This window comes from Colletotrichum aenigma (assembly GCF_013390185.1).
Source record: "Colletotrichum aenigma strain Cg56 chromosome Unknown KSG_Cg56_contig10, whole genome shotgun sequence".
NCBI lineage: Eukaryota > Fungi > Ascomycota > Sordariomycetes > Glomerellales > Glomerellaceae > Colletotrichum > Colletotrichum aenigma.
Genome location: NW_023500916.1, coordinates 1,457,169 through 1,895,034, shown reverse-complemented (window position 1 = coordinate 1,895,034; position 437,866 = coordinate 1,457,169). Strand labels below are relative to the sequence as shown.

The 437,866-nt window shown below is 52.6% G+C and overlaps 122 protein-coding genes across 122 annotated transcripts; 57 read left to right on the top strand and 65 right to left on the bottom strand.

Moving 5' to 3' along the window:
• Positions 1-3,921: 3,921 nt before the first annotated feature.
• Positions 3,922-5,441, bottom strand: laeA-2 (Secondary metabolism regulator laeA; the record flags this gene model as incomplete). Its single annotated transcript, XM_037329636.1, has 4 exons — positions 3,922-4,393; positions 4,445-4,655; positions 4,765-4,794; positions 5,006-5,441. The coding sequence occupies 4 exons, from the start codon at positions 5,439-5,441 to the stop codon at positions 3,922-3,924; spliced, it is 1,149 nt and encodes a 382-aa protein (XP_037171618.1).
• A 10,724-nt stretch (positions 5,442-16,165) lies between these two features.
• On the bottom strand, positions 16,166-17,626 carry ordL-1 (putative oxidoreductase OrdL; the record flags this gene model as incomplete). Its single annotated transcript, XM_037329635.1, has 1 exon — positions 16,166-17,626. One exon carries the CDS (start codon positions 17,624-17,626, stop codon positions 16,166-16,168), a length of 1,461 nt encoding a protein of 486 aa, XP_037171614.1.
• Positions 17,627-21,394: 3,768 nt separating this feature from the next.
• On the top strand, positions 21,395-22,411 carry CGCA056_v014392 (uncharacterized protein; the record flags this gene model as incomplete). The annotated part of the gene is made up of 1 exon (XM_037329634.1): positions 21,395-22,411. One exon carries the CDS (start codon positions 21,395-21,397, stop codon positions 22,409-22,411), a length of 1,017 nt encoding a protein of 338 aa, XP_037171613.1.
• A 1,591-nt stretch (positions 22,412-24,002) lies between these two features.
• Positions 24,003-24,790, bottom strand: TFS1 (Carboxypeptidase Y inhibitor; the record flags this gene model as incomplete). The annotated part of the gene is made up of 3 exons (XM_037329633.1): positions 24,003-24,040; positions 24,100-24,608; positions 24,663-24,790. 3 exons carry the CDS (start codon positions 24,788-24,790, stop codon positions 24,003-24,005), a joined length of 675 nt encoding a protein of 224 aa, XP_037171465.1.
• Positions 24,791-27,229: 2,439 nt separating this feature from the next.
• B3GALT1 (Beta-1,3-galactosyltransferase 1) lies at positions 27,230-28,261 on the top strand (the record flags this gene model as incomplete). The annotated part of the gene is made up of 1 exon (XM_037329632.1): positions 27,230-28,261. One exon carries the CDS (start codon positions 27,230-27,232, stop codon positions 28,259-28,261), a length of 1,032 nt encoding a protein of 343 aa, XP_037171615.1.
• A 604-nt stretch (positions 28,262-28,865) lies between these two features.
• Positions 28,866-29,659, top strand: Nor1-2 (Norsolorinic acid ketoreductase nor1; the record flags this gene model as incomplete). Its single annotated transcript, XM_037329631.1, has 2 exons — positions 28,866-29,314; positions 29,371-29,659. 2 exons carry the CDS (start codon positions 28,866-28,868, stop codon positions 29,657-29,659), a joined length of 738 nt encoding a protein of 245 aa, XP_037172139.1.
• Positions 29,660-34,395: 4,736 nt separating this feature from the next.
• CGCA056_v014388 (uncharacterized protein) lies at positions 34,396-36,414 on the top strand (the record flags this gene model as incomplete). Its single annotated transcript, XM_037329630.1, has 1 exon — positions 34,396-36,414. The coding sequence occupies one exon, from the start codon at positions 34,396-34,398 to the stop codon at positions 36,412-36,414; it is 2,019 nt and encodes a 672-aa protein (XP_037172473.1).
• A 674-nt stretch (positions 36,415-37,088) lies between these two features.
• On the bottom strand, positions 37,089-38,807 carry CGCA056_v014387 (uncharacterized protein; the record flags this gene model as incomplete). Its single annotated transcript, XM_037329629.1, has 3 exons — positions 37,089-37,841; positions 37,901-37,979; positions 38,032-38,807. The coding sequence occupies 3 exons, from the start codon at positions 38,805-38,807 to the stop codon at positions 37,089-37,091; spliced, it is 1,608 nt and encodes a 535-aa protein (XP_037172141.1).
• A 641-nt stretch (positions 38,808-39,448) lies between these two features.
• EFM6 (Protein-lysine N-methyltransferase EFM6) lies at positions 39,449-40,696 on the bottom strand (the record flags this gene model as incomplete). The annotated part of the gene is made up of 1 exon (XM_037329628.1): positions 39,449-40,696. The coding sequence occupies one exon, from the start codon at positions 40,694-40,696 to the stop codon at positions 39,449-39,451; it is 1,248 nt and encodes a 415-aa protein (XP_037172484.1).
• Positions 40,697-41,258: 562 nt separating this feature from the next.
• Positions 41,259-41,933, top strand: CGCA056_v014385 (uncharacterized protein; the record flags this gene model as incomplete). The annotated part of the gene is made up of 1 exon (XM_037329627.1): positions 41,259-41,933. The coding sequence occupies one exon, from the start codon at positions 41,259-41,261 to the stop codon at positions 41,931-41,933; it is 675 nt and encodes a 224-aa protein (XP_037171515.1).
• Positions 41,934-48,783: 6,850 nt separating this feature from the next.
• CGCA056_v014384 (uncharacterized protein) lies at positions 48,784-50,010 on the bottom strand (the record flags this gene model as incomplete). Its single annotated transcript, XM_037329626.1, has 1 exon — positions 48,784-50,010. The coding sequence occupies one exon, from the start codon at positions 50,008-50,010 to the stop codon at positions 48,784-48,786; it is 1,227 nt and encodes a 408-aa protein (XP_037172140.1).
• A 23,726-nt stretch (positions 50,011-73,736) lies between these two features.
• inda1-2 (Amino-acid permease inda1) lies at positions 73,737-75,786 on the top strand (the record flags this gene model as incomplete). Its single annotated transcript, XM_037329625.1, has 6 exons — positions 73,737-74,013; positions 74,072-74,127; positions 74,182-74,358; positions 74,409-74,601; positions 74,654-75,468; positions 75,526-75,786. The coding sequence occupies 6 exons, from the start codon at positions 73,737-73,739 to the stop codon at positions 75,784-75,786; spliced, it is 1,779 nt and encodes a 592-aa protein (XP_037172143.1).
• Positions 75,787-76,754: 968 nt separating this feature from the next.
• On the bottom strand, positions 76,755-78,284 carry CGCA056_v014382 (uncharacterized protein; the record flags this gene model as incomplete). Its single annotated transcript, XM_037329624.1, has 1 exon — positions 76,755-78,284. The coding sequence occupies one exon, from the start codon at positions 78,282-78,284 to the stop codon at positions 76,755-76,757; it is 1,530 nt and encodes a 509-aa protein (XP_037172144.1).
• A 1,126-nt stretch (positions 78,285-79,410) lies between these two features.
• CGCA056_v014381 (uncharacterized protein) lies at positions 79,411-80,371 on the bottom strand (the record flags this gene model as incomplete). The annotated part of the gene is made up of 2 exons (XM_037329623.1): positions 79,411-79,805; positions 79,867-80,371. 2 exons carry the CDS (start codon positions 80,369-80,371, stop codon positions 79,411-79,413), a joined length of 900 nt encoding a protein of 299 aa, XP_037172142.1.
• Positions 80,372-80,393: 22 nt separating this feature from the next.
• On the bottom strand, positions 80,394-80,698 carry CGCA056_v014380 (uncharacterized protein; the record flags this gene model as incomplete). Its single annotated transcript, XM_037329622.1, has 2 exons — positions 80,394-80,583; positions 80,637-80,698. The coding sequence occupies 2 exons, from the start codon at positions 80,696-80,698 to the stop codon at positions 80,394-80,396; spliced, it is 252 nt and encodes an 83-aa protein (XP_037172048.1).
• A 1,760-nt stretch (positions 80,699-82,458) lies between these two features.
• On the top strand, positions 82,459-83,377 carry CGCA056_v014379 (Carboxypeptidase Y-like protein A; the record flags this gene model as incomplete). The annotated part of the gene is made up of 3 exons (XM_037329621.1): positions 82,459-82,983; positions 83,034-83,115; positions 83,373-83,377. 3 exons carry the CDS (start codon positions 82,459-82,461, stop codon positions 83,375-83,377), a joined length of 612 nt encoding a protein of 203 aa, XP_037171916.1.
• Positions 83,378-83,533: 156 nt separating this feature from the next.
• Positions 83,534-85,367, bottom strand: eqxH-1 (Cytochrome P450 monooxygenase eqxH; the record flags this gene model as incomplete). The annotated part of the gene is made up of 6 exons (XM_037329620.1): positions 83,534-83,967; positions 84,025-84,238; positions 84,289-84,656; positions 84,718-84,786; positions 84,849-84,939; positions 85,008-85,367. 6 exons carry the CDS (start codon positions 85,365-85,367, stop codon positions 83,534-83,536), a joined length of 1,536 nt encoding a protein of 511 aa, XP_037171550.1.
• A 2,138-nt stretch (positions 85,368-87,505) lies between these two features.
• Positions 87,506-87,856, bottom strand: CGCA056_v014377 (uncharacterized protein; the record flags this gene model as incomplete). Its single annotated transcript, XM_037329619.1, has 3 exons — positions 87,506-87,570; positions 87,627-87,692; positions 87,787-87,856. 3 exons carry the CDS (start codon positions 87,854-87,856, stop codon positions 87,506-87,508), a joined length of 201 nt encoding a protein of 66 aa, XP_037171715.1.
• Positions 87,857-88,821: 965 nt separating this feature from the next.
• On the bottom strand, positions 88,822-90,500 carry ACCS-1 (1-aminocyclopropane-1-carboxylate synthase-like protein 1; the record flags this gene model as incomplete). Its single annotated transcript, XM_037329618.1, has 5 exons — positions 88,822-89,013; positions 89,092-89,392; positions 89,443-89,522; positions 89,617-90,215; positions 90,281-90,500. The coding sequence occupies 5 exons, from the start codon at positions 90,498-90,500 to the stop codon at positions 88,822-88,824; spliced, it is 1,392 nt and encodes a 463-aa protein (XP_037171652.1).
• Positions 90,501-90,998: 498 nt separating this feature from the next.
• On the top strand, positions 90,999-91,819 carry kex1 (Pheromone-processing carboxypeptidase kex1; the record flags this gene model as incomplete). The annotated part of the gene is made up of 3 exons (XM_037329617.1): positions 90,999-91,155; positions 91,222-91,732; positions 91,813-91,819. 3 exons carry the CDS (start codon positions 90,999-91,001, stop codon positions 91,817-91,819), a joined length of 675 nt encoding a protein of 224 aa, XP_037171651.1.
• A 2,016-nt stretch (positions 91,820-93,835) lies between these two features.
• Positions 93,836-95,264, top strand: ASG1-1 (Activator of stress genes 1; the record flags this gene model as incomplete). Its single annotated transcript, XM_037329616.1, has 3 exons — positions 93,836-93,900; positions 93,956-95,141; positions 95,202-95,264. The coding sequence occupies 3 exons, from the start codon at positions 93,836-93,838 to the stop codon at positions 95,262-95,264; spliced, it is 1,314 nt and encodes a 437-aa protein (XP_037171650.1).
• A 250-nt stretch (positions 95,265-95,514) lies between these two features.
• Positions 95,515-96,693, top strand: dgoD-0 (D-galactonate dehydratase; the record flags this gene model as incomplete). Its single annotated transcript, XM_037329615.1, has 1 exon — positions 95,515-96,693. The coding sequence occupies one exon, from the start codon at positions 95,515-95,517 to the stop codon at positions 96,691-96,693; it is 1,179 nt and encodes a 392-aa protein (XP_037171426.1).
• Positions 96,694-97,686: 993 nt separating this feature from the next.
• RTase-8 (putative RNA-directed DNA polymerase from transposon BS) lies at positions 97,687-102,054 on the bottom strand (the record flags this gene model as incomplete). Its single annotated transcript, XM_037329614.1, has 3 exons — positions 97,687-101,242; positions 101,457-101,886; positions 101,937-102,054. 3 exons carry the CDS (start codon positions 102,052-102,054, stop codon positions 97,687-97,689), a joined length of 4,104 nt encoding a protein of 1,367 aa, XP_037171717.1.
• Positions 102,055-102,193: 139 nt separating this feature from the next.
• On the bottom strand, positions 102,194-103,129 carry CGCA056_v014371 (uncharacterized protein; the record flags this gene model as incomplete). Its single annotated transcript, XM_037329613.1, has 1 exon — positions 102,194-103,129. The coding sequence occupies one exon, from the start codon at positions 103,127-103,129 to the stop codon at positions 102,194-102,196; it is 936 nt and encodes a 311-aa protein (XP_037171654.1).
• Positions 103,130-104,697: 1,568 nt separating this feature from the next.
• CGCA056_v014370 (uncharacterized protein) lies at positions 104,698-105,812 on the bottom strand (the record flags this gene model as incomplete). Its single annotated transcript, XM_037329612.1, has 2 exons — positions 104,698-105,002; positions 105,059-105,812. The coding sequence occupies 2 exons, from the start codon at positions 105,810-105,812 to the stop codon at positions 104,698-104,700; spliced, it is 1,059 nt and encodes a 352-aa protein (XP_037171653.1).
• Positions 105,813-106,499: 687 nt separating this feature from the next.
• On the bottom strand, positions 106,500-107,660 carry CGCA056_v014369 (uncharacterized protein; the record flags this gene model as incomplete). The annotated part of the gene is made up of 2 exons (XM_037329611.1): positions 106,500-107,077; positions 107,129-107,660. The coding sequence occupies 2 exons, from the start codon at positions 107,658-107,660 to the stop codon at positions 106,500-106,502; spliced, it is 1,110 nt and encodes a 369-aa protein (XP_037172181.1).
• Positions 107,661-108,043: 383 nt separating this feature from the next.
• nosA (C6 finger domain transcription factor nosA) lies at positions 108,044-110,175 on the bottom strand (the record flags this gene model as incomplete). The annotated part of the gene is made up of 2 exons (XM_037329610.1): positions 108,044-110,038; positions 110,089-110,175. 2 exons carry the CDS (start codon positions 110,173-110,175, stop codon positions 108,044-108,046), a joined length of 2,082 nt encoding a protein of 693 aa, XP_037172182.1.
• A 3,295-nt stretch (positions 110,176-113,470) lies between these two features.
• Positions 113,471-113,986, top strand: CGCA056_v014367 (uncharacterized protein; the record flags this gene model as incomplete). Its single annotated transcript, XM_037329609.1, has 1 exon — positions 113,471-113,986. One exon carries the CDS (start codon positions 113,471-113,473, stop codon positions 113,984-113,986), a length of 516 nt encoding a protein of 171 aa, XP_037172173.1.
• A 215-nt stretch (positions 113,987-114,201) lies between these two features.
• Positions 114,202-114,759, bottom strand: CGCA056_v014366 (uncharacterized protein; the record flags this gene model as incomplete). The annotated part of the gene is made up of 1 exon (XM_037329608.1): positions 114,202-114,759. The coding sequence occupies one exon, from the start codon at positions 114,757-114,759 to the stop codon at positions 114,202-114,204; it is 558 nt and encodes a 185-aa protein (XP_037172174.1).
• A 1,600-nt stretch (positions 114,760-116,359) lies between these two features.
• Positions 116,360-116,986, top strand: CGCA056_v014365 (uncharacterized protein; the record flags this gene model as incomplete). The annotated part of the gene is made up of 1 exon (XM_037329607.1): positions 116,360-116,986. The coding sequence occupies one exon, from the start codon at positions 116,360-116,362 to the stop codon at positions 116,984-116,986; it is 627 nt and encodes a 208-aa protein (XP_037172175.1).
• A 33-nt stretch (positions 116,987-117,019) lies between these two features.
• Positions 117,020-117,343, top strand: CGCA056_v014364 (uncharacterized protein; the record flags this gene model as incomplete). The annotated part of the gene is made up of 1 exon (XM_037329606.1): positions 117,020-117,343. The coding sequence occupies one exon, from the start codon at positions 117,020-117,022 to the stop codon at positions 117,341-117,343; it is 324 nt and encodes a 107-aa protein (XP_037172176.1).
• Positions 117,344-118,712: 1,369 nt separating this feature from the next.
• On the bottom strand, positions 118,713-119,360 carry CGCA056_v014363 (uncharacterized protein; the record flags this gene model as incomplete). The annotated part of the gene is made up of 1 exon (XM_037329605.1): positions 118,713-119,360. One exon carries the CDS (start codon positions 119,358-119,360, stop codon positions 118,713-118,715), a length of 648 nt encoding a protein of 215 aa, XP_037172177.1.
• Positions 119,361-120,239: 879 nt separating this feature from the next.
• On the bottom strand, positions 120,240-120,809 carry CGCA056_v014362 (uncharacterized protein; the record flags this gene model as incomplete). Its single annotated transcript, XM_037329604.1, has 1 exon — positions 120,240-120,809. The coding sequence occupies one exon, from the start codon at positions 120,807-120,809 to the stop codon at positions 120,240-120,242; it is 570 nt and encodes a 189-aa protein (XP_037172178.1).
• Positions 120,810-120,830: 21 nt separating this feature from the next.
• CGCA056_v014361 (uncharacterized protein) lies at positions 120,831-121,271 on the bottom strand (the record flags this gene model as incomplete). Its single annotated transcript, XM_037329603.1, has 1 exon — positions 120,831-121,271. One exon carries the CDS (start codon positions 121,269-121,271, stop codon positions 120,831-120,833), a length of 441 nt encoding a protein of 146 aa, XP_037172179.1.
• Positions 121,272-124,785: 3,514 nt separating this feature from the next.
• Tf2-9 (Transposon Tf2-9 polyprotein) lies at positions 124,786-128,418 on the top strand (the record flags this gene model as incomplete). The annotated part of the gene is made up of 5 exons (XM_037329602.1): positions 124,786-125,032; positions 126,382-126,693; positions 126,790-127,331; positions 127,380-127,695; positions 128,162-128,418. 5 exons carry the CDS (start codon positions 124,786-124,788, stop codon positions 128,416-128,418), a joined length of 1,674 nt encoding a protein of 557 aa, XP_037172180.1.
• A 16,110-nt stretch (positions 128,419-144,528) lies between these two features.
• CGCA056_v014359 (Retrotransposon-derived protein PEG10) lies at positions 144,529-146,859 on the bottom strand (the record flags this gene model as incomplete). Its single annotated transcript, XM_037329601.1, has 1 exon — positions 144,529-146,859. One exon carries the CDS (start codon positions 146,857-146,859, stop codon positions 144,529-144,531), a length of 2,331 nt encoding a protein of 776 aa, XP_037171945.1.
• Positions 146,860-151,349: 4,490 nt separating this feature from the next.
• On the bottom strand, positions 151,350-152,642 carry CGCA056_v014358 (uncharacterized protein; the record flags this gene model as incomplete). The annotated part of the gene is made up of 1 exon (XM_037329600.1): positions 151,350-152,642. One exon carries the CDS (start codon positions 152,640-152,642, stop codon positions 151,350-151,352), a length of 1,293 nt encoding a protein of 430 aa, XP_037171944.1.
• Positions 152,643-156,659: 4,017 nt separating this feature from the next.
• On the bottom strand, positions 156,660-157,474 carry CGCA056_v014357 (uncharacterized protein; the record flags this gene model as incomplete). The annotated part of the gene is made up of 3 exons (XM_037329599.1): positions 156,660-156,995; positions 157,082-157,310; positions 157,365-157,474. 3 exons carry the CDS (start codon positions 157,472-157,474, stop codon positions 156,660-156,662), a joined length of 675 nt encoding a protein of 224 aa, XP_037171682.1.
• A 1,566-nt stretch (positions 157,475-159,040) lies between these two features.
• Positions 159,041-159,958, bottom strand: CGCA056_v014356 (uncharacterized protein; the record flags this gene model as incomplete). Its single annotated transcript, XM_037329598.1, has 3 exons — positions 159,041-159,407; positions 159,468-159,619; positions 159,671-159,958. The coding sequence occupies 3 exons, from the start codon at positions 159,956-159,958 to the stop codon at positions 159,041-159,043; spliced, it is 807 nt and encodes a 268-aa protein (XP_037171681.1).
• Positions 159,959-164,155: 4,197 nt separating this feature from the next.
• CGCA056_v014355 (Satratoxin biosynthesis SC1 cluster protein 4) lies at positions 164,156-165,443 on the bottom strand (the record flags this gene model as incomplete). Its single annotated transcript, XM_037329597.1, has 3 exons — positions 164,156-164,606; positions 164,657-165,165; positions 165,222-165,443. 3 exons carry the CDS (start codon positions 165,441-165,443, stop codon positions 164,156-164,158), a joined length of 1,182 nt encoding a protein of 393 aa, XP_037172486.1.
• Positions 165,444-167,743: 2,300 nt separating this feature from the next.
• CGCA056_v014354 (Reticulocyte-binding protein 2-like protein a) lies at positions 167,744-169,334 on the top strand (the record flags this gene model as incomplete). Its single annotated transcript, XM_037329596.1, has 3 exons — positions 167,744-167,848; positions 167,913-168,239; positions 168,300-169,334. 3 exons carry the CDS (start codon positions 167,744-167,746, stop codon positions 169,332-169,334), a joined length of 1,467 nt encoding a protein of 488 aa, XP_037172485.1.
• Positions 169,335-171,860: 2,526 nt separating this feature from the next.
• CGCA056_v014353 (uncharacterized protein) lies at positions 171,861-172,700 on the bottom strand (the record flags this gene model as incomplete). The annotated part of the gene is made up of 1 exon (XM_037329595.1): positions 171,861-172,700. One exon carries the CDS (start codon positions 172,698-172,700, stop codon positions 171,861-171,863), a length of 840 nt encoding a protein of 279 aa, XP_037172492.1.
• A 1,468-nt stretch (positions 172,701-174,168) lies between these two features.
• CGCA056_v014352 (uncharacterized protein) lies at positions 174,169-174,729 on the bottom strand (the record flags this gene model as incomplete). Its single annotated transcript, XM_037329594.1, has 2 exons — positions 174,169-174,541; positions 174,611-174,729. The coding sequence occupies 2 exons, from the start codon at positions 174,727-174,729 to the stop codon at positions 174,169-174,171; spliced, it is 492 nt and encodes a 163-aa protein (XP_037171683.1).
• Positions 174,730-174,825: 96 nt separating this feature from the next.
• CGCA056_v014351 (uncharacterized protein) lies at positions 174,826-175,350 on the bottom strand (the record flags this gene model as incomplete). Its single annotated transcript, XM_037329593.1, has 1 exon — positions 174,826-175,350. The coding sequence occupies one exon, from the start codon at positions 175,348-175,350 to the stop codon at positions 174,826-174,828; it is 525 nt and encodes a 174-aa protein (XP_037171685.1).
• Positions 175,351-177,699: 2,349 nt separating this feature from the next.
• On the top strand, positions 177,700-177,926 carry CGCA056_v014350 (uncharacterized protein; the record flags this gene model as incomplete). The annotated part of the gene is made up of 2 exons (XM_037329592.1): positions 177,700-177,784; positions 177,838-177,926. The coding sequence occupies 2 exons, from the start codon at positions 177,700-177,702 to the stop codon at positions 177,924-177,926; spliced, it is 174 nt and encodes a 57-aa protein (XP_037171684.1).
• A 114-nt stretch (positions 177,927-178,040) lies between these two features.
• On the top strand, positions 178,041-179,222 carry CGCA056_v014349 (putative secreted lipase; the record flags this gene model as incomplete). The annotated part of the gene is made up of 1 exon (XM_037329591.1): positions 178,041-179,222. The coding sequence occupies one exon, from the start codon at positions 178,041-178,043 to the stop codon at positions 179,220-179,222; it is 1,182 nt and encodes a 393-aa protein (XP_037172286.1).
• A 2,779-nt stretch (positions 179,223-182,001) lies between these two features.
• Positions 182,002-183,573, bottom strand: CGCA056_v014348 (uncharacterized protein; the record flags this gene model as incomplete). The annotated part of the gene is made up of 4 exons (XM_037329590.1): positions 182,002-182,858; positions 182,908-183,086; positions 183,142-183,223; positions 183,318-183,573. The coding sequence occupies 4 exons, from the start codon at positions 183,571-183,573 to the stop codon at positions 182,002-182,004; spliced, it is 1,374 nt and encodes a 457-aa protein (XP_037171818.1).
• Positions 183,574-187,457: 3,884 nt separating this feature from the next.
• Positions 187,458-189,825, bottom strand: CGCA056_v014347 (uncharacterized protein; the record flags this gene model as incomplete). The annotated part of the gene is made up of 2 exons (XM_037329589.1): positions 187,458-188,362; positions 189,762-189,825. The coding sequence occupies 2 exons, from the start codon at positions 189,823-189,825 to the stop codon at positions 187,458-187,460; spliced, it is 969 nt and encodes a 322-aa protein (XP_037172223.1).
• Positions 189,826-190,106: 281 nt separating this feature from the next.
• CGCA056_v014346 (Extracellular metalloprotease) lies at positions 190,107-191,099 on the top strand (the record flags this gene model as incomplete). The annotated part of the gene is made up of 3 exons (XM_037329588.1): positions 190,107-190,339; positions 190,480-190,971; positions 191,027-191,099. The coding sequence occupies 3 exons, from the start codon at positions 190,107-190,109 to the stop codon at positions 191,097-191,099; spliced, it is 798 nt and encodes a 265-aa protein (XP_037172224.1).
• A 152-nt stretch (positions 191,100-191,251) lies between these two features.
• Positions 191,252-192,668, bottom strand: CGCA056_v014345 (uncharacterized protein; the record flags this gene model as incomplete). The annotated part of the gene is made up of 3 exons (XM_037329587.1): positions 191,252-192,100; positions 192,148-192,384; positions 192,447-192,668. 3 exons carry the CDS (start codon positions 192,666-192,668, stop codon positions 191,252-191,254), a joined length of 1,308 nt encoding a protein of 435 aa, XP_037172280.1.
• A 5,716-nt stretch (positions 192,669-198,384) lies between these two features.
• Positions 198,385-200,259, top strand: MCH2-0 (putative transporter MCH2; the record flags this gene model as incomplete). Its single annotated transcript, XM_037329586.1, has 8 exons — positions 198,385-198,563; positions 198,618-198,672; positions 198,727-198,826; positions 198,891-198,975; positions 199,027-199,526; positions 199,578-199,817; positions 199,877-200,020; positions 200,078-200,259. The coding sequence occupies 8 exons, from the start codon at positions 198,385-198,387 to the stop codon at positions 200,257-200,259; spliced, it is 1,485 nt and encodes a 494-aa protein (XP_037171816.1).
• Positions 200,260-200,398: 139 nt separating this feature from the next.
• On the bottom strand, positions 200,399-201,238 carry avfA (Averufin oxidase A; the record flags this gene model as incomplete). The annotated part of the gene is made up of 1 exon (XM_037329585.1): positions 200,399-201,238. One exon carries the CDS (start codon positions 201,236-201,238, stop codon positions 200,399-200,401), a length of 840 nt encoding a protein of 279 aa, XP_037171815.1.
• A 2,992-nt stretch (positions 201,239-204,230) lies between these two features.
• CGCA056_v014342 (uncharacterized protein) lies at positions 204,231-205,283 on the bottom strand (the record flags this gene model as incomplete). Its single annotated transcript, XM_037329584.1, has 1 exon — positions 204,231-205,283. One exon carries the CDS (start codon positions 205,281-205,283, stop codon positions 204,231-204,233), a length of 1,053 nt encoding a protein of 350 aa, XP_037172474.1.
• Positions 205,284-206,305: 1,022 nt separating this feature from the next.
• CGCA056_v014341 (WSC domain-containing protein) lies at positions 206,306-207,090 on the bottom strand (the record flags this gene model as incomplete). The annotated part of the gene is made up of 2 exons (XM_037329583.1): positions 206,306-206,660; positions 206,723-207,090. 2 exons carry the CDS (start codon positions 207,088-207,090, stop codon positions 206,306-206,308), a joined length of 723 nt encoding a protein of 240 aa, XP_037172256.1.
• A 5,487-nt stretch (positions 207,091-212,577) lies between these two features.
• On the bottom strand, positions 212,578-214,503 carry mfs1-2 (MFS glucose transporter mfs1; the record flags this gene model as incomplete). The annotated part of the gene is made up of 7 exons (XM_037329582.1): positions 212,578-212,775; positions 212,828-212,908; positions 212,962-213,434; positions 213,490-213,937; positions 213,993-213,999; positions 214,055-214,406; positions 214,455-214,503. The coding sequence occupies 7 exons, from the start codon at positions 214,501-214,503 to the stop codon at positions 212,578-212,580; spliced, it is 1,608 nt and encodes a 535-aa protein (XP_037171946.1).
• Positions 214,504-218,878: 4,375 nt separating this feature from the next.
• PAP2 (Poly(A) RNA polymerase protein 2) lies at positions 218,879-221,235 on the bottom strand (the record flags this gene model as incomplete). Its single annotated transcript, XM_037329581.1, has 3 exons — positions 218,879-219,157; positions 219,206-219,914; positions 219,962-221,235. 3 exons carry the CDS (start codon positions 221,233-221,235, stop codon positions 218,879-218,881), a joined length of 2,262 nt encoding a protein of 753 aa, XP_037172171.1.
• A 652-nt stretch (positions 221,236-221,887) lies between these two features.
• CGCA056_v014338 (putative NADP-dependent mannitol dehydrogenase) lies at positions 221,888-222,787 on the bottom strand (the record flags this gene model as incomplete). The annotated part of the gene is made up of 1 exon (XM_037329580.1): positions 221,888-222,787. One exon carries the CDS (start codon positions 222,785-222,787, stop codon positions 221,888-221,890), a length of 900 nt encoding a protein of 299 aa, XP_037171720.1.
• Positions 222,788-224,412: 1,625 nt separating this feature from the next.
• On the bottom strand, positions 224,413-225,999 carry CGCA056_v014337 (uncharacterized protein; the record flags this gene model as incomplete). The annotated part of the gene is made up of 1 exon (XM_037329579.1): positions 224,413-225,999. The coding sequence occupies one exon, from the start codon at positions 225,997-225,999 to the stop codon at positions 224,413-224,415; it is 1,587 nt and encodes a 528-aa protein (XP_037171481.1).
• A 1,610-nt stretch (positions 226,000-227,609) lies between these two features.
• On the bottom strand, positions 227,610-231,320 carry CGCA056_v014336 (putative RNA-directed DNA polymerase from transposon X-element; the record flags this gene model as incomplete). Its single annotated transcript, XM_037329578.1, has 6 exons — positions 227,610-227,770; positions 227,819-227,845; positions 227,905-227,969; positions 228,180-228,322; positions 229,645-230,439; positions 230,496-231,320. The coding sequence occupies 6 exons, from the start codon at positions 231,318-231,320 to the stop codon at positions 227,610-227,612; spliced, it is 2,016 nt and encodes a 671-aa protein (XP_037171725.1).
• A 1,168-nt stretch (positions 231,321-232,488) lies between these two features.
• On the top strand, positions 232,489-232,844 carry CGCA056_v014335 (uncharacterized protein; the record flags this gene model as incomplete). The annotated part of the gene is made up of 2 exons (XM_037329577.1): positions 232,489-232,764; positions 232,824-232,844. The coding sequence occupies 2 exons, from the start codon at positions 232,489-232,491 to the stop codon at positions 232,842-232,844; spliced, it is 297 nt and encodes a 98-aa protein (XP_037172183.1).
• Positions 232,845-233,517: 673 nt separating this feature from the next.
• CGCA056_v014334 (uncharacterized protein) lies at positions 233,518-235,834 on the top strand (the record flags this gene model as incomplete). The annotated part of the gene is made up of 4 exons (XM_037329576.1): positions 233,518-233,859; positions 234,317-234,919; positions 234,981-235,350; positions 235,410-235,834. The coding sequence occupies 4 exons, from the start codon at positions 233,518-233,520 to the stop codon at positions 235,832-235,834; spliced, it is 1,740 nt and encodes a 579-aa protein (XP_037171724.1).
• Positions 235,835-235,969: 135 nt separating this feature from the next.
• On the top strand, positions 235,970-237,574 carry CGCA056_v014333 (uncharacterized protein; the record flags this gene model as incomplete). The annotated part of the gene is made up of 3 exons (XM_037329575.1): positions 235,970-236,390; positions 236,449-237,213; positions 237,282-237,574. 3 exons carry the CDS (start codon positions 235,970-235,972, stop codon positions 237,572-237,574), a joined length of 1,479 nt encoding a protein of 492 aa, XP_037171723.1.
• A 1,922-nt stretch (positions 237,575-239,496) lies between these two features.
• abcG11 (ABC transporter G family member 11) lies at positions 239,497-244,089 on the bottom strand (the record flags this gene model as incomplete). The annotated part of the gene is made up of 3 exons (XM_037329574.1): positions 239,497-239,526; positions 239,582-242,000; positions 242,066-244,089. 3 exons carry the CDS (start codon positions 244,087-244,089, stop codon positions 239,497-239,499), a joined length of 4,473 nt encoding a protein of 1,490 aa, XP_037171722.1.
• An 8,210-nt stretch (positions 244,090-252,299) lies between these two features.
• CGCA056_v014331 (putative feruloyl esterase) lies at positions 252,300-253,950 on the top strand (the record flags this gene model as incomplete). The annotated part of the gene is made up of 4 exons (XM_037329573.1): positions 252,300-252,764; positions 252,818-253,558; positions 253,615-253,868; positions 253,944-253,950. 4 exons carry the CDS (start codon positions 252,300-252,302, stop codon positions 253,948-253,950), a joined length of 1,467 nt encoding a protein of 488 aa, XP_037172448.1.
• A 1,222-nt stretch (positions 253,951-255,172) lies between these two features.
• CGCA056_v014330 (uncharacterized protein) lies at positions 255,173-255,667 on the top strand (the record flags this gene model as incomplete). The annotated part of the gene is made up of 3 exons (XM_037329572.1): positions 255,173-255,227; positions 255,332-255,529; positions 255,588-255,667. 3 exons carry the CDS (start codon positions 255,173-255,175, stop codon positions 255,665-255,667), a joined length of 333 nt encoding a protein of 110 aa, XP_037171721.1.
• Positions 255,668-257,562: 1,895 nt separating this feature from the next.
• Positions 257,563-259,701, top strand: pim1-1 (Protein pim1; the record flags this gene model as incomplete). Its single annotated transcript, XM_037329571.1, has 3 exons — positions 257,563-258,705; positions 258,755-259,352; positions 259,400-259,701. The coding sequence occupies 3 exons, from the start codon at positions 257,563-257,565 to the stop codon at positions 259,699-259,701; spliced, it is 2,043 nt and encodes a 680-aa protein (XP_037171891.1).
• An 853-nt stretch (positions 259,702-260,554) lies between these two features.
• On the bottom strand, positions 260,555-261,684 carry yip1 (Protein transport protein yip1; the record flags this gene model as incomplete). The annotated part of the gene is made up of 3 exons (XM_037329570.1): positions 260,555-261,110; positions 261,186-261,271; positions 261,331-261,684. The coding sequence occupies 3 exons, from the start codon at positions 261,682-261,684 to the stop codon at positions 260,555-260,557; spliced, it is 996 nt and encodes a 331-aa protein (XP_037171892.1).
• Positions 261,685-263,454: 1,770 nt separating this feature from the next.
• pelL-0 (Pectate lyase L) lies at positions 263,455-264,699 on the top strand (the record flags this gene model as incomplete). Its single annotated transcript, XM_037329569.1, has 2 exons — positions 263,455-264,110; positions 264,165-264,699. The coding sequence occupies 2 exons, from the start codon at positions 263,455-263,457 to the stop codon at positions 264,697-264,699; spliced, it is 1,191 nt and encodes a 396-aa protein (XP_037172263.1).
• A 2,312-nt stretch (positions 264,700-267,011) lies between these two features.
• On the bottom strand, positions 267,012-267,576 carry CGCA056_v014326 (uncharacterized protein; the record flags this gene model as incomplete). Its single annotated transcript, XM_037329568.1, has 2 exons — positions 267,012-267,395; positions 267,463-267,576. 2 exons carry the CDS (start codon positions 267,574-267,576, stop codon positions 267,012-267,014), a joined length of 498 nt encoding a protein of 165 aa, XP_037172264.1.
• A 3,354-nt stretch (positions 267,577-270,930) lies between these two features.
• On the top strand, positions 270,931-272,668 carry HNM1-3 (Choline transport protein; the record flags this gene model as incomplete). The annotated part of the gene is made up of 3 exons (XM_037329567.1): positions 270,931-271,065; positions 271,140-271,397; positions 271,466-272,668. 3 exons carry the CDS (start codon positions 270,931-270,933, stop codon positions 272,666-272,668), a joined length of 1,596 nt encoding a protein of 531 aa, XP_037172265.1.
• Positions 272,669-279,127: 6,459 nt separating this feature from the next.
• Reep2 (Receptor expression-enhancing protein 2) lies at positions 279,128-280,324 on the top strand (the record flags this gene model as incomplete). The annotated part of the gene is made up of 3 exons (XM_037329566.1): positions 279,128-279,156; positions 279,292-279,441; positions 279,493-280,324. The coding sequence occupies 3 exons, from the start codon at positions 279,128-279,130 to the stop codon at positions 280,322-280,324; spliced, it is 1,011 nt and encodes a 336-aa protein (XP_037172072.1).
• Positions 280,325-280,736: 412 nt separating this feature from the next.
• On the bottom strand, positions 280,737-281,714 carry MGM101 (Mitochondrial genome maintenance protein MGM101; the record flags this gene model as incomplete). The annotated part of the gene is made up of 2 exons (XM_037329565.1): positions 280,737-281,004; positions 281,089-281,714. The coding sequence occupies 2 exons, from the start codon at positions 281,712-281,714 to the stop codon at positions 280,737-280,739; spliced, it is 894 nt and encodes a 297-aa protein (XP_037172070.1).
• Positions 281,715-282,096: 382 nt separating this feature from the next.
• Positions 282,097-282,626, bottom strand: COA4 (Cytochrome oxidase assembly factor 4; the record flags this gene model as incomplete). Its single annotated transcript, XM_037329564.1, has 4 exons — positions 282,097-282,165; positions 282,232-282,296; positions 282,377-282,408; positions 282,565-282,626. 4 exons carry the CDS (start codon positions 282,624-282,626, stop codon positions 282,097-282,099), a joined length of 228 nt encoding a protein of 75 aa, XP_037171606.1.
• Positions 282,627-282,677: 51 nt separating this feature from the next.
• BPL1 (Biotin--protein ligase) lies at positions 282,678-285,050 on the top strand (the record flags this gene model as incomplete). Its single annotated transcript, XM_037329563.1, has 5 exons — positions 282,678-282,708; positions 282,978-283,581; positions 283,628-284,179; positions 284,228-284,499; positions 284,557-285,050. The coding sequence occupies 5 exons, from the start codon at positions 282,678-282,680 to the stop codon at positions 285,048-285,050; spliced, it is 1,953 nt and encodes a 650-aa protein (XP_037172262.1).
• Positions 285,051-285,843: 793 nt separating this feature from the next.
• Positions 285,844-286,764, top strand: GTT1-0 (Glutathione S-transferase 1; the record flags this gene model as incomplete). The annotated part of the gene is made up of 3 exons (XM_037329562.1): positions 285,844-285,881; positions 285,937-286,322; positions 286,388-286,764. The coding sequence occupies 3 exons, from the start codon at positions 285,844-285,846 to the stop codon at positions 286,762-286,764; spliced, it is 801 nt and encodes a 266-aa protein (XP_037172071.1).
• A 511-nt stretch (positions 286,765-287,275) lies between these two features.
• On the top strand, positions 287,276-288,271 carry orsB-0 (Decarboxylase orsB; the record flags this gene model as incomplete). Its single annotated transcript, XM_037329561.1, has 1 exon — positions 287,276-288,271. The coding sequence occupies one exon, from the start codon at positions 287,276-287,278 to the stop codon at positions 288,269-288,271; it is 996 nt and encodes a 331-aa protein (XP_037172396.1).
• Positions 288,272-288,700: 429 nt separating this feature from the next.
• On the top strand, positions 288,701-289,606 carry CGCA056_v014318 (uncharacterized protein; the record flags this gene model as incomplete). Its single annotated transcript, XM_037329560.1, has 1 exon — positions 288,701-289,606. The coding sequence occupies one exon, from the start codon at positions 288,701-288,703 to the stop codon at positions 289,604-289,606; it is 906 nt and encodes a 301-aa protein (XP_037172394.1).
• Positions 289,607-292,206: 2,600 nt separating this feature from the next.
• CGCA056_v014317 (uncharacterized protein) lies at positions 292,207-293,798 on the top strand (the record flags this gene model as incomplete). The annotated part of the gene is made up of 4 exons (XM_037329559.1): positions 292,207-292,293; positions 292,341-293,157; positions 293,226-293,430; positions 293,522-293,798. The coding sequence occupies 4 exons, from the start codon at positions 292,207-292,209 to the stop codon at positions 293,796-293,798; spliced, it is 1,386 nt and encodes a 461-aa protein (XP_037172429.1).
• A 1,126-nt stretch (positions 293,799-294,924) lies between these two features.
• Positions 294,925-296,693, top strand: CGCA056_v014316 (uncharacterized protein; the record flags this gene model as incomplete). Its single annotated transcript, XM_037329558.1, has 2 exons — positions 294,925-295,199; positions 295,256-296,693. 2 exons carry the CDS (start codon positions 294,925-294,927, stop codon positions 296,691-296,693), a joined length of 1,713 nt encoding a protein of 570 aa, XP_037171756.1.
• A 2,168-nt stretch (positions 296,694-298,861) lies between these two features.
• CGCA056_v014315 (uncharacterized protein) lies at positions 298,862-299,279 on the bottom strand (the record flags this gene model as incomplete). The annotated part of the gene is made up of 2 exons (XM_037329557.1): positions 298,862-298,968; positions 299,036-299,279. 2 exons carry the CDS (start codon positions 299,277-299,279, stop codon positions 298,862-298,864), a joined length of 351 nt encoding a protein of 116 aa, XP_037172430.1.
• Positions 299,280-300,667: 1,388 nt separating this feature from the next.
• CGCA056_v014314 (uncharacterized protein) lies at positions 300,668-300,971 on the top strand (the record flags this gene model as incomplete). Its single annotated transcript, XM_037329556.1, has 2 exons — positions 300,668-300,709; positions 300,768-300,971. The coding sequence occupies 2 exons, from the start codon at positions 300,668-300,670 to the stop codon at positions 300,969-300,971; spliced, it is 246 nt and encodes an 81-aa protein (XP_037172393.1).
• Positions 300,972-301,052: 81 nt separating this feature from the next.
• Positions 301,053-303,062, bottom strand: KHT2-1 (Hexose transporter 2; the record flags this gene model as incomplete). Its single annotated transcript, XM_037329555.1, has 9 exons — positions 301,053-301,438; positions 301,490-301,629; positions 301,716-301,845; positions 301,896-301,905; positions 301,969-302,020; positions 302,085-302,704; positions 302,750-302,811; positions 302,885-302,912; positions 303,003-303,062. 9 exons carry the CDS (start codon positions 303,060-303,062, stop codon positions 301,053-301,055), a joined length of 1,488 nt encoding a protein of 495 aa, XP_037171753.1.
• A 433-nt stretch (positions 303,063-303,495) lies between these two features.
• Positions 303,496-304,416, top strand: CGCA056_v014312 (putative fructose-bisphosphate aldolase; the record flags this gene model as incomplete). Its single annotated transcript, XM_037329554.1, has 2 exons — positions 303,496-303,585; positions 303,646-304,416. 2 exons carry the CDS (start codon positions 303,496-303,498, stop codon positions 304,414-304,416), a joined length of 861 nt encoding a protein of 286 aa, XP_037171752.1.
• A 799-nt stretch (positions 304,417-305,215) lies between these two features.
• Positions 305,216-306,159, top strand: CGCA056_v014311 (putative 2-hydroxyacid dehydrogenase; the record flags this gene model as incomplete). The annotated part of the gene is made up of 4 exons (XM_037329553.1): positions 305,216-305,222; positions 305,278-305,678; positions 305,741-305,980; positions 306,046-306,159. The coding sequence occupies 4 exons, from the start codon at positions 305,216-305,218 to the stop codon at positions 306,157-306,159; spliced, it is 762 nt and encodes a 253-aa protein (XP_037171755.1).
• Positions 306,160-306,301: 142 nt separating this feature from the next.
• On the bottom strand, positions 306,302-308,620 carry CGCA056_v014310 (Transcriptional activator protein acu-15; the record flags this gene model as incomplete). Its single annotated transcript, XM_037329552.1, has 4 exons — positions 306,302-306,875; positions 306,945-308,325; positions 308,399-308,472; positions 308,532-308,620. The coding sequence occupies 4 exons, from the start codon at positions 308,618-308,620 to the stop codon at positions 306,302-306,304; spliced, it is 2,118 nt and encodes a 705-aa protein (XP_037171754.1).
• A 408-nt stretch (positions 308,621-309,028) lies between these two features.
• Positions 309,029-310,087, bottom strand: CGCA056_v014309 (uncharacterized protein; the record flags this gene model as incomplete). The annotated part of the gene is made up of 3 exons (XM_037329551.1): positions 309,029-309,616; positions 309,683-309,968; positions 310,035-310,087. 3 exons carry the CDS (start codon positions 310,085-310,087, stop codon positions 309,029-309,031), a joined length of 927 nt encoding a protein of 308 aa, XP_037172302.1.
• A 450-nt stretch (positions 310,088-310,537) lies between these two features.
• On the top strand, positions 310,538-311,155 carry denD-0 (D-erythronate dehydrogenase; the record flags this gene model as incomplete). The annotated part of the gene is made up of 2 exons (XM_037329550.1): positions 310,538-310,574; positions 310,701-311,155. 2 exons carry the CDS (start codon positions 310,538-310,540, stop codon positions 311,153-311,155), a joined length of 492 nt encoding a protein of 163 aa, XP_037172303.1.
• Positions 311,156-311,853: 698 nt separating this feature from the next.
• CGCA056_v014307 (uncharacterized protein) lies at positions 311,854-312,921 on the bottom strand (the record flags this gene model as incomplete). The annotated part of the gene is made up of 2 exons (XM_037329549.1): positions 311,854-311,972; positions 312,030-312,921. 2 exons carry the CDS (start codon positions 312,919-312,921, stop codon positions 311,854-311,856), a joined length of 1,011 nt encoding a protein of 336 aa, XP_037172295.1.
• Positions 312,922-315,236: 2,315 nt separating this feature from the next.
• pel2 (Pectin lyase 2) lies at positions 315,237-316,416 on the bottom strand (the record flags this gene model as incomplete). The annotated part of the gene is made up of 2 exons (XM_037329548.1): positions 315,237-315,797; positions 315,853-316,416. The coding sequence occupies 2 exons, from the start codon at positions 316,414-316,416 to the stop codon at positions 315,237-315,239; spliced, it is 1,125 nt and encodes a 374-aa protein (XP_037171963.1).
• A 7,241-nt stretch (positions 316,417-323,657) lies between these two features.
• On the top strand, positions 323,658-324,801 carry CGCA056_v014305 (uncharacterized protein; the record flags this gene model as incomplete). Its single annotated transcript, XM_037329547.1, has 2 exons — positions 323,658-324,079; positions 324,156-324,801. 2 exons carry the CDS (start codon positions 323,658-323,660, stop codon positions 324,799-324,801), a joined length of 1,068 nt encoding a protein of 355 aa, XP_037172293.1.
• A 1,735-nt stretch (positions 324,802-326,536) lies between these two features.
• Positions 326,537-328,442, top strand: rhiE-1 (Rhamnogalacturonate lyase; the record flags this gene model as incomplete). The annotated part of the gene is made up of 4 exons (XM_037329546.1): positions 326,537-326,753; positions 326,860-327,308; positions 327,364-327,492; positions 327,543-328,442. The coding sequence occupies 4 exons, from the start codon at positions 326,537-326,539 to the stop codon at positions 328,440-328,442; spliced, it is 1,695 nt and encodes a 564-aa protein (XP_037172294.1).
• A 947-nt stretch (positions 328,443-329,389) lies between these two features.
• On the top strand, positions 329,390-329,691 carry CGCA056_v014303 (uncharacterized protein; the record flags this gene model as incomplete). Its single annotated transcript, XM_037329545.1, has 2 exons — positions 329,390-329,422; positions 329,485-329,691. The coding sequence occupies 2 exons, from the start codon at positions 329,390-329,392 to the stop codon at positions 329,689-329,691; spliced, it is 240 nt and encodes a 79-aa protein (XP_037172299.1).
• Positions 329,692-329,795: 104 nt separating this feature from the next.
• tdiE-5 (putative methyltransferase tdiE) lies at positions 329,796-331,099 on the top strand (the record flags this gene model as incomplete). Its single annotated transcript, XM_037329544.1, has 7 exons — positions 329,796-329,808; positions 330,016-330,138; positions 330,197-330,219; positions 330,284-330,321; positions 330,375-330,512; positions 330,570-330,986; positions 331,048-331,099. The coding sequence occupies 7 exons, from the start codon at positions 329,796-329,798 to the stop codon at positions 331,097-331,099; spliced, it is 804 nt and encodes a 267-aa protein (XP_037172300.1).
• Positions 331,100-331,440: 341 nt separating this feature from the next.
• On the bottom strand, positions 331,441-333,065 carry CGCA056_v014301 (putative transporter; the record flags this gene model as incomplete). Its single annotated transcript, XM_037329543.1, has 3 exons — positions 331,441-332,059; positions 332,139-332,819; positions 332,881-333,065. The coding sequence occupies 3 exons, from the start codon at positions 333,063-333,065 to the stop codon at positions 331,441-331,443; spliced, it is 1,485 nt and encodes a 494-aa protein (XP_037172297.1).
• A 929-nt stretch (positions 333,066-333,994) lies between these two features.
• Positions 333,995-336,523, bottom strand: PUT3-3 (Proline utilization trans-activator; the record flags this gene model as incomplete). Its single annotated transcript, XM_037329542.1, has 6 exons — positions 333,995-334,602; positions 334,673-335,917; positions 335,969-336,124; positions 336,182-336,222; positions 336,272-336,307; positions 336,459-336,523. The coding sequence occupies 6 exons, from the start codon at positions 336,521-336,523 to the stop codon at positions 333,995-333,997; spliced, it is 2,151 nt and encodes a 716-aa protein (XP_037172298.1).
• A 1,172-nt stretch (positions 336,524-337,695) lies between these two features.
• Positions 337,696-341,544, top strand: CGCA056_v014299 (Uncharacterized protein; the record flags this gene model as incomplete). Its single annotated transcript, XM_037329541.1, has 1 exon — positions 337,696-341,544. The coding sequence occupies one exon, from the start codon at positions 337,696-337,698 to the stop codon at positions 341,542-341,544; it is 3,849 nt and encodes a 1,282-aa protein (XP_037171532.1).
• A 358-nt stretch (positions 341,545-341,902) lies between these two features.
• CGCA056_v014298 (Vegetative incompatibility protein HET-E-1) lies at positions 341,903-345,043 on the bottom strand (the record flags this gene model as incomplete). Its single annotated transcript, XM_037329540.1, has 1 exon — positions 341,903-345,043. One exon carries the CDS (start codon positions 345,041-345,043, stop codon positions 341,903-341,905), a length of 3,141 nt encoding a protein of 1,046 aa, XP_037172068.1.
• A 1,112-nt stretch (positions 345,044-346,155) lies between these two features.
• Positions 346,156-347,103, top strand: CGCA056_v014297 (putative formamidase; the record flags this gene model as incomplete). Its single annotated transcript, XM_037329539.1, has 1 exon — positions 346,156-347,103. One exon carries the CDS (start codon positions 346,156-346,158, stop codon positions 347,101-347,103), a length of 948 nt encoding a protein of 315 aa, XP_037171709.1.
• A 1,219-nt stretch (positions 347,104-348,322) lies between these two features.
• Positions 348,323-349,279, top strand: CGCA056_v014296 (putative 4-hydroxy-2-oxoglutarate aldolase; the record flags this gene model as incomplete). Its single annotated transcript, XM_037329538.1, has 1 exon — positions 348,323-349,279. The coding sequence occupies one exon, from the start codon at positions 348,323-348,325 to the stop codon at positions 349,277-349,279; it is 957 nt and encodes a 318-aa protein (XP_037171526.1).
• Positions 349,280-351,625: 2,346 nt separating this feature from the next.
• On the top strand, positions 351,626-352,986 carry CGCA056_v014295 (uncharacterized protein; the record flags this gene model as incomplete). Its single annotated transcript, XM_037329537.1, has 5 exons — positions 351,626-351,730; positions 351,800-351,895; positions 351,950-352,060; positions 352,113-352,516; positions 352,578-352,986. 5 exons carry the CDS (start codon positions 351,626-351,628, stop codon positions 352,984-352,986), a joined length of 1,125 nt encoding a protein of 374 aa, XP_037171527.1.
• A 3,897-nt stretch (positions 352,987-356,883) lies between these two features.
• On the bottom strand, positions 356,884-358,233 carry lovD-2 (Acyltransferase LovD; the record flags this gene model as incomplete). The annotated part of the gene is made up of 3 exons (XM_037329536.1): positions 356,884-357,308; positions 357,367-357,658; positions 357,712-358,233. The coding sequence occupies 3 exons, from the start codon at positions 358,231-358,233 to the stop codon at positions 356,884-356,886; spliced, it is 1,239 nt and encodes a 412-aa protein (XP_037171528.1).
• Positions 358,234-359,333: 1,100 nt separating this feature from the next.
• Positions 359,334-361,382, top strand: CGCA056_v014293 (Baeyer-Villiger monooxygenase; the record flags this gene model as incomplete). Its single annotated transcript, XM_037329535.1, has 6 exons — positions 359,334-359,457; positions 359,520-359,752; positions 359,825-359,965; positions 360,028-360,765; positions 360,873-361,325; positions 361,377-361,382. 6 exons carry the CDS (start codon positions 359,334-359,336, stop codon positions 361,380-361,382), a joined length of 1,695 nt encoding a protein of 564 aa, XP_037171710.1.
• A 1,046-nt stretch (positions 361,383-362,428) lies between these two features.
• Positions 362,429-367,579, top strand: hmu-0 (Halomucin; the record flags this gene model as incomplete). Its single annotated transcript, XM_037329534.1, has 2 exons — positions 362,429-362,510; positions 362,571-367,579. The coding sequence occupies 2 exons, from the start codon at positions 362,429-362,431 to the stop codon at positions 367,577-367,579; spliced, it is 5,091 nt and encodes a 1,696-aa protein (XP_037171529.1).
• Positions 367,580-368,008: 429 nt separating this feature from the next.
• CGCA056_v014291 (uncharacterized protein) lies at positions 368,009-369,216 on the bottom strand (the record flags this gene model as incomplete). Its single annotated transcript, XM_037329533.1, has 2 exons — positions 368,009-368,833; positions 368,884-369,216. 2 exons carry the CDS (start codon positions 369,214-369,216, stop codon positions 368,009-368,011), a joined length of 1,158 nt encoding a protein of 385 aa, XP_037171530.1.
• Positions 369,217-372,465: 3,249 nt separating this feature from the next.
• CGCA056_v014290 (uncharacterized protein) lies at positions 372,466-373,519 on the bottom strand (the record flags this gene model as incomplete). The annotated part of the gene is made up of 2 exons (XM_037329532.1): positions 372,466-373,440; positions 373,499-373,519. 2 exons carry the CDS (start codon positions 373,517-373,519, stop codon positions 372,466-372,468), a joined length of 996 nt encoding a protein of 331 aa, XP_037171531.1.
• Positions 373,520-375,261: 1,742 nt separating this feature from the next.
• Positions 375,262-376,106, top strand: CGCA056_v014289 (uncharacterized protein; the record flags this gene model as incomplete). Its single annotated transcript, XM_037329531.1, has 2 exons — positions 375,262-375,501; positions 375,693-376,106. 2 exons carry the CDS (start codon positions 375,262-375,264, stop codon positions 376,104-376,106), a joined length of 654 nt encoding a protein of 217 aa, XP_037172091.1.
• Positions 376,107-377,101: 995 nt separating this feature from the next.
• Positions 377,102-377,467, top strand: CGCA056_v014288 (uncharacterized protein; the record flags this gene model as incomplete). The annotated part of the gene is made up of 1 exon (XM_037329530.1): positions 377,102-377,467. One exon carries the CDS (start codon positions 377,102-377,104, stop codon positions 377,465-377,467), a length of 366 nt encoding a protein of 121 aa, XP_037172090.1.
• A 967-nt stretch (positions 377,468-378,434) lies between these two features.
• CGCA056_v014287 (uncharacterized protein) lies at positions 378,435-378,762 on the bottom strand (the record flags this gene model as incomplete). The annotated part of the gene is made up of 2 exons (XM_037329529.1): positions 378,435-378,518; positions 378,631-378,762. The coding sequence occupies 2 exons, from the start codon at positions 378,760-378,762 to the stop codon at positions 378,435-378,437; spliced, it is 216 nt and encodes a 71-aa protein (XP_037172086.1).
• Positions 378,763-379,471: 709 nt separating this feature from the next.
• Positions 379,472-379,759, bottom strand: CGCA056_v014286 (uncharacterized protein; the record flags this gene model as incomplete). The annotated part of the gene is made up of 1 exon (XM_037329528.1): positions 379,472-379,759. One exon carries the CDS (start codon positions 379,757-379,759, stop codon positions 379,472-379,474), a length of 288 nt encoding a protein of 95 aa, XP_037172085.1.
• Positions 379,760-382,692: 2,933 nt separating this feature from the next.
• CGCA056_v014285 (uncharacterized protein) lies at positions 382,693-386,758 on the top strand (the record flags this gene model as incomplete). Its single annotated transcript, XM_037329527.1, has 3 exons — positions 382,693-382,765; positions 382,818-386,398; positions 386,459-386,758. The coding sequence occupies 3 exons, from the start codon at positions 382,693-382,695 to the stop codon at positions 386,756-386,758; spliced, it is 3,954 nt and encodes a 1,317-aa protein (XP_037172084.1).
• A 2,218-nt stretch (positions 386,759-388,976) lies between these two features.
• CGCA056_v014284 (uncharacterized protein) lies at positions 388,977-389,227 on the top strand (the record flags this gene model as incomplete). Its single annotated transcript, XM_037329526.1, has 2 exons — positions 388,977-389,108; positions 389,159-389,227. The coding sequence occupies 2 exons, from the start codon at positions 388,977-388,979 to the stop codon at positions 389,225-389,227; spliced, it is 201 nt and encodes a 66-aa protein (XP_037172083.1).
• A 558-nt stretch (positions 389,228-389,785) lies between these two features.
• Positions 389,786-390,738, bottom strand: vip1 (the record flags this gene model as incomplete). Its single annotated transcript, XM_037329525.1, has 2 exons — positions 389,786-390,545; positions 390,659-390,738. 2 exons carry the CDS (start codon positions 390,736-390,738, stop codon positions 389,786-389,788), a joined length of 840 nt encoding a protein of 279 aa, XP_037172507.1.
• Positions 390,739-391,769: 1,031 nt separating this feature from the next.
• Positions 391,770-393,814, bottom strand: CGCA056_v014282 (Choline dehydrogenase; the record flags this gene model as incomplete). Its single annotated transcript, XM_037329524.1, has 2 exons — positions 391,770-393,249; positions 393,303-393,814. The coding sequence occupies 2 exons, from the start codon at positions 393,812-393,814 to the stop codon at positions 391,770-391,772; spliced, it is 1,992 nt and encodes a 663-aa protein (XP_037172089.1).
• Positions 393,815-394,315: 501 nt separating this feature from the next.
• Positions 394,316-397,966, bottom strand: CGCA056_v014281 (uncharacterized protein; the record flags this gene model as incomplete). Its single annotated transcript, XM_037329523.1, has 6 exons — positions 394,316-395,217; positions 395,272-395,427; positions 395,478-395,525; positions 395,579-395,830; positions 395,896-397,756; positions 397,814-397,966. 6 exons carry the CDS (start codon positions 397,964-397,966, stop codon positions 394,316-394,318), a joined length of 3,372 nt encoding a protein of 1,123 aa, XP_037172088.1.
• A 652-nt stretch (positions 397,967-398,618) lies between these two features.
• CGCA056_v014280 (uncharacterized protein) lies at positions 398,619-399,862 on the top strand (the record flags this gene model as incomplete). The annotated part of the gene is made up of 6 exons (XM_037329522.1): positions 398,619-398,737; positions 398,812-399,109; positions 399,167-399,365; positions 399,422-399,631; positions 399,688-399,770; positions 399,857-399,862. The coding sequence occupies 6 exons, from the start codon at positions 398,619-398,621 to the stop codon at positions 399,860-399,862; spliced, it is 915 nt and encodes a 304-aa protein (XP_037172087.1).
• Positions 399,863-401,905: 2,043 nt separating this feature from the next.
• CGCA056_v014279 (uncharacterized protein) lies at positions 401,906-402,704 on the top strand (the record flags this gene model as incomplete). Its single annotated transcript, XM_037329521.1, has 2 exons — positions 401,906-402,607; positions 402,660-402,704. 2 exons carry the CDS (start codon positions 401,906-401,908, stop codon positions 402,702-402,704), a joined length of 747 nt encoding a protein of 248 aa, XP_037171472.1.
• Positions 402,705-405,750: 3,046 nt separating this feature from the next.
• On the bottom strand, positions 405,751-407,354 carry CGCA056_v014278 (putative transporter; the record flags this gene model as incomplete). Its single annotated transcript, XM_037329520.1, has 4 exons — positions 405,751-406,051; positions 406,100-406,342; positions 406,391-407,108; positions 407,162-407,354. 4 exons carry the CDS (start codon positions 407,352-407,354, stop codon positions 405,751-405,753), a joined length of 1,455 nt encoding a protein of 484 aa, XP_037171473.1.
• A 580-nt stretch (positions 407,355-407,934) lies between these two features.
• Positions 407,935-409,492, top strand: hyuC-1 (N-carbamoyl-L-amino-acid hydrolase; the record flags this gene model as incomplete). Its single annotated transcript, XM_037329519.1, has 5 exons — positions 407,935-408,038; positions 408,094-408,408; positions 408,465-408,730; positions 408,791-409,373; positions 409,426-409,492. 5 exons carry the CDS (start codon positions 407,935-407,937, stop codon positions 409,490-409,492), a joined length of 1,335 nt encoding a protein of 444 aa, XP_037171476.1.
• Positions 409,493-410,253: 761 nt separating this feature from the next.
• On the bottom strand, positions 410,254-411,956 carry CGCA056_v014276 (Efflux pump FUB11; the record flags this gene model as incomplete). Its single annotated transcript, XM_037329518.1, has 7 exons — positions 410,254-410,375; positions 410,438-410,569; positions 410,635-410,688; positions 410,852-411,023; positions 411,082-411,320; positions 411,376-411,436; positions 411,492-411,956. The coding sequence occupies 7 exons, from the start codon at positions 411,954-411,956 to the stop codon at positions 410,254-410,256; spliced, it is 1,245 nt and encodes a 414-aa protein (XP_037172192.1).
• Positions 411,957-419,943: 7,987 nt separating this feature from the next.
• Positions 419,944-422,234, top strand: CGCA056_v014275 (uncharacterized protein; the record flags this gene model as incomplete). Its single annotated transcript, XM_037329517.1, has 2 exons — positions 419,944-420,074; positions 420,125-422,234. The coding sequence occupies 2 exons, from the start codon at positions 419,944-419,946 to the stop codon at positions 422,232-422,234; spliced, it is 2,241 nt and encodes a 746-aa protein (XP_037171474.1).
• Positions 422,235-423,700: 1,466 nt separating this feature from the next.
• On the bottom strand, positions 423,701-424,725 carry CGCA056_v014274 (uncharacterized protein; the record flags this gene model as incomplete). The annotated part of the gene is made up of 2 exons (XM_037329516.1): positions 423,701-423,929; positions 424,538-424,725. The coding sequence occupies 2 exons, from the start codon at positions 424,723-424,725 to the stop codon at positions 423,701-423,703; spliced, it is 417 nt and encodes a 138-aa protein (XP_037171475.1).
• A 2,498-nt stretch (positions 424,726-427,223) lies between these two features.
• On the top strand, positions 427,224-431,142 carry CGCA056_v014273 (uncharacterized protein; the record flags this gene model as incomplete). The annotated part of the gene is made up of 2 exons (XM_037329515.1): positions 427,224-427,755; positions 427,814-431,142. 2 exons carry the CDS (start codon positions 427,224-427,226, stop codon positions 431,140-431,142), a joined length of 3,861 nt encoding a protein of 1,286 aa, XP_037171479.1.
• Positions 431,143-437,866: the final 6,724 nt, after the last annotated feature.

The following is a 437,866-nucleotide window of genomic DNA, read 5'->3' as shown; positions in this document are numbered from 1 at the left end:
CATGCCGCGATTTTGCGATTGGAATAGTTTCATTTGAAAATGCCGTGATTGCAGTGCCGTCTGTAGGATTGTGTCTCGGTTGAGAGTCAACTCAAAACCTGGCTTGGTCAGCTCTCATCAACTCAGTCATGTAAACGAGGACAAGCTAGTGAAATAGGATTCCAGCTCGTTCGACTCTGCCACAAAGCCAAGATGAGCTGAAAAGCACCACGTGTCGTGCGCTAAAGGATTTTAGGAAAAAGAAAGTCAGGTTCCTATGGTGCATCCTGACGATCGACTTGAATCATATTGTAGCTCGAAAGCCATACCAACAGCAAGTGTACGCCAGGTGTACATGGTATTGTGAACATCAAGTACTTTGCATTAGTGAAGGCAACCTCTGTCGAGTATGTTTAATGTCTCTGCTAATATCTCCATTCTTATCGAACGAGGTTTGATAACAGCCTTTTTCATCATATTTTAGGTAACATAACTACTAGGTATCTAGGTATCTCGAATACTCAACCAGAAGCTCTCGTTGCCTTTTTGGCTTTCTCTACTACCAATGGCTAATTGTGGTATCAATTCTCTGTTGTTGATTAAAAAGACGTTGCGTAACAGGCCTGAGACATGCCCAAGGCACTTGGTAGTTCGGCAGAAATGGAACTATGATCGCTAGTGAATCTAGAGAGTGGTGTTCAATTGATTGAGCATGAGTACAGATCACGACAAACGTACTGATCACAATTGAACTACGTACGGAGTTGATATCCGTTGACTTCCTATAAACAAGAGCCATACTGTCTCGCAGACAGCCTCTTTCATACATTGAGTCTCCATTCACGCTGTGTTCCTTACTCATATCATGTGTTTGAGTTTGCACTTGAATCTCTGACACAAATTGTGATCCAACATCCCCAATGACACCGCCTCCCAGTGATAGCGGCGGAACTCGAAGGTCCTATGAGCGACCTCAACGCATGCTCACCGAGCTGTCTACTGACCTGCTGTATGATCACGAGCCTTGAAATCTGTTGTCTTGGAGATTTCGTAGAACTCCATAACTATAAGGCAACAAGCCATACTCATCGCTCTGCATAAGAGCTGCTAGTGGGAAATCCTACAGAGCTGACCCCCACTTGTTCTGCTTGGGGACGAAATCTCTACGATGAAAAAAGCTCTTCTTTGGCATTTGGCGCGTAAGCGACGGGGCTTCTACAAGATGAATGGAAAAGGAAAGATATTGATGGCTTCTACACTGTCTGCCGTAGGCAATCATTTCTGAAAAGCCGTTGACTTTCCAAGCTTCGACCGTGGTAAAGCTGCATTTCAGAACTGTCCTGTTGTATAGTATTACTGCGGGATGAGTACATCTTCTCGATGCTTTATCTAATCCACGATTTAATTGCTTTCACAAACGCTGTCGTCGTAAGTATGGCCTTGATTATAGTACTAGCCTTCAGCAACAGTGGATGATTATCAACACAAACACGCAGGAGAATCTTTACAAGTTCACTCAAAACGCCAACACTATCCGTCAAAACTGCACCCGTCTTAGATAAGTCTTCTACACTAAGGAAACGTGACATGAAAAAGTACAAACACACCAAATGGAATGCCGTCTTGAATCCTTCAATCGTGGCTGCATTGATGTAAGTCCGCCGAGGGTTTGATGAATCATTACCACCAAGCCGCAACGGTAAGGCTTGTAAAACCTGCGGGCGCCAACAGTGAACATACACAGGTCGTCTTGGCCGTCTTCAACATTTCTGTGGAACCTGCCGTTGCGAGGATGCGTCAAGAGTGATCGTTGATAACTATTAAGAACTGCGAGGCGCAATGATTGAGGACCGATGCTCTCGGAATGTGCCAATGGGCAGCGGTGCTGGGCGTTCCTCATCATCCTACCTGATTCCATGTCAACCAGCTGAGACTTGATTACTATTACAGAAAAACCTCAAGGAAAGACTTGAAGTTCCCTCTGCCCCCTTTGGTATGATTTTTGGCTATACCTACTACCATTCTGTTTATGGCATTTCGCCTCTCGTTGAAGGTAGCACAAGCATGTAACCTACATAACAGGGACATGTATATTCCAATGAGCTTTATTCATGGTGTTGTGAATGTCATCACTCTTCCTACCCATGCGCTTGGAAACTCACAGCCCGAGACCACCCACAGAATCTTGGAGCAACCCATCGTCACGCCTCTTGGACTTGGAGCAAACACATATCCGTTGAAGCCTCCACCGCTGTATCTACAGCTGGACGCATCCATGTCCATAGTTTACTCAGACCAACCAACCCTAGACGTCCTACAAGGCTGAGTTTCTGCGATTAGGAAGTGTTCTGCAATTGAACCTCTCAAAGCCCAGATATGCGTGGAACAATGCTCCGAGACTCGAAGGTCTCCTGCTGCCCTTTCACTTTCTGCTCGCTTGTCTCATCGAGGCTCAGTGCCCTCGAAACGTCGCGATGTACCTGATATCAGAAGTAGGGCTCAGTGCCTGAGGAGAAGCCAAACCTCCGGCGGGAACTCAAAGTTACCGAAGAGACCTGCATCTGGTGGCTTTAGAAACCAATTCCCAGTTGCAATATGATGTGTGTTCACAGATCATCCACGCAAATACCTGCTGGTTCCCTCAACTACAACCTAGGAAAGTAAATCACATCACTATCCCACACGTCCAACTACCGCTAATCTTCTCCAATACTCTGAACGCAAACACACTCTCATCAAAGTCACACAAAACTTGTTGGACTTCAACCCAGACACCAATAACCAGCCCCATCCCCGCGCAGAATTTTCACACGATGGGGGTCCCGGTCCCCTTCTCCCACCAGTGCTAGTTATCTCACTCCACCTCCTCCCGTCCCCATCACCACTTCCGCTTCCGCGGAATAAAAACCCGGCCGGTTGGCCCAATGGCAAGGCGTCTGACTACGATTCATCGTGCAATCAGGAGATTCTGGGTTCGACCCCCAGGCTGGTCAAATGTTTTGCCCATTCTTCTCTTTTGCTGTGTTCAGGCGATTGCACCATTGGGTGTTAGGACTAGCGTGCGGTGATGCGTTCGGCCTAAATTAGCCATGCGATGAACGATCGGGTCCGGTTGAAAACCTTAATCGTCTGAATAGGGGGGCTTGCATCTCGAGGCACCGAGGTTTAGGGGGTGTGGGATGACATGGGACGAATCGGAGGTAGGGCCGAGGCGTGAGCTTTCGATGATGACATGTTGTGCTACGGTGGTCGCTAGCCAACAGGCGGTCAGAAGCTGGAATCACGAGGGCGAGGTCCATGTGTCCGTCCATATTAGGAGCCGCACCGATCTAGCGTAGAGCAACGGTCGATCATCAGAAGACCGAGATTGGAGAACATGATCAACCAAGTAGGTTGGGTGTGGCATTCTCCTATGAACCCCATCCTCCTCATTTGAGCCCGGCCAGGCATCGTCCATCCGGTACAAGAGGACTTCTGCGTCGGCAAGGCGTACTGGAAAGTTAAGTACTTGTAGTAGCTCGGACCGAGCCATGCAGACGTGATAAGCCGCCATAGTCCTCATAATCTCATGACCTCTGCTGGGAAAAGAAAATATCAAAAAACTCCACCATCGCCCCGCTGCGATTTGAATCCAAGGAATGCAAAAGCCGAAGCTGCCGCCCGCCGCCCGCCGTTCCGCTGAGACCTTCCTCCTTGGCCGATGCAGTGCCCTTTGTGATGATGATATTGCCAGCCCGCCAGCTGGACCCCTGATGCAATGCCCCTGATACACCCGTGTGCAAAGCAAGTACAGAATGGGAGAGGAAGCGTCCAATCCCGGGAAAAAGATGATAGAAAGCCCGAGTACGCGACTCTGCATCACCCTCGCGGGCACGCCATGTCCCATCACCAAAAAACGTCGTCCTTTCGAACCATCTTTCATCCCCTCATCGTCCGTTAGACTCAGGCTCGTCTCGGTGCGTTCAGCGGCTTTCGTCCGTATACAGTTCGGTGGTTGAGGTAAGCGTGGAATCCCTTGTTGGCAACGTGTGGCCTCACGTTCATGAGGAAAATTTCGATCTGCACTTCCGTCCACTGCAGCGCTCTGAAAGGCCGTGTCGCCAGACCTTTCAGGCCGTCCTCGATTGTCCTCCGCATTAAACCGCCTGCCTCCCGTAATTCAGGCTTAGCGGCCCAGTCGCCGATCGGACACTTTCGTCTGTCTTCGTGGACGCTTTCGAAACCCGTCAATCGCATTTCGTCGGCGGCGTATCGGATACCGTGCATTTCCGATCCCAGTGCTCTCATTCCCGCCTCCAAGTAATTAGTGAAAACACGGAAGCCGTAGCCATCACCCTCGGGTGTTGTGCCGTCGTCGCAGAGGGGGGAGAACTCGAGTTCTTGAATCTCGAACCAGCCACCGGGCTTGAGGTGTCTGAATTGCATTCAGCATGTTGTACACTTATATTGGTTTGCCATGACTCACCGGTAAGCTCGATTCATGAGCTCCATGCGATCTCGCACTGAGTGAAGTGTGTGACGGAGGTGAACAAAGTCGTAAAACTCTTCGTCCAGTGCCCACCCGTTCTCGTGCTCAAAGTCATCCACCATGAAATGAACGTTGGGAGGCACCTCCGAGGGCTGAATAGGTGACAGGTCGATACCGAGGAACGTTGAGTCAGGGAACCACTCCGCGACTGTGCCAAACTTTGTCAGTATGCTTCAATATGATGGTGCATCACATATCCAGCAGCAGCTGCGTGCGTGATGGACAAGGCCTGCGCAGAAGAGCCGAACAATGCTCACCTTCAAGGACCCAATGACCAGGACCGGTACCTGCAACCCATACGGTCAGTCAACAACCCCAAATCGAGGCCGATCGCGACGGTGCTGATCCACTGCCGACATCACAACGATGCTTCCCGTCGTTTGGAACTAGCCATGGTAAATCTCACGGTACGTCCCAAGCGAGGAAGTTCTGCAAATGCCAGCAGGGGTAGCACGTCCAACCCTGACACCTCCCACTTATTTGATATCGCAGACATACCAAGGTCAAGCACTTCACCACCTCTTGCTAATACGTCGTCCACGGGTGACAGATACCATCTGTCGCAAAGGAGGTTGCTGATGAGATGCTTCATGAAGTCGCGGTCCTGTTCGACCAAATCGTTGGGAAAGGCGTATTTTCCAGCGCGGTATGCATGGTATCGCAGTCTATGTTCATACATGTGTTCTAGCACGCTCTCGGACAAGCTCTCGGTTTCGCGCCCTTCGTCATTGTGAGATCCGACGGTGATGGCAGTATCGGTTGAGCTGGGTGGTGACATGGCTGCAGGGGCATAGTCTTCCGGCGAAGGAGGACCGTCGACTTTGCGCCTCTTTCCGGGATTCTGGTGATCCAATGGGTCGCCAAAGGCTGAGGCGGGATGCGTTGTAAGATGTTCAGGTGATACTTGGTGGAATGAGTTCGGAGGCGAGTTCATCGTGAGCTAATAGTTACAGGCAAAGTTGAGGCGTAGCTGGCGAACACATGTGAGTGTAGAACCAGATGAGGTTTCAAAGCCGGGGGGAGTCGAGCTTCGGAGTCGGGGATGAGCAAGTATGTCGGCGATTCTCAAAGTTGGGCGCAAAGGGTGTTGTGATGCGCAAGGGCAATGCGAGGCGATTTCAAGTCTTGGCTCACCAACGTTCGGAGGGGGCGTCGAGGGGGGTAGAGAGAGTGAAAAAATCAAATCAGGGACCCCTCCACCAAGACCAAAATGCCGGTGATGACGTCCCTGATTGGCAATCGCGCTTCTGATCCCAACCGTCAGAAAATAAAAGTCCCGAAGCGGCACGGGAAGCGGGCGAGCCGCTTGTGGGTAAGAGACAGGCTGAATAAGGAAAAAGTTGGACGAAAACGTCGATCTGGAGGGGTGGGAAGGGGAGGCGAGAACGAATGACGGAGGGCGCAGAACAAAGTGTGCCCGCCGTGTGTCTTGGAGATTTGGAGAAGACGGGAGGGAGAATGAAGAGAAAAAATAAACTGGAGCGGGCGACAAGGAGGGACCTGAGACAACGGCGAGGGTTTATTTGGTGGAGGATGTCTGGGCAGTGCAGAGTGCTTTAATCGGGATGGGCAGAGTCGCGACCGCGAGCGGCCAAGAGAAGCCTCGAAGAAGCGGATCAGAGTTCGATTCAACTTCCTTTGGGGGATCTCTGGCATGCGTCGTGACGGGGGGCTAGCCCATGTTATGAAGGATGAAAGGGTTGTGGTTGTGTCTGATGGTGGTGTCTGGACGCCGCCGCCGCCGCCGCTTGGTGGCTGTGAAGGCACACCACCACCACGAAAGACTAAGGATATCAAGAAGAACAAGGGTTGGGGAAGGGATGTGTAGAGCAAAGTTGAAGAACGTCGCAGAGGATACGTACCGGCTGGATAACTGGGGACCACCGGGGACCTGGCCACGGCGAGGAATGGTAGTAGGCAATGTAGGCACACTGGCAAGTCGTCCGAGTCTGATCCAAGTTTGACTGTCTGGTATCGAGGAGAAGAGAGTGAGGTGAGGTTGCTTGTGTAACGCTGTCGGCGTCTGTCAAGTACGGCGTGATTGTGGACGACCGATGGTCTGTCAAGTGCAGCGGAATCAGAATCCGACGTAGTTGAGCTTCGTCTTCGTCTTCGTCTCCAGCTCCTGGAAGGTGAAGATACTGGAAAAGATGTTGCTGACAAAAGGATGAAGGTCAGGTTGTAGCGTGAGAGAAACCGTCCTGTTCGGCGGGTGACCTGTGCGGGTAGAAGATGCTTTGCTCTCAAAGAGTTGTCTCTATCTCTCGGCGACGGTGTCGCAAGGTGGTGATTCCGACGGTCGTTGGTGACAGGGGACCGAAGCGGCAACGCGCGCAAGCGACGCAGAGCTGGGGCGCAGCACGCTGAGGGAGGGAACTTTGGGTGACCCCGCGGGGCAGGCAGGGCAGTGACGTTCGTTTTGCGACGACGATGATGAGGACGTTGATCAACGACGACGACGACAACAACAAGCACGGCGGCAGCGGCGACGATAAGTGAAGAGGGTTGATTGTGTATGTGTGTCAGCGTAGCAAGGGGAAGGGAGACGGGCAGCAGAATGTGAAAGGCATGGATAGAGATGGAGATGGATGGGATGTGGATGGATGAATGAATGGCAAGGTCATGGTGCCTTATGCCCCCCGAGTCCCTGTCCTGCACGGGTCGCTGTGGCCCTCTCTAGCGTGGACGAGAACCTAAGAACTTAAGAAGCACCTCCTCAGTCAGTAGGTAGACCGTAGGCATCTAAGGTAGTCAAGGTACATGACTGCCCTTGGACTAGGTAGCGCGGGTACATGGCGCCAGGCCCAAGAGAGCACCTACAGATGGATGGGAGCCAGCCAGCGCTCGAGGCTTAATGAGGCGTCTCGCATATCTTTCTGCCCATATCACACTTTTCGACAGATGGGACAGACCAGTTATCAGGCAAGAGTACGGATATGTGGACGGATACATGCATCACAACTGATAGTGCTGCTGTCTTTCCACGAGCAAAATGGCGAGAGGGCTTTGTGTCTGCTGCTGCTGATCTGGAAGAGGAAGTTCAGATGGTGGGTTGTTTCCACTGTGGAGATGGCCCTTCGTCCTAGAACATTTCTATGCGCAGGCAGATCATCACGGAGGCAAGTCCGCGATGTGATGGGAAGGCATTGGCGCAGAGACGTGAGAAGGGCTCCTGGACTGTGTTCGCTGGCTGAGCTCACTGGCTCATCATGGTGCCTATGGGCCTGCTGCCCCTGGATCCAGATCCAGCGCAGACCGTACCGCAGTATGTACCATAGTACACTACATGATGGGCTGGGCAAGGAAAGAAACAGCAAGCAAGACAGGGCGAAGGCACTGCAAGTACCTCCTATGCTGGTCGCTGACCGTCCAGCGTCAGTGGGGTGGCTGCGCACATCAGTGGTGCGGGAGGGGGAGGAATCCTTCGCCCGCTCTGCCGGGTCAAACCTGACGACGTGGGTTGGTGGGGACCCGGGAGAGAGGAACGAAGGCGTCGATGCCGCCTCATCATTGGATAGACCCAGGGGCCGTGTGCTCTGCTTTGCGCCAGAGGTGGCACACGGCACAAACGTACCTTGTCCTGCCTGCGTCCAAGTATCCGTACTTTGGGAGCCAGAAGAAGGGGTGTGTGCGGCCAGTGAGTGTGAATGAAGGAGAAGGGAAAGCCCTGTTCGTCGGGCTCTCAGTCACGGCTGTGTCATCTGCTCGTATCGTCGAATTTCTGCCTCGGAGGCGGAGAAGGAGATGGCAAAAAGCAGGAATGAAGCCGGGAGAGATATGAGGCGGGCGGGGGAGACGACGAGCACACTCAAGCAAGCAAGCAGGCGACGGGAGTCGAGGAGTCAAGAGAGACTCAAAGGATGGGTTGGAGGGGGAAGGTGGGATACTGCAGAGTTGCAGCTGGAGTGGAGAGTGCCGGTTTAGCTCTGTACCTATGCAGTAGGTAAGGCCAGAATCATATGCCATCCTCCTGCTTTACGGATGGATACCTTGGCCGTGGTACTTTGCAGTAAGGTACGGAGGATGGCCGCAGGAAAGCAGGCCTTAGGTAGGCAGGCACTGAGGTAGGAAGTGAAGCAATGGGCACCGACGGGATGTCTTGCAAAGAAACATCCTTGGCCTCAAGTCCATTGTTGCCCGAAATGCGATGCGATGCGGTCTGAGAGGGCTGGACGCCGATGAGCTGGCAGACATGGCTTGCCTTAGGGCTGCGACCATGGGCCATGGCAGGGCGAGTCAGGAGCTGTCAAGACCCTGGATGAGACAGGCGACTGTAAGTGCAGGATAAGTAAGTGCGCTAAGGCGTGACGAACCGCGAAAGACAGAAAGACGTCGTTTCTGTGTTGCGCAGGTGGCTTCAAGAAAGGATGCTGGTGGAGATGTTTGGTTTGCGTTGACGTCTTGAGGTGCTGGGTATGTGAGGAGATTGCAACGAGCCAAGAAGAAGAGTGCGTAATCAACAGAGACCGGAGCCTCAGTCTGTCAGTCAATCAGTCAGGAGCCCGCTTCTGCAGCGACTATCATATGCGCGCATATCACCTTGAGGGGGGCAAAATGATGGGCTGTATGCGTGCTCTGTACAGGGCCTCGGGAAAGAGAGGAGAGAAAAGATGGGAGAGTCAGGATAACCAGCCCTTAGTGATTCAATGAGTTGCAGAGAAGGTGGACACCGGGGCGGGATGCACAGTAGATGGATGAAGTGAACGCTTACCCGCCGCAGGGCATCACGGAGGACGGACCATCCATTGACCATTCTCTGCAGGGAAAGAGAACCTAGAGGGAGTTACCTGCCACTGAAGGAGGGCCCCCCAGCAGTAATTTGGGGCTTCCTCGGGGATATCGGGGCTCAAAGCAGTCCATCTCGCCGTCAGTGGTCGCTGATGATTCCACTTAGTGTTCCGGCTGGTCCCAACTGAGTGGGAAAGCGTGAGTTCATCCAGCAGCAGCAGCAGCAGCAGGATAGAGCCCTGTTTCGACCCAGCCATGCCCTGGAGCTGCAACCGCACGTGCAACTGCCCGCCCTGTACTGCGCTTCCACTTCCAGCGGGCTTGTTGTGTGTCCGTGTTGGGCCTGCTATGCGCCCTGTAAATGAGGGATGTACCTTCTCAGAGATGGACATAGTGAGGAGAGAAAGAAAGAAAGAGAGAGAGAGAGAGAGAGCCTGGGACAGGAAGGTGCCTCAGCTCACCAGCAGGGTGTAGTGTAGGTGTAGGTAAGTTAGTCCTGCATGCTCTTCCGGCAGGCAGGGTACTTGCTTGTGCTTGTGCTTGTGCTTGTACTTGTACATGTACTCCACCGTATTCCGTAAGCAGCCCTGACCGTCTTGGGTCTGGACGCTTATCTAATCCGCCAGGTCTCTCCGTTTCTCCACTTTGGCTGGACGGTACCTTACGGACACAGGATTCCACGTCTCGTTCAAACACCGAAGTCTGCCTGGAACGGACGATTTCCCCACGACGTCTCGTCCGTTTATCAAACAACCTCTGCGCAGTTCTTCTGCCTGCTGTCTAGGTATTTACCCTATTCGTAGACCGAGCGAGCGACGACGATCCAGACCGGCCATATCCGACTGGCTTCATGCTTCAACTTAACCTAAGCTGGCCCCATTCCATCATCAAACGCCTGCGAACTATTGGGGCGTGAAGCAAACCACGACTTGAGGGCGCGGAAGGACAGGGCAGGGTCGGATGCTCTATGGAAACTCTATTCTGTCTCGACCCAAGCTGCCGGGATGGACCGCTATGAAGCGTGAACCTGCAACAGGCGGCCGACAGGACAGGACAGGACACCGTCACACACGACGCGACAGGCGACAGATAGACAGAACGCACGCACGCACATACACACACGCACACAAAGTCACTGAGACTGCGACTGCGACCTGCCGCTGCCAGTCATCGCCTGGGAAGCCTGGGAACACACGTTGACACGCTCGCTCTGCAACAGGAGCACGGGGCCCGATGCTCGGTCGAAACTGACCGCCGGGACCGCTTGCTGCGGCTCTTCGGCTGGAAAGCCGTGAGAGATCTCGCGAGACCCGGTGCCAAGAGTACCTACTTTACGTACACTAGTACAGATACTGGATACATTCCACCTACAGAGAGCAGACCTTGGGGGCTGGAGATAGGGAATGGCCCGAGGACAACCCCACGATGCTATCCATTCGATATCCACTGCCACAGATCTGGACCAGAATGTAATGGATCGATCGATGCCGAAATTATAACCCTGAATTGCGTTACCAACCCGGCCGATTGGCCGCCCGCGGCGACACCTCGCGAGACACCACCGACATCCGCCAAAACGTGCGATGGCCATGGCAGCGTCGGAAGCAACAACGTTTTAACGCCAGCAGTCGCCCTCCCCTCCCACAACCTGTCAGTGTCGCAGTCAAAGTCCGTGTCCATTCTCGCGGGGCAGGGTCATCCATCCACTCGTCGTCCTCCACCTGGCGGGCGCATTTCCTGCGCCAACGCTGTCATGGTGACCTGAAGCCTCACTTTTGCCTGCTTCTGCTGCACTCTGCAGGTGCAGATGATGCAGAAGATGCAAGAGTGTATTCGTACCAAGCACCGGAGGTGGCCACATTGATGGGCAAGGCAAAGCGGGCTTGGCTCCCGAGAGGCGGTCACTGACGGACGTTGACGAAGACCCATGTCCATGCTGCCGGACCCGGGCTGCCCTCGTCCGGCGGGCGACAACCAAGTCTTCTCCAAACCATCCTTCAATCGCGCACATCTAGGAAATCTTTGTCAGAAATCACAAAAAACCTTGGTGAACACGGTCAGAGGTTAAAGGAAGGGCGTCTGAAATGCCCATTTGCCAGCTCGCCAACGCAGTCAAGCTCAGCTGGTGTCCTAAGCAAAAGAGTAAAAGTCTACTTTGCTGGGTAAGCACTATGCAACATGCGACAACCCGTCGTTCAGACTCGTCGACAACACGCCCATCTCCCACACATTTTCGAGTCAGAAGACACCGGGAACCTCACATCTGATTGTCATCAGTCCTCTCGGGAGGTTGCGTTCGGAGAAAATACGAGACCCAAGAGGTTTAACGACGTAGGCGACACTTTCCTCACCGTCCTCGTCCTCGTCTCGTGCTTAGACACATCAAGCATGTCCGTTGTTGCTACTGAGTGTACGGAACACACCGCAGCTAGGCAAACAAAACGGAGCAGCGCGATGGGCACTATTCGAGGCGAGAGAAAACGTTGCCATGATAGTGGAGATCCCAGCCATCTCGGGATTTGAACTCGTCCCTCGTATGGGGGGGCCGAGCCAGATTCTGCTGCTTGGCGGTCAGGGTGCTGGATTTGGGGGGATACTCGAACAAGACAAGCCGAGGTTTAGGTGAAGGGGCAGAAGCTACATGGCCGGTACACTGCGATACGCATCAATATGGACACGCTAGATGTACTCTTTGGGGTAACGCAAGTCTCTCCTATCTCTTTGCTCTCCCAAGTTTTACATGAGACGGATAGCCTCCAGAGCGCAGCACGGAGTACCTGTACAGCGGCCTTCTTCCACTGAAGAGCAGACACATCAGGGCAGCGAAGGGTCCTGGCCATCCCTGTACATGTTCCCAAAGGAATGGCACGCTGGGCCGACAGGAAGCTTTCCTGGGAATGGCCCAGACGATGTCACCTCGTGAGGGGCCCTAGCGATTTGACGATGCTAAGTGCAATCCTCTGCAAAGTGCGAAAGTGCGAAAGTGCGAGAGCCTTTTTCGTCCCTGAACTCTCGCCCAACATCCTGTCACGAGCCCTAATATTTCTCGGCTTGGGTTGCCCTCAAGGGGTTTCTCAGGCTAAGCTTTGAGCAGGAGTAAACAGCAAATGGATCCAGACAGACTATCTATCCGGACTGCTTCTTGGGCACAGCTTGAAGACGTTGAAAGAAAGAAGCAAGACCTGGGCAGCTCTGACGCCATTTGCCAACTGTGCCGGCAGTTGAGATGGCTTCGTCCCACATAGCTGCCTTCCCCTCGTTTGGTTGTTGTCACCATCCCTTCCACTATGTAGTAGTATTGCCTTGGTTCAAGAACGCCGGACTTCCACGATGCCATGGCATGGCATCTTCTACCTGCGTACAACTTTGTCGGGAAAATTACCTGGCAAACCGGATCCCGGAGAGAAAAGGCAAGGCAAGGTCTTCACGAGTCACTCAACGTCGTGACTTCCCGCACGTTGCCATGCATGCGAGCGATTGCCATTCCATCGCATTACTCCAACCCGTTGAAAATACAACGCTCGGATGCGACGTCCCGGATCCACGACCCCATGGCCGCGACCACCACACCTCTCCTCTGTCGCTGCGACCCCGTCTTCGTGCCCGCTGTCACTCCTCCACCCACCGACCGACCAAGGGAGCATCGTCTCGTCTCGTCTCTACACCCCGAAAGCGCCTCGATCCAATGGCGGCCTTTAGTTAATAATTGCTGCTGCCAGGTCACCACCCACATTGGATACCAGCAGCAGCCAGCCAGCCCTTGACTGACACAACTGGCCCCCAATCCCGTCTGTCTCCGGGGGGGGGGGGGGGGGGGGGGGGCCGGGAGGGCAGCAGCAAGGTCATTTGCAGTTCTAATCCAGTTCCAGTTTGAATGGCAGCCCGCTTGGGTCCAGCCGATGTCCATCTGCCGCCCAGAGCGAACGGGCGTAGTCGCGCTCCTAGCACCGGAAATAACGCCTCTGCAGATCTCGTCAGCCCATTCGTCTCGATCGTGGGATTAACATGAATCCATTATCCACCGTCGATGGATGGGTACAACCGCCGTCCCACGGGTCCATCGTCCACCGTTTATCGAATGGATCCCATTGCAACTCCTAGCGCAGTGCCGCCCAATCTCATCGTCGGCCGACTGTGGTCCGTGTTTTCACCAGCGGCGCACTGCGATGTGATATCGTTCTGCCTGACGCTGCTCACGCTGTTGTTCTGTCTTCCTCACAGCTTAACGGTATACGATACGCCATGGGGCCAACTCATGTCTTGTCGTAATGCCTGATCGTTGTTCGAGGCGCATGCTTACGTGCTAAATAGGGATGTGGACGGACGTTGAAATCACTGCACTTTGCCTTTGATTCCCGTTGACTGGCGAAACAATAGACCTGAGTTAGGCTCAGCTCAGCCTCCAAACCTCGACAACTCAACCGTCTTTGGAGATGAGAAACCGCAGGGACCTGTTGTTTAGAGGAGGAGATCTTCGACCCTTGAGGGGGAAGCAGATTAGGTACGGGTACCTTTGCTAACCCTCCCCTAACCCCCACAAGTCACCTCCTGCAATCCGGGGTCCCGAGCGAAATGGATGTGGATGGGACGATTGACACCGTCGTCTTTTCGGCTTGCACTTGATTATAGATCACGATCGTAGTCACGGAGGGCGGTCAACGTTGCGACAACCGACTGACACCTAACCAGCCCTAGGTTTCGTGGCACGAGGCAGTCTCAGACCTCGCTCAGTGTGGGAGCAGCAAGCAATGTTAAATGGCAGTCAGCATGCGCCCGTTTTCTGCCATCATGGTCGCATCTCAGCTGATGCCCGCAAGACTAGCCAAGCAGGATTACCTGCATTTCCTGCCAACCCGGACCATTCGGCCCCCCCAGACCTCACCCGGCGCCGAGCTGCAAATCTCCGCTTCCTGTTGCCTCTCGCGGACGAGCAAAAGTTGACTAGATACTGGCGCGATAAAGATCTTCGCCGCCAAACGGCGCTAGGAAGCACCACTCGTTCGAGCTGGACAACCGGGCGCCGGACGCCTCTAGCCCCCGCGCCGGTTGTGTGTATGCCGAGCACATGTTTGCCTCGGTTTTCGTCCGCCAAACGACCAAAAAGAGTGAACAGAACTTGCGCTGCTGGAAATGCTGAACTTGCTGAGCTCCAGCATACGTATGTTCTGCATCAACATGACTCAAAGGTCGACACGATCGTCGCTTCCAAGCCTGAACTGCATGTCTGATACTGGACTTGGGCGCATAAGAGGATCACGCGGCAGACGCAACAGCCGCCGTGCCCTCTGATACTCACCGCATCCCGACATATGAGCGCGTTCCCAATCGAAGGGCTATTGGTGGACTTGCTGATGTGCCTGCAGTTGCGGGTCAATATCCCCTCTGTCGGATTGCTTGTGCATGTTCTACCGGAGCCCAGAAGTGCCTCAGCCGCTTGGGACCCGAGTCCCTTTGGGCTCTTTTCGCATGCCGACCGACCGGCGTTCCCAAGGCGGTGGATTGCATGCACTTGTGCCGCAACTCGGCATCGCATCCCACTTTGCCCAGCTTCTCGAACGCCCTGGCGCTCCTTAATGACCTGCTGCAATGCCCTCTTCAGGCGGGGTTGCATGACTCTCTTTGGCTCTGCAATCAGGGAATAAGTCCATGGCTGCCTTCAAGGTCACATTCTCCCTTGTTGCTTTGAATGACAATTACGAGCTTCACCGGTCTGGTCTGATACGGATTACTTTGCTCAGAGTCCAGCGCCGCCGAGCCGGCTGCTGCCAAGTAGCGGATCCCAAGTTTTAGCCTTTGTACTTTTGTGAAGACACCCGCCACAATGGCTCAAATATGCCGGAACACATGGCTTGTTATCCATCCAACAACTTGATTTTAGACCGGCTGGCCGGCCGAGGGGGTACGCTTCCCGCAACCCTCCAACTGCAGTGGCTTGATAGTTGCCGGCTGCTTGTGTCCAACATGTGTAGCCCCAACTGCGCCACGGGCCCGTCCCTTTGGATCTCTTCCAACACAGATGCCGCTCGCTGCTGCTGGTCCAACAGCATCCTCCTCCAACCCTCGTTACGGTCATTTCAGCCGAGTGGTCCGTTGAGGGGAGGGGGGCTGTATCTGCAAGCGAGCCGAAGCGCACCGGACCAACGCCTTGGCAAGATTCCCACCCGTGCCGTCCAGTCGGGACACCCCGTATTGGGTAGATTAGGCAGTTGTGATCATTCTTGACCCGGGGGATGTCGACATGGGTCGATAAGAAAGATGTTGTTGCTTCCAGTCAATGAGAGACGTACATGTGGCGTACATCAGCTGCAGGAGTCGGGAGGGTAAGTATTGTTCCATGCAGGTGATTCGAAAACACCCCGTCTTTTTGACAAAGTGCCATCTCATGCAACACTGCATACCAAGAAGTAGCAGGCAGCTAGCTCACCGGCATCAAATAGCATCCGCTTGACCGTCTGTCTACCTTACTCCATGGTGGTTATCCGTGCCGTACCGTAAACGTCAAACACAAGTCAGTTTCCTGCATTTTCCTGGTTTACCATGCGCAGTCCTCGCAAACAAATCCTCCCGCTGGGGCTGACCTGCATGGCCAAGAAGAAGCTACCTACGTTATCCCACAATATTTGCCTGCCGGCCGGCCGCGAGGCGTCCGCTCAGGGATTGGTTGACGCGCCATTTTCCCTTTCCTCCCTTCGCATGCTTTGCCCTCTTTCGCCTTCTTTTTTTTTTTTCTTTCACCGCCAGAAAGGAGGCGCCCGCCGCCTCCTACGATAGTCATTCCGAGGGAATGGTTAAGCTAGCCAGCCAAGGCTGACGCGACTGAACTCTATTTCCAGCCGCACCGAGCGCTTCAGCCGGCGGCGGGTCTGGACGCGCGGGAGGGCGTTTCCGTCATTGTGGGTTTTTCCATGATATGATGGTGATGTCTCAGTCTCACTCATGGCCCCCGGGCAGAGCGGGCTGCTCCGCCGCCATTGTTGTCTTCGTCGTGTGAGATGGTCTCCCCTGGAACCGCTCCGCCAGCCTTTGCGGCGTGATTCTGAACGCCGCAGGAAACCAACTCGCGAGGTCGTTGTCCTCTTCGTCGTCGTTGCCCTGGACCATCAAGGCCAGCGCCTTCGCGCACATCCAGCACATCACCATCCCGTGGCCCTGGAAGGCCGCGCATACCCACAGCCCGTCCTCGCCCGGCACCCGGCCGACGAAGGGGAACCCGTCGGGGGTGAAGCCCATGATGCCCGTCCACTCGGCGCGCGCCCTGCCCTCGGGGTCGTCTGCGCCCCAGCTGGCCGCGCCAAAGTAGCGCGGCGTCGTGTCGTGCAGGTATGCGCTGACGGCCGGGTTCAGCCGTGAGTCATCCGTAATGCCATACTCCTCGAGGCCCTCTTCGGGAAGACGGGCTAAGCCGCCGCCGATGACGATGTCGCCTGCGAAGGGGGAGGGGGCAGAGGGCGGTCTGGGGATCATGTACTCGTAGCCGCCCTCGTAGATGAAGCTGTATGTCGTCGGGAGGCCGGCGCGAGGCATGTTGGAGCCGGGGCGGTGAGCCGCGATCTGGCCGCGCAGCGGCACGATCGCGCCCTGAAAGGGTTTGTGGAGGGATGCGGTGTAGCCGTTTGTTGCGAGGATGACCTGTTTTGCTGTGGTTATGCCCTTGGGTGTTTGCACTGTCCATCGGTGCCCGTCTTTCGTGATGTCTTGTTTCTGGAGACTCGTAGCTGGTGTGTTGGTGAAGAGCTTCATGCCTTTGGCGACGCACATCTCCAGTAAGCCGGTGGTGAATCTGTAAGCGGAGATGCTCCCGGCTTCATAGCCGACACCGCCGCATAACCCCTCCCCGTCGACGTGGAAGCGGCCCTTCATCTCCTCGACGTTGTAAAACTCGTACCGCGACGTATCCTCGTCAGGCATGGCCCTCCTCATCGCGTCGACGGCCACCTTGGCCGCCTCCCACTGCTCCGGATCGTAGATGGCGTCCACGGTCTGGCACGGCCTGCTCTCCGTGTCTTTGAGGTCTGCGGCGAAGGCGTGCACGGCGCGGATGTTGGCGAGCTCCATGCGCGCGATGAGGCACGCCTGGTCGAGGCCGAGGACGGAGACGTGGTGGAGGAAGGAGCGGTAGGACGCGGCTTTGGTGTGGCCGCCGTTGCGGCCTGTGGCGCCGGAGGTTACGGTGCGGGCTTCGAGCATTGTGATTTCTGGGGGCGACGGGGACGAGAGGAGGAAGTTTGCGATGGCGGCGCCGGTGATGCCGCTGCCGATGATGAGGGTGTCTGTGTACGAGGGGAGGGCGCCGGAGGTGTGGGTTGAGAGAGGGGACGGGGGATTGTGCCAGTAGCTTGCGGTTGGGCTTGGGACGGGGAGGGAGACGGGGATGCGGGATCGTGAGTCCATGTTGGGTGGTTTGGTGGTGATGATGAGATGTTGTTGATGTTGGATGTTTGGATGTCGTTCTTGGTAGGCTGGGTCTTGCGGGGTCGTGAAGATCAGATGATGTCAGGCACGTTGATGGGAGATAAGTTCAGATGAATATGGATGCTCCGGAGATGCGACTTATGTTCAAGAACTGATGTTTAACTTCAAAAGATTTCACAATAGCATTGTTCTTATTGTTGATCGTGACACGACATGAGAGGGGTTGCCAGCTGATTGTCCCGCGGCAACTCCCCCGCTTGACAGATAAGCTACGGGAGATCGGCCATCATGCGGGGCCGCCTCCGGTTGGACATGCCCGTTTAAGATTGACGTTCCCAGTGGAGATGTTCGGCGCCGGATCGAAAACGGCAGTTAGGTGCGATATCAGGAGCTATTCATGACCAAGAAATCATTTGCACTCTTGTGCGTCTTGTTCTAACGGTTGACTTGGGTTGGACCTCTCCGGTTCGTCCTACGACAAACCTCTTGGTCCTGGATTTCGAGTGCCGCTTGAAGACCCTGATGGTGAATCCAGCCATCTGGGCACATATGCGATCTCCCACAGTGGCGCAGTTCGAAGATTAATCTCACATGGCCACTGCAGAAAGGCTTTTCTTTCAGAGGTTCTCTGCTGGTGCACAGAAGCGCTTTTTGTTTCTTACCTAAGGGCCTTCCTGAAATATCCACGTGTCTCTGCTACCACCTTTGCTATGCGCCTTACACGTCGGTTAAATTCCAGATATTTGAACGACTTCTCAAAACTCGTGCCTGAGGAGGCCGTAAATAGGAGGAAGACGATGAGTCTTACCGAGACGACCAAAGTCGGTGACATAGACGGTCTTGACTGTCCCACAGACAGAAATAAATATAAATGCATCGGTGATGGCTCAAATGTTGGCGTCGTTCATACCTAGTCATTAGTTTAGATCTGGAAATATATCAAAGTTTTCGTACAACAGAGGTACTGCCGAGGTGATGCCTCCAGCATTGACGAGTCCTTGGTCATGCTGCTTCGAAGATCGTTCCCTTTCTTTCTCTGAATGAAATACACCTTAGCTGACGGAACCGCTTTCGCAGATCAGGCGGAAAGCTGATGGTCTCGCAACATGTAGTCCTGACCAGTGTTTTGGACATCATTTTTTGGACTGGGACGTATCAAATCACACCTACCCTCTCACACCAAACCTCCCGCACCCATCTTGGAGGCTGCTAGCTGTTAGCCTCACGTCTCTCTAGCACTATATCTTTACCCCTCTCTAGCACACACTCTCTCTAGCCCTTCCCAGCACTCTCTCCAGCACCCTCCTCAGCACTCTAGCAGACCTATTACCTGGTTGACATAAGGCCTCTCTGTCTGAGATATGCCCTCTAGTTGAGATATATCCTTTGCCTGCCTAGATCTTCTGCTTACCTTATGTCCCCCAGAGGCCATCTCTCAGCCAGAGGTCCCAGGTCAGCCAAAGGGCCCAGGTCAGCCAGAGGGCCCAGGTCAGCCAGAGGCCATCTTTCAGCTATAGTACTTGAGAGGGTGCCAGAGAGGGTGCCAGAGACGTGAGGCCGGTAGCTGGCACACGTTTCCACCATCTTAGTGTGGCTTGGAGGGCGCGGGAGGGGCTGCGGGAAAACGAGTGCTTCAAGCCGCCCCTTTGGATTTCGTGCCTTGAATTGGAGTTAGTGCTTCGAAATACAGGGACATCGACTTCATAATATTTCCGTTTTCATGCTCACCCAAATGTGTCTGTGGTATGTGCCGCATGCCAATTCATTTGCAATTGTCGGCTCGAACTGCCCAGCTCCGCCCTTGATGAGGATGACGGTTGAAGCGCTACTCGTTTGCAAGACAGTATGTCACATATCCAAGCGGATATGCTCCCATGCGAATAGAAATGTAAGGGTCATTTCTTAAGGATAGCGATGTTGGAAGTCGAAGGCTTGGGTGCTTGGACAGCATCGCCTCTGGTGAGGGAAGGAAGGTTGTGTTTGTGGAGGCGAGGAGGAGGGTTTCTCTCACATTACGACCTGCCGGGGACATTCAACGCCGTCCCTTGCTATCACCTGCGGGCGGATTCAAGCCAAGTCCATGGTGATGAGCTGGGGTAGGACACGTCAGCATCTCGAACTCCGGGCTCCAGGTCAATCCCGAAAGAAGGCAGCCAGACATTCGAGCATCATCATGGTTGTTTTCTCTGGAACGACTCCTGGTCAGAGAAAGAATAAGTTTGGGGCAATTGTGCTGCTTTAAACGGGAAACCTCAGCCAATAGCCCGGCATTTTCCACCCTCTAGCCAAAGCTGGACTCAATGCCCATTGGAAAAGTTTGCCGGGTGGTTGTCGAACAGCATATGTGGCTCACGACTACATGGAAGGCCTGCAGGGATGCGACGGACCACTCTTGCCATATATCCAATATGTGGTGTGGTACAGCCTTTGCGACATATAGGATCAGGGTGCAAGCGGCTTTCGGAGAAACCGAAGTTCATCTGAGACTTCATATCCAATTGAAGACGGCCTCGCACGAAAAATATGACAGACGAAGGGACATACATTCGAACAGGTAGACAGGTTTACGATTAACAAAGGCATGGGGAGATGGGGAAAGCCTCTTCGTGGGTCCCCGTCACCCACTAGACTCACACGAGGGTGGGTGATGGTGTGTGTCTATTTACGTTCCTTCATGCTGCGAACTTTTCAACCGTTCTTTTCGTGGAAGAAGGATCCGATTGGGGTGGAAGTAGAAGAAATGAAAATCCCTTCTCGACCTCACCAAAGTTGCTGTGGGATAGTACGAAGGGCGACGAAGAGCAGAAAGAGGAGGAACACGCCGTGGAGGGAGACTTCAGCTTGGCCACTGGGAAGACGGCTCTACGCAGTAAAACCACGGGACCACTCACGCATTACCAACCTTCAGCAACTACACAGTATCTGACGTCGAGGCTGCTGGAACTGACCAGCCAAAGCCTCTGCCTACTCAGGGTATCCATCTACAACGCCCTTTTACATTTTTTCCGGCCGTCGTCTCGTTCCCGGATGGCCCTGGAGGCATCATACCCGGAAAGTCCCTCTGATTACTAGGAAGCTCTCGCTGACACCCCGTCAGCCAGAAGGGGCAACATGGAGTCCAAACAAAGTTCGTATCTGCTATGGCTGGTATGCAGCAGAGTCACAGTAACCCCGCCATGGCTGAGATACCTCCAATCAACATACTGACCGGTCATACATGTAGGTTACAAAGATACCATCTCTCACTGTCCGGACGGCGCAGGAACACTCCTCGCACCCTTTCGGCACCTGGCCAAGCTCGAAACAAAGTATGTTGTCCTTCTGATCTGGTTTTGAGTGCCTTAAAAGGGACCAACCGATGTAAGACTACCTTTTGATGTGATCAGGCGGTGAAATAGTTGACGTAGAGGTAGAAAGAGCGTCGGGTTTCAGAGATAGCGTCCCGATGAGTCCCCGGAAGCCTCCCGGAACTCGAATCTTATTTCTAATGGTACCAGCAACGTCCTTTCTCCGAAATGTTTGGCCTCTCCGGGTACCTCTTCTCAAATCTATAAGACGCCCGGAAAGAGAAAGAAGTGCTGTTTTCATTCTTCCCATCTATCAAACTCACCACCACACTTACTACCACACTTACTATCACTCTTACTACCACTCTCCAATACCACGCTCAACTACCGACATCAACTACCACATCAACTACTACACCATATACCATATATCACACTTACTCTGCAATTTACCATTAACATGTCTATGTCATCAGTTAGCATGTTGAGCGCATCTACATCTACCGTAGATAACCACAAACTTCATGTGATGGCTTATGCTGCACTCATGCCGCAAGAAGAGAAGGCCAGTGCCGCCGAAGTCGTAGCTGCTGCCGAGACCCTCTTCAGCTTTAACAAGAGTCCAGACTTTTGTAAACCATTTTGGGAAACGACGATCAAACCCTTAACAGCCAAGGAGAATGCGCCGAAAAACGCGAACGGGCGGACACCACTGCCGCTCGCCCCATCAGAGCGTCGGCTACAATCATCTAAGCCCGCCGCAATGTCAGAGACCGCGACGAAGTCTTCTGCGGCCTCGCAGGATGCGTTCCAGCCAGAGCGGGCAGCAGAGCCCAAGAGCGTGACAAAGCTGGAGACCGCGCCGGCCTACGTTGCGGTCCCACAGCATACACCACAGGCCCCGTCTGAGGAGGCCGTGGAGCCAGAGTTGAAGAAGGCCGCTGACAAGAAGGATCGGGCACCGTGCTTCTGCTCAAAGTGCAATGGTCGTCGCAAACCGGTTTCCCAACACACCATAACGGAGCACGCCCGGGCTGAGGAGTACCACAGGAATGGCGAGCAGAAAATCGACAAGTGCGAAAAGTGCCGCAAATTCGACCGGCCCTGCGTAGCCGTGGGAGACGGTCCTTGCTCATCGTGTACATGGATCAAGGAAAAGTGCCCGAGAGACCACGGCATCGCCCCGCCCGACGGCAATGTACTTGGGCAATCCACCGAGGTCATGGTCGGTGAGACACAACAAAAAGCAACGAAGCCCAAGCAGGCCAAACGGAAAGCTTTGGAGCCCATGGAGGGTCCAAAGAAGGCACAGAAGCTGACAGGCGGGCGCAGACTCACCTTCGCCGAGAACGTCAAGGTGGAGCCGCGACAGCCCTCCGTCTCTCCATATAGTGTGAAGGCGACAGACGGCGGAAACAACATACCTGTTGTCGGTGCCCCCCCTAATCCCTGTATGTGGACGGCCGTCAACTCGTAACTCCAGCGCAGCAAGGAGTACCAGGGACCCGAATTATTCCCCAGGTTCCCGGTCGGTACCAGCGCTCGAAGAGTTTGAAGGGGTGTCATTCAAGTGGTTGAATAGATGGCAACTATGGAGGAGGCAAGAAAGATCGTGGAGATATCTCCGTCTTTGCACCGCGTGGTGGGGACGTTTCATGAGCGGACAAACATTATTATTGTACTAGGTATTTCATTTGTTTTAGCGCACAAGCATTCTTATTACAGCTGGGCGCAAGCTTTGAAAATTCAAATGGATATCTTCCACCCATGTGAGCCCGCTTTCTAGTGATGCTGAAAATTGTATTCTCCCTTCGAGCTACAGCTTGGTATGTCGTTGCCTGTGCTTTATTGAGAGTTATCTCCGAAGACTTGGCAGAGTTTTGCCATTCAGGGGCACAAAAAGCGCCCCCTTCCTGCGAAAGGGGAGCATCCGCCGGACTGTCAAACTCAAAGGTAGTGGCCATCTACATCTCAACAGGGTGCCACCCTCAAAGGTTCTCAACATCAAAGCAAAGTAAAGCATGCATCGAGAAATCCTTCTGTTGATTAATTTCAAGTAATTTGCCAATAGTCGTTTCCCTCGGCTTCATTCCATGTTCGTGTGTCCATCCATTCAGTTCCGGTATCTGGGTCTTGATGCCAAGAATCTATCATCCAATGCAGGACTCGGGTCTGGCGGCAGGGCGCATGCTTGACCAAGATTACTGTCAACCTGCGGCCACGGAGGCTTATTGGGGTCGACCCGGAGCCGTGGGGATTGTTATCCGTGTTCTGCGTTGGGATCGTGATTCGCTGCTGCTTGCCATTCGTCAGCCATCAGTCGCTCATCACTATGAATGTTGCGCATATTTCATATATATGTCATGTCGTGTAGATGAAGGTCCTCAGACCCGCAAAATTATGCCGGCATACAGCCCCTGACGATGATTTCTTCGACTTGTGACGACTTGGACATATGAGAACTTGCAGCTTTTGGATCCTGGGACGATGAAGTGCAAGTGTCTTTATTAGAAATCTCTGTACCACTAATTTACAGAGATTTTGGAAGCTTGGGTTATCTCTCATGGAGTGTTTTCTTCCATTACGCCATCTCTTTGGATCTTCTAGTTACCCTCATGGCCACCCTGCTGAGCTGGTTCTCTGAATGCACGGAAGACTGGCAGGTTTGCACTGTCCTAGAAGACAGCGTAATGTGCTTGTTCACCCTCGTGACTTTCGATTTCGTGAGAGCACCTAGGGAGTGCGTGCTGGCGACATGGATTTGTTGCGCTCATGATGCTGGAATGACAATGAGGGGGAGAAGATGTCGTCAGTAGATCTTGGAATAGCAGGCTAATCGGTGCTCTGACTGGGGAAGGAAGTTCCGCTTTCATGCGACAATGGCTCAGGTGGACTAGACACGTCGGCGTATAAATCTTCAGTGAGTGTTTTCCTCGTTGATTAAGTATTCTGAATAAGTTATGCTAAACCAAGTCGTCCTGTGTAGGAAACAGAACGGTCGCTCGGCCACCCAAAGATCTGCCAGCTTTTCATGTCTTCGAGCCCTTTTGATTATGAATGATCGACAACTACTGCTTTTCGTTCTGGGCATAGATGAAGTTTGCAGCTGCCGACTTGTCAGTACATGTGCCAATATCAGCTCTGTGACTGCAGTCTCGAACTCACCGACAGGAATAAGACCGTTCTCCTTGGCCCAGTTCCTCACGCCACGACCCTCTTTTCCACCCCAGTGCTTGCGCTCTTCCGGCTCAGACAGGTTTAACCTCTCGGTCGTGCCATTGGCCGGTACCCAGACAAGGAAGACGTAACGGTGCTTGCCAGTCTTGGCCGGAGGACCGGGAGGCTTGTATTCGACGACGTCCTCAACGGCCGGCTTGGCACCGGCAGATGAACTCGACACGCCGGTAGCAATCCAGTGGCAGAACTCGGACCATTTGGGGTTGTCGCGCGAGGGAGCATCCGGGTCCGTCAGGGTGAGGACGTATGTGGTGGTGATCCGGATGCCGGGAAAGCCCGAGCCCTTGACGAGAGACACCGACGGCGCCGACTGGAGATCGGCAGGCTTCAGTGTGTTGCCAAGGTCTGCAGCGTTTGACGAGTCCCACCTCGCCGAGAGACCCAGGATGGGCTCAAAATCATCGATGACTGTTGGGATAATCTGAGCCTTGGAGAGCCTGCGAGCTGCATTAATTGCGACCACCCATCAGCAGCATTGAAGGGTGACGTACTCGTCACGAACACGAGTCAAGTCCGCAACACCTCCAAGAACGACTTGCTGGTCCTGTACCGGAGCGGCGAGAATGGCACCGCACAGGGCGGATGCTGCCAGGAGCTTGCCTGCAATTCGGCCCGCCATTGTAATGCTGTTTCGACGCTGTCTGTTGCAAGACACGGTGGTGGAGAAGTGGTATCGCCAATGGTGGAGATATACCGAGCCTTGGTGTAGATAGATACGCGGCCTGCAAGCTTGCGCAATTCGTTGCAGAATCAATCGCAATGGCTTGCGTTGAAGAATCGACGCCGCTCTCCAACGGTTTCAAAGGGAGGTTCGGGTGCGTGGTGGTGATGTCATGCGAGTGCCGTCTGGCGTGCTCTGTCTTTCCCCGCCCGGACCCCCTGTCGCCGGCAACAACACCCGCCGGTGCTTCCTGAACGGGGCCCGATCACCACCCAACTTTATTTCAGCCACGAAAGTGCGGCTCTCGAATTGCGGTTTTCTCAATAATGAAATCAATTTACGATTATCACTTGCCACGTCTTTCTACCTATGTGCACCGCTAAACGGACCTTCGAGGTGTTGGTTGTGTGTTGTCTTAGGGTTCATATCCAGAACATCCCTGTATCCCGTTCAATGGTTAGCGGAGTCACCAAAACTGGCTGTACTTTTCCCCGATTACCTACATAGCGAAAGCTCAGGCTTTTGGTACAACACAACTGAATTGATTGAGAATACTATTAGAATACCCTTCAAGTCCGTTGTGAAAAATATCAAAAAGAGAAGGGCCCGAAGACAAGGGGGACAGAACTTCATTTAGGGCAGTCAAGACATGAGTAGCCCAGAATTTCGAAGGACGTAGTACTTAAAACTGGCATTTTCTAGTCTGTCTTTAGTTTTACAATTTGCAATCGCTGTCAAGTTATCAGGGATAGCGATCCTCCAAGATAAATCATCCTGGAGGAGTTGTATTTCGACAGTCATCACTGCCACCACTGCGGCAGTTGAACGGGTAAGCCCGGCGCAGCCCAGTGATCGACATTCTGTATGTGAGTGCCTTACTATCACACAAGAGCTTTTTCATGAGTGGTCATCACTGTAAGTAAGTCTGGCTTCAAGGCCAACCACCGACCGCATTGGGAAACCGATCATTTGATTGCTTCCCGCATTTCATATGTCATCATCATCATAACATGCTATGCAGAAAGGGGCACACGCTGGCAAGGTGTGATGCTTAATGGGGCTCGGCTCTTGGCAAAGGTCCTTTTGCCTTTTTATCACACAAGTCGGGCATAGAGCATTTTGATGCCACCTAAGATTGGAAGTCTAGCATACAAAAGTTCCTAAATCAGCCCGAACACCTCTTCGGAGCATTTAGCAGTATATTTGATAACGCCGACATCGTGAACCATTCCGATGTATCAGCGAACTGTAAATCAACTACTACACATCAAAGTGAACATACGCTGCCGTTGATCAGTATGGGCCTGAGCCGGAGCGACCCTCAGCCTTATCTGACATGCTTTTGTATTACCAAAAATACCAGCCTTCTGTGGTAGAGTTTACAGACTATTGACTAAAATTGTCGATCAATCCTTCAAGGCACAATTATGCACTTTCATTTCTCGGGCACTGTCGAGCACTGAGCAGCTGATGGCCAGATGACACATGGCACCACAGACATGCAACGATCCCTTCAGCAGTTCGCCGCCACCTTCATGTAATTAGCCGCCTTATACTTTTGCGTGGTGTTCTTCATCTTTTGAACCCTAAAATCATTGCAGTCGGGCAACGTGCGTGATTGGCTGCCTTCAAAGGGTCTGGGCTGTGGGTGGGTGGCTAGGCAGCCTTTGCCCGACGGGTTAGTTGTTCAGGGAGCATGATTGCGTTTACATCACGTCCCGAGTCGACATGGGTGCACTGTCAACCAGTGCTTCAGCCCAAAACTTGGGGAGGAAGAGTACGTGCCGATCGGTCGCAGGGCTTGGGTAGCCACAGCCTGCTCCTACAAACGGAGGCTGCGACGAAGAGTGGCTCGTCTGCGAAAAGACGGGAAGGTCCACGGAAACAAATTTTCGTTGGTCGAGAGGTTCACCGCGTCATGTTTCGCAAGCATGCAGGCTTCATTTCCTTCTGGAAATGGCAGTGCTGATGCGTTCCTTTCTTGGGTGTATCACTGGGGTTTGGGGGTCTTCTCCATCTCGTCTCATCTTTTTAACCTTCCTCCTCGCTCATTCTTAGAGACTTGACAGCCCTCGGATTCCTTGAGTAGCGGCTTTCTGTCTGGATCTCCCAGCGTTGCATTAGAGCGGCAACATGTCCTCCAACAAGGTGGGCTCATCGTCGATTCCGTTCGCGGTACGGACTTCATTTGTGCGATGTATCCAGAAGAGACTCTTCCGTATCTGTGCCGTTTGTACAATACTATTCCTTGGCGTAACGATACACCTTACTCGCGAGACCCTTCCTCAACACCATGCGCCGTTTGAGGCACCGGAAACGAAGCTCGTTGTCCATGGCGATGTCTTGGACGGTCTACCAGAGCCTGCAGAGGACTTACAATCATTCCCATACTCGCCAATGGTAGCAGACGACAGTACCGACAACAATAAGGAACATGCACCGTGGCTTGCGGCCGTTATATCGACAGCATCGGATGTTGAGCGCCGAATGCTCATCCGGTCAACTTGGATGAGACTCTATGAGGACGTCTCGTTTGATGGTCGGTTTGTGGTCTCTAACCCTGGACCGCAGTGGATGGAAGTTGTCTCTCGCGAGAATAAGACGTTCGGCGACATGATTGTTCTCGACCATATTCAAGAAGACGACGTTACTGCGAATACGATCAAGACTCTCGAGTTCTACAAGTGGCTTGTCAACAGAAGCCCAAGATACGAGTTCGTCTCGAAGATGGACACAGACCTGTGGCTGAATGCCAGGGGGTTCTGGGACCGGTTCCTTCAACCCAGGTTGTCGACAAATCATGAGAGTGGACGACTTGAGAGTACTATCAATCGGACTATCATCGGAGAGCTGTACTATTCGAAGTACTGGGATCTCACTTTTCCTCACGGAGCCATGTACACGGTGACGTGGGATATGGTTGAGCTGCTTTCTTCACTTCAGGAGAAGTTCAAGGTGGTCACTGGAGAGGATATGGCTGTTGGTACACTCATGTTGAAGGGACGTGAGCGGGCCAGTTTCATCAACTTCAAAGGCTCGGAGAAATTTGACTACGACGACAGCGATGCACGACAGGACGGCTCAGCGTGGGCAAGAAAACATACGCACCCGAATTCAATCAACCACGCGCTTGTGGAGGACGATCCCATCGCTGTCCACCAACTCAAAGATGAGGCACACTGGTTCAAGGTGGCGGATTGTTTTGATGAGGACGGGGTCAAGTCGATGCCGCCACAATCCATGTATGAGACCCAAAGACCTATGTCGATGCGATGGCACGATTTCTGGTATTCGGTAGGCGTCTCGAGTCGATATGAGTCAAGATTTGATAAAATACCGGACTTTCTTTGGACGCTGGAAAATGGTGATTGGATATGCGATGACATTTGGAACTTGGGAAAGACCAAGACGGGTTTCGTTGAGGAGTAGCAACAACCCATTTGTGAGCATTTTCAGCGACTCGGAGATACCATAATGGAGTTAGCTTGCCTTTCATCGTTGCTTGCCAGTCTACAAATACATAGAGAATCAGACTGAAGTTACAGCATATCCAAGGTTCGATGCGCAGTCTCATTTCCACCCAATGCATCTAGCCCAGCGACTCTCAGCCTTTGAAGACAACGTTATTGACGCAAGGGGTGATTGACGCTGATACAATCTTTGTCAAGCTAGATAACGTGGAGGCTGATGAAAACGTTGGCTCGCTTAACCAAGTCCGCCGTAAGCACGATTCCCAATCGAAACTGGACTAGTCATGAAACCGACAGCCGTATGATCCTTCGGTCAAGTCGCGGACAGAATTCAGCCCGGTCTCCGTTGCTCTTCGACCTATTCATGTGTGATGGCTGCTTTTCTCAAGCCACATGGACAAATATGTCCCAGATCGACGAAACCAGGCAGGGCTTAGCCGGAACAACATCAAGCGCGACCCCGCAGATGCTTTTAGATAAAAGGATACGAAGTTCTACACGAAACGCATTCATTTCAATACTCTCAGCAGACAATCCCTTCATTTTGTATACCTACCTATACCATGGCCTCGACAATCGTTCTCATCACGGGTGCAAACCGTGGCTTGGGTTTGGGCCTGCTCCAACGTTACCTTGCTTTACCGAACCACGTTGTGATTGCGGCAAATCGCACGCTTTCGAATTCAAAAACTCTTGAAAGTTTCCCAAAGGGCGAAGGAAGTCGGCTGCTTGTTGTCAAGATTGATGCGACCGTGGAGAAAGACGCCCATGATGCCGTGGCAGAGCTACAGAAAGATCATGGCATTGACCATCTCGACATTGTCATCGCCAACGCCGGCGTCTCTTCTGTCTGGCCAAGCGTCGCAGACCTCAAGATTTCAGATTTACAGGCCCATATGGAACCAAACGTCTATGGTGTCGTGTCACTGTTCCAGGCGACACGCCCGCTACTCAAGAAGTCATCAAGGGAGCCAATCTTCACGCTCATGGGATCCACTGCCGGCTGCTTGGAGTGAGTCTTGAAGTATTCTTTTAAATCGTGGTCTTGGAAACTAATGCAGACGACAGAAATCAGCCGCCCATCACCAATGGTGCTTACGGGCCGTCGAAGGCAGCGGCTAATTGGTTCGGGATCAGGATCAATGCCGAGGAGGACTGGCTGAACGCCTTCGTCCTTGCTCCTGGATGGGTGCAGACTGATTTGGGCAACGCCGGCGCGCGTTACTTTGGGCTGAAGGAGGCCTCTATCGGAGTCGACGAGTCCTGCGACGGCATGATGGAGGTTCTAGCGAAGACCACAAAGGAGAAGCATGGAGGCAAAATGGTGCTTTACAACGGAGAGATTTCTGGCTACTAAATACGTTCGAAAAGAATATTTCGATAATAGAACTTGACATCCAGTTTTGAAAAACATGTTCGTGGTTATGTGAGACTTTGTCGAGGTGTCCATAGCCGGCCGATCGTCGAAGTACGAATCGACGCGGGTTAAAGGGGATAGCTTCGAGTGCCGACGCAAACCAGCCCAAAACTCGGATGGCTGTCTTCCGCACAATGAAGTCGGAATAAAGACCACAAGTTGCACCGACGGCCGGACGTGAGTGAAAACGTCTCCCGGTATGCGGTTCGGACACGGACAGTTTTGCGGGAAATGTGCGGGTCCGGCGCGGGGCTCTAGCGGAAGACTTGCGAAAGCCATGCAGACCCCAGCAAGAAAATTTTTAGAAATCCCCGACAAGTCTGGCAAGGATCTGAGGTGTTTTTTGACTCTTCCGCGACTCGCCAATTGGCTCAACCGCAACTAGCGACTCTGCAATCAAACGCAACCCCAATCTCCACACGCAAAATTCTCCAGCACACCACAACCGGTCTTCCACCCACCACCCACACCGCCGCTTCACAAGCCACTCATCCACAATTCTCTTCAATAACCAATGGTTTCGTGGTGTAGTTGGTTATCACGTCAGTCTAACACACTGAAGGTCTCCGGTTCAAGTCCGGGCGAAATCATTCCTTGGGCGAATGGTTTAGTGGTATAATACTCGCTTAGCATGTGAGTGGTCCAGGGTTCGATTCCCTGTTCGTCCAGTTTTTTGCCTGTGGAGACCCTGTAATGATGTTCTTCAGTCGTTGTGTTGTTTTTGACGTATGGTCATAGCTGTTGAAGGTCATATGAGACGGTGTGATAGGATGATTGGTTGTGCTATGGTGTGGCACTGCTTGTAATGAAGCACCTAGAGAGGACTTCCCGTGTAGAGAGAAAGTGCGAGGGCTGCTTGCGGTTTTATTTTGTGTTTGGGTATTGTTATGCTACACGTTGTGGGATTGAAAGCGAAATAACAAGCCGAATGGTGTTAAGAATGTTGAGAGCCTGACATCGGTGGCCTAGCTGCTACAACTGAAGACTTACTTGCTCCCTCGGCCTTGCTCTCGTCTTGCTGTTGTATTCTATGTTCTCCGGATATTGACATTTGTGTGTTGATTATGCATGCATATACATGCGACTCTTGAACTGGCGAGAGTGGCATCTGCTTTCAGTGACTAAGCACTCATGAAATTCTACTTCATAATACTATTTGCGGGCATTTCTGGTGCTGAAGACGTCCCGAGGCATTCTGATTGCAGATCTGCCAATATTTGTGGCTGCCATCGATATGACTCAGCCACGAGGCAGAAATCTGGGCTTACGTGCGTGGCAAGAACACGACCAAGGGTGTACTGTCTTTCACAAAGTGTTTGCTGTGGTACGCTTGTAATGACCGAGTACTTTACTTGTCCAATGTAGAGGTGTCCACACGTCATCACATCTCTCTCAGCGACACTCACGATGGTGTCACCTTGTCATTGGTCTGCATCAACGTATTAAATAGAAGTCGCGACTCGCAATGTCCGGGTTTGAACTCAGTTCTTTCGGCATTAGAGCTAAAAGTCGTCTTCGTATCAGTATATCCAACGTCATTATGTGTCTCCCGTTGCGCTCGAAAAAGCATCGTATCGAAAATTCCTCCGAGAAGCCCAACTTTGAGACTCGTCCTGCAAAGGTTCAGTACTGGGGCTCGATGCCAGGCCATAGTCATCTTGGAGGCGGAGCCCACCAGGCACAATTCTTCCGCAATTCCATGGAAAGGAAAGGCCGCCCGGCCCCGAGTGCTTACGGAGGACCCGTGGGGTTCTAGGACGCGGCTTGAGTTCAAAGAGGAGGATCATGGGTCACCTGCAGGAGGTTTCCGATGAGAAGAATGACAGGGTACGTCGCTGAGCTTGTTTCAATGTCTCAAATGCTGTCCTTCTCTTTCCCTGGGCAAAATGTGTCTTTCATTGCACTCTAAGAAGCGCCACCCCAGAAACTCTTGCAGCAAACCTCGTCCTTCCGAAACGCCGCAATGGGGCAACCTACCCGTGGCCGGCTACTGTTATTCTTCCAGCAGTGGGCAGAAGACAGAGTACTCTAATTTTGACGCTCGTATCGGCAACTATGGACGTTCAAGTCAAAGAATGTGGGATTGGTGTGATTATCTCGGAGACAAGGGTTAATATCAAGGTCATGGATTTGGAGGATCAACGGGAACTGGAGGAGATGGCGGTGATGGTGACAGAGGGGATGGAAGTGGTGATGGAGGCGGTGTATGATGGATATTTGGGAACATGGTGTTGCTTAGATGCGAGACGCAAAACCGATGCGCATGTTTTGGATAGTGGCCATAAAAAAAAGCAACGTGCAATATTTCTTTTCTTGATAAAATGCGTCTGTCATTTTGCTCCGAAAAACCAACATCAACAAGTTTTGTCGAGAAATGTCGTCTAATTGTAACTAAACACTGGGGCACGATGCCCGATTGTAATCATCTCTACGACGGCCGACACCGCGATGAGTACAGCAGTCGCCTTTGACGCTCAAGTCGGGGCAATGGTGGGGGGTCAACATGCCGGCCCTGTTTCGGCCGTGGCTGTACGAACTCCGGACATCGCTATAAATCGTGAGAATACACAGAGTTTGGTAGACTTCAAAGCGTCTGGTAAGACTATGATGCAAAATAAGTCTTGTATTTTCGTCGAGGAAACTTGCAGGAGGCCCAGGGTCCACAGGCGGGAGGCACGTAGATGGCCTACCCGGAGGGAAGAGAGGGTGTGTTATCCTGTGCATTACTCACTCCTTCGTCTGATGTTTCCCATCCATGAAATTTGAGTTTTCCTTCACCAAGATCAGAAAAAGGCACTCATCGTCCTCGTCCCCCGCATCGGCCAACCGGACCCCAAACATTACCCTGCTCAATCAAATCATCTTTTTACCTAAAGCATTGCGGACAGTGTGTCCGATACCGACTCATAGCTCTTCAGCAACCTTAGAGAGAATCCATCACTGCATCTTCATAGTCAACATGTGCCTGCCATTACGCTTCAAGAAGCGTTTCTCCAGGAGATCTGGCGCCAGTTCGCCTCCCTCAGCGACACCATATTGGGGCTCTCTACCGAGGCCCGGCTATTACTATCCCTCGAGCGACGGCCAGGGTACAGCGTACTATGACCCCAGTGCCCAGCCTGGCGAGAGCAGAGAGGATGTTCGCGGTGCAGGCTACTACGGTGGTCATGGTTTTGGAGGAGGTGGAGGAACTACGGCCGGGAATGGGAAGAACGTCGGTGGGTACGGAGGGAGTGCCAGACTTAGACTTTCAGGGCGACAGGAAAGACTTAAATAAGAAGATATGGTAGCATGGCTCGATGGATGGTAACATCGGGGGTCTGCTGAGGACAACCTATAGCGATGGAACAAACGGCACAGGACAGCAGCTGCGTATGACAAGGAGAGGCGGAGGGGCCTTGGTGCAGGTACCTAATGAACAAGAAATCATTCATTCATGAATAGTATGGAGAATATTTAAATCAGCCCCTGAAAACTGATGACAAAATTGTCAATGAAAATGATAATGCAGGAAAAGCGAAAGGCACGGCCATGGGGTGGTATATTAACAGCCCCAAAAACGTGCAGACGGGGTCTGGTACGATGAAACACAGGCAAAAAGGCTCATTCATCTACCGAGAGCATACAGTCTATGAAGAGTAAATGAAACATATACTCCATATAATTGGACGCCTTCGTTCGCAAAGTGTCAATTACCCAGAGCGCAGGTCCCAAACGGCCACCCACTGTGACAGTCACACCGAACATGCATGGTGACAGCCTTCTTGGCACGTCAGAGCTGCATGTACGCCACCTTTCCGGATGTTCTTGCATATTACCCTGGCTTACGCTGTTGAATTTTCCTCTTTTAGTACCATGTAGCGCCCTGCTTTCTACATTTGATGACCCCCCCGGGAAGAAGACGTTTGTAATGTCCTCTCCGTTTGCTGCAATGCCGGTATTCTCTCCGAATGCATGTGTCTCGTGTACCGCAGCTCGTTGAGACCATGATCGCCCTGACCTAGACTTATGTTCAGGTACGTGCTGATACTTTTGATCAAGTATATTCATTCCATCAGCCCTGGCAAAGTGGAACTGCAGCTCTTATAGTGAGGTGATGACAGTTTGCTGGTTCCTCTAGTGTCTGACGTTATGCTAAGGGTTAAAAGACGCGACTTTTCATTCTTCAAGAGCGATGTAGATGCCGGTGCAGGTGCCCCCAAGTGCTCAAGGTACTTACGCAACTGAGCAAGTGCCGAACAGGGGTCGCAGGCTGTGCGTGGCTTGATCGAGAGAATGATTTGTTGGAATCGTCGCCTTGCTCACGGGAATTGGACGGACATCCAACGATACCGGAGGCACAGCCTCAAATAACAGCATCTTATCAGATTTGATCTTATCTGCAGCTGCCCCTGTATTTTCAGTTCCATGACTCCATTCCCGCCAGGTCCATTGGGTGCAATGCCCTGTCGAGAGTGGACATCCCGAGGCAGGCTGAGCGGCGAAGCTCGCTATACCGGTGTATGAGGACCGATGAGCAGACAACTTCTGCCAGGCATTAGTTGCCTTTTCTCTTTCGCCTTGATGGGCAGCTTTTTGATACTGGTATATAGGTTACAGAAAGGAGTTTTCGAATAGAAAGGAGGATGTTCTACAAGGCAGTCTTGTGAGAAAGATCTTGCTCCAATATGCCCGCCATGGATGTTAGAAAGTCTGGCGAGTACAGCCCACTGAATATCACCCAACCGAGGGTCGAAGAACCCCGAATTGACGACCATGTTGTTGAAAAAACGGTCTCTGAGGACTTGCCATCTAGCCTCAACGAGAAGCACCCATCAGAGAACGAAAGCCCTGTCGATTCAAATGACTACGATTCACGATACTTGGGCAGCGTCAATGAGAGCTCGTCAGAGCACGGCGCCCCGGAAGCATCGGAACTGCCTCCTAACGGCAGTCCTCGTACGGGTATCCCCGGCCTGCATGGGGGAGCCCGGCAATCACTTCTCTCACCTTGGCTTTCCGACATCTACCGTCTCTTGGTCTCCATCCTTCTCCTCGCCGCTATTTACGCAGTCCTTCTCTCACAAAATAATAAGCTTCAACGAGATTGGAACATCCACATCACCCTCAAATCCATCGCCAACATTCTCTCGACATTCTTGCGAGCGTCCATCGCCACCGTCGCCGCGGAGATCATCTGCCAAACGCGCTGGACGTGGTTCTGGTCTGTCAGACCGTCGGACCCAGATCGCCGCATGTTGGATCTGCAGCACTTTACCAACGGCAGCAGAGATGCGTTTGCGGCCTTGCAGCTCGCGAGACTTGTCAAGTGGCGCAGCCCCTTGACGCTCATGGCGACCATTATCTTTGCAACATCCTTCGCGATTGGCCGTTTTGTTCAGCAGGCCGTCAAGACCGTCGAGCGTACTGTGCCGGAGGCCGGGAAGCCTGCCAGTATTCCCATAGCACGGAACATCAGCGCCGAGACTTACTTCCTTGGAGACTCCTCCGTTGTGCTGAAGGCTAGTACTGTCAACGCCTTACAAGCTGCTCTGTTGAACCCCAGTGGTATCAAAATCGTGCCAAATTGTCCCACTGGTAACTGCACTTTTGATGGGTTGAACTCGGGCGTGTCAATTGCTTTAATTGGGGAGATCGCACATGCCTCTGCTGGAATATGTGCGGAGTGCACCGACGTCAGCGCTTTAATTGCAGCAACATTCGACGAGTCGACTGAGAACCTGTCTTTGCCTAACGGCATGGAACTTTCTCTATCTCAAGGGTATGAAACGGAAATGATCTTCCGACCGGGCGACCTCTCGTGGGCCGCCGGCGTTATGTCGGAAAATGCGCGCTCCCTTGCCGGTCTGGCGCTGTCCAACACAACAGTCCTTGCCGCAGAGAAAGCGAGCAGCGATGGGCACAATAAGTCTACTGCCGACTCCTTGGCTTTGTCGTGCTCGTTCTACGCGTGCTTGCGCAGCTACTCCGGCATGGTTCAGGGGACGGAGTTGAGGGAGGAACTTCTGTCCCAGATTCCCATGCGCAAACCTGTTTCCAATGATACTACAGGTCATTCCGCTCCTCTTTCGCCCTGTTTGGAAGATGATAGAAACTTCACCGCGGAAGCTATCGCGGAGGGCCGCGATCTGAACTCGTCATGGGCTCCCCAGAAATGCTTCTACGGCATCTCAACGGTCCTCGCGACCAGACTCGGACCCTTCTTAGATGATGCGTACAACGCGACATGCCTCTGGTGCGAAGACCAGCTCTGGCTTTCGGACATTTGGAGCATGGCCGACCGGTTCGCGGAGCTTTCCACCGCCCTGACCAACCAGTTCCGACTGGGACTAGGTGATCCTGCCGGATCCCGGGCAAAAGTCGATGGCCAAGCCCTTCAGTCTGTCGCATTCTTTGTCATTGACACCGACTGGCTCATTCTTCCCACTTTGTTGTTGGCTCTAGAGGCAATACTACTAGGGTTGATTATGGCGAGAAGCTGGAAGCTAAGAAGAAGGGAGAGCGTATGGAAAAGCAGCGTGCTGCCGTTGATATACTACACAGACCGGTTCAGAGGAGATGAAAGTCACGAGTTGGGTGAGCAGCAGGCACTGATGAGGGCGAAAGAGATGGAAGACGGTGCCCGAGAAACTCGCGTGCAGTTTTTTCGGGTTCGCGAGGAGGAAAGCAAGAGCTTTCGACGGATTATCAGATAACATTGCGATCGATCGATAGTCCGGGATGCTCCAGGAAGACGGAGTCTGCCCCGCAACTCCGGCTCCGACCGGGCACGGGCCCACCGTGGTCCGGCCTTCATTTCCGGACTTCGATGGATTTCAACAGCTGTAGAAACAAAGCTCGTCTATCGTCCGTCTAGTTCAAGGAAATGAACCATCAAACAACGTTCTTCTTTAAGGCCCAATGTCTCGAAATGAGCGGGATCCCCTCGGGGTGCTTAATATGCTCTACCCCCGACACCCCTGCATCGGCCCCATGCATCAGGGTCCAGAAACCCTCCTGCATCCACCACAGCCCACGCAACGCAACATCAGCATCATTTCCGGCGATACCAGCATCCCAGTTCACTAGTAACTGTCAAGCGCCGATGGTTTAGTGGTAAAATTCTCCGTTGCCATCCAGCAGCGTCGGGGAGCCGGGGGTTCGATTCCCCCTCGGCGCATTCTTTTGCTCCGGGCGTCAAATGGCCCGTAGTCATGTCTCCTTTTTGGTACGGGAGGATCTCGGGGGGGGGAGTAAACAGTGATGAAATATGAATGAATGCTATGTGTAACCCGCTTGGCGACCGGCTGATTAGAGAGAGAGAAAGAGAGACATATATGGTACAAGATGTACAAAGGAATGACCACAACCTGAGGTTCGACGACAGACCTCACGACCTCCCAGACGGCGCACTCGAATTCGACCTCCGCCTCTGGGTCCCCGGCCTCGCGTCGCCGTTCACCCTCCCGTTCAGCTGCCCCTTCGCCATCGCCTGCGACGCCGCAATCACAACCGTCTGGTCCGACCACAGCCCGACGCCGGGGTGTATCACATTGATCGTGTCCTCGCTCTCCTCCATCACAACCTGCGGGAACAGCGTCGCGCACACGTCCCCGTGGCCGCCCGCCGCCAGCTTTGACCGCGCGCCGTACTCATCCCACATTCGCGGCCGCTGGCCCTCGTCAATCTCCTCGATATCCTCGTCCTCGAGGTCCTCGCATAGGACGAGCTGCTTGGAGCGCTGCAGCTCGGCCCACATCTTGACGCCGGCCTCGAAGAAGCGCGTGAGGCGCTGCTGGAGGGGCAGGTACTTCGTCGCGGGCACGAAGGCGCACAGCTCGCGGTAGACCTCGTCTTTCGCCTGGGCGGCGACGGCTTTCGCGGAGTCGTTGCGGTCGCAGGCGGCGAGGATCTGGCAGCGGAAGATGGTGGCGCGCTGGACGTCCTCGGAGAGGTACTCGAGCACGTCGGCGCCGGCGTGGTGGATGTCCTGCGGGAGGAAGAAGGGCTGGAAGATGTGGGAGCGGAGGAACTTTGCGATGACGGCTTGGGCGACAAGGCAGCGCAGGTCCGGGGTCGAGCCGGACTTGGGAATGGGGACGCGTTTGAGGTAGTCGAGCTGGTGGGGGAGGGAGACGGTGTTCTGGTAAATGTTAGTCTTGTGATGGTTGGAGTTGGCGGGGTAGAGGGGTGGGGGCTTACAAGTGAATTATCTGGTTCTTTGAAGAACTCGGTTACCAGGCCTCGGGATTCTTCGGCAAATGCGTCTATTTCGCGGCGGCTGTGTGTCTATTAGCTCTTTGTCCATCGATCATCATGGCGGTTTGACTTACAATCTGGCAAGCTCCCGGTCCTCGTAGTCGTGCAAGAGGTTGACCCCAACGTCCTTGTGCAGTTGGCGGAGTTCGCCGTCTAAGACGGTGAGTTCCGCTTCCCGCTGTTGAAGATCTGCCGCCAGAAGCGTCTTTTCTCTCGCCATCCTCTCCTTCTCGTCCGTCAGGGACTCGATCTGAGACGACGACTTTTCCGACAGCTGCTGCAGCTCCGCGACCCTCTGCCTCGCTGCCTCGGCTTCTTCCTCCTTCTTTTGAAGATCTTGCTGCGCATCCGCGAGCTTCTGGCCGGTGGCGGTGTTCTCGGCCTTCGTCTGGTTGTGGACGCCGACCCTCTCCTCGAAGCCTTCGATGAGCACACGGCGGGCCTCCTTTTCGGTGTCGAGCTCGGCCTTGAGCTGGTTGACTTTGGTGTCTGTCTCCTCCTGGATGAGGCTGACCTTGGTCTCTGCCTCTTCCTGGATTAATCGGACCTTCTCGTCGGCCTCTTTCTTAGTGAGCTCCACCTCCTGGTCCTTGGCAGCCAACGCGTCGTCCCTGTCCTTCTTGACGGCGTCGATCTCTTCGTTCTTCTCCTCGACTTCCATCCGTAACCTCTTTTCGCTCTCCATGAGCTTCTCGAGATCAGGAAGGCCGCCGAGTTCCCTCTCCATGTTGTTTGCGGAGGAGACCATGTTGCGGATGGCTTCCAGGAGCTTCGAGCCCTTGAAAGCCCCTTTGCCATTGCCGTTGGTCATGCCGTTGGTGGCTGGCTTTGTCTTGGATTCTGCTGCCATCTTTGCGAGAGGGTTGGGAAAAGGTGCGTGATCAGAACAGTCTTCCTTTGATCGCACAGAGTTCCAAGAGAGGACATTATATGCCCTGGCTTCACAGCGAGACCGAGCCCAACGCCGTTGCCAAAGAATTCGTTTCATTGGCAGCCTCGAACGTACGTTGGCCCGGGTCACATCTCATGATTTGCCAATGTCGGAGGCCGACTGAGCGGAAGGTGTGTTGTTCGCATGTGGTGGCGGCTCATTCGTCGAGCTCGCCTCGTTGGGTTTTCCGTCCAGTCGAGAACGGGTTCGGTTCGCCTCCTCGGGCATGGTCGCGCTACATCCGGGCTGCACGTCTGTCTGGTGCGGGGTGACCGGGACCGTAGCCGCCGGCGAGGCTGCGGGGCGCGACCGGGAACGGTTGGAGAAGACGGCGCATCGAGACATGTAAGAGTCGCTGGAAATAGCAGTTGTGGCAGGACGGGATATCTTATCGGGTAGCAATGGGCACACGACTGTAGACGGTCGTGTCAACCCGGTCATCTTGTCAAGCGCCAACTGGCGCGCGCGGGAGAGGAACGTTGGGCAGACGCGGACGTGTCAGATTTAGGCGACTGCCCAACCTGTGCCCGAACGCCGATAACCGACTGCCCGCAAGTTGTCTAGGCGTAGCCATCGGGAAGCATCCGTCTCTTGTTCTCAAAGAGATACAAGAAGATCTCTTGTGGCTCCCCTCCCAACATCGGCAGTGGCATCGCGGCCTTTTCCGTAACCGTCCAACCATCCTTCTTGACCAGTTCCCACAGTCGATCTTCATCAGCGTGGCGGACCTTCATCGCCACCAACACCCGAGTGACGACTGGTCTATCTTCTGCCATTGCATTGTTCTGCTTGTGAATGGCTGACCAAGTGTCAATCAGAGAAGGCAGCGCGTCGGCGTTGTAGGTGCAGTCACTCAAGACGATCAGATCCCAGTGCGTGTCTTCGACAAGTGGCCCAAATGTGCCGTCTCTACCTTCATCCCAGTCGAGCTCTTCGAATTGCGGCTCGGTGTGATTACTTCTCGACAGTTCGATGTTGGAAAGAACACGTTCCTCGGCTTCGGAGAGGTCCGTGATCACAAGTCGACCCTTTCTCGACATAGTCTCCCGGCCCAGCATATGAGCAAGTCCGAGACCAAAGATACCAACGCCACATCCAAGCTCGAGAATATTGATGGGTTTGTTGCCGAACAAGAGAGACTTGAGGGTCCTCATGCCCAAAGGATGGCCTGCAGCCGTGCCAGAGTCGCCGTTGCAGAGCAGCCATAGCCGCGAGACAACCATCATGCCAGCATCCCAGACGTGACGCGCGATACTCTCGCCGATATCCTCCTCGACCTCGATGTACGGATGGTGCTCACTCCCGAGCCGCAGGCGACGGAAACAGGTCGTCGGCGCACCGGGGGAATCCCCATATGCTTTGTAGCCCTGGATCGGAACGTCCACATTCGCCCAGAGAGGCACAATCTTCCCCTCCTCGCCGTTGAACCCAGCCATCGCGACATCCGCCGCCGTCTCCGCAGATGACCCGGATCCAGCTGCAATATAGACCCTCAAGGGAGTCTCGCCGGAAGGAAGGTTCCGCTCAGGCTTCAGGTGCTGAGCCGGGAAGTCTGCCTTCAGAACCCGCATGCCAGACGTCCACTGCAGCGTCTTCTCTCCCGCAAGAGTCATCGGGGCCGGCTTCTGCTTAGCATTGCGAGGGTTCTCCCACCCGAGGGCGACCTTGATCTTGACTGGCTCATCGTGAGCGAGGAACGAGTCGCCCAGATCGGTGGTGACGGTGAGCACCAGGTTCAGAGACCAGGGGTTCTTCTTGCCCTCCTGAAAGGTGAGCTTCGGGGCTCGGAGGAGCCGTATGTAATGCATTGGGCCTGTTCAGTCAACTTTTCGTGTTCCCGCTCTGGGCGTGGTGCATGAAGTCTTGTTGACGATACAGTGAAAACACAGTGGAAGACTCGGGGCCGGCTTAGTCATGCGCCCGGGACTGTCAAAGTCCCACAAAATCACCTCGAGGTGCTCATCTCAGCGGCCTGCAATTCTCAACACCATCTTTCCTCCCTAGACAACTCCTTTACACGTCGTGAACGTATGCCGCAGCAGCGCAACGATGAGGCCGATCCAGTGATCCCTCAGGTCCACCACTGCCGGCCTGGAAGTACCTCAAACCGGAGGTCGCCGCGACCGGACGCAATGGAGAACAGCCCGCGCTACGGACGCCTCCGATAGCAGGAGGTCGGCGCCACTTCTTCGCCGTGATAAGCATCACGGCGATAAAAACCACCAGCCAATCCACCTCGCGATTTTCCCGTCTGAGGGGTTTCCAAGCCAAGACGAACTGCCTCAAGTCAACCTTCAGAAACAGCACTAGGTGCCAGCACATCTCGTCCACCCTAACTACCTAGCTTCAGACCGGCGAACACCACACAACATGGCCGACGAACCTCTCCCCCAACGCGACCCCAAGACCCTCATCTCCGCCCTCCTAACCCTGACCGAAGCGCGCATCGTGCCCCTAACACAACGCGGCGTCTCGTCCGGCAGCAAGCTCTTCGGCGCCGCCATCCTCTCCTCACAAACCCTCGAGCCCTACACCGTCGCGACCAACGACGAACGCACCTCCCCGCTGCTGCACGGCGAGATCAACTGCATCCAGCAGTTCTTCACCACAACGCACCCGGACCCGGCCACGCGCCCGTCGCCGCGGACCGACTGCCTCTTCTTCGCGACCCACGAGCCCTGCTCCCTCTGCCTCAGCGGCATCACCTGGTCCGGCTTCCGCGAGGTGTACTACCTCTTCACCTACGAGGACAGCCGCGACCTGTTCGCGATCCCGCACGACATCAACATCCTGCAGGAGGTGTTCCGCGTGCGCGCCGAGGGCGAGGGCGCCGAGGCGCTCGCGCGGCGGGAGCTGTACAACCGCACCAACAAGTTCTTCACGGCGCGGAGCGTGGCGGACCTGGTGAGGGAGCTGCCCGACGAGGGGGAGCGGGCGCACTGGACGGGCGAGGTGGAGCGTGTCAAGGGGCTGTATAACGCGTTGAGTGACACGTACCAGGAGGGCAAGAAGGCCGGCGCGGAGAGCTCGAGCGTGTGGAAGTGAGAAAGTATGCGGCTGGCTTATTCGTCAATGGCTGCGTTGGCAGGCTTATTTTTGGAGCGGCGAGGTCGGCGGAGGCTGGGAATCGGCGCCGGTGACGCGCCGGTGACTCCAGCGGTTTGATGGCCGGCGAGGCGGCTACTTTAGCCTGCGCTTTGCGTCTATGCTGGCGGAGGCTGGCGTCTGTAGTCGCGATCTAAAGATAATGCCAGCACATCTTTCTAGCTTGGTTCTGCGACACTATGCCGTTTCCCATGAACACCCCAAGATTCGCCTGAATAGCAATTCTCCGAGTGTCAAAAGTCTGATGTTGACCCTTTTCGGGTCGCCGAGCAGAGACCTGCCTCTGTCATGGCCCGGAAGGAACACTGCTGCAGAGATCAACATCGCATATAGCCTCCGGTGGCGGGGATTCCGCACGCTCAGCCGGCCAAGAAGGCAGCGAGCGACGCGCAGAGTCCGAACCAGTAAGCACCTAGTTTACGTGTACTGAACCCCGAAGCAGGCATGCGGATGCGGCCGGTGAGCCAAACTCAACGCACTGTGCTGAAGAACCGGCGAGTTGTGAGGGCAGCCAGCGGATATGCATGGCGGGGTAAGCAAGGTCAGCACAGCGAACTGAATAGCTGGGTGTGGTTTGTATGTGTTTCTCTCGTCCATTCGTCCCCGTCGTGAGCGAGGTACATGACGAGGTACTTTGCATCCTCCACGCCCCCCCCTTGACAAGGTGCATCCGCAGGCTGTTGATTGGCTCGAATCGGGGGGATGGAGGGGGAAGAGCATCTTGGCCGTTTTCCCATGTGGGTTCTCTTGCGTGCAGAACAAGCGTCGCTCGGCGTGGAGCGCACGTTGTGCCCGCCGCGGTTACGGTTACGGTTACGGGGTGCGCCTGGGTCGATGGATTTGCCCGCCGCATCTGTACCATACCAAACCAGTTTCCCGTTTTAACGAGTGGCATCGTCGTGGTAGGATCGGTCGGGAATGGCGCCTCGTCCCGAAGCTGAGGCGCGTTGGTTTAGATGAGCCACCGTACGAAGCCACCTTTGCTGGGTATGACGAGCTGGCGAAATATTTCCTCAGCCCGTCTGTCGAGAAATGCCACCACTACTGCTGCAGTGCGAGTATCTCAAATATGGCCTTTCTGCAGACTGCGGCCTGGGTAGGTTATGAACTCCACGGGACACAGACGGACGAGGTGGAGGGGGCTCCGCCGTCGCACAGCACCTCATGCTCGAGGGCGGGCATATCTAGGGCAGAGGGCTTTTTCTGGAGGAAGGTCTCCGGAAGCTGCCAATAGCATGCGCACCCGTCGCTTCGTTTGTTGTCGTTGTTGGTCATCATCTCCCCCTCTCGGGTCTCGTCTCAGCAGCTAGCTACCCCTCTCTTCGTTGCATGCAGCAGCATCCGTGGCATCCCGGGCGGACAGGGAAGAAACGACGCAGCAGCCCACCGGCCGGCCAGACAAACAAACGCGGAGCGACAGGCGCGGGGACAGCGGCAAAAAGCCCTATCACGCGCTCCGCGAGTCCATTCCACAGACTGGTCACTCAGTCCACTGTGGACGGTCTTTTTCTGGATGTTTCGTATGACTATAGTGGTGAGGACAGGGACTTGGCTCGGGATCACTGCGGCGCGGCCATGGCGGCTGTCGAAAGAGGCATCGCAAGCAGGGAAGCGTTGGCAATGTGGTCTGGTGGTGGTGGTGGTGGTGTGCGGGTGACGAGGCTGGGTGGACGCTGAGGAAAGGTGACTTTCACAAGATTGGACTGACAACAGACAGTTCGCGGGGTGGTCGAGTTGAGTTGGACGTGAACCCCTCCCACTGGGTACGGGCCGACACAGCACCTGGCAGCACGGGAACCGTCGAATGCCTTGGCTGGGTTCAGGGTTGGAGCTGGTGAAGACGGCACAGCTACGGCTGGACAGGGCCCTGGGCGTGTGCATCCGAGAAACAGCCAAGTCAACCCGTTCGGGAATGCGCACGGGGGTTGCAGCGCAGTGGAAAATGACGCAAGGACAGACTGCCTGCGAAGGGCTGGCACTGGCAGGACAGGACAGGGCCCAAAAATACCGCCGTGCGTTGGTGTTGGTGCAGTGCTGTGCCGCTGCTGCATGTTGTTAACACTCTTCTGCCTGCGGTGGGTTGCTGCGTCCTGGTTCGTTTGCATGCTGCCTGGCTGCAGTCATTCCAACTCTTTTTCTGGAAGCCAGTGAACTTCTGCTTCCTAGATTGGCTTTGGGTATCAGCAGTGAGTAACACGGCAGCCGTGTTCCTGCGGTGCGAGGCGAGAGTGAGGTGAGAAGGCAGAAGAACCCCCGGCGGGTGGTCAGCTTACAGAGCCGAGCATGGTGGTGTTAGGGGCTGAGCTGCGAGACTCCATTGTCTGCTTTGGGGGACATGGGGGTTGCTGTTGCATCTCCAGGTTGCGATGGCGGCTGGAGCCAGGCACCGAATTCTGTGTTGGTTGCTGAAGAAATGGAAAGGAAGGGATCCATGGCCATGATGCCAGCTGCTGTTTGACATGAACAGGAAACCAACCTGGCTGGAGGGGTTCTGAGTCCAGACGACGAACGAGGGGTTGGTTCCCTGTTTCCCCTCTTTCACCCCTCACTGGGTTCCGATCCATATCCACACCTTCTGCTTGAATCACCAACGCGTGCAGGAGGTCCTGTAGTCCAACGTATTTCCAGATTAGGAGTTCACTGCGATTTTAACCTGGCCAAAGGGCACAGCAAGGCTTTGCTGCCGAGACGGGAGAGATCTTGACGGGCTCGGGTTTGACCTGCATTCCCGCGAAAAGTGCAAAAGTTAGCCCTACGTGTGTGTTCACTGCGATCTTGGTCCACACAAAGAGCATAGCGGTAGCCCATCGAGACGACAGACAACCAGCCGGCCTTGAATTGCCTTGCACTGCTGTAAAATCGAATCACCGACCAGTGGCATGTACTTTCCTACGGATCGCAACAGTCGTCACGATGGGAACCTCGACAAATCATTGCCCCGCCTCTGAAGGCCAATGGCGAGGTGCAACGCAATAGGCAATGGCGCATAAAATTGCGAAATGCCTCCTTTCGGACTTCACTGCGATTTCAACCCATCCCGAGGGCATGATGAGCCTTTCACCGAACCGGGATGTTTTGCCAACCCATCACAGGGAGGATGCCTGCGTACATTCTGACTGCTCAGATGACTCTTTCGCCGTTGAAGGGAGTTGTCAAACATTCAAGGGACCTGAACCAACATATCAGCCCCCATCACCAGCGGGAGGAGCGGCATCCTTCGAAATCCAAACCGATCGTCGTCCAAGACACGGCATCTTACCTCAAAGACAGGCCGTCACGCATCCAACATCCCACAGCCTCTGCCTCGTAAGGCTGCCATAGCCCCCCTCTCTCGTCCTCCCCTCCGGTGCTCCGTGCAAATCTGGCCCCCAATCGCAGCCCGTCACATCGCAACACAAGATGCTCACAACTCTCACAACGCCCCTCCATCACGGAAGCCCAATACATTGCAAGCCACGGTAGCACCAACCGCGGCCTGCTTCTGCCGCTGCTCGGAAGTACCTTGCACTTTCAGGCCTTGGGTTCGCATTTAGGAATCCCGTGCTGAGACATGCGGGCTTACCTGCGGCAACTGTAGCCTACCTTGCCTGCCACCCAACCCCAAAGACACAGAGCGAGAAGAAAACGTGGGTGAACCCCCCGGACTGCCGCTGCAGGTCATGGCGGCCGTTGATTGGCGACTTTAGCGCTGACCCAAGGACGCCATGCCCGTGCATCACCACCACCAACACCAATCACCCTTACGACTGACTCCCTCGGAATACCATCTCCAACCAGGTCCGGCCCTCGAGTGCCAGTCAGACAAACCACACCTCTTTCCCCAGCCTTGCGATATTTTTCTTCTTCCTCGTCGCGATGCAGCCACACTCAACTCGCCCAGAAGCCAAACGGCGCACCCAAATTCAATCTACCCGCTCATCCGCCCGCAGCGCCGCCTCCATCACAGGCTCGTCACACCGAAGCCCCCGGCCGGGACCTGGACGAGTGCTCCCACACCAAGACACCAACCAACTTCTGTCCTTCCGTCTTCCAATTGAGCAATGGTTTTCCATCACAAGGCTACCCTCCCCTGCCTAGCAGCACGTTTTTCAAACGCAGCCAACCACCTGTCTTGCGCGACAAACAGATTCACGCACTATTGTTTGTGACCACCACCAGCCAGCCTCCTCTCCGTTGCCGCCGCCGCCAGAATTAACCATCACAACCACCACCAACATGTGCCCCTTTTTCGTCACATCACAAGAAGACACACCGGAAATTCCACCCGCGAAAAAGAAGCCACACCGAGCCACCCGCGGTAGCACAACCGTCCGCCGCCGTTTCGTCTCGGAAGCCATCATCCACCCCAATTCACACATCCCCAAAAGGAAATAAGGACACACGCTTCCATCAGCCGAGCCTCAAAAAAGATGAGATCTGAGAATCACCCTCCCTTTCCATCCGTCCATCCATTCCCAGCCTCGTCTCATTGCACAGGTACGTACGACCAAAGTCCCTGACAAGGCACCCACGTTCTACGGCTACGCATCGACGACCACTGACTGCTGCATATGCCACCCGCCGGCCCCCTTCAAACCCTGCCATCCCAAAACGCAAAACCAACGCACGCACGCACGCACATTTGCCAACGGCCGCGGGCGAATGGGCAGAGAGCAAACAAACTTTCTTCCATCTGAACCACTGCAACCCAAAGAAACATGCAACCGTGCCAAAAGTAAACCGCTTGCTCACGTCCTGCCACCTGCCTGTTGCAAGCACACAGTCCCCCTAATTCCCCCCCGCCCTGACCAAAAGAAGACCCTGAACACACACACGATTTCACCTCACTCAAAAAAACGAAGAAAAGCCGTTTCTCCCAAGCCCGTGCATGCAAGGGAGAAGAAATCATGGCATCACCCAGCAAGCTCAGACGCGCCGGCAAGAATGCGGCTGATGTCTACCTGACCTGCCTCACCTCAGCCCGGGCGCCGGTCGAGTCAGCACCAAGACAAGACACCAGGACGAGACCCCCCCCCACAAAACATAATCTCAAACTTGCTATTCTTCTTCCTCTCCAGTGAATCATGTCTCGCAGCCCGAAAAATGCTCACTGCCCAAAGAAGCCCGCCCCCATCCGAGGGAGTGAGGACAGCCTCGTCGGGGTTTAAGACCAGGACTTGACTAAAAATGTCTGACTATCATGTAAGAGAAGGAAAAGGTTTCAAGTTGGCCCGGCCACGAACCGCCCATGTGAAATGTGTCAAAAGAAGTGGTGGAAAAACAGAAGCAAACAATCTGTGTTCATAGTCTATCTAAGCTGTTTGTCTGACTGAAACATCCGACCAGTCAGTAGCAAGAGTCTTTCATCGCAAACCATCCACCTCCCTCGTAACTACCCCTTCACATTGCGACGCGCAAACCGCCATCGCCGCCCGACTATCCGCATCTTCCGCCATTGCCTTTGCAATCGCGAACAGCCGCTCGGAAATACACATTTGCAAGTCCATCCTCGTGATGTCCCGCCGCGCCGAGGGTTCGCATGAAATCCGCTCCCAAGGGTCCCCTGAACCCGACCCCCTCGCCTGAAGCTGCGTATGACCTCATTCTGGCATATCCACACCGGGCCCCCCGCGCGAACGCGAACGCCGCACGGCCGCTCCCCGGCAGGCCCCGCTGTCCGCGATCCGTCCACGGGTTCGTGACGAGCTCGCTTCGCCAAAAAGCCCACGTGGATCGTGACTGATTGACGATGACGTTTTCCCCGACCGGGGTCCACGGTCAATGCTTCACATTAGCGAGACGAGGGTCATGATGGCCTCATGCGAGGACCGCACATTTCTTCACATGGGGCAAAATGGTATGACGAAACATTTTGAATGATACTGTATCAGGTTTCTCAACTATCTCGCGGCTCCTCTTCCGTCCACCGAGCCAAAAGTAGCAAAAGGAAGGGGTATCTTATGCCAGCACTCTCCTCCGGTCTTCCTGCTCAAAAAATAAGAAAAGAAAATTGTCGACTCTTGCCAATGAATGGAGTCGCAAAAACTCGCGTAGTAAGTAAAGCGATGCGCCTCCAGCGCGGCCTGCTGCTGCTGCTCTGCTAACAATAAAACAAATAATTCTCACAATCCTCGCGCGTCCCTGTCCGTCTAATAAAAAACAAATCGTGCTTTCGACCCCCCGGTAAATATTACATGTTGCTGTTCGTGTGCCTGATAAACAACGCAGCAAATAACAAAAAGTACTTCTCAAACTTTGAGCGCAGCGCTATCCCATGACTGGACCGTGGTCGCAGTCGCCCGTAAAATAAAATTCTCATGGTCGCAAACGAAAGCATGCTTTTGATGTCCCATCCCCAACACAGGTGCCCATGGTGTCATAGGCCGTGCGTGTTCGCGTAGTTCGTTCTCGTTCCGTCCCGTCGTTCGTCGACTCGGGACTCCAGCGTCGAGTGATCCGTAGGTATCTTGGGTATCGAAAGAAGAAAAGATCCTTGGTATGTATCCCCGATGCAATAACAGCTCGCGCCGTATTATGTTTATGGTGATAAGAGAGAAAGTCCAAATCCCTGGTGCGTAGATAGAGATGGAAAAGGAAATTCCCTGGGAAAATGAGATCCGGAAAACAAATTCCTAATCGTACAATCGGCAACTCCTTCCGTCGGTTCGATATTGGGTTTTTTTTGGTGTTTTCTGTGTAGTGCGTGGCTCCATGTGTCCATGTGGGTAGTCCGGGTATCCAGTGGAAGAATCCGTCCAGGAATGAGACAGTAGACATAAAGAGACCAGGCAGAGTGTCCAAGGGGAGGTTTCTAAGCCGTGGGGTTGCGGAGGATCTCCTCACAGTTGGCATCGAATCTCAGGTTGAAAAGACGGACACCCTGCATGAAACGCTCGGTCTTGTCAAGCTCGCGCTCACGGCCGAAGAGAGTCTCGACGAACTCGACACCGGCGTTCTTGCCGAGGGAAGCACCCTTCTTGTTAGCCTTGAGCATGGGGGTCTCGCAAGTTTTGAGGAGCTTGCGGAGCTTGTCAGTCAGGCGCTCGCCCGAGTCAATGAAGTCATCGAGGATCTCCTTGTTCTCAGTGCTGCGGACGCGGTCAACAGTCTCATCCGCACGCTTGATCTTGCCTGCGAGCTGGATAAGAAGGAGCCAGAGCTCACCAGCCATGTCGGAGATGGGAGTGGCAGGGCCGTGGTGGAAGACAGTCCAGTCGTAGATCCACTTGCCAAGGGAGTTGGAGTCAAAGACACTGCCCAGCAGGAGGATTGGCTCCTCAGTGGGATCCCAGTTCTTGAGCGAGTAACCAGGGGGGATCTTGTGCCTCTTGGCATCAGCATCGGTGGCCTGGCGAACGGGCGTGGGCTTCTTCTGCTGGGACGTGGGGCGGGTGGTAGAGGGTCTCTGCGGGACATTCGCCGAGGAGCGGCGGGCATGGGTGTTGGCCGGGGAGGGACGCGAGCGGGAAGAAGACTCGTAGGGGATGGCATCGCGCTCAATGTAAGTGAATCCGCCCTGCTTGGGATAGTGGTAATCAGTGGGATATCCTCGAGCGGCGTCTTCATAGAAATATGTGTCTTGAATAGAGTGTCTCTTGTTCCTCGACCGCGACTGTGCCGGCAAGACGTAGGTACGTCCATCCATCTCGAAGAACTCGTCCTCGTCGGATTCGCCAAGGGGCGTGGAGGCCCGGACATAGACAAAGGAAGTTCGGCGCTCGCGCTTTGGTTGCGACGGAGTGGCCCATGAATGCTTGCGCGAATGATGACCACTACTCACATTTGCCGTGGCATAATGGCCATCGCTCGTGTACCGCGGCGAAGCCGTCGGGGGACGAGGACTGTACTCGCTGAAGCCGGAGCTGGCGTTGCGGAAGTGGGCGCGGGTCGCCGGTCTCTGGGGAGTGGCGCCAGAGTAGTAGTAGGACGCGTGACCCCTTGGGGAGGGAGTGGGCGTTGCCGACTGGAATCGTTCCCGGGAGTAGTAGTACTCCTCGCCGGGAGTGGAACCGGGGTAGGGTGATGTGTAGTTGGCCATGATGTCTGGTGTTGGCCTGTCTCTTGCGACGTCTGTTCGGTAGCGTCCAAAATTCTTCGCCTCAAATCTTCAGCGTCTCCTGCTGCGTCGTCCTCTTGCTAACTCTTGAAGTCGTTTCCTCCAAAATTCGGTTGGTGTGATGCGGATGTCTGATTCCAGGGCCAGGTGTCGCGCCGGTGTCGAGGCACGAAAGAAGGTGAAGCAAGTCACCTTGGTATGCGGTCGGATGATAGAGGAGAGGGAAATTGTCTTCTGTGACCGAACATGACCAGGTTGTATAACTGCTTCGGGTTACCCTCGATGACCAAGGATAGGATCCAGATTACCGAGCGGCGCGAGAATCTTCTCGGTCTCGGTAGAGCGTGGTAGAAGATGCTGGTTGCTTCGAAGGCTCGCCAGCAAATCAAACGATGACGTTGATGTAGGACTGGAGTTGGGTTGAGGCTGAATGATCAAGGATTGAAGTGATTGGCAAAAGCCAAAAATGTGAGAAGAGAGGAGAAAGCCCAAGAGAATGGTGAGGGTGCGGCCTATTTAATTATTCCCACGCAGGTTTTGTGTGTGAGGAGAAGGGTGAGAGGAGTCCACCGTCGACCCAAGGGGTGGTGCTCGCGGTGGAACTGGAAGGGGGACAAGGGGGTGTGGTGTGGACTTTGCTAAGGTAGCGGCGGAGCCCAGGGAAGTTGCTCCCTAGAACCTTGCCGCAGGACAGGACAGGGGTGGCAGGGGTGGCTGGCTCTAGCGTGCGAGGACACGGAACCTGGGCCCAATTTAGGCCACTCCACTCTGGGATTTTGGAAGGGGGACACAGACTGAAGGTGTCCAAGGGGGGGAGGGTGGTGATAGAAACAGGTACTCGCAGCAAGCTGGCTTCGTATCTCTCTCTTCCAGCCGTCGTGCAGCGCTGAGCATTACTCAAACCTGCGGGAGGTCTGGATGAGCCACACAGCGTACAGTGCCAGCTTGTTGTCGCAAACACTGCCAGTGAACGGCTGCGTGAGAGGTGAGTCTCTCTCTTCGGTCCAACACCAATCGCCGGCCCGTCGTCTGTAGTTGCGATGCTGTTCGTGCGCCACAGCGAATCCAACGCCAGCAAACTGCGACTCAGCCCGTTATGTCCGTGGTTCAGCTTGGAGGATGCACCAATGCGTGGACAACTCAGGGTTCTTCTGGCGATGATGACTCTTGTCGCTCTGAGCCTGCTCCCGGTCCAAATCTTTTGGAATCCGCCTCAGTCCGGCGCAGCAAGTCAGTGTCAATCAGCGCGCAGTGCTCGACTGAGAGCAATAGGGGTCGCGCTGAGGCGATGACGCTGACTCGACAAGATGCCTCGTAGTCGGGAGACAGCGGCGCCAGGCAGGTCTGCGAAAATAAAGAGAGGCAGCGAAGAATGCTGTTGTCGTCGCCGTGTTGGCCGCCTCTGTTTGTCCACAGGCAGCTGGCTTGCGCGATGCTGGCACTCGCGCCGCACCTCTTTTGATTGCTTTTTTCTATTGTTCGTCGCTGAGTGTGACACACAATCTTGTCACCTCCCCTCTAGTGTTTCGGGGGACGCGGCTTCTGTGTCAATCTCAACCTTCCTTCTTGGTCGAAACAAGTGGAATGGCGTGAAGCCGTAGATCGATATTCACACGTCGACGCCAAAATCGCCCACACCTGTATCAAAATCCGGTGTCTGCCCTGAACTCTGGCTCCCGATGGACCTGACGGCAGGGAACACTCGAGAAAATCGACCCTGGCTGTGCTGGAGAACCAAAAAGTCAGGACTGGGAGGCCTTGTCGTTTCAATGAGTCGACGCCAACGTCCGTGGGATCCCGGCTGGAGCTCCTAGTCGCCGCCCAAAAGTGCTGGTGAAAAAAAAAAAATAACCCCAGAGGTGCAATCCCAGTGATCCTAGTGATTTCAGGCGCTGCCGTGTGTAAAAATTTGCCGGTTGTTTGGTAAGCGAAATTGGCTGCTCGCACGAACAGGCGTGGAAATAATTGGATTTGGAAATGGCCTCCCCAAAAAAGCAGTCCAACGGTGCGGCAACGGGATCTCACCGGGGCCCAGTGCCGCTCGAGCGTCCCAGTGAAAATTTTTCTCTCTGCTCTACCCCCTGGCGTAACGTGGCTGGCCGCTGTCTGGTCCTTGATTATCGAGCAGGGTAGCAATTGTTGGGAGCTTGGGATTCCTCGAGTGAATCATACGGTGTCAAGGTGAAGGCCACCGAAACACGAGCCCACCCTGCCGGCGACGATTTTGGTAGGTCGGACACGGCTAGAGAAAACTCTACGGTGCGATTGGCATGAAGATGATTTCGTGGCCTGTCGCCGCAATATCGACAGAGATTCCTCAGGGATGGGGAGGATCAATAGGGAAGGTGTGCGACAATGGTTGGGGCGAGAAGAATCCAGATGTGCTCCGTGAAGAGTCAGAGGAATGGCTCCGATTGTTGTGTTGTTGGTGGTAGTGTTTCTTCGTCGTGCTTCTTGTCGTGGCCAGGTGCTGCCTGCTCGCGCCCTTCCGTGCGTCCTCGGTGAGGCTGCTTAGCCTTGACAGCGATAGAGAGAGATAGGAGGAAGCAGTCTGGCGAATCCCGGTCTGAGTTGCAGGGACGGATAGGTCGAACTTTTTTTCCCCTTGCCCCTTGCTTTTCGTCCCTTGGGTTTGCAAATGTGGTTGGAAACCCCCCTGGTTGGCGTTGAGGCGTAGTCGGAGCCTCGGTCCTATGGCAGATGAGATGTGCCGTCCCTTGGAAATGAGCAGCTGGCAGCTTCGGTCCGTGAAATTGTTCGACTGCGGAATGCGACAGGAACGATTGCGCCAAGAGCTGCGCGGCGGGAAGATGAGCTGGGGTTTTGGAGTTGCAGCCAGATAGGCTTGGTAACACCGGATCACAAGCAGAGGATTGCGACCAGCCGCGCCAGGGAGAGTGCAGCCGGGCGATTGATCCGGAGGAGGTTGGTGATGCGATAGACTTGTCCGCGGTGGTGTGACGAGTTCTGTGCTTTGTAGGCGGCTGGCTGGTTGGTAGGTCCGGCAGAGGAGCCTCCCAGAGGCAGGCCGCGATGCGATGACGAGGCCGACAGCTTGAGGCAAGATACAAGAGGACGAAAAGGCAGGAGGAGACGACGAAGCGGGGCTGGGAGTCAAAGGCCCTTTAATGATATGGATGCATGATACTCTGTACAAGACACGGGGAAGGAAACAGGAAGGATGAACGGGAATGGTGCGAGAAGCAAGAGGGCAGAGCAGGTCAAGGCGTCTTGCATGCAGGCGTGATCACGTTGGAGGGGTTGGCGATGACGAGCGTCACCATTCACGATGGAAGGGATGGGATAATGCGCGAGATATGGGAGATGCGATATAAGTGCTCACACCCTCCCAGGGAGACCGGTGAAGATGAGAGGCTCAAAACGTGACTGCGCAAGTGATAGGTGCCCAGTGTGCACACCCTCAGTCTGTCTCCTCCGACGTGAATAATCAAGTGACTGAGCAATAAGCGCCTGCGATAGTGACGATGCGGCAGTTCACGGGCTTGAGTGGAGGAGTTCGCCCATCACATGGCCACATGCACCCTCAAACGCGGGGTGACGGGTAGCGGAACCTGCAGGTGAGTGGCAGCGGGCAGAGAGGGGCCCTCGGTGGCCGCCGCACCCGTGGCCCAGCCATCCCTCTCCATCCGCGGTGACCGGAGAGGGCAGCAGGTGAGCATGGTGAGCCAGGCGAGCCCGAGCCCGGTGGCTCGGTGTGGCAGAGGGAGCACCGGGGAAGGTGAGGGGGACGAGAAGCAGCATTGATTCGCCATTAATTCTTCACTTTATCCAGCAATGGGGGAAAGTGCACTTTGATTGAAGGTTGCTGACGTGCTTTCCTCGGTACCTACCTACCCCAGGCTGCTGCAAGTCGCCACCTGATAAGGTAAACTCGGGACGTGGCTTCTTCACTGGGAAAAGAGGCATCCAATGGCAGGAGGGCCCGGTCCGACATGGGAAAGAGGAAGGAGGAAGGAAGGGGACCTTCCAGATGAGAACACTAACGACTTGACGGAATGCAGTGTGATGCGTGCTCAATCCCATCTTCTGTCTGGTGTCTGCTTCTTTCCAACGCGCTCCCCCTCCACAAATCAGAGTTTGGCATCAGCACCAAGGGTAACTCCCGTCTGTTGCGCAAGGACTTCTGCAAGCCCGCGATGGAATTGCACTTTCCAACGCACGTCACCCGCTCGTCCGCACCGCACCTCTCGTCTGTCTGTCTGCCTGCATCATCCCGACTCTGTGCTGCTGCTCGGGTACTGGCAGGCAATAGCAGTCTTCGGACGGTCGCCCACAATGCAGACCCCTGCATTAGATTGAGGCCAACCGCTGGGATGAACCCGAACGCAACGACAATTCCAACGTCAATCTATCACTTTTATTGGCATGGCCGTCTCCAGTGCGTATGCGGCCCTTTTCGCCTCCTCCTGTCCATCATCGGTGATCAACTAATTAAGTGTATACCTAACACATAGCTCCAATGTCGCCGCGCCTCTGACTCCAGTCCAGCATTTTCCATTCGCCTCCAGCAATTCTTCTCCGCAAGCTCAGCTACGAACTCCATCCATTACGACGCGCTACAGCCTACCACGCTTCCATGTTGTATTAGCCCGGGTCATCACCATCCAATGACTCGATCGCCGAGAGGAAAGAAGCCTACCGACGGGACGGAAGCACGGCGGCGGCGGCACCGGCCAGGGCATCGAAGCTGAGGTGGAGCCCATTGTCGCCCCGCATGGTCGAATGGGATGGATTCCATGCCCATGGCCATGACCTCAGCCTGAGGTGCCCCGACTGAACGTTTCTCAGTGGTGGACCCACTTTTTCCGCGCGACTCCCCAGTCATCGTCGCAGTCGGCACACTCTTTTTTCCTTCCTTAGCCCGCCGTCTGGAGTCAAGCCCACAACTTTGGACGACCGGATGAACTGGCCTGTCTTCCCCGTCCTCGTTGCCCCTCCGCCATCCAGTGCCAGTGCCACCGACGACTCTGCCATTCCGCCGTTATTTGTAGCGCATTTCGATTTTGGGGTTGCTTGTCGCTTGCCCTTATCCAGCAAACTATCGCGCCACTCGTCCTCAATGGCTTTACCGGCCACCAACGCGTTTTGACGCTTCAACTGTTACGTGGCCACCAAGCCTCGATGCGCCCACCTCCATCGGTGACCGACCATGGACCACGGTGTACGGTGTGAGCTCGGTCAAAAGATCCCTCCCATTGCGACAAGCACCGTCTTCCAGGGGGTGGGAAAAGGGGGCATGTTGGTGGAGACGCCGGCGATGGCCTTGTCTCACCTTGGCTGGCTCCCTGCACACCGGGCGGCGCACCCATCTGCTTGCTCTCGGGCCTGGCATTCGCGACCGGCATCTTCAATTTCAACCACATTCATTGGCTTCTCACCTTGAATCCTCGTTTGTTTTTATTGTTGCAGCTCATTTCGCTGGCGAGGCAATCCGTGGGCAGAAAGTGCACCGAGACCCTGGTCTTTTGCGGCCCAAGCAGTTCGCAACCCAAGCATTGGGTGCCAATAATGGAGTTCGCCATTTTACGACCTGTGAGATGCTCGCCGCCCATGGCAGAGCGCTGGCCTCGTGTTCGTGATACCGTCCTGGTCAAACTATTTACACTCGTCCCAGGGGTCTCCTGGGAAAACGCCGTCGAGCGTTGAACTGACTTTCTGCTCGCGGTATCGAGTAAGTGGAAAGAATTGAAAGTCTTGAGCCATGCAAGAGGAAACAATTGCGATTGAAATGTTCCCTTTCAGGAGATTTTGTCGGGCGCTTCAAGGGATTGGTCCGACGTCGACGCCCGTCAGCCGGTCCCGAACAACACTTCACGACAGGCTTTGCTCCCTTCAGCCCATGCAGCCACTCAAGAAAGACATTGTTTGCTCTCCTGCACTGTCCAGCCAGGCGCCTGCAGCAAAGCGAGGGGTCACCATCTGGACCATGCGAGCCCAGACTCCAAGTAGACCCGCGCTGCGATGCGCGCAATGGACAGGCGGCCTGTGATCGCAGCTGCAACAGCGATTTGAATCCCTGGAATGCCCATGTGGTCTTTTGCCCGATACGCATCACAGGAGTGTAGAGCAGCGCATGCCACCAGCCTCTGCGCCGACTCGAGTCTCATTCTACTTCGCCGAACTACCTTTTCGGCCGCGTCTCATCCAAGACCTAATATGCAGTGCCGTTGTTGTGGCCCGGCCTGGTCTGGAGGCTCACGGACGGAATGAGTCGCGTCGTGTCTGTCGTGTCTCGCATGGGCAGCAGCCTCATGTCTCGGCCGACGTCTGTTTTTCCCGTCTCATACACTTCGTTCGGCCTGTGCCTGCCGTCGCCATTTTTTATCGTCTGGATAAACATTCAGGGACCGTCCGAGAGCGGGCGACAGGGAAAGTCAATCCTAAAGAACATTCCTCGACGAACTACCATCGACTCACCTTGGAGGAGTCGACGTCGCGTTGGCTCTGTTTCGTTCCTCACCGACGGCCGCTTGACTTTCTTGTTGTCGCAATCACTGACCGAGATGGATCAACGCCTTCTTCAACGCCGCACCAGCCATAATTTGCTCCGTACAGTATTTCGGCACGGCCATCGTCTTGTCGAGTCTGCTGGATGATCTGTACTGTGGTGGTACACTCACTGCTACGGGTCGCTCCATCAAGAGACAAGCGTTGATGTTGTTGGGGCCGCTCCAGATACGGGCCAGATGGGAAAACACCACGGTCCAAACTTCACCACAGGCTCGAGGTTCCCAAATCGCACACCCCCTTCCCTGTCCCCTGCAGTGCAGAGACGAGATAGCGTCACATAGGCAGCCATTCCTAGCGTCCCGGGTGGATTGAGACTTTGAAGGTCCCCTGTCCCCGACTCCTTGCCCGTACCACTGCGCTGCACTGCTGCAGTTGGTGTTGGCTCCACACCGGTCCAGCGTCTCCCGTCTCCAACATCCGGCGCTCAGCATGTCCTTGACACTGGCGTTCCCCCCCCCATATCCTTGCTCTCTGTCTTTCCTCCCCGGCTCTGAGTCCACTTCAACCCAGCAATCTGGCCGCCGCGCGCGCATGGCTCTGGCGCAAGCTTGTGAATACAGGGCTTCAGTGCGGTCATGTCTCTCGCTTGGTTCGCTTGCTTCATCCCACCACAAAAAAAGTTTCCTTGATTGTTTTTCTAGAACACAGGTCCCCTTCACCGTGGATCGCAAGTTTCGGTCAGAGAAGCAGGGCTTGGACCGCTCGTCTGTGAGGCGGGCAGTCAGTCTGTCGGCCTGTCTGCCTGTACACACAATGGCGTCCTGTCTCTCTGCGTGTTGTTATTGTTGTCAATGTTGGTCCTAGTCGGTCAACGATATTGTTGGAAAGTGTGCGTGTGTGCGTGTACACCCATGGCTCTCGTCAAGAGCCCTGCGCCCAAGCGGCAGGTTGCGCCAAATGTTCCGTCTGTGTGTGGTGTGTGTAGCAATTTGCTTTTCCTGGCGTCGATGTGAAAATTTTCGCATCTCTCACCGAGGCAGAGGGCTCATCTCATTTCGTTTCGCGGCACTCCTCATTCAGCGTCATTCCCCCTCATGCCAGACATGCCACACCATATCATTTTGCGCCGGACACGGCAAGGTCAGCGCACAGTGACTCATAGCAACGCAGGCTGAACCAAGCAGAAGCAAAGAAAGGCGCGCCATCGACTGTAGCTGCGTAAGGTGTGTGAACCTTTGCGAGCGCGAGGTGTGCGGTGTAGCGGCCATGATGCGCACCGCCGGGTTTTCCTCATGCCTTTCGTCCCAACTTCCAACGACTCCAGCTGCACTGCTGTCCAACGCCCAAAGCGAATCGAGTGTGTGGTGCGTCTCGACCGGGCCCTATTAGACCCTTTCGGACCCCCTTCCTAAGGCCAGAGATGGGCGGCTTTCCCTCTTGATTGGGTGTGAGCGAACACGTCGCCCGACGCTCAGCCAGAAGTTGCTTCCTCTTGCTCCGGCGCGACGAGTCCTCGGGCCAGTCATGACGGGCGGCCAGGGCCGTTGGAGGGGGCCGCTAACGCACCACGAGGGCCGCATCCGCATCCCTAATCCTGCGGCCGGGGGCTCAGGGGTCCCACTGCATTTGCATTCTGTCTGCCTTCCATCCATTCTTCTGCCTGCCAGAGTCCCATCTGAAAGGTGGTGAGGTGCATCGTGCAGGGCTTTTTGGCAAATGTCTCCCCTAACCCAACACCTCTAAACCTTCCTGCGATCACACACCCATCCGCTCGACATCGAGACGCACCAAAAACTCCACTGGCGATGGCTTCATTAACGTCTATTCGTCCGCACCGAACCCCTCCAGCTGGGTACACGCAGGCCTGCCTGCATCCCATCGATGCTGCCGGGTCATCAAACCCTCTTCTAATGCACACTCGCCTGCGCCCATCATCCCCCCAAAGGTCCACGCCCCCAAACTCTGCCTGCCCTTCCCAAAATCCTGAAAAGAAGGCCCAGCTTCCCACCCAAAAATAGGGCAAGGGGTGGCTTTGCTTCACTTTTCCTAGTAGCAACCGCCCGCCTTGCTGCCTCCTCTGCTGCGGTAATGTTGCCCCTCCATTGATCCCACGAGTCCATTCAACCTTCGTCCGGCCCTCCGGAACCAGGCCCAGACCGCAAATGTGACAGGCACCGCAAAACCACGCTGGCACTCACCGACTCTTTGGACGTCCATGGCAACCGCCCTACGATGACCTTTTCATGTCTCAAACGGACCAGTACCGCTGCCCGCCCTCGCGGACTGGCGGGGCACTTGCATGCGCATTGCATATCGTTGCAGACGCGAGGGAGGGAAGAAGGAGAGGGGGGGGGGGGGGGGGGTATCGCATTCAACAAGCCCTATTTTGACTTTTAATATTCGTGCTCTTGCGTCCCCAAATGCCCGCTGCCGTTTGGGTTCTGAAGAAGCGGTTTTTGGATCCCATACGCCCCGATGGTGAGGGATCATTAGGGTACGGTGACGTAGGGTTGCGCACAGGATTGGTGTTTTTTGTCTTTCTTGTCTCCTCCTTTGACAACGTTCACACTCTGACCGCTTCGCCTCGTCATGTGGTTTCTTGAATCGAGCCCATGATCACTAACGTGGGCCGGTGTTAGAGTTACACGATATTGCTAAGAATGGCGATATATCGCGGGGCCGGGTGACGTACCAGAAGAGGACAAGACGCAACCGCCTCAGGGACATCAGCCCACAGGTATCGGGTGCTGTCAGTCCAACTTGGAGCTTAGAGGGCAGCTGAATGAATTCCTACAGTTGACCGACCGATGGCAACACGGGCAGGAATACGATTCCCGGGCCACGGTCGACGGCGAGCGAGTAAGCGGGATGTGACCTCCGAACCTCGCCGTCCTTCCTCGCCATGCACCAAAGTGGGCAAATCTCGATGTCTTGTCTGGTCTCTGACAATCCGCGCCTGTTTCGGTGTGGGGAAGCGAGAGAGAGTCTGGAGTTTAAAGCCGTAGCGGCAATCGGAGACCACTCGCGCGCTCCGCTTCTCGGTTGGCGGAGGTGGATTTGCTTCCCACCCGCGATGATCACGAGCGGTATCTGTAACGCGGTGAGAGGAGCAAAAGGTCCAAATTGAAACTGCTGGCCGCGACTGGGCGGACTACTTCATGATAAGCCCGGGATGTCCATGGGTTATTCCGCATGATTCTGGACTCTTTCAACCAGACCCTTGGCTAGCGGTGATCTCTTTAGCATTCTGCGAAGAAGGGGCCAGAATTAACCCTTGAAGGACGTTTTCCCTGATTTTTGCTCTCCTTGAATGTGTGCCTTTCTCTATCATGGGAGAGGCGTGCAGCGGCAGGCAGACCGGGACAGACCAGGCCCCGGAGGCTGCTGCTGCTGCTGCTGCTGTGGACAACGCATCAAGCACTACAACCACCGCACGCGCGCTCCGGCCGCAGACGCAGATGCGGACCGGACGCAGCGAACCTTGACGGCGAGCCATGCACACCATGGACCAACGGATTCCAGCCTGCGGCTTCTCGCCCTGTCTACACGCCCGCCTCGCATTTCATTCAAAACGTCATGTATGCGGTGTATGCACGCCCCTCTCTCGCTCCGAGGGGAATTTCCAGAAGAGCTGCCGTGCAGTGCAGATATCAAACTCGCCCCTCCCTCGGCCCTGCTGGCGGTGGTTTGACCTATCGGGAGGAGGAAGGTTTCTGCAACAACGGCGGAAAGGGGCCAGGAGCGGGAGGGGCAGAAGTTGTGGCTGATGTTTATTCTTCAATTTTGGGCCTGCATTTCTCTTTCTTCCAATTCGCGAATCGTGTAGCGAAGCTGGGAAAAGGGTTTCGGGGGCCTGGGGAGGGAGCGGATCTGGGTGTCATGCAGTCGGTGACTGGTCCGATTTCCGTGGATGACAGCTGGCCAATGGCGGGAGGGAATCATCAGATGGCATCCAGGATGGGATGATTGTTCGTGTTTGTGATGGCGATACTGTGATGATCCGAATCAAAACACGGTAGGAGGCCTCGGGGGCGATAGCTTTCGAGTCGCATCGTTATTGAAGATGAATCATCACCTGACATGTGAAGTTTACACAAGAAACATGCTCTACTGTCTCGACAAGATACGGGGCTCCGGCAACCCGTCGGCCGCTGGTGTAGATGTGAGTCAAAGCTGCCCATCGCCTGCGCGGACTTTTGCACAGAAACCACGTCCCGTGACTTAGACGGCGAAATCGCCCAAAGAAGCACACTTAGACCGCGCAGCCTCGAAGACGAATGTCGTCGGGATAGCCACGCGTAAACCTCCGCTCCGTCCTCACACCAGAACGCCACACCCGAACGGTTGCTACCCACACTGCTCGAAAGCCAAGCGCAGCGTCGGTGTGGCGCAGATCCATGTCTCAATCGTGAAATGTGGCACAGAGTGGAGGGGAAACTGGCCAATGGTTCGCGGTGCGACCGCGGGGAGGCCCGGATTCGCCACTCGAGAAAGCGCCCGGATCTCCCGCTCGGTCCCGGGCTTTCGGGTCCACCTTGAAGAACCTAGGGGGAAAAAAGCAACGGCGGAGGGAAGTCTGTCCGGACCTCAGCACCCACCCGACCAATCCGAGCAGCGGGTATGACTCTTTTGTTTTCTCCGCCGTTCGATGCGTCTTTGACAAATCTCACCAGGCGGCGTTTTTCCCAACGGGTTTTGCTTCAGAGAGAGACTTTCACTCAATGTACCGGCTTATTTGCACACCCAGCTCAACCGTTGTACCTCGTCTTCGCTTGCGCCGGTACCCTGAAAAGTTGGCCACTTTTTCGCAACTCACTATCGCTTATGACGCAAACGCGCTGCAGGCGTGCAGGCCGCCTGCAAGGTTGGCTGGGTGGTGTGTGGCTGTCGGCCTTAGGCTTGAATGCGCCGGGCGCATGCGATCTGGGCTCACCTTTTTTTTTTCTTCGGTCCCTCCTCACCCACGACTAGCAGGCTGCTTGTTACACCGTTTTCTTTTGCTGACAATTTTTTTATTGCACTTTTTCCGTTGCATCTGCCCACATGCGTGTTTTAGTTCCCGCCGCAACCCTCGTGGCCTGGTAAGGCTTTGGGCAGCAAAAATAAGGCAGGCTGGGCCAACAAGCCCAGAGAGGTAGATACGCAGGGTCGCAAGCCGCAGCAGCAGCAGCAGCAGGGTGCAGGATTGTTGCATCCGCAGACACACACAGACACTGCCAACTCACCACCCGATTGCAAATTTTCAAGACTCTTGCACGATCTGGAGGGGGTCTAGATCTTGCCTTGCTGACAATTACATGACAGAAGGACTGTTGGCAGGTTTCCGTGTTGTTCACGATCGTGATTTCTTCCCCTGGCGCTGTTGTCTCGTGTGCTATGGATGCGTTCACGGTTTCTTCACATACACACCCCCTTGAAGATAACCGCCCAAACACCGACGACCCAGGTGTGAATAGCAAATGAGGAAAGCCCCGAGGTTTGCTTGCGCTACGTAGAAAGGGGAGTCATACGTGTCCGTGATTCGCCGGTGTTCCGGCACACCCTGTGACTCACACTTTTTTTTCGACGGTTCCCTCAGGTCTGGACCTGCGTCCTTGCGAGATTCTGGCAGGGTCCATGCTGTGAATTTGAGTGCCTATTTGTTAAAATATTTTGAGGTGGTTGGGGATTGGTGGTTTATTGGGGATTTTCTGGTATTGATATCGCCACCTTTGGAATTGAGTTGGACCGGTCATGGGCAGCGGACCTTTGGTCTTCAGGCATTGGGGGCCAGGCACCGCGCCTCGATGACGACTGTGTTCCCGGCGTCTCGGGAATTAGGGGTGTATGGATGTGGAAGGAAATCAACAACAACAAATCATTTCTGGTTCGCTTTGTTTTGAGGGTGCTTGGGACGGGCTGTGTAGGCAGCAGCCGCGTCTTTTGGCCGAATGAGGTGAGCTTTTGGGATATGGGGGCACCTGACTGGCAGAATCTGGTTCGGGCTTATCTTGTTTTCTGAGGTGAGTGATGTCGTCTTACGCGGAGGGGGGGTTCTGAGAGGCTGGGGCATTTGTGCACTGCCCGAAGGTGAGTCTCACATGTCCGAGATGTGTGATTGTGATTTGCGATTTGGGCCGTTGGCCTCAGATGCGGGATCTGGCGATGAATGCATGTAGTCTTTGGGATTATTGTGAGGCGCCTCATCTTCGCAGGCCTCCTTGATGACGTATTATGGCATTGTATGGGTTTGTTTGAGTGTTATGCCTGGAATATGAGTCAAATATCTTGGGCAACGTTCAATAATGGCACCCCTTAATGATTGTTTGGGAACTCATTAATACAGGAGATGCTCATCATTTGGCATAATCACAAGCCGTTACTCTCCTAGGAAGAACAGTGCATTCGCACTGGGCCACGTGAATGCCAGTTCAGCTATGTGGTTCATACTCTGAGGCACGACGATACCTCAGCATTGGATGCTCGTCAGCGTCAATCGCACAGGTATGGTTGGGACGCGTACCCCCAGCTGACCGCTTAAATCGCATAGATGGTGTCACATACTTGCGGTATTATCCACGAATCCACCTGCGGCCGTCACACTTGAGCCCCGTTGAGTAACTTCACGGAGAATGCTTCAGATTTCTCCAGATTCTATTGCAGACGTCTGCTGTTGCCTGAGGACGAATGTATTGTCATTGGTGGTGAAAATCCACTGGTCGAGTTCGAGAACCGCTTGTTATAATTGTGTTGACTACTACGAATACATATGATGCCCTTCGTTAGTGTTATTGGTATTGTGGTGGCCGTGGCGGATGCCTCTATTTTCACTTTTGTAAAGCTTTGACGACGGATGTTATGCTGGCTTTGCGTAGCACGACCTCCCCGGGTAGCCAAGTTGTTGCGCTTCTTCCTTTTAATGTGCCAGTATTCTTTCCCGTTCGTCTCTCTCTTGGCCGCTTCCGCAGCCTTTGCAGCTTCTTTCGAGGCTTCCGAAACGTGGAGCTTGTTGTCGCCAGACATGTCCAAAGCCGCCGGTCACAGCCTTATCGATCCCACACGAGCACTTACAACACTGGATCTGCAACCGGTGTGTGGGATCAAGTAGGTCAAGAAGCCCTTGCTCGAGAACGGGCCCCCAAGGCTGGTCAATTTGCGATATGTATGAGCCGCCAGCGTCAGCTACAATCGGCTTCTCAGTTACCGCTGCAGATCGAAAAAGAGACCCGGATCGGACTTGGGGAGACGACAAAAGCTTCTGAAGTAACTATTCTGGGAAAAGGTATTGAGTATCAAACAAGCCGTCGTCAAGACTCAACAAACATGCAAAGACGGATGGGTGATATAATCAATTTCATCCCTCTAGGTATGTAAATATTGTATGATAAGGGGTTGCTCATGAGATGCATTGCTGCGTCTGACGCTTCTGCAACCAGGATGAGAAGTGCTGAGAGATTTGCGCTCGGAATACCGGCATTCTCCGCAGATCCCTTGTCTTTTGAACCCTGCGTTGAAGAACCTCTGCCCTTCTCTTCGTGGCAAGATGTTGTCGGGCTTGGTCAAATTCAAACCCGCGTGTGAAGCATGATCTCGCTTTCGCTTGCGAGTCACCACGCAATTTTCCCAGACTTGTCGCGCTGGAATGGTTCTGCTCCTTTCAGAATGGCTTTTTTGATGCGCCGAAGACTCTCTCGACGCAAATCCTAGTACCGTAGAAACTCGGTAGTAGTAGAATCCTCTTTTCAAGCGACGGCTATCTGATTAGAAGGCTGGCTGGGCCTTCTGGCAGAATTTCAGTCGGAAAGACCCACCGCTTACTTAGAATGATACGATCGTGGGTCTAGACGTGACAGTCGATGCCTGCAAACCGAGGTCCATATCTAAAAAAAAAAAAAAAAAACAAGGATTCTATTATTTTCAGAGTTTCCGCGGTATCTCTTCTCCTAGAGACTCCACCGCTAATGCTTCCAGTTCTAAAGACGACTTCTGCTACATACTCTATCGGGGATATTCATCTTCCAGGCGGCAAACTGCGAAGAAGAAAAGTTAGAAGGGAAGAAAGATTCAAGTCGACAACAGCTCGTTAGGTTGAATAATTGTCGGCTCGATTCGAAGGGAAAATGTGCGTTATTAAGGGTTTGATTAGCGTAAAGCTGATCTACCACAGCGCAAGACGGCAAATCGCGGGGACTGTGTGCCGCATTTAGCATTGTACAATACACCCCCTGAATGATTGTTACCCCCAATACCAGCTCAGCGCCCCAGTTATCCCGCAATCTTTACTAACTTATCCAGACCAGATCTGCTATTCGCCACAAGGCCCCGGCCTGGCCTATGCAGTTAAAGTGGTAAGTACCACGCTTACAATCATTCAGGGCGTGTATTGTACTAACAGGGCACACTAGAAGTGGTAGTTGTTATTTAAGGTCCAAAGCTTGCCCAACTCAGATAAATTAACTCTCTTGCAAACTTACTCCACCGGACCCCTGCACCACTAATCCGAACGCGTCCCGCCGTCATGGTTTCTCTTAAAGACATTGAGGCCTCAAACAAGGGCATCGAAGCCTTAGGGCCCGATTTAGTCGCGGTGTTCGTAGGAGCGACAAACGGTGTGGGCGAGACCACGTTGAAAAGATTTGCGAAACATGCGCTGCGGCCACGAGTGTACGTTGTCGGGAGGTCACAGGAGGCAGCCGACCGTATTCTCACCGAATGCCGTGCTTCCTCTAATGGGGGGACCTTCACGTTTATCAAGGGCGATACCAGTCGCATGTCCAACATTGACGAGATATGCAATCAGATCACACACTCTGAGAAAGCCATCAACATTCTTTGTCTAACCATTGGCACGCTCCAGATAGGATTCGGTCAGTCGCTCGCGTTCATCATTTCTCTGCCTAACATTACACAGATACAGAAGACGGGCTGCATTATCCCATGGCTCTCACAGTCTACGCACGCCACCGATTCGTATCAAATCTGCTACCCTCAATGCGCCGTGCAGACCGGCTACGTCGCGTCGTTTCCGTTTTCGGGGCAACCTTCGAGGGCGCAATTGATATGAATGACTTTCAAGGCTCAAGCAAAGGCTGGCCGAAACTTCAAGCACACATGGCCTCAATCATCACTCTGTCTCTCGAAGCATTCCAGAAAGCCGCACCAGAAGTGTCCTTCGTCCACAATTTTCCCGGCGCAGTGGAGTCAGGTATTTCACGCGGTTCGATCGGGCCTCTGATGCGGACACTGAAAACTATTTTCGGCGTTCTGGGTTCGTTGGTGCATATACCGCTCGAGGAAGCTGGCGAAAGGCATTTGTTTCTGTGTACTAGTGCGCGCTTCTCATCGGGGGTGGAAGATGCGGCGCCCGGTGTTCCGCTGCTAGATGGGCAAACTCTGGCCAGAGGGGTTACTGGTGAGCTCGGCACGGGCGTATACTCAATTGACGCGAATGGCGAATGTGCAACTGTCAAGGTTGAAAGGCTACTAGCTATGTTTCGGGAGCAGGGCACCGCTGGGCAGGCGTTCGACAGAGTCGAAGAGGATATCAGCAAAATCCTGAGCTCAGGCGCAACAGAATGAATGACGAAGGTCGTTGCGGAAGAGCTTCACCTTTATGTATTGCATATTCGACCTATGTTTTAAAAGTTAATTAACTAAGCACCAGTTCGTTACGTTAATTAACCTCTTTGCTTATATTACTATTAATCATAACCTTTAGCTCTAGCATAACTCCTTTATTTGCAGTCATAGTCATTAACTACGCGACTCAGCATCATCACGTTAATCAAGAGCCGTCTCACAAACCGATCGCCCTTGAACAATAGTCCTGACCATCTTTTGGAGTCCGCGAGGAACAGCTCGAATTCGCTTGGGAACCCAGTTGGTCCGTCGCTGTGTCCATACTCAAATATGCGATCGAGCACCCAGTCGGGCATGCACTTCTTGTTGGGCGCATCGAGCAACTTTGAGCGCACGCCATCCCGTGTGTGCCTGGAAGGCCAGCATGCATCGTTAGCCAAGCTGAATATATAGAGTCTCTTGTCGTACGTGGAGAGCGTGCGTATTCGGGACCCAGCCCATGAAGAAACGTGCAGCCTCGAATGCGGGGGGCCCTCGTAGCCCCAGCTGTAGCCGCTCGTGGCGATAATATGCTTCGCCACAGACATGACGCCTTCATGACGTTCAACCAACTTCACGAGGTTTACGTCCACAAAGGGATAGAACCATTAACTTAGACCTTCGTGGTCTTTGGGACCGCCAGTGTTGAGTTCCAGAAGCTTGACAGCGCATTCCTCTGTAGTTCCTGACGAGGAACTTGATCTGCTTTTTGATAATTTCTCGAATGTAGGCACTCCTCCAGGAAGTTGGAGACTGGACTACCACCTCTAGGATGCCAAGATAGCAGGATGGTTCGAGGCAATTGGATGGACAGCGCTCTGCTAGTCCCTGAACTTGTGACTTCAGAACAAAGCTGGCAACGTCAGCCCTTTCATGTCTCAATGTGATGTCTAGCAGTCTTTTCGACGGCACCATGATGCGTTCGTGGACCATTGATTCCAAAAAGCGGCTGGTAGCCTGTGGCATCATCGTGCTTGTGTAGGAATCATCGACGAGCCTCTCAAATTGTGGTCGCAAGCCTCCGCAGTAGAAGAGGCTTCTTAGAGTATCCTTGTCTTGTACGAAGACCTATGTGGCGCCCGAGACCAAATCGTCGTTTTTCAAAGACTTCAAGTCAGCCCCTAAGTCAATGAGTCGCCGAAACACATCATAGTTTCGGTAGATGAGGGCCAGTGACACTAGAGGCAGGTGCGGGCTGTGATGAGGACTGTGTTGTTTCATTTAGAGCTTGGTTCGCACACGTTGAATGTGGTGATAGTCCTCGGAACTTGGACGAGTGGTTGTGCTCGGCGAGAGCAAGGTCGCGGAACCACGAAAGAGATATCTTATCCAAACGAATTGGAAAGTAAAACGAAACCTTACCAGGTAAAAACATTGAATATGAAAGATGCATGGTGAATACCAAGATCTAGACGCAAGATTGCTCGTTGAAATAAAACAAAAGATTGTTGTCGCGGTGCAGATGCCAACGAGGTAGAGCCGTTTTAGTTGTTGGTGAGAACCTGAGTAGCGCGCTTTCGGGCTATCTGAATCATATATGAGCATGAGATATCTTCAAAGGTTGGTGCTCAAGTGCACAAGGTTTCCTGAATGTCTGGATAGCACCTTGAAGGTCGTGAGACCGCGATCCTCGCCCACCTAAACATGGCAATGGGTAGAAAAGATGAAACTGAAGACGCGGTCTTCAATTGGAGGGGCCCTATAACTATTCAAAGTGCAGCTCTCCAAATTTGAAGTTGCCCGGTCTTTTACGCTCTATTCTCTACAATTTCCGCGACCGAATTATTTCCTCACCGAAACCATAACAATACCTCGCTAAACCTTAGATTTCTCCGAAACAATCATCGACACCTTTCATAGCTCTGAAGATGTGACGAAGAGGTAGAGCATGAGCCTTCGGAGATGGCTATTTACCATCAATATATGCTGGAACACCTTCACTTTCTCTGACTGCCTGCCTTCCGCCTCTACACTTTTGGCACATCTCAATTGTAAACACATGGGTGCTATTCAACTGGCGCGCCACCATCGTCACGATACTGGCACCAAAAGCGATACAGACAACAACACATTCCCGTAAAATACGGATACTGTAAGTGTCCCATTCGCACATCTCCCAAGAGCCTAAGACCGTGGATTTATGGCAAACACATCATCTTCGTCGTCTTCTCCCCAGGGCAGTCGGGCACTTGAACACATAGTAGATCGAGAGGCTCGAGTCAACCACTGACACTCCACCATAGCTAGCAGGCACCATGTCTCACCAGGACCCCAGTGCTTTTCTCGAGATGCTCGGATGGGAATGTCCTTGCGGCGGATATGCCGGCGGATGCGCCGCCCAAGGGCTGAAGAATGCTGTTAGTTATTCGATCATAAGAGGCAACGATGACGCCGCAATCAATGACGCAACATCTCGTTGTCAAGAACTCCTGAAGATCATTTGCAGCAACGGAATGGAGCCGGTCTTCCTCGAACGGGATTGGAGGTGCCGTTTTGTTGGTAGCCTCCTGCCGGACCTCCTTGACCAGAGATGCTCGGCCCAGGTGTTTGAGGTATTCTTGCGCTACACAGGCTACGACGATGTCAAGCACCCCGATACTCTCGGAGTACTCCAAGTGGTAATCGAATTACTCCTGAGCGTTGATCGTTGTGAGGAGAACACACTGGACGAGCACTCTCGACAAAAGATCGACCTCATACTGTTCGCTATCAGCAGCAGGTTCGTCCCTGAGGATCCCAGGTTGGAGCGCCAGTTGACCTTCAAGTATATCAAGCCTTGGTTGATGGATCGTTGTAGGTGGGCTGCTTACCCGCCAACAGCTACTCAACCGCCCAACGCACACTTCCCAGCGTTTCTTGGTCTCTTGGACACCATGATATCCTGTTTCTGGGACAACCGACATCGGGACAATCAGGCCAATGTCCTCTCACGCACCATCTACGACGATGAGTTTTGGTTCTGCCTGCTTGAGATGTTGTGGACGGATCAACGCGTCATCAACGGGACCATGTGTCGCGTCGTAGACATCTCACGCAGGCTTCTGAATATTGGGAAAGAGATGAAGGAGAGGGGCATGTGCGCGGACCCCTTCACAAAGAGAGAGTTTTCGACTGAGGGTCGTCGCGGCTGGAAACTCCGGAATTTGGTCAAGGAACTGAGGGATGGAGCAAAGGGACACAAGGATCGTCGTATCGCGGCAGAGTGGTCTGATGACGTCGAAGTGGGATTCAGGATTATGGACGAGAACCAGGGACGAATCAACTTCGACAAGCAAGCTGCGAGTTGCGCAAGAATAGTTGGCTCGAGATGGGCAGACTCGTGCGTTCCTGAAAGGAGTAATCCAAGGGAGGCAAGGTCAAGAAAACTTCCATCGGAACAACCATAGTCGTGTTTGCTGCAGATCTGGCATCTGGCGATGGAAGAGATTGTGCCTTAGCTTGACACATACCTTAATTCAATAGCGGCGTGCTCAAACTCTCGAATTGTTCGTATGATGCTGTCCTGCCCAACTGCCATGTTGATTTCGACTCCATGGTTCTATGACCGTAGCGTTTCACTTCGTAACCCACTGACTTTCTCTTCTCGATTTGTCGTTCCTAGGTCTGTTTCAGCCTGTGCCATCCGGACAGAGCAAAATCTGTCAGAATTTGCCCTTTTACACTATTCGTCGTGGGAGCAACCAACGAAGAAGCTGCTTCAATTCAACTCTAGTATTACCAATGGTCAGCGACCTTTACGAGCGCCCTCCGGGTCGTGTCCCTAAACAAGCCGCCATGAGAGCTGTGAGGATCACGAAATACTTTTTTCAGCTTTATCCGCTGACAATTTCCGAAATACTGCCGAAACAAGCCATCCAATGGCCGGGTTGCTTAGCTACTCGTGAAATGAGAAATTTGAGGTCAGATTATACTTTTCGTCGCTTCCAGATAGGTGGATTGTTGTGCGTGGGGCTTGCATCTGTCAAGATCTCGCAATGGGTTCGGATGACAGCACTTTTCCACAATGTTGTGGATATGGCGGCGTTTTGGCCACTTTGCCTTGCAGTGCGGTCCTGCTCGGGGCCCAAATTAGAAATCCCCGGACAGTGGACTTGTAACACTCGATGAGTCTGGGGATCACTCCTTGTCCACAAGACCTTTATTGCTGGGCTTGGGTGGTATGGTGGTCCGGCCGGCATTTCTGTACTAAACCAATGCTTTCAATCTCGCCCCTAAGCACGTCCTCGTCAAAACCCTCCAAAAGGCCATTGCGCTGCGGTAGCTTGAAGTCTCCCAACCAACACGTTCCAAATTCATTTTAAATTCGTTGCAGGAAAATGGCTTCATTGTCACTGATCACACAAAGAGGCAATCGGTCTTCATCCATGCCCGCCATTGCGGCTTATCATGCTCCCATTCAGCAGAAGCGAGCGATGGCTTGGCGTCAGAATAAGGTGACGGGAGCCCCTGGTGGCGGAACCCATCCTTTCCCGCGGCCCATCAACACATCCGAGTCTCAGCTGCTTGCCTTACCTTATCAGGCTGACTTTGAAATTGGTTAGCAACGGAGCACCTTCGGTCAGAATCTCTCAGCTTCAAGCCCTGTGTCAGTCATCCTCATTAGTTCCGTCGTATCGTTCGACTGTTACTGGCCGAAATGATCAGTTTGGGCCCCGCTGAACAAGGTGTGGTGCGAACGATGTGGAACTGCGCTTCAGCGACCAATCGGAGGGAAATGGCACATGGTGGTTGCAGGTCAGGGCTCCCCGAAGGATGCAAGGTGGCCTGCATTTGCGCGTTCCAGCGCTGCTCTCAGCCAGTGTGATGTCTCCCTCCTTTCGGCACTACTTCCAAAATCGAAGTCAACGCCGTGGGCTAGTTGGATGAGCAGCGCCCGGCTTTGATGGGCAATGGAAAACAGCGCGCACTTGTGTCACTCGCCTAACGAATGTTGCTGTCTGCTCTGCTCTGCTCGGTGGAAAGAAATATTCTTTAAGTATCAGTCATTCACAGAGTAACTTCGCAGTAGGGGGGACACAAAGCCGACAGATGCGAGGACGTCGACAAGCCTTGTACGCCAGCCCGCCGTGGCTGCGGCAGCCGTCGGGAGGGGCTTCGAGGACTTCGTGCCATTGCCCACGCAAATCTCCTCGCGTGCCTGCCTCCCAAAGCAGCAACTGACGGCTCCGGGGTGGTAGTGGTGGGAGATGGCGTGTTCGTTGGGCGGAAGTCAGCAGGTAGACTGCTACCTAGGGCGGCCGTACGGGTGAGCTAGGCGGTGATCCCGGGTGCGGGGGGGAATCAGCCTCTTGCGACATGGCTGGCATGCCGAGACAACGACACCTCCCCGAGAAGGCTCGCCCATGGGAAGTTCCAAGGCAACGGTGCGGCGCAGGCTCTCAATTATAGAAGGTGGAAAAAGTCCAGAAGGGCGATGCGATATGTGAAATTGAAGCTAAGAGATAGGCGAGTCTCGTCGCTTACTGTTGAAGAAGGGACAATCGACAGGTGACAGATGGCGGGAGCGTACATCCAGCGAGAAGGAAAGGGTCGTATGGTGGTACGGCCCACCGTTGAATCGTCTTGGTCATGCTGGCCGGCGCCTTGGTGTCTTGGGGGAGGGATTCTTCGGATCGCTGGCATTCGCAGGTTGCGGCGGGAAAGGTGCCCATGGATCGTTTGGCAGTAGTCTGAAGGGGCGTTATCTGGCTGTGGCGAGGGTGCCAACACCGATAAAGCAACTTGGCGAGAGCTTGGTACCAGTGATGAAGAGTCGATAAAAGATGCCAGAATTTGCCAAAGGGTTGGCGAGGATTGGCGTTTCTGGGCCGGCGAGTGAGATGTCGTGATTTTGTGGAGGGAGCTGGGTTTTGTTTCTCGCTTGGGGGCTCAATGGCGTTGGAAGCAGGCGAGTCTCGTTGAGGTAGCGGTCGCGTACTCTGTAGAGACCAGGGGTCTGCAAGTCGGCGACTTCAATTTGCGAATACGTAATCGCGTGAGCGTGAGCGTGTGCTTCGGGGCAGATTGGAAGCTCACTGGCTGCGTGGAGGACTTTTTGGAAGGCCAAGGGCTGGGCAGCGCAAAGAGTCTGCAAACCGCAAATTGCATCCATTCATGGAGGACGTTAGGTGGGCAGCCGTCACCCGTTGAATCGATAAATTCGTCCGCCCATCCCCCATCTGTGCTGGTGCCACGGGTTTTGCTGTAGGGTGGCCGTTTGGGGGCGCTCGAGACCGCTGACCCGTTGTGATTGGCCTCGTTCGGATTGGCCGAGGTGGTACATGTTTCTTCCTCTCCGGGATTAAGTAGGGAAGGAACTCGTGTGAAGCGCAAAAGAAAGTAGAAAATGTCGCGAGCAAAGAATGTCTGTCTGGTTGGCAATGGTGTCACGTCGAAAGAAAGAGAGAGAATGTCGCCAGGGGAGGGGAGGGTGCCTGGGGAGGAGCTCGGGACGGGAGTTGGAAGGCACCTGTCCGCTAAGACGAACGGGGAGTAGTACGGCGGTGCGCTGGAAAGGCAGGAGGACGGGGCGGGCGGGCAGGGCAGTTCGATGCAGGTGCAGGGTCCGCTCCTTCTCCGTCGGGTGTGACAAGACAGCATTACAGAGTGTGGGCAGGTGCGTGAGTCCATGTCTAACGGGACCCATATTTCCCCGCCAAGATCGCCCCCCGCCGCCCCTAGAAGGCGCGGAACGTCCTCACGTCCTTCCATGCAGCAGTCCGGGCGGGCTCCGCTGATAATGGTCAGCTACGCACAAGATACACGACGCTACCTTCCGCGTAGCCCTCACAACGGCCTCTTCTCCCCTCAGAAACATCTGATCTCTGTGTCTTTCCCGTACGCCATTTGCTGCCGCGGTCTCTGGCATGCCCATGGCCGCGGGCCATGTCATATCGACGTCCACACCCACGCCGACTCCTCGACTCACGCCCACGTCCGCCAATCCCATCACTCACTCTCATTTGTCTTTGGTTATTCGGTATCTATTCAACATGCTTGGCTACCTATCCGTAGGCAGCCCACGCCTCGAGTCCCTCCTCCGATCAACATGGGGTCTTGCGACACTTCCCTGAACTCTCCAAATCCACCTTCTGTTCTCGTCCGGCCTCCCGTCTACTTCACTCCACTTCCCCAAGACTTGGCCTTCCTCTGCCGCTTGGCAAACATCCATCTTACTCGCCTGGGTCCGGATGTCGACTCTTGGAGCTCTTTGACTCATTGGTTACCGCTGCTTCGTTGCCTCTCCATTACCTTGCTCCCCTCCGCATGCCTGCCAGTTCCTCGCCGCTGATAGTCATGGATACATGTAATCGCTCGGCACGACAAGGAGACACCGGATAGGGTGCGAGGCCAAGGTACCAACACGGATATGGATGCATGCTAAGATGTGCTAAAAGGCAACGAGGGCAAGGAGCTGGGAAGGGCCAGAGTGACCGTCGCATTTGCAGCAGCAGCTGTCGCGTCCTCCACCGATCGCCCTCTCGTCCTTTTAATCCGACCGCGTCCCCCCCTCGACTCTCAGCGAGCTTGCTCTTCTCCTACCCTTGTGCTTCACCTGTCATTCTCTACAGGCCCGTCGCCTCCTTTCCAAGCAACTGCGCCCAAGGGCCCTACCCTTTCCTTAGCTGAGGACGGACAATCGCCTAGTGCGAATCAACAACATGGCGGCCGAGAAAGACATCCACGATGGCGTCTCGACGCCCGAGACCACCCAGGTCCATACTGGAACCCCCAGCGGTGGCCTTCCCTCTGTTAGTGGCAAGGCTGTCACTGCATATGGCGAAGGCGCTCTGAGCCATGGAGCGGCTGAACGTGACGAGAACTTTTACACGCGTAACGGCCTCAACTTTGAGTCGTTCAAGCCCCGCGACTATGGTCGCGGCATCGTGGAGCTTGATCGTACCATGAAGTCGCGTCATCTTCACATGATTGCTATCGGTACGTTTCGTTGGCGCATGATGACTATGAAGCGACTGCTGACGTGAACATTTGATAGGCGGCTCCATTGGTGCTGGTTTCTTCGTCGGTTCCGGAGGTGCTCTTAGCACTGGTGTCAGTCTCCGCATGCCCCCCAATCGTGACCTACTCAGTACTAACCTCTTGAAGGGACCTGGATCTGTTCTGATTGATTTCATGATTATTGGTGTCATGATGTTCAACGTCGTCTACGCTCTTGGTGAACTCGCTGTCATGTTCCCCGTGTCCGGTGGTTTCTACATCTACTCATCCCGCTTCATCGACCCCTCTTGGGGATTTGCTATGGGTTGGAATTACGTATTTCAGGTCAGAACGTCCGTCGGTTGACTGCGCAAACACAAGCTGACAGTAACTAGTGGGCCATCGTCTTGCCTCTCGAACTAACTGTATGCGGCTTAACTATTAATTACTGGGAAGGTGCCAGGGAAGTCAGTCTGGCGGTTTGGATTACCGTCTTCTGGGTCGCCATTATCTTCATCAACATATTTGGAACTTTGGGATATGCCGAAGAGGAGTTCTGGTCCTCCTTTCTCAAGCTCAGTGCGATTTGTGAGTGGATTGCATACTCGATCAAATACGACGGTTCTAATTAATTTGCCAGGCATTTTCATGATCGTCGCATTTGTCCTTGTCCTGGGAGGCGGCCCTTCCAACGGCCGCTATACCGAATACTGGGGAGCTCGATACTGGTACGATCCGGGTGCTTTCCAAAACGGATTCAAGGGCTTCTGCGGCGTGTTTGTCACTGCTGCGTTCTCTTTCGCCGGTACTGAGCTTGTTGGATTGGCTGCTGCTGAGTCCGCCAACCCGCTAAAGTCTCTTCCTGGCGCCATCAAGCAGGTGTTCTGGCGCATTACCCTTTTCTATATCTTGGGTCTCTTCTTTGTCGGCCTCCTTGTTCCCGCTGACGACCCTACCCTCCTTGGTGCCGAGAACGCATACGCTGATGGTGCTTCGCCTTTTGTCATTGCTGCCAAGCATGCTGGATTGAACGGATATGACCACTTCATGAACTGCATCATCCTGGTATCTGTTCTGTCACTTGGAGTTTCCTGCGTCTACGGAGGCTCCCGTACCCTCACTGCTCTTGCGCAACAGGGCTATGCCCCCAAGATCTTCAGCTATGTCGACAAGGGCGGTCGCCCCCTGCCATCGGTCGTGGTTCATCTGGTTTGCGGCGCCCTTGCCTTTATGAATCTGGATGCTGACGGTGAGACCGTCTTCAACTGGCTTCTCAACATGTCTGCTCTGGCTGCTCTGTTCACCTGGGGATCTATCTGCCTGTCCCACATTCGCTTCCGCAAGGCTTGGGCGTACCATGGTCACACGGTTGACGAGATCCCCTTCCAGGCGGCATTTGGTGTTGCTGGATCTTGGGTCGGCCTAATTCTTTGCATCGTCGTCTTGATTGCGCAGGTAAGTTGTATTGTCATTGAAGCTTCTATACCGTCTGCGTTACTAATACTAGCCAAGTTTTTCGTTGCGATCGCCCCTCCCAAGAACAACGATGAGCTCAATGACGCTGAGGGATTCTTCGAGGCGATGCTTACCGTTCCGGTCATCATGGTCTTCTGGGTCATCGGTTTCGCCTGGAAGCGCACTGGCTGGCTTCGCACCCACCAAATGGATGTCGACACCGGTCGTCGTGAGCTTGACTGGGATGAGATCAACGCCTACAAGGCCGAGGTTGCTTCCTGGCCTACCTGGAAGCGCATGCTGAACAGGTTCTTCTAGATATCTGTTGCAAAACTTCGAGAACGCATCTCTACTGAACTGGACTCAACGGTCAGGATGGTGATAGCCACTCTAGGTCACCCAGAGAGAAGGTTGCCGGATTTCCTTTTTCGAAACGGGCTTTAGATACCACAATCTATCTTTAAATATCCTTTGGAAATGGTTCCTCGACCCACTTCCAGAGGCTTGTGATATGAACGGCGAATGATAGAAGAAGTGGTTGTGATTATCATCACCAATAACTGATCGTGAGACTGAAAACCACGTGCACCGCAGATGATTGAATACTTTGCAAATGCACATTGTGAATGGCTTCAACGCCTGAGGAGCAAATTCCATGAGGATTCATCGGCTACCCACGGCTGCTGGCAATGGGTAATTGGCACAATCACTTAAGTTAGCCCTGATACTTCCTGGTATCGGTGATGACACCGATAAATCCAAGAGAGGAAGAAGTATCATGCAGGCCGAGACCGTCCATACACAAAATCCTCCAGGAATCAGGGCATGGGCGTTGGTCTATCATACGAAATTCTCGCAGGGAAGATGTACATTAGTATTCGGGGCAGGCAGATAAGGTTCAGGGGGTGCATAGGACGGCAGGATTGGCGTACAGGGCGAATGTGTGCGGGAGAAGAGGTCTAGAATGCTTCCGTGCCCGGTTGTTCCGGGGAGTTGGGTTGCTGGCTGGGAGGGAAGGACGAGGCGAGGCGAGGCTAGCCAAGGGGGCTTGGAAGGTGTGCCGAGGTCTAGGCATGAAGATAAGTTGGCAGCATGCAGGTCTCGGAGAACGAAGGCTGCGGCATAGAGGTTATCACGTGGGTTTGCCGAGGCTTGCTAGGTTTTTGAGAATCTTTCCAAGTATACTGAGGGAAATATCGGATGTTCGTAAGGTCATTCGCACTAAAAGGTAACGCATCTATGGCCGCCGATCATGGAGTCACAGCCTCAATCTCCTCTAAATCCGTCTAAGAAGAGCCAATGCCAAATCCACGGAAGACTACGTCCTCACATCGCTTCAAGAAGTCGAGAATGTCGGCTTCAGTGTGCCAAGCATCGTTGTACGCCGCGCTCAGACACAGCTCGCCTCGGAAGGTGCCCAAGAACAGACCCAGCCCGTTACCGAGCTCCTCGCCAGTGACCCACGGATCGTGGGCCTCAAAGGCTCCGTTCTTGGGAGCGATGATGCCGTCAACCCGCCCCATGCTCGAGATCGACACGGAGGGGTGAGCCTTGGGCGGCGGGACGGGCAGGGGCCGGGGACCATCGGGCAGCTCGGGCGTTATGGCGGCCCAGATGTCGGCGGCGAGGGCGTAGTGTTCCGTGTCGTTGCGGACGCCGTGGTAGAAGTCCTTCATCTGCTGGACGATGGGCAGGAACTCTTCCTGGACGGACTTGGCGTTGTCTTGACCATCGGCGGGGAGGTCCATGTCGACGACGAGACTCTGGCCTGGGACGGAGTGGTACAGCGCGGCGGGGTGTTCGGCGGAGTTGTAGGGTGCCTGGCAGCTTGAGCGCTCGTTGCGGAGGATGTAGTTGACGTAGCGGACGCGCTTGGAGACGGGGCCGCGGGGCTGGATGTCGCGGAGGACGAGGGCGATGGCGGCGTGGAAGGCGTGGGTGGGGGTCGCGGAGGCGGCCTTGCACGCTTTGAGGAGGTCGGAGGTCTGCGACTCGGTCAGGGTTCGGAAGACGCGCTGGTGTCGGTGAGGAACGGCTGCGCCGCGGCGGTAGGGCATGTCGATGATTTCAACGCCGGGAGTTTCCATGGCGGCGGCCTTTTGGGCGGACATATCGGCCAGACGCTTCTGCTGCGCATCGGTGAGGGAAGGGGGCACGTTGGCGGCGATGCGGAACGGCGGACTGAGGTTTGCGGCCTCGGAGCCGTCGAAGGGTGGGAGCTTGTAGGCATCGCCTTCGGAGTACGCCTTGGCTGCGTGGGTGATGAGGTTGTTGAGGAGGGTGAGGGTGCCGATACCATCGATGATGTCGTGGGGCGAGCGGAGGACGAGGTCGCGGCGCACGAGGCCGTCCTTGTTGGATGGTGGGCTGAGGACGAAGAGAGTTGGGACCTTGGGAGCCGGGGGGTTGGAGTTCGCCCAAGTGATGCCTGTTTGTTGTGAGGAGACCGGAACAAGGGTTGTCTTGAGCCAGGCCTCTTTGTCGGCTTCGTCTTGGAACTGGCGGTAGGTCTTTGTCCATTTCCCGGTGGCGGACTCTTGGGTCACCTGGGAAGCAATGGTGGGATGGTCGTGACGGAGTGCGAGCCATGCTTTCTTGAGAGCTTCGTCCACGGCGCTGGCGTCGGAAGAGGAGCCGGAGTTGGCGGCATCGACAGTCAGGGAGACATGGCCGGTAATGGCGAAGAACATGAGGCCGCTGCCCTCGTAGAGGACGGGAAGAATGGCATAGTGCTTCTCTATCTCGTCGATGCTGCGTTTCCATAGCCCGGTGGAGGTTTGGCGCCAAACGAGCTCAGGGTAGGTGGATGATGCCATACTGAATCAGGCAAGGTTGATGAGCAGGTTGGAAACCGAAGATCAAAGAGACGAGGGGTAGCAGGATGCTTTCATGATCCGGTTTCCTGAGGTCAGCTCCTGTTCTTCTTAATGGTTTGAGAACTTACTCACGCGACATGGAAAGATTCCCGAAAACCCCGCCGTCGTCGGAAGGGTTCATGGCAGACCCGATTCCAACATGGATCTGCCACGATCTCACGACGGCGGTTGGGAGATAGCCCAAAAGGGGAATGGCGGCTTCGAAGCGGAAGGTGGGGAAGGCGTAATGGCAGAAGGTTGGGACCGTCCGATTGGCCATGGCATCGCCGAAGATTAGCCAAGGCGGGCCCTAAATCCCTGCCTGTGATCTGAGTGGTTCAACTCTCCGGCGTTCTACCGATAACACCAGCTGAGATATCAAAACGAGAAACTGCTTATTAGTAGGTAAGCAGCGTTCATACGTGGTACGTGCCGGGCAATTCAAAGGATAACGACTATGACTAAGAGGGGGGGAAGTCCTAAGAGATTTCCAGAAAAAAAAGTTCTAGCGCTAGGATTCGAGCCCTAGTGCTTGAGAGGATAACCCCGAACTCTGTGTCAGCTGGCATACTGGTTCTACCATACTGGGCATATTCACGGCCGCTTATTCCAGCTCGGTTGTTGGAGAATTCGGGCACTAGCCACCCTAAATACTTTGTGGCCATCAATGTGTGCTCAGGACGACCTGCCTTAGTAGGCGCCACGGACAGACGTTTCCACGCAAGTCTTTGTCCATTTGTCCACATTCATGGGAATTTACAAATGCCGCTTTTGATAAATTGCCCTAAGATCTCAGAGCGATTCAAAAAAGGAGCACGTAGTCAGTCGCGCTATTTCGACAGTACCAACTTGTTCGAGAGCTACCGCTACCATACTCGTCAAAACTGTTCATGTCGAAACGTCATTTTGGTCAATCCTTCTGAAGACAGATTGAGCATTTCAATCTGAAGCCAGAAGGACTTCTGCACATGCAAGAAGTTTGCCAAAGCTGCATGATTTGAATTGACTGGTGTGGTATGAACCCTACGTAAAATCTGTGATGATACTCCTTCAGAAACTCCCCTGCCCTCCAAATGCGAATGCTAGCTCACGACTTCAGACCGAGAATATCATCGGCGATATCTCCGAGCTTGGAAGTGCGCAGGAATCGCACAAGTTGGTCCGACTCCAACTCTGCTTTGCCTTGATCCTTTCTCTCGCGGTTGACGGCAGGTCGGACCACATCCCAGAGTTGGTGCATACGGTGGACCCAGCCATCGTGAACGCGGGGAGCGACAAGTTCAGCACGCTTATTTGCCGCCTTCAAACCAGCCTCAAGACCCTTGCACTTTGAACACGCGACTTCCTCGTCAGTGGTCTTCGCCGAACCCTCCGCCTCGTCCTCGTTCTCACTGGGAGTGATTCGGCGCATCTTCGGGAGGTTATAAATCTTATCCTCGAGATCGTCGGAGGTCCGCTTCCGGCCAGCCTGAGCTGGGAGTACTAGGGTGTGGTTAGCTCCGCAGATCCTTTCTTGCTGTAGTACTGAGGAAAACTGGCTCACCGAGAGGGGCATTGGCTGCCTGTTGAGCAGCGATCTTTGATTCGGCACCGTCAATGAACTCATCAATGGCTTGGAGGAACGGCAAGAACGTCGACCTGATCTGAGGATTGTCGCCTCCTTTAGTCAAGAATCGCTTCCGAGCGGTAATGACTTGGTCGATGATGGCAGACGACTTGCGCGGGGCGGCATCGAAGTTCCAATTGGGGTGGAGCCCGCGGAGCTGCCTGAGAGCTTGGACAAAGACCTCTCTGACGCTGGCTAGCTTTGGGTTGGATTGATAAATTCGCAGACCAACCTCCATAAGCTGGCGAAATCGGTCGGCGGCATTGATCGAACCCTCAAGAGGCGCAGGCTGGTTGACGGCACGAGGAAGGAACATTTTAGCGACTAGGCCCGAGTGTTGCTGGCTGGCGAAAGGAGCGTCTTGGGGAACATCAAAGTCAAGACCCGGGAGCAGTTTGATGTTGGGATGCGCTGAAAAGTTTCGACGCGGCAGGGAGGTCATCATGGACGCGAGGTCGAGGTTCTCAGAGCTTTGTTGGTTGCTCTGGTCGTTGGTTGCTCTGGTCGTTGCTGCCCTGGTCGTTGCCGCCCTGGTCGTTGCTGCTCTTGTCATCGTTGTCTTGGTCGTCGCTACCCTGCTCTTCGCTGCCCTTGTCATCGTTGATCTCAGCGCCATCGGCGTCCTTGTCGTTGTTGTCGCCATTGTCGTTGGCACTGTTTCAGTGTCAATGAAAGGAGTCAGTAGAAACAGGCTGAAAGGGGCATACCTCATCTGTGGCTTAGGCTGCGCAGGCCGCATTGGCAATGTGAAGCTGGAAGGTGTTGCCATCTCAAGCTATTGTGGTGGTGAGATGAAGTTGGAGTGAGGTAAAAATGGGAAGGGTGGGAAAACTTGGAATTGTTTTGCTTTTCTCTGAGGGTGAGAGAAAGAATTTTTCGGGACGAGATTCTAGCAAACCCTGATTGGAACGCGTCCGGCGCAGCGAGCGTGAGAGAAAGGCGCTCTGGGTGAATGAGGCACTGGGTGAGAGGCGGGAGTCAACTTGAGAAGTCACGTGTCCACCAACCGCTGCCTCAAGGTGAGGCGGCCCTGAAGATATGTAGGGAGGTTTGCGTCAGGATCGAGCAACAACAGCGCTAGGAATAAGCGGCCGTCAATATGCCCAGTATGGTAGAACCAGTATGCCAGCTGACACAGAGTTCGTGGTTATCCGGCGCTAGAGCCTTCAGGTTCGATCCGCTCTTTTGACCTTTTTTCTTTTATTCCTTTTCCTATTCACTGTCGCATTCAGAGTCTTTCTCTTCAGTTTCCACGCCTGCAGATCTAATGATGTTTAGCTTGAGTAACTGTTTAATATTTAGAACCCTAAAGAAGAATAGCCTCCTACTCTATGCTGCAAATGAGCTTGAGGAACTCTAATGAATCTGGTTGTAGGACCAATGGATGCTGAAAGAGAACGGTGTACTGTATGGAGTTCCTGGAGCATTGAGTGCTGAACTGTTCGCCTTCCTTTGAAATTAACTAACGACTCGATTAGATCTCATGGTAGGAATGTGCTGAAGTCCCGCTACCTTAGTGTTTTATCTCAGAATAAGTATGATTGGGATTGCAAAATCATGGCAGAACAGACTCCTTGACGTGACCTCAGCTTCCATTCAGTACATCCTGGTCCTCAACTTGAGCTAGGAAGTGGGCACTCCCAGGCAACACATGACTTACATGAAAGACATGGCTGCAGGTTGCAGGGATCACAATCGCGATATATCCTAATCAGGTAAACGGATGCGGAGGCCCACAGTCCCCGCTCACCGTGGTAGACGTCTTCACGAAGATTGGAATCGAAACTATTGCGTTTCTAATTCTACATCGTCGCCTGTTCAACGTATTATTTAGATCGTGGAGTCTTTAAATAGCTACTAAGCATGAAGCTTTCGGGAGTTTTGGCTATGGTCCCTGCCATCGGCACAGCTGGCACTTTTCGAGTCCTGGACCCACCTGCATCCGTCTGCGCGTCCGCCGGCAAAGGCCATGTTGGATATTACGATTTCTGTAGGTAAAGCTTGAGTGTCTGCGTGAGATCTTCAAAGCTGATAATATTTAGCTAATGACACACCAAGCATCTGTTTTTCTGGTTGGCGGAAAGTCGCAGCGATCCTGTCAATGATCCTATGGTTCTTTGGATGAGCGGGGGCCCCGGCGCCTCTTCCGTAGCCTTTGGTCTCTTTCAAGAACTTGGTCCTTGCCTCATTGACGGCGCTAACGCAACAAGACCAAATCCATATGCATGGAACAATAACACGAACGTCATTTTTGTTGAGTATGGATTGTTCCTGAAATCACTAGGACGACAAGGCATAAGCTGATTAATTGGACTGGAAAGTCAACCATGAAATGTTGGCTTCTCATATTCCCAGACTCCTGTGACCAATTTGGAAGACGCCACATCCGACATGTACAGCTTTCTCACGGCGTTCATGGAAAATTTCCCGCAATATTCGCACCAAGACTTCTACATCATAGGAGAGTCGTATGAAGGGACTTGGGTTCCAGCACTTGCAAGGAAGATCCACCACCGACAGTCCTCCGCAATGGCGCAACTCGTGCGATCAACCACGAATGTCAATGAGACAAAGATAAACCTGAAGGGAATTGGACTGGGCAACGCGCAGCTCTCACAGAAGCTGCAATGGCCTGGGTTCTACCCGACGGGATGTCTAGGGCCCAGTCCCGTCTACAACGACAGTGTTTGCTCCATCATCGAGGCGCATATGCCGCAATGCGAGAGCATGCTGCAGGTTTGCACTGACATGGATAACGATGCCGACGTCTGTAATAATGTGCTAGACTATTGCAGGAAGCGAAGCGTCTACTTCATCCTCGACGAGCACCTGAACCCTTACGATTTCCGCAAGCCTTGCCCTGACGGGGGGCTATGCTACGAAGAGGCCGACTGGATCGCGGAATATCTCAACTCTTCCTCGGTAAAACAGGAGCTTGGTGTATCCGAAGATACCATATTTAACATCATTGACTATGAGCTGGGACAACATTTTGATAAGTCAGGAGATGTTTCTTTCGACACCGTCGCCTGGGCCGGAGAGCTGCTAGACCAGGTAAGGAGGACCATATCTTTTCTGTAAACCCAAGGCTAAGATAACGACAGGAATACAAGGTGCTTGTCTACGCTGGCAACAAAGATTGGTTCTGCAACTCAGCGGGAGAAAAGAATCTGGTTCACAACATTCGTTGGCGTCACCAGCCCGCTTTTCAAGCACAAGACTTCCAATCATACACTTTGGATGGAGAAAGAATAGGCTCGTTCAAAGGAAAAGATGGCCTCAGCTTCGCAGAAATTCTCGATGCGGGGCACATGGTGCCAGCTGACAAGCCGAAGGAGTCACTTTTCTTGATACAATCTTGGATGAAAGGGGAGTTAAACTCTACGTGAAATGATCATAGTCTAAAAGCATTGTATCTATTGACATAGGGGAGTAGGAGAAAGTATAGGTGAAGGGAATAAGTGGTGATGCTTGAAATGATGGGTTGCTTCGCCATGCAAACTGGAATACCTCGCGACTGCTAAGTTCAAGCCCGAGTATATGAGAAGCTGAAGGAGCTCAAAGTGCGATGAAAGCCCTGGGAAGGACCCAACTTGCGGTTCAATCAGCAGGCGATGGAGTCCAAGTCGATCTCCTCCTTGCGTCTGCGGATTTGCATCTTGACAGTGGGGTCTGGCAACAAAGCCATGCCGAATGGGACAGGCTGAGGGTTGCATCCCTCAGGGAGCTTCCAGTCGTACTTGAGCAGAACATGAGCCAGCGCAATCTTGATCTCGTTGGCAGCGAAGAAGCGACCGGGGCAAGCATGCTGTCCATGACCGAAGCCGGGGTGCTTTGAGCTCGTAGAGACCAAGTGTGCGTGCTTCTCCTCGTCGGTAGAGCGCATGTTCAGGAAACGGTAACCGTCGTACTTGCCGGCGTTCTCGTACCACTGCTCGTCCCACATGTGAGTGTTGTTGGCGATAATCTTCTGGCCCTTGCGAATCTTGAAGCCGTTGGAAAGAGTGATGTCTGCGGTTGCGAGCCGGCGCCAGGTGGCTTCAAGTTTGAAATTAGCATCACTGAAGAAACACTATTCAGGGGATTTGAACCTACAGAGAAGGACGGGCTTCATGCGCTGCGATTCCTTGATGACACTGTCCATGAGCTTCAAGTTGTAGAGCGCAGTCTTCTTCAAGCCCTCGGCAGGCAAGACACGAGCCAGTTCGTCGCGCAAGGGCTGGATGAGCTCCGGGTTGCGGGCCAAGTCGATCAAAACCGTTTGGAGGAGGTCGCTCGTGGTGTGAATGGCAACGAGTGAGAGCGTGATCTTACCATAGTAAGTACTTATTTCAAGTGATGAGAGGGGAAGAGGCTTACCTGTTCAGTCGCAGGGTCGTATTTCCTGTTCTTGTAGACTTCCTCAAACCACTCGATAGAGTCATCGAACTGGACACCCTGGGACTTCTTCACCTTGCGACGCTCGAGATGGGGCTTGAGAATTCTTCGGCAGTCCGCCAAGAGCCTTCGCACTCTCCAGCATGACGGGAGGAACCAGTGGACATAAGGTCGGGACCATCTGGGGTAGTAACCGAGTTCCCAGCCAACGCCGAAAGCGACAGCAGTGTATTCCGATGAAGCTTTGATCCACTCGTCGTCTTGGCAGAGTTCTCCGCCCATGAAGACTCTGGTTGACATGCGGGAGACGACGCGGATGATGTCATCCTTGGGGACCATCTCGTGCCAGTCTAACTTCCCATGTCAGCTTTTGGATTCTCGTTCGATCGGAAACCCGAACTCAGGCCCTACCCTTCTTGTCGGTGAAGATTTGCTTGAGGACAATGGTAGCTTCTTCGGAGATTGGCTTTGTAAGCTTGGCTAGAGTGACACACAAGTCAGCTTTGAAGCTCTTTCGGACTAGGACAGGTGTGGTATCATACTCAGCGCCTTGGTCAAGTACTTGGTCACGACCTTGGGTGAATCATCGTTTCCCGCGAAGGGCTCGAAACCGGGGATGTATCCATGAGAGTCCTATAAGCGCCCATGTTAGAAAACTAGTCCTCATCATTTGTCCGCTCCTCCCGAGTGGGCTGTATTACATCGCTGGCAGGCGTGATAAAGTCGAGACGCGGGTCGCTGCGCAACTCTTGAATAAATTCGGCCGGCAAAACAACAGAGGCGCCCCATTCCGAGTAAAGCTGGTACGGGTTCTTGCCAAAGGTTGCTGTTGCGCGCAGGAAGATGTCCTTGCTCTGTTGTATAAATTCAGTCATGCGGCGTGAATTGGTGAATTCGAATGGCTTCAGAGGGTTGATCTCGGGGAGGTTCGGGCCGCTATCGCCCATCACGTAAAACAACACGATGAACAGGAAGACTGTTGCGAGGTATGGGATCGGCTTTTCGCTGGGAGATGGGATCGAGTAGGACCCGAGGCCCAACTCGAGGGCTGGGGAAGCCATGGTGGCGAAGGAAGGCGTTCGTCTTGTTGTGGTCGTGTTCAGTCGATACCGCACGGTCGAGTTCCACGTTGTGAGTGTGTGTGTTGATGTCGTCTGTTGATGGTGTTGAGCAGTTCAGCAATCCGAGCCGGACGAACAGGTTGTGTTATAGTTCCCATCTTTGCGATGAAATATCGTCATGACGGACTTTGCCAAGGCCGAAACCGCGATTCGACTCTTAGCAGAGTCTTTAACGAACCCGAATAGCAACTCCACCGTTGGAACATGCACGCGTCGTCTATGCCTCATCTACGTGTCGATGGGGCCAAGCTTTTTCTCCACTGCGGGTACTACTTCCGACCGAAGTGTCGCCCGTTGTTGCATCCTAGTGGTGGGAAGTCTGAAAATCGCTGAACGTTATGTAAGGTTGTCTGGCTAGCGTCCGTGGATTCCACGGGGCGCGCGTGAGGGATGCGGACGGGAGTCGGCAGATGGGGTCCGTATTCGTATCTCGGAGACTTGCCAAAGGCGTCCGAGTGCCCGCCAAGTGGGCCCCGCCGCCGATCTCGACCGGGAGATGGATAGAGTTGCCGGTGGTGTTCGTGCTTTGACCAGAGATTTACGACGACATTTCCCTGTCACGACCAATGAAAGGAAGGTTGATTGCGTGCGTCATGCAGCCATCGTTTAAACTGGTGGAACAACAGGCTTGTTCACGTCTGTCATCCGAGTTTAAATGGCCCACTTTGGGGTTTTCCAGGTCATCATAAGACATGCTCCGTGATTCGTCTAATATGCCCGCACCGACGCTCGCATCGATCCTTGGTGAAGCCATGACTTCCAAAGGCAATCGACATTTATTTCTCAAGTCTTAAAAGTTGCATTTGCAGGAGAACCAAGGCCGAATGCCGATGGTCCTTATTACACAGGCATTTGGTCCTTATGAGAACAGCGTTCCCCAGATCTTGCGCCCTAACTTGACGCGCCCTAGGTATTGAGAACCCTTAGTTGAGCAAAGTGTTGCGAATGCGAGATGTACCTATTCGGGATTTGAAGCGGACGCCGCCCGCGGTCCGTCCCGTCAGCCACCAACGCCGCCTTCCGCAACTTTCGCTTAGTTGCCGGCGCCTAAGTGGAAGTTAAGTGAGGCTTTGTTTTAACCGAGTTCAATGTGTGTTACTATTCTCGATGTATGAGGGCTTTTTGTGCGAATCAGCCAAGATAAACATCGCACTGCTAACGACTTGCAGGTCTGTCTGGGAGACGTAGGCGTCTAGGAGAGCTCAGACAGACAGCCATCGGCCCGTCCAAGGACACCGGAATCGCGTCAGGAAGGTCTCAACGAACTAGACTAAGAAACGAGTCAGAGATAGAAATGTCTACAGCCCGTCGGGTCACAAGACGGAACCCGATGTTTGCCTCCAGAGGCCGTGATACCCGAAGGCCTTGTTCGTGCGACCAGATGATGAACAAGTTTCTTGGCCTATATCCGTGTTCCTTTACAAGTGGATGGCTTAGATATGAAATTATCATGAACAAAGTTTATTGTGGTTCGTCACGCTAGACGATTAGCATCAGTGGCGGAGTTTCTGTCAACAGGTTTTCTCAGGGACAAGTTCTCCCCGCAGATTATTGATGTAAGGTATATTTAATGGTGACCCCAAGCACGGTAAAGGAGACTTGCGTGAATACGCGTACTACAAAACCTTAAGTAGCGTTAGTGAACGACGCAGATAGGGGATGTATTTCTCGGTGGCGGACGCTTCGTTTCCTACGAGCTGAGCACTTCTTCCCCAGGTCTCTGTCACTTTGAGAATGCGGACACAAGGAATGTTGGTTTCTCAGCCAACGTAATAGAATGCCTAAAATAGAGTCGGCAGCATTGGTCAATGACATATACCTAGGTTCCGAGATGAGCGGCAAAAGTGTGCCCCGATCATTTGAGATCAGCCGCAGTAGGATGCCGCACGAATAGTCAGCCGAAGACTTAGGAGTGATCCATCATTTATCATTTAAAGTTATCATTTAAAGTTGAGCTCAGAAATGCCGCTCATAAACTTTTATCCCAAGCATGGCAAACCCGTCGCCTTTGCGTGTGAGGGTAATACAATAATCTCCGAACGCCGATTTATAAAAACATAGCTCCCTCCTCCGAGAACTTAGAAAGGCCGGCAAGGGGGATCAACAGCGCCACATCGCTTGCCAGTCGTGGACGTGGAGTCAGCTAAGACTTGTGAGCGACTTCAAGCCTTTAGGGATAAGTTGGACGATAGTACATACTCTTGCAGATGAGAGGTGTCTTGTTGTTAAGACATCTAATGCAATCGGCATCATTGCGGCATTCACCTACAAGAAATAAAATGTTAGTCTTCCTACGCAAGACCATATCGCGGGATTGGTTGAGGAGGTCATGTAAGCCCCCGCTTCAAGGACTACATACCTCCAATGCCGCGCTGCGCAACGACAGCAGAGACAAGGAAGGGCAAGACGGCGATGAGAGAGAAACGCATTTTGATGTTGGTTGAAGATGGCAGGGATATTCTTTTGGCTGAAAACGATTGATGATGTTGATGAGTATGGACGACAAGGTATAATTTGAGACTGAATTTGACAACGAAAACAACATGGTAATATTGACGACTTATATATGTGGTCTGATATGTCTAAGTCGGAAGGCATGAGTTGGGTCGACGATATTTCTCCCCGAGTCATGTCAACTAATTGGCCCTTGCTGTCTAACGAGAGAGCGCGCTGGTGCACAACACATGCTTGACTCGAATGTCAAACATTGAGGTTGGTTGCGTAGCAGAACCGTATGAAAGGACAAACTCTATTTCATCAGGTGTCACCTCCCCATATTGCACCATGAAATGGGACGAGCGAAAACACCAGATGGCAATCGGATGGAAAACGCGTCGAACGGCCATATCGGCTGCATCGAAGCATCATATTGTCTCTCCGAACATCACTATTCACAATTGCCGGTGTAATTCCTCAAAGAAAAAAAAGATATATAATGACATTAGCGCTGTTGACAAGACTATGGATAAATGCGCTCAAACACGGAGACCATGCATCGGCTTTGGTTCCGAGATCGACATAAAACAGGACGAACGTGAACATTGGAGACAGACCTCAGACGACCCAGAAAAGTCCCCAGACAGAAAGCCCAGAAACCCGACAATTTGGACAAGTTTGCCGATCTACCCCATGCACTCCCACCAATCATTATTCGCATTTTCTCGAATTATCATGCGAGTACGAGGTGATTGGTCTGTACATCAGCTGGCAGAAGCCCTACCCGAAACCCTCGCATCTCGGAATGACCGCGATTGAGTCATGCCATCTCACCAACTCGGGAGGTCTGAGGCCCGGCATATGTCTTCCGTTGACAAGAGTCGCAGCAACTCGCCGTGTTCCCCCGGGATGGATGCCGAGACCGAGAATCATCTACGCCGACTTAGCATACTCGGTTTTACACGGCGACTATGTGCGCCATTTGGCGGTAAGGTGGGAGGTACGGTGTGAGATCTGCAACGCCCAATGGATCTGCTTTCCCGTCTTGCGCCCGCAAGCAGCGGAACAGCCTCTGGAGACCGGTCTTTACTGTGTGTTTCTCCCCGCCGAAGCTCAGGCGGAACCAACCTGGGGTTCTGGCGAAGAATGCCTGGGGCGCATCGGAGTTCGTGTCAGCGTTGGGTGTTTTCGATCTCGTCTGAAGAGGGGACAAGTTCCGCTGACGTACCTTTCCGGGTTCCAGGAATACTCCGTTCTCCATCAGGTGCTCTAGAAGCTCCAACTCGCCATCCTTGCCGTGTTGTGCGAACAGCAAGTCCATCCAGTCGGAGAGATCGACGAACATGAAGAACCCTGAGTCGGCCTTCATGTATGGAATGTCATATTTGTCGAGCTCGCCCTCGACAAGGATTCGCCTCTTCTTTAGCCGGCGGTTGAACGTTGGCGTGTAATGGTCTTTGAAGTACTTCTTGTCCGACAGCAGCTTTGCCGCAATCGTCGCGCTGTACGATGAGACCCAGCCAAACATGCTGGGGACCGTTAGCAAGGATCTGTATCTTCACTGACTGGCTGGACTAACCTTAAAGTTCGCATGGTATCGTGAATCTCCTGGTTGTACGTGGCAAGGAACCCTATTCTGAGACCGCCAAGTCCAAAGTCCTGCAGTTTGTGTCGTTAGCACCCTCGTCACCGGGGACAAAGCTGATTCAATCTTCACGCAGTGGGGACAAAATGCGAGATCGCCGCAACTTACTTTGCTCATCCCCCACAGGACGTGCACGTTTCTGAAGTTCGTGTCCAGTCCTAGACTCAACATGCTTGAAAAGTTGTCTCCGGTCATGGCGTATATCTCGTCGACAACAAGATGCACTTTGTACTTGGAACATAGTTGCGATATTTGCAAGAGAACATGTGCGGAATAACACCGACCCAAAGGGTTCTCTGGGTTCGCAAGCAGGACGCCGGCAACCTTCCGACCTTGACTCAACTCTCGCTCGATTGCATCTTCCAGGCGGGCCACAATCTCGCATTGGCGAGCTCCATCACCGTTACTTGTGGGTTGTCCCGTGAACCGATCATCAGGTATGTCATCGCATGGTACTTCGACAAGGCGCACTTGATTCCTTGTGGAGATGTCGTGGGCGAACATGCCGTAGCTTGGCGTTGGAAGCAATATCGAGTCACCCTCATCCGCGATGTTGTAGGTCAATGTGTCTAGCAATGTCGTAGCTCCGTTTGCTACAAGGATGTTGTCCGAAGTCAATGGAATGCGGGCATTGAAGTGTTCGTTCATGAAGTCGGCGGCGGCTTTGAGGAGCTCGGGGGAGCCTTGGGTATCATTGTATCCGAGACCTACGACCAGAGAAAATCGTCAAATGCCGGTTCAAATACGAATCATTCTTCGTTGGGAAGCCTACCATCTTTCAGCTCGCCCTTCTTCAAATTCCACCTGGTCCAGCTGGCAATGTCTTCCAACATCAGCTCGTTGACAGCAGAGCCGAGGTCAATGATCCCCTTTGGGTTCTTTGATGGATGATATTGATCTTGTTCCACCCTCCGGCTGAGATCGATCATCAGATCGGGCTGGACATTCCGTCTTCCCCGGCGTGACGGCGGCAAGGCGTGACTGGTAGACATGACGGCGTTGCTGTAAGTGAGGGTTTTGTGTTGACTTGAGGCCTGACTCTGAACTTTCCTCCTGCCAAAAATGACTGGAAAAGAAGGCATCTTACCAACATATTTGTACAATCACTCTTCGCAAGACTTTTTAATTCTTGTTAGTTGCCTGACTTCCGGGTCCTGCTGAGGCCAAGCCACGGACCGGGGTCGGCCGACCCGCACCGCATGCCCCACCCATCTTCTTCCCTCAAAATTGCCTGTTCGGGAATACAAATGCGACAATGTGGTGGTTGTTAGCTCCTTATGTTGACTCACTCCGCCATTCCATCATGATCCTGTGGAGGGCGTCACCAAAGTTTGATGGCGCAAATTTTACATTTGTCATCTGCGAGCATTTCTCCGACTTCTTGATCCATACCTAGCACTGTCCCCAGCCTCTGTCGCGTTCTTTTGCGAATGTGATGGCGTCCCCACGCTGGCTTACGCGCATTTTAGCTTGCGCGGCCCTCACCAATCATGTTGTCGGCGCCTTTGCAACAGGCTACAGGACGATTGTGTCGGAGTTTAGTGACCACTCAATACGCGTCAAAAGTTGGTTGGCTGATGACGCGCTTCTTTGTCACGCAGGCGCCAGGCAGCACACTGGTTGAGCAAATATCGGTGAACGCCATCTGTTTTTCTGTCCGTCTTACCACACCTTTCTCTCGCAGAGACAAAAGTACTGATGCGTGGCACGCAGGGTTCCACGAGGCAAGACACGATGAGCAAGATGCACCCTTGATGATTTGGTTCCAGGGAGGCCCGGGCGGCAGTTCTCTGCATGGCATGCTTTACGAGAATGGACCCTGCCTAAGCGATGGTGCCAACGGGACCGAGTTTAACCCTAATTCGTGGACGGAACACTTCAATATCATCTACCTCGACCAGCCTGCTGGTGTCGGGTTCTCTTATGTGGATGATTATTCCGACAAGACATCATATCCCTCCCGCGCCGAAGAGTCTGCTGTCGATGTTATCAGCTTCATAAAGCTCTTCTACGAGGCTTTCCCCGACTTCGCTGACGCCGACCTGCACCTGGCGGGAGAATCATATGCCGGAAGATACATCCCGTCAATTGCATCGACAATACTTGAGTACAATGACTTTCTGACTTCAGCGCCTGATATCAAGGCAGCTCTGGCCACCATACCCTTGAGGTCGTTGATGCTCGGCAACCCATGGATTAGCCCCGCCGAGCAACTAGTCTCGATGTATGATGTGTCTTGTTTTCCGTACCGGGACCAGTTTGATACTCACCTGGACCCCGAAGACTGTGCCAGGGCGTTAAAAGCTGTTGACAGATGTGAAGCAGTCGCTCGAGCATGCGCATTGTGAGATAACGATCCAGTCCTCTGTGCTCAGCCGAAGAAGCTATGCCAAGACGATTTCATTGGCATTTTTGCCAATGTGACAAGAAGCTACTATGACAGACGTCTTCGCACTTGCCCAGGTCCTCAGGATTGCTATCCGGACATTGCTAAGATGGTTGACGTTCTCAACTCCGACAAGGTGTTCAGGGATCAACTCGAAGTTCCAACTCAGACCGGTGGTCGAAAGAAGGGATGGGATATGATGAGCCCACTGATAGAAAGACGGTACTTCGAGTCTGGTGACTTTTACACACCCGCCATCAAAGACCTGCAAAAGATTCTCGACCATTCTCAAAACTCCATTCGTTCTAGATGGCAAGGTGTTGTGGACGTGCTGGTATACGTCGGTGTGGCTGATATCATTTGCAACGCCGAGGGTGTCTTGGAGGGCCTGAAGAAGGTCAGATGGGCTGGCCGAACCCCTTTTAGAGCGAGTCCATGGCAAAATCTGCCGTGGAATGCGTCCAAGGGTGGAAACGGTGGGAGGATCAACAATACTACCGGGCTTTGGCTTGCAGAAATTGAGGAAGCGGGACACATGGTAAGACAGCTCGTTCGGGTCATGACGTACATCCTTTTGACGAGTTGCGCAGGTACCTCACGATCAGTCGGCTTCATCACTCAATCTCGTCGAATATTGGCTGAAGATTATGAAAACCATAAGCGGCGGCACAAAAGCTTTTGTGAACCCCATTGCGAAAGATGAGCTGAAGGATAAAGCGGCAGTGAAGGGTGCGAATGCTGGTGTGCTTGAGTTGCTTAAGCAAGACATCGAAGGTGCGACGGATTTGTAGTTATGATTAGACATTCAATTCCGAGAAACAAACTTTGCGGCACCAATTGGCTCAGTTTCAATTCGCTTTGATAGATAAGCATGAAATGTTTAAGCTTCTGTCTTGGAGAGGCGGAATGAAGCCGAAAAGTCACGCTTAGACCCGTTTATCCGGCAGTGGACGGCGGAAACTCTATGGTGGGGCGAAGACGTTCCGTCCCTGTATTTGTGGAGTAACAGGGGCTTTTCCGGCTTCGGCTACTTCAAGTCGGATGTCGGATATCGTCAGCAACCGGCAATATTGACTGCTCCAGACACACCTTTGTCTCCCAGAGCCCCCCAAACCGAAATGCTGTCGATGATAGATTCTCCCGAGATGGACTCTCCTGTGTCTCAGCATGCTGCTTCGCATAGCCCTGCAACTCCAAAGAAAAGTCCGCGGGCTAGGGTACGAGTTAGCCGAGCCTGCGACTACTGCAAAAGGTACGAACATTCCTCGGATCGGGAGGTTTGATATCGCAGCAGCGTGTCAGTTGGAATATGAATGCTGACTTTCCTCAAGCAAAAAGATTCGATGCACCGGAAAGCAGCCCTGTCCAAAATGTGTTCAAGAGGACATCGTTTGCGAGTTCAAAGCCCCATATGCCAGGGGTAAACGAAGGCCTCGCCCCAACTTGGGGATTCTATCTGAATCACCCTCAATCTCACCCTACCCTCTTTCAACTCCCCAGTCAGTTCAAGATACTCAGCCTGAGACTCATGGCCATGGTTTAGCTGGCATCGCAATTGAGAGTGACTCATGTGAGGGACGAGAACCAGGAAATGAAGCTTCGCCGGAACCGGGTGAGAGTGATCGCCAGGGTCATTTTGTTGGCGCTTCATCAGGACTTAGCTTTCTCCTCCGCTTGCAACGACGTTTGAGAGAGAATAGTGGTGGATCGACGGAAACATCAGTCTTTGCTCTCGGTGATCCTGTTCTGCCTCAATTCGACGACACTGCGGTCATTTTACCCCCGAAAGAAAAGGCGGACAACTTACTGAAAACCTACTTCGAGCTATCCTCGCCAACGTACAGATTTCTTCACAGACCTACAGTCGAGGGTTGGTTGGAAGAATTGTACCAAAATGGCATGGTTTCGGCACCTCACTCTAGAAGTAAATATGCAGTGATCATGACCATGTTTGCCCAGTCGATTCAGTACATCGAGCCGCAGGGTACTTCTAACGTCAGTAATGGGTGAGTTTTGACCATCAAAAGAACAAAATCAGGGCCGCTCTAATTGCGTTCATAGCATGCTCTACTTTCAGTCTGCCGAACAGGAGCTCAATCGTGAGACAGAACCCGCTACTTTGACGAGCGTCCAAGCTCTCCTCGGTTGTTGCTTCTACATTATGACTCAGTCACGACTCAATCACTGCTGGAGCCTTTTTGGGACAACCTCAAGACTTGTACTTGCATTGGGAATGCACCGGAAGAAGTTTAATCTCGACGGTATAGGCGACAGCACAGGATGCCTCATCGAATCTGAATGCAGGAAACGGACATTCTGGTGTGCATACAACCTGGACAGATACTTGAGTGCCATCTTCGGCCGGCCATGCGCCTTCCATGATGGCGATATTGACCAAGAGGTTCCTGCAATCATTGAGGATCACGCTTTGGGCAGTACATCTGTGGATGTCGCCAGTCGAAGAGCTATGAATATCATGCTGGGTCCTCTAGCACACCAACAGCTGGCTAGGATACTGAGCAGGATCTTGAGACAGCTCTATGGCATCAGCTCGCTGGATGAGACATCAAGGCACGAAAAAATGGCCAGACTGGGCGCTGAGATTCAGACCTGGCGAGACCAGCTCCCGGCTTTCCTTAATCCGGACAAAGTCGACTCCCGCATCCTGCAACCAATCTACCAACGGCAGAGCAATACTCTGAGCCTCGCGGCTGGACACTGCCTGATGCTCATTTATCGGCCATGTCTCTTCAACGACTACACAAAGTCCAGTCATGATAAGGGGACGAAAGAAAATGTTAAGAGATGCGTTGACGCAGCCTTGAGTGTCGTGACGATCATTGACTACATGGTCGAGTCGAAGCAGCTGTATCCCTCGCTCTGGTTTGCACCGTATCAGGCGTTCTGCGCAGTGGTTGTGCTGTACACATATACCATCCGGAATCACAAAGACAACCAGGCTCCTTGGAAAGAGCACTTTGAAGCGGCAGAGCGCTGTCAAAGGCTATTGTTCAGCATCACTAGCCCCAGCTCCCTCGGTCGGCGACTATCCGTCATCATGGAGGAATACCGTCTTGAGGTCATAAACCAGGTCCAGCAAAGCTCTCACTCGCATACCAGCAAGTCCATGTCGCTGTCGGAAACTGCGCTTGAGCCGGGTGCAACATCGTGGCTCGAAAGTATTGGGACTGACGACAATCTCTTTGAGTTGATGGATCTGCCTAACTGGGAACAATTGGATTCACTGGTAAGTGACCTGTGTTATATAACATCCGAGATAACATATAACCTGACAAAATTGACAAAGGTCCTTGATTTGGGCAGAATCATCCCCGAGCTGGACTTCATGGGCGCCAATGCTGGGTTCTGAAATTTGGGAGTAATTAGCCAAGCCTTTGCAGAAAGAACCCGTGGTCTTTTCCGAGGGCGATATCGGTGTTCGGGCGCATCTTGGCTGATCTGTTTCGCTACTTTAGTGAGAATCATGTGGGAATGACTTGGTGTGGGGGGGATCTCAACGCCAGCGCCTCTCACAATCCAAATATTCCTATCGCAATACATCAAGCTGAACGTGGGTACATCCATCTCCGAGGCGCGATCACAAGTCTAACTTTAATCAGATGGCGCGGCAGGAACAGATTATCAGTGCTGTCGAGCCACTTCATGTAGGCCAGTTCATGTTTTGTCGTATCACGACGACTGAAGGCATCATTGGCTATGGAGAGGCTGGGATTTGGGGTGACATAGAAGCAGCCGCGACATGCATTAAAAGGTTCACCGAGTATCTAGTCGGCAAGCGGGCCTTCGATATCGAACACCACTGGAACGTGATGCATCGCTTCAGCTACTTCCAGGGGCTTGCCATCAACGCCGCAATCTCCGCCATTGACATCGCTCTTTGGGACATCAAGGGTAAGGTTCTGAGTGTTCCCATCTATGAACTTCTCGGGGGAGCCTGCCGCATGAAAGCTCGGATTTATGGACACATCTATGAGAGTACCATCGAGAAGGTACTTGAAGAGTGCAAGCGAAAGATGGACATGGGGTTTACCGCCTTCGGCCATATCAGCCCCTTTCTCGACAAGGGAACCGACAAGGTTTACTTTAAGACACATGTTCAGAAGATGCGAGATGCCATCGAAAATTTGCGAAAGATGCGGGAGGTTGTGGGAGACAAGGTTGACTTGCTCGTCGAGCTGCATCGTCGTCTAACCCCGGCAGAAGCAGTCACTTTCTGCAACGGCATCGCCGACACACTCCCGATGCTCGTTGAAGACCCTATTAGACCCGAGAATGCCGATGCCATGGCTCGTGTGGCCGAACGCATCTCCGTCCCGATTGCCACGGGAGAGCGTTTCTGCACCATCTACGAGTTTCAAGCACTGCTGGCCCGAAACGCTCTGGAGTACGCGAGGGTGGATGTTGCTGTTTGTGGCGGAATTACCGGAGCAAAGAAGGTGGCAGCAATGGCCGAAGCCAACCATGTTCAGATCATTCCGCATAACCCGCTCTCGCCGATAGGACTTGCGGCATGTTTACAAGTTGCCGCGGCGATTCCCAACTTTGCGATACAGGAGTATGCTACGGGATTCGCGGCTGGGGCATTCGAGAGCACTTCGAAACATCTTGGCAGCGACATTGTTGATCATGTTCCCACGCCTAAGGAGGGCTTTGTTGACATTCCATCTACCCCCGGTCTCGGAATCAACTTGGTGGCGAACGCACAGGAGATCAGACCACCGTTGGTCCACCCTGTACGGATGAGACCCCACAAAGATGGATTCGTTGTCGATCGATAGGTCCAGCAAATGACCCAATAGTCCTCATAGAACCTCCTCGCTCGATTCGTCTTCCTTGAAATCCTTGAATCGTTTTCAGGCAAACGCAGTATCTGAAGGTAGTCATAATTCCGAGCTCTATAAACATATTCCTGACATAACATGCTCTGAGGGACAATTCCTATCCCAAACGTACGCCTTTGACCTGCGATACTACGTTCTTTTCCAAGTCAAAGAATACTCCACGCCCTCTGGTCAAGCTAGTTAATCTCTGGAAACTTCATACCGCCCTTTGTTTTGTCTCATCTCAAAGACTAGTGGCGTCTTCCCTCCTGGTACTGCGCCCAGGATCGAAGGATGCTTCGAGCCTGAAGCAAGGCGTTCTCTTGCCGCAGGCGCTGGATCTCAGCGTGCTGCCGGCGCATCGCCTGTTGGTCCGGGCGATCATAATCTCTTGGACACGGATGGTACGTTCATCGGCGTTCAGCCATCTCTGATAATCCCAGACTGTGTCCTCGAGCTCATCGCAATGATTGGCAAGCTTATCATTTTCCTTCAGCAGGTCGTCGTTCTCCTCGTCCAGATCGTCGTATTCCTCCTGCAAACCCTGAAGTTTCTGGTCTCTCTCCTAGAGAGCCTCTGTCAGGGATTGCTTCTCGGAGTTCAGAGCATGCTTCTCGGCGACCAAAACATGGATGCACTTCATGTTGTCGGGAGAGACCGGGGGCTGGTGTTTGTTTTGTTTGTTTGTTTGTTTGGTATTTAACGCCGTGGCGGCAAGGGCGCAGACGCCCTTGCGGCAGACCTCCCGAAGGGTATATGGCGTGGAGGGCCGCAGATTCTAGCTGTATACTCTAAGCACATGCCGCTTCTTAGCGTCCTCCAAGTCTTGCCCGTAGGCTACTATGTGTTCTATCCTTCCCTAGTTCCCACTGGTGCCCTAGTTCCGTTGTAATAACCTTATTACCTAGTAGTGGTAGTTTGTTGCTTAGAGAGTAGGCTACAGCCTATCTCTCAGTACCGCGGGCAGATCTTCTGGAAGAAGTCTGTCACGCTGATGAAAGCCTGGAAGCCTTCTGAGTCGATGATTAGCCCCTTAAAGTAACGCTCTAGAGAACCCATAGGTCCTAGAGGCTCCCGTCGACTATAAGGGTGAAGGGTGGGCCACCGTTGCCTCCTCACTAGCGTCTTTCGGCAGTAGACCAGGTGGTCCACCTCCTTAGCTTCTCCGCAGGAGCAGGTGAGTAGTGCTTCTGTGTGGTTAAAGCGTTGATGATACTGTTCAAAGTCCCCGTGGCCTGATCGAGCTGCTAGGAGATGATGAAGGATAGCTCTTGGTAGGGCTAATTCAGGAGGGCAGCCAAGGGTGGCCTTAAGCCCTAGCTGGGTATACCGGGGGGTTGCCTCTCGCTTCCACCATTTCCTATGCTGGCGTTGTTTACGTTCTTTAGCAAGCCGCCTAATCCCTGATAGGGTCGGCAGTAGGCCCCTAGGGACTGGCAGGGTTGTGCCCTCCTTAGCTAGGTTATCTGCTTCCTCGTTTCCTCTGATACCTTGGTGCCCTGGAGACCAATGGGTTTGTATGTTGTGTATCCTGGCTGCTGCCTGAATCTCTAAGAAGGCAGCTTGTGAGGAGTCCGGGATGTTGCCGCGTATCCCCTGGATGACGCTGGTGTTATCAATACAGATGTGTATAGGCTGGCCTTGGGAGGTAAGGAGGGCCCTTTGGAGCCCTGCCCTCGCCCCCTCTGCCTCGCCATCGAATACTTCTGCAATGCTGAGACGGCCACACCCTTGGGCTATCCGTTTATTGCCGCGGTAGATGACAAAGCCGAACCCTGTAGCCCCATCAGGGGCTTTAGAGCCGTCTGAGTAGATAATTGTGTGGTTATCTGGCACAGTCTTAACACAGTCCTGAAACGCTTTAGCTGCCTTCTCCTTGCTCTGGCTAGCTGTAGGGTCTTGTGATCCCGAGAGATGCTGTGGCTGTAGGAGCAACGGCCTTGAGCATTTCGGTAGGAGGGCTGCTGTTCTTTGTAACCTTGTTTGCTGCCGTCCTAGCTGTGAAAGCCTAGGGACTAAGGGGTGCTGTTGGTCAACCTTCTGTAGGCGCGTGGCAAAGCATAAGCGTGCTGCCTCAAGAGCTACTTTTGCTGTAGGCAGGCCAGCATCTCGGAGAAGGCTGCTGGTTGGGGTGGTCCTCCAGACAGGCAGGATAGCCCTTGCTGCTGCTGTGATAACCTTTCCAACACTCTTAACCAGGCCCTTCTGTCCTGTACTGACAGTAGCTACCTGGTTGGTAGCACTGCTGCTAGCGGTAGTAGTGCCACTGTTCCTGGCTGGTCTACTTAAACCTGCATACCAGGTCTCAGCTCCATACAGGGCTGTTGGGAGGACACAGGCAATAACAGCTTGGCGGGCAGCAGCAGCTGGGAGCCCCCCTTTGGTGTTTGACAGGTGCTGTAGGAACTGGGCTGCCTTCCTTGCTGCTGCTACCTTTATATCGACGTGGTGCCGGAAGGTAAGTCTTTTGTCGAACCAGACCCCTAGCCAACGTATAGGCTTAGTTGAGGCCTTAATAGTTAGGTCTCTTGCTTGTATGTCTGGTAGATCTCTTGTCTGGTTATGTTTCCTGCTAAAGTGGATTGCTTCACACTTAGCTGGGTCGAACGCAACCTTATTATCAGTGCCCCAGTTGAGGATCCGAGTTATCTCCTGGCCAAGGGCTGCAGTGTTTCCCTCCAGGGAAGGGCTAGTAGCCAGCAGGCCTATATCATCCGCATAGCCAAACCGTAGCTTCTGATCGTCAGCTAGGATGTCTGCTATATACAGCAGAAAGAGTATAGGGGATAGCGGGGAGCCTTGTGGCAGCCCACAGGATAGGGGAAAGTCCTCTGTAGTAGTGTCCTCGAGCCTAACTCGAGCTGTGCGACTCAACGTGAAGGTGAAGATCAGCCTAATCAGACTACTAGGCCAGCCCTGCTGTCGTAGCCTAAGGATAAGTCGGTTTCGCAGCACGGAATCAAACGCCCCCTTAACATCCATTGTTGCCAGGGTGGCAGTGAGTCCTAAGTCCAGAGCTCTCTCGATCTCATGGGCTAGGCAGGTTGTCAGGTCGACTGCAGCCCTCCCTGGTAATGCCCCAACCTGCTGTGGGCTGGCAACCCCTTCCAAAATAGTAAGGTATGCCATCCTCTTTGCTATCAGCCGCTCTAAGCCCTTGCCTAAGCAGGATAAGAGGGCTATTGGACGCCAAGATCCCACCTTTGAGAAGTCTGATTTTCCCGGCTTCTGGATCATAACTACCTCTGCTTTGCGGAAGGTCCTAGGGAAGTAGCCTATCTGAACGCAGGCCTGAAAGAGCTGCTGTATAGGAACACCTATCAGGCCCCAAATGGATTGTAGTAACTTTGTAGTAATCCCATCAATCCCAGGGGTTGTAGCCTTTGTGAGAGTTGCCTGGCGTACTTCCTCAATGTTGACTATCTGCTGCCAGGGTATTAGACGCCTTGGAACTATAGGAATAGCAAATAGGTTCCCATGGAAGTCGTCTGTAGCGTCAAATCTCTCTAGTAGGGCCTTCCGTAAGGCTTGGGCTTTATCATAGGAGTTGTTGATTACCTGTCCATCTACTATAAGAGGCGGGGCCCTTACAGCTAGACCAGACTTACGCCAGCTTAGTATCTGATATAGGTTCTGGTTAGACCTAGCCTCCTTAATCTTAGTAGCCCAGTAGGCACGTTTTGCCTTCCTAACTGTGGTCAGAAAGGCCTTCTGCTCCTCAAGGATAGGCGGCGGTAAGACAAGCCCAGGTTCCTGGGCTTGTCGTTGTCTAGCCTTAATAGCTGCATGGTGGGCCTCTGAACACACCTCTGTCCACCAGGGGGCTCCCCTGCCCTGGTTATTCCGTCTCTTTCCTACAGCCTGAGTAGCTGTAGAGAGGAGGCTGACTAGTTGGGTAGCTAGGGTATCTATTTCTGCTGGAGTAGGTGTATCCCCTAAGGTGGGTAGGGCTGGGATCCCCATCTTTACCAAATCAGCAAGTCGAAGGAGGGCTGAGTCTGGGACTGAGAGGTGACCAGTCTGGCGTCTCTGCTCCTGGATCTTGCCTAGTGGGATAATAGTTGTAATAGCCTGGTGGTCAGCCCCCGGATGTAGGTGTGGGCTGATATAGGCCTCTGCGAAGGGGATATTTGAGAAGGTAAGGTCGAGTGTATGCCTGTGAGTATGGGTAGAGGCCCCAACTTCCCCAATAAACTCAAGATTACCCCCTTCAGCCCATTCTGCGATATCATCCCCTTGATTCCGGCTTAGAGAGCCAGGTTCCCAAGAAGAGTGGCGGGCATTGAGATCCCCAGCAATAAGGGCTCTTTCTGGCGGTCGATAGTTTAGGAGGATGTTTGTTGTTGTATGGTTTGCAGGTTCACCTGGTGGCCTGTAGATGTTCATAATAGTAACATCGCCAGCCTTGATCCATAGGATGTCCCTTGATTGGGTTGGTCTTTGTTGCTGTATTTGTAGCCTTAGACTCTTCCGTATATAGGTCATAACCCTAGGCCTTATGTCTCTGCTGTTCCAGAAGTCAACTGGCACATAAGAGTTATAGCCTGGGTGTGTGTTGATTTGCAGCTTATCTCTATAGCCTATCCAGGGCTCCTGGATTAGTACTATATCGATCTGATCTGCCCAGCAGAGCTCTAGGAAAGCTGTATGAGCTGGGCTTTTCTTCCCCACGTTACACTGGGCGACCCGTAGTACCTGTGGGGTAGCCGTTCTGAGCCTACTGCTCTGAGTCGAGGTCGAGGTGGGTGTAGGCATTAACAACGTTATAGTCAGGCTTCTGAGCTACCCGCTGGGCCCTGCTGCTTGAGGCAGCTGGGATATGCTGGGTGGGTAGTGGTGGTAGGATAGGGTTGTTATCAGAGACTTCTGCTTCAGCCTCATTCTCATCCTCATCCATACTGCTAGAGCTTGCTGTATCGCTAACGTCCGCTACAATAATTGAGTCCTGGGTAGGGGTAGGGGCGCGTGGTCGCTTCGAGCCAGGCTGAGGGCTTGTCAGGCTGCTGCTAGGCTGCTGGTTGCAGGTGGCTTGGCTACCTGCCTGGCTGCTCTGATAGAGGGCCTCGTAGGCCTTCTGTCCAGCCTTTCGGATCCGGGAGAGTTCCTTCCGACCTGGAAGGGTAGGGGAGCTGTTCACCACCAGGGGCCTTGCTGGGCAGTCCTTGTGGTTAGCTTGGAAGGGGCCGGCGCAGTTAGCGCACTTCGGTCTAGCTGTGCAGGGCCAGGTCTCATGGGAGCCTGAGGGCCTGCTGCAGTTGCCACAGAGCGGCTGTCGGTTACAGTATCGGTTCGAATGGTATCCCTGGCAGCCAGGGTCATGTCTGATGAGGGTCTTTTTCTTCCGAATAAGCTGAGACCGGCTGCTTTGGTTAAAAAGTCTAAAGGGCGGCACCTCCATAGAGAAGGAGATAATCCAGGAGACCTCGTTTGTAATAGGGTTTACACCTAGGCGGGACTGTTAGGCCCGGGTGGGCTTAAGCCCTGTTTGGGCGAGGACCTCGTCTTCAACCAGAGCAGCTGGGTCAAGGGCATCGCCTTCAAGAGTCCACATCTTAGCAGGGCAGCGTGGGACGACATAAGTAAACCACTTAGTAGGGGACTCAACCTTATAAGCTCCCAGACTATCAGCGAGTTTCTGCTTGTTTGTAAGGAGGGCTTGCTGGACCTGCTTATTCAGGGGTCTCAGCGAGTAGCCAGTTGTAATGTGGTAGATATGTGGGATATCTGCCAGCTGGAGGCTAAGGGCCTGGCAGACTTTCCGACGAAGGGCAAAAGGGGCGTGCTTCCTAGCAGCTGTTAAACCCTCCTCAGGGATGCGGGCAAAGACCCGGAGGTCCTCCTGTGGCTGGGTTAGAGTCTGAGTCTGGGCCTGGGGCTGGATTGGGTTCCGGGTGCGGGCTGGGGCTGGGGCTGGGGCTGCAGCTGCAGTTGCAGCCGAGGCCGCCACGTCAGCCCAGTTCCGGCTTGGGTTCGGGGCTGCAGACTCATTCCACATAATCCTCTTCAAGGCTTGGATCACATAGGTTGTAGCCTCCTTCGCGATCTGCTTCCTAGGTCCCTCAAAGCAAGAGACCACGTTATCCACAGACTGGGCGATAGCCATAAAGACATCCTTTCGGGCTTCATAGTGCTTAGCCTCTTCGTTAAGGGCTGTAAGGATAGCTCCAGCAGCTATCCCATTCACGGTTGAGGGCCCCTTAGCCGTTAAGGGGGTTGTCGTAGAGGCGTCAGGCTGGCTTCCCGCGAGGCTGGGCTGGGATAGCTGGGCCTCGGTACCGCGGCGGCGTTTAGCCCTTGAGGTTGGGGACGGCTCCAGAGGGGCTCTGGAGCCTCGATCAGGGCCGGCCGAGGAGGCCGGCAAAGGTCCAGAGCCCGCCGGAGGCTGCGAGGCCATCGCGGGAGGGCGCTGGAGGCGAGAGGTGAAGGGTTTTCAGCTGTTAAGGAATTTTGGTAGTCTCCCACATATTACACTAACAGTGGATGCCAAGAAAAATTAGGCGAGAGGGAAGTCCTCGACCGGGGGCTGGTGTGGCATAACAGCGGCGGCGTCAGGGATGGTGGGATCGTACTCTGGCTTGACGACTGGACAGCTTGTCAGCACCTCGGTAGCAAAGAAGCGAAAGTAGACAGCAGTCACGTCGACGACGACGGCGGCAACGTGGGGAAATTCAGGCTTCTTACCAAGCTTCTCGTCGCCCAAGTCATTACCCATATCTCGCCCGGAGTCCAGGACCGATTGTTGTTCATCTTCTCGATGACAGCCGCGGCGGCGTCAAGAATCTCGGTGCCACGGCGCCCAACGATCAGCATGCGATCATTGCACGAAAGGCTGGTCTCCTTCTTGCTGTTATTGATTCCACAGAGCATGAACATGAAGCAAGGGTGGGAGTGACGAGGTACGAGGGGCTTGTGACGACTTCCGGCAACGGCGAGACCGGGCGTCGTTCTGACGGTCTTAAACCAAGGCGCACATGCTTTGGTCTGGTGATTTCGAGGTCTTCCCATCTTGGTCGGACTGATGACGGATATGTCGGTGGTGCTGGGAGCGATTTTGTGATGATCGCCAAGCGGGCGCTGGAGTCGTGTTTTTGAAAGGATGGCGCGGGAAAAGAAAAGAGAGAAAGAATGAATGAGGTAGCTGTGAGTGAGTGAAGTTGGTCGTGTGAGCTGAAAAGTGGGACCACGGAGCGACAGATTCTTGCTCGCTCGAGCGTCTGGAGGGTAGGAATATCACATGAGTGAATCTGTGAGCCTACAAGAAACTTAGTCAAGATAAGCCAATCTTCCTCTCAATTCACCAAAAAAACTTTTATATGACGAGGCCAAAGAAGTAGAAATGCGCCGTCAATTTGAGCTAAATATGTCCGGGTGGAAAAAATGAGGGACGATACGATGATTTGAACAGACGAACTACAAAAAGGGTCTGCGAGAGGGTAGAATGCCGAAGTGCAGAAAGGGGGCCAGCCTTAACCACTACGCCAAACTCACTCAAATCATCGACCGGAACCTTGTGGCAGAACGGGCAAGGCAACTGCCCTAAATACCCATCCCGTGATCCGAGGTTGCTCGAAGGCAAGATGAGAGGTGAAAGGGATGCCCCACAATTGACCACCCGCGACAGCTCGCTTGATGTTCGGCCTGAGGACGACGCATCATGCGGCCGCATTCTCCTCGGGAGTCTCTTTGAAAATGGAAACATTATTGTTGAAAGACCTACCGAATCTACTCAGAGAATCTCAGTATTCAATGGTGTCGCACTATTATCGTCCGACGCCGAGAACCTGGACCCATCAAATCGGGATATCGGCATCACACGATGACAACAACAACGACGCCGACAACAGATATGGTAACTGGCGAACATGAATAGAGGCCGAAGGGACTCCCTTCCTGGCGACATGTGTTATATTGGAACGTTATGTTTGTACAAAGAGAACACTAGCGGCCAGAAGACCGTCGTGCTCAGCCCCAAAAGGAGGCTGCCCAATCTCTTGCCGATTTGACCCAGTTGCGAGGTCTTCTTGAGTCGTCCTCCTCCGCAATCTTGCTGTTTTCGGCCAAGCTGTGTTGAAGCTTTCGATTCTCAGCCTCCAGCATCGCAATACGCTGCTCATAACCAGAGGTCAAAGACTCGACCTGGTTGGATGCTCCAGTATCTTCCGCCTTAACCTGACGAATCTTGTTAGGCGGCTCCACATCTTCGTCTGACTGGCTTGTCTCATCATGCGACCTCTTCGGAGGCCTCTGAGGTTTCTCATCAGTCGTAACTGTGTTGTTTCACTTTAGTATCATGTACATTGGCAGCATCTTCGCGAGGACTTACCGGCTTCTCTCGATTCGTGGGTGGCATTGAGGTCATGCCCTGGCTGAATCCAAACCGAAGCTTCAATCCATCTGTCAAGACTAGCCAAGAAAGGGCGGAACCCCTTTGGAAGCTTTATCGGGCGCTGGCCACGGAGGTGACCGCGACGCAGATCACTCCTCCTCAGGAACAGGTTGCGGGCTCCCACAAGCCGGGTCATGCACTTGGAAACATCCTCCACTGTGACAGCGACCCACCGCTCCCTGCCAGTCCTTGTCGTCAACCGCTGCATGGCTTCCCGAAGAACCTCGTTCCATTGACCAACGCCGCGAGACTCTGTGACGACCTCCACACAGACATCCGTGAATTTCTTGATATTAGCGACAAGAAGAAGCTTGTTGCTATGAGACGGGAGGGCTGGGCCATCGAAGAACATTTGCCAACCAGCCTGGCCAACTCGAGTTACAGGATCGCCGATCTCTCCTGGGAAGCGAAGACCTGGCAGCCTGCGCAGGTCAGGATGGCTCGCATAGTAGTTGACAGGGTCAGTTTGCTCTTTGAATATCTCTTGTTGAAGCATGAAGAAGTCCTCATCCAACTCTTCGTGCTCCGGAGTTCGGCTGGAAGGATCGCTTGGCTCGTTGAGTATCCCTTCATCGAGCCTTACCCAGTCCTCAACATACTGTTCATCGTCCTGAATTTGGCTCATAGGGACAACCTCGATTGCTTGCAAGTAATCCACCTTGTCGGTTTGCTGAGTATTGACATCAGTCATCCTGCAAGCCGTTAGCGGGTTTGTTAGGAGAAACATTTGAAAAGAGACTTGGCAATACTTAGCGGCTTCAGCGGGGGACGGCGATTACCGAAGACAATCACGGATGTTGAAAAAAGGTGAGGATAGGTAATGGGACAACAACTTCTGAATTCAGAGCGAAGAAATAGTCGATAGATGTTGCACACAAGGGTCTACGGAAAAGCTTGCTCTTCTGGCCCAGAGATGTTGCGAAGTCTAATAGGAACTCAAAAAAACGTGGGGAGTGGCCAGTAAGGTAAAAGTCCTCAATGGTCTCGGATCCCAGTAGCAGGGTTCAGAAACGGTCGATCAAGGTGGGTAGGTAGCCATCAGACTCCTTGCCCTTCTGAGAAAGCTTCTGACACTGAGAAGGCACTCCAAAAGCTTCACGCCTGCCTGGAAAGGCGCTCCGAATAGCGAACGCAGTCTGGTCAGAGGAAGGAGCAAGCTCATTGCGGTGATTACATAGGCGGAAACCAGCGATGTAGCGCAAGCCGAGATATGTCTTCCAATTATACTTCATGATAAGGAAAAAAGTTCCTGGGAGCCGCGAGTCATCTAAACCTTCAGAAGACCAACTTGAAAAGCCAAGATCGATCCCTCCGTCCCAAGATACAGACCATGACCATTTCAGATGGTATCAAGCTTCGAACGCCTAAGGCCAATCATTCAAGAGTCCTTTCCGAGATCCAAGCTGCAAAGATAAATCCCTGCATCATTTGCACCCCAAGAGAGGCCCTCCATACCGTTGGCCTCCAAACCACTGTTCAACTGGCGACGGTGGGCTTCCCAAAGCTTCCAAAAGGCTTCCTGGACCATGCAGAGATCCTTCTCCTTGGCCTGAAGGGACAATCTCGTGCGTGTCTTCAGTGTTTGTTCGGTGATAAAGCGGGTCTGTAGTTGACGGTTTTCCTTTTCGAGGCGCTCAATCCTGCTCGACATGACGTTGCATCTTACCTTATATTTGCCCAGAACATCCTCCTTTGCTTCAGCGCAGTCTAGTTCGTCTTCTTTGATGACCGGCGTCAGAGGAATGGTGGAGTCTCTGGGGTATCTGTACGTCAATCCCTGCACCAGAAGGGGATGAAGCGCCTGTCTGCTCTGCGGGACGACAGGCTGGATTGAGCAGGCTGGGATGGGTCCTTGTACAGGCTCTCCTATCTCTGCAACATCGGCCGATTCCGAGGTTGATGGAGTAAAGATGTCGTCTGAGGATGCCTCGCTGGCGGGGGACTCTGCGTTCATTTCTTCGAAAATGTTAGTGGATGAAATTCAGCAGACTAAGATTGGAAACCTACCGTCAAGCAAGAATCCGTAATTAGATCCGTCAACGAGCATATTAGGACGATCTCGTGAAAGCAAGCTTGTAATGTCCACAACCTGTCCGAGGCCTCCATATGCGGGCGCTGGGCCACTCCCCATCCTTTCCACGAAGGCATTCCGAGCAAGGACGAGTGTATTCACGATTCCAAAGGCGAAATGGAGTCTGTCAACCACGGGATAGCTCTCATAAACTCGCCCGATGTTGGAGTAGAGCGAGTGCGCGATTAGTGACTGATCAACATCGGAAGCGAAATCAGCGACGAAGACCCCCTTTGAGAGCCTGCCCAGCTCCTGATTAACGACGTTGAAGTAATACATCATCTTTAATTCAACGCCCCCCTGGGTGTCGAGAGCAGAATCATCGAAGAAAATTCCGAATAACTCCAGGCTGCGTCCACGGAATAGGCCTTTCCACTTGTCGTTCTTTGGAAACCTCAGGCCTGACAGGGCGTGAATGTATGGATGATCGGCCCATTTGAGCTTCTCAACTGTCGATGTTTCGGGCATGACGGGTAGGAGCTTGGGCGAGCGGTGTACGAAGACTGTAGTGATTTTCGGAGAGGGCGGGAAAAGGGATGTCAATACTGCAGCCTTTCCATCTCGTACCCCAGCGTCATCAGGGTCTCTACGCGAAGATTTGCGGTCTGCGGGAGCGACGGCAATGTGGTATATAAGCTCGTTTGTTGACCCTCAAGGTTGCCCCAAATCGCCAGAACAACGCCATTTGACCTGGATGGCAAAACAACACCAAGTTGCTGAGTGCCACCACAACCTAAATCAGCCCGGCTGGAGACGTCAGCACAACCATCGCAGCGCAACATGCCTGACAGACCAGTCGACGAGGTTCTCTCTCATCCTGTCGAGCGTCGAGCACAAAGCCCAGAATGCCATCACCTCTTATCAACGGAAGCAAAGCAATCCATGACAAAGGTTTCCCTGAAGCTGCCTTTGCCATTGTAGTCGCCAAAGCCTGCCATCGTATGCGGGGTGAGGATGCACCAAGGATCAGAGTCCTCTTCTACCCCCGTCATGAAGAATCTCATAGCCCGCCCACGCAGCTTTTCCCTTAGCCAGTACTCCATCCTTGCCTTCGTGTACACCCACGAGACCATCTCCGGGGCCGTCAGCCCGTTGGACAGGACCTTCGGGATCAAGTAGTCGAGGATCGTTCTGGCGAAATTGGTGCTCTCGACCAGGAGAGCCACCCAGCGGACGAGAACGTCGATGCGAAGGACCGTGAACTGCTGCTTCTGAAGCACGTTCATACCGCAGATGATGCCGAGGGCTACTTTGCCCCACGCCTCCGTCGCGGCTGCTGAGACAGAGGGATCGTAGACCGAGCGGAGGTTACTGATGCTCATCCGGGAGATCAGGTACAACAAGTAGTCCATGGCCTTCGTGTTGTCGGTAAATCGGTACGTGATGACGGGCTCAAAGGTGGGACCGGTAATGGTGTCCCCGTCGGCGCCGACTCGGACGATAGGTAGGTCGCAGTCGCGCAGGCCTTTGTGCCATGAGTCGAGGTGCTTTGAGAAGGTATCGCACTGTTCCAGCACTTTTTCCGACGTCAGATCCTCCTTGTAAAAGTCGCCCCTCTGAAAGTTGCGGTGGTCGGACTTTCTGTTGAGCACGGAGCAAAGCCATCTGGCTGCCCTCTCAGAAGCGCTTGATCCCTCAATAGTGTTGTCATTGACGAAGCTGGCCTCCATAGCGTTTCTCGAGTAAAGGCTGAAGACTCTGGACATGACATCTCGGATCGCCAACTGAGGGTCGAGGAAGCTTGCACTGTCGTAATTGTCGACAGGGTTGCTTGACTTGCGGGTCGGTGTATACGTGTATCGAATGTCGTAGCGGAGCATCCGCCATGCTTTGAAGAGATTTGGCATTGATGATGCGGCAAAGTCCATTTTCGAGGCGATGGCGTCGAGACCGCTGGCGTGGTTCCTGAGGCCAAAAGCCGTGCCCGCTTCCAATTCGTGGTACGCTAGAAGGAGGGCTGCGCCGGCCAGCTCCTCGCTGCTCTTGTTGGATCGCTGTATTTGCAGCTGAAGGTCCTTCACCGCTGTGTCGTAGTAGACCCAGACGCATTTGTCGTCACATATCCGCCGCAGGCTCTGAAAGTCCATCGGTAACCGCTCTGCCAATTTCAGATGGCTCGCGGACAACGCCAGGACTGCCGCTCGAAAACAGCTGCTCGATTGGAACAGGTTCGAGAAGGCTAGCGCGACGGGGATTGCGGGAATGACGTTTGTATCGAAATGCTGTACAAGCGACTCTTCGAGGGGTAGCGAGATCTGGAGGTCAGTGGTGGGTTCGCCCAGAGGGGACTCCTCGGCAGATGATGTGTCGAGTGGCGAGTCGTGAGAGACGAGGAACTCGTCCCAGTTGGCAGGTGTCAAAGCCTCTGGTGAACTTTGCCGCGGCGAAGTAGTATCGTCGGAGGCACGCCCAGGCAGCGGAGTCGAAAGGCTTTCGATGACGGTACCCAGCACAGGAGCGACCTCAGGGAATACCTGCGACGGCGCATTGTTGGGGATATCGAAAAGACCCCAGGGCAGCGCAAACGCGCCTCCAGACCAGGCTTCAGTCGACATGAAGTTGGTAGACGGCGCCGGCACCGGAGCAGACGGGGCCTGAGCGCTGAGCGCCGGTCCGATGATGATGTCGGGGCGAACGACTTCGGACGACGCCGTATCCGTGGCCGTCATGCGACGCTTTCTCCGCGCATCCTCATGTCGCAGCGCCGACCACCGAGCAGCCTCAAACTTTCGTGATGACTCTGCGGCCAAGGCCGTCACGTCTTTGAAGGCGACGGGGCGATCATAGCCGCTGCACTTTATGCCGCGACGGACGCAGGCGGAGCACTCGGGGCGCGTCTCGTCACACTGCAACAGGTCAGCCCGCGGTCGTTTGCAAGAGATGGGCGTGTACTAACCTTGCGTCGCCTTGTTTTGCAGTTTTGGCATCCGGTCCGTTTTCGGACGATGTCTGTCTTCTTGGGTCGTGACGATTGCGTCTCCATTGGCGGTCGACCAACAGCTGTGTCACCGCTCAGCGCAAAGGGGTTTTGCTATCGAGTGCTAGAAAGCTGTCGTTCAGTAATGCGTAGCGGGGTTGAGGGGAAGGAAGCTGTCGATACTGAAGACGGGACATAAGACGAGACATGAGGCCGTTTCGATCTGTTGGGGAGGATGGTTGGCATTTTGGTCGGTAAGCCGGCAGGCAGATTGTGCCGATGGCGGTAATCTGACTGACATGACGGGATCCAGGATGGCGGCGTCGGGCGAGATGCTCGTGGAGGGCGCAGCGACACTGAACTAGTGGGGGCACAAAATCCCCACAATGCTGACCTTACGTTGTCGCGGTTGGCTGCAGATAGCGGCGACAGAATGGCACCATGCCTAAATAGGCTCGCCAGTGCGACGCTACTCCTTTTTTGGCAGAGCTGTCCGCTGCTTTTCAGCGTTGCGCATGAGAACCGGGAGGCGTGATTTTCAATCGTGACTCTCGGTTCTTTTAAGACTACCTCATTTGCCTGCATCTTTGCAGTCATACTTTCTGCTTACTGAGTATCCGAAGCCTCGAAGCTTTTGCTTCGATGAAGGAGTGAAAGTTATTAGAGACGACAATGGCAGACGACAATGGGAGACGACGGCGGCGGCAGCGACAAGAATGATGGCGGACGACGATGAGCTTGGAGTTTTCAAAGTATGAACGCGCTGTATTGTCTACCTTGAGTCTAAACTTCCTGGGACCCTGACACCCTGTCACGTTGTCTGAACCAACCGTGACGCGTCGCAGCAATCGATTCTTCCACGGTGAACGTAGCGCCATGTTCATGGATGAGCGACTCTACGAGTTCATAGGCCTTGGATTCGGCGTCTGGGTTGGCCTGCCTGATGAATGCGTCCTTTAGTAAATAGCTATACGCGCAGCTGACTCCTGGCTCGTCTCCGGAGCCAAGGTGCAAGACGTTCTGGTACGTCTGGTTGACATTGAGTCCATACTCGATGCAGGTTGAAATCACCTCCATCGCTCGTTCCAGTTTACTGCTGGGTAAAGGGAATAGGTTGCCAGCAATGAAGGCATGGAAGTGTATGCTCTGCCGAGTGATGACTGTTTCGTATGCAAATCCAGCACCCCTTTCCAAAAGCGTGCGTAGAAGATCTATTCGGCCGTGGTACGCTGCGGCCTCAATGGGCGTCTGGAACGGAGGGGGTCCTGAATCACGCCTGAAGAAGGGTATTCTCGCTGAATATTCCGGATATGAGCCATCTGGCAGTGATCCTGCTTGTAAAAGCGCTGAAAGGCCGTCGACGGTTATGCCCCTTTCAATGTGCTAGGTAAGAAGAGGCTCAGACGTTGTCGTTTTCTGATCGTCGATTGGCAACCCTGGGTCTATCTGTAGAAGAGCTCGTATCATTTCGCTACTGCTCGCAAGATGGAATAAGGTAATCTGTTCATCACGATCGAAGAACCGCATGAATCGGTGCCATGGTGTCTGCTCTTCAACGAGAAGATCCAGAAGCTCCACGTGGTCGTTTTGGACAGCGTGTTGTACCAGGGTTGGCTGTAGTACATAATCGCGTATTACATCATTGAACCCGCAGGAATGGGTTACTTCGCAGTTGCATTGAATGATTGGATGGCGGAGCCGAATCTGTGGAAGTCGGGATTCGATATCGTCGATCTTATAACCACGCCTCAATAGGTGTCGGGCGAAATCGACGTCGCCTTTGTGTATGAAAGCCCAAGACACCGCTCGATCGAGGCCACGGGCCAGATCGAAGTTGATAAGAATGCTGGCCGTGGGGATTATTGGGCTACTTTTGTCGCTGTTCATGAGTCCTCCTTGAATTGCTAGCGCTGAGCAGGTCCGATGCAGACCTGATATGTCAGGAAGATTGAGGTGGTCGCAGATAAGAAAAAGACAGTCTTTTGCCAATGTGGTAATGTCGAGTCTCTGATGGGTTTCCCGTCGTGGCTGGCCGAGTGCGTAATCTACTTGCCTGTTAGAAACAACTTGCAGATGTTCGAAGCCTTTACGCACGGCTGCAATAAGAAAAGTGCACCATGGTGACAACCCGAGGTGCTCGATGTGTTGAATCTGATGCTCGACAGAAGGATATGTGACGCTGAATGCTACGGTGGTAAAGAATGGATTTGCGGATGTATGGAGGACGTGAACAGACCCGGGAATTGACGTCTGATGCGTGTGGTCTGAAGACTTCAAGCGAGTGGTCAAGGCATGAAGAAGGTTAAGTCGTCTTAGCATCGATTTTCGCTCCTACTTCCATACCCCATGTGCCTTTCGAGGCTGGCGGTAATTGCCTTTCTCTTACTCCCGCTCCTCGCCCCTGGCTCAGCGCCAACTTCCCTGTGGCGTCGCCGCCTTCCGCCTTTCGCTGTTGTTCGTCCCTCTACAATAGGTTGCTCGTGGCATCCACCACACCGACTGCGACTGCTTGAGATACCCAACTGCAGAAACTTCGACCGACAGACCGACACCTGCTTGGACATCGCGATCCTTCCGAATTCTCCCACTTGGCACGCTTTCAACTGCAATAAGGTAATCCGATCTTGGCAGGGAGCCGCACATAGCCCTGAGCAGGAGCATGGCGCTATTCCAAATCTCATCGGCCAAGGCAATCAGCCGCGCACCACGTTGCAGCACTGGCAGACACCAACCCGTCGGCGCATGCTCAAGGCAAGACCCCCATACCGTGAAACACTCCACAAGGGCTAACTTCGCAAGCTCTGCGCTCTTCCGGATGCGAGACGCATGTTGTCAAATTAGGCTCACGATCAGCGACGCCACAACCCCCACAGCCGTCGCCGACTGCATCTCCGCAGTGGAGAAAGTCCTCGGAGCCCAACTCTGACTCAGGCCGGACACTTGATGAGAGCGAGGGCCTCGCTAGAATTCGCCCATTCACTGAGAAATTGTCATGATCAACTTGAATGATTGGACCGGTCGCATCGTAGGTCGGGTGCCAAGACAAAAGCTTCGCGCGAAGGGGGGAAATTTTAGGCAGCCAACGTCGAGATGTAACCGAGTTGCGGCACAGCAAACAAGTTGAACAAGGGTTGCAGTCACCAACCGATAAATCAAAGCGATTGTTTGTTGTAGTTCAGCTGCTTTGCCGCAATCCACTGTTCATTTAAGAAAGCAACAGCCCGTTCTGCTCGGCTCTCCAGCCTGCTCTCTTTTCCCCTTACTGCGCTAATTTTCAAAGACTCCAAGGCATTCCTCAAAGACCGTCCCTCAAAGAACTCAAATCCCAGCAACCTATCCTATCCCTTCAATCATAAACAAAATGCAGCTACTCAAAGCCATCACCCTCACCTCGGCAATGCTGACAGCCGCCCTCGCCAAGATCGACCCCCTCCCAACCTCGACCGACGCCGAGTCATACCTCTCCGACCACCCAAGCCTCTCCACCGTCGCCACCGGCACGCAAGCAACCTCCCTCGTCAGCGCCATCTACAGCGTCGAGAAGAGCTGGAGGGACGAGGACATGTACACGACCATGTACTCGCACATGTGGTCAGCCGCCGCCAAGGCCATCAACAGCCCCGACGTGGTCGCATCGCTGGCCGTGACGGGCTGGTCATACTGGGACACCACCGAGCAGAACTGGTGGAAGGATAACATGCCGGACAAGGAGAACAAGTTTGTGTCGGAGTACATGTCGGATTGGGAAAGCGCGTACCAGAAGGTGATGGCAACCGCAACGGGGACTGGGTCCAAGGGCGCGGCGCCGCGGTGCACTGGAATGGCGATGGCTGGGGTTGCGGCTGGAGTGGCGGCGGGAGTCATGGTTGCGATGTGAGACGTACTTTTGAGAAATGGTTGACTGGTGTACTCCATAAGCGAATGTTCAAACATCATTTTCCAAATCATGTCGGAGAGAGCGATAGTAAGAATGACTAGCGTAACTAACTTGCCAAATAAGGCTGGATTGAGAAGAAAACTGGGCGCTGCCTCCGATCGGGCAGTCAATAAACCTGGATGTGGAAAATAACGCCAAACCCTCCTGCTGATTTCCTAAGAGTTCAAGATCTCCTCTCGGCGCTGGCCCTCAGCAAAGATGTCCTCCAGCTTTCTGGCTCCCTGACCGAAAAGAACGGGCTTCTCCTCCAAGATCAAGATGATCTTGTCCACCGTCTCTTGGAGCTTGAGCTTATCGACCAGAGCGCGGGCATCAAGAGCGCACTGCGCCTTGGTCTGGGTCTTGGCGGCTCCCGTGTCGGTGGGCTCAGCAAGGGTGGGCGGAGGAGGAGGGCGATTCTCAAACATGGTCCGGCTGTCGCACATCTTCTTCACGACACGAGCGACAGCCCTAGCCACGTCCAGGCCATGTTCCTTGTTGAGCCGAGTGGCGGTGCGGTCCTTTGAGAGGGCCTTCGTGAGTCTCTCGAGGAAGGGTTCGTCGGTGAAGTCCTTTGTCGGGTGCGCGCGTAGGACCTTAAAAACGGTTTCGACAAAGAATAACTGCCGGAAGATGAGGGAAGACTGAGAGAGAAGCTGGTCGAGCAGCTTCGCAGGCGCATCTTTGCCGAAGAAGGACCCATCAGCATCTCTGCAGCACTCCAGCTGGGACATGTCGATGAGACGCCAGCCTGGACAGAATTAGCTGACGTGTTGCGCGAAGTGTGAGTGCAAGTACGGCGAATAATACTTACTCATTTTGACAGAACGACAGTGACGGACGTCGGTGTGGGTAGGACGCAGGAGAGAAAGCGTGGCCGACTGATAGAAGTATCCCAGGAGGAGTGTCAACTGGGGACGAGAGGACCGTATCAACGCGGGACGAAGCTGAGGAGAGGTGTGACGAAAGTCGCGCTGAGGAATGGCGATAGGCTTGGGAAGATGGAAGTCGTTGCTCAGAGTTGGTAGCAATCGAGGACGTGGCGAACAAGGTTCCCACGTTAGCATTCTTGTGGAGAGAAAGAAAGAAGAGAGAGGCTTCGGGCAGCTCAGGAGTCGAGATTTATACTACAGATGCTGGAGAGCCGTGGACCCACGTGGGACATCTTCAATCTCACCTTAAGTTCGCCCGAATTCACCTTCAAGCCGTTGAGTGAACGAGCAGTAGGTCGGGCTTAGTTAGGGAAGGTAGGCTGTCCTACCGCCAGAAGACCTCACCTTCTGGTCGTCGCGACCCACACATTGGCGATCCACATTATGGTGAATGAAGCGAGACTGCGAAGAGCCAGCAGCCGCTCTAAGCGCCAAGCGCACGCCCGCCCTTCGGGCTGGGCTAAAAGTCAAACTGTCGACAAAATCTGTCAGAGTTCTAAGGTCTAGTGGTCACAGGATGCATCCGATTAGGGAAAGTCCTTCTAGATAACAGGCATGGCCTAGGGTCGAGCGTTTGATTCCCGCCTCAGGCGGCTTGGATTTGAAATACTAGTCCAAGGTCGAAGTGTGAAATCCTTCCTCTTTTGATTTCACCCCTGTCTTATGCAACTTAGCATATTACCTACACTTTAAGTTGTAATAGGCATACTTGAAGCATCATATCTAAAGAAGAGATTGAGTGAACATGAGCTCTGTAAGGCGTCGCTCCTACCTATCGACCTATTGCTATAGCGGAAGTTGAGGAGGCACTTCACAGGTGGCTCTGATCTCGCTTAATCTGGAGCGCAGCTCCTGAGGCTAAGCGCAGCGAGGGAGTCACACATCTCTTACCTCAACCACTAAAGCCAAGGCGCAAAAACGATATAAGAGAGCTCTTCGCTAACCGGCCGCAGCTTTAGGGCCCTTCGCGGATTAGCTAAGCGAACTGGAGCTAATGTGAGGTTATTCCAGTAGGGCAGGAGCTTTAGAGGGCAAGCGTGAGGGCAGGTGGGAGGGCTACGCTCCCGTAGTTGCGCTGAGAGAAAATTCAGCGGCGAAGGTCTGGGCTATCGAAGATAAGAAATATTTTTGACGGGTTTCCAATCCTGCACCGGGCTTGTAATCGCGCCGACGTTGACAACACGTGACCCAAGCGCAAGGTGAGATCCGGATACCAGGAGCCAAAACTTCAAATTTCCACCTCAACACCACAACCACCGTCTCTGCGATCCTTTCCATCTGTCGAGCAGAGATCAGATTCAGCTCAAGATTGTTGTCCGAAAATTCACCGAGCTACCCGAGTAAGCTGCCCCATAACCATGCGCCTTCGAGATAGCTAACACGTCGTGAACAACACTCCAAAATGACCGACGTCGATCTCGACCAGCTGCTTCGCGTGCCCGGTTTGATCTTCAAAGCCGCCGGCCCTGTGCTTGGCACAAGCAATATCGCCGAGTCCGCCCTCCGTCTTCTCCAGCTCGATTCTGGCCATCGTCACCAGGGCGCCAGTCAGCTTTTGGTCGTAAAGCGCATCACCTACTTCGCGCGTGGAGCTCTTGGCATCAGCACGCACTACCTCGATATCGGTCCCAAGACAGTTGCCTATCAGAGCATGGTCACACGCATCGTCACTCTCGACAAGATTGCCCACCGCGAGCATGTCGCCAAGGGCCTCACCATGCGCCAAGCCGTCATGCGCATCGTCGACAACTACCGCATCGCCCGCAAGCACTACGTTCTCCACGCCGACGTCGTCGACCCCCCTGTTCCTGTCGCTCGCGAGAATGAGACAGAGGCTGCGCTCGCTACCCGCCAGCGATTCGATTTCGCGCTGCGAGAGATGTGGGACGTCCTCGGCCAGCTTCATGACTTGATGACTGTGAGCGGCAAAGCGACTCTGGCTGCGAAGCAGGCTCTGGCTCAGGAGGTCAAGAAGGGAGAGCTCTTGCAGCTGAAGCTTCGTCTCCACGAGAAGGATGCCGAAATCTAGAAGAAGGAGCATCTTACCTCTAGCGACAAGTTCATGGCAGCTGAGAAGAAGGCAACTGTCTTGCAGAGTGAGAATGAGGACTTGAAGAAGGAAAATGAGGACTTGAAGAAGGAAAATGAGGACTTGAAGAAGGAGAATGAGGACTTGAAGAAGGAGAATGAGGATATGGAGAGTTACATTCGGCTCTTCATTCCGAGGACAGAGGCATCTCCGAGGATGGGCTCAACGGGCTGGAGGCGATTCCGCAGTGATGTATCAGCGACGACTTGGAGACTGGCTTTTGATACCCAGTGGCTATTGCGCATGGAAGAAGGACCTCAGAATACGGTTGGAACGATCGTTTTACGATTGTCATGAGGTTTGGGCTATCGAATGTCAGGGTTACAGACCAGAAGTAACATAGGTAGTCCTCCCCATCTGGAACTGGCATGTCCAATTGCGTCCGCCCAAACATCGTGTCATATCGCACACCGAAGGTTCCAACATCGGTGATGGTCCTGTCTCGTTTCCTGTCAATTTGGTCTCCTCTGTCGCAATTATCCCGAATATGCGGGTCCTTTCTTTGTCGAGTTCAGCAGCGCGGGTCTTTCACACGCATGCGTTCCTCTGAGTCTGCTGCAATCTAGCAGTATTAGCTGGCTTTTAAAGATGATTAATTGCAAAAACCCTCGAATGCGAACATCGGCACCCATTCTTCGTCGTACAGACCAAACTATCTCATGACGATTGGCTCACCACATGCCTTTGAACAGCACCGCCCCTGTCAGGTGCCCACAGCAGCAGTATTCAAGTCTGAAACCATGCTGCATTAAGCACATGGTTGGTCAAATGGTTTAACTACCTGGATTTGACACTTCAGCCCGGGTAACCCCCGAGGATCAGTTCGAAACATGACTAGGGCCGACGGCCGGCGCGAAAATCCGTCACTTAGAGAGCTTGATCCTACTTTTTGCACTGATCTGTATTTGTGAATGACTGCCTTGGGAAATTTGTCCAGCTATGTACCCTCTCGTTTAGTTCACCTCGTCCGGCTACATTAAGGATATATTTTCCGCTCGTCGCAAGTATTGAGAGGCGGTTCCGCTGTTAGCACGAAGAAAGCAGAAGGTATTGTTGAATTCGTCACTGTTGGGCAGAAGCCGATCATTCTATATGCAACCTGTTCATGTTGAATTACATGCATACGCCCATGCTACTCAAATGCCGGCAAGGCTTTTCTTATGATCATACCACAGGTTCAATCTAGTTGGTGCCTCCGAATTCCCTGTTTCTCTGAAGGAGACATGCTTCCATCCTTTTCTCGTGCCTTGAACGCTCGTCGCAAGCCCTTAGGAAACCGAACCTCTTCTTTGATGAGTGACAGTGCGACCATCTGTTTTTACGTCTCATTCATGTACTCTTAGCACACATTCCCCCGAAGCCAGGCTTATAGATAACACTGACTGTCCTACCACCGAGACCAATCATAAACATTGGACCTTTTATTCTTCAGCTTACGCGTCTGCCAAGACGACCATTCCTTTATGGGCTCTGTAGCATAACTCTGCGGAAAGACGCCAGTCAAGCCATGAACGCTCTCCTCTTCTGACTTCAGATGTACCTGTTGCTAGTCTGTGGAGGCCAGACCCAGAGAGCCCCTCCATGACTGAAAACCTGTAAACGATTTCCTTGGTGCCGCAAAAGCGTTCGCTTGTAACTTGACCGGTTTTCGTGAGAGGTCTTTCCCCTAGCTGTCCTCGGCGTTATTGACGCATGGCGCATCATATTGCTTAGCGTCGTGAGCGGTCGGGCTCGTGTTGTGCTGTTGAGACTGGGAGGAATTGCGATCTCTGGCTCTGAGCTTTCGGCGATTCCGTCTTCCATTGCGCAGATGACGTTGGTCGAGGTCTTCGAGTTGATCCAAGCGAGCTAACAGGTTGAAGCGGTCTCGTTGCGTATTGTCTTCATCCATGTGTAGCTGAATGTATCTCCTTCGAGCCTTTCGATAAGTGTTGACAATCCGAAAGATGGCGTTTTTGACGCTCCTTCCATGCCTGGATACCTCGCTCTTTATGCTGGATATGCCAATTGGATAGCTATCGTTGCACTCGTCGAGTACCTCGGTCCAGAAAACATGGGAGTTGAACTCAGTCTCCTTCCCGCTGGCGACTAGTGTGGTGTAATTGTCGAATTTCCGCAAGTTGGACTCAAAGTCCTCATAGTCTGGCTTGGGACAGAGTTCGGAAGGTTCCAAACGAAGAATGCGCATGGCCATAGCCGCGGTCTTGTCTGACCCTAGACAGGGTCCGGGAGGAAAGTGAACACCCTTGCCATCTAGACGGAGAAGCTTCTCGTTGTGCTCTTGGGCTCGTCTCTGAGCCCGCGAGTAGGTCATTGCTGCTGTTCCGTTGACAGTTAGAGGGATTTGCGTTGCACACAATGTGAATGAAATTAGGTCAACATACGCAGGCAGGGTATTCCCAGATGGCTAAGTGAGAACAGTGGAGGAGTGTATGCGCCGTTGTGGGCAGTGGCGGAAGTTGTGGTTGATGAAGTGTGATCGGAAGGTACCGTGTCGAAAGATTTCTGATTGGCATGAGATTTGTCGGAGAGGATTGCGGCGCTGGTCCTGGCGGTGAAGAATGCAGAAAGTAGACGAGGGTGAGGAGGAAGTGGGAGGTGTGGCTCTTGCCCAGGTACCTACTTAGCCCTCTGATTGCGACTATGTCGAGGCCGCCTAAAGGCCTGAGTCAGCAAAGCCGCCAGATTCTGGGAGGCAGGTGCGCGCCACTCATCCAGTGATCAGCGGGGGCCAAAAGACACAGCACCCGGGCAATCTTTTCATCAAAGGCGTCAAATGTGATGTTGTCATAACCATGGCGAACTTATTGCACTTGTCGTCCTATTCCACTACGTAGCTTCGAACCCAATCCTCATACTTTGAACTTCAACTTTCCAGGCCCATCTTCAATCCATACGTCTTTCCCATTAGCCATGTACCTCCACATCAACTCGGAGTTCAGCCCCAAATAGCTGGCAGCAACGGTATCCAAAGACATCATCTCTGTGACATACTGAATGTGTGGGAAGTAGAAAGCAAAAGTCTCCCTCGTACATCTTGCATAGCCAGTTTCTTTCTCATGCAATTCTTTGTCGAGCGCAATAGCAGGGATGCCAAGTTTCTTTGTGCTTGTGCTGCCTCGTTGGTAAAAGCCTGTGTCATTCACAATCAGTCTTTGATCCTCTATTTTCCGTTTGGAGTGTCAACTTACCTTCAATCTTGATCAATGCAAATCGCCTCCGCCACTGTGCTACCACTTGGGCTGGTAAGAGCACGTGCTCTCTTCACCGCGGCAGCGCGTGCGTAGGGGAGCTCAATGCCTTTGAGGGCAGCCTCTCGGGTGACGGCGGCAACCTTTGCCTGCTCCTTCTTGATCGCTGCCTCAAGCTCTTTGACCCTGCCCAAATTCTCGCGGTTCATGTCGAGTACATCCTGCATCTGTTGGTTCAGAATCTTGCGGGCTGACTTGTCACCCTGCCGATAGCCTCTGGCATGTGCCTTCTCATGATTTCGCTCATGAGCCTTCTTCTGCACGCGGAGGATGGCGACACAATGCTTCTTGATCATGGCTTTGTCCTCATCGGAGACATCAAGCTTGTTGACATATTGCTCTGCCTCGCGGATGGTGGCAGGCTTGGCCCTGTGTAGCTTTCGCATGGCAGGACTCATGTGAATTTTGTCGTCGTCATCAGTCTCATCGTCATCAGTAGACTCATCCGTGTCGGTGTCATTGTGGGTGGACGAGGGAGAAGGTAGACCAACGTCAGCTTGGGCAGAAGCCATGTTCATTTGCCGCACGATCTCCTAGTCGTGCATAGCTTGGTGGAGCTGATGGACATCCTTCGCCTCAGACGAGTAATCGAGAGGGGCTTCAAGCAAGGCTGCAGCTTGGTTGGGGTGGGTGTTTCTGAATTGGTCCCAGCCTCGCTGGTAGGTGTCGATGAGGTATGCGAGACGAACCAGGACTTTGGGGTCGGCGTCTGACATAGCAAGATCCTCGCGAAGGTTCTCCTTGGCCTTCTCCCAGAACTTAATGGTGTGGAGGCTCAAACTGGGTTCATCGCAAGCAAGTTGAGTAACGACGTCAACTAACATGCTGAGACGGAACGCGAAAGCGCCGATGGTTGTGTGAGCGTCGAGATGCAGAATGGGGAGCAACTCATCGCCATCGTAGAAAAATGTTAGTTTGAACGAATTGTCGAGGCTGAAGCCAGGGAGATCGGCAGGAGCCGACGACAAGGCCATTGTTTCGAGCTGGGTGGGTCTTCGTTTGGTCTAGACTGTGGCGAGTAAGGGCTGTGGCCAAGGTGAGATTGAAGGTCGATGGCGACGGTAAGTCTTCAGCCAAGGCTGCGATGGAAGTTCGGAAGGAGAAGACGAAGAAGGCAGGGCCGACGAAGGACAAGGCATCTGGTCAGGGGGACTCACTGTTACCACGTGACGACGTGCAGTCGGTCAGCCCCACACTACGCCTACGGACACTAGCGCGTCCTTGCCCAGCTACCGCCCAGCTACACGTCTACGCTTGACAACGTGGGGAGGTGGTTCGGCTTCTGAGGTTCTTGCAGTGTTCGGTTTACTCGGTAGTGAGGGGGTGTGCGTGTGTGTGTATTTATTTAACATCTGTAGTACCTTAGAACTGAGTAAAAGACGCTTTAGTATCTATCTATTGTAAGTAAGTATATAGACTTAAATAGAATAATAAATACGAGATTTAAAAAATAAAGTAAAATAAAAAGTCTTATTATTCTAAATATTTTATTTTTATACTATACAGTATATTTTAATAGTAAATTTATAAAATATTAATATATTAATTCTTTTTAAGATATAATATATTAAATATTATAGAAGTAATAGTTTTAATATTTTACATATTATATAGAGAAGTAGAGAATAATTTTCTATGTTATATAATATATAGAGAAGAAATATATTTAATATTAATATATATATTCTCTATCTATTTTAGTTTATTAAAATAAAAGAAGCTATATAAAATTAATATTAATAGTTTTAAATAAACTAATAGAAATAACGTTAATAATGTAATATAATATATCAATTTAGATTATAATTAATTTTTATATTGAATATTTTATTTTTTAAATTAAAAGAATAAACCTCTATATTAATTATATTTCTAAAATAAAAACAAATAAATTTATATAGTAACTAATACATCTAATTCTATTTAGCTAGTTTAAGCTTTATATGGAAGTAAAAAGTATTAAGTAATTTAGATGGAGTAGCTATATTATATAATATATAACTTTATTATTATAGTAGTTATATATTTTTAATAAACTGTTTTTAGTTTTTATTAAGTTATTTTAAAATAGATTAATATTAATTAAACTAAAGTGTTTTATATTTATTTTTTTCTATAAAAAAGTAAACATATTAATATTTTATATTTATTATAAAAATAGTAAAGCTTTATATTTTTATATGAAAAATATTTATAATATATAGTGAAGTTATCATAGTTATTTTTAGCTATAATTAGATAATATAGGTTTTATTAATCTAATATCTATATTTTAAGAACTAGTTTTAAATTAGTGAATAAGTTTAGTTTATTATAACTTATTAAGCTATTTATAGCTTACTAAATATTACAAATATAACCTTTTAATCTTTTAGCAAGTTTTTCTATATAGCTAAAAGTAGCTATATATATAAAAAGATCTATTTATTTATAGTTTGTTTTTTTAATAAGTTTATTTATTAGCTTATTATAAGGGGTTAGCCTTTAGTTTATTTAATTTAGGGGTGCTTTAATTATAGTAATCTAAGCTAAGGAAGGGAAGTTTCTAGAATACTCCTTACATAGAGGAAGAATAAATATAAGGCGCCTATTAAGCGAATATAGTTACTAGGGGTAGAATTCCTAATAGTCTATGATATTACTTAAATATAATAAATAAACTTAGCTTATGATATATACCTCCCCCCTCTAGTTTTTATATAAATATAGGTTTGAGTATAGATTAAAAGTAGTTAGTATAGACTAAAAGTAAGCTTAGAATTTCATTAATCTAAGTTATTAATTATATTATACTTTATAAATAAATAATATAATAGTATAATTCTTTATATTTAGTTTATATTTAGTTTTTCTTTCTCTTATTAACCTATACAATAATAAGTTATCTAATCCTTTATATTATTATTTAACTAATTTATTATTATGATAGCTATATACTTAGCGTATTTTTAGTTTACTTATTCTATAAGTTAATTAGATTTAAATTTTTATTAACTACTAATTTATATAGATTTAGCTACTACTTACTTAGTTGCTATAAATAATACTTCTTATGTATCATTACTTATTCTCTTTTTATTTATTTTACTATATATAAACTTACTTTTATATTTCTTTTAGTTATTTATTTATTACGTTTTTAATATTATATTAAAGCCTTTATAAGTATTAGTTTATTTTGAATAGCATCCTCTTAGATAAAACTTAAAGATCTTTTTATAAAGCTTTTTATTTACAATATATGACTACTATAACTAAAGCTAAACGATTTATTAATATTATAGTTTAGTATAACATTTTTAAATAAGATGTATTATTTTACTGCTTTTTTATAATTATAAAACTAATTTTTCTTTAAATAATATTATTTAGTATATCTATGACTCTAATAAACCTATTAAATCTACTTATATTAATATAAATATTATTTATTTACTATTCTATCTCTATAAAACTATAGATTACTAAAACATTTTATTATATCTCTCATTATTTCTATAGTTATCAATAGTTTTAGTAATAAATATTTTAAAGATCTCTAAAATAATACTTTTCTAAAACTTTAAAACTTTAGTTTTAAATAAAAGAAATAGTAGTGATTTATATTTTTATCAACCTTATTATTATTATTATAAATAATCTTTAAAAGATATCTTTATTTTTGAATGTATTGAAATTATTAGTTATTTATAACATTAATAGACAACATAGAGGGTTAAATATTATATTAAGTTTCTTTAAAATATAAATAACATTTAAATTAAGTTAAAAACAACAATTAGTAATATTAGGTAATTTAAAGTTAGTTTTATTTAAATTTATAGTTTATAATAATATATATATAAAGGTTCTTATTAAAACTATATAGTTTATTAACATTTAAACTAAATAATACTTAGATTATATAAGTTTTTAAAGTGTTTTTACTATTTAGATAACTTTAGTTATATCTATTTCGATTATGAAATAATACTTTTTAAATAAAACCATTACTCTAAATAAAAAAAACATAAATAGAATATATTTTTATATAATTTTATATTCTAAAATATTAATTTCATTCTATAATATATCTGATTAGAATATATAAATCTAAAGTCTTTTTTATAAATATTGATTGTAAAAGAAAGAGATTTGTTAAAGTTATAATTGTCACGGGCTAGAGCCCGGCCGAGATCTCCGGCTTTGCCGGGGCAGTTACCGAGATCCAGCTCCGCCGGATCCACTATTCTACCGTGGCACACCGCCTAGCCCGACCACGTATCTCCGTAGCTAGGCGCCCACTCTTGTAAAGTCCTTCTTCTCTTCAGCTTAGAATAGTCAATCAACAGCACCTCTACGTTGAACAAGCCTAGGGGCCAGCCCCTTACATATTCTAAGCTCGACAACAAAAGACGCTATACGAAACCTCACGAGAGCGATATGACGATTCGCTAGAGGGTAGTGCAAACGAGAAGACGCTATATGGAACCTCACGAGAGCGGCACGATGGATCCGCCAGAGGGTAGCGTAAACGACGCGATGAATGCTGAGATTGATCGCCAGATCAACGAAGCGGTCAACGCAAGCGTCCGTCCTCTTCAGGACCAGATGGCCCAGCAGACGGCCCAGATGACGCAGCTCTTAACAGCTCTGAATAGGCTTATGTCAACGGATAGAGCAACCCCTACGCCGCTTGCGAGCAGCGTAACGACCCCGTCCACAGCTGATACAACTATACAGGCAACGAGCGACGGTATAACGATGGCAGCTAGAGGGCGGAGGAAACATCAAATACCAAACCCACTAAAGTTTAGCGGCATACGTAAAGATTTCCAACGTTAGTTCCTAGAGATGAAGGGAAAGATACAAAGAGATAGGGAAGCTTTCGACTGTGATGCCAATATATTCGCATACATCTACGCAAGGCTGGAAGGCACAGCTCAAACCATGGCGTCACCCTACTACGCTCAAGGCGGAGCAGATAGAGCGGAATCCTCCAATCAGTTTATGCAATACCTTAAGACTCGCTATGGAGATCCTAATACAGAAGCCAGGGCACTGGATAGGCTACGTACTATCCGACAGAAGGAAAACGAAAGCTTTGCTATATTCCTCCTAAAGTTTGAGAAGGAGTTAGCAGAAGGTGGAGGAGGACACTAGGCAGACGCAGTCAGAATCAACTATCTGAAAGGAGCCCTGAACTCCACTCTGCGGGACCATCTAATTAGTGTAATCGATCCCCTGAAAACCTACCCAGAATACACCCAGGTCCTTATGATAATAGGGTTAGGGCTAGATAGTAGGACCTACTAGGAACGTCATGAACGACGACGATACTGAGATGCTGATAGGGACACCCTCATAGCTGGAGTCAGCCGGACTAAGGAGCCCAGAAGAGCTGCAAAGTCACAGCGCTACCGCAGCAACTCTTCCTCATCAGAAGACAACATAAGGCCCTAGAAAGATAACTGTAAATGCTATAACTGCAATAAGATCGGCCATATTGCTATATGGTGCCCTAAGCCAAGACGTTCAGGGCCTAAGAAGGTCAAGAAGGTTGAGAAAGCTAAGAGGCGAGAGGAGAGCAGCGATAGCAATACTACAGAGGAGCTAGGAAGCTCTGAAGCTGAAGAGAGCTTGGGAAAAGAGTAACTCTAACGTGAAGTCGGGCGTTAGAGGCTAAGCCTAGTGATATTACAGAATAGAAGCAGTTCAAGCATCATATAAGCAGCAAATCAGCAGTGATCACTACCTGCATACATAAGGGCACTTAAGCAGACGCCCTAGTAGACACTAGGTGCAATCTATACTCCCTTATCGACCACAACCTCGCCCGTAAGCTCCGCCTACTGGTAGTAGACCGCTCTGAGCGGCTGCTAGGCAGCTTTAGCGACGCTACAGGCGCTATAAAAGCAACAGGTGTAGTTATCTTCAACCTCAAGCTGTGTGGTTATGATGAGAAGATCTTTGCATATACTATACGTAGCCTTAGTGACGACCTGTTCCTAGGGAAGCCTTGGATAGAGAGGAACCATATTCTATATGATGCTGCTGCATAACGGATACAGCATAGGAGGGGTGGCGTAGACCTACGCTTAAAAGGCGAAGAAGAACCAGATCGAGTAAGGGAGATCAGAGCTGCGCGTCTCCTTCCAGGAGCTCCTTTCACTGCACTCTATAGGAGAGCACAACAAGACACCAAACGAACTGCAGGATACGAAGTCCAAGCCATCAGCCTAGCAGATATACAGAAGGCCCTTACGAAGAAGACTGAGAAGGCAGATCTAAAGGCCCTCCTTCCGCCAGCTATACTAGCTGAGTTCCACAAGCTGTTCCAACCTAACGAAGCCGCCAACCTTCCACCACATCGTCCTGGGGTCGACCATAAGATCCCTATCAAACAGGATAGTAGTGGTAATAAGACTGTACTACCATAGGGGCCGCTCTATAGCATGTCACGAGAAGAACTCCTCGTCCTCCGTAAGACCCTATGAGACCTACTGGATAAAGGCTTTATCCGCGCCAGCAGCTCAGAGGCATCAGCACCAGTACTGTTCGTACGTAAACCAGGGGGAGGGATACGCTTTTGTGTTGACTACCGCGCCCTTAATAAACTCACTAAGCGCGACCGATACCCTCTCCCCTTAATCCAAGAGACACTACGCACTGTTAGTGCTGCTAAGTGGTTCACAAAACTGGATGTGGTTGCAGCGTTCCATAAGATACAAATTGCTGAAGGAGAGGAGCATAAGACGGCCTTCAGGACAAGATATAGGCTATTCGAATGGCTAGTTGTACCCTTTGGGCTTATAGGAGCCCCCGCTACATTTCAACGATATATCAACAGAGTGCTTCGAGAGTACCTAGACGATTTCGCTACAGCATATATGGACGACATACTGATCTACTCAAACAGCTCACGGCAAGACCATAAAGCAAAGGTTGAGCTAGTACTACAGAAGCTTGCTCTTGCAGGGCTCCAGCTAGACCCTTATAAGTGTGCGTTCTCTGTGAAGACAGTCAAGTACCTAGGGTTCATTATCACCGCAGGAGTAGGCATCTCCTGCGATCCTGAGAAGCTGAAGGCAATCAAGGAATAGGCTGCGCCAAAGACGGTTAAGGGAGTTAGAAGCTTCCTAGGGTTTGCAAACTACTATCGGATCTTCATCCCAGCATACTCAGAGATTGCTGGACCCCTTATATCTCTTACAAAGAAGGGCGTCCTATTCCACTGGGGTAAAGAGCAGGAAGTAGCATTCCAGAAGCTTAAGAGGATCTTTGCAGCTAAGCCTATCCTACATCAACTAGACCCTAAGCATACAACCTACGTTGATGTTACGGTCAGCTATCCGACAGTAGGGTCTGCTAACAGAAGCTGGGGATTGATACGTTCTAACAGTACACTGGGTCGTGGTCGTAGGTCGTAGTTCGTAGGCTGTAGTAGATCGGTTCTTCAGAGGCCAAGGTGATCAGTCTTGGACTTAACAAGTGATTCGCAGTGAAGGTAAGCTGAGAGTATCTGTGAGGATGAATACTAAGTTGATTGCTGAAGAGCTATAGAAGTTTGACCATAAGCCAGGCTCAGGGTTATACTATATATAAGTCTAAGTAGTTTCTTTAAACTGAGGACCGATGTCTTCCGAGCGGTCCCCAGGTGTGGACCGCTTTCTTCATGTCGGTCCTAGGTCAGGACCGCTTATCTCTCGTCGGTCCTTCTTATCGTCACGTGACCTGTACCATAGTTTTTCCGTTCCGAGTGAGTCCCTGTTGTTCCCGTGATCCTGTAGTACAAATGTCTTATCCTAGCCGCCCGATGCCCAAGTGGGTCGGTCAACTGTTATCCATACATAACGGGTCGTAACAGTTGAGGCTGACTGCTCAGGCTTCGCCCTTAGAGGAGTACTGTCACAAGAAGATAAGCATAGGAGACGTCACGCAGTAGCATACCACTCGCAGCAGCTGAATGCCGCCCAGTTCAACTACCTAATCCACGATAAGGAGATGCTAGCTATTATTAGCTGCCTACGAGCATGGAGAGCGGAACTACAGAGCGTCAATAAGTTCAAGGTTCTATCTGATCATAAGAACCTGAAGTACTTCATGACAAAGCAGAGGCTCACAGAACGACAAAGCCGATAGGCAGAGGAGCTGTCTCAGTACAACTTCGAGATACAGTACCAGCCAGGAAGTGAAGCAGTAGTGCCAGACGCACTCTCTAGATGCAAACAAGACATACCTACGTCTCTAGAGGACGAGCGCAAACAAGGCCGGATTCTCCAGCTTCTTCCCGAAGTAGCCCTTACCTCAACACATACACGACGCGTAGAGGCAGCCCCATCAGTGCTTATGTTCACCAACGATAAGGAACTATAGCAACTCTGGGACCAGACCTAAGGGCAAGACCAAGTCTACCAGCAGGCATATAATGCTGTGAAACAACGAGAAAGAAGCTTCCCTCCTAGCCTCAAGCTAAAGGTCCAGATTGCTGAGTGTGAGATCGATAATAGCAACCAACTACTATTCAGAGACCAGATCTAGGTACCAGGTAGTGAGGACCTAGATAGCGAGGCGAACACACTACGTACTCATATCGTTCAAAGCACCTACAACTTAGTACTTAGTGGCCACCCTAGTAGAGATAATACCCTCGCGTTAGTCAGTAGGCGCTTCTACTAGCCTAGCCAGTCACAGCTAGTACGACACTTCTGCCGCAATTGCGATAGCTGTGGGCGAAGCCATATCTGGAGAGAGCATCAAAAAGGACTTCTGAAACCTCTACTAATACCGCAGCGTATACGAAGCGACCTCGCTATGGATTTCATTACCAACCTTCCCCTTACGGATAAGGGTGAGGGATACCTTTGGGTAATTATCGACCGGCTAGGAAAAGGCGTAACTCTTAAAGCTATGGAAAGTATGGAAGCTGAAGCCTGTGCTGAACGATTCCTGAGTTGCCACTTCTGCTTCCACAGCGTCCCTATATTAATTATGAGCGATAGGGGAAGCAACTGGACAAGCCGCTTCTAGCGACAGTTCTGTAAGCTGTTAGGAATAGAACAGCAGCTTAGTACTACATACCATCCACAGACTGATGGAGGCCTGGAGAGGATGAATCAAGAGATCCAGGCCTACTTACGCAATTACGTCACATACTCGCAGAAAGACTAGGCGTCCAACCTCCCAGCAGCTCAGCTAGCGCTATATAACCGCGATAATAGCGCTATCAGGATAAGCAGCTTCTTCCTAGAGCATAGGTACCACCTAGAACCTATCACAATCAAGGAAGCAGGTCCAGAAGACCCTGAAGGACCTCGTGAGGACCTAGCCCGCAAGCTAGTAATAAGACTCCAGGATGTGATGGATATAGCCTAATCAACCCTTGCCTCAGCATAGCAACGCTACGAAGAGCAGGCTAATAAGAAGCGCCAGCCTACAGAGAGACTGGAAGTAGGCGATAAAGTCTGGCTTCACATAGGCCACTATAGGTCCCCCAGGCTATGCAAGAAATTGGATTAGTTGCACCATAAGTATACCATTACGAAGGTTATCTCACCATACGTTGTAGAGCTTAACATGCCGACAGCTATATACCCACGCTTCTATGTGGATACCCTAAAGCGTGCAGGTAACAACCCCTTACCTGGGCAGGCGTTAGATGACGAACAGCCGCCCCCGATTATAGACGACGAAGGCGAGGAGACTTAGAATATAGAGAGTATCGACGCCGCTACCTGGAAGCGTCGAGGGCGTGGGAAACACCGCGAGGTTCTGGTTAAGTGGGAAGGATACGCAGAAAGGACCTGGGAGCCTATTGAGGCGCTTCAAGGGACAGAAGCAATAGAGGCTTACGAGCGCCATTACAGCCCTGCGATAAACCATGACGGGGACCCAGCCTTAGCGCCCCAGGCGCGCCGCCAGAAGGGAGCGGGGAGGTAATGTCACGGGCTAGAGCCCGGCCGAGATCTCCAGCTTTGCCGGGGCAGTTACCGAGATCCAGCTCCGCCGGATCCACTATTCTACCGTGGCACACCACCTAGCCCGACCACGTATCTCCGTAGCTAGGCGCCCACTCTTGTAAAGTCCTTCTCCTCTTCAGCTTAGAATAGTCAATCAACGGCACCTCTACGTTGAACAAGCCTAGGGGCCAGCCCCTTACAATAATAACATTTTATAACTTCAAAATAGATATTTTTAAAAGGTATTTTAAGATTTATATTTAATATTTATATATTTAAAAACTACTTTTTAAACCTTTTATGTATAAACTAATTTATTAAATCTTATAAAAACAAAGTCGTTTTTAGAAAATATTATATTAAAATAGGTTTTCTTTTTTTCTAAAGTATTAATTATAATATTAAATTATGAGATACTATGTTAAAGCCATTTAGTAATTTTAAAATATTCTTTAAAATTATAGAGACTTTCTAAGAATTTAAAGTTATAGAATATTATAATCTGATTATTAATGTATTACATCTTACTATTATTTATAATATAACTAAGAAATCTAATTTCTAAAAGTCTAATAAAAGACATATTTATTAAGACATAAAGTTGGTTACTTTTAAAAACTTTAAATATAATTTTAATGTATTTCAAATAGTTCTTATTATTATTACTAAATATTATAATATTATTAATATTTATATAAGTAAAATATTAATAGTTATATAATAGTCTATCTATAAACCTCTAAATATATATTAAAGAATTTTTAAAACTTATAAATATTATATTAGAAACCTTAACACTATAGAGACTAATTATTATTATTTTATGATAATATTATAAAAAGATAAATAGTTAATAAAAAAAGCTAATAATATTTATTATAGTTATATATTCTTTTATTTCGAAAAATAACTATAATATTGTTCTAATTAAGTATTAGATATATATTAAAAACTATAATATAATTACATAAATAGAAGTCTATAATAATATACCTTTTTCTTATATTATTAATAATTCTCTAAATAACAAATACTAAATATATAACTAAAATTAAGCTATCTCTTTAAAATATTTTATTATCTATATAAAGCTTACTATAAATACTTTTAGTAAAATTAGAATCTTTTATATTAAATAAATAAGAATTTGTTATAGTTTTTTGAATTTTACTATTTATTAATAAGTTTAATTTTAATTCATTATTTATTTAATATAGAAACATACTTTGTATTATAACAAATATTTTATTTATTTAGAATTTATTTAAAATATTATATAAATATTATATCTCTATTATAAATCTTAACGCTATATATACTAAAAATTACTAAAATATTAATAAGTTTAGAGATTCTATATAATAATATACTATCTATAACGTGGTTCATCAGTTAGCAACAAATATCAGTCAGCAACAAACTTTTTCCCAAACGCAGTTTGCACTAAACGACTTAAAACTTTGATGCATAATAACTTTGCAACCATCATGCCAATTTACAAATAAGAAGATAAGATACTTCTAGCTATTAAGGCGATCTAATCAGCCTGTGTTGCTAGCTAAAACCTAAGTGTGTTATATACTGCAAAGACTTATAGTGTCCCTAAAAGGTCTATACGTGTTACGACCCGTAAACAAGGATAACAGCTGAACGACCCACTCGGGCGTCGGGCGGCTAGGACAGGACATTTGTACTGCAGGATCACGGGAACAACAGGGACTCACTCGGAAACGGAAGAACTATGGTATAAGTCACGTGACGATAAGATAAGAGATTAGATCCGTACGCTAAGAATACGGAAGCCGTACTTGGCGTGAACGGAACCCGTCAGGACTAGGAACGGTAACAAGAGACAAGGGCACTGTTCAGAACTTGTATATAGTATGACCCTGAGCCTGGCTCATGGTCAGACTTCCATAGCTCTTCAGCAATCAACTTAGTATTCATCCTCACGGATACTCTCAGCTTACCTTCACTACGAATCACTTGTTGAGTCTAAGACTGATCACCTTAGCCTCTGAAGAACCGATCTACTACAGCCTACGAACTACGACCTACGACCACGACCCAGTGTACTGTTAGAACGTATCAATCCCCAGCTTCTGTTAGCAGACCCTACTGTCAGATAGCTGACCGTAACACTTTGATTGCTCCTGTTCAGTAAGTTGACCATTGATTCCTACTAACAGTAACGAACGATAATGTCTTCCCGCGCCTCTGTCAAGTCGCCTACCCTGGGATCCTCGTCCACTTCAGGAGGACGAGCCACCCAAAACCTAGCCCAGGAACTAGGAGACCAGAAGATGAAGGACGACTCAGACAGCAAGGACGACACCGAAGAACTTAAGCGCCAGCTCGACAAGACCAACAGCGACTTCAAGGTAATGCGCGAAATGTTCAACCAGAACGCTGCAGCCCTTAGCGAACTCCAGGAACAAGCCCGCAAGAACCAGGATCTGGAGAAAGAAGTCGCCACTCTCTAAGCTGCCGCCAACGTCATATCCGCCCCAGTCGAAGGACGAGAACGCCTCAAGCTCAATACGCCTTCCACTTTCGATAGGACCCCCGGACAACTTAAAGGACACCTGGTATAAGTTTAAACCTACCAGGCCTTCCACATAAACACCTTCCAGAACGACACCAAACGCGTTATACACGCAGCCACCTTCCTTCGGGGACGAGCCCTTGCTTGGTTTGAACCCCTTCAACAGGAATAGCTTGACAACCCTGTCGAAAAATACAGCTAAGAAGTCAAGGATATCTTCTTCAGCTTCGCAGGCTATGTTAAGGCCCTAGAATCTCTCTTCCTTAACCCTGATAAACGAAGACAGGCTGAGCGAGACCTGTCCCACCTACGACAGACCAAGTCGGCTACGCTCTACGCCGCAGAGTTTAGACGACTAGCTGCAAGACTCTATATAACCAACGAAAGCAAAGTTTTTGCCTTTTATTAAGGACTTAAGGATGAGGTCAAAGACGAAATAGCCAAACTAGAGACACCCCCCAGCTTCCTCACCTACGTCAAACATACTATTAAGGTTGACAACCGCCTCTATAAACGACGAAAGGAATGAGGAGAGAAATAATAAAACCTAAATTCAGGACGTAAGTACTAATAGCAGCCTCAGCAGAGGTTCAACAACCAGCAGAACGACAACAGACCCTGCAACAACTGGAATAACACCCGCCAGAGCACCGCCTATAGATAACACAGCAGACCTATAGATCTCAGCATGATGACCAAACCTAACAACAAAAACCTTAGAACCCTAAGTGCTATAATTACAACAAGTAAGGCTATATCGCTAAAGACTGCAGACAGCCTAAGAAGTTTCCCTGGAGACCAGTGGCAGAACGACCTCGACAAGTCAACACAATTGCAAAAGCTCCACATGCATCCCAATCGTAGACCAGATGCTATGACGACAACTGCCAAATTCACCTCAAAGACAAAGAAATATTAGGACACTACCTAAGGGACAGCAACCCTGGACGGTCTGGTTACAATATGACCATCCTAGACACTCACCCTAGGACCCTGGCAATAATGCATTCCAGCAACAGCAAAGTGGCTAGAAAACCAGTTGAACAGCTTAACGAGATGCTACGAATTCAGCAATTAGAACTAATCACCCCCTGCATGACTAGCCAGCAGCTCCACAACGAAGAACGACAAATCAAGAGGGAAATAGAGTTAATCCAGCAAGAAGACAACAGACAAGCACAACTATATCAACAATAAGAATCAGAAGAAGAACCAGAACACCAACATAATCCTCTGATAGAACAACAACTCCTCAGTATGACCAACAACTAGACTTTCGGAGAAGGAGAAAGCTCTTCCTATGACTCAGATGAACCTCGCAACGTTACCTAACAACGCGCTCAGACAGAAATCACCTATAGGTTCACCCCCAGTATAGACGACTCCAGCTCTGAAGAGGAACCCGACGACTAGGAAGGAAGAACCAAGCAACTTCTGAGATACTAAGAAATCGACACGCTTCAAGACAAGCAATAACGCCACTTCTATAGCACCTCAGCAGCCTAACGAGACCGAGGCTACATCCCTCAGCTACACACAGAAGATCATCCCACGCTGAGAAGCAACCACCAGCTTCACCGAACCCTCTTCTGGCCCCAGTGCTTCCACGACAAATGCAAGGAACACATAGGAGAAAAGCATAACTACCAGTTCTACCCCAGAAGACATGACGACGAACCTATCCATGAGATCTACTCGACCTCTGTGATGATTAGATGGACTATAGTATTATTTGAAGACAACCTTGCAGTCTTTAGACCTAGCCCTCAGTTCCCTATAAGATGTCAACATAACGACAATATAAAATAGGACGAATGCTAATAAGACGAATACTAAGTTCACTACTAAGAAAAGGCATAAGCCTAGAGAATCATAAAGAACAGACCTAGACCCCTACAGATCAGGATCTGTGAAAACAGCCTCGCAAAAGCACAACAGGAGGGAAAGCAAATCACCTACCCAGGACAACCAGAGCAGTCAAAAAACTAGACTTACCTACCGACGACAGATCACAACAGGCAACAGACATAAGATCTATTCATCAAATATCATAAGGACATAAGGGTAATATCGAACTCAAAGTTACCATCAATCAGCAGATAACACTCGCGCTGATCGACAGCGGAGCCGAAGCAAACTTCATTACCCCCCGAGCCATCAATAAGCTAGAAATACGATAGGGAGGAAAAGAACGACCATATCAGTTACACACAGCAGAAGGAGAAGAATTCAAGTACGAAGGAGGTACCATCTATAACAAGACTGCACCCCTTGAGATAAGCTACCTAAATCGAAAAGAAAGAATCTAATTCGACATTGCCGATCTAGGAATATACAACATAGTGCTAGGACTACCCTGGCTACAAACAAGCAACCCACAGATAGATTAGAGCAAAGGCCAACTCCATTAGGACCACGATAATTCAGTCCCTGAGCAGCCCTGTAAGAATCAGGCCTCAAACGAATCAATACGACAAGGAACAGCAAAACGATACCTCTGTTACCTCAAGGCAAAGGAAGCTGTATCACAACCACCGATAACGATAGATCTTGAACAGAAGAACGATCCACTTCTGTCTATCCCAGAAGAATATAGAGTTTACGAGAAACTCTTTGCAGCCGAATTAGAAACCAGACTGCCCGAACACACCAGTTTTGACCACGAAATACCCCTCAAAAAAGGGAAGGAACCACGCTTCAACAAAATCTACAGACTCAACCAGATAGAGATGGAAGCCCTAGACAAGTACCTTGAAGAAAACCTGAAGAAGGGATATATCAGACCCTCAACGTCACCAGCAGGAAGCCTAATCCTGTTCATACCCAAAAAGAACGGAAAACTATGATTATGCGTTAACTACCGCATGCTAAACGAAATGACAATTAAGAACCGCTACCCACTACTACTTATCGATAAGATGAGACGACTCCTTCATGGAGCCAACTAGTTCACAGCCCTCAACCTCAAAGGAGCCTATAACCTGATCAGAATGAAGCAAGGAGAAGAATAGAAGACCGCTTTCAGAACACGAAAAGGATATTTCGAGTACCTCGTCATGCCCTTCAGCCTTACTAACGCCCCTGCAACATTCCAAAATATGATCAACTAAGTCTTATGCAAATACGTCGACATCTGCGTAGTAGTCTATCTCGACAACATCCTCATCTTCTCATCGACACTTGAGAAACATAAGGAAGACGTACACCACGTCTTACAAGCCCTCTAAGAAGCCAAGCTATTAGTTAAACCTGAGAAAAGCGAATTCCACATATAAAGGGTGGAATACCTCAGATTCACTTTCACCCCTAGAAAAGTCTGTATGTCAGAAAACAAAGTCAAAGCTATCAAGGAATAGCTGGTACCTAACAACCTTAAGGAAGTCTAAGGATTTCTAGGTTTCGTCAACTTCTACCGCAAATTCATCAAAGACTATGGCAAGATTAACGCAGCTCTCACAAGCCTCAGCTGCAAAGACACGCCCTTTATATGGGAAGAACCACAACAAACAGCATTCCAGAAGATCAAGGACCTCATAGCCAGCAAGCCCGTCTTGAGCATTCTAGATCCAACAAAACAGTTCGAAGTAGAACCCGACGCATCTGACTATGCGATAGGAGCACAATTATCCTAATGAGATTCAGAAGGACGACTACACCTGTGTGCCTTCTTTTCTCGCAAGCTCCACAGACCTGAACTCAACTATCAGGTTCACGATAAGGAACTCATGGCAATCATTGAAGCTTTCAAGGAATAGAGACCTGAGCTCTCAGGAACCACACACGAAGTACTTATGTATTCAGACCATAAGAACCTTTCACACTTCACAACTTCAAAAGTGTTGAATAAACGACAGATTAGATAGTCAGAATTCCTATCAGAATTCAACTTCCAAATCATCTACCGCAAAGGATCAGATAATAGCAGAGCTGACGCTCTTAGCCGACGACCGGACTATAACGTCCTAGTACCTGAAGAAACCCAGGTGATTCTCAAAGGAAACAACAACGGAGACCTAGTGCTAGCAACCAAACTCTTGATGATGGCCGGACGATCTAGTACTAGCCCGCCTAACGAACTAGACGACGAAGCAATTATGGAGTTTCATGCTCGCCCTGCATATGGTCACCAAGGAATCATAAAAACCTGGAAACAACTACGATAACAATATAGAGAAAAGGTCACCAGAGAACGAGTGGCAAAAGCAATTAAGGATTGTGAGGTCTGCCTCAAAAGCAAACCCGCTCGACATCAACCTTATGGTATGCTACAACCCTTGCTTGTGCCGCAAACCGCCTAGCAATCCATATCCCTCGACTTCATCGTCAAATTACCGAAGTCTTGAGAACCCCTTACGGGAACACACTTTGACAGCATTCTTATTATTATGGACCAACTCACGAAGTACGCCTACTTCATCCCATACAAAGAAGCAAGTAACGCCGAAGAATATGCCTACACCTTTCTTAAATATATTATCGCCAACCACGGAACGCCCAGAGAGATTATATCAGACAGAGATAAGATCTTCACTTCCAAATTCTGGAAGTTAATCACATCACAACTTAGCATCAAACAATTAATATCTACTGCATTCCACCTGCAGACCGACAGACAAACAGAACGAATCAACTAAATCCTCGAAATATATCTCCGCGCCTACGTTAACTACAACCAAGACAATTAGGTTGTATTGCTACTAATAGCCTAGTTCGCCTACAACAGCGCAATAGGAGAAAGTACCAAGGAATCCCCCTTCTACCTCAACTACGGATTCAAACCAACCGCCTATAGAGAACCCCGAACAGGCCCAGCTGCAGTAAAAGCTGTCGCCTCAATACGCCAAATCAAGGATATCCAGGAAAACGCACGCAAAGAACTCGAATTCGTACAACAAAGAATAACAAAATTCAGCAACAAACGAAGGATTGAGGGACCAACCTTGAAAGAGGGAGATAGCGCCTACCTCATACAGCGAAACATCAAAACAAAACGACCAAACGACAAACTTAACTATAAAAAACTCAGACCTTTTAAAATTTCACGAGTAATTTCACCAGTCAACTACAAACTCAGACTCCTAGAAACTATGAAGTGTCACCCAGTATTCTATATCTCACTTCTTAAACCAGCACCACGCGGATCACAGACAAACGATATTATTATCGTTGAAGATAACGAGCCAGAGTATGAAGTCGAACGGATTATCAACCATCTCAAAGAACCAGAAGGGTACTAATACCTCGTCAAATAGAAAGGATACAGACATAAAGACAACATATAGGAACCAGCTAAAAATATCACTAATACAGCAGAAGAACTTACGATCTACTGGCAACAACACTAAGAATGAGAAGCCACACTAACACCTGTTGTATTAGCCCAGAAGAACGTTAGATATAAACAAATCAGACACCCACACCGCTTCACCAGACCTCCCACTAAAGCAAATCGACCGCGACAAGGGAAACTATTCATTCGCCTAGGAACACCAGAGTACGACTAAGAACCCCCTGAGGACACCAACCGATCACTACCGACCAAGGGACTAAGGTCTGCAAACTCCTCACCAACACCAAAACTCTGCCAATCCGGATCATTCTCAACACTAAGGAATTGAAGATCGCCCACCACGCCACTCTTATATGCATCTAAGGCAGGAAGAACATCGTCTTCCTCTAACTCCTGCATACCCTGAGAAAATGTCTCTATATGATGCTCCTTAACCTTCTTACGAATCGCACGAATATGCGATAACTAACCAGCCGCTTCAGCCACCTCAGCCTGGACCTGTGCCAACTTTTTATGAAGGTCCAGCAAGGCATCACTAGCCTGCTCCTCCTTCTCCTCCTATTCTTAATGCTGATCGCTTAGCCTCTTCACTACGACCAATCAGCACAGACGCACCTAATAAGACACAACAAAAACTCACGACTTAATGTGACCACCAGACCGTCATAAGGACGCTTCAGGTTCTTACAACCTTAACAAGTTTTAGCGCCCTCCGCTATGCGACATATACGCTTCGCACGAAAACATCAAGTATAAGGCATGACGTCGTCAGAACCAAAGCGATAGAAAACGTCTTCACAAGCAGAACGAAGCGCTGACTTGGATTTTCGAACGCAACCTGATATGGTGTCAGCATCATGAGTAAATCAGGAAGCACGATTGATGGATCCCCAACCTGGGACCAACGACCTACTTATGTTAGGCCTTGAGGATAAGACCTTTGGAGAGGGGACCTGATGTTACGACCTGTAAACAAGGATAACAGCTGAACGACCCACTTAGGCGTCGGGCGGCTAGGACAGGACATTTATACTGCAGGATCACAGGAACAACAGGGACTCACTCGGAAACAGAAGAACTATAGTATAAGTCACGTGACGATAAGATAAGAGATTAGATCCGTACGCCAAGAATATGGAAGCCGTACTTAGCGTGAACGGAACCCATCAGGACTAGGAACGGTAACAAGAGACAAGGGCACTGTTCAGAACTTATATATAGTATAACCCTGAGCCTGGCTTATGGTCAGACTTCCATAGCTCTTCAGCAATCAACTTAGTATTCATCCTCACGGATACTCTCAGCTTACCTTCACTGCGAATCACTTGTTGAGTCTAAGACTGATCACCTTAGCCTCTGAAGAACCGATCTACTACAGCCTACGAACTACGACCTACGACCACGACCCAGTGTACTGTTAGAACGTATCAATCCCCAGCTTCTGTTAGCAGACCCTACTGTCGGATAGCTGACCGTAACAATACGCTATAGAATAAATAATTAACCTTAATGCGAATATATCTAACTTTAATAATATAAACTTAATCTAATTAAAGAGAAAACACTTCTCTAATATGTTATTGAATAGGATTCTAGAGGATTTCCTTTCCGCCTTAGCGGTGTGGAAGATATAGCTAATTGTTACGGTCAGCTATCCGACAGTAGGGTCTGCTAACAGAAGCTGGGGATTGATACGTTCTAACAGTACACGGGGTCGTGGTCGTAGGTCGTAGTTCGTAGGCTGTAGTAGATCGGGTCTTCAGAGGCTAAGGTGATCAGTCTTAGACTCAATAAGTGATTCGCAGTGAAGGTAAGCTGAGAGTATCCGTGAGGATAAATACTAAGTTGATTGCTGAAGAGCTATGGAAGTCTGACCATGAGCCAGGCTCAGGGTCATACTATATACAAGTCTAAGTAGTTTCTTTAAACTGAGGACCGATGTCTTCCGGGCGGTCCCCGGGTGTGGACCGCTTTCTTCATGTCGGTCCTAGATCAGGACCGCTTATCTCTCGTCGGTCCTTCTTATCGTCACGTGACTTGTACCATAGTTCTTCCGTCTCCGAGTGAGTCCCTGTTGTTCCCGTGATCCTGCAGTACAAATGTCTTATCCTAGCCGCCCGATGCCCAAGTGGGTCGGTCAACTGTTATCCACACATAACGGGTCGTAACATCAGGTCCCCTCTCCAAAGGTCTTGTCCTCAAGACCCAACATAAGTAGGTCGTTGGTCCCAGGTTGGGGATCCGTCAATCGTGCTTCCTGATTTACTCATGATGCTGACACCATGTCAGGCCACGTCCAAAAATCGAAAAAGAAATCGGTCGTCACTGCGCTCAAGGATCGTGAGCGCGAAGCTTTGATTGAATACGTCGAGTCTCGTTCTTTGGCTAGCGACATGCCTTGTACCCGTTGTTTCCGAGCAAAGGTTCCTTGCCGTTTTGGTGAGAAATCGTCTAGGTGTCGTACGTGCATCGAGGCGAAGAAGCCTTGTGATGGCGTTCTGGTGGCTTCGACTCGTATAGTGACTTCTGATCCTGATTTATCCGAACGATGACTAACCGTGTTGTAGTGCAAAAGTTGAATAAGCAACAAAAGGAGTGGGATGAAAAAGAAGAGAAGGCTGGTGAGGAGCTGCTTGCACTTCATCAGGAGTTTGCTCGTTTGCAGACTCAAATGGCGGAGGCTGCTAGCCGCTTGAGTCGTATTCGTAAGACGAGGAAGTTGGTGAGAGAGCGTCAGACTGAGGCTTTTGAGCGGGGAATGCAGGAAGTCGACGAGGAGGATGGTGTGCTTCCAGCGTTAGATGCTCATGAGAAGTGGGTTGTGAACGATCTTCAGGCCGCTGGGGTGCCTAACGATCCAGAGTGGCAAGAGTTTGGCTTTGGTCTGGACTTTGTCGATCTGGGCCCTTTGGTGTCTGATGTTGGTGGTGCTTCGGTGTCGTCTTAGCTTGTTTCTGGTGTTCCTAGGCGAATAAATGGTTTTCCTTGTCGCGGTCGATCTGCTTCGATAGGTGGTTTGGTGAAGCGATGTGGGTGCTTGATTCGCTTATATCTGGCGTTCTTCTGGACTAGTACAGCAGGTGTTGGTGTGACTTCTCGTTCTTGGTGTTGTTGCCAGTAGATCGTGAGTTCTTCTGCTGCGTTGGTGATGTTTTTGGCTGGTTCCCATGTGTTGTCTTCGTGTCCGTATCCTTTCCATTTGACGAGGTATCGATACCCTTCTGGTTCTTTGAGATGGTCGATAATTCGTTCGACTTCGTACTCTGGTTCGTTATCTTCGACGATGATAATATCGTTTGTCTGTGATCCACGTGGTGCTGGTTCGAGGAGTGAGACATGGAATACTGGGTGACACTTCATGGTTTCTGGGAGTCCTAGTTCGTAGTTGACTGGTGAAATTACTCGTGAAATTTTGAAAGGTCCGAGTTTTTTGTAGTCAAGTTTGTCGTTTGGTCGTTTTGTCTTGATGTTTCGCCGTATGAGATAGGCGCTATCTCCCTCTTTCAAGGTTGGTCCCTCAATCCTTCGTTTGTTGCTGAATTTTGTCATTCTTTGTCGTACGAATTCGAGTTCTTTGCGTGCGTTTTCCTGGATATCCTTGATTTGGCGTATTGAGGCGACAGCTTTTACTGCAGCTGGGCCTGTTCGGGGTTCTCCATAGGCGGTTGGTTCGAATCCATAGTTGAGGTAGAAGGGGGATTCCTTGGTACTTTCTCCTACTGCACTGTTGTAGGCGAACTGGGCTATTGGTAGCAATACAACCCAATTGTCTTGGTTGTAGTTGACGTAGGCGCGGAGATATGTTTCGAGGATTTGGTTGATTCGTTCTGTTTGTCCGTCGGTCTGCGGGTGGAATGCAGTGGACATTGATTGTTTGATGCCGAGTTGTGATGTGATTGACTTCCAGAATTTGGAAGTGAAGATCTTATCTCTGTCTGATATAATTTCTCTGGGCGTTCCGTGGTTGGCGATGATATATTTAAGGAATGTGTAGGCACATTCTTCGGCGTTACTTGCTTCTTTGTACGGGATGAAGTAGGCGTACTTCGTGAGTCGGTCCACAATGACAAGAACGCTGTCAAAGTGTGTTCCCGTAAGGGGTTCTCGAGACTTCGGTAATTTGACGATGAAATCGAGGGATATGGATTGCCAGGCGGTTTGCGGCACAGGCAAGGGTTGTAGCATGCCATAGGGTTGATGTCGAGCGGGTTTGCTTTTGAGGCAAACCTCACAATCCTTGATTGCTTTTGCCACTCGTTCTCTGGTGACTTTTTCTCCATATTGTTGTCGTAGTCGTTTCCAGGTTTTTGTGATTCCTTGGTGACCATGTGCAGGGCGAGCGTGAAACTCCATAATTGTTTCGTCGTCTAGTTCGTTAGGCGGGCTAGTACTAGATCGTCCGGCCATCATCAAGAGTTTGGTTGCTGGCACTAGGTCTCCGTCGTTGTTTCCTTTGAGAATCACCTGGGTTTCTTCAGGTACTGGGACGTTGTAGTCCGGTCGTCGGCTAAGAGCGTCGGCTCTGCCATTGTCTGATCCTTTGCGATGGATGATTCGGAAGTTGAATTCTGATAGGAATTCTGACCATCTAATCTGTCGTTTATTCAACACTTTTGAAGTCGTGAAGTGTGAAAGGTTCTTGTGGTCTGAATACACAAGTACTTCGTGTGTGGTTCCTGAGAGCTCGGGTCTCCATTCCTTGAAAGCTTCGATGATTGCCATGAGTTCCTTATCGTGAACTTGGTAGTTGAGTTCAGGTCCGTGGAGCTTGCGAGAAAAGAAGGCACACGGATGTAGTCGTCCTTCTGAATCCCGTTGGGATAATTGTGCTCCTATCGCGTAGTCGGATGCGTCGGGTTCTACTTCGAACTGTTTTGTTGGATCTGGAATGCTCAAGACGGGCTCGCTGGCGATGAGGCCCTTGATCTTCTGGAATGCTGTTCGTTGTGGTTCTTCCCATACAAAGGGCGTGTCTTTGCGGCTGAGGCTTGTGAGAGCTGCGTTGACCTTGCCATAATCTTTGATGAATTTGCGGTAGAAGTTGACGAAACCTAGAAATCCTTGGACTTCCTTGAGGTTGTTGGGTACCGGCCATTCCTTGATGGCTTTGACTTTGTTTTCTGACATACAGACTTTTCCAGGGGTGATAGTGAATCCGAGGTATTCCACCCTCTGTGTGTGGAATTCGCTTTTCTCAGGTTCAACTAATAGCTTGGCTTCTTGGAGGGCTTGTAAGACGTGGTGTACGTCCTCCTTATGTTTTTCAAGTGTTGATGAGAAGATGAGGATGTCGTCGAGATAGACTACTACGCAGATGTCGACGTATTTGCGTAAGACTTGGTTGATCATATTTTGGAAGGTTGCAGGGGCGTTGGTGAGGCCGAAGGGCATGACGAGGTACTCGAAATGTCCTTTTCGGGTTCTGAAAGCGGTCTTCCATTCCTCTCCTTGCTTCATTCTGATCAGGTTATAGGCTCCTTTGAGGTCGAGGGCCGTGAACCAGTTGGCTCCGTGAAGGAGTCGTCTCATTTCGTCGATGAGTGGTAGTGGGTAGCGGTTTTTGATCGTCATTTCGTTTAGCATGCGGTAGTCGACGCATAATCGTAGTTTTCCGTTTTTCTTGGGTACGAACAGGATTGGGCTTCCTGCTGGTGACGTTGAGGGTCTGATATATCCCTTCTTAAGATTTTCTTCAAGGTACTTATCTAGGGCTTCCATCTCTGTCTGGTTGAGTCCGTAGATTTTGTTGAAACGTGGTTCCTTCCCCTTTTTGAGGGGTATTTCGTGGTCGAAACTGGTGTGTTCGGGCAGTCCGGTTTCTAATTCGGCTGCAAAGAGTTTCTCATACACTCTATATTCTTCTGGGATAGACAGAAGTGGATCGTTCTTTTGTCCGAGATCCATCGTTGTCGGTGGTTGTGATACGGCTTCCTTTGCCTTGAGGTAACAGAGGTATCGTTTTGCTGTTCCTTGTCGTATTGATTCGTTTGAGGCCTGATTCTGACAGGGCTGCTCAGGGACTGAATCATCGTGGTCCCAATGGAGTTGGCCTTTGCTCCAATCTATCCGTGGGTTGCTTGTTCGTAGCCAGGGTAGTCCTAGCACTATGTCGTACGTTCCTAGATCGGCAATGTCGAATTGGATTCTTTCTTTTCGATTCAGGTAGCTCATCTCGAGGGGCGCAGTCTCATTATAGATGGTACCTCCTTCGTACTTGAATTCTTCTCCTTCTGCCGTGTGTAACTGATATGGTCGTTCTTTTCCTCCCCATCGTATTTCTAGCCTATTGATGGCTCGGGGGGCAATGAAGTTTGCTTCAGCTCCGCTGTCGATCAGCGCGAGTGTTATCTGCTGATTGATGGTAACTTCGAGTTCGATATTACCCTTATGTCCTTGTGACATTTGATGAATGGATCTTATGTCTGTTGCCTGTCGTGATCCGTCGTCGGTAGGCGAGTCTAGTTTTTTGACTGCTCTGGTTGTCCTGGGTAGGTGATTTGCTTTCCTTCTCGTCGTGCTTTTGCGAGGCTGTTTTCGCGGATCCTGACCTGTGGGGGTCTAGGTCCGTTCTTTGCGATTCTCCAGGTTCGTGCCTTTTCTTGGTAGTGGACTTGGCATTCGTCTTGTTGGCATTCGTCCCATTTCATGCTGTCGTCATGTTGACATCTCATGGGGAACTGAGGACTGGGTCTGAAGACTGCGAGGTTGTCTTCAAACAGTACCATAGTCCATCCGATCATGACGGAGGTCGAGTAGATCTCGTGGATAGGTTCGTCGTCATGTCTTCTGGGGTAGAATTGGTAGTCGTGCTTTTCTCCTATGTGTTCCTTGCATTTGTCGTGGAAGCACTGGGACCAGAAAAGGGTTCGGTGAAGCCGATGGTTGCTTCTTAGCGCGGGATGATCTTCCGTGTGTAGCTGAGGGGCGTAGCCTCGGTCTCGTTGGGCTGCTGAGGTGCCATAGAAGTGGCGTTGTTGCTTGTCTTGAAGCGTGTCGATTTCTTGGTATCTCAGAAGTTGCTTGGTTCTTCCTTCCTGGTCGTCGGGTTCTTCAGAGCTGGAGTCGTCCACACTGGGGGTGAACCCATAGGTGATTTCTGTCTGAGCGCGTTGTCGGGCAACGTCGCGAGGTTCATCCGAGTCATAGGAAGAGCTTTCTCCTTCTCCGAAAGTCCAGTTGTTGGTCATACTGAGGAGTTGTTGTTCCATCAGAGGATCGTGTTGGTGTTCTGGTTCTTCTTCTGATTCTTGTTGTTGGTATAGTCTTACTTGTCTGTCGTCTTCTTGCTGGATTAGCTCCATTTCCTTCTGGATTTGTTGTTTTTCGTGGTGGAGTTGTTGGCTAGTCATGCGGGAGGTGATTGGTTCTAGTCGCTGAATTCGTAGCATCTCGTTGAGTTGTTCAACTGGTTTTCTAGCCACTTTGCTGTTGCTGGAATGCATCATTGCCAGGGTCCTAGGGCGAGTGTCTGGGATGGTCATATCGTATCCAGACCGTCCAGGGTTGCTGTCCCTTGGGTAGTGTCCTGACATTTCTTTGTCTTCGAGGTGAATCCGGCAGTTGTCGTCGTAGCATCCGGTCCACGATTGGGATGCATGTGGGGCTTTTGCAATTGTGTTGACTTGTCGAGGTCGTTCTGCCACTGGTCTCCAGGGAAACTTCTTAGGCTGTCCGCAGTCTTTGGCGATATGGCCTTGCTTGTTGCAGTTGTAGCACTTGGGGTTCCAAGGTTTTTTGTTGTTGGGTTTGGTCATCATGCTGAGATCCATAGGTCCGCTGTGTTGTCCATAGGCGGTGCTCTGGCGGGTGTTATTCCAGTTGTTGCGGGGTCTGTTGTCGTTCCGCTGGTTGTTGAACTTCTGTTGAGGCTGCCATTGGTACTTGCGTCCTGAATTTGGGTTTTGTCGTTTCTCTCCTCGTTCCTTTCGTCGTTCATAGAGGCGATTATCAACCTTAATAGCATGTTCGACGTAGGCGAGGAAGCTAGGGGGTGTCTCTAGTTTGGCCATTTCGTCTTTGACCTCATCCTTAAGTCCTTGATAAAAGGCAAAAACTTTGCTTTCGTCGGTCATGTGGAGTCTTGCAGCTAATCGCCTAAACTCTGCGGCGTAGAGCGTAGCTGACTTGGTTTGTCGTAGGTGGGACAGGTCTCGCTCAGCCTGTCTTCGTTCATCGGGGTCAAGGAAGAGAGATTCTAGGGCCTTAACATAGCCCGTGAAGCTGAAGAAGATGTCCTTGACTTCTTGGCTGTATTTTTCGACAGGGTTGTCAAGCCATTCCTGTTGAAGGGGTTCGAACCAGGCAAGGGCTCGTCCCCGAAGGAAGGTGGCTGCGTGCACAACGCGTTCGGTGTCGTTCTGGAAGGTGTTTATGTGGAAGGCCTGGTAGGTTCGAACTTGTACCAGGTGTCCTTTGAGTTGTCCCGGGGTCCCATCGAAAGTGGAAGGCGTGTTGAGCTTGAGGCGTTCTCGTCCTTCGACTGGGGCGGATATGACGTTGGCGGCAGCTCGGAGAGTGGCGACTTCTTTCTCCAGATCCTGGTTCTTGCGGGCTTGTTCCTGGAGTTCGCTAAGGGCTGCGGCGTTCTGGTTGAATATTTCGCGCATTGCTTTGAAGTCGCTGTTGGTCTTGTCGAGCTGGCGCTTGAGTTCTTCGGTGTCGTCCTCGCTGTCTGAGTCGTCCTTCATCTTCTGGTCTCCTAGTTCTTGGGCTAGGTTTTGGGTGGCTCGTCCTCCTGAAGTGGACGAGGATCCCGGGGTAGGCGACTTGACAGAGGCGCGGGAAGACATTGTCGTTCGTTACTGTTAGTAGGAATCAATGGTCAACTTACTGAACAGGAGCAATCAAAGTGTTACGGTCAGCTATCCGACAGTAGGGTCTGCTAACAGAAGCTGGGGATTGATACGTTCTAACAGTACACGGGGTCGTGGTCGTAGGTCGTAGTTCGTAGGCTGTAGTAGATCGGGTCTTCAGAGGCTAAGGTGATCAGTCTTAGACTCAATAAGTGATTCGCAGTGAAGGTAAGCTGAGAGTATCCGTGAGGATAAATACTAAGTTGATTGCTGAAGAGCTATGGAAGTCTGACCATGAGCCAGGCTCAGGGTCATACTATATACAAGTCTAAGTAGTTTCTTTAAACTGAGGACCGATGTCTTCCGGGCGGTCCCCGGGTGTGGACCGCTTTCTTCATGTCGGTCCTAGATCAGGACCGCTTATCTCTCGTCGGTCCTTCTTATCGTCACGTGACTTGTACCATAGTTCTTCCGTCTCCGAGTGAGTCCCTGTTGTTCCCGTGATCCTGCAGTACAAATGTCTTATCCTAGCCGCCCGATGCCCAAGTGGGTCGGTCAACTGTTATCCACACATAACGGGTCGTAACACTAATCTCCTGCTGCAAGCCTATAATAGCAAGCCTATTAGCAAGCAATAGGCTAGGTGGTTTGTAGACTTACAGCCTGCTCTGAAAACTAAGTTTAATTATCTATATAATGATTAAAAGGCTTTTTAAGAAGATCCTAAGGTTATATCAAAGTAGTTTGCGCTATTATGCAACATAATAGCTAAGTATAGCATCTAAGAGGGGGACCTATATAGTTTTGACAAAACTAGCTTTATAATAGGTATGATCATTATGTTAATAGTGGTTATGTATACTGATTAATATAGTAAAGCAAAGTCTGTCCAGCCTAATAATTATAAATAAGCTATAGTTATTAAATATATTAATTTAGGTGGGTGGTATATCCCTCTGTTTATAATTGTTAAGGGTGTATATCACCTTACTAGTTAGACTATGGAATCAGGTTTTCTAAGTAACTAGGTGATTAAACCTACTGCTAATAGATAGATAGATAATTAGATAGGTCTTAACTAAATTAAATATTTTAATAAATATATTTAGAACTAAATAAAGGGCGTCTATTAGATACTGATTATTAACAGCTATAAAAGCTATTTATCAGCTAAATTTAATAATTACTATAAGCAGAATAATATTATAACTATTAGTATACCTATATATTTATTATATCTACTACAGCTATTAGGTATTACTTTTTATTAGCCTTTAAAACATATATATAGTAATAAAATTAACTAATTATTAGAGCCTCTATAAATCACATCACTAAGTCTGAGTTCTTTATTGCCTTCCACTAGGCCTATAATAAGGTTTTTAATCAGGAAAATATTAGGTCTGTTTTCTAAGGCGTTGGAATTTCACTATAGGACCTAGACCATATTATTAAAAAGCTTAATATATATTTATAGATGCTTATACCTCCTATAGCTAACCCTTTAACACCTCCACCTTAGCAGTTACAAACGCCTTCTAACTTATAATAAACTATCTTATAGTTTAACTTTATTAAAAGTTATATCTCTACTTATTAAGGAAGCTTATTAATATTAATTATTACTGCAGTTAAGTAATTATTAAAAGGTATATAAGTAATAGCTGTAAGGGGCTGGCCCCTAGGCTTGTTCAACGTAGAGGTGCCGTCGATTGACTATTCTAAGCTGAAGAAGGAAGAAAGGACTTTACAAGGGTAGGCACCTAACAGCGGTGAAGCAGGCCGGGTTAGGCGGCGTACTGCGGCAGAATAGTGGGTCCAACGGAGCCAGATCTCACTAACTGCTCCGGCGAAGCCGGAGATATCAATCCAGGCTCTAGCCCATGACAATAGCATACTTAATTACTATTTTAACTAATTAGCTTTATACCTTTAAGAATATAAATATAGCACTTATTAAGCGCTAGAGGGCTAAAAGAATATAGGTCCAGCTTAGAGGGGCACTTAGTATAGAGGAATCTTAGGTTTTGCTTGAAGGGAAACAAAAAGGGAAACATCTAGCACCTCAAGAGGACGACGAGGGGGGTCCATTAAAGAGAGCCCAGCCAGCTCGGAGACGCTGTGGTATATGTGGTGAGACTGAGCATAACGCGCGAACCTGTTCCAAAGATGTCAAACCCTCAGGAGATTCTGATAGCGATAACTAATAGTTGATTTAATACGTTATGGTTGAGAAATACTAGATATTATTGTGTACGTGGGAAACAAACGTCTGGCTGACTGGTCCAGCCGGCTGACTGATGAACCACGTTATATATAGAAACCTAAAGTTTCTATGTAAATATTAAGTTAAGACAAGCTTTATACCTATATAATAATATAAAGCTATATACTTCTAAGTATTTAGTAATATTTACTTAAAATACTATAAATCCTCTATTTATATAATAATAAAGTAATTAAAGTTTTAAGCTTTATAGAGATAGAAATAATATTATTTTTAGAGTATTTTTTCTTAAAGCTTTAACGATATTAAACTTTATTGTTTTAATTAGTAATAAAAAGTAGTTATAGTTTTATATTTTAGTTAGTAAAGTAAGGTATATTTATTATATAGGGGGCTTTATAGTAGTATTCTCCTCTATAATGTTTTTAGTTTTTATATTTTTTTAGATGATGTTATTCTTCTAAGCCTTATTAAAATGTATAATTTTATTATAATGTCTCTTAAGCTTTAGTAGGTATTTATTATTAGTATTTCTATAATTTCCTTTATAATTAGTATATTAAGTTAGGAGATAGTAGTTTTTATAAGCCTTTTTAGAATTATAGTTATAATAGTATTAGTTTTTTTTATATAGTTCAAGTTTATATTAGTTAAAATATTTTAACTACTACTTAATATTTATTTTTAGTTCAAGCTTAATAGTATAGTTATTATTTTATAGAGTAAAATGTTTAACTAGAAGTATTTTCTTAAACATAATAATCTAAATTTATAGAATTTATTTATTAATATAAGTACTTGTTATATATTTTACAGACTTAAGTGTTAATTACTAAAAAACGTTATTAGTAAACATTAGCTTTATATTAATAAACTCTCTTCTAAAATTAGAATTTATAATTAAAGTATTATAAATTATATATATAATCTAAATTATAAATTATGTAATAATATTTATACTAAATAGTTTAAATAGTTTAAAGCTACTATTAAATAGTCTCTATTAAATTTTATTAGAGTTTAAAATAAGCGTGAAATTAATTTAAATCCTAATTGTTTTTATAATATTACTATTTTATAGTTTATAATATATTTTCATCTCTTTACAGATGATTAATAAATATATATATTTAAATTTAATACTTTTTAGGATTTTAATAAAAAGTTAGTTATTTATAAACTTAGCATTTTTAAGCTATTAAACTTTATTTTAAACTATAATTTAGCTTTAACTAAGCTATATATTATAAGTTATTATTAAGTTTTAAATATTGTATCTACTATTTCTATAATTAGTATATTAAGCTATTTCTAACTAAAAGTTAATTAAGTTTCCTCTATTTTTAATAATAAAGTTATTAATAAAGTTAATAATTTTTAGCTGTTATCTATAGAAATTATAATTAAAAGCTATTATAAAGAATCTTTTAAAATATTTAGCTATTTTATAATATTATTCTTCTATTTTTAGTATTATAAAATATGTTTAGAAGCTATTAATGAAAGCTATTCTAATATAATTAAATATATTCTAAAAATTAATAATTTCACTTAATCTCTATATAATTAAAATCTAGTTTTAGCTTATTATTGGTTTTTATATAAATATATTATATATTATTTTCGAATAATTTAATAGTAATAAAATACTTCTCAAAAAGTCTAGTAGTAAGTTCTAAATAGCCTTTTTTTTTAGTTTTAAATAATAAAACTTCTCTAAAAAGCTATTAACAAAAATTAAAGTTTATTACAATAGTGGTATTTAGTAGTTATAGTTTTATAAATAGTAAGATAAACTAAAACTATATTACTAGTGTAACTAGGGGCTTAATACTAGGTATTTCCTTAATTTTAGCTATAGCTAAAGAAAGGAAGAAATTAGTAGTATTAGTGAATATAGTGTGGGTTAGTATAACGTACTAATAGTACGTGCTAAGAAAAATATAAAGAAGGAGTTATCAGTAGCGAGGGTAGGCAGTGGCGATGCCAATGCCAAATCCATTTCAGCTCTATTCTACAGGCTCGTGTGCAAAGTCTATGGCGATTCCATCCTAGTTTAGAAACAGCTTGGTGTCAACCTTCCTCTAATATCTCTGGTTCATACCACACCCCTTTCTAGCAGAGACCTAACGAATCTAGACAACGCCGGATGCATCTCATTGACAACGTTTAACCGTCTATATCGTTCCCTGCCAATGATCGCTTCCTTGACTTGCCTGCCGTGGGCATCTTCTTGTTCTCTGAATACGTCGGAGGTCCCTCAATGAGCGGTGAGGTCAATGACCTCAATCGACTTGAAGTCGTTGGACGTCTTGGTCGCTGGACCAGGGATAGGAGGGCCCTTATCGAGAGAGGTGGGGGCCGTGTCGATGGCGGGCTTATCGACGGTAGGCTTGTCAACGGTAGGTTTGTCGACGGTAGACTCGTCAATGGCAGCTGTCTGACCGTAATTGGTAGCCATAGCCTTGATCTGGATCGCGGCGTCCTTGTCGGCGTTCATCGTCTCGGGGCCCTGCTTGGCAACGCTGTCCTGGTCTGCAGTGTTCTCGGCCTCGGTGGTTGCATGATCATCGTCGGCATAGCCCTCATCATTCTTGATCTTGTGGTCAGCGAGGTTGACAACGCTGCTGGTGACCACCTCATTATTGCTGACGGCCTCATCGTTCAGGCCAGTAGCACCGGCGGTTTCGTGCGCCGACATCTCCTCGTACTTCGCAAGGCGGGCCTTAAGCTCGTCAATCTCTCGGTCAAGCTCCTCCATTTGAGAAGTCTTCTCTCCGATGCGACGGTCTCGGTCCATGTTATCTATGGCGGAGAGGCGCATCATCTCCTGCTCCTGCTCCAAGACACCGTCCGCTCTTTCCATCATCTTCTTCATGCACATCGACCACCCCGAAGACCAATGGCCGAGAGAGGCGTCTTTGGCTCTGTTGCTGCCATCCATCTTGAAGTAGTACTTGCTGGAGGGTTCCTTGCGCTCGCGATCCTCGATAATTCTGAAGCCTTTCATGTCGGCGTTGGCGCCGAAGTTGCCACCTATCAAGTGGTCCCAATCAGCCATAGCAAGATGGAGATCCCAGAAGTTGTAGTCGTCGTTATCAGGACCGGCGACAAAGCGCTTGGTGTCGTAAGGGCGGCTCTTGGCAAACTCAACCCAGGCTGCATAGAAAAGCTCAACAATGAACTTCCACTCCAAAGTCTCCTCGGCCGTAGCTGATGCGAAGATGTCGTCGCTGACCAGCATTTCCTTGACCCAATCCCAGAACAGGGCCTTTTCAATGTGCTGAGGGCCTAGGTCATTGACATTGGCCACCATAAGAGCAGCGCGGACGATGGAAGTGACTCGAGCAGCCACCTTCGTCTTCTTGGTAATGAACGGGCGGCGGGCAGGATCAAGGTAGATGAATCTGAACATAGGACGATGCCCAGTTTCGATGAGGTCCTGGGGAAGGTTCTTGTGCGCAGTCTCGAGATGGCCCGTGAACGAGAAACCTTTGATGGTCATGCTCTTCGCCATCAAGGAGAGGTGATGGGGATCGACCGCGAACGACATGGTGACTCGAGCGGAAATGAGATTCACTGTGACTGGAGATTAGATTATGAAGTAAGTGAGGGCTGGCACACTTGTTGACTACCTTTTCTGAGGTTGGTTGGGGGCGCGAGCTTCGGGACAAGAGGAAAATGGTCAGACGACAGCGACGGCCACAGCAAAACGGCGTTACTGATGCGGATGAGAATACAATGGAGAAAACGATGCAAGAAGGCGGCAAAGATGAAGCCAGAGACGACAGGAGGCGACGTCGAAAGGGGTTGCAAGGTTGACGCTGATTTTCGTCGCCGGTCAGGAAGCGTCGTAGGTGGATGTGGGAAAATAACAGTCGACGCCTGGGTGACTTGAGTGAAAAGAATATTTCGGGATGAAGGAAAGGAATGCAGTTCATAGGTACTGGCGAGCCTGAATTCACCTGCTTCCTGAAATCGAAGACAGCTTGGAGCACAGGTGAGGTGAAAGTAAAGTGGGGCGTTCTGCGGCTCAGAGGCTCCAGGGGCGGCACCAAACTCGCGGCATGCTATATCCTTTGGAATAATTCTGGAATCTGTCACCAAAGGGCGCTTCGCCAGCCACTGGGCCATTTGGCCTAGTTGGTTGTACCGTTGCGACCACGGGTAGCTCGGGTTCACTCGGCACGTGTGAATGAGGTATCTTGCCTGGCATATACTAACATTCGAATTCCGTACTGACCTGCCTACTCAATTTGGTATTTCTTTTTGGCAACTTTAATTTTTGTTTCCGCTAGAAAATGGGTCGGAATCTGTGTTTTTTCTTCTGTTTCTGCCATCGTGATGCTCATCTTTACGTGGAGGATTCGCGGTTTGGTGCCCCGCTCTGAAGCTCAAGTGCATTTTGGCCGGCCACATCCAGTACACCCCAATAGCTTAGCAGTCACCACCCCGACCTCAATAATCGCGGCAGGCACCGGCATCAACGTTCTTCCTTACTGCGACTAATTGAAACTCCCGTACCTTACCAATCGATGGACGCGAGGCAGACTCTTCACATTCCACGCTCCCCGGAAAGGTAGTGGTCTCCGTCATCGCTACTCCAGCCATACCTCAACGACCGTCGCTGTATTTCTACCATGGCGTCTGACCCGAAGCATTTTTGCGAAAAGGCTGAATCTTCTCCCCTCCTCTGGTACGTTCGATATATTGGCACTAAGGTTCCATGCTGATGGACTCACCTCGAACACTAGCTAGACCGTCAAGAACGTGCAAGAGCGACGAACGCAAGGACTGGACCCTACAGAACCCAACGACATACGAACCAGTCTTTTTGTCTTGGAAACGACCGTCATGAAACTCGAGATCGAAGCCAACGCCTACCAGGAGGCCATCAAGAAACAAGATCACCTCATCGGAGAAGCTTTCAATCTCTTGCAGGACCCATCATCGGGCAATCCAATGCGACAGACTCCTTCCATCATCGCCAAAAGCTCCGCAAAGTCCTGGACCGCCTCATTGGAGCACCTTTGGGACCTCTACACGGAGCGCGGAGCCCTCAGAACCAAGCTTATGAAGATTACCGAGGACAAGAAGATGGCGGAGCGTTCAGTGCAGGCGATCAAGAAAGCCCAAGCGTCTACGGGAGATGCTGCCGCGACTCTGGCGTCTGCCATGGGGGATCTTAATCTTCAAACCATGACGACAGCTAAGATTGAGGAAGCACAGAAGAAGCCGTTTGGTTCCAAGCAGCAGCGCAATCAGATCACGCGTTCAAATTGTGGGAATCTTGGAAAACCTGAAGCGAAGCTTCGTCAGACGACAGGGCCGTCGACCGAGACGGGGCGAGCTTCCCACGGAAGGTATTCTATTCGAATTGTCGAGGATAATGAGCCCTGGAAGACAGACGGTTACCGGGGTGACAACTTTTACGATCACTACGACCGTATTCGTGCCCTGGCTCGGAAGCGATGAGCTCACGGGCGGTCGACACTCTTACAGAAGTCATGACGCCCGCCGGCAACAACGGAAACACGATCACGTGGGCGAAATGACATATGAATCGTACTCTTCATGAGTAGCCCTCTGAGAACTGGGAGGACAGAGGTAGCAGTTTAGATTCATCGACGTAACTTTCAAAGAAACAAACAGTGACACCTGTTTTGTGACCTTTCCTGCTACCAAAACGTCTAAACAATGCCCGAAGGCATTGGCTGTATCCCCGTGGAAAACATCGAGTCACGGAGGTCCTCTTCACCGCTCCCCAGACGCCCCTAATAATCAAGCCGACTGACTAAAGGCCCTTGTGCGAGTACGTATTTGCATCATTGGACTCAGCTTTGACTTGGCTACGTAACTAGACAATGAACCTGTTCTTGTTTTTCGAGTCTGCCTCCCTCTGAGTAAGAAGGCTCTGCTGGTTCTTGACATGCTTGTTTGGCTCAAAGAGCCCCTGCTCCGGACGAAAGGTATCATCGTTACTCATTTTAAGTACGGGACTGGACAATGTTGTGTTGTGCGCGTCTCCTATCCCGATAGACCACTTGGTGCCGCTCTTCATTCATTCATCTCGGTCTCACCCATATCGTCAATCCGGGCCTTGCTGGCAAGGCTGTTGGCGTTGTAGCGATCCTGGAACAGGGCGCCAAAGTATGGTCCGTAGTGATCTGGCTGGTGGTACTAAGCAAGCGAGAGTGATGACATCTTCTTACACAGGCACTGGGATGTCGATAGCGGTGCCGTTTCTGTAGGTTCCTCGGAATGCCGTCGAAATTGCATGTTGACCTTGAGACTGTGTTTGACTGTCTTGTTGGCTTCGAACAGACGGATGCACAATGACAACATTGCGAGTTGCAAAGGACCCCTCACATTCCACATAGTCGGAGTCGTGGCGGATGAGATGTTTCAGACCGCTGTCCGTGTTACTGCCTGCGCTATTATGCTTGACGTTTCGATTGCCATTCCTGGCCTTGCTGTCATTGAAGGCTTGGTTGGCATTGAAATTGCTCGCATTGACCTTGCTCACATCATTGCTGGACTTGAAAGGCTCCTTGCTACTGTTGCATCGGCCGTTGGTCTCCTCTTTGACGAGTGTGTTCTTCAAAGACTCCCTAGCTGCGGAACCCCGAGGAGCTGTCGGAAGTTTGGAAGAAGTATGGTCTTGAACGCAGACTTCGAGACACCCATTGCAATCGTCTTGAGACTGATAGAGGTTTCATTGCACCTTACAGCACTTCGCATAGCAAGCCATGAAGATCGCTGAAGAATGAGACAAAAACAAAATCATTCTGAGTGAAGGCGATGAACATATCTAGAGCGTTAAGGCGTCAGTGTGAGAGAAGCCAGTCCGACAGTTGGCTCAGGAAAAACGGAGGGGCCGACAGCATTGTGGGTTGATCCGTTTGGGAACTGTTAGGGAGTGACTTCCCGCGAAGACAGTTGGAGAGTGGCAAGCTGGCACTCCGTAGAACGGCGATGGAGATAGCGAAAGATTGTGCTTGGTATGTCTACAGAATCAGAGCTGTTGCCTTGCCCAAATGCCTCACAACCTAAAAGGCCACTCTGGGTCAATCTCTGAGGTTGGCTGCCATAACAAATTCCTCCAGCTGACCGGTCGAAGTGATGCTGTCGAATCCTCATCATCGGTGCCAAGCTTATTGTCGATCTTATTATCATCTGCACGAGGAGAAACCTGGTGAGGAATGGAAGACTCGTGGGCTTACCCACGAGCCTCCCCGTAGATGATACGAGAGGAAAACAATAATGGATGAAGAAGGTTGACGCCATGATGCTCGGTCGGTTGGCCTGTTGAACGGCCTTGCGGGCCTTGATTGATCCACATAAAGCTTTATTGTGACGAGACCAGAACCTGACCGCAGGCAACAGTTTCTTGTTCCCTCGCAACTACCATAGAGACTTGAACAATCATTTCTTCTCTCTCACACAAACCCCCTCTGCGCTGAGATCAGCTCTTTGCCGGATAGAGTGGTGAAGCCAAGGTCCTGCGTTGTCCCAACGATGTCGTTACGACAGCGCGCAATAAGAGTTCCCAGGGATGAGATGTTGAATCTCAAGACAACAGATCGACAAGGACCCCCTCGTGGTTGTACGTATCGGGAGCAGGTATGCTCGCACCTCTCAAGGCCTCGTCCCGCTCCTCGACCAATGTGATGATCTCCTCCGCATGGCATTGCTTTTCGTAGTCCAACTCCTCCTTCAACGCTTTGTTCTTCTTCTCCGACTCGTGCAGAGCAATCTTGCCCTCGTGGACATCGCGAACAAGGATCTCGAAGGCCTGCTGCATAGGGTAGTCGGGTCTGACCGAGTTGGCCAGTTTCTCGATGCCAAGGCCCATGTCGTTGGCCAGGCTAACAAGAGTGGCCCGTTCTTCCGTCGCGAAGCTGATCTTGGCCGTCGTAGCTTAAATCTCATTGTGGAGCTTTAACACAATTGCCTGCAGGCGCTTGATCTCGGATTGAAGGCTGGCCGAACTAGCGTAGCGCCGCTTAGCCGTGGGGCAATTTGTTCGATGGCGTGAAGGGTCGTCTGCGTTTCGTCATGAAGTATGAGAGTCTTCTTGAGGGTCCACTCAAGGTCTTTGATCTTGCAGCCGAGATGATGAACACAGATCAAATCCCTGCTGGCAAAGAACTTCGAGAAGTGAAATGTCTTCTCCATCTTGGACAAACCACGATCGTCCGTGCTGATGTCGATGCTAGGCCTGAAGCTTTTAGTTCCACGCACCTAAGGGAAGGAAGGGCGACGAGAGACGTACTTGGACACCAAGGGACAGTCGCAATTGCGTCTCTGCGGGGGATGATCCCATTCCATGGTGTTCTCAGCAGCGCCGGTGGTGCCGGAGATTGCGGTAGCTTGGCTGGACATGGTGTATCAGGAGAGAAATTCCTGTTGTTGTCTGCTGGTGAAACAGGATCAGGGAATGAAAAACACAAAGCAAAGTAAAAGCGAGGCAAATGGATACCGATTTGGCAGAATCGATACGGTATTTTCACCGGCCTCAATCCCTCATCAGCGGTAAATGGCTCCTTATCAGTTGATTGCAACGCCTGGCAGGGCGAGAGTATCTTATCTCGGGCTGCCAGGACGTCTTCGCTCACCGCCTCGGCAAGCCTCTTTTCTGCCGGTGGGGCCTCGATTGTACATCACCAGCCACACCGAGCCTTTGATGTGATCGTGAACAATCATTTTGTTTTGCGCAAATTGAGCTGCTGCAGGATCTTAACAGCTGCTAAGCTGAGTGACACTTTGATGCCACCTTGCCACGGGGATTTGCGTCGCAACCGCACTGTTTCCCAATCTTCCCCCAAAACCAGCTGCAACCCACCGCATCTTAGCGCAGAGCCACAGTGCTGTTTTCGGTGCAGCCGCAGTGCATGATTGGCACGCGACATGGGTGGCGCCGAAACCTTGCCCTTGGCGTGCTTGGCTCCACCACCTTGATTCAACGACAACGCCATCTGGAATAGAATTTTGGCGATCCCGCGTAGTAGGCGTGCCCCGTCCAGGAACTGGTCCATCAAGAACATCAGGGTTAAATAACCGATGATGGCGAGTCTTGCGGAACGAAAGTGAACACTGAGGCTCGTCTACTCACAACAGACAAAGGTACCAACCAAGTGGCTGGGCGATGCAAACTGACCATTTCAGCGCCTGAATCTACCCGAGCAGCAGCATCAAGCCTTCGTTCGCTCTGGTGGCGCAATCGCCAAATCATACCTACATGGCAACGAACGATATGCCGAGAAACGAACTCGGCAAACACTAGTTGCATCATCAGCAGTGACAAAACACACACGTGCGGAAAACAAGACTTGAAAAAGAAAGGGGAAAAAAGAGTCAAAAAATGGAGTTGAACCCTTGCTCTCTGGTGGACCAGAGTGGTACTAATGAACCGGCGCGGCATGACCTGCAAGCCGGGGCCCTACGACTGCACCACCCGACTCAAACCAGCTCTTTTCCCCTAGGATTGCTGAGAATTCCCGATCGTTTCTTGCCTAAGACCCTCTCTCTGCTCCCACCCCCTGGAGCGACCCACTCAATTTTCACCTTTGCCTTGACTCAACCTATCAGAGCGCAGTTTAACTGAGGTAGCCGCTGTCATCACTGAATCTCAAGTGGTGAGCTCGTTTGCGCGCATGCCCTTTGTCGGACTCCATGATAGTGATGATGATGCAGATGTGTCACGAAAGGAAAATGTCCACGGAATTTGAAAATACGTGAACCAACGCTATTGAGAAAAAATTTGGAACCAACATATAACGTGGTGGAATTGACTTCTATCATCTCGTCCAAGTGATTCTAATCCAGCTTCAAAACCCATTCAATCCGACTTTCTGCATTCCAATCTCCCAGAGCAATTCCGACGAAGCTCAACGTCTTAGAAGCATGGAGTGAGACTTTCTCGAGCTCTCCTTACACCCACGGTGATGTTCAGACGGGATACGGGCACTCTTGCATGAACTCATCCAGGTCATCCTCCTTCCAAATACGCTTCTCAAAGATAGTCTCTCGCTGATTGAAGCCTGGGAGGATGCGAGACCACAGCCAGCGAAGTGTAGCACGCGAGACGGGCGCCTCGTCATCGGGTGCGGCTGGGGCGTTGCCAGGAGTCGTGGCGCTGGCGTAGGGTAGGCTGTCGACGATGGGGGTCGGGTTAGGCTCGGACGAGCTCGGCAGAGGGGCGCAAACGGCGACCTCTGAGTCAAGTACAGTGGGCCTGTCCATGTCCGCTGTCGTTGTAGAGACCGGTTGACTAGGCTTATCGGCAGGGCTGTCAAGAAGCAGGGGCTGAACATTGCTGGTGGGGTCGGTGGGAGCGACGAAGAGACGGGCGATATCATGCCTGGACGCGTTCTACTGATCCAAGGCATCAAGGAGCGTCTGGTAGGTCTCGTGGCCCTCTACAGAGCTCAGAAGATGCATGGCGAGGTAGTCGGCGCGAGCATCTGCGAAGCGATTGATGAGCTCCTCTTCGCGCTCTCCCATGGGGTTGTAGACCTCCCAGCTGCGCTTGACACGGAGAGTCAGGAAGACGCGCTGCTAGAACGTCTTCCGGCGAACATGCGGCAAGTTGCTGCGCAATTCCTCAATGCCGTCTTGGACCAGCTTGACGTGGTTCAGGGCGTCGGTGATCATGGAAGCCAGGCGGGTTCGGAGCTTTTCGAGGTAGACGTTGCGCTCGAAGTTGCGGGTCTTGTTGGCAAGGCGGCGACTCAGAAGTATGCAACAGGCGAGGTCGTCGCCCAGCAGGAAGTCGGCTCGGATGGTCCAAGTGAGGCCTGGAATATGGCGGAGGACGTCGTGGTTGACCCGGCGCGCGGCGGGATTGGTGTTGGCAGTGAACGACATCGTCGCGCGAAGGTACGCGGAGCCTGATCTGAGCGTCAGATAATGCTTGGAACGGCGGTCTTTATGATAGAATGGTCTTACCTGGCCAGCTGCGTCGAATCGGGGCCGCGGCCTGGCTTGATGAGTATGGTGCGTTGAGGAAGAAGAAAAACAAGAGGATGAAAATTCGCGAAGGAGATTCAGATGTAGGTAAAGTGGGGCGCGGGTTGCTAGCGTCAGTCTCCAGCACGCGAAAGGAATCAGAGCCGGGCCATGCGGAACCACGCGAGCCTTCCAAGTGGCTGATCGAGGAGTGAGATATGAATGATGTCTCCGATTATCTTACTGGCTCATTACATAGTGGATCAGAGCTGAAGCTTCCACTGGTCTGAGGCGTCCACAGCCTGCCGCACTAGTGGACCCAGGGTGCACGTCAAAGTGAGAGAGCACTAGGCAATACTACTGGTGAATGGTCAACTCATGGCATCATTGAACCAATGACCCGGCCTCTCGACCACTGGGCTTTAGTACGGATTGGGACGTGAGCCTCACGCCACTGGATGCGAAGCCTTGGTGGGCAGGTTAGAGTCATGTGTCGGAGTCTGTAGGGCCCCAGCTCCAATCGGTGGCGCCGAGCCTGCCAAGTGCTCGTGGTTCAAAACCACCCGGTGGCTTCTTTTTCGCTTTTTCATTCCCAGACCGGCTATGCATCTTCACTGATGGTTCATCAATGGCAGGGCGGTGTTCATTACGCATAAAGATTTAAGCATGAGAGAACTATTTTTCTTCCACCTTCCGAAACGCCATACGACAGGGTTCGATTAGAGAAATAACCATCGTATGAACAAAATCGTATGAACTGAATTTGCATGAGGTATTGCTTTAACACGCATGAATGGACGTGATAAGTCAAGTACGACAAAGGGTAGATGAGGACTCGTATAATGATGATAATTGATGCAGTATGAAATCACTCATCCATCCACGCTCGAAGACCTCTGTCATTATCTAAACTTAACATCTTCAGATATCGTGATCACTTAATCGTTCTTCAGGACGTGTTCCGGTACAAAGCCGGGAATTATCGCGAATCATGATGTTCGTGTTGTTGATCTGAAGTCGTTGATCTTTGGGACGTGGCATCAGGGCCACTTGATAACGTGTAGTTCTTTTGCGGGCTTTGCGAAGCTCGAGTGCGCATATTGGACAGCTCAACCGCTGGACCGGACCTCGGGTAGGCTTTACGAGATGAACAGCCGCTCGAGCTGGCCAAGGGTCTCGGCGAGAGCATCGATTGCTGTTCGTTGACGACCTTTTCAAGAAATGTTGCTTTGAATCCTTGTCAGCCTTTCCGTGCTTGAGTCTGATTATGTAGAAGTTGAAACGCACCCATTTCATGGATCCAGCTGGATGGCGAGGGTTGGATATTGCAAGGTCTTGGTCTCGACATCGTCGTTGACTCTTGGGTGAGTGATATGTCGGTGTCAGAGTCTGTTGCTGTGATGGAGGACAAGCGATTCTGAAGAGATCTTTGACAGATAATTGTCGGTGCCATTTACAAAGAAAATTGAAAGAGATTGATACTGTTCGCGGGCTTCCCCAAAAAGGCCTGAAAGCCGTGGTGGAATACGAGGTGGACAAGGTGGACAAGTTGGACGTCGTGGCTAGACCTTCAGGCCAATCTTTGTTGCTGAAAAAGGTCACTATTAGCGATTTCTCCTTTGCGCATGCGATTCCAGATCGGGCCTCTTAACTAGGTCTGCGGCAATGAGCCTCTCCGTTTGTCCGTCTCAATTGTGTAAATGCAGATGGAAACTCGAGATTTGACAAAAAAGAGCTGCCGCAAAGCATCCAAGGTGTCAAAGACGCCATCTCATCTTCGCAGTCGGCGACCTTGCTCCTTCAAAAAGGGAAAACGGCATGCTACGCCACGCCAAGACGCGCTGTCCGCCCATTTGTCCGCCGCCCTTCATCGTGATCGCGTCAAAGGTCGCCGACCAGTCGGCACCGTTCCCACCAACCACGCAAACCCAGTCTAACTAGATGTCAACCCATCAGCCGAAGTGAAAAGACGACGACGAGAAACCGGCGACAGCGATGAAATCACCTCCCGCGGCGTCCCGTCCGCTCAAAAGTGGTTCCGATAACGAGAAGGCTCTTTTGACCTCGCTGAGCCCCCGCAGTGTGGGATGCGTCGGCACTTCGCCGCCGCCGCCCGGCGTCTCCGGCCGAGTGGCGGACATCGGAGGAATTAAATCAGGCCGCGGGAACGAGTCCGTCATGTTTTCGTATGTGGGATAATGGGTAGCCTGCTTCGGGGTCAACGGCGTACCGCCGAAACGTCGCCAAGCCACCCCAGAGTCAGGTGAAGCCCGACGTATCTCCGTTCGCTCGTCTCCCGGCTGCCCGCCGCGGCGGCCAGAGGGGGGGGCGAGCGCTGCGGGGCGGGAGGCGTTGGCGCCGAGAGAGACGGGCAAACACCCAAGAAACTCCCAAGATGTGCTACGAAGCTTAGCCTTTGCAGATCCTCCTTCCGGAGGGGCTTGGCGGGTTTCTTGGTGCGACGATGGCACGTGGGGCGGCTGGCTTGCTGGTTTGGTGATGGGAGAAGAGGGAGTATGTGGCTGGGCTGTGGTTGGTTCAAGCTTTCCCGCGGCGCAAGCAGCAAGCTTGGCCTTTGACGTTGTCTCGGGTCGCCGAGTGGACGGTTCCTGGAGGGCGAGCCGGGGTGACCCCGACGCAAGAGTTGAAACATGAAACAGGAGTCCCCTCGAGTCAAGTATGGGAAATTTGAGCAACGTTTTCTTGTCGGTAGGAGGAGACCAAAACCAGGAGCTGCTTTCGTAACCAGCGGGGTGAGAACCCGATGGATTGGACCGAGGAGAAACTCCGACTGGACAGTCGCCCATGGCCGCAGTGGCGTTTGGCGATTGTTGGAGGTTCTTGGAATACGTCGTATCTCGAGGCAAGAGTAGGAAATTTGCCCGCATACTCTGCCGAGTGATGGTTCTGGCATCGGTTGCGTCGTCTAATCTCTGAATGGTTGCTGCTGCTTTGGCCCGTCGAGGTCTGAGTTGCCACGCTTCACACGCGTCCCACGGAGGCGCTCATCTGCCCGAGAAAGACGCTGATGAGGTTCAAAGAATGCGCACGTCGACTTGGCAGTCAGGATGCAGCGCACGCACTTTGTTGTTGCTCGAAGAATGGTCGGTCATGGACATGCGACGGAGAGATGCAGCGGGCTCGGGAGCGGATACGGGATGTGGGACACCGCCCTAGGGAGGCCCCAAGACCTCGAGGTTGACGTTGGTTGGTGCTGCAGGTGCTGCCCGGGCTGCCTGGTGCTGCACCACCGTTTGGGTGACGGGCCAGCGGGCTCCAGCGGGCGAGCGGGATTCGTCCAGTGCTGGGGGGGGGGGGGCTACCCGCTGAATAGACTTCCAGCGGCTGCAGCGGCCCCGCTAGCTTCTTTCAGTGTTTCCTTTAGCGTCCACTTAGCACTCGCTTAAGCCCCACCCAACCAGCTGCTGCCCTGCACCTTTTCAGGAACAAAACCTCGAGCTTGTTGGGAGGCATCCAGGTTGAGTCCAAGCCCATACCACATTGGCGCTTGCTGTGCGAAAGACTGGCTGGAAGCATATCGCGAGGGGAGGACGGAGATTGGGCTGGGCTGGCTTCGATTGTTTCGTTTGTTCGGCGTCGATTGAGGGTCCCCACTCTAATCGTCAGCCATCGGAACTCTTTTTGGTCGTCTTTTGTCGTCGGAGATTGGCTGAGAGGGGCGGACTTTATTGGACTCGTTGAACAGAAGCGGGAAGGATGACTCTTTTCTGTGTGGGAGCCGCGGGTTCAGCTGATGGGAGGTTCGACGATGGATTACGTGGGCTTTTGTGGCATAGCGCTGTCAGCTGGGTCACGGTGTTGGCTTGGCGATGTTTTGCGCTCATGTTGCGTTTGGCTAGCGGTGACAGCGTTTTGGAATGCGACATCAGTCTGTGGGATCAATGGATCTTCGTGAGAAAGGAAATATTCATGTTTTGTCATTACTTCGTCTGCTGTTTGATGCCATCGTTTGCGGACACCCTGTAAAGTGCTATGTACTGAAGTCAAGAATGACTTGATCTTTGTTACTGAAAGAATCGCCCAACAGAATTCCTGTGATCCAAAGTCAAGGCTTTGTGCCGAGCCATGTTTTCGGGTGCCGCTCGTGGCTTTACTTCATATGCGGTTCTCCATCATCTCCTTAATTGCCACCTTACTTTCCCTGTCCAGCTTCGTGCTTACACGTTTTGGTTTCGTTTTTGATTCGTACTTTTCGATAGCCTCAAGCTCCAGCCCGAGGACCTCCTCGATATCCTTCATTTTGAAGTCCGCTTGCCTAGGTGTTGGGTCATTTCGCCAGGTTGATGCCTCGCTGTCCCACGAGCCGCCGTGCATGTCGTCTCTTCTCCTCCGGAAGCAGCACGGGAAGTGTCTGCTTGTCCAAATAATAACACGGTTGTATGTCTCTTCTACCAGCGGCCTGATTCCCGGAATAGAAAGGGCTATTAGTGTTGCACCAATCTCAGCGACCTCAATCGCTAGCAAAGGGCTGTAAATCCATGACTGGTCGGGCTGCCATTGGCCGTTGATGACCAGTATGAGACGGACAACAGAGATGGCGACGACACTGCTCACGTTAATTGTTGCTCTTCTCCTGGGCAGATATATCCGACTTACAGAATACCGGGAAGCAAGATGCAGGCCAGTTGGATCTTGCGCTTCCTCGTCATTTCCAGCATCCTCAGCATGGCAACCGGGATTCCGAACAACACAAAGTCGCACAGTAACGAGACGGCGGAGTTGATTCCGTACACAAAGCCCCAAGGTAAGCATTTGAACTGGTTGAACTGTGTTTGCCACTCGTACGGCCAGATGGCTGTTACCGGTAGACAGTGGAAGACGATGAGTAGCATCTGCGTCAGCCACCCGACGAAGAGAAAACCTGCGAGGCCTTTGATCGATCGGAGAAACCCGTTGTGAATTCCGCACACGCGATAGTAAAACGCCAGTCCAGAATACCGACAGAAAAGCAACGCCGTCGAATAGATAAGATGCGCCGTAAAATCGAGAATTTCCGTTTCTTCCAGGGTATCCTGCGTCATAACATACTGGATATACTCAAAGTGCCGACCCGATCCGATGTTGATGAGAATAATACATAGAGGCACAAACGCAATGAACATCGCCTGGTCACCATCGTATTAGCACTAGTACTCAGTCACCACCTTGAATTTGTCCTCACCATTCCGATAACAGCAAGCGCGTCATCAACACCGAAGCTTTTCCTCAGGAAAAATCTCGAAAAGGCGCGGCCATTGACAACCACCAGGGTCAACACGAACATGGCGATGGACGCCGCCATCGACGGCGTATCCCGATCCTCATCGAGGTACGCGACGCTGATCTCCTGCGGTATGCGACCGGCCTGGAAGGCATCTGCAACTGCAGCGTCGCCGCCGGTCATGGCGACGGTTATCGTTGTGCTGTTGACGAACCAGTATGGCGTGGTACCATTTCCCGTGGCGTCTAGCAAGAGAAATCGCACACCTCGTTCCCTTGCGAACGTCTGCGACGAGACGATATACGAAAAGAATGCGCACCCCCTCAACAACTTATGTATATTGCAACCCTTCTATTACCCGCTCCTCTTGGATGTGCCCTCCCACCCTTCTAGCGGGATAATGCGTTCTCCCCTGCATTCTGAGTTCGGATCCGATCGGATGACACAGATTCGCCAACTCTAACGATGGTTGGCATGGATGGGTGGGTTCGCTCCAGAGCTCGCATGGCTTGGCTTCCATGCCTAACAGAGTGAGGCTGCCAAGAAGGTTAGCGCTTGTGTCTGGACTGATATAAAGCTTGGAAAAGCTTACCTCTCCAGCCTTTTTGGGGGAGGACGTCCGTGCCATCGGCAGTTGGCGAAGGCTGCACTCCCTTGTGTCGCCGCCACCGTTGACAGATTCATGTCAAACTGATGGGCACAATCAATGATAATTATCCCCTTTGCCCTGAGAATCGAATTGTTCTGATGGGTGCGTCTTTTCGAGGATACTGATCACCCGCGGGAGAGGGGCGTAGATGGTGTTGCGGTTCACGCCGTGGGTTAAGGTCGAGCGTTGAAGCTTTGTTCACCCGCTGTCTGGCATCCATCCCTGCTTAGCGTGCGGCTTGTGGGGGAAGGGCGGAGGCCAATCGTGATCAAAAAATGAAATGCTCGGAGAGTCCGTTCTGCGGGGGATGCTTCCCAAACACATTTGGCAAATCCCGGCGATTGAAGTGGAGCCTGCGAAGTTGGGTTTGGCTCGGGGCCCATCTCTCGTTCCGGGCGAGGAGCATTTGTGTGGTTCGTGATATGAACCAGGGTGGTTAAACGAACTTGCGGCACAAGGCAGACAAAACGTTGGCGTCCCGGAAGCACTGGAGAGCCCAGCTCCGCAACAGAATGACTCGTCCTGGCGGCTGGAGGACGACTCGCGCTCGGTATCTTGGGGCTGTTTTGCTCGTGGGCGTTTGCAATTGCACGATCGTGGGGGAGAGATCAGACGTTGAAACATGATTCGACCGTCTCAGATGCACAAAAGGTCCGAAAGTAGCACGGGTGCCTGAGAGAAGTCAGATTCCATGGAATATTCTCCCATCGTCAGTCCATTCGCGCGACTTGGTCAGTCGTTTTTTCTCGTTCGGGGATGGCGTATCTTGCGGCCTGATGCGAGTGCACATCAATGATGCCATGGTTGAATTTGAGGCGAACCATTTGGCAGGGCACATCGTCGGTTGAGAGTTCAGCCTCGATTCTGATACTTTGTTCAAGTTCCTTGGTTGTTTGCGATGGTCGATGAAGGGTCCATTTTATATGTCAATGTTGTCCCGCCAGACAATTGGAAATATTTATGATATCGTGCCAACTTGACGATCAGCCCCCTGTCGTTCAACCCGAGCTCAGCGCATCGTCCACCCATGGATGGTGGTTGATGAATGCTTCCGTGCCACGACAGACATCGGGGAGAGCACATAAGTGGACTCTGTCGGAGGACAAGCCATGTCATGCTGCGATCCGTCAAAATCATGTCGATGTGCTACACATACACGACGAGAGGTCCATCCTCGCAACCCGACGAATCGGCGGGATGGGGCATGAACGGTCACCTGACAATCTTGCGATGTGAGATGCTGCTGAGAGTATCGTAGAGGGTTTATTGATGCAACGATGGACTACAGACCAAATCGTCATCGAGTCACTTTGGATCTATGTATGTGTTGTGCGGTGGGGAGAAGACCAGACTGCCTGGGGGTTTGCCAGCATCCAAGGCAGGTGCCAATGAAGCCAGGTAGCTGCCCTACATAGTTCGATGTTTTCCCGGTGAGAGCTGAGGTCAAAGACGAGGCAAATGGATGGCCAGTGGCATCCTCCTGTGTGGGGCACCACGCTCTCGCCGAGGGCACTGGAACCACACTCGGCCCTGGGCACTGAATTTATCGCGCTTCCTTTTCTCTGTTCACAAGTAACCACATCCAAGCAGCAACCAACACAGAGACATCAACTTCGGCCTTTTTGGGTTCTTTTTGTTTTCTTTTGTAATTGTTACCAAAGGCATCTTTCATACGACACAAATTGGCTTCAAAGCATTTGTTATCGCCAGATTCTGTTCTTTTATTGCTCGGTGGCACCTGCAAACGAGTCTTTGTCTGTTCCACGAGGTTTGCTGGTAATGTATAGCTCCATTGCCTCACTTTAGATCTTGGAAGCAATCTGGCCCAGAGCAGATGGCATCATCCCGCGCCGAAGGCGAAAATGGGGGATCTAGCCCCAACACGTCGTCTTCTATCATCGGCCAGAACTCTTCGCAAAGTTTCCAAACGGGCCTCGCGGTATGAACCTGCTGCCCTTTTACTCCGAATACCTTGTCGTTCTACTTGCTGATGATATTTGCAGTCTTCTGAGACAGGGCCGTCAACCCCGAGATTCCCAGCCAGTGTGAACATAATCACCAGCGGCCAGCTTGTTCGCATCCAACGATACCTCAGGCATCCCGGACTCGACCTCCCAGCGGACGTCATCACCTACAGGAATGCCGACTTAGCCATTGCTCTGGGCGCCTGTGATGACAACTTGGATCCGAAGGGCCCCGATGTTTGCGTGCCGGAGGCCCAGATGCCCCGCCATGTGTCTGGCCACGTCGAAGGGGTTTTTCCCGCAGCGTTCAGTGTACTCTACAACCAAGAGGAAATGGACCAAACGATGCCATTGACGTGGCAGCAGGTTCAGATGACTCTCGGAAAAACCAACCCCATCTAGAAGACAAAACTTGTGCCTGAGCAGATCCGTGAGCTTGTTGACATTTATGTGGCCGCCCGCGAAAGATATCTCGGCGACCCAACAGAGACGAAGGGCGATCACAGCCAGAGGCGGTTTGTCGAAAATGTTGACAAGTGGATTGCGATGACGAAGAATCGAGGTGCGATTTCGGATGAGCTTACGTTCCCAGCCAAGACACGATGGGCTATCGCAAGCGATCCGCTCCATTCACGATGGAAAGAATCGACAAAGAGACAGTTGGTTGAGGAAAGCAGGGAGGAAGACCGGAAGTGGAAAGCGCAGAAGGAGACGGAGGTGAAGGAGAGGGAGCTCGAAGAGAAGAGACTAAAGCTACAGAGAGAGCAGAGGGAGTGGAAGCAGAAGCAGAAGGAGTTCCAGGAGATAAAAGAACAACTGCAAAAGTCGCGGAGAGCGCAGAGGGAGTGGGAGGACAAGGTAAAACAACGGATAGAGAGGGAAGAGAAACAGCAGAGAATAGAAAAAGTACGAGAAGAGAGAGCGCGGAAGGAGCGGGAGCAGAAAGAGAAACAGCAGAAGATAGAGAAAGCACGGAAGGAGAGGGAGCAGAGGGATGAAGAGCGTAAGGAGAGGGAGCAGAAAGCGAAATTAGATAAGTCAGAGAGAGCGCGGAAGAAGAGGGAGCAGAAGGAAAAGGATCGGGAGCAGATGCTACAGAAAGAAAGGATCAAGCAGGAAAGGGAACATAAGGAGAGAGAACAGAGGGAGATAGAGCAAAAGGAGAAAAGGCAGAAGGAGACGGAGCAGAACGAGAGAGAGCAAAATGAGAGGGAGCAGGAGGAGAGAGCGCGGAAGCAGAGAGAGTTGAACGAGGATATCGCAAAAGAGCGGACAGAAAGGGAGTGGGAGGCGAGGGAGTGGAAGAAGAGGAAGAGAGACTCCAACGGCCAGGCTCCTGGTGTTGCTATGCGACCAGAAACCCGCTCATCAAATGCTCCCGAGGACGCGGAAGGCGTTCGACGAAGCCACCAACCACAGATACGCCCTCGCAACGCCAACCGAGAGCATAGAAGGCGGTGAGCAATTCATCACAGAGCAATATCCCGCGAAAGGCGACACAGTGCATGCCAAATGGCTGGATGTCATTCACTCGGCATGTAAGGCACTTGGAGCGCTGTTGGATTGTAAATGAATCACGGCACCTTAGAGAGGAACTACTCTGCGGTGAACCGATGGAATGGTAGTTTATAAGTATAAATGTCTCGTGGAAAGCCCAAGTCAAGCAGCTTCTTTTCTCAAACAAACACACACAACACAAGCCAAGCACCATAACATTCAAGCAGAAAACAGACGTTTGACAGCCAAGACTCTCGACAACATGGCAAACTCTCCCTCTCTCGGAGCACCCTTCCTTCCCAAGCCTGCGCCCAAGCCTGGCCCGCCTCCCAAGCCGACTCCCCAGCCTCTGCCTCCGACCAAGTAAAAAGCCGTCATGTTTGGCCTGGAAAATGGGTAATGAACGGAGTTTCGACATGGCGTAAGACTTGAGAAATAGACAATCTTCGGTAGTTTCATAGTATTCAATTGATTAGTTCAGTCATATTCAATATGTTTTCAGACCATTATTGCATGGAATGCAGTTGCTTGCTTTTGATGCGTCGTGTGGTGGGCAAGCCAGCGCCGGGAGCCGACGTGGTGGAGTTGCTGGCGATGCTGCTCCATGCGCGATGTTTGGCGCAACAGCTTCAAAGCAAACTCCCTGCGAACGGCTAGTTAAGCCGGAAATTGGACTGCTCGTTGCCTGCTGCCGCAGGCGGCAGTATTTAAGGGGGTTGTCCGGTCGACTCGCCACGACCCAATTCAGAGAAGAGGAATGGCTCTGTAGATGGATGACAGATGGCGCGCCCACCTCGGTAATGATGTCTCATCGGGCCCTCGGGAGATTTCGCCCTGCTAAATGTAGGAGGGTCAGGGTTCCGTATCAGGTGGTGGCAATACCTCTGTGTTTTTGTCTCTCATTTTCGAGCCTCAGTCTTCTTTTATCACATGCGTACGAACAGCTCAACATCTTCCATAATAAGCCTGCCACAGCTTCCTCTTGGTTCTGCTCAATCACGAGTCGCCCCTTGCTAGGGTGCAGAATCTTCTCGTCATCTCGGTTTTACTTCCAGCTTTTCATCGCAACCATGGAACACTGCCAGACTTGTCGCGCAGCCGAACGTAGCTTTGACATAGAATAAGTACTTCGCGACCTTATGTTTTTCACGAGGCTGTCCAATCCAAGTCAGCAATCATTCCAGTACAGTCGTTTCCCGCGATCGTTCCTCCTGTAGTCTTCCTCGCTATTGTTGCGTACCTCCACTCCCTCCACGTAGGTCGAGGCGAGGGGGTTGGAAATGCCATCGCATGATGACGTGTAATACCGTCGTCCCAGTGGAAGTCTCATGAGAATTTGCACACATAAGCAAGCTGCAGGTTATTCCCAGGACGCCCAACCGCAGCCCGAAATTTGTAACGTATCCAGCGCTATACAAGAACATGAAGATCACCTCAAACGACGATGGGCAGGGGAGAAGTAATACACTTTGACACGAGTTCTCAGTCAACCTTAGTGCTCTGCCAGCATCAAATTATTGATCTACGAGACAGACTGATGGAACTGCTCATTTGGGAGCAAAGTCGTGGAGACTTCAGAAGAATGTTGGCATTAGTACCTCAGAGGCAAGGCCCACATTGCAGTCAGAAGTGCTGCTGGTGATTGGGGGGTTGCACAAAGTGCACGCGATTGGGAAATTTTGTCGTGGCTGGGTGCCTTGCGCCCCAGGCAACAGCCTACTTAAGGGGGTTGGCTGCCCAAATTCGCAACCCAATGTGAGAGGACGAGGTATCGCGCCGTAGGTTTCGGAGTGGTAGCGCGCCCACGAAGTACATAACCCGATCGGGCCCTCAAAATCTCCCCTCGCTAAGAGCGAGAAGGCCAGGGTTCAACTCAGGGTAGTGGCGACACCCCAATCTTTTTTTTTCTGCATGTTTCTTACCTGGTAGAAGCTTTGAATAAATAATTTTACATCAGCCTCCTTCCTCACCGTACTCCATGTAGAATATTAAAGACTTTGCAAAGTTGGTATGATGATGGATCTCCCTGTATATTTAGAGGAGTTTTGCTACCTAGACGTTGTCAGTCAGCTATCCAGGCAGTTTCCACATGCACGCGTGTAATCCGTATGCTATACTCAAGCGACCATATTTCCTGTTCGCTTTCGTCTTCGCTATCATCGCTATCGTCGTCGTCTATCGTGTCGTCCCCTGCTGTCATCCCCCATCGTCGTCTTCATCAAAGTCACGAAGTACATAGGAAGACTACGGAGAACACTTCCGTCTTAATAAAACTCTATGTTTGCTATCGCGTTCTTTCAGACATACCAGTGATTCTTGCCCCATCGCCCAAGTATCATCGTCATAACTTTCGTCAGAGGTAGAACATTTGCCGAATGCACATGACGGAAGGGCCCGAAAACATGTATCGGTCTCAGAGCTGGCCTAGAAGATACTTCTCGCAGTCGTCGGGTCCCTAGGCCGGCTGACCTTGCAGCTCCCGGAGCTCGTTCATGACCGGGAGTACAGCGCACCAGACCATGCGTTGGTTTTCTCCTTCTCCTTCTTGTTCTTCTTCTCCATCTCCACGATTGTAGCCATGACCTCTTCCAAATCGTCCTTCACTTGCTGAAGTTCCTCGAAAAGCGAGAACGTGAGACTGTCATCATGCTGAAGAGGCAAGGGGCCAGAGGCAGCGGTGCGGTCGTTAGGCTCGGGACTGCTGACGAAGAGGGAGTCTTCTGTGCCTTCGGGGGTAGCTTGACGGGAGGGGAGGTCGGCTGGCGTTGATGGCGCGGTAGAAGCAGTGGCGTCTTCGGAGGTCTGGCACTCGAGAGGCAGAGCGGGAGGGTAACGCATTTCATTGAACTTGTCCAGCAACTCGGCGAGGGTCTTGAAGAAGCTTGACTTGAGGGGAACCTTCTTTCCTCTGCCACCGTTATCGAGGTAGCGCATGCGGGCATCCGCAAAGGCTACCATGGCCAGCTGCATCTTCTCATCTGTAACTGAATAGGCAGGCCAGTTCTTGGTGCGCAGATACTCCAATGCTAAGCCCCAGGCCTTGCTCGGTTGCCGCGCTGCCTTCAGATTCTTCTCGTGGGCCACATCAACGATGGCGAAGTACGCATTGAGCAGCTCGGTAGCGCGGCGCGCAATCGTCTTGGTGGCGCTGGCGGGATCGTTCTTGAAGGGACGGGTGAAGAGAGTCAGACTCGGCGTCTTCGGATTGACAATGACGATTCCATTGGTGCCGATGATGAACTCTATGAAGGGTATCTGGGATAGCGCCTTCTGATCGGGGCAGATGGCGACTTGGGTCACATCGCGAAGCGGGCCATCTGACTTGGCCATGGCGAAGGTGGGAGAGTCCACGACGTCTGTGAATCTTCATCAGGGATGGTCTCACCAGTGCGCGTGGTCCGGATGAGTGGAAAAGGATGACGAAAATGATTATAATCAACTTACCTGAGGATGTGACGCTCTTTGCGAGACACTGTGGCCGTCGATTTCGTCCCACTCAGCCCTCGCGTTGGAGATTTGAGGAGAAGTTTAGCGGAAGAAGTTTTCTATGTGAAATCCGAGTTGAGCGGGAAAGAGGTGATGGATGAGTGGGGCCATCACCCAGCTTCCCAGCGTGAGGCTCAGCACTTGGGGTGAACAGAGAAACGTGAACATGGCCCGTATTCAGGCCAGTCAAAGTGGAGCACAGCGACCGAAGGTGAGAAATATGGTACCCAGGACGGAAATCGCCGTAATAGACCGAGATGGTAAAAGCGCATGTGCCATTCATAATGCAGAAGGCAGAAAACGATAGCCGACGACGATAGCTGACGACGATAGACGATGAGGACGATAGACGACGACGACGATAGTAACAATAACAGTAACAGCGACTACAAACAGCAAAGACGATGGCGAGCACACAGGAAAGGTGATCGCTCAACCACTGGAGAATGAGGCGGTATCGTCTGGAAAACTGTCCACGTTAATCAATCCAAGCATGCTGATCTCATGGAACGAGCCTTGACAGATTAGATAAGCATCAGCGCGCCTTCCGTTGTTCAAGTTGCTCAGAATGCGCCAGGCGTAGGAGAGGTGAAGTTGAGTAAAGTGGGTCGCGAACAACACACAGCTGCCCGCCTGAGCCAATGAAAGCCACCGCGGTGAGATCGAGGACCCACACCACGACCGCTCGCTGCCGCGCAGCAGGCGTTATCTATCGAAATTGTACACTTCGCTTCCGTCGATGTTGGTAATCGAACGGTTTACTGTTCGACTTCCTTCGGAAGCTATCCGGCCTTCTCGGTGTGGGACTTTCAATCCTTCGAATTTACCGTCTGCCCTTGGGTCTAATAATGCATCGGGTCGCTCGTTTTTGTTTTTTCATTCTTTTTCCGTGTGCTACTTGCTCCCGTTGATCTTTTTTCTATGTTTCTTCTTGACCGACATCCGAGGAAAGTCTTGAGTTGAACATTTTGACGCTGGCTCTGTGATCTACTGCTGCGGTTAGAGAATGGAGAATGGAAATAAAAATGCTACTCCGATCTGGAGATGTATATCACGGCTACTGTGTTGTGTTTGAGATTTTTTAGACTTCAAGGGGTCAAACTCCTTCTTCAAGACTACGACTTTAGTAGCCTAACAGTGTCTGGAGAACCACATACTTCCTCCCGCGTACCTTTGACGACGAAAGGATTCCAGCAACAAGACTCTCGTGCCATCGACTATCGCCAAAGCCACACGACCTCTTGATGACAGTCAAAACACGTGCTTGGCGTTACAAATCTGGGGCAACTCTGAGCGCGAGATCCCGTAGTACTCAAACAACGCCCTCGCTCTCATTCTCGTCCTCGTCCTCGTTCTCGATCTTGTCCTCGACCTCCTCCTCGTAGTTGCCATACTCGTCGTCCTCATCGTCGAAGACATCGCCCTCATCCAAGTCGACTCCATCAGAACGAGCCAGCGCCAGTTTCATCTCCTCAATCTCGAGCTCCTTCTGCTTAAGCTTCGCATCCTTATCGGCACCTTCCGCGCGGAGCTCCTTGGCTTCCTCGCGCAGCTCCTTGACTTCCTCGCGCAACTCCTTCTGCTCCTCAATGATGAGGCCGTACTCCTTGAAGGCAAGTCCTATCTCGTACTTGTTCTTTCCCAGCTCATATTCGGCCTGGCTGGCGCGTCGGCGAAGGTCGTCACTGAAAGCGTTCGAAGCCGCTCCTGCTGTGAAGCCACTGTCATAGCCTTCCTTCTTACCTCAGGAGTACTCATCAACAAGGTTGCGCTTGTGCTGCTTGTTGATAAGGCGAAGGAAAGCCCGCAAGTGCTTCTTGAGATGTTGAGGGCTAACGGGGCTGTTGCTGTTGAGGTAACCGTCGCTGTTCATGTACTCATCGACCTCGCGCTCGCCCTTGGACTTCTTGCCGGTCTTCTGCTCTTGTTGAGGTCTCGGAGCACTCTCGACACTCTCCATGGCGATCTCCTAGTCGGCAATGGCGAGGTAGAGGCGGTGAGTTGCATTGGCCTCCTGGGTGTCCATGAGCGGCTGCGACAGAATCTTTTGAGCTGTCTCAGAGTCTTCACGGCCGAAGCGGTTCAAAGCAGCGTGGAACTTGGTGATGATGACGTAGCAGAGGGCAAGGTCAGACTCATGGGCATCCTCGAAAGTCTTGTCAACCTTCAGCGCAGTGGTCTTAGCCAGTTGCCAGAACTCAGGAGACCGAGCATCAATTCCAGGGTTCTCGGAAGCCACTTTGTGGGCGGCCTCAAAGATCATGGCAAGTCTGACGGCGACGTTCTTCTCCGAGGCATCGTATGGGCGCTCGCGAGGATCAAGGTGAAGAAGACGAAGAGCAGCGTGCTCGTGATCGGCAAACACAAGTCCATCGTCGAAGGTGAAGCCAACCTGACGAAGAGCCGCATCGATCTGAGTGAGGGCGGCGGCCGAAAAGCTGGGCTGGGGGCGTTGCTGGTCAGCATCGCTGAGCTGGCGTTTGTGGTGCGGCATCGCGACGGATCTTGGGTTGCGATGGAACCGATGATCTGTATTCTTTTAGCGTAAAAGTTTTCGTCTGTAAGTCTTTGCGAACCTTTCAAGACGGGCAGAAGTCGGGATGGATTGGGAGCGAATACTTGGACGATCGTGATGTGTGTCGCGACGGTGTTGAAGGAGTGAGAGATGGAGGTGAAAGGCGCCTGAGACGGGATGGGAAAAGAAGAGCCTCGACTGGGTCACGTGAGAGGTGAGAATGGAATTTCTCGCTACACCGCTTTCGTAATTATGTTGACTTGCCATGGTGACCAACCGGAACCTGATGAACGAGGGCGAGACTGAATGTCTTCTCATTCACCAGGCCTCATGTGGGTCCATCGGCCAAATGGGCGTTCACTTCAACGTCTCCATGAGGCCCGTGTGCCCACCACCAATGCCTCTACCAAACTTATGGTGCTGCAAATATGTCAAGAGGGAGGAAGGTCAGTTTTCAAAAATAAAACATTGCGCTCTTTGGTCTATCGAGTGTTCCTTGGCCGAAATGTGATTTCAGTCTCTTCACGCATACCTCCATCCACAACGAGATCAAATGTAAACACAAAACAAATGTTGATTGCACTTTGCAACCTCAATCAGATAACCACACCGGCTTCTAGGTGACTTGTGACCATTGTTACAGGGGTACTTCAGTCGGTGGATTCATAGTGAACTGTGTACCTCCAGAGGTCCATACGAACTGGGCCATTAGCACGATCGACGCTTGGCAGCACAAGTGCAGCACAAATTCGCCGCATGTCGTTGTCTGTAACACATTAGCCCTCGCAAAGAATCTAGGATACATGAAATGGAAACTTACGGCTCATAGCCCAAAATGCAGAGGCCGTGGCGGGGAAGCCACGGATTGGATTTCCAGTCTCGAGATTGCGCATCGGACGTAACTGAGCCAACGGGTCCGCTTCGAGAGATGCCTGATTCTCCCTTGCAAGTTCTGCGTTGAGGACACTGAAAAGTCAGTCCGATTTTGTACAGGGCACTTTGTTGTTAGCAAACCTTGAAGAAATAGTTTGTCGAAGTCGTTTAATATGATCTTTAACGGAGCCGGTTCTGAGAACAAGGAACATAAAGTTCGGGAGCGGGTGGAGAGTGCTTTTAATAGTGTCTTTAGCTCTCGTAATGGATGAGATACAATCCAGCAACTCGTCAGAGATGGATCTGGTGTCTGCGTCTGTAACCACGACGATGCGTGATGATTGACCGGCGGCTGCCATGAGTGATAGGAAGGTAGCAAATTTGAAGTCAGGTAGGTGGCGCGCGATGCAAGGTCTGGATGCTGTAGGGTGATTGACGCTTGTCATGGCGAGTTTGTTGCTGGACGATAATGCGAGGAATAGGACTTCCGAAGCGATGGGAAGTGTCCAGGTTTATACCCATCGATTAAGATTCAAAGTTGTTGCTCGATAACTAATGTTTGAGCACGTTGAATGTCTGGATTTCTATAGGATTCTACATGAGTCTTCCCTCATATCATCTCCAGGCTCATCGTATTCCAGTATCCTTACCGAAGTGACCAAGCCATTCACACTTTGAGGTCTTGCATCGATCAGTGTCGCGCTGGCAGAGACGTTGATCCGTGGCGCTGTGTTGTGTCAATTTCGAACATTATGTTTCATTCGAATGGTTGGTCGACCAGACTTCCGTCAACTACAAGAAAGACTTAATCCAAGAAAACGACGTTTTATGCACAAAGCCGAAAACTTCTCTTGATGAACTTCGCGACCAGCTAAAAATTTGCATTCATAACAAGACTCCGCCCCGATCAGGGACAAGAGTTTTGACCTTCGTTTCATCACTGGACAAGCAAATTTATGTGTCACGTAGAACACAAAGTTGAATTTTGTTGACTTTGCTGCATCACGGGCTTCAGGATCATGAAAAACACATCTTTGAACTCCTCGGTGTCATTTTTTGCAGTGTAACGACAAATGCCGTATTTTATTAGGAGAACAACTGAGACCGGGTAGTTTGGAGTTGTTGCATTGGGTTTCACTGAACAGCAAGAGTTCTCCAGACGGCGTTGGTGAGATGCAGTGCAGACCGCCTCCCCGCAGTTCTGACATGATGTTGACGGGATGTCGTCGGGAAAAGGGCGAATACGTCCGGCGGTCATTTGCCGATTCCCCCTAGAGGCTGCTGCCTGCCCAGGGCTCCACTCGCCGTTGAAGACCCCATTTCTTGGCGTGCGGCTGCCGCTCGCGTCCCAGCCAGCTGCTTGCCGACCTGTGTTTGTTCCTGCGCAAGCGCGTTGAACTTGAACTTCGCATCGACTTCACACCTTAATTCGGACAAAGTCAACGCGACCACGCCATGACTTTCTTCAACTTCATGCCTCTGCTCACCCATCTTCATCATCTGAACCGAGCAGTCAGCAACAGTGGGCCAACGAACATGGGTATATCGACCAATGCAACCCCATCTCCGCCCCTTGAAGGCTGATCGCGCCAGGAACGACAATCACTGGACCCGAGCAATCTGCAAAATGGAGTCTGTCAACAGGGATCGCCCGCCCGCACCCGACCCGATCGAACGGTTGATTCGCCCACCACCAAGCCTCGCGAGGATTTAAGTAAGAGTCGAGTCCCGCGCAACTGCGCCTGTCACCTATCCCTCCGGTCATCCCTCTCGCGCCTGCCACCACCTCCGCCAAGATGGTCCGCTTGTCCCTCACCGCCATCCTTGCCGCCGCCGGCATGGCCCAGGCCCTCGCCTCGGGCAACTGCACCGGCGTCAACGCCATCAGCACCAAGTGCACCTCCAAGGAGACCGCGCACACCCGCGACTTCTTCTACGTCGGCGGCCGCTACATCGAGACTGCCACTGGTAACGTCACGGTCGACCAACTCTACGTCGAGAAGCTCGTCCCCGTCTCCACTGGTCGCGCGCGCCGTCGCGGTGTCGCTGCCGCCAAGCCCATGGTTTTCTTCCACGGTGGAGGTACTTCAGGCGTCACTTGGCTCAACACGCCCGACAACCGCCCCGGCTGGGCCTCGTACTTCTTGCAGCTGGGACACACCGTTTATCTCGTCGATGTTGCTGCGGTCGGTCGCTCCTCTGAGAACAACCTGGACAACTTCACAATGATCGCCGGCACTGCGGCTGAAGGTATTCAGAGAGGTTTCACGGTCCCGGAAGTGTACAACACCTACCCGCAGGCTTACCTGCATACTCAGTGGCCTGGTACGGGGCTCAAGGGCGATCCGACATTCGAGCAGTTCGCCAAGACCATCATTCCTTTGACGAGGAGCTGGGAGCCCCAGGAGTATGCCCTCCGCGCCTCCGGATGCGAGCTGCTGTCGCTGTTGGGCGAGAAGGCTTACCTCGTATCCCACTCCATTGGAGCCCGCGCGCCGATTCTGCTGTCCAACGACTGCCCGCAGTACATTGCCGCCAACATCAACCTCGAGGGCACCACGATTCCGTTCTGGTCCTACAACATCACTTTGGGCGGCACGCCCACGAACCCGTGGGGCTTGACCAACACCCCGATCGACTATGACCCTCCCGTTGCCAGCGCCGATGAACTCGAGACCGTCGTCGTTGGCAACGAGACCCTGGCCCTGAGGAGCTGCCACATGCAGAAGGAGCCCGCGCGGAAGTTGCCCAAGATCGCCAGCGTGCCGTACTTGATGGTCACCGGCGAGGCTAGTGTTCACATTACGTACGATCACTGCCTGGTCAACTATCTTAAGCAGGTTGGTGGTAGCCCGGAATGGATCAAGCTTGGAGAGATTGGAATCAAGGGCAATGGGCACTTCATGCATATCGAGAAGAACAGCCTGGAGATTGCCGAGGTTGTGAATGATTGGATCTTGGAGAAGGAGAGCCAGTAAGGAGTAATAGTAATACATCTCGATCCATTGTTCAGCGACAGATCTGTTTACCAACCCCTTTGTCTTTTGGCAGAAATTCCCCTGGTTTCGTATTCTGACCACACCACAAAGAGGATTCCAAAGTGACGAATGGGTTACAAAGGAGTGTAATTATTCCCAATCAATCGTGTTGTCTGCAGTTTCGGGCTTGTAAGTCGGAAGTCCCGGCTTGTTCTGCTGAGGACTATTTCCTTGAAGTTGATTTGAAGTGCGATGGTACTGCTTATGCCCAAGTCCAGAAATATACCCCCTGAGGACAAAGAATATACGAGAAAAGGCGACAACAATGAATAATTCTAATGTCTAAGGAAGCTATGCATCGGAACTTTGCGCTTGCAGCGTAACTTGGATGCTTCCTTGATTGCGTTTGCTGGTGTTCCTCTTGCCGGGGGTCTCAACTTCTCAAGTAGGTTCCAAGATTTGGCACTCGCTAATGCATTGTAGTATTGCGGCGAATAAGAGGGAGATTCTCATGACCACAAAAGCCAAGGAACGCTGAAAATCTCATCGATGTCATCTCATGACAACTAGTTGACCAAATCAAAGGTTAATTACGCTAGCTTGCAAGTCTCCCAGTCCCGATAGATTTGGTCCAGCGAGCCATTGCTGTCTGGTGGGAGATTTCATAATCCATTATCTGCGACAGTCCTTCCATGTGTAATATTTGCTTATCCGAATGCCTCTCCAGCCCTGCGCGGCTGTAATTTGACGCATCGGTTGCTAGGCATATACAAACGGAGATCTACGGGCATAGAACGACAAATGGAATAATTTGAATAGAAGTCGCCGTTCATTATCTCTGGGATGAAAGCTCATACAATGACTTAGGCTTTTGGATTCCGTGTATCAACATAGCCATCGGGCGCCTTACGCGTAAAGTCGGAAGGGCCCCTGATTGGTTGCGACCCCCGACGCAAAACCGTCGCTCTGTATTGTGTCTGAATATTTACCGAATAGCATTCGGCTGGTGAAGGAAACCGGAGACACACCAGTATCAACTTGTTCTGGGGCACATCATTTGCACCCATAGTAGTAAGAAACACAATGATCCATCCCTCTTGTAATCGCCAGGTCTCCGCCTGCGAGGCAATCGTCTTCATCGCTTTTCAGCGACTTCTTGTTGTTTGAAATATTTGCTTACGTCGGGAACAATGACAATGCTAAATACCAAGGTTCCAGCACAAAGTTTAACATGCGATAAGATTGCCTTTCGATGATGGTAACCTACTCACCAGACCGAGCGCAAGACTGGAGTCTTGCTCTGAGTCCATATGCTCCATTCCACAGCCCATACAAAGAGTCTAAGCGCGGTGATGAAACTAACGCACTCCAAAACATAGAAATAGTCATGCGTGAGCGTTCGACTTCGCTCTGCTTCGCGGGCTCGGCATGACTCTGCCCTGAAGCACCATGCTCCGGTCACACATCCACGGAGTGGCAGAATCATCAGCGGTTCGATCCTCATATTATCCCAAACGAATAGCGCCGTATTGATGATGAAGGCCAAAGGTAAAATGCTTTGAATTTAGCGGATGTTCTTTCGGTACATGGGGCAATACATCCCGCATCTGACCGGCATTGTAACAGCGCACAGGTGGAGAGCACAGACTTGGCCTCCCCGGTATCCTGACACGACCCCAATGTGGTTTATAATGTAAGTCGCCAGTCCGTCATGACATTCTCTTCAAAGAATAGATCGTGTCCTCTGTGTCTACATCATTCTCACGGGCCGTTCTGAGACGAAAGCCGCCAAGCCCCTGTACTAGATTCAGCTTACCAAACACACTCGTCAGACCTTGTTTGGCAATACTCGCCCCAATAATATACGGCCGATGACGAATAATCTAGATGACGGTTAACGGAGGTGGTGGTCACTCTTAAGCTACTAATCCACCATTGAAACCGCCACCCGCATCCCTCCGAGGGGTAGAATTCTTTAGGAAGAGAAGACTATTCTCCAAGATTGAGTAATTGGTGAAGGGCGCCTATTGTGTCTTTACATGATGACATGTCAGTCACGTCCAATTTATACAACCAAATTAAATTACTTCCTGTATCTAAAGTTCAAGCATTCAACACTTCTCGAAGCATAAGGTCCTAGTCACTCTTACTCACAACAGATGCTGTTCAATGGGTAACCACAAAACTCAGTGCCACCATCCACCAATAGTATTCTGGTAGAGCCTGAAACGATCGGGTCGCTTGCCGGCGGCATCAACACACTGCAAGTGAACCCATCTCAATGGACCTTTTAAAACGGGGCCAATCAGTTTTGATTCGTCTCGAATAATCTGCCAGCAATGCAGGATGAAGACGATGGTAGTAATGAGGGATGGTATCATATGTTCGAAGATCGGATCACGAGCATATATCTTGATAGATGAATCGTAACCAGGCTCGCGAACATATACGGAGACCAGATGTTATCTCTTGATAAGCCAACCCGATAGCTGTGGGGGAGCTTTTACATGTCCTGATTTCTTCCTTTGCGCTGCAGAGAGCATAAGGCAAAAAATAATTAGCGATTGAGATAGTGATGATTAGCCATCGGCGTCGGCCAGTGGTAAAACCGCCGAATGATGATGATCACTTCATATGCCATACAAGTCAAGTCTATGGTTCATACCACAAAAGAAATCTCGATTCAAGTTCATCGCGCCAGGGATATCATTGCTAAATCAGAGGATGTGATACAAGAATTCGTCTTCAATTTTCACCAGTCACCTCAATACCCTTTGACTCATGCCTGCGCCAGCGATGTCTGCGACCACACAGGTAGTAGCACAAACAGCAAGCTGCACAGACTGGCGAAGACAGCACCACCAACCATGGCCTGTGTGACAATCTTGTGTTGCAGCTTCCTGAGGTGGACGTCCCTGACACGAATCTTGCGGTCGAAAATCATCATCCGAGAAACAAACTTCATCAAGCCAGACTTCTGAGAAATGAGGGATGCGCTGTCGTCAAATCTTTCCCATGGCAGTGGTTGACGTCGAGTGAAGAGAAGGAGAAAGAAGCAGCTACCCCTGAGACCGGAAAGAATGAGAGACATGCCGACGAACCACATGGGCCAGGGGGCAAAGGCGTTGTAACGACTGTGTGATCCCATGAACGGGACGAAAGCTCGGAGGAGGACACAGAGGAAGCCAGCGACGGTCAGAACAATGCCCATGCTCGTTGCCATGCACAGTGTCTCAAAGGTGCCGTTGGAAACACCGAGTCTAACGAAGTTGCGGTGCGAGCAGTTCTTGAGGAGACCGTAAACGTGCTGAGCGATAGGGCGGAGATGCGAAGGGTCGGAAGAGTGTTGGAGGTCGAGAAGAGCCTGGTCGCGAAGGGCGGGCGGGATGTTGAGCTCCTTCTCGGAGCCAGGCAGGAGGAAGGTCTTGACGACGGCGTTGAGCTCGACTCGGTAGGCGGAGTTGGGTGCGATGCGGGCAGGGACGACGTTGGCCACGTTGTTCGAGCAGATAGGCTTAGCGCAGGCGTTGGCCCATGACTTGATGCGATCGCGGCCGTTGGGTCCGATCTTGCTGTTTGGCCTGCATGCGGCTTCAGGGGCGATAAGCTGGACAATGTTGGTCATAGTCTCATTGGCTGAAAGGCGTTAGTCGGGATGCAAGTTAGATAGTGTAGCATGACTGACCTGCTTCAGGATCACACTCGAACTCTGACATCTTCAGTGATGGGAGCTTGTGCTCGATGGAGTCCATCGCGCTGTCGATGGCACTGTCCCTGGATGATGAGGCATCACTTTCCTTCTCGGTCATAGGAAAGTTGTTGAGGCTTCCTGTCTTGGCGTAGGCCAATTCATAGTTGCGGAACCTGGTAGAATGTTAAACTTGATGTCGGTATCAGATGAAGATAAGGACGAACATACCAGACGTAGAACTCCAGGTTTTCAGGGGAAAACTCAATGTACTTGAGGTACATGTAAAAGTCATACAAAGACATTGGCGAGCCTATTTGGGGAAGGTCAGCAGGTATTCTTGGTTGAATCCTCGGTGTCGACATTTGCTTTCGGGGTGCGTTGCGTGGAGGAGATGGGATGCTCACAGGTCTCGTTGGCCAAAACCTTCTCCAAACTCAAGCGGGCCGGGATGGGACTCTTGTCTCGCCCGTCCCTGCTCAAGGGTCTCCTTCCAGTCCGAATAGCCGTGGCATACTCGCGAAAGTCTCTGTATTCGGGCTTCTTGTACCAGACCATCCAATCTGGGAAGCTGAACCTTGATTTCTTCTCCTCGATCCTGGCGGATGTCGTCGCGGGTCCCGTTGTGGCCGCCGTCGTAGTCTGAACCTCCTCCTTCTCCATCTTGGGTTGACTGTCCTGCATCGTGTGATTTGTGTTATCCAATGTCGTGTAACCGTCGTTGAATGTGTATGGCACAATCCGGATGAAGGGGCAGAGACAAAAGGCCGGTTTGGAGACGCATCCGGGAGAAGCTGGAGTGATATACGAATCCTGTCTCCCGTTAGTGTCATTTCATGTGCTGCGGCGCCCATGACCCCGTCATATCAGTCCGTAGACAAGGACTAGGCCTCGACGAGGCCGAGTGGGTGCCGCTGCCGCTGCAGACAAACCGCGCACAGCCGCACGGGCCAAAGCAGCGGCCACCAGACGAACAAACGAACTCGAAGGGGTATGGGGCTATTGCGATGAATCGGTCAGTGGCAGCTCCTGGCCAGTCGGCACCCTTCCCCCCTCTCTGCATCGGCCAAGGGCTTTCCTTCTCTACTGCCACAGTCCATGACCAATGGCGGTGTTTGCGGGGGAGAAGCCACGTCTGATGGGAGGCGTGCGCCAGTGTGCCATTTTGGGCGGGAAAGAGGGAACGAAACTCGAATTGCGTAGCTCGATGTTGGAGACTGGAGACTCCAGTTTGGAGCCGGCGAGTACTTCGGACGACCGGCGAGCCAGCCGAATGTAGAGTGGACGAGTCGAACGAGTCAAAGCGGCTGCGGTAGTGCTCGAGGTTTAGCCCATGTTGGAGGGTCCTTTTTTAGCTCGTCAGTTAGTGTCTTGCACTATTTCTGACTCTGCATGAGGAAACACCTGATTCTGTCCCGTAGATTCCAGTTGGCGCCGATTGACCCCGTGCCTTATCGAGTCGTCCTCATGGAAGTGGTTGTGCAAAAATGTCCTAGGGCGCCGTCCCATGTCCCGGCGTTGGGACCATTCTCGGGTGTTGCGAGACAGAAAAGGTGTGTAGCGTCAGGTCCGTCTCGCCCTTTGGAGCTGAACTTGTGCAGGGCTTATGCAAGAGTATTGGCGGAGCCTGGGGCGATCGGAATTTTGTTTGTCTCGCGTTCTGACATTGAACAAAGGAACCATTCATCCTGCTTGGCCGTACCTCGGTCTCGTGTTGGATGACATTTTGCCCCCAATCTCCCCGGATGAGTGTCGCTATATTTGGCCGCGCAAATGCAGGACTGTGCCGGACCGCCGCTGGGTGATGTGGTCAGAGTTTGGGGTGCTCTGGAATCGCCGAGAGCCGAGAAGGATTTGGAGGCGGAGGGAAATCGGTCTTTTGTTCCCATTGTTCGTTGGAGGTCTCGCATTTGAATCGGAGGACGGCTCCCGCGAGGACTTCAACGGCGCCGGTATTCGTTGGGTGTGCAACGAATGGCCGAATGACGAGGACGACGAGAAGGATGCTGGCTGCAGATCGAACTGCAGAGCGGCAGAGAAGAAGGTTTCCCCTCTGGCTGGAACACTGACGATCCCCCCCTCGTGGGAATCATTGGCAACCGGCGATGGTGCTCCCTTGCCTTAGCCTGCGTGAGGTAATCGACAAGGCGGAGAAGGTAAGGTAGATAGATGCAAGATCGGTGCAGCGATCCTCACCACGTGGAAAAGGACCACGCAGGTCGCAGGGTAGAGCCCAGGGCCAAAGCTAAGGCAGGCCGTGGAGGCTGCAGGGGGCACCCACCCACGTCCACTGAGAAGAAGGTGGCCCCTGCCTCTTCCTTGGGACGAACCTGCGCAGGGGCCCTGGGCCGAACCTTAGCGTTGCATTTCCATGCATTTGCATTTTGTTCTCCCTTTCTTTTCTTCCTCAAGCCGCACCTCCGTATCGTATCCAATTGTCTGAGCGACTGAAAACGCCGTTGCGGCTTGCCATCCGTGCTCTGCATTTCTCTTGCATGTGCTTCTGCAATTTCGACAATGCTTCTGGACCATTCTCAAACCGAGCTGAATGCATGGGAAACACATTGCAAACACACACGCAAACACGCGTACAAAAACGTTGCCGGCGCTGCCATGCATCACCGCCGCCATCTGCACCAAGCCGTCCGGAGGCTGGCATGATTCAGGCACAACCATCCGAAGGACGTTTGTAGCCCTGAGAGTGGTAGCGCCTGTCCGCCGATCAAAGATCCAATCAAGATTAGCGCCGGGGTTGGGAGCATGCATTTGTCGTACGAGTGAGACATTCACGCGGAATTATTGATTGCGAAAAAGATGATTGGGGGGCCGAGTGTTTGGGCGAGACATTTGCGAGTCGAAACTTCTTTCTCTTCGTTTGTTTGCCCTTTTCCCCTCTCCTCCCCAAGATGGGAAAATGCTCGCTGGTGTCTGACTCTGCTTTTCAAAGGATGAACCCATGTCCCATGATCGAACCCCTGCTGCTGCCGCTGTCAACTCCGCAGCCCCCATCCTGTCAAGCTGGACCGCCCCTCTTCCATCGAGCTTCCATCCATGGATCATGAAACTCCAAAACCCCTTGCCTTGAAATGAGTCGAAGCTAAATTGTCAGTAGCCAGGCACACCTCACCTGAGGTGGCACACCATGTTCACGACATGTTCATCAGGAATTCAACCGCCTCGATACCTCAAGAAGCGGCCCGAGTGTCAACACCAACTCGATAGCTCCAGAAACCAGCAAAACTCTCTTCAACGCTCCAGTGTCACCTTCCCCTCGGTCCGTCGTCTCCTCCTCCAGACAATCGGCCCCAAAAAGCCCCGTTCCTCCGTCCTTGGGCACGCGTCCGCGTCGCGGTGTCAGCATTTAATCTGCCATGGTCCGGCTTCCGGTACCACGTCCCACCGCGCCTCTAGCGCAGGCCTGACTTGTGTGAACCACAACTGCACGGTCCAGTGGCGCTTGCTCTAAGGTTGCAGCATGTACATGAGAGAAGGAGGAGGCTTATCCTTCTTGTCTCCCTCGCCTATCGCCGGGAATGGCGGTATGGCGTCCAATCTGTCTGCGGTGGCAGTGGCTGCGCGTTGAAACAACGTCCAAATATCGACATTGATCTGTCATGTCTGGCTGCATGCGGCAAGGCGTCGTCGGTGTTTGAAGGTGGGAGCAAATAGTAATCATGACGTTTGACACCAAACCCTCCCACAAAAGCACCATTCCTTACATTTGTCTACCCAAACTCAAATGTCGCCCCTCGGAACTCGTCCAGATCCGTCGTCAGATCGAACAAGGGGGGAGAGGAGCCAATGACAATTCTCAGCGGTCTCGCCGCGGAAGCGCGTAAGCAGAGCACAGTCAGGATTTCCAAGCCACGTTCCCTATGAATTTTGTCAACGATGAAAGGTCTTCCCGAGATCGACGTTCAACTCTTTGTTTGTCTGAGGAAGTTCAACACGCATCAGTAATCATATGACTGTAAAGCTGTCAGACTCTAAGTCTTTTCTCCCCGACTCTCCCGCGTCAGCATCTCCTCTAACAAAAAGCTACCATGCAGAAGCTCCGGTGCCTCCAGACTCAAGCTATTCGATCGACCCAATGTCTCATGGATCGCGTTCCACTCCGTCGCGTGTAGCAGTCCACCTACCACGAGCTTTAAAATTTTGTTGCGGAAGCGGCGGTTGAGTAGACGCATGCGTCCGCCAAGACGGGAGCCATGACATGAAGGGCATGGTAGTCCAGTGTGTTGGAATGCTATTCCAGCTCGAAGCTTGTCCATGAAACTCAGTGATCTGCGATTTCGTCTATGCAGCTCGGAAAGCTCTGGCGTGAACCTTTGCGACGGATTCCAAGCCTAAACGTCTTTCTTCATCTGCCTGACCAATGGTATGCGAAGAGCCGCTTCCAATTCGATTCTCTGATCTGAATGTTCATTCTGTAGCTCTTTCCTTGAGAGTAGTGTCTTCTGGTCGTGGATTCTGACTGCGAAGTCCTTTGCTTTTCGCACCTCGCTCCAGCTAATATTACACCCCTTCTTCAGTTCCCAACGCGACTTTCAAATTCTTTCCTTTGCCTCCTGCTGTTCCACGAATTGCAAGAATCCAAACATTTCACGAGACCCAAAGTACGGTTTTCCCTCCAGTCGTTGCTTCTCATTGTAACCTTGAAGTTTCCAAGACCATTTGTCCAGGCGCGACTCGCGAGTACAAGCGACCGTTGCTCGAAGACGTTTCAGCTCTGGCAGCATGACGCTGTTCTCGTCTTCAAGTTGCTTTATGCGCTGAGCAAGCTGGATGTTCTCTCGAGCAAGCATATCCTCGATGTCGTTGCGGAGCGAATCATAAATCGAGGCGAAGTCAAAGATACTCGAATTGGTAGAAGCTTTGACGTTCTGCTGGTCTGGGGGACCAATACACTTGGCGAATTTCGAGGTTGTCATAGGTAGGGGGACTGGGTCGAGACCAGCAATCAGTGCCGAAGTGCCATTGTCGAGATTCAGGACTGTGTTTCCGTCGGTTGTCAGTTCGAGCCACCGATCGACGAGGAACCAGAGCCGAGTAAAGGTCGGGGCGTCATCACCCAGGCTTCCGAGCGGAGTAGGACGGGCGAGGTACTTTCTCCGGGCCTCATCGTACTTGTTCATGCCATAGGTGAGATCGCGTTTGCGCTTGTCCTCTCGAAGGGGAGCCCAGTCCTTGTTGATGGTGACAAGGCGACTATGGATCGCTTTGTAAAGATCCGGATGCAACACATGATCCCGGACAACTTTGCCGGTGACATGGCCGAGAGAGCCCTTGAAACGAAGTTCGGCAAGTGCAGCTTCGTAAACCTCGCTCAGACGCTCTGCTACTTCCACGCGACTGGCTTTCTTAAGGTGAAATATTCCGTAGCCATATCCAACGCTGTGAGGGTTGGCCACAAGAGGCTTCCACCAATGCTTGTGGTTGATGCCGAAGACGTCTTTGGGGAGAGTAAATCCAGGCAGGTGAAGATTATCTTGGATTCTCTCGCGGTTTTGCTGCCGTTATTTCTCGTCCTCCGGTTCGTGTTGAACTCGGTCGCGGTTGGGATCCCGCCAATGTCTTGGTCCAGTCATCTAGATAATATCAGCAGAAAGATAAGATGAACTACGGAGGATGCGGCTACCATGAGAGATGTTGTGAGGTGCGGCTTTTGCAGCTAGGTATTTCCCTGTCGTCGGCGTAATTCTGGTTGTTGTTGAGCTCGGGTGAGACTGCAGGAGAGGTTGAGGAAAATTCAGGAAGTTGTGAGGTGAGGCACAGGAAGTAGGCCAGTCCAAAACATTGCCCGCTCTTTGGTAGTCGCGCTGAATGTGGGAAGACCTGGGCGGCAAGCAGCTCCTTCCTTAAGTTCTGATTTGCGGCATGAATAGAGACCTTGAATCCCTTCTACCGGTGCCGGGCAAATTTTAGACGCAAAGAACTTTCTCTGCAAGTTTGAGCACGTTATGGAAGTCAGCCTTAGATTTAGAGCTGCTATAGTAAAACCCTGTGAGATGCCTAGTTAGGCAGAATACTGAAAACTCAAAATAATTACTGGGGCTCCGAACCTGTGATCCTCGGCAGGCGAGCGATAAAGGAACGTCTCCTATAACCATTCGGAGACCAAGGCAAATCCGATAGGACCAGTGACAAATTTGAGTGACGAACAATACTTGAGGGCACCTTCCCCGTTGTCTACACTGGACCTCGCATCCAACGCTTGCACATCAGGTGGCTTTCCTTTCACAGCAGATTTTCATAAGGAAAACCGAAGGTTTGTGATTACGAGAGAATCACGACGGCAGGCGACGTGATCACATTCGATTCATGATTGTGTGGCCCGGTACGTGCCTCTGTTCGTTTGGTGTTTGCATACCTGGTATTACCGCCAATCTGATACCGCATCACTAATACTACGTATTTCTTCCAACAAAATGCACCCCGACTGAGGGGAGGTCATGCTTAAGTGCTTGAATAACTGCTCCGAGATAAGCCATCACTCAATCCTACCAAAGGCGCGTTGTCAAGTAGATATTCGGGGTGGCCATGGCCAATACTCTGCAACCACTTGCAGCGGTGGGTGTTTTTACTACTTCCGGCAAACCATACAGGCTGTTGATTAATTCATTCTTGGTTGCATTTGTCTTTGGTGCGTTTTAGCTGTTTACCGTCTGGGCATCTCTACCAAGACACTCAAGAGGGCCATGCGACAACAAGAAGCCAGAGCAGTGGCACACAATACAGATGATCCATGGAATAATCTGATCCTTAGTTTCGAGACTGACGCCAAAATGACTATTCTATTGGAGGCGTGGGGTTGAATTAAACATCGTGGGGCGATATTTTGCCGGGAGCACCCTTGCGGTAGTCGGCCTTAGCCAGCACAATCACCTCTGCCTCGTGGGGTCTGAATCGCGACATCGTACAAGACCGAAACCTAAAAATAGCAAAGCCGAAACCTGGTCACGTCAACCTGTACAGTCAACCCAAGTAGCTCGGCAAAGGAGACAGATTCCCTTGGCGGCAAGGTAGCAATCTGGCAATACGAGCTTCTTGGCGTGATGAACCCATCACGGCAGACACCTTCCTATTTAGATCTTTACTGCTGTGGATCAACGTTATGTAAAAGGGCATACCGTGCTCGACTAATTCGTCGCAAATCCGGCACTCAGAAACTCATTGATTTCCTGACAGCGGACATCATGAAGCTGAAGACACTTTTCGGCGACTCGATTGCCTTAGCAAACATCGCACGCGTCACTGCTCAAGAAAAATGCGGCTCTAATTTTCCCGAACCAGAAGCAGTCCAAGCTGCATCTTCTCTCCGTTCAGCACATCGAGCAGAGGGCTTTTCCAGCGGCTTCCTCGGTAAGAGGGCCGAGGGCTTGCTGATCCCTACCTATCTTCACGTGGTTGAGGATGAGGCGCACGCAGGGTTCGTCACAGACAAGATGATCAACGACCAGGCATGATCCTACCCTTCGCGATAAGGGAAATTTCTCACCGCTAACGAGTTCTTAAGATGAGAGTTCTCAATGAGACCTTTGCCCCACACAACATCCAATTCCTTGTCAAGAACACGTCGCACACCGTCAATGACGCCTGGACCCGTCAAGCCCGTATCAAGGAGAAGGCCGAAGCTCTGCGCCAAGGCGGCTACGATGAACTCAACATCTACTTCGAGACGGGCATGATGACAAATGCCGGTTCCGCGACGGGAATTTGCAGCTTTCCGGTGGAAGATCCTTGGAACACCGGAATCAACGGCACTTCATGGTACACTTACGACGGCTGCCACGTGAGTGTCGGCACTATGCCTGGGGGACCAGGCGTGCCTTGGGACCCGGAAGACAACAAGGGAAAGACGGCGACGCACGAGGTGGGGCACTGGTTTGGGCTCTTCCATGTTTTCGATGGTTTCGACTGCAACGGCGAGGGTGACTACATCGACGACACCCCGGCGACTCAGGTTGCGACGGTTGGGTGTCCTGTTGAGCAGGATTCCTGCCCGGATCAACCTGGACTCGACCCCATTCACAATTACATGGATTACTCGAAGCATGACTGGTAGGTTTGAATTATTTTAGTCCAGCACCATGGGGATCGCTAACGTTTTTGTTAGTCTCTCGGAGTTCACTCCCCTGCAGGAGGAACGAATGTACCGGTCTTTCAACACTCTCAGGTTAGGACGGTAAGGCGGGAGCTCTGGCCCATTTCCATGTTTCCCGATGATATTGCTATTTGAAAGATATGACAGCAGCTATATGACTTCCTCCGACTTTCAAAGTCCTAGAGTCGAAGGTGAATTGTTAGACTACAGACCAAGGCAGGGAGAGGTTTAGTTTCTCTAATCATTCTTGCCCTCGAAATCCTGAATTAAGATTCGCTTGTACCTCCGGACCGGATGCTGACCCTTGTTTTTGTTCACATGGAGTACAACATGCCATGATCTTCCCCCAAGTTGCGAGAAGCTCGGCACATTGTTCACGATCTGAACCCTCGGACCAATCGTGACGTTCCTGAATCCTGCATTATTAACCTCAAGATACCCATCTGTACCGGTTAGCGGTGAAAGCGGACGTATCTCAATGAGTCCCTCGAGATATGCACTGGCCCAAGCAATAGAGGCTGTGTTGTAAGCATACCATTCGATCTCGAGGTGAGTCAAGTCTTCTGGGTGATCAGAATCGTAGGTCTCTCTGGCATCTAGCACAACAGCAGCTTTATACGGGACAAAGATCTCCACGGCATCGAGACTGATGGAGCCGTTGACATTGATATTGGGTGGGTGAGTTGCGTCTTCGAATTTGTCCGTAACGCTCCACTGCATTCGTGCCGCAAAGTCGTCTTGGTAAGCGTCGCGCCATCGCCAAACAGTGGCATACTGGCTCTGGTGATCCACGCCTGTCACAGAAACGGCCGTGTCCATGGATGTTCCGTATTCGTTGATGTCTTCGGCCTCCGTAACTCGGGTGTACCGACCACCCCAGCTACCCCAGTCCGGACGGCTAGCACTGTTCAGGCCGTTTTGGATAAGCCACATGAAGCTGGGCGAGTCCCCCTCCATTCCATAGTGAATCTTGGGATACACCTCGCCCAGAGGACGGATCCGGATATTTGTTGTCAGCCAATCGTCTTGTACTTTCGTCACGTTGGTAGCACCGTTGTCTGCGCCGACGTGGATGATCGGTATTCTCTGAAGCCGTGAACATTGACGATGTAAGTGATATCTGGCCATTTGACCCAGATCCACGGCCCAGCATCGTCCTGGTCCGAGATCGAGTAAACGCGGAGCCTAGACCGAAGCTCAGCTGCTTCATTTGGAGTTCTCTCTGTACTGATGAACTGCAGCGCCTGCGCCAGGGTGTTGGCTCCGCCCCAAATGGAGACGAATAACGGATCTGAGCCCGCCTCAAGCGTTTCGACCAGCAATTTGGCACCGTCGCTTAGCGACTCGTTGAGAGCTTGTCGCCCGTAAACCTGAGAACAAAAACTTGATTAGTGGCAATGTATAGCCGCCAGGAAGGGGGCAAGTCACCTACCACTGGGCCTGACCTCACGAGTTTCAAAAGGTCCCCGGCAGGGCTGAACGTTGCGTTGGGGTGCACATGCTTGTTTAGATTGTGAACAACTTCACCATAGGCTCTAATAATAAGCTCGATAGCCTCTGGGTGCGTTTCGTTTGGCAAGCTGATGGAGGTTGTAGCAACAAGGCCCTTGGTATCAAACTCATTTGAGTATGCCAGATAGCGTACCATTGACATTTGGTCGTCGGGCTCTCATTGAGGATATCCGTCAGAATGAACGTCCTGGGCTTGTGGGGAAACTGAGGCAACTTTGTCAAGTCATTGGCGGTAATATCTTGAGATCGAGCATATCGAAAGATGAGTGGTATGAGTGCGAGGTAAAAGAGCTGAAAACGAGCCATCTTCGTATTGTCTATGTTGGCAATGAATCCTGGCTGCTGGCATGAAATCTACAACTATCGTTGTGATGGGAGTCATTTATATGTCCCATCCTGACAGCTCGTACGACAAGCGCTTAAAATGCCTGAACAGAGGGAGTAGACATAAGGGGTAATTGAAAGCACCTGTCAATGAATTTGAAAGTGATCGAAGACTTGATTATGGAAATCCCGATGTCCTACATCTAACCATTGGGATGCGGGCAAGGGTCATACCCCGCACCCCCAGTATCAAACTTGGAGTTAGATCGCCAATTGCAAAATCTTTACACGGAAAACAATACGAAGATGGCACCAAGAAAGAAGCGGATGGCAGCATGCACCGGGCGTCGAGAGAAACATTCTGGATAAAGGTAACAGTTGTACCAGAGAGGTATCACGAGATGAGCACCACAGAAGCTGACAGGTGCTTAATAGCACAATCGTATTCAGTGTTGATAATTGACGAATCGCTGGATTTTCGCATAATTCTTATTATCCACAGTAGTAAATTAGGTAGAAATAACCGCTCTGGTACCTGTACTGTCTTTCTGTTGAGAATGGTTATGTAGAATATGTAGGCGTACACCACGTCGACGGACGCGCCCGATTTCGCCGTGCCGACGCCCACGCTGCAGGGTCTACTTCAATGACCCGAACTCACGGCCGATAGATTTCACTCTCCTGCCCTTCCTTGATATAGTAGTAAAGCGAGCCATCGATGGCATACCTTAGCCAAAGACCCCTACCATCGCCCCACTCGTCTCCTCGCTGCTCCTGTTCGAGGCCGAGGCCTTTTCTGCGACCGATGCCTCTGATGTCGCGAAACACGTTCGATGGCAGCTCCACCACAATGTGCTTTTCTTGCTGCGGCGCGAGGTGCGCAAACGCGAGGGCAAGCGGTCGATCTCGGGCAGGCGAGCGTCCGGGTCCGAGTGCCGTTCATTGTCGAGAATATTCGGGAAAGTGACGACGAGAGATCGCAGGTTCGGGAAAGGGACCACCAGGCCGGCTAGGTCCGGGAGCAACCGCATTCTTTCTTTGTCGCTGGCGCGCGCAATGAACGGCAGCGTGAAATCCCCAAAGAGCAGGAACTCGCACCGCAGCTCGAGCGACCGTATCTGGACCAGGCGGTGCCCGAGGAACAGGCGTCGGCCGTCGTTCGGGGGGCAGAGCAACGCCTCCAGCAGGTCCCGGCTTTGGATGAAGAACGTGTTGGTCGCGTAGAGCACCTTGATGCCCTCGACGTAGGCCTGCCGGCACGCCGTAGCCAGCCCAGGGCGCCGACCGCGCAGTCGCAGGTGTCCCTTTCTGGGAACGCCATGCCGTCCACGGTGGACCCTCGCGGCCACAGCTCGCACATCATGGCGTCGCCCTCGAGGCAGCCGTCGCGGTGCGGCCAGACATACGGGTCGCGGCCGCGGGCTCTGATGAGGCGGTCCACGGGCGACCCGCGGGGGATCACACGGTGACACACGCCGCCGTACCAGCGCCACTTCCACTCCCACTCCGGCCCCGTCTTGGTCTTGGTCTTGTAGCCCTCAGACAGCGGCAGGACGGCCGTCGCCAGCGTCTCGCCCGTGACGGCCGGGGCTGCGACAATGCGGGAAGAGCTGACGGGCGCCACCCCCCGGCCGTGCTCGTGCGCGACTCCGTGGGCCGTCGAGGGGCTCGGCTGTTGCCCGCACGGGGCCGGCCGCAGATCTAGGTGTAGTATGCGCTCGCCGAAGGCGGCCACGAGCACGCGCCGGCGCAGCTCCGGCGGCAGGAGGGCGAAGGTGCCGAGCGCGGCGACGAGGGTGTCTGCAGTAGCGGCGGTGGCGGTCGTCGCAGGAGGCGTGATGGGCCGGGACCGCTGAGCAGGAAGAAGAGAAAGAGGTGGTGGCGGCAGCTCCGAATAGTCAATTTCCTGGTCGCTGCGCGGCTTCTTTCGACCTCGAACTGCGTCTAGCAAGCGACGCATGCTTGGTCCACTTGCTTGTTGATGATGAATGGACCCCAACGGATTATTTGTACAGTACAGTACGTACATGTATGCAATGTGATGAAAGTGAAAGCGCATGGTGCGCTGGAAACTGATTAGGTGAGAGGCGGTGTGGTCCCGTGTCGCAGGAACGGCAAAGTAGCGTTTGTTAACCAGGGTCATATTCCCATACAGACGATGACTCGCTTCCGCAAAATACCATTTACAGGCGGCTCCTACGCCACGCATCTGCGTCTCATAGTTGTATCTAGGTCAATGATGTCTCCGCTTGAGTGACGCGGAGATGGCTTCACAAGGTCTGCAGCTATGGAAAGGCTTACCTTGGCCACGCATGCGTTATCATTGCTCATGCCGTTGGCAATTTCTTTGAATCCTGGAGGTCGGTCGACAGTCCAATAAATACTCAAAAACTCAGAATCATGGTCCGGAGTCTTACGCAAACCCTCAAGGGGAGCCGCTCTGAAGACCAATTCTTCATCACCGTTTTCTGGCTGGAAGCTCAATATATTTGGTGGCATTTCATTGGGAGCACTTCGTGCAGCCCAAAGGAAGGTACCAAGCTCGGTCCTTTAATGGTTTTTTCTGGGGAGTGGAACCACCCACGATTCCTCGAAACATCGCGACAGAAGGTGCCAGATAACTCACGACTTCCTCTCCTTTCCAGTCACGCCGGAGCGCTTCATTCCTTCCACTTGGCCACAGAAATGCTTCTCATAAGTGATAACCTTGCGAGAAATCCCCAACACAGTATGCATCCCCAGCGAAGAGAATTGAACCAGTGGCTGCTGGCAATTCATCCTTGATAAGATCCAGCATCTGAAGGGACGTTCGCTGTTGGGGAAAACGAGACGGGTCGGGGCTTTTGTACTTTTTTCTGGGATTCTTCCAGGCTCTACTCGATGGGTTGGATGTTAGGACCAAAAGGTGCAGCTGAGTTTTGACTTCACACAAAACCTGGCTCATCTGTGTACGGGTAGCCCACAGTCGGCAAAAATGTGTGAAATACTTTGCATCATGAATGCTAGGTAGAATCCACAATTCTTGGTTTGTCCTCTGTTCACTGAGTCTCACGTAACTTCGGTGGCAATGTTCTGTCGTGCTTTCGACCATCGGTTCCGGGAAAGGCATGAACGCCACGATGACCAACCGCTCATGTGTCTCTGGTCAGGACAGCCCCTTTCTTCCTGCGATATACAAGTAAGAACCAGACGTTGACTTCTCACCCCTACACACTCCAAATCACCCCGGATCGCGCGCAACAGAGTGGCTTCAAACTACTGCCGAAGTCTTGTATTCCTATTCGCCAGGTAACAACGGCTGAGATGCAGCCACCCGACTGAGACACACCCCTTACTGAGAGCTGAACTCGTGTTCGGAGAGATCAGTCGCCATCTTACTTTTGAGCTTCCATCGGTTAGAAATACCAGGCAACGGGAACCAACTTGCCCAAGGTGAACTTGAACCACCGGAGAGGCATCAAATTATATAAACGAAGATGTTTATCTTCATTTTGCTCATGTGCTGAACTCTAAGCTATTCTTGTCCTCCATAGATTAGTCAACTGTCAACCTTTTTGGGGCTGCCATGTACGTCTCACGATCTGTGTCCATCGCTCTGAGCGTCCTCACTTTGGGTTGCAGAGCTGCGACCACTTTGGCCAAGTGCAATGCCGACAAGTAAGTGAAATGCTTCATAAATCGATTGATTACTGATACGCTTCCTCATCTGAAGTTGCTATCGAGCTCTGTTCCCTTGTCCCTCTCCGACAGCGGTGTCTTTTGCCTCGGCATTCTGCGCCACAATAACAGCCAACGGAATCACTGCCACCAACTTCCCAACTCGCGCGACATCAGCTTGCGGCACGGCTCCCGCTCGTTACATCTCTGCCTGTGCATGCGGCCCCACATGTCCCGTTCCGACGCCGACGTCGACTCCCTGTGCGGCCTACGGCGGTCTGTTGACCAACGGCGACTTTGAGTGCGGCATTGCCCCGTGGACGATCGAGGTTCTTGACCCGAATATCAAGGCTGGTCTCACCTCAGCGTCGGCCCACTCTGGAACAACTTCATTTGAATCGAAGCTACTGGCAGACAGGCCTCTCCAGGAACCCGTCACCAGTACCAGGATCAAAAGCCCCCGGGTTTCCGTGCAGAGAAACGTCCCTTGCAGACTGAGCTTCTGGGTCTGGTTCGACAATATGGACGCTGGCTTTATCGGGGTCATGATCGATGGACAGCCCAAGAGGACAATCGATGCACGGGACGCCCCTGGATGGGGAGTTTGGAAGGAAGTCACCGTGGACTACACCCCTCAGAATAACCACGTCCAAGTCACTTTTGAATTTCTCTACGGGAGGGTCGCCAGCGTGGCTAGGCTCGACAGTGTTGTCCTCGAATATTTACATTGATGGACAAAGATATTGATTCGATGTCATTGGGTTTCATTCGGGAGTTGCTTTTCTTGGAACCACACTCCTTTGATCTAGGAACATGCTTACAGACGCTCATTGGAACACACGCAGGCTTGCATTGGCGAAAAAGACAGGCCTCTCGAAGACTCAACCTATCCCGTACTGGCTGGATTTCTCTTCCGAACTTTCAAAAGATAGAAAATACCAAGTCTTGAGAAACTCTCACTCCTTACTCATTACTCATTCAGTCTCTGCTACCGCAAAAGTAATGGGAACATTGAGCGACCACGCTATGTCCGAAGTGTATCTTATCGCCGAAGCGGAAAAGGTTCAAGTTTCTTCAGAGTCTATGACAGCACGGACCAGGAACCGGGCCGCCTCCGGTCCATAGCCGCCGAAACCGGCCGGAAAGACGTGGAAATTACCGTCACAGTCGCGAAGTCGCGTCTATTCGGCGTTGGTCTCCGAAGCTAACAGCACAGAGCCGCTTGGCGTTGCGCAAACAATTCGCAGAATGGTAGCATATGATGTCCTGCAAATGCTGGGTAAATGCGGCCATAGAACGAAGAGGGCTCGTCATATGACATCCGCAGGGCGTGTTCCGCGTGTTTGTTCAGGGGTGCTTGACGGATAAAAGCAGAAACCCTCCGGTCCAGACCACCGGAGCCGTCCAGGTTGCCCAGCATGAAGGGGAAACTCGACAAGACCAATGAGAAGAATCCATTACACATCGATCCGCGGCATCTGTATCCGGTCTAGCCCACAGTTGCATCCCCCATCACCGTCAATCTCGCCTTTTTCTCTAGACACCGCGCCGAGTTGTCCCCACACTATTCCCGGCGCAAACAAAAAATCCAAAACGCGCCTCGGGTCGGGAACTGGCGTCGAAAACTCGCTTCGTCAAAATTGATCCCCCGCGAATGCCTACTGTATACGGTTACCCAACCACTGTATACGGCTTGCCGAGTCCGACCTCGTGCCGAATACTCAGTCTATTTTGCTTTGTCACCAACACCCTGACGTCCTGAGTCAATCGACGCGGCCCTGCTGTCCGCCTCCCACAACTTGCCCGTCGCATTTGCTCTCCTAGAGAGAAGAGAGCGTTTTGACAACAAGCGGTCTGGTTGTTTGTCGCTGCCCGGTATGCCTTCTCGACCTGAACCCCCAAGTAATCAGGACAACGACCACGGCGGCGTGGTGCAGATGCCTGACAGCGTTTCCAGGGCAGCGGAGAGTGAGAAGCGAAATGACACTTCGCCGAGCCAGACCAGCAGCCCGCGCACAAGCGAAGAGGTAGAATTCAAAGAAGGTGGCTATGGATGGTAAGTCTCAACACCGCAGCGCTCTCTCAATGAATGACGCTGACATAAAAATAGGGTCGTAGTCGCCTGCGTCTTTCTCATCAATGCACACACTTGGGGTCTGAACTCAGTCAGTTTGGCTCCCGCCCGATGACTCGACTCTCATATAGCTGACAAGCCACAGTCATATGCGGTCTTCCTCGCCTACTATCTCAATTCCGGGGCCTTCCCCGGCGCCAGCCCGATCACTCTGGCCTTCGTCGGCGGCCTGTCCTTCTCCGTCGGTGAGTCGAATCTCACACCGACCCCGCGTCCGCGCTGAGCCGCTTACTGACATCCGGCCCACAGCCCTTCTTGTCGCCCCCATTGTGACCTGGTTCATCCCACGAATCGGAACGAGACCGACCGTCGCGATTGGTGTGACGGTTCAATCGTAGGTGCTCTGTATTCTCACCATCCGTCATCAACTCTAACTTGACTTCAGCGCCGCCCTCATCGGCGCATCCTTCACGACGCAAATATGGCATCTCTTGTTGTCGCAAGGCATCGGCTTCGGCGTCGGTATGGGATTCACCTTCAATGCGACCGTCGGTGTCATCCCACAATGGTTCATCGTTCGCCGTTCATTCGCGTCCGCCATCGGTAGTGCCGGCTCGGGCCTCGGTGGGTTGATTTACTCCCTGTCGTCGACTGCCATGATCCACAACATCGGTCTGCCGTGGGCGTTTCGCATCCTCGCCATTCTGTCTTTTGTTGTCAATGGCATATGCTGTGTTCTGATGCGGGACCGCAACAAAGCTCTCGGAAGTGTTCATGCTGCATTCCACAAAGACCTGTTCAAGAGGACTGAGTTCTGGCTGTTCATGTCGTGGGGTTTCTTCTCCCTTTTCGCATACGTCATTGTGGTGTTCTCTTTGGCCGACTTCGCTGAGACGGTTGGGTTTACTGCGAGCCAAGGATCGATCGCCTCGGCCATGTTCCAACGTAAGCCAGGTATAAGTACAACATCCCGGCAATGATACTAACGGAAGACAGTGTCACAAGGCATTGGTCGCCCCATCATCGGCCTCATTAGCGATCGCGTCGGGCGCATCAACGTTGCTGGCTTGGGCACCCTTGTCGCCGGGCTAGCGACTCTGTTCGTCTGGATCTTCGCCGGGAGGTATTTCGCAGGCACCATCGTTTACGCACTCTTCGGTGCCTTCGCTGGATGCATCTGGGCGACGGTCACCCCTGTCGGTGCCGAAGTGGTGGGAATACAGCTCCTGCCTTCCGGTAAGCAGCCAACGCGTGACATCTTCTCCGGTTAGCAAAACTGACATTTTGATTCTCAGCACTCTCCATCTTTTGGATGATCCTTGTCCTCCCAGCCACCTTTGCAGAGCCTATCGCTCTTACCATCAAGGGCTCGGGCATTGATGCTTACCTCGGGGTCGAGATCTTTGTTGGTTTCATGTACATTGCCGCCTTTATCTCACGTAAGTTGTAGACCACTCTGAGCATTAGGTAGGCTTTCATTGCTAACTCTAGCAAAGTCTGGTCTCTCCGCGTATGGAAGATCCGTGAACTCGAAAGCCTAGATCTACCCGAGCATGAGCGAGCTGACGCTCTGCGCAACAATGATGCCCTCTCCCTGAGCACGTCGCGGCGCACCGGACCGAAGCCGAGTCTTGTCCACTCAATCCTCAAGGGAGCTCTGGCTGTGCAGCGTGTCTAGACGTACCTAGGTATATCCAGTAACAAAAATGGTCGTTTCATGTCTTATATACTAGAGCATATGTACATAACAATAGCATCGAAAATGGAAACGAAAGCCAGTAACAGGCTGATTTAAACTCACTTATCCGCATATTTCTCTAGCCAAATACCTTGTTGAACAGCGCTTTGATGAATAAGAATCCAGGCAAAAAGCTCGCAAGTAATCCTACCACCATACGTGACAAGACCTCTGGACCGTACCTGCGAAATCCCTCTTTTGACATTTCCGACCATACTCCAATTGCCTTGAGTTCTCGGTACCGGTCTTCGGTGGCCAGCTCCGCGAAGCCCGCGCCAAGGTCGGCATACGAGACTGCCATGCCAATCGACTCGACGCCGATCTGATGCCCACTTCCGTCCTCTTCGATGATGGCTGGCGGTTGCACCAACAGCAATGACAGTGCGTCTTCCTTCTCTGCCTCTTTGAACGTCCTGTGCGCGCTGAGGAGATCCTGATACGGGTAGTAGAACGCGTTCTTGACGAGCCAGCTGATCAACGCCGGCTGTTGCGCCTCGAAGCGCTCGTTCCACGTCGCTGAGGACAACAGCAACACACGCGGCTTCTTCCATGTCGACGAACCGGACCCGTCTTTCAGCTGTTTGAGGGCGGTGACGATAGTGCGCGACGCATCGGTGAGCACGCGGATGCCAGGCCGGTTTTCATTCTCGCCAAGAGCGCAAATGATCGTGTCGGCGCCGTCTAGAAATCCCTTCACGCGAGAGACGTCGGTGACTTGGCCTTCGACTATTTCTACGCTGTGGTCCGTCTTGAAGGAAGGAAACATGGAAACCAGCTTATCCTTGGAGCGGACATAGACTTTGAGGTCGAACGGGTTGGAGGGGTTCGCGAGGAGGGCCTTCAGGGATTCGCTGCCCGTGCGGCCGGTTGCGCCGAAAATGGCTAGGGTTCTTTTGTGGGGATTTGTGTTCGATGCCATGTTGAAGCTTTTTGTGCGTTATTTGTCGGTCAATGCTAGTGCAAACCTAAGCAGTCGTCTCCTGCGCCTTTATCAACAGTGAGATTCTCGTCACTTTTGTAAAAATTTATTACCACAGTCATCTCAATTTCAGGACGCTGACGGTGTCGTATCTCCGTGACCAAGCTCCGGACAACTGCAAATCTTCGGACAACTTAAAGTTGCCAATTGTCCGCGCCGACTAGCTGGACCGACCGCCAAAACACCGGTGCGGTGAAACGAGAACTCCGTCATAGACTTGGGGCGCCCCGCCACGCGAGTCCGCTCAAGTGCCGATTCGGCAATCGCTTTCAATTCACATAGCCCAGATCCATAACTGCAGGTCCAGATTGCGGATTCCGGCATCCTTGCCGTGGCAGAACCGTGGGGGTCTGGCGTCGGTGACCGGTGGTTGTGACGTCCGTTTTGGCCGGTCGGATGAACCCGCGCAGCGTGGACGGTTTTCCGCCGATGCAGGGTTCATGTGTTGGTGCGATGGTGTCATTGTGTGATGCAAGCCTTATCTGAGACAAAACAATTCCTCGTTCAACAATTGAACGAGATGACGGCTCATGATAAGTTCAAGCATCATTGTATCAGTGGGTTTCAGATACTTATCTGGCTTTCCTAAGCGGCCCTCGTGATTCTCGGAGTCCTGTACGAGGTCACAAGTCCGCCTGTATTCCACAATTCTAGAGGAGACCGCCTATTTTTCGTGAACTAGAACGACTACTTTTCCCGTGGTAATCTAACGCCTTACACCGCTCTACTATCGTCGCTGTCGTTACTACTACCGTCTTTACTACTACCAGCGTTGCTATCGTCGTCGTCGTAGTCGTCGTTATCGTGAGTATTATTATCGTTACTACTATCGTCGTGATTCGTAACACAAGTATTTAGGTACGCAGGCAATACGGCAGACATCATACTGATCCGTAAGAAGGTGCGCCACCAGGCGGCAAACTGCGAAGGAAAAGTTAAAAGGGAAGAAGGATACTGTTCCGTAAGCATCGTCCCGCTGGTTTGCTTGAACCCCAAGCAACAGATTGGGAGGCTGGTGTGGGAGTTTGCACACAGGCTCACAGCAAGCTTGGCCACATAGCCTTCTTTGTGCAATAATACCTCCAGCATCACTCACGGAGAACGATTCTGCATTAAAAGTTCTCTCATTTGCATTTTTTAGCATTATAAGAAAAGGGATTCAATTGAAACAATTTCAAGGGTAGGCTTTGGCCCACAGGTTTGTAGCCCGAGGTGTGACTTCATCTAATGTGCTAATGGGAGTATGCGTTGATGCTGCTCCATTTTATCATGCCCAATTCAGGAAGGGCTGGCTGCCTTATATTATCATGTGATTATGGACTTCAACCGCTTAAGGTACGTCAAATCTTATGTTAGATGCTTCAAAAAGTTCAGAATCAATTGCTGCCATTCAATTGAAGCCTAATCTTAAGTTCCAACCCTAATTGAAAGCTTGCTACTATTCTCATCTGTCATGACAGCACTGTTGACGGAGTCTTCCAATGCAAGAGTTAGCCATAGTACTAGAGGAATAGACCGGCAAATTTCTTCGCTTTTTTAGGGCGGCCAAACTCACATTGTGTGATGCCTCATGGGCAAAGTCGCCCACTGCAAATCCATTCATTGCCAACCTTCTTGCAGGAACACTGCCGAGCTACGAGCTCGCCATCTCTCTTGACCATGGCCGGTTCGGGGACAAAGTCCTTTGGGCATAGCCGTCCGCTGCAGATCCACTCGTTGCCGACCTTGTGGCAAGAGCACTGTCTAGCAATAAGTTCGCCGGGAGCAGCGGTGGCGAAGGCGAGAGTTGCCACGAGCGTGAGGATGGAAAACTTCATGATGCCGTCTGCGAGGTAACTTCGATTGCTATTTGGAGGTGATTTGTGTGGGCGGTTATGTTGTGATTATCTGGAGAAATGGCAACAAGAGCGGGCCATTATTTATGTCTGTTTCTGGCGGGCCCCTTTTTCCCCTACGGCCAAATTAATTGGTGCCTATTGCTGAATATTGGCACCAAGCAGAGACTTAGCCGTTGCTTGGCCGTCTGAGGCGACACCGCGAGCTTCCTCTTCAAGACTTACGATGCACCAGAAGTATGGTTCTATATTGCCCGAGATTTCAGGGCGAGCCTTCATTGGATAATCCAAGACTTGAAGTACTGCAAGTCAGCCTTGATTGGCATACAACTCTGTGAGATGGCTGAAGGATTGGGTACTTTTGTCAGTATCTCAGCCGCAGCGACGCGAGGCCATGCCCGATTAAGAAGGTCTTGATGGATTATGACCTATCCAGGCCTATCCAGGGCTCGTAGTCAGAAATCGTAGAACCTGACATAAGCGTTGTGACTGTTAAGGTTGCCACCATGATTAAGTAGGATTGCACTAGGATACTGGCTCCCCCGCTTCTCTGTGCGTGCATAGGTAAGTTGCCGCCACTTTAGAGTCTCGTTAAGGAAACTCGTGATCTCTGAGCCGATAAATGGTCTTTCATCGCGCCCGGCGAGACAGGCGCCCAGCTGGGTGGTTGTTTCAACACATTCTGGCCGCCTAAATGTCTTGGCACGCCCGCTCTTGAGGGGCATTTTGTAGTCAAAGTCATGGCTAGATCAGGCGGAAGCCCGCCGCTGACCACGAAGTCCTCCACACGGCCTGACTGGACCTCAATTCTGAGGGCAGGATTGCCTGCTTTCCCGCGGCTGTCTCAAGTCTACCTCAATTGATAGATTGAAGAAAACTAAGATGTCGATGCCAGCTCATTTCTGAGCTTCGTAGCCCACTTGGACCATGATTCTTTCCGAACTGTTGCAGAACTGCAACTCCTCGCCAGAGACGTGGGAGATAACCTCCATTCATTAGAACGCTAATGAGGCTGCAGGAATCCATCAGGCCGGAGTCCAGTCGGGACAAACCGATCCATGAGCTCACTGAGCATCATGGAAACTCATTGTTGACAATCATTCTTGCTTGTCTTCTTTCACACCTCTAATTTCTCTCCACCTCGCTCCCTGAACCTTCTCGGCCTCCACACCTCTCCATCTCCTTCCATCTAAATGTTTCAAACACAGTTGCCTCCCTTCATCGGGGTAATACAGCCAGCAAGCCCATTTGGCCCACATGCTCTGCTCTTTCATCTGTGTTCTTGCACGCTGCCCAATAACATCTTCGATGAACGCGCCCTTCGGGATCGCCAGTCTTGTTGGAAATACCCGGGAGAGATAATGCTCGGTGGATGCGATATGTGGCTTATCATGCCAAAAGAACATTGGTGTCAGCGGCACGGTGCAATTTTGATGTGACGGGTGGGTGAAGTCCCGCTTGAGCTTCTTCGTCAACGCTCTCAGAGCGGGGTAGTCATGGGCATGGGCTGAGTTGGCGTACTCCAGCATTCGCACTGAGGCGAGGCAGATGTACTTCACCGGCGCCTCCTCGTCCTCGTCAGTAGCCTTCATGACGTCCAACATCGGCGCGATAGGGATGTCCGCCACCAGCGTCCAGTCGTGTTGGTGAACCCAGACGTACGGCGTTGTGGTGATCCTGAGGGCTGTTCGCACAGCAAGACCGAAGCCGAGTCTCTCCGCGGGTTCGACGAACGAGACCTTGTCGTCTTTTGTGCTGTTGACTGTGAATGGTGTGAGGTTCAGAGCTGCTCTCCCGTCGAATCCGTACTCCGCCTCCCCTTGCTCCTGCGCCAGCTCTTCATCCAACGGGTATCCGTAGGCTCCAAGAACGAGGGTTTTGACATTCTTCTTGTAGGCATCATACTGCTTTGCGCCCTCTTCCGTCACCACGCCCTTCTTCAGTCTGGATACTGGTCCAACGCGGTCATACGTATCAAACACAACGATGATGCGACAAGATAGGAGGTCTTCGCAGTGTTGGCGAACAGACTGAAAGACGGTATCGAGGAGTTCTGTCGAGGGGGCAGATGGCGTCGGTGATGTTGTGATAATGAGAGTGAGGTCCGCATAAATGGACGCCGAGGGGGGCGGCGGAGGAGTGGAGGACATGGCTCCTCGCCCGGGTGAGTTGTTGGCGACTGAGCTGAAGTGAAATCCGGCTGCCTGGAGTTGTCCTGGAGTCGTTCGGTACGTACCTTTTCGGTGAAATTTTTTCGGTTTGCACCACGCCGAATATGTGGGTCCTCGGAGCCGATGATGCCGGATCTCTTGAAAGTGTTCATCTTATGTTTGTCGGCGTGTGATCTATGCTTGAGGCGATCATTGCCGTGAGATTAAAATCATGAAGGAGGCTGTATGAAAGCTGGGAAGTTTATAAATCAATCGTGTTACGAATGGCCGAGGGGCATCATATCACTACGAACCAGAGGGATGTAAGTGCAATAAGTTATAAGATTGCTCTCGTCGGAATACGCTTGCTATGCTGAAGAAACCACGGACCAGATATCTGGGTAACCCTGCCAGAAAAGCCTGCGCCAAGATCCCAGCGCCTCCAACGAGAACTTGCGCCTTTTCGCAGAAAAGCAATTCTGGCAACATGTTAAAAGCCAGCTATCCCGGGCCGGAGGCACCGACTAAGGACCAATGCCCTGGCCCCGGGACCCATTTGGGTCGGACCCGCACGCAACAAACTCTTCCCGCACCAAAAATAGCCAACAGGATCAAAATTATGACCAGCCTGGGGGTCGAACCCAGAATCTCCTGATTTCACGATGAATCGTAGTCAGACGCCTTGCCATTGGGCCAACCGGCCATGGTTGTTTGTATCCATTGCTGGATATTGGAAACGACGCCGTTGTCTGTGATCAAGATCCTTGGCCCACCTCTCGCCCCCATTGCTCAATTCCCTCCGCCATGAACATCGCCGACGGCGTCTTGTGAGACAGCAACTATGATTGTCTCTTGGAGATATTTGTATTTCTCTGATAATTCTGATTCGTCCAGTGGGTATTCCAAATGACAAAGAGACATCCTGAACTCCAGGCCATGCTGATGAAGCGCATCAGGCACAGATCATGGCCCCTGGCCTTCCTCCATGTTCAAAGTGCCCATCCTGATGCGCTTTGGGGGTCTCATGAACTCTTCTTCTTCCAGGCGCTGAGAAAATAGTACCCGCCGCAGATTTCCGAGTTCGGTGCGCCGGCGCAATGCATGTCGCAATTCCATGCCGGAGCAGCCGTCTTGGGTGGCGTCTTCGAGCAGTAACACTGGTCCCCGTACTGAGTCCCAAAGTAGTCAAAGCCATCGCAGGCCAACGCGCACAGCTTATTTGTTTGGTTTTGGATGACGCTGATGTTTCCGGAAAACACGCGCTCGTCGCCGTCCTCATAACAGCCGATGAAATCCCAATCGGTAACCGTGACCCATGTCGTTGTTGCCGCTGCGGCGGTAGCGGTCGATGAACCGTTCGCGTCGGGGTCGCTTGTTCTGGGTACCGTTATGTTAGTGCATCTTCTCTTGCTGTATTATGGATAAGCTGTAAAACAAACTTTGTTGGTGATGTGCTCTTCAGATCAAGAATCTCGGCAGATTGCTTCGCGAGCATGCTGCCGAACACACCGGCGACCACAACCAGAATCGCAATGAAGAAGGCCAGCAGACACAGCAAGATGAAAACACCGCTGCCGATACCGCATATCCTCTTCTTCGTGGGCCGAGATGCGTCGATCGGAGCTACATAGCCTTGGTCCGCTGATAAAGGCACCGGCTTGTATTCGTCGTATGAGACGTAATGGGAATTGTTGACGATCTTGTCGGTCTGCTCGACGGGATGCAGACCATTCTCGACGTATGCGCCATCGCTATCGTGCGGTTGGCTGTAGTTGGGGGCTGGGGAACTCCCGTGCGATGAATCCATTTCGCAATCGCTGTTGAGGTGTCCTTGTCAATGACTCAAATGTGTCTCCGTCCGATGATCATTGACAATTTGCTAGCACTGCACCGGCAATATGAAATGATCAGATGCGTCTGATGTACCAATCCAGGAACACAGAAAGACGAAAGGGTTCACTCGAAAAGGGACGAGACACCCAAATAAGAGAGCGAAGCATCCGTGGGATGGCGGGCGCTAGGCAGCCACAAAGCAGAGGATCGCTATGCCAGCGCCGAATTAGGGATTGGGAAACCAGCTCCCCTGCGCCACAATTTAGAGTCTTGAATCCTTCAACTCCACTAGAGCGAACAAGCTCCTTGCCCCGGTGGCCAATGATAGCAACATGGAGCGGGCTGGCAATGCATGTCAGACAAGGCCCGCTTGGCCATGCGATAAACGGCGGCTTTTGCAAGCGTGAAGTCCCTGAAACAACATCGCGCAGGAGTCCAAAGTGGTCGAGAATGGCGTCAATGTTGCCAACCTTTCCAAAATCAGCCTTACGGGGGTCCTTGGCAACTGGGGCTGCTGATGGTAGCTAAGCTGTATTTGGTGGTGCTCATTTCCTAAAAAGGCGCCAAGATCGGCTCCCACCTTCGCTTCTCTTAAAGCCGTTGCTTTTTCTCCCTTTTTCTGTTGCAAGGCTCCAGGCAGCCGTTAGTTGACCGCTTTCCCGTCCTTTGCGGGGGAACTGGTCGAGACCATGTATTCCTGTGAGACGTCAACGCAGGCAACTCTTTCAACAAGATAATGTTTCAGTGGACAAAGAATATCAATTCCTCAAGGCCCTGTTGAGTCATGAGACCCAGTCGAAATTTTACATATCTATTGGTTTTGCAGTGAAGGCTTCGGCAGTTCGTCGCTCTCAACTCGGGCCTTGCTTTACCTTTAAGAAAGCGCGCGCCAATCAAATGGCAGCTGTGCGTTTAAACGCACAGCTGCCCGAGCTGAACGTCGGTCAGCATTCACTGGATCTTTTTTCAGGAAATCGTCCACCAAAATGCCGCTGACGTCATTCTTGCATGGCTAGAGTCAATCTGAATTGAGGGGAAATTAGGTAGATAGGTTATACTTTCACCTTCAGTTCCCTCAGTTTTCATAATTCGCCTTTGTCATTTGCTAGTGTCTTGACGCAGCTCAAAATGTCTGAGAGGACTGATATTGACGATGAGGAGAAGATCAACTACTTCACACGGCACCTCGTCGACCCAACTGAGATCGCACAAGAGCGGTTTCTGTGCCTCGTCGTCGAGCGCGTTCGCGAGACAGCCGTGAGTCTGGCGGTACTGGGCTTGGTCGCCGAAGGCACACGTCTGTTGGAAATTCTCCATTCGCATGGAATCCCGCCGTTCGACCTCTACGAACTTGGTCCTGAAAAGCGTTCCGAAGACTACGACAAGTCATGCTATCTTGCCAAGGGGGATACAGAAAAGTACGCGGTCAGTGTCCCCCCGACAAGACCGGACCCATTCACACGAGCTGTGTTTGAATTCGCTTGGGAGAAAACCGGCTTATGGCCGGCGTGGGCGTCTCCGGGACCTGAACCGCTGGAAAGTGACGACTCAGATGTGAGTCCAGATAGGGAAGAAACCACTCTGGATGCCTTGGAGCGGTATGCGCGTCTGTGCGTCTGCAACAGGTTCGGCCATACGTGGCGTGAGGACGACGAGACGCTTCAACTTGTTTCTGAAATGGGCAGTAAGGGTATGAATAGGGCGAACCCCCATGGGCCAATTCCGCATCGCTTGAGACAGTTTTGGCTGCTCTGGAAGCGGATGTTGGCGCCGTGGTCGATGAACCAGGTTGTCAAGTCCACAGGGCGCGCTTTGACTCTTGATCTTGCCGTGCGGCTCACTTTTCCACGGCATCGACAAGACCAGGACGGCACAAGACAGGACAGCGGTGAGGGGGGGGCAAAGCTCAGCAGAGATCGAGGAGAAGCAGGGTCAAGACGAAGTTATTGATGAGTTTTTCCTGGACGATGACGATGATGCGGAGAAAAATATCTCGAGCAAGGAAATCAAAGATCCAGAAGATGCGCACCAGTACAATCTCAACTACATCAACTCGTGGGGCAAGGCCGTTGCCGAGAACCATTATGCGCAGGACCAGTTGCCCATGCTTGGCTGCATGAGGCGGCTGTGGCAGAGGGGCTGGTTCGAGCACAGCACCACCACCGCCAACATCCTCGTCAAAGAACTCGACATCAATGTCGAACACAGTCGCAGAGTGGCCCAGATAGGCTGCGACATGCTCACCAGAAGACTCGAGACCGGCCCGAACCGACCATACGCGGGCGCCACCGTTGCAGAGCTTGTGCGGGCAATCGACGAGAACACGAGGGCAAACGCGCCGTACTGGCCCGAGCACAACTCGGAGGAGAGAATCGCCGCCGACGCGGGCGCGATGGAGAGGGACGAGGACAAGATCACAAGGCCAGAGACGCTGCTGCGGCGTCCCGTCCCGTCTCATCGGGGAATCGCGGACCTAGAACAAAAGCTTGAGCTCACGGCCCCTCTGCCGGAGCAGTACAAAGCCTTCCTGCGCGCCACGAACGGCATGGGTCCGATTTGGTGGAACGAGACACAGCTGATCCGGCTCTTGTGCCCGATCGCCGATGTTGGGCTCGCTGATAGTAGTTACTGGCCTGTCCCCATCCAGCTTGAGCTTCTGCCCGATCACCACTGGCTTCATCCTTCCATCGAATGGCCCATGATCCGTCGCTCAGTAAGGATAAGTCAGGACACAAGCCACGATGGGTATGTTTTGTTGGTAGAGCCGAAGTTTGTCGCCGAGGTCAAGGCAGCCTTCTTCGATGTTTATGACCCTCTGCCGGAGGGAGAGAAACGCATGCTCTGCCGGGTCGTCGAAGAGGTATACGGCAGCGTCGACGCTTTTCGGAAGCTTGAGTGGGGAGTTGTTCTGTGGACTGCTTGGTTTGCCGAGATGATACCCTACCGCGATTTTGCAGCGTTGCTTGAAGACTTCGCGGTGGGAAGTCAACGCAAGATGAGACCTTGGTCGCGGTACTGGTATCCGGGGATTCGGAAGCTGAATTTCTGACTACTATTTGCCGCAAAACGAGTGCGAAGAAGACGGCGAAGAAGGTACCATCGAGATTGGAAAGGGCAACTTGGTTGTTCATGAGGATGGCACCGTGTCCATGGGCGAGAACGTCTATCCGGATAACGAGTTCACGAGGCCTGAAGTGTTTCACTAATGTCGTTCGCCTGGAGATAATGGCATCAAAGATTTCCCATAAACTCACCCCTCAACCGGCAAAGACCACAGTGGGTCATCGTCTGCACGTTGACACTAATGGCTTCCGGATGCAGTGTTGCATCCACGAGAGAAATTCAGAAGCCTCCACTTGACAATTGAGTGCTTTCATATCATCAAGCCATCCGACGCCCTAATGTCGTGTATTTCGGATGAGCGGAAAGACGCGGGCTTGGCTATGCGAGTGTCCTCGAAACAGGAAGTAGGAACTTAAAGTGTGTCTCAGCGATGCAGAACTACTAGCTGCAGATGGAATCAGGACGGCAGACGATATATCGGCTTTACGCTGCCGGTAGTGGCCCTGTGTTCGTTCCACGACGCCTGGCTAAGGTAACGAACGGCCGGAAGGTCCATCTGTGCTCCACCGCCCAATGTGAGGCTCCCGAAGCAAGGGACGAACGGCTTGAATACATATACGACATACGATGCTCACGTGTGCCTTCGTCTTTCCTGTCGGAGAGTACTCGGGCCCATTGCGGAAACATGACTGAAGAAATGTCACAAGTCAAAAGGGTTGTCCAATGAGAAAAAGGTATGATCCTCAATCCAAGCCGTGAGCCTCACCACGCTGACTCCGGCTTAGTCTGGGCCAGTCTCATCACAAACATGAGCTACCTCCCGGGGCTCCTCACCTTGCACCATTCCCTCGTCTCCTCAAACACAGTCTACCCCTTCATCGCCCTGCACACAGACTCCTTCCCCGAGAAGGGCCGCGCCGCCATCGCTGCCCGTGGCATCCCCCTCCACCGGGTCCCGCGCCTCCGCCCCGCGGGCACAAGAGCCTACACGCGCGAGCCGCGCTTCGAAGACACCTGGACCAAACTAACCGTCTTCTCCCTCACCGCGTACGCCCGCGTCGTCCTCCTCGACTGCGACATGCGACATGCTCGTGCGCAGGAACATGGACGAGCTGAGACGCACCCGCCCCGCCCCTGAACCCCGCCGCCAGCACCGCCGGCACAAAGGTCTTCGCCGCCGGCCACGCGTGCACCTGCAACCCGCTCAAAAAGCCCCACTACCCGCCGACCTGGGTCCCGACCAGCTGCCCGTTCACGGCGCACCACGCGGACCCCGCTGCGGCGCAGACCGACGGCGCGGACCGCGCCCCGCGGCCGCTCGGTCTGCTGAACAGCGGCCTCCTCGTCGTAGCCCCCTCCGCGGCGCACTCCGGCGCGATAGCGGCGCGATAGCGGCGCGCGTTGTCAGTTGAGAACGCGCCTGCGAAGTGGGTGTTTCCCGACCAGGACCTGCTTGCGGAGCTGTTCCGGGGGCGGTGGGTCGGGTTGCCGTATGTGTATAACACGCTGAAGACGCTGCGGTGGCGGGGCGTGCATGATGTTATCTGGGGGGACGAGGAAGTCAAGAATGTCCATTACATCCTCAGCCCCAAGCCCTGGGATTGTTGTGAAGACGATGGTGCGTTGGGCCACGACGAGTCGCATCGGTGGTGGTGGGCGGCGGACGGGGAACGCAGGGCTCGGGAGGAAGCTGATGGGATTGCGGACGGATACTGATACATGCGGCGAAATAGGTGGCATTGTTGCGCAGGGAATGTGCAACCATATGTTATTAGTCTAGCTTCGTGATATGTACTTCACCCTGGAGGAATGCAGCAAGATGTATCGAATGCAGCCCAAACAAAAGTAGACCACATGAATACTGTATGACTGCACATCCCCAACCCTATCTCCTGTTCTGCCGGATGGAAATTGAGCGCGTGTGGAACAATTACGGATCTTGCGCTTTGAGGTTCAATCAAGGGATGGTTTTGGGAGATCTCATACTAGTGCACTCCCACCGCAAATGAGAGATCGTCCTTGTGTGAAGACAAGAACTCCGTTGAGTCGACGGCGTCAGATTGTGTACAACACACGTTCAGCCTTGGTAGGCAGACGGTGCATCAGAGGTCCCTGTGAACTAGACGAGTGAGCCAGTGGTTGGTAGTCCAAAGTGGTTAACAAATCTGCGGCCGGCAAGCCGCTGAAGCGTCATCAACCTGATATTATGTTTGGTAACTTATGAAAGTAAGCGACAACCAGACCGTCCTTTGAGCGCATTACAGTGGTATCTTTGCCAAAGTCATCGATCCCATCCGCCTCCTCATCCCTCCTCCATCCCCCCCTATTTTCATCGTAATCATCCCCCTAGACATTCACCGCGTAGATATTATAGATAGCAAGTAGACGAACCGCGTCTTTAAACGGCGCCGGCACCCTTCTTCTCGGTCTCGTGAGCGACGTCCTGTGTCTCGATGGCGCCGTGGGGGCGGGCGACCTTGAGGTTTCCGGTGGCGATCTCGTTCTCGAGCTCGTCGAGGCGGGACTTCTTCTTGTGTGTCTTCCAGGCGGGGAGGCCGGAGTTGAAGACGTCGTCCATCTCCTCGAGTGTGAAGCCCTGTTTGAGCTGTCAGCGTCCAGTAGATCGAATTGCGAACAAGCATACGAACCTTGGTCTCGGGAGCGAAGAAGGCAGTGTGGAGGAAGGCGCAGGCGTTGAAGGTGGCGAAGATGTAATACATCTTGTAGTTCTGTGCAGATGGGTTAGCATTCGTCTTCCGGGTAGCTTTTACCGTGAGCTTACAATGTTCCACAACAGAGGTGGCACGGCGAACGCCAAGACCATGTTCCAGAACCAGTTAGTGGAGGTCGCGAGAGAGACGGCCTTGGCGCGAATCTTGCTGGGGAAAATCTCGGCAGGGTAAGTCCATGAAACGGGACCCCAGGTGGTGGCGAACGTGGCAACGAAGAGGTACGAGCAGGAGACGACGGCGGCTGAGACGGAGTGGTTGTCGACAATGATCCAGGATACAGACTCGTTCTCAGTGGTGACCAGGTCACCAACGTTGGCCTGGCCGTAGTACTGCTGCAGCGCGCCTGAGATGAACAACCAGGTCATCATCATGAAAGCTCCGCCAACGAGGAGCGGACGACGGCCAATTCTGTCCATGAAGAGGATAGCCGGTAGGGTGAGAGCAACGTTGATGACGTATTGGATGGAGGCGGTCATGAGCGGGTTACCCATGTTGGCGCCTTGCATGATGTAGACGATGTAGTCTATTGGAGGTCAGCTTCTCATCTTCCTACTTTGAAGCAGCAACTGTCAACTTACACATCATAATGTTCATTCCGCTCAATTGAGACCACATTTGGATGCTCATACCCAGGAGCACACGTTTGTACATGCGGGGGGCTACCAGCGCCTTGAAGCTGTTGATCTTCTCCTCGCGCTCGAAGCGGAGAGCCTCCTCAATTTCTTGGTACTGAGCAAGGACCTTGGGGTGGTTCACGTCGCCATGTCCGTGGAGGCTCGCGAGGACTTTGATCGCCTCGTCCCAGCGGTCGTGAGCGGCGAGCCAGCGAGGACTGTAGGGGCAGAAAAAGAGACCAAAGAACAGGATGATGGCAGGCACCATTTGCACGCCCCAAGGAATGCGGAAAGCTGCGGTTGGCTGATCTGGGTCGTTGGGGCCTCCTCCGATACCTGAGGCAGCACCGTATTGGATGAAGTATTGAATGAGGATACCCCAAGTGATGGCCCATTGTTGCAAACTCACGACCTAAAGAAGTATTAGTATGGGAATGGTTGGAAGGAAAACCTCGTCAAGAACTTACGCGGCCACTGCAAGTTCGTTAGCGTGACTTCCCTCAAGTTCCCAATGGTTTTGGGGGCTTACCGGATCTCCTTGGGAGCAATCTCTGACTGATATACAGGCACGATGGATGAGGCAATACCGACGCACATTCCAGCAATGACACGGCCGACGCAGAGCATAGCGACGTTGACTGAAGCGCACTGGAGAATGGCGCCAAGGATCCAGAGTATGCAGGAGAATTGCAGCGCGGTCTTTCTGGAGTACTTGTCGGCGATGAAGGAGGAGACGAGAGAGCCGACGAGGGAGCCGGCGGGCATGGCGGCGGTGATACCACCCTGGGCGTATTCCTTGGGGTCATTGAAGTATCGCTTGTATGCCTGGGTCCCGAGAACACCACTCATGGAGCTGATATCGAAGCCGAAGAGTCCGCCACCTGGGCATGGTTAGAAGTGGCCGAAGTGAGAACGAGGTTGGAGCGTACCAATGGCGGCAAAACCGCAAATGGCGTAGACGTTGGTAAACTTCCACATATTCACGGCCGCGCGTGGCGAGTCTGTGTGAGGTATATCCAGTTGTGTTGTCGTCGGAGTACCAGTCTGTGTAGGACAGGTTGCGGGATGCGTGATGAGATGGACTGGGTTGATGAAGGGAACCCTCGTGGTTTTCTTCTAGAGGGCTCGCAGGTGGGCGCGTCCGAAAGTTGAAGTAGCAGTCTGGAAGCAGGGCAGGGGGGGGGGGACAAGGCAGAGACGGGACGGTGCAGATGTCTCATGTAATGAGCTCCGAGTCACAAGCTGGAAAGGACGCGACCCCCGTCGCACCGGGATGCGGCGTCGACTGACATTGGACTGGACGGTCTCGGCAGAGGAGGAACCCCTGGGCGATGGATTGGACGGACCGAATGCAAAAGTTGGCGCATGGGGTTGACCAGGTTGGTGTGGAGGATTGGCCGTCCCGTGGTATACGATCGGTCAAGGGTGGATGGACGCAGGCGTGGAGGAAGCGAGGGGGTGATGATCAATCCTTGGAGTCGGGCGAGGAGGTTCGAGAAGGATGGTCCAACATGGCGGGGAACAGCCAACACTGGCAGTGTGAGTCGTGGGGAATCAGGAGTTCCCATCTTGTCACCTCTGATCCCCCAAAGTGCCATCCATTGATGATCCGGGGACCGGGATTGGGTGTGGGAGGCAAAGTGCGGAGAAGGGCAGCAGCGTCAGAGTCGCAAAGCTAAGTGGGAGAGGAGCAGAGGGCTGGCGGTAAGGGGCTGCGAGTGGCCGAAGACATGGGACGATTGGCGATGGTGCCGCCAAGCAAGAACAAGGCCAAGGGCGTGAGCCTGCAGCGACATTGCAGCGACATTGCAGCGACATTGCAGCGACATTGCAGCGAGACGAAAAGCTCGGCCAGATCCAATGCCACACGGGCGGTGTTGGTTGCCTTGAACCGTGAGCCTTGGGGGCTGTTGGATCCTGAATGTCTCATGCTGTGCTCGTGTTGGTGGTGCTGCAAAGATGCGTACCGCCGCTCATCGTACGTACGGACCCATAGGGTAGGATAGGCAGCCTGGTCTGCCTTGTGTGGTCTGTCCAGTGTCGTTCGTTGTGGTCTGGCTGTTAGTGATGTCGCCAAAATATTGAGCCCCGCAGAAAAGACAGTGGAGTGGGGACGTGGAGAGAGCTCAAGTCACCTCAGTCGCACGGTGCAGGCATTGGATCCTCCAGTGTTCAATGTCAGGTACGTACCACCTCCACAGACACCACACTCACCCTCCCTCGTGCGACGGGCCAATCCTCACGGCCGCTTTTCCCCGCACCCGAAGGAAACGTGAACAGTCACAAAAACACACATGCTACCAATAAGGTAAGGCACCTATTAAGGGTAAGTTGAGGTACCTTACTTTAGATGAGTCAAACCAAACGACCGCACAGACTGACTGACAGGCAGCTAGCTCTTTGGCAAATGATATCCGGACGGGAAAGACACGAGGAAAAGACGCCGTCCAAGGTGCCCTGCCCTGCCCTGCGGTGACAGGCCGGGCCAAAGACGGGCAGATGTCGTACCACCGTCGGCGTGTCCTTCCTTCGCCTTCGTTTCGCTGTGTCTCGTCCCGTGATCTGCAGAATTGGACAGAAGAGCCAGCCTCTTGGCAAAAACCGCAGCAGTGCTCCACGCATGGCTCCTGCTTCCCCGTTCCTCACCTCTCTCGTCTTTGCGGGCATGTAACTGTAACCATTCACTATTCCCACACTGTGACCCGACATTCCCCCCTCCCCATTCGCTCCCTTCACAAGCCACCGGCCTCATCTTACATCCTCCCAAGACATCCCCCAAAGCGGTATCAACAGTAGGCGACCAGCCCCAGCCCGCTTCTCTGCCGCCGTTATGCCGCAGCTAATACTGCACATCAAAAGCCCTCCTGCAAGCCAACCACCCGCTGTGCCGCGATCGAATCGAAGCCCTCCTCCCCCGGCCAAGATCGCAAAACCTGTACCGCAGACCGCACACCGCGCCCAATCCACCGAGAACACGACCGCGTCCATACCTCGTGACTCCTGTGCCACACGCTCGCAGGACAAATACATCATTTCCTCACAAATCCATTGCCTGACGGAGAGTCACCAAACATCTCATGCCACCACCCAACGTATTGCACATAATGAATACACAAGGTACCTCTCTGCTTAATGGAGCACATGCGGGGGAATGCCCCCCGAGCTCGACCGGGAGGCCCACAAACGTCTGCCACCCGTCCTTGTTTTGCGGGCCATTTGTCGGACCACATCTCCGAGACGGGCCATCCGTACCATGTACATCAACCCAGACTTTTCTTCTGAGATACCCATTGGCTGCCGTCACTTCAGGCTCCATTACCTAAACTGAGCCCACTGAAAGCTCGCCTGCCTCCCGCACCTTGAATGGACCGCTTGCAAAGAAATCATTCAACCCGTCGCAGCTGCCCATGCCCACGCTTTTCCATGCAGAATTCATCTGGTCAACGGGGGAGAAAAATTTGCAACGTCCTTCTTGGCAGACGTCGTGAGTGCTCTGGAAACCCAGACCACCCCCAACCATCGCGCCGAAGAAGACGATTTTGCCCTGGCATCGGCCGAGGCACGCCGCAGACGACCCGAAGTACGGCCCACCACCGGATGGCCCCCCAACACCAACCCGTCTGCTGGAGATCAACAAATCGACTACACTACTGCACCTCACGACCCCGACTAATTTCACAAAGTTCTACTTTTCGCTTTACGCGGGAAACAAATTGAAGCCCTTCTGCGGTGGCTACCTACGCGCCCTCTCATGCTTGGAGGAATCCGCGCTGCAACGTTACCCCGAAGGCTGAGTTACGTGCTCCAAGTATCTCCGTCTTGGTCGCTATCAAGCCACAGGACATCCTCATTCCGTGCATTCTCGCGCCGATTCGGTGCGACGCCCATGCCCCGGCACGACAGGGCCTACAGCAAGCAACACGAAAGCGAGAAGCTTTCGACAATGTAACCCCCCCGTCCGCCTGTCGCCGGGACCCCGATCTGTCAAATGCTGCCATGCACGCCCGCCAACGGTCCCAAGCAAACGGTCCATCTGCTTCGTCTCCATCCTGCTTGGTCAACTAGCCGCAACCACTTCGACGTGATCTCGGCGCTGCTTCGCTCCGACTGCAGGCTCTGCGAACCTCCCCGCTTGCTGTCCCTTGGCTCCGCGGGGGAACCTGATGGTCAAAGTACAGCCTCGCAGCTGCCTGACCAACGAAGCCAGCCAGCGAAAGCAGAGGTCGAAGACGTCCTGCCTGAACTCGTTACCCTGACAAGCTCCCAGTCGGGAATCAGTGGCAGCGAGGCGGACAGGGGCATCCGGCTTCTCCTCATGTCAGCACTCCTCTTGCTCGTCCCGGTTGCGGCTTGGCTGTCGTCAGCGCCATCCCAGGGATGAGCGGCAGACAGTCTACTCATTTCGCCTGCCCGTGAATAGCATGCTAGCAAGCTCTGCGACGAGATGGCACCGGTGCAGGGGTCGGTGTCTGGCAAAACGTGACTTGTCTCCATGTCGCAAGACTCATACGGGAAAGTCCAATACTCGACTGGCCTGATGGACAGCCAAATAACATGCCTGAGCCTCATTGCGACGGTCGTTCACTATCGCTCCCATTCATGCCATGCACCATACAATCCACTAGGTCCAGAGACCATTTCCTCTCCACATCCGTGCACAAGGCAGCAGAGTGCAGTGAGAAAAGCGGCGGCGCCCCGAAGGGACGCTGCCAGGTTTGCAAGTCATCACCGGAACGGATCCCCGTCGCCAGGGACCCAGGCCGCCTCATCGCGAAGAGCCCGCGCAAGCTTCCGAAGAAGTTGCGAGAACAGTCCTGTGAATCGTCAGCATGGGATAGGGAGCGCAGGCGTCGGCGTTGGCGTTCTACCGCTCCCGCGATGGGGACCGGTAACGCTGCATCGGTTAGCTTTCTAATGTAGAATGTCCTTTCTTTCATTCAATGCCCACTAGGGCTGGCCCGTGCCTTGAAGAGTTGGCGGCCCGTACCAGAGGACGTAGAGAGACCCGGGCCCGTAAAGTCATTCCATGCCGCCAACTTCCCCGTTATCATACAACTCGTTTCGTCAAAATGAAACTGCAAAAACCTCTGAAAGTCTCTAGCCCGGCGCTGATCGGTCGGGCTGAGGGTAACGGGGGTATCGATGAAAACAACCGCCTCTCCTGACTCCATCTCCGTACTACTTTCTGTACGGAGGCCTTGTCCGTACCCCGTGTAAGCAACGCAGTGTGTATAGCAAATGTTCCAGTAGCCTGAGAAGTCCTCCCCACAACATTCGAAGAAGCCCGCCGAATTTGAACAATATCACATGTCGAGCCATCGTTCACGTCTCTCGATCGCGCCATCATCTTCAGTCACTGGTCGTGAAGTCTGCGAAGGTGTGCGCGCTGGTTACGGAACGATGAGTAGTTGCCGGCGTAGATCGCCTCCAGGATGCTGGTCGGCTGGCTGGCGCGGGAGCCAAGCTGCGACAGCTCCGCCATTCTCTTCTGTAGCCTCTGGTACGCGTAACGGAACTCTCCCAAGATGCGGCCGGCATTGCTAGAGCCGCCCGAAATGTCGTTGGCAGGGTTGTTAGGGTCAATCACAGAGAGGCGGTCGCGATTCTTGTAGACGACATCGGGAACTTTGGTCTGATGGGGGTGTTAGGACCATGCCAACGCATCGGACGGGGGACGTACCTTGTGCATGTAACCGGGAGGGTTCAGACGAATAGCCGTGTTCGTATAGTCGAATCTGTTTCCGTAAAGATCGAAGAATTCCATGAGCATTTCACCAAGGTGATGCTCAGGGACGAGGTTTCGGCTTTGAACCTGGGGCATGAGCTGAAGCATGCTAACGACCATGCAAGTGACGGTGAAACTGCCGATGCCTCCGTTGACAGGCTCGTTGAGGCCACGCATGACGAGGAAGTGCTTGATCATGGTGACGAGGATGGGCATTGCCGGGTACTGTTCCTTCCACGCAGCAAATGTCTTGATGGCTTGGGGACCATCAAGACGGTCAAACGAGATGTCGACTCTCAAACCGGTTTGGGTGTCAATGTACTTGACCAATGGCACCTTCGCGTGACCAATGAACTCCATGGTGCTGTAGTTGGAAATTCTACAGCTCGACAGGAACTTGCCAAAGTTTCTGAGGGGCTTCATACCAAAGAACTCCGAAGGACCGCCGTTGATCCAGCGCTTAGCACAGACGACCAAGTCCATGTCGGCCGTGGGAAGATACAAACCTGACATGAACGATCCAAACGGCTCGAGATCGTGGTCTCTGTAGTTGCGGCTCGTTCTCAAGGCCCTGCGAAGCTTTTCGACGAGTCGGCTGCGCATGGCATGCTCAAATTCACGAGGCCTGACCATTTCGTAGAAATCCACAACTTCCTTGTGCAGCCTTAGACAGGTCAGTATGGGGCTGCCGGGGTGGACTGTCAAACTCACCAAACGCTCATGTCTGACGACTTGAAATGGTCTGCCTTGATCCAGGGCGTAGGGTCCTCGTGTCTGGTGACTTGCCATTCGGGAAGTATGTCACCACCGACGGGCATCTTGTTCACCTTCCTCAGAGGGCCGTAGGTGGGTGGCTTGATCTGGTCATCTACAGTGCGCTTGCGCGAGCCAAGTGCGTCGTCGGCCACGACTGGCTTCGGAGGGAGGGCCGGTCGGTTGCTGGCGGAGGTGGATGGCGCCGTAGAAGCGGCAGAAGCGTTGAAGTGACCGTTGGAGACCTGGTCGTGGTGGGGAGCAGTAGGCGGCTCTCTGAACACAGCAGCGGCAGGCAGGGAAGGAGGGGGGGGAGGAGGAGCAGGAAGGGACGGCGGGGGCGGGGGAGGGGTCGGCGATTTGGAAGGAGGCAGAATGATTTCCTCCGCCTCGCCATCGTCGCCACCATCCATGTCAAAGGAAATGAACTCCTCGGCCTCGGTGCTCGCAGCAAGCTTGTCGGCAGCAGAGTCGTCGACGCGAGCTTTGCGAATCATCTTGACCATGTCCTTCTTCTTGCGCTCCTTGTCGGCGTCGGGCGGGGGAAGTGCGGTGTACGGATCTGGGTTGGACCACTTGGGCACGCTGTTGCCGCTTTCGTCGTTGTCGTCGCGGCGGACGCGCTTGTTGGAAGGCTCGCCCGAGTCGTCGTCAGAGTTGTCTGAGATGTCCATGTCGGCCTCTTCGTCGTCCGAAAGCTCGTCCATGTCGCGATACTTGGCGCCGCCATCGGCGTCATTGACGAGATTCTCATCGACGCCGTCGCGGCGAGACTTCAGAAGCTCGCGCTCAGCCGGAATGATTTTCTGATATCCACCACGACCTCTGCCATAGGGACCCCCGCGGCCGCGACCGCGACCGTTTCGTCGCGCATTACCTTGTCCAGGGCGGTAAGAGTCGCCGATGTTGCCCACACCGGAGGGCTTGTCCATGCGGAAAGTGAAGTCGCCCTGAGGGGGTCGCGAGTCGGGTCTGTAGCCATCATAGCCACCGGATCTTCGGCCTGTGTCGCCTCCTCTGTAAGAATCATAGTGGCCGGAGTGCCTCGGTGGTGATCGAGATCGGGAACGGCGGCGATACTCACGGTCCTCTGGCCAGGGATTGCGCCAGCTATCACCAGCCCCGGGAGGACCCTGGTGGCTTTGGCGGGAATCGTAGCGATCACGGCCATGGTTGCGGTTGCTGTCGCGATTACCTCTCCGAGGTGGGTATGACGGTCTGTATGAGCTCATCGTGTACGCGTTGTGGTGTGGATACTGGTGTTGACGCGTTGAACTTTGAGCAACAGCACCCGGCACTGAAACAAATTTCGGGAGGGCGACGTCAAGATGGGACCCAGTACGAGAATTCAAGTGCCCTAAGATAGCCGTATCGATAACACCACGTGATCGCAACTGGCCTTATCTAAGGTGAGGTAGGTGCCTTATCTCAAGTGGGGTCGTGCGCAAAGCCTATCACCGACCTTTGTCTCAACGCTAATTTCCGTTTTCAATTCTTCACAGGCAACACTGAAGAAGCAGGCAGGTGTCAAACAGGTAGACAAAGGCTGGTTGTGCTCATGCAGAACTCAGCGGAAAAAGGTGAAATCTGCAGTCAGAGATTGCATGTACACAGACAGACAAAACTTGCTCCCTCGGGTGACTGCCAGGACACAAATAATTGGTTCTGTTTGCTTGATTCCTCTGATCCTACAAGAGCTCGGATGAGCCCAAGATCTTTTGTCTGTCATCTGCCTACTTGGTATCCATACAATTGGGTTCAAGGCTTTATTTGAGAAAAAGCGGGGAATATGAAGTACTCTCTATTCAAATCGAATGCACCTCTGTCTACCTATTTGTCCAAGTCCAGATCTTGCCCTCTTTTGACCCATCTACAGACCCTGCTCTAGAACACAACACCTCCGCCGTCAACCACCAGATCACTTCCGTTGAAATAGCTCCCTGCCTTTGAGCAAAGCATCACGACAACCCCGGCGACCTCTTCCGGCATGCCCATCCTGCCGGCTGGGTTCCTCTCTGCCCACATTCTTCTCGCCTCGGCCAGTCCCTCGCCCTCGTTCAGCACGGTGTCCATGTATCCCGGACTGATGCTGTTCACGTTGATCCCGTAGCCGGCCCACTCGGCCGCAAGACTGCTCTTCAGCATCAACAACGCCCCCTTGCTCGTGTTGTATGCCGACTGCGGCTGCGGGAAATTGACCCGGTGCGCCGAGATACTCGCCGTGAACACGATCCTTCCGCCGCGCCCCTGCCGGACCATGATCCTCGCAGCGGCCTGCGCGCAGATGAATGCGCCCGTCGTGTTGATGTCCAAAATCTTCCGGAACTGCGCGGCGGGCATCTCCAGCGCGTGCACGCAGCCCACGACACCGGCGAAGCACACCAGGTAATCGACCCCGCCCAGCGCCTCGGCGGCTCGCTCCATGGCCTTGCCGACGCCCTCTTCGTCCGTGACATCGACGGACAGGGCCTCGATCTTGGCGTCGGGGAAGGACTCGCGCAAGGACGCGATTGGCTTGACTGCGTCTGCGGATGTGACGTCCAGGTCGAGGAGCATGAGGCCGGTGAGCCCGTGCTGGAGCATTGCCCGCACGACGGAGAGGGCGATGGCACCGGTGCCGCCCGTGACGACTGCTGTGCCGGGGAGGGCGAAGCGGGAGATGGCGTCGTCAGAGACGGATGCTGTGCGAGTTTCTGCGCCGGGAAGACCTTCCAGGCCGTTGGCAAGGGTCATGAAGGGGATTGCCCGCTTCGAGAGCTGGTCGCGGGGCGTGGGGTCGCCCATTGTGAGAGTGGGTTGATTGCAAGGATCCCGCTAAATCAAGTGCCTTGGTGAAGCAGAGAAACGTGTGAAGTGCAAAGCGAAGCCTTGGATGAAAGATCAAGTTGACGGCAGGGTGAGGTTAAAATGCCGGGACGCTTCGGGGCGCTGGAAACCGGCCTCGATATGTCACTGTCATGCAAGGGGGTGACAGGATGCCGGAGACGGCGGGGTCGCGGAGGACAGTCGCCCGATGCGGGTCCGTGCTGCCGGCGGCGGGTTTCCGACGGCGGGGTCGTCCCATACGTCACGGCGCTGGGGTTGTTCAATTGAGTATCAGCATCTCTGCGTGTGAAAGAGCACTTTATTCTTTACTCGTGGTTTGCAGCTTGAAGCTCCTCGGATGCCTATTCAAGGTCTGTTGAAACCGCGTAATCGAATCCTTGCTGCTCAGACTGTTGAGCCACACGCTCGGACGCTTGCGAAATCATCGTCCACCAAGTTGCGGTGCCCATGCTAGGGATTCTTTCAGCTTGCAACCAAAAACAGATCTCTCATGCTTTAATGCTCCGCCTTCTCTTTCCCCAGCGGCTCATCACAGTACTCGTCCTGAGGTGGACTCGTTGCAATTTTGCATCGAATTCCTGAGGCCTGCCGCGTTTCGACCCAGCCGTTGAAATTCCAACCTTTGGATCAATGACATATACCACTACATACTTGAGAAGATGGGGCCGAAGTGTCATAATGGTTCTGCGCTTTTTTAGCCATCTTTATTTTCACCCATCTTTGGGGCTTCTTTGGGGCTCCCAAATCAACGTCTAGACAGGCCCATGAGAAAGAAGGGCGACAGCTCAGACATAGCTTGGCTAGACAAGTCGTCACGGGCGCAAAGGCTACATTCTTTAAATATGATTGATAACCAGAATAAGGACCTGACCAATCTTCAATACCGCAAGGGGTTTGGGCCTCGAAAAGTCTGCTCTTGGAAGCGAGCCTTGAGGCTGGTGCGGACGATTCCTCCTCTGGCCCGCGATTTCGTCAAGTCGACAAGCACTCAGGATTAAGCATCTCAGGATTAAGCATCTCAGGATTAAGCATCTCAGGATTCAACAGCTAATAAAGTCTAGACTATCATCAATTTGCCTGGGGTTGGCAAGACTTGGGTGTTGCTAGAAAAGAGTCCATCGTAAGCTGACATCCTACGACCCATTCCCCCAATCAATCCGCAACTCTATTTCCGTTCTTCTACCTCTCGATAGACGGACGCTGCAAAGTGCGTGAGAAGAGACCTCGCTATCGTGTAGGCTAAGGGCCCACATCCAGACCGCGTTTGTCACGTTTCGTCCATTCCATCGAGTGAAGGACACTGCGCGCCTCATAACGAGTTACGGAAAGAGGGCGAATCTTCAGATCAATTGCACCTGTCGAAGACTCCATGGACAAACCTTCAAGATTTTGGAACCCGGCTTTGTAACCTTGACGAGACAGCGGTTGGAAATGCACACTGGTTTTTAACGTGGTTTCTATTAGTACCTACTCAAAGAACCTAATAATATCTTTCTCTTCTCGTATAGTGAATAGATGTGTCGAAAACACCTGAGCGTGTTCAAATCGTCGCAATAACCCCGGCACACCCAGCTCCTTGGTCTCTAAAAAGCAGCAGGGTCTATTGGGACGTTCGTATCGAATGCGTTGTCGCACAGGAGCTGTAGATATTTGGGCGATGGCGGATCGGGGTCGAAACGTACGTGGAACCCCCGTTTCCAGCGTTGGTCCCAATCACTCATTGTCCAGTCTTTCCTGTCTTCAACTAGTTTCTCCACATCCCATATCTCGCCCATATCGAAGTTGCACTTGACGATAGATTTACCCGCCACAATGTCTTGCACCGCTTGAGGGAAGCCTTCAAGAACGTGCCACTTGCTGTCCCTTGCCGTGTGATGAGCCCATCCGTCTCGTCTCCTCGCAACCCACGACAGTGGAGGGAGAATCTGCCTTTCCAGAGATAGGTCGACTGCGGCTTGCCATGCAGCGTCGCGTTGTACGACTGTGCGGAAAATCTCCGAGCACTTTTGGTCTCCCTCGAAGGTTAACGTGAAGGCGCCAGGCGGCATTCCGGCGGGTTCGAGTTCCAGGGCTTCCAGGATCCAGAGTGCCACAGGACGAGACACCGAGTCCGCCCAAACGCCATCGTTGGAGTCGTACGGCCTCACCTGAATGTTACGACCATCGAACTGAGTCCGGAAGACTGTCCTCCACATACTGACGCGGCGTTCCACGCGAAGGCGCGGGTTTTCCTGGCAGTGTGGAATAAGACCCAGGCCGTGCGCTTCAGGGAATGCAACAGCTGCTCGATCTTCGTTGAGAATGATTTTTCGTATGCTTAGCCGAGAGTCCCTACGCAAAGAGCGCAAAAATCGTACGGCAGCAGCCGCAGCTGAGTAGTGATGTTTGACAAGCCTTTGATCGAACCCTTGGTTAGGAGTTTCCCATTGTTCTGAGATTTCTGCAGCAGTGACGGGACACATACCGCGCAAGTACCGGTCAAGACTTTGTGTTGTCGGGATCTCCCATGCATCAGGGTTGACGCCGACGATGCCTGCAAGCTCGGTCTCATGCCAGCGGAGCATCCCCTTCTCAAATTGACGGAACTCTTCCGGTTCGAATCGATCCTTATTCGCCAAAAGTACTTGTAGCGCAGAACGAGCAAATTTGCGGAAGACTGACGGCGTCTCTCCACAGGTTCCAGGCCAGCCAATCTCTGGTCTCTCAATGATAGTTGGCATCATGTGGCTTGCGCCATCCATAACGCGCCAGCCATTGGGCCTGTGCTGAAGGAGTTCGACGTATGGGGCTAGCTTCGGTTCGATTTCCGAGATATCCCTCCATATGTCATCGGGGATGTTCAGGGTATCCGGGTAGATCTGGTGCAGCTTGTGGCTTCGCCTCTGACTGAGCGTTGTCAGGGCTAGACCGAAGCGACCAGCTACCGCACGATGCTCCTGCTCACTGGGGCAGACTGCTACGAAGTTCAGAATGTTCGATGAAAGTGCCAGTCCCCTGGTTTCATTTGCAATCTTCTTGCAAGTGAGCATGAACGCCAGGTCAATACGCTTGCCGTCTGCACATCTCAGCCTGTTGCTGTTGAAGTCCAAGATGTAGCCGCCTTCAGACACAACGCATTGAAGATAAATCAGATCCCGCACCTCGCGCGGAATATCAAATATATGAACCATAACGATAGATGGTAGAGAAGTGTTGGGAAAGGATTTAGCGGTGATGAAAATGATGCAGTTGGTGGACGACAGGAGAGGTGAGGATTGGGGGCTAAGCTCGACTGAAGAAAGGCACCAAGCTTATATATAGGAATGGGCGTCGGACACACATTGACTGTCCTGTTTCCGGCTGCTGCTGTACCTACAGTGGAGACGGCGCGAACTTTCCGGCGTGGCCTGAATGGTCAGAAATCCTCAAGGTTCCGCCCTCGCCATCCAAACAAGGAGTCATTGGTCACAGCTATCTCCAGGGTGACTCACGGGCTCCGGCCAGGTCGTAAGCCAGACGCTCTACTCGACACCTACTCTCAATTTCTCCCCAAGGTGCGGCCTGTGGATCTTGAGGCCAGGCAGGAAACATGGTTTGAGGCAAGACATCATTCACACACAGGAGGGAGGCATTTCTTAGCGGGTCAAACGCTTTTATTGAGTTTGTAGTTACGACGCAGCCCCCCCGCAAAAAGACTACGGCAGAATTCACCCTATACGCGGGCACAATTCTGGAAACACTATATAGGCACTTTGACCTGTGCCCTCTACCAATTAAGGAAAACAGTACAGAAACCCCATACGTTCCTGCTGGCAGGCAAACCCTCTGAACATCACCTACAGTTCTAGTTAGACTCAGGTATACCAAGAAACAACGATCTTACCGCACAAAGTCGAACGCGCGCCCTGGCCGAATAGACCGGCGGAACAGCAACGGCGCCGGCCGCGCGGCGTGGGGCCAGCGGCGGCGGCGCCGCACGTAGCGGGGCCGATCACATCGGGGCCGAACAGGTCACTGAGGCTCTCATGGCCTGGCCTGGCAGAAATTAGCATACGCTCGTGACTTCGAATTGGCTGAAACCAACTGACGACAGCTTCGTTGAACCTTCCAGCGAGGTGCTGCGCTGACTCGGATCAGCCTAGGTCTAAGATGCAGAAGGAACTTTGACTCACAACGCCACCACACGAGATATGACTCCTCAACCAAAGAGGTCGTCAGAAGAGGTTCTCACGGCCAGAAGCATAAAAATTCTGCTGCTTAGAGAACACATTAGCAATGAGCAAGAAGTATAGAGATTGATGCAATACCTGTGCGCAGGGCCTCATGCCCTTCCCTCTTCCTCTTCCTCACCCTCAAACCTATGTTAACAACCTGTCCTCATCTGAGAAGGAGTGTGAACTGAGGAGCATCACACGAAGCACAGGGCATACCTACAACCCACAACAAATCCTAAAGCATCTTTAATTAGTAAGACCCATAAGATTCCAGAGAAAGCATACCTTCACGATGTCCGCACCACGCAAAGCACTCAAGTTCGCCGAGCGCTGAGATAAAATGTTAGATAGCTGATGAACTTACGGAAGTCATATCACAAACCAAGCCAGGCGGCGCCCTTGTCTCTGTGAACAACGCGCGACGCATCTGGAACAAGTTCAACCTCGGCACGCTTAACGAGAAGCTCCCATCCGAAGAACAATCCGAAGAAGACCAAAAGTCTACAGAGACATCAATCAGCATATACATGAATGATATATCATGTTTCTACTCACGTATCGTCCTGATGGCTCTGTCGATAAGCCTCCTAGAAGCCCCTATGGGCAGCGACGTTATCCCTCTCGCTAAGAAAGCCTTGGACAACATTGACGCGGAGTTCAATCATGTCCTTAGCCACCCTAACGAGTGGGACTTCTTCTCCGAGGCACTCAAGGGTGCCAAAGAGGACGCAAGCCTCGCGTAGAGCTCCTAGACTGTGAGCTAGCTTTGAATACTAGTAAAAGTGAAGCAACATACGAACACGGGGAGTGCGCCTTGCGCCGACTGCTTGTGAAACTGTTAGTCAAACTCGCCTCTAAGATTGAGAATCGTGACTCACTTACACAGAGAGAGCGTTGCTGACGACGGCACAGCCGCTGCTGGGCTTGTCAGCTTAGCGTACCACTTTCTACGCGGACGACGCAAGGCATACCGAAGACGTCAGCCGGCCCGATCGAACAAGAAGACTGCTTGAACCACTCAAGTCAACAAAGTACCAGACGGCCGACGCATGGGGCGCTGCTCGCCAACGACAGTGACGACTTGCTTCCAAAGAAGCCACTCTGGTAAGCAGAGCTCAGTGATGCAGCCATGACGAAAGGAGTGTGTCCCGACTTACATGGCGGACGGCGAAGCAGTGATGGAGACGGTGTTCTGATCGATCGTCAGCGGTACGGTCGGCAGGCTGTGCGCCGAAGGTGGGCTCGCTGACGGCGGCGCGGGCGATGCGCGAGAGAGAGGATAGGTCGACAGTTCAGTAGTCTGCTTATGAAAGTGTCAGCAGGGAGACGTTCCTTCGGAGCGAGGCAAACGGTCGACGCACCAGTAATTGAGTAATCACAAACCACATCGTTGCCGAAGTGAAGTTGAAGATCGTGAGGCTGTCTGGTGCTTGGAGACGGGTCAGCACGGTGGAACGAAACGCGGAGAGCAAGGAGAGAACGCGCTGACTGACGTGCACATGTAAGTGCGGCTGAAGTTGGGAGAGCTGCGTGAGAAAGAAATGGTCAGCCAGCTTCTCGTTGCTGAGGCGATGGGTAGGACGAACGGACGTGGTCGGAGACTTGGGAGGTCGTCAGGCTGGTCCAACTCGAACGTCAAGATGATTCAATAATCGGAAGGGGGAAGACTTACTTACGATCACGTGACCGAAGGCTTTGTGTATTGTCAGGAGGCGCGGAGTTGGGAGGTCTGTCGCTCTAAGCAGGTAAAAATCACAGTGAAGGGCCAGAGGCCTGCGGTTGAAACATTTGAATTGATGGAAGCTGTCTACTCTATCTAGCTTTCGGCCTGATGGACAGCGATGCTGTTCCCCCAGCCCCAGCGTAAGAACCCCCCGTTGGCAGGTTGCCAAAGTCAGAGTTCGCGAGGTGTTTTGCCGTCCATGCGAACTGCTCGAGCGAAAAGTATCGGATCGCGAAGTCGGCAGCCAGCTTGGGGTAGTCGGTGACCAGGACCTGGAAACAGAAGACATGCACGGCGGCCTTCAGATGCTTCCTCGGGGCGGCCAACAAGGGACATTCCATGAAGAGGTGCCTGGCGTCGTGAGGACGGGCTCCGCAGGGGCAGGCAGAGCTTGGGGGCCAGCTGAGATGTGTGAGTCAGTCGAGTTTTGGCGACAGGACTTGGGCTTGAGAACGGTCGAGCAGACAGAAAGCTGACTGGCAACGCCGAACCGCGGTGAAAACTTTTAACTTGTCCCGCCAGGGCCACGGTACCTGTGTGGGCTCATCGGCTGTGCAAGACACTTGTGACAGCATGTGCCCACAAAGAATGGCGCCAGAGGCGTGGCGAGCGGGACAGCGGTAGAGGCGTGTGATAAAGGCCAGTGGAAGAGGTGTGTGTGAGAGAGACAGGGGGTGCGGGAGAAGGGTGCAAGCCGTGGAGCGGTGCCCTCAGCGGTGTGAACAGATTTCCACAGTCTCGTATACCCCCGCAGATGGATGTGGATGGATCGAGGGTGGAGAGCCAGGTAGTGAGGGAATTAAGAAGAGGCGGGGGGACATTGGAGGGAAGAGGGGGAGAGACAAAAGGGGAGGGGGGAGGGGGCGAGAGAGAAGGGAGGAAGGAAGCACAGCACGTACCTTGAAAGGCATGAAATTCAAGCATGCGTTGAGGCCATTGACACCCGTCCGGCAATGCAGCAGGATAGTGCTCTGAGCCTTGAGCAAGTCTTCGTAGATCTTGAAGTTGTGTCTCCCCCACGTCCCTCCGAGGGCTGGAGGGAGCTTGTTGAAGTACCGATTCTCGCAGCTGCGTACGTCGACAAACACGACCCAATCCGTCTGCATCTGGTCTGTGACGAGGTCGTCTGCAATGGACTTGATGACTCGTCTGAGCTTCCTGTACCTGGCACCCTCGTCGACCGGCTTTTTCAGCCCGAGCCGGTCTTTTGCCGGTTGCAAAACCTTGCTGCAGGCATCAGTTGCGGCAAGCACATAAGGGTGTTGGTCCGGGTAAGCCACACTGGGCTTCAGCAACTTGCCCCCGTACCGCGTCTCCAGGACCTGAGCCCAGTAGGTTCGCACAAGCCTGGTGAGGAAAACAGCAATCGTTGGCACTGCGAGCTCCTTGAGGAGGATGAAGCCGGTGGTCATGGCATAAGCCCCAGACAGTTGCTTCAAGAAGTAGCTGTGCTCGCTCTCGAGCCCGTTGACAAGCTTGGCACTGATCGAGAGCCGGCACCTGCCACCCGGCGGTTTCCCAGATTCGGTGTACTTCCTCTCGTCATACCCCGCGAACCAAACAGGACATGCGTAGCTGATGATGGGGAGAATGGCGCTAGTGTATCTGTCCAGAAGCTTCTTGAGTCCTGGGCCAAAAGTTGACCCAGCAATGCGACGTAGGTTGAACATTTTCAGCCGGGCCTTGTTCACAATCTTTCGAGGCAGGGTCAGTCTCAAGACAGACGGTGCTCATCGGCAGGCTCGCTTACCTTTGTCACGTGCGTTTCCCATGTCAGACGATAGTCCAGCCAGAGCCCGAGAATCTTGATGGCCTTTTCTGCCTTCGGAGGAGCATCTTTGATGTTAGGCATGCTGTCGTTGAACTTCTGCCTTGCCATGCAGAGGTGTATCACTTTTGTCTTATCAGCGGAGAATGTGGTGCCATCCTTTTTTGCAAAGTCAACCAAGGCGTTGTACAACTTTTCTGCGGCCTTGTTGTTCTTCTCGACGGAGTCGGAGACGATTAAGAAGCTGATATCGTCAACAAATGCGGCAATCAGAAAACGCTTCAGTTGGTACAGAACAGCGTTTTCGTTAGAGACCAATCCTTTATCCCTTATGAGCTTGTTGAGCAGAGAGATCGAGAAGAAGAGAAAGAGAATGGGGGACAGAGGGCTTCCTTGCGGGATGCCGATGTTAACCCAAAACTTCTTCGACACTGCTCCCTGCATGCGGACGGTTGTGCTTCGGTCGGACAAAAACGACCAGACAAACATGATCATCCAGTCCGGAACGCCATGCTCCCTCAGGATCCGTAGCAAGTGCGCACGGCGAACGCGGTCGAACGCGCCCTTGATGTCAAGGGCGTAAATGGACACATGGCGATCCTTGTCGCCATCAGTCCAGCTGTTGTAAGCAGCGTTGATGAGTGACTCGAGAGCTTGGTTGGTGTTTCTCCCTTGGCACCCATACTGTTCGAAGGGAAGTACGCCGGAGTTCAGCAGCCAACGCGTGAGTCTGACTGCGAACAGCTTTTCCAAAATCTTGGCTATGGGGCAGAGCAGGGCGATGGGCCGATAGCTTGTCTCTCCCATTTTGGAGAATCTTGTCTGCCTCGGCGAAAAATCGGTCGAGGTCGGTCTCGGTGTTCAACGGAAGCGACTCAATTCCCTTCAGCTTTGGCCCGACTTCAGCGCGCCAGGCCGCACGCGTCACCTCCTGCCAGCGATAGCGGCAGTCAGTCCGGCGACTAGGCTGCCCTCTGAGGGTCGTCTCCAACACTACCTTACCTAGATGCGCTGAAGACGTTGCCATTGAGGTGCACTGTGGGGGGGACCCTAGTTGGGAAGGTGCGGCACGGCCCGTCCCGCTCGCGCAGCCCATCCGACGGTTCCAGGTTCCGTCTGAATTGAGGCGCTCGCGTGTGAAATTCAGCTCCACGGCGGGCCTGACTTCTGTCTCGTCAAGGGGAATGCGACAATGGCAAACCTTAATGACGTGGCGCAGACACATGCGACGAACATGAAAGACGCCAAGAAACCCTCAAACTCGTTCAAACCCTCTCAAATTGCTTCTTTCGGGCTTCGGGGCGTCAAAATGCCCGGTGACGTCGATCCCTTCCTCCGAAATCAACAATTCAGGTGCCCTCGAAAATTGAGGTGAGCTCAGACTTTTTCATTCCCCCCGGTGCCCTCTGAAGCCCGGGAGCCCTCTAACCCACTCCACCCTGCCTTCTGTAGCTCCCTAAAGCCCCCGCCAACCCTTCTAAAGTCCTCTGGAATTTTTGCAAAGCCCTCTGAAGACTTCCGAAACCCTCTGAAGCCCTCCCTGAGCCCAACCCAGCCCATTCTGTCCTCTCTCCCATCTCGCCAGAATTGAAAATCACTTCAGCTCACAGAACGTATGCTGATTATGCAGTGGAGGCCTTGGCTAAGGCGCACAATTCGAGCTTCCGACACTGCCGGTCACGAGATTGGCTTCTGAGTCAGGATTCTCCCGGTTCTAAGAACTACCCAACTTATCACACTGAAACTTTCTATAATTACCGCCCACTCCGCCTCGAATAAATCTGAATCTGAATAAGGTTTCTCATGACTCGCAGTCAACGCCTGCTTGCAACTCCGGCGGCTCCATTTGCAACTACAGACAGCCCGCAAGATACCTTACAAAGACTATTAAAGGAGTGACTATGTCTCGCCATCTCTATGGATGAACCGTATACCTCACCCGACCGTCTCTAGTTGACGCGACACATCTTATACAATGCTTTCTCTTTCTATTATTCTCGCCACTGTAGCTGCGATGGCCCAGCCTGCCCTGGGGCTACCCACTGAGCAGCTTGAAGCCCGACAGACTGTATGTTCATTAAACGAGAACACATGGACTGCTACTATGACTGGGACCTGCTCTATTGACGGAGGCCCTGCTATGAGTTGCGATATGAGAACCGATCTCAAAACTCTCGTCGTAAAGAAGAACACTATGCTAAGCGCCACAGGCCTGGGCAATAACAAGTTCGATTGCAAAGGATACCAGGAAGTAAGTACATGTACAAATGCCGTCCTTGTTTCTCGTCATTGGCTTACATGGCCTCCTAGTGGCAATGCTGCTCTTCTTAGAATATACCCCAGCACGCAGCCTGAACACAAGCTTGTTGGAGGTCGGGGGGAAGTCACTAGTTCCTGTAGATCGATGGGAATAAATCCAATTTTATGAAAGATTTGACTTCAGGAGAATTTCCGCCTCTATTGGTCGCCAGGCGTATGCCGAAGCTGTCGTTCAGGTCACCGTATGCAACCGGTTGTGCTCAAGGTCCAGCCTTACTCCATCTGCATCGATCGTCAGGTTGTCACGCAGGCAAGATGGACTGTTCTCCTGCCGAGAACGGGTCATCGTAGACGCAGCGTAAGCATCGCGTGACGCCTGACATCGTTCTTGACGCGATTATCCTTAACTCCCTGGACCTCTCTCCGAGTAGTGTGACTCGAGCGAGATAATTAAGCACCGAGCACTAACACGCTTCAGCTGGATCTACACGTCAGCAATGAGCTGCGTATTTGCTGACACCACGCGTTCCCAACTAATCTATCAATAGGCTAAGATTGGCAACATCAAGGCTGCTGCATTTCAGTCGCCCACAGGCGAACCAGATCACCGACTGCTCACCTCGCCATCACGCTTTAAAACCTGATGCTGACGGCAACATCCAAATACTCAGCCCGCCCTCCTCCGTGAAAGGGCGTATCATCTCGTCCTCGGCGACCGCTCAACTCACAAGCAGACGCATCAATCATGGCTCCCATCACAGCTCAGAGAGTCGCGGACGACATGGCCGTCAACAATCGCGATGCCGCGGATCTGTGCAAAGATGCTCTGAAGACTTACAAGGGCATTATGGGTTTCGACCTGGAGCGCAAGTTCGAGAACTTAGAGGCCGTGATCACCCAGGGCCCCAAGGAGATGCAGAACTTCCATAAGTTTCGACACGACGACAAGAAGGTCGACAGGTTGCGCGGGCTCTTCTGGGAAAACCTGAACTACATCGAGAAGGGGACACAACAGCTCGTCGCGGCCGTCGTGTCGGCCTTCCCGCCGGCCGCGGCAATTGGCACCGCCGTTACCTTCGTGCTGAGCGTAAGTAGAGAAACGTCATTTCGTGTGTTGAAACAAGCTTAAACAGGAATCAGAGGCGTGTCGAAATGTCTCGGCAGATTATGATTTTGTGATGGTCTTCTTCGAGGATGTGAACAGCTTCCTGCAGCGCATCATCATCCTGGAGACCAGGCTTCCAAATTACAACACACACCAGAACTGTTCGATGGACACCTTTATGTCATTTCTCACCACGTGCGGCTTTGCACGCAAGTATATCGAACTCGGTCACTTTAGGAAGATCGAATGCCTCCAATCTAACAACCGGCTGCGATGTCTGTGTTGACGTAAACAGAAAGTGGATCAGCATTTTAATTCAAGGTGAAGATAACGAGCTTGAGGGGCTCGAAAGAAGATGGATCTGCGGATCCGACGCCTTCGAGAGGCGACCGAGTTCGCCATCCTGGGCAACATCGAAGGGATCCAGACGGTGACCTAGGAGTTGCTCGAGAACCATCACTTCCAGATGGCGATGCTCGAGGAGCAGATGCAGGTCATGAGAGTCGTCTGGGACACGACCGAGAGCTTCCTCGACGACATGGCGAAACTCATCAGGACATTTGACGACAAGAAGCGGGAGCAGAGCAAACCACGCGGCAGCGGCGAACAGAAGGGCAAGTCCTCTGCTGCGGAGCACGGCAAGCATCGATCGGCGAAGCGCATCCGAAACACCCTGACGAAAGTCGAAGACGCGGACCACGAGTATCACGTGTTACAGGAGACGATAGTGCCCGACACGTGTGTCTGGGTGTTTCGGGAGCCTGAGTGGGAAAGGTGGCTGAACCAGCAAGATTTGCCGAATACCGTCCTCGCCATCACTGGAAGCCCCGGTACGAGCAAGTGCCATCTCGCGTTCTCCGTCTACCAAGCCCTGAGAGGCGAGAAGGCGGCCAGAGACTCGTCGAAGCGAACGTGCGTGGCTCAGTTCTACTTTCGCGAGCAGAACGAAAGCCTCTCGTCCTTCCCCAACGGTGTCATCGGCGTCATCCATCAAGTCGTTGAGCAGAGCATAGAGCTTTGCGAGGCCATGTACGCAGACATCGTCCGCCATAAGTCTCATATCAACCAAGGAAGCTCCGATGACCTCTTACGCAAGCTCCTAGGCGTTTGGCAAAGATTCAAAGGGCCGCTTGTTCTTGATGTTTGATGGCATCGATGAGATTGTTGACGACGACTTTGCCCTCTTTGAGCGGTTCAGCAAGACTATCGAAGAAAACGCTTTGAGGATCTCGTTGGCGTATACAGCCAGATCTGACATCAAAGTTCAGGAGTCATTCTCGAAACCCCCTTTGAAGATTGGAATCGCGAGGGAGAAGCAGATGGACGACCTGAGAACCATCATCTGGGCTCGCATAAACTCCCTAAGCACTCTTAAAAAGTTCAGCCTCTACGTTCAGCAGCGTATTGCAGACAAGACAGAGGAGATTGTACGTATTAAGATCAGATCTTCCGACCCTCGTCCCTCATTCTTCGGTATGTCAGAGTTAATGATTTGCGAATGTACATACTCCATGCCGAACACTTGCTAGCAGGACTCAACACTCTTGAACGCGAAGGCGCCGTCCTGCGCAGTCTCGAGAAATCTCTCTCCCGCACCCTCTACCAGCTGTACAAAGTGACCACGGCAGTGTGCTTCCGTCGGACCGAATCCAGTCGTCGTGAGCTTGTACCCAAGCTCTTGCAATGGATTGCGTCTTCGCTCAGGCTCATGAACTTCAACGAAGGCCTGTCTCTGCTGCGACTCTGGTCGAACGAGAATGACTTTGATCTTGAAGAAATACCGGAGCCTTTTGCAAAGATTCTTCGGATTGGCGATCCGGGCTCAGGCGCCGAGACACGAGCAAAGGTCCAGTCGCATCGGGGCTGGGGCACCGCCATAGACGAGCTGGAAAAGACCCACAAGGCGTCCCAGTCGAGCGACCTCTACCAAGACGGAAGACTTCCCATCAAGTTATGAGAACGCTCTATGCGCGTATTCTTCCGGGAAGAGCCTGTTGCGCCCAACGATGGCCACCGCCCACAAAGATCGGAAGCACACAGACAAATGTTTCTCACCTGTTGTAACTTCATCCAGCCAGAGCACCCCGGCATCATGGGTACCGATACAGGTGTTCGGGAGTACGCGGTCAACTACGTCCTTCACCACTGGCGCGACATCAAAGCAGAACACTTGAAAGTCGAGCAACAGACTGAAGTGATGCAAAAGTTCGCTTCGCTAATACTGAACAAGAGCTCGTTCGCGAGGATTCAGGAGGAGCTGAAGATCACCTTCTGCAACGATGAGAAATTCGACGACCCATTCTTTGATAGATTCCGCTCATGGGCTGCCTTTCTTCTTGACGTGAAGGTGCCTCTCAGTGCGGAGGCTGCCGAGTGGTGGACTCTCCTTGTTGAACGCCTCAAGAGACTGCCTGCTCCAGCATGCCAAGTTGCATGTCCGCAGGCTCCAGGATGCGGTCGATATGAACACGGCCGAAGCCTCATTCTCAGCAGCCAATGGCGCTTTGAGGATCGTGAGTTTTGATAAAGATCCCTTCTAGAATGATGCTAAATGTTTGTGCTGCGGCAAAGGAACGATTCTTGAGGAACAGGCGAGAGAAAATTTCGCCTCGGCGGTTGGCGACGTTTCGGGGGCTCTGTCGGCCAAACAGGTAGTGCTCGGTCTTGATGGTCTCCTTGAAGATGTCGAGCTGGGCTCCGATGGCCATCACTGGCTTGCGGCCCTTCAGTTCCTGTACAAACAGGTTCAACCTGCGGAGAGTGCCTGTCTCAAGGCCATGACTTATTCACAAACGCCATTCGAGCGCGTACAGTCACTCGAGCTACTCTCTCGAGTTCGTACCATAGACAATCCGCAAGCGGCCTACGAAGACATCCAGGCTTGCCTACGTCAAACACACGACGAGTCGGTCCCGGTCCCGCTGCGTCACTCGGTCTACAACACCAAGGCTCAGATCGAAACCAAGCTCGGGAGGCGTCAGGACGCTGCTGCATCGTACGAGTTGGCGGGATCAATTGACCCAAGCAATCTCGTGACGGGCGACGGCCTGCGAGCCCAGATAAAGCTCTTCGAGAAAGAACCTGGCAAGCAGGAGTTCATCAGGACGCTTAAGTCATGGTCCCCGCTTGAACGGCTGGCCTACCTCTGCTGGGACACCTGGGACTCGGTCTACCAGGCCGTGATTCGTGCGGCAGTCGAGTCCGGAGAGGTGGCCTTTGTCGTCCAGATGTACCAGGACTCGATTAGGCTGCTGGAAAACGTCAACGCGTCCGGCCCCTTACTCGTCGAGCTCGGCTTTATCCACATCAAAGTGACAAGAGACCTCGAAGGCGCGAGTACGCCGTGACGGGGCCCAAAGCCACACTGGACACCGCCAAGGAAGGGCAGAGGCTTAAGAGGGCAGCGCAGATTCTGCTGTCCGCGCAAATGTCCCGCCTAGACCCCAACATGAAGGACGATAACGAGCGATATGGTGAAGAAGAACAACGTAGTGACGACGGTTCCGACGGCGGCGGCGAGGGGGATTCTGCGACGCGACCCAAGGGCGAGGAAGGCGACCTCGATGACGATGTCGTGTTGTTCTGCGACGGAGGCTGTATGCCCACGGCCAAGTTCGCCTCCTGGGCAAGAGACGCGTCTCCTACCTCTGTCTCGTCTGTTCTGAATGTTTCCTTTGCGATGACTGCTACAAGATGAGAGGCCAAGATGATCAACAAAGTTTAAGTAGACCCTGGTATATGCCGCAGTGTCCGCTGGACCACGAGTACATCGAGGCACCACCCATCAAGGGATGGAAAGGTGTCGTGGACGGGAGGATTCTGCTCGAGGGTTAAGAGCCAGTGGCGCTCAGAGACTAGCTGTAGCATATCCGCGAAGAGCTGTGCAAGGAAGCGTGGGAGTCGTTTTGGAGCAGTAAATTTTGCGCGAGGTTGCTGAGCATATGTGCAAAGACGTCGGTAGGACGTTGAATTTGCTATGTGCCTTTATCCTAATGCAAATATTTCGAATCAGACGGCCGCGGGCTGAGACGCCTCTTTCTTACGAGGGCTTAGGGAACACTAGATCTGCCGATACCCCTAAACGGCACTGGTAGTCTGTCTCGCCGGAGCTATCCTCCGGACGAGGTTTGTGAAAAGCCACACGAAGACGAAATGCCGTCCACCGGCTGCTGCTCTATCAACTGGTAATTTGACACCAGCATCCCTTCCCGAGCCCCCATCAGCCGAGAATGAGCAATGGCTAACGCGAAAAAGCACGCCCCTCCAATATGTCGTCTCGTTATCTTGCTGTCTGATCGCACGTCGAATAGTAGGAGCACACCAATGATGACGGACAAAGTGGCTGTCTTCATGAGCAGAGCTTGCTGTTATGTTTTGGAATCTCGACGTCATATGTGTGGAAACGCTCAACGCTAGAAAGTCCTCGCTTAATAGGCGAGGAATGTAAGCCGGGGCATTCAATGCTGGACAGTCACAAGCAACAGTGATATCGCACTGATCCGAGGCGGTTTGCCCACCCGAGGCTTCCAGCTGCTAGTGATGGCAGCGTTGGAGGATCCATTTAGCGCAGGAACAACTTGATAAATTGCGTTTGATATCATCGAACCCGAGCCAGCGACGCAGATCGAGCACCCAAACAAAGTATTTACCCATCACTTGTACTGGATATAGAGTATGGGCTGGACCTTACAACTGAAAGTGGCATCTCGCAGAGGAACGGTGTGCTAGCACACACAATCTCTCCCTTGAAAAGTCTCAGTCCACCTTTAAATGGCCTGCCAATGCAACACCATTCTTCTACTGGCCGAAACGCGTCATATCGTTGAGATTGCACCGACGACGGTTACAAATTTCGATGATTACAATGATGACCATGTATGCTCATGTACCTGTGTAGATGACAAGACCTTCTCCCCTGGTATGACGAGCTTTCGTCCTAGTATACTCCCGTGAAAGTAAATGCCCGAGAGGATGGGCAAGACCGAACGAACAAAAGTTCATTGAGAACGTCTTACACATTCAATCTCCGATTCGCGACGTCTTTCTTGTCTCAGCGACCAGGAGTTCGAAGGTGCTGCTGGATAGGAAGAGACCTGCGTTTTAGCCTTGCCCTTCTCACGCCGGACAGAATAATTGGCAGACAGTTGTGAACTACTAGGAAAAACGCCTACTTGCACATGATGATCATGCTTTGATGGACTTGCAGGCCGACGATCTCAAACATGAAGCCATCCTCGGGTTCATACAATCTCTCCACATCTATTAAATTACGTAAAAGTTCTATGCTGTGATGATGGTTGGCACTCAAAGGTACCAGACAGGTTAGGGGAAAAGGCGTGGTGTTCCCATGCAAGGCCATGCTGCGCGCGCAATGAAGGCGTTCTCTAATCTTCTTCTTGTCTTTCCCATCTTCTCGTCAAAAACAAAAAACATTCTCTCTTTCTCTTTTAATTCGCCCAAGACTCCAATTTGATGGTATCTGCAAATGCCAGTGGTTTTGCCTCACAAGAAAACGTTTGTGTGGCAGATGGAAGAACGTGCATGTCAACGTGCGCGTTTCATTCCCATGCAACATACGAAAAAGGAAAATAATGTTCGGGTTGGTGGAGGAAGGGGGGTTTATCTGCGGTTGAAGTTCAAGAACTTGCTCTGATGGGGGTGTTAGTAATTATTCGGCAGAGAGGTTTAGTTATTATCAACTTACAGCAGCAAACAAAATGATCAGGTTGCTTCCCACAAACGCGATGAAGATGCCCAGGTCCCTCCAGCGGTTGTCGAACGCCAGGCCGAGGGGCGTGTAGAACTCGTCGCCGATCTTGTAGGCGCAGTACTCGCAGTCCTGAGTGTTGTTGTTGGCCAGGTACCCAGGTCCGCCGCGCTCGAAGAAGGGCTGCATGTACTCTCCGCAGGTCTGGCCGTCGGGAGCCTTGAAGGGGTTGAACTCGGCGGAGGTGCAGGCGACCTTCAGGTCGTGCAGAGCGGTGACGACCATGCCGCCAATGAGGCGGGTGAAGGGGTCCAGCTGATAGAGCCAAGCGCGCCAAAAGCCGGGCATCTGCGGGGCGGGGATGGTGACACCGCAGAAGAGGGCGAAGGTGATCATGATGAAGGGGTCGAACTGGGAGGAGATGAAGGGCGACGGGGTGAGGGAGGCGAGGGCCTGGCCGAGGGAGACGGAGAAGAGCTCGGTGATCAGGATCATGAAGAACTGGTAGCCGGCGCGAGAGGGAGTGTACTGGAAGCCGGGCATGAAGTAGAGCGGCAGGAAGAAGGCGACGGAGCAGAGGATGGAGTAGGGCAGCTCGGCAATGGTGATAGCGCTGGCGAAGGTGATGGGGTTGTACATCTTGGAGGAGGCCTCGCGGAAGAAGAGGGAGCGCTTGATGTGGAACATGACCTCGACCTGGGAGATGATGAGGGCCGGGAGGACGGTGACCTGGAACATGACGAAGACCTTGTACTGCAGCGAGGAGCGGCTGTCGTCGAGGTTGAGGTAGGTCAGACCGGTGATGAGGGCGACGATGACGTGGTTGAAGAGGCGGGTGAAGAGGTAGTTGGGGCTGCGCCAGAAGGAGAGGTTCATGCGGCGGACGACGACCTTGAGCTGGTGCATCTGCGGGGAAGCGTACTCCTTCTCGAGGTCGGCACTGACGGTGCGGCCAGCGGCCATGCGCTGCTCCTTCAGCTGAGAAATCGTGTCCTTAACGTTAGCGAGCTCGGCACTGTCGTCCCAGATGTCGGCCCAGTCGCGGTTGCCCACGCGCGGGGCGGAGCCAGCGCCGATAGCCTCAAGCATGTACTCGGCAACGTTGTCCGTAGGCTTGGCTTCGGCGCCGTGGCGCTTCAGGTAGTCGCGGAGAACGACGGCATCCTGACCGATGTCACCGAAGTAAACGGTGCGGCCGCCGCGCTGAAGGAGCAGGAGACGATCGAAGTTCTCAAAGAGTGCGGCGTTCGGCTGGTGGATAGTGCACAGGATAGCCTGGCCAGCGGCGGCGAGCTTCTTCAGGAAACGGACAATGTTGAAGGCGCTCTGGGAGTCAAGACCGGAGGTGGGTTCGTCGAGGAAAAGGAGGAGTTCGGGCTTTGCAGCGAGCTCGACACCAATGGTGACCCGCTTGCGCTGCTCCACGGTAAGGCCGAACTCAGGGGTGCCGATGATGCAGTCTGCAATGTGCTCCATCTCGAGCAGGGCGATAATTTCCTCGACGTAAGCGAAGCGCTCAGCCTCGGGAGTCTCGAAAGGCTGGCGCAGAAGAGCGGAGAAGCGGAGGGCTTCGCGGACGGTCTGAGTAGGGTCGTGGAGATCGAGCTGCTCGGCGTAGGAAGTTGAGCGCTGGAACTGCTTGCCGGGCTTCACGCCGTCAACGAGTACGTCACCGCCGATAACACCAATGTTCTTGCGGGAAGCGAGAACATCGAGGAGGGTCGTCTTGCCGGCGCCGGAGGCACCCATGAGAGCAGTAAGTTGGCCAGGCTTCACGTATCCGAAGATGTTGTTGAGGAGCCTGCGGGTGCCGCCGGGAACGGGGACGTCGTAGTTGAGGTTCTCCCAGGTGAGAACGCTGACGGAGTTGATGGTGAGATCGGAGCCTTGGTCGGTGCCGTCGCCGCGACGCTTAGCGGCCCTCTTCTCTATGAGCGCGTCGTTGAGCTTCTTGCGCTCCTCATTGGGTTTCTGGTATACCTTCGCATTATTGCCGCCGCCTGCGAAGTTGATCAACTCGCCAAGAGTGACATTCATGATAAGGAAGAAGACGATCAAGGCGAGGATGATGCCCCAGTTGCGCCAAAGGTCACCCTTGAAGTAGGAGAAAGCGCTGGCGATGTAAGCGGAGCCATCGACGGCGGTCGTGCCTGAAACAGATCCCGGAAGCGTGCAGACTTGATGGTTAATGTCGGTATAGCCCGGTCCTGAGGGGATGAGAGATTCGTCCGAGCAGGTCAGCATCAAACGCGAGAACTCGTTTTCCATCATGGCGCTGAAAGCAAGACCCAGGGCGTTGACCCAGTAGATCCAGCGGAGCCATTTGTGCTCAGACTGGTACTGGATGAGGTAGCCAGAGGTTACGACGAAGAACGTGATGAGGACGACGGCGGACTTGATGGCATAATCGAAGTCACTGCGCGAAGGTTAGCTGCTGTGCATCATGAAGGGAAATAGGGCAAAACTTCCGGACTTATGCACCCCACCGTTCGAAAGAAGAGAGTCATGGCAATGTTGCCAGACAAAATCATGAGGTAGAACGTGAAAAAGGCGCCGGCGTCGCGAACCAATCCGGACATGAAATAGACGATAACCGAGAAAACCAAGATTTGACTCGCCGCGAAGGCCTGATCGACGATGATCTGGGCAATCCAGAGAGCCGACGGACGATGAAAGGCGTATGCTTTGTGCTTATTGACGATTGAGCGGCCTGTCATTGTACCTGCCAACTCCGAGAAGGCCTGGAAAGCGTTGAACAGGAGGGAGATGAACATGAGACCGCCCTTGCTGAAGGCGCTAGCAGAAGTGGAGCCGAGACGGAAGAAGAGGGTACCGAGGACGATGGCGATGACGATAGAGCGGAGCCAGGAGAGGGACAGGGAGAGGCGATCTTGGAGCTTCAGAACGAACTGGCGCTTCATCAAGGCCCAAACTTGGAGGTGGAAGCCGACGGCGTAGACGGAGCGGTGGGACGAGCCGCGCTTGGCCTCGCGAACAGCAACCTGGAAGTCCTCGTGCTTTTCGGTCTCCTGGACGAGACGAGCCTTGTACTCCTCCATCTCGCTGTCGAGCTGCTTCTGGAACTTGGACGTCTTGAAAGCCTCAGCAAGGGAGTCGGGGTCGTGGGGAGCGTTCTCTGGGGAACGGCCAGCAGCGTACTCGCGCTCGAACTCGTCGGTGCAGCCGGTCACGTAGTCGGGGGTCGTCTGTCTCGGGCGGGGGGCGAAGCCGAGACCCTCAAAGTAGGCGCGGGCTTCCTTCGCTGGGCCGAGGTAGACCTGCTTTCCGGCGTCGATGACCATGACCTTATCGAAGAGGTTGTAGATGTTCTCGGAGGCCTGGTACAGGGAGACGAAGGTGGTTGTCTGGTAGAGGTTCGTCTGGACGCGGAGAGACTTGACGAAGTCGAGGGCAGTGGAGGCGTCGAGACCGCGGGTGCTGTTGTCCCAGGACAGAACGCAGGCGTTGGTGATCATCATCTCTGCGATGGATACACGCTTGCGCTCACCACCGGACACACCTCTCACGAAAGCGTCACCGACGACGGTGTGGCGGGTGTGCTCGATATTGAACATCTTCAGGAGGGTTGTGATGACCTGCTGCTTGAAGTCGTTCTTGGACATGCCAGCGGGGCGCTTGGCGGGGACCTTGGTGTCGAGGGCGAAGCCGAGCGTCTGCTCGACGGTGAGAGTAGAGTGGTGGATGTCGTCCTCCTGGTTGTACACAGCTTCACCGCGATACCTCTTGAACTCATCGGCGGTGAAAGGTCCGTACCGAACATCGCCAGTAACGCTGGTGAAGCCGGCGCGCTGGTTGGCAATGGTCTTGAGGAAGGTGGTGCATCCTGAGCCAGGCTTACCCAGCACCAGGACCATCTCCCCAGGCTTGCAAACACCCTTGAAGTGGTCCAGCAGAGTAGCCTCCACACCCTTCTTACCCAAGCCCAACATCTTCATGACAGGAGTCACATAGTCGAAGAAATCGACGAAGGCATCGGGGAAGGTTTTGACGTAGTTGGTGGTGCCGCCGATGCCCGTTACAGTAAGCCCGTCCCAGTAAGCACCAATGTGCTTGGGTCTAATACCGGCCTCGCGCTCGGCCTCGACGCCGCCGCGCAGGACGGCTTCCAAGTCAAACTGCTCGCCGTCGGTGTCGGAGGACGGGGTGGCTGAGTTGACGTTTGCGACGGTCTTTTCGACATCTTCGGACTTCCTACGGCTGTTGCGACTGTTCACTCTGCTTGCGCGCGACAAGCCAGACAGCTCGCGCTGGAGCTCTGCGAAGTCGGCTTCGGCCTGATGCACAGAAATGCCGCCGTGGATGGCAGAGAAGCCATCGGGGTTGTTGGCGCGGGCCTCCTCCCTCTGCTGCTCAGCGTCGGCGGCGGTCGAGGTTGAAGACGAGGATCGCGGGGCAGGCGCAATCTCGGTGTTGGTGTTAATCTTCTCGTTGGGGCTGCCAGCGGCGGCAGCCTCCTGGTGCTTCTCGTTATCCCGGTCCGCCATTGGGACCGTTGGGATGAGGTGGCGTTCGCGATCGGGTTCGTGGTTCACTACGAGGCAGTTCGTATGTGGGATCGAAAAGGAAAGGGTTTCTGAAAATCGGCGTGGGTGAGAACTCAAATAGAGGATTGAGTGACGATGGCGATCCTAGGCGACCGGAAAGTGGCGGTTGCTGGTCCGTGCCGGTGAGACGAATGTGGTGGAGTGTGCCTTGCCTGAGTCGATGTACCGTGGGGATGGATGATCGAGAAAAGCGAGGGACGAACGGTGTTTGATATGAAATAGTGAAAAATTGGAGGTGTGGAAGTATCGTTGTACCCAATGGGTCTTTTGTTGAGGGAGTGTGTGAGTCTTTCGGCGGAGGAAAGGAGCTAGAAACAAACAAGCAACCGCCGTCGACCCGAGACGCAGACCGAGATGACGGAGGAAAGAGAGGTCTGGAGGTGGAAGCTTATGAGAGCAGAAAGCAGACTAAAATTTAGGAGAAAGGGAAAAAATAAAGTGTCCGCACTAGGGACGACAGGCTGGACGGGTTGGAGCTGGTGCTGGGCTGGACTGGTTAGCTGGGCTGGGCAACGCTGGGTCTGGGTCTGTCTCTGTCGGATCGACTTCGGGACCCCCCCAAACAACAAAAATATTACCAATCAAGGATCAATGACAATTTCAGCCGGAGTCGGGGCCCGGAAGTAGGGCGTCTTAAGCCCGTTGGTGGGTACCCGGCAGCTGGTTGTGTTGTGAGGAAAAGCACCAGCTCCGTGTCTCTGTGTCTCTCGTTGGGCGGTAGGGCGTAGAACAACTTCACAGGAGTTACCTGTCTACCGAGCTTTGGCAGTAAGGATATGTAGGTACCGTATCTGGAGCTGCTAAGCACCACCGCCCGGGCACCCAAGGCCTGCACCCTTCGTACACAATGTACTTTTTTTCTGGGTCCTCGAGTGCGAGTTGCCAGGGCTTCCAAAAGATGCGACTGCATCTGACAAGGTGGAGGGCGGCGGAGAGGGACCCACTGCTAATAAAATGTCGGGGAGACCCAGGCGACCTGCCGACCCCCCGGTTGCCATGTACGGCTTAGGAACTTGGGAACTCTTCCAATTAGGGGCAAGACGCAGAGGTGGGGGTACGGCTATGTGGATCATCCTTCTCTTGGCTTGGCGCGAGATGAGTGCCACGGGTGGTGCATGTACTCGATGAGCCATCTTGAGCCATCGTGATACTGTTGCGGTCACAGACCAGACGGCTGGGAGTGTGGGAGTCAGACGGCGTGCTGGGCGCCTGTGGTGGGAAAGGTGTGGTGGGAAAGTTCGGCATGGCAGCCACATTGTGACAGAGAGGGTGTTGTTCCGGTGTTTTGAGGGAAAGGCGGTCAGCGATGGGATGAGATGGGACGAAGAGGACGATCGGGCGCTGGCTGTCCGTGTGCCTACCTTACCGAGGCGTCATCGGGAAAGAACTGCATCGCTGCTGACAGCTGCTTCGTGTGCAGGTCAGTGTACATCTGCTTTTAGAGTGCAGGTGCGCAGCGAGGCGGATGCGGCTATAGCCAGCTCCGGGAGCCAAGATGAACGGCAACTCATCAGAGTTGAGTTGGCGATGTGCGGTTCTCAGAGGAGCATAGATACTTGCTGTACGGATACTAGTTATCTGACAGCAGGCGCTGCGCGGCGTATCACCTGCCAGTCAAGGATGTATTTGGCAGATCTCTTGATCGGAACACGTCCCGATGTCAATTGGCAGCCTGCCGTGCAGGCGCAGACCGCAGACGTGGAGGGCGAACTGCCGTAGGGATAATCTGCATCAAGTGTAGATACGACAATTGCAACGCAGGTATCCAGGCCAATGGAAATGGCATCGTCGTTGTCCTAACTCCGGTCGCAAACCGCAAACACTAAAAAGCAAATCACCGTTGGGTGCAGTAGCTGCTCCACCGATACTGCCAAGGGAACCCAAGGGGGGATGCACGTTGTGTTGTCTGCAGACGGCGTAAAAAAAGAAAAGATAATGGATGGGTAAAAGAGTGGAGAAGAGGACCAGTCGCCATTGCCATTGCCAACTGATGCGAGGTGGGAGCCGGACGCTGCCTTCTCGTCTGCAGAGCTGCAAGACACTGAACAAAGTCACAGTCCCCACCCCTGAAGGATGGATAGGTACTGAATCTTCGAATGCCTGCGCCTTCCATTGAAGTTCCACGTCTTTCGGCCCCTGCCCGGCTGGATGCCGTACCTACGCAGGAAGGCACCTAAGGTAGCGGTGGCGCTGCTGCCGGACGTGACCCTTGCCTGCCGTGGTTTCTTTCGTGGCTTCCGTCGTTGGAAAGCACGTTTGACCATTGCCCAATCACCTCCTTCCAGATCGCGACTTGTCAGGTTTGTGGGGCACCACAATCGGTTTCGAGTCATCCGCCAGATGTGGGGTCCTGCTGTGAGACCTCCTCTTTGGGAACCTCCGCTTACTCAGCGGCAAATCGTGGCCAATCAGAGAGGCCAGCTGCCAATGTTTGGAGGGTCTCCCATCAGCAAGCCACCTTCTGCGCGCCTCCAACACGGCAAACTTCCAACATGTCTCTGCACTTCAGCCATCAGCATCCCGGTCGAGGCTCCTTGAATTTACGGTTTCAGATGTGGCTATCGTCTCTTGCTGCAATCGCCGCGTGCGTGCCCACAGACCAAAGTTTCCGCCATCTGCCCTTCCCGCATTCTTCCCGCCAAACTCCCGCTCTTCCTCCACCAGCTAAAAGAAGCATATCTCGACCTTTGCTCTCCTCCGGATGTCTTCCGCCGCCCGCCTTCCACCTCCCAATGGCATCTCACAAACGGCCCGCAGATCTGATAAGAGGGTCCAGCGCCTTTCCCCTTTGCGGGTAATATATCCACGGGTACGTACCTGTGGTACGCAGCATGGCCCCCATGCGAGAGATTGCGCTGCGAATTGCGAATGGCGATGCGCTCCAGGTGGGCTCTCCGCCGTCTGTCGTTGCCCCTTACCTAAGCCACTACGCAGGTCCGCCCGTCAGACAGCAAGACATGAGCAGAAAAAAACATTCAAGTGGAGGGACGAGGAAAAAATGAGAAAGTCCCCTGTGGAGCACCATGCATTGTCCAGTAGGTACCGCGCCCCGCGGGGCCCATGTTCCAAAATCCGAGCAGCAGGATCAGGCTCCTCAGCACCGGCAGCTTCTTCCTCGTCGTTCGTCCGCCGTCGCGGCGGTCACAACCTCTTGGCAACGCCGGGCCTTGACTCCGAAAGCGAAAATCTCACTCGTGCCGCCTTGTTTGCTGTCCATTGAAGCTAATCACGGCTTATCAAGCACTCGGAGCAACCCTGGACTTTGGCTATATTGCCAAGCCCGTTTCCGACTGACTCACCGACGACTGCAAGAAGACCAGGCTTCAGAAAGATCAACATCAACGAGGCGAATGTGCGGGCCATTGCGGTTGAGGTGCGGTTGCGTTGCATGCGACGGTGCGACGAAGACGATTACAACGACGGGGGCCACGAGTAGTACATATTGCAGCAACGGCGGCGCTGTGCCACGCAAGACAAGACGCGACTCGAGAGTCACGGCCGGCGCCCTGTCGGGGACTTTTCCCCGACAACCTTCCGCATCGTGGCCGCTAATCACAGCCCCTGCCGCCACGCCTTCCCGCTCGCCCTCCCGCCGCAGGTCACCCGTGAACGGATAGCTCCTCCAGTCTTCCGTGTCTCTCGGCCTTCATCGGCCGAAAGGCTCGGCGACGATTCCTAATCTTCATTCCTATTCTCCAAACAAACCACCGCCGGCCGTCGCTCGTTATCGTCATTCCTGACAAAAGTCCTGTTGATGAGAAATTAGGAATTGCTTACGTCGCAGTCCCAGTCCGCTGCAAGACATTGTGTCGTGGTCAAATTGCCAAGCTCCGCTAAAATTCACCCATCCGCACAACTTAACAAAAAGTCCGTCCGTCTCATCGCAGCTAATACTGGCGAGCCGAGGAACGGCGTGACGCATCGCGCGCATCGCGGTCAGCACGCCAGCGCATGGCCTGCTGCTTCCGCCTCTGCTCTCCTGTCCGCTGGCTGCTTGCAAGTTTATTGCCTGCCGCCGCACAGTACTCCGCGAATCGTCTCGGCTTCAAGTGCCGCGACCCAGGACACGAAACAAGGACGCGAAAGCCAACCGACAAGTGCACTGTGGTCACTCGCTCGCCTTCACTCGCCCTAACACCCGGTGCGCCATGCAGCACGCACGACTCTAAGCTTATGCATCCTTCCCACCATCCACCACCACCTCCTCATCCCACCCGAGCGAACGACGTCAATTCGCTCGCCGTTGCCATTATCCGAGCGGCCCACGTCGCTGGCAGACTGTCGCCCTTCAAAGTTCAGACTTTCGTGCCGAAAAAGGAAAAAAGGAACAGTCGACTTGTCATCGTTCGAACGAAAACTGTTTGCCGTCTTCGAACCCGACCCGATGCAGGGAGCAATGCTGTTTCTTTGCTTTCTTCTGTCAGCAGGGCACGCGTTCAAGATAGAGTTTTTCCATCTGCGACTCTCTTCTGCAAACTCGTTCTAGCGAGGCCTCGAGTTGACAGGGTCACCACAACTGACACTTCAGAAACAAGTAATCCGCGGCTCTTTCTCGGGTAACTCCTGTTTTAGCTTCTGTTCGGGGCCGATTCGGTCATCGTGCAATGTCCTCCAGAAGACAAAGAGCGGGCCCCATACCATCTGCACCATCGACCCGGCCTTCGAGGACTTGGTAATACAAATGCAACACGCAATCTTGCACGCATCGTCCCAACTCAACAGATGTGCTCATGATGCACCTCCGCAGAGACCACCCCCTCTAAGTCCTCATTGCTCGAGCGCATGATCTCATGTTTTCCTAATCAGTAACCTATGTACCACCGTGGCACCTGACAGCTGGACACCAATTTCGCAACGACAGACATGCTCCAACTGGCAACACCATCGCAGGGCGCTGAGTAACCGAACGGCAACACTCGAAACGAAATGGGGCCAATCAGCCCAACTGTCGTGAACCGGGCTTTCGGATTCTTGAGAGCTCCGTCGTTGCAGTGATCGGAAGGTTTATGACATCGGACGTTTCTCGTGGCAGGTGAGAGCCTGGATATGTGCGACGTGAGGGGTTGGGGATGGCCCCTGGACAGTTGCATCGGATAAGTAGCCCCTCTGTCCTGGGTGCTTTCAGAGAGTTGCGCGACGAGTAAATCCGAATTTTTTGGAACTAGATGGAGTTATTGGCTTACAGCGATGATCACTTGATTATCAGAATTCGAAAACATCTCCCAGGGGATCTGGCTGTAGGTTTTTGTTGTTAGGTTTGAAGGCCCGAGGGGGTCGGGATGACGTGCCTTTGATTGGGGTCATCGCGCGAAAGTTTTTGATCTTTTCGGGGTAGGTTTATACCTTTGACTAAGTCTTCTGAAGAGATGTTCTGGACCGCGCCGAAACGGAGTCCCTTGAGGTCAACCTTCCCGCCGGCGCCCGGCATTCAGATGGCCCCACCTCCGGGATCGGGTCCGGGACCCCGCCGGAGACCGCAATCCGGGGCTCTTTCCGTGCAGTGTTGATGAGAGGTGGTATATACGGGTGAATCTAGCGACTGTTCTGAATTCAAAATTTATGTCCATTAAGGTAGGCATCGCACTTGGGGGTCATCCGTTTTTAGCTCTTCATAAGTCCCTGGACATGGATAGACAGACAATGACCGCAAATCTCCTGTTTGTCACACCATGCGAAGAGGTGGCCGCTCCTGTCTGACGGTCTTGGTGTCTTCCACGGTAGGATTCGGGGCAATCCCTGATGCCAGAATAGGTACGCCGTTACAGCAGAGCTGCCAGACTCGTATGAATCTTCCTGGAATATACTGAGATAGGCGTCAGAGACGCAGGGCACCATGTCCAATGTGCAGCTGTAGGCAAGCTTTTTGCGGTTGGGCGATGTGAATACCCGGACATTTGAAGCATGAATCGCTAGGATGTCATCCTAGGTTTCAAGAGAGATCAAGCTTTGATCCCGCCAGCGCGAGGGGGGAAAGACGGACAAGCTCGATGTCATCCTCCCCGAAGACCATTCCTATACGGCAGCAGACGGCGGCAGTTTGGCATACTGTTACTGCGGAAGATCTCACGTGATCTGGGAGAAACGCCCCGAGTTCCTGAAAGGCCTTTGTGTGATTTGGCAAGCGATGTAGATGACGATGGTGTGACTGGTTCGAGGCTCCTCTTCCCAAGTACATTCAGCCATACCCGTGCTCCATCTCGCAGGCGTCCAATAGGGACCAAGAAATGTGCGTCTGCAGCTTTGACGATGCTTCCGTCTTCCGCTGACGCTGTCCATGATGTATCCCGCCCGAATGCCTCGCAAGAGCCTAAGCTATGTAGTCTGCAGACACTACGGATGAAGGAGAACGTCCTTGGCCGTCCAGCCAACGTAGAAGCTCAGAAAGTACGCCTCTAACGGCACAGCAGTAGACCTGTTACATTTCGTTCGTCCAGAAGTCTACAGAAAGAAAATTCTTGCTACAATTTTATACCCACTTCGTGAATTGGGCTGGTGATGCTCCACGATGCTGCCTGTCACGGGTGCCCATCGCTCGATTTGAGTGCATCTCCGTAATCTCAAATACCACAGATCTGGTCTCAGTTCAGTGTGCCATTGCTCACCATTACCAGAAACGGGATCCGCCCCTCGCCGCAGACCAGTACCAATCTCCGATTTTCCAATCCGCGATGTCAGTACATTATCCTGAGTCTCGAATTTTCGAGGCCCATGATGGACGCCCATGATGGACGCCCATGATCGCGCGGCCCAAGGCACCGTTCATCTAGAGAGTGGCCGAATTTGATGAATAATGTCCGTACACGTATTCATCAAAACTCTCCGGCAACTTTGTCCACTGTGGAGGCTCCCAAAGTCATCATGGAGCAGATGAAGAGCCTTCGTTCTTAACTTCTTAGGCCTTCCACGATGCTGAATACTGATTCAGGCGTGTTGATCCCGGGATACCGGAACAGAACAACTTCGACGTGGACTTTCCGTCGGAGGCCTTCAGTGAGTTTCCTGGCCATCCGACGCTGGAGTTTCCAATCTCGTTCCTAGGTTAACTTGGGAGGTTGTCAGGAGCTTCATATGGAGAGGTTTACATCGCCCTCGGTGTCAATCGCATTTCTTGATGAAGATCTTGGATACAAGCTGGGTCTTGATTAGAACACCAGCGCAAGGGCCTCAAAACGCCCATTTTCAACCGCAGTAGTGTCATCGCAACTCATATTTCTCCCTTTGCTCTACTGCCTATCACATTTGATGCGTGGCTCTATGACGACGTACGAACTTCATAATGTCTGCTCTCATCATTTACATCATACTACCCACAACGAGCAGTATCGCCGCATTCGGTGACGTTTTGACGTCCCAAAATAACCCGCGCTGACCCTGTGCTGGAGCACATGAGTTTGTTCTCAATGATCCCTTCATCATTCCCTTAGGCTTCTTTCTTGAAGCTGTTGAGATAGCACAACTTTCCCTTCCTATTTGGCGCTTGTAGAAAAGGGTGGATTAGCTGTAGGTTTCGAACATTTACAGCACGTACTCAATTGCCTGTTCTATCAAACGTTCCATAGTACCATATTCTTTTCAAGTAGAGACAGAGTAGAAAAAGGCGAGTCGCGCTGCGAGACTGAACCAAGGGACTCCTATATGGCAAGCAATTAGCAGCCATAGCCCTTCTCGTAGAAGTCAGAAAGTCAAGAGCTATTTAGAATCTGTCAAGTACAAAAGCTTCTGCGCGTTTTATGAGATGGTGCGGACATCACAGCACCGAGCCCCGATCCGTCTCGCGAGTCTGCTTCCGCCAGTTTGCTTCCCCCCCTGCCGGTATCAGTTTGACGATGCAAGGGGCTTAATACATGTCGCTTACGCTTTAGGCTCTAGGCATCGAAACGCCACAATAAAGACCCTGCAAGATTGCTTGTGAACGCTAGCTGGGAATGGCCAGAATGTGCGCAAACTACCTCACAACATCCGCAGAGCCGCTGCTGTCTTCCTACCAATTCCGCCCCAGCCCATTTCTTCCTGTAATGGTAAAAAAAAAAAAAAAAACGAGAGTATGAAGTATACAAGAGGTACTTATACTGAATACGAAGCCTGGATTGCCAGTGCAAAGCACCATCATTTTATGTTGTGCCTCGTGAACTGTCTGTTATCTTGCCATCATGTCGGTTCAAGCATGTTCATTGGCGACCTTCGGCGACATCGCCTTATTTGGAGCCGACATACTCTCCGTGCAGGCAAACCTCGTCACCAACCACAGCGCCTCGGTCCCTTCAGCGGTACGGTTTACCCAGCCGTCAGTCGAAGTGAACAACGCCAGCTTCTGCAACGTCACGGTAGCTTATACGCACCCTGGACAGGACGACAGCATCGTAGTGGAGGCTTGGCTCCCGGCAGCTGGATGGAATGGGCGTCTTCAAGCCGTTGGAGGCGGTGGATGGGTCGCCGGCCGTTCTGCCCCCTTCTACACTGCCATGAGCGGCGCGGTGTGGGACGGCTACGCGACCATCACGACGGATGCCGGGCTTGGCAATGCCGAGGATGCCAGCCCCTGGGCTCTTCTCAGCCCAGGCAACGTGAATCTGTACGCTTTGCAGAATCTTGCGTCGGTGTCGCTGGACGATGAGGTAGATACATTGTAATGTTTTGGGCTTAGGAGTCTAGCTCACCGCTGCTTTAGGCCATCATTGGAAAGTTACTCATCAAGTCGTTCTACGGGCGCGGACCGGACTACTCTTACTGGAACGGCTGCTCGCAAGGCGGCCGACAGGGACTCATGCTAGCGCAGAGATACCCGACGCAGTACGACGGCATCGCGGCGGGAGCTCCTGGGATCCAGTGGACCGATTTCTTCCCCAGTCTGTTGTGGCCGCAGCAGTTCATGAACATGCTCGGTGAGTACCCTGCGCCCTGCGAGCTGCAGGCGATCACGGCAGCCGCAGTTTCGGCCTGCGATGGGCTGGACGGCCTCGAGGACGGAATCATCAACAACGTCGACGGGTGTCTGAGCAGTTTCGATCCGTTCAAGCTGGTGGGTAGGGCTATCAACTGCTCCGAATCAGCTACCGTCAGCTCGGCGGCAGCGGCTGTCGTGAATGCGACGTGGCAGGGCTTGCGGGACGCACAGGGGAAACAGACGTGGTTTGGCCTCAACCCGGGCACCGATATCACGGCCGGCGTTGCGGTGACCAATTGCACGGGGTCATCTTGTGTGGGGGTTCCGCTGGCCATTGCAACGCAGTGGTTGTCTCTCTTCGTGGCGAGGGGCGCGGAGCTGGAACTGTCTAATATGAGTCATGCGGAGTTCGACTGGTTGGCGCACCGGGGCCGCCAGCGATACAATTCCATCATCGGCACCGACGATCCTGACTTGACTGCTTTTCGTGAATCTGGCGGCAAGATTGTCACTTTCCACGGCCTGGTGAGTCTTCGTTTCTTGAAGGCGTGCTCGCTGTGCACATACTAACAGTCTCGCAGATCGACGAGCTCCTCCCTTCGAAGGGCACTACCAAGTACTACAATAAAGTCTCGGCACTCACTCCAGAGGTCCATGATTTCTACCGTCACTTTGAGGTGCCAGGCATGGGCCACTGCGCCGGGGGAGCGAGCGGAAACCCGGTTGGTCTATTCGACCAGCTGCGTGCGTGGGTCGAGAACGGAACGGCACCAGACCAAACCCCGGTAAAGGTCACAGATCTGAAGGGGACCGAGACAGACCGCATCCTGTGCCCGTACCCGCAAGTGGCTGTTCTTGGTCGGAACTGTAGTGTCGAATCTGACATTGATTTGTAGTGTTGGTCGTGCAGCATCTAGATTTCAGCTACTTCTGCAGCCGTCGGTTCAATATACTTGTCTGTTGTACATCGTGTGATACCATGCGGGCAAAGTGCTTTAATTCTCACAACAGCTCATGGACAATTGACGATGTCGTGTGGCCAGATGACCCTAGTGATATTTGTGAGAACCCCGACATCGAGCGGTCTCCCCAAGTCTAGGGATGAAAGGCTTACCTAGATTTCGTGCTTTTTACAATAAAACCGAGGACAAGACGCACCAGTTTCATGGAAACCGAAGACTTCATTACTGGTTTGCGTCTATCTAGTCTTTATCCAGATGAAAAATCCATTTCAATCAGAGCATTGAAGATACATTTGATTGGTCATAAGTCTACTGGGGAGGATACTATCATGGCGATGAGCGGGATGGTCCAACTCCAATGACTTGAAGTTTTTCGCGCTTAGCGGGGTGTCATGGCTTAAAAGGTGTAGTTGGATAGAGCTAGATTCTCAAAAGAGAAGGGAACTTGTGATTTGAATTTGGGTTAGTCTAGCTTCTGCCTTCTGGTCGATGAAAGATGTGGCTGGTTAATTTCAACGAGATGCGTACCGGATTGCGTACTTGGTTGCTAAGGATCAGTACGGGAGCCAATCATCCAGTCATGCTGCTATGCCAAATGCTGGGGTGTGTTTGTTGTCAATTCATCTGATGGACAAGCCCTACACCAAGTGGAAGATGCATAGCAATTGAAGAAGGTCAGCAACTTGTTGGTTGCTGACCAACTCTGGTCGTCCTTAAATGGACAGATGGAACCACAATCCAAAGTCTAGGCCACGGTCATCCCAAGACACATCGGCAATTCTTCATTACTCGCGCAGTTGTCATGCAATTGCAGATGGGCTGACAGGCCACGAAAAATGGGCCGACCCGAAACCCGCCTCCATCTTAGAAATTGAAAGCCTTTCATTGGTCGAAAAGATCTACAGCCAATAGCGGGCGAGTTGATGACCGCAGGCAGGGGCCGTCCGCGCTGTCATCCATGAACCGTGACGTCGGTTCTCGGCCGCTCCTTCCCTGCAGCAGCACTTGCTTAAAAGGACCCTTTTCTCGACCGTCTTCATGAGAGTAATACCCCAAGGCATCAGTCATCACTCAAGCTCTACTTCACACCACCACATCCAGCTCAATTACCTTTCGTCTCACGACACAACAAACAACTGAAATTTCCACCAACTTCACTCCAACAAACACCACCAAAATGACCGTCGACAAGGCCACCACCTGCTGCGGCAAGAGCGCCGAGTGCGTCTGCGGTACGTTCCCTCCCACGTTTCCCTTCCCCACGCCATGGTCCCCTCCACACATGCCCACCCCCGCCGCCAGAACCAACAAAGCTGACCTTGATTCGACCTTCCAGCCCAGCAAGCCAAGTGCTCATGCGGAAAGGAGTCCGCCCTCCACTGCTCCTGCAGCAAGGCCTCTACCGAGAACGCCGTCTCCGGACCCCGCTGCTCGTGCCGCGCCCGCCCCGCCGGCGAGTGCACCTGCGACCGCGCCGGCACCGAGAACGTCAAGCCTGCCGGCGCAACTTGCTCCTGCGGTGTCAGACCTGCCGGTATGTAGTTCTCCTCCGCCGCATCACTTCTGGATCATGTTTGCTGACGATGTGGCAGACGCCTGCACGTGTGACAAGGCCTCTGATGGCTCGTTCAACCCCAGCGAGCACGAGATTGACTTCACCACTCGTCGCTAAGCGGGCTTTGAGACATTATGCATTTGTGGCGTTTCATGCATTTTCGGACTGGCGTTGAGTTGGGAATTGAGGGCGGGCAGGACTCGGCATGGGCGGTTTCTGAGTGACATGCAAAATGGCGGCGTTGGGGTGTGAGAAGCTGCCTGCTAAGAACAGCATCGGCATGGAGCAAGTACAACGAATAAGAATCACTTTCTTCGGAACACATTGCATGGTGCTCATTCGAATTATTCGAATGGTCTTCATTGTTCGAAATGACATTTACTGTCCTCGTTTGGACCTCCTTTGACTTTGTTCTTGATAGAGCAAGCTTGTCAAACTATTCGAGGCACCAGGAACAACGGTCGGGGATACTGAGCCGCTTGACTTTGATAATGGCCCGTCTACAAGTACGTTTGAGCCTTTGCCTGCCTTAAAGGACCAGCTGGTCGGAAATAGCATCCGGCCTCGCTGGAGGGCAGGGCATTCAGGGTCCCGTCTGTGCTTCAATCGACCCACTCGTCTTCATCGTTATCGTTATGAAGACTTTATGTATTGCAGAAAGCGACATGATGCTGGGGGAGATTGTTGCGGAGATGGTCAGGACCGGGACTGGTGGGTGCTTCGCGGGGGCGCCGGACCGTTCGGGGCCCTGTCACCAATAAGGGGCTCGGAAAGTCAACGTCTTGCGGCTGCCCACGACCAATTAAAAAAAAAAACAAAAAAAACAGAACCAACCACGATGGACGGCACTCAGGCAACGATAGACCAACGAATAAAGTTTCTGGGGATACTGATATGCATGGAACATATGCTGCAGGATTCCACAGAATTGGCGCGGCCCAATGGTTCTAACCGGGCTCTTTGTCATCAGAGGTCTCTCTTCAGGCTCCTCGGGCTGGCGACCTGCATACGACCAGCATGCAGCCCGAATGACACGCCATCCAGGCCTGATGCAGCTTCATTCAAGTCGGATCGCCAGCCAAGGGGGACGACGTTTCATAGAAGCACTGAAACCAGGTGACAGCTGGAGTGACAGCTGGAAGGGTGACCTGATGCCCGTCGGCTGAAGAGCGGCAAGCGAGATCGATCGTTGGGATGGACGGCCGGGTAGTTCATTTATCGAGATTGCAGCTGAGGCGAAGTCGTGTTAGTAAAATAAGACCACTGCTGCAGGTGCTGCTGACATGAGCGAAGCGACCAGTTCTCGCCACGGCACTTGAACATTCATTCAACTTTCCGACCTGTGAGGACTATGTAGATGTGCTTGGAGAAAAAGCTGGGGCCACTCGATTTTCATCGTCATTTTGTGGTCATCGGCAGACGATGCGAACGTTGCCCGACTCACCGGAAGCTCCACTAAAAATATTTTGCAACGACTTTTCTGCCGCATGGAACGGGCAGGTGCAGACGGGCGGTCAGGAGCTTCCCAAGGAAAGAGCTCTGCAGTTCGACACAATTGGCCCTGGAGCTCGGGCCACCGCGGCACAAAACAGCCCAGAAGCACTGCGAAGGTGCCGCGCCGGACCACTGGACAGGGACACTGGGACCCTGTGGTGGGCACCCGAGCACTCTGGAGCCCACCCGCCGCAGGCCATGGATGGCTTTGGGCCACAAAGCGCCACCCCTGCTTTTGGCAAGAATTCCTGGGCCCAAGAAAATACAAAGCTGCTCCTCCGGTCGCGTCACCTTCCTCGGAACACCTTTTTGTTTCTCTTTCACTTTTTCACAATACATCAATCCCTCCCGATTCTGGTCTGTTTTGTTTCCAGAACATCGTCAAAACACGGCAATTCGCATCGCAGACGTCCGTTCCAGCGATTGCCATCTCTTGTTTACCCCGTTTCCTCCTGTTTTTAACACATTTCATACGCGTCTTCTCCGAACCACCCAACACAGACATCACCTGCCGGACAATGCCTCCCAAGGCTGCTACCAACAAGGGCGTCGCGCCCAAGGGCGGCGTCACGAAGAAGACGGCCGCTGCTACCACTGCCGCGACGAAGAAGGCTGCTGCTGCCAAGAAGACCGAGAAGCCTGCCGCGAAGCCCGCTGCGAAGAAGGCGGCTGCCACCAACGGCGCGACTGCCGCCTCCAAGAAGCGCAAGCTCGAGGAGGACGAGGAGCCCGAGGAGGAGTCCGCCGCTGAGTCCGCCGACGATAGCAAGCTGAGCAACGCAAAGACAACCAAAGCTACCAAGCCCGCCAAGAAGGCTGCTGCGCCCAAGAAGACCGCTGCTGCCGCGAAGAAGGCTGCTGAGACGGATGACGAGTCCAAGACCAAGAAGGCCGCCCCCAAGAAGGCCGCCCCCAAGAAAGCTGCCGCGAAGAAGGAAGATACCAAGAAGACCGCTGCACCCAAGGCGAAGGCTGGTCCCGCCGCTAAGAAGCGCAAGGTCAGCGACGACGAGACTGAGGACGAGAAGCCCACGGCCAAGAAGGCAAAGGAAGCCGAGTCCACTGAGGTCGACAGTCAGGCCACCGAGTCTGCCAAGTCTGATGAGGAGACCGAGGTTGTCAAGCCCGTGAAGGCCACCAAGAAGACCGCCACTGCTGCTCCCAAGCCCCATCCCCATAAGATTGGCGCCAAGATCAACTCTGCTCCCACACAGATCCTCGACATCTACGTCTTTGGCGAGGGCAGCTCCGGCGAGCTCGGTCTCGGCAGCAAGCACAAGCCCAAGAAGGTTACTGATGTCAAGCGTCCCCGCCTGAACCCCTTCCTCGATGCCAAGGATGTTGGTGTCGTTCAGATTGCCTGCGGTGGCATGCATGCTGCCGCCCTTACCAAGGACAACAAGATCCTGACATGGGGTGTCAACGACCAGGGCGCTCTTGGTCGCGAGACCACCTGGGAGGGCGGCGTCCGTGATGTCGATGACGAGGAAGATGAGGAGAATGACGAGGACAGCGGTGTCAACCCCCGCGAGAGCACGCCGACTGCTGTTGACTCTACCCACTTCGCTCCCGAGGCCAAGTTCACCCAGGTCGTTGCTAGTGACAGCGCCACCTTTGCGCTGACTGAGGATGGCAGAGTCTATGGCTGGGGTACCTTCAGAGTAAGTTTTCTCTCCTCTTGAACACTGCAAACATGCTAACCGCAAGCAGTCGAGCGATGGTATCCTTGGTTTCACCGAGAAGATCAGCATTCAGATGACCCCCATGTTCATTCCTTCTCTTAAGAATATCACAGCTCTCGCTGCCGGTTCTAACCATATTCTTGCCCTGGACAACAAGGGCACCGTCCTCGCATGGGGTTGCGGTCAGCAGAATCAGCTCGGTCGCCGCGTCATTGAGCGCAACAAGCTTGCCTCCCTGGTCCCCCAGAGCATGGGTCTTCCCAAGAACCGCATCAACCGCATTGCTTGCGGATCCTACCACAGCTTCGCCATGGACAAGGACGGTGTTGTGTGGGCCTGGGGTCTGAACAACTTTGCCGAGACTGGTATCTCCAGCGGTGCCGGTGAGGACGATGCTGTCATTCTCCGCCCGACCATTGTCGAGTCCCTCAAGGACTACAAGATTAAGCACATTGCCGGCGGCGAGCATCACTCTTTGGCCTGCACAGAGAAGGGCCAGCTCCTGACCTGGGGTCGTCTTGATGGTCACCAGGTTGGCATTCCCATCGAGGAGCTTGATGCTGAGAACGTCATTAAGGATGAGAGCCAAAACCCTCGCATCCTGTCTAAGCCTACCATCGTTGAGGGTACGTGAGTCCATTTGCATGCGTTGAATGTTGCTAACTAGTCTCAGATGTCGCGAACTGCGTGTTCGTCGCTGCTGGTGTTGACAACAACATTGCCGTTGACTCCAAGGGCATTGCTCACTCATGGGGCTTCTCCGCCAACTACCAGACTGGCCAGGGTACAACCGATGACATCGAGACTCCTACAACGATTGACAATAGTGCTGTCAAGGACAAGAAGATTATCTTTGCCGGCGCTGGAGGCCAGTACTCCGTTCTTGGCGGTGTCGCCGATGTCCCCAAGACCAACGGCATGGTCTTCACCTCGAACGGCCAGCCAGCTACCGGAGGCTTCAGGCCCGTCTTCTGAGCATTGGAGCGTGGGAAACCTCACTCTGTGGGGCACGTATCGAAACGAGCGCATGACGACTGCAGATCCAACAGATCACGCATAATGAATGAGTTTGAGGGCCGTCAATAGAAGGGGAAACAGATGGACTTGACGCAAGGATCAAGTCATGGACATATTTCCAGGGTTCCGATATCTTGTTGCTCGCCTCTGGCAAGAGCGTCTTTTTTTTTGCGCAAACGCATGAAATATTTTGGATTTTTGGTCGTCCGGCGAACGGGCTTATAGACATTTCTTCTTATGAGAGCTGCAGTGGGCTCCGGCAAGGCATGGAACGGATGGGAACATAATGAACGGCCTCAAGGAAGTCATTTCATGATACCAAGGGCGACTCAGTTCATCGAAGCCCCGTTTGTTTGGTCTGCGGGAGATAAATTCTCACTGCCTCGCTCTTGTTTGCGAGGCTGAAGAAAAGTCTCATTGTAATATTAGGATGGCCCCGCTTTTTCTACACTTTCGATACTGTTATCATTCGAAGGTATCACGAGGGCTACTCAGCATTGACGCATTTTCAAGCACCGGAAGGGGGAGGCAGGGCATTGGACTATCAAATTTTTATTCTGGCTTCGTCTGAACATGATTGTGCTATTGTACAGTGACGTGAATGAAGCGTCTCGCCTGCTGAGCCTCTGATGGCTGACATGCCTCACGCTGTTGTCTTCTGTCTATCCATCCATGACTCCTTTTGGACACCTTTGGACTCCCTCGCCCGTTTTGAACATCCCCACTAGAGTTGCAAGGCACCGCTCCCGCATCTGCGCCTCATTCCGCAACTTTGGTTTTGTATATGCAGCCCTCCCACACCTTTCTGAACTCACGCCTTCACCCCAGCAGCAGCCTTGATCAGCGCCCCGCTGCCTCTCGAGCTGAAGATGCCCATGATACCAAAGCCGACGTAGAAGAGCGCGAGCGGGTATGCCACGAGCCCGCGCATGCCCCTCATCCTGCCGACGGCGCAGAACATGCCGCTGGCGGAGTAGGTGCTCCACAGGATGGCCATGGTGGTCAGGACGATGCCGAGCGGTGTGTCCATGGGCATGGCGATGCCGACGAGGCTGGTGGCGACCATGGGCAGCAGGCAGTAGCCCAGGACGGAGCTGGAGCGGGCGAAGGTGAGGGTGCTGGAGAAGTGGCCGGTGCGCGCGGCGGCGGCCGGGTGGTCGTGGGAGTCGACGGCGCCGGGGTAGCCTGCGCCGCCGTATTGGGGGGCGCCGACGCCGCCTGGGACGGAGGAGGTTGCGGAGGGGTGGACGTCGGTCGGGGTCATGAGGGAGAGGATTACGTGCAGGGAGGTGCTGCCGAGGAGGGCGAGGCCGTAGATGTAGCCGAAGTGGACTTTGCCGGAGAAGAGGAGGAAGGTGCCGAATAGTCTGCGAGGTGAGGTTTGTTAGTTGCCTTGGTCGGATGAGAAGGGGTATGGGATGGTGGCAGGGAATTGTACTTACAGGAAGAAGAGGATTGGACCGGCGAGGTCTGAGTCGTCCATTAGGTGTTGGTCGATGCGGCGGAAGGGGTTCAGGACCGCGAGTGTCTACATGAGGTCATCAGCATTTTCGGGAATTGAAAATACGTAGGGCGAGCGGTTCGAACCTTTGCCTGGATGTGCCCAAAGTTCACGCCCAGCTCCTCCAGCAGGGGCGGCTCCCCGTCGTATCCCTCCGTCGAGAAGGCCGCGAGCCAGCCCGTCCGCAGACCGCCCTGCTCTCCCATGCGCCCGGAGACGCCCGCCGCGCCGCCGAACGCGGCCGCACCACTAAAACCGCCTGCGCCGCCAGCGCCGAACTGCGAGCCGGAGGGCTGGGCTCCGTAGCCGTAGGAGGCCTGTTGTGGGGTTGCGTGGCCGGAGACCTGGGCGGGGGAGTAGGAGGAGGGGTAGAACTGGAGGTTCTGGGCGCCCTGACCGGGCCCTGGGCCGTAGGATGGTTGTTGGTAGTAGTTTGACATTGTCTCTGTTTTATGTTGTCGTCAAGTTGCGAATAATGATGCCTTTCCCACCCCCTGTCGATATCGTATCGCGAGGCTCTCGTGCGGGTTTAGTGCTCGTGAATCAGGTTGAAATCGTCTTCGAAAGATTTTTTGTAGTGGTTTTGGAAGTGTTCGCAAAGGTGGCTGGCTCGAGAGCCTCGTCGCGCCGGAGTGGTGGGCGGTTTTTGCGTGGAGAGGACAGTTTGACACCCGAGCTTGGGGCGGCGGTCGGTGTTGGAGATGTAGCTTCTTTGGAGGTTCAACACACGTCAGGCAGGCCCAGCTCTGGAGCCAGTCGGTGCCTGGTATGTTAGGCCACAGCGCAGCTTTAGTCAGGCACAGAGCTGGGGCCGTATTGATAGTGTTATCGGACGACATTATCGATAAAGCTATCTAATCAGCAATCGGGTTCGCGCGAAGAACATCCGTTTTCAGCATCCCCCTGATGCGCCGAGACCTTGAGATGAACTGCTCATGAACGCTGCATAACCACCTCGTGTCACCTCAACAGCCGAAGCATGTTTCCCCCTTTTTTGTTTCTAGAAAACTTCGACGTCACACAGCATTGTCCAGTTTTCCTGTCACCGAACGTTGGTACCGACAACAGACGAAATACCAGAGGGCGCCCAGAGTCTGGGTCGTTCGAATTAGCGTCAATTCTGCCCTGTGGTTCGCCGTCTGGAACAGGCAAGTGCCTCCTTGCAGGGAGGAGTCTAGACTCGAGCCACCCAACGCATCCCGCAAGTCCAATTCCCGAGATTCTGCGGCAGTTTTCTGCTTCCCCAAGCCCTCGGATATGGGGCCCCCCTTTCCTACCCATCCTGCCGGGCCTTGCAATGAGCAGAGAGTCTGCCACGGCACTGCACACAAATACCGGCAGTGGACTGAGCCTGTCTCCACAGCCAAATGCGGCTTTTTCAAACGAACATCGCGAGATTGTGATGTGGTCCTCCTGCGCAGAAGTCTCGCGGTTCGCCTCAATCCGTCAATCTCCTCCGTTCTCGCAATAAAAGATGCAATCAACATCTTCGGGCACGTTTCCATCGAAAAGACCGACATGGCCCGGCGGCTTTGCTGAATCGCGTGCCTGCTTAATGCGAATAGAGCCATGGTCGACGTTCCATCGAGTCCGTGTCCGGATGCTCTCCGAGATGGAGGGGACGTGAGATCCTCCAGGCGAGTACAATACTTGCGCGTGTTGTGCTTCGTGGGGACGGCCCGACTGGTTGAAGGTCTCTTTTTTCGTAAAGGCCTCGCGACTTTTCCGCCTTACGAACCCAGGGGACCCCTCCATCCTGGGCACTCCTCGAATCTCTCGATTGCCGGGATTTCTCTCCCACGGAGATGTCGATGGATCCGCCCTTCTGTGTTTTTTTCCTTGCGCGGCCAAGCACTCCATCAATGAGGTGCCCTACGGTTGTGGAGTTTTGTTTCCACCAACGGGAGCTCGAGATGTTGTTCTTCAACCCCAAATCAAAGACAGGGGGTCCTTCAATGGTGGCCGCAGATAGACTGGCAATGGCTCTTGGGTGCCCTGGGTCCTTGACTTCTGGATAATGAAGCTTGCTCGGTTTAAGGTACAAGCCGAGAGCTGTCAAGGCGAAGGGGGCTCCCTGTTGGCTTCCCGAAGCTTTGTATTTAAGCTTGATGGCAGCCGGCTAACACGGCATGTTTGCTGATCCTTCTTAGTACTCACTCACAGCTGCAGTCTCTCCTTCTCCTACCTCTTTGGTCTCTTTCACAGCAAACATGGGTCTCTACAAGTTCCTTCTGGCCATCTTGCCGGTCGTGTTGGCTGCCGACATCTATGTCTCGCCCACCGGCTCCGACTCTGCGGCCGGCACCCTCGCGGCGCCCCTGAAGTCGATCCAGAGCGCCGTCGACAAGGCCGTCGCTGGTGACACCATCTACCTCCGCGGCGGCACATACTCGCCCACGACCAACATCAAGGTCGCCAAGAGCGGTACATCCGCCAAGCCTTACACCATGACGGCGTACAACGACGAGGCCGTGATCCTTGATGGTGAAGCCCTTCCCGGCACACCCGCCGCGCTGGACGCCTCCCTCGCCAACGCCGACCGCGGCGTGCTGCACATCGAGAAGGCCAACTACTGGAAGTTCTACAAGTTGACCATCATCAACGGCCCGTACGGCGTGTACCTCCGCGACGGCTCCAACAACTACTTTGAGCGCATCGTCACTCACGACAACTACGAGACCGGCTTCCAGATGCAGGGCTCCCTCAGCAACAACCAGGTTGTCTACCTCGACTCCTACCGCAACCGCGACCCCCGCAAGAACGGCGAGAGCGCCGACGGCTTCGCCTGCAAGGAGGGCTCCGGTACGGGCAACATCCTCAAGGGTGCCCGTCTCTGGGAGAACGTCGACGACGGTCTCGATCTCTGGTAAGACAAAGCCTCCTCTGATACCTTCCTGGCACGACTAAGATGGCACGACAGGGAATTCAAGTCCCCCGTCACGATCATGGACACCCTCTCCTGGGGCAACGGCGTCAACCGCTGGGGCTTCACTGACTTCCAGGGCGACGGCAACGGCTTCAAGCTAGGCGGCGGCGACGCGGCGGACATTGGCTCCGCGGACCACGTCATCACCAACTGCATCGCCTTCCAGAACGCGGCCAAGGGCTTCACGGACAACAAGAACCCGGGCAACTTCCAGTTCTCGCGCAACACGGCGTGGAACAATGGCGAGGTCGGCTTCCAGACCATCACGACCAAGTCGACGCTCAAGAACAACGTCGCGAGCGGCAACTCCAAGACGACAGCCAAAAGCGGGCAGACGTCGCTCGTCAGCGGGACGACCAGCAGCGGCAACTCCTGGGACGGCAGCGCAACGTGGTCCGACGCCAGCTTCAAGAGCGTCGACGTCAGCCTCGTCAAGGGCGCGCGCCAGGCGAACGGCAAGATCGCCGCGAGCAACTTCTTGATTCCCACCTCCGGCGCTGCTATCGGTGCTACTACCACCTGGTCTTAGATCCTTGTCCTCGGTCATCTTAAATACTGGCGCAATGCTTTAGAACAGTCCTTTTCTGTACATACTTATTTTGCCGTAAATACTTAGCTAGACTGCCGTTGTGCAGAGTACATAAATCCACCGGTACATACTCTCTGAAAGTCAGTCGCATCAGTGCCGGGTTGAAGTGGTACGATTGCCACTGTGCATGAATCGTAGTTTGCCATCAAAGCCGGTAGCCTTAGTCACAGAATTTTGCCGTATATTGAGCTGAGCGCATGGGTAGTCGATGGCCAAGAGACTGGCATTCGTGTTCAACCTCAAAAAGCTCGGCATAGGGCCATGCGTTCATTTGCGTGCCAACGTTTCTCGGCTGACATTTTGCGTATCGACAGCAGCAACTGACATGAAGTGAGAATAAGCTCATCAGGGCGATATCAAGCCCGTTGTCGTAGAAAAGGGGCACGAGCGCGGCGGAGCTTTTTGGTGATGGTCGCAAACTCAAATTTCAGAACCATGTTTATCCACCAGGGCCACCCATCTTGGCTGAGGGCGTTGGCACCTGTTGGCACCAGCTGGCAAGAACCGCCGCAGTTGTGCAGAATTGTGAAGAACAAAGCACAGGCGCAGAGGCAAGTAAAAAAAATAAAACAAAATAAAAAGGCTCGGAACGGCAAAACCCGCACCCGGAGAGCTCGGAATTTCTCGTCGGCAATTTCCATATCGTGATGGATTTTTCTGGCATCAGCGACGCCGTCAAACCCCCACGCCCAGCAGCTCTGCCTCGCGACGACTGCCCCGTCCGACCGCACCACATCCGCACTCGCTGAACCGTGCACGATCTGACATTCCGATTCTCTACAACCTCTTCAATCTACAATTTCCACCGCAGAACCTGCTGCGACTAATACGTCAAGATGGTGAGTCTCCATTTGCCGCCCCCTCCCCTCCGATGCGCCACCGCATCTTCCGCCTCCACCCCGAACCCGCCGGAACCCCAGAAACACCACTTCAAAACATGGTATAAGCTATTCCAAGGTGCTAACAAGTCTTGCTTGCAATCAGGCCTACCGCCTCGTGACCCAAGTCCTCTTCGTCGGCACCCGCATCGTCGGCCGCTCCTTCGCCGCGGCCTACAAGCAGGCGCAGGCCTCGTCCGAGTACGCGCGCGCGCAGGCCAAGAACGGCAACGGCGGCGGCGTCGCGGCCAAGGCGAGCGGCTCGGGCGGCATGACGCTCGACGAGGCGTGCAAGATCCTCAACGTCGACGCGCCCAAGGAGGGCGCGAGCAACGCGGGCGAGGTCATGGAGCGCTTCAAGCGGCTGTTCGACGCCAACGACCCGAAGAAGGGCGGCAGCTTCTACCTGCAGAGCAAGATACTGCGCGCGCGGGAGAGGCTGGAGAGCGAGATTGGGCCGCTGGTGGAGAAGGAGGAGGCCGAGGCCGAGGTGAAGGAGGGTTTTAAGCCCAAGATTTACAAGGACCGGTGAGCGGTTGAGGGGTTGAGCCGGGGGGCTTTGCCTCGGTTCTGAGGAGGGACGATCGACGATGGAACGAAGACGGGAGGGCTGAGAGTCTCATTGGGATAAGACTTGAGAGGGCCCTCCTGGATCAGGGAACTGTATTGGAACAACTTCACTCGACTCCGCATGGCATGGCGTTTTGGGCAGGGTGGATCTGTGGCGCGGCACCGCCTGCATTGGCATGGTTAGACGATAAAAAAAGGGTTGCGCATGTGTTAATACTGTACTATAAGAGAAGACAACCGCCGAGGTGAGGGGTTTGGACCGATCAGAGGTCATTAGAGAATGCAGACCTTGTGTTCTACTCATTGATGAATTGAGGCTACATATTATGCGTAGGATGCCACGCGGAGATTATCCTTCGCTTGCCTTTGCCAAAGCCGTTCCTTCATGTCCGGAACATAGGCAAGGGTAGAAAGGCAAAGAACAAAAACGTTCGACGGCCAATAACTTTCTCCGGAACAGAAGTAACGGATTCCAGAGGACATGGGGGGGGGACTTTGTGATACATCCCTAAACTAATATTTGATTTTCAGGCGTGGCCAGTTTCCGTCTCCGTTGTGCTAGCAGCCTTGTGTCTCTCTGCTGGACAATGTCTCGTATCGCAGGTTGCCAGATACCAGCTCAATCAACATATCTCTAAGCCACTTATTGTTCCTCTTGAGGTGTCAACCTCGGATCTTGCAAAGAGCATCCCTCATCTCCAAGACATCTTTTTCCTCCCAACCTTTATCATCCTGGAAAGTAAAAGCTTCATCGTGGTCGTCATCTGAATCACCTTGTGGAGTCCTCATAGCTTCCCTCGTGAATCACGTCAGACATACTGTAAGCAATGACACCCGACAAATCTGCGTTTGCGATGATTGGAACCCGGCTGACCATGCTCTCTTGCATGATGATGCATAGGTAGGCGGCGCAAAACGAAGGCAAAGGCACTGTCCAAATAGTGCAGGGAAGCGACTCATCAGCTGGTGCGACGAAAGACAGCTCGTCTTGTTCAATGCCGGCCAGGAGGGCGGCGCGAGGATGAATCGACTTTCTGGGTTACCGTATGTATAGCGAGTGCCTTGTTGCGCTTGCTCGGTAAGGCACAATTTTGGGAATTCGTCATCTTTAGTGAGACGCAAGCCGCTGGCTACGGCGATGTTGTTCGCTAGCTGGATCTGTTCATCGGAGGCCAGGTAAATAAAGTCCTGGGTTTGTTGTCAGGCTTGTAGTCAATGAAAGGTTTTTGAGCAGGTCTGGATACTGGTGGCTTAACGTTCGAGTCACGAGCGGGTAGGCTAAACGGACGAGTAGAGGTGTCTCCCATTCCACAATGGTGATCTTGGATTCTTCAAACCCCTCTAGCGTTTTGAACAACCGAGAATCCATTGCAGGCGGCACGCGGAAGTGAAGTGCTCTCAGCGAAGAAGAAAGGGAGCAGAAGACAGGCTTTGATTTAGACACTCGAGGTTTTATGCAGGTCAAGGCCTTGGTAACGTCTCAAGGAAAGAATGGCTTTGGTTCAGTTCAGGGTGGGGAGGACGGCCCTTCTCAAGCACGACATAATGGAGCCAAGTGGAAAGAACCGGGAGGTTATGTTATCCATTGCAGCAATCTCTAACGTTGAGAAGTAGCCCCTTCCTGAAAACAGCTAAATCTATTTCAGCAAGGCGGAGTCGAATACATCAGGTTGAGTAAAAGTCAGGAACCCTGAAAGCGCCCCTTCTATAACAGACAACGTCCCGACCAAAGAGGCAGCCAGCTCTTCGGCGTCACTGCAAGATTTACTGGGCTTTAGAGCTCTTGCTCAGTGTAGGCCGTGGCTCGTAACGCGTGTCACAACATCCAACTCTGGAAAGAGTCAGTCTTGGTAGGAAAGAGCACTGCAGAGCCCGTATAACGTAGCCTCAAATCAGTTCCCATCTGCTGACACAACGAGTAGAAGTAGGAATCGATCGACCATGAGCCTGTCTGTTTTTGGCGAGACAAACTGGGCCGGAATGGACACAAATGCGTCATTGGCCATGGTCGAGAGTTATCAGGCCCGAGAGATGGCACCGAGAAGCATCACTCAGGCCATTCCGCGTCTTGGAGAAATCTGTGAAGACCTTCGGTAAGCGTCAGCCGCCTTGTGGGGGTCCATCATGTCGCAAGGAAGCCGTTGCGAGGTAGCGAGTCTGTTGAAACTCGGATGTTAGCGGGATTAGAGCGACAAATTACCTGGCCACTTACTATACACATCAGGATCCAGGCAACAACAGTCATTGCTGGAGGCAAGAGCGCAGCCTTCCGCATAAAAGAGCAATGCAACAACCCTAGAAGACCCATCGTGCCGAGAAACGGGTAGAAAATGAGATAGAAGCTGGCTAACTTTGCGAAAAAGCAGGCTTCCATCCCTTGTAAGCGACTGGGCCCCGGCGAAAAGAAGCCCAGACGCGGGGGGATGCGCAGATAAGTCGTTTGAATCGTGAAGCATCGCTCGCCGATAGAACGAAACAGCGGCTTATCGCAGTCTCGATAAGGGTCGGTGTCAAAAACCCAGCTATAAATATTATACCCAGCGTCTGCCAAGATTGCTAGGATCGCCTCGTCCATTGGAACTCGTCTCGGGTACAGATTTGTCTGCATAGTATGTTAGAATAAGAGAAGGAAAGAAAAGAAAGCAGTAGGAAGACAAAGAGGTAACCTCTTTTACCCCCTTCTGACTTCTGAAAGCCACCTACCTTGGTGCGGGGCGCAGATAACGGGTCAAGACACTACCTACTGGTTGATTCAGGGGTAAAGGATGGGATAGCACTATGACGTGAAAACCACTCCTGCTATTCAGAAACATTATGTGAGCCTAAGTGCCACATTCTTCCGGATTACCAAGGACAAAATATCAATTTACAGGCAGAATGCTCTTACCGCGTTTCCCGGAGCTGTTATGTGGACAACCTTGATGGTTTGTCTGTCAAGCGTTCGACTAATGTTAGTTCCAGATTTTAAGAACAAATGAAGATGAAATGACAACTTCAATCCCAACGGGCCCCATATATTCTACTGCAAACTTCCAATCCAGGACGGCCAAAAGCAAAAGGCTAAGATCTCACGATCTACTCATTGCTCAGAGGCGGATTCGAACCGCCGTCAACACGGAGCGCTGTGTGAAGAAGACCACAACGTATCATCCTAACCAACTAGACGATCTGAGCGAATGGTTTTGTGCTTCCTTGGAAGTGTAGACGGGCCCGCAGTGGAATGGGCCCATCATGCTAGGGCTTGCTGGAGTGGAGCAAGCGATGAGGTCTGCTTGGATATATCTTCTTTCAAGGCCGCTTTTGGATCCGCATCTGAAAGAAGCAGAGTGGGTTGTATAGCTGGCGGGCCAAGGTAGTTGAGAACATCATGCTGTTGGAGATACTGAATTTTTGAGTGATGCTACTCCTGTTGAAGCTGGGAAATACCTGCGGCCAATGAGTCACTGTGTTGCTGGAACTAGTGGAGTTTCAACACATGATGAAATACCGGGCGATGTAGTTGAAAGCAAGAAAGCCGGTAGGACTTGAAGACAGGAGAAATGGTTTGACTTCCATCATTTTAGATATTGCTCGATGCGAGACGACTAACATCCTAAGGTGTGGACAGCGTAGTATCATCAATGTTTCTTGCGGAGTTTTGGGTTAAGAACACACTGTGGAAGTGCTTTAATGTTTAGATAAGGTTTGAGAGCGATGCTCACTTCGTCGTAAGTCGCCGGTGTGGTTTGCAAGTGTCATTTTCTTTACGAAGAAACGAGCAATGCCAGGTAACTGAAATTAGCTCCATTTGAATGGCTAACAGCAAAAAGGCCGCTACGACAGAGTGCAGACTGGTGGTGTCTAAATGTGTCGTCATGAGAGCTACTTCCCATGTGCCTAGCCCATTCCTTGTCCCGTGAGAGTGTGTCGGAAGACATTGGAACCGTGCCTGTAACAGTCCTGCTTGAAGACAAGAAGTATGAGAGCAAGCCGTAAGTTTGTTCCATATATTGAGGAGATAGAACGGCACTTGTAACCAATCAGAGAATGCTGACAAGGCGCAGTATCCTGGTTAAGATTTCCTCCAGCCGTGTAATAGACAACTACGTCCAAAAGCGTGACCAATATGGGCGCATGGAACCACTTAACACAATTGTTTTTGCATCATCTTCATCACTCAATTGTCTTCTCGCAGGTATTTACAGCATGTCTCGTCCATGAAGTTGAGGAAGTCCACCCCCGGCAAGACAAGATGTTCAATTTGTCTTCCCCCTTGTTCAAGCGAGCGACCCAATAAAAAGCAGCGACGCAATTCGCGACCTCGGACTTGCAGCAGAACTTTCTTTTTCTGCAACAATCAGTGGCGAAAAAAACAGATCCCTTCCCCTGCTAGCGGCCATTGCAATTCATCAAGATTGCTGGGGGTCTCGTAGTTCCTCTCTATCTCGCGTTTTCCCGCGCAGCACACCCAATGGGAAGCTGGACATTGCCCTGCACGGCACTGGGGCCGATGTGTCTCAGGGTCGCATTGCACATCGCACCACGTACCGAGCATCTCAAGGCGGATTGGCGCGATAGAGGTGCAGCGGCCAGATCGTCTAGTCGTCTTGGCATTGTTCATGACCCGGTCGTGTTACCGAAGACTTTTCTAGGCAGCTTTTCCCCCTCTTGACAGGATTTCCCCATTGTCCTCAAGATTTGTATGGTGATTGTAAGTTGACGTATCTTCGTGAGAGTCGACAACATGGCACAGGCCGACTTTATCGAGATGCAGCAGCCCAAGGGCGAGTACGCTGCGGTGAACACTACTAGCTCTTCTGAGAAGACGAGTGGCAGCGCCCATGCGCCGGTGGATGACAATGTCGGTTCATCGCTCAGGGTAAGTAACGAACTCCAATTCGATATGACGCGCGAGTGGACGTATGGTTCTCTAGAGTCTGACATCGAACGCAGAGACTATTCTCATTCTGGCAACTTTTGGCGTTCGCCCTTATTTTCATGTCATCATGGGAAGTCATGGCGATGGACATGGGAGCAACTTTCTACAATGGCGGACCGCAGACACTTGCTTGGGGCATCATTCTCGTTGTCGTGGGAGCAATGGCCCAGGCACTCTCGATGGCAGAACTAGCAACCATCCAACCGATTGCTGGAGCACAGTATCACTGGACTCATTTCCTCGCTCCCGAGAAGCACCGCAGGTTCATCACGGTAAGCCTCATCCAAGTGTCCAAACCAAAGCAGAAAGATAACGCTGACATGATTCTTACTGCTGTCAGTGGATGCAAGGCTGGGTCACCTGGTTCGCCTGGGTCTCCGCGCTCGCCGGCTCCGCAGCCTCGGAGGCCAACATCATCATGGGCCTCGTCGTCACCAACTACCCGTCCTACTCCTTCCAGCCGTGGCACCTGACGCTCGTCATCGTCGCGCAGCTTGTCGCGTGCGGGCTCATCAACATGTACGCCTTCCGTTCGATCCCGTGGATGGAGCTGCTCGCGGGCGTGCTGCACGTCGTACTCTGGGTCGTCATCGTCGTCGTGCTGCTCGCCCTCGCGCCGCGCGCGAGCGCCGACTTCGTCTTCTTCGAGCGCACCGTCAGCTCCGGCTGGACGAACGGCTTCGTGTCGTGGAACATTGGCATGCTGGTGCCGGCGTGGGGTTTCATCGGGTTCGACGGCGTGGTGCACATGTCGGAGGAGGTGCGGCGGGCGAAGCAGGCTGTGCCGAGGGCGATGCTGTGGACAATTGTGCTGAACGGGATCATGTCGTATGGGATCATCTTGGCGATTTTGTTTGCGATGGGCGAGCCGGATGCGGTTTTGGCGTCTGATTATCCCATCATCCCGTTGCTGTTTAACGCGGCTGGTGCCAAGGCGGGGACGGCGATGGTGTGCGGGCTGTTGATTATCACGTTCTGCGTGGTTGCCGCTTCGCTGGCGTCGGTGTCGAGAATTACGTGGGCGTGGGCTCGAGATGGAGGGCTCCCTCGGTACTTTGCCAAGATCCATCCAAAGCACCGGGTCCCGGTCAGGTCTGTCTGGCTGCCCTGTGTCATCGTCACCCTGCTATCGCTGTTTACGGTTGGCAACAACGCCACGGCAACCATCTTCTCGGCGTTCACGGCTCTGTCCTCTCTGGGCCTGTACAGTTCGTACATCATAGCAATATCCTGCATGCTTCACGCCAGGATGACGGGACGTATCGGTCACGGCCCGGAGTACGAGGTGCAGTACGGAGGATGGTCGTTGCCGAAGGGCTGGGGCACGCCAATTAACATTTACGCGCTGCTTTGGTCGATGTACCTGAGCATCTGGCTGCCGTTCCCGCAGACCGTCCCCGTCACGGGTACGGAGATGAATTATGCTGGCCCGGTGTATGTTGTCGTTGTTGTTGGTGCGGTGAGCTTCTGGTACACTTGGGGTAAGAAGCACTGGCCTGGGTTGAACAAGACTGCCATTGAAAACGTCGAAGCGCATGATTAGTCTATTGAAGCTTAGATGGATGTTGTAATAGTACATGGAGAAGGGACTTTGTAATTTGCGAGGTTGCGAGGTATTCTATTCAATGGATAGAGTGGTGTTATTAGACACTTAAACTAGAGTTCAGAACTTAACCTAATTCAACACATACACGGGCTATGGCGCAGTCTGTACCTGGATACAGAATGACTTCTTATTGCTAGAAGATTGAGTTTCGCTTATTGCAGTAAAAGTCTCAACCTAAATGCAACTCCTGCTTTGGTGTCATGACGAATGAGAACAACTTCCGCCGGGGACTTGCAGCTGATTTGTTCTCTCTAGTTGCTCCAGAAATGCCTTTTGCAGTAGGGAAAGTGTACGATAAGATAGAATGTGGGCTACACTTGAAGATTGGAATTGTCGGAATGCAAATAAGAAGGAAGTTGACAAACGATAGGCAAGTTTTCTGCTCTTTCAAGACACGATTCATATTGAGTAGAGCCATGTTGTTCTGTTTTACAGAATCATATGCTGCCTATTGGTAATAGTGCAATCGGATGTGTGCCAGGAGCCAGAAACCAGGGTTTTTCGATGATATAAGCATGTATAATTTCCCCAATTATCAGCTTTTCGGGGCACTTTGCTGAATCCAACGATACCCCCCTCACGCTAGCACTAGCCTAGCTTTATGAAAAGTCACTCTATAAGACCCTAAATAAGATAGTATATATCAGGAATAGCTAGTATACTCTCGAGAGATTTTATTATTAAGCTTAGTATTTTAAAAAAGTAAGGCTAGTATTAGAATTTAAATATTAAAGTAGACTTTATATATCTCTATTTTATATTAGTTATATTTTAAGTATTAAAATAAATACCTCTTAATAACTTATTATTATTATTAATATTATTATTATAGCTATAGCTATAGCTATTATAGCTTTAATTAATAATATTATTAATAAGCTTAGTTAACTTTTAAGTAATTTAATATTTTAGTAGTATAGAATAAATATCTAAATATATTATTATATTATTATATAGTAATTATTGTTAACATATAACATTCTTTTATAATAATAATAATAATATAAGAATAATAATAACGCTGAACTTACTTTAATATTCTATATAAAATAAACTAATAAAGTTTAAGGTATAAACCTTACATAAAAATACTTGATTTATTATAACTTATAACTATAATATTGATTATGTAATACGTATAGCTACGTAAGCACCTTATGTAACTAGCAGTTTAGCAGGTTACGTTTCAGGTTATCTTTCCCCTCACTTTTCCCTACTAGAGGATGCAACCTGCGAACAACAACAACCAGACTCATCACAATACATCTGTTCCCTTATTCTTATCTATACAATTAAATGCTCATAAATGCTCAGAATTATTACCTTTTATCATAACATTACCACATCTATAACCTTATACTATATAGGCGCATATACCACGCCCCTGAATACGCTTATACCTGTGTTAACAATTATAATAACTTCTACTAAATATTCTATATTTAAAAACAAACTTTATAAATATTATAGTTTAGCTATAATATTATAATTTTATTAAACATACTTAATACTAAAGCTTTAAATATAAGCTAACAATTATCTTATATATATTAAGCTAAAAAGTATGTTAATATATAACTTTAAATACATTTTAAGTAGTATAAGTATTATCTTAGAGATATATTAATAATATTTATTACCTTTATTACTCTCTATAATAAAGTTATTAAATAGTTAGACGCTTTATATACATTACTTTAGATTAAGCTAAAAGATAAATATAGCTATTTTATAAACTATATTAAAGTAATAAATAAAACTCTCTTATTTACCTATATATTTATATAGATAAAAAGGAGGTTTGTTAGTTATAAAAGCTAGCTATAATAAAATATACTTTATATAATCTAATTTAATAGAATAATTATATATATACTAATAAATATAAAAAGATCTATAAGTAATATAGCGTTAATATATTAGGTATAATATGGTTTATCAGTCAGCCAGCCAGACCAGTCAGCCGGACGTTTTTTTCCCACGTACACAACAACATCTAGTATTTCTCAACCACAACGCATTAAATCAACTACTAGTTGTCGCTATCAGAATCTCCTGAGGGTTCAACATCTTTGGAACAGGTTCGCGCGTTATGCCCAGTCTCACCACATATACCACAGCGTCTCTAAGCTGGCTAGGCTCTCTTTGATGGACCCCCCTCGTCGTCCTCTTGAGGTGCTGGACGTTTCCCTTTTTGTTTCCCTTCAAGTAAAACCTGAGATTCCTCTATACTAAGTGCCCCTCTAAGCTGGACCTGCGTTCTTTTAGCCCTCTAGTGCTTAGCAAGTGCTATATTCACATCCTTAAGGGTATGAAGCTGATCAGTCAAAACAGTGATTAAGTGCGCTATTACCTATGCACCCTTTAATAATTGCTCAACTGCAGCAATAATTAGTGTCAGTAAGCTTCCTTAATAAGCAAAGATATAACTTTTAATAAAGTTAGACTGCGAGATGGTTTGTTATGGGTTAGAGGGCGTTTGCGACTGCTAAGGTGGAGGTGTTGAAGGGTTGGCTATAGGAGTGTTACGGTCAGCTATCCAACAGTAGGGTCTGCTAACAGAAGCTGGGGATTAATACGTTCTAACAGTACACTGAGTTGCAGTCGTAGGTCGTAGTTTGTAGGCTGTAGTAGATCGGTTCTTCAGAGGCTAAGGTGATCAGTCTTAGACTTAATAAGTGATTTGCAGTGAAGGTAAGCTGAGAGTATCCATGAGGATGAATACTAAGTTAATTACTAAAGAGCTAAAGAAGTCTGACCATAAGCTAGGCTCAGGGTTATACTATATATAAGTCTAATTCTGAACATATTCCTTTATACCTTAGGTTGATCTGGATCATTCCGATCCAGAATGATCGTTTAGCCCCTAAATCGTGTTGGATCATATTGATCTAATATGATCGTTATCTTATCATCACGTGACTTAGACTATAGTTCTTCTGTTACTAAGTGAGTCCCTGTTGTTCCTATGATCCTGCAGTATAAATATCCTGTCCTAGCCGCCCGACGCCTAAGTGGGTCGGTCAACTGTTATCCATGCATAACGGGTCGTAACAAGGAGGTGTAGGCGTCTGTAAATGCACATCAAGCTTTTTGATGACATAGTCTGGGTCCTATGGTGAAATTCCAGCGCCTTAGAAAGCAGACCTGATGTTTTCCTTATTAAAAACCTTATTGTAGGCCTAGTGGAAGGCAATAAAGAACTCAGACTTAGTGATATGATTTATAGAGGCTCTGATAAATTAGTTGATTCCATCACTATATATGCGTTCTAAAGGCGAATAAAGGGCAACATCTAATAGCTGTAGTAGATACGATAAATATGCAGGTATACTAACAGTTATAATATTATTCTGCTTATAGTAATCATTAAATTCAGCTGACAAATAGCTCTTATAGCTGTTAATAATAAGCATCTAGTAGACGCCCTTCATTTGGTTCTTAGTGTGTTTATCAAAATGTTTAATCCAGTTAAGACCTATCTAATTATCCATCTATCTATTAGCAGTAGGTTTAATCACCCAGTTACCCAGAAAACCTGATTCCATAGTCCAACTAGCAAGGTGATATACGCCCTTAACAATCACAAACAGAGGGATGCACCACCCACCTAAATTAATATATTTGATAACTGTAGCCTATTTAAAGTTGCTAGGCTGGACAGACTTTGCTTTGCTGTGTTGATCAGCATATATAACCACTATCAACGTAGTGATCATGCCCATCATGAAGCCAGTTTTATCAAAATTATATAGGTCCCCCTCTTAGATGCCATACTTAGCTATCATATTACATAATAGCGCAAACCACTTTAATATAACCTTAGGATCTTCTTAAAGAGCCCTTTAATAATTATATAGATAATTAAACTTAGTTTTCAGAGCAGGCTGTAAGTCCACAAACCGCCTGGCCTATTGCTTGCTAACAGGCTTACTATTACAGGCTCGCAGCAGGAGATTAGCCATATCTTCCACACTGCTGAGGCGGAAAGGAAATCCTCTGGAATCCTGTTCAATAACGTATTAGAGAAGTGTTTTCTCTTCGATCAGATTAAGTTTATATCCTTATGGTTAAGCTTATTTGCGTTGCAGTCGGTTGTTCATTCTATCAGCTAAGGTGCTCTTTAGGATACTGTAGGTCTTTGCAGCATGTGAAATGCTTAAGTTATTACCTGCAGCGCGTGTCGATCGGATCGCTTCAATCGCAAGAATAACTTTATCTTCTTAGGTGTAGATTAGCATTATGGTTGTTAAGATTTTACGCGTTAAAGGTTTAAGTGATTTGGACGTAAGAGTGTTTAGAAAAAAACGTCCGGCTGACTAGTCCAGCCGGCTGACTGATAAACCACATTATAATAATAATTTAAATTTATTAATAAAAATCTTCTAAATATATCTTGATAACTTAGCTCTAAAAACTCTACTTATATTTATAGTAAAATATTACTTATTATATAATTAATATATAGATTTTAATTATTAAATAAATTCTTTCTATTAACTTATTCTTAAGTTAAAATAAAGAATAGCTATAAAGCTTTATAAAACTAAATAACTTTTATTATCAACAAAAAGAATAAAAAGTATAAAGCTAATATAGTAGTAATAGAAATATCTTTATACCCTCTTTAGTATTAAGGATCCCTATATTATCTTAAATACTATTACTTTTTTTATTATTAAAAGAAATACTTAAAATCATTATTATAGTAGCTATTATTGTTATTATTATCTAACTATAAAAAAGATATGAAAGTTAATAAACCCTCTATCCTTTACCTCGCTTTATGAAAAATTTAATACTAATAAAAACCTTATACTAGTAAACTATTTATAGTAAAACGACGTATTAAGAAAGTAGTGAGTTAACGCCTTAATCGCTAGTTATAGCAGTATGAGGAGGTCTCTGAGACAGTGGCGGCGGGGGTCAAAAGTCCTGGTTTTTAGCTCCTGGCACACATCCAATTACACCATAAGTCTACGTGGCTGTTCAACGTGTTCTTTATTGCCTGTCTAGCATAAAAGATGAGTTTACACAGACTGTAGCGTGAACTTCCAGCTTCCTCTCGACAGTTCGTTGGCTACATGTATCCCGAAAATTTCTTTGACGGTCTCAGTGGCATGTCTGAAAGGGGCATTCCGGAGGGGCAAGTTGGGGCCCTGGCCAGGGTGCGGGACCGACAGGCGCTAACAGCATCACATGCCGCTTGGATACGGGGGAGACCTGGGGGTAAAACATGGTTCCTGTCGGGTAAGATGGGCATTTGACTTCGTCAATGGACGCGTATTCGACGTCTGGCTGATCCAGGCAACCGTCAACCAAAGACAGGTGTTTGTTTCTCTGGCAGACTCAGGCACGAACCTTAGCGTTGCCACATATATATTTTTTGTCAAACTAGGTGTTCCTTAAGCGGTTTCTCGTGGTATTGAAGACGGCATCGTGCGTCGGTGAGCCCTGCAACAGCCCACGGACCGAGATGAGATGAAAACATGAGTTGTCGAGTCGTCCCTGCCAGGTCCGGTTTCAGCATTGCTTAAGTGATCCTTATCGGCTTATCGGACGCCCCTCAATGACGTCGGCCAATCCAGGTGTAGCAGGCACGCACTGGGATCTCATCCAGGCCCCTCCCTTCCTCGTTGCGACGCCCCTCCGATCAACCGCAAGTGCGCGGCTTCTAGCGGGTAAGGAAGGTGCGCCCCCAAAACGATCCCCGGTCGTGGTGCGCCCTCCAGTGTCCCCGCCACGAGTGTCCCCTCCACTCAGCTCGCCCCGCTGCATCCGCCAAGGTGAGAGCTCACTTGACCTGGAGAGAAAGTGCCTGCACCGTGACCTGCTCTGTCCGCGTGCTCAGGACCCCCATTCCCCACCCTGTCACTCAACTCACCTCTCTCGTCCTCCGAGCGCTGACACTGGTTGCTGCTGCTGCTGCTGCTGCTACTACTACTGCTACTGATGCGCCTATACCTGCACCGGCTGCTTGCATCTGCACCTTCTCCCACCTCTACTGGTCGCCGTCGTACAAGTGCTCTTCCGCCTGCCTCACCTTAAGACGGACTTTCCGTCTTACACAGCGCCCGGACGGGATCATCTGGGACGTGGGATCTGGAACCCTTCGAACGCAGGCCCCCGACTCTTACTTGAACCTTCACCTCGACTCGGTCCGGCCAGGCCATCCCGTCTGCGCAACCCCTCGCCTGACGTCGGCTGTCCTGCCCTGCTGAGCTTCTTCCATCAGGTTCCCGCTGCCGCTGCGCGTGCGCTGACCGATCCGTGTGCAAGGCTGCCGCCATCCATCTCTTCTTCGCTGATACAACATCTCTTTCTCTCTCACACACCTTCTCGACCTTTTCCCTACCTGCTGCTTCCCTTACCGATACTCCCACCCGAAGCGCAACCATGTTCGACATATTCGCCCATCTCTTATCGTGAGTACAGCCCGCGCGGGGCACCCTGCCGCCCCTCCGATCCTGTTCTATCCAAGGCCCTCTCCCATCCTTCTCTCTGGGGGAAGCCTCCGCCGATTCCGGACTACTCACTGACTTCGCGACGCCGCGCCGCAGTTCCATCGCATCCTTCCTCTTCCCCCTCTTCGCCTCTTACAAGGCCCTCAAGACCTCCGACCCCGCCCAGCTGACGCCATGGCTCATGTACTGGGTCGTCCTCGCCTGCGCGCTCCTCGTCGAGTCCTGGACTGAATGGATTCTCGTCTGGTATGTCGCAACTGCCCTCTCCTCTGCAATTGCGCCGGCTAACACCACTAGGATTCCCTTCTACGCCTACATCCGCCTTTTCTTCCTCCTCTACCTCGTCCTCCCCCAGACCCAGGGCGCCCGCATCATCTACCAGACCCACGTCCACCCATTCCTCCAAGACAACGAAGCCCAAATCGAAGAATTCATCTCGGAAGCCCACGACCGCCTCAAGGCCGCTGGCATCGCCTACCTCAAGCGCGCCATTGAGCTCATCAAGACGAACGTTCTCGGCTTGCCTCCAGGCGAGCCCGAACCCGCCGCTACCCCGCCCCCGGCTTCTCAGTCCTACACCCAGTCGCTGCTTGCCCGGTTTAGCGTCCCTGCCGCGCGCTGGGCACCCGCCGGTAACACCGGCACCGACTTCTACAACCTCCTCGCCGGCGCCGTCTCGGCTGCCACCGGTGGCGGCGTGACCGGCCACCCACACCAGGACCTCTCCAAGTCTGGCAACCTCATCCCGCCGGAGCTGCAGGGAGGCGAGCGAACAAGCTTCATCGCCGCGCAGCGCGAGCGCCTGGCCTTCCTCCTCAAGGTTCTGGAGCGCGAGGCTGCCGTCACCGAGGGTCAGGTGCCTGGCAGGGCGGCAAGCATGCAGCTGGACGGGGCAGACGACGACGAGCCTACGCAAAGGCCATTGAGCGCGCACAGCGGGCTGAGCAAGTCGCGCAGCGAGACCGACTTTGAAAAGATTGATGCTGAGAGCGGGGCCGAGGACCAAGACGGCGAAGGGACCGTGAGGCGGAGACAGGGCGGGGGATCGTCGTGGATGCCGTTCGGATGGGGCTCCACGCCGACGGCTGAGAATCCCGACGGTGGGTCTAGCTCTGGCGTGCAGAAGTAGTGTCTCGCTTCTCTTTTGATTGAACTTGGCTACGGAGTTTTGTGGGTTCTATGTCTGATTTTGCTAGATTCGGCCGGGCGGAGCATCGGATGGACAGACTTGTAAGACGTCTTCGGGGACCAGAAAACACTGCGCTCCCCTCAATCCCCTCTTGTTCAGGGCTGAATAGACGGGGCTCATCGCTAGCAGTCGATGTCGCTTCTCACGAACCGATCTGAAGTCTTTCGTCAAGGCAAGCTGCTGTTGTCGCTACGTAAAATGCCTATGCGTCTATGCGCGTTTCTCATGCCATATGATCTGGTCTATTTATACAGGAGAGATTCCCATCCAATCGTACATATTTTTATTCCTCGTGGGTCTATACACCTCACCACCCCTTGCATCTTGTTTTCTTTCCATGTTTTTCGGTTAATTACTGTGTCTTCTTGAACGGGTACGCAATGGGTACATCCTTGCGGGTCCAGACGAGCTTCTTCTTGCCCGTGGTGACGTGCTCGCACCACACCTCTAGGGCGTACTCCTTCTTGAATGCGCGGATGAAGACAGGGTCCCACAGGTCGGAGGCGATACCCAGGTCCTTGCAGCAGCGCATCAGGGCATTGGATTTGCAGCCCTCGACGGCGGAGGGGAGGTTCTCGACGTTGAAGTAGCCGTTTTCGCCTTGTGCCTGGGAGATGAATCTGCGTGGTGATAAAATTAGTCTTGCTGCTCTGTCTCATTCCCGGAGAGACAACGAGAAGCGAGGAGATATTAGGTTCACGTACCGTCCCTCGGCGATGAGCGCATACTCCCTCGTCACGATCCTCTCGCCGACGACGACCTCGCCCTTGGGCACCAGGCCCCAGCCGCCGGGGCCGAACGCCTGGTTTAGGATGCGGCGGTACTTGATCTCGGGCAGGTAGATGATGCCGTCGGGCTTGACCTCGACGTCGGCCGGGTTGACGGGCTGCAGCAGGATGTCGACGACCTCCTTGGGGAAGCGCGCCGTGCCGAGGCCGTAGTATGATCTCGTCCAGTCCACGACGCCGTTGCCGTTGCCGTCCTCGCTTCCACTCGTGTTGCCGTTACTGGTGCCGTTGTCGAAGGGCGCGGTGGGCAGCGGGGTGGAGGAGGAGAGCGAGGGGCCGATGGCGGCGTCGGCTTCGGGGGTTGATGCTGCTGCTGCGGGTGGCGGGGGCGGGGGTGATGGGGGCTTGGGCGCCGGCTTGGTGTATGGCTTCTTGACTATCGGCGTCGCGGCGCGGGAGACGGCGGGCTTCGGGGCGGGTTTGGGGGCTGTTGCTGTCGCGGCGGCGGCTGCTTTTGTGCGTGTTGTGGTGGTTATTCTGGCGATTTGGGTGGCGGGGCGGGTGAGGCGCAGGAGCGGGCGGAGGGCTTGCTGGGAAGCCATGGCGGGGATCATTAGGGGATTCGTATGCTTTCTGCAAATAAATCAGGAAAGAGAGAGCGGTAGAGAATAATGTTGGACGGAGCAGGCGGCGCAAATGGGTGTTTGCGCGCTGTCGATGTTGATATCGTGAAGGGGCGGCAGCGGCGGCGACTGGTGATTGAGAGATTGAAATTTGGCCGGGGCGGAGGAACGCCGTGCCGTGGACTGGAGCTTGGGCCACCGCTTAAATGGGGACCGTGTGAGTGACGCCTCGGCACTGTTGCGGTCGTGGAGCAGTCGGTCAGTCCACTTCGTTCTGAGGGCATCATGATGTTGTTGATGGGAGTTATGTACAGTAATTATACACGAATCGTACACTTCTTTCATGCCGCAGAGTCGAGAATCAGGCGTCTTTGGTGTCTGTCCGGGCATCGTTCCCCTGCTGCTTCCAACAGCTCTTGAACCGCTCCATCTGGGACAACCCCCGTCGTCAGCTTCGCTCATCACGTTGGTTGGCAAGGGGGGAAATTGGACGAACCTCGGCGGTGCATTGTCGCCAGTCCTTTTTTTCGAAATAGCAGTCTGTCAATTTCGCATTCTCGTCTGTTGAACAGCGTGTTAGCGCAAGCCATTGCCGGCCGATCGTTCCGTGGCTGGATCGGAGAATGCGGTTGGACGTTTACCTGCGCAGCCGGTGCTGAAGATGCGCTTGTCCCTGCATGGCAACGTTAGCCGCAGTCCCTGCGTTTTTGTTTTGATGGCTGTCGACGATTTTCCTCCGAGATGTTTTTTCCTCATCGATTTCACAACACGAAGGTCGCAGTCTCGGAGAAGAGTGAGATTCCGTCGAGGTGAAAAAGGAAATACGCACCAGTCATCAGGCTCGTCGTCTGCTGCCGCCTTCTGCGCCGCGTCGCTCTCTTGCTTGGACATTGTTTCCTCCTGCCCGATCTCCGCTGCGAGAGTTGAAGTTTGCGCTGATTGATGAGTGCAGGCTGCTTTTACTTCGTCGGATGTGAGGAAGGGAGAAAGAGTCAAATTCAGCATTGCGGAATTGTTGGGGTTCAGCACTTCAGGACAGTGCCCCTAAATTTTCAGCGTTTGACTCCCAACGACGGGGCTTATTCACTCACTCACTCACTCACTCACTCATCCCTCACAACCCATCTCACCGGCCACCGCCAACATTACACCATGGCACCTCGGAAACTGAACGTGCTGGTCTACAGCGGCAAGCAACCTCCCAAATCTCATTCCACGTCCTCAAACTGACACTCACGACAGGCACCGGCACGACCCTCGAATCAGTCCGCCACGCCCTCCTCACCCTCCGCCACCTCCTCTCCCCCACCTACGCCGTCATCCCGCTCCCGGAGCCCGCGCTGCTCAAGGAGCCCTGGCAGGCGACATGCGCGCTGCTCGTGATCCCGGGAGGCGGCGACCTGGGCTACTGCCGCGTGCTCAACGGCGCCGGCAACCGGCGCATCGCCGACTTCGTCCGCAAGGGCGGGTCGTACCTCGGCTTCTGCGCGGGCGGGTACTACGCCTCGCGCAAGTGCGAGTTTGAGGTTGGCGACAAGACGCTCGAGGTCATTGGCACGCGCGAGCTGGGCTTCTTCCCCGGGACGTGCCGCGGCGGCGCGTTCAAGGGGTTTGCGTACCATAGTGAGAGCGGGGCGAGGGCTGTGAGGCTGAGTACGGCTGAGGGGGAGGTGGTGAGCTATTACAACGGGGGCGGGGTGTTTGTTGATGCGGAGGGGTGTTCGGGGGTTGAGGTGCTTGCGAGTTATGCGGATGAGATTGACGTTGATGGCGGGGATGGGAAGGCTGCGGTGATTTACTCCAAGGTTGGGAACGGGCATGTCGTTCTCACCGGTCCTCATCCCGAGTAGGTCACTTGCCTCCTTTATGATGGCTCAACTAACGATACCCAGATTCGCCGCCGCAAACCTGCACCCCCAGCCCAAGATCCCCTCCTACGAAACCCTCATCGCGACGCTCGCAGCAGCCGACGCAGCCCGCATCTCCTTCCTCCGCACCTGTCTCGCCAAACTCGGCCTCGACCTCAGCGCCGACCCGTCCGCTCCCCCGGTGCTGTCCCGCCTGCACCTGACCTCGGCGAACCACACCGAGGTCGCCGAGACGCTGGCCTCCTGGGAGGAGGCGATCACGCGCACCGGGGACGGGGAGGAGTACATCCACGGCGAGCACGACGTCTTCCGCATCGAGAAGCAGGCCACGCGATTCAGCGTCGAGGATCTGCGGGACGCGCTGCCGTCAGGGGCCATGGACTACGACAAGGTGGTCAAGGTCATCGTCCCGCACGAAGAGGCGTGGCCGGATGTCAAGGAGACGCCGAGCTTCAACCACCGGCTGTATTACAACAGCTTGAAGGGGTACCGTGAGAAGGAGAAGGAGGCAGAGGAGTGGGGCGATACGTTGTTGTATGGTGAGGTTGTGACGAGCACGAACACGCTCATGGACAAGTAGGTTTTCTCTTTGTATGTGATACGAAGACGTGCTGACTTTGGCAGAAACAACAAGCTCCTGTCTTGTCTCCCGACCGGCTTCACGCTGACGGCAGCAGTCTCCGTGGCGGCCCGCGGCCGTGGCACAAACGTCTGGATCGCGCCGCCTGGAAGCTTGCTCTTCTCAACGGTCATCAACCATCCCGCACACCTGGCCGCCTCTCACCCGATTGTGTTCCTGCAGTACATCTCTGCGATCGCCATCGCCGAGGCCGTGCAAACCTACGATGTGGGATGCGGCGATATCCCAATCAAGCTCAAGTGGCCCAACGACATCTGTAAGTCTCCTCGCATCTATCTTTCCTCGAAGAACTCTTGATTAACAACAACCACAGACTGCCGCGACCCCGCCTCCTCCCCCTCGGACCCCTCCTACGTCAAGATCGGCGGCATCCTCTCCACCTGCAGCTACTTCCAGGGCTCGTACCAGTGCGTCGTCGGCATCGGCATCAACACGACCAACACGCGCCCGACAACCTCGCTCAACGCCATCGCGCCGGCCTCGCTACCCGGCGGCTTCCACATCGAGACGCTGCTCGCGCGCATCCTGCCGCGCTTCGAGGCCATCTACGCGCAGTTCCGCCGCGAGGGCTTCTCGCGCGACCTCGAGGAGCGGTACTACAAGCACTGGCTGCACTCCGGGCAGACGGTGACGCTGGAGCAGGAGGCCGGCGCGCGGGCGCGGATCGTGGGTATCACGCGCGACTGGGGCCTTTTGAAGGCGGTCGAGGTTGATAGGGATGGGCGCGAGACGGGGCGGATGTGGGCTTTGCAGAGCGATGAGAATAGTTTTGATTTTTGGAAGGGGTTGGTGAAGAGGAAGTTGTAGTTCGGGTGCGGCGTCTCCGACTGTCGGTCCTGAGGAGTCCAGAACACCAGCGCTGTTGTTGGAAAGTTGACAAAAGTCCGGGATAATCGTATACCGAGCTTACGCTCATCAAGAACGGTGCCAGGAAGCGTCCCATGCTTGTAGGCACGAAAACATCCCGTGAATGACCGACGGGGACATCCTACGGGACCCATTTAGGAAAGCAGAAGTCCCTGTCGCGATGCTCCATCCCCGGACCTGAATCTTAAAGCCGTCTTACCTGCCTGAACATCTCATCCTCATCCACCTCCAATAGTTTCCAACGTGGAAGTTTGAAGTACACAAAATCGTACCTTGCAGCATGCTCTCGCCCGAGTTGCCCAAGCCCGTCTTACACTTCCCAAGTCAGCCCACGCAGGCTACCCATTCCGGCCGCCCGGCACACAGCGGAACCGCTCCGCACACGGCCCACATAACCCCCGTCCCCCGATCCTGCCGGCGGTCAGAATTCCTCCGCCGATGACCCGACTGCTATTAAATCAGCGCACGTCATGATGCTCTCCCTGAGCCCAGAAAAACCCGCCGAAGCCCTCCAGCCAACCAAAGTCCCCCAAAACCCACAATGATCATCGCCGCGAACGCTGGACTGCTAGCGGCACGTGGCGCTCGGCTGAGGACCCCCTTAGCTTATTATGGCGTCCCCTCATCGCAGCTCCCGAAGTTCTTCATCGCGCAACGAAACCTCACCTTCATCCACGACAACGCAAGACGCAAACCTCACTCACCCTCACTGCCCAGCAGACGAAAATTCACAATGGCGACCGACGAACAGCCCAAGATCAAGCTCTTTTGGTCCGCCCCGCCTTGACCCTTCAATTGGAGCACATCACACTAACCAACCCCCCAGGCTCAACGACTCACGCGCGCAAAACATCCTCTGGCTCCTCGAGGAACTCAACCTCAGCTACACGACCGAGGTCTTCCTCCGCCAGCCGAACCGCCTCGCGCCGCCGGAGCTCACGCAGGTGCATCCGCTCGGCAAGTCGCCCGTGCTCGAAATCACGCCACCCAACGGCGGCGAGCCCATCAAGCTCGCCGAGAGCGGCTACATCACGCAGTACCTCGTCGACCACTTCGGCCAGAACAAGCCGTCTCTGGTGCCGCGCAAGTGGAAGGAGGGCCAGGAGGGCAAGGTTGGCGGCGAGACGGAGGCGTACGCGCGGTTCCAGTACCTGCTGCACTACGTCGAGGGCACCTTCTTCCCGACGCTGGTGCAGTACCTCCTCTTCAGCAGTATGCCCCTTCCACCCTCTTTCATTATTTGCTCTTATTGCGCGTGTCTCGCTAACATCGCCCAGTTCTCAAATCAGACAACGTCCCCTTCTTCATCCGCCCCATCACCTCCCTCGTCGTCAACAAGGTCATGGCCCTCGTGCTCTTCCCCAATGCGCAGAAGAACCTCGCCCTGCTCGAGTCGTACCTCAAGACCGCGCCGGGCGTGGCCGACGGCAACGGCTTCCTCTGCGGCCCGGAGCTTAGTGCCGCGGACATCCTGCTCAGCTTCGGGCTCACCACGGCGGATCACCTCGGCGCGTTCGACGCGATGGGCACCTGGGAGGGTGGTTCGGCGCGGGCGGCGTACCCCGTGGTGGCTGCGTATATTGACCGGATCAAGAAGGAGCCTGGGTATTTGAAGGCGAGGGAGAAGGCGAAGGAGATCGAGGGGAGGAAGTAGTGTCTATAACAGAGAAAGCCGGTAGGAGCATAAGAGTTGAAAGAGTAATTGTTTTGGCGCCCACCAAACTTCATATGTAGATGACTAATTTTGCTATCCGGGCGGGTGGTAGGCAAAGACGATAATAGGGACAACAGTAACAGGGACGATAACGACAGGTACGATGACAACAGGGACGACAGTAACAACAAGGACAACAAAATTATACACATAAGAAGAACTGTCAGACCTAATATAATAGTTGTCCGCCCGGCTACCTCGAAGCATCCCTCCGGATAGCAAGACTCTAGATGAAAGGTTGGACGGTTTGCTGCCGAGTCCCGTGATCTGAATGCATGTCTCGGACGCAGTACCGCAAAGTAAACCCAAAGAGGCGTCGAGGCGTTGGGGAAGTGCGGGGAGCTAGTACATCATCAACACAACCACACTCTTTCATTTATCTAGCCAAATGTCCAACGGCAACCCTCGTCCACACCACTGCTAACTTCTCGTTATCAATTGACTCACAGCCATGGCCCCAAATATCCCCCCACTCATCGCTCTCGAAGAGCACTTCATCGCCCCGGCCCTTCTCCCCGAGCTCTCCGACATTTACGCAGAACAACTCAAACACCTCCCCGACATCGCCGCGCGCCTCACGGACGTCGGCCCGCTCCGCCTCGCCGACATGGACAAGAACCACATCGCGCTGCAAGCCGTCTCCCACGCGCCGGGCCTCGCCTCCCGCCCAGCGCGGATGAGCGTCCTCGCCAACGACACCCTCGCCGAGTCCATTCGCGCGCACCCGCGCCGCTTCGTGGGCCTGGCGGTGCTGCCGATGGCGGATCCCCCGGCTGCGGCGGCGGAGCTGAGACGGTGCGTTAAGGAGTTGGGGTTTGTGGGCGCGCTGGTCGATGCACACGCTGACGGGACGCATTACGACGCCGAGAAGTTCTGGGAGGTCTTCAGGGTAGCGGCGGAGCTGGACGTGCCGATCTATCTGCACCCGACGTGGCCATCGCAGGTGCAGCAGGAGGCGTACGACGGCAACTTTGAGCTCGGGGCGGCGAAAAGCCTGGGGACGAGCGGGTTTGGGTGGCATCAGGAGACGGGCCTTGCTGTGCTCAAACTCTTCGCCGCCGGGCTTTTTGACGAGGTGCCCGGGCTGAAGATTGTGATTGGGCATTTTGGGGAGATGCTGCCGTTCATGATGGAGCGGGTTGACAAGTTGTCGGTGAGATGGGGGCCCAGGAGGAGGGCGTGGAAGGAGGTCTGGGAGGGGAATATCTGGCTTACTACGAGCGGGGTCTGGGGCATGGCGCCGCTTGCTTGTGTTTTGCGGAATACGCCTGTCGAGCATGTGCTGTACAGCGTCGACTACCCTTTTGAGAAGAGCGAAAACGGGGTCAAGTGGATGGAAGAGTTGAAAGGGAGTGGGCTGGTAGGGGAGCAGGAGTTGGCCATGATTGCGCATGGAAACGCTGAGAGGCTGTTCAGGGTCAGGATCAAAGATGGGCAGCTCGGATGAGGCTTCCGCAGTTGAAGCTCTTGCTTCCCGCAAAAATGCTGCCCCGGGGAATCGCGCTTGCCAGAGCTCAGCCATACTACTCACTTCTTTCCTTTTCAATGGCAGCTCTTCCCTGAGACGTTCAAGAAGGAAAAACAAACATCAGGATAAAAAGAGCGCCTCTCCCCAACTTCTCGTCCTTCAACTCCAACATCTCCGCTACCATTAGCTTTCTGCGCAAATAAACGAGAACGACTGCTACTCTTCTCGCCGCATGCATAATATCGAGAACCGGCGCGACAAATATTTCTTGAAAGTCATTTAATCTTAAACGCTTGAAAACCTGGAACCCCATTCGAGCCCGGACTTTTGTGATCTCGATCAGGCAAGATGTTCACAGGCAATGAACCGGGCAACGAACCGGGCAACGAGAAGCTCACTGCTGATGAGATGATCCAAGACTGCAACCTTAAAGCTCAGACTAAGATCCAGGCTCTAACGGACAAGATCACGTCTTACACCGACATCTTGAAAATATTCAATGGGGAAATGCTCGCAGACCTCTCTGATACCGCAAATTTCATTGTTACCGAGAGTACGTTTCGGTTGTGTCACACGCGGTTTTACAAAGAAATCCGAAAGGCAGTGCTCCAGCAATTACCAGGACAAGTTGTGCAAGAGTCGGTCCTCTGGGCGATAGCAATACGCGCCGTTGCCGTGCCTAATGGTGGGCAAATAACAGACCTGTGGAGGGCTCACGACGAACTCAGAGACACTGTGCTGGCGATGACTGAAGTCGTCGAAGCGTTTCGGAATGATCGAGGGATCTTTGACATCATTGAACTGGTACAAAGAGCATACAAATTTCGCCTCCCGAACGTGACATATACCGGAGTATGGGCGATCAACATGGAAGGTAAACCGTCGAGCACAGCCCCTGGGCCGGGATCACGACCTCAAGAATTTACCGAAGAACAGATGCAAGCTATGGAGGAACGGGTGGCCCAAGCATCGGCAATATTGCCGGTGGAGATTCGTTTGGATGCAACGGTGAAGTTTCTTGGGCGTTTGGCGATGGAGAAGCTGGGTGGGGACATCACTGTGGACATCGACTCCTACATGCAACGCACGAAGGCCAAGTACGACCAATTGAGGGCAGACAAGGAGGCCCAGATAGCAGCCAACAGAGTATTGGGACATTCTTCCGCGACCATTTCGACAGCTGAATCCACAGTCATGACCAGCTGGGATAGCTTCAACGGCGCCCAAATCAGAACCGATTCGGATGGCTACTACGCCAATCTCGATCCCCGACTTCAAATTGATTGGCAGTATCGAACCACGGAACACCATTGACCGTGGGTACACTTGAGGAGGGAACAAACGCCTTGATAACTAAGTAGACTTGGACAATATAACTTCGCGTTACACTCACATCTTAACCTCATACCGAGACAGCTCTCTTCCCCCCTTTGCCCTGGAGAACCAGAAGTAGCTTCGCCTCACAGGCAGCCTGAGAATGTGCCATGGTGAACATACGACAACAAAGTAGCAGGGATGGATGTAAATTAATGATGCCGAAGGCTAGCCATGGGGAAATTTGGTGTTGCGAGAACCTGCGACTACGGGGCACCCTCGCCTGCCCAATCACCGTCCCAACAGTAGAGTTGAGATATCCGACGAAGCCTCCAAGACGCGGATTTCTCCCGGAAAAGTCTCAAGCCGGAGGGGCGCATGGCGACGCAGGGACAAAGACTGGTTGACGGCTCAGGGTCCTCAGTATCGGCTTATCATCTGAACTATGGTACTCCTAGACTGGAAGTTCGTATGGTGTTTGAAGAGGGTTTTGGGCCACTTTGGAGACATGATTCTTATGTTTCATCACTGTCTTTCACGTCGGCTCGGAAAGGGATGGTCGGCCATAAATGAAGCGAAAGCGAAGTCCTTGAAGACGCCTACCATTATTCTCAGGACACGACACCATGGCACGTGTTGGTGTCGTCTTCCGAGGCATAGCTTTAACGCTGGCCCAAGCCTCAAGGCCAAGAACACCTGTCCTAAGGATCTACCGCGCAGAGTTCATGCCAAGATGAGGCGCACTCTGTTGCCTCCGGTCAAGATGCCGCTCAGCTCCTCTACCACGCGAACGCGATCACGATGTCATTTCTCCAGAAAATGAGAGACCTAGCCAGCACCGCCTCCAAGCGCTTGGCAACCTTCGCATAGAAAACACAAATCCAGCATTTCATCATCCATCGCATCTATACTTCAGAAATCACATCATGCCTTCCCCACAGACACGACGGCGTGGTCGCACAGACGACGTCCATCCCACCACACCAGATGGCACCGCACGTCAACCACAACCCACGGGCCTTCCTCCGCCCAACGCCGGGAACCCAATATCAACAGCTCATCCCAGACACGCCGAGAATCCCCTGTATCCGGCGGGCAGCAGGAGAAGCTTCGTCCAATGCAGTGCCGTTCAGCAGCACTCCGCGCGTCCATCATTCGGAGGCCAATCTCGCCTTCCGGGGGGCCATCGGCCGCTGGCGTGGGCTTCCATAGGCAATCGAGCCACGCACAAACGTATGGCGAGGAAAGGCAAAGGGAACGGCGGGCCGAAACCTATTCTGCGAGATACCAGATCTTGCCAACCACGAACGGATGCGCTGCGGTGGGGTTGCTGGTTCCTCGTGCCCTCCTCCCCGTATTTTGCTGAGCTGGCCAACCTACGGATGCATTGGCGCATTGTTCATGGCGAAAGGGTAAAAGGAAGCCCAACCAGCCAAATGCGTGCGACCGCCACCCAAGAGTGGGTGTCTGCCGTGTCCTTCAACCCAGACAAAATGCAATCGTGAATCGACAATCCAAGTACGCCCCGCAACAACGAATAGACGTCGGCAATGATATCGCGCGCATTCTGCGAGAAAGAAATGGCCCACCAATCGGCGCCGGGATGCAGACTTGTCCTGCCGGATCGGGCAACTCCCGGACGGCATTCCGCTGCAGCTGGGGCCATGTGAGTCGTTTGGCGCAGTAGATCCGCAATGGAAGGGCAGGTTGGTGGGGGTGGAGGGGAGGCGACGGAGCGGATGTGTGTGGCGTGCCGCACCCCGCATCCAAGAACGGTTCTGCGACTGGTCGAGCTGTTGGCTGTCAGAGTTGGAGATGGCGGGGTTCCCATTTCTTTTCTTCCGCCGAAGAACAGTACGGGGAAAGGAAGTAAAGATTTTTTTGACAGGTGAGGCGCGTTTCATTATTGCCTCCACGGCTTTATCAAAAAGCTCGATGGAAGTGAGGCGAGGCGGACGGGTTGATCGTTTCCTTCCCAGGCGTTTCAGCTCGTTGTCTCGTTTGCTCCTCAAGCTGAGAGCGACAGACGGACGGCAGGGCTTCAAGAACGTGAAGCTCGAGCGGTGCCAAAAGATGGGCTGAATGCCACAAGTTCAGTCCATCCTCCCTCGTCCGTGCAAGTTGAGTAGTCGACGCTCGCCGCGCCGACGGTCCCGTCCCATCAGTGACGAAACCATCGCCCGTCCAATCGCGATCGCGGGGGTTTAGCCTGCAGCGAGCAGGTGGTACCGCTCTTGCCTGGCAAGGAGCTTGTGCGCCCGTTGCTTGGAGCGGACTGGATTGAGTTCGGCAGGCGGTAGACGTGGCCGTGGGAGCGAGATCTGATGGGATGGAAGGGTAGGGGTCTCTCGGGTGCCGGGATGTCGTGGTGTGGGTCGCTTGCATGATTGGAGTTGCCTTTTTGGGGGGATGGGATTTCGTATGTAAACCGATGATCTGCTCTTCCGGATTTGGGGCTTGTGCAGGCTTCATGTTGTATGACCATTGACACATTCTCCATGGGTTCGAGGACGTGAGTTCTCTTCAGGTGGCGCGACAGAACAGACGAACAAGACGCCCGATCTCCCCGATCTCTGCGATCGCAGAGCCAACACGGCAAGATGGCTTCCGCCGAGGGCATTGGCATGAACCTCACGTACCCGAAATCGCCAGACCCGAGAGTCCCAGCGTCGGTGCTGAAGGAAATCGTAAGTCTCTCGTCTTGTTCTGTTTGTGCGTATCTGACCTCTAAAAGGACGATGCCAATATCCCGGTTTTCATGACTGGGATCCTCCTCCCGCATGTCGTATGCACTCTCTTCATCTTTGCTCGCATTGCCTCGCGGCTATGGGTGATTCGCAAGTGGTTTCTGGACGACACGCTCATCTTCCTCTCGTGGCTCTTTTCAACGGCCCTTTGCATCGTCTATGGCATCACCGCCACGACGCCCTCGCTGTTGGCGGCCCCATCAGAGGCGTCCCTGCTGGAAGATGTCAACCCGTATATCATGCGCACATATCTCGGGTTGATTTACTACCAACTCTGCCTCTGTCTGACGAAATTCTCCATCCTGGCATTCTATCTCCGGGTCTTTGTCTCCCGCCCGCGAGAGCGGCTGTTTGCATGGGGAACAGTTGTGTTTGTGCTCATGTACAGCGTACCGATGCTGCTGATGAGCTTCCTCCAATGTCATCCGGTGATGGGACAGTTCTTTGGGCGGCCGATGATGTGCTTCGGCTTTCCAGAGCTGTTGATCTCGAGCGCAAGTCTTCATTCCGCTACTGACGCGTGGTTGATCGCCATGGTCATCCCCTGCGTTGCCAAACTCGACCTTCCTCGGAGGGACAAGATTGCGCTCTCGGTGGTGCTGAGTTTGAGCATCTTCGTCATTGCAGCGAGCATGGTCCGCCTTCAGCTCAGCCTGCATAGGCACTACCTGCCGAATAGCACCGGTGTGACCAACACGCTCACGTTCTTCGTTATGACGATCCTGGAGTGCGACCTGGCGCTCATTTGCGCCAGCGCTCCGACACTGCGTCCGCTGCTGGCCAAGATTTTCCCTGGCCTGATGAGTGCGGCGAAGAGAAGGTCGCTTGAGGCCACGGAGAACGAGAGCTTTGACTTGACGAGCTTAACCTAGCACGGCTATCCATGGACGGAGCCCAGCACGCCTTTTGCGCGGAGCCGGAACGCGAGTTATGCCAGTCACTTGAACAAGCTGCGGATGCCGGCACCGCCTGTGCCTGTGTTGTCGATATCGCACATGGCGCCGACAACGCTCAGTCTGAGGACTGCGGTGTTGGGGGTGGTGCCGAGGAGTCGAGGCCGGCCTCTCACTGGAGACGGTAGGCCTATGTTGGAGGCGACATGGGAGGCAAAGAGAAGCTCTTCGGTATACTCGCAGGATGATCGGTTTGAGGTGCCTGACACTCCTAGGTCTGGCAGGGGCGATGGAGTCGTATTGAAGGAGATGAGGTTGAGTCTCGGGTCCGGTGTTGGAGGAGGAGTCGGATTCATGACAGAGAAGGCGCCATTGAGCCCGAATCGCATGAGCCCGATGTCCGATCTGAGTGGCGACACATACACTGTTGACAGAAACAGTGGGAGCACCAAGGGCGAAAAGTATGACGGAAAATTGACGACAGAGATACCCCGGGAGAAGGACAAGAAGGTCCCTCCTCGTAGGCCGAGACGGCCAGACGACCCAGCGTAATGATCAACGTAATGACAAGACACTTTCGTTAAGAAACCTTCAAACGTGTTGTGTGGTGATGTAGTCGTGATTCGGCCGAACAGCGCCCGTGGCTAAGGTTTCGTCGGTGGTTGGCGAGGTGGAGGGATGGCAGAGATGAATCTCGGCCGACATGTAAAAAAGAATCTTACGTAATACATGAGCAGGGATGGGGTACCCGGGATGGATCCCGATAAGACGGTCTGTGCATCATTTCTTCCTTCCTTCCGCCTCCTGAATGTCTCTCGTCGCGGCAAGAGATCACCAAAGCGTAACCAACTTCCGTGGTTGTCGTCCTTCTCGTCCTCGCCCTCCTAGTTCCTGGCCGTCTTCATCATCGTCGTTGTCGTCTTCCTCGTCTTTCTTGTCTTCCTCGCCCGTCTTCGTGCTTCCCGGCTGTGGTGATGAGGTGCGGCCGATCTAAGGCGGGGGCTCATTCGTCCCGTGCCGTGCCGCGCCGTGCCGGGCTCCTAATGCTGGGGCGATTTGGCCAAGGTTCGATGGGTCCGTAACAAGTTCCGTAACTGATGCGCCTTCTTAGATCGGCAGATATATCAATGCAACTTCACTCTGTTATACTTGTTTGTTGAGATGGACACCTTGCAATCGGGATGCCTGTCGCCGGCCCCATGCCGTCCCGGGATGACGAGGAGGCTCTCCCGTGCACCTCAGACGGTTGACTTGAGACTTAATTCTCCGATACAGACCCCATGCAAGCCATGCCGGATCTTGTCTTGACCTGAAGCTATTGACGGCTGGACGAGATGCATTGCCTCAATCAGCTGCGGGAGACCGGCAAAACTCTGCTTCCTTCCTCAAACCACCACTTTTCGTGTTGCACCAAGTGGTGGCGACTCGATTCGACGCATCGTGTATCTCAATGCGTCTTCCCTTTCCGACACGCCCTTCAGCTGCTCGATTCTTTCACTCAGTCCTCCCGTCCAAGGAAGCTTGCTTCCACCGTTTGCCTCATCGTCACTCTTTTCTTTCCTGCCTTTTGCAAGGGCAAACGGCGTACTTTCTTTTCTAATCTATTTCACCTTCCTTTCGAACTTTCACAAAACCAAAAATGGGAAGGATCTAGCAACTTGCGACAAGATCAATCACCATGCTGCAAATTCGGATCTTGCTTGCCTGTTGCTTGACTTTTGCCGCAGCCGTCGCTTCTCAGGTTCGCGATGGCGCTCCTGCTCTCGGAACATCAACTTCTTCGCTCCTGATTGATGCGGAGATATCGCGGGCGTCGCGAGTGGCGAGTATCGAGATCGCGCATCATCTTCAGACTGGCGAGAAAGTGGCAGCAAAGAGCTTGGAGTCGGGCGGATCGCGTTCCCGGCACGATGGCAAAGAAATGATGCATATCTGGGCCAGGCAGAATTCGACGTAAGAAGCCCCTCCCCTATCGCGGCCAAATTCGAGTCGCTAACCATTTTTCGCAGACCCTCGAGCCAGCCGCCGCTGTCGCTTTCTACCGTCACACTCACGAGAACATCCTTCATCGAGGTACCAAGCGAGACGCAGGTCGTCGTCTCCACGCTTGCCGAGACTGTTACCGTTGTCGACCCTATCTTCGTCACCGAGACCAGCACCGTCGCGATCGCGCAAGCCCCGAGCAACTTGGCTAAACGAGATTTTGCTTCACCAGCAGCCAGGTACCATGACGATTCGATCTCGTCGGCAAACGCCGGTCTTCCTCGTGACAAGGCTCCGCGACCGGATTCGACATCACTCTCCTCTCTCCGAGACTCGACCGCTCCACCAACCCCGACGACACTTGTGACCGCACGCCGCGGCGTTCGACGCCAGGTCTTAGATGCGCCGGTTACTGTCATTGGAATGATCTCGATCGTCACCATCGAAACGACGGTAACCCTGACTAGGACGGGCAGCTTCGTCTCGACGGCAACGGTCGTGAACCCCATCATAGTATCTGTGACGGCAACTCCAACTTCAACCACTACCTTGTTCGTCACAGCAGGGTCTTTCACTCCAACCTCAATCGCAAGCACCCAAGAGGTGTCTACGATTACCCCAGAGCCGACCACCTCGACAACAGCTTCCGTTCGCACGACTATCTCCATGCCAGTCCAAACTTCGCTCGCCTCAATCTCACACGAGACGAGGACCTCTGTTTTCACGATCAGCAGCAGTATTTTGAGCTTGGCTAGCCCAACCAGTGCCATCACGACTTGGTTCACTGACGATGCCGACGGATTCACGTGGCCAACCGTAGCCCCGACCTCGACCTCGACTTCGTCGCGAATCTCTACTAGCATCACGGCATCGTCGACTGTTGCTCCAGGCTCCGGATCCTCGCTCAGGCTCGCACTGGATGATGGCCAGATCGCAGGGATAGTTGTAGGTGGTGTCTTCGGCATCGTCATCGTCGCGCTAGCCATCTGGCTCCTTCGCAAGCGCTCCAAGCGTCGCCAGCACGTCAACATCCCCGAAGACGACTATCAAATGACTTCAGCCGCCGCAGCAGCCGCTATCATCGACTCATCCCCACCCGCAATGAACCAACGCGACCCAAGCGGGCCCCTGCCCAGCAACACGAGTGGTGAAAGCTCCCGCGAGGGCAACGTTCGCATTGTTATCCAGCCCACTGAGAAGCGCCGGACTCAGAGCAGCGGTCTCTTCCCTATCCCAAAGATTTGGCCGCAGCCGCCCGGATACAACGGTAGGACTTACAGCTTCTCGGCGGGAGAGAGTGCAGAGTCTTCTCCTCGCGATCCGATGACTTGGAGCAATGCGAGCGAGTACGGAGGTTCGAGCAACCGAGAGGGTCTGCCTGGTAGTGGCACTCGAGTAAATATCGCGATGCGCAATGCTCAGAGAAATGAGGGTACTGGTAGTGCAAGTGGTAGCAGATTTTGATGGAGAACAGGCTTTGGCAACTTGAATGGATCGCAAAAGACACGGGCAGATGATATTTAGATACCCCCTAATAATGAGGCCCGTTTGGGCAATCACTGTCATGATTCACTATTATGATGGACTCCTGTTTCGCGTCTTGTCCGTCTGCTTCAGACCTCATCGTCTCTAATTCAGACGTCATATGAAATTCTTCCCAACATCACATCCAAGCAGAAGAGACGTTGTGTTACTCACCGTTATTCCGCGTCACCCCCTTAGATAAAACAGAGTGATATGGAGGAGCCTCGGCCTGCGCAAAACCCCAATCAAGAGGATCAGCACCGTTCGATGCAGCCAATCGTCAAGAAATTTCGGTATTTGTGTTGAGTAGTTTTCGCTGCATTCTTAACGACATCCAAGGCATTGGAGGACATTCACGGTAAACATCTTATAGTTCAAGCAATGCGAACCTATCACCTCATATTAATGGAGTCGTGAAATACTGTTTTGCCAGCTGGTATTGACCTATCACGTGTACCCAACCGCAACTTACGGTTTGTTACGGCATGGAGGTAGCCAACTAGACGCAGCTTCGCTGCAACACCCTCTCCTCTATCCCCTTAGAAAGGCACCCGAAAGATTAAGTGTTCTGAGGAGAACAGAAGGCAGTTCGTCAAACAGACGAGTGCCAACGACCGACGCTACCCATCCGGTCCTGCAGAGACATGTTAGCGAAGCAACCAGCTCGACAAGCTATTGAGATATAACAACGCAACTCAGGCATAGTAAATTTATCCACGCTGGGCAATCGGCGCACCTGCTCAATCGACTTAACTGTTGTGTCTGTTTTTTGGACAGCTTTTGATCGCCTGATTTCATAGGCAGCGGGCAAATGAGTTTCGTCTACGTTAACCCACAGTCAACGAAACCTATCAAGATAATGATCCAGTGAAAGTCTTCCTAGTCCGACAGCTTGATAATGCGTTACTTCTCCCTCAGGATTACGGCCGTTCTTCGCAAAGATCTCAGTGGCCAATGGTTGGGATGTTCGGCTGGGATCCAGCGATGTCTTGCCGATAATTATTGGTCCAAGTTCAATGTCATGTCAGACCATGGAGTTTCCAAGCTTACCTAACACGCACACCATTGTCGGCGCCCGTATTTCCGTCCGTGACTTCACGCCACGTTCACTGCAATCTTAGCTTCCCTCAAGATATTGAAGTACACTGTAGGCAGGCACTCTAAGGTATGTTTATAAACCTGGTTCTTCTCCATTCTATGGATACATGGTCCTTTCGTCTCAACGCACAGCTAACACATCTATCAGGTGGACGCCATGGCACCATGATAAAAAACCCTTGATTGACAAATAACCACGCAGAAGCTTTGCATCTAGTTCGTGTATATCTGGATTCCCCGTGCACTGCAATTATTTACACCATTGCGATTACGAAGAGTCACCTTAAATCTTACACGAAAGGCACAGGCGAGGGGTTCCGAAACGATTCTCTTTACGGAGTCACTACATTATTGACCTGTCAGCCGTGATGTCAGTAGCTATGACGTCTTTATCCAGCGTCTTAAGTACGTGGCCAACACAAGCTTTTGCGTGGCTGACCTTATGAGACCATCTCTACGCAGTGAGTCACGCAGGCGAGGCTGTCGACCTTACTAGCAACAAAACCATCGTCAACACGATACTAAGAGCCACAATAGGCGGCTACAGTCAGGTTCAGCGTAGGCAGTTATTCCGGGCCCCTAGGTACATACTACGATCTTCTTACTAGACGAAGCACTAGCTAAAGTGCTCTTGCTGGATTTATCTACTATAGACCCTCTTAGGGTGGGCTATAAAACTTCCCCAGCATGACGTCTTTGTCTCCCTTTTCAGATGGCCTAATACAAGCCCCGAGGCTCGCTTGAATGAGCATGACCCTGATTAGCTCTGAAATGCAGTCCCTGTTCTGCGATCCAGGGAAAAAAAATCATTTACAGCAGGCGTTTTCCTCAAATCAGAACTGTTTTGTACATTTTGTCTATTCATTATGGGGCTTAGCCGTCTGTCGCAACTCGAGTCGTTTTTGCCAATGGATGCATCTCTCTCTTCGTCCCATTCTCCACTAATCGCCACCACCACCTTTTTTCATTCACTGCAACAATTTCACAAGTTTGAATCCGACCATCGAAAATTAGTTGCCGTCGTTACGGCGAGGAATGTACGACTTGATGTCGGAAACGCAGACATTTGACGCGTTGGTGGCGAGCTGCTGGCAATCCTTGTCGGTGTAGAGCTCAACTGTAGCGAACGCGAGTCAGTCAACCGCACGGGCATTTCGGCAACGGAGAGAAAAGGGTTTACTCACAGTTGAAGATGGGCGTCAAGCCGCTGGCGGAGAATCTCTTGTAGGTGGTGTTGGCAACGCCCATGGGGATGAGTTGGCACTGGTTGATGTAGTCGGGGGGGATGGCAAGAGACTGGCCACCCTCAGTCTGGAGGGGCACGCCATTGCAGTCGGCGTTGGCATCGTAGAACATCTTGATGTTGCCCATGATGGGGGTCGCGCTGGCGGTGGCGGCCAGGGCCAAAAGGACGGATGTGAGCTGCATTTTGGGAGTTGTGATGGTATTACTGGAGTCGAGGAGTTGTCGGTGAAGTTGAACTCGCTCGCGGATGGGGAATCACCCTTTTTTATTATTGTCGAGTATGAGGTCACTGCTCCTGGATGCTGGTTGCCAATGTGGGACTAAAGCCAAATACGAGGGGCAGTGGGGAACATTTGGCAAGTCTGCCCCCAGCTTAATGATCTATATATGGATTTTGACTCTTGGAAACAAGGATCAGCAACGTATGATTGGTAGGTTCATCTATTTTGGCTCCGCAATCCGGGCTGGTTTCCGCGGAGCCAGAGAGATTATCGGTATGCATTGAGCCAAAGCTTCGGGCGGGCCAGTTGTAGGAGTCAGTTACGAGCCTCAATCAAGAGGCGGTCTACGGATACGAGTCCGAAGTAGTCGCACGTTTCTCCAGCCACCACAACTAACATTTGCGAACACAGTCAACTCACTGGCGAACGACATGACACGGTCAAGAGGCGAAAAAACCCGACTAACTCATAAGACAAACAACAGACCGGCAATTCTAGGCCAGTCTTGTCGCTTGCGAGGGCTTCCCTAGAATAAGGAAACTCAGCAGCTTCGAAACGAATTCGACTTTGTTTCAGTTTTGCCCGGATGTTGCGAGTAAGAATTTTTTTCACTGGCAAAAGGACGCAAGTTATCTTGTCAGAAAGATAGGGTTGAATGAGTAAAATGTCATTCATCTATCTTTGAGCTGCATCTTCCAACCTTGGGGTGTTCTACATCTCTACCCAACCTCCTCCGGTAAGTGTTTTACGCTACTAGCTTCTTCAAGCTTCTCTTCTGTAAGTGCTGTGGCACGCTTTGAAGCTGTGTCTTATTTCAGCTCATTTGCCGACAAAAGGTCGTGAACCAATTGAAACCGCGAGTGTGTCATCAAAAAGTGAAGATAGCCGCCAAGGCTTACTTTTGCGTAACAAAGGCTCAGCTTTTCAACCAAGGAGCATTTGAATCGAGTATATAGACTATAGAAGCTTTCTGATCGCGACAGTGGCAAGCTGCCTCTTGAGTTATGAAACTCTCCAAGACAGGAAGATGGCTTGTTTGGAGGAGCTTAGCTACCCACCACGTCTTCGAATGCCACATGATCACCAACAGAGACTCCCTTGGTGGCTCAGTCAAAGTATACTAAAGAAGTATTTTGTCTGGACGGAGTAGAGGTTCCTTTGCATGTAAAAGCGCCTCTCATCTGCTTAAATTTGTCGAGCTTGAACATACACAACACAGCAGAATCCTTTTGATACTTACAACACAAGAAAGATATCACATATATCATGATGACGTCCGCAATCTTGCTGTAGAGCCTCGCATCTTTGAGCGTGGCTACGGCCATTCCTACCGAATCGATCCGGAAGGAGATGAGCCCTTTGGAGCGTTTTCTTGGAGCCAACGGAGAGCCGGTAACGTTTTAATCCCCAACAAAAAGTACTCTTGAGTATCGAAACTGACCAGACTCAGAAATTCGAACAGTGTCTGGCAAAGAGCACCAGTTGCTCTTGGAACAGCGAGTGTTGCACTTGCTACTGTGACTGGTTGCTGCCTTTCATCGGGAAGTGCAGGCAGACTGTCGGGCCGCCGGCCTGCGGCGAAGCATGGGCTAAGGACCTCAGCCACCTTGGAGAATTGCGCAAGGATTTGCTGCACAAGAACGTTGGACTGTAGGGGCAAGATGGACCAGACGGGCTCCATGGGCTGACATTTTCTCAAGTTTCTAACCACAGTCTCGACCGAAAAACATACGCACTAAACTTTGGAGCTATGTTTTGCGTCCATTTCCAAGTGCTCCAGTGAGACGTCGCCTTTGACTTCTGTGCCAGCCATCATGTTCGCTGCCTGATGGTCTTCAATCTCAACCACACGATCACCGAATGCGGCTGCAATTTCTTCCAACGTTTTCTGCTTGGTTTCCGGGTAGTATAGATAGATGATAACGAAGAACACGCTGCAGCAACCGACGAAAACGTAGTAGAAATACTCATGGATTGTGGCGAATGCACTGGGGCCTGCTTGGGTAACCCCGACGTTGACAATGTAGTGAGCCGCAGCCGCGACACCCATGATTTTGCTCCGAATAGATATGGGAAGGACTTCGGCACCATAGATCCATGTCACGGGATTGATGAGACTGTCTGTGATGTTTATGTTAGTAACAGCAGGAAATGATGGGTGCGTCAACTTACAGTATCCCACGGCAAAAAGATAGACACCCAAAATGGCGAAACCTTTGCCGACGCGATTGTCTGTATTCTGGAATGCGCGTTGCATGATCGCACAGTAGATCTCAACAACGATGACCCAAGCGACGCCAGCAAGAAGCATCCTGATGTGCGAAATAGGATGTCAGCTTCCAAGTCTGTGTAATTGAAGAAGTGTAATGAGGACGTAATGAAGGCTCGATGTACGTACTTGCGGCGACCCCATCTATCCGGCAGGATGAGAACAGATACTGTTGTGGCGAGAAATGCGCAGGTACCCCAAACGGCGGCGAGGGCGAGTATCGTCTTCGAGTCGATGTCGAGAGAGCGATACAGAGACGCTTAGCATATTAGCAACATGCTGAAAATTACACGGCTTTGAAGCACTAACTTTGATAATACTGTTTGGTTTGTTGTCAGTGTCTGCATGAAGACGATAGGAGACTAGGCTAGCTTTTACGTACCTGGACAACGTTGACTCCCGTGACGCTTGTCAATATCTGGACTGAGACCGAGCTGGACGAAAGTTTCAAGATCAGCGTTCTTTGTGTAAGTAAAGTTATTCGCCCATTCAACTTACACCAAAACACGACGTCGATACGTCTTCCATATTTCTTTGAATGTTGGGATTTCCCTCTGCAATTCGAACTCGATCTGGGCTTTCATGAGTCCAAATTCTTCTTGCACAACATGCGATTGGAGGTCGCTCCGGATTCTTGTGAACTCATGTCGAGCTTCCTCGACACGACCTCTTTGGATCAGCTGACGCGGAGAGTTTGGCATGAACGTGATGAGACCTGTGAAGAGAACAATGCCCCAAGGAATCTGCAGACCAAGTGGTACCCGCCACTGGGCCTGGCCATACGGGGCAAAACCACCGGCAAACCCGACCCAATTTGAAGTCATGGTACCGAAAGCAAGCCCAACGCCATTGAGACCTCCAATGAGACCACGAATCTTAGGTGGGCTGATCTCAGAAAGGAATACAGGAACAGTGCCACTGAGGGCCCCAACAGCGATGCCTGCTGTTATGCGACCCCCAAGGAACATCCCGACGTTGACTGCACCAGTCTGAATGGCGCATCCAAGACTGACAATGATGCATTGCAGTTGCATGAAGCGCAGACGGCCCAGTTTATCGGCGATGAGGATCTGCATGATAGCACCAACCGCTTCACCTGCGATGTAAGTCGCCACCACCTGTACAGTTAGAAAGGTTGACGGGTAGGCATCGAGTGATCTTACAGATCCTATTATGGCGTTCGAAGGGTTATTCATGTACTCGACGAAGCCCAAGTGAGCGATAGCTATCAACCTGTCAGTCCAATTACTACTCTCGATTCTCAGTCGGTGTGATTGGTTTTGGAGGGGAGATCTTACTGGTCGTCGCGATGCCGGTGTCAAATCCCTGAAGCCCAAGTATAACTCATCAGTCGTTTGCTTTCCAACCGCGTGGTTACGTGATGAACGCGTTCTGCGACGGAAGCTGGGAACTCACATAGAGAAAAGTGCCCAGGCAGGCGAACATCGCGACGAGGATTGTGTAGTGGTCCTTCATGGTGATAGCGATTGTCGATCAGACCTGACCTCGACACTAAAAGAGAGTCTGCTGCAAAGCAGTAGATGACACGAGAACATAACGCCCGGAAAAGCTGCATTAACATGCAGGCCGTCTTAGTTGTATAGTGGGGCGGCTTTTCCACCGGCGCGTCATTTGGCGGGACATCATCAAGCCGGATAACATCCATGGTGCTTAGAGATTCCCCACATTTGGAGGCGTGTAATTGCACCGGATCGTCAGTGACCGGAGCAATGATCCCTCGCATATTGAGTGAGTCCAGCGACACGTCCAATGTCATCCTACAAGAATGAAGGCTAGGATTAACTTGCATGCGCCATATGTCGATGAGCTTTGAGACCTGGTGCCTTCAACCATTCTTCTGTGTTGCCCCACTTCGTTGCTTCGTCTCTGAAATCATCATACCGCAGCCATGGCAATCAATGGAGTCAACAGCAATGGTATCGATGGCAAGACCAATGGGTTTGCCCACAAGCTGAAAACCAACCGCGCCAAGGCCATCGTCGATGCGGCATCAGCGGGTGGCTATGCTATTGCGGCCGTATGCTGATACAACCTCGAGGCTGTCGTCGCGAATGTTCGCGCGGCAGAAGCAAAGCGCTCCCCAGCCCTCATTCAGCTCTTCCCTTGGTCTATTGAGTACGCAGACGGTCTTCTTCTGCATGCAGCCGCCGAAGCGGCTGACAAGGCTTCCGTCCCCATCGGCGTCCACATGGATCATGCCCAGTCCCCGGATATCATCAGACGGGCCGCTGATGTAGGCGGATTTGACGGCATTATGGTCGACATGAGCCATTACGAAAAGGAAGAAAACTTACGCCTCACCAAGGAACTGGTCCAGTACTGTAATGAACGCGGCATAATCACCGAAGCCGAACCTGGCCGTATTAATGGTTCTGAAGACGGCATCGCTGACACGGGCGATATAGAGGAGATTCTCACGGGTCCTGAACAGGCGGAGGAGTTCGTTGCTTGCGGTATTGACTGGCTAGCACCTGCATTTGGCAATGTTCATGGGGTTTACGGGCCCAAGGGACCGCAGCTGGATTTCCCTCGTCTCGATACTGTCCGGCAAGCTGTGGGCGACCGTGTGCGCCTCGTGCTCCACGGCGCCCACGAGAAGTATTTTCAAGAGGAGCTGTTGCGTAAATGCATCTCGTACGGCATGGCAAAGGTCAACGTGAATGGTCCCGTGGCTGCAGCATGGACCAAGGTGCAGGGCGAGCTCACTGGCAAAGTCCCCTTGACGACGGTCATCGAGGAGCAGACGAAGGCAATGCAGGATGTGGTGGAATACCACATGGACTTCTTAATGTCTACGGGTAAAGCATAAGACTTAAATAGAAGGCTTTAAGTAGACTCAAAGCACTCAGTTGTCGTAAAACCTATGAAACACCATTTTCACGATGACCCTCGCACATAACACCCTCATTGTCTTCCATCCCAAACCGTATTGCTGAAATGGAGTATGACTCCTAGAAGGTGTGGCACAAAGGTCGCAAGATGCTCGTCAACCATATTCCCATATTCTCGGAAAAGTTGCCTGTTTGCGGGGTTTGATTGTACCAACACTTGACGGCGCAATAACGAGCCGGCGGGTCTCCGCTTAGCCCGCCGAACAAAGACAAGGATACTCCAGCTAACCCCGCGCGGTACAAGTGCTTCTATCGGTCAACAAGGCATAGAAAGGTATAGTCCGCCTCAAGTCTCGCCGGCCCATTACCCGACTTGACTGCTGTGTACCACTCCCTCAGGCCTTACTTTCGTTTTCAGGTCGAGTCACTTGGGATCCATGGGTATGAACATGGCTGCGCATGCAAAGGTACTGCTTCTTGGCAAAATTGACCAGTAAGTGACCGAGCATTTCCAAGTCAAATCACTTTGGCCGCCAACCTGAAACGGAACTGATCATTTCAGCGCAACTGCATCCTGGGATTCACTCTCGGAGCATGCACAACTTGTGAAGCCTCAATCAACTAGCAGGAAAGAGTTTCTCATTGAGCTTCGAAGTGGAAACCTGGATGGAGTTGTTGCCATATGTGATCGTGCACCTTACAATCTGGCAGTCACCGGAAGGTTCGACGAGGAGCTAGTGCAGGCACTCCCCAAAAGCGTTAAATACATCTGCCACAATGGCAAGTACGATAATCCAACAACCACTGCGCAGTAATTCTGACTCGATCCTAATCCTCAGGGGCTGGGTATGATAATATTGACGTGATAGCTTGCACCGCAAGAAATATTCTCGTCTCAAACTGCCCCGAGGTTGTGGACGATGCTACGGCCGACACCGCTGTATTTCTGATCCTGGCTGCTCTAAGAGGCCTCAACAACGGCATTATGTCCATACGTAATAGGACTTGGACGGGCCACGTACCTCCAGGGCCTCTTGGCCATGATCCCGAAGGCAAAACTCTTGGTATTCTGGGTCTCGGCGGCATTGGCATCAATCTGAAGAAAAAGATGGAAATGTTTGGGATGAAGGTTATCTATCATAACAGATCAGCTTCTGTTTTGTGTAACGGTGCCGAGTACGTCACTTTTGACGAGCTGCTTGCAAAGAGCGACGTATTGAGTCTAAATCTACCACTGAATGTGAGTTCAATCACAGCCGCTATTGTTCTCTGCGTAAGTATGAGCAACTCTGACAATCACAGGCCAATACCCGAAACATTATCTCAACCGGAGAATTTGAAAAGATGAAGGATGGCATCGTCATTGTCAATACGGCACGAGGCGGCGTTCTGGATGAAGAGGCCCTGGTTAAAGCCTTGGATTCTGGCAAAGTTCTCTCCGCAGGGCTCGATGTCTACCAAAGCGAGCCTGACATCCACCCCGGTCTCCTGTCAAACCCACATGTTTGCATGCTACCGCATATGGGAACATCGACTGTCGAGGTAAGGCGTTCTGAATGAGTATTGCATAACATGCCAGAGCAATTCAAACTGACTTTCGGTCGCAGACCAAGACAAAGATGGAGGAGTGCACTATTTCAAATGTGCGGTCGGGTATTCTGACGGGAAGGCTGGTTACGCTGGTTCCGGAGCAGGCAAAGCTTAATGGTGTTTCTTCTTGATAATTGAACGTACCTAACATTTTACTTTCCTCACTTCAGAGTGTAGACTCAACATTTCAAGGACGCCGTGAAAGACTCAAATACTGGACCCAACAAACATCCCACATCGGCACAAGAGAACATTTCTCGCCTCGGCCATATTTCACAACCAGTCTGCATCAAACTCTCTGCTAACTCCTCTCAGCCCAACCTGAGGCCCAGAAAAGTTGAGCAAGTCCGAAAATCCGACATCGAGAAAGTCGTCAGATCCAGCGAACAAAGCCATAGCCTGACAGTCAAGCAGAGCCCCTAGCCTATTCTGAAGTCCATACGCCGTTCGACGGGTGTCATTGAACATTTCCAGACCGACTGGCCCAGAAGGACTATTCTTCGTATCAACAATCAACTGGACCACATCCGAGTAGCGTTGACTGCATGGCCAGTGTATAGCTGGTTGCCTCAAAGTATGCAGGAGAGCCTCCAAGTCGTCAGGCACAGCTCCGCGCGCGGTTTCGTAACCCATTGTCCAGTGCATGACCAGGCTTCGGGCGGCCACCCACACGACGAAGGGGAACGTGGGCCCCAGCTGTTGAATCTGGTAAGACTCAAGAGAGGCTGCGAGGTTAGAAACGCTGCCGACCGCCTGGCGACAGCGACTTCGGGCCGAGGTTGAGGGCTTCAGGTATGGTGAGACTGTCGAGGGGAACCCTGCAACCGTATACATGCGTATGTTGATTCTGCAGTTGAGTCAGTCCCTAGAGGAACCATGGAACTTGGCTGGATCAACACGCAGTAATACCACCTACAGATAAAAGGTAGCATGAACCAAAGTCCAGACTGGGTCAAAAGTTGTGGGGGGCTCGCGAACCTCCCATGGTAGATTTTCGAACCAAGTGAAGAGCGAAATATCGAATCGACGGAAGCTACTTTGCCACTCCTCGCAGCTAGCTGGTAGGGCGAGGTTCACTGGCTGAATCAGCAGCTGGTTTGACTGATCGACCATTGTCAAGACGTCGATATAATAATGCCAAAGATTGACAGGTTTCCGATGGTCAAGGTAAGGCCTTGCAGGAGACGGCCTTTGAAACCACTCAGGCACCACGTTCTGTCCCCATTCTCCGTCACGGACGGGGTATGGTAGCTTGATCAACCTGCTGTCGATAGAGCCTGGTTGACCAAGAGGCACACTTGAGAAGCGATCGAGGGCATAAATAGTCCAGAAAAGACGATGCTTCTGCTCTTCCGCGACATTCGAGTGAATGTCAATACTGCTGCCGCTGATGGACATACCATCACCGCCTTGGCCATTGTCTGGAGCATCATTGTCGACGAGGGAAGATGAGCGCGGGTCCAGACCTGTGTAATTGGTACTGGCAAGGCGAAGCTGGCGCGTCGATGTCACCAGCATAGCCATAATGTTCCATGTTCTTGGCCCAGGGCCCTGCCCGATAGCATCGATGGCGAGAAGGGCAAGGGCTTGCGTTGATGCGAGTGATGCAACATCAATTGATCGCAGAAGAATTTGTTTCCTCGATGTCTTGATCTGCGCCCCGCGAACTTCGGCTGGCGGTGTTGCTTTTCTCCAGAATCGGTATGCGACTACAACGATGCCGTGAAGGACAACTTGTTGTTCCGAGGAGAATGCTATAGAGAGAAAGCTTGGCCTATGGAGCAGTGGCGCCCAGGGATATACGTGCTCAAAGAAAAGATCAACAAGCTCGCGAATTATTGGTTCAGGTGGCAGTGATGAATCGGCGGTTGTGACTGTCGGCGTGTTTGTTACATCCCACGACTCAAGGGGAGGACGGGGATCAATCTTCTCTAGCAGCGGTGATGCGGCAAACACATTCAGATCTGTCGCCGTTGCAGTTGATGCAGTATTTGGTAAAGAAGCAGAGACCGGTTGCCAAAGTGGCTCTCCATCTGAAGGTCCCGTTTGTTGCTGCTCGCGGTCACTGGTTGTCGGCGTGGGATCGGGCGATGTACCCAATGCTGAGAGCTGAGCCTCCAGCGGCTGGGTCTGTATGGGATCTTTCTGGTAACTCTGAACGCAACTGAGGATCTCCTGTACCGTACGAGACATGCTTCGCATGTTATCCTCCAATAAGCTGAGACGTTGCTCGACTGCCTTGCCATAGCCTGGACGCAAACCGGGCTGGCCCTTCTCCTTGTACTCGCATACCACACCTGCGTAATGACCTCCGAGTCAGTTATGATTGATGCAAGGTAACCTTTCAAAGTACATCAGAGTATAATATACCTTTCCGTTGGCACATGCCACACTGAGGGCGAGAGCTATCACATCGAGCTTTCTTGACCTTGCAGTGCTCACATCTGTGAAACCAAATGAGTGAGTTTTCCCAAGGGCAAGTGAAGTAATTCTCAATACATACGCTTTAGATATCACGGCTTGTCTCTTGCGAGGGCGATAGGTGCCCTCCTCGTTATCAGAACCACCCTCGTTCGCTGATTGGGCAGGCATCTCGGAGTATCATTGATCAGTGATGCTACCTTTGGAAGTGAGGAAACAAAAAGCAGACGTGCTTCAATGCTCGAAGCAAACTTAGGCGGAAATAGAACGCGCAGTCCATTCCTGACCTCATCTCCAAAATTAGACCACGGTCTGACGAGCATGCTTCCCCGCAAGCCAAGCCCTTCCCCCGGTTGTGTGGCATTGCACGCGGGGTAACCCACTAGACCTTGGTAATCCCTCCCGCGATCCGGCGCAATCATCTCCCGGAGTAGTCGCAACTTGTTTGCGCATGATGTGGCCGTAATGAACGTTGAAGCTATCAAAAATACAAACGAATTGAACATGAAGGTCAAGAATAGTGAGTGTTGTCGGTGTTTCAATACATGCATGTCCCAATTCCATCTCCTTCGCAGATTACTAGTACGCTTTTACCCCGGCCAGTCTGAGCAGTTGATCACTCAGGATCGGCTTCTCCAAAGGTTCCGAGCGGTTTCGAGGGTCGACGGTACCATCAGACAGGCGTGCCTGCATGTCTCTGAGTTTGATGTTGTCGTGAGGCCAGTGGGTTGTCGCCCCGTTCACTTGGAAAACCTTGCTCTTCTCCTCGAGGGCCTCTTTTGATGCCAACTCAGCAGGCGCATACGCTGCGTAGATGACAGTCCGGACCACGTCGCTCTTCTTTGTGGGTTCTCCACCCCAGTGAATGCACCTTGAGTCCCAAAGAATAAGGTCCCCAGGCTCAGCCTCAACCTTGACGGGACGCACCCCCCGTGCCTTGAACCATTCCATATCCTTGTCATCGAAGTAGCGATTGTCCCCCCACTCCCATGTTGCCGGGTCTGTCTCTTTGTCGAAGAACTCCTCCACAAGCGCAGCGGATCCGTCCATGACACATAGAGAACCGTCTTCTGGGCCCGCGTGGCTCAGGTTGATTATTCCCTGGATGCAGTGCAGCCCACGCTTGCGCGGTGCTTGATCGACGTGGGGCCAGGGGGCGCGCGCCTCCTTGAGATTCGGCAGAGTGATGTTGAGTGAGTCGAATCAAACGATCAATTTGTCGGTCCCCCAGACCTTGGTGAACGCATTGAGAACGCCTGGCTCCTGGCGGGCCTCCCACATGAAGCGTTCGTGAACGACGCTGTAGTTTTCGTAGGTGTTCTTGTCTGTCTGGACGGGAAACTTGGCGTCTTTCCACGTTGACGGCTCGTTAATGTCGAGAGACTCGTCGAAGGACTTAAGCCATTCAAAAGCCTTCTGCTGATAATAGCGGGCCTTCCCTGATGGAAAGGCTCCTTTCACGACGCAGTAGCCCTTGGCTTCGAGCTGGTCGCGCCAGTCGCCGCCTGGGTTTTCGATCCTTGATGAATGTCAGTCATGCCTCGTGATGAAAAAAACACATAAAGCCTCAGGAGCCACAGCTCACTTGAAAGGGCTGTCCACCTTGACAGAGGCGGGATTCGCAGCTGTGGTCGCCATGATGGAAATAAGTCTGCCAACGTGGATGGAATGTTGTGAGAGCCGTTTTGAGATCGAAAGTCGATGGTGATGTAAGCTGTTCTGTCGGATTCAATCAAACGCTCTAATACGCCACTTCTCGTATAAATGCCTTTGACTTGGGTCGAGAATTGCAGAAATTTTGACGGCATCGTAGCCTTCGAGCGAACAGTCCCGGCGTCGCTGGCGCCACCGGGGTATTAATCCCCCGGTTGGGACATTTCATCTTCCCGGCTGCCGTCAGCGGCGGATCATCAGACCGGGGCGGCACCCAGATCTAGATCCGAGCGGGATTTGTGACAGACGGCTGGCGCGAATCTTTGCCTGGAAGCAATTGAAAACATTCGAAGTGATCGTGGTAAAAACTATGAATGAGAAAATCTTGTAAATATTTTGCTGGAGTTTGACCTTTTTGCCAAAGATTATATCAAAATGCGCGTACTCATCACTGGCGCCGCCGGGTTCATCGGTTAGATTGTCGCCAGTAAATTGTTAGAAGACGAAAGCAATGAGCTCATCGTGACCGATGTTATCGAGCCGCCCATATCCAGCTCAAAATCCCACAACAACGTGAAGCTCATCAAAGCTGACCTAGTCGATGAGGCGACAAAGGTAGTGCCGGAGAGTCTTGATGCTGCCATACTTATCCATGGGATCATGAGTTCCGGCGCAGAGGCAAACTTCGAACTGGGTTATCGCGTCAATGTTGATGCAACACGCTCAGTTTTGAATCTTCTTGCCAAGAGATGCCCCGGCGTTCGCGTTCTCTACGCATCGAGTGAAGCCGTGTATGGCAGACCGGTCCCCGCGAAAAATGTCACGGAAGACGATATTCCGAGTCCGGAAATGTCCTACGGTTGCCAGAAGGTCATATGCGAGACCCTCATCAACGACTACACCCGTAGGAGCATGATCAATGGCTTTGCCCTCCGGTTTCCTACCATCTCCGTCCGACCGGGCCCTCCCAGCGCAGCAGTGTCAAGCTTTCTTTCGGGGGTAATTCGAGAGCCACTCAATGGCCAGAAGTGCACCATCCCTTTGCAAGATTGAGCTTGGCGTCACTGGATGTCTTCTCCAAAGACACTGGTACACAACCTGATGGTGGCTTTGACCTTACCGAAAGACGCCCTGCCCCCACACCGGAGAGCCGTAAATATGCCTGGATTCGGCGTGACGGTGCAGGACATGCTGGACGCCCTAGATGAGGTTGGTGGCAAGGATAAGCTGTTACTGGTTGAAGAAAAGGACAATCCAGAGCTAAGATCTTTGCTGTATTCCTGGGCCGATCATTTCGACAACAGCCTAGCCATATCGTTGGGGATGAAGCAGGACACTTCGTTTGTTCAGTCGGCAAGAGACTATTTGGAGACTATATAAACTTGGTGGCAGAGGAAAGATTCCTAGACCAAATGGTCCATCATTGGTGTAGAAACAGGAGCTTTTGATCAATAACATTATTGGGCTTTCTGATTCAGAATTGTGGTAATCTCTACGGTATTTCATTTAACATGTGAATTATCTCTGTCTATTCTTTGTGTATTCGAAGCGATCCATCTACTGGTCCTTCCGAGCTCATGTGAGCCTCCCTACTTTGCCCTCGGTTTCCTCTCGGTCGAAAGGTTACGTGCCTTTCTTCTATCATGTACGTATTGTATAGAGCATTCCTACTTCTCCCAAAACAACGTTGAAAAGTAGCGATCACGGTTATATACAGAACTGAAGGGGTAAACCCTCTCAACATCTACGTCTCACAGGATGTTCCTAAGAAATATGATAAATGACCCCACGGCAAGCCCCAGCCGGGGAGAAAAAGGCGGACAGCCCGTCGAGCCTTGTGTCACCACAACGATGCTGTTCGATGCTACAGCTGTAGTTTGGTCAGAACGAAAATCGGTGATCCTGTGGTCTTGTAAAGGATACTCACGAAATGAGGGCTTCGCTTCAATACCTGAGCTTGAGCCTTGAGTGGGACCCAGGCCAGGGACGCCGTTGATCGGTGAGAAGGCCGGATTGCCGTACTGTCCAGCTGAAAGGCTCGGCGCGATACCAGAGTCGCTGTAGGACACCCCACTCCCCTCCGCTCCACCCAGTAGAGAATTTTGTCCTGGTCTATTCGCCTCGCCCGACGCTGGCGTTGATCCCGGACCGGGACCGGGAGGGGGATTTGACCCCGCTGCGGAATCCAGAGTAGGTGCTGCGGTGGGTGCCGCAGTAGAAGCAAAGCCAGCCCCAGCGGCATCGCCATCTTGCCAAGGAGAAGCTCCAACTGAACCACTTATGATGATCTCGTAGCTCTTTGCCCCAGGTGGCGCAGGAAATGGTCCCGATATGCCCGTGATATACGCAGCATCTGGCACCGGATACGTAATTGTGGCCGTGACCGGCTTGTCGCCGCAGGTCGTGCAGGTCTGTATTTCGGCCGTGAAGCCGAGTGGCACTGACAACGAGGCTACGGTAGGCTTCGCTGCGACCCCGCTGTACGTTTCGGTTACCGCATATACTTGACGAGAGAGGCCGGTTGAGCAAAATGAATCGTAGGTCGTCGTATACGCGATGGTATGGGCGCAGGCGTCGCACCCACAAGAGTTGCAGCTGGGTGCCTGTATTTGCACCGTGATGGGCTCATTCTGAGCTACTGGCTTGTGTACGAAAGGTCTGACACAATGGCCGTTGCAAACCGAGGGTGTCTCGAACGTGAAGGCGAAGCATTGTGTGATTGTGGCAGTTCGCCATGTCAGCGTGATGTTCTTCGGTGCCGCAGAAACGGCGGCGGCGGAAGGGATGGCGACTGCTGGTATCCATCGTTGTCCTTGCATGATATGTGCTTCGTATTGTATGATGGCGGAGAAAGAGTTGACCTTTATAACCTGGGCGCAAATCCGATATGCCAGCAGCGTATGTATGCCTCTAGGCTGACGTGCGATGATGGCAAAGCAAGGCGGTATATCCTTTTCGAAGATGCTCCCTTTGTGAGCGCACTTGTGATGGGCAAGGGGGAAGCTGAGGCAAGGATTTGTGGCGCTCCCTAATGATATAAAATCTTCATAACGGGTGAGATCTGGCACCCAGACTATCCGGGAATTCACCTGTTTCGCAATGTCTCACAGACGAGAGACACGTTGTTGTTTACATGTTGCATGAGAGTAATAGTGTAACGGGAATGAAAACACTTGTTTCTCTAATTTCAGCGTACATACATTCCTGTCTCCCTGTCCGGGTGTCAGCCCTTCCATCTCCCAACGTGCCAAAACGCAAATCGATCGAGACAGATATGCGAATGTCTCTATGCCAAAGGGGCAGCGATGTTTTTCATCGGCCCGAGATATCACATCAACCATTTGCACTGCCCCTCCCGGTCCATCTGCGTGCCCGTTTTACTCTTTTGCTGCCTCCTTCAACACACCACAAGACGCATCAACACCTCCAACTAAAATTGTTTTTCCTCCCTCACATCATCGACATGGCACCGCTAGCGCTTGCCGCTGCTGTACTCGGTGTGGTCGCCACAGTGGGTGCTGCTCCCCCGGCTGATGATGCCCAACGACTGTGGTGCTTCAGGTATCTTTCAACGTACCTCGAGCCTGTATCTTTCTGAACCACAATAGTTCCTGATAGCTTGACCGTGGGTCCGGCGCATTCGTCATTAGAGTCTGCTCCGATGACCGTATCGGCGTCAACGGCCGCATCTACAGGTTCCGAGATCTTTGCGACTAGGCCAGCGTCTTCATCTTATCCGACGCACAAGAGCTCCTCATAGGGGAGGTTCCACTGTTCTACGATGTTGGAGATTCTTTCAGACAACTCCGAACCACAGGTAATCCCCCAGCTGGAGCAGTCACGAGCGGCTTCAAAACTGTTAACGGCATACTCGTCTTTCGAAATCCGGCGCTGCCCAATGGGGAAGCAAGCTTTTGTCAGGACGCCACCAGCGGACAAGTGTACATCGTTTTCACGTCTGGCCCCTTGGGCTGCGTGCCGGTCAATATCGTGACTTATGGAGGCAAGTTATCCCGTTCTGTGAACTGGTTGAAAGTAATTTCTAGATATGTATCTAACGTTTCCGAACAGCCGAGCAACGCCAGAACGGACAGATTATATCCGCCGGCTCCAGTAACTCGTCGTGCCGCACTCTTCACTGCATGATATGCTGAGAATCATACACGTCTCGCTGTGTAAGGGAAAAAAGAAGAAATTCTCAAGTGATAAAGTGCTGGTCAGTCTTGGTGGGAATTGCACTCGCTGCTAAGATCAATGTAAACGAGTAAAATCTGCCTAAAAAATCCTCAGGAAAGCACTAAGCATGGTAGTTAATCTACCTGTGGAGAAATCCTTGTCATTACCCGCATGCACATGGCGTAACGGCTCGATTGACTGAAGATCGCGGGAGAGTTGAAGATTTTCTGCCAAGTCGTGACAAGCTTCAGGTGAGGTGGGCCACTTGAAGAAAAAGAGTTGCGATCTGCGAACGGCGATCGAGTTCTTGGAGAAAAGCCGATCACATTGCCCTGATTTGCAGCGCGTACCCACCGTACTGTGAAGATCTCAAGTTGCCGTGATTTAGGTAGATAAAAATACGCACGCCAGACTACGCAATGGCGCGGAAAGCTGCGTCGCAATGCCGTGTCAAATTGAATTCGCGCACAAGCCACTGATCTACCTGAGTGTAAGTCGCATTGCGCCCACAACCGCCCACTGCGGCGTATCGACATGGGATGCATGATTTAAGGTGAGTAGGGTTTCGGAGACATGCCGTGCGTGCGTGCGGGCGGCACGGGTGGGATGTGAGCACTGACGTTCCAGCGGCCAACACCGGCAATCCGGCACATGGCGCGAGAAACTTTTTAATCAACAGCGATCGGGGCGGAAAGTCAATTCAACGTCACTTGATGAAGGAGGCTCGCGATGATAGTTTCCAGGAAGATTGTTTGCATTTATATGTACATGTACACACACTGTTTATACATGTTGTGAAGAAGCCAAAAAGGTATTTACGGAATAGAAGAACCGCCCCACACTACCAAACCCAAGGTCAACCTTGGGGTGCCCGAATGCTCGAGAAGGGCGCGTCTGAAAGCGACGGCCGGGTAGTAAGAGTGGCCGGAGAGCTGCTGCTGCGGAAAAGAGAAACAGCTTAGAGCTTGCCGTAGCCGGCAGAGGAGCTGCTGACGGAGGACGCGGCAACGGCGTCGGGGATGTCGGCGCTGCCGAACTTGTTGAGGACGGAGCTGTCGGTGCCGGCGTAGGAGCCGGAGCTGGAGAAGCTGTTGGCCTGGCAGGAGCGGCCGAGCTTGGAGGAGCAGGTGGAGGCGTTGTCGGAGGTGATGGCGAGGTTGGCGCCGTCGCCGCCGGACTCGATGGGGGCCTCGACGTTCTTGAAGACGTTGCCCTCGAGCAGGACGTAGCCGCCGGAGGTGACCTCAAAAGCGTGGCCGGTGGAGGACTCGAAGACGTTGTTGACGGCGTGGACGAAGGAGTTGCCGTTGACCTTGGGTGCGCGGCCGCTGAAGTCGTGGAAGTAGTTGCCCTTGAGGGTGATGGTGTCGCTGCTGCCGGCGAAGTAGGCGTTCCAGTAGTGCTGGCCGTCGCAGGTGGCGGAGTAGTCGGACTTGCCGTCGAACTCGTTGTTGGTGACGGAGACGCGGCCGGAAGCGGAGGTGCCGAGGACGAGGTGCTGACGGCCGATCTTGGAGGTCTGGGGAAAGGTTGTTAGTATGGGACTATTGAGATAGACAGCAGAAGAAACTTACGGTGACGTGGTCGATCCAGACAAGGTCGGTAGAGTCGAGAGTGATGGCGTCACCTCCCCAGACGTACTTGGGGTTGATGTTCTCAACCTTGATGTTCTGGATGATGACGTTCTTGGAGCCGGCGAGGCGGAGACCCTTGCCGACAATGACACCGGAAGAACCGCTACCGATGATCGACTTGTTGGAGCCGACCTTGATGGGGTTCAGGCCAGCCTTGTTGTAGGAGACGGATACGGAGGGCGCGGAGCTCTGGTAGTTGGTGCACCAGTCGTCCTTGTTGATGGCGACCTGGCAGGCGGATCCGGTGCCCCAGGGGGCGCAGCCGGTCTCGGTGGCGGTGCCGTCGGCGTCGGTGAAGTCGAACGTCTTGGTGAGGACGATGACGCGGGCCGTGGAGTCGCCGAGGTACGAGACCAGCTCGTCGTTGGTGGTGGGGGTGACGGCGGTGGCAGAGCCTCCTCCGGTCACGTCGGCGGCGAAACCCTCAGGGGTGCCGGAGACAGAGACGGCGGCGGCTTGCTGGGCGATGGCCGCAGCGGCGATAAGGAAGGACTTGGCAAACATCTTGGTAGTTGGAAAAAAAGACTGAATAGGGCTGAACGAATGGAAAATGAGTGACTGGAGAATGAAAGACCAAGAAGCACGATCAGCAAGCGGCAAGAAGACGCGAGGTATTATACCACTGAGCCGTTGGCCCAAAACTGGGTCTTTCGGATTTTGGGATCATTCATCATTCCTCGTTGTCTCGATAGTCGCAACCATGATGACCCAAAATTGCCCATGTTTGCCCATGTCGCCCGTGTTGCTGCGCTGCAGTGGCCGCGTAGCTCCGGCCCCTGGCTCACAGCGGCGCGTAAACGACCATGGATTTGGATATATGAGGGGGTTCACTGCTCCACACGTAGAATCCAATGGAGCAGCCAACATTTACTCGATCAGGAAACAATCGCTGGGGTTCCATGCCGGACCCCTGCTCCTCAAGGGGGTGGTCAAGGCGGTTGCTGGCACAGACGCAATCAATCCGCAGCCGATCGACGCAATAACGGAGAATGTGCTGTGTTGTGTTAATACTGCCAAGAACACCCGTTCCTTTAACGCGGGCCCATCCGCAAGCATACTGAGCCTCTCAGAAACGTCAAAACTTCCCACGATGCCTCTTTTGAGGCTCCAGTGTCACTTTCCAACCGTGTTTAAAACCCAACCCCTGACATCCCGTAAGCGGAGACAGGCCCCCACCACCCGAATCAAAATCATCAAAATCAGTCCAGGCAACGTACGACGCGACCGAGCGAGCGAGGCTTTCGGATTCCCAGTCTGGCCCTCTGTCCCCCATGCCCGTCACTCAAAGCAGAACACACGATGGGGCGGCCGGAGAGAGAGACAGACAGCTGGTAGCGCCACCGCGGCAGTTGACAGTCACGCATGACACTATTCATAAACCTCCCGAAAGGCAAGGGTCAGGAATCGTGGGGATTTTTTGTGTTTTCGTCTGAAGCTACGCTCCATTCGGCTTGCCCCGACCGACGCAGGGAGGAACCCACGGTCGGCGGCGCGGTAACGTGTGCGATTTTGTGCTGGAGTGCAACATTGTTGGCGGACCCGGGATAAGCACTCAGCCGCATTTCGTTGGCTCGCTTCCCCTAACTGGATACGAACAGAGAGACTTCTGTGGCGCTTGTGCGGGTCCCGAAACAATGCAACCAGGAACATGATTTCCCCCTGAACAAAATCAACACGAGAGGGTAGAGCTTAAAGGAGGTCGTCCTCGTTGTACATTGATGGCCAGACCCGGCGGCATGTGTACCTGATGTCGCATTACCCTCGTGGCAGGCGAGCATTGCTTGATTCATGCTGTGAACTCTGTCAAAGTTCGACTGGAATTTGCCAAGACTGTGGAAAACTCGGACTTGGCAACTTTAGATATTGCACATTTTGTTTGCTCGGGGTTGCAGCTCCCTCATTAGCGAGCACCAGTCCACTTCAAATCACCTGCATTTAATATGCGGAAAAGCATTCCCCGCCAATATATTGTCTTTCGGATTCAAACTCCTTCCATCAGCCGAGTATGCATTAACGAGGCACTTACCGCAATGTCTAGGTCGTTCGTGAGACAGCTGAGCCGTCTTTGAGGCTAAAGAAGAAAGCAGCCATTTAATGCAAACAACTTTGAATAGTAGCCGATAGAAGTCTAGTTAGCTTCTGTAAAGACGCGTAAGACCTCGGTCGACGATAGTGACTGACATCTCGGACGGCCTTTAGATGCATCCAGACTGCGGTCAACTAAACCGCATGGTGAGCAGAAAACCGACCAACATGGCGATTTTACAGGACATCGCGGAAAACATTCTGCCCAGAACCCCACTTGCCACGTAACGTCTCCCAAATATCTCAGGGCCTTGCAACAACAGCACACCTTAAAGATTGTAAGGACCTCCAGACGCAGCTTTCCGAAGCATGTTAGAGAGCCGGATGCACGCCGAAAGTCTGTCGCGCCGCGATAAGATTAGAGCAATTAGGGTGAGCCCGCAGCGGGAAAACTGGGGGCGTTACGGGTTGGTTGGGATCCAGGAGTCTGGAGAAAGTGCCTGCTGACGGAATGTCACGAATGCTGATCGTCATCTGCAGGACCGTTTCGGCCCCCAATGGCGTTTGGCTGCACTGCATCTTTTGGTGGACTCGCAGGCGGCGTTGAAAGATAACTGGAGCGATGCAATTTTTCCATATTAAAAACAGCGTAGGTTGATGGAATAAAAGGGGTGTTCGCCTGAGCTTGTAATCAAGTTATGGACTTTGTCTTGGCCCACGATGCCATCTCAATAGATGGGCCATCATCTAGATGTCGTATTCATGAGCTTTCACCGACATTCTTGCGTGTTTTGAGAAGTTTCGTGTATTCCTGCGAGCATTCTGACTCACTTCAATGTCGCGACTCACGAACCAGCATCCGCACTGGCGGCCAGTTGCCGGAGGCAAATTCCGACCGTTAGAAGCGGGTTCATCCCGCAAGACGAGTAAATGGTCTCTAGACGTTGATTCTTGCTCTCGCTTGAGATTTGGCCTGAAATTTTGGTCTCGGGAAACCTCCGTTGTGCCACAAGCGCCCCTATCAAAGGACCCGGTGGTCGAAAATGAGGTCAGAAATGACCAATGGCTGGCGAAACTTTTCGCTTTAACCCCGAGAGCCGACTATGGATCATTTTATCATTCGCTTCGTGGCCTTACTGAGAGTGCGGATGATACGGAAAGGAGGTTGCCCGGCCGCCTTTCAGATACAGTCTGCCAAAAAGCCAGAAGACACTGATGACACAGCGAATGATGCACATCAGCAAAGGCTCCGACGTGTTAACGTATTGAAGTGATTGAAGTCTATTCAGGAGCTACATCAGGACCCGGAGCTTCCGTAGGCTGCCCCGCAACAGCAATTCGAACCCTTTTGACATTCCGTCGTCACAACACTTTCCCGTTCCGTTATGATCGAGAAACTTGGAGTTTCTCGGGGCGTGTAAGCCACACCTCGACAGGGATTCCAGAAACTAATCATGAAGTTCTGATATGGAGGACGTCAAAACGTAATTAGTGCAAATGCTGTGATGTAGGACGTGGAGAGGTGTGGGAGATTGCGACTGCTACTCCAGAGGCGACCATGATCTTCGCTCTGTCTGTATTTGACGAGATCCATTCCTTTAATGGAAAACTTCGCAATATAAGCCCTGGAAGGATCACAAGCGGACCTTTCCGAGTAGGTATGGTTGATCTCTCGACTTCTTCATGGCTACACAATCTCAAACATCACAGTAAGTCTTGATTTTCTTAATGCCTACTTAGCTCTTGTTGATAAGACTTCGTGCTTAATAGGGTTGGAACTCTTCAACAGCTCGACGCAGCGCCTAATAACTCCAGATGCTCCATGAGTGTGCACAATTAACGTCCCAAGTGAGCACTTAGATCAATGCATTCTGAAGATGTCTCAATCAAAGGCACCATAGCAGCTGAATTCGCAGACAAGATGCTTCAGAACGAGCGACACCGGGCTAAGGATGTTGATAGATCATACCTTTCACAGGAATCGCTGACCTCTCGATCCGTCGCTTGAGGTGGTGTTTGAAAGGTGGTAGACAAGGTAGGCTGAATGCCGGTAGACATCAGATGGTATGAATGGGGATAACTTGTACTTCCTTTTGATGAGGTTTAGCCGCATGGAATACGGATCCCGCAAGCTGGCGGACGTTGCTTTAGTATTGATGCTCTGATCAGTATCGCATCAAGATCGCGTGGAAGACGTACTGAATTCAGTATCCCTTCGCGCTAAAGACCGGCATTGCGATCGTCGTATGGATATCCAGACTTCTTGTAAACGAAGAATGGCTGGGAACTCAAGCTGGCAGAATTTCGGAAGCGTTCATATGTCCCCTTAGTCACCTCTTCAGCAGTAGAACGATTTTTTCAGGAGAGTACGGGCCCTACCGATGAAAACGCAAGCCCACAAAATAGCAAACCATCAGACCCTCAAAAAGTGTTTGTTCCTGATTTTCGGCCTTCTGTTTTAACAGCAAGGACCTGCACACTGATGTGATGATTGAATGCACTGGTAGAATGTGTGGGTCATGTTGGAATGGCTCTGCTTCGAAATCGTGAGTACAACACAGCTTGTGCCCAGGCGCGCCAAATGATATATGTCGAGAATTGCCTCAGTTGCGGATGATCCCGGGACAATGGGCGACGATCCACCTCCACATCCCGAGGCCGGACCCGGAGGTGTTGCCCAAACGCCTCACCGGAAGAGAAGGCTTAGACTAGCCATTGTACCCGCTTCTGAATGCACCGATAAAATGTAGCATAACTTTTTACACGATAGTTATCTAGATAGTTCACACAGTCCATGAAAGTGTAAAGGGTTATTTTTTAACACATAAGATCAGAATCATAAGCTACCAATTAACCAGATTATTACATAGTAAGTCTCGTTCTTTAACTTTCCCTTTTGACAGTTGCTTAAGTTCTGTTAATCACTGCATACTAGCCTACTTAATGAATCTGTATTATAAAAGTTTACCTAGCGTCAGGCAACAAACAGGTTATGTTGCGATGCTCATGCACGACCAAGGCTGAAATGAACGGGAAAACAATGAGCATTTCGGATCGTCATACAAATATGAACGTAGGAGATCTTGAGCGCTTTGGTTTCTTTTATGCAACGCCAAATTGATTATCATGCAGCAGGCGCACCAAATAGAAAAAGAGTACGGTGTAGCAATAATTTGCAAACGGTTATTCAAATGTATTGATCCCCAAAATATCCAAGCTGTTCTCAAATTCAAGTTTGAGTTCAAAGGTCATGAATGACATATTCCTTCATACGCAGCCAATAGGCTGCTGCCTAAACATTGATATGGACAAGGCTTGATATTATAAGATATCTGAGCCTCATCGCAACAGTGCAAACACCAAGCTAACGGAGGCAGCCAATGTCCATGCCGTAATGTGCGGCCTACCGTGTGCACTGCTCTCGGAAGGGTTTCCGCGAGGGTCTCCATCTCGCTGGAATGTCTTCATGCAAGAAAATTGAATCCCTGCATTCTCTATATCCTCCTCCTCCTCCCGGAAAATCACCGTCACAACAGGCGTAAATCCGGCACGTCCCCCAAACAAGCTGTCATGGAACTCCGATCCCATGTCGGCAGCGTCCGCAAATGTGAAGGCCCGCATCTCAGCGACTTTGTACATGCGGTACGACTGCGGAAGAACAGGCCTGCACTCCTCCTCGCCAAGCTTGGCGTTTGTCGCAGAGTCGGAAGCGGCAGAGGGCAAGGCGCCACCCGTCACGTTGATGAAGTTGGCGATCCATGTTCCCTCGCCGCCACACGTGTCGGGGTTGCTCCGCAGCTCGGAGCTGACATGTTGAGTCAGGAGCTGGCACCGGTCGCCCTGCTCACTGTCGGAGGTGTTGAAGCTCCGAATGATTTCTTCGATGGCTGACTGACAAAACACGTCGACGACGCCGTCACAGGAGGTCGTATTTTGGTGTCTCTCTGCCCGCGCGTCATCTTCGGGCAGGTTCTCAAGGGGGAATGTCTGGCCTTGGTACTGCATCATCAGAGCACAGCCCGAGGGGTATTCGTCGTCGTTTAGGCTGGGGTCTAGGCCGACGAACAGTTGCTGGTCTGAGTATTCGTACTCTTCGCTGCCGATGCCGGTGAAGCCATTCTCATCAAGGCCGTCGATGAGCGTCAGAGACAGTCTTGTGGAGGAAGCGTTCACGACCTCAGCGGCAATACCAACGCCAATCTCAGGCCCGGGCATCTCTCCTGTTGAGCAAATGCTGTCGTTGCTGGGAGCACAGGAGAGCGCCTGGCAGGATGAAATGTCGACGGCGGGATTGTGAATTTGGGTCGGGTTCTGTTGCGCAGCAATCACGGTCGCAAAAGCCCCTAAGGCGCTGACCCGTTGGCCATTGCCAGTCATTTTGTTCGTGACTGTGAGAGGAAGTTCCTAACAATTCAACCACGAAGAATAGCGCCGTCTAAATTGTGATCGATATGATCTGTGCTCAAGACCAGAGAGGATCGATCTTGTCTGGTCCGTCAGTTGCCTACAAACGTGTCGGGGTGCGGGATGTATTTTTATGTTAAAGCGTGCAGAAAACACAACGCGGATGTGATCTGGCCTTTTTTTTTCTTTTTCTTTTCTTCTTCTGGCTACCTGAATGTCTTGTCTTCTTCTTTTGAGTCTTACTGAGCCAACAGAACTGGCTTGGCGTGGTTGGCCTCCGCTCGCTATCAACGTCATCCCTCGTTGGTCGCTCCAACGCGCCGGGCAACGGGATCGTCTGCCAAGATCCGTCACCGCAAATGTTACATCCCGCCACGGCGGCCAGTATCGGTCCGTCTGTCAGGTCACATCAGCCGCCGGTTAATACCCCGGAATAGCCAATCCCGTCTGGTCTCCGCTCTTTACGCCCGATCGGGGTGGATTCCAAGTTCTAACGTATGAGTCCGGTCTCATCAATTCCACACCGTCCGTCACCAACAACAAACTGCCTGCGACGTGTTTGCAATGAGTGGCGGATGTCACGAAAAGAAATAATGAGGTTGCCATGACTTGTGAGCCTCACCAAGGGTTTCTGCTTGTTACATCCAGTGAGCGCTTGGCAACCAGACTTTCTCAAATCACAGATGTCTTCCCTACGGCGGTCAGAATGACGTGATCCTTATTTCATCACGCATCTGCTCCCTTGGCTTGGGGACCTTGAGCAGAAGGACGGAAAAATATTGACATCCTTGCCTGAACTCGATTAATTGTAAGGTGTTGGCTACTGAGGAAAGCCTTTTGCTCGCCTTTATTGAACAAGATTCGACCGGCGTCTTTAACGTCGGGGCGGACCAACTGACAGGCCGAAGATGTCAATGTACCTTTGAGCAGCAGCGAGATGAAAATGGAAAGAGTCAGCAGCAGGGAACGTGAACAGGATGTGACGACAGAGGATTCGGTCACCACAAAAGGTCACCTGAGGCGTGCTTAGACGATGCGGCACAGTAGTTGTGATGGTGGAGGGACATTGTGAAGGGGGCATTTGCATTCACGACCAACAGATGAGGCTGAAAAGTATGAACGAGTACGTTCTGGAAAGTCATTCAGAGATCTAAAGGTATAAGTAGGATGGAGGCTTGTCTGATTCAGACATTTATCAATGGAAAACAGACCACTTCGACTTCACTTCCCAAAGCATAGTGCATCGTCAGCTCGTTGGGCGCTACTTCTCCAATCAATTTGTTACGTTATATTCCCCGTCTCGACTCAAGCAAGTTATGGCTGCTGCAAACATCATCTCTGTAATCGGAACGGGCATCACATTGCTCTCCTTCCTGCTCGACAATGTTCCGAGCGGCGATGAGCAGACCAAGCTCAGTTACATCATCGCCAACGATGGTGCTAACGGAGACCTGAGCAGCGCGGGCGGCGATCTTCCTGACGTCCGTCTTTGGGATGAGACGGCCGAGTTCCTCGGCGCCAACTATGACGACGGCTACTGCGACGAGGGTGTCACGACGTGTACAACGGACGTCGACACCCAGGAGGCTGCGACTTATACGCTCTTCTCAGGGAATAACGACGCCATATGTATTGCCTGGACCGGATTATCGTGGGCCGGCGGCCAAAAGAAGTACGGCTTCCATCCCGGGAACTGGGCTCACGCGTGTGATCAGACATCGTTCAACAATGGCTATTGGTACGTTTCTAATCGACTGCCCCATTAACATCAGGCATTACCCCTCTCATGAAATCGCATCTAACGAGCGACGAAGGTACTACGCTGGGACACAGGTCCCAGGCATCAGCTATGAAGACGATGTCTTTTGCGCCTGGGTCGACAAAGATGGAGACATTCCAACCACAGGCTTCCAGGTCCACTGGCCCGAATTCGACGGCGACAATTCGCAGCAGCAGAACCTGGACTACTACTGTAGGGAACGGCCGCCTGTGTGGTTTCACACCGAGAGCGACCCCGGATCGATCTTCCACTGGACTCGGAAGCGCGACCTCTTCGCACGCGACCCATCGATCAAAATGTCGCCAGCTGCAAAACTTCGAGTCGATGGGGAGAGAGACCAGCAACAGCGGGAGAAGGCCAGGCGACGTCAAGGAGAGCGCCTGACCAAGCGGTTCGAAAAGGACCCTCGCATCATCAAAAGTCACTGGGCAAAGCACCTCGCAACGGAACTCTGCAATCCTGATGGCCACGCCGCCGGCCAGAGCTTCGTGTCGTACGAGGAGAAGAAGTTCTGTCACATGCCAACCAAGACCGTCTTCTCATTCTGTGAAAATACCGATGAGGGTGTCTGCTGGTCCGATGCGGATAACAAGGTCGTTGTACGGGATCCCAGCACGGCAAGGCTTCCGGCGCCTGATATGAGCCATGTATCTAAGATAATTGTCTGGGGTCCCGAGTGAATTGATCCGTCGAGATAGCCTCTAAAAGTCACTGCGATTTGTGATGTGCTTTGCCAATTGCGGGAGTGCAGGGCAGGGAACTTAGTGCCAAAAAAAGATACAGAGGCAGGCAATTTCGTTTCTACCGAGGAAGCCGGATGTTCAACACATACGTAACCTTCTGTTTGAGGAACATTCTCTACTTAGTCTCACATTTGATTATCATCTAGTAAGCCTTAGGGCAATTGATGAATTTGATGCATTTAGTCTCTGTACACGTACATGGAGTACTAGGATGTGTGGTGAACTCTCTTCAGTATGATCTTGTTGCGTGGGAACATGTGCGGTTAATATCAATAGGCCACGAATACTTCCACGACTTGCCTGAATCCTGACGTGATCGCTCTCAGTATATGACAAGTAGGTTTACTCCTCGTTCCGATCGAGGCCGCGAATCGTATGGGCAGTCGGCTGTCTGCAACCTAATTAGATGATCAATGTGCGATGGTACATAGTGCAGCAAAAGCCATGCGCAGAAGTTGCCTTGCGGTGTTCCATACATGCGCGATCTAAAGCGCATAGATATGATGAGATGCCTACCTACCATAGCCTCACCAGCCCATTCAGCCAAGTTGTGCTGCTAGAGTTGACTGGAATCCAGATTTTGTGTGATGGCCCATGGGTGTGATGAGTTGATGCAGAGAAGAATAAGCTGGGCTGGGTCGTGGTAAACCCACCCGAGAACAAGTACTACAACAGCGACTGTTTGAGTCAGACTTCAACAGTACGTACGAGGACGATCTGTCGTCGCAGAGGTAAGAAGTGCTCACGCTGTGACGCGAGACGCAGAACACCGCGACTGCTATTCAATAGGCGGTTAGAATTTCTACTATGTCTACACTATAACTAGATCAGACTTCATGTCTCCAGCGTTGGTAACACTTGCAGCGCAATTAATACTGCTGTTCGGAGCCTCAGACTATTCTAACTACTCAGTTAGAGCTTACGACGTAAAATTGCCTGAAGCGCCCAGCTGGTGAAAGCCTTCAAGATTCTCGGGGCGCAGGCATACATTTGAGATAGGAAGCGTCTAGAATCAGTGATGCGATAAAAACTTGAGGTTGGATGTCAAGGTTCGAAGAAGAAGAAGAAGAGAAAAGACCGCATATCAGTCTGATCAACAGATCAGTTCACCGTTATCATGAAGTGATTTTCGGTTAGACTGCCGAAATTGTGGGCACGGCGATGGTGCAAGACCTGCAGTGATGGCGTAGGACGCCACGGTGAAAAGAAGCGCCACCAACCACAGCTGTGTGCCGAATGCCGTCATAGCCTCAATCCAAGAAACAAACAAGGGGATCACGGAGAACAACGTCGTTTTGGAGAAGCTCTATTCCATCCGGATACCATTGACACTGTGTTCCCCCATTCTGCTGACCAGCACCATTACAGTGCGAAACGTCTATCGCAACTTATCACGAACAGACAGGCGTCAATGTGCCAATCAATATCGCCTCTCCACCGCAACCCCGTTGACGACACAACTCCCGCACGTCGCTACCCTGCCGAAGAGGCGAAAGCTTCAATCGACGGCCTTCGATCAGAGTTCAGCGCCAATGATATAAAATTCGACATTCGCGCTTTTAGTATGGTGGTGTTCTTAGAGTTTAGACAAGCTTCGCGTCGTCACCCCTCGTAAACAATACAGCTTCAAGCTCAAGCGCCTCGCTGGTATTCGCCTTCTGCGTCCGACACGATGCGCTTCTCAGGACTTTCCACCTGGGCGCTGACCGCCTCCGTCGTCAGTGCCGGCAAGGGGCCCTTCCTTGAGCAGATTAATGACTCAACCTGGGTCATTGGAAATGATCTCTGGAATCTGACGCAGGGCTCGCTGTACGCGACCAAGCTTTACTGGACCGGCGTCCCGGGCGCCGATCTGGTGGGCTCGGCCGTCGGCCACTACGTCGGCTACGGTATGATTTGACGGCTTCCCTCCCTCCCCGATAACATTAAACAACGCCCCCTCCCCTCCCCGGACCCATCGCAATTTGGGGCTTTTAATATCTGACATATTGCTAGATGGCGAAAACAATCTCCAGTTCACCAATGCCACAATCGCATCCCGAGGCACAAACTACATTGACGTCAGCTTCTCCGCCGCTGCAGGCGATTTCCACTGGGTCATTTTCGACGACCTGAGCGGCGCGTATCAGTACTTTGTCAACCGGGCCCTGCCCGACATCAGCATCCTCCGGACTCTGTGGAGACTGGCGCCGGAGTACTTTCCGAACGGTCGCACGCACCTCAAGGACGAGCCCCTGCCCGAGTTTTCGCTGTACGCAAACGCGACCAAGGTCCAGGATGAGACCTGGCAGTTGGCTGATGGGTCCTTCATCACCAAGTACGATTGGTCCAACGCCGTGAGGGATCGCGACTTTTATGGCATCTACGGCTCGGAGGCCGGGTCGTGGTACATCCACCCGACGACCGAGTACTACAACAGCGACCACTTGAGTCAGACTCTGACGGTGAGTGCGAGGTCGGTCTACCGTGTGAAAATCGTATATTCTAACATTGCTGCAGATCCACAGAGAGTCAAAGACTGGAGACTCGGTGCAGCTAAATGTTGTTCAGGACACTTCGCACTTTCGTGTTGGACAGACCCTCGCTCAGCCGGTGGGCAAGGTCTGGGGCCCTTGGCTCTGGTATCTGGTGAGACTTGCCGAACGTATGGATCAATGATTACACTGCTAACACAGTAGAAGAACAACGGCGACGTTGCCGACGCCGCGCAAAAGCACAAGGAAGAGGTCAAGCACGTCCCGTACACGTGGTTCAAAGACTCCGCCTACCATTCCCGTGGCGGGATTGAGGGAACTCTCACCCTCTCTGACGGCCGCCCCGCCTCCAACGCGGCCGTCTACCTCGGCGACTCCGAAACCACGATCCGCCCCTCCATCCAAGGCACAAACTACTACTACACGACGTATACCAACGACAAGGGCCGCTTTACCTTCGACAACGTCCGCACCGGCTCGTACGCCGTCTACGCCTGGTCCAACGGCGGCAAGCTCGCCGACGTATACACCAACTTCACCGCGCCCGTGACCGTCTCGAAGGACAAGACAGTGAACCTCGGCCAGCTTTCGTGGAAGGTTCCCAGCAGCAAGCGCATCTTCCAGGTCGGCGAGTTCGACAAGAAGGCGACGGGGTTCAAGAACGGCGGTGTGCCGTACCAACATGGCGTGGCGGCCGACAGCCCTGCGAACCTGACGTTCGTCGTCGGTCAGTCTCAAGACTCGGATTGGTACTTTGCGTCGTCTGCCGTCGGAAAGTGGACGATCGAGTTTGATCTCCCTGCCGGCGATGTTGCCGCTAACAGGACTGCGCTTCTGAGTGTGTCGTTGGCTGGCTACTCGCAGAGCGCGGCGCTTGATATCGATGTTAACGGGCAGGTCTATGGCTCGTTGAGCAAGGACGTCCTGACGAGTGATCCTGCGCTGTACCGCTCTGGAAAGACCAGCGGAGAATGGAGGTTCTTCCAGTATAAGATCGATACTGACGTTCTGAAGGCGGGAAAGAACACGGTTGGGTTCAGCGTCACGCGGTATACCCAGTGGAGAGGTTTCCTCTGGGACAGCATCATCCTCGAGTGGATTTGAGATAATGAGGCACGAGTATGAAGTGACCGCGGGGCCCTGCAAATGGCGACATATAAATATTGTACTAGAAAACAAAACAAACTGAGGGTTCTTGCTCGAGGTGTTATTGGCGGTAATGATAGTCAGAATCAAGGTCCTCCCTGAAGACAATTTCGTGCAACGCATGCTTCAAACCTTCACTTTCCACGTTGACTGTCAATTACTACAGATGAATTGAACTTGATTTATACTGTGCTTAGAAGTGGTTCGGACCTTTGACGTCAACTGAGTTCAACGAACCTTGCAATTGAGCGGCCCACAGAGTGATTTCGGATTTCGACTTTTTGATGCAGACCTCAAGCAAAAGAATTACATCAAGTTTACCCTGTAAGCAGGATGCACTGCGCGGCCTGTTGGACTAGTACCTTATTACAGAAGAGAGATGCGGCTTGGAGATTCTGCACGCCGCGCGCCTGATCTGCGGTCGCGAGCCCTCAACTCGAACCCATGTTAGCCGTGTTTGTCTCGGCTGGGTGCGGTAGAAAATATCATTACACTGTCAACTGTAGCAAAACAGCAAGAAAATAAAAAAGGCCAAGTTCAACGAACATGAAAGCAAGGATCGTGGTGGCTTTCTCAGGGCCGTCGTAGTCTACTCGACCATCATGGGTTGGTCCAACGGCTTTCAGCCGGCTTGAACCGATGTATTCTGATCAGCCCATTCTCCAATAGGGATGATCGGGAGCGCCGAGACACTGCATCTGCGTGTATGCGGCGCAGTCCAACCAGATGCGGCGTTGGGTGACAATCAGCCAATCCCACAAACCAACCGAGGGAGCTGTTGGAGCGGGGGAATGATAGTATGGCGAGAGGGGGAACGCGAGCTCAGATTGAAGCATCAGGACACCTCTCCGCCTTTACCGTCTCGACTGTCGCGAATATTTACGTTGATTGAAACGTCAAGCAAGATGGACGTCCGTGATTTGCTGACAACCAGCGCTGTAAACATCACCATCCTCAATGGCTCGACAGCTCAAGGCACAATGAACTGACAATTTGGTAGGCTAGCCAGCCCGAAGAAGCCGCAGGCACACAAAGCCAGGACGCCACCCAGTCGAACGTGCAGCCTGGCACGACCGAAACTCCAGCTCACGAGCCGACGCAGGAGGCTCCGCAAGCGCTTGAGGCCCTTGGTGACGATGACCAGTTTTCGGATGGATCGTCCGTTCTAGCCGTGGTTGGCAATGCTACTTTGCTGTATCTCTTGTAGATTCTCAGACATGTTCGACGCAGTCGGACGGCACATCCTCGACTGCTTCTCTGAGATCCAGCATTCTGCAGTACCGAGAAAAAAATGGACGCACATATCACAGCATGAGTGACGGGAGTGAGTCCCCTACAGCCTCCGACTTGGATTGTTCTTGACTGAAAAATATATAGCATACGTTCTTCCGAATGACGAGGTACTTCCCCACCCCCGATACATCCATCGGCATGTAGCCTGACCATTCTGACAACCCGTACGCGGAGCAAGATCGTTTGGGTAATTTCAATTGCATTGACTTTGCTACTCACCTATGTTGACCCGATCTAGATTTGCAGCACCACCTGTGGATGGTGACCTGGGATGGCCAGTTCTGCCTGTCCCCCAAGTCAAAGGGTGCCAAACGGGTTCTGGATGTAGGAACCGGAACTGGCATCTGGGCTCTTGAGTACGGTAAGTGGATCCATCGGGACTTACCTCCAAGTCCACATATAGGCTGACAACCACGCAGCGGACGAGCACCCCGAAGCTGAGGTAGGTCGAATCTCTCACGTCTTTGATGCCATGAATGAGGCGTAGAACAGCATTGCCGCTCTAGGTCATCGGCGTTGATCTGAGTCCCATTCAACCTTCGAGGTAAGTCGGCCAAAGACTAAGCTTGAATCAGCCAGAATGACAGACCCGAACAGCACGCCCCCCAATTGCCGGTTTGAGGTCGACGACGTAGACAAAGACTGGACATGGTCGCAGCCGTTTGATTTCATCTTCATCCGACACGGCAATTCATGCTTCGAGAGCTGGGAGAAGCTCCTTCGAAAGGCCTACGAGTGCGTGACTGATGCTTGGCTTAACGCAGTGTGGACAAGTACTGATTGAGCCATAAGCAAACTCGAACCCGGCGGTTACGTTGAGCTGCAGGATAACGCATTCCCCATCCTCAGCGACGACGAAACTTTGAAAGGCACATCAATGTCCGGGTGGTCTTCTCTCCTGATCGAAGCGGTCCAGAAGATGGGACGGTCCATTGAAGCGCCCTCGCAGTTCAAGCGGATGCTGCAGGACGCCGGGTTTGTTGACGTGGTCGAGGTGAAGGAGGTGTGGCCGGTTTCCCCGTGGACCAAGGACAGAAAGCTCTACCACCGGGGAGAGTGGGTAAGGGAGGCGTGCATGGCGGGGATAGAGCCTTCGTGCTTGGCTCTTTACACCCGCGTGCTCGGATGGACGCGCGAGGAGGTGCTCGCGTTCTGTGCTGGGGTCGGGAATGACTTCAAAAATCGCAACATCCATGCCTACTGGAACGTGTGAGTTATTGCTACCTGTCATGCTTGTGAGGTGTCTCTGATTGTTGCTAATTTCTCTTAGCTTTGGCGTTTATGGGAGAAAGCCATTGGAACAACCACCGGTAGTTGAGTAGACTACGCTGAAGAGTCTTGCGGGCAGCGTAAGTATGTCAATGGAATTCCCATTTGCGATTTATTTGGGCGTATTTGTCTTGATTTGTTCGCCACGATCAAGAGTGTTTCCTAGCGGACTTGAGTGCGGAGACTTGAGAAAGACTTGTATCTCGACTCCTCGAATTTGGGATTTAACTCCAATGTCAAAGTGAACGAGCTCGACATTCTTACGGGTTCCAAATCATAGCACCGTAAGTTAAGTCAAACAATTACTTTGCTGATTAGAAACCATGAGGCTTTGTATGAAGTTGCTCCGTATCCTGAAGTGTATAGCACTGTTTCTGGTCCGAATGAACCCCCTTCACAAATGATAACGGAAATCCAGCTCCCAGTCACCAGTCTTGACCTTCCTCGTATCTTCCATCTCACCACTCGCAATCTTTCTCTTCATCTCATTGCACCGCCTGATGTACAGCCACTTCGCAATGATCAACAGCTGCGAAACACCCAACGCGCCAACAGAGAACGCGTTACCCAGCAAATACGGCGAGGTACGGTAGATCTGCCCCGCGACGATGCCCGCAGTGTTACCAATGGACTGCTGCATGCCGATAGCCGTGGCCCTGCGGTAGTGCGGCGCGATGTTGACGTTGAGCCATGTCAGGTTCAGCCCAGGACCGTTGTAGACAGCCACGGCACACAGGAAGGTGCCGAAGAACTTGACGCCGTTGGGGGTCGGGCAGATGATGAGGATGTAGCCGAGGATGCCGGGGACGTTGGCCAGCAGGACGAGGGGCCCGCGCAGGCACAGGCGGTCGGAAACGTAGGCGAAGCAGAGGAAGGCGATGCCGCCGAAAATGTAGACGGGGATGCTGAGGTACTGGGCCTCGATGCTGGTGTAGCCCATGCTGACAATGATAGAGGGGAGGAAGGTGCTGAAGCCGTAGAGGAGGATGTCTTGGCAGAATTGGATGAGGCCGCTTTTGTGAGAGATAGTGTTAGCATTGCGCCATGATATGATGCGGTGTGGGGAGATGGGAATGTGTGCAGTCGACATACCTGATGTACAGCTTCGGGTCCTTCAACGCAATCTTGACCTCGTCCCAGCTGAACTCCTCGCTGCCCATGTACTGCACGCGCTGCGCTGCGCGTACCTTCATCATGCGCTTCTCCTCGGCGGTGAGGAAATACGCATTGCCAGGGTCATTCGGCAGACCGAACCAGATGATGGGCGCGATGATGATGCTGAAGATACCCTCAATGATGAAAACCCACCTCCATCCGGCGCGGCCCGCAACGCCGTCCATCTTTAGAATCGAGTACGCGAGTAGACCTCCGAAGGCGCCGGCGATGGCGGTGCAGACGAACAGGTACGACACGCGCTTGGCCTGCTCCTCGCGCTTGTACACCATGGTAAGGTAGAGGTTCAGCGTGGGAAAGAGACCGGCCTCGCAGGCGCCGAGGACGAGGCGCACGACGTACAGCCCCGCGATGCCGGTGATGAAGCCCGAGAAGATGGTTGTGATGGACCAGACGACGCAGAGGCCGGTGAGCAGGACGCGGGGGGTGAGGCGCTTCATCAGGATGGTCCAGGGGGACTCGAAGACGACGTAGGTCGCGTAGAAGATGGAGATGGCGGTGGAGAATTCTTGTGTTGAGGCGCCGATGTCTTCGGGCATGCCGGCGACTTTGACGTTGCCGATGTTGGTTCGGTCGAGGAAGCAGGTTAAGTAAACCAGCCTGTTTTTCATCTATTGTTAGTCAATGGTCATTGCGTTCGTGAGTTTGACAGCAATCTTACATGATGATGGGCACGAAAAAGGCATCGAGCTTGAGGAGGAGCTTCTGCTCGGCCGCCGGGTCGATGGACTCCATGGCCGTGGTGCCGGCGTTGGAGTCGACGCGGTCAATGTCGCTTCCGAGGCCCTTTTCCGTAGAGTCCGTGATGCCGCCGGAGGCATCGACGGCCGTGGAGATGGTCGTCATGGCGAGGAAATGGGAACTGCTGGATCTCACTTCAGGGTCTTGCTGGTTGGTTGGTGAGCCCGTCAAGACGTGAGTCGAACTAAAGTTTGTTCCTTATTCTTGGATCTCCTGCTGCAGGACGATGTGACGGGGGCATCACTCGACTTTATCTTTCCCACTGCCGGCACCCCTCCCGGAGGACACCTGCATCTTTCTCTCTCTCCTCGACGGATAACGCTTTCAGTTCGTCGGGATGTATCGCGTTGCCGAACCCACATGGCACGGGTAGACGGATCCTTGGTATCGAACGGTGACATCGTGAGGGGGCAACGAGTAACCACTCTCCGCATTTCTTGGCTTTCCCCTAACGACGACGAACAGAACCGCGCCACAAGGCAAGGCAGGCTGTCTTCTACGAACCAGAGAGCAGGCCATGATCGGAGGACCTCACCGACACCCCTGACGGCGCGGGGAGATCATCCCCACCGGGGATGATAGCGCTGATAGCGCCTTCTCCACCCACCCGCCTTCGGGGTGGCTCCCCTATCATCCTTCGCGTGGCCGTTGCATTGGCGAGTAATTTGGGTTCAAGAAGGCGCTGGGAGTTGCCTTCATAGGTTCGTTGGGGGAACATATACCATAGTACGCCGCGGAAAACCACAGCGTTGGGCGTCCCTTGTCTTGGCTCTTTGGTAGGCTCGGTATCAAGGAAGCGCATCCCAGCCACCCGGCATGATGTCAGGATAACAAAAGCCACCCCGGACACGACGTCCGAAGCCTCGGGCTTCGACTCATTTCTTGCTAGTCACCGCCTCAGGCGTTCAGCTTATGCCGATCACCAGAAACAGAAAAAAAGTGGCCAGACTTTTGTGGTCACCCATGGCGATAACATCGATAAGGCGAACCCGTTTCTGGTGAGCGACAGCAGTTTGCAAAATAAGAGTTGCTTGTCATACATCCATCCTATCATCTGCCTGAGTCATGCCAGTAGCGGCCGTCTGCGTCCACTGCGAGAAGTCGAAGCTCGCGTCCATCGCCATCGCGGGGTCCGCGAAGCCCTCCTCCCAGAGCCCAAAGTCCATCACCGTACTCACGCTCTCATCGTAGAACGGCTCTCCGAGCGCGCTGTTGTCGACCACGGGGAACGTGACCCGCTCGGCGCCGACGACCATGTGCTGCCCGCCGCCCAGCGAGTACCGCATCGCCAAGAGGTTGCCGTCGCCGCCCATGCTGTTAACCGGCAGCATCGCGACGTTCGGCGGGATGACGCCCGCCGGCATGAGCGACTCCGTGGAGGAGAAGGTCGTCGGGAACGCGCCCAGCGGCTGCTGCTCGAGGTGGGTGTTGGCTTCGGACATGACGGCCGAGCGCAGGTTGGCGAGCAGCTCGTAGCGGGCGCCCATGTAGCTGTTGCCGCGCTCGCCCATGCCGCGGAGGAGGTCCAGCCCGGCGTTCATGGCGAGCATGTTGGACGCGTTGGTGGGGAATACGACGCAGACCATGACGAGGACGATGGATGCTGAGAAGACGTGTTCGCCGTCCATGTAGCCGTACGTTGCTGCAAATTACTCCGTTAGCCCGCTATCCCGCATGCACGCTGCATCGTCGAAGGGGGTTACTTTACTTACCCACGAGATCCCTCTGCGCCGCGACGGTCATCATGTTGATGGTGTCTTGGGCGGCCCCGATGCACATGTCGATAACCCTCACGGTTGTCTGCGACAAGCCTTCTTTCCAGTCCCTCTCCTTTTCGCTGGGGTCGTTGCTGCTCCGGATCCTCTTGAGACGCTTCTGCACTACGTGGAAAAGCAGCGGTCGGGCAGTCATGTTGATGCATTGGTAGTAATGAGCAAAAGTGCTGACGCTCTCGCGGCTGATGCTGAGGCGTGCTGGGTCGAAGCGCAGATCGTCTGGCAGTTCCTGGTTCCACTTGGACAGGCCGAGGATGATGCCTTGCACCGACGCCATGAGCCGTTGTCCGGACTTCGGCGCCGTCTTGCTTGTCCTGCGGTAGATGGTGTTGTGGATCTCACCGAGGATTCTGGAGAGCTCGGTGTAGTGCCGCAAAACCACCGCGGGGCAGTATTCTGCTTCCCTGGATAGTCGAGAGGGGAGGTCCACCCCGATGTCTTCGTCCTGAATGGTAATGGGGTTGCCGGATTTGACTGACAGGATGCGGTCTAGGCTGTAGACCGACCACCACACTCGCCGCCTGTGCTCCCTCGTGTCGTGATCGATCGATTCTGGATTCGCATCTTGGCCTTGCAAGGTAGTAGGCGTCGGGCTGTAGCCGACTTCGTGATGCAGCCCAAGCGAGATGGCCATGCGGAGGGCCATGCCGATATACAGAAACGCAGCATCACGGCGGTTCATGTTTTGCATAAAGTAGCCAATGAGCGCCAAGGTCTCGACACAGAGAATGGAGCCCTCTTCATGAGTGTCCGGAAGGAGGTTCAGGGCATGGGTGAAGTATTCAAACCCGGGTGGCCCCCTGAAGTCCACCCACTGGTTGACCGAATAGAGCTGTCCAAAGGCCAAAATGATGAGGACTTTAGCGTACGAAAGACATGCTTCTTTGTCCGACGGGTCTGGAGGACCACGGTATGCTTCGGTCAATAGCTGGTCAAACATCTCTTTTGGGTCTGTGAATGAGAAAATGGTACCAATGTACGTGTATTGCGCGGCGAAAAGCCTTCGGGCAATGTCGATTGGTGGTAGTCTTACTCGCGTCCTCGCTGTCTCCCGCCGTGATGGTAGCGCGCTCGGCTCGTAGAAGTTCGGGTTGACGTCTAGGCTACCATCATCACCATGAAAGCCGGAGAGCTTCCTCACGCTTCGTAGGAAATTGTCCGAAGACCCGGGGCCTTTGAAACCTAAAGACGCATCAGTATCATCAACTGCACATTATCTGAACTTGGCACTACTTGTTGACGGTTTATGAACGCTCAACTGGTTGAAAGGCTCCAGCAAAGGATGCGCGTCCTCAAATTCCTCGTCATTCTCCTCGGTCGAGATTCCTTTGGGTTTTGCACCAGGAATGCTCTGGCCTTGGCCATTCTGAGATTGACGGGTAAGTAGCTCTGCAAGGAAAAGTCAGCCTCTGAGACCATCACAGACTTCATGAGTTGGATTTGTACCGTCATAGGCTTTTGCCTTCCACTCCAGCTCCCTCAAGTGACTTGTAACAAGTCAGTCATAACTCAAAGACTTTGGCGCAATAAACTTACGCCTCGGTGACGGTAATCTTTCTCGTCTCCTCATAGCTGCAAATTAGGTTGCTGTCGCGGCATCGTGAACAAATCGGCTTCTCCTTGGAGCAATAAGACCGTCGTTGACGGCAGTTCAAACAACTAGACCACACGCATCAGGAAAAAAACCGTCTTGGCAATATGAAACCACGTAGATTGCGCTTACGCTACTGGTCTTGTGTTACTACTCTCGCCCGCCTGTGATGGAGATGCAGAGGTCGCCGACGACATTTCGATGTGTGTATTGGTGATGTCTGATCTCTCACTCGGGCATATCAGTTGTGGGGATGAAGCACCCCCATGTGCGATGCTGGATGCAGGCAGGCGGGCGGGTCTGTGCTGCCTCTTGAAGATGGAGTCGTTGACACACAGAAATGCTTCACGGGCTGGGGTTCAACGCGGGGGAATCACGGACTTGGGGGCCACGGATGACTGGATGGTTGGAGAGACGTCAAGCAGACGGATATGCACACTTTCATGGCTTTCGTGAGAGCATGGAGCCTGGAGGATCGGGCTTTATGGGGTATTGCTCCACTGCCTGCAAAGGACGATACCGAAAGCACGGTGAGATGCAACGGCGATGGGCAGCGAGTGAAATGTTTTCATGACCAAGGCGCCTCCAATCGCGAAGTCGGTCTTTTTGCCGATGCACAGACCAGCCGACAGCCGGACCCCTGCCCGCGGTGGAGCTGACCGGCCCGGGGTTGATCCGAGGCTGACGCTGGCGGAGATCCAATCAGGTGCCGTCGATAGGCCGATATCGTCGGGGACCCACTCCGACGGGTACAGTCGGGCGTTTGCCTGTCTCGCGCTCGAACTCATACCTCGCAATCCCACTTCATCATTCGCCATCATGCCTTATCAAGTATCGGCCAATACCTCCATTCTCATTCGCAGAGTCTCTGATCGGGGACCCACTCCGCCAGACACTGCAGCCAAACTCTCAGCTTGGCCGTCTTTCCCCCGCCGACGACCTCCGGTGCAAAGGCCGATGGTGCCTTGAAGCCGTTGTGGCCGAGTGAAGGCAGCCCAGCAGCTGTGTCTATGCCTTTGAAGCGTTAATTCCCGATCATGAATCGTCTGGGCGACTCGATGGCGCAACGCGAGAGGCCGGTTTCAGGGACAGTCCTCTCCTCGATCGCAGATGTCTTCCGACGCCCCATTTTACCGATCCCAACGGCAAATTATCAAGCTGCGCTTTCACACATCGTGACAAACTCACAGTGATAACCATTTGAAGTATAAACCCTCAACAGTGAACATCTGTCTGTTGCCGAATTATCTCATCTTTATTCGTGTTGCTGTGGCTCAACTGCTCTCTGATACCCCTGCCACATTTCCTTTTTCTCTTCAATATCATCAGGCTTTCGACTTTACACAGAAGTCGAACCCAGACCTTCATCATGACCGTCAAGTCACATCGCATCCGCATTTCCATCGACAGAGGCGGCACCTTTACTGATGTGCACGCCGCCATCCCCGGCAGAGACGACATCATCCTCAAGCTTCTCTCCGTCGACCCGGCCAACTACCAAGATGCTCCCACCGAGGGCATCCGCAGAATCCTCGAGATGGTCACCGGGGAGACGTTACCCAGAGGCCAGCTCCTGGACCTCTTCCACGTCGAGTCCATCCGCATGGGCACCACAGTAGCCACAAACGCCCTCCTCGAGAGGAAAGGAGAGCGCGTTGCCCTCATCACAACCAAGGGCTTCCGAGACCTGCTGGCCATCGGAAACCAGTCCAGACCCAACATCTTCGATCTCTCGGTGACGAGGCCAGAGGTCCTCTTTGACGAAGTCGTCGAAGTCGACGAGCGCATCACCATGGAGGACTACACCGAGGACCCGGCCTCCGTCAAGACCACCCCCACGCCCGACGACAAGGAGCTGGTGACCGCCATCACCGGGGAGACCATCCGGGTCCTGAAGAGGCCAGACCTGGCCGAGATCAAGACCCAGCTGGAGAAGGTCCGCGAGCAGGGCTTCCGGTCCATCGCCGTCGTCTTCATCCACTCGTACGCGTATCCAGACCATGAGCTGCTGGTGGGCCGCGTCGCGGCCGAGATGGGCTTCTCTGTGACGCTGTCGTCCGAGGTCCAGCCCATGATCAACGTTGTGCCCCGCGGCATGTCCGCCGTGGCCGACGCCTACCTCACACCCGTCATCCGCCAGTACATCGACTCCATATCGGCCAACTTCAAGGGCGGGTTCGCGGCTGCTGCTACCCGCATCGAGTTCATGCAGTCGGACGGCGGCCTCGTGGACTACCGCAAGTTCAGCGGTCTGAAGGCCATCCTGTCTGGTCCTGCTGGTGGTGTCGTTGGCTACGCGCAAAGCTCCTGGGACGATGAGGAGCGCCGTCCGGTGATTGGATTCGATATGGGTGGTACCTCCACCGATGTTTCTCGGTACGCTGGTGTCTACGACCACGTGTTCGAGACGACGACAGCCGGCATTGCTATTCAATCGCCGCAGCTCGATATTCACACGGTGGCTGCCGGAGGTGGTTCAATTCTGACGTGGAAGAACGGCCTCTTCAACGTCGGGCCCGAGTCCGCTTCTGCTCACCCCGGCCCGGCCTGCTACCGCAAGGGCGGCCCGCTCACTGTGACGGACGCAAACCTGTTCCTCGGCAGGCTCCTGCCCGAGTACTTCCCCAAAGTCTTCGGCCCCAAGGAGAACGAGCCCTTGAACCGCGAAGTCACTGCTTCCAAGTTCCTAGAGCTCACCAGCCAGATCAACAAGGACCGCGAGGCCTCTGGCCTGTCTCTGCTCTCCCCCGAGGAGGTTGCTCTGGGCTTCTTGAAGGTTGCCGACGAGGGCATGGCCAGTCCTATCCGTGCCCTTACCGAAGCCCGCGGTTACGAGGCTGGTGTTCACCACCTTGCTTGCTTCGGTGGTGCGGGTGGCCAGCATGCGTGCTCTGTCGCGACTGTCCTGGGCATCTCCCGCATCATCATCCACAAGTACTCCTCCATCCTGTCAGCCTACGGCATGTCCTTAGCCGACGTCGTGCACGAGATCCAGCGCCCCTCCGCCATCACCTACTCGGATGAGACCGCCGCGAGCATCCAGCAGCAACTCGAGGACCTCTCCGCCCAAGCTACCCTCGAGCTCGTGAAACAGGGCTTCGCCGAGGACCGCATCACCCACGACGCCTACCTCAACATGAGATACGCCGGCTCAAGCAGCTCCCTGATGATCCTCAAGGGCGCCGACTGGAACTTCAAGACGGAGTTTGAGGACGCGCACCGTCGCGGCTTTGGGTTCCACTTCCCCGAGAAGGCCATCATCGTCGACGATATCCGCATCCGCGCGACGGGCGCCGCCCGCGCCAAGGTCGAGAAGAGTCCTTTTGCGCAGATGAAGGCCGTCGAGGGCTCAACCGCGGCTACTCCCTCTCCTAGCGGCACGAACAAGGTCTACTTTGAGGGCCACGGCCACCTTGAGACTGCGATCTATGAGCTTCAGACCATCCCTGTCGGCGCCCGTATCACCGGCCCGGCTTTGATTATCGACAATACGCAGACCATTCTCGTTACGCCTGCGTCGACTGCCACTGTCCTCGACAGCTACGTTGTCATCGACCGCGCGCCCAAGGAGGTCGTCGCCAAGACCAACGGCGAGCAGGAGGAGTTCAGCCCCGTCCAACTGACCGTCTTCGGCCACCGTTTCATGTCGATCGCCGAACAGATGGGTCGCACCTTGCAAAAGACGGCCGTGTCCACCAATATCAAGGAGCGTCTCGATTTCTCTTGTGCGATCTTCAGCCCCGACGGTGGCCTCGTCGCTAACGCTCCCCACGTCCCTGTGCATCTCGGCTCTATGCAGTTCGCCGTACGCTACCAACACAACCTTTGGAACGGCAAGCTGAAGGACGGTGATGTCCTCGTTTCCAACCACCCGTCGTGCGGAGGAACCCATCTGCCTGACATCACCGTCATCACGCCCGTCTTCGACGGCGAGGAGATTGCCTTCTATGTCGCCTCTCGCGGCCACCACGCGGACATCGGTGGCATCCTCCCCGGCTCCATGCCGCCGACGTCATCCGCTCTCTGGCAAGAGGGCGCCGCCATCGAGTCGACGAAGCTGGTCAGCGAGGGCCGCTTCAACGAAGACGAAGTCCGCCGCCTGCTGCTCGAGGAGCCCGCCCAGTACGACGGCTGTTCCGGCACCCGCAGACTGCAGGACAACCTCTCGGATCTCAAGGCCCAGATCGCCGCCAACGCCAAGGGCATCGCCCTGATCAAGGCCCTCATCGCAGAAAACGGCCTCGCCACCGTCCACCGCTACATGTACGCGATCCAGCACACAGCCGAGCACGCCGTGCGCGAGCTCATGCAGTCCACCCTCGCCAAGTTCGGCCCCGAGCCCCTAGTCGCTGTCGACTACATGGACGACGGAACCCCCATCTCCCTCAAGATCACCGTCTCCCCCGACGGCTCCGCCACCTTCGACTTCACCGGCACCGGCCCGCAGGTCCTCGGCAACACCAACGCCCCGATCGCAATCACCCACTCCGCCATCATCTACTGCCTGCGCGGGCTCATCTCGTCGCAGATCCCGCTCAACCAGGGCTGCCTCGCGCCCATCGACATCGTCATCCCGGACGGCAGCATCCTCAACCCGGGCGCGGGGCTCGCCGTCGTCGGCGGCAACGTGCTCACCTCGCAGCGCATCACCGACGTGGTCCTCAAGGCGTTCCGCGCGTCCGCCGCCAGCCAGGGCTGCTGCAACAACCTCACCTTCGGCACGGGCGGCAAGGACCCCGTGACCGGCGAGCACAAGGACGGGTTCGGATACTACGAGACGATCGCCGGCGGCGCGGGCGCGGGGCCGACGTGGGCGGGCCAGAGCGGCGTGCACACGCACATGACGAACACGCGCATTACGGACCCCGAGGTGTTTGAGAAGCGGTACCCGTGCGTGCTGCGCCGGTTCCAGCTGCGTGCGAGGTCGGGCGGCGTGGGCCGCAACCGCGGCGGCGACGGCACGGTGAGGGAGATTGAGTTCCGCGTGCCGGTGCAGTGCTCCATTCTCAGCGAGCGCCGGAGCAGGCGGCCGTACGGCATGGAGGGTGGTGGTGATGGAGAGGCGGGTGTGAATCTGGTTATCGTGAGGGATGATATGAAGAATGGGGAGGAGAGGGTTGTGAATCTTGGGGCGAAGGCGACGACGAAGTTGAGGGCTGGGGAGAGGGTGATTATCCAGTCGCCTGGCGGTGGTGCCTGGGGCGCGGTTGAGGCGTGAGGATGGGATGATACCTGCATGGAAGCATTTAGAGGAGTTATATGGGTAAATTGATTTTAGACTGTTCAAGCGCATCTGATAGTTCTCGGGATCGATAGAGTGATGTTCTCTTATCTAAATTCCAAAACCTGATCGCTCATACGCGGACTGTCTCTCAATTGAAGTGAAACGACGTAACGATGAAAGCAACCATCTTTCAGTTATCTTCCAGCTGGCTTTGCTCGCCACAAAGGCTTCAAATTCAGATATTAGACGCTACACATACGCGATGACATACCCTATCTATGAATTATACAGTCTTATTATTTTCTTCCGTCTCCCTTCTCCGGATGTGATCTGGCTGGACCCCCAAACATGCCTAGTCGTCAAGCATTTCCAGTCCGAGCAAACCCCACAGCGGGCCCGTAGTCACGTTCGACTTTCCTGTTCCGTTGACTTCGACCGATGAAGTTGTATGCCTTGTCCCGTCTCCGTTCACTCCGTTGGTTTTGACCACTTTGCCCTTCAACATAGAAACAAGATTCTTAAAGCCGAGGTTGAACGCCAGATCGGCCGACTTCAGCGGAGTCTCCAACATGACCAGCTTCCCCTCCCACTGAACGCCATTCTTCGACCGCACGAGCTTCAAATAGCTGTTGCAATAGCTATCGGTCTGGCACCCGGCGTCGAGTAGATGGCTAACGCAGCTCTCGTGCCCGTTAGCGACAGCCAGGTGGAGAGGCTGGAAGGCCAGACCGCCGGCTGACCAGCGGTCCATAGTTGAGCCCGATAGCCGGCGGATCACCCCGGAATGTCCATACAGGCAGGCAAAGTGCAGCGGCGTGAGACCAAATTTGTGGGTTATGCTTGTTGGGTTTGCGTGAAAGTTTAGGAGAGCACTGACGGAGTCGTGGCTGTTGACGGTGACAGCGGCGTGGAGGGGGCTTCGGCCGAGATCGTCGCTGAGGTTGACTGATGCGCCACGCTCAGCGAGGTACTTGATGACATTCCGGTTGCCGCCGCATGCTGCGTGGAACAGGACTGAGCGCCCGAATCTGTCTACTCTTTGGTGGGCGTCAGGGTGTCCTGCGACGTCCATCAGGTACTTGAGAGGGAACTCTTCCCCTGTTGCGGCAGCCAGATGGAGGGGAGTTTCACCCAGCCAATTTCTATGGGCGAAAGCATGTGTTCCTCCCATCTCCTCCTTTATGTTTTCGATGATCTTCTGTATCCGCTGCATGTGAAGTCCGACGGAGACGGGCGAAACGAGAACATGCATCACAGATTCTTGCCTGTCGGTCAAGAATCTGTGTAGACAATCCGGCGTCGTTCTCGGCTGGAGACATGCTTCTTCCTCCAACAGATAGGCCACCAGATTGAAATGGCCATTCAAAACAGCCACGTGAATCGCCATCAGCCCGCTTCCAGTCACACTGGTCTGGTCGACACCAAGCTTGATCAGCGTCTTCATCACAGATTGCGAGCCAATGCCCGCTGCCCAGTGTATCGGTCTGAAGCGGTCAAACTCCTCCGTTTCGCACTCGAGGAGACTGCGGTCTTTGGAAACTAGGGACTTGATCTTCATCTCTCGCTTCGCACGCACAGCGCGGATCATGTTGGCGTACGGCTTGTTCTCATCGACCTCGACGTCGTTGATCATGGTACCCAGACCGTAGTACCCCGGAGAGGGCTTCATGTCCGGCGACTTGGTCCTGACAGCCTCGATCATCCGGGTCTCTTTTGGCAGGATATATGCAAGCTTCTGCGGGACGCAGCATGTTCTGGTGATTTCCGATATCTCGTCCGAGAGGGTGCGTCTTATCTCTCTTGAGACGGTGGCGTTTTGGATGGATTTGGAGTCGAGTTGTACCGCGCCGGAGAGCTCTAGCTGGATGAAGCGCCGACCTCTGCGTTGCGTCGCTTTGACGGCGATGTTGACAAATCCGAGTCCGCGAGAGCTCGATGCTGACGGGTCTGTGGCGATTTCCTTTCCGACAAGTTTCTGGTATACCCGTTGGAGTTGATCGCCGCCAGATGGATGCTTCTCGTAGCAAAGTTCCCATCTTTTTTGGATGCGACGAAGTCCGATAGCAACATCAACCGTGGGAATTGGACTCCGGTCATCTGCAGCGAATCGGAGGACAACGAATGGGCGTCCTGATTGTGGTTCCTTGGGTCTGATGACTGACAGGCTTGAGTCCCATCGATCTGGCGGATATGCCTCGGACACCTTGAAACCCAGATATCCTGGCGTCAGATTGTCGCCGCGCCGGCTTCGTGACTTGATCGTCACCTCGGGAAGGGCGTAAAAGGGATTCTGTCTAACGTAGACGTTTTCGAATTTCCCCTTCTTTTCGTCGAAGCTGTCCTCGGGAAACAACACGACAGAGCCTTTGGAAGATGTAATCCGAGCAAATTGATCGCCCCATAATCTCCTGACCATAATCCCGGGATTCCAGTCAACAGCGACCCCGTCGGCCTTCGAGGCGACACAATCAAGCATCGCGTAGTAGTCGTCCGACTCGGGTTCAACAGAAAAGAGAAGAAGACTTGTTCGAAGTCCTTGGCTGGTCACGGTCGCTGGCGTGCTCTCTTGCACCTCAGATGGTGGGAGAGGACGGACCCGATCGAGGTCCAGCTGACAGAACGCATGAGGCGATGGTGCTAACAGCCCGTAGAGTGCATCGCCCGCTGATGTCTCGTCTGGCGGGATACCCCAAAGGAAAACTGACTGGTCGTCTGTTTCCTTCAGAATCTCTTCCTGGAGTCGGGTGAAGGCCCGCATGCCCTCGCCATAGAGCAGCGGCATATTGACGTTGAACAGACCAAGCAGGCAGTACGCCATGTCCTCAATTCTTGTCGTTTGTCTGAGAGCCGCCCATTGCATCCTGTTCGCCACACTCACATCCGAGAGAAGTGTCTTCCCTGCAAGCAGCAACTCATTGATGCCGGTAATCTGGGTCAACAGCCCACGAAACGCATCGTCTCCATCTTGCTTCGCGTTGATGAAAGACCAGTCCTGGGCGTAAAATTGGACGGTCGCAGGAGCAATCAGCTCTTGCAAGGTCCAACCACGCGTAAACCAGCGGCTCTTTCTGAAGCTCGAGTTCTTGTCGAAAGGGTCGCTCAAGCTCACTGGTTTAACGTCCTCGAGAAATGCGTAGCAGACCTTGGCCTTCTGATACCATCGGTACATGGAGTTGATGGACTCGGACAGTTCGGCGCTGCTTGTTTTGTCGATGCAGCAGGTGTCGACCCATATGTACTTCAGTTTCTGCTTCCTGGCCAAGTCTGCCGAATTCTTGATCTTGCGGTAGCCGGCTGTGATTGTGACGCCGATTTGGCCACCGATGTCTTCGAGCGCAGGAAATGATCCATTCTGAGTCGCCGCGTTCAAGGCTTGATACGCGGAGAAGGTGACTTCGTCCGCGCCCCAGGTGTGGGAAAGAATCGCGTAGTCCTCCTGTGGATCCCCTCGGACCCCAACGAGACGGAGGGTGTTAGTGTCAATGAGCCACATTGCTGCCAGGTATCGGATCGGTCAGGGACCCTTGAAACGAGGACAATCAGTGATGTACTCTTGAAGCAGGCAATGCGTACTTACGAACTTGGTCAAGCGAGCGGTTGATGAAGGCGTTGATGTACGTGTCAAAATGAGCTCTTGGTAGACTGTGAGAAGTAAGCAAGCAATTGAGTGAGACAAGGCTCCAGGCTTCCGAAGATGAACGTCGCATTCTGTCCTGCAGAGCGACATCATCCAACTAAGTGGGCTCTTACAGGGAGCCGAAATTAGAACCACGTTGATTCGGGCAGTCTTTTCAGCTGTTCCTGTGCTCAGCCTGCGCGCCGTTCCGCCGGGCGGGAGCCTGGTTGATTGGTCTGGCCGACACGTTCACACAGAATCCTTCGGTGCATCTTAGTAAGTAAGTAGGTTATTATAAAAATGGAATTGGTGCACAGGTGCAGTCATGTTGTTAAATAGGGCACGCATCTTACAGGCTTTCAAAAATGCATCCGCTATCTCCAACAAATGAAAACCCTCAAGTCACTTCAAGACAGGCTGAACAAGCTACAGTTCGAGGCTTACTCGTCTCATGGTAACGAGCCTGCAAAACATCGATTCACTAGATCTCATAAGGATTGAAGCCAATGTGAGATCAACGCGACGACAAACTTCAATCCTGCATGAGTTGTCCGAACAGAAGGCAGATCAAAAGCATAACCACACTGACGGGAATAAGCTCGGTGTTCGCTCGATCCAACGCTGAGAATATCGCTGTGCAGGAACTTGGACGGAAAAGGTTTGAGCTAAATGGAACAACCTAATTGCCCAGCTGCCCATGAGGGACAATTCGCTCTTATCTTTATCTGAGCCGTTGTTCCTCCTGGCAAAAATACGGCAAACCGGCACTTTTGACGCAACGTACCCAGGGGCCTGTCCCGGACCGACGATACGTCACGACCGCGATACCCCGCATCGCTAGGGGCGATAAGCGACATCTTCGGACTCCTGCGCCCGCGAGACGGACTCATTACCAGCGTCTCAAACTGATCAGAGTCATTCAAAATCGCGCCTTCTCTGAGCTCCTTTTCACCTGTCTCTCATTCCCTTTCAAAGTTCTGCGGGAAACGATGACGCGAAAACACCATATCGGTCCCTCGACCTCCCGCCTGAAATGGTCCAACACAACGCCGCCGGCCTTGACTGTGTCCCCCGGCGAAGTCGTGTCTTTCGATCTTCTTGACTCGTCCGGCGCCCAAGTGACAGCCACCTCAAAAGCCCCAGATCTCTCAGAAATCCCAATCTCGACGTTTGACCCAATCTTCGGACCGGTTTACATCGAAGGCGCAAACCCCGGAGATGTACTCGAGGTCGAAGTCGTCTCACTCGAGACAGCGGGCTGGGGCTTCACAGGCATCATGCCCAACTTTGGTCTGTTGGCCGCGGACTTCCCGGACACGCTCATGCTGAAGCACTACCACTGGTCGAACTCCGACAACTTCATCACCTTCAAGCCGGGCATCAAGATCCCGCTCCGACCGTTCCTGGGCGTCGCGGGCATCGCGCCAGCGGAAGACGGCGAGTTCTCGACCATCCCGCCGCTAGATACCGGCGGGAACATCGATTGCAAGCACATCACCCAAGGAACGAAGCTGTATCTCCCAGTCAAGGTCCCCGGAGCTCTGTTCAGCTGTGGGGATGGCCATGCAGCCCAAGGCGACGGCGAGGTTTGCGGGACGGCGATTGAGACACCGATGAAGGCCACGCTACGGTTCAACGTCCGAAAGGATATGCCGTATGTCACGAGTCCGCACTACGACACTCGCGGCTCGGTGCATGGCAAGGTCGAGAGTGATCCGGCGGTTTATGCTGTGCTAGGTATTGACTCCGACCTGTTGGAAGCGAGTAAGAAGGCGTTGAGATCTCTCATCGCGCACCTTACTGCAACGAGAGATTTGACCAGGGAAGAGGCGTACATGCTCTGCAGCATCGCAGCGGATTTGAAAATCGCTGAAATTGTGGATATGCCGAACTTTGCGGTTTCCGCCAGCATTCCGTATTCGATCTTCGAGAGCTGAGGGTCAGAAAGAAGCACGCATGAGGCCCCTGCCACGCTTCAGTCTTGTTCACTGGCTCTATCAGGGATTCAAGCTTGCGTTTGGTGGCGTTCCTCTCTTACCAGTTATCGCATTTTGTTCAACACAATGTATCATGCCTGAAAGACAACATGATTGTTGCCGTGCTTGTTTTCGGAATCATTCCCTGTCAGCTGCGTATGAAATCCGTTCTGCTTAAGTCATCGGAGGATCAAGAGACATTGAAGAGTTGATCCACTCTTGTGTCTCTCAGGAGGACTCGTGGCCGGAGGTTGACGGCTTTGGCTGCTCATGGTTCATCACGATTCACGAAGTCGAATGAGACCCAAAAGCCCACTTGGAAGAGTCTGTTGAGAGCGTTGCGATGGTCTAACTCACCAAAAGGACAACCCGGTCAGTCCCGAGAGCCGCAGACCCATCGAGCCCACCATGGCTTCATGTCGGCACCACTCTCGCCCCGCCATCCAAGCGAGCCATCATCAGCAAGCGGATATCACCAGCCCTGGTGGTCTAGCGGTATGATTCTTCCTTAGGGTTGATCGTTCAACAGTTAATCTGGAAGAGGTCCCAGGTTCGATCCCTGGCCAGGGCCCCACATTCATTTTTGAAGCTATCGTCGACTTTTTGGGGTGTGCGTGTTCTGTGTTGGTTGCAGAAATCCGTTAGCGGGAGGATTTCGGGGTTACACGCCTTACGTGATTGCTGGAAAGTGCGCTATAAAACCCGAAACTTTCTTCAGACATGCAAGTGACATTGTGACAGCGTCTCAGTGTGTGCTGTTGCGAATGAGAGTGGTGCGCTATGGGCGGGGGCCGCCCGTGTTAATAATATCCGTGGAAAAAGCATCGGGCGTCGGCCGGATATACCCCTGTCCATGCACGGCCGAGACCGGCCTCAAAGGCGGGGGAGTCGGATCTGGTCCCGGTGCGGATATCCGATAGTAACCCCTCTGTTATCTGACTCTTGTCATCCAACGGATACGATCCCGATTCTGGGGAGAGCACAACCTCGGTCATGGAACCCGAATCGTTCATAATAAAGACTCCTGATCACTCACTCATCACCAGTATCAATCAGTTTTCACAACATACTTAAGCATTCTCACAGATCTCGAGGTGTTGGTCACTTAGCAACGCTGCATCTCATCTCACAGCCCCTCTAGATACCCCTCATTGAAGAATCAACACCCCAAACCACCACAATGTCTCCCTCCAAGGTGCCTCCTAACGGTGTCTGGGCCCCGGCCGTGACCCTCTTCAACCCCGAGACGGACGAGCTTGACCTCGAGGCGCAGACCAAGTACTACTCCTACCTCTCCAAGACGGGCCTGGCCGGCCTCGTCATCCTCGGCACCAACGCGGAGGCCTTCCTCCTCACCCGCGAAGAGCGCAAGGCGCTCATCGCTACCGCCCGCAAGGCCACCGGCCCCGACTTCCCCATCATGGCCGGCTGCGGCGCGCACTCCACCAAGCAGGTCCTCGAGCTGCTCTCCGACGCTGCCGAGGCCGGCGCCAACTCCGCCCTCGTCCTGCCCCCGGCCTACTTCGGCAAGCAGACCACGCCCGCCGTCATCGACCGCTTCTTCGACGAGGTCGCCACCAAGTCGCCCATCCCCATCGTCATCTACAACTTCCCCATCGTCTGCAACGGCATCGACCTCGACAGCGCCACCATCGCAAAGTACGCCAAAAAGTACGACAGCATCGTCGGCGTCAAGCTCACCTGCGGCGCCGTCGCCAAGATCGTGCGCCTGTCCGCCGAGCTCGCCCCGGAGAAGTTCGCCACCTACGGCGGCCAGTCCGACTTCCTCCTCGGCGGCCTCACCGTCGGTAGCGCGGGCTGCATCGCCGCCTTCGCCAACGTCTTCCCCCGCGTCACGACGCACATCTACAAGCTGCACGGCGAGGGCAAGACCGCCGAGGCGCTGGCGCTGCACCAGAAGGCCGCGCTCGCGGAGCAGGCCACCAAGGCCGGCATCGCCACCATCAAGTACGCCGCCTCCGTGTTCACGGCGCCGCGCGCCGGCCTCGCGGGCCAGGAGAAGCTCTTCGACCCCCGCAGGCCGTACCTCCCTGCCAGCGAGGACCAGAAGAAGGCCGTGCACAGCCTGATGAGCGAGCTGAACAAGCTCGAGGAGGAGCTCGGAGCGTCCAGCTAGATGGGAAACAGCCAGATGGGGTAGGTTGTTGTTGTTGTTTTGAACGGTCACGGAGGGTAGTCTCCTGTCTCATTAGGCGAGGGGTGGGAACCGCGAGGATAGTCTACGCGGATTTCCTGGTCTGGACGCTTGGAATGGCATCGGAATCAGGGGCATGGCAAACGGCGTGGGAATTGCGACAGACGCGCGCACGTTGTTTTTAGGCCGGCAATTGGGTTTAAGGGGAAGAGGGAATGAGCATGAATAGACGAGACCGCGATCAAACTATCAATGAAGATATCATGTCAAAGCCAAGAAACGAGTGCCTCACGATCGAGATCGTCTGAAAATGACTGACAAGCCACGTGTTTTCCCAGCACTTACCGAGTGTCTGGGCTACGTGTCGACTGGCATGTTTACGGGCCACCTTCGCAACACACATCAAATGCGACTACCGCGCAGTTAGACTCCAAACCACGCCTCTAGGGAAATAACGTGGCGTCGAGGTGTTACGTTCCAGACGACAGTGGCTTGCCACCCGACCGCATGGTCTTATCACCGTCCGTTTCGAGAACATGTGTGAACTGGGTTAAAAAGACGTCAAGCTTGGATGTGATAACTATTAACCGGTATTCGAGGCAGTCCATCACTGCCGCCAGCGTGTAAGCGAGGGTGCTAGACACACCGAGCGGGCAAACCTGCCATCATTCTGGAGCCGCGGGCCGCAGTTATGTCGAAATGCTCGCGCCACATTTGATGCCGCATTTTGGAACGGGCTGCATGGATTTCAGGGGAAAGCTCGCAAGGGGGATATGAAAGAGGTGCGGCCAAAGAAACAGCGCGGGCGGGCAGAAAAGCTGCAAAACAATTGAAACGGTTGGCAAGGCAAAAGACTGAAAAGGACGATAGGGCAGGCAAAGAGTTGGTCGTTAGTTAGCTTGCCTAGAGATGATGGGAGGTCGAACAATGACGTTCGAGGTCCATCTCCAGCCAACAGGTGCACCAGGCCCATCGCATGCGTCAAAATTGCTCGTCTGGAACTCAGCATCTCCTTACATGTCAGCCACAATTTCGCAACATTGGACCTTTGCGACAACTGCTCGCTGTCCGAATGCGTCCGGATCAGCAGCTTCACCAGCACCCCACAACCCGCAAGCTTCCAGAACGCGAGCTCAGCACTACTAACCGCTGCTGCTGAAGAACAAGAAAACATGTCTCATTCGGTAATGTGGGGGCCTCGCTTTGGCCGAAGAAAGAGAGAAGAGAGAGAGGTAGACAAGACCCTTCTGGGCGCCTTGCAAAGGACCACAACATTTCCTCCCATCACCCTAATCCCAACACGGCGTATTTTGCCCATCCGCCACATTCCCATCCCCGCATGCGTCAAGTGGATTTTCCAGCTCTGAGCAACGGACCAAAGTCTTGGGGCAAGCCACGCTTTTTTAAACACAGGGCCAGAATGGAGCAGGGGTCTTGTAGCATTCCCGGCAACAGGGGACAGGGGGGAAGCGGATGGGAACCGGCTCTCCGGGTTCTACGCGGGATGTGCACGCTCGTATGGCGTGTGCGTCCGCGGCGTGAATGGAACGCCCGTTCGCCATGCGGCAGTTTCTAGATAGACATATGAGGGAGACTCATCAGAGCGGTGGACATGTCGTTCCCGCCGCCTCGTAATTGAAGGACCTTTCATTGCGGGATAGCCGAATGGCATTACTATTGATAGCAATCTCCCCCGTTTATTCAATGGCACTTCATAACAATTCAATGTTCTGTTTGCACGCGCTGCAGTACGACATACATGCAAACGCTGCTGCAGCCCGGAGAATTTGCCCACCTCATTTGGGAAATTGGTGGGGCACAAAGGTCCAGAAGCGAGCCAGGGGGGAGGGGGATGAGAGACAGAAGAGAGACAAACGCCTTGGAGGGCTAATGCCATCCTGGCGTGGATCATTTCTTGCCAGCCGAGAAACGTTTCGCTGGACGCTTGTACGACCAAGCCCAACGCCTCCGGGCGGCCGCGCTTTCATCATTTTGCTAATCCCGGGAGTCTGCTGGCACGTCTTGATCTGCGTTTTGTTTAGCCATGTCCGGATGTTGCCATGATCCAGGATGCCATAAGGCCCGGGTCCTTCGCACACCCTCTTCTCTGGCAGTTCACTTATTCTTGTGCTCCTTCTTTTGTAGTTTTCTGTCTTGAATTGCAATTCCAAGACTTCCTCCGCCCCCTTTTCATCGATACCGATTGACATTCGATTCGACTGAGGAACAACGAGTGCGGACTTGAGGAGGTTTGATATGCATCAATAGTGGTATTAGCCATTTCCCTCCTTGTCGCGCTTCTTCCCCCTCGACCGGGGCATCGACGATATGACGTCTTTTATCGAGTTGATTGGGAAAGCCGACAATCTTCATGATGCGAAGCCTGCAATTAATAATCGAAGTGTGATGCTTGGCATCGTGATATCGTTTTTGGTAGGTCGCGATTGATAAGGGCGTTTAATGTCTGGGAGGTTACTAGTGGCTGACATCTTCCTTCCACAGATCTTCACTTTAATATGCGCGCTTATGCGATTATTTACTCGCATCTTCATCGTCAAGGCAGCAGGATGGGACGACTTCTTCGTGGTATTGGTGATGGTGAGCTTCACAAACCACGACGTTGGCCGCAGCACCCGTTAACTTCTTTATCAGATATCAATATCAATAGGCAGTATCGGCACCTGCGTCGCAACCGACCATGGTTTAGGAGAGCACTTGTTGAAATTCCCCGACCTCCAAATAGACCTGAGTATCTTCCTCAAGGTGCACCTCCCATCAATCACCACATCTTGCTCATTTCTAACGACACATCTAGATCTTCTACATCTGCAATGGAACCCTTCCAATGTCAACAACGTTCATCAAAATTGCCATCCTCCTCCAATATCTCCGAACTTTTGAAAAGGGTTCCAAGTCCTACACCCTGACCATCGTCATGATCGTCCTCACGTCCATGTGGGGCATCGCATTCATGTTCCTCGCCTGGGTCCCCTGCATCCCGGTCCGCGGGTATTGGGACTGGAGCCAGCCGACGATAGGACGCTGGGGTTTCGGGACACAGGTGGCGGAGGATCTGATCAAGACATATGAGGCACACGCGACGAGCAACATGCTTCTCGACTTCATCATTTTCGCCATCCCGCTACCGCTCTACTTTAACAAGGAAGCCAACAAGAGGTCACGCAAAGGCGTTCTTGGACTCTTCCTCCTTGGTAGCGTGTAAGTCTCTTCTGGATCCCCCGTTGTCTTCAAGTTTCGGAAGCTGACATGTCTACCAAAGCGTCCTCATGCTCTCCGCTTGGCGCCTCGTCGCCCTCGTCCGCTCCCGTGCGGGAACCTACCCCACCCTCGACCCGACATGGTACGCCCCGGTGCCCATGGTCCTTGCCATCCTCGAGATTGATGTCGCGGCGATTTGCGCCTCTCTCCCCGTCTTCTGGCCCGTTCTTAGGAGTGGCCTTGGTCAAATCTTTGTCACACACGAGGTCAAGGTCGAGGTCACAACCGAAGAGTACCCCCGCGACGATGACCTCGATCTGGAACTGGCTCATTGCCCGGGCACGAGCTTCTCGTACTCGCAGCCCTCTCCAACGACGGATACGGACAAGCTGTTTGAGGTACCGGAAACGAGGATATTTGGGGCGTACATGCAGGGTAAAACTACGACCGAGGTCACCAAGGTTGGATAACGGAAATGTTTGATTGGGCTCAATAATGACTTTACGAATTGTTTTTCGAGATGGGCTTTACGGTATCATGATTTTATTATTACCCCTTTCTTCTTGTACAACTGGGGTATCTTTATGTATTATAATCTCAGGATAGTCTGCGGTCTGCAGATCTCACGACATCAAGTTCAAGATTTCAACTTCCAAACTTGCTTCAAACTGATCTAAAATGGCCCTGGGACCCCTGATCGCATTGGTAGAGCCGGATTCGAGTATCCACTCAAAGAAACCAGACTCGCATGTGAAGGTTGTCCGGAACTGAGCGGCTTCGCCTATTCGATTCAGCCTCCCTTCCGGATGCGGTAAAACCTGACGACAGCGGAAAGAGATCTTCCTTGCGACCCCAACGCAAGACCAACCTCAAAGAGAAACAGGAAGTTTCCGTGTCTATCCCTCGGAAATTTTCTTATTCCTGGCAGGAAGAAAGACGTTCTTACGTGGACGAGTCTTAGATGGGATCTCGGACTCTTGTCATCCCAGAAGCTAACGACTCTTTGGCAGAAGGAACACAAAGAACGATACCGACGGCAATCTCAAGCCCGTAATGAGATATGCGCTGCATATCATTGGCTAAGTTCCGGCTAAATGCGAAAATTAGAGGTTTTGTTAGCCAATCGGGAATGCTAGCCCGTCTAATCACCAAAGTTCAACTATCCCGACGACCTATTCCATGCAGAATATTCGCAATAATCAATTAGGATATCTCGCCTTCAGATTGCGCTCAAAAAACTTCTACCTGACTACTTGTGCTTTGCTCACCAGCACCAGCGAATTCTGTAACCGACCTGAGGCCTCGAAGCTTCGACTTTTCCAGCCCATCACCGAGGATTGCGGCTACTTTGAGGGATAGGCTAGACTTGCGCCCCAAGTACCAAAGCGCTTTGACACAATCCTCGCAGCGTCTCTGCGAGTCTTCAACAACGACATCACCTTGTAGCCCTCGGTTTGAAGCTTCGTCGAGTAGAGACAGCCCCGCCATTGTAAATGACCGCATCAGAACCATTGTCCAAGGCTCTGTTAGCAAAGCGCCCTCTTTCGCCGCATGGTGATACTCCGGCAGCTTTCCCAGATCGTCATCGCGGGGTGTTGAGGCCCTCGCAAGATCGGAAACCATTCGGATGCTTGTTGTTCGTAGACTGCCGACCATGTTCGTCTCCGCTCTTTGTCTCGCGCGGGATGGCATGCTCATGCCTTGTTCATCCATCAAGCTGATTGTGTCGGCCAAAATCATTACCGCTAAGAGCCAGTGGCCTAGCAGACACACATACCAGCTCTGGACCGTCGAGGGAAGCGAGTCATGGTACTGGACGCAATCCTGGAACAGTGGACCATATGTCATGTTCCAGTGTCGATATACGGAGAGAGCATCCTGGATCGCGCTTTCAACCACTTCTTCCTTGGCAGCTCTAGATGACAAAGTCTGCAGCCGAGTAATCTTCCGAAATAGAAGAACTTTGACGGGCGCCGCATCTCGAAGTTCCCTGGAGACCGCCTGCTCGGGACACGGCCATCTCAAAGGCGCGAGTTTCTGGTGTCGCTTGATGATGAACCGGTCGTTCCAGTCGGTAGTAGACATCCCTCTCCTTTGCTGTCCAGCCTCGGGTTCGTCCTTTGTCTCATCATTGTCTTTGCTTTCTTCGTCTGACACAGTCACCGGCCTTTCCGTCATGGCTGCGGATAGGGTGTCGAACATGACTGCCAACCAGAATATCAGTTCCATCGTCTTGCGCTCCTCAGAGTCTGTTCTTTTGCAGGAAATCCGCCTCGAAAGTTGTTCTTTGACGGCTTTTCGGTCGAATGTCTCGACTTGTCTTCTGAGCACGTGAAGCCGTCGAGCCGCTTTCTCCGTATACATATTGCTTCCATCCTTTTCAAACACCATTTTGATCCGTTCTGGTATACTGCCGCCACAAGACGAAGCCATCGGGCCTATAACAAATTCTTCAAACGTGAAATCGTCTGACTCAGATATGGGCTGTTGTGTTAGTCCAAAGACTATTTCCGCGAACGCAACCTTGAATGAGTTGATCCTGGAACAGTCATCAAGGTGTCTACGTGCTTGATTCCAGAACGATTGCTGGATCGTTGTGTCAAAATCTTCCCCTAAACCCGAAAGACAAAGTCCTGCATCTTCAATATTTGATGGTCTGTATCGTGATTGGCTCCTCCAACTGCCCTGGGCCCATTGAGCTGTGAATGCCATGATTGACAAGTGAAGTGCCCTAGTGGCCTGTCTGTCCTCATATAGAGTAAGCGGCTTGATTCCGAGAGAGTCTAGGGACTTGTCAAGATTGAGGACTCTTCGGTAAATCCTGTTTGGGAGATTCGAAACTGACTCCCCCACTTGAAAGTTGAGGTTCTCCGTTGATTTCGCAGGCAGTAAATACGGACAATTTTGCTCCGTCAGCCAGCATGAAAGTGCTCCCTCCAAGACATCGTGGTAGAGCTTCATGAGGTTTTCCGTCATTAGCCCATTATTAGTGCGTGCCATCATTTGCTGAGTTGGTGAGAACTCCGACAAGCCGCCCAAGGAGAAGTCTGAGTACTTTCTGCCTTGCCATGGCCTCTTCCGTGCTGTCGCTCGGGCTCCTGCCAACGCCTTGGGAGCGAACTCAATTATTGCAGGGTCGTGCACAGAAATAGCATCAGCTCCGTCCAATCCGGGTAGCTCATCTGATATACAACTTGGCATCGATGTCGCTGAAGAGGCCGGAAAGACCAGTGATAGATCGTCGGCTAGGGAGGCGTTGCTGGCTGTGTCGTTGGTCGGTGACAACGAAACGTTCTCAGAGCCTGGCCCGAACATGGGTTCGGGGAACAATGGCTGACTCGCTTCATAATATAGACCTGGTTCATTGTAGCCCAATCCTGGGAAGACATCTTGGAAGCCGTCGACTGTTCCTTGCGATGTTGCTGGTACCACGGCGTCATGAACGGACTTGACCCGTTTGCGACTTGGTAAGGGACGATTATCGGATACTGATGATTGTCGTCTTTCGCGGATTTGATGTTGCTGCGAACGAGCCCAGTCGTAAGTGCAACTCTTTCTGGTCTTCTGGCAGTTTGAGCACGGTCCCGTCAAATCTTGCCAATCTTGCGATGACGTTAGCTGGGAGAAGGCAGATGTGGCTTCGAGAAACTTGCCAATGTTCCATTGCATCTCATTGTCGAGGCAAAGCTGGAGATCCTTGACGGCACCGGCATCGCATGCCCGTTTCCCCTTCCTGCACTGGTCGCAGCTGCTATTCTGTCTCCTCATCTCTGCGGGTGGCTTGATCGCTGGCAAACTGTGGATGTTTCGTTCAATGTTGGCATTCGGACGCGAGGGACGTGAGTTGACGCAGGCAAAGTCAGCCCGAAGTGCCCACAGCTTATCCCCAGCGCTCTCCCCGCTGGTTCCCCGTGACCTTTTAAAGCGCCCGGCCATCCGAAACGACGCGCACCCAGGGATGACCATGTCAACCCCGCGTTTGAGCTGCATATGGAAGCGGGGTGCATACGGCTTGTCTCCCCGCCGACTCTGTGCGTCCCCAGAGATTGGTAGCTGCAGGCCTTGGCACTTCGTCCAAATTGCTGGGGTCAGCTTAGGTGGCAGTATATCTGTAGCTGATGCTTGGGCCAAAGGACCGAGATGTCGGTGAACATAGACTTGCTACGTATATCGGCTGGGCTGGACCAACCACGTCGTGCGTGCTCCCAGGGCTATCATAGTTTCATTGTGCTTAAGTGACGAAAAGTACTTGGGCAGGTCGGACGTGAAGTCCATTCACTGCCTACGAAATGATTTCACCCACGAGACTTCATTCAGCAATTCATAGAAGTATACAAACGAATGGATCGGATCAATTTCGTCAAGTCTCAATCCTTCAGGATGCCGAGCCCCTTGTACACACCCATCTCGAGCTGACCCCACAACCCCATAACCGATGCATCACAGAACGGCAAGATTTGAGAGCACACGATTCCCGCAACTCCGTTCTCTCTGTCGCACCACCAGAACAAGTTCGGCAGCCCTGCCCACCACGCGGTCCCGTCAGACCGCCCGGTCGGCCCACCGGTGATCATGAACGTCAGTCCCCACCCTTGGGGCGGGTTCCCGGGGACTGGGTAAATCTCAGGGATGGGGTTCGTGAGCTCCGGCTTCGCGGGCGGGATACCTGACCTGCCAAAGTCGGGGAACTCGGGGATCTGATTCTTGAACATCTCGTCTACGGTCTCCTTCTTCAAGATCTGCGCTTTGGTGACGGGGCAGGTTCCGTCGTTCAAGAAGACGGTGAGGATACCTGATGCTGTTCAGTCGGAATTTCCTAGATAAGAGAAACGCTCTGAGATGTAACTTACGGGCGTATTCTGAGGGCTTTGCAAACAGCCCAGCTCCACCACTGTTGAAGGTGTTCGCAATTTCCTCAGGGGACTGGGCAATGAGAGACCGGTGAAGAGGGTGGTCTCTAACGGTAATCTTGCCTTCAGGGTTCTTATAATGCATGTACGCAAGCTGTGCCTTCATTGACGGCGTAGGTATCATGTTGACGTTCTTCAACCCCAGTGGTTGACAAACGTTCTTCTGGATGTAGTCATTGAGGCTCATGTTTGTCGCACGCTCGAGAGCGATGCCAGCCCAGTCGATTCCAATCTGCAGGCAAATTAAAACCAAGTAACCAAACGGTCAGACAGTGAATTTCTTACGCCGTACTCCCAGTTCTCACCAGGTTGGAAGACGAGCGGTTGCATCATGTCCCGGATACTACCAGAAAACTCATCGATGCCAGCTGGGTAACTGAAGTCTCGGAGCCGGGGGTCGAAGAAGGTGTATCCGAAGCCAGCAGTGTGCGTAAGAAGCATGCGAAGCGTGATGCCTCTCTTCTTTTCCTCCAGTTTCCCCTGCGAGTTCAGAACCTTGATCTCCGCGAGCTCCGGGCACAGCTTCTCGAGATGGCCAGAGTCATCCAGCTTGAGAACCCCCTTCTCAACCAACTGCATGCACGCGATGCCCGTGACCATCTTTGTGCAGGAGGCAATCCAGAACACATTTTCAAGGCTCATCTCCTCGCTTGATGAGATTCCGCGTTTTCCTGAAGAGTGAGCGAATTGTTCCGCCCCACTGCGGTCTACCACCACGACCGTCGTCCCCGGGATGCTGTGAGATTGGCTGGTGGCATTGTCAACGAGGCTTTTCAGCTCATTAACCGTCTGAGCAGAGAGAGACATGATTAGGCGTAAGTAGGGCTGAGATTCAATTACAGTGATGGCTTGCCGCGTGGGAATGATTCAATGGGATGAACGATGACGATTCAGCACGTTGTCTCTGCCGAAGAAAAGAACAAGCGGGTGTGTAAACCCGAGGTTACAATGCGGCTTTTCAACCTGCGGCTATTCTTGGCGTGTAACCGCTAGTTCTGGACATGCTCGCATACTGCTAATAGTGGTAGCGCAGGTTCCGCTCAATATGGCAAAATGAACGCACTTCGGTATCCATAGACGAAGGGCAGAAAATCAAAAGAGCCAATCCCACGCTGCGCAGAACCTCGGTCTGCAGCGAGTAAATGCCGAATTGGCAGGCCAGCACACACCATGAACTCTGCCAAGGATGAAGGGAAAGTTAGTTAGATGTCTCATTGCTGGGGCTGCGTGATTCGTCAACGACAGGGGGCAGCCCTCCACGATGGCGACACGAAGGTTTTCGTTTTCCCCGCAGACGCTGCGGTAGCAACGGCACATGCGGATCCGCGCCCGAGTGACGGTCGGCTCTCCGCACTTGCATGCGACATCCTTCCCGCACGCCAACCCGGGCACAACTAGCCTGCGGATCCGCAGCGTAACTGTTCCGCGGCTGACGTTTGTAAGAGGGGTGAAACCTCATGATGCGGTCCGGGAGCTTCGAGGCAGCTTGTTACGCATGGTTGGTCGCGGAGCTATGGCTATTGGCTGGACACCCGAGTCTTCATTGCAGCGGATTATCGAATACATGCATGCGCATCCGCAGGGGCTTACATGGGTGCTGTGTTATTGAAATGTCTCCGCGTGGTGATCGATGCAACTGCGGCTCAGGCTCGTTGGCCGCTTCCGCAGGCATTGGAGCTGCGGAGCATTCCTCGAAACGGGGATGAAGCTTTGAGGATGCCAGGTATCATCTGATGTCATGGCAAAGCATCACTTCAAACGAAACCAAACGGTAAATTCTTTACGATGAGAGGTGGTTATAAGACAGCTGTCAAGCTCTCATAGTCTTGCCCCGATCTGCGACATCGACCATTGTGTACATTCAAGCGAGACTTCAAGAAATACTTTCCAGAAACAGCATTTCAGCCATGGCGGCAACAAGCGGCAAGAAATTCGCGACGGAGCTGTCAGACTACTCCTCACGACGTCAGACTACAGGACCGTATGCTGACAACCTCGATGTGGATGTCCTGATTGTTGGTGGAGGATTCGGTAAGTCACCCTCTAAGTGCAACCGATTCTGTACAACTGTGGCACGGCTGACAATTTCAAAGGGGGCGTGTTTATGCTAAAGACCCTCCGTGAGATGGGTCTTCGGTGTGTAATCTACGAGGCTGGCACGTCATTCGGGGGCACTTGGCGCTGGAACCGGTACCCGGGAGCGCGCGTGGATTCTGAGGTCCCCGAGTACGAATTCTCTTGGCCCCAAGTCTTTGAGGGTTGGACATGGTCCACCAACTACCCCAACTTCCAGGAGCTGCGGGCCTATTTTGACCACGTCAACAAGGTAAGATCATCTTGATTGAGACACTCTCTGCCTTCGTGGTGGTCGTTGGGTTACTAAGATGGAAGCTTGCAGGTCTTGAACCTCTCAAAAGATTGTTCCTTTGAGACAGTCGTAGTGGGCGCTCAATTCCAACTCGCCGAAGGCAAGTGGCACGTGAAGACTGCCGACGGTCGCTTGGCAAAAGCCAAGTACTTTATTGTTGCAGCTGGCTTTGTAAGTGAACCTGAATGTTCCACTAACTTCATCCAGTCAGCTGATGCTCATCCGTTTTGTAGGCATCCAAGCGATACATTCCTAACTGGCCCGGCGTCGAAAAGTTCAAAGGGGTGGTCCACCACTCTTCTTTCTGGCCCGAAGAAGACGTAAACGTCCGCGGCAAGCGATGTGCTGTCATTGGTACTGGCGCCTCGGGTGTCCAAATCTCTCAGGAATGGGGACAACTCGTCGGAGAAGATGGAGAATTGAAAGTCTTCCAACGAACGCCGAATCTAGCCGTGCCGATGGGTAAACGCCCCCTTACACCAGCCGAGCAAGACGTCGCAAAGGGGTGGTACCCACGCCTTTTCCAACTCCGCGAGAAATGCTTCGGTGGATTCTTCTACGGCATGCATGAGCGCAACACCTTTGACGACTCACCCGAGGAGCGAGAGGCCTTTTATAGGGCTCTTTGGGACCACGGCGGCTTCAGATACTGGCTGGGTAACTACAAGGATATGCTGTTCGATGCCGAGGCGAACAAGCAGGCGTACAACTTCTGGTCGAAGAATGTGCGACTCAGGATTGGCGATGCCAGGAAGAGGGATATCCTGGCTCCCACCGTTGACAAGATGCCGCACTTCTTTGGTGTGAAGAGGCCCTGCTTGGAGCAGAACTACTACGAGCAGTTCAATAAGCCAAATGTAGACGTCGTTGACATCGGCAAGAACGGCATTGCGAGTTTTACCGAGACGGGCATCAAGTTGCAGGATGGATCTCACTACGAGTTCGATGTCGTTGCTATTGCTACCGGCTTTGTGAGTTTGACCCCTTTCATGGAACACAACAGTCGAGACCCGCAAGTCGGACTTTGTCCAGACCAACTCCATACTACCGAATTGCCGAAGCTGACTGAAAGAATTAGGATATCACCACTGGTGGCATGACGAACATGGGTCTCAAGAGCATCAACAACACATACCTCCAAGACGAGTGGAAGGCGGCAGCAAACACGTACCTGGGCACCACAGTCAGCGGGTATCCCAACATGTTCCACATGTACGGCCCCCACGGACCGACTCTTCTGAGCAACGGCCCTTCTACGGTCGAGGTCCAAGGACGGTGGATCGCGCACTGCATCCGCAAGATTGAAAGGGAGAACATCAAGTACATCAACCCTACTGCCGAAGCGACTAAGACGTGGAAACAAAGGATCAACGACCTTAGCAATGCGTCTTTGTTCCCGACGACTAGGTCGACGTACATGGGTGGGTCGATGCCCGGCAAAGCGTTTGAGCAGGTCAACTTTGCTGGTGGTATTCCTCAGTATGCCAAAGAGATTCGCGAGGCGCTGGATGGGTGGGCTGGCTTTGACATTGTGAGAGACACGAGAGATAGAAGCCGCATCTGAGTTTCGCATACATGCAAGCCATAGGTTCTCAGGCATTGATTCAGATCTCTAGAATCGAATTGAGCATCGGTATTGATAAGAAATTTACTTGGAAATTGGAACGTGCAAAACTTAGGAACATCTGCAGTCTGATTGATCCAAGTCGACGTTTGGGCCGTAATAACAGAATTTTTGAGGTTAGGGCAGTGTACATGCAAGGGCGTTTTCGATGGTCTTTTCTCTACTGTGATACTCACCGCTTTCACCAATCAATGTTCTTCGGCAAGATTTCGACTACCATAAGAGTCATCTGACTACGAGGCAGAAAATTTTGGCCAAAGTCAGACTGCAGTTGGCAGTAAGGAGGTGCTTTCAGGCTTTATTACTGCGGGATGTTTCGCCGGCATGTTGCCGCCTACATGATACAAGATTAAGGTAGGCATAAGCGAAACTTCATGTTTGCCAGAGCTCTCAGCTTCGAAATGATGCATCTAATTGCAGGAATATGAGAGATAAGGGAGGTGGGTATCTCTAATGGAAACATCAGCACTGGTAACGTTGGATTCAGAGACAAGGTCATATGGCGACTACATCAGTCTTACGTGATGGTTGACCTGGAGAAAGTTTGAGATCAGAAGCAACTCACGACAGATTGATAGCCCACGTTTATCACTAAGATGGAAGTTTCTATTTATCATCAATGAGGAAGGAACGACTTGCAGAATTGGACCTGGAAACACATGAGATAAGCTGTCCTCGCTTAGCGCCAGATCTCACCTTTCTCCATGGTGAATGAAGTGGAGGGATTTTCATCCTAGGCCAAAGGTCAAAGAAGGGTGAAGACTATGGAAATTTCTTCCCAGACCACTTCCTGCCTTTCTGGCTTTTGAAAATTCACCTCAACTCTCGCCTTCAGGTGGACTCCACCCACAAAACCAGATCTCAGCCCTCCCGCGTCTTTCCTCCCTCTTCTTCTTCTACCATAACCTTCCACAAACAACTTCACAAGTCAAACCCCTTCTCAATCCGTCAATATCAACATCTTCCTCTCTTACGTGGGTTCACCAACTGATCGACAACACTCAGTCATAATGGCTGCCACCAGTCACACTCGGCTGGAGGCAGCCCTCTGGGCGTTATTAATGTCCCAGTTCTTTCTCTTGGGATTCGCGCGTAAGTATCGTTTCCCTCCCTATGAATGAGAAACAAAGACCAGCTAACAGTTGTTCACAGAATTTGAGGCACACCCAGCTGCCCTTGATTGCATCAAGACGACTCGCATTCCTTTCGTCTATACCACTGTTCTTACAATCTACGCACCTGCCGATGACCCAGTCACCATTCCCTCACTGCGTCTCCCTGGAACAAGCTCTATCGACAGCTTGGTCCCTGGCTTCACTCCTGTTCCCTTCCCGACCTTCACTTCCAAGGAGTCGACGGATCGTATTGGACTGCCTCCACCTTTGAGCTCCTCGGAATCATTGAGTGTGCCTCCTCCCGTCAGTCTTCCCGGCTCTCTCAGCTTCTCAAAGTCAGAATCTTTGAGCTTGCCTCCTCCTATCAGTTTTCCCGGCACTCCTAGCTTCTCAGTGTCTTCAAAGTCGCTTTCCTGGAAGCTGCCTCCCGTGGACTCAACAACAAGCCGTCAGCCAATTCCCGTCATCCCAAGCCCTTCTGCGTCTTCCCATCCAGTTGTACCCTTGCCCGCTCCTACCGCCTCAAGCACTCTACCAGTCAACACCGGGAAGCCGACTCCCATCCCTCACGACCCGGAGACAGGCCCCCGCCCGGTCCCCTCTGGTCGTCCAGCTTCTGGCTCCATCGGTCCTTGGTATGCACCTCCCGGAAAATACACCACCGTGCTGCCTCTCATCGCGACGACAACCGAGCCGGATGGAAGCCGCAAGACCGCGAACGTTACATGGCTTTCGATCGACCTTCCTACCTCGACAACCTCAGACGGCTTGGTCATTCCCACGGTTTTCCCTGTTTGGAGATGTATCTCCCTCAACCTCTGCAACCCCATCTGCTTGATCCCTGAGATCCAGTGCTATACCTCGCCTGAGAAAGACGACGGTTTCTCCTGGCCCCCGGCACCTCCCGCGCTTGGCAAAGGTAGCAAAGGTGGTGATGACGATGACGAAGGAGATGGGGATGGCAATGGTGACGGTGACGGTGACGGAGATGGTGACGGAGACGGCGACGGCAATGACGATGGAGATGGAGATGGAAATGATGATGGTGATGGAGATGATGATGGTGATGGAGATGATGATGGTGATGGAGATGATGATGGTGATGGAGATGACGATGGTGATGGAGACGATAATGGTGACGGAGACGACAATGACGATGGGCATGATGACGACAAAAAGAATCCCGACGACGATGACGATGACGACGAGGAGAAAGAGATCCACAGGAGACTCAACGAGATCCGCATCGACATTGACCTCGACGACGACTTCCTTCTCTGGTTCTTCGGCCGATTCAGCTGGACCATTCGCTGGCGTCTCCGTGTGCTTTTCAACTTGGGAACCAACCTGCCCAACTGGCGTATCGGAACAAAGATCCCCAGCTGGCATTGGGATCTGAACCTTCCCAACTTGCGCCTCGGAACCAATCTCCCAACCTGGGGTCGCTTGGTTGGCATCGGACCCATTGGCGGCGGCGGTGGTGGAAACAATCCCAATGAGCCGGAAGACCCCGATGATCCGGAGCCTTCCCAGCCAACGGCTTCTCCTTCGCCTACCTCTTCCGCATCTTCCTCCTCTTCGTCTTGCACGGAGTCAATCACCGTCGCCCCTTACTGCACTCGGCCCTGCGTCGTCTCCAAGGTATCCAATCATGTCACAAACACCTGGACCACCAGCTGCGACACGGCCAGATGCTCGACCACGGAGCTCTGTACCAGCGTCCGCACCACCACGACCACGACCTACACCACCAAGAAGCCGAAGGCCACCGGTGCCTGCCGCCCCGGGAAGTGTCCGGCATGCAGTGACAGCAAGGTCAAGCGCAACGACGGCCTCGAGAAGCGCTCGACTCTCGAGAAACGCACTATCCCCGAAGATGTCATCGTCCAGGATACCATGACCGGCCCCGAGACGTGGGAGAAGGGCGAGACCGACTGGTGGGAGAATATGCGTCGCATCGTGAAGTACTACGGTCCCGGGTATCACCAGAGCAGCCCCATCCACGCCGACTCGTCAGCCATTTACGAGGACTTTTCCAAGACGTACCCGATGGGAGGCGGCAGCGGACCCGTATGGGGATGCGTGATGGTCGCAGTCTTCTCGCCCACCGGAATCTACACAAACCACATGTGGGAGGTCCCCAACTTCTCGATTCCCGACGAGGACCGAGAGGCTTTCGACACTGATACCTTGAACTACGATGAGGCGCACTACTTCCGACAGAACGTTCACCACTTCCTTCGACATGGCTCTGCCGCCTGGACCGATCAGAAGCAGTACCCGGCCCTTCGACATCTCGTCGAAGTCGGAGACAAGCTCGATCCCAAAAACACGCAATTCTACAGGGTAATACTCTTCGTCCCAATCGATGTCAGCGGCAACATGGTGTACCCTCGGGCCAACCAAGAGATCATTGACCTCCTCACCGGAAGACTCATTGGCATCGACAAGAAGCACATCACCATCTACGGCTACAAGCGTCGCAAGGAGCTCGGCGAGGACCACCACCACGACGAAGGCAAGACTCCTCCTCCTGAGTTCCGTGAAGCAGAGCCCTGGCATGGTCTTCTCTCCTGGATGTACACCCCAAAGGGAGCGAGTGGGAAGAGAGAGCTCGTGGTTCGCTTCGAGAGAGACGTCATCCACCGCGAGACTTGGTGCGGCGATGGACTCATTGCAGGGCCCGACGGCATGCATGTCGACAAGCGCTCTACTTCATCGATTTCCACGCGACAAGACGACATCTGCCCCGTACCTCAATTATGCATGCTCAAGAAGAACTGCGGTTCGTGCGGCGGCTCTTCCAGCAAAGAACTTCAGAAACGCGACCCCTGGCCGGGACAGGTCCCAACACCCGACGAAGTGTATCTCACCAATGACGACAAGATGGTCCAGCCCGAGGACTCGCCTGAGGGAGAGTTGAAGTGGTGGCAGTCGATGCGAAACGTGATCGATCAGTTCGGTCCAGGTTTTGGCGGACCTCCTGATAGCTGGCCCTACGAAGAGGACGAATACCCGAGGCCTTGGTCAACCAGCGAGATCACGTTCTTTGACCGGGAGAAGATTACTGAAGTCCCAGTTGAGAGACCTCGCTTCGGTGGCTCAGGCCCTGTCTGGGGCTGCTCTATGCTCATCGTCGTGTCCCCGAAAGCCGTCTGGACCAGCCACTTCTGGGAAGTTCCCGGACACACGAGAGGAGAGGCAGAGCCTAACAACGCGTGGCTCCAGGAGGCGTACCCCCTACCTACGGAACAGTACTTGAAGGAAGACATCATCGACCACATCGGGACCGGTAACTTCAGAGGTAACAAACGATCTCTGACCGCGAATCCCCTAGACGAACATGAGAACCCGGGGCTTGCCCAGTACTTCCAGCCTGGCGGACCGTTCAACGTGCAGGAGATGGACTTTGTCAAGGCCTTCATTGTCTCCCGCGGGTCTCTCCCTCCGTTCCCCGAGGACGTGATGATGCATCACAGCGTCGTTGTACAGATAAAGGAGAAGCTCCTCCTCGACTTTGGGCTGTCCATCGACGAGATGGTGGATATCGCGTATCGCCCGCACTTCGAGAGCGACCTTGGCAAGTCGAGGGAAGACCATCCCGAATGGGGCGTCTTCTCTTGGGAGTACCATCCCCACGACGACAGCATGGGTCTTGGTATAGGCTTCAAGGCCTTGAGGCTACGGTGGGAGAAGAATGTTGTGTGGGAGAACTTGTGGTGTGGTGATGGCCACCGAGTCGTGCCGCCTACAGACGACGACCTGTTCTGGCCGCCTCTTCTGCCAATTGATCCCGAGCACGCTGGAGGTGATCCCATGATTGAAGGCCGACAAGCGACCGCTCCCGCTTGCAAGATCCCAGCGAAGCCTACACCCTCATCCTCGATGACGTTCACGCGCACCTCAGTTGCTCTGCCGCTCCCGACCGAGTCCTGCCTCGTGAACTCTGAGTGCGGCACCCTCAGTTGTCCTGAGAACAGACAAGCCGTGTGCTTCTTTGACCATTGTCGGTGTGTCATCAAGGAGAGAAACGACAACATCACAATCACCTCAAGCCTCACCAACGCCCGCACCAGAGCCTGGTCGACCCGCGTCACCTCCCTAAACACCACAACCAGCTTCCCCCTGACGGTAGAAACACCCTGGACCGGCACCGAGCCCTTCACGACCGTCGTCCTCTCCGAGTGGGAGGCCATCCCGACCAAGACCATCCCCACAGTCATCCCCCAGCCCTCCGGAGCCGGCTCGACATGCGCCTGGGCCAGAAACTGCATCACCCTGCCCTGCCTCGACGACATGTATCCGGCCTGCGTCAAGCCCGCCGACGGCAACCGCTACGGCTGCTACTGCGTCATGCGGCCCGTCCCCGGCGATGCCTGCGCCGTCGAGTCCGAGTGCAACGAGATGCGCTGCCCCGAGCACCACTTCCCCTCGTGCTCCCGCCAGGGCAGGTGCCGCTGCGAGCCCATCCCTCGGGAGGTCGGCGCCGCGTGCAAGCTCGACTCCCACTGCGCCGGTCTCATGTCGTGCAACATCGTCCAGTCCGGCTTCTGCAACGGCGGTAGCTGCGAGTGCGCCATCAAGTTCACCGACGACACCGGCTGCGCCAAGCACGCGGACTGCACCTACGTCCTCCGCAACAACGAGACGCACCCGTACAAGACGTGCTCGCGCGAGAACAAGTGCGAGCTCACAGCCTCCGAGCCGTTTCACCGTCCCGAGCACGCCGGCGAGGTGTGCAAGGAGTCCAAGGAGTGCGTTGGTGTTACCTGCGACCAGCGCAGCGACCGCAAGGTCTGCGAGAGCGGCAAGTGTGCGTGTAAGCCGTGGCGGTGCGATACACACGCGAGATGCTCCGGCGAGTTTGGCCCTGCGAGCTGCGCCTCGGCGAACAATGTCATGTGCTGGGAGGGGGAGTGCCACTGCCAGCATTGCATGATTGCGCTTGAGAACGTGGAGGAGTGTGCGAAGAACTGCTGCGGACAGAGGCTTGGCGAGGTCTCGGTTTGTCGCGACAAGAAGTGCGCGTGTGTTTCTTCGTTGTGACGGAGAGGAGGGTTTGGCTTCGCTTCATGAGTTTTGGCTTGGTTCTAGAATGATACCCAGACGCCTTTAATGAGCTCGGATTGAGAACTTGGAAAAGGAGATCAGTCTTTACGATAGATATGGACGTTGAGGCATATTCGTAGACGCATAGACAAATGATAGATGATCTCTACGATTCATATAGTGAGCTTCATCGTGATGTTCGATTGGGTTGAAAAAACGACACGATTGCCGCTAGAGATGGCAGATTTAATACGGAAGTGATCTCCTTACTAAATAAAGTCGTAAACCCATGTATAGAGGCAAGGCTTATGCCCCCTCGAATCCCCAAACGCCATCCCTTTTCGTTCATCAGGCCGTAATCCATGTTCTTTAATCCATCGCTAGCAATGATTCAGGGTATCGGAGAATCTACTGCCGAAAGCGGACTCAGGGGTTCAGCCCAGAGCTCGCCGCACTCTCTCCAACCTGCACCTCTTCCTCAGGGACACCAACAGCAACGCTGCTTGCAACACTCATGGTTGTCAGAGACCTCTCTCTCTCACCACCAGGACGCTCGCGACGAGCGACCACAGCCGCGCCGCTGGGAGCCGGCAAACCCACGCCAGCTCCTCCCGTGGTCAGACTGCTGACACTCTCACTCCTCTCTCGGCTCACGTTGGCGCTCTTCTCCCTGACCAACTTCTCCAGCTCGCGAATACGCTGCTTCAATCCCTCGTTCTCCTTCTTGGCAACCTCCAACTCCTGTCGGTGGAGTGCAGTCTCCTCATATCTCGAAGTAGCCGGCATCATACCCGGTGACAGCTGTGACTCGCTCCCAGGGGTAGCAGCTATGGAAGTGCTCCCAGTTGCCTGGTGAGGCAAACGCTGCTGTTGGAAGTACGTCATGCCGCTGGCATGGGGATCCAGGTGCTGCTGCGAGTGGGCTGGCGAGGAAGACAAGCTGTGGCGCGAGGCAATGCTATCCTGGCGCACGGGGTTCGAGGGCCGTGGGATCGGGATGGAGGTCGTGGACACGGAGGCCGAGCCGGCGATCGCGGTCTGGCTGCGCGTACTAGCGTTTGAGGCGGTGCGATGGTGCCGGCGGGAGCTGTTAGATGGTACCGCGGGGGTGGAGAAGGCAGCACCGGAGAGGAGGTGGGTGTCGGCGGGTGCTTCGGTAGTGTTGGATGCAGATGTTGAGGATGCGTTGGAGACGACAGAGGCGTTCTGTGCGGTGCGGAGGAGTTGGAGTTCGCGGGTCAAGCGGTTTACCTAATGGTCTGTTAGGTGGAAGCGGTGATGGGGGATGTAGCCCGACGTACCACTGCCTCTTGCTCCTTCTCGAGCTGCATATGAAGATCGGAGGCGGTCATGGGACGCGGATGACGGATGGGGCCCGGACCGGACACGCTGGGTTCAGGCGCGACCGGCGGAGACGTCGCTGCCGGGGCCATCGTCGGCGATGGGAGAGAGGGGTTCGAGGTATTCGGGTTGTTGACCGTGTTCTGGTTCGAAGGAAGGATGTTGAGGGAAGGCGATTCTGACGATGCGGGCACAGGAAGAGGCGGCATCTGCTGAGATATCTGGTTCGATGAAGAGCGCCGGGAGGTGTTGGCGGGATGTGGTGAAGCGGGGACGGTGTTGAGATCGGGCATTGTGGTTGTTGAAAGCGACTGCGGTGATGTCGATGATGTTTGCTTGGTTTTCGAAGTTGAGGCAAAGACGAAGGTTTTGTTTGGGTGCTGTGTTGTCTGATGTTGTTGACAATGTCGCCAGACGCGTGGTTGTTTATTTGGCTGCGATTAACACGCCATAAATCGTCCAATCTGAGGTTGACGGGGTTGTTTGCCTGTAGGGTTGCTTGGTCTAGAGCTCCGTTATGCTTCATGCTTCATGCGTCGTTCCCCCACTTGAGCACGGGAGATGAGGCCAGCCACAACCCCGCTTCTGCTTCCGCCACAGACGCCACGACTCTGTGCTATCTTATCAGACTGTGTCTTATCGATAATGCAATGCGGCAACCAGGATTATCCGCTACCGAACGGCTGATTAGATAAGGCAATCCATTCCAGGTTGGGACGGGATGGCACTTCTCCTTCCCTGCACGTGCCGCAGGTTCCATTGCTCCCTGTTGCACGCATCTAACACAACCGCCCCCGATCTCGACCACGCCCTCGATCCGACGTTGTATTGCCGTGGTGCAAAGTTTATGCTAGCAGGTGTCACAAATCCCATCTCCGCGAAACCGCTAGCCCTACCGACATGCTTTTCCAAAGTCTGGATTCCCGTGCCAGTACGACGCAGCACCCCAGACACCTAGGTGTTCCTTTGAGCTTGTCCCGACGACAACGAGGCCATCGCCGACAAACGTTCCGCATTCCTGCGACACCACTCGCAAACATTGACGACAGACTGACAGACAGCTGCCAACTCCACTCCTCTTCGTTGCCTGCCGGTGGTGCCGGTGCGGAACGCTCGCAGCCCACCATCACAAAAATAAACGGCATAATCCTGTCATTATTTGTGGGCGAAACACGGATACACGTCGATAACGGAGCCACTCCACCGTTTTGGCTGCAGATCACCCACCGTTTCACCGAATGTGGCTGCTTCCCTAGCGTCGGCGCCACACGGTTCCCCGCTCTTGACGTCGCATGGACCAGCAGCCCCTGGCTTTTCCGTCTGGCCCCCGGGCAGCGACAATCCCAAAGAACAATCCCGACCGTCTTGCCTGCCCGCGGCGGCGCTTTTGCTCCGAACAGACGTCTCGGGGCCCCTGTCCACACGGCCCCCTGTCCTTCAGACGCCTCCATTGCAATCTCTTCCCGCCGCTCATTGCCCTTTGAGCCAACCGTTTGGTCATAGCTCCTGCAATGATCTCGATTCGGCTCGCCTACGGTCTCGCTTGCGGTCACGGTCGTCGCTCGCAATTCCTGTGAGACGGAGCACGGCACACTCGCACACACAAGGCCAGATAAACGTCCAACCGTCGCACAATTCCATTGTTCTGGCACGGTGCTCTTGTCCGCCAGACGTCGTCCGAACAGAGTGAGAGCCTAAACTGCATCCACCCGACTACCATCGTGTTCGCTGGGGGAGACGCTTTGTCCAGCGTCTGCTTGGCCGCGATATCACCCCCAAATATGATCGATCGCGGGTACGACGCGGCGGCGGCGAAAAGCGGTACGGAACACGACTCAAAAAAAATGGAGCAGAGCTGTCTAGAAGCGGGCGGTGGGTCGTCCGTTACCTTTTTCCCGCTATTACGGATACCGTGGCTGTTTTTCTTTCCCTGGGGTGGCCTGCGATCGCCCGCTGTCAACATCACGAGGGAGCACCAAAAAACAGGTTTTATCCCCTGCAACCGCTGCCGTGTGGTGGGCACCCGATGAGGCTGAAATGTTTCATCATTGGACCTCGACCGCATTGGCACTTCACTCTGACTGCATTGTGATGCTGCACTCGGCCGATTCTCGCGGATCACGCACTGGGATGGATGGGCAGCCGCGGATACTTGACAATGACGATGCTCTTGGGCAGAAGTCCACGAGAACTGATGCCACAGCAGCCACACCTTCACCTCTGCGGAAAGCCGCTGCGCGGCAACGTACCTTGGCGAAGTCTCGTTAGGTATCATATGAACTCGCCAAAATGCAGCTCGCCGGATACAGCTCCCGGACTTGTCTTCGCTACGCTGACCGTTGTACAACAAGCCAAACGGTCGGAGAACATTCCCAAAGAGGCTCTCACCGCATCAAAGAAGAATTACAGCATTCCAATAATGATTGCAGGTATTTCCAGCAATGCCTATCTCAAATCTACAGAGTTGAGCTGTAATTTGCGCAGTTGAATTGTTTTTATGGTTAACCCAAATTCTGGAGATCTGGTTGTCACTGCCAAGCCGCCTCAATTCATTCAGAGAATTGATCTTTTGTGTGGGCGCTTAAAATTACACTGGGCAAGATCTGATCCGCCGCTAAATCTGACAAGTCCGATCTCTGTGGGAACAGCCACAATTCTCCGTACCCATCCGTATCAAACACCGCCTTGCCGAACTGCCAAAAAAAAAAAAAGGTCTTCAATGAAGCCGGGATACAACAAAAGAAACTCGTCACCAATGCGCATCGGACGCCGTGATTTTTTTTATCGCCGTTATGCCGTTGGGGGAATATTCATGATGTCGAACAATGTCTTGCTAAGAAAGAGAAAGTCTGACGAAAATTCGGCGATAACAGCCCGCAGGTCAGAGACCCGTTTTCACATCATGTCACTAATCCATGTCGCTGTACAGTTAGCAATCTGAGCAATTCTCTTCGAGTCTCTATCCGCACGAAAATGAAGCAAGGAAAATGCCCGAAGCAAGAAAAGAAAAAAGAGGCATGTCGTCACTCTGACATCGAGTCGAGCAGAATTTCAACAGCCCGAAACACACGGTTCCCGAACGCTGGCTCGGATCCGAAATCCGCGCAAACACGGTCGCAAACTCTCGCGGGCCGGGGTCTGCCAGCCATTTTTTCACCGTTCGCGTGGTAGGCTCCATAACGCCGTAACTGAGTTGTTCGCTGTGGAGAAGGCGGAAGCAGGGAACGAGCCTTCAGAATACTCGAAACCTTTTTTTTGCAGCACAGTTCCTGACTCGATTTCAACCGCCGATATTGCGCCCCGCCCGGGACCCGGAGATCGCATTTGCATGACAGAGTTCTGCGGGAAGGACGAAGCGCACTGGGCAGTACAGGCAGAAAATCCGAGTCGCGTTCGCGCCTTCCAGCGTCGAAACGTCCGGAAAAGCATCCCATTCGACGCGGACCAAACAACCCGAAAAAGCAAAAGGAGCAAAGGAAACAAACTCTCCAGCATCGAGAACCAGGGGGTATCACGAAAAACAAGGGAATATGCGAGGAAACTTACAGCAGAGCCAGAGTGAGATCACCATGGATCTTTGCCTTCAATGTGATCTCGATATCGAGGTTCAGATCGAGCCTCAGCTTCAGCGGGTTCTTGCCGCCAGCGTCGCCGCCGCCTTGCATTTGTTGTTGTTGCTGTTGCATCTGCTGCTGCTGCTGCTGCTGTTGCTGCATCTGCTGCTGACGGTACATGTCTTCGCCGCCCTGTTGGCGACCGCCGTTGCGCTGCATCATCTGGTTGTTGCGACCGTACGGGTCGTTGTTCTGCGAGTATCCGCGCCGCGGTTGTTGTTTCGTGGTGGTGTAGTTGCCCGCCTGGTCGGACCCCTCACCCTCCTCCTCCTCCTCGTAGTCGTCTTCATCGTAATCTTCATCCTGGTCATCGCCAGAGTAGTAGTCGTCATCGTCATAGTACTCGCCCTCGCCGTCTTCGTCGTCGTAGTACTCGCCCTCCTCGTCATCCTGCAGCTCCGTGGGCTCCTCGGCGTCAGCTTCACGCTCAGTATACCCTGATTCACGCGAACGCACCTTGGCGGGCTCCTGCTCCTTGCCCTTGGCCTCGGGCTTCTTGTCGTTGTCGACGTTGGACCCTTCCTCGGGCTCATCGTCGACCTGCGCCTGCTGCGCCTTCTGGTCGGGCTTGCTGGTCTGGGGCTTCTGCTCCTCCTCGGGCTTCTTCTCTTCTGCGGAGGCCTTCTTCTCATCGGGCTTGTTCTCCTCGGGCTTCTTGTCGTCTTCTGTTGATGATGAGGGCGGCTGGTCGAAAGGCGACTTTTGCTCCTGTGATTGAGGCTCCTCAGGCTTGGACTCCTCGGTGCCGCCGGGCGCGTTCTCCTCGGCCTTCTTCTGGTTGTTGTTGTCGCCCACGTTCTCCGCGGGGTTACCGAACTCGCCGACGGGCGTGGTGCCTTCGGGCTTCGTCTCCTCGGGCTTGGAGCCCTCTCCGCCAGGTGATTGTTGGGCGGCTTGGCCCTTCTACCCACATCTCATCAGCATGTGAATCTTGCGACATCAGTGAATAGCAGAGGCATACCTTGTTCTTGTTCTTGGCCATTGTGTCGTCCATAAATGTGATCTTCCCCTTACAAGAAGCTAAATTATTTCGCAAACGACACCTGCTCACTCAATGGTATCGTTTCCGAAATGGGGGACGAGGGGGTATCTTTCTAGTGATAGTACGTTGGGGCTGTGGTGGGTGAGGTATGGTGAGGTGCAAGACGTGTTTGATCAAAAGTGGTAAACCTTGGGAACCAAAAGTAGTAAAAGCTACTAACGGGAAAACTACACGAAGGCACACGAACACTTAAATCAGATCCGCGCACGATGAATTGAAGGATATCTTGTTTTCAGCGACAATTACCTCACACCCCTAGGGGGAGTGATACCCAGTGATGTAATGGGTGTGGGAAACCGGGGAGGGAGAGCTGAACGGGGACCCGGCTTATGCAGGTAAGGGAAGGGGAAGGGGAATGGACTAATTCCTAAACGTGGTGGACTTACACGCCGGCAAGGCATGAAGGAGACAGGCACAGAGAGACAGGAATCGTGGGGACCGTGAACCAGCCAGAGGCCAACACAAACCCCGTCGGTGTGATATCACTTGATACCATATTCGGTGGAGGGGGGAAACGTGTGTGATTCTCGAGAACAGGATTCCTCCCTATCTGAACGCCCTCGATCGACAGGGTCCTGAGGCGTTGACAAGGTGAGCAAGAAAAAAGGGGATCAAAGAGGTGACGTCGATGAGCATGAAGCTCTTGCCTTCCTCTGATTCTCGCCGAGCGACGAATCATCAATGCGAATGGGGGAGTCTGCGGCCTTACTTCCGGGCGGGAAGACCTGATACGGGGGCCCAGCAGAGCACATCCTTGTTCGAAGAGTTGGGAGAACACGCCGAGAGGTGTGTAAGTCGCTGGCAGTAGCCGAACCAACAGCACCGAAAAAGGCACCAAAGGAGAGAGGTTGAAGCTCGAACGAGAAAATGACGTAGGACAGGGTGTGCAATTAAACCACCCAACCTCATCCACTCGCACGCGCAGTGACAAAATGTGACAAGTAAATCAGACGGTGACCCAGTGATACGCGCAAAACAGAACGGTCTGGACACTCATCTCGGTGGAGACCGTTGCGCATGCGTGGGTATCCTCCTGGCGTGCTGGCCGGTACCGATTCTGAGGTGGTGGGTGGGTGTGGGCTGACCCCAGACATGGATGGAGAAGGGGGGAGGGGGGTGTTCCCGAAACGGGCATCTCGATCCCAGGAGAGCAGTCCCGGCGAATCGAAACACCAGACGGACGACAAGAAAAAACATAGATACTGGTAAATGCATGCTTGGGAGGCGTATGATGACCACACACGAACCCCTCCGTAGAAGCCACGCGGAATTTCTGCCTGTCGCAAGCCGCCCCGCGCTTCTTTTTTTCCCATGGGATATTCGCCAAAACCTGTTTCTTCAAATCTCGAACAGCTCTTTTCGTCGTCCGCGCGCAAATCTGCCGTCTTGTTCAGGAAGCTCGGCAGCGAGCGTAAATCAGAGAAAACTTGTCTTTCCACAAGTCGATAGTCGATCAGTTCGAAATCCCGGTCGAAGGCACCCCCCTGCCTCGCCTCCCCGCGGTTCACACGGTTTTGACACGTCCGAGTCCCGAGAGAGAGGGAGAGTCAGTCCCAAGGTGCCTGGACAGACAGTCTGGACAGTCCACTTCTCCCACGCGGAACCAATCCCCCTTCTTCTCTTCTCGCCTCTCTTGTTTCCTCCAGGCCCTCTTCTCTGCGCAGAGGAGAAGAATTCGAAACATGGTCATCGGCTTACTCACCATCGCCGCCATCCCCACAGTCATCGGCACCGGGCAGGCCGTCAGCGCGCAGAAGAAGCAGAATGCCGCCGCCAAAGAGCAGGCCAAGTTCAGCCTCACGGCGACCATGACCATCGACGGCAAGCGGGAAGAAGCGCCCTGCGTCCTCGTCGACAACAAGGCAAGTTTGCCCTCGTTTTTTGCAACCCTCTTGCGTATCATCTCGTCAATCATCTGCAAGGTGCACTTGCAACTTGCTTTTTTGTCTCTTTTCCCACCGTTGGGAATGGGGGAGGGGCGGCGTCTCTGGCCACACCCACCCACCCACACACCAGCCCAGCCTTTGCTCGACTTACACACTAGTCGCACACATCCACCATCACACATCCCATCCACAACAGCAAACTAACATGCAGTCTTTCTTTACCCCAGCTCTGGATAAACCACAGCATGGCTCCAGCGCCGGGACACAAGTTTTCAGGGTACTACTTCAATTACCCCTCCGAAGAGAACTACCGCGGGCTGGTATCAACCATCGCGGATGATCCGCCGATGCTGAACTGGATCTATGTCGACGCCGATACCCGAGCCGTCCGGCACGGAGGTCGTAAAGACACAATCGGCCACGTCATAGGACCCTGGGGCTGGACTGAAGATGAGAGGCATCTGATGCTGAGAGGCAGTGGGATGGGGTTTGTGGCTGCCCTCGAAGACGACGGCAGATGGGCGGTGTATTGGGATCCGGACGGGAGGCTGCGGCAAGGGTACGAGCCGGATGAGTGTATAGAGATTGTCCTGCGGCGACAGATGGCGCTAGGCATTGAGAGCGCATATGTTCGAGATTGAACAATAGCTAGGCCTCTTTTTTCCGGATGGTGGTGAACACCGTAGAAGCCAGGAAAGGGGAGGGGTGTGTATTGAAAGAAGGCGCGGGGAGAAACCAGAAACCTGGAGGAGCCTTCTGGCAGCATGTGCGAATAGACCACCAACGACGCACAGCACGGCTCCTTCGAGGTTTCTGCACAGCTTGCATGGATTTGGCATAGTTGGTATCTGTAACCCATGAACCCGCACTCCGTCAGTGCGAAAAACCACAATGCCTGTCAAGCCTGGCTTGCGAGGCACCGAAAGAGGCGCAAAGCTGACTTACGAGAAGCTTGTTTGATCGCAGAGAATAGAGTAATGGTGCGTCATGCCTGCATTGGCAATGTGATGACCCTCGAGCCCGTGGTGTGAGCATGATTGGGCTACAGCCTGCAGTAAGGCTTTGCGATGCAAATCCGAGAGAAAAGCGACAGGGATGCTCGACACCCTCTTCCAATCAAAGGTTTCTGGAGTGACTGACTGTGTGGTGGAGAGTAGAATGGACTCGGCGCCAGAGCAGATCGGGACCGCTCATCGAGAGCATGAGACAGGTCCAACCGCCCCAGCAGCCCCATTGATTCCGCCCCCCCTCCGCATGCCGCTTGGCCCTCCTTCAACGTCATTTCGGTCCAGAACACCTCGAGACTCGAGTGGTGTGACGCAAAAAGTCGAAGGGGTGAAAACATCTACCGTGGAAATCCTGGGTCCCCCAGGGTCCAACATGATCTCATCGGCCGAAGAGGGTGTAAGCTTTACATCCTGTTTTGACTGCTTCCGGATACTGTCCGGAATCAGTTATATGTTGCACCCTCATCCGCGACTCATCGATCGAGGACAACTTTGAAGAAGCACTCACAAACCTTCGCATATAATCCACAGCCCTTAATTCCTCAGTTTCCCATCTCACACCGACGGGAAGGAGAGAGTCCATTAGCCCATCTTCGAACTTCCATCAACAAGCCATCTAGACCGTCAACATGTCTTCCCCCCGCGAGAAGAACAACACCAAGTACGCCTCCGACGAGGAGACCTCCGAGGACACCCAGCAGCAGGAGCAGCCTCAGCGCCGCCAGCGCCGCCAGGGCAACAGGCAAATGCAGCGCCGTCAACAGGGCGGCCCCCTCGGCGGCCTTGGAGGAGGTAACCCTACCGAGGCTGTCCAGGGCGTCACAGGTGGTGTTCAGAACACACTAGGCAACGTCGCCGGCGGTGCTCTGCAACAAGGCGGCGGCGGTGGTGGTGACAAGAGCGACACCCTGAGGTTGCGTCTCGACCTCAACCTGGATATCGAAATCACGCTGAAGGCGCGCATTCACGGTGACCTTGAGCTTGCCCTCTTGTAAGTACTGACCTTTTTCCTCATTCCTCAGTTGCGGCCCCCTCTATCTCGTCAGACTATCCCGTTCCGTCCTATTTTCTTACCGAGAGACAAGGACGGGCTAGTTAGGCCAAGTTCATAATGGGCTAATGGGCTTTTCCTCGTCTTTTAATCAGGAACTGAGAGGCGTTTTCTCCAGGGACAAATCTTAAAAACGGCAATAAACAACTTATCGGGTTTTAAACGGAGTCGCGGGAATACAGTGGGCGAATTTTCGACACAGTTTGCTGGAAAGTGTGGGTTTTTTTTTTGTTGACCCTGGCTGCCCAACCGTGAGGGAAAACGGTTGGTTCGCAGACAGGGGGGAGTTGGTGGACGGATGGGATATCGGTATCCATCTGCCGCGTGTATTATGAAATAATTGTGCATCACCACCATCATGATGAGATATGGACACTATTTCGGGAAGTTTTTATGGGAATCCTCTTCCACGTTAGCCAAAGCATTCTAAACACTTTCATGGTATTTGATCAAATTACTGTCACATGCGCGATACTTCACCGTGAGCAGCCGTGATTAACCACCTGCATTCCCAATTCGCTACCCCCGAGTTGATGCTGGCCCTCCTCTCTGCGGGCCATGTCAGCGTGTGTAGTTGGTTTCAGCACACCATCTGTGCTCTCAGCCACCCGCTAGTTACACAAGCTCGTGCGGAGAAGGCAAGCCAAACCATGTGTGTTAACAACCGCCGTCAAGCACGCGAAAGGGCGGAACTGGCGGAGACGGTTGCCAGTAAACCGTTCGTAGCGCCAATCTCTCTACCGCCTAGCCACTCTGCGTTTCACTTTTTGGTGCCGTTGATCTTATGAATGGGGCGAATCTCCAATACGACTGTGGGGTCGAGTCCACCCACCACCAGCACAATATTATTGTCCAATCCTCCCCGGCGCTAGTGCCATCGGGAGGCATTAACGGAGGGGGCTGAAGAGCGACTAGCCACACGTTGCGAAATCGACGGTGCTTGAGGCTACTGCGGGTGCTTCCCTCTGTGCCTTGCTTTCGGTGCGCTTTTGCTCCTGGCCCTAGCGTTAGTGTTGTCTGCCCAAGACGACAACTCAACAGGATTGAAGTCTCTTGACAGGATCATGCCCGCATCTCAGCTTCAGCCTCTCTAACCGAAGCACTCACCGGAAAACTCAGGAGCAGAAAAGCAAAAAAACTCTGCAGGTAAAGGTCTGGAAACTCGCAAGCAAACTCTCCAGCCACACCGGCTTCGGCCTTCCTAGACCGTCCAATGTCGACGCGTCGTCGCCGCCACATGATGCGATGTAACTTGGTCAGTGTGCAGAGTGTGCGTGCCTGCCCGCCGCCCAATGTAACGGTGGAACGGCCCCCCTGTTCCCTTGTTCCCCACCGCCCATTGCCAATGCAACCCAAGAAGGACTGCATCCACAGTACCGTCTCGACCATCAGCGGCGGGGAACGGAACGGTCGAAACGCTGGTGGTCGTGCAGGGAAACCGTAGCTTAATGGGAAATTCTTGCGTCGCATCCCGGCACACCGGATGAGGCCATCAGCCACTCACATCGGCTTCCGTCCGTTCGCGTGGTGTGTCTCTTAAGCGACTGCCAACCAGTCTCAACCGTCAAGCCACCTGCCGAGGACGTTTTGCGCCGATCGTTCGCTCCCGTCTCATTTCCTTTGTTCTGGGCTCTTGTCGACTCTCTGCCTCTTTGCCATTCATTGCCTCGTCGGGAACACCATCGAGATCAGCACAATATCCGCCATCCGTTAAGACGCATTCCCCGGTTCGGACACCGTCTGGACAAACTCGAGACGTATCTGAAGGCCTGGTGAAGCTCTCCCGGGCATGAACGCCATACCGAACTTGTGATGAAGCTGATCACCTGCTGAGCCACATCTGGAGTTTACTCGGTTGCCGCCGGTCTGTAGATGTCTGTGGTCGTCTCCGGCCCTTCTTCAGAGTCTGTGTCGCTGGCTCGAAGCTTCTGCACCGCCAAAGGTGTCTCTAAGCTGCCATATCCCGGCCGGGATAGCGCTGCAGCCTACGCAGCTTGCGCAACTGTCCACCTAGTTCTCCGTGCTCTACCCTCCAGCATTCGTTGACGGCTAGCCGTGCGTTCCGTCTGTACAGTAGTTCGAAAGCAAAAAAGCCCAACCACTGAGGAACACGGAGACTCGCACAGCTGTTCTGGTTTCGACCAGGAAACAGGCTTTTGCCAGACGTGTCGGACCTTTTGCCCTCCAATCTCTGCGCTGAGCCGGCGCCTCTTGCGGAGTCTTGTCTCGTTTCCATTCTGCCATCTTCACCACCCGCCAGCAATCCCTCCCACGCTTCCTTCTTCTTGTTGTTCTCCGAAGTACCTGGTGGATACGCTTGCGTGTGTCTGGAGCCAGTGGAGACACCAGATCTCGGTTCGACAAGTACTTGATCCCATCACCCTTGCAAGACATCCTGACAAGGTGAACCGTCGCCCCGTTCGCCAGTTCTGGAACCTCAAGCTGCCCCAGCTGCCCAGCATCTGTCACGGCGGCAGCGTACCCACACTCGATCCATCGTCTTCCTGACGTCACAGCAACAAAACCGACCCCCTTCTGCCTTGCAGACCTGGCACAAGCGCTGCCCGCGTCTCGCACCTGCCAGAGCAGATAAGCCCCGTCCGCGTGAGGTAACTGCTCAAGGGGTGCACCGAGAAACGTACACATCAGCACAGTCTCTCGATCGGAGTCGAGTTCAACGCCTGATTTCCGAAGCAAGGCGATCCTCAGGTGGGTGTCCGTATTCCTTTCCTTCTCTCTGTTGGTCCTGTGCTGGCCATCCTGGCCATGCTTCCCCTCACCATGAAAGCGAGCCCCAGCTGACGCGCAGTACGATTGCTTGCAGAGGACCTTCTGTGGTCATCCAATAATGACGGCATCCCCTCCTTCTCGGCCGATTCCCCCCACAGCTCATAACGAAGAACCCGAAAGCCCAGCCTCGACGCTGAACACACCGCGGACTCTGCAAAGGGCCGTCCCCGAACATCCCAAACCCTCGTCGCATACCATGCAGCGTGCCGAGCCCCGAGCTGCATCTGGCGGCGATCCAGACCATACTTCCCGACACGATGAATATGAGGTTGTTGAAGTCGACGACGATGAAGCTGGGGTAGAAGAGGTCCCACGACGCAACATCCGGCCACCACTGCCTCGTCTGAATTCGTCGTCGCGAGCGCCTGGCTCGCCAGCTCCACCAGCTGAAACCACTCCTCCGCAACCTCCCCCTCGGCAAAGCAGCAACACAGGCACCCCACAGCCGCAAGGCCAGGGCGGGCCTTATCATCTACAGGGCTCGCGGGAGATACCCATCCCGGTGAGGAAGTCTTCCACGCAGGGACAGAGCGTGCCGAAAGACTCGACGCCATCGTCAGCAGATACAACAAACAGCCGCACGGATGATGGCACACAAGACTTTCAGGAGTCAAAGGGCACATCAGCTGGGTCAACCAGCCCCAAGGGCAAGGAGCCGGAGGGGAAGAATGCCCCCATCCGGATTCCAAGAATCACACCTGTGGCATCTGGCCTGACTATTCCTCCTAACCTTGCTCAGCTGGCGCATGGACTGGAGGGAAAGTATGTCGATGAGTTCGGAAACATCCTCGACTGGAACGGACAGGTTCTTGGTCGTGTCGAGGGTGACTTGCCGTCGATGATCGGACGGCCTGTTTCTGTGACTGGCGAGATCCTCAGCGCGGACGGCGAAGTCGTTGGTTATGTAGCAGAGAACGACACGATTCCACCGACGCCTCCGTCGCCAAAGCCCATCGAGGGCATGGGCGATGGACTGAAGGTGGACCACATGGGCAACATACTCGACAAGAACAATAACGTCGTCGGCCACTTCGACGGCGCGCACTTGGGCAAAGGCCTCCAGAAGCCTGGGCAACCAGCAGGCAATGCTTCTGGGCAGTCAAACGGCGCGCGCCCAGCGGAGAATGCGCATAACAGCGCGCCCTCTCACGAGAACTGCAGCTGCGGTCGACCTAAACCATCGTCTGCCCCAAGTCCATCCGAGGTTTTCATGGACGTGAAGTCGACACATGACGGCATCCAGCTCATTATCAAAATCCCAACTGTATTTAATGGTGGCGGGGTGCCAAATATTCATGTTGGAACTGGGTAATATTTTGACGGGAATTCTGCGACTGAATGGAGATGTCGATCATGGAGTTCTGGAATGGTTCTATAGATGCTGGCATGCGGCGGCGTTCAGACGGCGGCGAGTCGGGCCTGATAGGCTGGGATCGAGATGTCGTTCCAATGGAACCCGTATTTGGCAATGCAAGACCTGAATAACGTGCATTTGAGACCCCCGTTGAACCGTCCACTAGTAAGGCTGAAAGGTGGGTGAAGTCCAGAACCCCAAATTTGAGCGGGCGCATATTCGCGGCGAGGGAACTGCTCGATTCCTGAGTGTGGCGAATAAAAGGCTGGCGCCCGTGTTTCGAAGAGCGTCATGACGTTGGTTGTGCATGGGGAAATGCTGCATAGCAGTCCAGCCTTTGCGAACTTCGCAATCCTCATTTGCAAAAGAAAGTGTTGGAGGGCAGAAAGCAGCGTCTGGGGTGTAGCTGGTGGGGGATCTGACGAATGGATGATGCAGAACAGGGAGGGCCCTTGAATGCACTAGCCACACATAACTGGGAAGCTCCAAGATGGAGGCCGGGCGATCAACCCCATAAGCCAATGGCAACTCGCCCGACTGGCAGACTGTCACACCATCTCGCAAGGTGCAGTTGCTTTTCAAAAGTCAACTTGCGTCATGAGACTGGGATCCCAGAGTCTGTCAACCCCTTTCGCGTGCTCGGACGAGTGTGGCTTTGCGTCATGATGGGCGGCAGACGAGCCGACCATCTCTTCCACATGAAGTCACAGATGTGGCGCGAACAAGCCAGAGCAGGCCAGAGCTTCGAAGAGCTCCCCAAGCTTGAGCTCCCCTTGACGTAAGGTTGGGTGAGGCCATAGAGCTGGAAACTTGGTTTGGTGTGTGAGGATTTCTGGTATAAGACGTCCGACCGGCAGGTGATTGTAGCTTTTTTGACTTTCGACTCTCCATTCAAAGCATTCATCTCATGGGCTACTACATCTTTTCGTATTAGCCACATTATTCCATTTTAACCCACTTACTTACACGCGCAAAAGTTGCCCAACATTTCCGGACTACTGTACCTCAGGCACCGAACCGACATCATGGCTGGCGCTGCCTCAAAATCAGGAAGCAGCATGCCTGGTGGATGGGGGAAGGGTGAAGAACAGAAGTCAAGTAAGTAATCAACTCACATAGCATTCGAAGTTTCACGACTAACGCGTCTCAGCATACTCCGTTGAGCAAGATATCCAAGACCATGGCGAGAACCTCGTTGCCGGTGTCATCGGCAAGACAGGAGAGGTCGTAGACGAGACCGGCAAGACTGTCGGCAAGGTCACAGAAGGCGAAGCTGGCGATCTCGTCGGTAACGTCGTGACAGCGACCGGAGACATCATCGGAAAGGACGGTGGTGTCATCGGCAAAGCCCTGCCTTTGGGCGAGCTCACCGAGAGTGTTGCCGGAGGTGAGAGCAAGGAGGGCGGAAGCTTCAGCATTATGGGCGCTACCAAGGGCGTCAAGGGCATCGTCGACACTGTCGACGGCACTGTTCAGACCGTCAACAGGACATTGCCTCTCGTCGGCGACTTGACGAAGGGCATTGGTCTGGGTGAAGGCCAGGGCGGTGTCCTCGGCGGTGTTACCGGTGGCGATGGTCAAAGTGGTCTCCTCTCCGGCGTCCTCGGCGGCGGTGACGAGAAGTCACAGTCTGGCATTGTCGGTGGCACACTCGGTAGTGTCATCGGCGGCGGCAAGAGTGAGAAGGGCGAGCAATCAGGCCTTCTTGGCGGCGTTTTGGGCGGCACCCAGCCTCTGGAACGCGACGATACCGTCACCGAGAAGGATGAGAAGCTCACTCAGCTCCTCTCCAATAAACCTGACGACGTCGAGGACAAGATCTCCCTGACAGAGGACGCCAAGAAGAGCCTCTTCGAGGTCAACGACAAGACCTCCGAAGTGGCACCCGTGGACCTCCAGGATTCCGCCCCACAAGAACTGAACGGCAAGCTCACCACTGGAGACAACACTCAATCGGAGACCGAGCCATCTCAAGCTGACAAGACTGAGCTTACAGACCCTTCCACTGTTGGCGACAGGTCCCAAGATCTCGAGGAGTTGGAGCCGGAGCCACTCGAAGAAGATGACGCTACCGCAAAGCCCGAGTCCCTCAAGGACGATGCGACAGAGGCCACTGAACAGGCGACCGAGAAGGCCCCCACCCAGGCTGGCACCGAGACTGGAACCCAGCAAGAGGATCTTCAATCCAAGGTTCCCGACGACATTGCAACCCTTGATATCCCTGTTTCCCAAATTCCCATGACTCTGAAGAGCGAGCTTCCCGATGACCTCCAGACGGCCGACATTCCCGTCTCCCAGATTCCCTTCGATGCTCAGACGAAGCTCCCCACCGACCTTGTTTCTCAGCTTCCCGACGATTTGAAGACTGTCACATACGAAGACGAAGACGATGACCTTCAGTCGAAGGTTCCGGACGACATCGCAACCCTCGACATTCCCGTCTCCCAGATCCCAATGACTCTGAAGAGCGAACTTCCGGAGGATCTCCAGACGGCTGATATCCCCGTCTCCCAGATCCCTTTCGATGCTCAGACGAAGCTTCCTACCGATCTTGTTTCTCAGCTTCCTGACGATCTGAAGACTGTCACCCAGGAAGATGACGATCTTCAGTCAAAAGTTCCCGACGACATCGCAACCCTCGACATTCCCGTTTCCCAGATCCCCATGACCCTCAAGAGCGAGCTCCCCGAGGATCTTCAGACGGCTGACATCCCTGTTTCTCAAATCCCCTTCGACGCCCAAACGAAGCTTCCCACCGACCTTGTCTCCCAACTTCCTGAAAACCTGAAGACTGGCGGCACCAGCGTTACCGACTGGGCCAGAGCTGCTTCTGAAGCGCAATCCCAATCACGGCTTCCCACGGATGCGCAAACCGGCGACATTCCTGCGTCTCAGCTTCCTGATGAATTGCAGACTGAGACTGGCGAGACTGCCAAGACCGGCGAGACCGCCAAGACCGGCGAGACTGGCGAGACCGGTGTTACCAGGACTGTCAAGGAGGATACCCGCAGTGTTCTCAGCACCATCCGCGATGCCATTCCCACCGACCAGCGCACTGTCACCGTAGCTGGCGACAAGCTCCTGCAACCTTTCGAAAAGTTCCCTGGTGCGGAAATTGACGACGAGGGCAAAGTCATCTTCAACGATGCCTCGATTGGCAGAGTTGCTGAGGGTGATCCTGCCGACCTGGCTGGTCACGTCATCGACGCCGAGGGCAACATTGTCAATGAGCGCGGCAGCATCATTGGCAAGGCCGAGCTTAACACCATCGTCGCCGAGGAGTTGCTCAAGGACACCATCGACTACGGCGTTCTCAAGGGCGCTACTGTCAACAAGGCAGGCAACTTGGTCAACGACAAGGGCGAGGCCATTGGCCGCGTTGTTTCTGGCATCCTGAAGCATCTCGTCGGTCGCAAGGCCAACGAGAAGGGTGAGATCTGGAACGATTCCGGCAAGGTCATTGGCCAGGCTGAGCCCATTCCCGAGACCGAGCGTGAGGGGCTCGCTGAGCCCGCCCCCTTCGAAGATTTCCCCGGCGCTGTTGTCGAGTCTGACGGCAATGTCTACTTCAACGGCGAGATCGTCGGTCGCCTGATTGAGGGTGATCCGAAGAAGCTGAAGGGTAAGAAGGTTGATGACGAAGGTGATGTCCTCGATCGCAGCGGCAACACCATTGGTAAGGCTGAGCGTTGGGAGCCCGAGCCCGAGCCTGAGCCGGAACCGGAAGAGGAGGTCGTTATCGACAAGTCCATCCTTGCTGGCAAGCGCGTCAACAAGGCCGGCAATGTTGTCGACACCAACGGCACCATCTTCGGCCGCATCGTCGAGGGTGATGTCAAGCGTCTCGTCGGTCGCATGTGCGATAAGGACGGAAACGTCCGTAGCGAGTCTGGCGACATTATCGGCAGGGCTGAGCTTGTGCCTGAGGGTGAGCGCGAGGGCTTCAAGGAGGGTCCTTTCGCGGAGCTTCCTGGCTGCACCGTCAACAAGGAAGGTCACGTTGTTACTCCGGGAGGAGACATTGTTGGTCGCTTGATCGAAGGCAACGCTAAGGTTCTTTTTGGCCGTGCCGTCGATGAGGATGGTGACATTCTCGACCGCAACGGCAACCTCCTCGGCAAGGCCGAGCGATGGGAGCCAGAGCCGGAGCCTGAGGTCGAGAAGAAGATCGGCCCCATGGAAGGCCGCAAAGTCAACCGCAAGGGTGAGGTCGTTGACGAGGATGGCAACATCATCGGCAAGCTGACGACTGGTGAACTGTCCATCTGCGCCGGCAAGGAGATTGACGGCGACGGTGATGTCGTCGATTCCAAGGGCCGCACTGTCGGACACTGCTCTCTCATCGAGGACATTCCCGAGCCTGAGGTCGAGGAGCCTCAGGAGGACCCCAACGAGGTCAAAGCTCGCGAGCAAGCTGAGGCCGACCGCAAACTCGCCCAGTCTCTCGGTGCCGTCATCGAGCAGGGTCTTGACCGCATGCGTCCCATCTGCAAGATGATTACAGGAAAGATCGAGAAGGCTGAGCGCACGCCTAAGGAAGAGCTTGATGAGGAGCAGCTCGTAAAGGATGTCAAGCCTCTCATCGAGGAGGGTGGCAAGATCCTCAGCGAGTTGAACGGTAGTGTCCGCGCTTTGGATCCTGATGGCAGAATCCAGCGCAACGCCAAGCACAAGTCCGGCACCCGTGAGGCTACTCCCGAGGAGCATCACCTTGCCGATGTCTTAAAGGAGGTAAGTTGTCTCATAACAAAAACACACACATGTATGCACATATACTAACAAGATTTTCAGTTGACTGGCGCCATCACCGAGACGGTCGAGGGAGCCAAGCGCAAGATTGAGGATATGCCTCACGCCAAGAAGGAGCTCAACCCTCTCTGGGGCCTACTCACGGAGCCTCTTGGCCAGATTCTTGCCGCTGTCGGTCTCCTCCTGGCCGGTGTTCTCAACCTGGTCGGCCGTCTGCTCGGCGGTCTTGGTCTCGGCGGTATTGTCGACGGCCTTCTGGGCACCCTGGGTCTCAACCGCGTGCTCGATGGCCTCGGCCTCGGCAGCTTGACCACCGCCCTTCGTGGTGGCAAGAAGAAATAAGCGATTTGTCGGTTACGATGTTATGACTTGAGCGTCGCAGCGTGTTCTCGTCGAAGTTCGTCTGATTTATTCTCTTTGGAGTTGTATCCGTGTACTTGGTCATTGGATTGGAATGGATTGGATTCGGGAAAAATGAATGGAATCAGTCTTTGTATGAGTATTAGTACTAACGATAGCCAGCGACTAATTTGTACGCCCTTTCGTATTCTGAATATGTCCGAATCGTTCATGATGAATATGCTTGTCGTCGTTGCCAATTTTGTTCCAACATGATATTTTGGGCTTGTTGGTGTTTTCGTGTGCTCGTGCCTATATCGATATCATTAGCGGTAGCCAGTGTGTTGGGGAAAACAAAAAAGTCGTGGGCACGATGTGGTCCAAGTAAAGTTTTTCCCGAAGGGGGCAGCACCTGAACCCGCAAACAAACAAGAATCGGGCAAGTGCGACGTTGACGGGGAAGTTCAGGCAGGGACAACCAGGCGGGAGCAGTCACCATGCACAACATCGTGTGTGTCCATGTCTCTTCCTTCCACTTTCTTCCCATCACCCTGATCCACCACGGGCCCTGTGGCTTCCCGTCCTATCATCCCAGCACCGGCCACGCAGAATTCAAGGATTCAGGTCGACAACATGACACCACTTTCGTCTTGATAAGCGTTGCGCGAGACGTCGAGACCGGCAGAGACACGCCAACGGTCGCATTCTGCAATATCGGGGCCTCGCCCGCGCGCCCTTTCCGGAGCCAACCCCGCGATTTAGACTTTGCCCGCTATTGCATCCCTTGTCCATAGCGACGCCGAAAACAGCCAACAACAGGGCCTGTCATCGCAAAGTTCAGGGCTGATCATGATTTTTCGAGACCCTAAAATCCAACTTTTGGCTTCGAATCACCACAACATCCCGGCCATGCGTCCAGGGCATGGCAGCCCGGAACAGCAACAGCTTGTCGCGAGTGTCGGTGACCACGCGAGCGGCTCGGGTTGTAATGTAAATCCTCGATCATCACCGGCCGGTGAACCCACAACGAGAGGAGATTTATCGAACCCGCTAGCGATGCCGACCCCGCGTTAGGCATCGCGTCGCTTTCGTTAGCTCGGCACCTGTCGCAGAGAGGCCGATCGCGTTCCTTTGTTAGTGGGCATGTGGCATTCTTCAGCGGACGTGTCGCCGCCGCAAGGCTGATGCACTAGAAACAGGGGACCCGCCAGCGGGCAGAATCCCGTTTCGTTGCTGCTCACCTGCCCCAAGCGCCTGCATAAACTGCCAGCGAAGCACCCTGCATCGAGATGAATGCAAGTTTGAGAGGACATGATGTTTATTTTTGCCGTCTTTCCTGTGTCTGCGTGATAATGTGTCCTAGGTTCAAATGTTCTGTAAGACTCATAGAGCTAATAAACGCAGAAACAGAGAACACATTACAGACGGCAACGACAGCAAAATATCTCTCGAAATATCCCACGAGAAATAAAGTCACCACATCCGTAGCTCAATCCAAGATAGAATTCTCTTTCTGAGACCGCATTAGGAGCTACGTCTCCAGGAAATGTTGCGCCGAAATATCAGAACGCACTGATAGACCCCAAAACCTGGAGTCGACATTGCCATGAAAGAAAAATTCTGCGTCTTGCGGTGCAACCACCCACCCAACCAAAGCTGTGCGTCTGCCTTTGTTTTGCTTAGATCAAACCCAGTGATGTCTCGTATCGATAAAGCAGACCATATCTTATCGGATATGCTTTATCGATAGGGATAAACAATCTAATCGATAAAGCTCCCCTTCATCTTATCAGCATCAGCACCCTTACCTCACCACCCATCGCCCTTCCGCCCTCAACAACCATACACAGGGTGACGTCAAGCCCAAGCACCCGCAACGCAATACCCGTATGACGGCATCAACAACACAATCTGATGTCAAACGCCGCAACCAGTGGCAGGCCGCTCGGTGCGAGCTTTCCCACCTCTCGGGGCCTCAAACGCCCCATTGACGCAAGAGCTCCTCCTCCTCCTGCTGTCGCTGCTGCTGCTGCACCTTACCTAAGAAAGCTCCTGCCCCTCTTCCCGACCTTCGTGATCCTGCTATATAACGTGAAAGCCTCCTGTTCCAGACCTTCTCCCGTCTCCCAAGACAAACACTTCCAAGACACAGCACACTACAACGGTCGCCTCTGCAAACCATCTTACCTTAAACAACCCCCATCTAAAAATCACATTCAAAATGCCTTCCGAAGGTCGCCAGTCGCCCCCTCCCGAGCGCCAGACCGGCGCCCAGCTCAACGACCCTCCCGCCTCTGGCAAGGGAACCGATGATGCCACCAACAAGGAGCAGGTCAACAAGGAACAGCTTGAGGTGAGCTTCCCTTCCATCATGTCCCAATGTTTTCATCTAACCATACCCAGAACCTTTCATCCAACCCCAAGGGACCTCTTGACGATGCTGTAAAGGAGAAGTTCGCCAAGACCGAGTAGATTATTGGATACCATTATACGAAGGCGTTGGGAACGAGTCATCATGAAGGCATGAGAAGCACTGAGATGAAATCACGATTGTGATGCTGTATCAATAGATTCACAAGCCAATACCAAACGAAAGTGCATTGGTCACTTATGTGGTTTATTGTCTGTGATATTTGTGTCATCCATCCCCTCCGCAACAGCTTCTATCGTGGCACACAAAATTACCAACTCTCGTAATCTTGGATGTATCTTGTACGCATGGTGCATACCATTTAGCCTGAATTCATGCCAAAATTGCGGGCCATACCGATGTACATGCAAGATGCTTATGGTAATGCACTATGTTGTCACGTCATCGCGGGTAAAAGCCTCAAATCACACAGCCAAGTTTATGGGTAAATTTCCCGTAACGAATAATTGATGCGTTCAATCGCATTGAAGCCGTAACTACCTAGAGTGCCTAATAGAACCTCGTGCACCGCAGTCATCGCATTGCAGACATAAAACGTTCGTGCCTAATGAAACCAGCCAACGCCTACCCTCGTGTCCTTTTCGTGCTAATCACTACTCTTACGCGGTCTTCTCGGTGGTGGCCTCGGTGGGCTTGGAGAGGGGAACAACCGTCGTGGGGTCGGGCTGGGTCGGGGCCTGAGTGCCGATGGTCTCGCCAGTGGCAGGCGGCACGGCCTTCTCCTTCTCCTTACCAAGGAATCTCTCGAGACCGGAAGCCTTATAGGCGCTGCCGCCGTGCTGCTCCTTCTTCAAGTCTGCCAAGCGGCGGGCCTCGGTGTGAATATCCTGAACCTGTCTCGAGCCGTCCTGGTAGAAGGTGACGATGCGCTTGCCGGTGGGGGAGCTGGTAGCCTTCTCAAAGTACGAGCTCAAGCCGCCAAAGAGACCCTGAGCCCTCGCGGTAATGCCGTAGGACTGGTCCGTAGCCTTCGCGCGGTCGGTGGCGTGGTATTTCTGGTCGAGGTTCTGGAGGGTGCCGAAGAAGCGGCTAGAGACGCCGTGCTGGGTGTCAAGCTCGATGGCGCGCTGGAGAGCGGCATCTCCGACGACGTAGCCCTGCGCGAGGTACTCGGCCAGGATGCGAGAGCGGGGCTTCTCCTCCTGAGTGATCTCGTCGGTATCACGGTTCGCGTTGTCCTTGAAGTGGGAGCCGTCGTCGCTGGAGTCGCCGCTGGCACTGGCAACGGTAATGTGGGAGGTGCCAAGCTGAGTGTTATTCAACAGGAGGGCAGTCTTAGCAGCAGTCTCCTTCTCGAAGGTGACGGCGGCATCCTTGGTCTCGCCGGCGGGGGTGACCTGAATGTCTGTGATCTTGCCGCTGCGGTCTGTGAGCTTCTGTCCGAAGAAAGGGTGCGGAAAGCGTCCGGGTAGCAGACGTCAGGCCATCTCGATGCCTTCGCAGTGTTCGAAAGTGCGGGGAAATGTACTCACCAGAAGCTGAAGAAGTCCTTGATCTCCTTATCCTCAGTCGCCGCAGCGATGTTCTTGACGTGGACGGTGGTGCTGGACATGATGATTGTAGTTTTTTGCCTGAAGTCGGTGTGTTGTTTGGAAACAAAGAAGTTGTAGGAGGGAGTTTTGTGGTTTCTGAGGGGTAACTGGAGACGGGAGCGGATATCAAACAAGGGATGTATGTGGGTGCTGTCTCACAGAGGATGTGTGTTGAATCAGGCGGTCAAAGGAGGAATAATCGTAGACTCGACGTTGGGAAACGCGTGAATGGATGGGCTTTTATGACGACGTGTCGAATTCTCGAGTATGGGAAAGTTGGAGAGGAATCAAGATCAGACGAAGGGTCACAAGGACGCGCTTTACCTTTTAGCCAAGGCAAATCCTAGGAAACCAGGAGGCAGAAGGCGATGGAAGGGCAAGGGAAGGGGGCGGCCTCTCACCAGCAGTGACGAAGCTTGACGCCGCAGCGCCCTGTTGAGGGAGGGGCGACCCGTCATTCTCAGTCCTCAGTGTGCCGGGGAAGGGGCAGGGGCGACCACTGCTGGTGCTGCAATGGCGGGAAAGCAAGGAGCAGGGGCCACTCAGGGTCCAATGCTGGGCAAAGCAAGCACAGCAAGACCTCCTCTGGGCGAGGGGGGCGACTGCCAAACGTCATCGCCCGCGACCGAGAGGAGCTCGTGCCAGGGGTGGGGGTGGCTGTGGCGGCACATCAAGCACGGGCCACAGTTAGCCCCGCTAACAGAGCCACACCTCAGCCACGTACATCTCCACCAATTTCACGAGACAGAATACTTTCACATGCATTTCTTTCACATATCCCACCTACTGGAACATGCCGCAACATCAGACGCCCATTCATCTGGTCTTGGGACGATGGCCCATCGTGCCATTGCCCTCAACCCAGTCCGCGTACGGATACGACACGCTTCAATACGCCTGACACACCCGGTTTGCCGTGATTGCGACGCGACACCAGGACGACGTGGATTGTGGCTCGTACACCGACCGGCACCCCAAACTGCACGGAAGAACTCTGCCTTCGTTTGACCATCTCTAGCTCGTCCCATCTTTCGCTGCAACTACCACACATTCAAAATGACGCCGCGGCATCTTCCAATATCACCTCCGACGCTTTCTGGCTGACCATGAACGTCGCGATCAAGGGGAACGCGCCCGGAGCACGTGGAAATACACTCGCATCCACAACCCTCAACCCCTCAACGCCGTGCACCCGAAACCGAGAATCCAGCACTGCCATGCCATCCTCCACCGGCCCAATGGCACAAGTCCCCGACGGATGATGGCCAAACGTTTGGGCCCGGATCCATTCCTCGTCCGACGTCCCGTCTCCGTCCTCGCATCGGCCATCGCTCCCGATTTTCGAACACGGCGGTTCAGCCGACTCCAGCGGACCCCAGGGCCCCTCAACATCGCTCATCACCCGACGGCCCCACGCGGCAACATCAATCAACGCTCCGAGGTCTGTCTCGGCACCCTCCTCGTAAAGCTGGAAGTTGATCTCGGGTGGCTCCGTCGGGTCCGCCGACCGGAGCTTCAGGTATCCCGCCCCGTTTTGCGGATTGATCTTGACTGTCGAAAAGCCTGATGTGTTTGGTGTCCCAAAGAGCTCGGGCTGGTTCACGTCCGGCCAGAAACCCCGGAACGCGCCGCCTTGTACGCTGAACACAAAGATGTCGCGTTCCCCATTCACCGAATGATTTGACCGCATCAACAGGACATTCGAGTTGAACCCAGGTCGCATGTACGGACCCAGACCTTTCTTCCAGAGATCGTAGCACGGATCATTCGGCATACCTTTTGCGCAAGTCGGTTCGTTGGGGTTGAGTATCGCCGTGAAGTTGGTCTGAGCAAGTCCGACGACCGGAAATTCTTGATTGTCCTGGAGATTTCGCCCCACGCCAGGCAAGTCGGCCACAACTTTGATGCCCAGCGCCTCGAGATCTTGTCGGTTGCCGATCCCGCTGAGTTGCAAGAGTTGTGGAGAATTAAAGGTGCCCCCCGAAACAATTACCTCTCGAGACGCGAAAGCTCGCTTGGTCTCGCCTGACGCTGAAGCGTTCCGCCTCGGGTCGGCGCCGTATGTTGAAAGGCCTTTGAGGTATTCAACTCCGACTGCTATCGGCTTATCGTCTTCCCCTTGCTTAAACAAAACCCTGGTGGCCAAAGAGGTTGGCGATAGTGTGAGGGGGTACTTGGCTGACCCGTCCTCATTATTCGCCGCAATTGTCTCGAAGATGTAGTCTCGCGGGGTCGACCTCTCCCACCTTGCACTTGCATGAAACACCATGCCCCAGAGACCCTCCGTAGTGTCCCGATCATCGGCGAGATAATTGGGATCGCTGCCGAGCATCTCGATTACCTTCTCGGGATCTAATCCAAGTGACCTAATCTGCGCCTTGTACACCTCGACCAGACCCGGGTAGGGAACATACTGCGTGCCGTTTCCCATGTTGGTCTCGAGGATGCCGCCGAACCCGTGTCCTGGCGTGTCTTCAGGGAGGTAATTGTTCTTCTCAACCTTCTCAAACATCCGCCTCATGTTCTCGTGCCTGCATCTCGTTAGCTCCACCTCCCTCCTCTCATCCCCCGATCAAAACATTACCCCCAAGACTCATCGCCCGTGATATTCGCCACGTAATCCCAGTCCGAATCACTCGGCAACAGCGTCGCCATCGCATTCACCACCGCCGAGCCCCCGATCGTCGCGCCGCGCGGGTAGTACACGCCCATCAGCTCCGCGCCGGGCGGCGCCCGCTCACCATTGCCGACCCAGAACGTGCCGTTCGGGAACCGCCACGTGAGGTGGTTGTTGCGCAGCTCGACTTCCGGGTCGGCGTGGTGCCGCACCCAGAAGCCCCAGCTGTTGGCGGCGGTGAGCGCGTACCCGCCGTTCGCGAGCGCGGTGCCGATGTCGTGGCTCTCGTCGCCGCCGGCTTCGAGGAGGAGGGTGGAGAAGCCGGCGCGCGCGAGGGTGCTTGCGAGGGGGCCGCCGCCGGGACCGCTTCCGATTACGATGTAGTCGTAGGTGTTGTTGCTGGGGGGTTTGGCGATGGCGGGGCTTATGCTGAGGAGCAGTAAGGCGCCGACGCCCAGGATGGCTTGGTGGGGGAACATGACGAGGAATTTAGCTCTCAATGCTTTCTAGAGTTCCTTGAGAATGACATCTGTCCATTGATGCGCTAGAACTTGAAGTGTCTTTTGTACTACGGGAACAGAGTCTTTGCCACAATATGAGAAGAGGGGTAACTACGGATTTGCCTTGCCCTCTTTCAGACCTCGAGTCCGAGAGGTCTAGAGACTCAATCTCGACTGATGACTGCATTTAAACCCTAGTCGATCTTTATCCTCATGAGCTTACCTACAGCTTGGCGGGTGTAACCGCGGCAGGGGGCCTTTTGGGCCCGGGAGGGATTTCTGTGTTTATCCAGAGACGCTGGCGAATCCGAGAATACGACCCTGGGCGGAGCTTCATGATACTTTCATGGCTGAGCGTGGGAAGGCTGGGTAAAAGGTAGACGATGTGTCCAAGATTCAATCACCAAGCCATTTCGTCATACTATTCAATCTGTCCAATGTTACAATTTGCGTTCATAATAACCATCGGTTCCGTCTTGATCATGCCCAACTGCTTTGGCCGAACATTGCTTGCATCGACCCTCCTTGTTGAGGATTCGTCGATGGTGTCTGCTGCTGATCTGTCAACCCAGCTATGCTCTGGCCGGGCATGACTTGGACATTGACACCGCCAGGATGCATCCCTGATCCCATGTTGGTAGCATTACCCGTCATACCACCGAATCCACTCTGCCATGACTGAGGGCTCACAAATCCGCCCTGAGGTTGCATGCCACCACCTCCAAACCCAGGTCCTGCCATCCCCGTCCCAGTCTGCCCGCCGAACCCCATCATCCCCGCGTTCATCGAACCGTCCCAACCCCCAAGCCCCGTGGTCTGTTGCTGCCCAGGATTGCCTGTGCCGCCGCCGAGTTGAGACGAGATAAACTGGTCAAAACGGTGGGCCTTCTTGAATGCCAACGCTTCATCAGTCCGTTGTTTCTTCACCTCCCACAGGTACTTATTGAAATCATTCGAAACCTGTGCGACCTTCGCAAAATGCTCTCCCTTGACTTTGATCAGACCTTTGATGTTGTTCTCTTTCTGGTGCCACTCTGCCAGCGCGACAGCCGTCTGGAAAGCGTTGCGAATCTGTCGCCCGTTCCAAACGGGCTTGAACTCTGGTTTGAGATCCTGCAACATCCAGAGCTTGTTGGCGAAGGTCATGATCTCCACGCGGTCAAACTGCACGTGCTGGTCCACGTCGTCAGGGGCAGCTTCGACGGAGAGCTTCTCGGTGCGCTCAAGTTGAACAGCCCAGATCCTTTCCGTTTGGTCTTGTTTCAGGGGAGGGTAGTAGAGGGCCATTGACATGCGGGACTTGAAGGCCTCGTCAAAAGAGCCAACCTTGTTTGTTGTGAGGAAGAGGATGCCTTCGTAGTACTCCATCACGCGAAGGAACACTTTGTTGGTTAGTTATTGAATTGCCTGCGACGCTGATTGTCCCCTTGACTTACCAGATACGAGGGCATTTCGCTCAATGTTGTCTTGACTGCGTTCGGCGAGGAACACATCAGCTTCGTCAAGAAGCAGTACACATTCCCAGGCTTGAGCCAGCTGAAATGAGTGCTGAAGCTTGGATTCGACATCATTTGGGCTCATTCCGAGATCACCTAGTTGACAATCAGGTTTTGCCATGGTATTTGGGGCTAAGACAATATACCGCAAGTAATCGGCAGCAAAGGTTTGTTGTAATACTGTGCAACAGTTTCTAAGTTTGTCAGTGTACCGAGCACTTAAAACCCATTTCAAACATCGACTCACCGGCTGTTGACGTCTTCCCTACGCCTGGGACACCATGTAGCAAGACAATGAGCCCTTTTCCTTTGTCCCGAATGAGGTCAAATTGTCGACGTTCAGACTTGTTCTTGCGGAAATGAGTGGCCATCAGAGATTGGATAATGGACCTGTGATTCTGGTCAATCTGAAGGGAATCCCATGCGGATGGATCTGCCGTCATGCGTGTTAGACTATGATCATCGGTACCAGCGTTTCCAGCTCCAAGCGGAATCGAAGCTATGATAAACAGTATTAGTAGCTAGATCTCCAGCATTAAAACGCACACAATCTCGGTGTCTTACCCCAGCGACGTGTTCGCAAGACGAAGACGAATACTCTATTTGGCAAAAGGAGAACTTCATCCCCTGTCGGCGGTGATCGGCTGTACCACTCGAGCGATTGGGATTGGTCCGTGTAGTTCAGAACTTTTTCGGCAATTCGCAAGTCCCATACGCGATCGTCATCGGCTGACGGCGGAGGTCCGATGTCTTTGTTGTGTGAAAATAGTTCTCTTGGCTCTCTGCATGGTTTCCAGTCGGGTATTGTTTGCAGGCAGCGCTCGAAGTCCACAACCACAGGACTTTCGATGGCTTCAGACAACACGGCTACAGAGCCCATCATTGTATCTGCTGGCCGACGCATGAGAGTGCCTTCCGGTTCATGCACATAACTTCGACCTCTGAAATAACAGTACGAGGGCTTGGTGTAAGATAGGAAATCTTCACTCTGTCGTCGAAGGTCTTCAATGTCCACCAAGCCTTCGGTTTCAGCAACGTTCAGAGGCAGAATGGAGAGACCTCTAATGCTCACGAATTCTTTGAACGGTTCGATCTGAAACCGCTTTAGAACCCGGACGTAATGAGTGCCGTTGAAGTCCACGTAGTAGCAGTCCAATCTCATGGGTGATGCTCTGCTAGCACTGGCCCTGCCTCCAAGTTTCAAGAACCCTGGATGAGTGGGGTGCAATATTGGTGCGAATGCACCGACTCTTCCATCAGTGCCTTGAATGACACGCCACAGCTTTTGAGGCACACCAGGATCTTTGACATATACCAGGCTCCCAGGCATATAGAGGTGCCACAATTCATTGAAGCTGACACGCATCTCTTTGGCATCTTTAAGAGCTTTGCATAAAGGAGACAAAAATTTGTCCATAAACTCAACCAGCGCGGCGAAGTCTGCTCTTGCTTCCTGGAGCTCCTCGTACGTATGCTCCTTCAGCCTTGCGGGCCTAAATAGTGATATACGAGGCAAAGGCTTACCAGCGCCTGAAGTATCACTTTCTTTCTCGCCGGTGACGTTCTCAGTCTTGATCCCTTCATTCTTCTCTCTGAGAGAGTCGGCGTTTGCGTCACCACTCCTAGCTGGAGGGCCTCGACCTGCTTTGGAAATAAGATCCTCGATCTCAGCAAATTGCCTGCGAATTTGATCGTCGAAATGAACCAGAATTTTGTAGGGTCTATAAATAACAAGTTGCCCTCTGGGTGCATCAACATTGATTGTCACCTCAGTGACTGAAGCAAGGAGCCTTCGTGTAGCCAAAGAGTTCACATGAATGACCGGTGGAAGGCTTTTGACGCCTTCAGGACGTCCGGAAGCGACATCAATGGGAGGAGGAGCCTCCTCAATCTCCTCGAACCAGTTGGCTCCTGGTACGCGCCTTCGATTGGGAAACTCCCCATCCAGAAAGGAGACCGCGTAGTGAGTGTGAGGTGTCGGTTCGTCTCCAGTTGGTACATGTGGTGGAGGCTGCACTACGAAATCGCGCCATTTAACCCCGTGTAGCTTCGGAATGTATATGAACCTTTCCGGTTCCTCGCCAATTGACGAGGCCGTTTCGGATGGTACTTGGTTCAACAATCCCGAAACCCACTCCATCATTTCCACGTGGCGCTGCAAGGTCGTAATGTTGTCTTTGTCAGGATCAGGCGTCGCCGTCCCCGATTGTGGCGGAGCGTTCTTGAAATTTCTGAGGCGGCTGGCAATATCGCGTAGTCTCCATCCTATGGCGACCCTTGGCACAGCCGAGTGAACACTTCTGTCATCTTCGTCGTCATCTGGGCTTGCGGACCCATTCACAAATTCTTCTCTGGCATCATCTGCCTCATCCGTTAGGCCAGCAGAGTCAGGCACATCAGGATAGATTCGGCTTTCAATCATCTTCTATCGGCACGGTCAATACGTTGAGCATCTCAGATATCGTCTGTGGTCTGATCTTACAGGAGAAGCAGATGGGGTAGTAGCCTTGCTCTCTGAGTCCATATGGCCACTTTCTGAGATGAAGCTGGAATCGCCGATCGATGAAAGAGCAAGATCGTATGCCGGGGCGGCGAAGGGACTCGATGGGCGGTATTTGGGTGATGGGGCAGCCATTGTTGTTGTGTTTGCTTCGAGGAAAGGGTGCGCAGCAGGGCAGTTCGACTTTGGTTTCTTCGAATGCGGAATGTTGCGACAGAACTCCTGGACCGTTCGCAGGTTTGCTGACTTCTAACAGACGTGCCTTATCTAGCGATCTGTCAAGACTCAAAAGAAGGTAAGAGAGTTTGTGGGACAGCGTCCTGAAGGCGATCGTCTCCGCTGATATGTCCGCTTCAAACAACCCCCCGGCAGCCTGGTCTACCACACCAACATAAGCGCTTTACCCTTGCCTCGCCAGCAACATGCATGCTCAGCTGCGCGTAATACGACATGGGACAGGTTTACTGCTTACCATGCGGATGACAAGAGATCATTTGAGCCAATGGAATCAGCAGTTGCCCGCCGTCTGCATTTGTTGCTATGGCTAGCGCCGCACCCCTCACTCCCCTCATCCTGATCCCCAGCCCTTGTATTACCCATCATCTCTCCAGCCTGATTCCGTGAACGGTATTTTGATGAAGTGATGGGCGGCAGAAAAAGAACTAAACTTCGAGGTTCTGGATTTCTGACCAAGGACCATAATCACCAGCCGAATCCAGTTCTGACGTGTTTGTAGTGCGGAAGGACACCTCCGATTTTGTGACTTTATTGCTGAAAGTCTCACATCATGAGTGCACATGTAGACACGTACATGGTGAGGAGAGCCTCCGAAATTGACCCAAGCTGGCAGATCTCGGCCACCAACAAGCTTGCCGAACGAAGAAGCCAACAGCAGGCTTCTGAAAGGTCAGTACTACATAATGTCCTGAAGATACCGTCACCATAAATTGATTGTGTTTAAGACTGACAGGAAATGACAGAGCTCAGGAGAGAACGAACTCTTTCTGGGGTTTCGTGAAAACCTTCGTCAAACACGCCAAGCGCGAGGATTTGAAGAAATTCCACATCAATGGTCAACATGGATGGGATGATGTGAAACGAATAGCGTCAGAAGCGATTGATAAGGATGCAGAGAAGACGAGATGGCGAAAGAACCCGTTCAAAGCTGCAGGAAGGTCCCTGCAAAAAAGCGCATCGAACTTGGAGATGTTGCTGAACTTTCTTCCCAACGATGGGGTCGCAGGAGTGCTGTGCGGAGCACTGACCTTTGTGTTCTTCGTACGTCCCTTTTTATTTGAGATTTGCATACAAGTACTCACATGCCCTATCTATTAGGCAGCCAAAAGGCTGGATGAGGTGAGGACGAAGATATTGGCCTGTCTCGAAAGTCTACCTGAGATCGTTGAGCAAACGGAGGCCTACGTCAATATCTACGACGCGGACCCAAAAGTATGGAGTGCTGCAGAGAACCTATACATAGGTATACTTGATGGAGTTGAGGGAATGCTCCAGTGGATCGACGAATCTGCTTTTGGTACATTTATACGCCAACCTGGAGGGCAGTGGATTCGCTAACCCAGAAACTCATAGAGCGCGCTTTCAAAGTACTGTTGCTCCCTGCAACATTTGGTGCTAAACTAGAAGAAGAGACGATCAAGAAAAACATCAATGACAAGGTTGTAATCTTCCGTGAAACTGTCCAAGTCAATCTGCACCGACGTCTGGGGCGACAAGAGAACGCTCTCCGGACTTTGCAGAGCCAGTTGAACAGTCTTGTGTCATATGCTCAGTGGAGACATGGTACGTCAATAATGACCAAATTCATGGCAACCGGACGCTCACGGGATTGAAACCAGAGAACCCACAGGCCATCGTTCTCTTCAAAACCTTCATCAATCTCAATCAACTTCGAGACATCCTCAATGTTGAACCTCAATTGGTGCGTAAGGACATGGAAACAGCCATAATCGATGTTCAAAATGCCTGTGCACCTGGCTTGATAAACCACGCATTGAGCATGCTCAGGAATGAGAGATTTGTTATGTGGCTTCAATCCAATATGTCACAAATCTTGATCATAAACGGAGGAATGCAACTCAACGCGGAACAGGAAGCGACTTCCCCTCTCACGTTGCTCTCCTGCTTCCTCTCGGCAAGCGTATCACAACATCCGGAACGCAGTTTTTCCATACTCCACCTTTGTGGCCAGCACAACTCACCCAACGACAGTTGCAGCGGACCAACTGGGATAATCCGCTGTCTTAACTATCAGCTTGCAAATGCGGTTACACAAGACCATGTCGATCTCTCTCAAATCGATATGAACGTCGTTGAAGGCATTAAGGCACAGCAGCCGCGTGTGCTTTGCTCTCTGTTTGATCTGCTACTTTCAGCGGCGGCTGGGAAAGCAGTATTCGTCATCGTGGACGGTATTTCCTTCATGGAAGAAGGGCATTATGCTGAACAGTTTGGCAAGTTTGTCGAATTCTTGAGGGATCTCGTGAACAATGCAAACCTTCGCCGGCCTGGTTACATCTTGAAGGTATTACTTACGAATCCGTCAATCAGTATCCACGCGCGTCGGTGGCTTCCAGGCGACTGCATCTTAGAGATGGAAGACGTTGAGGACACCCAAGATATTCCAGGAGAAGCAGGAATGTTTATGATGTGAGAGCGGTGGAGCCCAGTCTTTGAAATGTCCAGACAAACAGTTAAGAATTATTCAAGGGCGATGGAGGCTTGAGGTTGTTTGTGATTGATGGCAGTTCTCCCACTGTCACTGTTCACGGATGTTTGCACGGTCAGATTCGTCAATTGCTGCCTACTCCGTTTCGTTAGTTTCAGCTGCGCATGTATTGATTAGTTGCGGAATAATTATCTCCGTGTTCCAGAACTTTTCGATACCCAATTCGGAACAAGGATGACTGTTGCAGGCAGACGATCCCCCTTGTTGTAGTCCTCCTCGGACACTGATGGCCCAGGCTTGACTTGGATATCTGACCACCAAGAAGGACGGAAGAATTCGTTGTACTACAGCAACTACGAGAGACCTACGGAATTGGGATCCCGAACCAGTTGATCCTTGACCTCCTGAGAGACGAGCAGAATTGAGCTTATTACAGCACCATCATCGAAACCATACATACCGGGCTTATTAGTTGTGAGTGAATATTCAAGTTGGCAACAATTGGGGCCAGTCCGAACTTTTAGACAGGGACATGTGGAAATTGAGTTCTGCGACCAGTCATCGTATGGAGAATGCTACAAATCATAGAGACGCCCACACATGCGTCCATTTCCCGGCCGTTCGTTCTTCAAAATTACGAAAAGTTCCATCACGCTCCTCAAGGTCAGTTCGACCGGCCAGTTCTCCAACAGAGAGCCCTGCTATTCTTTTGACACTGCTTTGCAAACTCAAAGCCAGGACCATCGTTATGAGCCCATCAACATTCCATTCAAATACATTTCTTCTGAGCCCGATGCACATAGAACGTATCAACGGAGAATTCTTGCAACAGTCAAATGCAGCCGTTATCATCGCGTCCAGGCAAGTACCAATTGCCACGGGGAGTGTCGGCGTCCAGACCGAGTCCGAGAAACCATGCTGACGATGCACTTTTGTTTTGTCACCCCACCTTCCGTCCCACCCACAGAGCTACCCCTGAGATGCACAAGGGATTAAATTAAAATTAATTGAGAACGACAATCAAGCTCACGAAAAGCGGAAGCCCACTCTATTCGAACAGGGCCCGGCGCGAACCCAGAGTGGGAGATTGAAGGGCAATAACTGGGGTTCGTTGCCGGTGTGCCGATCATTGGGTTAGTTGCGATTCTGAGTTGCGCGCAAGTTGCGAGTTGGGCGGGTTGAAGTTGCAGATAGAAATAGGTTTAAATTGACTCAGAGAGACGACAAAAGATCGTCGTCGGAACGTTTCTTGGGCTTGAACATATACTAAGCATCAGTTCCATTCAGCCTTCTCAATTCAACCACACCTTAGGCCACCAAGAGCCGCCACACTCCTTTATTCCAACTACCTACGTTCACTTCCTCCCTTGAAGAGACCCACCTTCATGATGATTGCCCCCAAGTCTTTCATCCTCAGCCTGGCGCTGATCGGCTCGACTGCCACTGCCAACCCCCTCCTGAACAAGCGCGATGTTACTTGGGGTCCCATCGCTGGCTTCCAAGCCACGACCTCCGAGATCATCAGCACCGTTAGCACTATCTACCCTGGCAAGATGCCGTCTGGCCAGAAGGGCTACATGTTCGCCTGGATCGGCATCGGAGCCGAGACCGGTGATCTGATCCAGAGCATCGTCGGCTCATACCCCGCTGGCATGAGCGAGTGCACCGGCTCTGCGGCCGACTCCACCTGGTGCATCTCCTCTGAGGTCTACGGCCTCGACAGCACCGGAGCGACTGTCCAGTTTGTCGGAGACAAGAGAACCGCCGACACCAACTACGAGAACGGCATTATCTTCAACTACACCCTGATCGACAAGTCGACCTACCTCTGGGAGCAGACCATGACTGACGCCGTCACCGGCGAGCTTCTGTCTACCTACCAGAAGAAGTCCGGAAAAATGACTCTGTGGAACACAGCCATTGAGCTGCAGGACAACAACGAAGCTGCCCCCACGGGAACCGTTGAGCCCCAGTACTACACCAACACCACCATTGTCTTCGCCGAGAAGGATGCTGCCTACAAGGATGGCGCTTACACCGAGTCCGGCGCCACGTACTCTGGCATTGCTACCGCTGACGGCGGCAAGACGGTATGTTACAAATGGAAATATTGTTTCGAACCAAGTACTGATCTGTTTGTAGTGGACCATTGAGAAGATCACCGTCCCTGCTATGAATAGCTCCTAAGCGGTCTTAAAGCTGTAGGGCCGAATGCAGTAACGCTCTTTGAGCGAGGCAGCCCTGCAATGCATTGCGGAAGCAGGGCTTCAGGTGAGGGAAACCTTTATTTTCAATCTTGTACAAAGAATTACAACTTCAATATATACATACCTGGCAGCCTGGTGTACTGCCAACTCGAATCTACCTTTTAGCTGGAAAATACCAGAAGAGGCCTCATCGAGCACCTCGCCTGGTGTGATATAAGAAGACTTCCATCTGCTGTGAACAAGGTGCCATTCGACTAAGATAAAGTAAGAGTACAAATAAGTTTCTATTGCTCTTTTCCGCAAATTCGACCGCCTCGACTCAAATATTGATGTAAATTCACGACAGGTCTTGACGGAACTTGTGGAGGTCCCAGGATGAAGCCGGACGTGGGGTAAGATGTCCGCATAGTGTCAGGGGTAAGTGGACACTGTGTCTTGGTTTGAGTTTGAGTTGCGAAAGTTGCCCACAGTCTCCTCTGAAGTTGCTGTCCTCATAGCAAGCCAACCGCACTGAGTTAGAGACGATGCTATCGTACTTCAAGAGGCGTCTTCCAACGAGACTTTGTTGTTGCGACGAGAAGACGACTACCTGGAATAGGATCAACAATCATCCGCTGACACTATCTTGCGCCATTTTCCTTGCATCATTTGAGCCGATCTTCGGAATGAGTTCCCCAGTCATTGTTTCTGCATCATGAGTGCATCTTCAGCAGCCACAGATCCGACAGTAGCGGGGACCAGACGCTATCGGTCCAAGGCCCAGCGACCATGTGACCTATGTCGCGCACGCAAGGCGTTGTGCAACATTCCAGACCCATTGCAGCCCTGCCAGCTGTGCAAGAGAATTGGTCGGGAATGCACCTTTGTTGGTAACCCCGGCAGGAGGCCGAAGGGCCGTCAAGCTGTCTCTCCTGCGTTTGTTTCTGGAACACAAAGTCAATCGCCCACTGAGAATGTGATGACTTTATCACCGGGTCTAATGTTGGAAGCACAGCAAGACATGTTAAATATGACAAGTACCTTTACCAAATAAATGAACACGCCGCCAAATTTGCTGATCATCTTGCAGATAATACTGCCGATGACCAACATGCCGTCTCGGAATTTATCTGGCCCAGTAACAGCCCCTTGAACTGGGATCTGGGAAACGACCCATTGGCCCAGAATCTGGAGTTTCGAGACTCAACGGCTGCATTCCTACAACCCCAAGAAAATAATGTAATTACTAGCGACGAAGGCGTTTTGCAACCTGCAACACATGCGGCTATGAAATCACCAGACATGGACTGTGTTCGCGAAAGAAGTTCATTAGACGAACGTCCGAATCACTCCACCACATTAATCGGACATTCGAACGAATCTGATCCATTCTTGGTAAATCATTTTCCTCACAATGACCAAGACGAGATTGACTTCTTCAGAGTCACTTACCGAAAGGTCACTGGTGACAAGAGCCAGCCACTTCACTTCTTGCAAAGCCAGACTGGAACAGCCGCTGAATCGCAAAGAGTCCTTGGCGAGTGTCTTCCCAAAGTAGATGAGCGGGAGAGGTTGGAAACTATCGTCGACAAGGACACTGGAACCTCACTAGTCAGGCTGTAAACCACCCCTTTGGCTCTCACAATGATATGGGCGGACTGACTCTCCACAGATACTTCAGATTTGTCTTCCAAGCATTGCCCATCCTCTCTCGGTCACGTATTCTCCCAGACGTAGAAAACTTTGTTGCAGAGGCACCAACGGGGCTGTTGGCGGGGATCTACATGCTTGCTTTGCCCTTCACGCCATGGGATGAGACGCTGTGTATGAACAATGCGTATACGAAACCTAGCGTTGATGCGCTATGGCAAATCTCATACATCTGTCTTCAGAGGGAGTTGCACTTCCCGCGACTCTCGACTGTTCAGATCTTTCTCTTGCTGTTAAATCAGGCATCTTTTGATTCTGTTTCGGTCGAGAACCCTTCTGCGTGGTCGATGGCTGCCTCCTTGCTCGGGATGGCGCAGTCCTTAGGTCTTAATGCAGACCCAAAGGGTTGGAACCTGCCGCCTTGGGAGATTAGGCTACGAAGAAGACTATGGTGGTCCGTCTTTGTTGAACATACTTGGAGGTCTGTCACTCATGGTCGGTCGTCTATGATAAGACATGATGACTGGGACGTATCGCCGCTCACTGTGGATGATTTCGACACTGACCCTGCAACGCCGGCATTGCCTGGTGGATCTCAATCACCGGACTACATTATCCACCTTTGCTCGTTGACCAGGATCGCCGATAAAATCTGCCGGCTATTCTTGTGAGTTTCTTCGCCCCAGGCCCATGATTCGGCTAACGCTGTCAGCACCCTCCGCGCGATATCACAACGCCCAACACTAGAAACATTGATATCTCAAGCTCGTGGGCCCCGGCAACAACTTCTCCACTGGTTGGACCACTTACCCAAATCTCTCCGATTACATCCCGAAACCGAGCCGTCTGCTGAGCACTCCATCGAAAGCCATGCTCCGTTGTACGTTACGTACTATACCGTTCATATTCTCATCTTCCGCGCCCTGTTGCGCCCCATCATAAGTACCGACATCGACCCGAATATGCTACCGGCATCTTCAACCTCCATCCTCCAAGCTTCGCGAAGCTTGGTGCAGACCATAACGAAATTCATCTGTGGACTCGATGTAAGACATCAGTCCGCTTTCTGGCCAGCTTACACCAGACATTGTCTGTCATACCCAGGACTGTTTTGCTACATGCTATCGCTACAGCAAAGCGAGCCGCACATGCTGTCATTTGATCGGGCTTTACTTGACACTTGGAGAAAAGCTTTGCGGACGAGAGTACAATCGTGGACATTTTTGCGATTTGCTATTGTAAAGGTGGACGCTATCTACTGGAAAGGCCTCCGAGAGCCTGCGTCTTGACATGGAACAACACATAAGCATTCAAGTACCTATACATGTCCTGTACATAGCTCCGCTTAATCAATCTATTTATGGCTTGAATCGTCCATCAAGGCAATTCAGCTGCTTTCAGAACACGTATTGGAAGTGCAACGCTTGATCGCCATTCTTACCGTTGCTTTCCTTGCCCTCGGCCAGTAGACGCTCCTTACGGCGCATACGCCATTTAAGAAGAGCGTAGATCAAACCTATACAAATCAATGCAATAACCTCTCCTCCAAGAGACACCGCATTGCCCATGATGTACCTCGGGGCATCGTATGAGGGGTAAATCTGGGATGCGGCCATGCCAGAAGCGTTTGCCAGAGAGATGAGCATGGCAATCGAAACGGAGCGCTTGTAGTCCGGTTGAATATTGTTCGAAACCCAGCTAGAAAGGTTCAGCATATACATCATACTCTACAAGAAGGTGACTTACGTGACGAGGACAGTGTTGAAGGAGTAAACCCCAGCGCCTACAAGGAACATAGCAAAGAATCCAGCGGCTTTGTTGCCGGTGGCAACCGCAATGGCATACCCGCAAATGACCAACGCGGGGGAGTGTATGAGACAGACAGCACGGCGGTTGATTCTGTCAGACACAAATGTTGTGATCGCAGTTGAGATGGATGCAAGGATATAAACTGGGATGCTCAAGTAGTTCGCCTGAAGAGAAGTATATCTGGAGATGGTCAGCGGGTGTTTAACTTTGAGATGTCCTGAAACCTACCCAAGACCCTTCAACAAAGTGGGAAGAAACGTGCCGAAACCAAAGAGGGCGATTGAGGAGCAGAAAAGTGCCACCGAAGCGAGATAGACAAAGGGGTCGGTAATGGCCATGACAGCCTGTGGCCAGGAAAACGAGGTCTTCTCCTTAGACATCTGGTCTCGTTCCTTGATGCGCATCATCACAGTTTTCTCCTCGTCCTTCAAGAACCAAGCTGTCTCCGGCGACGTGGGCAAACTGACCCAGCAAATGACGCCTATGACCAGCGAAATTGTACCCTCGACAATGAACAACCACCTCCAGGCAGACAGTCCGTGGCGTGCACCCATGCTTTGGACACCGTATGCGAATAATCCACCCAGTGCACCAGACAGCGCGATGGTGATGTAGAGCACGGCCACGCGCTTTCCCTGGGATGCAGGAGGATAGATTTCTGAGATGACGTAGATCAAGGCGGGGAATAGGCCGGCCTCGAAGAGGCCAAGAAGAACTCGCAAGGCGATGGCTTCGCCGTAGCTGTTGATGAAACCTGTGCCGATGGTGATGGCGCTCCAGCTGACGATTGCGATGGCGAGAACGCGACCTGGACCTAGCCTCTTGACGGCCATTACCCAGGGCGTCTCAAAGACTACATAGGAGATGTAGAAGTACATGGAGATGTCGTTGAAATCGGTGCCTTTCATACCCGTGTCTTCTTCCAGACCAAACACGCGAGCATTTCCTTAGATCTGTCAGTCAGTGCGTCAATGAAGCGACATGGGTGGGGTTGCAAACCGATGTTTGTTCGGTCAAGGTAGGCAAAAAGAATGAGCAGCGCCATCTGCGGCATCACGAACTTGTCGAACTTGGACAATACTGCTCGTTCCTGGGGATCGACTGCGATCTCCGCAGCATTGAGGCTGCTGCTATCATTTTGCTGCCGGACCTTGACATCCTTGTTCGACAAGTCTTTGCCTGGGATGGTCATCGTGGCGGGTGTGGTACGAGGCTATGATGTCTGCAGCGATGCTTAAGTTGACCAGACCATGCATGAGACTTTAAACCAATTGCAACATCCTTACGAGATATGGGCTGATGTATATACTCAATTGATAACTGCAGTTCCTTTGATTTCCCGACGTGGCGGACAATGGACCAACAGGGTCGAATGATTGTAGAGATACCACCTCGGGTCTGATAACCGGCAAAGCTGCCATTGGCTACCTGACTGCGTCAACCTGGGGATAAGCTATCCGATAACTAGAGTTAGCCCCGCATTGTCGGCGGTCAGCCGGGGTAAATACCGACGGCCGATGACGGCCGACGGCGGACAACCGCCGTCGGTAGATAATCACTTCCCAATTGGGTTGTCCTATCGCCCGGTGCGGGGCATCCTCAGACGCCGTTGGCTGTTTGCCGATCTGAGCATGCTTGAGTTGATATATCACTTCATCCATGAATCTCCATGAACGATTTCGACAATACATTTTTAGCTGCATTCATTGGACTGTACTCCAATCATTCTTACTTAACCGACTAGCGGAAAGCTTTACGGAAGAAAGCAAAACATGGGTTCTCTGGGCACCACGAGTCAACTGAAAATCAGTCAAGAGAGCTTGGCTGGACTGCTCCATGAGAGTTGCCAATTTGGCGCCGCACATCGATATGGAAAGTGAGCTTGCCAGATAATGTCCCAAATACCCACGTTCATAATCTCACAATGATAGAGCAGCTATCGATACCGGTATGGCGCGACTTAGTCTCAACGACACAGACAAGCAAGTGAGAGATTGGTTCATGCAGCACGCCAGGTCGCTCGGCTGCGAGACCTTCTATGATGAGATGGGCAACTTGTTCGCCATCCGCGCTGGAAAGAACAAGAATGCCCCGCCAATCATGATGGGATCCCATCTTGACACACAGCCCACTGGCGGTCGCTACGACGGCATCTTGGGTGTCATCTCTGGTCTTGAGGTGCTGCGAGTCTTGAGTGAGAATGATTATGAGACCGAAGGGCCAGTTGGCGTCGTCAATTGGACAAAGTACGTCTTCTTGGTTGCAAACGGTCCGTTCCCAACTAAATACTAACTAAATCTAGCGAAGAGGGTGCGCGGTTCCCGAAAATGGCTGTGTCTTCAGGCGTTTGGGCTGAAGCCATCACCCTTCAAACAGCCTGGGACCTGAGGGAGGTGTCGTCACGCGACGGTCAACCCAAATCCATGAAGGAGGAGCTCGACAGAATCGGCTACAACGGTGAACGCGCGGCTTCGTACCGCACAAATCCTTTTGCTGCCCACTTCGAGCTACACATCGAACAGGGACCTATTCTGGAAGATGAAAAGCAAAAGATTGGTGTCGTTCAAGGTGAGACCCCCAGCCTGGTGATGGCTATGAGACCTGACTAAGTATTAACATTGAAAACAGGCGTGCAAGCTTTCAAATGGTTCAACATCACTGTCAGAGGTCGCGATAGTCACGCCGGAACAACACCACTGTATGCGCGCAAGGACCCTGTACTCTGTGCAAGCAAGCTTATCGTTGCGGCCAACGCCATCGCTCATGAGTTCAATGGTCTCGCCACAACGGGCATCTTCACCACAGACCCAGGAACAGTCAACACAATGGCGCACACAGTCAAGTTCACCCTTGACGTGCGGCATGTAGAGGACGCAGTGTTGGGCGAGATGGTCCGCCGCTGCGAAGCAGAGTTTGAGCGTATCGGAAAAGATGACAGCGGGAAAGGATGCGTTGTGGACTGGGAACTCCTGGTCGACAGTCCGGCTGTTCAGTTCCATCTGGATTGCATCGCTGCTGTTGAGGCGAGTGCAGCTGATGTGTGTTCCACGCTTCCCGAAGCGGGTGACCGAAAGCTCTTCAGGCCAATGATCAGTGGTGCCGGACACGACAGCTGCTACACGAACCTGCGGGTGCCGACAAGCATGATCTTCACACAGACAAGGGAGGGTATCAGCCACAACCCTACGGAATATTGCTCACCGGAGGACTGGTATTGTTAATCCCGTCAACCTGATTGATAAACGACGCTGACCTTTGCATAGCGCGATTGGTGCCAATGTGTTACTTGGAGCGGTACTGCGTTATGATAAGCTGCGTGCCGGAAAATAAGTGCTACCATCTGCCATGTGTTCAATTTGAGATCAATTGACGATCCAAGGTACTTGGTGAGCGGAGTGACTGAGTCGTTTGCTGAAGACAGCTGCCGAACCTCAATCAACGGGATAAGGCCCCCTGAATACGAGAACTATCACTATATTTTCTAGTTCTCGGTATTCCCGCTCGAATAGCTTGATTCTTCATGAGCCCGTCATTGGGGCCAACTTGCCTCATTATGTTCGTGAATTACACTGTTATACATTGTGAACGTGCGCGGCGGCTTTGCAGTTCTTTTTACTAATGTTTCAATTCTTTGTTGCGACCTGTTGCGCAGCACTGGAACCTCAGATACTGCGTACGAGATTTCGCAGCCAAAGAAGTCTTGGGATCATCGCAGGTGACGAAGGAGAAGGCAGCCAATCTGTAGGCAACTCAACACAGGTTCCTTTCATACATAATGCTGTTAAATAGATGAATTATTACGCTGGATCAATGTCCAACTTCCTTCTTGAAGACGACGCCGAAAAAACAGCTGCATTCATTGGGTGGTCCGGCTGTAGAACTTCATGATCTTAGTCTACGTAGAGATATAAAAGGCTTATCAACTTTTGCAGACAGTCTATTCTCAATGTCCCACTGACGCAATACTTCGTAAAGTTATCAATCTCTTTTAGACTCCAATTCTAATGCAAAACAAACGTGCCTAGTAGAAAAGCTCGACAATACCCACCTGGAACATTGATAATTTCAGACGACTCACGCTTCGTTTTAACTTACACACAACTGTCGGCATCATTTTCAAGCTTGTCATCAATGGTCTTCTGACTTTGAACATGAAGTGTTTTCTTGATCATCGCCAAGACAAGCACGCCACCAAAGGTAGCACCAAGTCCAGCTAAAAAGGACAGTCAGCAACTAACTTCAACGTCTCAATTTGTCAAACTAATGTGAGCTTACTGATGGTAAAGACCCAGCCGACTCCGATAGAGTCTATCATGGGAACGACACAACCAACAGCACCGGCCCCAAAGCAATATTGGATGATGTACTTTCCGCTAATGACAGCTGTTCTCGTTTCGGGTACAACCTCTGTCAAAAGGTAGTTCGGTCAGCATGAGATACGGCCAAGTAATAAATTCCAGGGTTGAACTTACCAGCAGCGTACGTATTCAATCCGCTAAATGACCACATGAGTCCGAATCCTTGAACTGATAACGGGCAAAGCCATCCCACCAACTTCGAGTTGCAGACTCCAGCCGAAGACCAGTGTGCCTAGGGGTAACAGGAGGAAGAAGGCAGGAAGACAGGCATTGAGTCGGTCCTGCGGCAGGCGGAACCCATTTCGCTTTTTTATGTATTGCTTGACCGTACGGTCGGACAGCGCACCGCCGATCATGCTGCCAAGCAAGAAGCCAGCTCCTGGGGCGAGATAGAATAGACCGCTGATAAGGGGAGTAGTGAGGTTGAATCGTGGGTTGATAACTCGTCGAACAGATGCTATGAGGGCGTACTGATTGAAGCCTAGTAACCCGCAAGCGAAGTCCTGAAATCGGTAAGGGTTAGCGATAGTGACTGAGGCAGTATCCGAGGGAAAGACCTACCGCCATGATGATGTTTGGGTTCCTGAACAAACGAAACACATCCAATGGACTGAGCATGCGCAATGCACCCATGACATAATTGTCGCTGGATCCACCCTTAGCTTGCTGGTTGTCCCAACCGACTGTATTCGAAATGAATAGGTATCCCAACGCGAGGCCAGAGAACGCCATTCCTGCTTGGACGACATAGATAATTCTCCATGTTGTGTATGAGACTATGACACCTCCGATCATGGGCGCTTTCATCAAAGTCAGCGCAAGCGCTTTGTGACAGAACCAATCTACCTTACTGACCCAATGAGTTTGCAGCAACAGAGCTTCCAAGAAACAGGCCGACTGCCAAGCCACGACTGGTCTGTCAATCACGTCAGAGAATAGTCTTGGATTTGGGAACTTCAACAACAACTGACTGGTTCAAAAGTGTCTGCCAACATGGTTTGTCCAGCAATAAGGAAGTAAAGTCCGGTTGCTCCTCCGAGGATCCAGGCAGTGACGAAGAAAGCGAAGCTCTGAGATGTAACTGAGTCCACTGAAGACAGCGTGAGCATGATTGTAGCTAAGAGATAGGTAGGTCTGCGACCAATGATTGTGCTGATTGGCAACCAGATGAGGGCAGACACAGCCATCGTAATGAAAACGCCAGCGTTGGCTGTGGTAATGACGTGGGTCGGGACATCGAAATCGGTGGCAACCTCTGCAACTGCTGTCATGATGGAGCTGTTGGCGAAGGTAGCATGCAAAGTCATCCAGCAAACGACAAACCGTGTCGTCCATTTTTGCCATGTTGGTAACTTTGCCACTGTGTCGTCCGATTCTGGGACAGCCGGTCCGGCCGGCTTCTCCGATTTTGTTTCGCGGGCTGCCTGGTTAGGCATGATCGCGTTTGTTTTGCTATCTCGACTCTGAAATCGTGTATGTCTGATGCCGCTTTCGTAAATGGCTCTAATACAAAGTACGAAAGATCAAATCACAAAAGAAATAGAAAACAATATTGAACAGACAACGGAATCCCGGCGGCCAACGACAGAACGAGACAATTATTTCTCTAGGTTCAAAAAACACGATATGCAAGCCATTGTGTATGATCCATCCTTGAAGGACGTATCACCCCTGATCCATCGTCAAACGCTCGAAAGCCTTGACGGGATCGACAGTAAGCTGCAGTGGACATTGACGGCGCCTCATGATATCGGCGCTTCTTCCAGTATTACATGAGGCTCTGACTTGGGATTTTGTCAGCGAAGGCGGTCTCGAAGACAGCTTTGGCTTGAAGCATGAGTGCAGTGCAAACTTGACTCAAATAGGTCGCGCATCAGGGGGAGGCGGCTGACGCTTCACTGCATCAGCATCATGGACTCATTGGTATTTCCCAATGTGGCAATTGGGGGAGCTTCGTGCTAGTCAAAGACAGGTCTGAGTGGCTTGCAGACTAGGAATAGCGCCCGCTTGCTTACCGCAATTAGAGCTGTGACAAGGAAGCGGGAACGCTGGCTTGCAAGAAGCTTCGAATCCCAAAACCAAATCTCAAACTCCGTTGGGCGCACTCGTCGCCCTACAAGGCTGCCTACATGGGTGGCTTGCTCTCAGTCAGTGTTGCAAATCTCCTCGTAGAATTCGACGGGCATTCACTGGTTTGATGCAGAGCCACACAGACAATGTCGGCGCTCCTACGGGCGCTTGCACGGTAGATGCCGAGCGGCGCCGACCTTCGTGAGGCGCGGCTATGTATCCCTGGATCCTGAAATATTCCTTTTCGGGGTTCATCGATGGTTGCCTAGATCTTCGAAAACACTTTTCTTGCTTCATCATGATCTTCGCACCTCAGCAGCTGTACCTGTTTCGGACAAGATGGCTTGGCTTAGCCTGGCGAAGCTTGAGGGCATGGCGTTTATGGGGAAATATGCGCATCAGCCAGGATATGACCTGTAGCGCACCTAGACCCTTTACGGATGGCTCCAAGCCGAAAAGGGATTATTTACATGAGAGACGAGAAATTCAATGAAAAGGTATCAGAAGATCATCGTGCGATGGTGAGCATACACGAGTATTTTTGGGATGGGAGACAGGGAAAAGTGAGGTCGAAGCGTGGACAAAGCTCATAGAACGCGTTACGCGTACGAGTTAGACTTCACATTGAATAAGGTATGAGATTGCTCTCGAAAAACGCCAGCAAGAAGCTGCCATCAAGCACGTTTGTGGCAACTGCAACAACAACGTTGTTTGCGCTGGCCAGAAGATTGTGAGTTCAAATCGCTATCCCCAAGCCAGTCAGTTTGTATCTCTGGTATGACACACCGCAGAGCTGCCCATGATATGCTGCGCCGTCGGATTAACGCAGGCATAATCACTGGCGTTTTCAATTGCCGCAGTAGCATAAAAAGAATCCATGCCTGCGTTATTTGGAGATGGAGATTTAAATGGACTTCTTTAGTACGTCTAAAGGAGCCTATATTTTTGGACGGATTGGCTGGCAAGACACCCCGCCAGCTTGAGCTCTTGCAGCCTATTTTCAATCCGAGCTACCTTTGCAAATTCATGTCAAACATCATCTCGAAGGCCTTCTATAATCTACACTCTGGCGCCGTCGCTTCTGTTGCTGGCGTCTTTCTAAAGACCCTGCAACGCTCCATTTGCTTTCCTTGTACTTGATCTTCGGCCCCGCCGAAATTAGTGGAAGACGAAAGAGATTTTGATCACGTTCTTAACCTTTCCACCCAAGCCGACAGCCAGAGGCGCATGCACACTTACCACACCGTGCTGTTCCTATTCATTGAGTCCCCTATCATGAGTTACATGACGTCGACGCCAGTGCGCTTTCTCTTTCTTTTTTTCGCAATCTTTTTCTCTTGTGCTTACAATCCAAAGCATGGTTGGTTCATGGAGAGATTGCGACTCTGAACCGCTTCATCGCTGATGTTCTGAATTCTTTATGTTCTGAATTCTTTGAATCATCATACAAGGCTTGAATACCTTTCGGGGGGCAGGACCGACAGTTGAATTTGGCCTTGTACCAGAAGTTTCATCACAAGGAGGCTCATTGTGGCTTGCATCATGGTTGCGTCGCATAGTCGACACTCACGCATTTCGCCGTCGGCTTAGACCCTCTCGTATTACGAACGACTCCTAGGTTTCCTACCCCGAATGAGTTCAGATACACTGAGGATCAGTTTATGATCGCCATCCAGAAGAAATACAAATCAACCAGAACTGTCAGTCCTAAATCGAGGTCCTTTCGGCGTGGTCATGTATGAAAGGCCAAGAACAAAGATTGGCGCAAAAACGCGATACCTTCCTGGACTGTCCGTCCTTTACGATAGAGCCATTACCTTGAATAGAGGCTCTGCGACAATCATGAAAATGATAAGCTGTGGAAGCAGCGGGGTCCCACTATCGCTGAAGCCGATTTTGCCACCCGTCAGACTTCATCATCGGGTTAAAAGGTTGATAGTCACGCCGTCTCCCTCTTCACCTATCTAAGTCTTCCAATGGCTGTTACTGAATGCTTCGGTGGAATTTATCAAACGTAACATGATAGCGATAGATGAAAGGGGATTCTGATGCGACCGATCAGAGACACACCATTTTCAGGCTTCGATGATCGCGCAGTACATGGGAGCCCAACTATTGTAGACGAGCACCCTTTCAATTCGCATCTGAATTTCTCAAGTCATATAGACAGGCCTACTTAGCTCGGGGAAGCCAAGAGAGATCTCGAATTTAAATGCAAAGCTGAGGCTTAAGATGCCGAGCAGCTGCCAGTGCTGCTGATGACGACGACCGGGATCGCATGGCTCGGGCCGGCAAAAGGGTCGCTCAACAAACTATATCAGTACCCTCAATTGGTACATCTTGACGTAAATTGGCATTTACATCCCGGGACCTTCATTTTCAGAACGGCAACTCATTGCTACGCGTACAAGCGATGTCTGGTCCAGCCCTCTGTGAGTTACATGTTCAAACGTCGTGTCACCATAGTTCGAGACGCCGTTCTTCGAAGGTTGCCGCGCCCTGGTCAGAAAAAAAACCCGATCACTGGAAATTCAAAGTGAGATAAGGACTGATTCTCACGGACGAACGCGTCACCGTAGACTCGGAGGAGACTCTACGCACCTAGAGCATCGAAGACGTCCATAGCTAGCCGTTACTCGCCGACCCAGACCGGATCAGGACAGTCAAGATCATCGAGAGTCAGTATTACTGGCAGAGATCAGAGGACTGGCGATCTGGGAACCACACTCAGGGATGATCGCCGGGTCGTGAATCATCCATTATGGGGCATTCGAGAACCCCAGACGCATACCACTGCCACTACCAGAGGGTACAAGCTCTGGAACGGATATAGATGGTTCACTTCCGTTTGAAAGTAAGAAGATGGGAGTAACGACTGCTCAAGCTCATGGCGAGCACGCCGAATAATCGTTATCGATGCTAAGATTCAGATCATTCACAGTCGGGCCCTATAGACGGCCGCTGGCGTCTCCCGAAGTCCGTTGCCCCGAAGTAATCCTACACAGCGAATGGATAATGCCATGTGTATCTGGACATTATCTAACTCGAAGCGGATTTTCTTGAGTGGAAGATTCCCGCAGTATGGTTAACTCCACCTCAAGTGTCCTTCAGCATAATATTGCACAGACGAATAAACAAATTGTACAGCTTGAGCACTGGGCTTCCCGCTTTAATCACCTCGAAGAGAGACCTGAGCCCGGGCCCAGTTTTCTGCATTATCTCCTGCTTTACAGCCCGGTACCGTTGGATTCATGTGACGCATCCCTCGGCCGGTGGCATAAGGTGGCCAGGTATCCCGTGCTAAGTTCTGCGACGCCAGCTTCTCACAGAGATCCCCTCAGAGATCGTTTCTTACGCCTTGATTCTAATCAAAGCCAAAGATCTGCCTCGGCCTCGATCGTCAAAAGGCGCTGGCAACGCAATATCACGACATGATTCGCGAATGTCGATGGCTTATTCCCGCTGTGTCCACCGAAGCACAGTATTTTTCAGGATTCTATTGCTGAAATATTCGAGGACCGCGACGAGGTCTATCGTCAGACTATGCTGCCAGCAGCATACCTGTCTTGCAAGGTATCCTTGTCCTGGCTTGGGTTAGGGCGACGTTTTCATCTCGACACTGTTCTTCATATCTTCTAAGGGAATGAAGCGACAGAAGTGTACTCCCTTGTCTTGTCTTTTACGGGACTGAAATGACGGGCACTGGAAGAAAAAAATAAGGACGCCGGACAGAATCCTCGGAAGAGGGAAAACTTATCAGCCCCACAACCGGGCCCTGCTGCGCATCACTTGAGGCCTCTATATGCCTACGCAGCAGCTGCAGTACTTTTGTACTTCAGGGCCATACGGGATCCGCGGCAAGACCAAGTATGCCACGATCCTCGACCCCCGAGTTGCCAGCCGTCACAGCTTCGAAATCATCCCGAAGAACCAAAGAACCAACAGCATGGTATCTTCCATATGAGTGCGAGTGAGGGAATGGTTCTCGAACCTCCCAAGAACGCTACAAAGAAGCAATCTTCTTCGAAGATTCGCCAACCTGTCGTCTCGGAGCCTTAATCTTAGTAATAACGGTGGTAGATAGTACAACCACCACGGGGTGTAACAGATACACGCGGGGGTGTCATGCGATCAGGCATTGAAGCTCGAAGACGGAGAAATTTTCACCTGAGGTGTCGGGGTGTTGATAGGAAATCTTCCTCTTCTTGAGAATGGCGGAGACAAAGCAAGTCCTTAATGAACGGGCCGAGATGATGAATGAGGAACATCTGGCGGTGGCCTACTTGTACCCTCGGCCGGTAACATTGGTTTTTGGTCTTCTGCCAAGCCATCCTTTTCAAAATCATAAACACGAAGATATGAGGAGTGGGATGAGGGTCTCGAAGGCTACATGTTGGTGGATGCCAGGCCGGCGTACCACCAATTCTGATGAGGCGTTGAGTAAGGTAGTCAGAGCTTATCTGTGTTGAGAATCTACCACAAAGACAGCCACAGTCCAGTCGACGACATACTTCAGCACGGCCGCAGTTATGGCACGAACATAAGTCCTCTAAATATTTCGGGCTGCTATCGATGCTGTATTGAAGATAGCTGTTCCTCGGGACATGTTGGGTTGCTGTAGCAACATTCCATTGGCATGGGCGGCGTCAGTATGGTATCACAAATGGAGAAATAGCTAGCAGATTCAAAAAACGCCGCAATGTCCGAGGAGGAATTCCTCGACATCACCTTCGAAGGTTTGCCTGCCCAGTACGGACCCATTTTCCTCTTCCGTCTTGCCACTATTATCGAGACATATACCCAGTTTCTCAACGCAGAATCTTCGTCTATTCTTACTACTAAAATCCAGATCCTTTATATTTAGCCCCTATTCACGGCCAGGGGCTACGTGAGGCCCCAATTCCACCGTCTTACGATCTTCCTTCTCCTCACCTACATTTCTTTCTTATACACTCCTTCGAATTAAATCTGCTATTACTTTTGTTAATCACGAAGCGCCTTGTTAAAACAATAGTGATGACTGCGAGTTAGGAATGCTTTCAGGTATATTTGAGCTTGCTGACTCGCTTTACCCCAGACTGTTCTTGTACTTCAATGGGTCATGTGTAGTGTGTGTTGACCAACCTTGGAGAAGCTTGAAGTTGCCGTGGCCTTAAATGTCGCCCAACCCACTCACGTTCAACCACCTAACTGGTTTATAAGATATTTACTCCTACGGAAGACTCGAATCTTTAAGTTCTTCGCCGTTAACTCCTCAGTCAATCATGTAGAAGGAAAACAGAACCCCGGGACCAGGTTCTTCCACAATTTCTGTACCCAAGGAACCCCGTGCTCGAAGCCGTCAGGTCAGACCAACCACACGGAGTATGTGCTCAGAGAATCTTTTCCGAGACGAGCCTCACTGTTATGCGAATTATTCGCGCCCTCAAAAGCATCCCCAACGGATCTGGAGATGCGATTCGGGTGTTTGACAGTCCCGAAGGACTCTATAGCCTCTCTTGCGGCCCCTTCACCCCATCAACACCCTCGTCCCTTGTATTACAGCAGAATAGCCTGAAGCTGCGTGTCAACCTCGATTGATCCACGTCATCTAGCTTTCCATTCTTGGTTACGTCAATTTACACGACCAAGAGGCACTAAATACTGCCAGCTTCATAGTCTGCCTTCCCCCAGCCATGATCATGGGTAGCAAAAGTGGATCACATTGTCCTCTGTCTCTAAGCATGCCGAACATTTCACAGGGCAATATTGGTCAAGAATTAGAGGGGATTGCAGACCTATATGGTCGGGCTAAAGCCCTTCAAGCATGCTTCTCCTGCAAGATGTTCTTGTCCCGGCGCGGGGGAAGCAAAAGGGATAGGCAGTGGCAATCCGTGAAGGATTGCCAAGAGATTGATGACATAACGACCCGGCCCTGCTGGGCATCGCTCGACGTCCTCTTGTGAATACACAAACACCATTATATAAACTGCGCATTCAATATACGGCGGAGATTGCGGTTCTGTGCCGGATATGAGTGACGATGCAGACGGGAACCCACTCACAACCAGTGTGTATCAACGGCCAAGGGGGCTTTCACTCGGTTGAATATCTGAACACATCAACGTGGTCGGGCCGAAGACGGCACGCATTGACGGTTTTGCGGTTAGCCTATGTTCAAATTATGCGAGTTACACGCAGAAGCAATGCGAAACCTTGGAAGTGTCTCGGTTTCCCCTACTCATCCCTCTCCTCACTTTCTTACCGTGCAATATGGAGAGGGAGCGATGACATTGAAGCTCAGGTCATGGCGGCTGTCTGGCTAGCATACCACGAAGTTTGACGAGACGTCGAGTAGCCAGAGTTTACCGCCCGGGTGAAGCGCGTAGCCATGGAGAACGCATGGGTCCGGGTCGTCATGGTTCAACTTACCGGCAGCGGTGGCGCCAACATAGCTCCTCGTCATCTTGCGTTCTGCTGACAGATCCTTTCTGGAGAGCAACATCGCTCGGGACATGATGTGCTACTAGCCGACGATCGGCGTTGCCATGAACATTGGCGATACGGTTGAGTGGGCATCGCTTGACAAAACCTCCTGAGGTCCGCCTGTGTCACCGCCGTGGACGATCCCTACGAAGCTCAAGCGGATGTCAACTTCAATGTATATGAATAGGAATCGCTGAGGCATATTTAATGGGCTGTGGAGAACCGAAGTTGCACTCAGAGGTACTGCATGCACTCTTTGTTGCTCGTCACTTCGACACAGCAACTCATAACAACGGACATATCCGTATGTTGAGAATTGACGGAGGGAAAAAAGACAAGACACAGGTTCCTCAATAAATTCAGGGTTTGTCGTCGTCGTCAAAGGTTTTATGTAGACTCTAAGTAGGACATTACCATGAAAAGCTTAAAGATAAAATCTAAACATATAGACAGAATACCCAACTGAGTCCTCGGACCCAAGTGACAGATCTGCTCCCAATGATAACATCTATGCCGAGAACCACCTGTGAACCAGCTTACTGTCTGCTTAGTCGTTGGCAACCATGGTGAACCATCCTCCCCTCCGCTTAGTCGTCGACAGCCAGATCAAGTGAGAGGGCTCACAAATAAACCCAGGTCCTTTCCTCGAGACAACAACAAACCCATCTGACCTTTTGCCAAAATTCCTGAAAATCCTTTTCCTTCCATCAACGCGTTTCGTCGAGTAGCTTCCACGGCCATTGCCATCATCATCATCAACAACGCAAGCTTCGACAAAGCGACTCACAAAGCCTTCTTCATCTTCGCCTTTGCTTCGTAACATAGCCGAATCGCAGACTCGAGAATATTCGACGCAATCGCCGCATCCTCTTGGCGGAATTTCACAGAATGGCTACCCAGGAAGCTCCCTCGACCTCGACCGACGCGTCTGACCGCGGCGGCCCCCCTGCTCCCAAGCGTCAGAAGGCCGACAACGACGACCTTCGCATCAAGTCTCCTGGAGACAACTCTCTCAAGAAGTAAGTTTCTCCAATCTCGAGTTGTCGAATCATAATACTGACCTCCCCAGCGTCGGCGTCGCCAACCCCGACAACCATGGCCCGGTCGATCACGACCCTCCCCGCCACGGCGGCTTTGGCCCCTCCCACGCTCTTCCCCAGACTCCTCAACCCGACCCTCGCGCTCTTACTCCGACCAACATCGCGGCCCGGCGGCTCTTGAGCACCGCCCACCTCAACCCCATGGCTCCCCCTTTTCGGCCTCAGACGCCCGATCCGATGGCTCCTCCTTCTCGTCCCCAGACGTTCGTGCCGATGGACCCTTTCCGCCCTCAACACCCGAGAAACCCAGGCCCTACCTCCAGCCAGCCTCAGGTGTCCTTCCCCTATCCGCCTATGCTGAACAGCCTCGGCCAAGTCTGCCCCCAGCCGTCTCAGCAGCAGGCTTCCCGTCCCCAGGTGCGTTCTCCCAAGTTCGGTGAGGAGCAGCTGGGCTACTTCACCGATGCGCTGCATGACCTGGCCGGGGAGATCACCGCGTCCGGCTTCGAGGTCCCCTTCTCTGTCTCCGATGATGATCTGCACAAACACTCCTATGAAAACACTTGGGAACAGTTTGTACGGGACTTCAAGGCTAACTCGGCCCAGAACACGAGACCTCTGTCGCCCTCTGACCTGCCTCCCGACATGCTGGCTCTCTTTCGCGACAATGAGGAGTACGTCAAGAAGAGCATCAATGCTAGCAAGGAATACTTTAGCGTTCCTCGGGTTGCGGTTCGTGCTCCTTCGGCTGCTCCTGCGCCCAACTCTGCGGCCCCTGGTGCTCCTATCAACCGGGCTATCCAGGCAGCTCGCATCAACTCCGGCCGACAGCAGATTCCCGGAGCCCCCGTACGCCCGGCTATCCAGCCAGCTAACGTCGTCTATGGCCGACAGCAGACCATTGAAGGTCTCGTCAACCCAGCCATGCAGTCGGCTTCGTCCAACAACCCGACTCCTCCCCCTGCTGGCCTGCAGCAAACCGCCAATGTCGTCAGCGCAACCCCGAAGATCCCCGCGGCTGATGGAGGCCCTACCAACCCGGCAGCCCAGCCAGCTTCATCCAACGGCTCTGCCACCCCCAAGAATGGTCAGCAGCAGACTCCCACCGACGGCAGCGAGACCCCGAAGATGCCGCCCATGGGACACTTCCCGACCAGACCTGCTCCTCCTCCCAAGCGCAAGTCAACCAAGCGTAAGGCTCTTCATGATGCCCCTGGTGGCGCTCCTGATCTCGCCGCCGCCTCGTCTGCCATCGGTGGTCACGCCAACGGCCCTGCTACCGGCACCTCGAACCGAGCCCAGCCCGCCAACCTTGGCATCGGTGGAAACACCTCGATGGGAGGTCCCAATGCTCATCCAGCCGAATTCCCAGCTCCTGAGAACCCTCACGCAGACTTCCACCTCGGCACAGGCTTCCGCTCTAATGTGCCTAGCACCAAGACCGAGCTAGGCCTGCTAAACACCCCCGTGGACCGCCGGATCAGCCATCCCTCCCCTCGTCCCGCGGCCGCTCAGCCTGCTCCTACAACCGGCGGTGCTCGTCAGCATCTTGCGGCTGCTCCTCCTTCAGCCCAGCCAACTGCTGCTGCTCGCCAGGGTGCTCCTCAGCAATCTGTGGCTCATCCTCCCCTCCAGCCCAGCGCCGGCCCTCGCCAGTCCTTCATGGACCCTCTTCCTCCTCACATGAGACCCCCGGCCGGCGTCCGTCATCCCTCTGCGGGTCCTCCTCCCGTCCAGGCCGCTGCTGGTGACCGTCATCCCTCCGCGGCTCCGGTCCAAACTCCCGCCGGCGTCCGGAACCCTTCCGCTCATCCCCCTGCTGGTTCTCACCCAGGCCCTCGCCAGCCCTTCATGGGCCCCTCTCCCGCCTTCCACGGCCGCCCTCCCCACCCCGACAACCTCATCGTCTCCAGGTCTACCCTCAACCGCACCCTCACGGCCCTCATCAACGCCCGCCGCACCGTCGAGACGTTGATGGCCCAGGCCGACGCGGGCAGGGACCCGACTGTGCTCAGGGAACAGGCGCGTATCGTGGAGAGGGCTATCAGGAACGTCGGCCTTGCGGCTGTTGATTTGGCGCAGGGGGTTCGGGTTGAGGAGTACTGGCCGAATGTTAACTTGGATTTGCTCTTGCATTGAGGGGCATCGGAAGATAGGGTTGGAGGAACGTCGTCATTCGGGATCGTTTTTGGAGTTGTAGGAATGAATACCCAAGGGAAGGCTCGTTGGTTCTGCTTTTTCGTGAGATGTCAGGATTATGGATTCGGACAGACAAGGGATGTGTACATTACCCAGAGAAGAATCGTTGCTCATCATTCCCTCTTATCTTGCGTTTATACGATTGTGACGTGTTGAATGGTTGAATGACTGTTGTAGATGGGGAGTGAGTGCGAAGACCGTCCGTCAATCAGAGCACAGAGAGCACAGGAGGCGAGTAGACAAGGCAGAAATGATTTAAAGGTCATCAATTGTTTTGAGTTTGAACTACCCTAGAGCCCCCACTCCGTGACGATCTCCAAGTTGGTGACTCAGGCGCCAGGTTTACCTTCAAGCAAGCCCTCAAGCACAGCAGTTCGGCACCTATTGATAGACCTGGTAGACGTCCCGATGCGTTAAGGAGCGATGTGTAGCGGACAGGCTTCTTTTGAACCATAGGATAAGGCTCCTTAAGGTCATGAGCCCGTGTACAAGGTGTGCCGGTAGGGGGTAAACTCCTCTATTTGAAGGCATACTTGAAGGTATGTCTGTTGGTGGTGGAAGCAGCTAAAAGTATGGCGATGTGGATGACGATGTCTTTCGTAGATGAGGTGTAGTGCGGCGAGAACACGTGGCCGCAGACACAATTCCATCATTGGCGTGGGCAGAATACCGTCAACGGCATTCATCCAGGGCGATTTAGCCGCGCCGGGAACGCCGCTGTATCATCTCTCCATGCCCCGCCGGCCGAAAGTTTCTCCAAATGAGGCGTCACACTGATGCGCGACGTGGCCGAAAGGGCGGCGCGACGACGGTGTGTAGTCAACCTCGGAAGGCCAGCTGTCCTGTCGCCGACATGCAGGCGAGATCTCGCATGCCGTGATGGCATACGCGGGGAAACTCCCCTCCGTTCGCCAAGCCTGTCCCGATTGGGCGCCACGGGTACCCCTCCATGCAGCAATCTAACTGCAGGGTCCTGTATCTCTCATACGCCGGGCGCAACCGTCAGCCCGGCGCGATGCGAGGTGCCGGAAGTGCATCTTTCGGGCGGGATGATGTGTCCTCTTCGTATCCTTCTCATGTCTTCGTTCAATCGGTGCAGCGCCTTGGTGTGTAACGGGAAGCGGTGCTCAATGGTGGCTATTCTCGCGGTCGGCAGGTTTCCGCCGCGATTGCTCATGGTCTTCGTTCGTGGGTATCTTCATGAAACATTTCGGTTCGTACGGTAAAAAGGTCACTCGGGGATGTCGATCGGAGAAGGGTGCAAATGCATGCGCGTAAAATGAAGTATATTGAAGGCGGCCGGCGAAGCTGATGCAGTAACTGGCAACATCGTGGGGGTATCTTTCTTCCTTTTTTCGAGTTCTGCAACAAAAAATAAAGGCGTCGAAGAAGACATCACGGGGTTTTCAGTTGGTCTTCTGCTTGGGCGGGGACTTGAGCTTGCGGGAGATGGAGAGGACGGTGACGCCGGCGACCATGAGGGCCTCGACGCTGAGGAGACCGATCCAAATGGCGTTGAGTATCTGATCCTCGTAGCCAGTACCAAGGTACATTGACATCTTTTCGTGAAGCATTGGGTATCCGCCGGAGACGAAGAGGAAGGCTTCGAGAACGTAGAAGGTATACCAGTAAGGACTGTAGGGCGCATGAAGACGAGAGGAGATTAGCAGAAGTCCAGAAGAAGGTGCCGTCCAATAGTCTTTATATGAGAACAAAGCGCATGGGGGAGTGTTTTTTGCTTATTTGCGGGTGCCCCATAAGCCGTGGCATGTCATCAAACAAAGTGTCCCTTTTACTAAAATAGGAGACTCGGAATTGCGGAGACGGTGAAACCTTGCGGCATGGAAGATCCATGGCGGGGAGGGAACGGGCTTTTTTGCGGTTGACGCACGGACTTCCCGCTGGCGGCGGGCGTGACAAAAGAGACAAAGAAATGCAATGCAATGCGAGGCGCGGGTTGAAACGGTGGGCGTGGAGGGCAGAGCCAGGTAGGTGTAGGTTAGGTTAGGTAGGGCGGAAAGAAGGGATGGATGGATGGATGGGACGAGTTCAGACAGAGTTCAGACGTCCGGAGAGAAGAGCCGATGTGTAGTGTGTGTTGTGTTGCGGGTGATGGTGCATGGGTTGATGGGAAGGGACATTTGGATGTGATACAGACGAAAAGGCACGAGACACGAGGTTGGTGGTTTCGAAGGGAAGGGAAAGCAGAAAAAGCAAGACAAGACAACCAAAGACAGACTTACCGAGACTCGTCAGTCAAGCGCACCCACTGAATTCTGGTATGGTCAGGCTCGCCGTACTGGGAAACTTGAGCAGCGATGATGAGACCGAGAAGGACAAAGGACCAGAGGAACATCATGCGCCCAAAGAGGGTGACGTGGGTATTAAAGTCCCAGAGGGCGTCGAAGACGTCCGTGACGATGGAGGCCATATTTTTCCTTGCTGGTCTATTTTTTCTCCTAGTGAACTGGTTCCTGGATTCTGGGAGCAAATCGGGCTGCGATGGTGTGGATTTCTGTCAAGGTTGGCGAGTGCGCTGGATGAGCGGTGGCGGGAGAGGAAACAGGATTGGGGCGACGAAGCGCGATGACTGGACAGGCTGGCGAGAAATCTGGAGCCGACGGTCTGGACGGCGCTGGAGGTGCAGTAGAGTGCAGCGCGAGGGTGGAAATTCGTGGTGTTGGATGCGGATACGGCGCAAAGGCGTGTGAGCAAGCGCAGGTGGCGGTGTGACACGGACTGGCCAGCGCTGCGTGTTGGTGCTATTTAGCGTTGTTTGCGTTGGTGTTCTGCGCTCAATCTTCGTGTCTGTCTCCTTGCCTGGGTTGTGTGATGCAACTGGTGCAAGGGCGACGAGGGTGACGAGGGTGATGACAGGCTGAGAGAGAGGAGAGGAAAAAGAGACGAGGGGGAGGGGGAGGTGGAGGGGAGCAAACGAAAGAGGAGGAGGGCTGGGCTGGGGCCAGAAAGACGAACGGATGGGGGCGGGCTGGCGGCTGCGACACACAATGGATGGGGGCCTGCTGATTGAATCCAGCTAAAGGTCCAGCTGATGATGTGACCACTGACCAGACCAGACCAGACGAGATGACGAGGAAAGGGAAGGGTAAGGGTAAAGGGGTAAAGGTGGAAAGTTGGACGGGAAAGTGCAAGTGACCACCGACCAGGTCTGCCGTCAATGCCGCGCTTTGGGATTATGGTTAATGTTGATTACCCAGATTATGCAACACCATGTCCTGGGGCTGCAGATGAAGAACTTCTTAAGAAGGCGTAATAAGCAGTCAATCAATCCGACGAGAAACACACAAAAAAGAAAAAAGTGGCGGCCAGGTTTTATTGTTAAGCGCTGAGACCCGGTCGCGTGTCTTATCGGCGCTCCACGTGTCCTTATCGCCGGCTTCAAATTGGGTGGCGCCGCCCCTGCCGGTTGGCGGCCCTCGCGAACCGGCAAGCTAGAGCCCATTAAGCTGCTGTTTACCCATGAAGGGTCTTTGGATGGGGGCCCGCTGCACTGCGCCGTTGGTCCACTGCACGAGTCCACTGTAAGGCCGGTCCAGGCCTGGTTGCTGGGAAAAAGTGGAAGGATGATGCTGTGATGGACGAGGGGTATTGCAGCAGCCAAATTAGCTTGACTGGCGATGGGGAATTCGGCTGGGTTGGCATCGACATTGTTTGCTGCCCTTTTTTCCGACTGATGGCTTGCTTTCTATGATCATCTAGGTAAGGCATAACATGTACGCAGTAGAAACGGGATATGTCACTGCCAGATCCGGCACCAGCTTTTGTGGAGTGTTCTGTGTGCTTGCTCAGGTCATGCGGGCAACCTCCACCGCAGCCGCTGCGCCGCATGCTTGCCTCGGAGAAACAGGCAATGAAGACCGTTCATCCGCTATGAGACCAGACCCGAGTCGTCTCTACATACTTGGCAGTTCTGCCAGATGCCGCCTCATGCGCCGATGAGATCGTCGCACTGCCCTCTGGCCCAGCAGCAGCAGCTGGGAGTGCCTTACCCTTCACCTGGAAACCGGCCTCCAAGGTGGGGCCGTGACGCCGAGCTGCACACGCCGTAGAATCCGCACCGCCGGGCTGGTGGAGGCCCGGGCTCCGGCCCGCACCGTGCCTGCTGTCAGAAACATTGGATTGCTCGCGCCTTCCTGCATGGCGAGTGCGATCATTCATCTCTCCTTCTTCAACACAACATCGCGACTCGTCTCGTAAAAGTCTGCGCTTTTCCGATCCGATCTCAGCTGTCAGCCTCCCCATCCCAACCGGGCAGGTCGTAGCCATCTAGGCACGATAGGTACGGATACTCCCACCACTCTCACAAACCTTGTCTGTCCAGGCTGCAAAGTCCCCAAACATTTCCTCTCATTTCGCTTCACCAGCCTTGCTCACCCAGTACAGCATCCGATCGTCGGGGCCGGCCCATTCCTCTTTCGTCCATGTCGCAACACTTCTTCAGGCACTGTGCACCAACAACTCAGCTCTCACTATTTTCTGACTGCGCCGCTCACCTGCCTCATCGTCTCGTACAGATCCCCTGCACCACCAACACCGAGTAGCATTTGGCCCCTGCCACTGCATGCACCCAGCCTTGCAGCCGTCCCACGCAGAGCGGGCCACTGCCTGGCCGCACTGTGTGTTGGTTCTCTGTTCCATCATCACAGCCCCCAAACTGCGTTTCAAACCTGATCGCGGGCGCTTAATTATCTCTCGCGCAAGAGGTCCACCCACACGAACGACTCGACTCCATCTAGCCTTGCTGCAGGAACAGGCCGCCGGCATGCTACAAAAGATTCTTAGCCGCTCCTCCGGCGCGGGACGCTGTGCCACCAAAAGAAACGAAGACTGTTGCTGTGCCTTCCTGTCTCATCTGCCAGATGGAAATCCTTCGTTCCCGCCAACGGTCGAGATTGAGGAGCTAGGATCATGGATACAATCGCCGCCGGGCACCGAGCCTTGAGTGGGAACACAGTCAAGAGATACTCGATCCCTCGAAAACCAATCGCGAAGACGGTCGTACCGACTGCCGAGGAGTTGGCCGTCTTTGCCCAGTCGACACACGGCCTGACCATCGACACACACTCGAGACCGCCGACGAGGGAGTACGGAACAGGCGACGAGGAGCAGTTCACTGTCCTTCGCCAAGCATCGCCAAAAGAATCGCCGGCGAGTCCGTCTCGACAGAACAGCGAGACGCTGCCCGAGACGAAATACGATGAGCCGAGGACTCGTGCCGTTAGCGTCAGCGATGGAAACGGAGCCGAGAAGGGCAAACTTCACCGCAGTGTAACCTGGAGACCCAAATGGCTGCGACCTCAGTCTGTCGGTACATTTGCCGTCTTCTTCCTCCTCATGACGGCAGGCCTGGTGTTCATGATGCAGTATAGCAATCAACATGATGGCCTCGTCAAGACTCAGGCGAATTTGGTCTACGTCTGGCGAATCGGGCCCGTTGCAGGTAAGCGTCTCATTACCAGCACCTCAGTACGTTGTTCGGGAAACTAACTTTCGGCAAGCTATCGCCCTTCTTGCCGTTTTATGGGCACGAGTGGAACTCCAGGCTATGCGGTATATGCCGTGGATTGCAATGCGCCAAAACATGCCCCTGGGCAAAGACGGCTACGCGCTCGACTACACAGCGATGTCGGCATTCGTGGCCCTGATTCAGTCTCTGCAGCACAAACACTATCTTGTGTTTCTGGCCACGACGATTGGTTTTATTCTCAAAGCCCAAATCATCATGGCACCCGCGCTGTATGGGCTCACGACGGTTGAGATACCAAGCAACATCACCACGGATGTCCTCGACTCCTTCAACGTGGGCTATCTAGATGACACTGACGACACCACACCTTACTATGCGGCTCGAGCGATGAAGGATTTCGACATGCTGTATCCCTTTGGGGTCAGCAAAACAGCCGCGTACCAGACATTCCGGGAAGTGAACGGTACTGCCAGAGGAACCTCTGAGTCACCAATGACGGCTATTGTGGATGCCTTTTTCTCGGACATGCAGTGCTTGAAGATGCAGAGCCACTCAACATGGAGCACAACCTACAGCGAAGGGAAAGATGGAGATATCGTCACCACCGTTGGTGTGAATCTCACGTTCGAAGGCTGCGATGCTGAGATACCGGTCATCAACTACGAGGTTCCGCAGCCAAGCATCCACAGTGGTCGCTCTTGGGAGGCCTGGGGCACCGTAAATGAGACTCTTTCTCCCAGGCGACCGTGCCGCAACCTGCCCGACCAAACTCCGCAGTTCGTCTTCTGGATGGGTCGCTTCGATAGATCGGCGACCAACTCCTCAAGGATGTACCTCACTGACGGCGCTGCCGTGCTGTGCTCGCCGACTGCGTGGTTATCGAAAGTCGAGGTCGTGGACGACGGTATCATACCAAAGATCACCGTGCTAGAAGACCAGCCAAAGACTATCGTCGCGGCAGACACGTGGAAGCTGCTCTACAAGTCGATCCCAGAAAACATGGGAGGACATTTTGTGCCCGACACATACAAAACGAACACGGTCGGACCCCTCAAAGCCAATCAATTATTCTGGGGCAATGACTACGACTCAGGAGACGCCAGCTTGATCACCACGGACAACTTATACGACTCTGTAAAGAACCTGACGCAGACGCTAGGTCCCTTCTTGGGGCACTATCTTCTTCGAGAACCCGACAATTTCAAGCATAATGGGGCTTTCCTGGAGAGCACTGACAAGTTGATTGTCAACCAATTGGTGTGCGTGGTCATGATCGTACTATCCGCGCTGAGTACTTGCATCGCCTTCTTGGTTGCCATACGCTTCAGGCGTCGCACGGCTGTCTGGCATCGAGACCCCGCAACTATGGTGGGCAATCTCATCTTCTTCCGTGATCATCCAAAATTCGTCGAAGGCGTTGAATCCTCGGCGCTTATCGACATCTCAGCTGTATGGAGACGGTGCAGATTCACTCCGACGGCTCTCAGGCTTTGGATTCGGGCGCCCTTCGTCATCTTCGTCGCCATCCTTGCAGCCGGTCTCATCTACACACTGCGTCTGTCCGAAACATCTAACGGATTCGTCGATGTGAATGAAGACGGCTACTGGCATCTCCTTTGGACTTCGCTACCAGCTACAGTCGCTCTTATCGTTTCTGGATATGTTAGCTCATGCGATCATATTTATCGAAACCTCGCACTCCTTTCATGTCTGTCTTCTCGACCATGCAGCGTGGAGGAGGTCGACTGCTCCTTACTCGACATGCTTGGAGTCCGGGCACTTTACCACTCTTTCCGTCGTCGCATCTGGGCATTGACACTTGCGCAGACCCTGGCTATTATTTGCGGTTTTTTGACAACTCTGCTTGCCGTCCTCTTCACTGTAGAGACGGTGCCAGAGCAGACGAACCTCCAACTGACGCAGCAAACCTGGTTCGGAACTCAACCGGGCGCAGCGGATAACAACAGCGCTCAGTACTCTGTCACCAGGATGGCCTTGGCTGGTCTTATGAGCCGAGCGGAGGGGACCAACTTCAGCTCCTCTCGCAACACCTTTGGCGATCTTGTATTTCCAATTCTTGGCGGTCTGGACGGTATTGAAGATGCGCAGAACAAGACGCTGAAAATGACCTTTCCAGCCGCGCAAACTCAGTCAAACTGCGAGAAGCTGCCCGACGACCAATACTCTTTCATCTTGAAGAACAACATGACAGAAAGCGGGCTGGATTACTATCAGACAACGGTGACTGAGCCCTTTACCTGCAGCAATTCCAAGCAGACAAGCGCCAACATGACAAATGTTTTCAACCTGATGTCCGACGCGGGAATTGTCGGCGATTACTTCGCTGGGATCATGAGGTCCCACGAGAACCTCCGAGAGACAATCGGTGTCTGCAACCTTCGAGCGGAAAGCGGCTTCACGGATGAACAGTACTTTCCCGTCAGGACGCATACGTACTATTGGGGCAAGTACTCGGCGATGATAAAAGGGTTCGAGTTCCTGGAGATCTGGAAATGCAACTACACCGTCGCCAAAGTCGACACCGAGGTGAACTTGATCAACGTAGATGGGGAGTTCATCATCGACGCGGATAACCCGCCAATCACCGACCCTTCTACCATGAGGACCTGGGATCCCCCGATCGATCTTCCTTTGGAGGCGGGACTAAGCCGGGTGGAACTTAACGATACCCTGGCGGACGTGATGAAAAACGAAATACAATCATACGTCAAGCCATGGGCAGGGGATTTGGAGGTGGGAGAGCTTTTAAGGCGCCTGAATCACAAGTACAGCTTTATCCAGGGCCAGCTATTGAACGTCGAGGGCCGTCTGGGGCTTGCTGAAGACTCGACATCGTCTGGCGCGCCAGGAGCCCTCCCGGACATTGACGCCGTCGTCATCGACACAGGTCGACGTCGACTGAAGCAGAGTCCTATGATCACATACATCATCGTCGCGATCCTGTGCTTGGCAGGCGTCGTCAACTTTGCTGCCATTCTCTTCAAATCTCGGGAGAGTGTGTTTAACATGGGCACCAGGGGCTTAGCGCCCGAGGGCTTCAGTAGCATCGAGAGCATGGTCGGTCTCCTGAGGGGATCCAACGCCGCGGACCACCTACCGTCGGGGACGCACATGCTTTTGAAGGAGGAGCTCCACGGGCACATGTCTAATGTAAGTTTTCAGATGGGATGGTTCCAGAAGCGGGATGGAACACGGGTCTTTACGGTTGGCGTCCTCGGGGATGACGGGTTTGAGTTGAAGGGGACGAAGAAGGCTACCGAGAATGAGATTGAGAGGTTGAGGAGGCTTACTTATGATACCTTTGGGAATGATTATATGGGGAACGGACATGGCGCTTAAGGTGTTTGACGGCTGTTCGCTCTCGACTTTTCAACCCATAATATTCTGGAGGGCTACACACAGCATGCACTATTCCAACATTGTTCCACATGTTCCTTTCCACATTATGATGTTTTTTCCTACGGCGAAAGCTTCCGTCTTCTGGCTTCGTCAGGGGGGGCTTGGAATGCAGTGATGGGGTGGCGCAGAATTCCAATTTCCAAATGTGGAAGTGGTACAGTAAGTTGACTCGGTCATTGGTGAATGACCCCTGGCGGGGTTCTTCCCTCGCGAGGGGCTAAAATCGCAGTGAAGGCTCACGGTCAACTCTGCACTCACACATTAGGCTATATCTATTAGGGTTGTTTGGTACTTTTCCATATATGTACCCTGCTGTATGTTGTACCTCGGCTGATTAGACTCGGCCAATAAACCTTGAATTCATTAGCTAAGGCTGTGGCAGAGCTCCCCTTTGGGGGTGTTAAGAATGCACTGCAGTGTGCAAGAAACTTTCGAGAGAAACAAGCAACAGGACGAAAGTGCAAAACGGTAGTTGGCAGTGAAACATCCACAGCAAGTTTGAAAGGCTGCGGAGGCTGACTGATGATACCTTTAGGAATTATTATATGGGCAACGGACAAGGTTCTTAAATCGTTCGGTCCTGATTCGGTTTATCAAGGTTGCTTCAGACATCAATTCAAGGTTCTTAACAAGCATAACGTTGCTTTTCATTTCTCGGATGTTCATTTCCAAGGCGGGGGGAGGCGATCGGCAGCTTCACGGAAGTTGTGAACAGTGAGCGGACTTGATGCCGGAAAGTTTCTGGCACTATTTGTTGATTGTTGAACACCACTGTTATCCCCTCGAGGGGAGGCAAGATTGCAGTGCAGTAGGAGGCATGACTGGGATGCCAGAGTCGGTCAAGTTCTTTGCTTTTCGCAATGTATTCGTCGATTTCGACCAATGGGGGGATGGAGTTGCAGCGGAGATTACAGGGGCCCAGGCAACGTCATTGGCTGGGTGGACACCTGAAATGTCTCCTTGGGAGGGCATGGAATTGCTGGGAACGGACTTCGTACCCGAGGTTTTCCATTGATGTGAGATCTCCATAATTCGGACCTGGCGGAGTTGATTTGATTTGCGATCATGACAGACCTTCCGTTGAGAGGAGTTAAAAATGCAGTGCACATGCAAGTTACAAGCTCCCACGCCGATGATTCGACAAGAACGAGTACGGCGAAATTCCAATGCACTCGCGGCGAGTGCTATGTGTAGACGCTACGGAAGTCGTTTAGAGCAGTCGCACGTTGCAAACATTAATTGGAAAACATGGTCTGTCTGTGCAGGTATCTGGTCTTGTTTATTTACTTGTGATTTCTTGGTGTTGTTATCCCGTATTTTCATCTTTTCAAGAAGGTCGGAGCACACAACTCCATAGGAGTGAACTGACGTTCGTTGGCTGACATCTCCTTCTAAGCCTCCTCGGGAGGGGTTAAAATTGCAGTGTAGCCCACACTCATTGCTTTTCTTTTTGTCTCACTAGATTAAGACACGTACTTTTAGGGTTAGTGCATTGATGCAGGATTACCTGCATGGATCGGGCACACATACAACTCAACTCCCCTTCTGAGGGTGGAAAGGAACGGTCCAAATCCGCTTCGTGCAGTGATAGCTGACTCTGATCGGATGGAACCCTACCACAACTCTGCGCAGGCTCTTCATAGTGGAACCAAATTCACACTCAGTAGTTATAGAGGGTAACATTTATGATGTATGTAGTAAATGCGGATGGCCGTGGTGGTATGACGACTTGATGAGGGATTCTAAGTGTCAAGTTGCAACGTAATTTGTTACGGGCAGAGCTTTTCTCGGGCAATGTAAGAAGAAAGTAGCAGTGCAGGTTTAAGATGGATAGATTAGATGTGATGTTCCTTGTTGGTTGAGAGCCTTCATCTCTCTTTTGTGGGCTTGAGGGTTAATTTGGGCATTCATGGATGCAAAGAATAACAATCTGTTCTAGCCGACCGTAAGTGTTGTCTTCTGGAAAGGTTGTTGTTGCTATTAAGGACGACTTCTTCTGTACCTTGATGAGTGCAACAGAAGCTTGGGAGGAACCAGTCGAAATGTAATGGATTAGTTGACCATCCTGGCAAGGCCTCTCTCGGGAGAGGTTAAAATGCAGTGTATTCGTAAGGGTATCATTTGGGAGTGAAGGGTGTGGATGGAATAGGAGGCTAGGGTTCCTTACGTTCCTTAGTCAATGGACTATCGTGTTATGCAGCGTGGCAGCATGGATGCAAGGCACGCCAGCCACATATCGGAAATAATCTGATGGGATGAACACAAGCGTAAGCAATGACATGTTGCTTGCGCCCGGAGGCATTCATAGAAAATGGATAAGACGGGCATGGTGTTTGAGGTGTTGTTTGTTCTCACTACTAATGTACCGTGGGCTTCTGTCAGGCTGCGTCAAGTCTGAAAGCACTGGAATCTATTTCCAAGAATTGTCTCCGTTCGGCTTTCATAGCTTAAATCGCGGTGGACGCTTGTGTGTCATCACTGCGTCAAGCGGGATTGGAAACACTTTCAAATGCAAAAGCTTAAAATCCGACACTGTGAAGGCTTTCTTGCTAGACCTGCAACTGCTATCCTTCAAAGCCTACCTAGTGGGTTTGGTAGCGCCCCTTCAGTCAAACTGTTTCCTCGGGGGATATTAAAATTGCAGTGTAGGCCTTGTTCTACAATCACACATGCAGCATACGTTAAGGTTACTTGAAGCCCCCCTCCCCTGCCCCCCGCTCTCGCTGCTAGCCCTGCAAGCCTAAAGCCTGACGGAGTGATTGGAAGAAGGCTGAGACCCCGTCCACAGTCACTTGCGCTATTGATACAGCGTGACGTACAGGAGTGAGCCTTGCTATATTTGTGAATCTTATTTAAGAGACGGTAACTTTATGATGTGGTGCCCTGGAATCATTTTTGTGATAAGTTATTGTTGGTGATTCTCATGTGTTGTATGTCGTCTTTCTATCGTCTGCTTTGTATGCCTTTTCAGCCTTGAATTAACCTTCACCTATTTTCATCACCGCTCTGCTGTGCAGAATACCAAAGCCTTATGTGCTTCTGGTCTGCATGGTGCTTTGCATTGGAGTACATCGTAAACGTCTCTTCGCAATCGTACTCGTCGGCCCCGGGGCAAGGATATAATTCCCACGTTTTGTCACAGATCTTGATGCGGAAATAATCCATTTCCAATGGCAGTTCTCGCGGCCATATCGACTTCTGTCGCCACCGTACCGTAGAAATACGGTTCTGAGCTGGTTATATTTAGGGGCTGAAGATACCGCGTCGCTTGGGAAGGGCCCGGTGAGTCCAGTATTAGGTCCCGCGGTATATAAATATGTGTCCATGCACAAAGGAACTCAGGTGAAGTATCTCTGTGTTGGAACTAAAGGTAAACATCGTTGTTACCTGTTCTCCACCTTACCGCGAGGAGGTCTCTCGCGACTGCACCTATTGATGCCTCCCTTCCCCACTGTTCCGACGCATATTCTCTCGCGCGGAACAGCATCGATGCCATGAAGTCTGCCGGGACCAGAAGGGACTTGAATGTCAAGCGTAGGCCCTAAAGAATCGTACAGCTAGGTAATCGGTGGAATCAGATCTCCCCAGACTTGGCTGCCCCTTACGGTAGGGGATGTCCATACTCTACGACTCGTCTTCCACTCTTGCTCTGTCAACGACTATCAAGTTGAGATCACCAGGGGCCGGGGACTTTTTGTCTTCGTCTCCGCCTTCGATTGAATAGTGGCAAGGGTCGAGTTTGCTTTTCCCGACAAGGTCCAAGTCCATCTGCCTTGTTGCTTCAGACACAGCATGCCGTTGAAGTGACTTCGCTGAATGACCTGTCGAGGGTTTCCAGCAAGATCGATCATCATTAATATAATGGGCACAGGGCTCTAGGTAGACGAGCTTTAGAAACCCATGGGCAACGTTGTTAGACATCGACTCCGAAAATCATTCCTAGAATCTTCTCGCATATTCAAAAATTGCCAGGGAAATTGGTATGCGTGCCCGCTGTGCTCGAGAATGGATTCCAACGATGCAGTGAGGCGATTCTCTCTAGCCTCAAGGCAGAACCTTCCTGAGGTTCGTTGAGACTGCAGCGGGTCATGCCAACTCTCTTCGCTTTCCACAGCAAACACTGGCGCTGGTCGCAAAGTGCTGGGTAGCGCTCTCCATCGCCACAAAAGTGTATCTATCGAAGGATGAAGAGGAGAATGTCTACAGTGGGACACACGCTTTACGCAGGCACGGCGCCCAAAGCTGTGGCAGGAGTGCAAGACAACTTGACTGCTGCGGGGTGGCTTGACCTGATCCGAAGCTACTTCTCAAATGTGAGTCTCAGAAAATGAAGCGTCAGAAAGTGTATTGAATCAATATGACCGGGATGAGATGACCCCGATCTGCGTTTTATAAGGCCAAGGCGCTTCGCATGGATAGTGGGACTAACGGCCCGTTCCACCGTTATCTTTCCGCTTACTGCAGCTGTCGCACATCTGTTTCTGCCACCCGGGGCGTCGCCCGTTATCGGAAATCAACCCCCATCGCCATCTTTGGCTTGGGTGGAAGTCTTGATTAGTTCGGACTTTGGGGACCCGTACAGCTTTTACGAACGAAGTCAACGCAAGCCGTCGAGTGGCATTCCTGGATCCCCCAGTGGGAGATTCTTTGCCGTATAGTTACTGCAAGAGCAGTGAAGACGAAGGTGCCATTTGAGCTCCGGAGCAGACGCAAATGTTATACCGCATTTACTTCCTCCTCTGCGAAAGAAGATCAAACACCAAAGCTAATGTCTATCAGGGGCCCGGGTCTCTGCGTCGGCCCGCTCATCTCGACAGTCTCCTTGCTCGTCATACAGAGACCAGGACATGAATTGTCGAGAGCAAGGATTTTAGCAACGCATCTCTTCTTGTAATCCGGTCAGACTGTTATCTTATTTGACAGGAGCAGCCACCAGAGCCTTCGTCAGGTTCCGTGTTTCCACGAATGAATCTAAGGTGTCTTGAACCTGTAGGATTCGCCAGTGTGCCGCGTGCTTCTGACCTAGGCGCCAGAGACGGCCCACTGCCTGCGTCTGGGTGACATGATTGGAACCATTCTCAATGGTGAGGCCTTGATGACACGCAGCACGATAGTTGAAACCGAAGGCACCCAACAACAGAGAGGTGACCATAACCTTATCGTCGCGAGCTGCTCCGTCGTCTGCCAACAGACCATACTCATCTTGGGCCCGAACTTTAGTGTTACGATGACAAGAGGTACCCGGCTCTTGTTTTTGAATACATCCTCAACGGCAATGTATTGTCTCCGAGCTTCTGTGAAAGTTCACTTTAGCGATCTGGAGAGCTTTGGGTCTTTTTATTTTCTTGAGAACGAGAACTTAATTCTTCTCCTCAGCTTTGCGATTGAGTGGGCGTTGCGGGTCGCCTACAAGTGTCAAGTGGTCGTTTCAATACTTGACGACGCAATACAACTCTAGGATTCCGATTTGTCTAGAGCCTTCCGTTGTGCGTTGGCATCATGATGGATCTTCGTTTAGCTGATCTTCGCCTGATAATATGAAGTTCTTCAAATTTCCATTGCGGGCCGCGTGATGGAGAATACGGATAGCATGTGGTTAACTTGCCGTAGATCTGTTTGTGGCTATTCCAAGTTGAAGACCTCTTTCTCAACGAAACCAACGCGCTGTGGCTCATGATGTCGACGCGTTACATGGTCCCGGCTTAGTATGACCTTATGGAACGACAGCCTATAGCAAATCAAGCGCTTCTTGCGAATAGCAATGTCCGTGTGATTCGACAGACCATGGGATATAAGGGGTAATCGGGGCTGAACTGCTTGTCTTCGTCGACGCCCTTCTTGTAGGGCTCAGAACGCTTCCCGAGCCTTGGCAGGCGTGCTGAAAAGGCAGGATGACTGCGTTGCGGAATAATCGACTGGCGCGATGTCATGACTCTGTCCGCTGTCTTAATTATGGTCCAGGGTTCAGCGTACTAGTGGCCGCATGCAATGTCTCGGCAATACATTACTTTCGGGGCTCAACATATGATCCCCACTACAAAGACACCTGCAGGCCGATTGCACCGATGAATACAGGAGCTATAAGGTAGGCATAACTGGCCTCCAGGAAGAGATAGGCGAACCTTTGCGGCGGCGGGCATGTGATTTCTAACTCAACATGTGTGGTCTTGTGACTGGAGAAGTTCAAGGGATGAAAGCGCATTACGATAGATACTATAAAGTGCCGTCGCTTCTGCAGATGACGTAAAAAGAATTATACTTGGATACGACAATATCATCAGAGAATGAAATCTTTCCCCCTTGACAATCAACCACCACAGTTCGTCGAGGTAACGGTAGATAAGTCGGGGTTGATGTTTTCTCGAAAACACCGAGCTGTTTGACTTTCAGAATCCACTTCGAAGTCGAAGTTGAAATGGATTATGGATGAAGTAAAGGCTGCGTCAGAACAGCGGCGAGACAGGGATCCCGACCTAAGCTTGGGGAGACGGCACCCTTGCCGAATAATCCTCCTGGTCTGTTGGCCAGGGTGGCTAGGGAAACTGTGTTGGGCCCGGGATAACCTTGCGATTTACTTTATGATGTCTTGCGATTCAAAAAAAAGAGGTTTCAACAGCATGTTAGATACGGTGATGTAAGAAATACGACGATTGCGGTAGGCGGG